The following is a 576,716-nucleotide window of genomic DNA, read 5'->3' as shown; positions in this document are numbered from 1 at the left end:
TAAAAGAATGTTGTGAAATACTTATCTAAAAAGACGAAAAAAATGATTGAGTCTACAATTAAGCACCGGCAGCTCTGAAACGCGTCAGTCATGCTTTTCTGTATGTGAAAGTTGTCTTATGACTACAGTAAAGCAAGCTTTGTTTTATCTGCAAACCTGAAGTGCCAGACACATCCTTTCTTACTTGTCCTGAGTAGCCGAGGGAGGGAACAGCATGTCCGAAGCACAGGTGGGCTGGAGATTGGCAGCATGAGTGAGCGGTCACAACGCATATACTAAAATAAATTTATATAAAATGCCAAAAGAAGACAAAATATATATTTTATTGGAATATTTAATTGGAATATTGTGTGTATACATTACCTAAAATATAATAAGTTATCAACACAACTGTATTAATCTGGAAAAAAAATAGCCAGGTATGAAACATGAAAAATATAAGAAAAAAAAATAATTTCTATATTTATGCCACAAAGATTATATAAATGTAAGTTATTCTGTATATATCTTTTAAGGGGTACTCCACCCCTAGACATTTTATCCCCTATCCAAAGGATAGGGGATAAGATGTCAGATCGCCGCGATGCTGCTGCTGGGGAGCCCCGGGATCCCCGCTGCGGCACCGCGCTATCATTACTGCACAGAGCGAGTTTGCTCTGCACGTAATGACGCAGGGGCCAGAGCATCGTTACGTCATGGCTCCACCCCTCGTGACGTCACGGTCCGCCCCTTTCAATACAAGTCTATGGGAGGGGGTGCAGCGGTCGTCACGCCCCCTGCCATAGACTTGTATTAAGGGGACAGGCCGTGATGTCACGAGGGGCAGAGCCATGACGTCACGATACCGTCCCCTGTATCGCCCGTCATTACGCACAGAGCGAACTCGCTCTGTGCAGTAATGATAGAGCGGCTCCCCAGCAGCGGCACCGCGGCGATCTGACATCTTATCCCCTATCATTTGGATAGGGGATAAGATGTCTAGCGGCGGAGTACCCCTTTAACTGTGCAGAAAAAAATGATGAAATACATAAAAACAAAAACAGAAAAAAATTGCTAGTCATTAAGGGAACCTGTCGCCAGTTTCATGGGCAATATGAAACACTATCAGGCTGTCTCTATATAGTAATATATATATATGATCCACTTTAAAACTTTTAACCTCTTAAGGACCCATGACGTACGCGTACGTCATCGAGAATTCCGGTCCCCACCGCGCGCCGGGCGGGGATGGGACCGGGATGCCTGCTGAAATCATTCAGCAGGCATCCCGTGCAAACGCCCAGGGGGGGTTCATCAGACCCCCCCATGTCGGCGATTGCAGAAAATCGCAAGTGAATTCACACTTGTGATTTTCTGCGATTCCAGTGATGCGGGTGATTGAGGGTGTAGGATACACCCCCGATCACCCACTGTATCTATGGGAAGGTGGCGATTTCATCAGCCCCCCCTGGATCACTGGTATTGGCTGGACGATCGAATCTGCCAGTGAGGACGATAAAGATCCTACACTCCTGTGTTCTTCATCATCCTCCTCATCCTCTAGCAGTGATGATGAGTCACCTGTACGGCAGCGGAGATGCCAGGCGAGACCACACCCCCCCCCCCATGAAAGTGGCCCAGTAGCCGGCACTAGTACGAGCGACAATGCTGCTGGTACTAGGAGTCCGACTGTGCAGACAAGTGTACCGGAGCCCCCTTCCGGTGAACCTGTCTGGATACCCCCAGAGGGTTATCAGCCACGGGTTTTGGAGTTTGTTGGCGACTCCGGAATCCGGATTGACAATTGTGGATTCACTGAAATTGACTATTTCAGTTATTTTTTCACTGACAGCTTTGTCAATCTGATGGTGGAGCAGGCGAATCTGTAAGCCCAGCAGTACATCGCCCACCACCCTGATTCTTTTTTGGCCAGGTCCAATGAATGGTACGCCATTGATGCAGCAGAAATGAGGACATTTTGGGGCCTCTTGCTGCATATGGGCCTGGTCAAAAAGCCAAGTGTCAGAAAGTACTGGAGCGGGGACATCCTATACAAGACCCCGCTTTACAGTCTGGTCATGACACGGAAGCGGTTTGAGTCAATTCGGAAATACCTCCATTACACTGATAATGAGGCATGTCCACCCGAAGTGATCCCACCTATGACCGACTTTACAAAGTGAGGCTGCTCATCGATCACTTTGGGTCCAAATTTTTGGAGGCCTACGTATCGCTCAGGGAGCTCTCGGTCACTGAGTCTCTTATCAGTTTTAAGGGGAGACTCATCTTACGCCAATATAATCCTTTTAAGTGGGTGCGGTTTGGCGTGAAGCTCTACAAACTTTGTGAGAGTACCTCCGGGTACACTCTCAAGTTTAGAGTATATGAGGGACGAGATTCCCATATTGAACCCCCAGATTGTTCCCCCACTCTGGGTGTTAGCGGGAAACTAGTTTGGGACCTTGTGCACCCATTGCTGGATAAGGGTTACCACCTTTACATGGACAACTTTTATACCAGCATCCCTCTGTTCACATCCCTTGCCGCCAGATCCAGATCCGCTTGTGGGACCGTGCGGAAAAGCCCTGGAGGCCTCCCTCTAAATTTTGTTAAGACACCTATTCCCAAGGGTGAGTCACGTGCCCTTACCCATGAAAACCTGTTGCTAGTCAAGTATAAGGATAAGAGGGATGTCCTTATGCTGACCACGATTCATGGTAACGGCAGCTCACCTGTCTCCACAACAACGAACCTCAAACCTGATTGTATTCTGGACTACAATCGGTATATAGGGGGAGTTGATCTTTCTGATCAAGTCCTCAAGCCATACATGGCCATGCGCAAAACACGGGTATGGTATAAAAAAGTTGCAGTCTACACGGTACAGGTTGCCTTGTACAACTCTTTTGTACTGTCCCAGTACGCTGGCAACACAGGGACATTCCTTCAGTTCCAAGAAGAAGTCCTAAAGGTCCTGATCTTTGGTGACCGGGAAAGAGCAGGCCGGACTTCTCAAGGAACTGAAGTAATAGGTGCCAGGATCGTCCCGGGCCAACACTTTCCAGGTGAAGTCCCCCACACTGGAAAGAAGGGACGAACCCAGAAAAGATGGATACCACCACTCAATGTGACACTTGCCCCGATCATACGGGCCTCTGCATTAAGGGTTGCTTCAGGGAGTATCACACTTCCATGGAGTACTAAATTTTCCCTTCTCATTTAAATTTTCCATAATTTGACCCCAATGTACCAAGTCCAGAGTACATTCCAAGTTTTAACCCCATAAACCACTAAATTGCCCAAAATAAGACCTCTGGGGGTATTTTTTAAAAAAAAAATGGGTCATGGGTCACTGAATCACTATCTTTAGGGACTTTTTACGTTGCCTCAAATGCGCAGCGCTCTCTCCACCTGAGTGGGGTGCGCATTTGAGGCAACAGGTTAGGGACGGCCACATACATCACATTCCCAGAATGATGATTCAGAGCACAGGGTTTGGGGTGGGCATATTTTTTAGTTTTGGCTACGCTCTGGGTCATCATTCTGGGAACATAACCTGTTTTATAATTTTATGTCCCACTGTACCCCATTTTAGTTATTTAGGGTACCCCAGTTATTTACCCCATGCAATGCCCCTTGAGGGGAGGTCCCACTGTTCTGGCTCCATAGCAGAAATGCAAAGCTCATGTACCCTGACTCATCTCCTGCATCCCTGAGACCGGTGTGCACGCTGTTTACGCCCAGTCATGAGGTATGTCCTTACTTCAAAGAAATGTATTTACAAATTTACAATTACATTTTCTCTTTTTACCACTTGTAAAATTGAAAAATTTTGGATAACCCCAGCATTTTAGTGTAAAAAAATCAAATTTTTCATTTTCACATCCCACTTCATGAATATTTATCAAACAACTGTGGGGTGTAAAGGCTCACTGTACCCATTGTTACGTTCCTTAAGGGGTGTAGTTTCCAAAATAGTATGCCAAAATAGTATGTCAAAAAATGGGACATGCCCCCCAAAAACTAATATGTTTATTGATTAGGCCCATATTGTGTAATGTGTTATTAGGGTGATTATGTGTATAAATGGGGGGGATCTGTTTGGGAAATTGGATGTGATGTCATATCACCAAACAGGAAATAAAACATTCACTGGATGGAATAGACAAACGTGCAATGGGGTAATTGTTTGGCTATCTGGTCCTCAGTTGTGACTCATTGATAAGCATACAAAAGGTGGGTTATTTTGTTTGGACATCACTCCCCTGAGGAAGTTGCCATGAGCAATGGAACGCATGGGATCATGTGTAGCATGGGCTTATTTTAAATGCCACAGTTTACAGGTTTAGATTCAGGATGACATCTGCTTTGTTTTAGGATGGAATTTCTGTTTATTGTATCTGATATGCTATGCACCTAGGCACCAGTCACTTTGCATCTTCCATGTGTTCTCTACCTATTATGTTTTAGGTTAGGGGGCGCCAGGAGTTACATACCCCATTTCTATCATCAGCAATGTGTTATCTTATTATTGTTGTTTTGTACTGTGGAATCTGATTTATATACCACGGTTTTAATTTGCTCCATGAGGGAGAGTGTCTTCCTCCCTCCAGTTTTTTTTGTGGTGTCCCCTGTATGGGATACTTTTAACTGTTTTTAAATGTTTGTTTTGCATGTGATGGCTACATTAATAACATTATAGAATGTTTTCATTACATCTGAGTTATTGTATGGGTGTGCATTCGCCTTATATTGTGTGGTGCTTATTTCTTTTAGCCAGCTGAAGCACCGGCTTGAACAAAGTTCAGTAAGTGAGGGCGGGACAAGAACTTCTCTGTGTTCACTCATGTCCTATCAAACTGCAGCATGAAAATGAAAATAAGGAGGTTACTAAGCAGCCTACAGTGACTTCAATGAAGAGATCAAGCACAGCACAGCAGACTCAAGGAGGAAGAAAAGTCAGGCAATCAATAGGGGTGTAGAGCACTTTGTCTTGTCGCAACACTCATAGGGAGAGTGCTGTGTTAGTGAAATAATACTGTTATCCAGTATGACATGCAGATTACAGGCATCGCTATTATAATCACTGTCACAGAGCGGCACAATGACAGAGCCTGGAGGTGGCATCAGTATGAGGAGACCATATCTTGGCTGAATGACACAGCGTGGAGGTGGCAACAGCCTGAAAAGACCATGGGGCCTCACAATTGAAAAGGTTAAAGATATTTTTTTACATTTAAATTGAAGATTTCAAAGATATGAACCTAAAAAGTTTTATTTAAAGGGGTTGTGCGCTGCCCTGTCTTTCGGAGCTCCGCTTGCAGCGTCCGGAAGTTCATTACTCCGAACGCTGTGTGCGGCTTCCGTGTTCGCGGCCGCCCCCTTGTGACGTCATGCCCGGCCCCTCGTGACGTCACGCCCGCTCCCTCAACGAAAGTCTATGGGAAGGGGGCGCGACCGCTGTCACACCCCCTTCCCATAGGCTTTGGTTGAGAGGGCGGGCTTGACATCACAAGGGGCCGGGCGTGATGTCACGAGGGGGCGGCCGCGAACACGGAAGCCCGCACACAGCGTTCGGAGTAATGAACTTCCGGATGCTGCGAGCGGAGCTCCGAAAGACAGGGCGGCGCACAACCCCTTTAATGTGCCAGCAGCATGAGTGGACCACATGGCGGTAAAATGGCACAGCCTGGAGGTGGCAGCAGCATGAGTAGACCATAGTCTGGCAGAATGACACAGCCTGGAGTTGGCGGTAGCAAGAGGAGACAATATAGTGGCTGAGTGACACAGCCTGGAGGAGGCGGCAGCATGAGGAGACCATATAGTGGCTGAATAACACAGCCTAGAGGTGGCTGAAGCATTAAGAGAATAAATGGTAGCAGAATGAGACAGCCTGAAGCTGGCATCAGCATGAGGAGAACAAATGGTGGCAGTATGAGTCAGCCTGGAGCTGGCATTGGCATGAGGAGAACTTATGGTGGCAGAATGAGACAGCCTGGAGTCGGCATCAGCATGAGGAGAACATATGGTGGCAGAATGAGACAGCCTGGAGGTGGCATCAGCATGAGGAGAACATATGGTGGCAGAATGAGACAGCCTGGAGCTAGCATCAGCATGAGGAGAACATATGGTGGCAGAATGAGACAGCCAGGAGCTGGCATCAGCAGCATCAGGAGTCCAGAAAGTGACCTGGTGAAGGAGTAGGGCAGTTGGTGGCAATACCCAGCAGTACCCGGTAATGAAGGTAAGTGAAAGAAGGAGAACTTGGCATCAGATGTGTGGCATCAAGCGGGTGGCAGGATCAGAATAGTAGCTGAGGCAGGTAGGTAGAAGAAAATAGTCTATTTTGTAAAAGTATTAGTGTGCACAAGTAAGTATTGAGGATATGCATTATGTAAAACTTAACTTTCAATAAAATTCTTAGGATAAAATATATGTAACCATTTTTTTTTATTTAACAAAAGCACAAGTGTGCAAAAAACACCATGAGCCACCTACACCACCAAGTATTGATGTGATGCAAGGATCTCTAAAAGGTGGAAGGGAACAACGTATGGTGGGGATAAAAACTTCCCCTGTAAGGCCCTACTCTCACACTTATAATTCCCTTATTGGCAAGTATTACTCGCCCTAAAAAGGGTGGCTCCACACAGGGAGAGTTTCCTGTGTGGGCTGCCCTTTTTAGGACAAGTAACACTTGCCAAGAAGGGAATTAACAATGCAAGAGTAGGACCTTACAGGGGAAGTTTTTACCCCCACCTGTTATAATGGACCATATGTTGTTCCCTTCCACCTTTTAGAGCTCTTTGAATTGCATCAATACTTGGTGGTGTAGGTGGCACATGGTGTTTTTTGCACACCTTTCCTTTTGTTAGATTAAAAAAAAAATTGGGTCCATATATTTTATCCTAAGAAAAGTTACGTTTTTTCTAATGCATATCCTCAATACTTGTGGTCTAATGCGGAGGGATTTCTGTAACTGGGGACCAGCACCTTAATTATGTTTTGCAGTATCCATGGCAGCACAATGAGAGAGCCTGGAGGTGGTAGCATCTTCATGAGGAGACCATATGGCAGCATAATGACAGAACCTGGGGGTGGCAGCAGCAGCATGAGGGCCATGCCAACTGAGTGTTGAGTCTGAGGAACCCACCTACTGTTGAGTGTGGGTATTGGATGTTACTTGGGATGCAGTGAATGACTGAATAAACCAATCAATCACGACTGCTGGGTTTCCGGTCGAAAGATGACTGCTAGCTGACACTGGGAGCACAGACCTCTTGCTGCGACTCCTTTTGCCATGTCCTCACATGAGGTCATGTCCTCACATGTGGATCCGTCATTTTATATGCCCTGGAGCCTGGACCGCACTAAATGGAGTTTAATGAAGCTATTTGTGCAATCGAATTGCGGCGATATTTGGATTAGTTGCAAAGCAATTTTTTCCTTAAATTCGTAACGAATTCGGATTCGTCAGATTCGATTCGCTCATAACTTTTTTTTCTTTTTGTGGGATATGGCAGGTACTCTTAAAGGAGCTTTTGAGTGCTGAAAAAAGTCCACAAATGGATATATTCACTCTATTGAACCCTCCTGCTAAGCTAAAAGTAATTTAGCTGTTCTGCTGATCCATACCTTGGTAATAAAAAGGCAAATACATTATATTACAGTCTCTACTTTCCTGCTGCAGCAACAACATGTCTTTTTCAACAATTATACAGCAGACATTACATGTGAAACAATTTCCTTTTTCATCAGAGTACTAAGTGAGACATTTAGAATTAATTATGTTCTGTCACTTTAAATATCCAATAATGTAATAAACAATATGAGTATAAATGAGCTGTTGGACTAATGAGCTGGGTATTTATTTACTTAAAGACCAAAATGTTTTGGTTCACATTTTTTTTGGCAATTTTGTGGTGGTGTACCAGTGTTAGTTTTGTTAATTTATTGGGCTACTATAATAATTTTTTGTAGATTTTTCTTCATGAGGCATAAGGTTTTTTTTTTTTTACTTTTTTAATAGAAATATTTTTACTTTTTATTCTTTTATTATTTTCCCAAAATAATTATTTTAAAGTACAGCTCTTTTAAATTTGCAAATTTACACTAAAGTTATATATAATATGTGCAGTATGTAGACTCAGGTGAACGTGTTAACTATAGTGACAGTTTGTGTTGACGTGGGTGGTATTTGTTCTTTATTTGCATTTGATATATTTATTTATTATTATGCTTTTTTTTTTTTATTGTTTCTTATGAGGTCATACAGATCTCTACAAAACATTTGCTTTCACCATTTTTTCTACAAGAGCCATAAGTGTCCCATTCACAAGGAAAAGCAGCCCCATGTGGTGACAGTCACTGGTAGAATAGATCTGTATCTGCTAGGACTTAGAAACTAATACCTCTTCTAAGACCTGTTACAAACCACTTCTGTTTTTTTCTTAGGTTTAAACTAGCTTTGAACCTGCAGTGTATGTTTACAGTAAAATAGGTTTAAAGAGGTACTCTGCCCCTATATATTTTATCCCCTATCGGCTGTGTACTAGAGGGGGGGTGATGTCATGAACACGGAAGCCCCAGGCTTCCGCCTTCATGAACATTTCAGCACTGGCCCAGAGATCAGGGAGGTCCCAGCAGCAGGACCCCCTGCAAACAGACATGTTATCCCCTATCCTTTGGATAGGGTATAACATGTATAGGGGCAAAAAAAAAACTTTAAAGCACAGGAAAATACACCTATGTATAGTGAATATTGTAAACAGGTTGTCTACCTACTTTACCTAGAAAAACAATAACCTAAAACAAGCTATTAATGCTAAAAAGATTTATCTCCAGAGCAACATAGTTTATATGACATAAATGGTTTGGGCACAACAAAAACATAATCTCAACATCAAGACTGTTAGTATTACTATATATACAAAACAGATCTCCAAGTTATCTAAACTTCTAAAATAGACCGTCAACGTAAACTGTTTAATTTATGACTTTAGCTTCTATTTTGCTTTCCTGTTTACTGCTCATTTGGAAGATATGTTGAATTCAGGACATTATTTTATTAAATTCTAAACTAACCATTTGCTCTAAATTCTTTATAAGTATCCCAGTATTTTGAGTGGCACATTTTTCAAATATGAAAATACTACTACTAATGTGCTTTTTAAGCTAATCATTTAAGCTAACAAATCTTAGAAAAAATGTCAAGTGTCTCTAGGAAAAATCAATTATACTTCAGCAGCCATTTACGTGCTACAGCATTATGTCTAATGCTACAATTAAACCACAGAAGACTTACTGATAAATTTACCAAAAACAGGATTTTGTGCTGAAAAAGTAAGGACCTGGCTTTCCATTAAAAGTCCATCATCAATTTTTGAAAGTGGGAGTTTAACCTGTAAAGGACCAAGGGCGTACCTGTACGCCCTGAGTCCGCTTCTGTTTTATAACGTGGGGCCCTTGTGGCTAATAGCGCGCGGCACTGATCGCGGTGCCATGCACTATTAACCCTTTAGACGTGGTGTTCAAAGTTGAACGCCGCGCCTAAAGTGAAAGTAAATCATTGATCATTGCCAGTTAGCACAGGGGGCTGTTCAGGATGTCCGCGGCGAAATCGTGGCATCCCAAACAGCTGTGACACAGCAGGAGGGTCCCTTACCTTGCCTCCCTGTGTCCGATTGCCGAATGACTGCTCAGTGCCTGAGATCCAGGCATGAGCAATCAAGCAGCAGAATGATTGATCAATAGTTTCCTATGAGAAACCATTGATCAATGTAAAAGATCAGTGTGTGCAGTGTTATAGCCCCCTATGGAAGCTAAAACATTACAAAAAAAAATGGAAAAAAAGTGAGTAAAGATCATTTAACTCCTTCCCTAATAAAAGTTGGAATCACCCCCCTTTTCCCATTTAAAAAAAAAACTGTGTAAATAAAAATAAACATATGTGGTATCGCCGCGTGTGGAAATGTCCAAATTATCAAAACATATCATTAATTAAACCGCATGGTCAATGGTGTACGTGCAAAAAAAATTCCAAAGTACAAAATAGCATATTTTTGGTCACTTTTTATGTCATGAAAAAACAAGTCAGATCAATACAAAAATGATACCGCTAAAAACTTCAGATCACGGCACAAAAAATTAGGCCTCAAACTACCCCATACATAGAAAAATTAAAAAGTAATTGAGGTCTGAAGATGACAATTTTAAAAGCATTTAAAATAATTTTTAGGTGCATAATTGAAAGAGTTAGGATTTTTTAAAGGTAAGGAGGAAAACATGAAAGTGCAAAAATGGAAAAAATTCTGGTCCTTATGGGGTTAAGGACCAACAAAAAACAAACACAAACACAGTGGGACGTAGCTTAATAATTTAGGACTACACAGTGGGGGATATTTATCAAAGCTGTCTATGTCCCGCATCAATATAGACCAAACTACATAGGGTTAGGCTGGTCTATTGTGCATCTAATTTATCAAATGGGGAAAGGCTCTTGATAAATTCTGTGCACAGACTTCATGATCTATGCTTTAGTCTATATTTAAACCTGCTCCAACATGGTCTGACATTTCGGCGTATTTTCAACCAATGCAACTTGTCGCTGATAAGTCTCTTTTGATAAATTCAGCACCAATGCATTTTTCAATGCATTTCAGTCTAAAATAGACTAGCATGCATCATGTTCTAAAAATCTTCTAGAGCAAAAGTCGCAGAAAAGTCGCACATATTTAGACTGCGACTTTCTGTGCGACAAATTTAGACAGGAAAAATCCTTTAATAAATCTTCCCCAGTGTCTCATAACTTGAAGGCTTAGTCTGGGCTTGAAAAATCTTGGTTTCTGGTCTAAAGTCTAAATTAATTTAGGGATCTGGTCTTGGATTGGGTTTGGAGTAACATATAACTGCAGTTTTCTTTATGATATTCCGTTACCTGTAAGGGCACCAGTAGAAGCTAGGACAATGTATTCTTGCCAAAATTTAGCATGCTGCTGGTGTCTGTTAAAGCACGGGGGAAGAAAATAGCTCTATGAGGTCAAGCCTTGTCTAGTTACTCAGTTGCACTGCAGCCAGATGTGAACACATATAGCTTAAAGGGGTACTTCCGTGGAAACCTTTTTTTTTTTTTTTAATCAACTAGTGCCAGAAAGTTAAACAGATTTGTAAATCCCTTCTATTAAAATATCTTAATCCTTCCAGTACTTTTTAGGGGCTGTATACTAAAGAAAAATTCAAAAAAGAAATGCATTTCCTATGATGTCCTGACCACAGTGCTCTCTGCTGACCTCTGCTGTCCATTTTAGGAACTGAACAGAACAGGAGAAAATCCCCATAGCAAACATATGCTGCTCTGGACAGTTCCTAAAATGGACAGCAGAGGTCAGCAGAGAGCACTGTGGTAGGGACATCACAGGAAACGCATCTCTTTTTTGAATTTCTCTAGTATACAGCCCTTAAAAAGTACTAGAAGGATTAAGATGTTTTAATAGAAATAATTTACAAATCTGTTTAACTTTCTGGCACCAGTTGATTTTTAAAAAAAAAAGAAAAGTTTTCCACGGGAGTACCCCTTTAACCTTTTCAGGACATAGGGCGTATGCATACGCCCTGCATCCCGAGTCCTTAAGGACGTAGGGCATATGCATATTCCTGTGTGAATTCCGGTCCCCGCCGCTAGCCGGTTGGGGACCGGACTGGGATGCCGGATGAAATCATTCAGCAGGCATCCTGGCACATTGCTAAGGGGGGTCCTGAGACCCCCCCCATGTCGGCGATCGCTGAAAATCGCATGTCAATTCAGACATGCAATTTTCTGCTATTCCGGGCTGATCGGGTCTCTGGTGACCCGATCACCTGGAAAATAGGGATGATCGGAGCTGTAAGTGACAGCTCCGATCATCCTGAAGGATAGGACAGAGATTGCAGTGCTGCGATCTCCTCCTATCCTCTGCCATTAGTCAGAAATTAACTCTGACAATGGCAGGGGGTTGCCATCGAACCCCCCCCCCCCCCCCCGCTCTGCCCACCCCTGGATGTCGGGCAGAATGGGGGGGGAGTAGATGGTGGCAGTTACCTGAACAGAAGATGCCATGGGGACCGCCGATCATCGGTTGCTGTCTGGGCATGCTGGGAGTTGTAGTTTTGCAACATCTGGAGGGTCACAGTTTGGATACCACTATTACAGTGGTGCCCAAACGGTGGCCCTCCAGATGTTGCCAAACTACAATTCTCAGCATGCCTAGACTGCCCAGACATGCTGGAAGTTGTAGTTCTGTAACATCTGTCCCTTCAAATTATGCAATTTTCATGAAAATGTTGAAAATTGCTGCTATACTTTGAAAAAGTTAAAATATGTCCATGTTAGACATATTGTATTTGTGAATCAATAAAAATGTATTTTGAATGTCCATTTTCCTTACAAGCAGAGAGCTTCAAAGTTAGAAAAATGCAACATTTTCAAAATTTTCATGAAATTTTGGGATTTTTCACCAAGAGAGGATGCAAGTTACGACAAAAAACAGTCTCAGAATCAGAATAATCGTTAAAAGCATCTTAGAGTTATTAATGCTTAAAGTGATGGTGGTCAGAATTACAAAAAAGGGCTGCGTCCTTAAGGTGAAAATGAGCTGCGTCCTTAAGTGGTTAAAGGGGTACTTCAGTGGAAGACAAATTTTGTCAAATCGACTGGTTAAACAGATTTGTAAATTACTTTTATTTAAAAATCTCAAGCCTTGCAGTTCTTATTAGCTTATATGCTCCAGAGGAAGTGGTGTAGTTCTTTCCAGTCTGACCACAGTGCTCTCTGCTGACACCTCTGTCTGTGTCAGGAACTGTCCAAAGCAGGAGAGGTATGCTATAAAGATTTGCTCCTACTCTGGCCAGTTCCTGACATGGACAGTGGTGTCAGCACAGAGCACTGTGGTCAGACAGAAAATATCTATACAACTTCATGTGGAGCAAACAGCAGCTGATAACTTCTGGAGGGATTCATATTTTTAAATAGAAGAAACTTACAAATCTGTTTAACTTTCTGGCACCAATTCATTTAAAAACATTTGCTTTTCACCAGACTACCTTTATAATGATTATTAAGGCAATTTTGTCAGAGGAAACCATGCAGTGTTCTTGCACCATTTTTTTTATTGCTATCATGTCTAGTACACCCATTTTTCTTTGCAGTGTACGCATGTTGTATACACTTTGCTAAAGGCAATTTTCCACTCTATTATAGACTTTATTTGATATGATACTTGTTGAAAATGGCATGTTTGTTGACTACATCATGTTCTATTTTTATAGTTTAACTGTTTACGTCTCATACACAAAGTGGCAAGTGCTTATAAATTGATATAAAAGTCACATATTATTTTTCCCCATCAACAGAGTTTGTCAGAGGTTACTAATAAGTGATATATATTTTATTGCAGTTGAGCCTGTGGAGCTTATGAATGCATAATCTTAAATTCCTAAGCTCTTCAGAAACCAAGGACATACAAGTAATTGAAGAGTTGTATATTTTAGGTTTGCAAATTATATGGTTTAATAGTTACACAGATGATAAAGTAAAAAAAAAAAAAATCACAACCACACACATACAGAACATCAAAACATTTACAGGGATCCACAAGTCTACATAGTTATTTCAGATGAAGGCAAGCTCTCCCACGAAGGCAGTTTGTGTAGCACAGGTGTAGTTTAGGGAAACTCTGTGATTGTTCTTGAGTGGCCCAGCCAGACCCTTATACCCTGTTTCAAATTATTATGCAAATTATATTTTTCTCATTTACCTAAATAATTGATGTAAATAACAGTCAGCATAATTCTCATGTTATTAACCATTAAGAGTAGAGATGAGTGAATTTTTGAAAAAAAAAAAAAAAAAAAATAGAAAAATAGAAAAATTTAGTTTAGTTTAGAGTGTATTCACGGTGAATGACTACGGCTATTTCTGGCCTACAGAGAGCCTCAATAGGGGCATATAACACTTTGCCTTGCCGTAAGAGGCATAGGGAGTGTGCTGGGGTAGTGAAATAATACTGTTATTCAGTAGGACATGCAGTTTAGAGGTGTCATTATTAGAATCACTGTCGCAGAGTGGCACAATGACAGAGCCTGGAGGTGGCATCAGTATGAGGAGACCATAAAGTGGATGAATGACACAGCGTCGAGGTGGCGGCAGCATGAGGAGACCATATAGTGGCTGAATGATCCAGCTTGGAGGTGGCAACAGCCTGGTATGAGACCATAGGGCCTCACAATTGAAAATATTAAAGATACTTTTTAACATTTAAATTGAAGATTTCAAATAGATGAACCTAAAAAGTTTTATTTAATGTGCCAGCAGCATGAGGAGACCACATGGCGGCACAGTGACACAGCCTGGAGGTGGCAGCAGCATGAGGAGTAGTGTTGGGCGTGAATATTCGCATTTCAGATTTTTATCACGAATATTGCAAATTTGCGAATATTGCGAATATATTCGCTATATATTCAAAATTATGAATATTCACTTTTTTCCGCATATGTGCATATTCGCATATTCGCATATGCGCATATTCGCATGTGTGAATATTTGCATATTCCTTCTTTTCACTTGTGGGTCAACTAAAATGATGCAAATACACTTGTCAGAGGTTATCAAAAACATCCCTTGCAACCAATAGTAAAGTTGCCCACCTTTCACTATTTTCTTCCTCGAATATGCGAATATTCGCATATGCAAATATAACGAATACAAAAAAATAGCGTCTATAGGACAAATATTCGTCTATATATATATACCCAAAATATCGAAAATTTGAATATGGGCAATGCCGCTCATCACTAATGAGACCATAATCTGGCAGAATGACACAGCCTGGAGTTGGCAGCAGAAAGAGGAAACCATATAGTGGCTGAATGACACAGTCTGGAGTTGGCGGCAGCAAGAGGAGAAGATATAGTGTCTGAATGGCACAGCCTGGAGTTGGCTGAAGCATGAGGAGACTATATAGTGTCTGAATGGCACAGCCTGGAGCTGGAAGCAGCATGAGTAGACACTAGAGCTTCACAATCCCTAAGATTAAAAGATGAATTTTGAAATTTAAATTGAAGATTTATGGTAGCTACTGCTACCATATACATTTTTAGGCCCAGGCACAAGCCCAGCAGCATCAGTAAACCATATATTAGCTGAATGACACAGCCTGGAGGTGGCTAAAGCATGAGGAGACCATATAGTGGCTGAATGACACAGCCTGGAGTTGGGTAAAGCATGAGGACACCATATAGTGGCTGAATGACACAGCCTGGAGTTTGCCGAAGCATCAGGAGACCATATAGTGACTGAATGGCACAGCCTAGAGGTGGATGAAGCATGAGGAGCCTAGATAGAGGCAGAATGGCACAGCCTGGAGGTGGCTGAAGCATGAGGAGACCATTGAAATTTAAGATTTTAAAATTTAAATTTAAGATTTTGAAATTAAGTATTTTTAAATTAAAATGTTAACTCCCAAGTTTTAGTGTCTTGGCAGCACAATGACAGAGCCTGGAGGTGGCATCAGTATGATGAGACCATATTGTGGCTGAATGGCACAGCCTGGAAGTGGCTGAAACATTAGGAGACCATATAGTGGCTAAATGACACATCCTTAAGTTGGCTGAAGCATGAGAAGAGACCATATAGTTGCTGAATCAGACAGCCTGGATGTGGCTTCAGTATGAAGAGACCATATAGTGGCTGAATGACTGCCTGGAGCTTGTGGCAGCATGAGGAGGCCATATAGTGTCTGAATGACACAGCCTTGAGTTTGTGGCATGAAAAGACCATATAGTGGCTGAATGGCACAGCCTGGAGGTGGCTGAAACATAAGGAGACCATACAGTGGTTGAATGGCACCGCCTGGAGTTGGCAGAAGCATGAGAAGCAACCATATAGTGGCTGAATGAGACTGCCTGGAAGTGGCCGCAGCAGCATCAGGGGTCCTGAAAGTGACCCAGTGACAGCGTGGTGTGGTGGGTGGCAATACCTGTATCTGGTGACGAAGGTGGGTAAAAAATGGTCTGATACGGAGGAATGTTTTTAATTGGGGAGCAGCGCCTTAAATCTGTTTGGCACTATTCATATTTGTGAAGTGTTGGTGTGGCACCACGGTCAATCTACTCTCATGCATCAGGCATTGATGGTTGGAAATCCTGGCTGATCCATGCCTGATTCATCTTCACAAAGGTCAGTCTCTCCACAATTTTCGTGGACAGACAAGTTCTCCTTGGTGTGACTATGGCCATGCCGCACTAAACACCTGCTCTGATGGCACACTACTGGCCGGGCAGGACAGCTTTTCCAGGGCAAACTCTGCTAGTTGCAGCCACAAATCAAGTTTGGCTGCCCAGAAGTCCAGCAGATCTTCAAGGTGTGTTAACATGGCAGGGTATTCCACCATCTGCTAGTTCAGGTACCTACTGCTGATGAGTTGCTTCACTATGCGGGTGAAGAAACCTACTCATCAGCAACTGTAGACTCAGGCTGCTGCTGATGGAGCTGGCACTGCTCCTGCCTCCCCCACCCCTCCCCAGCAGCCATGGGAGTGGAAATTGAACAAAAGGGGCCCCTCGATTCAGACCTGTGGTAGGATGGACGATGGCGCCGATAGGCATCAGCCAACTGACTACATAAGCTGCCTCTGTAGTAGGTCAGTTTGTCCTCCCTCTCAGAGGGTGTGGTGGTAGAGGGTCCAAAAAGGTGGATATCCAGAAGTCATCCCGCTGCCGAATGATGACAATTTGGCTGTCACTACGCAAGCAAGTGAGCATGCATCGTGCCACTTGTGCAAGTGATTTTGAGTGACTCCCTGCCTCCAATCTCCATTGCATACTGCCACGGTGTGTCTGGGTCCTCTGTCTCGCCTTCCTCTTAACCCTCTAGCTCCTCTCGCTGCTCCTACTCCTCCTCTCCTGTCAGATTACTAGAAAATCTGCCAATTTGGCGAAACCTAAACTGTGTCACTCCCCCTCCTCCAGTTCAGCCCCCACAGGGCTCATGTGAACGTGAGATGTAGGCGCCACGTCCCCAGTGCCCTGACCAGACATCTTTTCCAAGAAATGAAACAGTGGAATGACATTGTTTATGCCGTAATCCTGGCAATTTACTTGTAATGTGCCTTCCTTAAAGAGCCTGAGCAAACGGCAGGTGTCACGTATGAGCTGCCACTGGTTCACATTGAAGTTACACAGGGAAGTACCCCCATCCGCTTGGATCATCAAGAAATCTGTGATGGCATTTCTCTGTTCGTACAGTTTGTCCAACATATGGAGGGTGAAATTCCAACCTGTGGCAATGTCGCAAATCAGACTGTTGGGGGATGTCGTTCTGACGCTGCAGCTCAAGGAGGGTGTGCTTTGCAGTGTACAAGTGGCTGAAGTGCATGCAAAGTTTCCTTCTCATTGTTAGGATGTCTTGCAAATGGGAGGAACACTTTAGGAACTGCTTCATAACCAGATAGAACATGTGTGCCATGCAGGGTGCATGGCTCAGCTTTCCCAGTCGCAGCACATGCAAGATGTTCTTCCCATTGTCAGTCACCATGGTTCCCATTTCCAGTTTTTGTGTTGTAAGCCATGCTTCGATTTCTTTACAAATGATTTTTAGCAGTTCCTCTCCTGTGTGACCCCATTTGACAAGGCAAACCATGTGAAGAACGGCGTGATACCGCCATGCCCTGCACACATGGTATTCTGAAGGGCCACTGAGACTTGTCTGTGCAGTGGAGGCTGAGGACAGGGTGGTGGATGAGGAGTCGCAAACTGTCACAGGACCAACAGACTGAGAGCGTGGAGGAGGAAGCGGCATGACCTGTCCAAGTTGGTGTTGTGGCTGTGCAGGAACCACATTCATCCAGTGAGCCATAGCTATAGCTCCAGACGTCGGCACTGTCGTGCACTTTGGTACACACCGACAGGCTCAAGGATTAGCCCACCTTCTCTTTCACAAAATTGTGCAGGGCACTAGACACTACCGCTAGCTGATAAGGGGGGGATCAGGCCTCTCGCTGCCACTCCTGGTGCCACTAACCTTTAGTCTGCTGCGACCTCTGCCTGATGAATTTAGGCCTCTGCCACTCTTCTGTACAAGTCCTGGCACTTCTCTGCTTGATATACTTAGTGCGTATATAAGTAGAGGACAATACGCTTCACTACGCTTAGGAGGAGCAGAAGCATCTGGAGCGACAGAAGATGGGTATGACAGACAGTTCCCTTCGGCTGAGGTGATGGAGCCTTGGCTGGCTTAATCAGGGAGCGGCGGGCCACCTAGTGATGTGGCAGGCTGAACCACCGCATCAGAGCCATGGTTCACCCAGGCCGCTTTATGGCGACACTGCATATGTTGATGCAGGGCCATGGTGCCAACATTGGGACCCTGGCCATGCTTCACCTTCTGCCGACACATCTTGCATGTGGCCATATTTGGATGCTTGATGAAAAACTGCCACACCGGCAAGTAGCTGATTGACTTTTACCGCACTGATTCACTGCTAATGCCACCGACTCCAGGAACCCCTGTTTCACTACCACCGTGGAAGGTTGGCTGTTACAAAGCAGGTGGTCTACCCCAAGCATGTTTGGCTCCAGATTTCTCACTTCTGCCACCATGCTGACTGTCAACCATGCTACCACCTTGCTGGCTCAGCTGCTGCCTCACGGGCAACCTGCAACCCCTTCTCTTGATGACGATGAATCCCCTTCTGCACCCGGCTCCCAAGTGTGATCAGCTTTATCATCATCAAGTTGTGTCTGCACATAAGTGATGTCCTCCTCAGGTTCCTCAACAGTGTCTGCTTCAGGAGCCTTAAAGCACACAGCACCACCTCCCACGCCACTCTCCTCATCACTACTTGTCCACTTAGTGGAGGAAGCTGCATAAGTCTCCTCCACTTCTTGGCTGGGCAGTAGCTGCTGACTGTCCTCTAGTAGATCGTCTTCACTAAATAGTGGAGCTGAACCCACAGCATAAGATACTTCTGTGTGGGAGGGAACAGCATAGGACAGAGGCAATCGGAGGACAGGGGCTGCTCCCATGCCATGACAACTGAGGGTTTTGTCAGAGGAACCCAACGACTGTTGACTAGGGGTGTCAGATGTCCCTTGTGATGAAATGGATGAACGAGTTAACTAATTGATGACAGCAGATGGGTTGCTGGTCGAGACACGACCTCTAGCTAATACCGGGAGCTCAGGCCTCTCGCTGTGACTCCTGCTGCCTCTTGCCCCTAGTCTGCTGTGACTTTTGTCCAAAACAGCAGCAGGTGGTGTTCTTTTGACTTTCTTTTCACAAAATCTAGGCCCTTGACCGACTAACAAGTACAAAATAGCACACAACTTAGATGTACGTATGTGGAATGCAGTTATGCACTTATGAGGGAAGAAAAATGTGGTACAGTACGCTTATAAAAACATTTTAGTAAAACACCAGCTGGTTATTACGGTTGCCTGGACTTTCACAGTATCTCGGTGCTTGACAGATTAACAGGTTTAATATAGTACACCACTTAGATGTAGGTATGTGATATGCACTTATGAGCACAGAAAAATGCGCTACAGTACGCTTAATAAATGTATTGGAGTAAAACACCAGCCGGTGATTACTTTTGGTTGTCCTTTCACAGTTTGTAGGCCGTTGACAGATTAACAGGTTTAAAATAGTACACTACTTAGATGTAGGTATGTGGTATGCACTTTTGAGGGGAGAAAAATGCGCTGCTGTACTCTTCAAAAATTATTTGAGTAAAACACCAGCCAGTGATTACTTTTGCCTGAAATTTCACAGTATCTAGGCCCTACACTAACTAGTATAAAATAGTACACTACTTACATGTACGTATGTGGTATGTAGTTATGCACCTATAAGGGCAGTACAGTACGCTTTAAAAAAAACATATTTTAGTAAAACACCAGTCGGTGATTACTTTTGCCTTGACTTTCTCAGTATCTAGGCCCTTGACAGATTAACAGGTACAAAATAGTGCTCTACTTAGATGTAGGTATGTGGTAAGCACTTATGAGGGCAGAAAAATGTGCTACTGTACGCTTCAAAAATTTTTTGAGTAAAACACCAGCCGGTGATTACTTTTGGCTGTCCTTTCACAGTATGTAGGCCCTTGACAGATTAACAGGTACAAAATAGTACATCACTTAGATGTAGGTATGTGGTATGCACTTATATGGGCAGAAAATTGCGGTACAGTTCGCTTAAAAAAACATATTTTAGTAAAACACCAGCCGGTGTTACTTTTGCCTGGACATTAACAGGATCTAGGCCCTTGACAGGTTAACAGGTACAAAATAGCACCCAACTTAGATGTACAAATGTGATATGCAGTTATGAGGGCAGAAAAATTCTGTACAGTACACAAAAAATTTTTTATTTTTGCACAACACCAGCAGTACACAACACTGCTGCAGCACATTAAAGCTGTGTACTAAACACAAAATTGCACTCTTTCAAAGACTATTTGGAATGGACTACTGGGTATCATACCGTCTACAGACCAGTATAACCAGCAGATGATTTGTTGTGGAACAAAGACACTGAATTGCGCTGAAAAATTATTCCTGCCTCCTCTGCTAAGGTTTATGAAGTTGAGGCAGCTTGTTGAAATGTATAAGGAAACACACAGCTATGTGCCCCTCTCTGTTATACAATGCTGAAGAAAGTGACTGGGAAGTTAATGACCACAGTAAAAATCCTTTTCAGTGAAAAAAAAAAACACTGCTCTCTGTCTACCAGAACACTGATGTGACTAGAAAGTGAAAGGCTGCTGGAATGAGCTTTTCTGTGTAACACAAACACAGCCATGTCCGTCCTTTCTCTATGCAGTGTAATGAATGATATGAGGAGCCACAACATGGCTGCCCAATATATAGGGCTGTGACATCACAGGGGTGACTGGCTGCTGATAGGCTGCATCCTGCATGTGATTCAGGGTCATCCCACTTACTTCCCTTCCCAGCCCCATGAACTGACATGTGGATCCGCCATTCGAATATTTCATGAAATCCGTAACGAATTTGGGTTTGTCAGCTTCGATTCGCTCATCTCTCATGTTGACTATGGCACAAAGTTGTGGCTTACTCACCCCCTCTATACATCTCTATGGGTAAGCTGGACAGTGTTTGTGTATCTCCAGCTCTCCCATAGAGATGCATGGAGGGGCTCCGGGTCGGAGAGATCTCGGAGGGTCCGAGATCCGCGGTAGGACCCCTGCAATCTAAGAATGTATCCCCTATCCTGCAGAGAATATGTTTTTTTAGACTGGACTACTCCTTTAAGAAGTTAAAGTTGACATATGCTAAAATGTATCACTGTAAAAATATTGGGGGGGGGGGGAGGATAAAAAATGTTTTTAGTATCAGGTGTTTTGTTTAAAGATATTCAATGTCTAGCCAACTGATGTTTGATTCCCCGAGCGAGAATCTTGCTTGGTCTGTCTTCGTTAAAATAGAAATCCCTTTCCATATATTTTGAACTATGGTCATACTGCAATAAGTGTAAAGATGTATCATCCATATGGAAATCTCTTCCTTTTCTTTTACAAGTGGAGTTGACCACAGGTTCTCAAATGAACCTATATTTGACAAAAGAATTTAAATTACCTAAAGTTATTCTTTTTTTTGCTCTCCAGTTGTAGTTAGAATACTTAAACCTCAGGCAATACAGGCTTTCTATGTACACCAGAGAATTTCTAGTTAAGGTGCAGAGGGAGTTTTGTTGTGTAAAAATTCCTTCAGGAGCAGATTCTAATGAAAAAGCATTGAGTTCAGGTATTATGGGTATTTAGGGATAATTATAAGTAATTAAATATGTCTGCTGGGGTATGGTGCGACCATGAGACTATCAATAGTTGGGAATAAACCACGTTTGAAAGGATCCCTTTATCTACTTATTGTAAATCAGGTCTAGAGTAAAACCTTATGTCGGCAAAAAACGGAGTAAAATCTTATTTCTGAAGTGTGTTTTTAGTGTCACATGTGTGATCCCTCTTCTAAAATTAGAGAACTAAATTCCTAAACATATAAAGAAGCAATGGTGTGAAAAACAGCATTAATGTTACGCGGAGCGCTCCGGGTCCCTGCTCCTCCCCGGAGCGCTCACGGCGTCTCTCTCCCTGCAGCGCCCCGGTCAGACCCGCTGACCGTGAGCGCTGCACTGACATTGCCGGCGGGGATGCGATTCGCATAGCGGGACGCGCCCGCTCGCGAATCGCATCCCAAGTCACTTACCCGTCCCGGTCCCGGCTGTCATGTGCTGGCGCGCTCGACTCCACTCTCTAGGGCGCGCGCGCGCCAGCTCTCTGAAACTTAAAGGGCCAGTGCACCAATGATTGGTGCCTGGCCCAATTAGCCTAATTAGCTTCCACCTGCTCCCTGGCTATAATACCTCACTTCCCCTGCACTCCCTTGCCGGATCTTGTTGCCTTGTGCCAGTGAAAGCGTTTAGTGTTGTCCAAGCCTGTGTTATCTGATCTCCTGCTATCCATTTTGACTATGAACCTTGCCGCCTGCCCCGACCTTCTGCTACGTCTGACCTTGCCTCTGCCTAGTCCTTCTGTCCCACGTCTTCTCAGCAGTCAGCGAGGTTGAGCCGTTGCTAGTGGATACGACCTGGTTGCTACCGCCGCAGCAAGACCATCCCGCTTTGCGGCGGGCTCTGGTGAACACCAGTAGCCTCTTAGAACCGGTCCACCGGCACGGTCCACGTCAATCCCTCGCTGACACAGTGGATCCACAACCTGTAAGCCGAATCGTGACAATTAAATTGCAATTTGAAATTAAGCATTCTTCTTTAGGGTCAATTGCAATTTCTTTTTTTGGTGCTGCTGAGATAATATTAAAGGGGTATTCCAGGATTTTTTTTTTATTTGACTATGCTACAGGGGCTCTAAAGTTAGTGCAGTTCATAATATAGTGTCTGTACCTGTGTGTGACGGATCTGTGCCACCCACCTACAAATCATATTGAGATGGCACCTGTATACCATAGGGCCTGTCAACACAGTAGTGATTTGTCACTATAATAGTGTTCCTGAACCAGCTACAGTAGCCAGTGAGGTACTGTGATCAATGCCACCCACCCACAAATCATATTCAAATGGCACCTATATACCCATAGGGCCTGTCAACACAGTAGTGATTTGTCACTATAATAGTGTCCCTGAACCAGCTATAGTAGTTAGTGAGGTGCAATGACCTGTAACACCCACCCACCCACCAATTATATTCAAGTGGCACCTATATAACCATAGGTCATGTCAATACAGTAGTGATTTGTCACAATTATAGTATTCCTGAACCAGCTACAGCAGCCAGTAAGGTGCATTGATATGTGCCATCCACCCACAAAGTGTATTCAAGTGGCAACTATATATATATATATATATATATATATATATACACAGGACCTGTCAAAACAGTTGACACCTTCAGTACTCATTTTGCTGTCATCTCAGCCACGTAAAAAGTGTGTTATCTAGCCTGTCGTGTTAATACAGTTCTGGTGCAAAAAAAAAAAAAAAAGTGTCTGGAAAATGAGTGGGTGGACAGGGTAGAAGGCAGAAGACCCCCGCCATGTTCTACACCAGTAAAATGTTTGTGGCAGTACTAGTACAGGTAGCGGCAACAGCAGCCAGATGTCTTGTGGTAATAGTGGCAGCCAAGTCAGTCATCCCAAGTTCTGACCGCCTGAGGGAGATTATGTGGTTTCACAGTATGATCTGGTTTTACTGGAATATAGCAGTGAACCACCAGTTAGTGGATTCCTTCACGTCTACAGTCACATGGGGAAATGGAAAGGTCCATCCTAGACGCTGTGCTTTTGCTATGCAGTAGCATAGCACTAGCCACAAAGAATAGTTGTGTGGGGACAGTCAAGCTTTGGAGTGTGTTGGCGAGGTGGTGGAGGTAGAATAAGTGGTCGAGCCCAGCACAAGCAGGACTGGTGGTACTAGGCATGGTGGGGATACTATAAAGTGTCAAGGTGGCTATGCTGAGGGGGAGCAAGGAGCCCAAGAAGTCCATGCAGAGATGAGTGGCGTGGACGATGAATAGTTTGATGTTGACGATGATGTGGTGTTGGACCGGACGTCAGAACCACCTGGATATGAGCTGACATGTTTAGAACAGGAGGGTAGTGTCAGTGAAGAAAAGCGTAGCTGAGGTAGGGGAAGACAATCTGTGCAACATAACAGGTGCAGAGCTGCTGGTCTGATGAGCTCAGGTGATTGCAACACTGCTGCATGTTCTATTTAAAAAAAAAACATCCAGAGGAGTGGCACAGTCAGGTGGTGCAGTCTCTGTCTGATATTTTGATGTGTGGAACTTCTTTTTTACTTTACCTGATGCAGAGAACATGACAATATGTTGTCCCTGCAAGCAGAAAGTAAGCCGTGGCCAGGGTCTGAGTGTAGTAACTTATGGAGCATCACCGCAAGGCCCTGTGGGACAGTCAAGACAACCCACAACGTGAGGAAAATGCTGCTGCTGCTGCTACGAGTAGTCCTCCAGATCCCTCCCAGCTGTCTATCAGCCAGGCCTTTTCCACAGGCAGCAAATTTTTGGGGTTTGACTCATCTGTGTCGTGCCCTCCTTCTCCCCAAACCCGTCAGTTATCCATTAGGGAAACGATGTCCTCAAGACAACAGTATTCTACAAGTCACTCTGTTGTAGTGCACCTCAATTTGTGCCTGGTCAAGTTGTTGATGGTGCAGGCCTTCCCATATCATCTTGTTGACTCCACTGCCTTCAGGAAACTAATGGGGTGTGCCCAGCTCAGGTGGCACGTACCTAGTCACAATGCCGCCCCTGCCTTGCACAATCATGTGGCGGAGAAGGTGGGCCACTCCATGAACTGGTCTGTGTGCAGATCAGTGCATGCCATGGTTTATATGTGGAGTAGAAGCTACAACCAAGGGCAATACATGGCCAAACAATAATTTTGTTCTCTTGCTGTGGTCTCAGTTTGATTCCCCAGCCAGGCCTGGGCCGCCTGGCTGGGGCATACATGGGCAAAACATTTTTTTTGCTCTCTTGCTTTGGTCTCAGTGTGATTCAAAATTAAAAACATTTTTTTTTAAACCTGCTACTTCTAGCCAGGCCTGGGCTGCCTTGCTGGCTGGGGCAAAATTCTAATTGATTGTGGCTGCTTTTGCAAACACCCTGCAGCCAGCTAAGGCTGCTGGCCAAATTCAAATTGATTTTTTTTGGAAACTTGCTACTTCCATCCAGGCCTGGGCCTCCTTGTTGGCTTGGGAAAAATTAAAATTGAATTTAAAGGTTTCTTAACCTGCTACTGTATGCAGAATACTACAGCTCCATCAGGTAAATCAATATGTGACATGCTGAAGGTTGCGATTGCAAACTCCCTCCCTCCAGCCAGGCTTGCTGTATGCAGGCTACTACTAATAACACCAATCCACCATCACACCACTTCCAGCCAGGCCCACACGTACACAACCCATAATACACAAAAAAAATCGATAATTTTTGGCATGCTTGGAAAATGCGAGGGCGTCTTCCCATACCTCTGTGTGCATATTAACACTGGCAGGTGTGAATAAGCCTAAAAATTGGGTGAGCTGTAATATTTTCCATGGGTTACCACATGTCGCCATTACTAAGCCTTAAAAACACTTTAAAACTACTTGAATGCATTCCTTACAGTGTTAGACAGGGGTTTAGAGCTGTGAGGCAATGTTATAAATGTATTTAGGGGCTTAATTCTTGACAATTTGAGTTGAACCGAGCCGAACTGAACTCTCAATTTCTGAAAAGTTCAAAAGTTTTCAAAAGTTCACTTAGCTCTAGTGAACACATATTACACTGCTTGTTATCACTCAAATCGGACTCTGTCCCCATTGGAGCTAACAATTTTAATTAACTTTTTTTATTTTTTTTTATTTTAGTGTAGGTTACGGGAGTACCCAGATAAAAGCTACAAAAACACAGGAAAAACATACACACTTATTGCAGATATTGTCCTCTTTCATTGAATGACTTGGCCTCCAGAAACATATGATCCAATCAATATACAGTTTATTATGAAAAATTCCACCAGACATACTACAGTTTTGCAAGCATGCAGTTTCATCATTAAAGGGGTACTCCGGTGCGTACACATCTTATCCCCTATCCAAAGGATAGAGGATAAGATGCCTGATCGCGGGAGTCCCGCAGCTGGGGACTCCCGTAATCATGAACGCGGCACCTCGTTAGTAATAAGTCTGATTACGGTCGACCGCAGGGTCGGCGGCATGTGACGTCACGCCCCCGCCCCCATGTGATGTCACGCTCCTCCCCTCAATGCAAGCCTACAGGAGGGGGCATGATAGCTTTGAGGGGCGGAGCAGGGTCGGCGGAGCGTGACATCACACGGGGGCGGAGGTGTGACGTCACACGCCGCCGACCCTGCGGTCGACCTTGATCAGACCCGGAGCGAACACACGAACACACTCCGGGGACTGATTACTAACGGGGTAACGCGTGCATGATCGCGGGTGTCCCCAGCTGCGATCAGGCATCTTATCCCCTATCCTTTGGATAGGGGATAAGATGTGTAAGCACGCGAGTACCGCTTTACAGGGGTACTCCGGTGAAAACCTTTTTTCTTTTAAATCAGCTGGTGGCAGAAAGTTAAACATATTTGTAAATTACTTCTATTAAAAAATCTTAATCCTTCCAGTACTTATTAGCTGCTTAATGCTACAGAGGAAATTCCTTTCTTTTTGGAACACTGATGACTAGAGATGAGCAAACTTACAGTAAATTTGATTCGTCACGAACTTCTCGGCTCGGCGGTTGCTGACTTTTCCTGCATAAATTAGTTCAGCTTTCCGGTGCTCCGGTGGGCTGGAAAAGGTGGATACAGTCCTAGGAAAGAGTCTCCTAGGACTGTATCCACCTTTTCAAGCCCACGGGAGCACCTGAAAGCTGAACTAATTTATGCAGGAATTACATCAACTGCCGAGCTGAGAAGTTCGTGACGAATCAAATTTACTGTAAGTTCGCTCATCTCTACTGATGACATCACGAGCATAGTGCTCTCTGCTGACATCTCTGTCCATTTTAGCAACCATGCATAGCAGATGCATAGCAGATGTATGCTAAAGGCAGCATGGTGGCTCAGTGGTTAGCACTACTGCCTTGCAGTGCTGGGGACTTGGGTTCAAATCCCACTAAGGACAACAATAAATAAAGCGTCATTGTTATTATAATAACGTCAGCAGGGAGAACTGTGCTCGTGATGTCATCAGAGAGCATTCCAAAAAGAAAAGAAATTCCTCTGAAGTATTCAGCAGCTAATAAGTACAAGAAGGATTAAGATTTTTTAATAGAAGTAATTTACAAATATGCTTAACTTTCTGCCACCAGTTGATTTAAAAGAAAAAAAGGTTTTCACCGGAGTACCCCTTTAAGTACATGTATGTCCTATGTTCTCATAAGAGAACTCCCACAGGACATTATCTAAAAGATATGCTAAATGTGAGGCATTAAAGAGACTTTGACATTTTTTAACACTATCTTTCATATGTAGGGTGTTGGGACATTTCAGTAGTACTACCACAGTCCTATAGGTCCTATAAAAATTGTAAAAACTTAAAATTGCACATGCACATATCTATATAATAAAGATCCTCTTTAACACATTGTAGGTAAATAGGTTAATTTTTTCTGTATAAAAATTGAATGTTTGCTGCTTTTGGTAAATTATGCCAATTTCTTCCTAAAGATATTCTTTCAAATGGTGTGTACCTGCTGGCTTTTAGCTAAATTAGTCTCCATGACAACATCAAATATGAAATCATAATGCAAGGAGTAATGTACAATGCAGTAACACCACATCATGTTAAGTCCCAAAACACTGCTTATAGGAAAAATAGAGCGAACAAAAAAATATAGAAAGAGGAAGAGACTATGTAGTAATGAATTTGCATTTATTTAAAAATAAGGTCTCATGTGGGCCTTTACCTTAACATTTGTTGCCTCTAAATTTACTTCCAGGAATTTAGGAATAGATAAACAGAGCCAATTTCTTCAAAAAACAGCACCACGTCTGAACCAAGATTGTGTGTGGTATTACAGCTTGGTTCCATTCACTTCAATAGAATACATCATACAACCAGAGGACAGGTGTGGTGCTTTTTTTTTTTTTTATTAAATCAGTCGTGTCGTGCTGGTGTGTGTACATGAATGTATTTGCAAAAAATATTAGCATGACATGACCAATAACTGTTCTGCATTAGTTGTGATGGGAATACCCTATTAAATGATGGTATTTTTATCATGTCTGGATGCTGAGAGTACACAGGAAAACAAATTAACTTGCTGCCGTTTAAGGACGAGCCGACTTGTCCTGAGATGGCAAACAGTGTATGGGGCTTGCTCCTCATTCGAGCCCGCGCCATACCAAGCGGCCCTCAGCTGATTCCTGTCAAAGCTGACAGTGGCGTCTAAAGGGACCTTTAAATAGTACATGCAAATATAATAGAAAGTCCAGCTCACCCACTTGCTCTCGTGCTCAGATCCGCACAAAGGCTCCATGTGTCCAATGGCAAATAGAAACAAAATGATCCAGCACTTGGAAAAACATCAATCTTTATTGTAGAAATCCTCTTAAAAGCAGTACAGGACTGTGGCACCTCACTGACTCTGAGAAACTTGATGCGTTTCGAGCGCATGCGCTCGAAATGCGTCAAGATTTCTCAGAGTCAGTGAGGTGCCACAGTCCTGTACTGCTTTTAAGAGGATTTCCACAATAAAGATTGCTGTTTTTCCAAGTGCTGGATCATTTTGTTTCTATTTGCCTTTAAATAGTCCCTGGTGATCCAGTGGGATGAAACGCCCCCTTGTAGCTCGAGGGGGGGGATCCACTGTGGAGGTAGCTGTAGGGCTTACCTCTTCTCCTGTGCTGGCTGTGGCTCTTTGATTGATAGATCCTGGCTGAACCAGGTTTTATCAATTGAGCACAGAGCACATAGATCAAAGAGTTCTATGGAACTACATTGATCTGTATGAGGAATCTAATGATTCCTCCTTAAAGTCTCCAAAGGGGACTAATAAAGTGTTAAAAATGTTTTTAAAAAGTTTTAAAAAAAACACCAATGAACCCCTTCCATATTATAAGTTTAAATCCCCCCTTTTTCCCAAATTATATATAAAAATATGGAAACATAATAAAAATAAACATATTTGATACTGCCCTGTGCGCAAATGTCCGAAATATAAAAATATTGTGATAATTATGCTGCACAGTCAACAACGTATGGATGAAAAGTCCAAAATTGTGTATTTTAGGTCACTTTGTGTACCCTAAAAAATGATGAAAAGCAATCAAAAAGTCCCATCAAAAAAAAAATGATACCAAAAAACTACAGGCCACGGTTAAAAAAATTAGCCCCACACATCAACATATATGGAAAAATGAAAATGTTATAGGGGTCAGAAAAGAACATTTTTAGACATACTAATTTTTGTGGAAGTGTCAGGATGTGCACAGAGGAGTGGCAGAAGCCTAAATTCATCAGGCAGCAGGAGTCGCAGCAAGAGGCCTGATCTCCTGGTATCAGCTAGCGGTCGTGTCTCGACCAGCAACCCATCTGCTGTCATAGATTGGTTAATACGGTCATCCACTTCATCACAAGTGACATCTAACACCCCATTCAACAGTTAAGGGGTTTCTAAGACACAACCCTCAGTAGTACCCTTTGAGCAGTCCCTGTCATCCCATTGCCTCCCTCCCCTACAGAAGTATCTTATGCTGTGGGTTCCAGCCAAGTAGAGGAGGGGACATCCACAGATTCCTCTGCTATTCGGGCAAGTAGTGATGAGGAGAATGACATGGGAGGTGGTGTTGCCAGCTTTCAGGGTCCTGAAGCAGACACTGTTGAGGAACCTGAGGAAGACATCAGTGACGTGTTGACACTTGTTGATGATGATGAAGCCGATCGCAATTGGGAGCCAGGAACAGAAGGGGCTCCATAATTATCAGGAGAGGAAGGTTGCAGGTTGCCCGTGAGGCAGCAGCTGAGCAAGCAAGGTGGTAGCATGGTTGGCAGTCAGCGGTGGTGGTGGTAGACCCTCTGTGCCAGAGAGGCGATGACGTGGGTCATACTGGGGAATCGGTTCTAAGCAGTTACTGGTGTTCACCAGAGCCCGCCGCAAAGCGGGATGGACTTGCTGTGGTGGTAACTACCAGGTCGTGTTCCCCAGTAGCGACCCGACCTCTCTGGCAGCCGAGACTGGCGCGGTACACAAGGACAAGACAGAGGCGAGGTCAGACGTAGCAGAAGGTCAGGGCAGGCAGCGAGGTTCGTAGTCGGGGCAACAGCAGAAGGTCTTGGAAACACACTATAACGCTTTCACTGGGCACAAGGCAACAGGATCCGGCAACGAGAGGAAGGGGAAGTGGGTTTTTATAGGAATGGGAGTGATAGGGAGCGATTGGGCCAGGCACCAATTAGTGGTGCACTGGCCCTTTAAATTTCAGCAAGCCGGCGCACGCGCGCCCTAGGAAGCGGGGCCGTGCGCACTGGGAGGAAGCAGACAGAGGCGTGAGGTGAGTAATATGGGGCGCGATCCGAGGGTGGACGCGACCCGTGCCTCGGATCGCGTCCCCTCCAGTGACAAGGGAGCAGCACTCGCAGACAGCGGTGCCGACCGGAGCGCTGCAAGCAGAAGCAGGCCGAGAGCGCTCCGGGGAGGCAGCGGGACCCGGAGCGCTCGGCGTGACATGTTGGCACAGGGTGAAGGGTGGCCTGGGTCCCAATGTTGGCACCACGGCCCTGGGTCAATATATGCTGCATCACTATAAATGGACCTGGGAGAACCGTGGCTCTGATGTGGTGGTCCAGCCTGCTGTATCACCCAGTGGCACACTGCTCCCTGTTTCAGCCAGCCAAGGTTCCACCACCTCAGCCGAAGGGAGCTGTGTGTCATACCCTCCTTCTGTCACTCCAGATGCTCCTGCTCCTCCTACTTTGAGTCAGTCATTATGCCAGTAATCCATCGGCAAAACCATGTCCAAGAGACAACAGTATGCACCCACTCATCCAATGGCTCAGAAGCTGAATATGCTCCTGTCACAGCTTCTGGTGCTGCAGTCCCTCCCTTTTCAAGTGGTGGACTCTGCACCTTTCAGAGAACTGATGATTTGTGCCGAGCCTAGGTGGAGAGTCCCAAGCCGTCATTTCTTTGTGAAGAAGGCAGTACCAGCCCTGCACAAGTTTGTGGAACAGAAGGAGAGCCAGTCCTTGAGCCTGTCTGTGTGTACCAAAGTGCACAGAGGCACAGACGTTTGGAGCTGTAACTATGGTCAGGGACAATACATGTCCTTTATGGCCCACTGGATAAATGTGGTTCCTGCACAGCCACAACAGCAACTTGGACAGGTCATGCCGCTTCCTCCTCCATGATCTCAGGCCGTTGGCCGTTGGGCCTCTTCCTCCACCGTGTCCTCAGCCTCCACAGCATGGACAAGTCTCAGTGCCCCTCGAGCATTTTATGGGTGCAAGGCACAGCGGTGTCAAATCAAATCATGGATTACTCCGCGAAAACTGGAAATGGGAACCATGGTGACCGACAACGGGAAGAACATCTTGTCTGTGCTGCGACAAGGAAGCCTGAGACATGCACCCTGCATGGCATACGTGTTCAATCTGGTTGTCAAGTGGTTCCTGAAGTGTTCCCCTTATTTGCAAGACATCCTAACTAGTGTTGCTCGCGAATATTCGCAATGCAAATTTTATTCGCGAATAACGCATATTCGCGAATTTGCGAATATTCGCGAATATAGCACTATATATTCGTAATTACGAATATTCGTTTTTTTTTTTTATTTGTTTTTTTTTCTCCCAGTACACATCACAGTGATCATCCCTCTCTGCTTCCAGCTTGTGTGGTGTAAAGAAGGCTCTAATACTACTGTGTGAGACTGATGTGCGAATTTTCGCATATGCGAAAATGTGCATATGCTAATTTTCGCGTATGCGAATTTTCGCTTATGTTAATTTTGCATGTGCTAATTTTCGCATATGCGAATTGTCGCATATGCAAAAATAAAACGGGAATATTACGAATATGCGAATATTCGCGAATATATGACGAATATTCGTCCATATATTCGCGAATATTCGCGAATTCGAATATGGCCTATGCCGCTCAACACTAATCCTAACAATGGGAAGAAAACTTTGCATCCACTTTAGACACTCCTGCACCGCAAAGCACACCCTCCTTGAGCTGCATCGTCAGAACGGTATCCACCAATACAGTCTGATTTGCAACATTTCCATGTGTTGGAATCCCACCCTCCATATGTTGGACCGACTAACAGAGAAAAGCCATCATTGATTTCTTGAGGATCCAAGCGGATAGGGGGACTCGCCTATTTAACTTCAATGTCAACCAGTGGCAGCTCATACGTGACACCTGCCGTTTGCTCAGGCCCTTTGAGGACGCTACCTTATTAGTCAGTCGCCAGGATTACAGGATGAAAGTCATTCCACTGCTTCATTTACTACAACACATGTTGGAAACGATGGCTGGTCAGGGCACTGGGGACATGACGCCTACATCTCATGGCCACATGAGCCCTGTGGGTGCTAAACAGGAGGAGGAGGAGGGGGAGGGACACAGTGGAGCACAGTTTAGGTTTTGCAAGATGGGTGGTTTTTCAAGTCATCTGATAGCCAGAGGAGCTAGAGGGTTATGAGGAAGGAGGCACAGAGGACCCAGACACACCGTGGCAGTATGCAGTGGAGATGGATGCAGGGAGTGCCTCTGAGTCACTTTTACAAATGGCAGGATGCATGCTCACTTGCTTGCGTACTGACCGCTGCATTGTCCCCATTCAGCAGCAGGATGACTTCTGGATCTCCACCTTATTAAACCCTCGCAATCGGCACAAAATTGGGGCCCTTTTTTACACCCACTGAGAGGGAGGACAAACTGACCTACTACAGAGAGATCCTACGTAGTCAGTTGGCGCCTTAGTCCATCCTTTATCAGGTCTGACTCTGGGCCCCACTGCGCTCACCTTCCACTGCCATGGCTGCTGGGGAGCGGTGGGGTGACAGGAGCAGTACCAGCTTCATCAGCAGCAGCCTGAGTTTACAGTCGCTGATGAGTAGCTTTCTTCACCCCCATAGTGAAGAAACTCATCAGCAGCAGGTAGACCAGGACCTAAACAAGCAGGTGGTGGAATACCTTGACATGACCATGCTGACACACCTTGAAGATCTGCATGACTTCTGGGCAGCAACTAGCAGAGTTTGCCCTGGAAAAGCTGTCCTGCCCGGCCAGTAGTGTGCCATCACAGCGGGTGTTTAGTGTGGCGGGGCTATAGTAACCCCAAGGGGAACTCATCTGTCTACGAAAAATGTGAAGAGATTGACCTTTGTGAAGATGAATCAGGCATGGATCAGCCAGGATTTCCACCCACCAATGCCTCATGCATCAGAGTAGATTGACCATGGTGCCACACCAACACTTCACAAATATGGAAAGTGAAAAACATATTTAAGGTGCTGCTCCCCAGTTACTGCTCCACATCAGACCACAAGTAAGTATTGAGGATATGCATTAGCTAAAACTTAACTTTTCTTAGAATAAAATATATATACCTAAACATTTTTTGAAATCAAACAAAAGGAAAAGTTTGCAAAAGAACACCATGTGCCACCTACACCACCAAGTATTGATGTGATGCAAAGACCTCTAAAAGGTGGAAGGGAACAACGTATGGTCCATTGTAAATGGTGGGGGTAAAAACTTCCCCTGTAAGGCCCTACTCTCGCATTATAAATTCCCTTCTTGGCAAGTGTTACTCGCCCTAAAAAGGGAAGCCCCCTAAAAACCCTGGGAAATGGCAGTGTTTGTAGGTGGAAATAGGAGAGGTTCCTATGTGGGGCCACCCTTTTAAGGGCAAGTAACACTTGCCAAGAAGGGAATTAATAATGCGAGAGTAGGGCCTTACAGGGAAAGTTTTTACCCCCACCGGTTACAATGAACCATATGTTGTTCCCTTCGACCTTTTAGAGGTCTTTGCATCACATCAATACTTGGTGGTATAGGTGGCACATGGTGTTTTTTGCACACCTTTCCTTTTGCTTGATTTCAAAAAATGTGTTGGTACATATATTTTATCCTAAGAATATTAATAAAAGTCAAGTTTTACATAATGCATATCCTCAATACTTTTAGAGATGAGCGAATGTTTGAAAAATTTGATTCAGCTGATTCACCGAATTCACCGAAACAAAAATTGTTTCGGTCCAAATTAATTTGCAGTCAATCACTATTAAAAACAGCTACTTCTGGCCTACAGAGAACTTATATAGGGGTGTAGAAAACTTTGCCTTGCTGTAACACACATAGGGTGTGTGCTGGGTTAGTGAAATAATACTGTTATTCAGTGTGACATGCAGATTCTTTTGGAAATGACCTTCATGCCATGAGATTGTAGTGACAAGTTTTTGACAATCTAACTGGTTGCTATGGGCAACTTTTCCTTTACACAGGTTTTGATAAATCCCCCCAATATGTCCGGCCTCACTCAAATGCCCCCCCCCCCCATGCTGCATGTGATTCAGGGTCATCCCGCCTACCCTTGTTCCTGCTTTCCCAGGATTCCTTGCCCCATGTCCTCACATGTTGATCTGCAATTTTAGAGGCCCTGGAGCCTGGACGGCACTAAGAGGAGTTTGAAAAAGCAATGCGCACAATCGAATTGCGGCGATATTCGCATTCTTTTTTCCTTTGGAGCAAATTCTGATTCGTAAGATTCGATTCGCTCATCCCTAGTGTACACTAACACTTTTACAAAAGAGACCGTTTTCTTCTGCCTACCTGCAACTATTCTAAACCTGTCACCCTCCTGATGCCACACATCTGATGCAAAGTTCTCCTTTTTTCACCCACCTTCGTCACCGGGTACTGGTATTGCCACCTACCTCCCCACTATGTCACGGGTCACTTTCAGAACTCCCGATGCTGCTGATGCCACCTCCACGCTGTCTAATACTGCCACCATATGTTTTCCTCATGCTTATTCCAGCTCCAGGCTGTCTCATTCTGCCACCATATGTTCTCCTCATGCTTCTGCCAACTCCAGGCTGTGTCATTTAGCCACTTAATGGTCTCCCCATGCTGGCTGTGTCATTCAGCCACTATTTGGTCTCCTCATGCTTCCGCCACCTCCAGGCTGTGTCACTGTACTGCTATGTGGTCTCATCATGCTGCTGGCACATTAAACAAAACTTTTTAGGTTCATCTATTTGAAATCTTCAATATAAATGTTAAAAAATATCTTTAATCTTTTCAATTGTGAGACCTTATGGTCTCATCATGCTGTTTCCACCTCCAGGCTGGGTCATTCAGCCACTATATGGTCTCCTCATGCTGCCGCCACCTCAACACTGTGTCATTCAGCCACTAAATGGTCTCCTCATGCTGCCGCCAATTTCAAGCTGTGTCATTCAGTCACTAAATGGTCTCCTCATTCTGCCGCCAACTCCAGACTGTGCCATTCAGCCACTACATGCTCTCCTCCTGGTGCTGCCAACTCCAGGCTGTTTCATTTAGCAACTATATGGTCTCCTCATTCTGACGTCAATTCCAGCCTGTGTCATTTAGCCACTACAGGGTCCCGTCATGGTGCCGCCAACTCCAGGCTGCGTAATTCAGCCACTATATGGTCTCCTCATGCTGCCGTCAACTCCAGACTGTGTCATTCAGCCACTATATGGTCTGCTCTTGCACATGCCAATTCCAGGCTGTGTTATTCAGCCACTATATGGTCTCCTCATGCTGCCACCAACTACATACAGGCTGGGTCGTTCAGCAACGATATGGTCTCCTCATGCGTCTGCCACTTCCTGGCTCTGTCACTGTACTGCCATGTGATCTCCTCATGCTGCTGGCACATTAAATAAAAAATTTTAGGTTCTTATAGTTGAAATCTTCAATTTAAATGTTTAAAATTTATATTTATTCTTTTCATTCGGGAGGCCCTATAGCCTCGTCAGGCTGTTGCCACCTCCAGGTTGGGTCATTTAGCCACTATATGGTGTCCTCATGCTGCAGCCACCTCCACGCTGTGTCATTCAGCCACTATATGGTTTCCTTATGCTATCACCACCTCCATGCTGTGTTATTCAGACACAATATGGTCTCCTCATAATGCCGCCACCACCACGCTGTGTGATTCAGCCACTATATGGTCTCCTCATACTGATGCCACCTCCAGGCTCTGTCATTGTGCTGCTCCGCAAGTGATTCTAATAGTAACCCCTCTAATCTGCGTGTCATACTGGATAACAGTATTATTTCACCAACCCAGCACACACCCTATGCGTGTTACAGCAAGGCAACATGCTCTACACTCCTATTGAGGCTCTCTGTAGGCCAGAAATAGCCATTTTTATAACCGATTTGTTATATCCAGCTGTCTCTGATGGTTGTCTCCTAATGCCACATTAAAGGGGTACTCTGGCCCTGAGATATCTTTTCCCCTATGTAAAGGATAGGAGGTAAGATGTCTCACCGCTGGGGGGTCCCGCCGCTTGGGACCCCCGCAATTTTGTATTCGCCACCCACCTGTTTGAGCTGCATGCCGCGGTGCCAGCTCACAAACAGCCGGGTGGCGACCACAGGGTCGGAGTATCGTGAAGTCACAACTCCACCACCGTGTGACATCACCCCCAGCCCCTGATATGCAAGTCTATGGGAGGCGGCTATGGGGATAAGATGTCTCAGGGCCGGAGTACCCCTTTAAGAGTTAAAGCTTCCAAATGTTAACCATCAAAGCAAAATGCGTGTGGAGGTAAAAATGTTTATTTACCAATGGTAATCTATTAAGTCAACAAATAAAGTTGTCCCAAAAAACATTATTATAAATCTCTGGTAGATTAAACACATCATCCAAATTATATTTTATTCTTGTCCATGTAGATAGTATTTTGATATTTAAAATAGAGGTACACACTAAGGTTGTGTAGCCAGAGAAGGGGAGATGGAAATTTTTGAAATCAGAATAAAATATATTATTGTGTGCTTTTAATTTGTAGTGGAGGTACATCTCAGTATGTGCTAGATATTTATTATCAACACTCTTTATACTATCCTCACATCATACCTCATGCACATGTTTCTGACAACTATATCTGTACTCAGACTATGATTTATACATATATATCTTGCACACTAAATATGCTCTCATCAAAAACAGGTCACCAGATCATTGGCCTTAAAGGGGTATTCCAGGCCGAAACTTTTTTTTTTCATATATATATTATATATATATATATATATATATATATCTCAACTGGCTCCGGAAAGTTAAACAGATTTGTAAATTACTTCTATTAAAAAATCTTAATCCTTCCAATAGTTATTAGCTTCTGAAGTTGAGTTGTTGTTTTCTGTCTAACTGCTCTCTGAGGACTCACATCCCGGGAGCTGTGCAGTTCCTATGGGGATATTCTCCAATCATGCACAGCTCCCGGGACATGACATCATCATTGAGCAGTTAGACAGAAAACTTCAGAAGCTAATAACTATTGGAAGGATTAAGATTTTTTATTAGAAGTAATTTACAAATCTGTTTAACTTTCCTGAGCCAGTTGATATATATTAAAAAAGGTTTTGCCTGGAATACCCCTTTAAACACAAAAAAAATAAGAAAAAAATCTGACACTACTTAAAGACTACAACTCTTCTGGGACAGAATATTGATTTTGGTGCAACTTCTTGAATGTATATTGTAAATCTGTAGCCTGTGATTCTAAAGTTGCTGATACCTGCTTGCTTTAAATGACTGGTTACACATCCTATACTCTGTGCGGTCTATTGACATGGCTGTTTGATGCCTTCATTTTCTCCTCTTTTAATTAATTGTAATTATATCTATGATGATCAACATTAGGGATGAGCAAATTGAATCTGACAAATCCGAATTCATTTCAAATTTCAGGATAAATTTGATTTGTAACGAATGCGAATATTGCCGCCATTAAATTGCGCGAATCACTTCCTTAAACTCTGTTTAGTGCGGTCCAGTCTCCAGGGGCTGGCCATCAAAAATAGCAGATTCACATGTGAGGACATGGGGAAAGGAATCCTGGGAACAAGGGTCGGCGGGATTACCCTGAATCACATGCAGCTTGCAGCCTATCGGCAGCCAGCCACCTTAGTGATGGCACTGCCCTATATAATCGGCAGCCAGTCACATCAGCATTCTATTACAGAGAGAGGGACAGACAGCAGTGTGTGTTGCACATGAAAGCATTTTTACAGCAGCGATTAACCTCCCAGTCACATCCGCATTCTATTGCAAAGAGAGAGGGACAGGAAGCAGTGTGTGTTGCACAGAAAAGCATTTTTACAGCCGCGTTTCACCTCATGCCCAAATCCAACCTAGAAGCACTGATAGGGAAGGGAGTGAGATTAGTATAGAAAGTGCAATTTTTTGTGTAGTACACAGAGACTGTATGCTGCAGCACTGGTGTGTACAACAACTGAAAAGCTAATAGTTGCCAGTCAGTTAGGGTGAGCAAAGCACTAAAAGCGTATTGTCCTCTATTAACCCCTTCCCGACCTATGACATACCTGTACGTCATGGGTGGCAAGGTGTTCCCGACCCATGACATACAGGTACGTCATGAACATTTTTGCCGCTACTCGCGGCATCCCGCAGCGCCCGGAAAGATGGTGGCTATCACGGATAGCCACCATCTTACCATGTGACCACGGGGGGTTTCATCCCCCACCCCACCCAGTGATCGCTGCTATCAGGTGGTCAAATCTGACTAGCTGATAGCAGCGTTTCGCTATCAGAATACTTAGCAGCGCGGTGTGTGAGTCCCGATCACGGGGATCGGGACACACACCGCTCTGCTAAGTGTCCCTGACCCGTCCTCCGGCGTCACTTATCCGTCCGAGCTGCGTCCCGGAGGCGAGTTTCCGGCAGCAGTGCGGCATCTTCATTGGGAGCAGTGAGATCGCCGTAAAGCGATCTCACTGCTGCCTCTGGGAGTTTCAAAACTGCAACTCCCTGCATGCCCAGACAGCCTTTGGCTTTCTGGGCATGCTTGGAGTTGTAGTTTTGCAACATCTGGAGGTCCTCAGTTTGGAGACCACTGTATAATGGTCTCCAATCTGTGCTCTTCCAGATGTTGCAAAACTACAAATCTCAGCATGCTCAGTCTGTCCAGGCATGCTGGGAGTTGTAGTTCTCTAACATCTGGAAGAGCACAGATTGGAGACAGTTATACAGTGGTCTCCAAACTGTGGACCTCCAGATGTTGCAAAACTACAACTCCCAGCATGCCCAGACTGCCCAAGCATGCTGGAAGTTGTAGTTTGGCAACATCTGATCCTTCAGATATTGCCGAACTACAACTTCCAGCATGCCTGGGCAGTCTGGGCATGCTGGGAGTTGTAGTTTTGCAACAACTGGAGGCACACTAGTTGGGAAACATTGTCTGTTTCCTACGTCAGTGCCTCCAGCTGTTGCAATTGTTGCAAAACTATAACTCCCAGCATGCACTGACAGACCATGCATGCTGGGAGTTGTAGTTTTGAAACAGCTGGAGGCACACTGGTTTGGAAACACTAAGTTTGGTTGCAAAACACTTGAAAGTTTATTACTTAACTTAGTGTTTCCAAACCAGTGTTCCTCCAGCTGTTGCAAAACTATAACTCCCAGCATGCACGGACAGCCAAAGGGCATGCTCGGAGTTTGCAACAGCTGGATGTTTGCCCCCTCCCCCCAATGTGAATGTACAGGGTACACTTACATGGGCGGAGGTTTACAGTGAGTGCTGCAAGTTTGAGATGGCGCAAATTTTGCGCTGCAGCTCAAGCTTCCAGCGGCAAACTTGCTGTGAACCTCTGCCCATGTGACTGTACCCTAAAAACATTACACTACACTAACACTAACCTAAAATAAAAAGTAAAAAACACTACATATACACATATCCCTACACAGCCCCCCCTCCCCAAAAAAATGAAAAACGTCTGGTACGCTACTTTTTCCAAAACGGAGCCTCCAGCTGTTGCAAAATAATAACTCTCAGTATTGCCGGACAGCTATTGACTGTCCAGGCATGCTGGGAGTTTTGCAACAGCTGGAGGCACCCTGTTTGGGAATCATTGGCATAGAATACCCCTATGTCCACCCCTATGCAAATCCCTAATTCAGGCCTCAAATGCGCATGGCGCTCTCTCACTTTGGAGCCCTGTCGTATTTCAGGGCAACAGTTTTGGGACACATATGGGGTATCGCCGTACTCGGGAGAAATTGCCTTACAAATTTTGGGGGGGCTTTTTCTTCTTTAACCCCTTATGAAAAGGTGAAGTTGGGTTCTACACCAGCATGTTAGTGTAAAAAAAAAATTTTTTACACTGACATGCTGGTGTTGCCCTATACTTTTAATTTTCACAAGAGGTAAAAGGGAAAAAAGACCCTCTAAATTTGTAATGCAATTTCTCCCGAGTACGGAGATACCCCATATGTGGGCGCAAAGTGCTCTGGGGGCGCACAACAAGGCCCAGAAGGGAGAGTGCACCATGTACATTTGAGGCGATTTGCACAGGGGTGGCTGATTGTTACAGCAGTTCTGACAAACGCAAAACAATAAATATCCATAAACCCCATTTTGGAAACTACACCCCTCACGAAATGTAATAAGGGGTGCAGTGAGCATTTACACCCCACTGGTGTATGACAGATTTTTGGAACAGTGGTCTGTGAAAATGAAAAATAAAATTTTTGATTTGCACAGTCCACTGTTTCAAATATCTGTCAAACGCCAGTGGGGTGTAAATGCTCACTGCACCCCTTATTAAATTCCATGAGGGGTATAGTTTCCAAAATGGGGTCACATGTGGGGGGGTCCACTGTTCTGGCACCATAGGGGCTTCCTAAATGGGACATGCCCCCCAAAAACCCTTTCAGAAAAACTCACTCTCCAAAATCCCATTGTCGCTCCTTCCCTTCTGAGCCCTCTACTGCGCCCGCCGAACACTTTACATACGCATATGAGGTATTTCCTTACTCGAGAGAAATTGGGTTACAAATTTTAGGGTGATTTCTCTCCTTTTACCCCTTGTAAAAATTCAAAAATTGGGTCTACAAGAACATGCGAGTGTAAAAAATGAAGATTTAGAATTTTCTCCTTCACTTTGCTGCTATTCCTATGAAACACCTAAAGGGTTAAAACACTTACTGAATGTCATTTTGAATACCTTGGGGGGTGCAGTTTTTATAATGGGGTCAATTATGGGGTATTTCTAATATGAAGACCCTTAAAATCCACTTCCAACCTGAACTGGGCCCTGAAAAATTACGATTTTGAAAATCTTGAGAAAAATTGGAAAATTGCTGCGGAACTTTGAAGCCCTCTGGTGTCTTCCAAAAGTAAAAACTTGTCAATTTTTTTTATGCAAACACAAAGTAGACATATTGTATATGTGAATCAATGTCATTTATTTGGAATATCCATTTTCCTTTCAAGCAGAGACTTTCAAAGTTAGAAAAATGCAAAATTTTCAAAATTTTAATGAAATTTTTAGATTTTTTACCAAGAAAGGATGCAAATATCAGGGAAATTTTATCAATAACATAAAGTAGAATATGTCACGAAAAAACAATCTCGGAATCAGAATGATAAGTAAAAGCATTCCAGAGTTATTAATGTTTAAAGTGACAGTGGTCAGATTTTCCAAAAATGCCCAGGTCCTGAAGGTGAAAATGGGCTGGGTCATGAAGGGGTTAAGTGTAACCTGTGCATACATCTAAGGGGTGTACCATTTTGCTACTATTAAAGTTTTAACCTCGATACTGTGAAAGGCCAGCTAAAAAAAAAACACACCTGTTGATATTGTAAACAAATACTGTTTTTAAGCGCATTGAGTGCATTGTCCTCCCCTCATAAGTACATACCACATAAGTACATCTAAGTGGTGTACCATTTTGTTCCTGTTAAAGTCTTAATGGCCTAGATACTGGAATAGGCCAACCAAAAGCACACACCTGCTGGTGTTGTAGAGAAATACTGTTATAAGCATACTGGAGCACATTGTCCTCCCCTCATAAGTGTACACCACATTGGACATCTAAGTAGTGTACCATTTTGTTCCTGTTAAAGATTTAAGGGACTAGATACTGAGAAAGGCCAGCCAAAAGTATATATCTGCTGGTGTTGTAGACAAATACTGTTTTAAGCATATTGGAGCGCATTGTCCTACCCTCATAAATACATACCACATATGTACATCTAAGTAGTGTACCATTTTGTTCCTGTTAAAGTCTTAAGGGCCTAGATACTGTGAAAACCCAGCCAAAAGTACACACCTGCTGGTGTTTTAGACAAATACTGTTTTAAGTGTAGTGGATCGTATTGTACTCCCCTCATATCTGCACTATGTGAGGAAGATAAGTGCCAGAATGTGCACACAGGAGTGGAAGAGGTGTAAATTAATCAGGCAGAGGTCGCAGCAGACTAGGGGTGAGTGGCAGCAGGAGTCGCAACAAGAGGCCTAAGCTCCCATTATTAGTTAGTGGCTGTGTCTCGACCAGCAACCCATCTGCCTTCATTGATTGGTTAACACGGTCATCCACTTCATCACAAGTGACATCTGACACCCCCAGTCAACAGTCGGTGGATTCCTCAAACAAAACCCTTAGATGGCATGGCCGGGGAGCAGTCCCTGACCTCCCATTGCCTCTGCCCTATGCTGCTCCCATCCCACAGAAGTATCTCATGCTGTGGGCTCAGCTCCACTATTTAGTGAGGAAGATCTAGAGGACAGTCAGTCTGCCCAGCCAAGAAGTGGAGGAGACATCAGCCGCTTACTCCGCTAGGTGGACAAGTGATGATGAGGAGAGGTTGCGAGAGTTCAGGCTTCTGAAGCAGACACTGTTGAGGAACCTGAGGAGGATATCAGTGACATGCAGACACAACCCGATGATGATGAAGCCGATCACACTTGGGAGCTGGGTGCAGAAGAGGCTTCCTCATCATCAGGAGAAGAGGGTTGCCGGTTGCCCATGAGGCAGTGGATGAGCCAGCAAGGTAGTAGCATGGTTGGCAGTCAGAATGGAGGCAGAGGTGGAAAGTCTGGAGCCAAACGTTCCCAGAGTAGACCGCCTCCTTTGCGGCAGCCTACCTTCCCAAGTGAAACAGGGGTTCCTGGAGTTGGAGGCAGTAGCAGTCAATCAGTGGTAGGAAAATCAGCTACTCGGTGGTGTGGCAGTTTTTCATCAACCATCTGGAGGATGTTAACCTGGCCACATGCAAGATGTGTCGGCAGAAGGTGAAACGTGGTTAGGGTCCGTATGTTGGCACCACGGCCCTGGGTCAACATATGCAGCATCACTAAAGAACATCTTGTCTGCGGTGCGACATGGAAGCCTGAGACATGCGCCCTGCATGACACACGTGTTCAATCTGGTTGTCAAGAGGTTCCTGAAGTGTTCCCCTTATTTGCAAGACATCCTAACAATGGGAAGGAAACTTTGCATGCACTTCAGCCACTCGTTCACTGCAAAGCACACCCTCCTTGAGCTGCATTGTCAGAACGGTTTCCCCCAACACAGTCTAATTAGCAACGTTTCCACACGTTGGAATGCCACCCTCCATATGTTTGACCGACTATACGAACAGAGAAAAGCCATCACTGATTTCTTGATGATCCAACAGATAGGGGGACTCCCCTGTGTAACTTCAATGTCAACCAGTGGAAGCTCATACATGACACCTGCCGTTTGCTCAGGCCCTTTGAGGAAGCCCTCTTATTAGTTAGTCATCAGGATTACGGGATGAACAACGTCATTTCACTGCTTCATTTACTACAACACGTATTGGAAATGATGGATGGTCAGGGCATTGGAGACATGGCACCTACATCTCAAGGCCACATGAGCCCTGTGGGGGCTGAACTGGAGGAAGAGGAGGAGGGGGAGGGGCAGAGTGGAGCACAGTTTAGGTTTCATGAGATGGGCTATTATTCTAGTCATCTGACAGGAGGGGAGGAGCAGCTAGAGGAGATAGAGGGTTATGAGGAAGGCGAGACAGAGGATGCAGACACATTGTTGCAGTATGCAGTGAAGTTGGAGGCAGGGAGTCCTCCTGAGTCACTTTCACAAATGGCACGATGCATGCTTACTTGCTTGCGTAATGCCCGCCAAATTGTCCCCATTCGGCAGTGGGATGACTTCTGGCTTTCCATTTTATTGGACCCTCACTATCGGCACAAAATGTGGGCCTTTTTTACACCCAATGAGAGGGAGGACTAACTGACCTACTACAGAGACATCCTACGCAGTCAGTTGGCCGATGCCTATCTGCGCCAGCCGCAAAGTGAAGCAGCTCATCAGCAGCAGGTAGACCAGTAGCAGGACCTGAACCAGAGGGTGGTGGCATACCTTGACCTGACCATGCTGTTACGCCGAGTGCTCCGGGTCCCTGCTCCTCCCCGGAGCGCTCGCGGCGTTCCTCTCTCTGCAGCGCCCCGGTCAGACCTGCTGACCGGGAGCGCTGCACTGACACTGCCGGTGGGGATGCGATTCGCATAGCGGGACGCGCCCGCTCGCGAATCGCATCCCAAGTCACTCACCTGTCCCGGTCCCCGGCTGTCTCGTCCTGGCGTGCGCGGCTCAGCTCCTTAGGGCGCGCGCGCGCCAGCTCTCTAAGGTTTAAAGGGCCAGTGCACCAATCATTGGTGCCTGGCCCAATCAGTCTAATTAGCCTTCACCTGCTCCCTGTCTATTTAACCTCACTTCCCCTTCACTTCCTTGCCGGATCTTGTTGCCTTTGTGCCAGAGAAAGCGTTACAGTGTTTGCCTTACCAGTGTACCTGACCTCTTGCTATTGCTATTGACTACGAACCTTGCCACCTGCCCCGACCTTCTGCTACGTCTGACCTTGCCTCTGCCTAGTCCTTCTGTCCCACGCCTTCTCAGCAGTCAGCGAGGTTGAGCCGTTGCCGGTGGATACGACCTGGTTGCTACCGCCGCAGCAGGACCATCCCGCTTTGCGGCGGGCTCTGGTGAATACCAGTAGCAACCTAGAACCGGTCCACCGACACGGTCCACGCCAATCCCTCGCTGACACAGAGGATTCACATCCAGCTAGCCGAATCATAACACATGCCAACACACCTTGAAGATCCACTGGACTTCATCCAATGAACTTGATTTGTGGCCTCAACTAGCAGAGTTTGCCCTGGAAAAGCTGTCCTGCCTGGCCAGTAGTATGCCATCAAAACAGGTGTTTAGTGCAGCAGGGGCCATAGTAACCCCAAGAAGAACTCGTCTGTCCACGAAAAATGTGGAGAGACTGACCTTTGTGAAGATGAATCAGGCATGGATCAGCCAGGATTTCCACCCACCAATGCCTGATGCATCAGAGTAGATTGACCATGGTGCCACACCAACACTTCAGAAATTTGGATAGTGCAAAACATATGTAAGGTGCTGCTCCCCAGTTACAGACATTGCACACCAGACCACAGACCACAAGTAAGTATTGAGGATGTGCATTAGCTAAAAATAAACCTTAGGATAAAATTTATGTACCCACATTTTTTTTTCAATCAAACAAAAGGAAAGGTGTTGCAAAAAACATGATATGCCACCAACACCACCAAGTATTGATGTGATGCATAGTAACATAGTTCGTAAGGTTGAAAAAAGACCAGAGTCCATCAAGTTAATCCTATAACCCATATAAGTCCCTACTGAGTTTAGTTGATTCAGAGGAATCTGAGTTTAGTTGATTCACCAGCAATGTTATTATTCTCTAAAAATGCATCCAGACCCTTTTTGAACTCTTTTACAGAGTTCACCATGACCACCTCCTCCGGGAGAGAATTCCACAGTCTCACTGCTCTTACAGTAAAGAACCCTCGTCTGTGATGGTGTAGAAACCTTCTTTCCTCTAGAGGATGCCCCTTAGATACAGTCCTGGGTATAAATAGATCATGGAAAATATCTCTGTACTGTCCCCTGAGACCTCTAAAAAGTGGAAGGTAACATCGTATGGTCCATTATAACTGCTGGGGGTAAAAAGTTTCCCTGTAAGGCCCTACTCTTGCATTATTAATTCCCTTCTTGGCAAGTGTTACTCGCCCTTAAAAGGGCAACCCCACACAGGAATCTGTCCCTATTTCCACCTAGATAGGTAGGAATATGGAAAAGGTGTTCCCCCTCAATAACGGCGCCTGTGCTTACACCACCTGCCACCTGGTCACTCCGGGAAGTTCCTCATTGCAGCTGTCCGGCCTTCCATTCATTCCAGATGCTACTGTAGGTGTTGTGCTATAAGCGTAAGGGTAAGGACCCATCTTGCTCTTCACCCTGTTTTACCTACCTAGACGGTCCTCACTAGGGGCGCACCTCTTGTTGCCTTTTTATCTCTTTGTATTATTTCCACCTACAAACACTGCCATTTCACAGGGTTTTTAGGCGGAAATAGGGAAAGTTTTCTGTGTGGGGCTGCCGTTTTTAGGGCGAGTAACACTTGCCAAGAAGGGAATTAATAGGGCGAGAGTAGGGCCTTACAGGGGAATATTTTACCCCCACCTGCTACAATAAACAATACGTTGTTCCCTTCCACCTTTTCAAGGAAAGAGTTACTCGTCTTAAAAAGGGTGGCCCCACACAGGAACCTCTCCCTATTTCCACCTAAAAACCCTGGGAAATAGTAGCGTTTGCAGTTGGAAATAGGGAGAGGTTCCTGCGTGGGGCTGCCCTTTTTAGGGCGAGTAACACTTGCCAAGAAGGGAATTCATCTTTTAGAGGTCTTTGCATCCCATCAATACTTGGTGGTGTAGGTGGCACATGGTGTTTTTTGCACACCTTTCCTTTTTAGTTTGATTTAAAAAAAATTTGGGTACATATATTTTATTCTAAGAATATTATTAAAAGTTCAATTTTACGTAATGCATATCCTCAATACATACTTGCGCACACTAACACTTTTATAAAAGAGACTGTCGTCTTCTTCTGCCTTCCTGCCTCAGCTACTATTCTGATCCTGCCACCCACCTGATGCCACACATCTGATGCCAAGTTCTCTTTTTTTCACCCACCTTCATCACCAGGTACTGGTATTGCCACCCATGACCCCACTAGGTCACCTTCAGGACTCCTGATGCTGCCGATGCCACCTCCAGGCTGTCTCATACTGCCCCCACATGTTCTCCTCATGCTGATGCCAGCTCCATGCTGTCTCATTCTGCAACTATGTGGTCTTTCACGCTTCCGCCACCTCGAGGCTGTGTCATTCAGCCACTACATGGTCTCCTCCTGCTGCCGCCAACTACAGGCTGTGTCATTCAGCCACTATATGGTCTCCTCATACTTACGACACTTCAGGGCTGTTTCACTATATCGCCATGAACTCTCCTCATGCTGCTGGCACATTAAATAAAACGTTTTAGGTTCATCTAATTGAAACCCTCAGTTTAAATGTTAAAAAATATCTTTAATCTTTTCAATTGTGAAGCCCTATGGTCTCGTCTGTCTGTTGCCTTCTCCAGGCTGGGTCATTCAGCCACTATATGGTCTCCTCATGCTGCCACTACCTCCACGTTGTGTCAGTCAGCGACTATATGGTCTCCTCATGCTGCCAACACCTCCACACTGTGCCAGTCAGCACTATATGTGTCCTCATACTGATGCCACCTCCAGGCTTTGTCATTGTGCCGCTCTGCGACAGTGAGTCTGATAGCGATGCCTCTAATCTGCATGTCATATTGAATAACAGAATTATTTCACTAACCCTGCCCACACCCTATGCGTGTTACAGCAAGGCAAAGTGTTCTAAACCCCTACTGAGGCTTTCTATAGGCCAGAAATAGCCATTTTTAATACAGATGTACCACAATTAAATCCGGACCGAACCAAGTTTTTTCAGAAAGTTTGGCGAATCGGCCGAATCAAATTTTCAGAAATTTGCTAATCTCTAATTGACATGACACAAACGTATGTCAAAGATAATTGAAACCAAATACTTCCTACAATTTAATATGTCTTTCCATCCTTGTTATGTCTTTCCATCCTTGTCTAGACTTTACCATAAATTACACATGATACTGAGAGTTAAAGTTGCACTCCCTTGGAAAAATTTTTATTTTTATTTTTTAAATCAACTGGTGCCAGAAAGTTAAACAGATTTGTAAATTAATACCAGATAAACTGATACATTATAAATTAAAATAAAAATTAATTAATTTAAACAGAAATAGAGAATCGTGCTTCAAATTGATGATGATAACAAAGAATAAATGTATTAAGATAAATACAATATAAAAAAAATATATATATATAAAAGCCTCCTTACACATGGCCCTTGTGGGGAGGCAAATAGTATATAAAGTATAATGACCAATTATACCGCTCTATAAGGATATCAGGAAATTCATTAATCCGGCATCTGTTAGTCCGAAAGTTATCACAGTCCGCAATTATAATGCATGTAAATGGATGCAAATTCATTGTTCCATATGTGGGTAGCCATATCAGAAATATATATTTACCAGCCGAGTGTCTGAGTCGTCCAAGTTCCATAGATGTCCGAGGCTCCGTATGCTGTATTGAGCGCTAGTGTGCGCTCCTGCGGCTGGTCTGCCACAGACCGAGTGGGAAGCCGCCGTTCACAGATGAAGAATACAGCTGATGGAGGATAAATGCTGACATATACTTATGCGGCTGGTCTGTCTGCTGCAGACCGAGTAGAAAGCCGCTGATAGCAGAAGGAGAAATGGATGATACAGCCTCGTGGGGAATCACGGCGCCTGATGTCAGCCAGGTGATAGGGCTGGTGGAAGTGGAAGAGCCGGTAAAGGTAAATGGAACCTGCGGCTGGGTTAAAAATCGGTGTCGGTCTTTGCAGCAATGTAGAATAAAGTCCCAAATAGATGCGGTAATAACGCGGTATTTAATTCTAGACGCGTTTCAGGGTGCTAAATGAAATTACCCTTTCCTCAGTAGACATATGACTCAGTAGAATATGTCTACTGAGGAAAGGGTAATTTCATTTAGCACCCTGAAATGCATCTAGAATTTAATACCGCATCATTACCGCATCTATTTGGGACTTTATTCTACATTTCCGCAAAGACCGACACCGACTTTTAATCCAGCAGCATGGTTCCATTTACCTTTACCGGCTCTTCCATCTCCACCAGCCCTATCACCTGGCTGACGTCAGACGCCGAGATCCCCCACGAGGCTGTATCATCCATTTCTCCTTCTGCTATCAGCGGCTTCCCACTCGGTCTGGGACCAGCCACATAAGTATATGTCAGCAGTTATCCTCCATCAGCTGTATTCTTCATCTCTGTGAATAGCGGCTTCCCACTCGGTCTGTGGCAGACCGACCAGCCGCAGGAGCACACGCCAGCGTTCAATACAGCATACGGAGCCTCGGACATCTATGGAACTTGGACGACTCGGACACTTTGGATATCATCAGCTGGTAAATATATATTTCTGATACGGCTACCCACATATGGAACATTGAATTTACATCCATTTACATGCATTATAATTGCGGACTATGATAATTTTTGGACTAACAGATGCTGGATTAATTAATTTCCTGATATCCTTATAGGGCGGTATAATTGTTCATTATATTTTATATACTATTTGCCTCCCCACAAGGGCCCTGTGTATAGAGGCTCTTTTATATATAATTTTTTTTTTTTTTATATTGTATTTATCTTAATAAATTTATTATTTGTTATCATCATCAATTTGAAGCACGGTTCTTTATTTCTGTTTAAATTTATCAATTTTTATTTTAATTAATCATGTATCAGTTTATCTGGTATTAGTCTTGAGGTGATGGTTCTATATATTTTTCTTTTTTCCATAAATTTCTATTGTACAGGGTGGACCATTAATATGGATACACCTTAATAAAATGGAAGGCGTGGTGATATTAACTTCCTGTCTGTGGCACATTAGTATATGTGAGGGGGGAAACCTTTCAAGATGGGTGGTGATCATGGCGGTCATTTTGAAGTCAGCCACTTTGAATAGGAAGAGGGTCATGTAACGCATCAACCTTATTGGGAATTTCACAAGAAAAACAAAGATGTGCTTAGTTTTAACGTAACTTTTGTCTTTCATGAGTTATTTACAAGTTTCTGACCACTTATAAAATGTGTTCAATGTGCTGCCCATTGTGTTGGATTGTCAATGCAACCCTCTTCTCCCACTCTTCACACACAGCAGAAATGCTAGCACAGGCTTCCAGTATCCGTAGTTTCAGATGATGCACATCTTGTATCTTCACAGCATAGACAATTGCCTTCAGATGATCCCAAAGATAAAAGTCTAAGGGGGTCAGATCGGGAGACCTTGGGGGCCATTCAACTGGCCCACGATGACCAATCCACTTTCCAGTAAACTGTTCATCTAAAAATACTCAGACCTGACACCCACAATGTGGTGGTGCACCATCTTGCTGGAAAAACTCAGGGAACATGCGCATATCCAGTGGCCTTGAGGTTTCCAATGATGAAGAATGGCCCCACTATCTTTGTACCCAATATACCACACCATACCATCAATTTTTGTGTTCCAACAGTCTTGGAGGAATCTATCCAATGTGGGTTAGTGTCAGACCAATAGCGGTGGTTTTGTTTGTTAACTTCACCATTCACATAAAAGTTTGCCTCATCACTGAACAAAATCTTCTGCGTAAACTGAGGGTCCTGTTAAAATTTTTGTTTTGCCCATTCAGCAAATTCAGTGCGCCGGTCTGGGTCATCCTTGTTGAGATGCTGCAGTAGCTGGAGTTTGTAAGGGTGCCATTTGTGAGTAGCTAATATCCGCCGAAGGGATGTTCGACTAATGCCACTCTCCAGTGACATACGGCGAGTGCTACGCTGTGAGCTCATGCTGAATGAAGCCGGACCAGCCACTGATGTTTCTTCATTAGTGACAGAATTCATGCGTCCACATTTTGGCAAATCCAACACGAAATCCATCACGAAACTTAGCAAGTAGTTTGCTAACTGTAGCATGGGAGATGAGTGGTCTTGTAGGGTGTCTTGCATTGAAATCTGCTGCAATGACCCGATTACTGTGTTCACCAGACATTAACACAATTTCTATCCGCTCCTCACGTGTTAACCTCGACGACATGTCAATGGCTGTAAACAAAGAGAAACTTGGAAATAACTCCTGAAAGAATAAAGTTACGTTAAAACCAAGTACACCAGTGTTTTTCTTGTGAAATTCCCAATAAGTTTGATGTGTCACATGACCCTCTTCCCATTGAAAAAACAAAAGTTAAATTCAAAATGGCCGACTTCAAAATGGCCGCCATGGTCACCACCCATCTTGAATAGTTTCCCACCCTCACATATACATGTGCCACAAACAGGAAGTTAATATCACCAACCATTCCCATGTTATTAAGGTGTATCCATATAAATGGCCCACCCTGTACTTCTTTTGGTGTAAGTACTGTACCATATATACACCTCGAATAATTTTTTGTGAGCTTCACATTGCTTTTTTCTTTTTTTGTCTTTTCTATATATTAGTAAATTACTTCTATTTATAAATCTTAATCCTTCCAGTACAGAGGAAATGGTTTTCTTTTTGGATTTCTCTTCTTTCACAACCACAGTGCTCTCTGCTGACCTCTGCTGTCCATTTTAGGAACTGCCCAGAGCAGCATATGGGGATTTTCTATGGGGATTTTCTCATGCTCTGGACAGTTTCTAAAATGCACAGCAGAAGTCAGCAGAGAGCCCTGTGGTTGTGACGGAAGAGAAATCCAAAAAGAAAAGCATTTTCTCTGTTGTATACAGCCCCTAATAAGTACTGGAAGGATTATTAGTATTATTTTTTTTTTTAATAGAAGTAATTTACAAATCTGTTTAACTTTCTGGCACCAGATGATTAAAAATAAAAAATAAATAAAAAAAAGTTTTCCACCGGAGTACCCCTTTTAAGTAGTTGCCTCTTTGTCAATTAGAAAGAAAAAAAAAAAAAAAAACTATAAATAATGAAAGCCATGATGCACAAGTTGTTCAAATGTAACAGTTTGATAAGGGTTTAAAAAAGATATCTAAAGCCCTCTGACTCATGGGTTCATGCACAGACCTGCCCCTGCCTTTTACACAAATGATGGCACGTTCCATTGCACGGCATGTGTTGTGGGCTAGTTTGACACCCTGGACAGCAGGCTAAGACTTATATTATTACTTATGACTATGATTTTTTTATGGGATGAGTCAAAACTACAGATGTGTTCTTTACTACATTATTTCCTATGACTCAACATATGTGACCCAATGTTTGTCACAAGATGGTTAGTTTATGGAAAAAAAAATCATGATTTTGTGATACTCTGTCTCAAGATGTATATCATATATGCATTTGATTTTCAATAGGAAATATGTCCTGTTAAGGGTTTTGCTAGCATGTTATTAGTTTGTGAAAAAAATGGAATTCTTGGGTGGAGCACTTCAGTACCAAAGTAGTACCACGTTTGGCACTCACAGAGCAGACATTTAATAATTCTTAATTTATAAAGGAATAAGCAACCTTCCATTTTTTATTCAATGTTGTGATAATGGAAATTCCGAAATATCCAAGAGGATATTTATTCCAGAGTTATTTTTATCCATACAGCATTATACCTTTAGTGAAAATATCAAGATTCTTCAAGTTGCTAAAAAATATATATGGCTATAATTCTTCAGAGTTATTATTTATTTGTGTTTCTTTTGGAAGATATTGCAGCCAACCCTAGAAAAATACATGCTGTAGAGCTGGAAACTCTACAAATCTTGACAAAGCCTCATGATCTGTCACTCATGCTCCGTATACCTAGTTTATTATTTGAGAGCACACATAGGAAAAATTGGCCTGTGCTTTATAGAGTGTCATAAATTAGACTATATTCCTCCCGAGAAGTCCTGTGAAAGTGTGATTTGGAGTTTTACTTAATATGTTTTGTTCTAATTAATATCTATAAAACTTTAAAATATGATATCATATAACTTAAAAGGGTTATCCACCATAAGGTGATTTTAGTACGTACCTGGCAGACAGTAATGGACATGCTTAGGAAGGATCTGCGCTTGTCTTGGGGATAAATAGCTATGTTGTGAGATTACTATAACACTGTGGTGAGCTTTTTGCGAACTGGTATTTCCTGTTTGACTTTTCTCTTTTTGACTACAAATCCCACAATTCCATTTTCCTCCCTCCCACACATCAGCCATCCCACCCATTGAAACATAAACGAGCTGCAGACCTGTGGTTTTCAATCAGGGTGCCTACAGCTATTGCATTAGTAGCAGATTGAGCTCTCCACCCATTGAAGCAGACAGGCTCTCTGTCATCAGCTGACTAGGGAGTCAGGTCTTGGCCGCATTGCAAGCTTCCCATAATAACCAGACTTTATTATTGAGAGGTGCTTTTAAAAAATGAAAGTTGGAATCTGATTGGTTGCTCTGGAACACTGCTAGAGATGAGCGAAATTTAGAAAAATTTGATTCGCCAAATTTTCTGAAAAAAATTGTTTGGGTCGAATTTATTAAAAATATATTAAAAATGGCCGTTTCTGGCCTACAGAGAGCCTCAATAGGGGTGTAGAACACTTTGCTTTGTTCTAACATGCATATGGAGTGTGCTGGGGTAGGGAAATAATACTGTTATTCAGTATGACATGAAGATTACAGGCATCGTTGATAGAATCACTGCCGCAGAGTGGCACAATTACATAGCCTGGAGGTGGCAACAGTATGAGGAGACCATATAATGGCTGAATGACACAGCGTGGATGTGGCTGAAGCATGAGGAGACCGTATAGTGGCTGATTGACACAGCGTGGAGGTGTTGGCAGCATGTGGATACCATATAGTGGCTGAATGACACAGCTTGGATGTGGCTGAAGCATGAGGAGACCATATAGTGGCTGAATTACACAGCGTGGAGGTGCTGGCAGAAAGAAGAGACCATATAGTGGCTTAATGACACAGCATGGAGGTGTTGGCAGCATGACACCATATAGTGGCTGAATGACACAGCGTAGAGGTGTTAGCAGCAGAAGGAGACCATATAGTGGCTGAATAACACAGCCTGGAGTTGGAAGAAGGAGGAGACAATAGGGCCTTTCAATCCCTAAGATTAAAAAATGAATTTAGAAATTTAAATTGTAGATGTATGGTAGCTAGTGCTACCATAAACATTTTAAGGTAATGTCCCAGGCCTAGCAGCATCACTAAACCATATAGTTGCTGAATGACACAGCCTGGAGCTGGCAGCAGCATGAGTAGACACTAGGGCTTAACAATCCCTAAGATTAAAAGATGAATTTTGAAATTTAAATTAAAGATTTATGGTAGCTAGTGCTACCATGAAAAAAAATTTAGGCCCGGGCCCAGCATTATCAGCATATCATATATTGGCTGAATGACACAGCCGGGAGGTGCCTGAATCATGAGGAGACCCTATAGTGGCTGAATGGCACAGCGTGGAGGTGTTGGCAGCATGAGGAGACCATAATCTGGCAGAATGATAAAGGCTGGAATTGGAATTTAAGGTAATGTCCCAGGCCCAACAGCATCATTAAACCATATAGTGGCTGAATGGCACACCCTGGAGGTGTCTGAAGCATCAGCAAACCATATATTGGCTGAATGACACAGCCTGGAGGTGGCTGAAGCATGAGTAGACCATATAGTGGCTGAATGACTGGCTGGAGTGTGTGGCAGCATGGAGAGACCATGTAGTGTCTGAATGGCACAGCCTGGAGTTGGCTGAAGCAGGAGGATACCATATAGTGTCGGAATGGTACAGCCTGGAGGTGGCTAAAGCATGAGGAGACCACATAGTGTCTGAATGGAACAGCCTTGAGTTGGCTGAAGCATGAAGAGACCATATAGTATCTGAATGGCACAGCCTGGAGTTGGCTGAAGCAGCATCAGGAGTCCTGACAGTGACCAAGTGACAGAGTGGTGCAGTGAGTGGCATTACCAGTACCCAGTGACGAATGAGGGTGAAAAAAGGTCTGATGCCGAGGAATGTTTGTAACTGGGTAGCAGTGTACTCTGATGCATCAGGCATTGGTGGGTGGAAATCCTGGCTGATCCATGCCTGATTCATCTTCACAAAGGTCAGTCTCTCCACATTTTTCGTGGACAGATAAGTTCTCCTTGGGGTGACTATGGCACCTGCTGTGCTAAACGCCTGCTCTGATGGCACACTACTGGCCGAGCAGGACAGCTTTTCCAGGGCAAACTTTGCTAGTTGCGGCCACAAATCAAGTTTTGCTGCCCAGAAGTCCAGCGGATCTTGAAGGTGTGTTGGCATGGTCATGTCAAGGTATGGCACCACCTGCTGGTTCAGGTCCTGCTCCAGGTCTACCTGTTGCTGATGAGTTGCTTCACTATGCGGGTGACTAAAACTACTCATCAGCGACTGTAGACTTAGGCTGCTGCAGATGGAACTGGTACTGCTCTTGCCACCCCACCCCTCCCCAGCAGGCATGGCAGTGGAAGGTGAGAGCAGGGGACCCCCTGAGTCAGACCTGCAAGCGGCCGGACGATGGCGTCGATAGGCATCGGCCAACTGACTATGTAGGATGTCTCTGTAGTAGGTCAGTTTGTCCTCCCTCTCAGTGGGTGTGAAAAAAGGCCTCCATTTTGTGCCGTAGGGAGGGTCCAATAAGGTGGAGACCCAGAAGTCATCCCGCTGCCGAATGGTGACAATTTGGCTGTCACTACGCAAGCAAGTGAGCATGCATTTTGACATTTGTGCAAGTGACTCGGAGGGACTCCCTGCCTCCATCTCCAATGCATACTGCCACGGTGTGTCTTGGTCCTCTGACTCACCTTCCTCATATCCCTCTAGCTCCTCTGGCTGCTCCTGCTCCTCCTCTCCTTGCCGATTACTAGAAAAAAAAAAACATTTGGCGAACCCTAAACTCTGCGACTGCAGACTGAGCTGCAACTGGTTTACATTGAAGTTACACAGGGGAGTCCCCCTATCCACTTGGGTCATCAAGAAATCGGTGATGGCTTTTCTCTGTTAGTATAGTCAGTCCAAAATATGGAGGGTGGAATTCCAATGTGTGGCAACGTCACAAATCAGACTGTGTTGGGGTATACCATTCTGACGGTGCATATCAAGGAGGGTGTGCTTTGCGGTGTATGAATGGATGACGTGCATGCAAAGTTTCCTCCACATTCTTAGGATGTCTTGCAAATGAGGGGAATACCTCAGGAACTGCTACACAACCAAATTGAACACGTGTGCCATGCAGGACGCATGGCTTAGCCTTCCCAGTCACAGTGCATGCAAGATGTTTGTCCCGTTGTTGGTCACCATGGTTCCATTTCCAGTTTTAGTGGAGTAAGCCATGCTCTGATTTCTTTATGAAAGACTTTTGGCAGATCCTTCCCTGTTTGACTATGTTCGCCAAGGAAAACCATGTGAAGAACAGCGTGACACCGCTGTGCCCTGCACACATGTTATGCTGAAGGGCCACTGAGACTTGTCTGGGCAGTGGAGGCTGAGGACATGGTGTAGGATGAGGAGTTGGAGTCGCAAACTGTCACAGGACCAACGGCCTTAGAATGTGGAGGAGGACAGACGGGATCACGTGATGGGATGACGTAGTTCCCGCAGTCTCCGCTCCTCCCCTCCTACCCTCTCTCCTCTCCCTGCCTCGGAAATGTTGTGGTGACCCGAGACCTGCACGCGTGGTCAGGCGGTGGCGCCGAGATAGCTGGGGATGTTTCGCTGGAGCATCGCTGGAGCATGGCAGAAGTAGCATGGTTGAGTGAGCGGTGGTGATGGTGAGCAGCGTCCATGTTGCGGGAACGGGCAGTGGAGAAGTGTTGCGCCAGTAGGTGGAGCCGGGGACACAGGAAAAAGGCAGCGGGGCAGGCTGGCAGGTCTCTCTGCAGGAAGCGGATCCCGTGCTGGCGGGCTGCACGGCAAGTGACTTGGTGCTGCCCGGAGCTGCGGAAGCTGGAATGGTGTGTGCAGGCCCGGGCTCGGGAGACTGAAGGCCCGGGTGTTCTCCTCGCGTCCCCCACTGCTGGCGGAGCTCCTTTCCGGGACGCATGAATCCAGGTATGAAGCTCCGGGAAGCGTTGTGAGGACTTAGTGTGCTGGGCGATTCGGTAGGGGGGGGAGCAGGGTGCGGTGGAGGGGGGAGAGTATGGCCCGGCGGATTCGGAGGGGCATGGGCCTGCTCCCTGGATGTGTCCCCCGGGGGTGGCCACGGGGCCGGGATGGCGTGCCGTGCGCGGGCGTTGGTGGAGTGGGGCCGGTGGGGACGGGGGCGTCTGGCGGTTGCTGGCGCCTCTGGCCCCTCCGGAGCCTTTCTCTGCCTGGGCCGGTGCCCGGCGCGGCATCTCGGGTCCGGGGCTGTCAGCGGTGGGGGGTCTGGGGGGGGGATCCGAGGCCTAGTCAGGGGGGACGTCCGGGTAGCTCCCGGCCCTTCTGCTGCGCTTGGGTCTCCTCACGCTGTTTGGGCTAGTACTACATTTATTGGGGACCTTCCTGGTTAATCAGCACGGATGGACCGGCCTTAATATGGGGTCTGCTCCCCCCCTCCCTATATATCTCCTCTTGGGGCACGTCTTTATCTGTAACACAAGAAATATAAATATAAACAATGTGGCACTATAGGATCTTTCTGAACCCTATGCCCCGAGTGACCTGTTCCGTTATTTTAGAATAAGACTGTTATGGCAGGGCTAAGGGGAAAGACAGACGGGGTTTGGTGGACAAATGCTCCCCTGAATTGACCCTCACCCTGGCAGCCCACTCTGGAAATTGCAATCTGAACTTTGTGATCTTCTCCTTTTAAGAATGTTCCATCTTTCTCCCCTTTTTAGCCTACACTGCTGCTTTAGAAAGCCAAAGTCTCTCCTGAGGAATCAAGATTCAGCCGTGAGTAATAAAAAGGAAAAAAAAATATATAAAAAAATAAATAAATAATATATATATATATATATATATATATATATATATATTTTATATAACAAAAACAAGATTGGAGCAGCACGTCCTATTGTATCATAGTGCTGGTGCAAGCGGCGAAAAGAGCCTGGTCAAGGCAAGTCAGTCATCTAGGGAGGATGCCGCAGCACACAAAGTTAGTTTGAGTGTAAAAAACAGTGGTTTATTCCATGAAAATACAAGCAAGCGACGTTTCAGCTGCCAGTGAGGCCTTTTTCAAGCAACACAATAGTGACCATACAAAGTGTTTATATGCAAATGAACAAACACATCAATCAAATAGGTGGTACATCAATTAGTGAAAGGAAGTTACAAAAGGTGCATTTAAGATATAGGGTCACTTCAGCATAGAAAGTGATAGAGTAAAGGAGTGTGGTGTGAATAGAGCAAAGAAAAAATGAAAAATAAAAATAAAAAATAAATAAAATTAAAAAAAGATAAAATTAATATTTATTATTATTTAGTATTTATTAAATAATAAAATTATGAATAATAAATAAAAATAATAAAATAGTAAAATAAAATGATGGATATAAGACTTGGTGCAGTCAAGGCAGTAATCCCGGCTCCACACATAAATGTCACACACATCGGGCTATTATTCGCCCAAACCCCTCGACTGCCCCTGCTCGTCCCAAATAAATGGGGGAGTCACCACGAGGTCCCCGTCTGCAGCATATGTCAGCTCGGGTCCATGGTGGTAGGCTTCTGGAGGTGGGTATTTTACCCAGGGCAGCCCCGCGATCATCTATCACTCACTGAGCACGGGTACCAGAAAGTATTTAATGCCATCTATATAAACATTGTAAATTAATGCTCACTGGAATAAATCCAAGTTGGAGTAAAGTCAAAATAAGATAAATTAAAATTATAAAAATAAATAAAAATAAAATAAGTGAATAAAGTAAGTAAAATAAATAAATAAATAAAGTAATAAAGTATGTAAAGAAAGGCAAAAACAAAAATGAATAACAAAAAATAAAGAGTGATAATGGCAAATAATTGATAAATAAATAATAAGTGAATAAAGCCAAAGTAAAAAATATATAAAATATATAAAAAAAATGAAAAAAGCAGGAATATAGTGTGGAGAAAAGAGAATGTGTTCATATATTAGAAAGAAAGGTGTAGGTGAATACAAATGTGTGAAAAATGCACTAGTAGTGAAGCAACGTAACATTTATTTTTTACCATGGCAGCAAAGACAAAATCTCTAGTAATTTTCTATACATGTCACATTTAAGAGATTGTAGGTAGGAGTATCTGCGGCCACCTTGTTCCCAAAATTATCTGAAGAGAAAAGAGAAAGGAAAAAAGCATTTTATTAAAAGAGCATAATGATATTAAATTATATTTAGAGTAGTATATGTAAACGGTCACTACCCTACTCAAAGAGTACATCAATTCATTCTGACACCAATGTTATGCATTGTAAATTTGAGGCGTAATGGTAAAATCTACATTTAGCCCCCTAGGTTTGAGGGCTTGTGTCTCGAAGATCCATTTAAGTTCCAATTTCTTAAGTTTACTGGTGCGGTCGCCCCCCCTCTTTAATGGGGGGACATGATCCACCAGGACAAACTTCAGATCCCATTCCGAGTGGCCTTTTTCTATACAATGTTTTGCCACCGGCAGGTCAAGTCGTTTTTTGCGAACCGTGTATCTATGGTGGTTAATGCGAGTTTTGAAATCCCACGTGGTCTCACCCACATAGATGAGACCACATGGGCATACCAGGATATAGATGACAAATGTCGAGGTGCATGTTAAGTAGTGTTTCAATTTATGAATCTTGCCGGTGACAGGATGTGTAAACTGGGGTCCCTTCAACATCTGTGGGCAATTGATACACTGGCAACAGGGATATGACCCCTTATTTTGTACGGTTAGATACCGTTGTGTCGAAATACATCTTGATATGTCCGTCTTCACAAGTCTATCCCTGAGGTTGCTTGACCTCCTATAAGACATTAGAGGAGGCCTCCCAAGCTCAGGGATATTCGGGAAGCTTTCTTGTAGAATTTTCCAATGTCGATTAATTATTCTAGCTAATTGGCTGGAGTGTGAGCTAAATGTGGTAACACAAGCGATTCTAGAGCTAGATGAACGGTTTCTGGACTCATGTATAAGATTATGTCTGCTCATTTCCATCACTTTTTTCTTGCTATCTTTTAATAATCGTGGCGGATAACCGCGTTGGAGAAAGTTGTTCACCATCTTATCCAATGCTAATTCAGCTTCCTCATCCCGCTCAATGATGCGGCGTGCCCGCAGCATTTGACTTGCCGGCAGCGAACGCACCATTGGGCGAGGGTGATTGCTCCTGAAATGTAGCATGGAGTTGGTATCGGTGGGTTTAACGTATAAATTGGTTACAAGTTTTCCGTCCTGAATAGAAACTAATGTGTCTAAAACGGAATTTCGTGAGTGAGTTAACGTAAATTTAATATGCACATCTATAGAATTAAAAAAGTGATGGAAAGCAAATAGAGAGTCTTCCGTGCCCTTCCAGACCAGGAAGACGTCGTCTATGTATCTCCACCACCCCAATAAATTATCGGAGTGGTGGGACACATAGACAAGGTCTTCCTCCAGCACCGCCATGTACACGTTGGCGTACGTGGGCGCCACATTTGTGCCCATGGCGGTGCCGGTGGTCTGGAGGTAAAAGGTGTCGTTAAACAGAAAATAATTGTTACGTAAGATAGTGTATAGTAACTCAATACTGAATTCGACCTGTGAAGGCGAATAATCTGGTTCTATCATGGATCTGACAGCCTGTACACCCCCATCATGGGGGATGGAGGTGTACAGGCTGACCACGTCGAGGGTTGCAACAAAGGCCCCTTCAGGGATTTGCATGTCAGAAATCTTTTTGAGAAAATCAGAGGTATCTCGCAGATAAGATCTTGCGCGCATGGCATATGGGCGCAAGACCTGATCGGCAAAGATAGATAGATTACTTATGATTGAACCCCGCCCGGAGACAATTGGTCTTCCGGGGGGGTTCTCCAAAGACTTATGAATCTTCGGTAGAAGGTACAAAATTGGTGTAATAGGATATTCAATATACAAAAAATCATGTAGTGTTTTGTCAATCAGGCATTGTTCTAGAGCGTGATCCAGCATCGTCTTGACTACTGAGGAGATATGTTTGGTTGGGTCATTCTTGAGGACTTGATAAGTGGTAGTATCGTTAAGTTGGCGATTGGCCTCCTCAATGTATTTACTTCGGTCCATAACCACAATGGCTCCGCCCTTGTCAGCGGGCTTCATCACCAAATTGTGGTTATGGACGAGGTCATTGAGGGCCTGTACTTCAGCATGTGTCAAATTTATGTTTGAAAAATCTGTCTGTGAGTCTTTGAGTAATTCAATGTCACGTTTAACAAATTGACAGTATGTATCATAACCGCAGGAGTCAATGGACGGCTGGAACCGGCTAGGAATACATAGATCAAAATCAGAAAAGTTAAAGCAATCAGATTGTGGAACATTAGATGGCACAAATGGGTTATCTCTCACTGGATGTTGGGAAAACCAAACTTTCAGCCTGATCTTCCTGAAAAATTGCAATAAATCAAGCTCCAATTGGAACCAATCTGTCTGATTAAATGGACAGTAGTTTAAACCCTTAGCTAAGAGTGTCAATTGATCAGGTGTCAATACAATAGAAGATATATTTACCGTTGATGGAGTTTCTATTTCTTTTTGAATGACAGCTTGGTTTGAGTTGGCTTGGGGTTCCTCTGTGCACGAGTTTTGACGGAGCCGTCTGTGTCTGCGGCCTCCCCGCCTGGTGGATTTCCTTCGATGTGTTGACCTATACCTAAAAAATTAGGGTTAGTATTATCCAAAGCATTGGTGTTAGAGGTAACATTATCAGAGTCCACTTTAGAGTCCTTATTTTTGCGGAATCTCTTTTGAGAGGAGTTGTCGCCCCATATGTAGATGCGTCCTGTCGTGTAATCGGTATTGTCTCTATGCCACTTATGGCGTTTAGTTGTTTCTTGTTCAGATTTAAACTTCTGAAGAAATGTCGCTTGTTTATCTACAGTCTTAGAAAGGTCTTCCTCGGTGCAAATAGAGCGTAAGGTGTCAGTAATAATGGCAATCCTGGCCTGTGTATCCTTGGCGTCTTTTTGAAGGAACTCCATGTTTAACAACATTAGATCAAAGGAATATTTGTTAGAAATAAGTTCAAATTTAGACCTGAATTCCAGATCCTGGGAGTAAGCGTTGTCTCTAGGTTGATAGCGGAGTCCACGTGGAATGCGTTGGGATCTGAAGTATTCGCATAAGGTGGTTAGATGTAGATTCAATGCAGTCAGTCGCTTTCCCTCATTGGTGTATTGTCGCTGTAAGTCCACCAGGGAAGGTGTACGTAAAAATCCAGCGGCGAAAAGAGCCTGGTCAAGGCAAGTCAGTCATCTAGGGAGGATGCCGTATTTTCATGGAATAAACCACTGTTTTTTACACTCAAACTAACTTTGTGTGCTGCGGCATCCTCCCTAGATGACTGACTTGCCTTGACCAGGCTCTTTTCGCCGCTTGCACCAGCACTATGATACAATAGGACGTGCTGCTCCAATCTTGTTTTTGTTGTATTGAGTTGGTCGCTGGAGCATGCACCCGCCACAATGGATTCCTCATCACCTGATACTGCTACAGTGATTCCTGCTAATACCTTTTCCTACTCCACGGGGGACATCGATAGAATTCTGGGCCACATCAATGGAGACGCTGGATTTTTACGTACACCTTCCCTGGTGGACTTACAGCGACAATACACCAATGAGACAAAGCGACTGACTGCATTGAATCTACATCTAACCACCTTATGCGAATACTTCAGATCCCAACGCATTCCACGTGGACTCCGCTATCAACCTAGAGACAACGCTTACTCCCAGGATCTGGAATTCAGGTCTAAATTTGAACTTATTTCTAACAAATATTCCTTTGATCTAATGTTGTTAAACATGGAGTTCCTTCAAAAAGACGCCAAGGATACACAGGCCAGGATTGCCATTATTACTGACACCTTACGCTCTATTTGCACCGAGGAAGACCTTTCTAAGACTGTAGATAAACAAGCGACATTTCTTCAGAAGTTTAAATCTGAACAAGAAACAACTAAACGCCATAAGTGGCATAGAGACAATACCGATTACACGACAGGATGCATCTACATATGGGGCGACAACTCCTCTCAAAAGAGATTCCGCAAAAATAAGGACTCTAAAGTGGACTCTGATAATGTTACCTCTAACACCAATGCTTTGGATAATACTAACCCTAATTTTTTAGGTATAGGTCAATACATCGAAGGAAATCCACCAGGCGGGGAGGCCGCAGACACAGACGGCTCCGTCAAAACTCGTGCACAGAGGAACCCCAAGCCAACTCAAACCAAGCTGTCATTCAAAAAGAAATAGAAACTCCATCAACGGTAAATATATCTTCTATTGTATTGACACCTGATCAATTGACACTCTTAGCTAAGGGTTTAAACTACTGTCCATTTAATCAGACAGATTGGTTCCAATTGGAGCTTGATTTATTGCAATTTTTCAGGAAGATCAGGCTGAAAGTTTGGTTTTCCCAACATCCAGTGAGAGATAACCCATTTGTGCCATCTAATGTTCCACAATCTGATTGCTTTAACTTTTCTGATTTTGATCTATGTATTCCTAGCCGGTTCCAGCCATCCATTGACTCCTGCGGTTATGATACATACTGTCAATTTGTTAAACGTGACATTGAATTACTCAAAGACTCACAGACAGATTTTTCAAACATAAATTTGACACATGCTGAAGTACAGGCCCTCAATGACCTCGTCCATAACCACAATTTGCTGATGAAGCCCGCTGACAAGGGCGGAGCCATTGTGGTTATGGACCGAAGTAAATACATTGAGGAGGCCAATCGCCAACTTAACGATACTACCACTTATCAAGTCCTCAAGAATGACCCAACCAAACGTATCTCTGCAGTAGTCAAGACGATGCTGGATCACGCTCTAGAACAATGCCTGATTGACAAAACACTACATGGTTTTTTGTATATTGAATATCCTATTACACCAATTTTGTACCTTCTACCGAAGATTCATAAGTCTTTGGAGAACCCCCCCGGAAGACCAATTGTCTCCGGGCGGGGTTCAATCATAAGTAATCTATCTATCTTTGCCGATCAGGTCTTGCGCCCATATGCCATGCGCGCAAGATCTTATCTGCGAGATACCTCTGATTTTCTCAAAAAGATTTCTGACATGCAAATCCCTGAAGGGGCCTTTGTTGCAACCCTCGACGTGGTCAGCCTGTACACCTCCATCCCCCATGATGGGGGTGTACAGGCTGTCAGATCCATGATAGAACCAGATTATTCGCCTTCACAGGTCGAATTCAGTATTGAGTTACTATACACTATCTTACGTAACAATTATTTTCTGTTTAACGACACCTTTTACCTCCAGACCACCGGCACCGCCATGGGCACAAATGTGGCGCCCACGTACGCCAACGTGTACATGGCGGTGCTGGAGGAAGACCTTGTCTATGTGTCCCACCACTCCGATAATTTATTGGGGTGGTGGAGATACATAGACGACGTCTTCCTGGTCTGGAAGGGCACGGAAGACTCTCTATTTGCTTTCCATCACTTTTTTAATTCTATAGATGTGCATATTAAATTTACGTTAACTCACTCACGAAATTCCTTTTTAGACACATTAGTTTCTATTCAGGACGGAAAACTTGTAACCAATTTATACGTTAAACCCACCGATACCAACTCCATGCTACATTTCAGGAGCAATCACCCTCGCCCAATGGTGCGTTCGCTGCCGGCAAGTCAAATGCTGCGGGCACGCCGCATCATTGAGCGGGATGAGGAAGCTGAATTAGCATTGGATAAGATGGTGAACAACTTTCTCCAACGCGGTTATCCGCCACGATTATTAAAAGATAGCAAGAAAAAAGTGATGGAAATGAGCAGACATAATCTTATACATGAGTCCAGAAACCGTTCATCTAGCTCTAGAATCGCTTGTGTTACCACATTTAGCTCACACTCCAGCCAATTAGCTAGAATAATTAATCGACATTGGAAAATTCTACAAGAAAGCTTCCCGAATATCCCTGAGCTTGGGAGGCCTCCTCTAATGTCTTATAGGAGGTCAAGCAACCTCAGGGATAGACTTGTGAAGACGGACATATCAAGATGTATTTCGACACAACGGTATCTAACCGTACAAAATAAGGGGTCATATCCCTGTTGCCAGTGTATCAATTGCCCACAGATGTTGAAGGGACCCCAGTTTACACATCCTGTCACCGGCAAGATTCATAAATTGAAACACTACTTAACATGCACCTCGACATTTGTCATCTATATCCTGGTATGCCCATGTGGTCTCATCTATGTGGGTGAGACCACGTGGGATTTCAAAACTCGCATTAACCACCATAGATACACGGTTCGCAAAAAACGACTTGACCTGCCGGTGGCAAAACATTGTATAGAAAAAGGCCACTCGGAATGGGATCTGAAGTTTGTCCTGGTGGATCATGTCCCCCCATTAAAGAGGGGGGGGCGACCGCACCAGAAAAACTTAAGAAATTGGAACTTAAATGGATCTTCGAGACACAAGCCCTCAAACCTAGGGGGCTAAATGTAGATTTTACCATTACGCCTCAAATTTACAATGCATAACATTGGTGTCAGAATGAATTGATGTACTCTTTGAGTAGGGTAGTGACCGTTTACATATACTACTCTAAATATAATTTAATATCATTATGCTCTTTTAATAAAATGCTTTTTTCCTTTCTCTTTTCTCTTCAGATAATTTTGGGAACAAGGTGGCCGCAGATACTCCTACCTACAATCTCTTAAATGTGACATGTATAGAAAATTACTAGAGATTTTGTCTTTGCTGCCATGGTAAAAAATAAATGTTACGTTGCTTCACTACTAGTGCATTTTTCACACATTTGTATTCACCTACACCTTTCTTTCTAATATATGAACACATTCTATTTTCTCCACACTATATTCCTGCTTTTTTCATTTTTTTATATATTTTATATATTATTTACTTTGGCTTTATTCACTTATTATTTATTTATCAATTATTTGCCATTATCACTCTTTATTTTTTGTTATTCATTTTTGTTTTTGCCTTTCTTTACATACTTTATTACTTTATTTATTTATTTATTTTACTTACTTTATTCACTTATTTTATTTTTATTTATTTTTATAATTTTAATTTATCTTATTTTGACTTTACTCCAACTTGGATTTATTCCAGTGAGCATTAATTTACAATGTTTATATAAATGGCATTAAATACTTTCTGGTACCCGTGCTCAGTGAGTGATAGATGATCGCGGGGCTGCCCTGGGTAAAATACCCACCTCCAGAAGCCTACCACCATGGACCCGAGCTGACATATGCTGCAGACGGGGACCTCGTGGTGACTCCCCCATTTATTTGGGACGAGCAGGGGCAGTCGAGGGGTTTGGGCGAATAATAGCCCGATGTGTGTGACATTTATGTGTGGAGCCGGGATTACTGCCTTGACTGCACCAAGTCTTATATCCATCATTTTATTTTACTATTTTATTATTTTTATTTATTATTCATTATTCTATTATTTAATAAATACTAAATAATAATAAATATTAATTATATCTTTTTTTAATTTTATTTATTTTTTATTTTTCATTTTTTCTTTGCTCTATTCACACCACACTCCTTTACTCTATCACTTTCTATGCTTCACTCACACACTCTATTCACACCCACACATTTGTTTCTTCATTTATTGTATCCATGCACCTTGATCATATATACACTGCCTGTGATCAGGTGTACGCCTTCTTTTCTGTGCCGCACTTAAGATCATACGATTTATCTCAACACATATTCAGACCGTGGGGCCACGACTGTGCTCTGATTCTTGCCCTTAGTTGGGCGCGCCTTGGATCACGCCGCTTGACTGCCCGGTCTTCCCTTACACATCATGGCAGCATCGACACTCTTCTCCTTGTGCGCACTCGCAGACTAGGGAGCGTTCAAGTGACGCCCAGGTCATGTGACGTGGGGCAGTCACTGGGCCGCTCCTGGCGTTCTGAGCGCGCGGAGATATGTACTACACAATCGGACTCTACTGTTACCCATAGCAACGATGGCTCTACACATAGAGACAGGTACGATGGGTGCGACCACCTTGCCCCCGCCTTGCTTGTTTATTAATTATCCGATTCACCTGTTGTAATTATTGTTAAAATGTCATTTCTACAATATGTGTAGCTTTTTCATATGTAATTTTATTTTAATATGTCACTGGGCACTTGTGCAATATTGTCATTATAGTGGTCGAAGTGACCCTATATCTTAAATGCACCTTTTGTAACTTCCTTTCACTAATTGATGTACCACCTATTTGATTGATGTGTTTGTTCATTTGCATATAAATACTTTGTATGGTCACTATTGTGTTGCTTGAAAAAGGCTGCACTGGCAGCTGAAACGTCGCTTGCTTGTATTTTCATGGAATAAACCACTGTTTTTTACACTCAAACTAACTTTGTGTGCTGCGGCATCCTCCCTATATATTTTATATATATATATATATATATATATATATATATATATATATATATATATATATATGTTGTAAGGATTCCTCCTTGGGGATTAGCTCCGGGATCGTCCTGGACACTGCCACGGGACACGTTTCCACTCAATAAACCCGCAGACAACGGTTATTCATGCTAGCCTGGCACCTTGCCAGCTTTAGACAGGTTGCAGGTAAAACAAAACATAACTCAGGAACAAACCAAAGTCCTAGAACGTCTGGTCACTGACTACACATATCAGCATGCCCTGACTACTATCTGGTGAGCTACCCTCAGCCAGCATAAAACATGTGCCCCTGCAACCTGTTACTCACAGTTCACACCACTTCTTCACTTCTTGGACCGCTCACAGTTCGCTGTGTGTTTCCTCAACAGGGTCCGTGTGTCTCCCCCTACAGCGATGTGCTGTTACCCAGGGAGAGCCCCAACTATTCTGCTTCTTTTCCTTTTAAACACACTTTCTCTTCCTGATACCTCATTAATCAGGCCACAGGTGGAGCATTCTGCAGAGATAGCAAGGGAAATACACCCTTTCCTTGCCACACTGCCACATATCCCCCCCCCCCCCCCCCCTGCTCAGACCACCGGGAAGGAGCACTTGTATTCAAAAGGCAGAGTCCAACTGCCTTTCCTTTTCCTTGAACAACTACGTCCAACAGGTTTTGAGGCACTTGGCTTCCTTCATCAGTAGATTTTATCTGCACCACTTCAATGGTGCACCCTTCTTTCATTCGCACTTTCATCAGCCACCGAGCACAAGACTTTTGGTCACCTTTGACAAATTCCTTGTAAAAAGCTCCATTCATGTCACACCTTTCCAACACCAGGTTCTTCATCTTGGTATGTGCAGTGCTCTGGACTCTAGGTGCGGACAAGGCAGATGCTCTAGGCCATTGTCTTCTTCTGTCACTGGTATGACCATTGCACAAACTTTGCTGGTGGCCAACCGAGCCTGTATCACCCATTTGCAGGTCTTCTAAGTCATCCTCCACAATTTCAGGAGGCTTCCCTTTAATAGAACACACACTCACGCAGTGTCCAGCTCACCACTCCCCGTCTCAGTGCACGGAAACGTGTGGACTCCACGTACAAATGCAAACTTGACAAGAAAGGAAAGTCCAGCACTGCAGGTCCAAAGCAAGGAAGCCGTTTTATTGCATAAGAACACACGGACACCAAACGTGGATCACAAGTGACGCGTTTCGGCGAGCTCTATCGCCTTAGTCGTACTGGTGTCATTTGGTGTCCGTGTGTTCTTATGCAATAAAACGGCTTCCTTGCTTTGGACCTGCAGTGCTGGACTTTCCTTTCTTGTCAAGCTTCCCTTTAATGCACCTGTCCATCTTCTCCTTGAGACGGACTCTTCTCCAAATTCTACTTCTGCGGACTTTCTTCCGATGTTTTCTGGAACTAATCCAGTGCCTCTCAGGGATTCTACCACGACCCAGTCATCTATCACAGTGACCTCTTTTTAAGGACTCTGCTTTCTTATTAGCCCTTTCTTTAGGGTCACCAACCTTCACAGGCTCATTTTTAGGCTGAGAACTCTTGGCTCCTTTAGGCAGTTTTTCACCTGCACCTTCAGATGTGTCACGGACTTTACTTGCAGCTTCTGCAGTTATCTCTGGTTTAACTTCTACCTCAGAGAACTTCTCTGCCTCAGAATTTTCACCATCCAATGTCAATATCTCTGCACCTTCAGAGGACTTCCCATATGGTTTCACCTCAGTCTCAGCTTCAGAGGACTTCCCATATGGTTTCACCTCAGTCTCAGCTTCATAGGATTTCCCATATGGTTTCTTTTCATGGTCTTCAGACTCTACTGTTTCTTGCGTCCATTGTTCAGACTCCGCCTTTTTTAGAGAAAGCATCCCTGTCTCCAGTAGCTTTTGCCCCACAAGCAGTTTTTCTTCTTTTACACGGACGGCTGTGGCTTTGGCCTCAGTTTCCATCTGAGACACTTTTAACCTCTCGTTAGCCAGTTCTACTATAGCTTGGTCACGGCTTTCTTTTAGGACCTTCATGTCCCTTTCCAGCTTTAAACATTTCTGCTGCTCACTCTTGAGCTTAGCAGAGTTCTTCTTCTCACTTTCCAGCAATTCTGTCAAGTTTTTGACAGTATCCTCCAGGGACAGCAGTTGTTCTCTCATCTGCTCATTGTCTTTATTCAGTTGCGCCATCTTGGACACTTTCTGCTTATAGACTTTTAGCTGAGCCTCTTGTTCAGAGAGCTGAGTACCCAGTGAATCCAAGGCAGCTGCGTGAGACTTAATATGCGTTTCGTTCTGCGCCTCCAGGCTCTGCACCTTATGAGCCATTACCACTTTCTCCTTCTCCAGCTCTTCCATGGCTACCAACCTAGCCTTGTGATCACTTTGTAGAGCCAGATATGCCCCACACAGGACATTCACTTCTTCATCCTTGAATGAGATCTGCTTGGCCAGAATCTCCAATTCTCTCTCCTTGCTGGTCATAAGACCCTGGGAGCGGGACAGTTCATCCTGCAGAGCCGCAAACTCACTTTTGTGGCGCTCCATATCTTTCTGCAGCTGAAGCTTCACTTCCTGCTCTTTATTCAAGTCTGCAAGCATTTTTTCTTTCTCCTCTGTCAGGTAATGAACTACTTCTTCCTTTTGAGACAATTTAGCAGAAACCATCTGTAAGGTTTCTTCAAGGTTCTGGATCTGCTCCCTTTTTTTTACCAAGACCAGCGCGTTTTTTTCCGAAGTCTCTTACTTACAGCGGTCTCCTTACTCTTGCTGCTGGACCTTGTGACATTCTCTTGTCCTCTAACAGTCACCTGTCCTTGGCCTGTCTCTTCCTTCAAGCCAACTTGTTCAGACTCTTTTCCACCTTTAGGAGTAGTCTCCCCCTTTTCAAGGGTCTTGGCCACTTGGGCTTCAGGGTAGTTCCTGGACAGTCTCTCTGGACTGTCTCTCTGCTCACTGGCAGACTTCTCGTTCACTTCAACACTGTCTCTCTGCTGCCCAGCAGAAAGGTCTAGGGCTCCTGGGTCTGCAACAACATCTGGTCCAGTGGTTCGACCTTCCTGGTCACGATTCATCTCTGGTCCAGACGTGACATCTCCTTCACTCAGGACTCTGTCTGTGACAGTAAGCGCAGCACCCAGCTCCACATGTACTCTCTTCAGTACTTCTGCATTATCCACAGACATCTCTGTAGCTTCTTTTCCAGTCACCTCTTCCAGATGACCGCACAACTCTAGTCCCACCTTGGGCTCATCTTCAGCTGGCGGATGGAACCTATGTTCCTGTACCTGATCCGTTTCTGGTTTCATTGAAGATTCTGTTTCAGTCAGAGGCACACTTGTCTCTTGAGTCACTGGATCCTCTTGGACTTGACTCACGGTCTGGTCTTCAGCTCCCCCAGCAGTCTGGCAGACCCCTATCTGACCTACATCTAGTGACTGCTGACACTCCCTGTCCTCAGCCTCTGCTGAGTAACTCTCCACTAGTGTGTGGTGCAAGTCAAGTGTTGTGGGCCTATCACGTGTACCTGCTCTAGTTACCCGACAGTCTTCCCATAATTGCTGAAAAAATTGAAAATCCGTCCTCAGTACTACATCATACTCCAAGGAGGGCTCTATTGCAACCTTGTGACCTATAGTACCATAGGGAGTAGAAATACAGACATTAACCGTTTTATAACCCCAAATACCAGCCTGCATAGACACTATAGCGGGGTTTGGCCTTCTCCTGCTGGACTTTACCAGACTGATTACACATCTAGGGTCTAACAAAACAGTCATCTTTTTACCTTCTATTGCCAGCTCACACAGGTTTTCTTTTGTCCTGTCAGAGGTGGCAGCAGTTCTCTTTACATCTGAACACATTAACATAAGTTTTTCAACAAAAACATTATCAGATTGCACATGTTCAAAATTTACAGGACAGTTCATAGCACTAGGACCTAACTCAGGCAAAGTGTATTTTGTTACATTTTCTCCCAGTCCTGCATTTAACATTTTCTGTTCACCAGATTTTTTCAATCCGATCTGCACAGTGTGAACAGTCCCATCAGTCTTCATGAGGGGTTCCCCACCCTCACATGATTTTGCAACTGGACATAGGTTGGTACCACCTTGAACACTCTTCACACAGTCAACTAGGGAAACACCACCCTCCACCTCAGCATTTTTATGCACAGTCCCATCATTCTTATGTACAGTCTCATAGTCTCTAAACATGGCTCCCATAACCCCTGGAACAGTCTTACCAGAATCTCTTGCCGTCCAATTGGTTAAGGGCTGGTGCTGGACACCTCTCACCAGCATCTCTGCTGCAGAACATCGCTCCACTTGCTCTTTAAGTAGCTCTGCAACTTTAAACCCAGCATCACTGTTAAGCTGCAGTGCACACTGTAGTCTTGCAGCTTGGCTTACTCCCACTTTAGTCAGGATCTCTGTCTTGACTTTCTCATAGTCCCGTAAGATCTTTGGATCCAGTTCACCAATGAATCCATACACCAAGTTTCCCCAGTGTGTCTTGGGCCATGCCTCATGCGTAGCAATCTTTTCAAACTCTGCAAAGCTTGCTTCCTCTTGCGCTGCAGCAGTCTGCAACAAAGCACTTATCAGGACATCCATCTTGCAACACTTCAAACCTTGCAAACACAGCACAGTCCTCTGCCGAAATGTCAGCCGCTTGCCAACAAAATTTTCCGTTGCCCCTAGCAACGCCTTTATACACAGTCTCAAAACGTAATCTGCACTCTGCAGGTGGCCCGTCCACCTGTCTCCTTATTTGAGAAAGAGCGCCCACTCGCTTGATGCGATCTGTTGCCCTTAGCAACAACTTCACCACAGGCTCAGTCCTGCTCTTGTACACCACAGCTGGGCTCGTCCCACTGTCTCCTCTCTGAGAAAAAGAGTTCCCACTTGCAACATGCACGATTATTTTCTCTTGGCAACAACTTCACTGCAAGTCGACCACTGGTTGCTCATAGCAACGTGTTTGCCTGCATCCGACACCAATTGTAAGGATTCCTCCTTGGGGATTAGCTCCGGGATCGTCCTGGACACTGCCACGGGACACGTTTCCACTCAATAAACCCGCAGACAATGGTTATTCATGCAAGCCTGGCACCTTGCCAGCTTTATTTAGACAGGTTGCAGGTAAAACAAAACATAACTCAGGAACAAACCAAAGTCCTAGACTGTCTGGTCACTGACTAAACATATCAGCATGCCCTGACTACTATCTGGTGAGCTACCCTCAGCCAGCATAAAACATGTGCCCCTGCAACCTGTTACTCACAGTTCACACCACTTCTTCACTTCTTGGACCGCTCACAGTTCGCTGTGTGTTTCCTCAACAGGGCCCGTGTGTCTCCCCCCCTACAGCGATGTGCTGTTACCCAGGGAGAGCCCCAACTATTCTGTTTCTTTTCCTTTTAAACACACTTTCCCTTCCTGATACCTCATTAATCAGGCCACAGGTGTAGCATTCTGCAGAGATAGCAAGGGAAATACACCCTTTACTTGCCACACTGCCACAATGTGTATATATATATATATATATATATATATATATATATATATATATATATATATAATAAAAGCTGCTATCACCATCGTGACATGCTGCGTCTACAAAAAGGTAATATCTGGTGTTTATATGAACATAGGCTTTGCTTCTCTTTGCAGGGGCAAACGCTGGAGGAAGCTAACTTCACAAGCAGCTGGTGTTAATATTGTGTGATATAAGGCTTTATTGTATTATTACATATATGCCTAACAAAACAAAACCCGCACAGAGACTTTCAGGAGGGGGGAATAATCTAGATACGTCTAATCATAATTAAATGGACAAATACCTTGGCTCCCCCAAAGAGACTATTAGAACTAGGACTGCCAAACAACAGACAGCAGTACCCCCCTCTGGGACAAAAGGGGGGTCAAGATATGCGGTCCTTCAAGTGGAAGAGGGCACTGAGGAAGGAGAGAGGGGAGAGATAAATCCGGAAGTGCTAAATTCCATCTTGCATGAAGTACAAAAAAGCAATAAGGCTCTGGCAGATCTAACAACACAAGTGGGCTGTCTCGGAGCGGAGATTAGTTTCATAAGAGATGATATGCAGAAAGTCAGAGACAGAGTGGGTGAAATAGAAAAAAGCACTTCCCCTGTTGGACACTAAAGTTGGAGCTGTCATGAAAAATCAGGAGGAGGTTCAGAAGGAAAATAAAGAGTTGAAGGATAAGATAAATGATTTAGAAGATAGATCTCAATGTGCTAATATTAGAATGGTCGGTATGCCAGAGGGAGAGGAGGGAACAGACCCGATAGAATTCTGTACAAATTGGATAAAAGGAATTGTGAACACTGACTCTTTGACAGAGTGGCTTATGATCAAAAGAGCCCACAGGATTCTGCCGGGAAAGCCCATTCCAGGTGCCCAGCCTAGGACTATGCTGATTAAATTACTAAACTCCAAGGACAGAGATACGCTGCTGAAATTCTCATGAGAGAAAGGGAAAATTGGTGTGCTCTCTATAATAGTGTGTGGTCTGTTTGTCTTGTTTGGATTAGAAAGGGAAAATTGAGCATGGTTTGGCCAATATTTTTTTGTATCCAGACTTCTCAAAATCCACACAAATGAAGAGGGTTGCGTTTAAGGAAATTAAGAAGAAGCTACATGAACATATTATCCCCTTTTCTCTACTGTTTCCGGCCCGCGTGACTATTGTTTTTAAGGGAAAAACCCAGTTTTTTCATTCTGCAGAAGAAGTTAGACACTGGATGGATTTGCAGGGCCTAAAAGGGGGAGGAGGAGGGAGGGGGGGAATTTTGGAGATTAGTGAAAAGTGAAGAGAGTTGGTAATTTGCAACTCGAGGTGAGGGGGGAGGGAGGGGGGAGGGGGGAGGGGAGGGAGGAGGGGAGGGAGTGAGAGGGGGGGCAGAGGGACTCAGCCGGGCACTCTTGGGTGAACATTTTCTCTTGGCTTAATATTTTTACAGTAACACACTTATGAATAAAGAAAAAAAGGGATTGATACTAGTATGGAATGTTAGAGGAGTTAAGGGAAAGAGGGTCACTATTTTTGACAGAATAAATAATTATTTGCCCGCAGAGGTTTGTCTGATAGAGACCCACCTTACGCTAGATACATGCCACCTAGTTATGAGGAAATGGGTTGGAACGGCCTTACACTCGATGTACTCTGAGTACTCCGCGGGGGTCTCGGTGTTAATACATGAAAAAAGTTAATATGGTAATTCACTCCACAAAATGTGATGATAGAGGTCGGTATATTTTTATACACACTAAATGGGAAGAATGTGAGGTTGTGCAAGCTTTTGTATACATCCCTCCCCCATTTAATTTAGAGGTACTGCAGAGGTTAGTTGAATTTGTGAAAGATAAGACATATGAAAATGTATATGTCATAGGAGATTTCAACTGCGTAATTGATAGTAAAAAGGACCGCAGAAGCCCGATAGAGATTAAAAAACCCTCCCCTCTTGCAAAAATTCTGTGAAGAAATAGGTTTCAGAGACGTGTGGAGATGTTTGCATCCTGAGCAAGAAGTTTTCTCATTTTTTAGTAAAGTGCACAATTCTGCCTCTAGAATAGATTTAATTCTGGGGGACGACTGTGCAATCCAAACCATAAACAAGATGAGTTTCGAACCAAGATGTATTTCAGATCATGCGATGATGGTGTGTGAGGAGAGGCATATAGGTATATCAGAAAGGGCTGGTAGAAGACTAAACAACAACCCACACTGGTTGGAGATAGATGAAGTTAATAAGGGGATATGAGAGGAGCTGATCGAGTTCTGGGAAATCAATAAGGGGTCGGCTAGCATTCACATGACATGGGACTCCCTCAAAGCTTTTTTGAGGGGATGCCTGTATCGAAACATGTCAAGGTTTAGAAAGAAAGTCAAAAAACAGGAAACAGACTAGGTTAATAAAATTAAGGATTTAGAACAAGAATTTATCAGAAGTAATAATGAAAAAACTAGAGAACTGTTGGAGACAGCTAAAAAACTATTTATTAGCAAAAGAAAAGAAAAATGGCCCAAAGAGGCGCCTAGTGCATTACCCTAAGAAATTTTTTTTCAAAAAAACCCAAAATGAGGGGTCTAATGGATCGCCGCTCACCTGGAGCGTATAGTATATACGCATATAACCTCAGTTTGAGGTAATCAAGGAGAAATCCGTGCAAGCCTATGGGTCTTCAGGATGGATCCAAAGGGAGATCCTGTTGATGAGCTTAATAATAGAAAAGATGACCTTTCATCAGGTGCCCGGAGATCCAAGGAAATCTCACAACTAGGTCATGGAGGTGGATACGGATTCAAGCTTTATTAGTATACAACAACGCGTTTCGGGGTTAGTATACCCCTTCTTCAGATTGACAGATTTGTCTATCTGTCAAATTTGTCAAATCTGTCAATCTGAAGAAGGGGTATGCTAACCCCGAAACGCGTTGTTGTATACTAATAAAGCTTGAATTCGTATCCACCTCCATGACCTGGTTGTGAGATTTCCTTGGATCTCCGAGCGCCTGATGAAAGGTCATCTTTTCTATTATTAAGCTCAAAAACAATTTAAACCATTTACAACAGAGAAGGTTCAACATAGAATTTTTTTGGGGGATATAGGAAATTTGTGGAGACGGGAAAACCAAACAAGTGGCTGTCTAGCATAGTTAAAAATAAAAAAGGGAGCAGACTAATAAAAAGTGTGTGCAATCCCCAAGGGAAATTGGTAGTGGGAGATAAAGAAATTGGAGACGTTGCATTGGAATTTTATCAGAGCTTTTACAGGTCAGAGGGTGAGGGTCAGGAGAAAGACCTGGATATATATCTGGGGAATCTAGGCCTTCCCAAAGTTAGAGAAGAAGAGAAAGAGTTTCTTGATGAAGAGATAGGGGTGGAGGAAATTCAAATGTTCATGAAAAGTAGAAGTGGCAACTCAGCACCGGGCTCGGACGGTCTTGTATTTGAGATATACAGGAAATTTAGAGACCCCCTCCTGACCTTTTTAAAAGAGGTTTTCGATGAAACCTTGAAAATTGGAAGGTTAACTCCCTCAATGCTTGATGCTATTATTATTTTGATACCTAAAAAGGGACGGGGGGGGGGGGGGAGGAAGTATTGAGTCTTTCAGACCAATCTCCCTCTTAAAGGGGTTATCCAGGAAAAAACTTTTTTTTATATCTCAACTGGCTCTAGAAAGTTAAACAGATTTGTAAATTACTTCTATTAAAAAATCTTAATGCTTTCAGTACTTATCAGCTGCTGAATTTAAGGTTGTTCTTTCTGTCTAAGTGCTCTCTGATGACACGTGTCTCGGGAACCACCCAGTTTAGAAGCAAATCCCCATAGCAAGCCTCTTCTAAACTGGGCGGTTCCCGAGACACGTGTCATCAGAGAGCACTTAGACAGAAAAGAACAACCTTAACTTCAGAAGCTCATAAGTACTGAAAGGATTAAGATTTTTTTTTATAGAAGTAATTTACAAATCTGTTTAACTTTCTGGAGCCAGATAATATATATATAAAAAAAGTTTTTCCCTGGATAACCCCTTTAAACATAGATGGGAAGATTTTTGCTAAATTGTGGGCTAGGAGGTTAGGTAGGGTGATCAACTCAATAGTGGGTGGGGAGCAGAAAGGGTTTGTGCCAGGGAGAAACATGTATGAAAACATTAAGAGACTCTTTTGGATTATTCAAATAGAGGGGGTGGGACGTTCCATCCTGTCTCTTGACGCAAATATGGCGTTCGACAGGGTGGAATGGGGTTTCCTGTTTAGGGTTCTGAAAGCCTTTGATCTGGGAGATAGGTTTATCAACGGGGTTAGGGCAATCTATAGTTTACCCACGGCCAGGATAGATATTAATGGGGTACTCACTCCTGGCTTTAGGTTAGAAAGAGGAACCAGGCAGGGCTGTTCCTTGTCCCCCCTGCTTTTTGCGCTCTTTGTGGAGCCGTTGGCAGGGCAGATAAGGGACAATAATAGCCTGCCTGGTTTTGGAATAAAGGGGGGGGGGGGGGAAATACTGCTATATGCAGATGATATTGTTCTCTTTATAAAGGACCCCCTGGAGCAGGTACCTAGGGTGATTGAGGAGGTGGAGAATTTTGGTAGGTATTTGGGTCTTAGCATCAATTGGAGTAAGTCGGTCCTGCTGCCTCTTGACAGTACAATAGAATTCCCAGTAGAGAAGATAAAAGTGTTGGATATGAGGAAAGTTTTGAATATTTGGGGATAAGGGGACATTAATCAATTCGGGAAATTAAACTTAGACCCGTTGAGTGAATTAGTTAGCTCTAAATGCAAAATATGGAGTAGAATGGGTATATCCATGGCAGACAGAATTATGCTAGTGAAAATGGTTCTGCTTCCAATGATTCAACATTATTGTAGAGCCGGCCCAATTAAGATTAAAAATGCCTTTTTCTGGGGATTGGAAAAAAGAATAAATGAATTGATATGGGGCCGGAAGGTCTGGGTCTCCCTAACTTTTATATTTATTTTGTTGTAAGTTAACCAACACACATTTTGCAGGATAAGGATAACACGCATGAATTTTTAAGGAGAAAGGGTATAGAGGTAGAAGATGTGTTCACAATTATGGAGAGTGGTAGGCTGGGTAGCACAGAATTTGGAAAATATCCAGGTATACAGTTGATAGATTAAACATGGAAGAATATTAGGGGCTTGATGGGTATAAAGGGAAGTTTGAAATGCACTTCACTTTGGCATAATGAACACTTAAAAGAATTTAGAAAAATTTCTAGTTTCATCGATTGGGAAAATAGAGGGATTAAAGTTGTGGATTATTTATTTGTACAAGGTAAATTAAAGGAATGGACACAGATAAAAAGTGATTTTGGGCTGGAAGAAAAGTAAAAATTTGGATTTATTCAAATTAGGGAAGCGTATAAAAAGGATATAGACAATGATAGATGGATATTGGGGGAACACTTAATTATGGATTATGTTATGAATTCTCGGGTTACAATTCAAAAGAAAATAATAGGGAAATTATATAAAATTATAGTCACTAGTAAGGGGGAGGCACAAATTAATAAATGCAAAGGGAAATGGGAAAAAGACCTGGGGGAGATAAATAGAGTAGATTGGCTAGACGCTTTTAGGAACATCAAAAAATCAATAGTAAATCAAAACCATCAGATTTCCCTGTTTAAGATACTTCATAGACTGCATTTTTCTCCAAGGTTTTTATGGAAAATAGGATTTAGAACTGACCCTAATTGTGCTAAGTGTAGAGGGGGAGAAGCAGACCTTTTGCATATGTTGTAGGGGTGCCCTGAGATTTTAGAATTTTGGAAAAACATTTTTGCCAAAATGGAGCAGAGCCTCGATGTCAAACTTCAATTGAATGGATTATCAGTAGTACTGGGAGTGAGTGGAGTTAGTTGGGTAAAGAAGGGTTTGATAAATAATTTAAGTGGGATGGCAAAGATTTGTATCCTTAGGAGGTGGATAGGGTAAGGGTACGGGAGAGGAATTTGTTAAAAGATATCATTTTTATGTATGTCTCTTTTGTATTTTGTTGTGGTTTAATAATAAAACTCTAAAAAAAAAAAAAAAAAAAAAAGAATGTGGAGGAGGAAGCAGCATGACCTGTATAAGTTGGTGTTGTGGCTGTACAGGAACCACATTCACCCAGTGAGCTGTAAAGGACATGTTTTGTCCCTGACCATAGTTACAGCTGCAGACGTCAGCGCTGCCGTGCACTTTGGTACACACCGACAGGCTCAAGGACTGGCCCACCTTCTCTTCCACAAAATTGTGCAGGGCTGGTACTACGTCTTCGCAAAGAAATGATGGCTTGGCACTCTCCACCTCGGCTCGGCACAAGCTACAGTTCTCTGAAAGGTGCAGAGTCCACCAATTGAAAAGGGAGGGACTGCAGCACATTCAGCTTCTGCGCCATTGGATGAGTGGGCGCATACTGTTGTCTCTTGGACATGGCTTCGCTGATGGATTGTTGTCAGAATGGCTGACTAAAAGTAGGAGGAGCAGGAGCATCTGGAGCAACAGAAGGAGGATATGACCCACAACTCCCTTCGGCTGAGGTGGTTGAGCCTTGGCTGGCTGAAAGAGGGAGCGGAGTGCCACTGGGTGATGCAGCAGGCTGGACAACTACATTGGAGCCACGGTTCTCCAGGGCTGCTTTATGGTGGCAAAGCATATGTTGACACAGGGCCGTGGTGCCAACATTGAGACCATAGCCACGTTTCACCTTCTCCCAACATATCTTGCATGTGGCTATGTGTACCTCCTCCGGATACTTGATGAAAAACTGCCACACCGCCGAGTAGCTGATTTTCGCACCAACATTATGCACTAATTGACTGCTACTGCTGCCGTCTCCAGAAACCTCTGTTCCACTACCTCCATGGAAGGTAGGCTGCCGTGAAGCAGGTGGTCTCCCCAGGCCGGTTTGGCTCCAGACATTCCACCTCTGCCACCATGCTAACTGCCAACCATGCTACCACCTTGCTGGCTCAGCTATTGCTTCACGGCAACCTGCAACTCTTTTCTCCTGATGATGATGAAGCCCCTTCTGCACCTGGCTTCCAATTGCAATCGGCTTATTCATCATCAACAAGTGTCTGCATGTCACTGGTGTCCTCCTCAGGTTTCTCAACAGTGTCTGCTTCAGGACCCTGAACGCTGGCAACACCGCCTCCCATGTCACACTCCTCATCACTACTTGCCCGCCTAGCGGGGGAAGTGGCAGATGTCTCCTCCACTTGTTGGCTGGGCAGTAGCTGCTGACTGTCCTCTGTTAGATCGTCCTCACTGAATAATGGAGCTGAACCCACAGCATAAGATATTTCTTTAGGAGGGAACAGCATAGGACAGACACAATGGGAGGACAGGGACTGATCTTGGGCAATGCCAACTGAGGGTTGTGTCTGAATAACGCACCGACTGTTGACTAGGGGTATCAGATGTCACTTGTGATGAAGTGGATGACTGTGTTAACCAATTGATGACGGCAGATGGGCTGCTGGTCAAGACACGACCGCTAGCTGATAACGGAAGCCACTTGCCCCTAGTCTGCTGTGACCTCTGCCTGATGAATTTAGGCCTCTGCCACTCCTGTGTGCACCTCCTGGCATTTCTCTGCCTGACATACTTAGTACGTATATGAGGGGAGTACAATACGCTTCACTATGCTTAAAACAGTATTTGTCTAGAACAGTAGCCGGTGATTACTTTTGCCTAGACTTACAGTATCTAGGCCCTTTGAGAGATTAACAGGTAAAAACTAGTACACTACTTATATGTACGTATGTGGTATGCACTTATAAGGGCAGAAAAATGTGCTACTGTACACCTAAAAAAAGAATCTGAGTACAACACCAGCCGTTGAGTACTTTTGCCTGGACTTTTACAATATGTAGGCCCTTGACAGATTTACAGGTACAAAATAGTATACTTCTTAGATTTAGGAATGTGGTATCAGTGATGCACTTATGAGGGCAGAAAAATGTGGTACAGTATGCTTAAAAAAAACATATTTTAGTAAAACACCAGCAGGTGATTACTTTTGCCTGGACTTTCACAGTATGTAGGGCCATGACAGATTAACAGGTAAAAAATAGTACACTACTTAGAGATGTAGATATGTGGAATGCACTTATGAGGGCAGAAACATGTGCTACAGTACACTTAAAAATACATATTTTTGTAAAACACCAGCCAGTGATTACTTTTCCCCTGGGCTTTCACAATATGTATGCCCACAACAGGTAACAAATAGTACACTACTTAGAGATGTACGTATGTGGTATGCACCTATGAGAGCAGAAAAATGCGGTACACTACGCTTTAAAAAACGTATTTTGATAAAACACCAGCCGGTGATTACTTTTGCCTGGACTTTCACAGTATCTAGGCCCTTGATAGATTAACAGGTACAAAATAGTACACTACTTAGATGTACATATGGGGTATGTACTTATGAGGGCAGAAAAATGCGGTACAGTACGCTTAAAATAATTTATTTTAGCAAAACACCAGCCGGTGATTACTTTTGCCTGGACTTTCACAGTATCTAGGCCCTTGACAGATTAACAGGTACAAAATAGTACACTACTTAAATGTACATATGTGGTATGCACTTTTGAGGGCAGAAAAATGCGGTACAGCACACTTAAAAAAACATATTTTTGCACCACATCAGCAGTGCACAACAGTGCTGCAGCACAAAAAAAGCTGTGGTACTAAAGACAAAATTGTACTCTGTCAAAGATTATTAGGAATGGACAGCTGGGTATTATACCGTCTACACACCAGTACAACCAGCAGATGATTTGTTGTGGAACAAAGATACAGAATTGCGCTGAAAAATTATTCCTGCCTCCTCTGCTAAGGTTCATGAAGTTGAGGCAGCTTGTTGAAATGTATGAGGCAACACACAGCTATCTGCCCCTCTCCGTAATACAATGCTGAAGAAAGTAACTGGGTGGTTAATGGCTGCAGTAAAAATCCTTTTCAGTTAAAAAAAACACTGCTCTCTGTCCACCAGAACGCTGATGTGACTAGGATGTGAAACGCTGCTGGAATGAGCTTTTCTGTGTTACACACACACACAGCGATGTCCGTCCTATCTCTATGCAGTGTAATGAATGATATGATGAGCCGCAAAATGGCTGCAAATATATAGGGCTCTGCTCATAGGCTGCATCCTGCATGTGATTCAGGGTCATCCCACCTACTTCCCTTCCCGCCTTGCCTTCCCGCCTTACCAGCGTTCCTTGCCCCATGTACTGAGATGTGGATCCACCATTTTAGATGCCCTGGAGCCTGGACCCCAGTAAATGGAGTTTAATGAAGCAATTCGCGTGATAGAATCGCTGCGATATTTGCATTAATTGCAAATCGAATATTTCATGAAATTTGTAACGAATTCGGGTTCGTCTACTTCGATTCGCTCATCTCTAGACACTGCTCCTATGTTTCTCTGCTCACTCTCCTTTCTTTTTATAGAAAACAATGAAGAGGAGTCAGGTTGTCCCTATAAACAAGAGATTGTCTCTCCCAACTTCATCCCAATCCCCCCAATTCTTTCCTCCCTACCATGCAATTGTCAAAAAAAAGCTTGACATTTTGGGGTAAGACTGGCAAGTTACATATAGTAGGACATGCTGAATTAGATGGACCTATGCTTTTTTAACTTTAGTAACTATGTCACTATGCTACATCTTATAATCTTCTGTTTGCTAAGAACCAGAAGATATCAGAATGGCCCACTTTACCCTCCATTTTTTCTTGAGCTGTTTTCCTAGAACAAATACCAGAGGAGAGAGATTGACATTCAGTTCCCCCTGGTTTCCTAGAAAGTCAGAGGGTAAGTCATATACGTTATAAGGATGCATGTTTATGATCATGTTAGGCCGATTCACATATATCAGGCATTTAGCATAGTTTCCCCCCAGCGTGCATCGGAGGGAAACTGATGATAGAACTGATCCCATTCATTTGAATGGGACAGTTGACAATCATCCAGTGTCTCAGTTTTGATGCTGGATGGTTGAACACGCTGGAGGGCGCTGGACAGGGGAACAAAGGGGAACACAAGGCCTAGAGACCTGAACTGTAGTTCATAGTAGTGATTTATTATGAAGTTGAGTGAAGTTGTTCATTTTGGTCATTAGACCCTCGGTCTAGCAAGGATTTGTGCCTTTAATAGAAACATAGAAACATAGAATGTGTCGGCAGATAAGAACCATTTGGCCCATCTAGTCTCCCCAATAATCTGAATACTATGAATAGTCCCTGGGCCTATCTTATGTATAGAAACATATAAGATACATGCTCACATGTGAATGCAGCCTAAAGCCTGGTTCACCTAGGGTAAATTTTCTTAATTTGCATAACCGACCTCTTCAAACCCTTTTCCCCTTGTCTCGTGTCACTAGTATACAAGACTCTTGCCTATTTTCCAAGCTTTCTTCCCCCCCCCAAAAAAAAAAATTATAAAATAAATAAACTAAAACATTCAATTAAAGTCCTTCTTGTTCCAACCATTAAGCAACTTCCATCTCAGTGTCTTTTGACTCAGTGTTCATATGTTTTAATCCCTTAACGACAATGGACGTAAATGTACATCATGATGACGTGGTACTTAACGCACCATGACGTACATGTGCGCGCCGCCATGACTGCGAGTACATGCACGGCAGGTCCCGGCAGCTATCAGCAGCCAGGGACCCGTCGGTAATGGCGGACACCCGCGATCGCACAGATGTCCTCCATTAACCCTGCAAATGCCGTGATCAATACAGATCAAGGCATCTGCGGCAGTGCAGTACTTTGAAAGGATGATCGGATCGCCCGCAGCGCTGCCGCGGCGATCCGATAATCCAGCATGGCGGCTGGAGGTCCCCTCACCTTGCTCCAGCTGTCTCCCGGGGTCTTCTGCTCTGGTCTGAGATCGAGCAGACCAGAGCAGAAGATCACCGATAATACTGATCAGTGCTATGTCCTATACATAGCACTGAACAGTATTAGCAATCAAACAATTGCTATAGATAGTCCCCTATGGAGACTATTCAAGCGTAAAAATGAAAGTAAAAAAAGTAAAGAAAAAAAGTAAAAAAAATTGAAAAATCCCCTCCCCCAATAAAAATGTAAAATGCCTTTTTTTCCCATTTTACCCCATAAAGTGTAAAAAAAAATGGATACACATATTAATTATCACTGCGTGCGTAAATGTCTGAACTATTAAAATATAATGTTATTGATCCCGTACGGTGAACGGCGTGAACGTAAAAATAAAAAAAGTGCAAAATTGCTACTATTTTTTGTCACATTTTATTAAACAAAAAATAATAAAAAAATAAATAAAAGTTTTATAACCACAAATGTGGCATCAATAAAAAGTACAGATCATGGTGCAAAAAATAAGCCCTCATACCGCCGCTTATACGGAAAAAGGAAAAGTTATAGGTAGTCAAAATAGAAGGATTTTAAACACACTAATTTGGTTAAAAAGATTGCAATTGTTTTTTAAAGCACGAAAATAATAGAAGAGTATATAATCATGGATATCATTTTAATCGTATTGACCCACAGAATAAAGAATTACATCATTTTTACTGTAAATTGTACGGCGTGAAAATTAAGCCTTTCAAAATCTGCTAAATTGTGGCTTTCTTTTTAATTTCCCCAAACAAATAGTATTTTTTTGGTTGCACCATATATTTTATGGTAAAATTAGTGATTTCATTATGCAGGATAACTGGTCACACAAAAAACAAGCCCTCATACTAGTCTGTGGATGAAAATATAAAAGAGTTACAATTTTTTAAAATGCTAAAATAAAATTGGCCTGGTCCATAAGGTCAAAATGGGCTTGGTCCTTAAGGGGTTAAAGGGGTACTCAAGTGGAAAACATATATTTTTTCAATTAACTGGTGTAAAAAAGTTAAATAGATTGTAATATTTATTCTATTTAAAAATGTTATCCTTCCAGTACTTACCATCTGCTGTACGCTACAGAAGAAGTTGTATTGTTCTTTTCTGTCTGAACGCAGTGCTCTCTGCTGACACTTCTGTCCATATCAGGAACTGTCCAGAGCAGGGACAAATCCTCATCTCCTGCTCTGGAGGTGGACTGAGGTGACAGCAGAGAGCACTGTGGTCAGACTGGAAAGAACTACACAACTTCCTCTGGAGCATACAGCAGCTGATAAGTCCTGGAAGTATTAAGATTTTTAAATAGACGTAATTTACAAATCTGTTTAACTTTCTGGCCCCAGCTGATTAGGAAAAAAAAGTGGGAACTGATCTTTAGAGGTTTTACCTTTTGTCCCAACAATAGGGGATTTTAAAAAGTTATTAGGCTTATAGAACATAATTTTTTTAACTGCCTGACCTAACGGGGCCATTCCTGTCAGTTAATAAACCCAGTCCCACTCAATGAACAACAGACAATTGCCCATATTTATCAAACTGTGTGAGAGAAACAGTGGAAACATTTTCCCACAGCAGCCAATCACAGTTCACCTAACAAGCTCTGGTAAAGTGAAAGCTGAGCTGTGATTGGTTCCTGTGGGAAAATCCCTCCACTTTTTCTCTCACACAGTTTGATAAATCTGGGCAAATATGTTCCTTGCTGAAGTGGAAGCTGCTAACGATTCCAAAGATAAAACTAGCAATTAACTAGTCGATTGGTTCACTCATCTGACCTTCAGATGTTCTCAAGTATATATCAATCAGTGTATTCAGAATAATTACTGGAGGCTAAGCCCAGAAGTTCTCCCATGTTATTTCCACAGTCTGAAAGTTCACATGTCCTTTTTTAATGCAACTTCTTACTGGGCAGGCCCCAATAGCATACCATGGGTGGCATATCATAATTATATCTAAGAACTAGATAGGTTCCAAACAAATTAAGTCTCATGTTAATAATAAATGCTTTAGTTCTATATCCCCAACATATTCCACAGTTCTTTACGAAGTATGTCATCATCACTCAATATCCCCAATGGGGCCCGCAATTTAACAGATCTGAGCTTGCCCAAAACCCCTACTTTGAAAATTCACCTTAAATTGTAACCCTCAACTGGGCAACAGTCACTACAAGGAACTATGTACTGGGGTGTCTGAGTAGGTAGGCAAGCAAGGTCTGTAACACTTGCGCAGGTGGTAGAAAATCACAAGGCAAATGCAAAATCAGGAAAAAAAGCAATGGGTCAAACATAGACAGTAGAGTAGCACAAAATCAACAGGCAAAGACAACAGCAGAAAACAGGCAGAAGCTCAGGACAGGAGTTCTGACACGGGGAACTGGTGAAGGGATGAATTTACAATCACGAGCATCTGATTGCATCAGCTGCACAATTTAAAGAGAAACTGACAGGCTGTTCTCCCACACTATATCCAACATACTGGGTTATAGTGTGGATAAACAGCATTAAAAAGAGTTGTATTTACTAGAAGAGTTGTCACTTATTTCCTAAGTCTGTTACTATTGTACTTCTGTGCGCAATGGAGGAGGAGAGCCAGCTTGCCAAGCTCCCCATGCCTCATCACTATTCACTTCCAGTAATGGGTATGCAACCGCTTAACTTTCATGTCACTAGGACATGAGAGCCTGTAAGGGAGTAAGAGGCACTGCTGCCTCATTACACCTAGAAGCCAGGTGTAGCGAGGCTGCACACTTGACCATTCCCACTCTTTCAGAATAAATTACTCTTATAATAGATGAATCTAATATTGTCCCTGAGCATGTATCTCCACAAATGACATGCTTCAGGGGAAAAGCTACTCTGAAGCCTCGTTACATTTGACTTCCGGGTGTAGCGAGGCAGCCTCGCTCCCCTACCTGCTCTCTGCCTCCATTACACACACAGGAACACAATAGCAACACATAAATAAACAGCCATAACTTGGAAAATAACACACCATTCCTAGTAAATTATGATTTTTTTTAATGCTGTTTACCTGCAAAATAACCCAGTATATTGGATTGAGTGCGGGAGAATAGCCTGTCTGTTTCTCTTTAACCCCTTAAGGACTCAGGGTTTTTCTGTTTTTGCACTTTCGTTTTTTCCTCCTTACCTTTTAAAATTCATAACCCTTTCAATTTTCCACCTAAAAATCCATATTATGGCTTATTTTTTGAGTCGCCAATTCTACTTTGCAGTGACATTAGTCATTTTACCCAAAAATGCACGGCAAAACGGAAAAAAAAATCATTGTGCTACAAAATCGAAAAAAAAACGCCATTTTGTAACTTTTGGGGGCTTCCGTTTCTACGTAGTGCATATTTCGGTAACAATTACACCTTATCATTATTCTGTAGGTCCATATGGTTAAAATGTTACCCTACTTATATATGTTTGATTTTGTCGCACTTCTGGAAAAAATCATAACTACATGCAGGATAAATGTATACGTTTAAAAAATCTTCTGACCCCTATAACTTTTTTAGTTTTCCACGTACGGGGCGGTATGAGGGCTCATTTTTTGCGCCGTGATCTGAAGTTTTTATCGGTATGATTTTTTTTTTGTTTGGACTTTTTGATCACTTTTTATTCATTTTTTAATGGTATAAAAAGTGACCAAAATACGCTTTTTTGGACTTTGGAATTTTTTTGCGCGTACGCCATTGACGGTACGGCTTAATTAATTATATATTTTTATAGTTCGGACATTTACGCACGTGGCGATACCACATATGTTTATTTATTTATTTTTTTACACTGTTTTATTTTTTTTATGAGAAAAGGGGGGTGATTCAAACGTTTATTAGGGAAGGGGTTAAATGACCTTTATTAACACTTTTTTAAACTTTTTTTTTGCAGTGTTATAGGTCCCATAGGGACCTATAACACTGCACACACTGATCTCTCATCCTGATCACAGGCGTGTATTAACACGCCTGTGATCAGTGTTATCGGCGCTTGACTGCTCCTGCCTGGATTTCAGGCACGGAGCAGTCATTCGCCGATCGGACACTGGGGAGGCAGGTAAGGGCCCTCCCGGTGTCCGGTCAGCTGTTCAGGACGTCGCGATTTCACCGCGGCGGTCCCGAACAGCCCGACTGAGCAGCCGGGTCACTTTCAGTTTCACTTTAGAAGCGGCGGTCAGCTTTGACCGCCGCTTCTAAAGGGTTAATACCGCACATCGCCGCGATCAGCGATGTGTGGTATTAGCCGCGGGTCCCGGCCGTTGATTAGCGTCAGGACCGAAGCGATATGATGCGGGATTGCAGCACGATCCCGCTTCATATCGCGGGAGCCGGCGCAGGATGTAAATATACGTCCTGCATCGTTAAGGGGTTAAAGGGGTTATCAACCATAAGGTGAATTTAGTAAGCACCTGGCAGACATGTACATGCTTAGGACGGATCTGCGCTTGTCTTGGGGCCAAATGGCTATGCTGTGAGATTACCATAACACTGTGGCTAGCTTTTTGTGAACTGGTATTTAATGTTGGGGTTTTCTTCTTTTGCCTACCAATCCCATAATTCCATTTTCCTCCCTCCACACATCAGCCACACCACCCATTGAAACAAATATGAACTGCATCCATTCAAAAGACCAGTGGGTTTCAATCAAGGTGCCTACAGATGTTGCATTAGTTGCAGATTGATCCCTCCACCCATTGAAGCAGACAGGCTCCCTGTCATCAGCTGACTAGTGAGCCAGGTCTCGGCAGCATTGCAACCTGGGAAAAATCTGAGACACCAGTAATTTTGTATGCTGTTAAAAATATATATTGTGTCCTGTAAGGCCCAGGAGACCAATTATAAAATATTGACGAGATGGTATAGAGTTCCAGCGTTATTAGCAACTCTCTACCAAGGAACCTCAGATAGATGCTGGCGATGCTCCTTAGACAGAGGCACCATGCTCCACATCTGGCTGACGTGCTCCTCCCTTACATCCTTCTGGACCAGAGTACTCCACACGATTGCTCATATCACCTCGATCCATCTGGAACCCTCCCCAGAAATTGTCCTGCTTTCTATTCTGCCCTCCTCGATACCTAAGACAACAGGCAAACTGGTAGCATTTCTTCTACTCTCTGCATGAACGGTAGTCCATCGATTATGGAAATCCACGACCCCTCCAACCATAACATCCTGGCTCTGTGAAGCCTCGCACATACATAGAATGAAAGAACTCAGGGCCAACTTACGGGAAGACCTAATTAGATACACTCTGATCTGGCGACCCTGGCTTACCTTTCAAACATCTCCAGCATTCGCCTCACTACATCTTGAGACATGACCTGCGAACGTCATACACCCTCACCATAGCTGCCTATACATCACCACATTCCACCCAAATTCTTACAGTTTACCAACTTTCTACCATCTGGTGACTGCCTAGCCTAAACAACCTGCAGACCTGGAGCGTCTTGGATCCGAGAGGACTGGAGCCTACAGCCTAACCCTCCCTCCCACTCCACCTACCTCTTCCTCTTACCTCCTCTTTACTTATTTTCTTTCTCTTTCATGCTCCCCCTCCCTCTTCTTGTTTGTCTCTTCTTGTTTCACCTACAGTGTTCTATTTTTACAGTTCAAGTTAGTGACTTGGCGTTGTTGACTCATTGTACCTGAAACCACTTGAGTTTGATTACTGGATGGAGTCCTATCCTATGTCTTCGCCGTAAACGGCGACCTGGTTCTCTATTAGCTCCCATGAACAGTGCTGCTGGAATCCTGTACTGCATCTGCTAGAATTTTTGGTACTTTATTATATGATATATTATGTAACCACATTGCCTTGCTCCCTGTATTGTTTTTTTCACTGTGCTGTACTGCACTGTTTTGTTTTGTTCTAATATTTGCAACAAAATAAAAAAAAAAATTTGAATCTGAAAAAAAAAATATTGGAGTGAAAATCACAGAAGAATTGTGAGAAAACCATCACACACAGGTATAGACACTATATTATGAACTAACCTAACTTTACAGTCCCTGTAACATAGACAAATAAAAAAAATCCTGGATTACCCCTTTAAATATCCCACCAGCAGGAGGTGATTGGCCTGGGGCTACCACCTCCGGATTGGTGAGCAGGACTGTCAGCATTATGACATGCAGTTCTTCATTGAGCAGAGTTGGTCATCACAAGATGGCATTATGTGGTAGGAAAATTGAGGATATAATGAAAAAAACAACTCAAGACTTCATCCAGAACATTGAAGCTTGGGTTCAAATGGGTCTTCCAAATGGAAAATGAGGGAGATTTATCAAAACCTGTCCAGAGTAAAAGTTGCCCAGTTGCCCATAGCAACCAAACCACTCGCTTCTTTCAGTTGTAACAAGGCATCTGATAAATGAAAGAAGCAACCGGATTGGTTGCTATGGGCAACTGGGCGACTGTTCCTATACACAGGTTTTGATAAATCTCCTCAAATAACCTTAAAGGGGTACTCCGCCCCTAGACATCTTATCCCCTATCCAAAGGATAGGGGATAAGATGTCAGATCGCCGGGGTCCCGCTGCTGGGGACCCAAGGGATCGCTGCTGCAGCACCCCGCTATCATTACTGTGCAGAGCGAAATCGCTCTGCACGTAATGACGGGCAATACAGGGCCCGGAGCATCGTTACATCACGGCTCCGCCCCTCGTGACGTCACGGCCCACCCCCATCAATACAAGTCTATGGTAGGGGGCGTGGCGGTCGTCACGCCCCCTGCCATAGACTTGCATTAAGGGGACGGGCCTTGATGTCATGAGGGGCGGAGCCATGAAGTCACGCTTCTCCGGCCCCTGTATCGCCCGTCATTACGCACAGAGCGAACTCGCTCTGTGCAGTAATGATGGTGGGGTGCCGCAGCGGCGATCCCCGGGGTCCCCAGCAGCGGGACCGCGGCGATCTAACATCTTATCCCCTATGGGGCAATTGCCCCCCCCCCTGAGATTGTTGCCCCTCCAGATACTATATTAGTGATGAGCGGGAGCTGTCAGCCCCGGCTGCACTGTCCCCTCACCTGCAGCGTGTGAACCGCCGGGGACACCATTCTCTGCAGGCCGCGCGGGCAGCCGGTCAGTACTGAGGATGCTTCGGTCTCAGCATCATTCAGTCTGCAGCCATTACACTGTGCAGGGGCTGGGAAGAGATAAGCTCCTCCCCCTCTCACCCCTCTGTGTTTCCAGCAGGCTGGGCTCAGCTTACTGCCCTCCACCACAGGCCCGGACACCCACCCAATGCCTCCAGACCCCCCTGCCCACCCTGATGCTGCCCTTCATGGTAAGTAACTTTGGGGGAGGGGGGGGGTCAGGCTCGGGAGACAGGTAAAGGGGAACTCTTATCAGTGTTTCCCAGCAGAGGCCTCTAACTATAGTAAAACTACAACTCCCAGCATGTATTTGGCTTTGGGGGCATACTGGGAGTTGTAGTTTTACAACAGCTGGAGGCACCCTGGTTGGGGAACACTGATCTATCTGTCTTTCTATCTCCTATCTATCTCTCATATCTATGTATCTATATATCTCATATCTATCTATCTATCTCTCTCATATCTATCTATCATCTATCTATCTATCTCAAATCAATCTATATATTTCCTATCTTTCTATCTATCTCATATCAATCTATCTATCTCATATCTATCTATCTATCTATCTATCTTCTATCCATATATCTATCTCCTATCTATCTATCTATCTATCTATCTATGTATCTCATATGTATCTCATATCTATCTATCTCATATCTATCTATCTATCTATCTATCTTCTATCTATCTATCTAGACAAAGAATAAGTCAGCCAGCACTTTAGTTGATACCAAACTATTATATGGACCTGGCCTACAGGTGCACGCTACTAGGCTAGATATACAGCAACAGAAGAATGCAGCAGCACACTGCCAGCACAAAGATATAGGTGCAACATGAATATGCAGTTAAAACATGGAGAGCTATACAGCTATGGTGTAATAGATGCAAATATGAAACTATGAAATAGTGAGGCACTTAGCTCGCTGGCTGACTTATTCTTTGTCTGTATTGCACATACGGGGGAGTGGCTACTTCCATGTTGGCCTTGCACCCCACCCTCCTCTATGAGGTGTCTATTTAAGGTGTCTTGGATGTTCCAGACCCTGCCATGCTTACTGAATTGTTCACACAGAGGCATATTCACAGTGTAGGGTCCGTCCCAATGAGGCCACCTTATTGCGGTGGGACGGTCCAAGCTATTTGACCGCCGGCGGAGACAAATTTGCGAGCTAAGTGCCTCACTATTTCATAGTTTCACATTTGCATCTATTACACCATAGCTGTATAGCTCTCCATGTTTTAACTGCATTTTCATGTTTCACCTATATCCTTTTGCTGGCAGTGTGTTGCTGCATTCTTCTGTTGCTGTATATCTATCTATCTATCTCATATCTATCTATCTCATATCAATCTATCTCATATCTATCTATCTATATATCTCATATCTATCTCTAATCTATCTATCTCATATCTATCTCATATCTATCTATCTTCTATCTATCTATCTCATATCTATCTATTTCATATCTATCTATCCATCTATCTATCTATCTATGTTCTATCTATCTATCTCTCATATCTATCTATCTCCCATCTATCTATCTATCTATCTATCTCATATCTATCTATCTAATATCTATCTATCTATCTACCTATCTATCTATCTCATATCTAGCTATCTATCTATCTACCTATATACCTATCCATCTATCTCGTATCTATCTATCTCATATCTATCTATCTATCTATCTCATATCTATCTATCTATCTATCTATCTATCTATCTATCTCATATCTATCTATTTATCTCATATCTATCTATCTATCTATCTATATCTATCTATCTATATATCTATACCATATCTATCCCACTGCTGCCAGCATCTATTTTTTATTTACTTACAGCCTATTTAGATGCCGAGACAGGGGATAAGTTATAGATTGTGGGGGATCCGAGCGCTAGGACCTCCTACAATCTCCCAAACAGGGCCCCTGCAGTCTGCTGGAAGGGGGTGCTGAACCCTGCACGGAGCTTCCTGCGGGGGACATTGGAATGGTCACTTCTGGCAGACTGACAGGGCCCCGCTATGTGCCCCTCACTTATAATGCCCCACTGTCATGTGCCCCTCACTTATAATGCCCCCTGCCATGTGCCCCTCACTTATAATGCCCCCCTGTCATGTGCCCCTCACTTATAATGCCCCCCTGTCATGTGCCCCTCACTTATAATGCCCCCCTGTCATGTGCCCCTTACTTATAATGCCCCCCTGTCATGTGCCCCTCACTTATAATGCCCCCCTGTCATGTACCGCTAACAAATAATGTGCGCTGATTTATAATGCCCTCCTTTTATGTGTCCCTTACTTAAAATGCCCCCTGAGGGTGCAGGACAGGGGGCATTATATGTGAGGGGAACATAACGGGGCATTATAAGTCGAAGCACATTATATATTAGCGGCCCAAGACAGTAGGGCATTATAAGTGAGGGGCACATGACAGGGGGGCATTATAAGTGAGAGGCACATGACAGGGGGGCAGAGAGGGGAAGGGGGAATGGAGTCTCCCTCCAAAAAGGCAGATATATAATATTTTAACAATGCTAGACTCAGGGTGTTCAAGGCTGTGCCCAAAGCTGACAAGACCATCCTAAGAACAGCTGGACTCTCACTCTCAGGGACTGATACCATCATGCTGTAAGAACTTAATCTTTTGTTTTCTGAACTTGTCTTGCAAAACTCTTTTATATATTTTTGTAACTGTATGTCATTTGTGTCTGCATTTTTATATAGTCAGCACTGTGATCCCTTTTATCAGATTTAATGTTTAATTAATCAGCTCTGGTCTTTGATCTCTAAATATATGAGCTCACATTTCTGAAGGCAGCTCTGGTGGAAAGACATTTATCTAAGGGTTAATTTGGTGACTTGTTGGGACTAGTAGTGGATACCCAGAGGTATGGCGGCTTTAACCCTTGCACCATCACACTCTCTCTAGCGTCGTAGCTGGACCGATAGGGTGTGATCGTGACAACTGGTGGCAGCGTTGGGATATATTTAGAGATTTTTAGTGCTTGCTGGATTTTACCTGTAAGGAAATCTTAGCACTAAAAAAGAAATTGCATACATATTCTTGTGTGTAAATTCCAAAGACAGAGCTCAGTGCTGGTTTAAAAGACATACAAAAAGAGTGCAAGACAGTTCTGTCCTCCCCATCTCCTGTTTTACCTCCTCTGTCTCATCTCGGAAATATGGAGGCATATCGCAAGCAGTCCAAGCCTGCACTGGAGCTAATGTGCCAAGAAAAGGACATCCCTACTGCAGGAAAGAACAAGGAACAACTTATTGCTGATCTTGTGGAATATGATGCCCGTGCAGAAGAGCTGAGTGACATGAGACAAAGTCCTACAGCTGGAACTGCCATCCAAGGACTGATATCTCCTGGGGAATACAACATTACGCCCCATCAGGACAGTACTCCACATGAGGCCTTGGACTCTTATATGCGGACTGACTTACAACACCTTGGGAATCTGGATGCCAATATGAAACTCCAACTGCTTCTCCAGTACCAAACTGCAGGGAGAGAGGCACAGATACGAGCTGCAGAGAGAGAGAGGCGGCAGAAAGAGAGGCCCAGCGGAGGCATGAGGCAGAGAGGGGATGCTTTATCCGCACGGAGTGATGTGCAGGATCAAGGAGACCACAAACCCTGCTTGGAACATTTCCCCATGTTGGAGAAAGATGGTGATCTGGATGTGTTCCTGAGGGGATTTGAAAAGGTTTGCCGGCAGTTCCATCTACCTAAGGAACAGTGGGGACGATATCTAACCCCACGGTTGCGAGGGAAAGCTCTGGATGTGTTTGCTTCGCTTCCCTCTGAAAGTGACCAGGACTATGAGGCAATAAAATCTGCCCTGCTAAAAAGTTTTAATCTGACTCCAGAGGCTTATCGGAAAAGATTTAGGACTTTGCAACAAAGCGCCATAGAAAGCTGCACTGAACATGCAGGTCAGCTAAGGACTGCATTCAGGCAATGGACTGGGGGCCTACATGTCACTACCTATGAGGCCCTGGAGGACTTGATGGTCCTTGATCAGTTTCTCCAAACACGGAGCTTTGAAGCCAGAGAGTGGAAGACAGACATGGAAGCAGCAGAACTAGGAGATGACTTTGCCAACAACCGGGTGCCAGCAGCAAAGCGTGGATCTGCACAAGCTGGAGCAAGTACCTGCAGGGGAGCCACACAACCACAAAGCACTACCAGGTCAGTCGGGAAATTCTTGCCATCATTCCCAAAAGCAACAGGAGCCACACTGGGTCAGGGGGACACCCGCCGATGTTACAGATGTAACAATATTGGGCACCTAAGTGCCACTTGCCCCAACAAAAAGAATTCTCCACCAGTAGCTGGAGGACACACAGCCGTTCTTCTGGTGTCCGGAGCGATGGAGAAAAGAGCGGATAACCTGCAGAGTGTAACTGTGGGTGACCGGGTGACAGTGGGTTTGCGAGATTCTGTAGCCTCCTTTACCTTGGTGCGGCCTGAAGTGGTGGATACAGAGGACATCATCCCTGGAAGAACCATGGCTTTAAAGGGAATTGGAGATGTGCGGCCTGCTGTGCCCATGGCCCGTGTGTACCTGGATTGGGGTACAGGCAAAGGTTTGCGGAAGGTGGGGGTCTCTGAAGACATCCCTGTTAATGTTCTGCTGGGGAATGATTTGGGTCGGATGCTCTGTCAATATGCTCCAGAGGACACTACCTGCACACCGGATGGGCTAGGAGAGAGCCCTGTTCATTCTGAGGTACTGTGTGAGACTTTGAGAGACACTGCGAAATGTGGAAACTGGGAGGGAGTGCAGGGGATTGATAATTGTTTACCTGTGACTGAACCAGTAATGTTTTCCAAAAGTGAAATGGGGTGTATTGTAAAATGTGGTGACAATGCATTGCCAATGCCAAAACCTAGTGGAGATGGGCTAGGGGGAGGGGTTGGTGTGCCCCTGGTGACATGTAAGGATGAGGGACCAGCAGTGAGTGATATGTCCTAATCCTGTGAGCCTGAGGAGGGAAGGAATGATAGCCCTGTGTATGATGCCTGTATTGTTATGTCTGGAACTGAGAGAGAGGAAGGTAAACCCCAGAGAGGCATACCAATGGTGGCAGTGGTAATGCATCATCAGCGTGCCAGGGCTGCCGCTTTAAAAAGAAGGTTGGATGGTAATGCAAGGGGCAAGCTGTGTGACATGCAAGCCACAGCAGAGGAAGGTGGAGATGCTAGTTCACCTGGGGGAAATGTGCTCCCTGATGTCACAAGATGGGGGGAGGGAAATGAGCATGCCCGGGTCGCTCTGCGCAGTGAGCCTTCCCTTCAAGGGCTGAGACAACGTGCTGAACATACAGGTGTTGACACAGATGGACATCGGGTATATTGGGAAAATGATATCTTGTACTGGGAGTCCCTTTCCAAAGGCATGCTAGGGGCCCAGGAGAGAGAAAGGCAGTTAGTGGTTCCTAGGCAGTACAGGAAAGAGCTGCTGAGGTTGGCCCATGAGACCCCCCTGGCAGGACATTTGTGAGTGGCCAAACATAGTCCAGGTTGGCACACAATTTCTATTGGCCAGGTATGGGTACTGCTGTTGCAAATTACAGTAGATCCTGTCATGTCTGCCAAAGGGTGGGTAAGTCTGGGGATGTAGCTCGTGTTCCCCTAGTGCCCCTACCAGTCATTTCTGTACCTTTTGAACGAGTGGCAGTGGATATTGTGGGGCCTCTGGCTATACCCAGCAGCACAGGGAAACAATTTATTCTTACTGTTGTAGATTATGCAACCAGGTACCCTGAGGCTGTTGCCTTATCCTCCGTCCAAGCAGATAAGGTGGCAGATGCTCTGATCAGTATTTTCTGCATGGTAGGGTTCCCCAGAGAAATGCTAACTGATCGGGGCACACAGTTCATGTCCAATCTCATGCAAAGTCTTTGTAAGAAGGTGAATGTACAGCACTTGGTAGCAAGCCCATACCACCCCCAAACAAATGGTCTTTGTGAGAGGTTTAATGGGACCTTGAAACAAATGCTAAAAACCTTTGTAGAATCAGAGAGCAGGGACTGGGAAAATTATTTACCCCATCTGTTCTTCGCTTACAGGGAGGTACCCCAAGAGTCTACAGGTTTCTCGCCCTTTGTATTATTTTATGGTCGCAAAGTGCAGGGATCCCTAGATTTAGTAAGAGGGGAATGGGAAGGGGGGCTACATGCCCCTGAGACTTCTGTGGTGGAGTATGTTCTGAGATTCAAGGACAGGATGCAGGCATTGACTGGGCTGGTACATGACAACCTCACAGCAGCACAGTCCAGGCAGAAGTACTGGTATGATCGCAATGCAAGAGACCGGGTCTATGAAGTGGGACAGAAGGTAATGGTTCTGAACCCCATCAGGCAACAGAATAAGTTGCAGGCCGCCTGGGAGGGTCCCTTCCCCATTCTGCAGCGCCTAGAACCCATCACATATGTAGTTGCTCCTGATGAGAAAGGTCAGAAGCAGTGACAGTACCACATTAATATGCTAAAGGCATACTATGACCCTTAGGAGGTGGTACACAGTGGATGCAGTGCACCAGAGGAAGGGTTGGGTAGTGATCCCCTACTGGATCTAGTGGAGGAAGCTAAGAGCCAGGGATTGCTTCAGGATGTGAAGATCAATCCACAGCTCTCAGAGGAAAGAAAGAGGCAGCTAAGTCAGGTACTTGGCCGCTTCAGTGCCACCTTTACTGGGAAGCCAGGGCGAACTACTCTAGCCACCCATCATGTTGATACGGGGGACCAGCCACCGCTAAGACAGATAGCCTACCGGGTATCCCCAGAGGTAAAGTCCCATATACACAAGGAGATTGAGGACATGTTGAAGTTAGTGGTAATTAAGAAGTCAAAAGGCCCTTGGGCCTCCCCAGTAGTTCTGGTTCCTAGAAAAGACAAATCTACTAAGTTCTGTGTGGATTACAGAAGGTTAAATGCTGTCACTACCTTTGATGCATACCCTAAGCACAGAATAGATGAACTACTTGATCAGCTAGCAGGTTCCCAATATGTGACTATCATGGATTTAAGCCGAGGGTACTGGCAGATCCCTATGACCCCAAAGGCCCAGAAGCGGTCAGCCTTTATCACTCCTCTTGGGTTGTTTGAGTGCTGTGTCATGCCTTTTGGGATGAAAAATGCCCCAGCCACTTTCCAATGACTGGTTGATCAGCTGCTAGAGGGCCACAGGGAATACACCGTGGCATACTTAGATGATATTGCCATATTCAGCAAGACCTGGGAGGAGCACCTGATTCACCTGGGCAAGGTGGTACAGCAAATAGCTGAGGCAGGGCTTACCATAAAACCAGAAAAGTGTCAAGTTGGCATGACAGAAGTGCAGTATCTAGGACATAGGGTAGGAGGAGGGTCCCTACGCCCTGAGCCCAGTAAGGTGGAGTCTATTATGGCCTGGCCAATTCCTAAGAACAAAAAGCAGGTCATGTCCTTTTTGGGGACTGCAGGGTATTATCATAGATTTGTCCCAGATTATAGTAAGATAGCAAAACCTCTCACAGACTTGACAAAAAAGAAGGTATCCAAGCAAATTACCTGGACTGAGGACTGTGATAAGTTCTTCATTGCCCTCAAGACTGCATTGTCCAACTCTCCGGTCCTCCATGCCCCAGATTTCAGATAGGAGGTTTGTGGTACAAACAGATGCTTCCAATTTTGGTCTGGGGGCTGTTCTTAGCCAAGTAAACTCCAATGGAGAAGAACACCCCATTCTCTACCTGAGTAGGAAGCTATTGCCTAGAGAAGTGGCCTATGCGGTCATAGAGAAGGAATGTCTAGCTGTGGTCTGGGATTTACAAAAATTACAGCCATACCTGTATGGCAGGGATTTTACTGTCATAACTGATCACAACCCTCTACATTGGTTGGACAGAGTGTCAGGTAACAATGGCAAACTGCTTCGCTGGAGTCTTATCCTCCAGCAATATAATTTCACTGTCCAACACAGAAAAGGAAGCCTGCATCAAAATGTTAACCTCTTGGGTCTCGGGTGAGTTGCTCCCGTCTTTTCCTTCTTCTTATTTGCACTTTATGGACTGTACCGCATTGTGTGAGCACCACCCACAGCAGGCACATTGCGTCCTAGCGCAGTCTTAATATAAGACGCAGTGACATCTACCTACTAGTTTATACTAGTGCCAGGCTTCACTTTTCTTGTTGAATGGAAATAAAAATGTAAAATGTCATCACAAAATATTTAATTTGTATAGAATTACACAATGTAAAAATACAAAAAAGGTGTGTGTTACAGAGTGTATTATGCATATGTGAACTGAACTGAGCATACCTGTGTGTTAGTTTCTGACTGTACTTAGCGTACATGAATGTGCCCCTGACAGTACTGAGCATATGTGCCTGAGTGCATGTCCTTGAGGGTATGTCTATAAACTTTCTATGGACTATGAATTTGCACAACCCACATACCACTAGACATGTGCAATTTGTTTAATAATAAACAGTTTTTGTTGTTATCTAAGTTGTTTTCACACTCTGATCCATCCAAAAGTATGAAAAGAAAACAAAATAATATATACGGGCAAAACAGATAATCCGAATAGACAATATGAAAAAGTTGCTATGGCAACTGCTCCACTTTGTCTCCCCTATTGTATCTACAGTATACCAAAAAAACAAAAAACAAAAAGAAAACAAATAATTTTTTTCCCATCATGCACGTGTCTATAAATCACACTAGATGAGATGAGCAGCCTTACAAAGTTGATACTAGGTTCTAAGTTCTGTATCTTTATGAGAATTCACTTTAGGAGCCATTTTGTCCTTCAAAAATTCTAATTCACTAGTGTAATGTTCTCATCAAAAACTGTATCTAGGTTCCAGTGTCTATAATACCTTGCAAATCCAAAAAGGGAATATCAAAACTCATAGCTACCTAAATTGGTACTTAATAACTAAGCAATTTATTATCTCTGCTTTTTTAAATCCCTAAAGTATACATTTTCCAATACTTAGCCATTTGAGACTTGTTTTATGACATGATGTATTGTTTAAATCTACCAATTTTATGTGAAATGCTATGTTACCTTTATTGTAAGCTATTCTGCCATAGTTTTGGGTGTTTTATATCTTAAGCATAATAAATGACCAAATATCTTGATTCCGTGCATTGATTTAAACACACCGATATGAAATGTATGCAGATTGTGTTATGTTTTTCCACATTAAACACTAAAAACACGTCACTGCATTCAAAGACCCAAAACTTTTTTTTATTTTTTATTTACCCAACCATTGAAGGAAATGTATCATGGCTTGTTTTTTGTGGGATGACTTGTAGTTCTCATTGGTATTATTTTTATTTAGTTTCTTGGAAGACAGGGAGAATAAAAACAGCATGGCCGGAGGAAGCACGATCATCGTGCGAAACGGAGCTTGGTCGCCATCCTATGTCCCCCCACTACCCTCTTCCCATGTAATACATTTGTGAGTATGAAATAAAAGAAGATTTACTCAGCTGGCTGCGGTGAGTTGCCAATTATTTTCCTGCTTCTTTGTTACGTTTCCATGCACTATTGCCAATCAGAGCACCACCTCCAGCATCCCTAGTCCAAGTCTGCCATTTCATCACTGTTCTATACCTAAATGGGGAAGTAGTGCCGTGCTGGCTATCTACGAACTGTGTATAATATGTTTATTGTATGGGTTGTTACATATGAAAAGATATCATATAAAGATATATACAGGTAAAGGAGAGGAGCAGCACACCGAGTGTGTGGATGAGGCGGGTGCAAGCGGGCCCAATCGCAGCCCGGGTCACTGGCAGCAGAGTAGATGCAAAGCAAGGAAGTTGTCCCACAGCACTCCAAAATGGTGGATAACAAAGTGTTTATTGCCTCATGGTAGGATACCTACCATGAGGCAATAAACACTGTGTTATCCACCATTTTGGAGTGCTGTGGGACAACTTCCTTGCTTTGCATATAAAGATATATAGATAGATAAATATAATTACATTTTTTTCATATTTTACAAAATTTATGTGGAAAATGTTTTCATTTGCAAATTTTGTAATATTCTAAAAACTTTTATTTTTTATTTTATTTTTACATTTATTTAAATCTCAGTTGGGGATGTAAGGTATGTATTTTTGCTGATGACACAATATAAGTAACATGGTTGATGTTCCTGGAGGGATATGCCAAATGGAAAAGGATTTAGGCATTTAAATACATAAAGGGAATCAACACGGTAAAGGAGGAGAGCATATTTAAAAGAAGAAAAACTACCACAAGAGGACGTAGTTTAATTAGAGGAGCAAAGGTTTATGCAGTAATATCAGGAAGTATTACTTTACTGAGAGAGTAGTGGATGCATGGAATAGCCTTCCTGCAGAAGTGGTAGCTGCAAATACAGTGAAGGAGTTTAAACATGCATGGGATAAGCATAAGGCTATCCTTCATATAAGATAGGGCCAGGGACTATTCATAGGATTCAGATTATTGGGCAGACTAGATGGGCTGAATGGTTCTTATCTGCCGACACATTCTATGTTTCTATGTGAGTAGTTTATTTACTTATTGCTCATAAGGTCTGTTATGCTGTATAATCTGTTATGCTGTTATAATCTTTACAGCAGGGCAAAGGCTGTTCAATAAAATGTGTAATACAAAATTATACCTACCCATACTGTATAAGCAGGGGGAAATTCACCCGTTGCACAGCCAGAGATAATTGTCAGGACTCCTGAAATTCATGTAAGAAGTCTTCCTAAAGTAGATACATTTTGCGAATCCAATACTCATTTTTAGGGGAGGGGCCCCTGCCGCCGATACCTAAGAGAAGCATGCTGGGTGCCGCAGACAGTGGCGTTGCTAAGGTTGGTGTCACCCGGTGCGATAGAAAATGGTGTCACCCCATACCTACCCCCCCCCCCCCCCAGTAAGTTTTTAGCCTGTTGTGACAGGCGCCACTGATGTAGAGCAGTGTGAAAAATTCCAGTATAATAATCAAATATACCAATTACCAAAGAGTGGGAAAGCGCTAAAAAAGGTTTCACCAATTAAAACTACAGCTCCCAGTATGACCTAAGCAGTGGTGAGGTTATGCTGGCAGCAGGCCCGGTGCTGTCATAAGGCAAACCATCCGTCCGCTTGAGGGCGCATGGACTCGCAGCTGATGGGGCAGAAAAATGAAGACTTTTTTTTATACTAAGACCCCCACCTGTGCGCCCCGCCGCCGCACAGCAGAGGTCACTGCCACCACTCCACCCTCTTGGTTTTATTGCTGCGGCCCACCGAGATTCCCGAAATGGAGCTTCGCTTGTGTAGGCAGAAATCCTTGCACCGGCCCTTGCATGGGAGTTGTAGTTTTACTCATCACAGCTGCAGAACTTACAAGTGACTACAGCTCTGATGGCACATAATGAGGAAAATACACAATAATATCAGTGACTACAGGTGACTTCTCTATAGTCTTTCCTTATGCACCCTCATCATACATAAGGAGGATCATCCTCCTGCCAGTGGCACCCCCATCATCCAGGATGGTGGGGGTGCTACTGGCAGAAGGATGATCCTCCCAATGGATTATGAGTGTGCTACGGCCAGGATGATGGGGGTGCTAAATCTGCAGGAGCATCCTCCTGCCAGTAGCACCCCCATCATCCCGGAGGATGATCTGCTGATGGATGATGGGGGTGCAGCACCCCCATAATTCATCAGTAGCACCCTCATCAAACATAAGGAGGATCATCCTCCTGCCAGAGGCACCCCCCATCATCCAGGAGGATCATCCTGCTGATGGATGATGGGGGTGCTACTCACAGGAGGATGATCCTGCTGATGGATGATGGGGGTGCTACTCACAGGAGGATGATCCTGCTGATGGATGATGGAGGTGCAGCACCCCCATCATTCATCAGTAGCACCCCCATCATACATAAGGAGGATAATCCTCCTGGCAATGGCACCCCCCAGAGCCTCTCAGCACCCCATTTCTCCCTGTTACATTAAAACATTAAATCAGTGTTTCCCAACCAGGGTGCTTCCAGCTGTTGCAAAACTACAACTCCCAGCATGCCCGGACAGCCAAAGGCTGTCTGGGCATGCTGGGAGTAATAGTTTTGCAACAGCTGGAGGCACCCTGGTTGGGAAACACTGCATTAAATACACAGTGAGGTCTCACCAGTCTCTTGTCTTCACTTTCTCCTCTCCCCGGGCGGCTCCAGGTCCAGGAATGTCCGGGGGTTGGGGAGGAATTTATCACCCATGCAGACGCGGAGCACATGAGGCAGGGACACGTCGGGGGAGGGAGCAGACGTGCGCACGGCACTTCTGTTCCCAGAGAGCATTGCAGGTCTTAACCCCTTCCCGCAGAATGTCATATATAAACGCAGGGTTGTGCAGTGCGTTCGCGCATCCCGGCGTTTATAAATGACATGCAGTTAACCCGGCGATGCGCAGCATCGCACGGGTTAACTGGCAGAAGTCCCGCTGTTTCCAGCAGGGGACAACTTCTGCTTCACCCCCAGGACCATCAATTGATGGTCCTGGTCAGCGATCACTGTGATTGGTCCCTGTGGACCAATCACAGTGATCTGGGGTGAAAGTTCAGATCCCCCGCACTGCCCGCCCCTGGAAGTCGGGCAGAACGGGGAACGGAGGCTGCAGGGGCTCGCGGGGACCTGCGGCATTCGGGGGGAACACGTGGGGACCGGCGGACTTACCTGATCCAGCGGCGGGACCGAGGAGCAGCGCGGGACCGGCCACGTGGACGAGCAGCGACGGGTAAGTATGTGGTCCTCAGAGGCAGCAGTGAAGATCTTCACTGCTGCTTCTAGGAGTCTAAAAACTACAACTCCCAGCATGCCTAGACAGCCTTTGGCTGTCTGGGCATGCTGGGAGTTGTAGTTTTGCAACATCTGGAGGGCCTCAGTTTGGAGACCATTGTATAATGGTCTCCAATCTGTGCTCTTCCAGCTGTTGCAAAACTACAACTCCCAGCATGCACTGACTGTCCAGGCATGCTGGGAGTTTTAGTTCAGCAACATCTGGCCCTTCAGATGTTGCCGAACTACAACTCCCAGCATGCCCTTCAGCTGTCTGGGCATGCTGGGAGTTGTAGTTTTGCAACAGCTGGAGACACACTGGTTGGGAAACATTGTTTCTAACTCAGTGTTTCCTAACCTGTGTGCCTCCAGCTGTTGCAAAACTATAACTCCCAGCATGCACTAAAAGACCATGCATGCTGGGAGTTGTAGTTTTGCAACATCGGGAGGGCCCCAGTTTGGAGACCATTGTATAATGGTCTCCAAACTGTGCTCTTCCAGCTGTTGCAAAACTACAACTCCCAGTATGCACTGACTGTCCAGGCATGCTGGGAGTTTTAGTTCAGCAACATCTGGCCCTTCAGATGTTGCCGAACTACAACTCCCAGCATGCCCTTCAGCTGTCTGGGCATGCTGGGAGTTGTAGTTTTGCAACAACTGGAGACACACTGGTTGGGAAACATTGTCTGTTTCTAACTCAGTGTTCCCTAACCTGTGTGCCTCCAGCTGTTGCAAAACTATGACTCCCAGCATGCACTAACAGACCATGCATGCTGGGAGTTGTGGTTTTGCAACAGCTGATGCAAGCCCCCCCCTTCCCCCCCCCCCCCCCCCCCGCCACGCCACCCCCGTGAATGTACAGGGTACATTCACATGGGCGAGGCTTTTACAGTGGGTTTCTCGCATCTTGAGATGCAGCAAATTTTGCGCTGGGAAACTCGCTGTAATCCCCCACCCATGTGACTGTACCCTAAAAACACTACACTACACTAACACAAAATAAAATAAAAAGTTAAAAACACTACATATACACATACCCCTACACAGCCCCCCTCCCCCAATAAGAACGTCCGGTACACCACTGTTTCCAAAGCAGAGCCTCCAGCTATTGAAAAACAACAACTCCCAGTATTGTCGGACAGCCGTTGACTGTCCAGGCATGCTGGGAGTTTTGCAACAGCTGGAGGCACCCTGTTTGGGAATCACTGGCGTAGAATATCCCTATGTCCACCCCTATGCAAATCCCTAATTTAGGCCTCAAATGCACATGGCGCTCTCACTTTGGAGCCCTGTCGTATTTCAGGGCAACAGTTTAGGGCGACATATGGGGTATCGCTGTACTCGGGAGAAATTGCGTTACAAGGTTTGGGGGGCTTTTTCTTCTTTAACCCTTCATGAAAAGGAAATGTTGGGGTCTACACCAGAATGTTAGTGTAAATTTTTTTTTTTTTTACACTAACATGCTGATGTTGCCCTATACTTTACATTTTCACAAGAGGTAAAAGGGAAAAAAGCCCCCCAAAATTTGTAACGCAATTTCTCCCGACTACAGAGATACCCCATATGTGAGCGCAAAGTGCTCTGGGGGCGCACAACAAGGCCCAGAAGGGAGAGCGCACCATGTACATTTGAGGTGATTTGCACAGGGGTGGCTGATTGTTACAGCGGTTTTGACAAACGCAAAAAAAACAAAACCCCACATGTGACCCCATTTCGGAAACGACACCCCTCACGGAATGTAATGAGGGGTGCAGTGAGAATTTACCCCCCACAGGTGTCTGACGGATCTTTGGAACAGTGGTCCATGAAAATGAAAACTTGTACAGCCCACTGTTCCAAAGATCTGTCAGACACCAGTGGGGGGCAAATGCTCACTGTACCCCTTGTTACGTTCCTCAAGGGGTCTAGTTTCCAAAATGGTATGCCATGTGTGTTTTTTTTTTGCTGTTCTGGCACCTTACGGGCTTCCTAAATGCGACATGCCCCCCGAGCAAAATTTGCTCTCAAAAAGCCAAATATGACTCCTTCTCTTCTGAGCATTGTAGTTCGCCCATAGTGCACTTCAGGTCAACTTATGGGGTACCTCCATACTCAGAAGAGATGGGGTTACAAATTTTGGGGGGTATTTTCTGCTATTAACCCTTGCAAAAAGGTGAAATTAGGGGGAAACACATTTTAGTGGAAATTTTTTATTTTTTTTTTACATATGCAAAAGTCATGAAACACCTGTGGGGTAATAAGGCTCACTTTATTCCTTATTACATTCCTCAAGGGGTCTAGTTTCCAAAATGGTATGCCATGTGGGTATTTTTTGCTGTTCTGGCACCATAGGGGCTTCCTAAATGCGACATGCCCCCCGAGCAAAATTTGCTCTCAAAAAGCCAAATATGACTCCTTCTCTTCTGAGCATTGTAGTTCACCCATAGTGCACTTCAGGTCAACTTATGGGGTACCTCCATACTCAGAAGAGAAGGGGTTACAAATATTGGGGGGTATTTCCTGCTATTGACCCTTGGAAAAATGTGAAATTTGGGGGGAAACACACATTTTAGTGAAAAAAATTTTTTTTTTTTTACATATGCAAAAGTCGTGAAACACCTGTGGGGTATTAAGGCTCACTTTATTCCTTGTTACGTACCTCAAGGGGTCTAGTTTCCAAAATGGTATGCCATGTGAGGGTTTTTTGCTGTTCTGGCACCATAAGGGCTTCCTAAATGCAACATGCCCCCAAAAACCATTTCAGAAAAACGTACTCTCCAAAATCCCCTTATCGCTCTTTCCCTTCTGAGCCCTCTACTGCGCCCGCCGAACACTTTACATAGACATATGAGGTATGTGCTTACTCGAGAGAAATTGGGCTACAAATATAAGTATACATTTTCTCCTTTTACCCCTTGTAAAAATTTAAAAATTGGGTCTACAAGAACATGCGAGTGTAAAAAATGAAGATTGTGAATTTTCTCCTTCACTTTGCTTCTATTCCTGTGAAACACCTAAAGGGTTAAAATGATGACTGAATGTCATTTTGAATACTTTGGGGGGTGCAGTTTTTATAATGGGGTCTTTTGTGGGGTATTTCTAATAAGAAGACCCTTCAAATCCACTTCAAACCTGAACTAGTCCCTGAAAAATAGTGAGTTTGAAAATTTTGTGAAAAATTGGAAAATTGCTGCTGAACTTTGAAGCCCTCTGGTGTCTTCCAAAAGTAAAAACTCGTCACTTTTATGATGCAGACATAAAGTAGACATATTGTATATGTGAATAAAAATTTTTTTTATTTGTAATATACATTTTCCTTACAAGCAGAGAGCTTCAAAGTTAGAAAAATGCAACATTTTCAAATTTTTCATCAAATTTTAGGATTTTTCACAAGGAAAGGATGCAAGTTACCACAAAAATTTACCACCATGTTAAAGTAGAATATGTCACGAAAAAACAGTCTCAGAATCAGAATGATAACTAAAAGCATTCCAGAGTTATTAATGTTTAAAGTGACAGTGGTCAGATGTGCAAAAAACGCTCTGGTCCTTAAGGCCAAAATGGGCTTGGTCCTGAAGGGGTTAAAGAGGCAGCTTCCTGGGGCTGGGGGATAGGATTGTGTCGGGGGCTGAAACTGAAGTGCGGCAGCCTGCAGGTCATGGAAGAAGCCTCTTCTGTCTGGGGATGCTGCAAATACCGTCTGATTTCAGTGACGGTTTGCAGATGCAGGGGGTGCTGCCGGCCGTGGTGTCACCCCTCCAGGCTGGTGTCACCCGGTGCGCTCCGCACCCCCCGCACCCAGGTCGCAACGCCACTGGCCGCAGAGGTCATTGGGGAACTGGCATCAGGTCAATCACGTGACCTCCACTAATGTGCAGTCAGGTCTTGCAATGGGCCTCCTGCACGGACCAGGCAACCAGATCTTTTTAGGGCAATCAGCATATAGAAGGATCTTATTCCTTTCTAGGATCTTTATTATGCAAGGGAGATGATATATGGGTCTGATTCTGGCATCATATTAGGTAGAGGGCCTGATACTGGAGTCTGATTCTAAGGGTCATATTATAAAGAGGGCCTGAGAGTGGAATCTGATTGTGAGATATGTATTATGCAGTGGGCCTGATACTGGGTTCTTGTTGAGTCTGTATTATGCAGTGGGCCTGATACTGGAATCTGATTCTGAGATATGTATTATGCAGTGGGCCTGATACTGGGCTCTTGTTGAGTCTGTATTATGCAGTGGACCTGACACTGGGTTCTGATTCTGAAATATGTATTATGCAGTGGGCCTGATACTGGGTTCTTGTTGAGTCTGTATTATGCAGTGGGCCTAATACGGGGTTCTTGTGTCTGTATTATGCAGGGGGCCTGATACTGGGTTCTTGTTTTGGGGTCTGTTTAATGCTGGGAGTTGGGGAGGGGATGATAATGAGTTTTATTTCTGGGGCCTGTATTATGCTGGGGATGGCTCATACTGGGGTATGATTCTGGGGGTCTGTATTATGAAGCTCTTATCTGGATTAAAATGGTTATCAATGGCTGTTGTGGGAAATCCCCTCCCTCTGTATTTTCCTCAATGTAAGGTCCCTATAGTGATAAATTATGTAAAAAACACATCCTGTGACAAGCCAAACATCCACACAAACAACCCACAATAAACCACACTCATAATAAGCCATAGCCCTCATGGCCATTGGCAGAGATAGGGGCAGGGGTAAGATCTCACAGGGGGCCCCTGCTTTATTTGGTCCAGGGGGCCTGAGTTATGTCAGTCTGTCCCTGTTTATAAGATGTCCATAAACTTAATGCTGTATATCCCCTCCTATTAGGACATACTGATGCATGATGCAGTGGTATTATGAATGATATGATTCCTCTTTGGTTTGATCTAATAATGTGTTATATAGAAAAGACACATTTTGCATGATCAAATTACTGAATGTGAACATTAGGTCAAAATTTGACAAACTGGATTAAAGAATCCATACAGAGGTGGTGTATTGTGTGCTCATTAATTCTGAGCTTTACCGATGTATATATATATATATATATATATATATATAGAGAGAGAGAGAGAGAGAGAGAGAGAGAGAGAGAGAGAGAGAGAGATATTTGAGTGTTAGGCTCAGAATTTGTGCTAGGGTCCCATCCTAAATGAGGCCACCTCCTCGTGGTGGATGGGGGACACGTTTTGATCCAAAAGTGCGCTAAGAGCCTCAATTTTTTGACCAATGTGTGCTGCTGCAATCCTCTTTTTTGTATACTCTGTATCTGCCATAGCAGTGTGCACCCGTGTATTAGGTTGTTGTGCTGGCTATTTTTCTTTTTGCTTGTCTGTACAATTCAGGGGGAAATTGCACCCTCTTTAGCTGTGCACCCCTCCCCCTTTTTCACAGGTGGTGTTTTTAATTGTTTATGGATCCAGCATGTCACCCGGTCAGAGGCCATATGCCCAGTAGAGGTGAGTGGATATTTGAATGTTAGGCTCAGAATTTGTGCTAGGGTCCCATCCTAAATGAGTAAATGAGGCCACCTCCCCATGGTGGATGGGGGACACGTTTTGATCAAAAAGTGCGCTAAGAGCCTCAATTTTTTTTGACTAATGTGTGCTGCTGCAATCCTCTTTTTTTGTATACTACCTCTCTCTCTCTCTCTCTCTCTCTCTCTCTCTCTCTCTCTCTCTCTCTCTCTCTCTCTCTCTCTCTCTCTCTCTATATATATATATATATATATATATATATACTTTTTATGTTTATGTATGCTTAAAAAAGACCCCTGCGAGGGTAGAAATGTCACACTTTTGTATGTTAAGAGTTGATTGGGAAACTATTTCATGCTCCCCAGCATTTCACTTCCACCATATGTTTACCTTGAAAGTAGACCTTCTAAGATGAGAGGGGGGTCTGTACGATATCACAATCATCACATGCTGGTTAAACCACACTGACATTACATGTCCAATAGCTGTACAATATTACCTCAATATCGGCAACATTGTGCAGCTATTGACCATTGCCTGCGAGTGTGGCTTCTCTCAAATGGGATAATCGCGATATGGTCTCCTACTTTTATTTCATAAGGAATACTTTCAAGAAAGACTCTCCCTTGACAATCCCTTTACAAGCCCATAGCAACCAATCAAATTGCTTCTTCCATTTTTCAGAGGCCTTTTCTAATGAAAGAAGTTATCTGATTTGTTTCTATGGGCAACTCAGGAACTTTTCCTCTAGTCAGGTTTTAATAAATCTCCCCCTTTGTATTTTGTACACATGTACAGATGATGTTGCCTCTTTTTTTCTTTTGGACTATATTCCATTTAGGATTTTTTGCCGTTTTTAACCTTTGTTAGTGACTTAGGATTGGATAATAGTGAAGAGTGCTGCATAACCTTTTTTGTTCATTCACCCCAAGGGTGGACTGATATCTCATAGGCCCCTGGGCAATAGAAAAACAAGGGGTCCCTGTGTGTTCACCGTTATAATGCCCCACCCACATACAATATAATAATTTCTGTACACAGGATCTGTATACCGTATAAGTGATTATATACAGAACCACATAGAGGTAGATACCTGCTGTGCACTGGATCTGTATACCATGTAGGTGATTATATACAGGACCCAATAGTGGTATATACCAGCTGTACACGGGCTCTGTATACCATATAAGTAATTTTATACAAACCAGCTGTACACAGTACAGAAAGACAAAGAAAGTAACAGCACAACTCCAAGGTTTCAGTGTTCAAATCAGGGCTGAAGATTTATTGCACCATAAAACAAAAGCACTTTCTGTTATATGGTGCAATAAATCTTCAGCCTTAAAGGGTTTTCCGGTGCTTAGACATCTTATCCCCTATCCAAAGGATAAGGGATAAGATGCCTGATCGCGGGAGTCCCGCCGCTGGGGACCCCCGTGAACTTGCACGCAGCACCCCGTTTGTAATCAGTCCCCGGAGTGTGTTCGCTCCGGGTCTGAATACCGGCGACCACAGGGCGGGCAGCGTGTGACGTCACGCCTCCGCCCCCATGCAATGTCATGTTCCACCCCTCAATGCAAACCTACGGGAGGGGGCGTGACAGCTATCAAGCCCCCTCCCGTAGGCATGCATTGAGGGGCGGAGCGTGATGTCACATGGGGGCGGAGGCGTGACGTCACACGCCGCCCGCCCTGTGGTCGCCGGTAATCAGTCCTGGAGCGAACACGCTCCGGGGACTGATTACAAATAGGGTGCCACGTGCAAGATCACGGGGGTCCCCAGCGGTGGGACTCCCGCGATCAGGCATCTTATCCCCTATCCTTTGGATAGGGGATAAGATGTCTAAGTACCAGAGTACCCCTTTAATATGTACACCAAAACCTTGGAGTTGGACTCCATCAGTGATTAAGGGAACGTTCACACCTGCATATTTTCTGCTGGAGATTTGCTGTAGAAGATTTTGCTACCACTTAAGTAAGGTGGGGGGGGGGGTGAGCTCTGATGAAGAGGTAGTGGCTGAAGCACCTGTTATATGGGTGTATTGGGCAATAATGGTATCTTTTCCTTGGCTTGTGGCAGGGGTGTGGCTTGTGGAATGGGCATGGCTTGTAAGTTGAACCAATAATCACCGGAAGATGCATAGCAAAGCTTGTAGCACAAGGTACCAGAAACCCTATAGACTTGAATGGGACTCTAGACAAAACACTCACCAATGAGGGTGGCTTAGGGTTAATTTAACTGTCCTATATTTTTAGTTGACATATAAGTAACATATGTACCAAGTTTCATATAAATATCTCTACCCCTGGGATGTAAAGCTGAAACATAAACACACACACATTGAATATATATATACAGTGACCCCTCAACCTACGATGGCCCCAACATACGATAATTTCAACATGCGATGGCCTCTCAGAGGCCATCGCATGTTAAAGGCCGCATCAACATACGATGCTTTTTTATGTCGGGGCCATAGCATAAACGGCTATCCGGCAGCACAGACTGCTTCAGCTGCAGCCGGATAGCCGTTTACGGTGCCCCGTGAGCTCCGGTGATGTCTCTTACCTGTCCTCGGGGCTCCGGCGCGTCCTCTTCGGGATCCCCTGCATCGTCGGCGCTCTCCATCGACGTCATCACGTCGCTGCGCACGCCGTCATCACGTCGCTGCGCACGCCGTCCCGTCATCCAATGGGAGCAGTGTGCGTAGCGACGTGATGGCGGTGATGGAGCGCGCAGATGCCGGGGAAGCAGAGGCCTTACCGGAGCGTCGGGGACACCTCGGGGACACGGCGACAGCGATGAACGGCGACATCCCGGGCAACGTGACGAGTGGTGACGGTCCAGAGTGGTGGGGACAGGTGAGTACAACTTCCTCCAGCAGTGGTCTTCAACCTGCGGACCTCCAGATGTTGCAAAACTACAACACCCGGCATGCTGGGTGTTGTAGTTTTGCAACATCTGGAGGTCCGCAGGTTGTAGACCACTGTCCTATACTTTACATTGCACGGATCCCTCAACATGCGATGGTTTCAACAAACGATGGTCCGTTTGGAACGGATTACCATCGTATGTTGAGGGACCACTGTATATATATATAGCAATTATTATGAAACACATCCAATATGTTTTTCACACCAATATTTCCACCACAGACATGTTTGTTTTTACAATCCTTTTATAATATTTACATTTGGTTCAAGAAATGATTCAAAACAAATCTCCCGTACCTTCTCTGCCCTTCAGCTACACACGTGCCTCCTGGCATTGAGCTCCCTACCTTTTTTCTTTTTTTTTACATAAACAACGGTGATGATTGTGTTCCATTTGAATTGCACTAGAATTAGCAGCTCTTTGCATTAGGTTGTAGATGTAGATATGGTTTCTGTAGTGATGATGCAGACTGCAGCGATCTATTGGCTGCTGGCTTGGTAAATTTCATTCAGTTTGCTCCAATAGCTGAAGGAGAAGTGACTGGTACAGCCTGGTCCTCTCTCCCTCCTCAATCTCTCTTTTTCTTGCAGCTCAGTCTCTCTCTCCATCTCTGCATAGGCTATCACAGCTCTTTACTAGCAGAACCTCCTCTGCTCACACTGATTGTAATGAATTTTCCTGCTGAACCACTATTCGGCTCCTGCTTTTCTCCAACAGTCAAGGCAGCCTTTTGTTTTCTGGTTCTCACATTCCTTTGGACTGCAAGACCGCCTTGGATTGCAACAAATATCTCTATGTATCCGCAGATGTGAAAGGGAGCTGCTGTGCATCGAGCAATTTGACCAGGATTTGCATTTTGCAGGATTTGGCTGAGTTGAAGATGTGTGCTTGATCTGCCTCTGCTTTGTCAAGGTAAGGTGCTGGGCAGACTTTTACATGCATTTTGTATGCTGTTAAGCTATCTCTATGCTTTCAAGCTTTACTGCAGTCCTTTATGTGACTACTTTTCGCCTATGGCTGCAAGTCAATACTTTTCCCTTGTCCTCCACACAGTGCCCCTATTCACATACAGTATGTGTGTTCTGGGCAGTAATCATCGTTTTGCTGCAGTAGCCTCTTGGAGGAAGAAAAAAAAAAAAACTATGGTTGTGTGTGATGTATACAAAGTAGCAAATCAGTCTCATATACACAATGAAAGATAAGCAGCTATTAAATCAGTATTGTGATGATAAACATCCTTTTTAGATGTCTGAAGAGAGATACATTTCAAAGGATTTGACATATTGGTTAACCAAAGGAAACAGCTATTACTGTTGCCATATCCTGTAGCAGCAGAGATACTATATCTGATCATTTGATACACTTTGACTTATATGAGGTTGCAGTCCCAGGGATTTTTATTACTACGTGCCTATCATAATGTGTGCTTGGTTATTGACTTTGGCTGTTACATATTTGATTCTATATCTTGGATGGAAGTGTCACATGTTTAGGTTATAATCTGCAAGCAGAAGCTTAGACATGGGATCTACGCTGCTTATTTTATTGCTAGACTGCACCTTGCTTATTGCAACACATTGCTTGGCATTCTGCATGTGTAATGCATAATGGAAAAGAACGTGCTTTACAATCCAATGGAATAAAAAAAATTGTATATACTGTTCTAAAGTATATAGCCATATTCTGGTGCATTAAGGCATTCTGCACATTCTGCACCCACATCACTTCTGATATTGTGTAGGCTGTCAAACTGGAGATTGCAGTTCTATCTCATAACTTGATTATCACCTACCTATTGGTTACCCCACCCCCACCCCTGATGGGTAAAGTTCCCCCTCACTCCACCTTGTTTAAAGCTTGATGGCTGTTCTGCTCTTGCAGATATAAGCCTGTGTGTGTTGATGATACTATGGAGAAGAAGAGGAGACTTTGAGGTCCTCTGCCACCTTTCATGCAGTGGTATCTAGCAAGTGGCTACTGACTAGTCAAGCTGAGTTCCCAGAATATGAAGAACCAATGAAAGGATATACTGAATTTTAAATCACAACAACAACAGAGTTTTTTTTTTTTTTTTTTTTTTTTATATTTGACAACTCCTTAAAGTAGGATTGACCATGTCCCCCTTTTCTCTCCCATTGATTTCTTTTGAAAGCTTTCTCTTTGGTATTTCTATAAGCAAATTGCTTCAATACCTTGGGCTGAAGTACTTTGATATACTCTTATGTTTGAGCCTTTAGATTTCATATGGAAGATCTTCTGAAACACATAAGCATTATTTTTTCCTTGCTTGAAGTCAGGTATGGTTGCATTGATCCTTGTCACTTCCAGAAATAGAGAGGACGCATTTACCAACAAAGAAAAGGACACAGCTTTCTGGTCTGTGGGAAAGAAATGGATTTTATATTTTACTTAATATCTCTTGTTGTCTATTTTGCATCTACAATTGATCATCGCAGCAAGTCGTTGGGAAATTCGGTACCATATGGACCTTGTGAATCACGAAATGCCAATTGACGGGTGTTTATATGAAGCTAAATCATGGGCTTCATTGACATTAATCGACCACCCACTGTGAAACGTGACATTACTCAACCTTCTCTGCTTGGATTTGTCACATATTGTGACGCTGAACGATCTTCAGCCGAGGTCAATCCTTTCTGGACCTTTCTAATATACCTATTTTCCTAAAGTTCTCTGTAGCTTTCCCTGCATTGCTGTTTAAGTCACATTAGCATAGGGAGATCAAATAGTGATTATAATAATCCATGTGAGCCTTCAGGATTAATCTACAATTAATTCCTATAAGGAAAGATAAGTCAAAGCAATTTGGGCTACATATATTACAGATCAATTAAATTTCTGCCATCCGACTTTAAAGCGGATCAGTTATTAACTATATCCCATATGGATATTTTAAATAATCTGTATTTTTATCAAAGTTTTTTTTTCTAATTCCATATTAAATTTTATTTTGAAGCTATCTATATCATAGAAGTCAAATAGGAACTAGTACAGCTGAAAGGAAGAACATCTGTTCTTTTAAGATTAATCCACAAGGTGGTAGTGTGTACACTTCTTTTTCAACGCTCTCTGTAGTGGTCACTTATTTGAAGGATATAGTTTGATGTATATGCAGTATAGGGCCTCGGAGAGAGACATTTATTATATATGTAAAGTCCAATATCTGTTTCTTGACGTCCATTATTCAATTGTGGCCTTCCTAGTCATATATGGATGTGGTGAAGCTAAAGTAGAAAAAGGAATTGGATAGATGAAAAAAGAGGGCATTTCTTATTGCTGTCATCCTAATTTCATGATCATTTTCAAGGGTTTTAGGAGGACCATGGACATTTTTTTGCACCAAAGCTGATAAATTAGAAATGAGACAAATACTGATTTTGTATTGAGTAAATATTCATTATCAGATGTATTTCTAAAATACTTTGAAATATTTGTGTACCCTTTCTCAGAACATCCAGTCACCTACCGAATGATTAGGTGTTGACTTAGCTAATTAGAAATCTGTTCTTAGGATTCCAGGGTATTATGTTATTGCGATGAAATTATTGACAGCTATTCCCAACAGTTCCACAGCATTTCCCATTAGTCTTTAAGTTCAGGGCATCAATCTTACAAGAAAATGCAAATGGAATTCAATAAATAATTGTCAAAGACATCTGCCTTCTCCTGTACGTTAAAATGTGGTAGTATTTAAAGGCACTTGGAAACAATTTCTATAATGTCACTGTATAACACTGTAGACTCTTTTTTTTTGTCCTTCAAAATGTGACCTTTATTACTGGTAATACCCATGCACTGTATATAGGTATAACATAACACCTGTGATAGGAGAGAGCAAAAATGACATACCTTTGTATTTTATTTTTATTTTACACGTATAAAATAATTTTCTATGATACATCCTATTAATTTTTCTGTTGTACTTCTACAATATATATATATATATATATATATATATATATATATATATATATATATATATCATGAATGATCATTTGTATTTTTATTTATTTATTTATTAACATAGCTTTTTGTTAACGTATTGACTTTTTTATTTATTTATTTATTTATTTAATTTTATTTAATTTCTTTTTTCAAGAAAGATAAAGACTTTGTGGTGGCCTAGAAATATAGTCATGTTAAACCTGAAATCTTTGAGGATCTATTGTACCCAACATATAAATACCTTCTCTTTTTCCTGACTGGTATCCTATAATATTGAAAAGAAATAGTAGTGATGTTAGATCAATAACTGTGGATGAAAATAAAGAATACAGGAGCTATATGTACTTGTCTGGATAAAATATTCAGCATTAAGAAAGGTGGATCTAACTTGCTGATTGATATCTATTTCTTCTTTGACTCATTGTAATGAGGGCTTTGACACTTGTTTATTGGAGGCGGCGGGTATATAATTGGTGTGTCCCTGAATTGTAGTGTAGTTGGGTTTAATTGAGGAGATGTAATTGAAAACATTCAACACAAACATTATGAGGAAACATTTTTATAGTCCAGTGCTATACTAATTGACTGAGTACATTCTGAATACTTAACAGAACACTTGCACTGCTGTTTTTGACAGATTCCCAATATAACCCCCTTGGCTCTTAAGAAGAACTATCTTCTTTTCATGTTCCAGAGTCATTCATAGTGACAAAGTTACCTGGAAACGCAGGGCAAGACAATAGAATTCTTCACTAGGCCAACAAACAGATTGCTCTGTCATTTTTTGAATGTAACTTGTCTTTAATTAAAAAAACAACAACGAGACTTGTTGCTCTAGGTTACCGGTGTATATATCCTATCTAATAAAAGGCTAGCTGTAAGCTTGCAACTGGCGATAAGCCACACAGATCAATATGGAGCTCTCATTTCAAACAGCAGCACTTCTCTGTCACAGTTCAGCTCAGGTGCACTCAAGCAATGTTTGTAAAGCATTTATGCTTTGAGTCATTTCGATCCCTACATTTGACAGGGTTATGTACTCAGCTCTGTCACCTTTTAATAGTTCTCATTCTATTTGCTTTACTACTATTCCTAGGATCTAAATAATATAAACCACACTAAAATACTTCCCAAGCCAGTGCTTGTTGACATGCGGAATTACAATTGCATGCCATGTACCTGTGCCACGTTCTCTTGTAATATCATCAAGAATAATGCTTATAGTGTTATATATATATATATATATATATATATATATATATAGTTGTTCACTCCATTGTCATGTATTCATTAAGTTATTTTTACTATGTTTTAAACTGGGGCCTTATGTTATTTTATCCCTTTTATAATATCATAACTTTTTAGGATTTTAATTGTACCTTACACTATGGTGTAGCAATTAGAAGTGTGGAGTTTGTATACACACTCTGGTCTCTGTGTCTGGCAGCTATATATACCGTACTTCTTACATCTAGTATAGAAACACAAAGGCAGTCATAATAGTAAATCAGTGTTTTAAATGTATAGAATGGAACACAGCATGATGTCATCCAATATGTAGTGGCAAGGCATTTGGCATCATTGGTGAGTAGGCAGTACATTTTACACTTAGATCAAAGAGTTATTTAACAGCCAAGGATTTCAAAAGGACTACAATTCTTGGTTGCAGTTGACAGAGATGAGGCCTATGTTAGTATCTCCCATGTGTAAACTTTGAATAGGGCCAGTCACAAGGCAAAATTCAATATCTCCATACTTTTCTAAAGGGAGTGGAGTGGAGTGAAGGAAAAAAAAAAAGAAAATTGTGGCTTAGTGGTTATTATTGTTAACTTATGGCACTGGGGTCCTTGGTTCAAATCCCTGAGGCAATACCTGAATAGAATTTGTATGTTCTCCCTGTGAGTTTTCTCTAAGTATTCCAATTTACTCCCATATTCTAAAAGCATATAGGGATGAGAGCCCCCAACAGGAAAAGGAGCCGATGAGGTAATCTCTGGAGGATACTGCACTCAGGAGTAGATTGGCACTATTAAAATGAATAAAATAAACAATTCTACACTTTATTTAATTTTTAAAACATCTTGAATAGAAATTAACATTGTTATCATACAGCTCTGATCCACTATTGCTTTAATATTGTGGGTATTATCTTCTAATCTACCAAGTCTTCTCTGAAGACCACAGGGAGAATCCTCAAAATCTGTTTAGAGAAAGAGTGGTACAGTTGCCAATAGTGAAAACAAGCAGATTTCAGCCAGCGTTTAAGAGTTTCTTCACTTTATTAAAGATGGTAACAGGTAGCATACAAGCTTACATAAAAGCTTACATCTTCCGACATCACAGTAAAAACAGGTATAACACGTGCATGACACGTTTCTGGTCTTGCGACCCTTTGTCAAATGCATTGGTCTTGTGCACTGGGTGTTGAATATATGCCAAAACAGGCAGGTGAGTCAAATCAGAGATGAGGACGGAGCAGGGGTCCACAACCACAATGTCATCTACCTCAAAGACTCCACCTGCATGATGGCAAACACCCATTTTTTCTATAACAGGTAGATAACAAGGATATTATATAAAACATGAAAAAAATCAACACATCAATAATGAAGGATGAGATCTGTCCTCAAATTCAACCCTTAAGGCTGTGAAGTCCGCAACAGATATATCTAGAGATGAGGGAATCAAATCAGATTAATCCGAATTTGTTCTGAATTTCATGAAAATTTTGATTCTGTCCAAATACCAATTTCCACTCGATTGGAAATAACACATTTCTTTTCATGAAAGTCAGCAATAGTCGGATATCCCCTGTATGTTAGCGCTGGGACCGCTGTGTGATTGACACACAGGTCCCTGCACACAGGCCCCTTATTCTTATATGTGGGTGGCAAGTTTTCTACTGTAAAAGAATACATAGTGTCCGTTCTCCTGTGCACAGCGGTGATGCGATGCGGGCAGGAGACATAATGCAGTAGCGGAATGAGCTGGCTGCGCACATCACGTCACCGCTGTGCACTCTAGGAAGACAGGAGAATGGGCGGCCAGCTCATTCCGCTACTGCATTACGGTGCGCATAGGGCCTTAGGGACTGAGCACTTGCTTTGGCCGCCCGCATCGCATCACTGTTGAGTGCAGGTTTATGCGCCACCCGAATATAAGAAGAATAAGGGGCCTATGCACTGGGACCTGTGTGTGTCAATCCCACAGCGTTCCCACTGCTGTTATACAGGGGATATCCGATATCTGACTTTATCTGACTTTAATAAAAAGTATTTTTAACCTTATAAAGCTGCTAGAAAGCAGCAAAAGATATGTTTGAACTAATTTCTAACAACTTTGTCATTCTGGGGCTAGTTTATGGGGGTTAAAATCTGTGACAGTTGGGCTTTAACTGAGGGTACTACTGCTCCCAACATGGAGCACACTCAGCTCCATGGGAATTTGACTATATGTTCGTTAAGGATCCCATCATACCAGTGTTCCATTCACTCCCGAAAAATTCACAAGAACCGATTCCCGCCACCTTTGCATTCCATCGTGGCGGGAATTGGTTCTTTGAATGAATGACTTTGCCAATGGTTAGATTCCATTCTCCAGCCCTTAGTGCCTCTATGTCCCAGTCACATGAAAGATTCTCAGCATTTACTATCCATCATGGATGGGGTTAGCTGGCAGGATTCTTATTCATGGCTAACTTTAGACATTGAGTCACTATACTCATCCATCCCTCACACAATCTCGTTACAGGCAATTTCAGACATCATGACCCAGTTTTCAACCTACAGTTCAGATTTACAGTCTTATACATTAGAAGCCCTTTCCTACATTTTGTCTTACAATAATTTTTGCTTTCAAAATAAAAAAAAACAGAACTTCTATGGGGGCTAAGTCCTCTCCTTATTTGTATTTTGGTTTGAACTGCAGTATGTTTTCCGCGACAATAACCTTTTTTTCTGATAGCATTATATGGTTTGGTCTTAATGTGGACAATGTCATTAATATTTGACGATCTTCTGATACAGATGCTGGTTTGTTTGTTGATTATTCAAACAACAATTGTCACAATTTTTTTTTCACCCAATCTTGGTACAGAAGTGATACCCCATTTCTTGACATTTTCCTAAGTGTTAGGGATGGCAAGGTACATACCACCAATTATAGAAAGCAAACCTTGAGCAATACCATTTTGGCAGTACCAGTGGGCGAACTCACCCGAGCAAGAAGCTCGCATTTTCACTAGAAACTTGTCAGGAACCGACCAGGGGACAGGGAGAGTGATCCCTAAGCTCACCCTAAAACTGCTCTCCCTGCCTACATCCCCATCCTCCCTAACCAGTGGATCGACAACTGGGCACTGGTCCCTTCCTGAACTAAAGTGCAGGGGCCTAATAAAAACACATACTAATAAATAGTCGGTCACAAACCAGAAACATAACAGGAACATAGAACTCTATAGTATAAAGTTCAAAGGACACAGATCAGAGAGTTTGTAGAGACTACTATATCAGTGGTCATGAATAGAGGACTCCATAGATCAGCAGACATGAACAGAGGACAAAGAGGTCGTGAACAGAGGACACTATAGATCAGCGGTTATGAACAGAGGACTCCATAGATAAGTGGTCATGAACAGAACTCCAAATATCTGATTAAAGAACTAATAAACATATGGAGTTCAAAACACCAGACAGGAAAACGAATAAATCTGAACATGCTCCAGAACAAAAGAGGAATAAGCTTAATCCCCTTGAAAACCTCTGGTAGACACAGGAATTACAATACCCTCTGAGCCCCCACGGACAGGCAAACGGGATCTTTCGCTAAACAGGAATATTTGCTAGTGATGAGCGGCATTGTCCATATTCGAATTCGCAATATTTTGCGAATATATAGACAAATCTTCCTCCTATATTTGCGAATTTCGTGTATTTGTTATATTCACATATGAGAATATTCGCATATTCGCATATTCATGTATTTGAGGAAGAAAACAGTGAGAGGTGGTTGACAACTTTACTATTGGTTGCTAGGGATGTTGTTGATAACCTCTGACAAGTGTATTTGCATCATTCTAATTGGCCCACAAGTGAAAAGAAGGAATATGCGAATATTCACATATGCAAATATGTGCATATGTGGAAAAAAGTGAATATTTGTAACTTCGAATATATAGCGAATATATTTGCAATATTCACAAATTTGCAAATTTGCGATATTCACAATAAAAATTTGAATTGCGATTATTTGCACCCATCACTAATATTTGCAATCCCACATAAAACCTCCAGTAGACACGGAGTCCCCAGGGACAGGTAACAGGGATGCCAAGTTACAACTCAGAAAAACGGATACAAAAGGATATAATTATAGAACACTGTTCTCACTGAACACAAGACAGGAAGAATCACAATCCCATAACATTGGCTAAAACCAGAAAATAAAAAGTGTATGCTAAAACAGAGATAGTAGTAGATTAAAAGCTCAAACAAAGTGTGTTTAACAAAGAGCTCCATGCAGCATGTCCAGCATCTTAGCAAGTCAGGATATAATGAACTCAATCACCAGCCCAGAGGCTAGACTGGGCTGACTTTAAATCAACACACCCTAGGAGCTATTGTCTAAAATGCCAAAGGCTATTAACTATTCCCTGACCAGGGAACATAAAACTGTTCACACACAACCAAACCAATAGCTGTGTGTGAAAACAGGCCAATTCAGACATGAAAAAACTGACACCATTTAAAATTGATTTAGTGATAGAGGATATCCTAGCTGGTTTGTGGAGAGAGCCAAAAAACGGGTTCACAAGAAATCTCATGCTGATTTTCCTAAAGGTAAACACTTCAAAACTTACAATATGTCATCACATTACTCTTCCCCCAAAATTTCATTTGTGACTACATACGGTGCGGAATATAGTCAAATAAAAAAAAAATTATTAACAAGTACCTTCCTATACTACAGCAAGATGTGTTTCTCAATAAATTTGTACAAGCAGGTTGCAATTTCTCCACTTGTCGTGCTCCCAACTTGGCTAATTTATTGTCTCATAGTGTTATACCACTTAGGGGCAAATATGTATCTGATCATATGTGGCTGCCGATGAAAGGCTTCTTTCTCTCGTTGTGTCACATGCAAATATGCGGTCAAATCGACTAGTGTGACTGGGGTTGAGAACAAATTATTTACCATAAAACAGTTTATCTACTGCAAGTCCACATATGTTGTATACCGCATTTTGTGTGATATTTGCAAGCTGTCATATATTGGAAGTACGATCAGACCCCTGAAAAAAAGAGTCCGAGAACATCTTAGAGGAGCGTGTGGGTCATCTGACATTAATATGTCAGGTGCCTCAAGACATTTCAGGGATGTCCATTCAGGGGAGCTTGCTAGCTTTTGCTTTCAGGGCATTGAATTGATTAATTTGTCTAACAAAGGAGGAAATCTTATTAGGGTTCTCCGCAACAGAGAAGTGTATTGGATATTTCTGTTGTGGACTTCCCAGTCTCACGGGTTGAATTTGAGGACAGATCTCATCCTTCATTATTGATGTGCTGTTTTTTTCATGTTTTATACATTATTCTTTTGTTATGAGGTAAATCTAGTCTCTTCAGTTATCTACCTGTTATAGAAAATATGGGTGTTTGCCATCATGCAGGTGGAGTCTTTGAGGTAGATGACATTGTGGCTGTGGAGGAGGAGGTACGCTCCGTCCTCACCTCTGATTTGACTCACCTGCCTGTTTTGGCATATATTCAACACCCAGTGTACAGGACCATTGCATTTGACAAAGGGTCGCAAGACCAGAAACGCGTCATGCATGTTCAGCGTTACCTGTTATTACTGTGATGTTGGAAGATGTAAGCTTTTATGTCCTCTTAAGCTTGTATGCTACCTTTTACCATCTTTAATAAAGTGAAGAAACTTTAATAAAGTTAAGAAACTGAAATCTGCTTGTTCTTACTGCTTGGAGTCATTGCCGTGCAGTGGGTCTCTGAGAGCTGACTCCTGCTTGCCGTATTCAGTTGCCCATAGCAACCAATCAAATTGATTCCTTTGTGCTAAGGGAGCTTTAAAAAAATATATATGAAAGAAGTGATCTGATTGGGTGATGGGTAACTGCACCACTCTTCCTCTACACCGGTTTAGATAAATCTCCCCATGTCCATGATATTTACTAAATTAGCATTAAACATTTAGGGGGAGATTTCTCAAAGCCTGTATAGAGGAAGAGTGGTGCAATTGCCCATGGCAACCAATCAGATTGCTTCTTTCATTTTTCAAAGGTCTCTTTGAAAATGAAAGAAGCTATTTAATTGGTTGCCATGGGCACCTGCACCACTCTTCCTCAGCACAATTTTTGATAAATCTCCCCCTTAGTGTTTCTTGTTTATATACAAAGTATTGTCGTCATTTTGTTTTTATCATTTTCATATAACAGCAGTTTGTTCGACAATGTGAGCAACATCACAAATTATATTTGTAGCTTATTGTTACAAAAGAACATGAATAAACATATTGTTTTCATTACATAATAAAGAATAAATTGGCACTTGGGTTATAAATAGCTAATGTTGCTAATTCACAATATCAGAGAGGTAGAAACAATGTATATATTGTTAGATATCAGGGCTAATAAAATGGAGAATGTCAAGGGAAAGGCTATAAATAGAACGCCTGGATCAATTATTATTGTGCTGTAAACAGTTATAGAGAAGCTGCCACTTGATTTTGCTCTATTTGTTACTGCTTATTCGAAAGTTTGCTACAATGTGTTGTTGAACTGGTTGGCAGTTTAAGTAATAAAATGTCCTTCTAGCCCAAAAATATGAATGTCAATAAGAAATGATTGAAGCCAATGATTGCAAAGCTGAACATTACAGTTGACCTCAACATTACAATTTAGCATATTAAAGGTTTAAATGAAATAGCAAATATGTTCAACATAATTGATATATGCCACAATTCTGTCTGTAAGGGTGTCTTCACACTTAACATGACAATAATTTTATACAGTCTTAAATTATAATCCCTAAATAAATCCACAGAATCTGATGGTGGTGACAAATCAACTTGAACTTTTGCAACTTTGTAACAGTTACAGTTCTACTTAGCAAACATAGGTCCCTCTAGGGCAGTGGTTCTCAACCTTTTTTGCCTGAGTACCCCTTGACAGCCCATTCCCAAAAAATTGTACCCCCATATTAGAGACATTTTGTAATGATTATAGTATGATTCATATGCTTTACTTTCCTCCATAACTGGCCCCCTGTTCCTCTTCCTATCTCCCCAGTCCCACAATTTACAGGTGACGTCTTCTCTCTCAACTGGAGCTGTCTACTTTTCTTTACTATTGGCCTAGACCGCCATTATGATTTCTCCCACACAGGACGTCTCCACAGAACCAGCCAAACAAACATTTTAGGCTCCTTTCTGCAGTACAATTCTTTCAAAGTGGTCCAAACCAGTAACCAGTGGCTGTGACTGCCATTACTGATTTATTTTCAAGTACCCCCTGGAGAACTGCAAAGTAGCCCTGGGGGTACTTGTACCCCAGGCTGAGAACCACTGCTGTAGGGTATTGTGGTGATCTACAGTAAGTCCAGTTTACCAGAATCAAGAAAGCTTTAGTATTGCAGGAATATTTATTTTTTTAATTGACTGTGCTACAGAGGCTGTAAAGTTAGTGTAGTTCATCATATTCATAATATAGTGTATGCACCTGTGCTTGATGGCTGGTCTCACAATTCTTATGTGATCTTTGCCTCAATTTAAATTTTTAGCAGCATATACAATGAATGTTGTTTTCCCAGGTTGTAGTGTGGCCCGAGGCACAACATCATTAATCATCACTAGCCTGTCTGCCTAAATGGGTGGAGCGACAGGTGGGTGGGAAGGAGAATATTCTCCATAGGGCTCCAGGCAACTGTAGCTTTATAAACATCCCACATAGCTCAAATGTACTGCAATGGGTGGGGTGACTGATGTGTGGGAGGGTGAAAAGTGACCTCACACTAACAAACAAGGGATCCTGCAACTTTTAGTTGGAGGGAGGGAACTCCAATAGGGAATAGCCATCTCACAAAAAGAAAGCAGCATCATTATGGTAATCTCACAACACAGTTATTTAGCCCCAAGCCAAGCACTGATCCTTCCCAAGCATGCCCATTACTGTCTGGTGGGTGACTCCTTTAGGCTAAGTTTCCACTTGTTTTTTTTTTCTGGCAGTTTTTGGAAAACTGACACTGCAGTTTTTGAGCCAAAGCCAGAAATGTATTCAAAAGGAATGAAAAATGTAATGGAAGGACTTATACTTCTCCTCCCTTATGGATCCACTTCTGACTTTGGCTCAAAAACTGCAGTGGCAGTTTTCCAAAAACTGCCAGAAAAAAAACCAAGTGGAAACTTAGCCTTAATATGTGGCCACACTACAGTCACTTGAAATCAGGTGTATGATGGTCTAATTATATACATATAGCCTATTTTCAGCTCTTGACATGATGAAAAAGTAGAGCAGTTTTTCTTAGTAAAATGTATAGATATTATGGCAGGTTATTTTGGTCTGCTTTCCTGCGCTATAGGGAATTGCATTTCACTAAAGTAGAGGAAGACTTGAAGCTAATTAAGATCTGACTACACAGAAAGCTGAGGCATCTCTCAAAACCAGAATACCAGAAGAACTCTCAATAAAACGCTTGTCATGGGAAACTTTTCTTGTGGTCATTCAAAGCATATTGAAAACACATCAGAATAAACTATATAAGGAAAAAGTATACACATTCATATATTTGTTTCCTCGTGATATTCAGAGAATCTTTAAAATAACTGCTCAAATGCAAAGACCCCCTCTGTTATTGTAATGTATGTTTTCTTCATTATTATTAGGCATTGTTGTTCAAAGAAATACATTTATAGAACATGTGAAGAGGCAGTAAAGTGATTTGAATCCCAGTAGGTGGTAATATTACTAAAGTATTGGAATTAATTGCTCATACGGTAAATGACTTGAAGTTTTTGCAATCCGTGTATATATCATAAAGCTATTTATAATGCATGTTGAGGTAATTGCATCTGATTGACTTACGTGGTTAAGTAATAACGTTACATATAATTAACTTGAGAGGCTTAGAAAGTTAGAATCATTAGTGTAATGTAAAGTGCATAGGTATACTGTTTCTAAAATAAATAAATAAATAACTAAAATAAAAAACAAGCTTCCAGTTGTACAGTTTGATAATAAAAGATTACTCTTTGAGTATCTAAAATGTAAGTAAGGCCTCATGCACATGGTAGAGCCATATAAGGAGTCTGTACTATGGGTGGTGAAATCTCTACTGCTCCTTACCAAGAAGCCATAGCCATGGGGAGGGGGGGGCATAGAATCTCCCTCTCCTATAGGAGACAAATACCCTAAATGAAGCATTAAAGGGGTACTCCGGTGGAATTTTTTTTTTTTTTTTTTATCAACTGGTGCCAGAAAATTAAACAGATTTGTAAGTTACTTCTATTAAAAAAATCTTTATCCTTCCAGTACTTATTAGCAGCTGTATATTACAGAGAATTTTTTTTTTGTTTTAGGATTTCTTTTTTTTTTCTGCCCAAAGTGCTCTCTGCGGACACATCTGTCTGTATCAGGAACTGTCCAGAGCAGCATATGTTTGCTTTAAGGATTTGCTTCTGTTCTGGACAGAAAAAAAAGAAATCCAAAAATAAAAGAACTTTCTCCGTAGTATATAGCAGCTAATAAGTACAGGAAAGATAAATATTTTTTAATAGAAGTAATTTACAAATCTGTTTAACTTTCTGGCACCAGTTGATAAAAAAAAAAGTTTTCCACCGGAGTACCCCTTTAAGGTTGTTTTAAACATAGCATTTTACCAGAAAGAAAAAAAAACACTGTAAATGTGCCACGCGCATGGTTTTTCTAAACAAAAAAACAAACAAAAACAAAACAAAAAAATCCCATACTAGCTGGGATTAATAGGAAAATATAAAATTCTATACCTACAGTGTTTTTTCTTTTTTGTCTTTTACATTTTTTTATCTTTTGAGTGGCACTTTTAGGTTAATTGCAGTCTTCCAAAAAAACAAAACATGTAGCTATGACATTTTTTTTTACCAGTTTGTGGGGTAAAAAAAAAGAAAAAACTAAAGAAAAAAACACATGGGTAAGTATGTCTTTTTTCTGCATTCTTCAATAGAAATATTTGAATGACATGATTAAAGAATCACTTGTAATGAGAAACATGTAACTGAAAAAAAACACCAAAAAAGAGCATTTTCTAATATACCCTATTTTAGGGAAAAGAGCCACATTTTTTTATTTCATGATAAAAATACAAATGCCTAGAAAATACTATGCGTAAAGGAAGCCTTATATTTGGGGGGTGGGGGGGTGGACAGACTATAAGGCTATAGACTTTGTTATAGACTTTGCTTTGGGGCCCAAAATCTTTAGGTTATGCCTCTGGGTATTCTCCTCTAAGATCAATGGTTTAACAGATACATTTTCTTATTTTAAAACCAAGGACAGGGGACAGGCTTTTAAAAAATGATGGACCTCATTTACTAAGGTTTTTCTTAGTAGGTTATTATTATTATTATTTTTTTTTTGTGTCGTATGTGTTGTGCCAGAATTTCCGACAAAAAAAAAAAAAAAAATTCTTTCCACTTTACTCAGAAAACCCTACAAAGGGGCAAGGCCATGAGAGAAAAACAAATTACATTTTCGGGAAAAAAAAACCCACAAATTGACTTATGTTTCCACATAGATTGTGGTGAATTTGAGCTCTGGAAAACCTTACAGCTCAGAGCATGTGTAAAAATAAGCAAAAAAAAAAAGTTGAAAAAAAAAATCACCAAATACAAGATACAATAGTAAATGTAAATCATGGAAAAATACAAAAACCCACAAAAAAAAAAAAAAAACACAAAAAGCCATAAAAAACTCGACTCCGCTCTTAGTAAATGAGGCTTAATATGTTTAGAAGCGACATTTTATCAATACTGGGCCTCATTTACTAAGAGAGTCGGGTTTTTACTAGCTGGAAAAGTTGTTTCAGACTTGTAGGATTCCTCTATATTTACTATTGGGAAAAGTCGGGAACATTTTCTGACCAGCTTTTTCTAGGTCGATATTTCCAGCCATTTACCCACAGGATTTTCTGTGAATTAAATAGTAAATTGGTCGTGTTGTGAAACCACGCCCCTTTTCATGATGGCCATGCCCCGTTGTGACAGAGCACACCCCTTTTTGGTTTTTCACAGTGCAATGTCGGGTTTGTATGATTTTGCAGACGCACACTGTCGCAGACTGGCGCAGACATGTCTCAGACACACTGCGCCAAAATAACCAGACAAAAACTGGTCGGGTTCAGCTTAGTAAATGATATGTAAATGTCTATGTATATGTCGTAAATGTCTATGTATATGTCGACCATTTTTACTGACCAATAATAGATAACAACATGCACTTAGGATACAACTTGTATATTAACATTAAGATATTAGAGGAATTTAGAAAATATTTAACATATTAAATTAAAATGAAAGAGGTTGATGATAAATATTAACTATTAACATATTAAAATTTAAAGAGTTTACCTACAACTATCTTTTTTTTTATCTGAAGATAAATTTAGTATAGAGCTTGTTTTTTAGTTGAAAGAAACAACAAACAAACAAAAAACACATCTTAAGGCTCATTCGCAGGCATCCATCAGTCAGTCCATGAAAAGGGGCTGACTAATGGAGACCCCTTTACATCAGGACCCGCAATTTCAGTTGTGCTCCAACCCGTTGTGGGCCTGTTTGGCTTTGTTTGTTTTTTTTTGCCTTAGGGTTAAACAATACTTTAAGTTATCAAGTAAAAGCTTAGAAGAATATCTGCAATTATATATCTACTTTTCTTTTTGGTATTTTGTTTTAACTTTTCATAATAAGATATAATCTTTTGTATATAGATTTGAAAATGGGAATGATTCCTATTAATTTTGCATCTTTCAATATCAGAAAAGGGTATTTGAATGGTAAACTCCTCTGTGGACAATGAGACCACAAGCAATACAAATGTAATAAAACCAATATATATTTATATATATATATATATATATATATATATATATATATATATAATTTTTTTTTTTTTTTTTAAATGCTTGTATAATCATGGGGATTACTATCAAGTTCCTTGAATGTCCATTGTTTATGCAATGATAATCTGCTTGTTTTCATACATTTCCATAAACTTTAGTAGCATATCAGACCCCTACTGCCCGATGCTGGCAATGAGAACAAATAATGGAGCCATTCTTGAAGCTGTCAGAAGAATAAATTGCTTTTACTCTACTGATAGCTTTTGACGTTAAGCTGATCAACTAACTTCATGGACGATTAGTGGTTAAGGTGAAAAATATTATGCATTATTAAAATATGGTTAAAAACTTATTTTGATACCAGACAGACTACTAACTTTGTTAACGTGTCAAGCAGCACTATATCTGGCCATTATATAACTTGTATACAGAGTTTTTCAGCAGATTTTTGCTCTGCTCATGCTTCATCTATGATTTCCAGTTCTTTCAATGCTGATGGGCAGAGCTTCATTTCTATAATATCTCTCCTGCACTGCACAAAGAGAAAAGGACTTGCACTTCTATGCCTCTATATACAGCCTAAACAGCAGTAGCCACAGCATGAGCAGTCTAAACTGTGTATAAAGACCTGGCGGAGATCTCTTTGGATGGGTTCACCTATGTCCGGCATCTGGCATAGCTGAACTCAGCCTAGATCTCGACACAACTAATGCCATGCTGTCATCAGTTGTATGGCATCTGGTGTCCGTTGTTTCTGGACGGTGGACAGGGGACCCCAGCAAGCTGCATTCCCCTGTTCGGTGCCCTCCGGCATGTCCAACCACCAGGCATCAAAATTGAGAAAATGGATGATTGTGAACTGCCCCCCCCCCCCCTGTGCAACCCGGAGGGAAACTGTGCTGGACAATTAATATATGCGAACCCAGCCTTACTTACAGTTTTTACTGTCACTCTCTGTCTCTCTGCAGCCTGTTTTTGTTCACAGGCACATTCTCTCACCTCTCCATAGACTTGTATTGTTTGTAAGTTGATCCCTTACAAACTCTCAGAAGACCAGAACAAAGATTAGCTGATTTTCTGAGAGGAAGGCAGTCAATAATAAGAGAGGAGGGGGAAGAAGCTTGATAACACAAGAAAGAAGCTAAAGATACATTGCAGAGTTTCTTATATTTGCATGTACCATTGATCTGTACAGAGTTTATGAAATGGCAGTGCCTACTTAAGAACAAACACAGAGGAATTTGCTTGTGATTTATGTCTTTATGTAACATAATGGCTTTGTACACAGTGAATTTTATTAGCTTAACATGATTTATGCTGTGCTCTCTTTGTTATTATATTTAGCCAGTGTGGTTTAATTTTCAACTTAAAAATATAACAAAGCCCATATGAGAGGCAACATAACATGGAAAATTCATTAATCACATCTGGAATGAACAACAAGTTTAGAAAATTAATTGTAGCAGATTATAATTTCAGATAATTTTTTTTGTTTTCTCTCGAATATTACTAAAATAGGGATTATGATTAATTATGGTGGACAAAATGTGATTTAAGAATCAATTTAGGAAAATATTATTTACTGGTAAAGAAGTCAAGCTTCTACCACAGATAGCAAATGCTTTTATCTCAATGACTGATGAGAGTTGCAGTATCTATATTTAAATATAAAGAATATAAATGCTAATTCCGGGAAATATTTAATTGCCATGTGGGGTCAGGATGGAATTCACTCCTCCTTCCCTCTGTGAAGAATATTAGCTATATTTACATAGTAACATATTAACATAGTTCATAAGGTTAAAAAAAGACTAGAGTCCATCAAGTGCAACCTATATCCCTAATGAGTCCCTACTGAGTTGATGCAGAGGAAGGCAAAAAAAAAAAAAAACTCATACTAGAGGTAAAAGTTCCTTCCCGACTCCAAATATGGCAGTCAAAATAAATCCCTGGATCAAAGTTCTGTCTCTGTAAATCTAGTATACATAACCAGCGATGTTATTACTCTCCAAAAACGCATTCAGACCCCATTTGGCTCAGGGGCATTGTTTTGCCTACTTCTGGATCAACAGTTAGGTCTGAGAAAGGTTAAGCTTGATGAATTAGTGGTTGCTTTAAAAAATAGTGATGAAGTTACTATAGTAACCACAGTCCTACATTGTGGTAAATAAAAAAAATCCTTTATGGACGATAATACACTGCACATCTGTGTTCTTCTTCGTTACTGTTTATTTTTAAATGTGCAAATGTCTGTTCTTGACACAGCTGTTTTCGGCATCGTACTCTGAAATGTCCTTATGTACAGAGTGCATTGCTCATGCATAACAAGTAATATTCTGTACAAAAGGCCAATAGATCCAAATCTATGCACAATATCTACCCTGCAAAGGAAGCTTTTATTCTATGTAAAATACTATTACTCTCGAGAAGTTAGTGCAGTTTTATGCCACAATCACATAATGTAATTTACTAGGGTCACACAACTTTGTATAGTTGTTTTACTATGTTAATTATTTTATTGTGCAAAATAAGCTCATAACTCTTGTGTACTGAAATACTAATTACTACTTCATGTGTGCTGTGGGCCAGCACTGCCTGCTTAAAGGAGTAGTCCAGTCTAAAAAACCACAACCCCTATCCAAAGGAACGCTGTATCTCCGACTCTTCCATATAGATGCATGGAGGGGGCTTATAGGCCACCGCTTTGTGCCGTGGTCGACAAACTTCATTAATGCTGAGAGCGGGGGTGCTGGGCAGGAGATCATAGGGGGTCACAGCGGTTGGACCCCCAATGCACTGATGCTTATTTCCTATCCACCTATTAGACTGGATACCTCCTAGTTTCACATCAGAATTTGTAGTCCATTTAGGCATGGTCAGTTTATGTAGATCGGTTGTATATCAGTTGTTTCAGTTAGCATTAGTTTTTTGAACAGTTTGGATAAGTTCTTGCCATTTCTTTTTTGTTACCTATTTTTGTTTTTTTTAACCCCCTCCTCTTCCAGGTAAGAGCTTGTTCACATTGCCATCAGACTCCGTTGGCAAGTCCATCGTTACAACGGGAGATTAGCTGAGAAAAAATTGAAATAGTGCATGCACTATTTTTTTCTCAGGTACACTACTGGACCTCCAACAGTCCTCATTCAAGTCAATGGGATCCATTGGGACCTGTTGGTGACCTGGTAGAGTCAGTTGTGCTCCAACCCGTTTTGGGACAAAAAAGAGCCGAATAGACCCAGAACAGGGAACATTGGCAAAGTGAAACTAGCATTATAGAAGCTATAAAAGGCATCTTTAAAACTCATTCTGTGATCAAGCATTGAGTAGGGAAGTAGAGTTTGGTTCTTTTTGCTGTTAGACAGTGTCTACACTAACCCCATTTTTGTTGTTGCAATTTATTTTTTTCCTCCCCACCTTTTAAGAGCCATAACTTTTATTTTTACATTTACAGATTCATATGAGAGCTAAATTTCAGTGTGACCTATTGTACTTGGTCCATCTTTCAGTTTTATATGAAATATATTGATTAAAAAAAAATTATATATATTGGAATACACCATGGAATAAACCATGCACCGTGATTTTCAAGCTGTGGTATGCTGCATCTATTTGTTATATATATATATATATATATATATATATATATATATAGATAGATAGATAGATAGATAGATAGATATATATATATATATATATATATATATATATATATATACATACCGTATTTATCGGCGTATAACACGCACTTTTTAGGCTAAATTTTTTAGCCTAAAGTCTGTGTGCGTGTTATACGCCGATACACCCCCAGGAAAGGCAGGGGGAGAGAGGCCGTCGCTGCCCGCTTCTCTCCCCCTGCCTTTCCTGGGGTCTAGAGCGCTGCTGTCGGCCCTTTTCACTCCCTGGTTATCGGCGCCGCTGCCCGTTCTGTCCCCCTGACTATCGGTGCCGGCGTCGATAGCCAGGGAGACCGGACTCAGGTAATAATGCCACCGGGGATGGGGGGAGGCAACGGGGCAGCGGCGCCGGCAATCGGTGCCGCTGCCACTTCTCTCCCCCTGGCTGTCGGCGCCGCTTCTCTCCCCCTGGCTATCGGCGCCGGCACCGATAGTCAGGGGGACAGAACGGGCAGCGGCGCCGATAACCAGGGGGTGAGAAGGGCCGACAGCAGCGCTCTAGACCCCAGGAAAGGCAGGGGGAGAGAAGCGGGCAGCGACGGCCTCTCTCCCCCTGCCTTTCCTGGGGGTATATCGGGGTATACACGCGCACACACGCACCCTCATTTTTTCATGGATATTTGGGTAAAAAACTTTTTTTACCCAAATATCCGTGGTAAAATGAGGGTGCGTGTTATAGGCCGATGCGTGGTATACCCCGATAAATACGGTATATATATATATATATATATATATATATATATATATCTGTAACTGTGCAAACAAACTGACCTGTTATAATAAAATATATATATTATTTCATTTGGCATTTTCTGACACCTAAAGCTTTTAGATTTTTTTCACTTATCGTGCTGTTTTGGGCTCATTTTTCGCACCATGATCTGTAGATTTTGCCCTTGATCGATGATTACTTTTTATAATTTTTTTTCTTGAAAAACATCATTTTGGAAGCCACTGTCAACTTTGACAGCAGCATCCTAAGGGTTCATAGCCGAAAGCTGTGATTGCCACAGGTGGGAGCTGCCCGGCATGTAGCTAAAAACTTTGAGGATGTGGATTCAGCTAATTGTGTAGCTCACCATACTCATTCCCCACCCCAAACATCCCTGATGTCACCTATCTTACCAAATGTTTTGATTGTATGCTGTTAAATGTTTTGGTTTGTCCTGAATCTTAATGAATCAATTAAAGTTACAGCTGTCTGTTTTTTTGTAAAAATTGATTCAACCATAATGAGTAAGAGTTCTCAACTAAAAAGTTTTAGATTAAATAAACTTTTGACATGCTTCTTCTAAGCATTATGGTATTGAATAGCATCTTCAAAGATGAATCAGTTATCAGAGAGATTTGTGCAGGCTCCATAATCATAAATGCTAATCAGGACATGATGCCTAATGTGTTTGCCTTTCCTTTTGCCAAGTGAGTGTTCTGCCAAATCTAAAAAAAAAAAAGTTTTTTTAAAAACTCTTCACATAGTTGTACCTACCGTCTGTTGAAAACATTTCCCCAAATAATATTTAGAAAAAAATGTCATCATTCAAATGTTACTATGCTAAAAATACACCAGCTATGTTTGGCTTCACTTAAATTGCATGAATACATTTGTTTACAGAATAGGGATGAGAGTGTTTTAACTAAAGATGTTGTTGCGCGCAGAGCTCACTAGCATAGGCAGATGCCCCAGGATAATTAAATAAAATATACATCTATCTTTTAACATTTTACCTTAGGGAGTGTTCTAAGTCTGACTAAGGGGGACTGTATTCACAGAAAGCACTGGATCTGCCTATACTCTGAGCCCGCCTGGTTCTCTTCATCCAGTCACCGCAGGCTGCTCTGTAACCCCCTCCTCTCTGTTTTCATCCTGCAATCTGATAGGACAGGAATGTGCACAGAGGAATGCTAGTCCCACCCTCATTTACTGGACTTTGTCCAAGCCTGTGCTTCAGCTCGTACAAAGATGATGCTGCAACTGGACAGAATTATGTTCTGGATGGTATGGGGACCCCTAGTGGTCTTTATTATAAGCAATGATTTCTATCAAAAGGAGATAACAGTTGTGAAATATACCAGAATGTTTTATGTTTTGCCAAGATGAATAACATAAAAGTTTTTGATTATGACAGTGCCAATTAGAATATTTGGTTTCAAATGGACAACTATAGAGGCTTGGCATATTAAGGATATAGAGTAAGATCCATGAGTGAAGTAAGGTAAGGTGAATGATTGCAGGCACTATGTTTTCTGAACCAGTCTATATGGATGTTGGGTGCAGAGATCCCAGTACACAGATAAATTGTAAGTGTTGCTCTATGAAATAAATCAGTGCAGATCAATTCTTTATAGATAGTAGACAAAAGTTCATGGCACTTAACCTCCACATAGAATAAAACAGAATTCTTTATTATACGTATTCAAAAAGTAGAAAGTGCAGGACGATGCAAACAGCAGACACCCATGAACTGGGTTGTGAATTACAGCTGTTTCCAGCAGGTGTGCTTCACCAGATTCCATAATTTTTTTAGTACCATAGAAAAACTGTATAAGCTTGCATATGTACCAAATATAGTCTCTACATTTGATACGTTGAAATTAATAGACTTGGCGTTGTACTCTTGGTATACATGGATATAGTGTTTGGCAGTTTTTCAGATGTATACCACAAGCATAGGGTAGTTTCCTCATGTAAACATAGGCCCTCATTTACTTAGAAAATCGGGTTGTAAGTCTATCTTGCTTTCTTACCCGACTGCTTTTTTCCCCTGGTATTTATTATTATTTTGCATCCTGTTTGTCGCACGTGGGTTTTGTTGGTTTTGGTTTCCAACTCCTCTGAGTTGTCGGGAAAAAATCCACAACAATTCAACAAATTCGGGTTGGAAACCTTTATAAATACATGAGAAAGCTCAGAAATGTCGGGTTACGCCCCTTTTTCGGGTTTGGGAGAATCCACATCAGGTCCGTCGGGAAAAAATGTTGCATCGTGTTGCAGACTTGCGCACGATGTCTGCGACATGTCGCAGACAAAAATGCGACAAAAAAACCTGACAAAACAAGTCGGGTTTAGATTAGTAAATGAGGGCCATAGTCTTACATGAGGATTTTGTATTTAACTCATCAAGTACAAATCTTCAAGTTAATCTACAGTACCCTGTTAGGGAATCGTCAGATGTTTATTTTACCTTCTCTACTGCCCACAGCTAGGAAGATGCAAACTTTAAATTTTTATTATTCTAGTATTAATGCCTTTTTATTTATTCGGAGTAAAAGATGATTTCTTTTAGTCAAGCTTGCAAGGTAAATGGAAAACTTTCTAGAGCTTGTATAAAATGACGGCAATTTGTTATTAAACCAACGTTTGAAGTCACAGTACAGGTTTGCCCTCAATAGTTACATACTCTCACTGTAGGAGAAAAATAGAAACATTAGTTTTTCCACCACTCACAGTAAAAGTATAATCGATCTTACACAATTTTGAACAGAAGATATGCATGTTGAGATAGGAATCATTTGTCTCCAAAGTGTTACATTAGTACTGCTGTGTACAAAGGAAAAAGAAACCTTTGATTCTATTACATGGGTTTTACTTAGAATTCCCATTGGAGAGTATCCGTTATGCTAGCAATAGTGTTAATTGGTGCACTTAATACAGAAACACCCTATTGAGTTCAAAGGCTTCTGTACAAGTCATCTTGTAGACTCTGATGGGGCATAATAAAGACTTTCTTTGATGTTTTTTGGCAATTTTAGTTTAATAAAGTTTTGTCTTATTTATAAAAAATGGCTTGAATGTTGACAGCACTGCTTATAACATAATGCAAAAGTATATATTGAAGTAAACATACGTGTTTGAGTGAAAACCGATGGGTCATGCAGGTGGCTGGTCCCTGGCAGTGTACATGGCAGGTATCTGTATGATCTTTCTTGATCTTGTAGCTTGTTTGTTCTTATGTGCAATTATTGTATGCATCATGTCATCCATATATGTGTCTCAATTTCCTGTAATTGTTATCTAGTATTGATGTTACAGTATACTCTATTTGCGACGTGGCTGCATGTATCTTATAACCTTTATGGGCAGCAATATATTCATGCCCATGGTTTATCTGCTGTCAATACCACTTAGCCATCTGTAAGCCTTGTCTCATTGAGTCCCGACATTCACTTCAGGACGATCGCAGGAGTGAGTGTCAAGAATGACACTTGCTGTGATCTGTCCCTTACTGCAGGTACTACTGCTCCCAAAATGGAGCACACTCTGCTCCATTCTGAGCGTTGTAGTACCTGTAGATAGACAGATCGCATTGAGTGTCACTCCTGACACCCACTGTGATCTGTATAATGTATAGATGCGGGCATATGGTCACCAGCACTGACGTATATATATATATACACCTATTCATATTTCCCACAGAGAGTTGTGATTGGCTGGAACCATCTGGCCAATCACAGGAAATATGAATAGGTGTATACCATATTTATTGGCGTATAACATTTTTAGCCTAAAGTCTATCTGCGTGTTATATGCCGATAAGCCGCTGCAGTTCAATGATTTAAAGTGCTTTAAATCAATGCACTTTAAATCAATGAACTGCAGCGGCTTTTGCAGGTGCAGAGACCTGCCGTCGCTGCCCGATTCTTTGCCCCTGCCTGTCCTGGGGTCCAGCGACTGCGTCGCTGCCCGATTGCCTCCCCCCATTCTCGTTTTTTCTGACCCCGCACAAGCCCCCAGGAAAGGCAGGGGGAGAGAGGCCATCGCTGCCCACTTCTCTCCCCCTACCTTTCCTGGGATCTAGAGCCCTGTTGCGGCCCCTTCTCTTCCCCTGGCTATCGGCGCCGCTGCCCCTTCTCTCCCCCTGGCTATCGGTGCTTGTCACTCATCATTGCGCCTCGCAGTGCATAGCAACGACGCAGGGGACGCCACACCAGAGCCAGAAGCAGCGCGGACCCGACCCCGACAACAGGGGATGGGGGAGGCAATGGGGCAGCGGCGCCGGCAATGGGGCAACGGCGCCGATAGCCATGGGGAGAGAAGGGGCAGCAGCACCGATAGCCAGGGGGAGAGAAGCGGCGGCAGCAGGGCTCTAGACCCCAGGATAGGCAGGGGGAGAGAAGCGGGCAGCAACGGCCTCTCTCCCCCTGCCTTTTCTGGGGGCTTCTGCGGGGTCAGAAACAGTGTATCGGGGTATACACATGCACACACACCCTCATTTTACCAAGGATATTTGGGTAAAAAACTTTTTTTACCCAAATATCCTTGGTAGTGCAGGGGACCATAGAAGAGCGGCTGACCGCATCTATACATTATACAGAAGAATCACAATGGAACCCGGGGCAATCTGTCAATTAGTAAAGGTACTACTACTCCCATCATGGAACAATGTGTTCCATGCTGGGAGTAGTAGTACTACCTAAAAAATGTTTTAAAAAAAGAGTAAAAACACACGCTTTTATTATTGTCGGCTACATTTTTAGTGCCCTGCCCGCACACATAAATTGATCCCTGTTTAAAAATGTATGAAAACAGATTTCCATCACTACTGTATCTTTTTTATTATTATTTTTTAATGGTACCCTAGGAGATGTTAATAAAAAAGGTATCTTCATCACTTTTTTGGATCGCTAAAGTCCAAAAAATAATAAAAACTGCCTGCAAAAATGCCAAAATTAAAACCCACATGGCGTTTTTCTTGGCATTTTTTCACTCCCATAGACTTCTATGGGAGGAAAATGCCAAGATTTTTCTGAAAAAACACCAAAGTCTCAACAAGAGGTCTTTTTTTTTTAAAACGCCAAACTGAAAAATGCCAAGTGGATATGGCATTTTGCAGTTACTTATTGACTTGCAGTTAACATCTGGCTACAGTGTTTTTTCACCAAGAAATTGGCGTTTTTGCTAAAAAAAAAATAAAATAAAAAAGTGGAAACCTAGCCTATCCAGGCTCTTTTTTAATTTTTTTTATTTATCATGTCTCTCTTTAACCCCTTAATGACCAAGGACGTATATTTACGTCCTTGACCGGCTCCCGCGATATAACGCGGGGTCACGGGACCCGGGGCTAATAGGGGCTATTAACCCTTTAGACGCGGCGTTCAAAGTTGAATGCCACATCTAACAAGAAAGTGAAAGCTGCCCGGCTGCTCAGTGGGGCTGATCGGGACCACCACAGAGAAAATACGGTGTCCCAATCAGCTGGGACACAAGCGGAGGTCCTCTTACCTTCCTCCGGCGTGTCCCTTCGGCGATTGATTGCTCCAAGCCTGAGATGCAGGCTTGAGCAATCGACCGCCGATAACACAGATCAATGCAAAGCTATGGCTTTGCAGTGAATAATGCTGAAAATCAGTGTGAGTGTCACGATGCCGGCTGGCAGGTAGTGGATCCTCTGTGCCAGAGAGGGATTGGCGTGGACCGTGCTAGAGGATCGGTTCTAAGTCACTACTGGTTTTCACCAGAGCCCGCCGCAAAGCGGGATGGTCTTGCTGCGGCGGTAGTGACCAGGTCGTATCCCCTAGCAACGGCTCAACCTCTCTGGCTGCTGAAGATAGGCGCGGTACAAGGGAGTAGACAGAAGCAAGGTCGGACGTAGCAGAAGGTCGGGGCAGGCAGCAAGGATCGTAGTCAGGGGCAACGGCAGGAGGTCTGGAACACAGGCTAGGAACACACAAGGAAACGCTTTCACTGGCACTAAGGCAACAAGATCCGGCGAGGGAGTGAAGGGGAAGTGAGGTGATATAGGGAAGTGCACAGGTGTAAACACTAATTGGAACCACTGCGCCAATCAGCGGCGCAGTGGCCCTTTAAATCGCAGAGACCCGGCGCGCGCGCGCCCTAGGGAGCGGGGCCGCGCGCGCCGGGACAGAACTGACGGAGAGCGAGTCAGGTACGGGAGCCGGGGTGCGCATCGCGAGCGGGCGCTACCCGCATCGCGAATCGCATCCCGGCCAGAGGCGGTATCGCAGCGCCCCGGGCCCGGAGCGCTGCAGTGAGAGGAGTGTAGCGAGCGCTCCGGGGAGGAGCGGGGACCCGGAGCGCTCGGCGTAACAGTACCCCCCCCCCTTGGGTCTCCCCCTCTTCTTGGAGCCTGAGAACCTGAGGACCAGACTTTTGTCCAGGATATTGTCCTCAGGTTCCCAGGACCTCTCTTCAGGACCACAACCCTCCCAATCCACTAAAAAGAAGGTTTTCCCTCTGACCTTTTTAGATGCCAAAATTTCCTTGACGGAGAAGATGTCCGAGGAGCCGGAGACAGGAGTGGGGGGAACAGATTTGGGAGAGAAACGGTTAATGATAAGTGGTTTAAGAAGAGAAACATGAAAGGCATTAGGAATACGAAGAGAAGGAGGAAGAAGAAGTTTGTAAGAGACAGGATTAATCTGGCGCAAAATCTTGAAAGGACCAAGATAGCGTGGTCCCAACTTATAGCTAGGGACACGGAAGCGGACATATTTGGCGGAGAGCCATACCTTGTCTCCAGGGGAAAAAATGGGAGGAGCTCTTCTTTTCTTATCCGCGAATCTCTTCATGCGTGAAGAAGCCTGTAAGAGAGAATTTTGGGTCTCTCTCCATATGATGGAGAGATCACGAGAAATTTCATCCACAGCGGGCAGACCAGAGGGCAAGGGGGTAGGGAGGGGGGGAAGAGGGTGACGGCCGTACACCACGAAAAACGGGGATTTGGAGGAAGATTCAGAGATTCTGAAATTATACGAGAATTCGGCCCAAGGTAGAAGATCTGCCCAGTCATCCTGGCGGGAGGAAACAAAATGTCGTAAATAGTCACCCAAGATCTGGTTAATTCTTTCTACTTGTCCATTGGATTGAGGATGGTATGCAGAAGAAAAATTTAATTTAATCTTGAGTTGTTTACAGAGAGCCCTCCAGAATTTAGACACAAATTGGACGCCTCTATCCGAGACGATCTGCGTAGGCAACCCGTGAAGACGAAAAATGTGTACAAAAAATTGTTTAGCCAACTGAGGCGCTGAAGGAAGACCAGGAAGAGGGATGAAATGTGCCATTTTGGAGAATCGATCAACGACCACCCAAATAACAGTGTTGCCATGGGATGGGGGTAAGTCAGTAATAAAATCCATACCAATCAGAGACCAAGGTTGTTCGGGAACAGGCAGAGGAAGAAGAAAACCAGCGGGCTTCTGGCGAGGAGTCTTATCCCGGGCACAGATAGTGCAGGCTCGCACAAAGTCCACCACATCAGTCTCTAGAGTCGGCCACCAATAGAAGCGAGAGATGAGTTGCACAGATTTCTTGATGCCCGCATGACCTGCGAGATGGGAGGAGTGACCCCATTTGAGGATTCCGAGGCGTTGGCGTGGAGAAACAAAGGTCTTTCCTGGTGGAGTTTGCCTGATGGAGGCTGGAGAAGTGGAAATCAGGCAGTCGGGAGGAATGATGTGTTGAGGAGAGAGTTCAATTTCAGAAGCATCTGAGGAACGAGAGAGAGCATCGGCCCTAATGTTCTTATTAGCAGGCCGAAAGTGAATTTCAAAATTAAATCGGGCAAAGAACAGAGACCACCTGGCCTGACGAGGATTCAGCCGTTGGGCAGACTCGAGGTATGAGAGGTTCTTGTGATCGGTGTAAATAATAACTGGAAATCTTGATCCCTCCAGCAGATGCCTCCATTCCTCAAGTGCTAATTTAATGGCTAGAAGCTCTCGATCCCCGATGGAGTAGTTCCTCTCCGCCGGAGAGAAGGTCCTAGAAAAAAACCCACAAGTAACAGCATGCCCGGAAGAGTTTTTTTGTAGAAGGACAGCTCCAGCTCCCACTGAGGAGGCATCAACCTCCAATAGGAAGGGTTTAGATGGGTCAGGTCTGGAGAGCACGGGAGCCGAAGAGAAGGCGGACTTGAGTCGTTTAAAGGCGTCTTCCGCTTGAGGAGGCCAAGACTTGGGATCGGCATTTTTTTTGGTTAAAGCCACAATAGGAGCCACAATGGTAGAAAAATGTGGAATAAATTGCCTGTAATAATTGGCGAACCCCAAAAAACGTTGGATGGCACGGAGTCCGGAGGGGCGTGGCCAATCTAAGACGGCAGAGAGTTTATCTGGATCCATTTGTAGTCCCTGGCCAGAGACCAAGTATCCTAGAAAAGGAAGAGATTGGCATTCAAACAGACATTTCTCAATTTTAGCATAGAGTTGATTGTCACGAAGTCTCTGAAGAACCATACGGACATGCTGGCGGTGTTCTTCTAGATTGGCCGAAAAAATTAGGATATCATCAAGATATACAACAACACAGGAGTATAACAGATCACGAAAAATTTCATTAACAAAGTCTTGGAAGACAGCAGGGGCGTTGCACAGGCCAAAGGGCATGACCAGATACTCAAAGTGTCCATCTCTGGTGTTAAATGCTGTTTTCCACTCATCCCCCTCTCTGATGCGGATGAGGTTATAGGCGCCTCTTAAGTCCAATTTAGTAAAGATGTGGGCACCTTGGAGGCGATCAAAGAGTTCAGAGATGAGGGGTAAGGGGTAGCGGTTCTTAACCGTGATTTTATTAAGTCCGCGGTAGTCAATGCAAGGACGTAGAGAGCCATCTTTTTTGGACACAAAGAAAAATCCGGCTCCGGCAGGAGAGGAGGATTTACGGATAAAGCCCTTTTTTAGATTCTCCTGGACGTATTCAGACATGGCAAGAGTCTCTGGGGCAGAGAGAGGATAAATTCTGCCCCGGGGTGGAGTAGTGCCCGGGAGGAGGTCGATAGGACAATCATAAGGCCTGTGAGGAGGTAGAGTCTCCGCTTGTTTTTTGCAGAAAACATCCGCGAAGTCCATATAGGCCTTAGGGAGACCGGTTACTGGAGGAAGCACAGAGTTACGGCAAGGGTTACTGGGAACCGGTTTTAGACAGTCCTTGGAACAAGAGGGCCCCCAACTCTTGATCTCCCCAGTGGACCAATCCAGGGTTGGGGAATGAAGTTGAAGCCAGGGAAGTCCAAGGAGAATTTCCGAGGTGCAATTGGGGAGGACCAAAAGTTCAATCCTCTCGTGATGAGATCCGATGCTCATTAGAAGGGGCTCCGTGCGGAAACGTATGGAACAGTCCAATCTTTCATTGTTTATACAATTGATGTAAAGGGGTCTGGTGAGACTGGTCACTGGGATGTTGAACCTGTTGACGAGAGAGGCCAAAATAAAATTTCCTGCAGATCCAGAGTCTAAGAAGGCCACAGAAGAGAAGGAGAAGGCAGAGGCAGACATCCGCACAGGCACAGTAAGACGTGGAGAAGCAGAGTGGACATCAAGGATTGTCTCACCTTTGTGCGGAGTCAGGGTACGTCTTTCCAGGCGGGGAGGGCGGATAGGACAATCCCTCAGGAAGTGTTCGGTACTAGCACAGTACAGGCAGAGGTTCTCCATGCGGCGTCGTGTCCTCTCTTGAGATGTCAGGCGAGACCGGTCGACCTGCATAGCCTCCACGGCGGGAGGCACAGGAACAGATTGCAGGGAACCAGAGGAGAGAGGAGCCGAGGAGAAGAAACGCCTCGTGCGAACAGAGTCCATATCTTGGCGGAGCTCCTGACGCCTTTCGGAAAAACGCATGTCAATGCGAGTGGCTAGGTGAATAAGTTCATGAAGATTAGCAGGCATTTCTCGTGCGGCCAGAACATCTTTAATGTTGCTGGATAGGCCTTTTTTAAAGGTCGCGCAGAGGGCCTCATTGTTCCAGGATAATTCAGAAGCAAGAGTACGGAATTGTACGGCATACTCGCCAACGGAAGAATTACCCTGGACCAGGTTCAACAGGGCAGTCTCAGCAGAAGAGGCTCGGGCAGGTTCCTCAAAGACACTTCGAATTTCCGAGAAGAAGGAGTGTACAGAGGCAGTGACGGGGTCATTGCGGTCCCAGAGCGGTGTGGCCCAAGCCAGGGCTTTTCCAGACAGCAGGCTGACTACGAAAGCCACCTTAGACCTTTCAGTGGGGAACTGGTCCGACATCATCTCCAAGTGTAATGAACATTGGGAAAGGAAGCCACGGCAAAGCTTAGAGTCCCCATCAAATTTATCCGGCAAGGATAGTCGTAGTCCAGAAGCGGCCACTCGCTGCGGAGGAGGTACAGGAGCTGGCGGAGGAGATGGTTGCTGGAGCTGTGGTAGTAACTGTTGTAGCATAACAGTCAGTTGAGACAGCTGTTGGCCTTGTTGCGCAATCTGTTGTGACTGCTGGGCGACCACCGTGGTGAGGTCAGCGACAACTGGCAGAGGAACTTCAGCGGGATCCATGGCCGGATCTACTGTCACGATGCCGGCTGGCAGGTAGTGGATCCTCTGTGCCAGAGAGGGATTGGCGTGGACCGTGCTAGAGGATCGGTTCTAAGTCACTACTGGTTTTCACCAGAGCCCGCCGCAAAGCGGGATGGTCTTGCTGCGGCGGTAGTGACCAGGTCGTATCCCCTAGCAACGGCTCAACCTCTCTGGCTGCTGAAGATAGGCGCGGTACAAGGGAGTAGACAGAAGCAAGGTCGGACGTAGCAGAAGGTCGGGGCAGGCAGCAAGGATCGTAGTCAGGGGCAACGGCAGGAGGTCTGGAACACAGGCTAGGAACACACAAGGAAACGCTTTCACTGGCACTAAGGCAACAAGATCCGGCGAGGGAGTGAAGGGGAAGTGAGGTGATATAGGGAAGTGCACAGGTGTAAACACTAATTGGAACCACTGCGCCAATCAGCGGCGCAGTGGCCCTTTAAATCGCAGAGACCCGGCGCGCGCGCGCCCTAGGGAGCGGGGCCGCGCGCGCCGGGACAGAACTGACGGAGAGCGAGTCAGGTACGGGAGCCGGGGTGCGCATCGCGAGCGGGCGCTACCCGCATCGCGAATCGCATCCCGGCCAGAGGCGGTATCGCAGCGCCCCGGGCCCGGAGCGCTGCAGTGAGAGGAGTGTAGCGAGCGCTCCGGGGAGGAGCGGGGACCCGGAGCGCTCGGCGTAACAGTGAGCAGTGCTATAGGGTAAAAAAAAGTTAATAAATGTGATTTAACCCTTTCTTTAATAAAAGTTCAAACCACCCCCCTTTTTCCATTAAAAAAACAGCATGTAAATAAAAATAAATCTAAACATATGTGGTATCGCCGCGTGCGTAAATGTCCGAACTATAAAAATATATCATTAATTAAACCACAATTTGAATTGGGATGAGGGGGGACTTGGGGTTCCAAATTTTTAAATTTATTATATTATAACACAAATAATATACATGGCACAAGAAGAGGAAGGGATCATGGAAATCATAAAGGATAGAGGAATAAAAGGGGAACACTTGTGGGAGGTATTGGAAAGTGGAATTATAGGCGACAAGAAAATTAAAACAGAAGAAGGTTTGGTGGCACTGAATCTGTGGTGGCAAAAATGTAGAAGATTGTTGAGGGTAAGGGGTAGTTTGGAATTTACCCCAATTTGGGGAAACTTATATTTGAAAGAATTCTTGAAAATAACTAATTTTATAAATTGGAGGGAAAAAGGGATTAATTAAGTTTCACATGTAATGGAGGCAGGGAAAGTTAAAGAATGGGCACAACTAAGCACGGAATTTGGGTTGAATATAGAGAATACGTTTGGGTATCTCCAGGTAATGGAAGCATGGAGACGAGAAAAGGAGAATGATAGGTTTAGAATAGAAAAAAACAAAATGATTGAAGTTGTGAAGGGGTTGAAGGGTCTTAAAGTAAAACATTTGTAGGGGTTGCTATACAGGAAAGTGGTGGAAACCACTGAGAATGCCCATTTGATCAGAGTAAAAAAGAAATGGGAAGAAGAGATAGGGTTTATAAAGGAGGAAGAATGGGAGGATGCACTTAAAAATGTTAAGCAATCATCAATTAATAGGAATCATGGTGTATCATTTTGGAAATTACTTCATAGAGTGTATTATACACCGATTTTCTTGAGGAGAATCGGGGTAAAGGATAACTCTAGATGTCCTAAGTGTCAGGAAGAGGATGCAGACTTAGCTCATATGGTTTTGAATCGTAAAAAAAATTGTTGGATTTTGGAAGTATGTATTTAAACTGATAGAAGAAAACTTTAGCAGCAAAAGCCCTTTTGAATTTAAAAATGTTATACTGGGGATAGGATTAAAATGTACAGTGGTAAAGAAAATTGTGGGTCTTGCAAAAATAACTATTTTAAGGAAGTGGATGTCCCCTTTATCCCCCTTAGAAAGTGAATGGATCAATTTGGTTAATAAGGTCAAAAAATATGAAGACATTTTTTGGAGAAACAGAAAGAAAGGGGAGAAGTAGAGGAGAATATGGGTAAATTGGAAGCCTTAAAGGGTTACTCCGGTGAAAAACTTTTTTCTTTTAAATCAACTGGTGGCAAAAAGTTAAACATATTTGTAATTTACTTCTATTAAAAAATCTTAATCCTTCCTGTACTTATTAGCTGCTGAATACTACAGAGGAAATTCTTTTCTTTTTGAAATGCTATCTGATGACATCATGACCACAGTTCTCTCTGCTGACGTTTTTATAATAATAATAATGCTTTATTTATTGTTGTACTCAGTGGGATTTGAACCCAAGACCCCAGCACTGCTAACCACTGAGCCACCATGCTGCCCTTAGCATACATCTGCTATGCATCTGCTATGAATGGTTGTATAAATGGACAGAGATGTCAGCAGAGAGCACTGTGCTCGTGATGTCATCAGTGTTCCAAAAAGAAAGGAATTTCCTCTATAGCATTCAGCAGCTAATAAGTACTGGAAGGATTAAGATTTTTTAATAGAAGTAATTTACAAATATGTTTAACTTTCTGCCACCAGTTGATTTAAAAGAAAAAAGCTTTTCACCGGAGAACCCCTTTAACTTTAAAACCGGGTAATAGTGTTGAAGGTTGTAGGTGTTTGGATAATAGTTACTCTAGTAGTCGTAGTAAGGAGAGGGTGAGCAAACAGTGCAAGGCTGGAGGCTGAAGGGGTGGGAAGGGAGGGGGTAGGGGAAGGTAGTAGGGAAATAAAGTAGTAATGGTGATATAATATACGGTAATGTAGAACGATGTAATGGATGTATGTATTTTTTGGAAATACTTAATACTTTTGATCAATACAATAATGGTACCGCTAAAAACGTCAAATCACGGCACAAAAAAAGAGCCCTCATACTGCCCCATACGCAGAAAACATAAAAAGTTATAGCGGTCAGAAGATGACAATTTTAAACGTATACATTTCTGTGCATGTAGTTATGATTTTTTCCAGAAGTACAACAAAATCAAACCGATATAAGTAGGGTATCATTTTAATCGAATGCACCTACAGAATAAAGATCAGGTGTACTGCATAGAAACGGAAGCGCCCAAAAGTTACAAAATGGCGTTTTTTTTCTTCAATTTTGTCGCACAATGATTTTATTTTCCGTTTTGCTGTAGATTTTGGGGTAAAATGACTGATGTCTTTACAAAGTAGAATTGGTGGCACAAAAAATAAGCCATCATATGGATTTTAAGTTGCTAAATTGAAAGGGTTATGATTTTTAAAAGGTGAGGAGGAAATAACGAAAGGGCAAAAGCTGAAAAACCCTCAGTCCTTAAGGGGTTAAATGATATTAACTTTAGAATGCTTTTTCTGAGCGGAGCGATTCTGAGATCGTTTTTTTGTGACATATTGTACTTTATATAAGTGGTGCATTTTTGTTGACACATGCAGAATTTGTTGTGAAAAACTCCCAAATATTGTGAAAAACCGAAAAATTTCTGGTGTTAATTTTTTTAATTATTATAATTTTATGGTGTTCACTTAGTTGTAAAAGCGATTTTATATGTATTCTGTGGGTCTGTACAATTATGGTGATACCCATTTTATGTAGCTTTTTATGTTTTTATGTGATAATTTACATTATAGCTTTATAATTCACATCATTATGGACATGGCAATACCTAGTATGTATATATATATATATATATATATTTTTTTTTTTTATATTACAGGGCTTTTATTGGGATTTTTTTTTACACTTAATACTTTTATTAAATAACCTTTAATTATTTTATTTTTTACAGGTTATACTATGCTGCAATACATTTATACTGCAGAACAGTATAACCTGAGGAGTTACACACACTACAGCCTGTGCGATACAGTCTCTGACACCCTCCCCCTATCAACATCATAGATGCCGTGATCAGAATTGATCACGGCATCTATGGGGTTAATGCTGCGGGGACCGGCGCAATCATGACCCCGGCAGCTGCGGCAGGACCCCGGCTGTGATTGACAGCCAGGTCCCACCACCAATCTCCTGAGCTGCACGCAGCAGAGTAGGAGATCATCAGGACGTATGTATATGTCCCAGTGGGTGAACGTGTCGGGTGCTGGGACGTATGCATATGTCCTATAGCGGGAAGGGGTTAAGGGATATGTTTGAAGATAATAATAATAAATCCTTTATTTAAATACACTCAAATTGATTGAACTTACATCAGCTATTTACTGTAAACATTTCATTAGGAAATAATAAATGTTTTGACGATGAGGATTATTATTATGATATTTTAACCCCTTAAGGACTCAATTAAATTTTTACGTTTTCATTTTTTCCTCCTCGCCTTCTAAAAATCATAACTCTTTAATATTTTCATCCACAGACTAGTATGAGGGCTTGTGTTTTGCGCGACCAGTTGTCCTTTGTAATGACATAACTCATTATATCATAAAATGTATGGCGCAACCAAAAAACACTATTTTTGTGGGGAAATTAAAAAGAAAAACGCAATTTTGCTAATTTTAGAAGGTTTCGTTTTCACGCCGTACAATTTACGGTAAAAATGACATGTGTTCTTTATTCTGAGGGTCAATACAATTAAAATGATATCCATTATTACCTACTTTTATATTATTGTTGTGCTTAAAAAAAAATCACAAACTTTTTAACCAAATTAGTACGTTTATAATCCCTTTATTTTGATGACCTCTAACATTTTTATTTTTCCGTATAAGCGGTGATATGAGGGCTCATTTTTTGCGCCATAATCTTTACTTTTTTATACCACATTTGCATATAAAAAACTTTTAATACATTTTTTATAATTTTTTTTAACAAAATGTATTAAAAAAGTAGCAATTTTGGACTTTTTTTTTTTTTACGTTCACGCCGTTCACCACACAGGTTCATTAACATTTTATTTTAATAGTTTGGACATTTACGCATGCGTCGATACCAAATATGTCTATTAAATACATTTTTTACGCTTTTTGGGGGTAAAATAGGAAAAAACGGACGTTTTACTTTTTTATTGGGGAGGGGATTTTTCACATTTTTTTTACTTTTACATTTTTTTACATTTTTTTTACACTTGAATAGTCCCCATAGGGGACTATTCATAGCAATACCATGATTGCTAATATTGATCTGTTCTACGTATAGGACATAGAACAGATCAGTGTTATCGGTCATCTTCTGCTCTGGTCTGCTCGATCTCAGACCAGAGCAGGAGACGCCGGGAGCCGGACAGAGGCAGGTGAGGGGACCTCCATGCATCGTTCTGAATGATCGGATCCCCGCAGCAGCGCTGCGGGCAATCCGATCATTCATTGAAATCACGTACTGCCGCAGATGCCGGGATCTGTATTGATCCCGGCATCTGAGGAGTTAATGGCGGACGTCCGCGAGTTCGTGGGCGTAAGCCGTTGCCGGCGGGTCCCTGGCTGCGATCAGCAGCCGGGATCAGCCGCGCATGACACGGGCATCGCTCCGATGCCCGCGGTTATGCACAGGACGTAAATGTACGTCCTGGTGCGTTAAGTACCACCGCACCAGGACGTACATTTACATCCTGCGTCCTTAAGGGGTTAACTATACATATATTTCATATTCTTCTTTTTATCATCTAAGTAATTTTCATTTCAGAATACTTATATTTTGCTTTGAGTAATCTCATTTCATAACAGATGGTGCCTACAGTCAAAGAGGAATCCTATTTATTCTTAAAGCTGAATGTTTCAATGAAAAACAGTAATTGTCCATTTACGGGGGGGGGGGGGGGGGATGTAGTTCACCAAAAAAAAATGTTTCTTTAGATAATTGGGCAAAGGGTCACTACATACTACTAGCCAATTAGTTACAAAAAAATAAAAAAAATAAATCCATGCCACAGGCCAGCATATTGTGCAATGCATAAATAAGATGCCTTTTAGTATGAAATTATTTTCTACTTTTGTAATGAAGACAGAAGTAAATGGATCATTAATTCCTTTTACATGATGTACTGTGATCATTAAAATATATAAATAACTATAATTACTTTGTTTTCTTTTAGTCTCTGCAACTGTAGAAATCCATTGACTTGCTGTTGACATGTTTAATCTAAAAGCTTTCTTCTTTGGGACTACTATAGGTTTTTATAAGTACAGTATAACTGTGCATAAAGGTAATAGGGAATATTTATAATATATATAATATATTAAACATTTGGAGGGCGATTTTAAATAAATAAATAAATGATCGGAGAGTGAAACTGTATTGAACAGTGTTTCCCAAAGAGTGTGCCTTTAGCTGTTGCAAAAACAACAACTCCCACCATGCCTGGACAGCCGAAGGCTGGTATAGAAAGGCTCTAAGGCTAGGTTCACACAGTGTTTTATCAGGTGTATATGTAGATTTTACTATTGCTAGGTTAGGCTGGGTTCACATTGCATTACGGGAGCACATACAGCTGGGAGGAGCTAAAACCATGCGCTCCCGTATCCCTGCCGCATGTGGCCCGTATGTAATGGATTTTAATGAGCCGACCAGAGTGAAACGCTGACTCCGGTCGGCTCATTTTTGCCCCTATGCGGTTATCCCACCGGACCTAAAACCGTGGTCTACCATGTGGTCTACCCTGAAATAAAAGCTGACAGTCTGCAGTTAAAGCACATATTGTTCATTTCATTTCAAATCCATTGTGGTGGTGTATAGAGGCAAACATTTTGTTATAGAGTTATATATTTATATATATATATATATATATATATATGTTATATATTGTTACAGAGCCAAACAAAAAAGAATTGTCTGAATGTCTAAAAATTTATGGACCTGACTGTACATGCGGGACATGTCAGCTTCACTCATTCATTCATCGCTGACGGTTCCCAACATGTCCCGCTGCTCAACTGCTCCAAGTAGATGAGGAGCAGGCAGCAGAAGAGGAAATAAGGACACTGGTGAGGGGGGGGGGATAAGCAGATAAACACACTGGGGCCAATAAATTATTTTAAACACACTGCAGCCAATGAATTATTATAAACACACTGGAGCCAATGAATTATTATAAATATGCATGGGAGCATACATTTGGGGGTCAAATTAGTAGTTTAAAAACCCAGCAGGCAGCAGGAGAGGAAATAAGGACACTGGTGAGGGGGGGGGGGGATAAGGATAAGCAGATAAACACACTGGGGCCAATAAATTATTTTAAACACACTGCGGCCAATGAATTATTATAAACACACTGGAGCCAATGAATTATTATTATAAATATGCATGGGAGCATACATTTGGGGGTCAAATTAGTAGTTTAACAACCCAGCCGGTAGCCCTGAATGGCTCCTCGGTGGCGCCCATTCAGGGCTCCCGGCAGGGAATTTAAAAGTAAAAATACACCATACATCTCAGGGGAGTGAAGCATGCTGCCCGCTCCCCTGTTTAAGAACTTCTGATCGCATCGGGTCTCAGAAGTGAGACCCGGTGTGATCAATCCCTTAGCTCATGTACTACAACCCCCATCATGATGGGGGGTAGTAGTACAAACACTAATGTAGCCTCCCCAGCCACCGGCAGACTCCTGCAGCCGTGGAACTACATCTCCCATAATGGAAACAAATATGTTTCATGATGGGAGTAGTAGTAGTGCTGGCTGCGGGAGTCTGTAGGCAGAGGTGTTAAAACAGCCATAAAATAATGGTACATGATGGATGTTATAATGGGTCTTAATGGATGAATATGCCGTTATTTTGACGGGCATTATTCAACCGTTAGCACCCATTATTTCATCCATTATTATACATGTTTTTTAATTATACAATACAGAAAATGGATGTTTAATAACTGATGAATACTCAGAGTGTGAAAGCAGCCTAAAATGTAGACTAAATTTTTGGGTATATTAAAAAGTATAAAGCCACAAAAAAAAAATAAAAAAAAAAATGTCAATGTTAATTTTTAAACAGGGATCAATATATGTGGGTGGGCAGGGACCTCAAAATGTAGCCAACAAAAATACAAATGTAGAAAGGGGCCATTTAAATGTAAGCATGATATATTTTTATAATTCATTTTTTAAATTTTTTAGTAATGTATTTTAATATTGTGTTTAATAAAGTGTGTGTGTATGTGTGTTTCACTTTTTTCTCTATCTTAATTTTTTTTTAGGTAGTACTACTATTCCCAGCAGGGAACAGACTGTTCCATGAAGGCAGCTGTAGTACCTGTACTAATAGATTATCCCAGCATGTGCCACTCCTGACACCAGATGTGATTGTCCTTTTTATTGCAGAAATGGAGTGGCTTTCTCTTGCGCTCGCATCTCTGCACTATACACCGGCCGGCTAGTGATATGAATAGAATTCACATAACTTATTTATATTTCCCACAGAGAGTTGTGAATGGCCAGATGGTTCCAGCCAATTACAGCTCTCTGCGGGAAATATGAATATATATATATATATATATATATATATATATATATATATATATATATATGGCATATACTCATAGTACAGTGGGACCAGAGAAGAGCGGCCGGCCACCCACATCTATACATTATACAGGACGATCGCACCGGGTGTCAGAAGTAGCACCCACTGCGATCTGTCTATTAATGCAGGTACTACAGCTCCCAGCATGGAGCAGAGTGTGCTTCATGTTGGGAGCAGTAGTACCTGCAGTTAGGGACAAATCACTGCAGGTATCACTCCTGACACCTGATACAATTGTCCTATCTAGATGTGAGAAAGCCGCCCGCATCTATACATTATAGATGACGATCGCAGCGGTACTACTACTCCAATCATGGGACAGTCTGTTTCATGCTGGGATTAGTAGTACTACCTAAAAAAAAAAAAAAAAAATAGAGAACAAAGTGAAAAACACACACTTTATTGAACACATCATTAAAATACATTACTAATAAAAATTAATCGAGAATTTATTCGGATCAAATCAATTTCTTTTGAAAAATTCAGCAAATTGGCTGAATCAAAAATCTGCTCATCTCTAATTACTACGAAAGTCTGTGAGAGTACAACATTACTCTGACACATTTCAGAAACAAACAAACAATCTCCTTCATCAGGGAAGTAACAGTCAGCTTTAACGGCTCCTAAACTTTATTATGTTAACCTCTACATACCGCACTGTTTATACTCTCACTTTTCCCCACATTGAGCTATTGGCTATATATAATGCTATTTCTATGTGTATTTAATTTGTAAAAATGAGTCCACAAAATTATGGAAAAATTGCAATACCACTTAAGTGCTTTATGTATGTCTATGTGAAAGTTGTTGTCTGCGCACACAATGGTCCTCTTTTTCTAAAAGTGGAGTGTAGTTTGCTTTGTTGTTTTTTTGTTTCCCACAGGTATCTTTCCATGGTTTTACTACTCTTATTAATTTATTACTCTTGTATTTGGCGATTTTCCTTAGGTTTTGCTTTTTTTTATACATGCTCTGAGCTGTCAGGTTCTCCATAGCTCAAATCCACCACATTATATGTGGAGACATTAATATATATATATATATATATATATATATATATATATATTATCTCTCCAAAGGACACAGCAACAATCGCCAGGTCCAATATAGTAGCAAACTGATATTTATTGCATCAATAACAGCAATGTTGCTGTTATTGATGCAATAAATATCAGTGTGCTACTTTACTGGACCTGGCGATTGTTGCTGTTTCCTTTGGAGAGATTGTGAAGTGTACCCGTCCTTGGCATTCGGGTGGATTACGGGCACATCCCCAGTGGTCATCCAGTGCTGGCTCCCTTTGTGTTTTTTCTATATATATATATATATATATATATATATATATATATATATATATATATATATAGTTTTTTTTTTTTTTATGTATTCTTTTTTTTTTTTTAAAGAAACACCCCTTTTTCCTGATGGCCAAGCCCTTTTGTAAGGTTTTCTGAGTAAAGTGGAGAGTTATTAGAGCTTTTTGGATTTTTTGTCAGAAATTCTGGTGCACAACACATGCGACGCTAAAAAAAAAACCTCCGCTTTAGTAAATGAGGCCCAATATGTGAAAAAACAGACATATTTTTACAGCCGCATAAATGGGTAACATGTTGGTTTAGCTATGCTTAATATGCACTTTTTCTGTAGATAGAATTTTTTTTAAATAACTGAGGTCTGTTATAAGGCTAAGTTTCCACTTGTTTTTTTTCTGGCAGTTTTTAGAAAACTGCCAATGCAGTTTTTGAGCCAAAATCAGAAGTGGATCCATAAGGGAGGAGAAGTATAAGTCCTTCCTTTATATGTCATATTCCTTTTGAATCCATTTCTGGCTTTGGCTCAAAAAATGCAATGGCAGTATTCCAAAAACTGCCAGAAAAAAACCAAGTGGAAACCTAGCCTTACATTTCTTCCTTTTTTGTAAACTCAAACTAATTCAAAGGAATTCTTGGACTCCAAAGATATCTAAAGGGAAGGGTTACACCTTGACCACATTATAATAAACTTCTCTGTAAGATGATAGAACATTTGCATTTCCTTTTTAAGTGAACTTTTGTAGAAAGACAAATTACTAATTAAGAAAATCAGCGCATAAAGAAATAACATTGGCCTGAAGCTCATTCAGAAAAAGCTCAACAATTGATTGAATCCTGAAAAAAGTAACTGAGAATAACAACATTTGGAATAATAAAGCCTATATTATTTAGAACATTGTTAACAATCCACATGATGTTAAGCCTAAAGCAAAACGGTATTACCAGTAAAAGCTAAATATGTACAGTGGCTGCATAAAAGATAACTTGTTAATAACAAAGTTGTAGGTTAATTTTACACCCCCATCAGTGTTAGCATTCAGATGGATTATTTGAAAAAGTACAGTAAAAAGTATGCTCCAGTGTGCTTCAATGTATTCCCTTTGGGGGGGGGGGGGGACTAGGGCTGGGGGCAAGCAGGCATGCTGGACCAACATACCACACTGAGGCTTCAGCTGAACGCATACTATTAAACATCTTTTTAGGACTATCTATCCTTCCTATTCACCTATCTATCCCCCCCCCTTTCCACCTAACGGGGCGACCGTAAGGATACTGGGAGGAGCTGATCGGTAGTGGTTTCACTCACAGGCTGTGTTGTGTGGAGGTCCCCAGTGTGATCTCTGTTCCACCACAAGGTACTTTTCTCCTGCACTGTGCTATCCTGAGCACCTCACAGAGTGAAGAGGATGGAGTTAAGCTCTATCCCTGCACAGCAGTCTACTCTCCATTGCCAAGCTGAGACTTCAAGTATATCACACACGTTTAAGGAACTGACTGGCAGCTATCTCCCCATAGTTTGGCTCTCCTTTAGAATGATGGGCTGTGAAGGTCCTTTCTCTGCCAGCCATCTACTCAGCGGCCACATGTGCTCCTCTGCACCTCAAACACAGCATAGTAGCTTGGTCTCACGCAAACTGGGTCCTTACAATCAATATACATCAATTCATTTTCACTTAAACGGTGTTTACCTCATGCACATGTGGGAAACTACCAACTTAAAGGGGTATTCCAGGGGTATTGAAGGGGTATTTTTTTATATATCAACTAGCTCCAGAAAGTTAAACAGATTTGTAAATTACTTCTATTAAAAAAATCTTAATCCTTTCAGTACTTAAGTGCTCTCTGATGACACGTGTCTCGGGAAACACCCAGTTTAGAAGAGGTTTGCTATGGGGATTTGCTCCTAAACTGGGCGTTTCCCGAGACACGTGTCATCAGAGAGCACTTAGACAGAAAAGAACAAACTTACCTTCAAAAGCTCATAAGTACTGAAAGGATTAAGATTTTTTAATAGAAGTAATTTACAAATCTGTTTAATTTTCTGGAGCCAGTTGATATATATATATATTTTTTCCTGGATAACCCCTTTAACCCCTACAGGACCCATGACGTAACGATACGTCCCGACACCCTGGGTCTTAAGGACCAAGGACGTACATTTACGTCATGGGCAGTTCTTGTCCCCGCCTTGCGCCGGGCGGGGATCGGAGCGGGATGCCTGCTGAAATCATTCAGCAGGCATCCCGTGCAAATGCCCAGGGGGATCATCAGACCCCCCCATGTCGGCGATCGCGGCAAATCGCAAGTGAATTCACACTTGCGATTTGCGCGATTCCGTGTCATTACGGGTCTATAGTGACCCGGTAACCCGGAATGTAAGGGGGATCCCGGTGTCTAAGACACCCAGGATCCCCCTGAAGCGAAAGGAGTGAGGTGGCACGGGTGCCACCCCTCCTATCCCTGCTATTGGTGGTCTAGACGCGACCACCAATAGCAGATCGGGGGCGGGGGGGTTTACTTTCATTTTCCCCGTCCTGCCCTCCCACAATAGGCAGGGCAGGATGGGGAAACTATGGGGACCGGCGCCGAAGATCCACTTACCGATCCGGTCGGGCGACGGAGGCTGCGGGCGACGGAGATTGGCGGCCGGCAATGACGTGCGGCTGGATCCGACGGAAGCCAACATCTGGAGGGTACAGTTTGAGACCATTATATAGTGGTCTCTAACTGTAGCCCTCCAGATGTTGCAAAACTACAACTCCCAGCATGCCCAGACAGCTGTTTGGGCATGCTGGGATATGTAGTTTTGCAACAGCTGGAGGGCTACAGTTCGAGACCACTATATAGTGGTCCCTAAACTGTAGCCCTCCAGATCTTGCAAAACTACAACTCCTAGCATGCCCAAACAACTGTTTGCTGTCAGGGCATGCTGGGAATTGTAGTTTTGCAACAGCTGGAGGACCACAGTTTGGAGATCACTTTGCAGTGTTCTCTAAAACTGTAGCCCTCCAGATGTTGCAAAACTGCAAATCCCAGCATGTCAAAACAGCAATCAGCTGTCTCGGCATGCTGGGAGTTGTAGTTGCGTACCTCCAGCTATTGCATAACTACATCTCCCAGCATGCCTTTCGGCGATCAATACTTGCTGGTAGTTGTAGTTTTGCAACAGATGGAGGCACACTGGTTAGAAAATACTGAGTTAGGTAACAGAACCTAACTGAAGGTTTTCCAACCAGTGTGTCTCCAGCTGTTGCAAAAGTACAACTCCCAGCATGCACGGTCTGTCAGTACACATGCTGGGAGTTGTAGTTTTGAAACAGCTGGAGGTTTGCCCCCCCCCCCATGTGAACGTACAGGGTACATTCACACAGGCAGGTTTACAGTAAGTTTCCTGCTTCAAGTTTGGGCTGCGGCAAATTTTTCGCCGCAGCTCAAACTCCTAGCGAGAAACTCACCGTAACACGTCAGTGCGAATGTACCCTAAAAACACAACACTACACTAACACATAATAAAGGGTAAAGCACTACATATACACCCCCTTACACTGTCCCCCCCCCCCCCAATAAAAATTAAAAACGTATTGTATGGCAGTGTTTCCAAAATGGAGCCTCCAGCTGTTGCAAAACAACAACTCCCAGCATTTCTGGACAGCCACTGACTGTCCAGGCATGCTGGGAATTTAGCAACAGCTGGAGGCACCCTGTTTGGGAATCACTGGCGTAGAATACCCCTATGTCCACCCCTATGCAATTTCTAATTTAGTCCTCAAATGCGCATGGAGCTCTCTCACTTCGGAGCCCTGTCGTATTTCAAGGAAACAGTTTAGGGCCACATATGGGGTATCTCCGTACTCGGGAGGAATTGCACTACAAATTTTGGGGGGCTTTTACTCCTTTTACCCCTTACGAAAAGGAAAAGTTAGGGCTACACCAGCTTGTTAGTGTAAAAAAATAAAACATTTTACACTAACGTGCTGGTGTTGCCCTTTACGTTTTATTTTCACAAACGTTAAAAGGAAAAAAAGACCCCCAAAATTTGTAACACAATTTCTCCTGAAATACCCCATATGTGGGCGTAATCTGCGGGCGCACAACAAAGCTCAGGAGTGAGAGCGCACTATGTACATTTGAGGCCTAAATTGGTGCTTTGCACAGGGGTGGCTGATTTTAAAGCGGTTCTGACATAAACGCAAAAAAATAAATACCCACATGTGATCCCATTTTGGAAACTACACCCCTCACGTAATGTAATAAGGGGTACAGTGAGCACTTACGCCCCACAGGTGTCTGACAGATTTTTGGAACAGTGGTCCGTTTGCACAGCCCACTGTTCCAAAGATCTGTCAAACGCCAGTGGGGTGTAAATACTCACTGCACCCCTTATTAAATTCTGTGAGGGGTGTAGTTTCCAAAATAGGGTCACATGTGGGGGGGCCACTGTTCTGGCACCACGGGGGGGCTTTGTAAATGCACATGGCCCCTGACTTCCATTCCAAAAAATGTTTTCCCAAAAGCTCAATGGCGCTCCTTCTCTTCTGAGCATTGTAGTGCGCCAGCAGAGCACTTGACGTCCACACATGGGGTATTTCCATACTCAGAAGAGATGGGGTTACAAATTTTGGAGGGTCATTTCTGCTATTAACCCTTGCATAAATGTGAAATTTGGGGGGAAACACACATTTTAGTGAAAAATTATTATTATTTTTTTTTACATATGCAAAAGTCGTGAAACCCTGTGGGGTATTAAGGCTTGCTTTATTCCTTGTTACGTTCCTCAAGGGGTCTAGTTTCCAAAATGGTATGCCATGTGTTTTTTTTTTTTGCTGTTCTGGCACCATAGGGGCTTCCTAAATGCGACATGCCCCCCCAAGCAAAATTTTCTCTCAAAAAGCCAAATAGTGCCCTTCAGGTCAACTTATGGGGTACCTCCATACTCAGAAGAGATGGGGTTACAAATTTTGGGGGTATTTTCTGCTATTAACCCTTGGAAAAATGTGAAATTTGGGGGGAAACACATATTTGAGTGACATTTGTTTTTTTTTTTTTACATATGCAAAAGTCGTGAAACATCTGTGGGGTATTAAGGCTCATTTAATTCCTTGTTACGTTCCTCAAGGGGTGTAGTTTCCAAAATGGTATGGCATGTTTTTTTTTTTTTTTGCTGTTCTGGCACCATAGAGGCTTCCTAAATGCAACATGCCCCCCAAAAACCATTTCAGAAAAACGTACTCTCCAAAATCCATTTGTCGCTCCTTCCCTTCTGAGCCCTCTACTGCGCCCGCCGAACAATTTACATAGACATATGAGGTATGTGCTTACTCGACAGAAATTGGGCTACAAATATAAGTATGAATTTTCTCCTTTTACCCCTTGTAAAAATTAAAAAATTGGGTCTACATGAACATGCGAGTGTAAAAAATGAAGATTGTGAATTTTCTCCTTCACTTTGCTGCTATTCCTGTGAAACACCTAAAGGGTTAAAACGCTGACTGACTGTCATTTTCAATACTTTTGGGGGTGCAGTTTTTATAATGGGGTCATTTGTGGGGTATTTCTAATATGAAGACCCTTCAAATCCACTACAAACCTGAACTGGTCCCTGAAAAATAGTGAGTTTCAAAATTTTGTGAAAAATTGGAAAACTGCTGCTGAACTTTGAAGCCCTCTGGTGTCTTCCAAAAGTAAAAACACGTAAATTTTATGATGCAAACATAAAGTAGACATATTGTATATGTGAATCAAATTTTTTTTTATTTGGAATATCCATTTTCCTTACAAGCAGAGAGCTTCAAAGTTAGAAAAATGCAAAATTTTCAAATTGTTCATCAAATTTTGGGATTTTTCACCAAGAAAGGATGCAAGTTACCACAAAATTTTACCACTATGCTAAAGTAGAATATGTCACGAAAAAACAATCTCGGAATCAGAATGATAACTAAAAGCATTCCAGAGTTATTAATGTTTAAAGTGACAGTGGTCAGATGTGCAAAAAACGCTCTGGTCCTAAGGTGTAAAATGGCCTGGTCCTTAAGGGGTTAAAGGGGTATTCCAGGATTTGTTTTTTATTTGACTGTGCTACAGGGACTGTAAAGCTAGTGTAGTTCATTAAATAGTGTCTGTACCTGTCTCGCATTCTTATGGCTGGTCTCGCATTCTTATGCGAACTTTGCTCTGGATGTTCATTTTTAACATCATACAAAATTACTCCAGTCTTAGGTATTCCCAGGATGCAGTGCAGTCGAGACACGTCCTCTCTAGTCAGGTGATGATAGGGAGCCTGTTCTGCTTCAATGGGTAGAAGGTCCACAGGGAATTTGCAACAGCTGAAAGCACCCTGATTAGAAAGCATTGGTCTTTTGCATGAGATTCAGATTGTTTGTGGTTTAATGGGTGGAGTGGTTAATGTGTGTGAGGAAGAAAAGTGGATTTATGGGATTTGTAGTAAAAGAGAAAACTCCAACAGGAAATACCAAGTTCAATAAAAGAAAGCCACATAGTAATCTCACAACATAGCCGTTTAACCCAAAGACAAGCTCAAACCTTCCTAAGCAGGCCCATTACTGGCTGGCAGGTAAGTGCTAAAATCACTTTATGATGGATAACTCATTTAAACCCCTACTGCTCATCTAAAGTGTACACACTGAGAAGTAAACTCACAATTAGTACATCATCAGAAGCTTAAAGGGGTTATCCGGGAAAAGAAAAACTGAACTTATTTCTTTAAAAACAGCTCCCTTCTGTCTCCAAGGTGGGTGTAGTTTTACAACTTGGCTCCATTCACTTCAATAGAACTGATCTTCAGAACCACACTCAACCTGGAGTCAGACGGTGAGTGTTTTTTTAAAGAAATTTGTTCTGTTTTTCTATTGCTGGATAACCCCTTTAATAAGTTTCCTGTTAGCACTACCCTGCTCTCTATTGTACCTTTTTGGGGACATCACTAAATGTACAGCTCCTTGTAGAGCTAAGAAGAGCTCTGACATGCCATTGTAGAGTGGAGGTGTCTGGCAATGGACATATTTACCATAGAACTTACCCAAGGGAGAAGACACAAAAGTAATTTCAGTGTTCCTGCTAACATCCAACTCTTACATATATTGCTTCTCCAAGATCTTCACTGGTTTCCCAATGCTTTATTAGCTGAAGTGTGTCATCTGTTCTCTATCCCTATGAAGGATGAACCTCTAGGAATGTGTAGTAAATGAATGACATGCAACTATTTTCTGCAGCTGTAATGTTTCTATATTTTTACATATTGTGCGCAAAAGACCACCACTTTCCCATAGACTTACATAAATCACAATAATGTTAAAAATGCAGACACAATTTATATGTGATTTTGCGGATGCATATTTACAAATGAAATAGGTTGGAAAAAAACACTGTGTGAACCTAGCCTGAAGACCCTAACTGCACCCATAGCACACCAAATTCAGAATAAAGGGAATATGGCTATGCTGGTACCTTTGTGAAAATAGCCTACAAAAAATCACCATTGAGTTCCCAAAAGGCATTTATTTTTAATTGTAAGATATAGTCAGAAGCTATCTTCACCAATTTCCTCTGGAGCTAGTTTAGACCACTCATAGTGAGTACTGTACTGACAACATCATCTACACTGACAGCAAACCAACTATTAGCCTGTCAGACAAATGTGATGGCAGGAATCAAGTTATATAATACATGCATTAAACAGGGCATTCGTATACTATGCACTAGGATTCATTTATAGTCATGCAGCCTGGCCTGAAAGTTGTTCTGATAAAATAATTGGCATTAGACAAGGACACATTGTGAGTGGGAGGCATGCAAAATCAGTTATAAACCTAAAAGAGTGCATGACAGACAGGCATTGTTGTATGTAGAATTGATTTACAAGTGCAATTACAGTACTAGAGGGTACAGAACATTACATACTTTATTCAGGATAGTAAAATAAACACATACAGATAGAACACATAGTAGGAGTAAACAAAATCCTTTGGCTTGTGTATTACATTGTCAATATAATTCAACCAAGTAAAAAGGAGCTTCATGACCCCTATATATTTTATTATGGACTCTTATGATATAGATCTCTAAGGTATGGACTTCTATTGGCTTTCTTCTTTTTATATATTCTCATGTACTGTAGGGGCTTCATGTCTGTACATGCCCATGAACATTGTTTTGTTGTGTATAGCTGAATTCTCACAGTGTTTAAAGGGGTATTCCGGGCAAAAACATTTTATCCCCTACCCAAAGGATAGGGGATAAGATGTCTGATCGCTGGGGGCCCCCTGCTGAGACCCCCCACGATCTCCCTGCAGCACCCGCATTCTATGCGGGTGCTGAATCTCCAGTTTCGGAAATATCCCCTTTTGGGATAGGGGATAAAATGTTTTTGCCCGGAATACCCCTTTAAGGTCTTACTTTGGTCAGTAGTTCTACCAAAGAATGTAGAATCAACACAGAGAAAAAACTATAACGGAAAAAACGGGGAAAAAAACACTTTTTTTTGTGTTTTGGACCTTCTTCTGGTTTTGATAACACTACTGCCCAAAATAAAACTGAAAATACTATGTGTGATTCCAGCCTATGTTTTCTAATGTGTGTACCCAGCCTAAGGCTTGGTTCACACACAGTAACTGTGATTTAACATAAAAAAATACCGAATAATAGGTTAAAACAAATGGACCAAAAGGCATTTAGTCAATTGTTTTCAGTTATTTTTTGGGCCATTTTTTGAGCCAAAATTTCATACCTTCAGAAATGGCCCAAACTACTGTGTGTGAACACAGTCTGACTCTTTCCTGTGTTCTCCCTTTTTATGACTTGGTGATCTCTTGGTTTGAACTACTTTTTTTTTAACAAAAAATGTAATCCAAGAGAAGGGGTTGTCTCCTGTTGGTTCTGCTAAGTTCTTCCCCAAGGCTATATGGCTTACCTGTTAGGCTAGGTTCAGACTACGGAATTTCCGCCTGCAATTCCTCTTTGAAATTACAGGCGGAAATTCCGTTTGCTAAAATGCATATTGTAGTGAATGGGTTTCCGTTCACAAATTCACACTTCGGAATTTGTGAAGCGGAATTTGTGAACGGAAAATCCGCTTGGAAATTTCCGCCTGAAGAAAGGCGTTGTTCTTTCTTCAGGCGGAAATCCGCGCGGAACACATTGCAGTCTATTGGAGACTGCAGTGTCCGCGCGGTCCTGGCGCCAACTGATTCAGTCAGCGCTGGCCGCACTCGGAATCTTCGGGCGGAAATTTTCTGCCCGGAGATTCCATAGTCTGAACCTAGCCTTTTGAAATAGACAGGCAGAGATGTGCTTGCACAGTGCTTTCCTAGCATTGCTGCCTCTTTATTCTAGTGAACGTCAGCGTTCACAGTGGTCAGGCAGCCCCCAATAAAATGTTCTAGCGATATTCCATTAATGTTTGTCCTGTGACAACTTTAATAATGTCTTCTGACATCTTCAGTATTTTTTGTACTAGGGCACTGTTTTATCACTGGAGACTGAGTTCACAAATGATTTTTGTTCAAACCCAACAGGGCACAATTGACACAATTGGTTACTATCAGGCCAATTCATTTTCCCTGTTCCCATATACACATCTCTATCTATCAATCTATCTATTTCAGTCTGTATATGTCTTTGGGGATTTAACATTGATTACATGTGGAAGTGAAATTGCAATTAAATTATGATCATTGATTTTGAGGAAATCATTTTTGCACAACTCAATTAGAGTTTTTCATATTGGCCCTCATATACTAACAGTGTTGGGTTTTTACTAGTGTGAAATGTTCTTTCCCACTTATAGTATTCTTCTCAATTTACTATGGGGATTCACAGATTTTCAAATCGAGAACATTTTCTGACCAACTATTTCTAGGTGGAAATTTCCAGGCATTTATTCACAGGATTTTCTGTGAATTCAATAGTAAATAAGTTGGATTGTTAAACCACGTCCCCTTTTGGGATGATCACACCCCCTTTGTGACAGACCACGCCCCTTTTAAGCTTTTCACAATGCAATGTCGTTTGTTGGATTTTCCTGGCGCACACTGTCGCACACGGGCGCAGACATATTGCAGACACTGTGCACCAAAATAACTCAGAATAACATTTTTTTTTTAAAGTAGTCGGTTTTAGCTTGGTAAATGAGGGCCATTGTGTTACTTCCAGACGTCAACTGCTTTTAGCTTCCTGACCACCTGCAGCAGCTTAAAACAGGCCAAAGTGGGTTGAAATTTCAAATGGCAATACCCCTTCTGTACTGTCCGCACGGTGTTCCTGTCCTGTCCTGTCCTGTCCAAGATGTCTGCAAATAGAGAGGCATTTTATCATGCACACCTTTCCCACTGCATCTGCATTGCTTTCATGCAGACATCATTTATCAATGTTTGCTTATGTATTCCTTTTTTTAGTTATTTTTTTCTTACTATTTTTTTGCTTATGTGCGACTCATTTATCAACTACTTTCAGCCTGTTGATAAATTTCTTTCACTTAAGCAATTTTTCTTTTTTTTGCTTTGGTAGTGGCTTTTTCTGCTCCCTGTCTGGGCTGGAGTAAATTGAGTAGCTTTTTTCATGCGATGCGACTTTTTTGCGACTGTCACACTTAATAAATCTCTGACAGCTGCAAGTCAAAAATCATTTTTTGCTTTGGTAAGCAAGATTTTTATTTTTTGCTTAGGACACTGAACAAGCAAAAAGTCGCAGAAAAAAGAGCGCAGGCGCACGTGCGACAATTTTGCGACAATTTTACAAAAAAAAAACCTACTAAATGCTTTGATAAATGTCCCCCCATGTTATTATGGGTCAACTATAGTATTTAGATCAGTATTTTCAGCCAAAATTAGGAGTGTTTTGGAGGTATTTCTGGTTTTGGCTAAAGATACTGACAATAATGCTTACTAAATACTGACCAAAACACTATATGGGAATGGATATGCTTTATACTTTATGTTTGTTAAAAATAAATAAAAATGAATTTTAAAACAAAATACTACATGTAAACCCCAGCCTATGGAGAAAGCTGAATGACCAGTGGGTGCTGTTTGGACATGAGAGAAAGACTGGTAAGCAATGAGACAGGATGTTACTGAAAATAAATAAATAAATAAATAAAAAAGATGAAAATAGAACTTCAATAAATTTACTACTACTAATTATTATCAATAATAATAATTAATAATATTAATAATAAATATAAAATAATACAAATGACATTTGCTCATTATTATTAATATGCACAACATTATTTTGGAAGGAAAGTGGCCAACCCCTTGATTAAAATATCTCTATGCTGAGCTACAATTGTAAATGAAGGAATTGTTGCACCCTTCCCCCCTAAGGAACACACACACACCCCCCACACACTAGCTTCTGTTGCAGTCTGCTGTTCTCTGATCATCCCAGTGCACAATAAAGAAGAACCTTTAACTAAAAGTCTTGTGGATTTACCATACAGGAGCTCACACAGTTACTGATGCAAAATAACACATTTCCTGAAGAAGGTAAAGTATTATTAAGACAAGATACGCGATAAGATTCAATTAATATATCATTTTTGTCTTTGATTTTTGATCAACTGATGACAAACCTGTTTTAAGGGATGATTGTAATGTTTGTCTCATACGCTTCTTGGCTCCTTCTGCCTTCTTTTCTAGGCGTAGAATTAAGTGAAATTAATTATCATTTCACTGTTCAAATTTTACGTTTGGCATGTGAGTGATATTTAGCGCCTGTCAACAGATTTGTTTTTGCAAATGAGAGCTTGCTTGGGAAAATATGTCTTGCATCTTGGAGTATTATTTTATATAAACAGTTAATTCTTTCAATATGCTAAATACGTTTTAACTATTGTTTTTTTTTTTTTGTTTTTTTACTTTTTTTGTTTGTTTTGTTTTTACATAGCATGGCAGATTTTGTTAAAAATATTACTGCAATTGTCCTGTCCATCTGTAGTAGGCTTGCAGAAGTCCATGGGGGACATTTATTAAAGTCAGTGTAGGTGCACTGATGTTATACACAGGCTTTGATGGTGCAGTTGGAGTGTACAAGCACACATTTATTAAATGGTGCAGGGCATGTGATAAATATGGGGCTAGTAGAATTATTATTTTTTTATTTAACTTCAGAGCACCACTTTGTATGATTTCTTCTCTGCTGCTTTTCAGGGATTTTTTTTCACCCATGTGACTTTTGTGTGACTTTTTAAAAATGTTGTCTAAAGCCAGTTTTTAATGGGGTACTCCAGTGCTTAGACATCTTATCCCCTATCCAAAGGATAGGGGATAAGATGCCTGATTGCGTGGGTCCCACCACTGGGGACCCCTGTGATCTTGCTTGCCGCACACCGTTAAAATCAGTCCCCGGAGCGTGTTCCCTCCGGCTCTGATTACTGTCGATCACGGGGCCGCCCCCCTCAATGAAAGCCTATGGGAGGGGGCGTGACAGACGTGTGTACCTCAGTCATTTTGGTCAAAATCACTTCAGCAAATAGTCGCACACTTTTTGCACAAGTGCAACAAATGTGCAAGAAATTGACAAATGCCCTGCATCATTTTTCTGCCAAAACAACCCCATTTAGATGACTATACCCTCTTAGGTATATAGAGAGGGAGGCATTTATCATTGTCTTTAGAGCTGTTTTTTGTGTGTATATATGTCCCACATTTATCGCAGTGCTGCACATTCAGGCAATTTTTGGCAACTTTGTGGCTTATTCTTTTTTTTTTTTTAAGTGTGCACAGACAAGCTGTTATGGTTAGTCTTATGCAGTGTTAATGAATTTATGAACTGCCATTTTTTTTAAAGTCGCAAATTTTTGTGCAAGAGACAACAAAAAGTCGCAAAAATACACCAGCCTAGACTTAGCTTAGCTTTTTGATTTATGTGAAGAGTGAAATTTCATTAAAAATTAAAATGTATGCCCTGCTGCCATTTAATACATTTTGTGCGCCTAAACAATACTAAGACACCAAAAAAAGTGCAAAAAATGTGACATACACCTACAATGATGAATTCCCCTAATAAAGATTTGCAATTTTTTTTATCCAGATATATACAATAAAAATAAACAAATGCAAATTACAACAAAAGAAAAACCAATCATCTTTAGACTTTTTTGTTTGTTTTTTCCTGACTGTTTTTTCAGTCCTCCTTAATGCTGTGTGAATCAAAGAAACAGATGAATGACTCGCCATACAGGGAGAGAAATGCAGACAGTACTATTGGGACCCATATCAATCTGTTAGCTAAAGGATGCAATATTTCTTCTGAACAGGTCTATTGTATTACAAATAGGACACATATCTATTAGCATTTATTGAAATATGTCTTTTGATTATAAATTGACGTTGCATGATCATCAATAATGCACTAAATCGTTTCCAAGAAAGATGACAATGGATTTTCCCTTAATCCAAAGTGCTGAGACAGTGGTTGCATATGTGTCAGATTGACTGTTATGCATTAGTATGCAACCACTACATTTGCATATTGTAAACATAAATCAATATGTATCACCCAAGTTAAAAAAATAGTATAAAGTATTACAAATAGCATGGTTTAGATGTTTCCAATAATTAACCTTTGCTAAGCAGTCAACAGTGTAATTGTATTGGCCCATTATTCCAATTTCAGCTTGGATCATTGGACAATGTAATCACTATGAGGACTGTGTAGGAGAAGTTTTCCCTAATGGTTTATGCTGCATGTGAATACAGCTCTATTCACAACACACATTTGCATAGTTTAATGAATAATATTTTAGATTTTCAATTTATTTTTAAAAAGAAGACAAAAAAAAATTAGACAGTCTGCATCATCTTACTGTCTATCCTATCCAGATATATTCCAACATAAGTCATGGCAACAGATAGCAACAAGGTTGCTATGCATCTAGCTTTAGGCTAGGATTCTACTGAGGTCTTGTCCTTTGCTTTTTTTTTTTTTTTCTGGGGCTAAAAAATGCCAGAAAAAAATGCATAAAAAACTGACACTGATTTTCCCTGCGTTTTGGCATTTTTTTTCAGACATTTTTACTGGCGTTTTTACCTTTGTGTGGAAACTGCATTTTTGGCCCCTTTAGCAGTTTCCCTGTGGGCTTTTATTATAATTTTGTTGGGTATGAAAAAAATAATAATAATTATGCGGTAGGGATGGAAAATAATTATAGAATGGGGGGTTTTATTGGCGTTTTTTGCTGAAAAACCTTAGTGGAATTCCAGCCTTAAAGGGATTATCACAGATTAGAAAAACATTGCTACATTCTCCTCATCTCGGATTCTGTGTAGCATTATAACTTCAATGCATTCAATTCAATGTATCTGAGCTGCAATACCAAACACAGACTGAGGATTTAAGTGGCACTGTTTGTGAAAGAAATCAGCTATGTTTTCTGTTCCTAGATAACACATTTAAATGAACCTTTTCCAATGCATTAAAACAGATTGCAAAAAGAAAAAAAAATTGTAAAATTAGCCTAAGGTGACTTTCACATGATAGTATTTAGTCAATATGCATAGCACTGAACAGTTACAGCGTACCCGTCAGATCCAACAATTTTTTTTTTAAATATATCACAGTACCTAATCCTGACCATGTACATCTAATTTTTGTGTGTCTAGCACCTTTATTTGTTTTTTTTTATTACATATTTAATTTAGCTTACTAGTGAAATCCTCTCAAAGGGAGGGGGTGTTGCCTCACTATGCAGGTCTCCGCCCCCTCCCTCAGTATGCTGTCTGCTCACATCTCCCCTAGCATTAGCAAAACTACAGCTCCCAGCTTGTCCTCACTGTCAGTAGCGGGACACAAGCTGACAGTGGGAGGATTTTTCCTCCAGCTGTGAGCCCTACGCTCACAGCTGTCAATCAAGGAAGTGTGTCCATGATGCATGGACACAGCAGGACTAGTATGTGTCCAAGCAGGCAGGGGGGGAGGCAGTTGTTTGATTGACTTTTTCAGTATGAAATGCTGAAAATTTTCTAATGAAAGCAATTGCAAAACCTATTGGTTTTGCATGCTTTACAACATATCCAAAGTTTTTGTATCTGACAGTGCCCATTTAAAGAAATCAAAGGATTGCAATAAATAGTCTCATATGGGGACTTACAAAGTGTAAAAAAAGTGTAAACAAATTTCTATCTTTTCCAATTTTCCCCCCAAAATTTTTAAAAATAAAATAAATCAACATATTTGGTATCACCGTGTACAGAAATTTCCAAATTATTAAAATATTATGTTAGTTATTCTGTATGTGTAAACATAAACATAAATAATTACAAAATTGCTAATAATCTGTCCCATCATATTCCAGGAAAAAATAAGAATAAAAAGTAATCAAAAAGTCAGATATACTCAAAAGTAGTATTATACAGCCCCATATATGGAAAAATTAGAAAATTATAATGTCTCTTAAAAGGCGAAGAGAAAAAAAAACACAAAAGTGAAAATTTTCTTTGCCCTTAAAGGGGTTACTAACAAAGTATTTACCTACTAGGCTGTATTGAACATACTTAGCAAGTATTCATGCTTTGTTGGGGGTAAAAAGCTGTATCCCATAATGCTGCTGGCTTTTTTGTGTGAACTGGTTTTGTATTTCCTGTTTTTGTTTGCTCCCTCCAACTACAATCCCCAGGATCACTTGTTTCTAGGTGGGAGGTGACTTATCTCCCTCCTACACATCAAGCACCCCACCCAATTTAGCACAGCTAGGCTCCCTTCCATGTGTGTTGTGCTTAAAACTACAATTTCCTATAGCCCTGTGGAGAATGATTCTCCTCCCTTAAAAACACAGCCATGCTCCCTTTAAACACTAAACAAGAGAAGCTATGTCTCGGGCCACATTGCAACCTATGAAAAGCCAGAGACAACACACATATTGTATGCTGCTAAAAATGAACACCGGGGCAAAGATCACATAAGAATTGCAAGACCAGCCATCAAAAACAAGTACAGACACTATATTATGAAGTACACTAACTTTACAGTCTGTACTACAGTCAAGAAAATAAATAAATCATGGAATACCCCTTTAAAGCTGAAATTGGCTGCGTTCTTAAGGGTTACATGAAAAGATGTGTTTTGTTACACGCTCCTACTCAGGGGTCAAGTCCTAGCAAAAAAGTGTGGGAATTCACCAAGGTTTCCACTCCAGGGCTGGTCCTGCATGACTCCTGCTAATGGGAACAGTGTTCCTGCTCTGGAAAAAAGTGCAGGAACTCCATTCCCATGCGTTCCTGCAGGACTTGAGCCCTGCTCCTACTTTTGAGTACATGTTATCTCCAGTAGGTGGCAGCAAGGAACAAACATTTTTCTTTTTGGAAGAGAACTACTTTGCATACTTATTTCCCATGATGCAAGATATAGCTTATATGACTCCGTAAACCAGTTTAGCAGCCTCCTTAAAGGAGTACTCTGTCTCTGGGGATAAGATGCCTGATCATCAGGGTCACGTCGCTGGGAACCCTTCGATCTCTCCTGCAGCACCCCCTGTCATCTGGTGCACGGAGCAAGCTTCACTCTGTGCCTGATGACTGGTGATGCAGGGGCTGGAGGATCTTGACGTCACGGCCCCATCCCCTCATTATTCAATGCCCTGCCACCTCAATGCAAGTCTATGGGAGGGGGCCAGTCATCAGGCATGGAGGGAAGCACACTCCGTGCACCAGATTACAGGGGGTGCTGCAGGAGAGATGGCGGGGGACCCCCACAATCAGACATCTTATCCCCTATCCTTTAGATAGGGGATAAGATGTCTAGGGGCAGAGTACCCCTTTAAAAAATTACACAATTACCTTAGTTCCAAATACTGATGCAAAATACTGACCCATGTATTGCCATGTGAAAGTGGCATTCTGCTGGATTTATGTCTTCATTATGAATTCAAGTTTTCTTTTCTGTAACAGCAGCAGAAAAATGGAATTAAAATAGTGACAGATCCTTCACACGATAAACACCAGTGATGCCTGCTGGACTGCATTGACTGATAATAGGGTACGTCAAATTCCTTTGTGCTTTCTGTTGTTTTGACAAAATTCTGAATTGTTGTTACTGCCAAATAGGACAAAATCTGTGTCATATTTATCTCCAACACAGAAGTGAACCGAGTGAATGAGTGATTTTATTTAATTTTGGTCCATTCCTACTGTTTTGCCTTTTTTTTTTTTATCTAGCACAAGACATATATATATATATATAGCAGCTGAATAACGTGGTACTGACCACTATATAGGGCTAAGTCTCCGTAAATAATTGAAAATGTTGAGAAAGGATCTGGGAACCTTTAAAACTTCACTTTTAATTTGTCACTATAAAAAACTTATTGAAAACATTAAAGTAATTATTAAAAGTTTATATTGACTGCCACCAGTATTGTCAAATTTCTTTCTCTCTAATAGTGCTGTTTACTTCGATCGTCACGATCACTTGCAAAAATTTCATAGTGGGTGGATATTCACACTACCCTGTTATATCAGTTCGTGCCGAAGATAAAGTACTTCACCCTTCTGGTCTCGTCGTTATGTACGTATTCACATTAGTGGATTGCTGTATGTCCGTTATTTGCAAAGTTGAATTTATTATATATTTTTTCCTTCTTATTTTTCACATGGGTGAATATGTACAAGGTACAATCCTTACTCTCATTTCATACAAGGACTCATTCCACAATGATTTCGTGATGATCGAAGTAAACAGCACTATTAGAAAGAAAGAAATTTGACAATACTGGTGGCGGTCAATATGAACTTTTAATAAGTACTTTAACGTTTTCAATAAGTTTTTTATACTGACAAATTAAAAGTGAAGTCTTAAAGATTCCTAGCTCCTTCTCTCTCTCTCTCTCTCTCTCTCTCTCTCTCTCTCTCTCTCTCTCTCTCTCTCTCTCTCTCTCTCTCTCTCTCTCTCTCTCTCTCTCTCTCTCTCTCTATATATATATATATATATATATCCCATTCTTCTGTAAAATTAGCCCCTGTACATGTCTAATGAGGGCACCTCCTGTACATGGATGAATGTGCTTGGTTTAGTGATGACATCCTCACCCCTGCTGTGCCCACTTGTGATTGCAATTAGGATCAGTATTCTCAGCACTTGGGTCACACAGTCTAAAATAGAAACAAATAATTGTAAAATAGCTAGAAAAAGCAGCAGTATTTTTTAACCCATGATATTTTCTATTAAAGTCTATGGAAAAGGGTGCATTAGTGCACTCATTGTATAAAACAAACTGTAGGAATTCCTACACTAAAATTACTAGCATATTGCACCCAAATCTCTCACATGCATCACAGAGGGCATGTTTACCTCTTAACTTTAACTCTGCACTAGAAGAAAGCTGGATGGCATTAATTATTATTTATTTATTTAATTATTTTTTATTTAAATTTCTTCCCATCCTACCCCACAAAAATAAATTAAAATAAGATACATGAGCCCCAAATTGCTCGCAATCAAACGTACAACTTGTTCCATTCCCAAAAAATATGGCATCATAGTAAAAATAAATAAATAAATATATATATATATATATATATATATATATATATATCAAAATTCCAATGGGAAGCAAAACAGCGGCACTCCAACAGTTTCAAGAAGAACATTATTGCCTTTATTCACCCATATGGTGCTATGTTTCGACCCTCTCAATGGGGTCTTTATCAAGCATACAGTGAAGGTGAACATGTGTCATATATATATGGTTCACAATTGTACAGATCTGCCCAAAAGGGCGTGACAATAATGACACAAGCTTTTTGTGTGTGTATGTGTGTGTGTGTGGTAGCAGGGTGTGATGAGGGCAGATGTTGTTACCCTAGGGGCAGATGGCATTAACCCCTTGTATTCATGACGCCAGCGCGTGGTTTAGCCTAAAACCACTCGAAGGTATACCGCTGGATCCTGGGCTAGGCACGGGGGCAATAAAGACTCTGACACCAAGTTACGGACAATGGTAGCTTTACTGAGGGTAGACAGTTAGTAAAGTCTATACAGTTCAGCCAGGGCCCAAGGAGGTGACCATTGACGCAGAGACCTTAAGGGCTTGCTGGGACTTGTAGTAGGACTGGACAATTGAATGCAGACCACGCTGACTTGACAGATGACAGGGACTTACTTGACTTGACTCATAAAGCTGTGACTTTAGCTTACTTGAAATGATGATGGCTGCAGGACTTCACTTTGAGGCCTCCAACACTCCTGACACACACACTAGGACCTCAGCAGGAATCAGGAGCTCTAAGCTCCAAGAGAGAGAAGCTCCACCCAGGGCTCATTTGGCGGAGACTAGCAGGGAGCCCATAGATCATTCTTGTGATCCCCTGGTCACTGGTATCTCCTGGGTAACAATCACATGACATAACTCTTAAAGATACAGCACATTTTATAATACAATACACGGCAGAACATAAGTACAGGGGGGAAACAGGTGCAAGTGGCCCTGGGGACACTGAAGGAGGCTGCCTGACAGGGGTACAGGGTAATATCTCCCGTGCTGGGCCACCTCACGACAGTTTGTGATAATTCCCAATAAGGAATCCTATGTGGATACTAAACCGACACTGTAACGTAAAATGATAAAGGATGTTTTGTAAACCGAACAGAGGACATGCCAAAATCGTGTCTCACAACCCCAGAAAAAGGTGTTGGATTTCACGATAATAAATCCCCATCAATGTGTAAACTGATGGCAGCTTTTTGATAGACTTTAAATGGGTATTCTACCCATAGACATATTATCGCCTATCCAAAGGGGATAAGATGTCTGATGCTGGGGGGCCTGCTGCTGAGACCCCTCGCAATCTCCGTGCCAGGCTGCTACTCTAGTCTCAGAAATCTATGAGTTTCCGGGACTGGAGACGTGACATGACACCACACCACATCCCGCACAATCAGAAATCTTAACTACTATCCTTTGGATAGAGGATAAGATGTCTATGGGCGGAGTACCCCTTTAATGGAACACATTATTCAAAATAATACCTCTTTTAATATCTATATTACTGCATCATTTTGTATGTCACGTGAACATAGCTTACCAACTGAGATTAAAGAATCCTTTACTGCTGGCTATTTAACCCTTTAAACACCTAGCATTTCTATTGATGTAAACAATAAGGTTTCCTTTATAATATCCCTTTGAAGCTACAGCATCGCAATCACTAACCTTATTTTTTTTTATTTTTATTAATTGTTTTACTGATAACCCAGGACCTATGTATAGTCCCTAGGGCTTTCCTTTCATATTGTCTATACGTTCATACTTTCTGCCTGTAAGTCTGTATTCTGAAAATACGTACACAGGTGCTGTGCATTTTAATCTGGCTTTCTGAATAAAGAAAGATTATTTTACTATGCATGCTGTCCTGGATCACAAGTTTTGTGTTGCCTTAACAGATGTCGTTGCATATTATTATCATACTAGATTGTACTAGAATACAGTGATTTTTTTTTTAAAGGTTTACTAAATAACATAATGATACAATATTTATTATTGCCAAAATTCAAAAAGGTTCATTGGCTAAAGAGGGAAATTGCATTAAAGGGATCATCCATGATAAGAAAAACTGCTAATTTCTTCTAAAAACAGTGCCACTCTTGTCCTCAGGTTGTGTGTGATATTGCAGCTCAGTTCTTTTGAAGTGAATAGAGCTAAGTTATAATACTGCATTCTGCATGAGAACAAGTGGGGTGCTGTTTTTTAAAAAAAATTAGCTCTGTTTTCCTCTTTCTGGATACCTCCTTTAAAGGGGTACTCCGGTGAAAAACTTTTTTTTTTTTTAAATCAACTGGTGCCAGAATTGTAAATTACTTCTATTAAAAAAATCTTAATCCTTCCTGTACTTATTAGCTTCTGAATACTACAGCGGAAATTATTTTCTTTTTGAAACACAGAACTGTCTACTGATATCACGAGCACAGTGCTCTCTGCTGACATCTCTGTCCATTTTATGAACTGTCCAGAACAGCATATGTTTGCTATGGGGATTTCCTTTTACCCTGGACAGTTCCTAAAAATGGACAGAGATGTCAGCAGAGAGGACTGTGCTCGTGATTCAGCAGACAGCTCTGTGTTTCAAACGGAAAATAATTTCCACTGTAGTATTCAGCAGCTAATACGTACAGGAAGGAATAAGATTTTTTAATAGAAGAAATTACAAATCTGTTTAACTTTCTGGCACCAGTTGATTTAAAAAAATAAAAAAGTTTTTCACCGGAGTACCCCTTTAACTTACAAAGTATTCGTCATTCCTCACAGTCACAGCTCTAGTGCTTCCTGCTGATCTTTGTTTACTTCACTGTAGAGATGCCAGCAGGGCCGGCGTTAGGGTGGGGCAAACCAGGCAATTTCCTAGGGCCCCCATCCCCCAGGGGGCCCTTTGCTGGCTGCTCAGTAGCGGATCAGCAGCCCACTGCAGCCCGGCCACTTTAAAACAGTGACAAGCGGCGGGCCCGGACACTTCTCCCACTTTTTCTATTTTTTCATATTTCCTTACCTGGCCGCGTTTGGCAGGCTCAGGTAATTTGGCGGGTCTTGTGGGCTGTGTGAATAATATGACGAGTGACGTCTCCTGCCGGCTCCTCTGCGCGGTGTCAGGGATGTCACTCCTCATTCCCTGCCGCGTCCGCTGCTTAAGTTTAGCAGTCCGGCCGCGGCTGCAGGAAATGATGAGTGATGTCCCTGATGTCGCACAGAGGAGCCGGCAGGAGACGTCACTCGTCATATTATCCGCACAGCCCACAATACCCGCCACATAACCTGAGCCTGCCAAGCGCGGCCAGGTAAGGAAATATGAAAAATAGAAAAAGCAGAGGGAGCGGGGGGACCTAATGTGGGGGAACTATACTGCCAACCTAATGTGGGGGAACTATACTGCCAACCTAATGTGGGGGAACTATACTGCCAACCTAATGTGGGGGGAACTATATTGCCAACCTAATGTGGGGGAACTATACTGCCAACCTAATGTGGGGGAACTATACTGCCAACCTAATGTGGGGGAACTATACTGCCAACCTAATGTGGGGGAACTATACTGCCAACCTAATGTGGATGAACTATACTACCAACGTAATGAGGGGGAACTATACTGCCAACCTAATCTGGGGGAATTATAATGCCAACCTAATGTGGGGGAACTATACTGCCTACCTAATGGGAACTACAACCTAATGTGGGGGAACTATACTGACAACCTAATGTGGGGCAACTACAACCTAATGTGGGGGGAAGTATACTGCCAACCTAATGTGGGAGAACTACAACCTAATGTGGGGGAACTATACTGCCAACCTAATCTTGGGAAGCTATACTTGCGACCTAATGTGGGGGAACTATACTGCCAACCTAATGTGGGGGGAACTATACTGCCAACCTAATGTGGGGGGACTATACGGCCAACATAATGTGGGGGAACTATACTGCCTACGTAATATCAGGGAACATACTGCCTACCTAATGGGAACCACAACCTAATGTGGGGGGAACTATACTGCCAACCTAATGTGGGGGAACTACAACCTAATGTGGGGGAACTATACTGCCAACCTAATCTTGGGAAGCTATACTGGCAACCTAATGTGGGGGGGACTATACAGCCAACCGAATGTGGGGGAACTATACTGCCTTCCTAATGTGGGGGAATTACAACCTAATGTGGGGGAACTAGACTGCCTACCTAATGTGGGGGAACATATTGCCTACCTAATGTGGGGGAACTATAATGCCTACCTAATGTGGGGGAACTGTACTGTCTACCTAATGTGGGGGAACTATACTGCCAACCTAATATGGGGGGAACTATACTGCCAACCTAATGTGGGGGGACTATACAGCCAACTTAATGTGGGGGAACTATACTGCCAACCTAATGTGGGGGAATTACACAAAAATATAAAATTGTACTATTCTGATCCCTATAACTCTCTGATTTTTTTATATATGGGGATGTATGAGGGTCATTTTTTGCGCTTTGATTTGTAGTTTTTATCAGTACCATTTTTGTTTTGGTTGGACTTTTCAATTGCTTTTTAAACATCTTTTATGGTATTTGAAGTGACCAAAAATGTGCAAATCTGGTTAGTGCACTATTACGACTTTTGGGGCCCCTCTTTTGATTTTGTCTAGGGCCATGCTAAGCCTAAAATCGGCCCGGGATGCCAGTGTACGCCCCTGAGTCATGACTACTGCAGCTAGTCACTGGCCTCATTGGCTGAACACTGCTGCAGCTAATGATTACTTACAGTAGTCACACCTGCAAGCACCTCAATTGAAATCAAATCTTTGCCTTTTAGCTAAGATCAACTGTAGTATATGTTTTGTTAGTGGTGTTAAAGGCTACCAAGGCAGAAGGGAGAACCACTCGGAAGTAAGCATTCTGGGTATAAAGGGGTTGGCCCAATGGCTACCCTGGGTATCCCGGACCTTTGTGTCTGGCCTGAAAGTCAGAGTAGGGTAATAGTCAAGGTGCAAAGGTGTCTTGGGGGTGGTGACCCCTATGTGTAGTAACTCACTGGGAGCAGTCCACACACTGAGCACATAGCATAGCACATAGCATAGCCATGAAAGAAAGGGGCCTGGTCTGATGAATCATATTTTCTTTTGCATCATGTTGATGGGGAGAAAAGATGGCACCAGGGTTTACTAGGAGTAGAAGGCAAGCCAATATAGACAGTGGGATGCTCTGGGCTAAATTTAATTGAAAAATTTGGCACTCATGTGGAGGTTACCCCTACCAAATTGGCAATGTACCCCTTTATGGTTTTTCCTTAATACAATTGTTTCATCAGTTATTCTTCAACAACTTCTCAAAAAGATACTCTAAAGACATGCTGGAAGCAACTCACTGCATTTCAATGGCCCTTACTCAACTTATGACTACATTTGGGTCATTTTCTACATACGGTATGTATATGTTTATTTAATAACGCTCAAAAGAGCAGAATACCACACCTTCTAGTACTTCTAAAGAAATGTTTACATTTTGGAAATCACATAATCAATAATTGAGTATGTTTGGCCAGTAAAATAAATGGGCCCACTTTCAGTATGTAATGGCATATGTCAGCATATCTTTTTGACAACTATATATGAATGCAAAAAAAAAAAAGTATTACATTATTGCATTAAATAATTTCATTTTTTTTTTTTTTCCTTGCCCCCACATCTGGACATGTGTGAGGATAACTGCATTAATAGTTTCTTTATGTAGATTCACTGTTGGGGCTAATTGAAACTAGATGGAAAATTATGTATTGTGACTTATTTGTTACCAGCAAAGTTGTAAAAAAAAATAGTGTCTGTTGGGCTGAATGTACTGAAATATTACAGATTAATTATGCATGGACCTAAGAAAGGAAAATAACCATAGTTTGTTTAAGAATAAAATAGTACTGCACTAAAATGAAAAAAAATATATATATATTATAAATGATTTTACCTAGCAACAGCTCAAAAACAAATAGCAAAAGAGCTAAGATAAAAAAAAAATGCAATTTGAACATATAAATATTAGCTATTCATTTTCCTTCATGGGTTTTTACTTTCCTACCCATGTAAGATACGGACAGATAGTAATGTAGTGAGTTTTGCACCTTAACCCCTTAAGGACTCAGGCCCATTTTGGCCTTAAGGACAATTTAATTTTTACGTTTTCATTTTTTCCTCCTCGCCTTCTAAAAATCATAACTCTTTTATATTTTCATCCACAGACTAGTATGAGGGCTTGTTTTTTGCGCGACCAGTTGTCCTTTGTAATGACATAACTCATTATATCATAAAATGTATGGCGCAACCAAAAAGACTATTTTTGTGGGGAAATTAAAAAGAAAAACGCAATTTTGCTAATTTTGGAAGGTTTTGTTTTCACGCCGTACAATTTACGGTAAAAATGATGTGTTTTCTTTATTCTGAGGGTCAATACGATTAAAATGATACCCATTATTTTATACTTTTACATTATTGTTGTGCTTAAAAAAAATCACAAACTTTTTAACCAAATTAGTACGTTTATAATCCCTTTATTTTGAGGACCTATAACTTTTTTATTTTTTCGTATAAGCGGCGGTGTGGGGGCTAATTTTTTGCACCGTGATCTGTACTTTTTGATACCACATTTGCATATAAAAAACTTTTAAGAAATTTTTTATAATTTTTTTTTTATAAAATGTATTAAAAAAGTAGCAATTTTGGATCTTTTTTTTTTACGTTCACACCGTTCACCGTACGGGATCATTAACATTTTATTTTAATAGTTCGGACATTTACGTACGCGTAGATACCAAATATGTCTATAAAATTTATTTTTTACGCTTTTTGGGGGTAAAATAGGAAAAAACTGACGTTTTACTTTTTTATTGGGGGAGGGGATTTTTCACTTTTTTTTTACGTTTACATTTTTTTTTACACTTGAATAGTCCCCATAGGGGACTATTCATAGCAATACCATGATTGCTAATACTGATCTGTTCTATGTATAGGACATAGAACAGATCAGTGTTATCGGTCATCTTCTGTTCTGGTCTGCTCGATCTCAGACTAGAGCAGAAGACGCCGGGAGCCGGAAGCAGGAAGGTGAGGGGACCTCCGTGCGGCATTCTGAATGATCGGATCCCCGCAGCAGCGCTGCGATCCGATCGTTCACTTAAATTGCGCACTGCTGCAGATGCGGGGATCTGTATTGATCCCGGCATCTGAGGGGTTAATGGCGGACACCCGAGAGATCGCGGGTGTCGGCCATTGCCGGAGGGTCCCTGGCTGCGATCAGCAGCCGGGATCAGCCGCGCATGACACGGGCATCGCTCCGATGCCCTCGGTTATGCACAGGACGTAAATGTACGTCCTGGTGCGTTAAGTACCACCGCACAAGGAAGTACATTTACGTCCTGCGTCCTTAAGGGGTTAATAAAGTCACTCATTGACAAAAAAAAATATGCACCCAGATAAAAATGTTGTATTGCTGCAAAACTCGGCATGCAGATATGTCTCAGACAGATATGCAAATGATTACAGGTGTCATGTGATTGAACATTGGATCTTGTCACAAGAGGATGTAAAAGTGCTTTCTCTGATGCTACATAAAAAGCCTCTCGTAGGCTACTTTTTGGTAGTGTACCTCTTGGTAAGAGATCGTTGACTGCTAGACTTTAAAAGGGGGTTTATTATTGGACTGAGAGAAGGATGATCATTTCAAGATATTATACACCACATAACCAAGCTTTAAGGAAGTGTTTAATTGTGATGGGTATGTGAGGACACACACACACATGGCAAACAGACAGATATTATTTGTTCAGTAACAACCACAATCCTGGAAAAAGAGGACTTTCTGATTAGGATCAATTGCAGAAATGTATACCTGCAGAAAAAAAATGTATTTCTTATACTCTTGGTTGAATGGTCTTCTAATAAACAAATTCAAATGAATTTGGTCTTTAAGCAGCCCAGTCCTAAGGATGGAGGGTATAGTTATGATATGATATTTGGATGGATGGTTTATTTCAGTACTCAAGAGTATATCCAGAAGACATTTTTGTGTCATGGGTGGATTCAATTGTCAGATCCTGTCTAGATGTGGCCAGCTACAACTACAGTAAAACCCTTAGAGGTGTATATGTCACTTGACAAGTCCATAATCTGTAAAGATATAGAGCCACATCTTGTAGCAGGGCAATGAGCCTGATATGAACGATGTTATCATCAGTGAAAGATATCAAATTGCCCAGTCGGCAAATGCATCCAATCTGGCTGGTCCAGTCTAACAATGCAGTTCTAGTCCTATAACTGAATTATCAGGGGGCACCAAATCTGGACAACTGCTTGTGGATATAAGCAGGATAATGATGTGGGCAGAGGTCCAAATAGCTGAACTAAAAGTGGACCTCCAACATCTGGGCAGATAGGATTAGTCAATTACAGTCTATACCAGGGAGTAGTTTTTTAGTCCAACAGTGTCACAAATTAGTATGACCAGATGGAATCATACCAAGGAAATACCTAAGGGAGCATTCAACCAGGACATTGGCAGAGACAAATTTCCAGTGGAATAGGTTTTCCTAGCACGGTCTAAATATAAGAGCTTTAGGAAAATAATCCTTTGATCACTCAATGTCTAATTCTGTTCACATAGGAACCCTGTTTTTTCTTGCTATATCTTATTTGCTATTGTGCTGCAAGTAATGATCAGGAAATACAAAAATGCTAAAGTCTGCAGGTAATGCAGATTAGGTTACAGATTCTACAATGCTGTTTTGCAATTTTTTGGGAGTTAGGTGAGAAAACTATGTATAACTGGTACCCAGCCAGGAAATTATTTATTATGTATTCTTTATGCATGATGCTGCTTGTTTCTGCTTGGACTTTTTATTATAATAAACCCAAATTGGACTTTAAATACTGAACATGCACATGGATTGTGCACCTGAATAATAACCCCCCAAACAAACATCCCTACAGTACATACAAATTCTGTCTGTCTTTTTCTTAAAAAAAAAATGCCCATAGCCCACTTCCACAGCCCATTAAAATCTTCACCTAAGTCAAGGGAATCAATAAAAAAAAAAAAAAACATCTAAATTTTCAGAGATTAGGGGTGATGCTACATGGATTGCTGCTTACTCACTATATTTAGCAAATGTTAGTTGTGCAGCAAGGCAAATGGTAAATTCCTCTCTGCTACCTTTGACAGGAGCTCTTGATCCTATGTGTACAGTCACAGTCAGTAGCTTTGCCCTGGGTCCAATGAATGTTTAGTGAGCAATGAGGCATACAGTACTGTATAGTTTGCTGTTTAGTCGTCTACCGAAGCTGGAAACACATCTTTAGATAGGAATCCCTGCTCCTGTGCATGCTCTACAATGCTTTCACACCACCAATCATGTTGAGAACTACAGTACAGACCAAACGTTTGGACACACCTTCTCATTTAAAGAGTTTTCTTTATTTTCATGACTATGAAAATTGTAGATTCACACTGAAGGTATTATAAACTATGAATTAACACATGTGGAATTATAGACATAACAAAAAAGTGTGAAACAACTGAAAATATGTAATATTCTAGGTGGAAAGTGTCTCCAAGTGCAGTCACAAAAACCATCAAGAGCTACAAAGAAACTGGCTCACATGCGGACCGCCCCAGGAAAGGAAGACCAAGAGTCACCTCTGCTGCGGAGGATAAGTTCATCCGAGTCACCAGCCTCAGAAATCGCAGGTTAACAGCAGCTCAGATTAGAGACCAGGTCAATGCCACCCAGAGTTCTAGCAGCAGACACATCTCTAGAACAACAGTTAAGAGAAGACTGTGTGAATCAGGCCTTCATGGTATAATATCTGCTAGGAAAACACTGCTAAGGACATGCAACAAGCAGAAGAGACTTTTTTGGGCTAAAGAACACAAGGAATGGACATTAGACCAGTGGAAATCTGTGCTTTGGTCTGATGAGTCCAAATTTGAGATCTTTGGTTCCAACCCCCGTGTCTTTGTGCGACGCAGAAAAGGTGAACGGATGGACTCTACATGCCTGGTTCCCACCGTGAAGAATGGAGGAGGTGTGATGGTGTGGGGGTGCTTTGCTGGTGACACTGTTGGGGATTTATTCAAAATTTAAGGCATACTGAACCAGCATAGCTACCACAGCATCTTGCAGCGGCATGCTATTCCATACGGTTTGTGTTTAGTTGGACCATCATTTATGTTTCAACAGGACAATGACCCCAAACTCACCTCCAGGCTGTGTAAGGGCTATTTGACCAAGAAGGAGAGTGATGGGGTCCCGCGCCAGATGACCTGGCCTCCTCAGTCACCAGACCTGAACCCAATGAAGGCAAAAGGGCCAACAAGTGGTAAGCATCTCTGGGAACTCCTTCAAGACTGTTGGAAGACCATTTCAGGTGACTACCTCTTCAAGCTCATCAAGAGAATGCCAAGAGTGTGCAAAGCAGTAATCAAAGCAAAAGGTGGCTACTTTGAAGAACCTAGAATATGACATATTTTCATTTTTTTCACACTTTTTTGTTATGTCTTTAATTCCACATGTGTTAATTCATAGTTTTGATGCCTTCAGTGTGAATCTATAATTTTCATAGTCATGAAAAAAAAAAAAAACTCTTTGAATGAGAAGGTGTGTCCAAACTTTTGGTCTGTACTGTATATATTATTATTATTATTACTATTATTAAAAGATAAGCAGTCACAAGCAATATGTATATATATATATATATATATATATATATATATATATATATATATGTAAAACAAGTTCATATTTACATTTTTTCAACAGCACCCACATTTTCAGACCATGGCGTCAAGCAGTGCCAGTGTCAGTAAAATGATAAATTTGATGGTATTATTCCATATAAAAAGAAAGCCAGCTTTCCATCAAACACTGGTTTTCAAAAATATGCTGTTTAGTCCCAAATGTGATGCATAACTTTCATATGTAACAGAAGGTGTTTGGTAACTACTGTTTATAGCTATATTTCTAATAGTTTTGCTTAGTAAGTAAGAATTTCCCATAAGCAACATTTTATAACTTATTAAGCGTATTAAAAATAGCAAAAATAACAAAAACAAATCTTTACTTTTTTATTTGTCTGTATATGATACACTCATTTCCATGCACACAAAGGTTGTGCGGGAGCATAACTGCTTATAATAAAAAAAATCCTTTAATCTTATGATTTATATTAAAAGGTGGATAGTTTCCCTTTTAATAAGCTGCAGTGCAGTATTAAATCACTTTAATATCTTCATATTTGAGAAAGGATTAGTATCACTCATTAAAAGACTTTCTTCTACTTCTGAATTATTCTTTGGCTATTCCCACAAGTGTCATCTCAATGCTTCAGCCATTATAATTGTAGATTAAATGCCAATAAGTTCAGAAACATGTTCTAAAAGGCACAACATGTTAAAGGGTAATATACTCGACTATTAGTTATTAATTTGGTTAATTATTAATTTATAAGGTTTTTTTTCTACTCTACTCTACATTCATATTACATTGTTCTGAATCAGTACAATACCCAATGAAACCTGTTTCCCATGTATTCACTAAATAGCCCCATGAAATATTAATGAGAGGCCAGTTCATACTTCTCCACTGACTCTTTAGAGACAGGTAGTGTCCTTTCAAAGAACTCTAGGTGATTATTGATAGGTTTTTAGTTGTGTCGACTGAAGAATGCAAAACATCTAGAAATTTGAAATTCATGTAAAGTTAAATGGGCACTGTCAGATTCAAAAACTTTTTATATATTGTACATCTTGGCAAAGCATTAACTTTTCTAACTTTCCAAGCTGAAACACAGGCATGGACTAAATCCAGTAAGTAAGGGTGGTCTAGCACTCCTCTGTTTGTCTGATAGGACAGGAGAGAGCACAGATGAGTCCTATCAGACAGGAGAGAGCACAGAGGAGTCCTATCAGACAGGAGAGAGCACAGAGGAGTACTGTCAGACAGGAGAGAGCACAGAGGAGTACAATTAGACAGAATAGAGCAAAGAGGAGTACTATCAGACAGGAGAGAACACAGAGGAGTCCTATCAGACAGGAGAGAGCACAGAGGAGTACAATCAAACAGGAGAGAGCACAGAGGAGTCCTATCAGACAGGAGAGAGCACAGAGGAGTACTGTCAGACAGGAGAGCGCACAGAGGAGTTCTATCAGACAGGAGAGAGCACACAGGAGTACTATCATACAGGAGAGAGCACTGAGGAGTTCTATCAGACAGGAGAGAGCACTGAGGAGTTCTATCAGACAGGAGAGAGCACACAGGAGTACTATCAGACAGGAGAGAGCACAGAGGAGTTCTATCAGACAGGAGAGAGCACAGAGGAGTACTATCAGACAGGAGAGAGCACAGAGGAGTACTATCAGACAGGAGATAGTACAGAGGAGTGTTATCAGACAGGAGAGAGCACAGAGGAGTGCTATCAGACAGGAGAGAGCACAGAGGAGTCCTATCAGACAGGGGAGAGCACAGAGGAGTTGTTATGGTGAGCGCTCCGGCCGGTCACACGGGACGTGCCTGCATGTGAATCTTGGGCTGTAACTCACCTCCTCCTTCTTCTGTTTCCTCCGTGTTCTCACACTGCCAGCACGCGCTTCCCCGCCTACTAGGGTACTCCTGGCCGATGCTCTGAGATTTAAAGGGCCAGTTTACCCTTAATTAGTGTTTGCACCTCTCCCTTCTCATAAGTATGTGAACCTCCCTCTGCCTCTTGCTGGATCTTTGTGTGCCCAGTGCCCTAGTGAAAGCGCTTATTGTGTTTTGCCTCACGGTGATCCTGACCTACCTGATCCGTGACCGTGACCTGACTCATCTGTCCATGAAAAATGTGGAGAGAATTACCTTTCTGAAGATGAATCAGGCATGGATCAGCCAGGATTTCCAGCCACCAATGCATGATGCACCAGAGTAGATTGACTATGGTGCAACACCAACACTTCACAAATATGGATAGTGCAAAACATATTTAAGGTGCTTCTGCCCAGTTACAGACATTCCTCATCATCAGACCACAAGTACTGTCATGGCTGTAAATGTTGGCACCCCTGAAATTTTTCTAGAATAGTCTGGATGGTGGATAAGCAGCCCCAAACAAGTTCCAAACATATTAAAGCTGTCCTGCATGCACAGGGAGCATCAGTGTCAGTGCAAACTATCCGTCAACATTTAAATGAAATGAAACCCTATGGCAGGAGACCCAGGAGGACCCACTGTTGACACAAATACATAAAAAAAGCAGAACTACATTTTGCCAAAATGAACTTGAGTAAGACAAAATCCTTCCGAGAAAACATCTTGTGGACAGATGAGACCAAAATAGAACTTTTTTTTGTAAAGCACATGAGACCTACAAAGAAAAGAACACAGGGGGAGATTTATCAAAACCTGTGCTTCTTTCATTTTTAACAAGGCCTCTGCAAAATGAAAGAAGCGATCTGATTGGTGGCTATGGTCAACTGGGCAACTTTTCCTTTGCACAGGTTTTGATAAATCTCCTCCACAGTGCCTACAGTGAAATATGGTGGAGGTTCAAATATGTTTTGGAGTTGTTTTGCTGCCTCTGGCACTGGGTGCCTTGAATGTATGCAAGGCATCATGAAATCTGAGGATTGCCAACAGACTTTGGGTCACACTGCATAGCCCAGTGTCAGAAAGCTGGGTTTGCGTCCGAGATCTAGGATCTTGCAGCAGAACAATGGATGGCAACAAAGCGCTGGAGAGTTCTGAAGTGGCCAGCAATGAGTCCAGATATAAATCCCATTGAACAACTGTGGAGAGAGCTTAACATTTCTGTTGGGAAAAGGCACCCTTCCAATAAGAGAGGCCTGGAGCAGTTTGCAAAGGAAGAGTGGTTCAACATTCCAGCTTAGAGGTGTAAGAAGCTTATTGATGGTTATAGAAAGCGACTGATTCCAGTTATTTTTTTCCAAAGGGTGTGCAACCAAATATTAAGTTAAGGGTGCCAATAATTTTGTCCAGACCATTGCTTTTTTTTTCCTAATTTTTGGGTTTAGTTCCAATACACACAAAGGGAATAAACATGTGTATAGCAAAACATGTGTTACTGCAAACCTTTTCTGTGAGAAATACTTCATTTTCTTGAAATATTTAAGGGGTGCCAACATTTACGGCCATGATTGTAAGTATTGAGGATATGCAATATGCAGTATGGTTCATTGTAATCGGTAGGGATAAAAACTTCCCCTGTAAGGCCCTACTCTCACATTATTAATTACCTTCTTGGCAAGTGTTACTCGCCCTAAAAGGGGCAGCCCTACACAGGAACCTCTCCCTATTTCCACCAAACAGCGCCATTTCACAGTGTTTATTAGATGGAAATAGGGAGAGTTTCCTTTGTGGGGCCTTACAGGGGAATTTTTTACCCCCACTTTCTACAATGGACAATACGTTGTTCCCTTCCACCTTTTCAAGGAAAGTGTTACTCGTCTTAAAAAGGGTAGCCCAACACAGGAACCTCTCCCTATTTCCACCTAAAAACCCTGGAAAATGGCAGTGTTTGTAGGTGGGAAAAGGGAGAGGTTCCTGTGCCGGGCCGCCCTTTTTAACACTTGCCAAAAAGGGAATTAATAATACGAGAGTGGGGCCTTACAAGGGAAGTTTATACCCCCACCAGTTACAATGGACCATATGTTGTTTCCTTCCACCTTTTAGATGTCTTTGCGTCACATCTATACTTTGTGATGTAGGTGGCACATGATGTTTTTTGCACACCTTTCCTTTTGCTTGATTGGAAAAAAGAATGTGTGTACATATATTTTATCCTAAGAATATTATTGAAAGTTAGGTTTTACATAATGCATATCCTCAATACTTACTTGTGCACACTAACAATTTTAGAAAAGAGACCGTTTTCTTCTGCCTACCTGCCTCAGCTACTATTCTGATCCTGCCACTGGCCTGACGCTACACATCTAATGCCAAGTTCTCATATTTTCACCCACCTTTGTCTCAAGTACTGGTATTGCCACCTACTGCCCTACTATATCACCGGGTCACTTTAAGGACTCCTGATGCTGCTGATGCAGGCTGTCTCATACTGCCACCATATGTTCTACTCATGCTGCTGCCACCTCCAGGCTGTCTCATTCTGCTACTTTATGGTCTCCTCATGCTTCCGCCACCACCAGGCTGTGTCATTCAGCCACTATATGTTCTCTTCACTCTGCTGCCAACTCCATGATGTGTCATTCGGCTCTATATGGTCTCCTCATGCTGATGCCAACTCCAGGCTGTGTCATTCAGCCACTATATTATCTCCTCTTGATACCTCAACTCCAGGCTGTGTCATTCAGCCACTGTATGATCTCCTCATGCTGCTGCCAACTCCAGGCTGTGTCATTCAGCCACTATAAGGTGTCCTCATGCTGCCGCCAACTCCAGGCTGTGTCATTCAGCCACTATATTGTCTCCTCATGATGCCGCCAACTCCAGGCTGTGTCATTCAGCCACTATATGGTCTTATCATGCTGTTGCCAACTCCAGGCTTTGTCATTTAGCCATTATATGGTCTGTTCTTGCTGCCGCCAACTCCAGGCTGTGTCATTCAGCCACTATATGATCTCCTCATTCTGCCGCCAACTCAAGGCTTTGTCATTTAGCCACTTTATGGTCTCTTCATGCTGCCGCCAACTCCAGGCTTTGTCATTCAGCCACTATATGGTCTCCTCGTGCTGCCGCCAACTCCAGGCTGTGTCATTCAGCCACTATATGGTCTGCTCTTGCTGCCGCTAATTATAGACTGTGTCATTCAGCCACTATATGGTCTCCTCATGCTGCTGCCAACTCCAGGCAGCAGCATGAGGAGACCATTTCATATTAGCCTTAAAAAAAAACAGTTTGTAACATTTTACTTGTCACATGCTAAGTCATGAAATAATTATCATGCAATTAGCTGTCACTTTTAGTTTTGCTATATTTGTTTCATTTTCTACCATGCTTAGACCAAGCCTTACTACTGTTTTCATGTAGTTTAATTAAGGGACATTAATCTTTAGTTTTTACTCACAGTCGCATGCATATGTACAAGTGCAATATAGCACCTCTTAGGACAAACAACTAATAGGATTACAAAAGATTCCTTTGGGGATATTTATAAAGCATGTTAGGATGTAGTAGAATAGCAATTCCCTGATTAAATAATGCAAGCTATTATACTAATTATTACATTGGAGTACTTATGGTTTGCTAAATAAAATATTAAAGACACAAGGCACTCAAAACATATCATGATTTGAAAAGAACAAAGTGGGTTTGATATATGAAAGATGTCTGTAAGGCCCATGACTTTTTTTTTCCAGTTCCCCTCTGGGAAAAAAAAATGAAATCTGATTTGCATGCTTTGGGAAATACATAAACTTTTTGAAAGCACATTTTTTTTAGCCACAAGGCTATTTGTATATTTGTTGCATATAAAGGGGCTTTCTGCAATACAAAATTGTTTACTCATTGTCAGTGCTAAACATAAAAAGATCCTTTGCAAGAACAGTATGTAGGCCCTTAACTGTTTTGCAGATAATTGGCCAAGGGCCAGAGGATCTTCTGTGATCTCCTTTCTAATGACTGGTATTTCACTATCCATTAGTAATTGTGAGCCAAGGAAATCACAGCAGGAGGGAATTCCTAAAAAATATATTTAGAGAGAGAGAGAGAAAGAGAGATAGAAAATTGTGTAATATAATCAGTTATTTCAAAATAAAATATTTGTCCTTAAAGACATTGAAACAAATTCATGTAAAATTATCATTTCCGAAAGAGTCTCTTCTAAGTAATTCCAGCGGAGTATAGAGAATGATTCTCTTTGGAATAATACAATGAATGCATACCTTCAGTAATCAGCTAAGTAATGCTGTTTCCTAATGCTCATTTCTTTTCTTTAGTCACACAGAGTAGAATTTGGTACAAAAGCTACTAGAGATGTAATGAACAGCAATAAAGGATAAACTCTGAGAGGGGATTCCTGCCCAACTACCATGGTTACAGACTTTAACCAGCAGTATTTAAAGCTATTTATACATCTACTTAGTAAAGAATTAAGCTTTTCAATGTTTTATGCGTATGAAATACATGTAGACCAAAAAAATCCTTTGATTGTTTTAGAGAAAACCTGTTGTATTGAATAGAAATAAAATATTTAAGTAATACTTTTTTATGTAACAACGGTCTGTTTAATGTTGCAGTAAATACCTTTTGAAGTATTTAAATTTAGTAAATTATATTGTTATAAAACAATTATAAAGCAGGTATAATGTATATAATAATAAAATAAATATCACTATTCTTTTTTTTGTCGTATATTTGTTTATATTTCCAATAGATTTTACAGCAATTATTTTTGGACACTAATTGTTTTCCATGTCCCTTTTTCGAATTTCACATCCTACAGATCTTTTGGAATATTGGGGAAGCAAAGATGAACTTCTTAACGACACAGGACGTATATTTACTTCCTGAGCCGACTCCCACGATATAACGCAGGGTCATGCGGTGACCCCGTGTCATATCAGGCAGGTTCTGGCAGGCCATCAATGGCCGGGACCCGCGGCTAATACCAGACATCACCAATCGTGGTGATGCCCGATATTAACCCTTCAGACGCGGCGATCAAAGTTGACCGCCGCGTATGAAGTGAAACTGAAAGCATCCCGATATGAACATAAGTGGCATCGCCGCTTGTGGAAATGTTCAAACTATAAAACTTTATCATTAATTAAACTGCACGGTCAATGGCGTACACGTAAAAAAAATTCCAGAGTCCAAAATAGCAGGGGTCAGAAGAGGACATTTTTAAACTTATACATTTTCCTGCATGTAGTTATGACTTTTTTTTTTCTAGAAGTAAGGTAAAATCAAACTTATATAAGTAGGGTATCATTTTAACCGTATGGACCTACAGAATAATGAAAAGGTCTAATTTTAACCAAAAAATGCTCTGCATAGAAATGCAAGCCCCCAAAAGTTACAAAATGGCGTTTTTTCTTCTATCTTGTCGTACAATGATTTTTTTTTCCATTTCGCCATGGATGTTTGGGTAAAATGACTAATGACACTGCAAAGTAGAATTGGTGGCGCAAAAAAATAAGCCATAATATGGATTTTTAGGTGGAAAATTGAAAGGGTTATGATTTTTAAAAGATAAGGAGGAAAAAACAAAAATGCAAAAGCTGAAAAACGCTGAGTCCTTAAGGGGTTAACAGTTTGTTCGTGGTCAAACAATAGTGCTCCTCTTACCTCTTTTTACTATAAGAGGTCATTATTACATATTTACTTCACAAGTTTTAGCTATTACAGAAGATGGATCCAATCCAAGAATAAAATGCTGAAACATTTTTCGCAAGATTGGTCTGACAGGAATTTTAACCCCTTAGCCACTTAAGGACACAGGACGTACAGGTACGTCCTGGCTCCCTGGGACTTAAGGACCCAGGGCGTACCTGTACGCCCGTGGGAATTCTGGCCCCTGAGGCTCACCAGGTGGGGACCGGACCGGGATGCCTGCTGAAATCGTTCAGCAGGCACCACGTGCAAACCACAATTGCTGGTCAATTCATACCGGTGATTAGCAGCGATTCTGGGTCATGTGGATCTCCAGTGATTCCACCTAAGAGAAGGACACCCCCCCCACATGTGACTCCATTTTAAAAACTACACCCCTCATGGTATGTAAAAAGGGGTGCAGTGAGCAATTACCCCCCACAGGTGTCTGATTTTTGAAACAGTGGTCCGTGAAAATGAAAACTTTAATTTTTCATTTGCACAGCCCACTGTTCCAAAGATCTGACAAATGCCAGTGCGGTGTAAATGCTCACTGCAGCCTTATTAAATTCTATGAGGGGTGTAGTTTCCAAAATGGGATCACATGTGGGGGGGTCCACTGTTCTTTGTAAATGCACATGGACCACGACTTTCAGTCCAAACAAATTCTGTCTCCAAAAGCTCAATGGCACTCCTTCTCTTCTGAGCATTGTAGTTCGCCCGCAGAGCACTTTACATCCACATATGGGGTATTTCCTTACTCATAAGAAATGGTGTTACAAATTTTGGGGGGCATTTCCTCCTATTATTTCTCCTATTATAAAAAAAAAAAAATATTTCATTTACAGATCTGACTTTACCAAAAAGTCATCAAACACCTGTGGGGTGTTAAGGTTCACTGTACCCCTTGTTATGTTCCTTGATGGGTGTAATTTCCCAAATATGGTACCATGTGTTTGTTTATTTATTTTTTTATTTTTTTATTTTTTTGCTGTTCTGGCACCATAGGGGCTTCCTAAATGCAACATGCCCTCCAAAAACCATTTTAGCAAAATTCAATCTGCAAAATCCCATTGTCACTCTTTGCCTTCTGAGCCCTCTAGTACACACACAGAGCACTTTACATCCACATATGAGGTATTTCCTTACTCATGAGAAATTGGGTTACAACTTTTGGGGGGCTTTTTCTCCTTTTACCCCTTGTAAATTTTCAAAAACTGGGTCTACAAGAACATGCGAGTGTAAAAAATTTTGATTTTGAATTTTCTCCTTCACTTTGCTGCTATTCCTGTGAAACACCTAAAGGGTTATCACACTTTCTGATTGTCATTCTGAATGCTTTGAGGGGTGCAGTTTTTATAATAGGGTCATTTATGGGGTAAATATATATAATATGAAGACCCTTCAAATCCACTTCAAAACTGAACTGGTCCCTGAAAAATTCTGATTTTTAACATTTTGTGAAAAATTGGAACATTGCTGCTAAACTTTGAAGCCCTCTGATGTCTTCCAAAAGTAAAAACATGTCAGCTTTATGATGCAACTATAAAGTAGACTTATTGTATATGTGAATAAATATATAATTTATTTGTGATGTCCATTTTCCTTATAAGCAGAGAGTTTCAAAGTAAAAAAAAATGCAGTTTTAAAATTTTTCATCAAATTTGGGAATTTTCACCAAGAAATGATGCTAGTAATTTACCACTGACATAAAGTAGAATATGTCACGAAAAAAATATCTCAGAATCAGAATGAAAAGTAAAAGCATTCAAGAGTTATTAATGCTTAAAGTGACAGTGGTCATATTTGCAAAAAAAAAAACGCTCGGGTCCTTAAGGGGAAAATGGTCTTGGTTCTTAAGGGTTTAAGAACCCTGCCTGTTTTACCTTAATAACCAAGCCCAATTTTTTTTTTCTGGTATGTGTCTCTTTAAGGCTGCTTTCACACTTTATATCTGTTATAATGACCGTTAACAAAACCATTAAAAACAGCCATTAAACGGCCGTTACAAAATCACATTCTAGTCTATGGGATTTTTACATTACCTGTTTTAACCCATCATAGCCTGTTATTAATAATGGATGTTATTTTGTGACGGGAGAAATAGTGCATGCACTAAGTCATTACAAATGTGGCAATACCACATTTATAATAAAAAAAAAATTTTGCTTAGGGTTTTATGGGGCATTTATTTTATTTTATTCTTACACTTTATTGATTTATTTAAAAACCTTTTATTTTTTAACTTTTCATTTTTTACAGGTTATACTATGCTGCAGTACATGGCGTTAATGCTGCTGAGACTGGAGCGATCCTGGTCTTGGCAGCTGTGGCAGGACCCTGTGATTGACAGCCGGGTCCCACCGGCGATCTCCTGCAGTGCATTTCTCTGTAGAGGAAAACGCTAGGACGTCTGCATATGTCCAGTTGCACTAACTAGCAAGAAACTTGGACATATGCATAAGTCCTAGAGCGGGAAAGAGTTAATACTGATAAAGCAAAAACTTACAATAAAAACATAATTGCCCAGATTTATCAATCTGTCTTAATATAACATGAGCCTGAAATAAAAGCTGAGTTATGATTGGTTGCAATTTTGTCTGAGATAAATCAGACGCATTTTTGTCTAAAATTGATAAATATGGGCCTAACAGAGCAGCAAAAATGTGTCTGCACTGCTGCAAAAATGTTACTAGAAAATTACCTAGCCTGGTTTTAAGTTGCCTTTAGTCCTCATTAGGTACCGTTATCAGCTTCTCATGAAGCCCTGAAAACCGGCCCTGTTCTTGTATCACTGTGGGAGCACTAGCTCCATCAGTGGTGGAGCCAGTGCTCACTCCTCCCAGTGTCTGGACATTCAAATGGATCAGATACCTGTGTTTGCTGTTTTCATTCCTCATTTGCATTCCTTGCCCCTGCCTGCTAATTTTGATTTCATTCTAATTTCTAGATTTGACCTCTGCCTATTTACTGTTTTAGTTTAGATTTTATACTGCACTGTCCTCCTGGTTTTTGACCCTCTGGCTTGTCTGGTTTCTCCTATTGTCCTTCTGATTTGATTATCAATGGGTCCTTGTGTGGCTGACCTGGCCTGTATGACTCTAACTTCTAACCACCTCATGCCGAGTGTAGGAACCGTCACCCAGTTGGGAGCCTCCGATTAGGTAGGAAGTAGGTAAGAAAAGTGGTTGGGGAGAGAATAGTTTTGCACTATTTGCTGCCTATCTTGATGGTTAGTTAAAAATGTAGGTATTTTAAGACTCTCTTTACTTAAAACTTTATGATTTTAAATGACTGATGTCAAATTAAATAGCTTCAAGTATTGCTAAAAAAAAATATTTACATGATTTGAAATTTTTAAATAGTATATTCTTACTTTTTATATTAGTTTTTTATACAAGTTTATTTTTATATAGTATACTGTACACCATACTCATACTTTTCAATTGACACAGCTAGTGTCCAGCAGACAAGAAATCCTATATCTTCCCATGAGAATGTTGACAATTCATCCTCATAATGGTGACAAAAGCCCCATTGTATTCTTCAACCATGGTATTGATGCATTTTATACAAAAAGGGAAGATTAAAAAAATGCCACAGAAGAAATGACAATTATATTTGATGAGCATTGTGAAAAGGACTGGAGACAATGAGGCAAGATTTACTAACAGATAAGAGAAACTGAAATGTTAGATTAATGAAATCTAAAGCAGTAGTATGACTATGAAGAGTAAAGAGGGTAATAGACACACAGAGGAAAGAAACAAAACAAGGTCATTCCTAATTTCATGGATTATGCAAAATAGAAATCCTAATTACCAAAAAGTAGATTTAAATGATATATAAATGAAAATTAAAATAACAATACCATGCCAAGCCTAACTGGGCACCTTGCTTCTACATGAATTGTACCTAATTCATTTTGGTCTCTAACATAAAATTACCTTAAGTGCTGACTTGTCACTGCAGGGAAATTCAATTACTATAGTCTATATTTTATATTATTATGAATTGTCCAAAGCCATTTATATAGACTTAATATATTATGGTAACTTCAAGACAGACACATAGTGGTCACTTATTATAAATTGTGTTCTTAATTGTATTTGCATGCATTTTGGTTTCATTTACTAAAACTTACATGTGTTTGTGGAGATAATGTTGAAAATGGACATCAATTCAGAGTTAGTTTTTCATATTTAAAGGGATATTCAAGATGTTAACATTCATCATCTATGCACACTATGAAAGTATGATTGATGGGAGTCTGACCTCTTAGACCACCACTTATCACTAGTGAGGATAGTGAGGGCAACATTCAAGAGACATTTATGCAGCAGTGACCAAGCATGTACATTCCCATTCCATACCATATTTTGTACTCGAGCTTAAAGAGGACCTGTGATCAGCCACAGAAAAGCATTTAACTTTTTTTTCATATCAGCTTGTTGCTTCGAATGCCCTGATGCCAACAGTGTAATCATAGAGTTAAACATTTTAAAAAATAAAATATTGTAATAGATGGTTAATTTGCCAGTCAATCAACTACTATCAATATACTGGTACTATAGACACTGGATGACAACATCATACTGCATATCCAGTATCTCACATAAGTAAGTACAACCCTCACATATTTGTAAATATTTTATTACATATTTTCATGTGACAACACTGAAAAAAAGAGTGCACAGCCTGTATAACAGGGTTTCATGTTGTGTCCCCTCAAAATAACTCAACACACAGCCACTAATATCTAAACCTTGGCAACAAAAGCCTCTGGGACACGGAGTTCTACAGAGCTTTACAGGTTGTCACTGGAATCCTCTTCCTCTATATAAGTAGTAGTTAGCTACACATGGGCCATTTCTTTCCTAGCAGCCTCCCAGTCTGACTGGGAGAGCATGGTAAGTGAGCCATTACACCTTGTTCACACTGGTGTGGTGCTGTGCGGCGTCCGTTGCTGCTGTGGTGCCGTGTCTGCGGGGGGGGGGGGGGTGCGGCCCATAGACTGGTTTGAGTGGCATTGGGGCCGCTCTGCCAGTGGGTCGTTCCCCCTGTGGGCACTGGTGTCGCAGCGGTGGTGGTCGCCGCCCGGTGCTGCGCCATTTTATGCTAGGGACGTTAGGGACCCACTCTAAATAGGTAGCCTTGACGTGGCGAGTGGGCTTGTACTTTTTGATCAAAAATGTATACTAACAACCTGTTAGTCTTTGATATTATGCTGAGAAGCAATCAGATCATTATACAAGATTGTAGATGTGCACCATGTCTGTTTTTCTACCCGAATTCACTCGGAATCCTCTTTCTCTCCTACATGATGACATCACGGAGCTGGTGGATATTAGAGACCTTGCACTCCCCCACAATCTGTTTGAGGATGCTGCACATATGGTCAATACAGTTTAGGTCTGAAGACATGTTTGGCCAGTTCCACACATTTACCCTCAGCTTCTTCAGCAAGGCAGTGGTCATCTTGGAGGTGCGTTTGTGGTCATTATTATGTTGGAACACTGCCCTGGTGCCCAATCTCTGAAGGAAGGAGATCATGTGCTATTAGTATGTCACAGTATATATTGGCATTCATGGTTCCCTTAATGAACTGTAGCTCCCTAGTGCAAGCAAGTGCAAGCGTTCTTGTAGGCATAGACCATGACACTACCACCACCATGATTGACAGTAGGCAACGATACATTTGTCTTTTTGATCCTTTCTGAACAACTAAACTGCACTTACAAATGCACACTGGACAAGACAAAGACCAGCAGCACATGGCATAATTGAAAATCAATATCAGGCAAACAGACAAATGTTACCAACTAAGAAAACCGAGAAGAGATATTTTATATAAACTGAGGGATTAACTTAACCAAGCACAAAAAAAAACTGGCATGGACTAAGGAGAAGATAACATATGAGAATTATTCTGCCAAGCATAACAATATGATGTAAAGTCAATAGCACCCCTTTTTTCTGTATTCAAATTTGTTTTATTGGTATTAATCAATATGATATGCCATGAATTTCTTATCGGATCCCCTAATTTCATCCCTATATTATTCCAGGTTAAATTGTTATTGAGTTCTTTAAAATCAGAACATCTAATATTTTATACTTGTTGAAACCAGTACAGTAAATGACTATAGTGCAAAAGGTGAAACAGCTTTAACAGTAAATGGTTTAGAAAATGTTTCTTTTGTCCTAATTTATTGAGACATAAGGCCTAAACAGACATAAGGCCTAAAGTGCAAAGGGAAATATTGAAGTTTAAAAATAGAAAGCAATAACTTCAATTTTGTGTAGCTTTAATTTATTTGTCCAGTCAAAGAACCAATGTATTATTTATATGAATATTAAATAAGGTTACAATTGAAGCCCTGCTAGGACCGTACAACCAGCCTACATTTCTTATGAACATTAGGAATATATTAGTACTAGAGAAGTAGTATATAAGTACTAGAGAATGTAGTTGTCCATAACAGTAAGAAAGAAGTTATACGGTAGTCAAGGTATTCAAATTTACAATCTGAACAGCAGGGGAAACATCAGCAGAATGCTCAGATTCAGGGATAGCATAACCCCAGAACTCTGAAGAAGCCTTATTGGGTGAAACATGTCAGGGGTGCTATGTGTGTTTAGATTTTAAATCAAGGATCACCAGATCTTAGATCTGCTGGACTTCAGCCAGTGATTTGTTACATCGGTTACGTACGCAGTGGTCTGTATGTTTGTATGTTTTAATTCACAAATCACCATATACCATTTTTGTTTCATTTTATTTTAGTTTGGATCTAATAAAAGTAATGTTTTATAGGTTAGGGTTCTATTGATAGGGTGTTTTGTAGCCCCCCCCCCCCCCCCCCATAGGGCCTTTGTGTGATTAACATAATATTGAAAAATTTCACACATAATGTTAACATTTAAAAGCTATATTTAATAATCTTTTAAGTGTCTTGTTCATACACAGCAAAATAGTGAGGGTCCAAGCTGCCATTCACACCAGTCTTACTTTTATGACAAATCAGATATTACAGAAATGCAATTCTGAGCCACATACATTTAATAATTAATTTTTTGACTGAAAAATAATTTTATTCTTTTGAATGATCTTAATATTGATATAAACAGGATATAAGAAACCAATAACTAGAGTTCATATATAGTATAAAATCAAGAAGAAAAAAAAATTCTTATTTATCTGAACATATTAACACTGTTAAATTCCTAAGGCATATATTTGGCTGAAAGTAAGTTGCGGGTGTCCGTGGAGAGGGACAGACCCAAAATCCGACTTTTGTGTGGCGCTTCTCTGGGATGGAACAGATAATGTCAGCAAAGATGCTGTGTAAACTTTTTATTTTACATAATAATAGTCAATTTTCAACAAAAGTAACATGGGCAACAAAAGTTACACAGATCCTTGGTATGCTGGACAACGCATTTCTAGAGGGGATTCCTCTCTTCGTCAGGTCCATTTATTTAGTATAATCTTTGGGTATTTATACAGTGTGGGGGCTTAAAACTTTTCAAATTTTGGCGGGTAGCTGAGGTCACTGGGGGCTGGGCTGTGACGTCAGTCCCCGTGACCTCAGTTAGAATTGCTAAGGGCTTCAGCAGGGTTTAAGTATAACATTGAGAAAGCTTCTCCATTTAAACCAATAGACCTATTTAGGTCTATGGCAGAGCTGGCTGGCCTCACTTTGAAGCTGAGCAGCTTTGAGTCTGGCTGAGGCTTGCATGGGAGACCAGAAGAGCGTGGTGTTTGAATGGAGTTGCGATTGAATATTTAACTCTGGGTGACAGCAAAGGTCAATAGGTTAAAATTAGAGATGAGCGAACTTACAGTAAATTTGATTCGTCACGAACTTCTCAGCTCGGCAGTTGATGACTTTTCCTGCGTAAATGAGTTCAGCTTTCAGGTGCTCCGGTGGGCTGGCAAAGGTGGATACAGTCCTAGGAAAGAGACTCCTAGGACTGTATCCACCTTTTCCAGCCCACGGGACCACCTGAAAGCTGAACTAATTTATGCAGGAAAAGTCACCAACTGCTGGGCCGAGAAGTTCGTGACAAATTGAATTTACTGTAAGTTCGCTCATCTCTAGTTAAGATGGAGGTAATTAATGTACTCTGTGGTTGCATTAGAACGCTCAGTTAATTGTGATTGACAGATAGGGAAGTTATTCATAAACTTATGGTAGCAGTGGATTCAAGCAATACAGGCAGGTTTAGGCGTGATAGAGTTGTAGTGATTGCATTTGGCCAGTAGGGGTCGCTGTTGTACTGGTTGAATGGATTTGTGTTATAATGAGAAGGATATGGGACTTGGATTGTGTGATACTTGGCTTGTATATTATTTTCATTTTCTTGTTTTTGTTCTTGGGATGATCATGGGAGGTGGGGATGGTGATTTGGTTTTATAATGTTTTATTGGTAGGATGATGGGCTTTATTGAGACGGGAGAGGTGGGTTGAATTTGTCCGTTTCATGGAATTTATATTATTTCTTGAGGTGGTTATGAGAGGTGGGGATGGCTGGTTGGTTTATTGGCAGTGGGAATTATTTTACTGTATTATGAGCTCTGTGGCATCATTTAAACCGTGCGGTTGGAGTGTTCCCAGGCGGTAAATCCAGTACATTTCTAGTTTTTTTTAGAGCTGAGAATCTGTCATTGTTGTATGTTGGGATGTGGTCGATTGGGCATATGGTGATGGGATTACTCATGTCCAGATGTTTTTCTGAGCAGTGTCTGGAGAGGCTGTGGAGGGCGAATTTTCATTTGATGTTATTTCTGTGTTTGAGTAGATGTAATTCCTGGGTTGTTCTTCCAATGTATTGTTTGTTGCAGATGCAGGTGATCAGGTAAATAACATAGCTTGATTTGTAGTTGAGAGAGAAATTGATGTTGAATGTTTCGTTGGTGGTTTTGTTGGAAAATGTTTTTTTGTTTGTGGCTTATGGTATTGCAGCAAAGACATCTTTTTTTTTTTTAATCTGTATGCCCCTTTTGGTTTTTATCTGTGATATTGTTGTGGCAGGTTGCGTGGTGTCTTGTGGCAGTCTGCTGGGGGCTAGCAGTTTTTTTTAGTGTTGGTGCTCTCCTGAAAGTTATGTCTGGTTTGTTTGGAAGGGCATTCTGTAGGACTGGATTGGAGCTTGTGCCAGAGTTTTTGAAGGATAGAGCAGATTGCGTTGTGGGAGGAGTTGTAGGTGGTAATGAAATAGAGTTTGATTTGACTTTCCAAATTTTCTCTGCTAGCTCTTGTTATTTGACAGTCTTCTTGTGTTAGCGATTTTGTTTTGTTATATGCTTCATTTAGGATTTTTTGGTTGTTTCCTTTGGCTAAAAATGAATTTTGAAGAGTTCTGGCTTGGGTGCGGAAGGTTGGAGGTGCAGTTTTTGCGGATCCGTTTGTATTGGCTGAAGGGTATGTTTGTTTTCCATTTTTAGTGTCCACTATTAGATGATAGATAGCTGTTTGAATCTATTTTTTATAAGTGGGTGGCGGTGATGATGTTGTTATTTTCATGATAAATCTCCAGATCCAGGAAGTCAATTTTATTGGCAGATTTGTTGGAGGTTAGTGTGATGCCCCAGTTATTGTTGTTTATTCTGGTGATGACTTCTTCAATCAGGTGTGGTGGTCCGTTCCATAGCGTGAAGAGGTTGTCTATAGACGGTATAGTGACACATGTTTTTGAAATAGTGGATGAGAGGTGATAAATGTTTTCTTGAACAGGCACATTACCAGATTAGTATAAGACAGTGCCACCCGTGTGCCCATCGCTGTGCCCCGCATCTGGGGGTATGTGGAACCATCATAGGTAAAGTAATTGTGGCTGAGCACAATTTCTAGGCATTGCAGTAAAAAATGTTGCTGTCTCGGTGGGATGGTGGGATCTTCCTCCAGAATTAGTGTAATACAGTTCAGGCCTATGTCATGTTTTATGTTTTGAGTAGAGTGCTTGCAGTTAGCAGCTCCCTTCTATCTTCCAGCATCAAGCCTGCCCGCCAGCGGTGCCAATAGCTGGTGGCCCTGGAATCTCACCGCACATCACCTGCCCAGCATCAGGACCACCTGTCACCGGTGCCGATGGACAGTGGCTTCCGAAACCTCGCCACACATCATTTAAAGCACATCCCAGAGTTGTGCCTGAAATTATGCACAACTCTACAAGTTGAGCAGCATTTCAATTTTTTTTTCCCCATCAAAAGTAACAGCACTATCAGGCGCAATCTCTCATTTTCTTTTTTTTTTACACCCCCACCATAATGCATACTTTAGGACAATATACAGTCATGTCTTTAAAGGGGTACGCTAGGGCAGTGGAGTACCCCTTTAAGGTAAGTACATCACACACAAGCACACATGAACTGTGTTTAACAGCAATTTGTGCAGTACTCTGTTATCACAGGCTAGTATATGAATGAAACCTAGAAGAACATAGAGAACATGATAGTCATCTCTTCATTAAAGTAACAAGCAGCTGACAGAGGAACAATTACAATGGTAACTAAATTTCCTTTATAAGAATGAGATAAAAATAGGAAAAAAAGAAACTAAAAATACATTCGTCAGTCCGCTTTCTGCAAGCTGCTGAATAATTTGGCAGAAAAAAGGGCCTTCTATAAGAGGCCTCCTTCATGTTCATCTGGAAAGACAGAGTTCAACTTAAAATGATTGATGGGAGCAGTCATTAACCCTTTTCTGCTACCAGTCTGTATATATACTTCACAGCTGCTTGTTCATATATCTACAGACCTAAATGATTATCTTTCACTAAAAAATTAAATTAAATTGTTAAACACATCACTCAGAATATGCATTGTGTTTAGTAATGGGGCCTGCATGCAGAAAGCTTATTTTCTTCATCTGTACCTTCCAAATGTGATATAGAGAAAATGAGCATAATGGGAGAAAATAATCTGTGTTTTCTTAGTGAACCTCTATATACATATCAATGGCAAAGTGATATAATTCCTAAAGTAGGTCAGCTAGATATGTAGGACTGTGAGTATTAAAAATGTTTTCTCATAATGAACATTATCAACTAACAAAAGGATGTGTCTTATAAGTGGGTGTCTGACCTCTGGGACCCCTACTGATCAATGAGTATGGACCCCCATTTTTGTACAGTGTTCAAACTGTTCGTACACTTATTACATGTCCCTTGGTTTTACAGAATTGGGGTGGGGTCTGATATTTTTATGGAAAAGTCATACATGACTAGTTTTTCAGTTCTATGTTGTCCAACTCTGGGATCTTGTAAACTGCAGAGTACATGCTGCCGGTGACAATGCTGACACCTGCCAGAATCATTGTAAGTTGATACTGAATTCAACTTACAATGTCCTATGAGAGGCCATTGTAAGTTAAAATGATTGTGTGGGGGATTTATGATTATATTTAAAAAGTACCTGTATCCAAATAAGCTTTTCTAAACTAGCTCAGGCTATGTTCTCTAATTACTCCTAACACTCCTCCCACCCTTTCAATAAGCTCGATATCTTACTTTGTATTCTTGCTCACATAGTGCATTCTCTCAGCATGAGAAAGTGAGAGTTTCCTAGCAGGCATGACATCACTGAAGCCTGCTGGGGACCACTTCCGCCCTCACATCATTGCAGTGCCCCGTGAGAGGCTATTGTAAGTTGAAATTATTGGGGGGGGGGGGGGTAATGTATATTATTAAATGTATGCAAATTATAGCAGAATCCTCTAAGTGAATGAAAAATGTATCCCCAGAATAGGTTGTGATGGGTACATATGTTTGAGCATTACAAGCATTACAATTTGTGTTAAAGCAGCCAGGTATCTATGGATGCAATGAAGTAGTAATGACTAGTCTAGTTTTTGTAGCCTTCTGGTATGGATCTTAGCAAGGCATACACAGTGAATGTAGTGAGAAGTATAGTGATATTTTTTTAGAGACCCATGAGCATACAACACTTTTCTGGGCTATACCACCCCCTTCATCAAATAAAGCATAAGACATCCCATGCTGTACCGGATAAAAGGGCTGGTATAGAACAGAATCATGTGGTATATAAATCATACTCAAATAAATGTGTTTAAACTCTAAAGAAATATGTTGGGAAAATTTTATAGTTATTAATATGTTTTAACTATATTTATTAATAAAAATAAAGCCATCCAGTAAAGAGCTACCCAAATACTAGTCCACATTTTCAAGTAATACTTTGTTGCCCGAAGATCTAAACAAAGCACAAAGAGTGCTTGACAAATACCATTCATATGGTCTTCAGGAAGACCCTAAGAGATCTGCCCAAAGGCATTTTCCAAAGGCATTTTTTTTATAAGAGTTCTATAAGAGTGTTGAAAAACCATATTTACCTGTCCTGATCCCCTATAGCTGCTTTTCTGACAGTGCCTGGTCGCCAGTGCTCTCTGCCTCTTACTGCATCCTATTACATTCCTTTGTCACCTTGGCTCATTTACAAACAAAATAAAGTGGGGAGTTGTTTTGTGTGTCATGTTTCTGGTCAATTTTGTTGCAGGCTTTTAGGTGGACACACGCATAATTTATCATCAATTATTCAAACACGCAAGTCCACCAAAACTAAGTAAAATGACACCTCCATTTCTTATTTTGTAAAGCAGGTTTCTAGAGCACCACTGAGAGGGGTCTATGTTTGTGGGATTTTTACAACCATTGTGTCTTAATTTTGTGTATTTAAAAAAAAATCCCAAATGATAAATAAATGACCACTGCATGTAAAGTGGCCTACAAAGACAAATCTTCTTAAATCACTTGAATTGTAAGTTACAAAAAGATATGCAAACAAATATCCAAATCCCAAAAATATTCAAATTAAAACAATAACAAGTAGAGAAAGATTCATAAATCTCCCCCAATGTGCCTAGAAAACCGTTTAATCATATGAAGAACTACTTGGCAGCAAAAGTTCAATTAGGGAGATTTATTAAAACCTATGTAGAGAAAGAGTGGTGCAGTTGCCCATAGCAACCAATCAGATTGCTTCTTTCATTTTCCAGATGCTTTAAAAAAAATAAAAGATGTGATCTGATTGGGTGCTATGGGCAACTGGTCAACCTTTTCTCCTGCAATGTCTCTGCAGAACCACCACAGGGCAAACCAAGCATTACTCAATTATTTTTGAAATCTATAGGCTGTCAATTTAATTAAATATGCTGGTTGCTCCAAAGAAACTCTTTGCTCCATACACTGACACATAGAAGAGGTTCCTGGATGGATAACCCCAATTTAACTGGCCTTTTGAAATGAGATCAAAGGATTACTCCTCCCCTAGACATCTTATTCCCTATCAAAGGATAGGGGATAAAATGTCTAATTGCCAGGGGGTCTCTGCTGGGACCCCAAGCGATCTTTGGCGAGACACCCCAATCATCCAGTGTAGGGGCGACTACAGTCGTCATGCCCCCCACTATTCATGAATGGAAGGGGTGTGGTAGGACATCATGAACATGGAAGCGCCAATCTTCCATGTTCAGAGCGCTGCGGTGCAGGCCCAGAGGGCACAGGGATCCCAGCGACCGTAATCAGACATCTTATCCCCTATCCTTTGGTTAAGGGGGAAATGTTTTTGGGCAGAGTACCCCTTTAAATGGCTTATTATCTGTATTCATTTAATCTAAGACTTACTAATAGAAAGGCTGCAACCATATTTATTATAGTACCAATACAATTTGAATCATCCTCAGTAAGGAGATATTTTTAAACTCAGACTAGCAAGATAAACGTCCCACTTGTTATTCGTAAAAGACTAATGGAAAATGATTGCATTTGGTTGTTAAACCTACAGTTGCAATTAAAGTTCAGGTTTGCAACTTGCTAGTTTCATACTGTGAGACCTATTCAACAGAAATGTTCTCATCGACAGAGAATGCAACAAAATCTTGTTATGCAAGACCTTGGGTAAAAGAAAGTCACTTAACCTCTATGTACTCTTTCACTGTGTCTTTATTCTAGCTGTGCTTTACTCATTTTTCACCCCTCACTGTGCTGGCATATTAAAAATTGCTGCTTTGTTCTCACTATAACTGTAACACATTTTGTTTCTGTCTTTATGCATCTCAGGATTTTTTTTTTTTTTTTTTTTTTACACTGACAGTCTGAATGTTGCTTTCTCTCTTATTTATTTCCCTGGCATATATTTTACAATTTTTAGAGTCATTATTTTATAGAAAAAATGGTATTTAATTTTAGAGTATTTTACCATATTTATTGTATGTGTCATGAAAAGAATAAAAATACTTTAATATAGCTTCAAGTGCATTGCCACAGTAGTGATTAGAAGCTAATCATAGTACAAAGGAAGTACTCATGCATATGTAAAAGTTTTCATTGTAGCATCGTTTAAAGGCTAGAGGAATTTTATAAAATGAAATAGCTTTATATTTCTTTGTTCATTATTACATATAAGGCATTTGATTTATTTTTGTTTTCTGTTCTTCTTTAGGAATTTACTTTGTTTTCTGTTCCTCCAAAATGTCGGGTTATATTAACCCCTTAAGGACCGAGGTCATTTTGGCCTTAAGGACCGGAGCATTTTTTGCACATCTGACCGCTGTCACTTTAAGCATTAATAACTCTGGGATGCTTTTACTTATGAAGTTGATTCCGAGTTAGTTTTTTTCATGACATATTCTACTTTATCATAGTGGTAAATTTTCGTCGATACTTGCATCATTTCTGGGTGAAAAATTCCAAAATTTCATGAAAAATTCCCAAATTTTGCATCTTTCTAACTTTGAAGCTCTCTGCTTGTGAGGAAAATAGACATTCCAAATAAATCATATATTGATTCACATATACAATATGTCTATTTTATGTTTGCATCATAAAGTTGACATGTTTTCACCTTTGGAAGACATCAGAGGGCTTCAAAGTTCAGCAGCAATTTTCCAATTTTTCAGAACATTTTCTAATTCTGAATTTTTCAGGGACCATTTCAGATTTGAAGTGTATTTGAGAGGTCTTTATATTAGAAATACCCCATAAATGACCCCATTATAAAAACTGCAGCCATCAAAGTATACAAAATGATATTCAGAATATTTGTTAACCCTTTAGGTGTTTCACAGGAATAGCAGCAAATTGAAGGAGAAAATTCAAAATCTAAATTTTTTACACTAACATGTTCTCGTAGACCAAGTTTTTGAATTTTTACAAAGGGTAAAAGAAGACAATTCCCCCAAAAATATGTAACACAATTTCTCTCGAGTAAAGAAATACCTCATATGTGTATGTTAAGTGCTCCGTGGGTGCACTAGAGGGCTCAGAAGAGAAAGAGCAGCAATGGGATTTTGGAGAGTGAATTTTGCTGAAATGGTTTTAGGGGGGCATGTCCCATTTAGGAAGTCCCTATGGTTCCATAACGGCAAAAAACTAACAAACACATGGCATACTATTTTGGAAACTACACCCCTCAAGGCACGTAAGATGTGGTACAGTTAGCCTTAACACCTCACAGGTGTTTGACAACTTTTTGTTAAATTCGGATGTGTAAATGAAAAATATTAAATAAAAAAAGGGGTGAAGTTTAAAAAGGGGGTCACATGTGGGTGGTTTTTTTTTTTGCATTTATGTCAGAAGCGCTGTCATGATCTGCCACCCCTGTGCAAATCACCTCAAATGTACATGGCGCTCTCACTCCTGAGCTTTGTTGTGCGCCCGCAGAGCATTTTATGTCCACAAATGGGGTATTTCTGTACTCAGGATAAATTGTGTTACAAATTTTGGGGGTCATTTTTCCCTTTTACCTTTTGTGAAAATAAAAAGTATGAGGCAACACCAGCAAGTTACTGTAATTTTTTTTTTTTTTACAATAATATGCTGAAGTAGACCCCAACTTTACCTTTTCATAAGGGGTAAAAGGAGAAAAAGCCCCCTAAATTTGTTAGGCAATTTCTCCAGAGTAGGGAAATACCCCATATGTGGTCCTCAACTGTTGCCTTGAAATACGACAGGGCTCCGAAGTGAGAGAGAGCCTTGCATATTTGAGGCAAAAATTAGGGATTTGATTACGGATGGACATAGGGGTATTCTACGCCAGTGATTCCCAAACAGGGTGCCTCCAGCTGTTGCAAAACTCCCTGCATGCCTGGACAGTTTATTCGCTGTCTGGCAATACTGGGAGTTGTTGCTTTGCAACAGCTGGAGGCTCTGTTTTGGAAACAGTGCCGTACCTGAGGCTTTTCATTTTTATTGGGGGGGGGGGGGGGGGACTGTGTAGGGGTATGTGTATGGTCAGGTATTCACAGTGGGTTCCCCACTGGGAGTTTGAGCTGCAGGGGAAAATTTGCTGCATCTCAAACTTGCAGCATGAAACTCGCTTTAAGCCCGCCCATTTCAATTTACCCTGTACATTCGCATGGGGGGAGTGGGGCAAACCTCCAGCTGTTGCAAAACTACAACTCCCAGCATGCATAGTTTTGCAATAGCTGGAGACACACGGGTTGGGAAACACTGAGTTAGGAAACAATGTATCCCAACCAGTGTGCCTCCAGTTGTTGCAAAATGACAACTCCCAGGATGCCCAGACAGCTGAAGGGCATGCTGGGAGTTGTAGTTTTGCAACAACGGGAGGAGAACAGTTTGGAGACCGCTAAGTAGTGGTGATCTGTAGCCCTCCAGATGTTGCAAAACTTCAACTCCAAGCATGCCCAGATTGCCCAGGCAGTCTGGGAGTTGTAGTTCGGCAACATCTGAAGGGACAGATGTTACAGAACTACAACTCCCAGCATGTCTGGACTGTCTGGGCATGCTGAGAGTTATAGTTTTGCAACATCTGCAAGAGTACAGATTGGAGACCACTGCACAGTGGTCTCCAAATTGCAGCCCTCCAGATGTTGCAAAACTACAACTCCCAGCATGCCTGGACAGCCAAAGGCTGTCTGGGCATGCTGGGAGTGGTAGTTTTTGAAACTCCTAGAAGATCACTTTATGTCGATATTCACTGCTGCTTCCACTTGCCTGCCGCCACTGCCTTCTCCACTTGCCTGCCACCTCCACGTGCTCCTGCCGCCATCCCTTGGTCCTTACTGCCGCTCCGTCCCCCCGCAGGTATGTGCCGCGGTCCCCCCACAGCGCCCAGGATCCTCTTCTCCCACTCTGCCCGACTTCGGGGGATCTGAACTTTAACCCCCCCAGTTAGCGATTACTTTTATTGGTACACAGGGACCAATCACAGTGATTGCTGACCAGGACCATCCACAGGGCTTGCAGAAGTTGTCCCCCGCTCAGAACAGTGGGACTTCTGCCAGTTAACCCAAGCAATGCCACTTCATCAGGTTAACTCATTTATATAATGACTTATATAAACGTCATGATGTGCGAACTACCTGCAAATCATGACGTTCATATAAGTAATTCTACGGGAAAGGGTTAAATAAAAAACAAAAACATATCTAACATTTATTTAACAGTTTCACAATGTAAATTCATCCGTTTTAAAGATCCGGACGGAGGTTAAACGGCCGTTCCAAAATCCAATAGTCTATGGAATTTTTACATTACCCGTTTTAACCCGTCATAGCCCATTATTAATAATGGACATTATTTTGTGACGGGAAAAAGAACAGAAGAAATAGTGCATGCACCAAACATGTGCGATTGGATGACAAAGGATTGTAAAACAATCCCATTGGCATCAATGGGATCCATTTACAACTGTTTGCAAACCATTTCCAAAAGGCTTGAATGGATTTAAGAATTGGCATGAGATAACAGAAGTAAATGTGAATGAGCCCTTAATGCAATGATACTATACTGTTTGTAAGTCATTGCAATATTAAAGCAAAAGGTGACATTTATTGGGAAAAACTTTAAAAAGAATGCTCTAGTAATCTGTTGGACAACCTCTAGCTTGGGTAGAAGATGAGATATGGTTGGACATGAAGGCACACAAGTCAAATAATGTATCCTGCAGCACATTTTTCCACAGATACTGCAGCTGGAGCTGGGGATCCTGCACAGTCATAGGTTGGAGTTAGTATGCCTTGTATACTACTAACGGTAAAGGTCCTATGCGATGGCCCCCAGATCATCACAACTGTAGTTCGGGCAAAGTATTGGCCCACAGCAAAGGCAGAATTGAAGGGCACACTACAAGGTCTCTATACTTAAACCCAACCATGATCAGATTACAACCTGAATTTATCACTGAAGATGATACAGCTCCAATCTGTAGCAGTCTAGGTTCACAATCCCACTACAAACAAATGTGACGTGTTAGGAGAACGAGATTTCCTTCTGCTTAGCACCAGGTCTGGGCAAAGATAGGTTTGTACTGAAGATGCCACCTGTGTCTGAATGGTGGACAATGTAACTGTAGAAGCTTCTCATACTTGTCAGTGGATCAAATGTATTATTTCTGATAGTAGAATGTTTGGGTCGTATGGATGCTGTTCACAATGTGGGTGTGCCGTCACGTAACCACTAAACCCAACACCTCCTAAAAGCTTGATCACAATGGCCTAGATGTTAAGAAATTTGTCAGAATGATCATCCTGCTTCTCTCAGTCCAGTGATGCTCCACCTCTCAAAGTCTTTCAACTGGGCAAAACTGGGTCTGTAGGCATTTCATGGAGGCATCTTTCATCAAGTGGTACCCTATACAAAATAGCCCTGAGAGTCTTTTTATAGGGCAGCAGGAGAAGCACTTTTACACTATCTTGTGGCAAAACCCAATGTTTAATCAAAGAACACCTGTAACAATTTACATATCTGCCTGAGACATTATTATATGCCAAGTTTTGGAGAAATGCAGTATTGTATGCATAGAACCTTTATGGTGGCATGCACATTTTCAGTGTGCCAGTATTTAAGTAATGTAAACAAGGCAGGGGGAAATTCCTTTCTTTATGGTATGAGATGAAGAATTCCACAATTGGGTTTCTTTTAACAATAATCTTTGGTTGTTTCCATATAAATTTGGAAGCACAGTATGGACCTATAAAGTTTTATGGACATCGGTATATAGAACATCCCCAAACTAATCTGTCAAACTTATGCATGAGGCTTAGAGATAAGTAAAGTACAGTACAGTAGTGTGTGGAAGAGTAAGAATATTGTTAAAGAAAATGTAAACATAGAATAGTACTTGACAGTTCTTGTTGTGTATTCCTCTACTAATGATTTACTACACATTTTTTTGAAAATTTCCTCTAAAAGTAAAAAAAAATAAAATAAAAATATCTACTTACATTTTTTTACTTTAAATAAAAACCAATTGGAAATCAATTTACACTGATAATAGACCTAAGCCAAGTACAATTAAATTCTTATTAAGGGATATTTCCTGGTTTGATATGTTCCTGTGACCACTATTACTTTCTCTTTGTTGCACAAGCCTTCAAGTGCAATCTGTGTTTGACTCATTGACCTCAACATGTCCAATTTTAGAAGATGGTAACAATTTCAAGATTAATTGAAAATATACAATATTGGCTTCATCCAGAGCTAGCTTTATTGGCCATGATTGATTTCCTCTCCATCAGTGTAGAATCAGTATTCCAGTTATATGGTATCTATTGGCTTTTTTCTTGTACTGATTATTTTTTACCAATGATGCCTTCAGACACAAGTCAATGTCTTAGTCGAATGCTTCTTTAATATTTGATTTTCCTGTAAAGCTATATTTTACAAAACATTTTTCATTATTTTCATTAAGTATAATATGACAATAATGTCCTTAGTGTAGATACAAACATCATGGCACTTTATCATGTACAAAATGAGTGCAAAATAGGAGGCTATCAGTTAGATTTTTTAATTTGCCGAGCATGAAAACATCAAATTTTTATTTTGTTATAAAAGATAACCTTATACTTTAAAAACAAAATATAAGATTTCGATCAGTCTTTTTTTTAAAGGGACCATCCATTATTACAAGAATGTCTGCCTAGCTATGACATCTGAACAGTTCAGTTTCGTAGAATACCTCCGTGAAGCTTCTTTCATTTAAGAATTATGGAGAACATTATGCTTTTTGAAATTTTCAATGCAGCATTTTTTGCACCCTTCTTCAGGCCTGTGTCTCCACACAATCCTATTTTTGTGTTCTATGAATAGCTGATTCTACCTCACACCTTTTTTTTTTGCACTGATATACATTATCAACTGTGAGACCTTATATAGACAGGAATGTACATTTTCATATTATGTTCAATCAACTGAATGTACTACAGGTGACTTCAAGGTGCAGAAACATGACACTTAAAATTTAGGTTTGGGGGCCTTGATCAAAGTTGCTTATGGTAAGCTTAGTTGATTGGACATGATTTGGAAAGACACAACCCTTTCTAAAAGATCTCTAAGGCCTTACAGCTGACAATGCATTTCAAAACATAATACCAAGCTAGCTGTGAGAGGGAAAGAATTGCATGTAGAGTTCAGAGTCAGGATTGTGTGGAGGAACAGATCTGAAGAAGGGTATAAAAAATGTACTGCTGTACTGAAACTTCGGAAGAACACAGTGGCTTCTATCATTTGAAAATAAATAGTTTGGAACAACCAGGATCCTTCCTATAGCTGGCCACCCCACCAAACTAAGTAATTGGGGCAGCAAAGGCTACAAAATGTACATAAATAACTCATTTTAAATGACTATATGTACTCTTTAAACAGGTTAAAATGGATGACTTGCCTTAAGATGTAGTTTAGCATTTAAAGGGGTACTCCGGTGAAAAACTTTTTTTTTTTTTTAATCAACTGGTGCCAGAAAGTTAAACAGATTTGTAAATTACGTCTATTAAAAAATCTTAATCCTTCCTGTACTTATTAGCTGCTGAATACTACAGCGGAAATTATTTTCTTTGTGAAACACAGAGCTGTCTGGTGACATCATGAGCACAGTGCTCTCTGCTGACATCTCTGTCCATTTTAGGAACTGTCCAGAACAGCATATGTTTGCTATGGGGATTTCCTTTTACTCTGGACAGTTCCTAAAATGGACAGAGATGTCAGCAGAGAGCACTGTGCTCATGATGTCAGCAGACACCTCTGTGTTTCAAACGGAAAAGAATTTCCACTGTAGTATTCAGCAGCTAATAAGTACAGGAAGGATTAAGATTTTTTAATAGAAGTAATTTACATGCAAACTGATTTATGGCCTGTTTTCTGATACTTGTTATTGGAAATCTTAATAAACATTAAATATAAAAAAAAAATGAAGTAATTTACAAATCTGTTTAACTTTCTGGCACCAGTTGATTTAAAAAAAAAAAAAAAAATGTCACCGGAGTACCCCTTTAAAGTAGTGCTAAACAATCCCTTTGGCTTGATTTATGATGCCCCTAGTTGTATAATGCATTTACAAAGCAACAATCAGATTAAATATATTCATATCTCCATGTCCAGAACTGTGGACTATGTGATTTTCAAAAAGAAGATTTTCTTCCTTTCATTCCTTACCACAAATATGACAACTTCATGCTTGTTTCCAGCTCTGCCTAGTGGAAGAAACTAAATGCAGACATGATGCAAAAATGAACAAATACATTACTAAACCATTACGGATCCATTTGTCTTTATTACATTTCCCCCCAAAAATTATTTTTATAAATTGTCTTGCGTCATTCACTCTACCGTCTCAATGCTATTTTCACCCACATACACTTGTCCAAAAATAAAATAGAACATTATAATATGCCTCTAATAAAAAAAAAAATGTTACAAGAATAAGTAACTGACACAGATGTGTTACCTTACCTGGCTCCTGCGCTGTGTCTCAGCAAGTGGTCATAGCTCCCCTCTACGTGCAGTGTCCAGTTGCTTGGCAACCAGAGAATTTGTCTTCTCTTACTGTTAGTTTGGCCATAGTTCTCTTGTTTGAGTTGCACAGCGGTGTCTTTTTTGTCAAGGCACCCAGCATCAGAAGACTTATTTAAAAGGGTCTTACTATGCAATACATTGCCGGGTTATTAAGATACATAGCTTTCTTGGTTCCTGTACATACCTAACAAATTTTCTTGTCCTGACCTCAGATTTTATGCTTGCTGCTGCCTAATCCTTCAGATTGTCTGGTACCTGTTGTCTGACTCCTGACATTGATCCTTGGGTTCATTTTTGACTTCACTCCTTTCATTTTCTATAATCTGATATATTATGACTGCTATCGATCATGGGTAATCAATAACACTTGGCAAAGGACAAACAGTCTTTTGGGGTATATTTTGGGAGCATACTGAAAAAAATAGGTGAACAAAAACTTTTTCCTGAATGAAGGATCTTTCCTCACTGTCACCAGAAAATTTCAAACATAGCTGACTTTTTTCCCCCGAATAATAGTACTCTTACAATGGTTGGTAAAAGGAATTTGTTGTAACTTTTACCCAATGAATGAATGTTTTGGATGAAATAATCTACTTTCTTCAATTTGAATTTGGGGGCCTTTAGGGTAAAAATGTCTGTGCGTGCTTCTTCCGGCCTTGGCCATTGGAGGCAAGAAGAAGCACACGCAGACGTGTGAAGCGGTCGGCGTTGCCTCTGAGTACTTCGGTACATCTCTTGATACCTCCCTGTCACCCTGGACTACTGGGCTTGTGGACACATACCTAGCGGTGAGTGCATGCTATTGTTTTCTTGTTTTTGTGAGACATTGATTCTTCAAGTGGATTACGTACACCCCACACGTCATCGATACACTGCTGGACCCCGGACTGTAACAGCTTGCATGCATTAGGATTGGTACATCACCGTGAACACAGCTATCAATAGGTGGGCCTTCCCCTCATTGTTTCCCCTTATACTATGCCTTTTCTAATATACTACTATTTTTTCAACAAAATAAATATTCGTAAATTGTCCTGTTCTGTCCTATACACCCTTATACATATTTTGTTTTTACGTATATGGGGCTGTTTGAAGGCTCATTTTTTGTACTGTGATCTGTAGTTTTTACTTTTCCTGTTTTGATGGGACTTGTTGAGCATTTTGTTTTACATTTTTCTGGTGTGTAATGTAACCAAAAATTTGCTATTTTTGACTTCACCATATTTTATAATTAATTTTATATTTTAATTGTTTGAAAACATGTCTGCATTCAGCGATACCGAACCTATTTGGGAAATATATGAATATAGGAAACAGTGCATGATTTGAAGCTTTATTAGGGGAATTTTTATATTTACATAATTTTTTTTTATTGTTTTACCTAAACTTAATAAGTCTCTACAGGGGACTATTATATGCAATTATTTTATTGAATTTACTGAGCAGTGCTATGCTATTAGATAGTATTGCTTAATTTGATCAGTGATCTCCTGGTAGAGTCTGCTTAGTCAGGTTTCAACATTAGATTGCTGCCGGATCTGCATAGGCAGGACAAGGACAGCTGTCTTCAAAACAGTCGGATCCCTGAAGATATGTTGTGGAATGCCAATTGTCAGGGAGTATGTTCCCAATCAGCAGAGTAAAAATGTATATAAAATAATACACACTTTGAGGTCATTTTATATATTTCATGAGGCATACATGTTTTTATGTTGTAGTAGTTATGATTTCCTAAAGGTGAAGGGTGTCATTAGTTATATTATTTACCATTCAGTGAAATATTTGCAATAAAAATTACCTTTTCTATACAAAGTGTCAATGGGGGACATTTATCAAGGGATTTAAAGCTCTTTTTTTGCACAAAAAGTCGCATTAGCACCTAAGCAATTTTTTTTTGCGACTTTTGGCTGTAAGCAAAAATCTAAAGAGCTTACGAAAGTAAATCTTATTTTTCACTTTGCAGTGGTCAGGGATTTATCAAGTGCGAAAGTCGCACAAAAAGTTGCAAGCCCTCCAAAACAGCATAAATGTAAGTCAGCCCAGAGCTGTCAGTCAGCCCGTGATCACGGCTCCATGGGAAATATTATATCAGAACTGTACAAAGGAGCCCGGGTTGGCATCACTCTTCTTAATAACGGGGACACTGATTTACAACCCCCCCTCCTTGTCTACCACCCGTCCACCCTGCACATCTCCCATCTGTCTGCTACCTGTTGCAAGACTACAACTCCCAGCATGCCCTTACAGTGAGGGTATGCTGGGAGTTGTAGTCTTGTAGCAAGTAGTGGGCGGGAGTTGTGCGGCACGGGTGGGAGATAAGGGGGGGGGGTGTAAAACAGTGTCCATGTTCCTGTCTTTAAGTTAGGGTAGCGGGGTTAGAATCAGTCAGAGCCCGGCGGCTGCAGAGTGATGCCAGCTTGGGCTCCTTTTAACATACTTTGGCATGGCTGAGTTTCTATATCCCCTACTCTAATTTAATATTTACCCCTGGGTCCCGTGATTGGTCGGGACCGAGCAGCCAATGACGGGACCAGGCAGGAAATTTGCTCTTACAGTAGGGACTAAAAACTCTGCAGCTCCATTATATGTTAAAAGGAGCTCGAGCTGGCATCGGTCTGCAGCCGCCCGGACTCCGTCATATATTATTCCCCCAGTGCCGTGGTAAGAAGCCCAGGCTAGGCTCACTGCAGCCGCCCGGGACTCCATCATATATCATCCTCGCGGCCCCATTATAAGGAGCCCTGGCTGGTATAACTCTGCAGCCGCCCGGGAATATCGCAGCCGAGCTGGGAGATGTGTAGGAGCCATCCCTTCCATCCCTCAGTAATGGGGTACATGCTGAGAGATGGCAGGGATGGCTCCTGCACATCTCCTGGCCCGGCTGCAGGAGTCCCTGACGGCTGCAATGTTATGTCAGCCCGGGCTCCTTACCACAGTGCAGCGGGACCCAGAGGGAAATATGAAATTACAGTGATTTTCTGATCACCGCTGGCCAGGGAGCAGAGCCCATTACCGCTCATTTCCCTGGCTTGCATGACTACAACTCCCGGCATGCCCTTACAGTAAGGGCATGCTGGGAGTTGTAGTTATGGGGCGGGTGACAAGCTTGTCACCTGCCCTCTGCTGCACAACTACAACTCCCAGCATGCCCTTACTTTAAGAGAATGCTGGGAGTTGTAGTTGTGGGACGGGGGCAGGTGACAAGCTTGTCATCTGCCCCCTGCCATACTACTACAACTCCCAGCAGACCCTTACTGTAAGGGCATGCTGGGAGTTGTAGTCCTGCAGCGGGGGGTAGGTGACAAGCTTGTCACTCGCCCGCACATCTCCTGCACCACATGACTACAACTCCCAGCATGTCCTTACTGTAAGGGCATGCTGGGAGTTGTAGTCATGCGGTATGGGAGATGCACGGACGGGTGACAATAAATGTATTAACCTGTTTTTCTTTTTTTTTTTCTAATTTCAGATCCGTGGACTGCGTCGATGACCAGCATTTTTTTTCTTCCTTTTTAATGTTAATAAAATGGTTAACGAGGGCTTGTGGGGGAGTGTTTTTTTGGGATAATTTTTTTTTGTGTTGTGTTTTTTTTATTTACTTGATTGGCTTAGTAGTGGAAGCTGTCTAATAGATGGAGTCCATTACTAAGCTGGGCTTAGTGTTAGCCACAAAAACAGCTAGCGCTAACCCCCTATTATTACCCTGGTACCCACAGGGGTGCCGGGAAGAGTCAGTACCAACAGGCCTGGAGCATCAAAAATGGCGCTCTGGGGCCTAGGCGGTAACAGACTGGCATTAATTAGGCTGGGGAGGGCCAGTAACAATGGTCCTCGCCCACCCTGGTAATATCAGGCTGCTGCTTTTTGGTTGGTATTTGGCAGAAAATAAATATAAGGGGAACTCTATGCGTTTTTTAAATATCTAATTATTTATGGATTCCCCCTATTTTTATTCTCAGCCAAATACCAACCAAGCAGTGACAGCCTGACATTACCAGGGTTTGCAAGGACCATTCCCAGCCTAAATAATGCCAGCCTGTTACCGCCTAGGCCCAAGAGTGCCATTTTTGAAGCTCCAGGCCTGTTGGTACCGGCTCCTCCCGGCATCCCTGTGGCAGTGAATACTGGAGTAATAATTGGGGGTTAGCACCAGCTGTTTTTGTGGCTAACCCTAAGCCCGGCTTTGTAATGGACTGTGTCTATTAGACAGCTTCCACTACTAAGCCTGTCAAATAAATAAAAAAAATAAAAAAAACACGTTTAAAAAAAATTATTCCAAATAAACAATCCCCCAAAAGCCCTTGTTAACCATTTTATTAACATTAAACAAAAATAAAGCTGGTCACTGTACTCCTCCGAATCTAAAGTAATCCACAGGATACACGGATCTGAAATGAGAAGTAAAAAACAAACAAATAAAAAATTGTTAGTACATTTAGGGGAAAAAAAGTGGTTAAAAAAATTATAAACACAAACACACACACTGGGGTAAGAGGCCTGAGAGCAGCTAATGGCCTTCTGAAGCTCCGTCATACCAGGAGTGGTAGCCTCTCCCTGAGGTAAATACTCATCCCCTTTAGCTGCTCTCAGGCCTCTTACCCCAGCCAAGCCAGATCACCCTGCTCTGAACTGACGAGTGGCAAACACCACGAAACAGCTGTCTGCAGATGGGTAGAAACTTCCCTTTTGGGGAGTAGTCTGGCTTGGAATAAATCCTAATCAGCTTTGCATATCCCCATATATATATATATATATATATATATATATATATATATATATATATATATATATATATATATATAGTCCCAAATTAATGCAGCACTACTTATCTAGTCCAGCAAACAATGGTGGTGCCAGCGTCCAAAAAAGACTCGATCAAAGTCCTCCATAGACAGAAACCAAAAACAGGCGCAGCACTCCAAAAAACTGTGTGATTTAATATCTCATGTCAGCATTACAACGTTTCAACTCCTCCTGGAGCCATTTTCAAGCATGCTTGAAAATGGCTCCAGGAGGAGTTGAAACGTTGTAATGCTGACATGAGATATTAAATCACACTGTTTTTTGGAGTGCTGCGCCTGTTTTTGGTTTCTATATATATATATATATATATATATATATATATATATATACACACACACATATATATACATCTCCAAAAAAAATTTCAAAGCTGCAAATTGGTGTTCTGAAGTCATTTATTGGTTTTTGCTTATGTATGCTAAAAAAAATGGTATTCAAAAGTGATTTATTGGTTTTTGCTTATGTAAGCCAAAGTTATCAACCCCCTGTGATAGCATGATAAATATGTCACACATAAGCAAAACCAAAAGCAAGAAATAAATTCCTACAGAACTTGCTTACCAAAGCAACAATGATAAATGTCCTTATGTTTCTATCTTTTACATTCAGTTTCAAAATGTTTTATATAAAACAATTGCTTCAATTGATATATATATATATACTCACTGGCCCTCATTTACTATTGCAAACCCGACATGTTTTGTCGGGTTGTGAGCCAGATTTTGTTGCATTGCGCCAGATTCTGTGCACAGCTGAATGCTTCTCCCTACTTGTTATAATGACCGGTGGAGGTCTGGACAGCCAGTCCAATTGTTGAACAAAATCCAGAAAATGATGGGGGGGCATTCATTATTGTAGGTGTAAGTGAAGCATTTTCCTACACCTTTTTTTATGTGCTGGTAATGTGTAGGAGCACCAAATGTATTAAATGGTCACAAGGCATTTGATAAATTTTGTGCAGGTCACATTTTCTGAAATTTCATTCTTCACATACACCAAAAAGCTGAGCTAAGTCTGGGCTGGTGTAGTTTAAAGACTTTTTGGTGGTTTTGTCAATTTTTTTTAGCCTTTTCACAAAAAGTCTTTGTTGATAAGTTCATTATCTCTGCATAAGACTAACCTTAACAGCTGTTCTTTACACATTTAAAAAAAAAAAAAGTGTAAACCCAAAAGGCACAAAAAAATTGCCTGAGGTGCAGCTCTACGCCAAACGTGAGACAAATCTACACACAAAAAAAGCTCTAAAGACAATGATAAATACCCCCTATATGCATTGTTAGACAGGCTAATTTGTAGTATTTTATATTTGGTAGATTCTCTTCCCTCCACTATCATGGCCATTGAATGCATGAACTTTTGCCTCTTAATGGAAATTCCGGTATTACTTTATATAGCTTGTTAATAGATTAATATATCTAAGTAGAAAAACTACAGTATAGTAGTTCATTAGCTACTGACACTGCTGTATGTTCTTTGGCTTGTTACGAATGGACAACACTAATAACTAGGACTCTTATGATGTTACAGTATTTTACCTTCGTAATATATATATATATATATATATATATATAATGGAAGAGCGGTTTTGAGGGTTTTGAAATATACTGTGCAATCATTACCTCTAGTAGATGATTTCTGCTCAGTAATGATAAAAAGTATGTTAGCCATTGCCATTGTATAATCTTTCATCTCAGTGGAGGTCAAGGCCCGGTTCGCTTTTATGTTTTTTAATAAGTTTGGTGTATATGCCAGAAGGACTTCCAACAGACTTGCTTAATGTCTCCATCGAGATCTATTAGTCAAACAGAGGCAAATACATGTCTTTTTAGCTGGTATATATCAGGGTAGAAAAGCATAAAGGACTACACTTTTCCATCTACTATTAACTAGAAAGAAAACAATATATGTATATACCATGCAGTATATATTTTACTTAATTCAGAAGCCTATGGATTCACTGTATGAAATCCATCACAGCCATTCATTTAATGTATACATCATGAACTAATCATGTTGTTTTTCTTGAACAAATGTCATAATATTGATGGATGCCTGTGACAGATGCCTCAGTATGGCACCCATAGCCTATTAAAGCATCTTTTTAAAGGGGTACTCCGATGGAAATCAACTGGTGCCAGAAAGTTAAACAGATTTGTAAATTGCTTCTATTTAAAAATCTTAATTCTTCCAATGCTTATCAGCTGCTGTATACTACAGAGGAGGTTCTTTTCTTTTGATTTATTTTTTTCCAGCTCTCTTCTGACACCTCTGTCCATGTCATGAACTGTCCAGAGTAGCATAGGTTTGCTATGGGGATTTATATATGGTATTGCCAGAATCATAATATAAACTTTTTTTTTTCACTTTGGTTTTTGCGGACGTGCACCAAATTTATCATTTGGCACACATTGTTAGTAATTTTTGCACAATTGCCGAAATCAGCTGTTCACGGCGCCTTTTACACAGAACTTACCGCCACAGAGGACAGCATATTTTACCCTGTACAGCAGCCATTTCGGAGTCCCTCCTGCAGTATATCAGCAAGCGACGTGAGTTATATTATTTTATAACCACCATGTGAAATTGAATTTTATTTTTAACATGAGTGTTTTTTTTGGTTACTTTTAGTGCTTACCTTTCCTGAACCTGTGTAGCCAAGTCTAATGCTGGCTCAACGGAGGGTGAAGGTCCCTCAGAGAGAACTATGTTGCAGGATGGTAGAGCGCAGCCCCGGAGGCGTCGCTGCTTTCACAAAAAATGTTTTTATGTATTTTGTAGCCTTTACATTTTCTGACATTTCTGTGTTTTCCATGTACAAAATTCCTTGAATTGAGCAAAAAAAAACTAAAGGCGCAAAATTGCACCAAAGATCGATTGGCGCAAATGATGAATTACTGACCAAAGCAAAAATCACACACAGGGCCACGTGATTTTGAGCAAGTTTAAAAAATGACAGTGGAGAGAATGCACCAAACTTTGGCGCAAAAAGACACTGCACCAAAGTTACAGAAAAAAACACATAAATCCATTGATAAATACCCCCAATGAGTATTCTAAATCGCTTTAAGATTTGCATCTTTTTTCCATTTCACAAAACAAAATTATCAATAGAATAAATAGTATACCCTAAAATGGTTCTTTAAAAAATACTCCTACAGAGAGAAAGAAAAAAAAAACACACAGAAGTAGTATTGTTATAATGACACATAATCATAGAATAAGGGAAACATGGAATTTTTGATGTAAAGTGAATGATAAAATAATGCGAAAAATATCATGTCATTATGTCATTTTTATTTAAGTTTATCTGTAAATTATACACACCTCAAAATGATGCCATAGAAAAATTCTACTCATTTCATGTAAACAATCTATCATACAATCTCTAATCTCTCATAACCTACATGTAAAAAGTGTAACAAAAAAAAACTGAAACAGCAAATGCCATCTTTAAGGTCTCTAAGGACAAAATATGTGCTGAAGTGGTCACTAAATAAATAAAATCTAAAATAAATAACATTTCAAATATTTTCCAGCTTGATTCCCACATACCTGATAAGAGATTTAGCTTTAGGTTTCCCTCTGTTATGTCAATTAATTTGCTCACAAGGTCCTCCCTTACCAAAATCATAGCCTTATACTTTAATCCATTTATAAAGTCTGAATAACAGCTAATATGTTACAGTACATGAGGTAGATTACAAAAACAGAAAAAAAGCAGAGCAGCGCCTCTTATAGTACTACTGAGATACACGAGTCCTCCAATAGAGATGCAAGCAGCCACTCCATGCATGGGGAGAGCTGGGGCACAAGGCAGATTGCAGGGAGATCTGGGGATAGGTGATAAGTTGTTTTGTACTGGAGTTCTCCTTAAAATGTTTAATTTCTTTGCCACTATATAGGCATGCTTGGTTTCGTTTGTAACTTGTGCCATGAATAACGACTGTTAACAGTTTAAAAAATGTTGACATTTCAGTTGCAATTTTTGTATTTAGATTTTGTAAGACTTTTATCTATTTTTAAAAAATGTCTTATTCCACTTTGAATCTTTTATATATGAAAGCTGGAGGCATTTTATTTTCTTCTTTCTTGCATTCTATGCCATAAATCGGCAAGAGATCTCAACTCGTTCGAGCTTTTAGCTACAACTGTGTGTCTTTTGAGAAATATCTGTCTACTTGTGATGAGCTGACTTTTGATTTTTTAGTATATATATATATATATATATATATATATATATATATATATATAGGTCACAGTCAATTTAAAATATATCCAGTGCAGTTTAACCCCACCATTAGGCAGTACGTCTCTCTACTCAACTGAAGTAGAACAGATGATCCATAGGAATCATCAGATTCCATTTGTTCATTCATGCAATGCTAATGGAATGACAATCTTTGTTCCTTTGGTTGTTCCTCTGTCCATCTTGGGCTTCTTTAGTACACAAGTACAATGTTAGAACATATTCCATTGATGATACAGGACTTTCGTGTAACATTGGTCAGACACTCTGTATGACATCTCAGAAATATTAAAACTTTATGATTCTTGTATGCCTGAAGGATTTCCCCTTTGACTCTTTTCTCTCTGTGTGCTCTCCCCGGTTTTTTTTTACATGTTGAAGTCCAAGTGTCTTGGCAGGTCTGTTTTGCATACCGGCATACCTCATGCCCATGGTTTAACCCCTTAAGGACCGGGTTTTTTTCTGTTTTTACATTTTCGTTTTTTGCTCCTTGCCTTTAAAAAATCATAACTCTTTCAATTTTGCACCTAAAAATCCATATTATTGCTTATTTTTTGCGCCACCAATTCTACTTTGTAATGACATCAGTTATTTTGCCCAAAAATGTACGGTGAAACAAAAAAAAATCATTGTGCGACAAAAATTTTTTAAAAACTACGTTTTGTAAATTTTGGGGGCTTCCGTTTCTACGTAGTAAATTTTTCAGTAAAAATGACACCTTATCTTTATTCTGTAGGTCCAGACGATTAAAATGATACCCTACTTATATAGGTTTGATTTTGTCGTACTTCTGGAAAAAATCATAACTATATGGAAAATTAATACGTTTAAAATTGTCATCTTCTGACCCCTATAACTTTTTTATTTTTCCGCGTATGGGGCGGTATGAGGGCTCATTTTTTGCACCGTGATCTGAAGTTTTTAACGGTACAATTTTTGCATTGATAGGACTTATTTATCGCTTATTTATCGTTTTTTTTTTTTTTTTTTTTAAATCGAGCAGTTTAATTAACGATATATTTTTATAATTCAGACATTTCCGAACGCGGTGATACCATATATGTTTATTTTTATTTTTATGTACACTGTGTTTTTTTTATGGGAAAAGGGGGGTGATTCAAACTTTTAATAGGGGAGGGGTTAAATGATCTTTATTCACTTTTTTTAAACTTTTTTTTTTTGCAGTGTTATAGCTCCCATAGGGACCTATAACACTGCACACACTGATCTTTCACATTGATCACTGGTTTCTCATAGGATCTCAGGCACTGAGCAGTCATTTGGCGATCGGACAGCGAGGAGGCAGATGGGGACCCTCCGGCTGTCCTGCAAGCTGTTCGGGATGCTGCGATTTCGCCGCGGCTATCCCGAACAGCCCACTGAGCTAACCGGCAGTTTTTACTTCACTTTTAGCCACGTGGCTCAGCTCTGAGCGCGCGGCTAAAGGGTTAATAGCGCGCCGCGATCGGCGGCGCGCGCTATTAGTGCCGAGTCCCAACTTCACTATGATGCCGGGCCCGCCGTGATATGATGCGGGGTTACAGTGTAACCCCGCGTTATATCACGGGAGCAGGACCAAGGACGTACCGGTACGTCCTTGGTCCTTAAGGGGTTAAAATATCCCAAAATATGTTTTCCAAAATTACTAGTTTATTAATAAAACATGATTTTGCTAATCCGCCTATTCAGGACTAATCAGAATCTTTAACAAAATTGAAGAAAGCTGAGGGTAGGCACATTTTTACTCACTTCAAGGTTTTCATCAGTCACATATAAGCTCAGTCAACTGGTTAACATTGATTACCTATTGACAAGGAACTTGGTAATAAGTGGAATATACTAGGCAGTAAAAGAATAGTCCGTTTTTGAAGATTATATTTTGGAAGCAGGAAAAATACACTAGCAATCTGAGTGATTTTGCGAAGGGCAAATTAGTAACAACTATATAACAGCATATGAGGTGTTTCCAATATACTGTGGTTTTGTACTCACCAAATATGTACCAAGAAAGGACATCTGGTAAAACTCCATGGGCACCCATGGCCTATTGACTCATGTAGTGAGCAAAGACTAACTTGTCTGGTTTGATCTCATAGAATAGCTACCAGAGCACAAATTGCTGGAGAGATGTCAGAACACATAGAGCACCACAGCCTTCTTATCTGAAAGTGTCCATGCTTATTCTTGAAAACTAATAAAAGCATCTATGATGGGCATTTGAACATCAGAACTTGACTAAGGATCAATGGAAAAAGGTGGCCTTGCCTAATAATTCATGTTTTCCTTTACATAATGTGAATGGCCAAGTTCATTTGCATTTGATAAACTGTGGAAGATATAGCACCAGGATGCAATGCAGGAAGAAGACAAACCACTGAAGGCCCCATGAAGGTCTGCTCAATGTTTTGCAGGGAAACTTTAGGTTCTGGCTTTCACACAGATTTTATTCTGACATCTATATTGTTGGCAATCAAGTATATTCCTTCATGGTAATAGTATTCCCTAATAACGTTTCTTTTACTAGGATAATGATTATTCAAGAATGGTTTAAAGAACAAGTAATATGGTTTAAGGATTCACTTAATAAGAATAATTTTATTTATATAGCGCCAACAGATTCCGCAGCGCTTTACAATAATGCCGTACAAATAAAGACAAGTATCAGACATAACAATATTACACACTAATTATTCAAACAGGAGGAGTGACGGAATGGGGTTGAGACAGCAGGCAAAAGGGATATGTTAATACAATGTTCCAGGCATACTATAATAAGGGTTACATACAGGAGAGTGAACCAGTCGCTAGTCAATCACTAAAGGTCTAACTGCATAGAGAATCGGGGAAGGCTGTCAAATATGAAGCTTTGGATATCTCCAAGACCCAGATGTCTGAAAAGGGGCAAAGTGATAGCAGTGGAGGCCAATTAGGGAATGTTATACGCCTGCTTAAAGAGATGTGTTTTTAGGCCACTTTTAAAACTGTGGATGTTGTGGTTGAGTCTGGGATCGAGGTATAGCATTCCCGAGAACTGGTACAGCACGAGTGAAGTCGTGGAAACGGAAATGAAAGGTTCAGATTATAGAAGATTTTAGCGTGAGATCATTAGCAGATCAGAGAGAACGTGCTGGATGGCAGACAGAGATAAGGGAGGAGATGTAGGGAGATGCAGCATTGTGGAGAGCTTTGTGGGTGGAACTGAGGATTTTGTAATTTATTCTGGACTGAATGGGTAACCAGTGAAGTGACTTGCACAGGGAGGAGGCACCGGTGTAATGGCTGGAGAGGAAGATGAGTCTGGCTGCGGCATTAAGGATTGACTGCAGAGGGAAGAGTTTGGAGAAGGGAAGGCCTATTAGTAAAGAGTTACAATAGTCAAGGCGGGAGTGAATCAGAGCAATAAAGAGAGTTTTAACAGTTTCAATAGTGAGAAACGAGGGGATTCTAGAAATGTTTTTGAGGTGCAGGGGACAAGAGCGTGAAAGGGACTGAATATAGGGAGTGAAAGGCAGATCAGTGTCTAGTATAACCCCAAGACAGCGAGCTTGCTGCCTGGGAGTTATGGTAGTACCACATGAAAATGAGATGCTAAAGGAGCGGCCAGAAAGATAGGAGGAAAACCATGCGAGAGCAGTGTCCTTAACCCCTTAAGCACAAGTGTTAAAGAGAATACAGCTGGTCGACACTGCATACATCCAATTCGGAAACTGCAGAGTCCTCCTTATAGAAGCTAGTGGTGCTCTATTCCTATGAAAATTAGGACACGAAGTAGACTTCAAATGAATAGAAAGCAGGAATGGCACTAACCGCACGCTTCAATTTCCTTCTTTTATGCCAAAAAAGTGCAGGTTATAAAAACGGCATTGTTCACCTGGCAAGGTGCAGACGCCAGCTTGTGTGCTCACAGGTCTACCTGTGAGCACACAAGCTGGCGTCTGCACCTTGCCAGGTGAACAATGCCGTTTTTATGACCTGCACTTTTTTTGAATAAAGGAAGGAAATTGAAGCGTGCGGTGAGTGCCATTCCTGCTTTCTATTTATTTGAACTTAACCCCTTAAGGACACATTGTTTTTCAGTTTTGACAATCGTTTTTTCCTCAAAATCTTTTAAAAATCATAAATCTTGCAATTTTGCAGCTAAAAATGCATATTTTTGTGGCACCAATTCTACTTTGCAATGACATTAGTCATTTTACCCAAAAATCTACGGCAAAACTGAAAAAATATATTTGTGCAACAAAATGAAGAAAAAACACCATTTTGTAATTTTGGGGGCTTCCGTTTCCGTTTGGGGGCTTAACCCCTGCATAATTGTGAGATGGAACTTATGTCTTCTGCTTGTGAGCTTAGATTTGCTTTAGACTTGATAAAGGAAGGAATCCCGAAAGCTTGTCTCTACAAAATTCTGTTAGTCCAATAAAAAAAGTCATTGCAAGATACTGCAACATTTATTGATTTTGCACCAGCATCACTGGACTAATATGGCAATACTAATACTCAAATGTAATAAATATATATATATATATATATATATATATATATATATATATATATATGTATATATAGAAAATATTTGTTTGCCTCGAGCTTAAAGGTGTACTTCGGTGGAAAACATTTTTTTTTTTTTAAATCAACTGGTGCCATGTCAGGAACTGTCCAGAGCAGCATATGTCTGCTATGGGGATTTTATCCTGCTCTGAAAAGAGGTGTCAGTAGAGAGCACTGTGGACAGACAAAAAAGAAATCCAAAAAGAAAAGAATTTCCTCTGTAGTATACAGTTGCTAATAAGTACTGGAAGGGTTAAGATTTTTTTTTTTTTTTTTATAGAAGTAATTTACAAATCTGTTTAACTTTCTGGCACCAGTTGATTTAAAAAAGAAAAAAAATACACAGGTGTACCCCTTTAATAAGTTAGCCACATTTAATGAAAAATAACTGACCAATGTTACCATTGTACAAAAGATGTACCATGTTTTTTGTGTTGTGATCTAAATGTTCCGCCACTAAAAAAATACTTTTTTTCTTACTTCACTGTCTGCAACTTCCCCTTTGAGTGATCTTTTCTGATGACGGGGCTAGATAAGCTGGTATTTCTGCTTGCTCTTCAGTGCAGCTGAGATCATTTGTACATTCTCTTCTAATAAAAAATGTGGCATTTCAATGAGACAGTGTGTCTGCGACTATTGTCTTTTCAGTCTTTTTTATGTAAGTAATGGTTGTTATCATTGTTAAGTGCATAACATTGAGCTCATGTAAGACATCAGGTTTGCCATTAAAATCATATCTTCTGTGCAAAACTCAAGTATTTGTCTGCAGTGTCACATTATGTAAAAGATAAAAAGAAAATTAAATGGAGGACACATCTAAATATAAAATGTGTGTTATATCATTTGTTTTCTTCACAAAGGAGTCTAAGGCAAGGTTTACATATGTCCTGCACCCGGTATAGGTGAACTCAGCCTAAATCTCGATGCAAATGAAGCCGCAACTGATGACAAAGTGCAATGACATCCGGGGTCCATTGTATCTGGCACCTGACAGGAGAACAGATAGCAAGTTGCGTTCCCCTGTAAGGTGCCCTCCGGTGTGTCCAACCATCCGGCGTCAAAATTGGGATGCTGGATGATTGTGAACTGTGCCATTCAAATAAATGAAATCAGTTCTAGCATCAGTTTCGCTCCGGTGCACGCCAGAGGGAAACTGTGTTGGATGCCTGATATATGTGAACCCAGCCTAATAGTGGCCCACTAAAAGGGTATATAATGTGACCACTGTGCAATAAGTAAATAGAAAATATTTTTTTACTTTTAAAGGGAACTCCGGCCCTAAGATGTCTGATCGTGGGAAACCCGCCACGCCCCCTCCCATAGACTTGCATTGAGGGAGCGGGGCGTGACATCACACTGGGCGGAGTTGTGAAGTCATGATACTCTGGCCCTGTAGTCATGAGGCTTTAGACTCGGAGCCTCCAGTGCTGGCGTTCAGCTCACACAGGTGGGTACTGCATGAGAGATTGCGGGGGTCCCCTGTGGCCGCACCCCCGCGATCAGACATCTTATGTCCTATCCTTTGGATAGGGGATAATATGTCTTAGGGCCGGAGTACCCCTTTAAATATGGAGTACAAGATAGGTTGTCCATAGGATGCCTAGTATTTTATATGTGACCAAGGCATAGCTGCAATAGCAGACAATGTTCGGGGATAAAAGATATACTTCATTTCCACTTCATATAACCTCTAAGGCTGGGTTCACATTGAGTAAAATTTAGTGTATATTTTGTTTTACGCACAGATTTCCAGCAAAAATGCAGACATAATCTGTAATAAATTCAGCATTTTGTGGGAATATTAGCATGTAAAATACAATTTGTGCTAAAAATTTTACGTTGTGTGAACCCAGTCTGAAAAGTCATGTTCTGGAAAATTGCTTGCATGCCTTGTGCTTGATAACAAATTTTGACTGCTCTTTTACGCGTCTCCAAAAACCCCCCTAAAATAAGTCACCATTATGTACTATCGGGATAAATATCATTATCATCCATAATAGATACGTTTAGATTTAATAGGAAATTAGCTTTGTGAGGATACACTGCAAATCATTGACCAATGAGCTTGTGTGTCTGTGCCAGGGGCAGAGTAACTGATCCAGTATTTGTACTAGTGAGTGGTAAGATTAGGTGTTAACTTAGTTCCAGGGAGAGATCACCACAGAACACTGCAAGAGAGATGCTTCAACAGTCTATTGTTCAACTCTGCATAAAGAAAATGAATATATGGTTTAGTTAGGTACAGCCATCTACAGTAGCTAGGTAGATCACTGAGTTAAAGTAGTGGACATCTGAAAGATCCATACCTCCTCTATAAAGTTTCAGTATCAGTTGTCTCTGTCCATATTGGTTGAAAATACGTAAAATATGGGTGGGGGGGGGGAGCTTCATGTAACACCAGCTCATGAAAACAAATGCTTTTTTTGCATTTGCACCCAAAAACATAAATTGTGTGTTATGTAAATGGGTGTGGTAGATAATGTTAATGAGTCTAGTTGTGTTAAATTTGCCTTCCCAGGCATGGGCAAAGCCATCCTTGAATGGCTTCAAGGATGTGCAAGCCACTTAGATCACACTTTATGTCTGTGTGTAGTAGTGATATGGGACAGTAGCTGTTATATTCTTTCCTATTCTTACCCTCTTTTGGGATCAAAATAACATGAGCCTTCAAAGACTTGGTGGGAAGATTTGCACTTCTTCATTGCATAGTGTAGTATATTTTGAGAGAAGAAGTTAACAGAAAGTTTATAGAAAGTTATTGATAGGCCATCTGACACCAGGCTTTTGCCATAAGGCACAATGGCCAAAACCTAATTTTCCATGAAAGGTGCTAATAATGAGGCCCTATGAGGGAGATTTATCAAAACCTGTCCAGAGGAAAAGTTGCCCAGTTGACCATAGCAACCAATCAGATTGCTTCTTTCATTTTTAACAAGGCCTCTGCAAAATGAAAGAAGTGATCTGATTGGTTGCTATGGGCAACTCAGCAACTTTTCCTCTGGACAGGTTTTGATAAATGTCCCCCTATGTTCTATAGATAGAGTGGGGAGGGAAATAGAATAAAAAAACTGAGTTATAAGCAAATCGGTGCTGGGCTACTCAGAGGTACAATTTTTATGGAATTATCAAAAGCTAAGAATTCTTGCATAATGCCTTCATGCCTATGAAGAGACCTTCTGCCTCATATCATCTCAACAAGGTAATTTAAAGCTTTTAAGAAAGCTTTGTGTTCCCTTCACCTGTCAGATGATTGGCATACATTGCTCCGATCGTCTAGGGATTATGGGGGAGATTTATCAAAACCTGAGCAAAGCAAAAGTTGCCCAGTTGCCCATAGCAACCAATCCGATCGCTTCTTTCATTTTGCAGAGGCCTTGTTAGAAATGAAAGAAGCGATCTGATTGGTTGCCATTGACAACTGTGTAACTTTTCCTCTGGACAGGTTTTGATAAATCTTCCCCTATATCTATTACTCACCTATTCATAACTGCTATCATTGACTAGACTATTTTTTCATTATGGATAAGCCCCTCACATTAGTCTGCTTTGCTGCCATCGGATCTATCATGGTTTCAAACTATGCCCCTATATTGCTCACACTATCCAATCTGCCTCCTATACAGTGCTCTGAATGAGACCCTATTGGATACCCCACACACAGACCATCTCAGACAGACTTTCACTAAATATTTTGATAGAAATCATACAAATGAAGTGGCTATATCTATTGTGTGGGAGGCTCGTAAGGCCTTCATTCGAAGAGAATTGATACCTCTAGGATCTATATGCAAAAAAACAACACAAGTTTCTACCTTCAAACATTACACACATGGGGACAAAGGCTCAAAACTGATGATATATATGTAGAGATAGAGAGCATAAAATGTAAACTGAAAGTCATACTGTATGTCCCAAACAGGAGTCCCTGTTCCTGTACTGGATTTTTTCAAAGTAAATGTACAAAATATCAGATTTGGATAAATCCAATATTATTTGGTAAATTCGGTACAAATATGATTAGTTCCAAATCAATCTGCTATTCTCTTACCGATATCAATTTTTCTTATGTTTTTTCATCATGCCCTCAATTTCTGTCTGTATAATTCTTACTATTTTTCTCTAGTTATTTTGCTGTAGCCCCCATAAGAATGTTCAGTATATATTTTCTTATTCATCTCTTTCAATTCTGTTTCTAAGATGCTATATACGGCACTGACCTTGTCTAAAGACTATCCTCTTGTCTTTTCTTTTTATTGTTCCCTGGAAACTTTTATTCAGAATAACATTCCTCACCAAGCAGTGCATCTTCCTGTTTATTGGACTCCTGTGTATCATTCTCAGTGATACATTTACTTATGTGAAATAAACAGGCCCTCCTTTTTAAAATGGTAGCTCGTAGGGACCGTCCACTTTAAGTAACTTTCCATTCTAATGTTTTATTGACTCAGCCCTAACTTGCCTTGTTGGCAACTCTGCTGCATATACTATTGTGTCCTGTTGGCATCAGGGATAACAGATGCCTTAATTGGCTTGGATAAATGTATCCCTAGGTTTAAAACCATTTGACTTGCAGAAATAATTAGCATAAAACCTTTATTTCTTGGTCATCCCTTTAGTTTCTTAAATATGTGGCTTAGGTAAATACTGTAAGGGTCATCCAATATACATTAGGGGGACCGGCAGTCCTGTTGAAATCAGTGGTGAAAATGTTAAGTTGATAGGGACCTTTACTGATGGAGCGTCTGGGGATCATGACTTTGTATGACTGAATACAATGGGGGAAATACATTGTGTGCTGATTTTCTGGCACATTTTGTTCAAGCTAGTTTAAGTGATCAGATCAGACAGATGAGTATCCCTCACTTTTTATTTAAAAAAAGTTATTTAACCGGTTGCCGTCTAAGGACAAGCCTGCTCATCCTGAGACGGCAAGCAGTGTATGGCGTGGGCCCCCGACTAAAGCCTGTGTCATACCGACTGACTCCCAGATGATTCCTGTAACTGGGGGCCGCCGTTAATAGCCGATATGCGGTAATTGCCACGGATGGCTATTAACCCTTTAGATTGCTGCTGTCAAAGCTGACAGTAGTTTCTAAAGGGACCTTTAACTGCACCCTGGAGGTGTAGTGGGGTGGATCGCCCCCCGCATTGTAATCGCAGGGGGCAATCCACTTATGAGGTAGCCCGAGGGCTTACCTCACGTCCTGTGACTGCTTCTGCACTGAGAATGTTAAGGCCTGGCAGGATCAGGCTTTATCAATCGAGCGCAGAGCACACAGATTAATGTGGTTCTATGCAACCAGATTATTTATGAGGAATCTACTGATTCATCCTAAAAGTCCCCTAAGGGGACAATTTTTTTTTTTTTTAAACACCAGTTAACCCCTTCCATATTAAAAGTTTTAATCATCCCCCTTTTCCTAAATTCCATATAAAAATATGTAACCATATTAAAAATAAACAAATGTGGTATCACTGCGTGCATAAATGTCAAAACTATAAAAATATAATGTTAATTAAACCGCACGGTCAATGGTGTACACGTAAAAAAAATTACACAGTCCAGAATTGCGTATTTTTGATCACTTTGTATACCTTAAAAAAAATTATGAAAAGCGATCAAAAAGTCCCATCAAAACAAAAATGGTGCCAATAAAAACTTCAGATCACGGCACAAAAAATTAGCCCTCATACATGCTTGTATATGGAAAAATTTCAAAGTTGTAGGGGTCAGAAGATGACAATTTTACACATACTAATTTTGGTGCATGTAGTTATAATTTTTTAAAAGTAGTAAAATAAAATAAAACCTATATAAATTAGACTTGTAATCGTATGGACCTACAGAATAAAGAATTGGTGTCATTTTTACCGAAAAGTGCACTGCATAGAATCGGAAGCCCCCAAAATTACAAAATGGCATTTTTTTTTCCAATTTTGCCCTAAAAATATTTGTTTTCTAGTTGTGCTGTAAATTTTGTGGTGGAATGATTGATATCATTACAAAGTACAATTGGTGGCACAAAATAAAAGCCCTCATATGGGTCTGTATGTGCAAAATTGAAAGCATTATGATTTTTAGAAGGTAATGAGGGAAAAACGAAAGTGCAAAAACTGAAAAATCCTGCAGGGGTATTTAGTGCATTGGCAAGTTTTTGTGATCTTTACTGTTTACCTATTATTTTTGTTCATGCATTAATTGTATTATTAGTAGCAGTGGTTCAAGGAACTACATGGTTGTCAAGTTTAGGTAAATATAGGCTTGTTATAAAAATAACAACAATGAACATTTCCTTTTACAATGTTAATGTAGCGAAAATCTACAAATTTTAAAAATTTTAGAAGTGATCATTAAATGATTTCAGAATTTAATATATTTTTATTAGCTCAGAATGTTCTCTTCTCTGATATAATAAAATGCTTGTTGAACTGAGTTTATTAGTGTAATATCGGGGTAATTTATTTATGATAATAAAGTAATGGCCTGATTCATTAAACTTCAGAACATACTGATCTGAGAGGCTGTTGGTTAAGCATTAATAAACTAGATAAAATTAATAAACCACATTGGCTATCTTCCTATCTAATATATATATATATATATATATATATATATATATATATATATATATATATATATATATATACCTTTTTTATGTTTGGCTTTGCCGAATGTAAATGCATTATGTCATCATACAGTTCAGTAATGTGAGTTGGCTTTATAGTTTATGAGAAGCCGTGTTTGTTAGGTGATGGTTTCCTGTTATTTGGCACTATTGTTTGGGTTCTACTTTAAGTGGAAAATGTAAGGTATGTGCTAGGGCAACTCTTTAACTGATGAAATATTAGAGCAATACAACAAAAAAATCAACATCACTCGCAAGGGAATACAAGAAAGAGTTTTTTTTGGAACTAGAATCAGCTTGACTTTCTGGAGCCAGTTTTTTCCTGGAATACCCCTTTAAGGGTCTTGCTTCTTTGTTATGTTATGTGTATGTAGGGTTGGGGAAGAAGGTAGAAGATGGAGATACAATTTATGATAAAGATCAGTGGAGTATACTGAGACATTTGGAGGGGTGGAATGGAGGATGCTGGAACATTTGTTCATGATATCAGCTCCTTTTACCAAGGGGTATATGTATCACATTTAGAAAGAATAGGGGGGAAATTAACAAAACCTGTGCAGAGGAAAAGTGGAGCAGTTGCCCATAGAAACCAATCAGATTGCTTCTGATTTTTTAATTTTAAAAAGGCCTCTAAATAAAGTGATCTGATTGGTTGCTATGGGCAACTGATCCACTTTTCCTCTGCACAGGTTCTTTATTATGGCTTCTGGATCACAGAAGCGTTCAGTCTATTTACATTCATGTAGAAAGAATAAAAAAAGAAAGAAACACACCAAGAATTATTGGAATCAAATAAACATCGTATGTGAATGTAATGATGAGCAAAAGGATACATTTATTGTGGCAAACTAAACTATGCAATTGAAAGGCGGCTCTAGGACCCAGCTGGCGTGACTTTAGCTTGAATACAAGATGAACAAAAGTTGGGCAAAGAGACATACAGCAGATTTGCCCACAGATGTTTCAGCTAGGCCTGTAGATCTTGTACTCTTGTATGATGTCAAAGATGAACTCACCATAAATGCTCGATTGGTGATAAGTTTTATGACCATGCAGGCTATGAAAGTGTTGCAATCTGGCACAGACAATCCTGGGAAATCCTTGCTGTCTGCATTGTCCTGATGGAAAATACCAGTTGTACACTCTACCATGAGAGGCAATACGGGTGGCCACAGGATGCCCTGCACATATTGCTCTTACTGTCCCTTGTATCCCTATTAGAAGTGCCCTACTGTGATATCTGATGGCTTCCCAGATCAATACACCACAGTTGGGGCAGTGAGTTACTCCACAGCATAGGTTGGATTGAAGGCATCCTTTAAACTGTCCATCAGTGGATCCCAAACAGAACCTGGATTTGTTTCTAAAGACTATTACTGTCCCTCATAGACGTCTGACAGGTAAGTTAAGGTCTTTGGGTTTGGAAATTTTAGTTTGTAACTGGATTGAACACTGGCTCATGGATCGTACCCAGAGAGTGGTGGTCAATGATTCGTACTCTGATTGGTCCCCGGTTATTAGTGGTGTACCCCAAGGTTCAGTACTGGGACCGCTGTTGTTTAATTTATTTATCAATGATATAGAGGATGGTATTGACAGCTCTGTTTCTATCTTTGCAGATGACACCAAGCTTTGTAGCACGGTACAGTCTATAGAGGATGTGCATAAGTTACAAGATGACTTGGATAGACTAAGTGTCTGGGCATCCACTTGGCAAATGAGGTTCAATGTGGATAAATGTAAAGTTATGCATCTGGGTACTAATAACCTGCATGCATCGTATGTCTTAGGGGGGATTAAACTGGCAGAGTCACTGGTAGAGAAGGATCTGGGTGTACTTGTAGATCACAGACTACAGAATAGCATGCAATGTCAGGCTGCTGCTTCCAAAGCCGGCAGGATATTGTCATGTATCAAAAGAGGCATGGACTCAAGGGACAGGGACATAATACTCCCCCTTTATAAAGCATTGGTACGGCCTCACCTGGAATATGCTGTTCAGTTTTGGTCACCTGTCCATAAAAGGGACACTGCGGAGTTGGAAAGGGTGCAGAGACGCGCGACTAAACTAATATGGGGCATGGAACATCTTAGCTATGAGGAGCGATTAAAGGAGTTACAATTGTTTAGTCTTGAGAAGAGACGTTTAAGGGGGGATATGATAAACGTATATAAGTATATTAATGGCCCATACAAAAAATATGGAGAAAAACTGTTCCAGGTTAAACCCCCCCAAAGGACGAGGGGGCACTCCCTCCGTCTGGAGAAGAAAAAGTTTAGTCTCAAGGGGCGACACGCCTTCTTTACCGTGAGGACTGTGAATTTATGGAACGGTCTACCTCAGGAACTGGTCACAGCAGGAACAATTAACAGCTTTAAAACAGGATTAGATACATTCCTGGAACAAAATAAGATTAATGCTTATGAAGAAATATAAAATCTCATCCCTTCCCCAATATCGCGCCACATCCCTACCCCTTAATTCCCTGGTTGAACTTGATGGACATATGTCTTTTTTCGACCGTACTAACTATGTAACTATGTAACAATGGGGTCGAGGTTTCTTGTTTACTACATCACGGTGACTGGATGTTAATGGTGTCTCTGGATGTTAATGGTGTCTTTGTCTAGATAGATAGATATGAGATAGATACATATGATATAGATAGATATAAGATAGATATAGATAGAAAGATAGACATGTGATAAATGAATAGATAGATAGGTAGTCCAATACAAAAGGCTGCACTTCCCAAACAAAACATTGTGTCTGAGTGCCTGCTGTGTCTGGTCCGGGTCAGGACCGCCAACAGTAGCAATCCAAAAGACAGCGGCACTACAATAGATGAACAAAAAGTGAAGTTTATTGCATACAAACGCGTGGCAATGTTTCTACTAGCTTACCCAGCTTGAAAATGGCTGGGTGAGCTAGGCGAAACGTCGCCACACGTTAGTATGCAATAAACTTCACTTTTTGTTCATCTATTGGAGTGCTGCTGTCTTTTGGATTGCTAGATAGATCGGTAGATAGATATGAGGTGGATAGATGGAAAGATATGAGATAGATAAATAATCCAAACAAAAACAATGGCTGCGAGAGGCTGCCAAAACGTTGCTACTGATGTTTGGTGAATAAAGCCACACATCCTTTCACCTTGACACTCGAGTGCTGCTATTTTTTTGTTTGGATGATCTGGGACTTTTCTTGGGACCAAGTCCATCTCTAGCGAGCACCTTACAGACCTTCCTTTAGTGCTGCCCGTATTTTCTTCAAACTAGATAGATCTGAGATAGATATATGGTTAGACATGAGATAGATAGATAGTTAGACATGAAATTAAAATGAGATCGCTAGATAATAGATAGAGCTAGGGATACCTTTATTTTGTTTACATAACCAATTATTGTGATGTATGTAAATAAATGAACCCCTTCCACATGATCTACAGTCAGATGGGCATGTGAAAAGCAAAAGATGCATTGCACCATCTGTTAAAATGATAGAAGTCCACATGTATCTTTGGATGTGCTGTGAAAACAGATGGAGCACTCTAAATAATCTGAACAGTAATCATTCCACACAGTGCTATTATACGGCTCCTGATAAATATTTTTTATTAAATCAGGAAATCTTAGTACAACATTGGTCTACTGCACATTGGAAAGAGTTCTGCTGCTGACTTCTTCAGAGAGGGAAGTGAAATAACTAAGTAATGGTAAATGCAATAAGTCTGTGTTTTGTTTTGGTCCTGGATCTACACTCGATATTTTAGTAACCACTAATGCTGAAACTGATGATAATGAACTGATAACCTTGCAGTGAGATGTGAGTTCTCTGAATGGAAGATATAGTACTGCAAAGAAGAGCTTTGAAAATGATATAAAGGACTGCTAGAGAAAGGGAAGCTAGTATCGTTACTGTTAAGCATTTTGAGTTATATAGTAAGTTTGAAGGTCACAGCAGAAGTAGTTGAACTCCAGTGATAGATGTCTTAGTCAACACTGTGAGCATAGCAGAGCTGCAATCTTTTATGGGGAGAAACTTTAGTCTAGACATTGCTTCAAGTCTAATAAAAGGGAGCGAAGAATACAAACTGAAATCTTTTAATATTGAGTAAATAACATATGTAAGTGTATTATCATAGTTAGAACTTTTAATTGATTAGTAGAATTTCTACAGACATTTTTGTAGCTATTTTAGTTTTTTGATCAAATTCTTAACTTCCTTTTTAATAAATATGGTGAAAAGTAATTTTTCTAACAGGACTGCATTCAGAGAGTTCCCAAGTATATAGCAAAAGCACTTATAGAGGTGAACATTTTTGATGCTTTGCCCTTTAAAGACACAGCCCATTTTGGACTTCAGAAGGCAGACAATTTTTATATCTAAATTTTAGTTTTTCCTCCTTGCCTTTTAAGAGCCGTGACTTGGGCATATTATTTTTCCATCCACAGACCCATATGAGGGCTTGTTTTTTACAAGACCAATTGTGCTTTGTAATGACACTTTTAATTTTTTTACCATTTAATGTATGGCACAATGAACAACTATTATTTAAGGGGAGAAATTTGTGCATTTATGCAGTGCAATTACAGTAAAACTGAACATGTTTATTTTATTTCCCCGGTCAATATGATTAAAGTGATATCTATCTTTGTTTCTATAATTGTACTGCTTAATAAAAAAAAGGTATTCTTTTGTATGACAATGAGTATGCTTAAAATTTACCTCTTCTGAGGTCTAAAAGTTTCTATATATACATGGGGCTGTATGAGAGCTTATTGTTCATGCTGTGATCTGTTGTTTTTGTCCTCTTTTGGCATATATATATATATATATATATATATATATATATATATATATATATATTTAACAACAAAAAAACTGAATGTTGTAATTACTTTTTTCCCACATTTTTTATGTCCCCGCAGGGGTCTAATTATAGCAATCTTTTGATTGATTGCTATTACTTTACAGCTCCAGTGATTGCTTCATGTCACAACTAAGACCTGGTATTTCAAAGACTGACATACCATCATAGCTGTTTTCAAAACACAGACTTCAAAACTTCTGACTTGAGGAAATGTTCTTGTGGGATGGACCATGTTTAGCTGGTCTTGTGTGAAGTTTTTAGGATCCTGCATTCTTATGGGACAGTACTAAGTGTCTGTACTTAGCCTTTACCTTTACATATGATTAAAACATACCTGTCAGAATCCCCCCCCCCCCCCCAAAAAAAAGACAGCCTTGTCCATGAGTTATCTCTTTTTCATGACTCAAGGACAAGCGTGATGCTGCTGCAGGACTGGTTAGTGTCCCAATATGTTATGGGTTCTTTATTAAATATAAAAAAAAATGTAAACAACCATATTACAAAAGATCTTCAATTTTCATCAGTAACAACATATAAAAAGATATTGGATCTGAAAGTGCCCATTTAAGCTTTCTACTTATTTATTTATTTATTTATTACTTACTGCTTTATTTAGAAGGTTATTACTCCCCCTTGTCCCAACTCTTTAAACCATGTTAACTACCATAGAGTGTTGTTTGTATTTTGTTGTACTGTTCTATATTTTGTTGTACTGTGGCTTAAATACCCTCTAAAAGGAAGTATGATTATGGCATTATTGTGAGTTGACAAACCAGATATTGTTACGTTTCAAGAGGCCCATATTCAACACTCTCATGTACCTTGCATGTTCTGATTCCCATACACAAACTGGTTCCTTTCTATTCATTCTTTGGCCTTCGGAGGAGTTATTCTGGTGGTGCATTGGAATCTATTTCTTGTTTTCTCTGGCCCTCTAAAACACACATCATTTTAACTAAAGCTGTGCGTAATCAACTTCTCCTGGAGTAATTTATCTTTGATTGTCTCTTAAAGCTTATAACCCTTATAGCAACAATTACACATAATATTCAATGGTGCACACATCACATTATAGACTCTATCATGTATCAAGAAGCCATATTGAGAGGATTGTGAAATATATTATTGGTGTTACAAGTTTCTGATCATACAGCTATATCTTTAACACTGTCCGTTCTCTATCCCCCACCTACGATGTAAATGAAGTCACTTAAAAACTTGATTATTTTTTTAATTTAGCACATGGCAGCAACAGAAAAATAATATGTTAAGAGCAAATGAGTCTAAAAACATTATTAGGTGAGCGTTGCTAGCACTGAGTGGCACCCTCTTTTGCATTCAGGACTGCCTTCATTCATTGTGGCATATTTTCTAAAAGGTGCTGGAAATATTCCTCATCATACAGTTGCTGCATATTTGTCGGCTGCACACACATGGAGAACATCTCCCATTCCACCAAATCCAAATCACCAAAATAGGTGCTCTATTGAAATAAGAGTTGGTTACTGTGGAGGCCAGCTTCACAAGGAAGTGTATATAAATTATTAATTTATGATATACTTTAGTTTTATTTAGTACTTTGCAACCAACAGATATAAACAAATGTGAACTTCGGACACTACCCACTGTGGCGTGCATTAGAAAGAAAATAGTTGCCAAGGGAAGCAACTCACACAATCTATGACAAATGTTAACTGCAGTTTTCTTGCTGTAATGCATCCATCATGTTGACAGTAATTTGTGGACATGAGTTACTTGATCTGCACTATCATTATTAAAATCAGCAGGGAAACCCACACTGTTTTTGAGGCTCACATTTTTTATTACTTAAAACAGATTATATTGCCGCCCTCCCATTTCGCAATTATCCCTAGTGCTTATAAATCAGTAAAATGTTAAGAGAAATATATATATATATATATATATATATATATATATATATATATATATATATTATATACGGTCATGGCCATAAATGTTGGCACCCTTGACATTTTTCAAGAAAAGGAAGTATTTCTCACAGAAAAGCATTGCAGGAACACATTGTCACGCCGAGCGCTCCGGGTCCCGCTGCTTCCCTGGAGCGCTTGCGGTGTGCCTCTGTATGCAGTGCTCCAGTCGGCACCGCTGACCGCGAGCGCTGCTTCCATGTCACCGGAGGGGACGCGATCCGAGACACGGGACGTACCCGCTCTCGAATCGCGCCCCGTGTCTCTCACCTGCCCCGTCCTCCTGCTCAGTCCCAGCGTGCACGGCCCACGCTCTCTAGGGCACACGCGCGCCGGGTCTCTCAGATTTAAAGGGCCAGTGCACCATTAATTGGTGCCTGGCCCAATTAGTTCCAAGCACTCCCTACACTATATAAACCCACTTCCCCTTCCTGTTCCTGCCGGATCTTGTTGCCTTGTGACCTGAGAAAGTGTTTCTGTGTGTTCCATTGCCTGTGTATCCAGACCCTTGCCATTGTCCCTGACTATGAACTGTTGCTGCCTGCCCAGACCTTCTGCTACGTCCGACCTTGCTCTTGCCTTGTCCTTGTGTACCGCGCCTGTCTCAGCTGTCAGTGAGGTTGAGTCGCTATCGGGTGGAATGACCTGGGGGTTACCTGCCACTGCAAGTCCATCCCGCTTTGCGGTGGGCTCTGGTGAAAACCAGTAACCCCTTAGATTCCGTTCCCCTGGTACAGCCCATGCCATCACCTCACTGACACAGAGGATCCACCACCCGTGTCCTCCCCGCTTACCAGTCCGGATCCTGACACACATGTTTTGCTATACACATGTTTATTCCCTTTGTGTGCATTGGAACTAAACCAAAAAATGGAGGAAAAAATTCAAATTGGACATAATGTCACACCAAACTCCAAAAATGGGCTGGACAAAATTATTGGCACCCTTAACTTAATATTTGGTTGCACACCCTTTGGAAAAAGTAACTGAAATCAGTCACTTCCTATAACCATCAATAAGCTTCTTACACCTCTCAGCATGAATGTTGAACCACTCTTCCTTTGCAAACTTCTCCAGGTCTCTCTTATTGGAAGGGCGCCTTTTCCCAACAGCAATTTTAAGATCTCTCCATAGGTGTTCAATGGGATTTAGATCTGGACTCATTGCTGCCCACTTCAGAACTCTCCAGTGCTTTGTGGCCATTCATTTCTGGGTGCTTTTTGACATATATTTGGGGTCATTGTACTGCTGGAAGACCCAAGATTTCGGACGCAAACCCAGCTTTCTGACACTGGGCTGTACAGTGCGACTCAAAATCCATTGGTAATCCTCAGATTTCATGATGCCTTGCACACATTCCAGGCACCCAATGCCAGAGGCAGCAAAACAACCCCAAAACATCATTGAACCTCGACCATATTTCACTCTACGTACTGTGTTTTTTTCTTTGTAGGCCTCATTCTGTTTTCGGTAAACAGTAGAAGGATGTTCTTTACCAAAAAGCTCTATCTTGGTCTCATCTGTCCACAAGATGTTTTCCCAGAAGGATTTTTGCTTTCTCAAGTTAATTTTGGCAAAATGTAGTCTTGCTTTTTTATGTCTCTGTGTCAGCAGTGGGGTCCTCCTGGGTCTCCTGCCATAGCATATAATTTCATTTAAATGTGGATGGATAATTTGTGCAGACACTGATGCTCCCTGAGCCTGCAGGACAGCTTGAATATCTTTGGAACTTGTGTGGGGCTGCTTATCCACCATCCAGACTATCCTGCCTTGACACCTTTCATCAATTTCTCTCTTCCGTCCATGCCCAGGGAGATTAGCTGCAGTGCCTGGGTTGCAAACTTTGTCATAATGTTGCACACTGTGGACAAAGGCATATCTAGATCTCTGGAAATGGACTTATAACCTTGAGATTGTTGATATTTTTCAAAATTTGGGTTCTCAAGTCCTTAGACAGTTCTCTTCTCCTTGTTCTGTTGTCAATGCTTAGTGTGGCACACACAGACACATAATACAAAGACTAAGTGGACTTCTCTTTTTTTTATATGCTTTCAGGTGTGATTTTTATATTGCCCACACCTGTTTCTTGCCCCAATTGAGTTTAAAGGAGCATCACATGCTTGAAACAATCTTATTTTTTCACAATTTTGAAAGGGTGCCATTAATTTTGTCCAGACCATTTTTGGAGTTTGGTGTGACATTATGACCACTTTTCTTTTTTTCCTACATTTTTTGGTTTAGTTCCAATACACACAAAGGGAGTAAACATGTGTATAGCAAAACATGTGTTACTGCAATCCTTTTCTGTACTTATGTATATATATATATATATATATATATATATATTTTTTTTTTTTTTTTTATTTTTTTTTAAATCAGCAGCCAGGACCTAGGGTTAATGCCGGGCATCACTGATCGGGCTGATTCCCGGCATCAAAGTTGATTGCAGTGTCTAATCGAGATGTCCCAATAGGCTGAGAGGACAACAAGAGGGCACTTACCTGGCTCCTTGCCGTCCGATCGGTGATCTATTGCTCCAAGCCTGCCATGCAGGCTGGAGCAGCAGAGCACCGATAGCACTGTTCAATGCTATGATATGGCATAGCATTGATCAGTATATGCAATCAGAAGATTGCATGGTATAGAAAAAATAGTGGCTAAAAATGGCAAAAAAAAACAGTAAAAACTATACAAAAAAGTTAATAAACGTGAATAAGCCCCTCCCCTATTAAATGTTTGAATCACCCCCATTTCCCTTTTTTTTTTTATAAAATAATATAATAAAAAATAAAAATAATTGTATGTGGTACCACCGCATGCGTAAATGTCCAAACTATTAAAATATAAGGGTAGCTAAAATGCACGATCAATGGCATGTGAAAAATTACCAAAGTCCAAAATTGTGCATTTTTGGTCACATCATATATCATAAAAATATTAATAAAAAGCAATAAAAAAGTCCCATCAAAACAAAAATGGTACCAATGGCTCTCATATAGCCCTGTATTTGGAATAAATAAAAAAGTTATATGGGTGAGAATATGACAATTAAAAAAACAAACGCTTCCAACCCCCTGAGCCACCTTCATCATGGACTGATCATCATTTTTTTTAAGTAGTAAAATAAAACAAAACCTTCATAAATTGGGTATCTTTGTCACCATTTGGACCTACAAAATAAAGATAAGGTGTAATTTTTACTGGCAAGTGCACTGCGTAGAAATGGAAGCTGTATAAAGTTGCACAAATATTTATTTTTTATTTCACCCAAAAATACTTTTTTTTGTTACTCCGCAGATTATGCAATAAAATAAGCAATGTTGTTGCAAAGTACAATTGGTGACGCAAAAAACAAGCCCTTATATGGGTCTGTAGGGGTAAAATTGAATGTGTTATGATTTTTATAAGGGGAGGTGGAAAAACCAAAAGTGCAAAAACGAAAATAGTTTTGAGTCCTTAACCCCTTAACGACGAGCGCCGTAAATGTATGTCCTGGTGAGGTGGTACTTAAGGCACCAGGACGTACATTTACTTCCTAAGCATAACCGCGAGCATTGGAGCGATGCCCGGATCATGCGTCAGGTCCCGGCTGCTGATCGCAGCCAGGGACCTGCCCGTAATGGCGGACACCCGCGATCCCGCGGATGTCCGCCATTAATCCCTCAGATGCCTGTGATCAATACAGATCATGGCATCTGCAGCATCGTAGTCACTGAAATGGATGATCGGATCGCCCGCAGCGCTGCCGCGGCGATCCGATCATCCAGCATGGCAGACAGCGGTCCCCTCACCTGGCTCCGCTGCCTTCCCGGCGTCTTCTGCTCTGATCTGCCTTCCCACAGACCAGAGCAGAAGATGACCGATAACCCTGATCAGTACTATGTCCTATACATAGCACTGAACAGGATTAGCAATTGAATGATTGCTATAAATAGTCCCCTATGGGGACTATTAAAGTGTAAAAATAAAAGTAAAAAAGTAAAAAAATTAAGTAAAAAAAACTGTGAAAAACCCCCTCCCCCAATAAAAACGTAAATTGTCCCATTTTCCCTATTTCAGCCCCAAAAAGTGTTAACATTATTTTTTATATACATATTTGGTATTACCGCGTGCATAAATATCTGAACTATTAAAATAAAATGTTAATGATACCATAGGGTTAACGGCGTGAATGTAAAAATAAAAAAGTCCAAAATAGATGCTTTTTTATAACATTTAATTCCCCCAAAAAATTTTTTAAAATGGATTAAAAGTTCTATACAAGAAAATAGCATATCAATTAAAAGTACAGATCACGGCACAAAAAAATGAGCCCTCATATCAACGCTTAAACGGAAAAATTAAAAAGTTATAGGTCTTCAAAATAGGGGGATTTTAAACATACTAATTTGGTGAAAACATTTGCGATTTTGTTTAAGCGCAACAGTCATAGAAAAGAATGTTATCATGTGTATCCTTTTAATCACATTCACCCAAAGAATAAAGAACACATGTAATTTTTATAGTAAATTGTACGGCGTGAAAACAAAACCTTCCAAAATTAGCAAAATTGCGGTTTTCTTTTTAATTTCACCACACAAATAGTATTTTTGGTTGCACCATACATTTAATGGTAAAGTGAGTGATGGCATTACAACGGACAACTGGTCGCACAAAAAGAAGCCCTAATACTAGTCTGTGGATGAAATTATAAAAGAGTTATGATTTTTTGAAGGCGAGGAGGAAAAAACAAAAATGTAAAAATTAATTGCGTCCTTAAGGGGATAAGGGGTTAAAGGAACAGGATATACCTAACATAAGAAACACAGTTAACAAATGCCATGTTACCATGGTGACCCATTACCACAGTGTATAGTTCAACTCTGTCTAACCATTTTGATGCCGCAGTCAATGTTGAACATGGCATCTAAGGAGTTAAAGTGTCATATCACAGAAAATAAATGCTTTTATATGTAATCTTCGCTGCAGATTATGTTATAAAATAAGTGATGTCATTACAAAGTACAATTGGTGATGCAAAAAACAAGCTCTAATATGGATCTGTAGGTGCAAAATTGAACGTGTTATGATTTTTAGAAGATGAGGAGGAAAAAACTAAAGTCCTTAAGGTGAAAATTGGCTGAGTCCGTAATGGGTTAAAAGAACAGGATATACCTAACATAAGAAACACAGTTAACAAATGTCATGTTGCCATTGTGACACATTAGCACATAAAATGTACATTAAAAAAAGTTTTTGATTCTGACAGTGCCCATTTATCTAGCCAAGATTGTAGTTAGCCCTGATCCTGACTCTTGAAGCAGGAGTCTGAATATTACAGTTTGCTCTTGCTGTGGATGATATTGAGCCAGTGTCATTTTTGCAATATAACATATAACAGTTGAGTTACAGTTAATAACTTGAAAACCTGGGGGGGAGATTTCTCAAAACCTGTGTAGAGGAAAAATCGTTCAGTTACCCATAGCAACCAATCAGATTGTGTCTTTAATTTTTAAAAAGGCCTGTGAAAAATCTAAGAAGCAATTTTGTTGCTATGGGAATTTGCACCACTTTCCCTTTGCACAGGTTTTAATAAACCTCCCCCTTGATGTTAAGATTTATTTCAGGAATAAGCTGTGGCTCTCTCTCTCTCTCTCTCTCTCTCTCTCTCTCTCTCTCTCTCTCTCTCTCTCTCTCTCTCTCTCCCTCCCTCCCTCCCTCCCTCTCTCCCTCTCTCTCTCCCTCTCTCTTTCTCTCTCTCTCTCTCCCTCTCTCTCTCTTTCTCTCTCTCTCCATATATATACATGTGCAAATACCTATGTAGTTTGGGGGAGATTTATCAAAAGCCGTGCAGAGGAAAGATTGCTGAGTTACCCATAGCACCCAATCAGATTGCATCTTTCATTTTTTAAAAGGCTTCTGAAAAATGGAAGAATCGATCTGATTGGTTGCTAAGTGCAACTCAACAAATTTTCCTCTGGACAGGTTTTAATAAATCTCCCCTATTGTCTTTTTAAATAAGTTATAAAAAGTATATTATTATTAATATTATTATTTATTTATTATTATTATGCATATATAAAATATTTATGTTTTTAAATATGCATGCTCTTTGTTTTGTAGGTTGGCGTGCAGCAACAGGATCCTTTTTAGAACACACAATGACTGAATTAAGCATATAGACTAGCATCGATGTCTGGAATAACATCCCAGTGATTATTTTGCTCTCTTGGAATGGGCTTTACAAAATCACTAATCTGGATTTTACAGATGGCAATTATGCAAATAAGGCAATAATTTCTGTGGCTTCTTTCACAGAGTGGAATTGTTCTATCCTGGCTGAAGTCATTTGTTTGTTGTTGTCCTCTCTGTCCGGGAGATCTCACCTTTGCTGATGTTGATGTAAACAATGTCGAGACCAAAGGGATTACTATGGTTGCCTTTGATCTTCACTCCTGTCTGTGTCATAGTAAACTCAAACTTGCTACTATGGATAACAGCCTTTACTATAAGATTTACAATAATTGATGGCCAAGCACAGCATCCAATTGTACTTACCAACTATGGTAAGATTCGTGGCACAAGAACAACCTTATCCATAGAAATTTTGGGACCTGTAGAGCAATATTTGGGAGTGCCCTATGCTGCACCACCAACTGGAGAGAGACGCTTCCAACCCCCTGAGCCACCTTCATCATGGACTGATATTCGGAATGCCACCCAGTTTGTAGCAGTGTGCCCACAATATTTGGATGAAAGATCTTTGCTGAATGATATGCTGCCTGCATGGTTTACTGCGAATATAGATACAGTTGCAAGCTATGTACAGCTTCAAAGTGAAGATTGCTTATACTTAAACATCTATGTGCCAACTGAAGATGGTAAGTCATATTTGCAAAATATTGCACAAGAAGGAGCAGCTATTTATTAATGTGTCTATCTATCTACTGCATCTATCACTATAACTCATAAAAACAAACATTTTGACATTGCCTTTTGTATTTTTCCAATGTTTACAAACCTATTGTGCATAGATAACTACAAAGTTATTTGTAGTAAATGCATTGTTCCCATTAACTGGTTTAGAGCAGAAATGACAATGTGTTTCATCACTTATTCTTCTTTCTTCATAGTTACGGTTTTTAAGAATTTGATTTTATTTTCATCATAAGACTTAAACTGAAAGAAAAGATCACTTTAGCCATCTTTTACATCAATGTTTAAAAGCCTATACCTTTTTACTTATGCTATTAAATGTAGATGTGGGCAGTTATTGGGAAGATGAGTTATCATTGGGGGGGGTCCAACTCAAAAGCCATGGAAGGAGCTGCATTGGTCTGTCAAGTGAAGGGCCATAGTCCTCTTGAATCTTTATCTAGGCACAGAGGTAGGTCCATACAGGCAATTGATCATTTTTCTGTAGCAGCATGTAAGGAGGGTGAGACTAAAATACCAGTGAACTGTACCAGATGTACCTCTGCTACATACTGTCATCCTCCTTTAAGATCATCTATGTTTGTGACAAATTGTCATACCATGTTATTGGTAACCTTCGTTCTTTATTTTCAGGAGCTTATCCGATGTATTGTGGTGTGTCTTTAGTTGTATACATATATTCATATGTTTTGCTACAGTTTATATGTATTTATAGCAATGTGGCAGCAGGACGGTATGCTTTTGGGCATGATACCTGCATTATTGAGAGACTGTAGCTGAGCTAATAAGAGAAGGGAAGTTGTGGATGAGGAGGGTATGTACTGCTGACTGGTTTGTGGAAAGTTTGAGCTGTGCAATTCCTTGCAGTGACAGCAAGGGTGGAGAAAGGACCACCAACTAGTGCACCAAGACCACAAGACTTCTGATACAAGAGTAGACTATACAGACTATTGGAAGCAACCTTAAGAGTAGCAACAAAGCGGTACTTGACTGAAGAAAAAAAACATTCTGGAGCAGGGCATGCACATGTAGGGACTGTGTGTATGGTTTACTCTTGAGCAGGGCCATCAAGTTTCAGATACTGTAATCTATATGTTCCGGGTCCAGGGGTAGACACTGAGTTAAAAATGCAATTGCCGCAACAGAACTGTAAAGTTGCAACCATTTATTAAAAACTGTGCCCTGTTGTAAGAACTGCCAAGCCTGTAAACCTTGTTTTTTTTTTGTAGTGACAATTAAGCCTACATACCTCAATTGAGTAAAGCCTTCTAGAGTTCATCTGCAGGGCCACAGAGGTTAAGCACCATTCCATTTACCTCTTTTATTTTACATTTACCAAGTGATCAGGGTACTTCAGGTTGGAACCCTCCAATCTTGATTGTAGATTGTGTTTTGCAATAAAAACTTCTTCATCATTTTTTTAAAATAACTGTTAGAGTTTTTTAATCCCTTAACGAAATTGGATGTAAATGCATGTCTTGTTGCCCTGGTACTTAATGCACCAGGACATACATTTACGTTCTGTACATGAAGCATGGTGGGTCCTGGCTCCTAGCAGAGGACCTGCCAGTAATGATGGACATTTGCTATCCTGCTGAATACTGATCAAGGCACTTAATGCAGTTGTGGTATATTTTAAGACTCCTCAGGCAACCTGCCCTAGGATTACAGGGCTCCGATCAGTCAAGATGGTCATTGGAGTTCTTCTCGCCTGCTCCACTGTCAGCTCTTTTGATCCCCTTGTATGGTCTGCCTTTTGACAGACTAAACAAGCAGATTGCCGATATTACTAATCAGTACTATCTCAATGTATAGCACTAAACAGTAACATCAATAGTGCTACAAATAGTTGCCAGTGGGTACTTAAAAATGTAAAGAAAAGTAGTTAATAGTTTTTAAAACTATAAATAGGCCTTCTCCAATAAAATTTGTATCACCCCTTTCCCCCTTTACAAATCAAAAAGTCAAATAAATAAACAAAAAAAATGTTAAACTATTTATAGACAATGAAAATGTTACTGTTTGTCCAAAATTGCAGATTTGTGGTCACATCACCTCCCAGAAAAATGGAATGAAAAGTTAGCAAAAAGTCAAATATTGGATAAATAAAAACTTCAATTCTGGTGCAAAAAATTAGCCCTCATACATTTGCTTATGCAGGAAAGCACAAAAATGATAGGGGTTAGAATAGAACACTTTTAAACAGACCAATTTTCTGATAAAAAAAGTTTTACTTTTTTTTAAAGTAATACAGTAACAGACAAACATATAAAGATGTATCATTGTAATCATAATGACCAACACAATAAAGATAACTTGTCAGTTTTACTATAAAGTGCACTTGCAAAATTGGGTTTTCTTTTCAATCCCCCTCCACCCCCCCCCCATAAGTAATCATTTTTTGTTGTGCTATAAATTGTATGGTAATATGTAGACTTGTGCACTAGAAAAATTTTCGTTTAATTTCGTTTCGTTTTTTCGTTTTGGAAAAAAATTTCGGTTCGGAAATATTTTCGGTTTAGATTTTTCGGATACATTCGGTATTCGGGTACATTCGGTAAATCTTTTTAGTCTTTTTTTGGACTTTAGTGATCCTAATAGATAATGGAGATACCTTTTTTATTAAAATTTTGCAGGGTATCATAAAAAAATCATAATAAAAAAGATACAGTGGTGATGGAAAAAATTGTATCTAACGAAATGTATCTTTTTTATTATGAAATGTTTATTCATTTTTAAACAGGGATCAATTTATGTGAGCGGGTAAAGCACTAAAAATGTAGCCGACAATAGTAAAAATGTAGTGTGTGCGTGTTTTTCACTTTTTTTTAAAACATTTTTTAGGTAGTACTACTACTCCCATCATGGAACACACTCTTCCATGATGGGAGTAGTAGTTACCTGTACTAATTGACAGATTGCAGGGGTCCCTTGCGATCCTCTTGTATAATGTATAGATGCGCCGGCTGCTCTTCTATGGTCCCCTGCACTCACGTATATATACACATATTCATATTTCCCGCAGAGCTGTGATTGGCCAGATGGTTCCAGCCAATCACAGCTCTCTGTGAGAAATAGGAATATGTGTATATATACGGCCGTGCAGGGGACCATAGGAGAGCGGCCGCCGCTTTCATACATTATACTGGAGGATCACAGCGGGCGTCAGGAGTGATACCTGCAGTGATCTTTCCTTTACTACAAGTACTAATACTCCCAACATGGAGCACACTCTGCTCCATGCTGGGAACTGTAGTACCTGTATTAATAGACAGATCGCAGCGGGTGTCAGAAGTTACACTCGCTGCCATATGTCTATTAATGCAGGTACTACAGCTCCCAGCATGGAGCAGAGTGTGCTCCATGTTGGGAGTATTAGTACCTGCAGTAAGGGACAGATCCCAGGGATGTCACTTCTCCTGACACCGCTGCGATCCTCCTGATGTCAATGTCGGGATCAGCTGTTCTCAGGGCTACAGAGCCGGGAGAACAGCTGACGCTGAGCCGTAGGTATACATCGTATATCTACTGCCCAGCAAGAACTTACAGTGAGCCTGCAATGTGTATACAGTATACACATTGCTGGCTCACTTAACCCCTTGCTGAGCTGTGCGCTATGCGCAAGCCCAGCAAGGGAAGAGTTAACTTACACTGCTGGACAGTGTAGGTTAACCCTTTGTGCGGTATACACTTTATACAGCTATCTATAGATAGCTGTATACAGTGTATACAGAAGACGAAGTCCAGCTTACTTCCCTGAGTCCCGGGCCGGGTTCGTGTAGCTCCGCCCCCTAGTGATGACGTCATTAGGGGGCGGAGCTACAGAAGGGAACAAGGCTAGTTTATCTGAAGCTCTGTTCACATTGTACGTTTTGTATAATGTGAACAGACCCTTCTGGCAGTGTCTACCCAGACAGGGAGACTCCAGCTGTTGCTAAACTACAACTCCCAGCATGCCCAGACAGCCAAAGGCTGTCTGGGCATGCTGGGAGTTGTAGTTTTGCACCAATTGGTGGCTCCCTGTTTGGGTAGACATTGCATCATGGGTGCTCTCCCCAGCGGACAGCGCCAAAAATGTCATAACCAATTTTTTGTGTTTTTTTTTCTTCTCGTTTCAGATCCGTGTATGCAGAGGATTACTGCGGATTCGATGGATTACGGCGGATTATTTTTTTTTCCCTTTAATAAAATGGTTAACGAGGGCTGTGGGGGAGTGTTTTTTTAAATAAAATAATTTTTTCAATGTGTTGTGTTTTTTTTTAATTTTTATAAAATTTTCAGGGTTAGTAGCGGAAGCTGTCTTATTGACGGAATCCATTACTAGGCCAGGGCTTAGTGCTAGCCCCAAAAACAGCTAGCGCTAACCCCCAATTATTACCCCGGTACCCACCGCCACAGGGGTGCCGGGAAGAGCCGGTACCAACAGGCCCGGAGCATCAAAAATGGCGCTCCTGGACCTAGGCGGTAACAGGCTGGCGTTATTTAGGCTGGGGAGGGCCAGTAACAATGGTCCTCACCCACCCTGGTAACGTCAGGCTGTTGCTGTTTGGTTGGTATTGTGCTGAGAATGAAAATACGGGGAACCCTATGCGTTTTTTTTTTTAATTTAAATAAAAAAATTTAAAAAAAAAACGCATAGGGTTCCCCGTATTTTCATTCTCAGCCAGATACCAACCAAACAGCAACAGCCTGACGTTACCAGGGTGGGCGAGGACCATTGTTACTGGCCCTCCCCAGCCTACATAACGCCAGCCTGTTACCGCCTAGGCCCAGGAGCGCCATTTTGACGCTCCAGGCCTGTTGGTACCGGCTCTTCCCGGCACCCCTGTGGCGGTGGGTACCGGGGTAATAATTGGGGGTTAGCGCTAGCTGTTTTTGGGGCTAGCACTAAGCCCTGGCCTAGTAATGGATTCCGTCAATAAGACAGCGTCCACTACTAACCTTGAAAATTCAATGAAAAAAAAAAAAAAACACAACACATTGGAAAAATTATTTTATTTAAAAAAACACTCCCCCACAGCCCTCGTTAACCATTTTATTAAAGGAAAAAATAAATAATCCGCCGTAATCCATCGAATCCGCAGTAATCCTCTGCATACACGGATCTGAAACGAGAAGAAAAAAACACAAAAAATTGGTTATGACATTTTTGGCGCTGTCCGCTGGGGAGAGCACCCATGATGCAATGTCTACCCAAACAGGGAGCCACCAATTGGTGCAAAACTATAACTCCCAGCATGCCCAGACAGCCTTTGGCTGTCTGGGCATGCTGGGAGTTGTAGTTTAGCAACAGCTGGAGTCTCCCTGTCTGGGTAGACACTGCCAGAAGGGTCTGTTCACATTATACAAAACGTACAATGTGAACAGAGCTTCAGATTAATTAGCCTTGTTCCCTTCTGTAGCTCCGCCCCTAATGACGTCATCACTAGGGGGCGGAGCTACACGAACCCCGCCCGGGACTCGAGGGAAGTAAGCTGGACTTCGTCTTCTGTATACACTGTATACAGCTATCTATAGATAGCTGTATACAGTGTATACCGCCCAAAGGGTTAACCTACACTGTCCAGCAGTGTAAGTTAACTCTTCCCTTGCTGGGCTTGCGCATAGCGCACAGCTCAGCAAGGGGTTAAGTGAGCCAGCAATGTGTATACTGTATACACATTGCAGGCTCACTGTAAGTTCTTGCTGGGCAGTAGATATACGATGTATACCTACGGCTCAGCGTCAGCTGTTCTCCTGGCTCTGTAGCCCTGAGAACAGCTGATCCCGACATTCACATAAGGACGATCGCAGGGGGTGTCAGGAGAAGTGACATCCCTGGGATCTGTCCCTTACTGCAGGTACTAATACTCCCAACATGGAGCACACTCTGCTCCATGCTGGGAGCTGTAGTACCTGCATTAATAGACATATGGCAGCGAGTGTAACTTCTGACACCCGCTGCGATCTGTCTATTAATACAGGTACTACAGTTCCCAGCATGGAGCAGAGTGTGCTCCATGTTGGGAGTATTAGTACTTGTAGTAAAGGAAAGATCACTGCAGGTATCACTCCTGACGCCCGCTGCGATCCTCCAGTATAATGTATGAATGCGGCGACCGCTCTTCTATGGACCCCTGCACGGCCGTATATATACACATATTCCTATTTCTCACAGAGAGCTGTGATTGGCTGGAACCATCTGGCCAATCACAGCTCTGCGGGAAATATGAATATGTGTACATATACGTGAGTGCAGGGGACCATAGAAGAGCAGCCGCCGCATCTATACATTATACAAGAGGATCGCAAGGGACCCCTGCAATCTGTCAATTAGTACAGGTAACTACTACTCCCATCATGGAAGAGTGTGTTCCATGATGGGAGTAGTAGTACTACCTAAAAAATGTTTTTAAAAAAAGTGAAAAACACACACACACTACATTTTCATTATTGTCGGCTACATTTTTAGTGCTTTACCCGCTCACATAAATTGATCCCTGTTTAAAAATGAATAAACATTTCATAATAAAAATGATACATTTCATTAGATACAATTTTTTCCATCACCACTGTATCTTTTTTATTATGATTTTTTTATGATACCCTACGAAATTTTTATAAAAAAGGTATCTCCACAATTTTTTAGGATCGCTAAAGTCCAAAAAAAGAATAAAAAGATTTACAGAATGTACCCGAAAAATCAAACTATATTCGTTCGTTTTCAGAAATAACGAATGTATTCGTTACTTTGCTATTCGTATTATCGTGGCTATTCGGGAATGTTCAAAATATGTTTTCGTGCATTCGGATCGGTCCGAATGCACGAAAACTGTAAAATTCGTTAATTTAGACATTCGTGCCGAACCGAAGTGCACATGTCTAGTAATATGAAAGATGTCATTCTGAAGTAAAATTGGTTGCACAAAAATTAAGCCTCCATATGGATCTTTGGATGGAAATATTAAAACATTTTGTTTCTTAAAAGGTGAGGAGGCAAAACAAAAAATGAAAAAAATTATCCCTTCCCGCTATAGGACGTATGCATATGTCCAAGCATCCAACACGTTCGGGCATTTGGATGCATGCATACGTCCTAGCGATCTCCGACACTGCCGCGGGCAGGGCAGGGGATCGGCGGCAGGACCCTGCTGTTAATCACAGCCGGAGTCCCGCCGCAGCTGCCGGAGCTGCGATCGCGCCGCTCCCGGCAGCATTAACCCCCTAGATGCCGTGATCAATCCTGATCAATCAATCGTATCGTGGCGCCGCCGTCGGTGAACAGGGGGAGAACGCTCCCCCTGTTCACCGACGGCGGCGCCACGATACGATCACGGGTCACCATTGGTTGCTATGGCAGCAGGAGGTCAGATCATGACCTCCTATATGCCTGCTATGGAAGCCTGTGAGATCCAGCCACAGGCTGGATCGCACAGGCTGTAGTGTATGCAGCCGATCAGGTCATACTGGGTGCAGTACAAATGTATTGCAGCATAGTATAACCTGTAAAAAATAAAATAAAAAGTTCTTCAATAAGTATGAAGTGTAAAAAAAATTAATAAATAAATGCCTTCCCAATTAAAGCCCTGTATTATCACCAAAAAAGTTCAAAAACACAAATCATATACATAATAATATAGCTATAAAACTATAATGCAAATTTTCCCACACGGTGAACGCCGTAAAGAAAAACATCAGAAAAAGTGCAAAATTCACCACTTTTGGTACAAATAGCGGAATAAAAAAGATCAAAAGGTAGCACGTAGCACAAAAATGATACCAATAAAAAGTAAAGCTCATCCCGCAAAAAATAAGCCCTTTTTAAATGGTAAAACTCCTACAATTGTCACCATAAAATGGCCACCAATAATGCAAAATTCATGCAAAATTGTATAAATTTTATTAATAATCTAACCACAATTAACAATAACAAAAGGAAGGACAGACAACCCCACCCCTAAAAAACATATACCCCAGAATCGGCACTGGTACCCTGGTCCTGATTATAAATAGATGGTAAATAACAGGAACACTGCTCAAAAATATGTGTATCCCCCTTTACATCGGTACGGCAATGTTTACATCAATGCAGAATCAGGTATAAAGAATAAATATATATCCATCATACATTACCTGTAGTAGGCATGTTCCCACAGGCCATCCAGGGACACCGTGCACCCTCAACAGATGTCGTTTCGTGGTTAACAACCATAATTATGACCATTCTGTTTTGGTTTTGTTGCAGACTATTACTAAAGAAAGAATATTTGGAATGTGTGATATTTTATCTAGATTAGTAAAATTTTGTTTTTGTAAGAATCTGTTTGGATACTTTTATTAGGAGATATAACTTCTCTATTGGCTGTAGTTCATTCTGCCAAATAACTGATAATTGCCAAAGTCAAGTTTCAGTTTTACTTAAAGGTCAAGAAAACTTTTTGTCATTACCATATTTTGTTTATCACTTGTTGACAATTTAATGATGTATTTCAATCCTATACTTTTCTTCAATCTCACTAAATTGCCAAAATATAAGACTTGAGAGTCGTGAGATTCAAGATGTGCACTACAGGTATAATTTCAGGTACTAAACTCTCAATGTACATTTAAAAGGACTACATTTAACATCTATGTACATACAAATGAATTTGTTTTTACTTCCATAGGCTCAGTATTTTTAACCAAAACCAGGAGTGGAACCAACACAGAAAAAGGTGCAAATATTTCCATTCAGTGTTGGTTTGACTATTGGTCATGGTTACAAATACTGTGCCAGACATTGCCATGTGCCGTGTGCAAATTAAGAAAATAACACATATACATAATTTCTAACATTGAATGAAAGACTTATTCAGTATTAAGCACAGACACAAGGAAGGGGGGGGGGGGGTGATACATAAAAACTTTGAGCCATAAAAAAGACAGTTTTAACTAACTAGACAGTTTGAGCTTTAAAGCGTACCTATCATAGTGCAAAAAAAATAAAAGAAAAAAGTGATATGTTACTCAGGACCCAATCCTGATCATGTGCATATAATTTTTATGTGTCGCGGACCTATATATCCAGAGATATTAGCATTTATCTGCTGGTGAGTTACTTTTTTCATTGTGCAGGCTGGAGGGGGCGTGTCAGTCTGTCTCCCTCACAGGAGCAAGCCTGGGCAGTCAGCCAATCAGTACTCTCTACTCTGTAACCCTTTCCTCTGTGGTTTTATGCTGTGTCATGTGTCAGAGGAAGATACTTGGAGCTTGCCTGCAGTAATCAGAAGACATTATGGTGAATTCATAACAGGATAAAATTTATAAATATAAGAATAGATCTTTATAAAATTAGTGCAAGGATTTTTTTAGATAAAAGTACAGCATTTTTATGAATACATGTTCTATCTATTTTATCTTCTCCTAGTAAAGCTGGATGCTAATCAGCATAGCTGTCACTATGTGTGTCATTCATATTTCACAGACTCCTGAATATCTGATCAACTTCTTCGTCATTCAGGAGTCCGAGAAAGCTTTGACTATTTCAGCATGCTGGGAGTTGTAGTTTAGTAACAACTGAAGCTGCAATGTTTGTAAATAACTGTGTTAGAGCAGTGTTGCCTCCAGCTGTTGTAAAACTACAGCTCCCAGCATGTCCACACATCCTTTATCTGTAGTTCTGCATACACAATAGAAATCTCCTATACTGGATACCGGTATGCTTTATGGCCGGTATCCAGTATGCTGTAAAATCTAGACTAGTCTGTCTGGCTAAAAGACAGGCGACCCCTAGTGGCGGCTATTTTGAGCTTGAATTTCAGGTGAAAATGTAATTTTTTTTTAACAGGTGTATAATGTGAAATGTCATATTATAATGAGTCCTGCAATATATGAGAAGTTTTTAACAATGACAGTGCCTCTTTAACAATTTAACAGTTTAACAATGCATCACATTTATAACAATGTCCCAGGCTGTTTAAACTGCTACTGCATCTTTTTGATTGTCTACTTTAAGTTTGCATCTCCCATAAGTTGTTTTCAGCACATTTTTGGCACAATTTTGGCCCCTTAAGCCATACAAATTTTCACAACATCCTTCCAGCTATGTCAAGCAAGGTGAAAAGATGTATAAAGAGTAAGAGTGTGTAAAATGCATTGAAAATGTGGAGTAGGTCATTTTTTGGCACAAATCTCACCAGATTTTGCCATAGACATCCCCCCCCCTCCCACTGAGTCTCAGACACCCATGTGTTGGGGACTATTTTAGACTTTTACAGGTGGCAGTTTACACAACCATTTAACTTGGCTTCATACTATACAGATGCCCAAACCTAGAGATGGCCATACACAGTAGACTAACTTTGGGCAAAGCTGATGATTTTGGGCACTAGGTCTTTGTCCACCATTCATTTATTTGTATATAACTAGTGGCTTTAGAAGGAGCGTGGCCTTCTATAACATCTATAAGAGCTTCAGATCATCATGTGATTGCCTACATGAATTATTGCCAAACCTTAGCAATCTATAAGGGGCCCACACAGGTGTATTATGGCAACTTTGTTGTGTTGGTATTACAAATGCAAGTCCCGGACTGACTTCAAGTTAAATGGGTACTCCAGTGAAAATCTGGACTTTTTTTCTGCCAATCCCTCAGTCTCTGGAATCGCTGTCCCGGTCTTTGCTGACATCCTCTTCCTGCTTCTACAGCCCAACACCAACAGTGCAGCATATCAGAATCATTGGCTGCAGCTGTGTCCTGCCTCAGCCAGGGACTAGCTGAGTGGCTATGTGGCATATTGGCCCGGGCACCAGGAAGGATACTGACAGTCAAGGCCCAATATGTCATATTGCTGCTCAGCCAGTCACTGGCCAAGGCTGGTCACCACAATTGCCAAAGATTAGCAGAGAACAGGAGAGTGATACCGGAGGCACTCAGCGGGAGGTAAGGTTTATATTTTTAATGTCGGCAGCCTTAGCATATTGACATAAAAAAAGATGTTCACCGGAGTTACTCCTTTAAAGAGTACCTGTCATCAAACCAGATTTGATAAACTAACTCAGATTATATTTCCTAACTACTCCTAACATCCCTCCTGCCCTTAAAAAATGTATCCGAGCTTTAAAAAGCTCTGTATCATACCTTTATCCTTGCTCACATTGTGTGAGCTCCCAGCAGGAGAAAATGGGCGTTCCCCAGCAGACGCAATGTCACTGAAGCCTGAGAGAGCTGTACCTCGCCATTCCCACATGCACTTCCTGAGTTTGGACTTATGTTAGTCCAAGTAGAGCCCAAACTAACTGTTTGACTTGCGTCAGGGAACAGAACAGAGCCACCTAGTTGCTGTATTTTCAATCACATTAAAACATAGCAAAGTGTCTTTTAATAACATAAGCAACAATATATTAAAAGTTTAGTTTGGTGACAGTTACTCTTTAAGGTAATCAGATCTGTGATCAAGCCAAGACTTGAATACGTTACATGGATGCAAAAGTTGTGGCTGTAATGCGCCCATGTTTGGGGTCCCTTAGGGTAAATTCACACACTCAGATTTTTTATTGTTATTATAGAATACAAAGCAAGGAATGGATTTGGAAAGAAGTCTCATCCTTTCCTTTACACATGTCCTCCACTTATGATGTTTTTGGCTTTATCTTTAATAACTGCAATTAAAAACCTGTATATGTGAACACAGCCTTATGGATAAAAAGTAGTGGTCAATCATAACCGTGGTATTAGCAAAACAATCTTAAATAAAGTCTTGAATGTATTTACACACCTAGAGCACTAGATAGACAATGTATTGTACAATGCATATTTGTAGTCTGTCAGCTGATAAACATTGTATTCTCTATGACTAATGTGGAGACTATAGTAAAATATAATGAATAACTTGCATTATGTTGTAAAATATGGTACTATCTGTGTCATTAACAACAGTGAAAGCATTCCTTTATTTTTGCCCATGACATTTTATGAGAATCACAAGCTATAGCCACATCATAGAATTGAAAAGGAAAAGTGACAGTTTTCTGTTTACAATCTTCAGATAAGAACAATAAAAACAGCAAGGGGTAAGTAACGGCTGGCAATTGTTGTCCATACAATCTGATTAAACACATTACATATTCTTACATGACAGTTCTCTGACAGAAGAGGCTTGGTTGTTATGGAGACAGACCATGAAATTTGCTTTTCATGTCAAAGGTCTGAATGTGACTCAATGAGTTAAATTCACATTAGCAGTTCTTTTGGAATACAAATCCTAAAACCGATTTTCACTGTGCTGCCTTTATGCATGCTATACTTTATCATGTGGGTTTGGATTGAAATTTTCATTAAATATTCAAATTATTCTTTACAATTGAAATTTATAAAAAAAAAAATCATACATTTATTTTGTGATGTTGTAGGTAACAAAGCACATTTACTTTTTTTTTCAGTTTTTCAGGAATTAGAGTTGGATTTTATAATGCCAATATTGTCTCTTTCAAAGAGATAGATGTGACAACCACACTGTTGTCAACAAACATAAGACATTTAAAGCTTCATAGCAAAAATACAGCATTCTCTATGTCCATCAGTATTGTGCTCTGTATGGCTCTGAATTTTGGAGTTATTTTCCTCTAGTAGGGAACATCTCTACAATATATCGCCTAATAAAGCATGTCACAATATTTTTTCTACTAGATTCATACATAGATTTAATCAGAAATAAGCTTTGTATACTTCCATATTGAATCAGATGCTCAGGAGTTAACACGGGGAGATTTATCAAAAGGAAAAGTTGCCCAGTTGCCCATAGCAACCAATCAGATTGCTTTTTTAATTTTTAACAAGGCCTCTGAAAAATGAAAGAAGCAATCGTATTGGTTGCTATAGGCAACTGGGCAACTTTCCTCTGCACAGGTTTTGATAAACCTCAGAGTGCTGAAAAGAGTCTATTAATGTGATATTACCATTCAACACTACTTAGATTTTTTAAGAAGCTTGCTCGTGCACATAAACTGTGGCTATGTATTGATACTATTGATAATTGTGCAATAGATCTTGCATGATTTTAGTTCATACGCCAATTTAGGCTGTGTTTCCATACTGTATTTTGGGACATTTAAAATGCCTGGAAAAAAATGGGAACATAGCCTCAAAGTGAATAATCTTGGAGTAAAAGGTGTTTTGAGCCTTATTTTTAGCCTATTTTGTGTGCACACAGTTTTTTCAGCTGCCTTTTAAACCCTTTTTTCAGCTGTTTATGGCTCAAAATGAGGCTCAAAAAACACTGTGAACATAGCCTTAAATGGCACTATCAGATAAAAAATTAACTTTTTATATGTTGTACATTTTGGAAATACATTAACCTTTCTAATGTACTTTATAAAAAAAATTATATATATATATATTTTTTTATAGAAATCATAAAAAAAGAATACCACTAGGGCTCCCCATACCATCCAGAAAACAATCATGTCTGGCTACAGCATTATCCTTGTCCCAGCTTAAGCACAGGCTGGGGAAAAGTCCAGTAAGTGAGGGAGGAGACTAGCACTCTGCTGTGCTCACTCCTGTCCTATCAGACTGCAGCATGAAAACAGAGAGGAGGGGGCTACAAAGCCGCCTGCAGTGATTGGATGGAGAGACCCAACACAGCAGTTTTTTGGGCATAGTTTATTTGTAAAAAGTTGTCCTCAAAATCACAAAGTGTGTATACATTTTTAACATGAATGTGCATCAAAGTAGTTGTCACAGTATGTAAAAATATGGGCACATTTTTTAAATAATTTTAAGTGCAGTCAAGTGTTACAATGGGGAGTGAATCCGCAACCAGTGTAAGGAATGTCACTGAGAAGAGGCATTGGTGTTTTGATTATACAGATAGTTAAGACTGGTCAATGGATTCAGAATAGATTGGAGAGGGAAGAGTTTAGTGAAAGGAAGATCGCTTAGTAATGAATCTCAGGAATCAATATGTCAAGGAAGAAACTGTAAGTTTCTGTATTTTTTGGCTAGTTAAACAATAGAAAAGGGCAAATGCCTGGACATCTGTATATGTTTTTAGGTGCATATATGTGATGGAAGATAACTGATTTGGTGGAAGTAGATACAATGTTCCAGGAGTTCAGAGAGGACGAGCGATTGAAAAAATGGATGGGTCCAGAAATGTATTTATTTATTTTTGTTTAACATAAAGATGTTATGATAACATTTTTAAAAGAGAAGGAAAAGATGCCCAAAAAAGAAAAAGGTTAAATATTTTAGCTAAAAGAGTAACAGCTTGGGAGAGAGAGTAAACTGAATTAGGATGGAGTCACAGAGACGTTTTCTTCTTTTATTGGGTTACTTGCTAAAATTGAAGAGGAAATGGGCAAGGAAGGGGATAAGATCTAGGAGACATTTTTTATGCCAGATTTTGTGGATTTTAACTTTAATATAGCTCTCCAGGTCTTCTGCACAGAGTTCTGTGACAGGTGCCTGCACCATCAGACAAAGGGGAATGTGAAAAGTATGAATTGTTTTGGGCTATAAAATAGTAAGGACATAAGTGGAGAGAAAAGTGATGAAATAAGCTTCATTGGCATGGAAAAGGAAAGTGTTGGGTTGTTTTCTCATACTGTATGTCTGACAATCTGTATTAGTCTACCTCCAGCACTGTAGAAAGCATTGGAGGTAGACAAATGATCGAACTGATCTCATACAGTTTAGATTTATATAGAGCCTCAATTGGGATGTTGGACAGGCCAGACATGAGAACACATCTTGCAGTGTTTTCCAATCTGCCTTGCAGAAATAACTGGGTGCTGGACCATACATGACTGATGCACTTTGCAATCAGTTATTTCATCAGTTTTGGCCGGTGATCCGACTCAGTATTGACACAATTCACCGGACATATGTGACGGTACCGTAAATCTACGGCAAAGTAGTTTTCTGTGCACACAGTATATAAAAAAAGTTCATATTTTTATATAAGTAAAAATAAGTGACTTATTTGTGGTTGAATTTAATATTTTATCATTAAATAGCATCCCTTTTTAACTAAATCAATTAAAAATAATTTTCTCACAAAAGGATGTTAAAAGAGGCATAAGGAACAAAATTTTGGGGTTTCTGGCAATGCACAGTAAAAAAAAAATGCACCTGCATTGTAAAGCAATAGATAAAAAGTAACATAAGGCAAAAATACTGACATTAATTGAAAATGCCCCTTCTAAATAAAGAAAAAAAAGGTCATGAAAAATATGTAAATTACATGTCACTGATTTACAGGGCTGCAAAATGCATCTGCATGTTTTGCATATTGTTTGTTTAGACAACCACTTTCCCTTATACTTACATTAATGTTAAAAAATGCGGATGCATTTTCAGGAATGAACAAAATCAATGTACAAACATAACCTTATAGTAAAGGAATAATTTATCCTTTCTTCAAGGTCATTAAATGTGTATCGCCAGTTGGAATGACTGTATAGCTGCAATGGCAAAATCATCAGATGATCATTCATTTTATGGTTGTTCAATCATCAACCTACTTCTATTCAATGCATATGGCCACATTAAGGCTACAGTATGGCACTGGTATTGCATAGGCTGTATTAAAGTTATGATTTCCTTCTGTATTGGGTGGTTATTATTTATGATTATCATTATTATTACCATATGGATTATTATGTTTATATGGATAGCGTAATGTGATTCTAGAACACATGACGTATGCATTGTTATATAGATACTTTTATTGTGTGACAAATTTATAGCTACCAACAGTTGTTTTTTTACTGACAGTTCAGATTTATTTCCTACTGTTCCACAGCCTTAGCTCCCCATGAGCAGTTGCCCCATCATAGAGATGCTCTAAATAAATTAAGCCAACAAACTGCATATACGTTAATGAAGCATCCTGTTTTGTACACTGAATGAGCATAATTGGATTATGTGGCCACATATATGGCACTTTAGTAACTAGCTCCTGAACTAGCTATCATTATCCCCTGAAGGACACAGCCCATTTTGACCATTTTTTCCTCCTCGCCTTCTAAAATTCATAACTCTTTTATATTTCCATTCCCAGACCCATATGAGGGCTTGTTTTTTGCTTGACCAGATGTAATTTGTAATGACATCACTCATTTTACCCTAAAATGTATGGTAAACCCAAAACATATTTTTTTTTGTGTAAGGAAATTTAAACGAAAATCATAATTTAGCAAATTTGGGGGGGTTCATTTTGCGCTGTACCGTTTGCGGTAAAAATTACATGCATAATGTATAGATGCTGGCGGCCAGCAGTGGTCCCACTGTATTATGAGTATATGCCGTATATATACCTATTATTCATATTCCCCGCAGAGAGCTGTGATTGGCTGGAACCATCTGGCCAATCACAGCTCTCTGCAGGAAATATGAATAAGTGATTTGTATTATATTCACATCACTGGCCGGCCAGAGTATAGTGCATAGATGCGAGCTGCTCCATCTCTGCAATAGAAAGGACAATTGCATTGGATGATCTGTCTATTAGTACAGGTACTACAGCTCCCATCACACATACACATCAGTAGTATGTATAATACAGTAGGCAAACAAAAGCTGTTTCCCTAATTTACCAAAAATCCCTACATTTACAGAGGTCTTCTATCAGAAATGTAAGAAACTTGAAATTATAATTTGGGGAGGCAGATGGCCAGGACAATAATGTATGTATGTATTTAATGTAATTGTGAAGGACAATGTCATTGTAATGATATAATATGGGCTGGTTTTAAATGACACATTACTGCAAAACTCTTCTTGTAATTCCAATGTCTGTGCATATGCAGGAAGACATGGATAGGAGCTATTTTTTTCAGTAGGATGGAAAGGACTTTTTCGTTGCTGTAAGCTGTAAAAGGAAATATGCAACCATGGATGTGGGATTACCTTTTTATATATGTGAAAAATCTTGAATTTTTATGGATACTGGTTCGATCCCCTCCTCTTTTTTTTTTTTTTCTTTGAGGGGGTGGGGGGGGGGGGGGGAAATTATCTACAAGCAGGAACCTGAGGTCCTTTTCACCATGGCCTGCCTCAGAAAAATTCTTGGGGACGGAGATATCTTGTTTCTGCTTACGAATTGAGTAGCAGTGTTGGTTTATCTGCGTTCTGAAGTCAAGGCCTTTCTCGCCCACGTACAGTTTTGTGTTGGACACCTGTTGTTGGATGTTGAAAGAACTTGCTCCTCTCCATGTAACCGCAGTTCACACATGTTCTGCATGGATAGGAGCCCGTGTTTTCAACTGTAAGACAATTTTGAGTGTTTTTTTTTTTTTTTTTTTAGCTCTGACCAATTGATCTTTAAGCTTTTAGGTTGTCTATACGCACTCAATGGTAGTGTATGGAATTTGGCTACCCTGGGGTATTCTTTACTCTGAAGACCCCAATATATTCTCAGTGTACCGGCTACCTTGTTAGAGGTGCTGCAATATATGGAAAAAAATGCTATTCTTTAGCATGTGGATTTCTATTTAGGGGGGCACAAGAGATCTTGCCTATTTGTAGACATGGCTTGTGTTTCACACTTGGAGATTAATTTATTTGAGTACCCTCTTTTTAAGAAGTTGTTTGCCATCTTATCGATATCGAGTTGGTGTGCTTACAATTTTCTTTCTCCTCAACATCTGACTGTTCGGGAGAGACCGTATCGTGGGTTTTGGATGACTGCTGTCGTATCTTAAAATGGAGTTGCATTGGTGTAGAGGTCAGTTGCTAAACCGTTGCCACTGATCACAACCCAAGTGTCCAAAAATTGCACGCCACTACTGGAAGAGGTTAAGGTGAATGAGATTTTGCAGTTGATGGTATTCAGGTATGAGAAAAAATCCTGTAGCTGGTCTTGAGTACCCGACCATGAAAAAAAGATGTAGTCAATATATTTCCACTACTCCAGCACATGGTTGAAGTGGTGGGATACATAGATCAGATTCTCCTCAAGACCAGCAACAAAGATATTCTTGTCGGTGCCACGTTGATGCCCATGGCGGAGCTGACTTTTTGTACATAAAATTGGTCATTAAGCATAAAATAGTGTTTTGTTAGTACCAGAGTAAGCATGTCCACCAGTAATTCAATCTGTTTAACCGGGAACACATTTTTGATTGATGAGCGAACAGATGGGATTGTTGTACCCCATGACTGGTCCCTAAGTGCTTTGGGATAAGATACCTGGGGGCTGGCAAAAGTAAGCCCGCTGGGATGATGCCACAGATTGACCCCCACAGATATGCTATTTCCAGCATGAAAGATAGCGGGTCTGCTACTCAAGACGCCGATGCGCAGGCGTGAAGAGTTAACTTACCCACACAAGTGCTACAATCCAAGTAATTGAGGGCCCTCATTCAAGATGTCTTGGAGCTCCGAGATGAACACGCGCTCATGCGCGGGGATGATGTGTCACCGCTGCGCATACCGGAAGCGTATACACCACGGCAAGAACGCTAAGTGCTGTTTTTTTACTTTTGTTCAATTTCTTTTTCCATCTTAATCTGATCTGAAGCAATACTTGAAGTGAATGGGATCTATCACTCCATCTCCTGACCCGATCCGGAGGTACAGATTATCACTTGTCTAATATCAATGCACTTTATATGAGGAAGCACATGTAACTGTATGATGATACGTGTCGGTTTTGGTGTTTGCACATACTTTCTATTTACAGCAATGTAGGTCTCCTAAACTGTATGCCGTATAGAGTACCACTGCTGTAATCTTACATTTGTTTATCTGTGTACATATGATAATGAGATTGACGCCCATAGGATGTGATGTCACCATGTTCACCTTATTTAACCTGCTCACTGGGTATATTGCACTGCTTGATGATGGCCACGTGAGGTGGCCGAAATGTCACTGTACATTTTTTGGTGATAATAAAGTCACTATTCACTACTACTTTGGAGTGCTGCTGTGCTTCCACTTGTTATATATATATATATATATATATATATATATATATATATATATATATATAGTCCATCACAACAAGAGTAGACTAGCTGGGAGGACCCTGATCAGGTCATTTGGCAGCTGGCACCGAACTTTCTTTTTGGAACAAGCTAGGCAGTGCTGCAAACTTTTTGTATATATTCTTAATTTTTTTTTGCTCATGTAAATGTAAACTTTCACATTAGATTATATTTGTTATAAGTTATGTGTATATATATATATATATATATATATATATATATATAGTGTTGAGCGGCATAGGCCATATTCGAATTTGCGATATTTCGCGAATATATGGACGAATATTCATCATATATTCGCTAAATTAGCATATTCGTAATATTCGCATTTTATTTTCAAAATTAGCATATGCGAAATTAGCATATATAAAAATTAGCATAAGCGAAAATTTGCATATGGGAAAATTAGCATATGCAAATTTTCGCATATGCGGAAATTTGCACGCCAGTCTCACACAGTAGTATTAGAGCCTTCTTTACGCCACACAAGCTGGAAGCAGAGAGGGGTGATTACTGTGATGTGTACTGTGAAAAAAAAAAACAATATTCGTAATTACGAATATATAGTGCTATATTCGCGAATATTTGCGAATTCGCGAATATGCGATATTTGCGAATAAAATTTGTATTGCGAATATTCGCGAGCAACACTATATATGTGTGTGTGTGTGTGTGTGTATTTGTACAGACCAAAAGTTTGGATACACCTTCTAATTCAAAGAGTTTTCTTTATTTTCATAACTATGAAAATTGTAGATTCACGCTGAAGGCATCAAAACTATGAATTAACACATGTGGAATTATAGACATAACAAAAAAGTTTGAAACAACTGAAAATATGTCATATACTAGGTTCTTCAAAGTAGCCACCTTTTGCTTTGCTTACTGCTTTGCACACTCTTGGAATTCTCTTGATGAGCTTCAAGAGGTAGTCACCTGAAATGGTCTTCCAACAGTCTTGAAGGAGTTCCCAGAGATGCTTTGCACTTGTTGGCCCTTTTGCCTTCATTGGGTTCAGGTCTGGTGACTGTGGAGGCCAGGTCATCTGGAGCAGCACCCCATCACTCTCCTTCTTGGTCAAATAGCCATTACACAGCCTGGAGGTGTGTTTGGGGTCATTGTCCTGTGAAAAAAATAAATGATGGTCCAACTAAATAAATGCAAACCGGATGGAATATCATGCCGCTGCAAGATGCTGTGGTAGCCATTCTGGTCCAGTATGCCTTCAATTTTGAATAAATCCCCAACAGTGTCACCAGCAAAGCACCCCCACACCATCACACTTCCTCCTCCATGCTTCACGGTGGGAACCAGGCATGTAGAGTCCATCTGTTTGGTTGGAACTAAAGATCTCAAATTTGGACTCATCAGACCAAAGGATAGATTTCCACTTGTCTAATGTCCATTCCTTGTGTTCTTTAGACCAAACAAGTCTCTTCTGCTTGTTGCCTGTCCTTAGAAGTGGTTTCCTAGCAGATATTCTACCATGAAGGCCTGATTCACACAGTCTCTTCTTAACTCTTAACAGTTGTTCTAGAGATGTGTCTGCTGCTAGAACTCTGTGTGGCATTGACCTGGTCTCTAATCTGAGCTGCTGTTAACTTGCGATTTCTGAGGCTGGTGACTCGGATGAACTTATCCTCTGCAGCAGAGGTGACTCTTGGTCTTCCTTTCCTGGGGCGGTCCACACGTGAGCCAGTTTCTTTGTAGCTCTTGATGGTTTTTGTGACTGCACTTGGGGACACTTCCCACCTAGAATATGACATATTTTCAGTTGTTTCACACTTTTTTGTTATGTCTATAATTCCACATGTGTTAATTCATAGTTTTGATGCCTTCAGTGTGAATGTACAGTTTTCATAGTCATGAAAATATCGAAAACTCTTTGAATGAGATGGTGTTTCCAAACTTTTGGTCTGTACTGTGTGTATATATATATATATATATATATATATATATATATATAGCAATCCAAAAGATAGCGGCACTCCAATGGATGAACAAAAAATGAGGTTCATTGCATACAAATGTGTGGCGACATTTCGACCAGCTCACCCAGCCATTTTCAAGCATGCTTGAAAACGGCTGGGTGAGCAGGCTGAAACTTTGCCACACATTTGTATTCAATAAACCTCACTTTTTGTTCATCCATTGGAGAGCCGCTGTCATTTGGATTGCTACTATTGGGGGTCCTGACCTGGACCGGGCACAGCATTCACCCGGACACAATTCTTCCTGTTTGGGAAGTGCAGCCTCTTGTATTGGACCATATATATATATTTTTTTTTTCGCTCACACAGCAGACAGATGAATGAAGAACAGGTAATGAGAGGGAAATACCTTAATTAAATAATGAAACCCAGCCGATTAAGGTCAAACCACTAGACCTACATTCCTTTGATGCTCTATTCCCTATTTGACCTTAATTGGCTGTGGTCTCATTATTCAATTAACCTTAATTTGCTCCAATTAGAGCAGCTACTGTATATTTCAAAACTTCCTTTCTTCCATTCATACGGTCCCAGTGACTCCCTTTCTGTCCCAGCTGCAACCACTGTGATTGCAAGCGGGGACAACTGGAATTCAAGAATTACAACTCCCATCATCCCCTACATTCAAAACAAAAGATTTTTCACATATATAAAAAGGTAATCCCACATCCATGGTTACATATTCCCTTCTACAGCTTACAGCAACGAAAAAGTCCTTTCTATCCTACTGAAATTATAGCTCCCATCCATGTCTTCCTGCATATGCAAAGACATTGGAATTACAAGAAGAGTTTTGCAGTAATTTGTCATTTAAAATCATTTCATGTTGTATAATTACAATTACATCGTCCATCACAATTACATTAAATACATACATACATTATTGTCCTGGCCATCTGCCTTCGCAAATTACATTTTGAAGTATTTTTAATTTTTTGATAGAAGACCACTGTAAATTTAGGGATTTTTGGTAAATTAGGGAAACTCTGCCTTTTTTGCCTACTGTATTATACATATTACTGATGTCCCTGTCCTTGGCTCGTCTCTGTCCCCCACAATTAATCATGCCAGCACATCTAAATGCAGAATAAAATAAATTAAATGGGGCTAAAAAAGTAAAGTGAAAATAAAAAAAAAATATGATTTAAAACAAACAAAAAAAAATTAATTATGAAATGCACTCCTCATTCATATTTAATATTGAGCACTGAATTTTCTGGTCCTTGTCCCGAAAATTGAAAGACAAAAAAAAAAATGTTTACGTAAATTTTTAAACAGGGATCAATTTATGTGGGCTGGCAGGGACCTAAAAATGTAGCCGACAATAATAAAAATTTAGAAAGGGGCCATTTAAATGTAAAAATAATACATTTTTAAAATAAAATTTTTCAAAATGTATATTAGTAATGTATTTTAATATTGTGATTAATAAAATATGTCTGTGTGTTTCATTTTTTTCTCTATTTTTTAGACTGCTCCATGATGGAAGCTGTAGTACCTGTACTAATAGACAGATCGCCCAGGGTGTCACTCTATCTATGGCAGAGATGGAGCGGCTTTCTCCTGCACTCCCATCTCTGCACTATACTCCGGCCAGCCAGTAATGTGAATAGAATTCACATCACTTATTCATGTTTCCCGCAGAGAGCTGTGGTTGGCCAGATGGTTACAGCCAATCACAGCTCTCTGCGGGAAACATGAATAATAGGTATATATAAGGCATATACTCATACTACAGTGGGACCAGAGAAGAGCGGCTGTCCGCCTGCATCTATACATTATACAGGATGATCGCAACGGATGTCAGGAGTGACACCCGCTATGATCTTTCCTTACCTGCAGGTACTACTGTTCCCAAGATGGAGCACACTCTGCTCCATTCTGGGAGTTGCAGTACCTGCATTAATAGACATTAGACATAGACATTAATGGACAATTTGCAACTGGTGTCAGAAGTGACACCCGCTACGATCTGTCTATTAATGCAGGTACTACAGCTCCCAGCAATCATCCTATCTATTGCAGAGATGTGAGCGCAGGAGAAAGCCGCTCACATCTATACATTATACAGGACAATCACAGCGGGTGTCGCGAATGAAGAAATGTGTTGTTTTGAATCGAGTCAAAGTTTGGATTAGATCCGAATTTTTCATGAAATTCAGAAAAAATTCGACTTTGTCCGATTCGATTCGCTCATCTCTAATTACTACTTACATAGACAACTATTTATTCTTGTTTTTCTTTTTCTTTTTTAACGAATCTGTCTTGGTCTACAAGACATTAAAATTCCACATGCACACTGAACACGTAATAGAAATTATTGTCAAGGACAAGGTTTATGGTGCTTATCAACAGAGGAAGTAGGAGATTGAAAAGGATGCAAAATGTTAATCTATGCTTAATCCCTGACCTTTCTCATTTGAATCTCTTTTCTACAAAAGAAAAACAAAAAAAAAAACAAGGAAGCAAAGAGATTGCTGACTGATTATTACTATCTCACTCTGGCAAAGAGGAAGCTTTGTTTTAATAAATAGCAGAAACTTGGCTTAGCAATTTTCCTTCAAGATCACAAAATCACCTTGATTTGTTTTATAGCCCTTTAAGGTAATGTATATCTCATGTATGCGGCTGAGTTTTATGACTCCATTGGATAATATAACCTCTTTTATGCTCTCTTAGACAGGAAAGAAAATCAGGCTCTGAAAAGTAGTTATTTAGCTAAAGAGCAGGCGTATGCATGCCAAGAATTAATTAGCAATGTCTGCACATCTTAAATAATGGTCTGACTGTAGTGCACTCTGCCCTTCTGAATCACCTCTAGCAATAGAGATTGGACAAAGTAAAGGAAGTGCAAAGTAAAACCAGATATATTAAGTTAAAATTGCACGATATGTCAATAGATTTTTCAATTTAATGTATAGACAATTTTTTTTATAAAAATGTTTTTTCCTTTTATTTATTTATTTTCTTACCAACCAACTATTTCCAATTTACTAGTCTGGAATCTGACCCAGGCATCATCTGTATCCCAGAGAAGTATGTACTCTCTGTATAGTGTACACTTATTGTATATTGGTCTGTGACCATCTTAATCACTAGGTATTGTGGAGGGGGTGGTGGGTATGGGGGGGGGGGTGGAATCATACACAAGTGATTGGTGGTTTTCACTATGAGGAAGTTCTCACATTATTATATACATATATTTGTTTATAGATTATTTTATATATATATAATTTTTTTAATAATTTTTTTTATTGATAGTAAGATTTTACTGATGTAATATAATCATGCACAGTAGGGATTGATTTGTGGTATATGAATAATAGTTATAATTGTCACATGTATACGGGATATATTTTAGGCATTGATGTATATAAGATATTGCATATGTTGCACAGAAGTAACTTCTTATGAATTCTGTAAAAAGGTCGGACAGGGGGAGTCTATTGTGGGTCTATGGAGATATAGTTTAATTATCTAAGTAAGAAGTTAATTTACCTGCTAATGTAGTTATTTGTTTATTTATGTAGTTATTGGATATATAATGTTTACCTTGTAAAATATGGTCATCTGTCATCTCTGTAGGAACGGAATCTAGTGGCGGCGCATGCGCGATCCTGCAACACTATTTGGTCTCCGGGACTGCGCCTGCACCCGTCAGTATATACTTACGTGAGGGTATCAGTGCGCATGCGCGCGGTTCCGGCAGCGCTGGGCGTTCCGAGTGGCTGTCAGTATGGAGATAGCGCGTCACCGGATGTGACGTGTGCGTCTCAGTGACGGCTTCCGGAATCCCTGGCAGCGCTCGGCCCGGGCGCATGCGCCAATTACCGGCAGGGGGATACAAAAGGGCGCTGAGAGTGCTATTCTCCACCTCCTAAGGAAGACTACGAAACACGTGTTGAGGCGGTGGTGGGGGTACAGCAATCTTGAAGGACTCAGTATGACAACCTTAGGTAATGATATATGACCATATTATTTTCTACAATCTTGTTATTACTGTACTATTTGATGAGCACTTTAGTCCATAGATGAGCTGGACTTGTTTGTGGGGTTGGTTTTAAGGGTGGGTAGTTTTAATTGGGTGGGTCCTGTATTTGTAATTAATGTGTAATAAAGTTTTTCATTTTTTGATATTCATCTGATTTCTATACTTATTTTGTGCAATGTTGTAGGTTAGTAGTCTCTGTATAGTGTGTTGCCATATGGTGTTTCTATATACTGTAGTAACATATCCCCCAATAAAAATTAAACTTCTAGGGGACAAAAACAGTATAATATGGCATGCAATTAAACATATCAGGCTTTTTCTATGCAAAAAAAAATCAAAGGATACGAAGGTATAGCATGGCCATAATTATTTTGTTGGGCTCCACATTTATGCAACACAAATCTATAAAATAACCTTCTGCATGAGACTTTAGGTAAATTATAGTGTCTTTGTAAAGGGAAAATATGTTATATTTGTATCTATTAAGAAGATAAACACTATTAAAGGAAACACTGTTTATAGCTGTTAAATATTTCCTTCTGTATCTAGTATGTTGTTGCAGTAGTACCAACGTTAATAATAACTATATGTAATTGTATAAAAAAAATAGAAAACTAAACTTCCCATATGTCCTAACCAGAGACAGTCTTAACAAAGGGATTTATCCATTTTTTTTTAAAAGTTATCTCCTTTCTATATGATAAGGAATAACTATTTGATCAGTAGGGGGACCAACTGATGGGTTCACCCGTGATGTGGGTGGGTTTTAAGACACTTCTGCAGCCACTGCATGGAATCCTACAAACCCAATTTAAATATTTTCAACAGTGGTAGAAAATTCTACAAATAACCCTGTATAGTTATCCCCTATCCACAAGACGGGGATAACTTCATGAGCTTAGGGCATCCAACTTCTGCTCCCCACACACAATCTTGAGAATAGGTGAATCCCAATACCCATTAGAAAGGACTGGCAGATTGTGTATGCGCATTGCTGTGAATGAGATTCTCTATATGTCAAGGTGCTAAGAATATGTTTAGCTTAGAATGGAAATCTACAATTTAAAAAGAAAAGTACAGATAAAACTGTATTTATGGTAACTATTTTAAAGGAGCTATGCAGTATCAAAAGATCTGCAGGATAGAGGATAAGTGTTTGATTGCAGGAGGTATGACCGCTGGGACCCCACAATCTCCAATACAGCGCCCTACTCTGCTCATGAATGGAGGTGTGTCGACCATGGCAAGAAGCTGTGGCTGACACACCCCCTCTATGCATCTATATGGGAGATCTGGGGATACAGCGTTCGGGTATCTTCCGCTCTCTCATAGAAATACATGGAGGGGCATGTTGGCCATAGCAGGTAGGGGATACTTTCTTGATAGTGTAGATTTTACTGCATCGGTGACAACCATAAGAGCCTACATTTTTAATAGTCAAAATGTAAAAGGAGTTATAAGAAATTGGCTCAATTTACTATGCCTGATATGCCAGACATTACAATACCACATGCCCCCATATTTTAGCAAATGTAATGGCTAACACATTTATTATTACATCTGTGACAAAAAAAAAAAAAAAGTAAAATAAGCCAAACTTGACACTTGGGGACGGAGTTTTTTTTCCATTTTTGCACTTTAGTTTTTTCCTCCTCACCTTTTAAAAATCATAACCCTTTCAATTTTGCACCTAAAAATCCATATGATGTTTTCTTTTTTTTGTGCCACCAATTCTACTCTATAATGATATCAGTCATTTTACACAAAAATCTACTGCGAAACATAGAAAAAAATCATTTTTTGGGAGGCTTCCGTTTCTACGCAATACATTTTTCGGTAAAAATGACACCTGATCTTTATTCTGTAGTTCTCTACAATTAAAATGATACCCTACTTATATACCCTACTTATATAGGTTTGATTTTGGCATACTTCTGGAAAAATCATAATTACATGCACGAAAATTTTAATGTTTAAAATTGTCCTTTTCTTACCCAACTTTTTTTTATTTTTCCACGCATGGGGGAGTATGAGGGCTAATTTTTTGCACCGTGATCTGAAGTTTTTATTGGTATCATTTTTGTTTTGATTGGACTTTTTGATCACTTTTTATTCTTTTTTTTAATGATCTAAAAAGTAATAAAAATACGCTATTTTGGACTTTGGAATTTTTTTGTGCGTAGGCCATTGACCATGAAGCTTAATTAATTATATATTTTTATAGTTCAGACATTTACACATGCGGCAATGCCACATACGTTTATTTTTTTACACAGTTTTTTTAAATGGGAATAGAGGGGTGATTCGAACTTTTTTTAGGGAAGCGGTTAAATGATCTTTATTAACTCTTTTTTTCACACTTTTTTTCTGGCAATGTAATAGCCCCCATATGGGGCTGTAACATTGCACACACTGATTTCCTACTTTGTTTTGTTATACAATAGCATTGATCAGTGTTATCGCCGCTTGACTGCTCCTGCCCAGATGGCAGGCAAGGAGCAGTCATTCGGCGATCGGACACGCAGGAGGCAGGTAAGGCACCCTCCTGCTGCGTCTTAGCTGATCGGGACATCGCATTCACCGTGATGGTCCCGATCAGCCCGACTGAGCTGCCTGGAGTGTATTTTTGTAACTTTAGATGCATGATCAGCTTTGAACGCCACGTCTAAAGGGTTAATAGCACACTGCACCCTGATTGGTGACATGTTCTATTAGCCACGGGTCCTGGGTGTTGTTAGAGGCTGGGCCCAACCCGCTATGATGCGGGGCCATGGGGTGGCCCCGCTGTCAGGAACTGGACTGGAAGCAGGTAGTGGATCCTCTGTGTTAGTGAGGCGATGGTATGGGCCGTACCAGGGGACCCGTTCTAAGAAGTTACTGGTTTTCACCAGAGCCCGCCGCAAGGCGGGATGGACTTGCTGCGGCGGTAACTCCCAGGTCGAATCCCCCGATAGCGACTCAACCTCACTAACAGCTGAGATAGGCATAGTACACAAGGATAAGGCGAAGGCAAGGTCTGATGTAGCAAAAGGTCAAGGCAGGCGGCAAAGGTTCGTAGTCAGGGGCAACGGCAAGGGTCTGGATACACAGGCTTGGGAACACACAGAACGCTTTCTCAGGGCACTAGGCAACAAGATCCGGCAAGGACAGGAAGGGGAAGTGGGTTTTTATATGTTTGGGAGTGATTAGCACTGATTGGGCCAGGCACAAATTAGTGGTGAGGACTGGGATGCGACCTGCCATGCGGCTCGCATCCCCACCGGTGATAACAGAGCAGCGCTCCCGGTCAGCGGGTCTGACCGGGGCGCTGCACGCTGAAGAACGCCGCAAGCACTCCGGGGAGGAGCAGGGACCCGGAGCGCTCGGCGTAACAGTACCCCCCCCCTTTGGTCTCCCCCTCTTTTTGGAGCCCAGGAATCTGCGGACAAGCTCTTTGTCCAGAATGTTGGCCTCAGGTTCCCAGGACCTCTCTTCTGGACCACAATTCTCCCAATCAATTAAAAAAAATCTTTTACCTCGGACGATCTTGGAGGCGAGGATCTCTTTGTCAGAGAAGACATCAGAGGAGCCAGAAACAGGAGCAGGAACAGTGACCTTGGGAGAATAACGGTTAAGTATAAGAGGTTTGAGAAGAGATGCATGGAAAGATTTAGGAATACGAAGAGAAGAAGGAAGGTGTAGCTTGTAGGAGACAGAATTGATTTGGATTTTGATTTTAAATGGCCCGCGGTAACGAGAACTCAACTTGTAGCTAGGGACACGAAACCGTATGTATTTGGCAGAGAGCCACACTTTGTCACCAGGGACAAAGACAGGAGGAGTTCTTCTCTTTTTATCCGCATGTTTCTTCATACGAGAAGAGGCCAGTAAGAGTGACTTCTGAGTCTCCTTCCAGATAGAGGAGAAGTCCCGGGTTAATTCATCCACAGCAGGAACTCCAGAAGAAGCGGGAATGGGGAGGGGGCAGCGGGTGACGGCCGTACACCACAAAAAATGGAGATTTGGCAGTAGATTCAGAATTTTTTTAATTGTACGAGAATTCAGCCCAGGGCAGAAGGTCGACCCAATCATCTTGGCGGGAGGAGACAAAATGTCGCAAGTAGTCACCAAGAATCTGGTTCACTCTTTACACTTGTCCATTGGATTAGGGGTGATAGGAGGAAGAGACATTTTATTTGATCTTTAATTGATTACAGAGAGCTCTCCAAAATTTTGACACAAATTAAACGCCTCTATCCAAGACGATATGCGTGGGAAGCCCGTGAAGACGAAAAATCGGCAGAAAAAATTGCTTCGCCAACTGTGGCACAGAAGGAAGGCCAGGAAGCGGAATAAAATGAGCCATTTTGGAAAAACGATCAACGACCACCCAGATGACAGTGTTGCCATGGGATAAAGGAAAGTCAGTGATGAAGTCCATGGCTATGTGGGACCAAGGTTGTTCAGGCACCGGCAGAGGAAGGAGAAGACCTGCAGGCTTCTGGCGTGGGGTCTTGTCACGTGCACACACTGTACAGGCTCGTACGAAATTGGTCACATCCTTTTCCAGGGAGGACCACCAATAGTGTCTGGCAATCAACTGTATAGATTTTTTTATTCCAGCGTGACCAGCCAGAAGGGAGGAATGGCCCCATTTGAGGATCCGGAGGCGAAGACGTGGAGGAACATAAGTTTTACCTGGAGGGATAGACACCAAAGAAGCAGGAGCAGAAGAGATCAGACACTCAGGTGGGATGATGTGCTGAGGAAGGGTCTCGGCTTCTGAAGCATCGGTGGTATGTGATAGAGCATCAGCCCTGACATTCTTGTCTGTGGGACGAAAATTGATTTGAAAGTTAAAACGGGCAAAAAACAACGACCATCTAGCCTGGCGAGGATTGAAAATAAGACACATTTTTGGGATCTGTATAGATGGTGATGGGATGAAGGGATCCTTCCAGAAGATGTCTCCACTCCTCAAGTGCCAACTTAAAAGCCAATAGTTCACGGTCTCCTATGGAATAGTTTTTTTCAGGAGGAGAAAAGGTTTTGGAGAAAAATCTGCAAGTGATATTTTTTCCTTTAGCGGATTTTTGTAGGATAACAGCTCCGGCTCCAACTGAGGAGGCGTCAAACTCGAGGGAGAAGGGCTTCAGAGGATCTGGTCTGGACAAGAATGGAGCAGAGCAGAAGGCGTCTTTGAGGTGGTTAAAGGCTTCCTCCTCCTGTGGCGGCCAGGATTTCGAATTAGCATTTTTCTTAGTCAGTGCTACAATAGGAGCAACGATGGTGGAGAAGTGGGGAATAAATTGACGATAATAATTAGCAAATCCGAGAAATCGTTGGATAGCTCGCAGGCCAGTGGGACGTGGCCAATCTACTACCGCCGATAGCTTATCAGGGTCCATTTGAAGACCTTGACGGGACACAATGTATCCCAGGAAGGGGAGACTGCTGCGTTCAAATAGACATTTCTCAATTTTGGCGTAAAGATGATTTTGATGTAGTCGCTGAAGCACTTGACGGACATGAAGGCGATGTTCCTCTAGGTTGGAGGAAAAAATGAGGATGTTATCAAGGTAGACTACCACACAGGAATACAGCATGTCCTGAAAAATCTCATTAACAAAGTCCTGAAAGACTGCTGGAGCGTTGCAAAGTCCAAAGGGCATGACAAGGTATTCAAAGTGACCATCTCTAGTATTGAAGGCGGTTTTCCATTCATCACCTGCACGAACACGGATGAGGTTATATGCGCCCCTTAGATCAAGTTTGGTGAAAATCTTAGCTCCCCGCAGTCGGTCAAAGAGTTCGGAGATGAGATGCAGAGGATAGCGTTTTTTACTGTAATTTTATTAAGACCGCGGTAGTCAATACAGGGGCGTAGAGATCCATCTTTTTTGGCAACGAAGAAAAATCCAGCTCTGGCTGGGGAAGAAGATTTTCTTTTGAGGTTTTCCTGCATGTACTCTGTCATGGCTTGTGTTTCCGGGGCAGAAAGTGGGTAAATCCTACCACGGGGCGGTGGGGTACCAGGGAGCAAGTCAATAGGGCAGTCATAGGGTCTATGTGGAGGTAAGACCTCTGCTTGCTTTTTACAAAAGACGTCAGAATAGTCCTGATAGGCCTTAGAAAGACCTGGCAATGGAGGAGCGATGGAGACTTGATTGACAGGAACCGACTTAAGACATTGCTTGTGGCAGGAAGGTCCCCAACTCTTAATGTCCCCTGTGGCCCAGTCGAGGATAGGTGCGTGACGCTGGAGCCAGGCCAAGCCAAGAAGAATTTCTGAAGTACAATTGGGCAATACAAAAAATTCTATATTTTTAAGATGGTGAACTCCAATGTTCATGAGCAGGGGTTCAGTGCGATAACGCACGGTGCAGACCAGTCTCTCTCCATTTACCGAGGCAATGAAGAGAGGTTTGACGAGACGGGTAACAGGAATATTGTACTTGTTGATGAGTGAGGCCTCGATGAAATTTCCTGCTGAACCAGAGTCCAGAAAGGCCACAGCAGAGAAGGAGGACTTAGTGGGCAAGGAAATCCGTACTGGAATAGTAAGACGTGGAGAGGAAGAATTCACACCTAGTAACACCTCTCCCACGTTTACTAGGTGCGCGCATTTCCCTGACGCGGAGGACGAAGAGGACAGTCCTTTAAGAAATGCTCAGAGCTCGCACAGTATAGACACAAGTTCTCATTCCTACGGCGAGTCCTCTCTTGTTGGGTCAGGCGAGACCAGTCCACTTGCATGGCCTCCTCGGCGGAAGGCAAAGTAACAGATTGCAAAGGATGCTGAAAGAGAGGAGCCAGGCGCGGATTACGCCTGGTGCAAACAAGATCTTTTTCCTGGCAAAGCTACTGGCGTCTTTCAATGTAGCGCATATCAATGCGGGTAGCCAAATGAATGAGATCAGACAGGGAAGAAGGTATCTCTCGTGGGGCCAGACAATCCTTGATGTGGCTGGATAAACCCTTCTTGAAGGTCACACAGAGAGCCTCATTATTCCAGGCCAACTCAGAGGCCAGAGTACGGAACTGTACGGCATATTCCCCCACTATAGAGTCTCCTTGGACGAGGTTTAGCAGGGCTGTTTCAGTGGAAGAGGCACGGGCGGGTTCCTCAAAGACACTGCGTAGTTCGGTGAAGAAGGACTGGATGGTAGCAGTAGCAGGATCGTTGCGGTCCCAAAGCGGGGTGGCCCAGGACAAGGCCTTTCCAGATAGCAGACTGACCACGAATGCCACCTTAGACCGTTCAGTGGGAAAGTGGTCCGACATGATCTCCAGGTGCAGTGAACACTGTGTCAGGAACCCACGGCAGAGCTTAGAATCCCCATCAAACTTGTCAGGTGGAGACAGGTGGACTTTGGGCGTGGAGGCGGCAGCTCACTGTGGAGGAGATGCTGGAGCTGGCGGAGGAGATGGTTGCTGCTGTGGAGGTAGAAGCTGCTGGAACATAACAGTCAACTGTGACAGCTGCTGTCCTTGTTGAGTGATCTGCTGGGACTGCTGGGCAACCACGGTGGTGAGGTCAGCGAGGCTTGACAGTGGTACCTCAGTGGGATCCATGGCTGGATCTACTGTCAGAAACCGGACTGGAAGCGGGTAGTGGATCCTCTGTGTTAGTGAGGCGATGGCGTGGGCCGTACCAGGGGACCGGTTCAAAGAAATTACTGGTGTTCACCAGAGCCCGCCGCAAGGCGGGATGGACTTGCTGCGGCGGTAACTCCCAGGTCGAATCCCCCGATAGCGACTCAACCTCACTAACAGCTGAGATAGGCATAGTACACAAGGATAAGGCGAAGGCAAGGTCTGATGTAGCAAAAGGTCAAGGCAGGCGGCAAAGGTTCGTAGTCAGGGGCAACGGCAAGGGTCTGGATACACAGGCTTGGGAACACACAGAACGCTTTCTCAGGGCACTAGGCAACAAGATCCGGCAAGGACAGGAGGGGAAGTGGGTTTTTATATGTTTGGGAGTGATTAGCACTGATTGGGCCAGGCACAAATTAGTGGTGAGGACTGGGATGCGACCTGCCATGCGGATCGCATCCCCAACGGTGATAACAGAGCAGCGCTCCCGGTCAGCGGGTCTGACCAGGGCGCTGCACGCTGAAGAACGCCGCGAGCACTCCGTGGAGGAGCAGGGACCCGGAGCGCTCGGCGTAACAGTACCCCCCCCTTTGGTCTCCCCCTCTTTTTGGAGCCCAGGAATCTGCGGACAAGCTCTTTGTCCAGAATGTTGGCCTCAGGTTCCCAGGACCTCTCTTCTGGACCACAATTCTCCCAATCAATTAAAAAAAATCTTTTACCTCGGACGATCTTGGAGGCGAGGATCTCTTTGTCAGAGAAGACATCAGAGGAGCCAGAAACAGGAGCAGGAACAGTGACCTTGGGAGAATAACGGTTAAGTATAAGAGGTTTGAGAAGAGATGCATGGAAAGATTTAGGAATACGAAGAGAAGAAGGAAGGTGTAGCTTGTAGGAGACAGAATTGATTTGGATTTTGATTTTAAATGGCCCGAGGTAACGAGAACTCAACTTGTAGCTAGGGACACGAAACCTCACTCACTAGCGACTCAACCTCACTAACAGCTGAGATAGGAGTAGTACACAAGGACAAGGCGAAGGCAAGGTCGGACGTAGCAAAAGGTCAAGGCAGGCTGCAAAGGTTCGTAGTCAGGGGCAACGGCAAGGGTCTGGATACACAGGCTTGGGAACACACAGAATGCTTTCTCAGGGCACTAGGCAACAAGATCCGGCAAGGACAGGAAGGGGAAGTGGGTTTTTATATGTTTGGGAGTAATTATCACTGATTGGGCCAGGCACCAATTAGTGGTGCACTGGCCCTTTAAATTTCAGAGAGCCGATGCGCGCGGGCCCTAGAGAGCGGTACCGCGCACGCCGGGACATGACAGCAGGGGAACAGGGTAGGTGAGAGGACTGGGATGCGACCTGCGGGCGGGCGCGTCCCACCACGCGAATCTCATCCCCACCGGTGATAACAGAGCAGCAATCCCGGTCAGCGGGTCTGGCGCTGAAGAACGCCGCGAGCACTCCGGGGAGGAGCAGGGACCCGGAGCGCTCAGTGTAACACCACCCGCGTTATAGAAAGGGAGTTGTCAAAGGGAATAAAGGTACACCCTTTGTCCCCAACATGTTAAAGGGGTACTCTATTGGAAAACTTTGTTTATTTTAAATGAACTGGTGCCAGAAAGTTAAACAGATTTGTAAATGACTTCTATTTAAAAATCTTAATCCTTCCAGTACCTTTTAGCAGCTGTATGCTACAGAGGAAATTCTTTTTTTTTTAATGTATTTTTTGTCTTGTCCACAGTGCTCTCTGCTGACACCTCTGTCCGTGTCAGGAACTGTCCAGAGCAGCATAGGTTTGCTGTGGGGATTTTCTCCTGCTCTTTACAGTTCCTGATCAAGAACGCTATTTATAGGGTTTTACTTTTAAGATTGTATACTGCATTCTAAACCTTTATCTACTCTTAAATTATGAAAAAAAAATAAAAAATGACATTGTCATTAAGTCATTAGTCTATAGAAGTTGTATCTCATTTGTTTGTAATAGTTTCACAGAAAGTATTTAATTATGGGAATGACTTCTTAGACTTATCACCTACATGTTGATTAGGATGATCATTTTAATGTCAATAATTTCATGAACTGAATTAGTAAGTTTAACAAGTCAAGCGATACAATTTAAATTTGTTTAGCTGAATATTCATGTGTAAATTACCTTATTAATATTCAAAGAAAGGTTACTAAACTACTTTATTTAGTTTTCTCTAATTGATTTTTGTGAACTCCAGTGAATTCCGCTCAGCAGGTTTTGCATGAATATTTGTTGTGGATTTTTTTTTTCAATGTATAATTTTTATTAGATTTTTAGAAGAGTGGCACAGCAAGATAACAAATAATAAAATAAGATAACACTGATTTTTTTTTTTTTTAACCAGGACAATAAGGAATACATTAACAAAGAAACATGCAGGTATATCATTTGACAGATATGCTAAAATTCCAGAGGTAGTCAGTTTCTCAAAGAAATTTTCTGGGTACCTACTTAGCTGTTGGAAACTAATTAAATTTTTCTCCATACCTTTAATCTGTCACTTTAAAAAAAACTCTGTCATGTGATCAAGAAATGCTTCTTAGACTTACATTATTAGACCGCTAAGTGCAAACTCCTCCCAGCTCACTCTCCTGATTGGTGCAGGCCAGACCCCCCCCCCCCCCCAATAAAAACTTTTGACATGTCAAACGTTTTTTCAAATGTCATGTACCAAATAGACCACAAGCGCTTAATATGTTTCCAGGGAATGGCATTTCTCAAGTTGACATGTCCATATATCATAGAGGCTTTAGTTTGTATACATAGGTTTGTTGATTTTGTGAAGAAGTATACTATTATGAATCTTTTACCATGTTAAAATCTCTACCCAGAAGTAGAATACCTAGCTGAATTATACTATGATGCTAAGTAGTTTGGAAATAGAGGTACAGTGGCAGTTTTGGGGAATTATTAACATTTTTGTATGCTTTATTGCTTTGGGAGTAGATCAGGAATAGATAATGTGCTTTTTGTTTGTCATAAATGGTTATCTGTTGAATGAACGCAGGGTTTTAACTGCTATTAAATGTTAGCCATAGGCATCTGATGATGAAGAGGATGAATCCCAATATTTTGATTTCACCATTGATATGAAGCCTATGGTTAAAAATAGCTTTGAAATACAGTAAAGCAAGAGCTCTGGTATCAGACAACTATTTTTTAGTAAGTCCAAGCTCTGGTATGCTAAGGTACATTTCAAACAGCATGTACAGTATTGTATAAAAAAAATCTATAATATTGCAAAGATTATTTTTTCTGATGCCCAACCATTAATAAAAAAAAACTGCTTTTAAAAATGACTTTTTTTTGCCAAACCACACAACCAATTGTTCAGAATTGTTGTATTATCATAACAACAGATTAAGATTTTGATTTGTTGTGTGAGAAGCAAATCAATGAAATACAAAATCAATCCCTAAATTTTAACAGTTTTGATATTTCACGATCTTAGTGACATATTACATTTAATAAACCTTTTTTAATACATAATTTCCCCTTTGCATTTGAGAAAATGTTAAAGTTAAAATGTTGTACTTAAAGGGGTACTCCGGCACTAATACATCTTAACTCTATCCAAAGGATAGGGGATAAGATGTCTGATCACCGGGGTCTCACCACTGGGGATCCCCACAATCTATCATTCAGAACCCACCTTTGCAGGCTCTCCGCAGCGCTGGAGGCTCCGAGTGTGAAGCATGACGATCACAGGGTCAGTGTATTGTGACGTCATTCCCCCTCCCATAGACTTGCATTGAGGGTGGGGCATGACATCACACGGAGCGGAGTTATGATGTCTCGATATTTCGGCCCATCGATCAGACATCTTATCCCCTATCCTTTGGATAGGGGATAAGATGTATTAGGGCCGTTGTACCCCTTTAAATTAAAGCAGTATGCTTAAAGAGTATACTGTAATGATTCATAAATATATTTAAGAAAGATGTACAGTAATGTGAACAAATATGTAAATATTATTTAATTTTAATTCAATACACAAATCATCCTTTACTACTCTAGCTTTTTAAATGTTGAAATATGTATATGTTTCTCAAACTGCAATGGGGACCCTAATAATGAGGCAAACTGCATTTGCTTGGCAAGCATGCCTACATAGGAAGTGATTCTATACTATGTTTAATCTTCAAGAAGAAGTATAATTTTTTTCAGTCTGATAGATGTGTTTAACATATTTTATATAATCATATTTGTCTTCCATAGATTATTAATCTTAAAGGGGTACTACCGTGGAAAACTTTTTTTTAATCAACTGGTGCCAGAAAGTTAAACAGATTTGTAAATTACTTCTATTAAATAATCTTTATCCTTCCAGTACTTTTTAGGGGCTGTATACTACAGAGGAAATGTTTATCTTTTTGGATTTCTCTGATGTCATGATCACAGTGCTCTCTGCTGACCTCTGCTGACCATTTTAGGAACTGTCCAGAGCAACATATGTTTGCTATGTGGATTTTCTCCTGCTCTGGACAGTTCCTAAAATGAACAGCAGAGGTCAGCAGAGAGCACAGTGATCGTGACATAAGAGAAATCCAAAAAGATAAACATTTCTTCTGTAGTATACAGCCCCTATAAAGTACTGGAAGGATTAAGATTTTTTAATAGAAGTAATTTACAAATCTGCTTAACTTTCTGGCACCAGTTGATTAAAAAAACAAAAAGGTTTCCATGGTAGTACCCCTTTAAAACCCATATTCTGTAAAGTATACTTTTTAGGCCATGGTCATCTATATAGGAAAGAATAGTCATTTGTGCTTTATTGCTGTATTAAAAAATGGTACAGTATGTTAATTCATACCATACCATACTGATGGAGACCAACAGGGCACTCTTTTTGCTCCTATCAGGTGACCTGAGGGACTATTGATGTGTTACAAATGTATATAGACTCATGGCTGTAATTGTTGGTACCCCTGAAAGAAAATGAAGTATTTCTCACAGAAATTGCAGTAACACATGTTTTGCTATACACATGTTTATTCCCTTTGTGTGTATTGGAACTAAACCAAAAAAGGGAGGGGAAAAAAGCGAATTGGACATAATGTCACACCAAACACCAAACATTGGCTGGACAAAATGATTGGCACCCTTTCTAAATTTTGGAAAAATAAGATTGTTTCAAGCATGTGATGCTCCTTTAAACTCACCTGGGGCTAGGAACAGGTGTGGGCAATATAAAAATCCCACCTGAAAGTAGATAAAAAGGAGATAAGTTCACTTATTTTTTGCATTGTGTGTCTATGTGTGCCACACTAAGCATGGATAGCAGAAAGAGGAGAAAAGAACTTGTCTGAGGACTTGAGGACCAAAATTGTGAGAAAATATCAACAATCTCAAGGTTACAAGTCCATCTCCAGAGATCTAGATTTGCCTTTGTCCACAGTGCGCAACATTATCAAGAAGTTTGCAACCCATGGCACTGTAGCTAATCTCCCTTGGTGTGGACGGAAGAGAAAAATTGATGAAAGGTCTCAACACAGGATAGTTGGGATAGTGGATAAGCAGCCCCAAACAATTTCCATAGATATTCAAGCTGTCCTGCAGGCTCAGGGAGCATCAGTGTCAACGTGAACTATCTGACATTTAAATGAAATGAAATGCTATGGCAGGAGACCTAGGAGGACCCCACTGCTGACACAGAGACATAAAAAAGCAAGACTACATTTTGCCAAAGTGAACTTGAGTAAGCCAAAATCCTTCTGGGAAAATGTCTTGTGGACAGATGAGACCAAGATAGAGCTTTTTGGTAAAGAACATCATTCCACTTTTTACCGAAAACAGAATGAGGCCTACAAAACAAAGAACACAGTACCTACAGTGAAACATGATGGAGGTTCAATGATGTTTTTGGGTTGTTTTGCTGCCTCTGGCACTAGGTGCCTTGAATGTGTGCAAGGCATCATGAAATCTGAGGATCACCAATGGATTTTGGGTCACACTGTACAGCACTGTGTCAGAAAGCTGGGTTGGTGTCCTAGATCTTGGGTCCAGCAGGACAATGACCTCAAACATACGTCAAAAAGCACCCATAAGTTGATGGCAACAAAGTGCTGGATAGTTCGGAAGTGGCAGCAATGAGTTCAGATCTAAATCCCATTGAACACCTGGGGAGAGATCTTAAAATTGCTGTTGGGAAAAGGCACCCTTCCAATAAGAGACACCTGGAGCAGTTTACAAAGGAAGAGTGGTCCAACATTCCGGCTGAGAGGTGTAAGAAGCTTATTGATGGTTATAGGAAGCGACTGATTTCAGTTATTTTTTCCAAAGGGTTTGCAACCAAATATTAAGTTAAAGGGGTTCTCCGGCGCTAAGACATCTTATCCCCTGCGTGATCTTGCACGCAGCACCCCGTTACATTCAGTCCCCGGAGCATGTTCGCTCCGGGTCTGATTACTGGTGATCACTGCCCACTCAATGCAAGCCTATGCGAGGGGGCATAACAGCTCAAACATATTGGGGTCATTTAATAATCTGATCTTGGCTGTTTTTGTGTAGGGTTTTGTGTCTAAATTGTATTGCACGCATTTGTGCCCTAGAATTTGAAACCAAAAATTAAAAAAAAAAAAAAAACAACCACTTCTGCATTTTACTCAGAAAATCCAGGGAAAGAAGCGCGTCCCAACAGTTTAAAAAAATTCAGTTTGGAAAATATCTATTATCTTCAAGTACAAAAATACAGTTTTTAGTGTATCTTCCTTTAACCCCTTAAGGATAACGGGTTTTTCCATTTTTGCACTTTCATTTTTTCCTCCTCACCTTTTAAAAATCTTAACCCTTTCAATTTTGCACCTAAAAATCCATATGATGGCTTATTCTACTTTGCAGTGACATCAATCATTTTACCCAAAAATCTATGGCAAAATGAAAAAAAATAATAATTGTGCGACAAAATTGAAGAAAAAAAACTAAATTTTGTAAGTTTTTGGGGCTTCCGTGTCTGCACAGTAAATTTTTTGGTAAAAATGACACATTATCTCTATTCTGTAGGTCCATACAATTAAAATTATACCCTACTTGATATCCTATAGGTTGATTTTGTCGTACTTCTGGAAAAAATCATAGCTACATGCAGGAAAATTTATACCTTTAAAATTGTCATCTTCTGACCCCAAAAACTTTTTTAATTTACTGGGAAAATTTAATGGGAAAAGGGGGGTGATTTGGACTTTTATTAGGGAAAGGGTTAAATCACACTTATTAATTCTTATTTACACTTTTTTTTGCAGTGTTGTAGCTTCCATAGGGGGCTATAACACTGCACACACTGACCTTTTACACTGATCACTGCAAAGCCATAGCTTTGCATTGATCAGTGTTATTGGCGGTCGATTGCTCAAGCTTGCATCTCAGGCTTGGAGCAATCAATCGCCGATCGGACGAGCCGGAGGAAGGTAAAAGGACCTCCGCTAGCATTCTAGCTGTACGGGACACCACATTTTCACTGCAGTGGTCCCAATTAGCCACACTGAGCAGCTGGGAAGCTTTTACTTTGATTTTAGACGCCGCATTCAACTTTGAACGCCGTGTCTAAAGGGTTAATACCGTGCGGCACCGCGATCGCTGCTGTGCGCTATTAGCCCCGGTTCCTGGCTTCAGTTACATGCCGGGACCGACCCGATATGATATGATATCGCGGGAGCCGGCCAAATACATCCTTGGTCGTTAAGGGGTTAAATTTAATATGGTGTGTAATCTGGTTATTAAAATGTACAATACAGTATTTGGCAATTGTATTTACTGCTTTGCAAATATTTGACTATGCTATTATCTTGTGTGTTTTTTTTAACTAATTACTAGCCTGTTCAGTTGGACTGAAGTGGTAGATTGTTGAAGCAAAGCAAGTTTTAATAGTACCAGAAAGTATGACTGTGAACTTACATACATACACATATGTTACTATTGCAAAATATTTGCAACCTTTATAAAATGATAAAAGTGGATAATGTGGATAAAACAATGCCTCGAGTAGCTTCTCCCTATAGTCTTAGAAGCACCATACATTTATTGAAAATGTTCTATGATTCAATTCCCACCTTCCCCTATGAAATATACAAAATCCCTGCAGTATAACCAAACAGATAAACTGCTGCAAATTTTCTAGGAATTACTCATTTTGATGGCTACAGTTCCTGGTTTCCTCACATTATGATACAATAAAACTATCCTACTGAGATATACAGCTTTAATTTGTATGTATTACATTTTACTGTGGTCCAATTTAAGGTTTTAATTTGTCCTTTGCTGAAACGCCAGAATATGCCTTACAGAGCTCTCGGATGAATAAAATGAGCAATGCTAATTATAAGACAGGTAATCAAAGCAAGTGTGTGTATGGTAGCCTAGACTAAACCACAATTTGTATTGTGTAATACGGTATGCTCAGCCACTCACTTGTAAACCAATATAGTGTCACTATGTAACATATGTATCGTTATTTGTTTCATTTAACAAATAAAGTCAAAAAGTAAACAAGTAACAGACTAATAACTATTGGTTACAAGGACAGACCTTTTACTTTGTGCTGTGTTCAGGGCTGGCTTGAGGGGTATGGGAGTTGCACAGGCCCCTTCTATTTAGTCAACTCAAGGGGGTGCTACAACCATTGATACTCCCCAGACAGACTAATCATTTAGGCAGAGTTTATTGCTATTAGTGTATTGCATGGTATAATTGTTAAGCACAATATAACATTTTTATCCTAAAAGTTGTCAACACAATATGGTGAAATAGGGTGGATTGTACTGGCTGCAGGATTATTGCAGAATTATTTGAGCCTTTACTGTTTCTGGAACTATCATTACGTTTTATGGATCTACTTCATGCAAACATCCCTTTGTAAGTGCTGATAAAGAGTGAAAAGGCCTCTGAAAAAAGGAAGCAATCTGATTGGTTGTTATTGGCAGGTTTTGATAAATCTCCCTCTATGGGGGAGATTCATCAAAACCAGTGTAGAGGAAGAGTTGTCCATAGCAACCAATCAGATTGCTTCTTTCATTTTTGAAAAGGCCTCTGAAAATGAAATTAGCAATCTGATTGGTTGCTATGGGCAACTGCACAACTCTTCCGCTACGCTGGTTTTGATGAATCTCCCCCATAGAGGGAGATTTATCAAAACCGCTGTCCAGAGGAAACGTTTCTGAATTGCCCATAGCAACCAATCAGAAAGCTTCTTTCATTTGTCAGAGGCCTTTTCAAAAATGAAGGAAGCAATCTGATTTGTTGCTATGGGCAACTCAGAAACTTTTCCTCTGGACAGGTTTTGATAAATCTTCCTCTATGGGGGAGATTCATCAAAACCAGTGTAGAGTAAGAGTTGTGCAGTTGCCCATAGCAACCAATCAGATCGCTTCTTTCATTTTGCAGAGGCCTTGTGAAAAATTAAAGAAGCAATCTGATTGGTTGCTATGGGCAACTAAGCAGCTTTTCCAGGAAAGTAAAGTTTAACCACAACATTGTGTCCCACCCCGGGACTCTAACCAGTGGTGGTCTCTCATTCCACTGTGCTGCCGAGACAGTCCTGCTTATCTTACTGTTTTACATGCCGTGAGATCCCCATAGACCACAATGGTCCTAATGGTTTCAATGGGCAAAAAATCAAAGAGTTAATGCACTAGTCATAGGTCCCTATACCATTAAAGAAGGGAGGGATCAATATTTGCGAATATGTGCACATATTTTCACATATAAAAAAAGCGAATATAACAAATATGCAAATTTCGCAATTATATGACAAATATTCGTCCATATATTTGCAAAATATTGCGAATTTGAAGATGGCCTATGCTGCTCATCACTAATTGTATTAATTATTTATATAGGGCACACAGATTCCACAGTACTGTACTCTCAAATTGGCCCCTGTCCTCTTTGAGGCTTTTGTGGTGCACCACGGGGGTGCAATGTGAGGTGGATGGGGCAGATGGTGTTAACCCCTAAAAGTTTGTGACGCCAGGGCATGGTTTTACCGAGGACCACCCAAACAGTACCACCGCTAGTCCTAGTTAGGCAGGGCAAGTAAGAGTCCAATGCCAGGTTAGGGTTAACGGTAGCTTTACTGAGGTAGACAGATGGTACAGTCTTTACAGCTAGGCCAGGATCCCAGAGAGGTGACCAGTAACACAAGGGACTCAATGTGAACCAACCCTAAGATTGAATGGAAAAGACATTTATTTCAAGCTTCACTATATTAAGAGTTGGTTAGTTGGAAAAAAAAGATCCTAGATTGTGGCATGTGCCATTCTGGTCTGTGACATATAGGAAAGTACAATCACAACATAATCAGAGAAGACATTTTTTCCTTTATATCCATTCTCAGTTGTGCATTATGAGTTGTTAATGTTTGACTTTAAAATCATCTTTTCATCCTTTTACTTCAGAAAAATGATGACTTATATGGTTGAAGCTTGTAATTTATTCAAAGCTCTTTGTACATAAGATGCTACTTTTAGCTGTATGAAATGTTGGAAACATAAATTTCTGCCAGGGCAATCCATTAGTGTCCATTACTACATATTTCAACAGATTAATATTATTTAGTTAAAAGCATTAAAGCTGTGACACAGACAAGAGTATTATTATTTTTTTCTTTAAAAATATAGTTAGAAATAAATTCCTCTTTAAAGGGGTACTCTGGTGCTTAGACATCTTATCCCCTATCCAAAGGACAGGGGATAAGATGCCTGATCGCGGGGGTCCCGCTGCTGGGGACCCCCGTGATCTTGCATGCCGCACCCCGTTTAAAATCAGTCCACAGAGCGTGTTCGCTAAAAATGACACCTTATCTTTATTCTATAGGTTCATACGATTAAAATGATACCCTACTTATATAGGTTTGATTTTGTCGTACTTCTGGAAAAAAATCATAACTTCATGCAGGAAAATTAATACGTTTAAAATTGTCATCTTCTGACCCCTATAACTTTTTTATTTTTCCGCATACGGGCCGGTTGAGGGCTCATTTTTTGCGCTGTGATCTGAAGTTTTTAACGGTACCATTTTTGCATTGATAGGACTTATTGATCGAATAATCGAATAATTTTCTTGCGCGTACGCCATTGACCGTGCGGTTTAATTAACGATATATTTTTATAATCGGACATTTCTGCACTCGGCGATACCATATATGTTTATTTTTATTTACACTGTGTTTTTCTTTTATGGGAAAATGGGGGTGATTCAAACTTTTAATAGGGGAGGGGTTAAATGATCTTTATTCACTTTTTTTTGCAGTGTTATAGCTCCCATAGGGACCTATAACACTGCGCACACTGATCTTTTACATTGATCACTGGTTTCTCATAGGAAACCAGTGATCGATGATTCTGCCGCTTGACTGCTCATGCCTGGATCTCAGGCACTGAGCAGTCATTCAGCGATCGTACAGCGAGGAGGCAGGTAGGGACCCTCCGGCTGTCCTGTAAGCTGTTCGGGATGCCGCGGGGATTAAGATTTTTTAATAAAAGTTTTACAAATCTGTTTAACTTTCTTGAGCCAGTTGATATATATATATATATATATATATATATATATATATATATATATATATATATATAAACATAATTACAGGGGTACTCAGGCCCTAAGACATCTTAGGGGATAAGATGTCTGTTTCCTGGGGTCTGGCCACTGGGGACCCCAGCAATCTCTCATGCAGAACCCACATGTTTCTGCTGCATGAAGCGATGATCGCTCTGTGTTTTAAGCCTCACGACCACGACCGTCATGCCCTCTCCCATAGGCTTGCATTGAGGGGCAGGGCGTGACATCACAAGGGGGCAGAGTCATGATGTCACGATACTCACAATATTCAGACACGGAGCGATCATCGCTGCAGAAACAGGTCGGTGCTGCATGAGAGATTGCAGGGGTCCCAAACAGCGGGACCCCTGCGAACAGATATCTTATCCCCTATACTTTGAATAGGGGATAAGATGTCTTAGGGCCAGAGTACCCCTTGAAATTACATATTTGTTAAAGTACCAGCTAATAAACAGTTGGGAAAAAAATTTCAGCTAAAATAAATCACATTTTTTCATTATGGTCACCAGTCATCTTTAAAGTAATGTCTATCTGATATATGAAGGAATAGCTTCACCCTTTCAGAAGATAAAGCAAACTCTTGTAGTTTTATTCACTCATGTGCACTGGCACTCCATGTTTTTTTCACTTTCTTCCATCTAGTCCTCCAATTTTCTTCAGAGTCAGTGGTTCCTGACTTGGTGTTCTTACTAGGGTCAGCTTTGTCCTGCAATCCTTTGTGGGCTATTGTATTTCTATACTAATTGTATGACTTTTCATACCTTATGGAATACTGTTACATGTACTGTGCTTAAGCTATGTATTTATATATTTTTACATTATATATCTGTATTTTTTATTAAAGCTGAGATTGGACCAGTGGCATTACTCTTACTTGACGAGTGCTGCTTGAGAGGGGTTCATGGCCCCTATAGGTTAGGTAGTTTGCTCAGATTTTGAGTCTTTTAAATGTTTTTAGGGAGCTATTTGTCTCTGTTTTTTACTTTGTCTCAATAAAACCAATTTGTAATCAATATCTAGGTGTGCACTTTATATAGTGTTTGCTTTTCTTGTGATTTGTTTAGTTAGCTTATTAATGGAAAACTGTCAGCCTGTTCACACACACAAAACCCAATACACTGGGTTATAATGTGGGTGAACAAGAGTCCTACGAGGGGTCACTTGCTTAAATATGTCCGGTAGGTCCTTAAATGTCCCCCAGAAGATCCACTGTTGAATTCAGTGAATTGTGTGCATTTTAACATATTCATTGTCTGTGGCTCCATATCGTAGTGAAGTCACAGACAATACATATATAAATGAAGCCGACAAAGCCCTTACCCCTGCACGCAAGTCACTGAATTTAGCAGAGGATCTTTTGGGGGACATATCTCAGGACCTACTGGACATATTAAAAGGGGTATTCCAGGATTTTTTTTTTTATTTGACTATGCTACAGGGGCTGTAAAGTTAGTGTAGTTCATAATATAGTGTCTGTACCTGTGTGTGACGGTTTTCTCACAATTCTTCTGTGAGTTTCACCTCAATATTTTTTTTTTTTTTTTTACGGCATACAAAATGACTGGTTTCTCTGATTTTTCCGAGGTTGCAATGTGGCCGAGACCTGACTCACTAGTCAGCTGATGACAGGGAGTCTGTCTGCTTCAATGGGTGGAGGGATTGCTTGGTGGGAGAGAGATCAGACTGCAACAGCTGTAGGCACCTTGATTGAAAACCACAGATTTTTTGAATGGATGCAGCTCATTTATGTTTCAATGGGTGGGGTGGCTGATGTATGGGAGGGAGTAAAATTGAATTGTGGGATTTGTAGGCAAAGAAGAAAACTCAAAGAGGAAATACCAGTTCACAAAAAGCTAGCCACAGTGTTATGGCAATCTCAAAACATAGCCATTTATCCCCAAGACAAGCGCAGATCCTACCTAAGCATGTCCATTACTGTCTTCCAGGTACGTACTAAAATCACCTTATGGTGGATAACCTCTTTAAGTAAGTGATCCCTCGTATGTCTCCTGGTCACCCACACTATAACTCAGTGTATTGGGTTCAGTGTGGGTGAACAGGCTGAAAATTTTCCTTTAAACTAGAGCAGCACCCTGTGAGGAATATACACTTTTGACTATATATATATATATATATATATATATATATATATATACATAATGAGAACCTTGTTAAATTTGTTAGCGTTATGTGCAAGTATTGGCAATGTTTAGCCTTTTTTTAGGGGATAAGATGACTGATTGCGGGGGTCCCGCCGCTGGGGGAGGCAATGTTTCATGCAGCACCCCACTATCATCAGCCTCCGGAGCGAACATTGCTCTGGGTATGATGAATCACGATCATGGGGCCGGAGTATGGTGATGTCACGATATTCCGGCCCCGTGATCGTGATTTATCAGACCTGGAGCGATGTTTGCTCTGGAGGCTGATGATAGTGGGGTGCTGCATGAAAGATTGCTGGGGTCCTGAGCAGCGGGGCCCCCGCGATCAGGCATTTTATCCCCTATTCTTGGGATAGGGGATAAGATGTCTTAGGGCAGAAGCACCCCTTTAATACACACAGGGTTCCCTTAAGTACAATATTGATTAAATCCAGGATGACCATTCTATGTGGAAACCATTGCATCTTGAAACAAAAACTCTATGAAAAGCTAGTTTTTTTTTTCTGTCAGTCCAAAAAAATGCTAATTAATAAAAAAAATTATAATAAATAAATGAATAAATAATGCAGAAAAAGCTAACTCCCCTAGTGGCGGCTAATTTAAAAAAAATGTTTTTTGTAAAATTGACATGTTTTTTAATAAATGTATATTTAAATAAGTAATCTCATCAGTTTTTCATAATGACAGTGCTTCTTTAATTCTTGGCAGGAGCTTCTTCAGGGTCCTGTGCAGTGAATGCCAGGTATCCGAAAAAAAAAAATTGTAAAATGGGCATGTTTTTTAATAAATGTATATTTAAAAAAGTTATCTTATCAGTTTTTCATAATGACAGTGCCTCTTTAATTCTTGGCAGGAGCTTCTTCAGGGTCCTGTGCAGTGAATGTCAGGTATCAGAAAAACAAAAGGAAATCATTTTCACCTGATTTCCAAAGGAGCAGCTCATCCTGGCACAGGAAAAGAGCAATACAAAACAGTGAGTGACAGATTGCACTGTAGGTAGACAGCCAAGTAGCTCATGCACTTAATAGTTATATACTGTAGGTGTTTCACCAATGACTTGCACACTCTGGTCATATCATCTAGTAATTTACACATGTCATTTATTTGGACTGTCTATGTCATTGTACGTTGAGTTTCGTTTAAAGTTACAATTGTCCAGAAAAGAACATTTTATGTTGAAAATATTATAACCTAAAGCCATTGAAACGTAATATGCACATATCATGGGTAAGAACTTAAACTGCTGAAAATCAATTTTGGCACTCACCAGATGAAGATACAACCTTAACTGTTTATTCACATCACAGAGAAAACAGGGAATATGATGCATTTTTGCCTTGTAAGCCTTCCTCAGCTTGAACAAAGGTTTATTTGCTGAAACACATCCTGTCCCCTGTTTTTTCTGTGATGTTAAAGGGTACTCTGCTTATTTTTTAAATCAACTGGTGCCAGAAAGTTAAGCAGGTAAATTACTTAAATTTAAAAATCTTAATCCTTCCAGGACTTATCAACTGCTGTATGCTCCAGAGGAGGTTATTTTCTTTTTTAATTTCTTTTCTGTCTGACCACAGTGCTCTCTGTTGACACCTTTGTCCATGTCAGGAACTTACAAGAGCAGGAGAAAATCCCTATAGCAAACCTCTCCTGCTCTGAACAGTTCCTGTCATGGACAGAGATGTCAACAGAGCACTGTGGTCAGACAGAAAGGAAATTCTAAAAGAAAAGAACTTCCTGCGGAGCATATGACAGCTGATTAGTCCTGGAAGGATTAAGATTTTAAAAAAGTTGATTTAAAAAAAAAAAGTTTCCCACTAGAATATCCCTTTAATTAATACTTAAGGTTGCACAATTATCTGATGAGTGTTATTACTGATTATTAGTAGTGGATTTGACTCCACTGCATGCACCATCCCTGACAGTTGTCCCAACTTTCACTAACTACAAGACTTAAATTTCTGGCATGATGAGGATTTAATCATGATGTGGACAGTTCCTGACATAGAGAGAGATGGCAGCAGAGAGCACTGTGTCTGACTGGAGAGAATACACAACTTCATGCAGGGCATATAGCAGCTTATACGTACTTAAATACTTAAGATTTTTAAATTGAAGTAGTTTACAAGGCTGAATAACCTTCTGTTACCAGTTGGTGTGAAAATATATTTTTAAGAGTGCCCCTTTAAGAGCGAGTGAGTGGTTTTGCTGTTAGGTTTTATGATGCAGCTTTGTGAAGCCAAAGCGAAAAATGGATCGTAAATAGAGGGCACATATAAAAGGAAGACTGAGACTTCAAATACATTCCTGGCATTGGCATCAAAAACTACACCAAAAAACCTGAACATGGAAAAAACTCTTTTGTTTTGGTTTATATACATATAATTAGCTCTGTGCAAATATATTTTTGCCACATGGCCACTAGAGTGGTTGATTTGGCTTAGAGCGAAACTCAGGACAGGAGTCTAAATATCTTCTAGGTTCCCTATATCCCATTAGAAGATGCAAAAGCTGGACAAGGATACCAGGTTGCTGTCACAATAGTCTCACAGTATAGGGAATGGCTGACCAGGCCTACAAGACAGCTCTGAAACCAGGCATCGGCACTAAAAGCAGAGGTGATGCTGGTGGTAATAGCAGGAGGCAGCAAAGCCCAGTGTGATTAAAACAGTCAGTAGCAAAAGCAAATTCAATAGGGTGTGCTGGTCCACAGCAGGAGAGTCCGCACATTAAAGGGGTTATTCACCATAAGGTGATTTTTGCATGTACCTGGCAGACAGTAATGGACATGCTTAGGAAGGATCTGTGCTTGTCTTGGGGCTAAATGGCTATGTTGTGAGTCCACCATAATACTGTAGGTAGCTTTCTGTGAACTTGTATTTCCTGTTTTCAGTTTTCTTGTTTGCCTACAAATCCGATGATTCCATTTTCCTCCTTCCCACACATCAGCCACCCCACCCATTGAAATATAAATGAGCTGCAGACCTGTGGTTTTCAATCAGGGTGCCTACAGCTGTGGCATCAGTTGTAGATTGATCCCTCCACCCATTGAAGCAGATAGGCTCACTGTCATCAGCTGACTAGGGAGTCAGGTCTCGACCGCATTGCAAGCTGGGAAAAATCTGAGACAGCAGTCATTTTGTATGCTGGTTAAAATAAACCATGAGGTGAAAATCACATAAGAATTGTGAGAAAACCCAGGTACACAGGTACAGACATTTTATTATGAACTACACTAACTTTACAGCCCCTGTAGCATAGTCAAATAAAAAAAAAAATCCTGGAATACCCCTTTAAGGTTTAAGCAGTCTTTACATGTAGATGTAGCAGAGCTGAAGATGATCTAGCAGCAGTATAAATTGCTGGCCAGATACAGGCACAAGTTTAGTGTTGACAGTCTGGGTCGTGCACAGGAGAGTCAACAAAGTACATAAGGATCAGGCATAGGCAATTGCAGGTAAACAGGCACAGGTCAGTTACAGGATAGCAGATCAGAAAAACACACCTTGGTTATGTGTATGCATGTAGCACCTAGAAGGCAGTCCAAGAACTATAGCCATGGGGGAAGCAGCAGGAGCGAATCCAGAGAAGGAAGCCCTGAGAAGACAGTGGGGAAGTGGAGCAGTGCCAACTGCCAGCATTTGACACATTTCACTTTTTATATTTTAACATTTGATTATCTGATAATGCAACAACTATTATTTATAATATTATTATATTCATTTAGTTCACAGTCTAAAGTAGGATAAGAGTCTAGAAGAGGACTGATAATACTACTGGAAACTGGTCAAATACATCCATATTCACAAAGCTAGACTGCACTAGAAAAAATCTAGGATTTAGGACAGTATTTTCCTTTAAATGTAAGCAATAAATATAGATGGTGCTTTTTTTACACTGGCTATTTGGTGCACAGGTGTCACTTCCAGTGCAGTTGGGTTATAAAAAAAAATTGGGAAATTCAGTCACTTTTTTATGCCAATTTTAGAACACTGTTAGTCAAACCTCTCATGTTTTTTTTATACATATCCTTGTTTGCATGTTAGCATTTTTAACTTAACCCCTTAACGACGAAGGACGTATATTTATGTCCTCCGCTGGCTCCCGCGATATGCCGCGGGGTCACGCGGTGTCCCCGCGTCATATCGGGTAGGTCCCGGTGGCTATCAACGGCCGGGACTTGCGGCTAATACAGGACATCACTGATCGCCCTGTATTAACCCTTCAGACGCGGCGATCAAAGCTGACCGTCACGTCTGAAGTGAAAGTGAGAGTAACCCGGCTGCTCAGTCGGGCTGTTCGGGACCCCCGTGGTGAAATCGCGGCGTCACGAACAGCTTACAGGACACTGGGAGGGCCCTTACCTGCCTCCTCGGTGTCCGATAGATGAATGACTGCTCCGTGCCTGAGATACATAAAAAAAATAATTTCCCATAAAAAAATTAAACCGTGTAAATAAAAATAAACATATGGGGTATCGCCGTGTGCGTAAATGTCAGAACTATTTAAATATATTGTTAATTAAACCGCACGGTCAATGGCGTACGCACAAAAAAATTCCAAAGTCCCAAAAGGCGTATTTTTGGTCACTTTTTATACCATTAAAAAATGAATAGTTCGATCAAAACAAAAATGGTACTGATAAAAACTTCAGATCACGGCATAAAAAATTAGTTGTCATCCTGCCCTGTACGTGGAAAAATAAAAAAGTTACAGGGGTCAGAATATGACATTTTTAAACGTATACATTTTCCTGCATGTAGTTATGATTTTTTCCAGAAGTATGGAAATGAGAAAATCAAACCTATATAAGTAGGGTATCATTTTAACCGTATGGACCTACAGAATAATGATAAGGTAACATTTTTACCGAAATATGCACTGCGTAGAAACGGAAGCCCACAAACTTTACAAAATTGTGTTTTTTTCTTCAATTTTGTCGCACAATGATTTTTTTTCCATTTCGCCGTGAATTTTTGAGTAAAATGACTAATGTCACTGCAAAGTAGAATTGGTGACGCAAAAAATAAGCCATAATATGGATTCATAGGTGGAAAATTGAAAGGGTTATGATTTTTAAAAGGTAAGGTGGAAAAAACGAAAGTGCAAAAACTGAAAAACCCTGCGTCCTTAAGGGGTTAAACTTAAAGGGGTATTCCCTTGGAATTTTTTTTTTGTTTTTGAGTCACTTTTTACCAGAAGGTTAAACATATTTGTAAATTCCTTCTATTTAAAAATCTTAATCCTTTCAGTACTTATCAGATGCTGTATGCTCCAGATGAAGTTCTTTTCTTTTTGAATTTCTTTTCAGTCTGACACCTCTGACACCTCTGTCCATTTAAGGAACTGTCCAGAGCAGGATAGGTTTGCTATGGGGATTTGCTCCTCCTCTGGACAGTTAATGACTTGGAAAGTGGTGTCAGCAGAGAGCACTGTGGTCAGACAGAAAGGAAATTCAAAAAGAAAATAACTTCCTCTGGAACATACAGCAGTTGATAAGTACTAGTAGGATTACAATTTTTAAATATAAATAATTTACAAATCTGTTTAACTTTCTGGCACCAGTTGATTAAAAAAAATCAGTGGAGTACCCCCTTGATCAGCTTTAAATCAAATGCAACATATTACAATATGCACCAGTTTTTTTGTATATTTAATCCCTGCTATTTTCAATAAGTATCTTCATTTTGATAAAAATGATTACAACTTGTAGAACCTCATATTAACATGTATAGAACTGTCACTGACAAACATATGCTCATTCTCGACTTGCTCTGCTGATTCTAGACTATGTAAATATTTATTTTCTACTACTTTACAGAGGCACAGCAATATGTTTCTTAAGAATCAAATGTTAACATATGGAAATGTTTATACTCATATTGTTCAGCAAACAATGACAAATATAAAATCAACATCTTTAAGAAAAGTATAATAACAATAATATATCTGGTATGTTTAAAACGAATCTGGTGTCTACTAATCCATCAAAAGCAAAATATAAACAATGGTATTTATTTATACCTTGACTGGGCTTTGCGTTTCTTTTAAACTGTGAGCCATTCGCCCACCGAGTTAGTGAAAAATGGATTAGGGTGGTCCATTATGTACATTATTATTATAATTTTTTTTAAATTCATTTATTTATGAATTACATTTTTACACTAAAGAACACAGTTGAGAGTGACAATTCTATCCCATAGGTTACCGAGTAGTTGAAAAAATACCTTCTTGTTTTAGGAAAATAATGTGTTAATGTATCTTTATTTGATCAATGATGGCTTATTGGTGTTTTCATTTATTTAAGAACTTAATGGGAGCCTTTACATGTCCTAACATAAGCTGTTTTTCTGTAGGAAAACATATGCTGGATAGCTTTTCAGGATGTACAGATCAACAAGAATACTAATAGGTTATTGCACACTTTTGGATTCAAAAGCCTATTGCATGTATGAGTGTGTATACAGGTTTCACTGTTGTCTTTGGTTTTATTTATTTACTTCTTTTTTTTAATCTAGTTTTCACCAAGGTTCACTTTTTGCTCCACAGTAGTTACTGTGGTAGTGTCGGGGGGATAAAGCCTTGTGGGGTGTAGGGTAGTTAGGGTGTTGCTGTTCAGGATAATAAAGGGCACTGTTAACCCTTGTCACTCGTGATGCCAGGGTGAGGGTTAAATACTGTAATCTTGATAGGCCTTTTGCCACCCTTCCCAAGCGCAATAGGTGATGCAGAAATAAAGGATTGTCCACAACCACTGTTAACTGAAAACTTGAAGGGACTTTTACTGAAGAATTTCTGTACATGCAGCAATAGTAACAGTCCAGATAACAAAATCTCTATAGATATAGCTGGGCAGCGATTGACAGTTGGTTGGGATCAGATAAGCTCAATTTAGCTTCTTAGAGATTTTGTAGCATAGATCCGCTGGATTTAAAGGTGCGTTTAGGTCCAGTGATCTTGCGGTGAGTAGCTGGGAATTTCTTAGTATATCCGCTATGTTAGAGGCCGAGGCCGCAGGGCTTTGGCCTAGTAAATTGTCTTGTAAACTGCGAAGGTCGTACCTCATCCAGATTTAGCAACCCAAGAGAGCGATCAAGATGGTGCAGCTCCCTTATATGGGCAGAGGCTGGCCATTTTGGATTGGTCCATAACAACTGTCACTCACCGTTACATTGCATTGTGGGTGAACACGTCATGAGAACCACCAAAGGTCCTTTTGCAAAACCATAGAGTTTTGAACCTAATCACATGGCCCGCAGGTCCTGCTACGCTGAACAGGTAGGCATTTGAATATTTACATATTTATACTTATATTTATATGAGTTTCTATACAAATATGAACCAACTAAGGGGTGACGAGGGGATGATTAAAGAAGAGGGACCCCGACGTTCCTAGGGACTTTGACTATGGGGACCTCTACAATGGTACAGTATTAAATACGGTACCGGGACACCACAAACCCCCTTACTTAAAACAAGTTGACCCCGACGCCTGTCCCCTAAGGCAGAGGAACTAGGACTAGGACAGGACTATTAACACATGCTATATATCCTGACAAAATCTGAGTAAACATTAAACACCTTTGTACTTTCTTGTTACTCTGACTAGCATCTTGACTCGACAATTTTGAAGCTATCTAGACATTTTAAGCTATCTAGACATTGATGAAGCTATCTAACCTTTAGTTTCTAGCTCCTTAGACATTTTTTATAGCTCTCTATAACATTTATGAGGCTAACTAGACATTTCTATACAGCTTTCTATAACCTTTAGTCTCAATTTGTCTAAACATTTTTGAAATCTCACCACATTTTGCTTTTGCCACGATGAGTCACCTGTTAGTACACAGAAGGGTATATTGGCTTGCCTGAGGCTCTCTACCAATAAGGTTAGCTACTAGGGTCTATTGGCTACACGTTACTTACCCCTAGAACACAACAGTATAATCTACCTAGGTTACCTTTAGAAATACGTGTTTAACGTTAAGCTCGCAAGAGCACCTACTGGCCAGGTAGAGCGTCTCCCACACTTAATAAAAGAGAAGAGAAATATAAGTGTACCTAACAGTGGCAGGAATTGGGTATCAATAGGCTACAATTCCTAAGTGTTTCTTGAATGTGAGACATTCCTTTGTTTTTGTGTATGTACTGAAGAAGACTGAGGTAGTACATTTAAGTGAGTTTATTTAAGTACTATGTGTGCAAGTACTGCTTACTAGTTAGTCTTGCTATCTTAAGGGTAGTTTTGTTTGATGAAAGGTGCTAGCGATTGGCGATTGGCTAGGATGCTACTCTCGGAGGAGCTGGGAGAGTCACCTATTTAGCAACTACTAAAACACCTTCTTAGTATTTTTATACATTTGTAAATACATGTGCACAAGAATTATTTACGTTTTTTTTGTTTTTTGTGTACACGTGCATCTAGCGGACTATTTTCCGTGTACAAACTTTTGTCACTTCCTTGCTTGCAGCGCTGCTCTGTGTCCTTCGGCGGGGATGCGATCCCCGTGGTGGGACATGCTCACTCGCGGGTCGCATCCCGTGTCACTTACCGGCCCCATCCTTCTGCTCAGTCCCGGCGCGCGCGGCCCCGCTGTCTAGGGCACGCGCGCGCCGGGTCTCTCAGATTTAAAGGGCCAGTGCACCATTAATCGGTGCCTGGCCCAATTAGTTCCTAACACTCCCTAAACTATATAAACCCACTTCCCCTTCCTGTCCCTGTTCCTTGTTGCCTTGTGCCCTGAGAAAACGTTTCTGTGTGTTCCATTGCCTGTGTATCCAGACCCTTGCTGTTGCCCCTGAATATGAACCATTGCTGCCTGCCCAGACCTTCTGCTATGTCCGACCTTGCTCTTGCCTTGTCCTTGTGTACCGCGCCTGTCTCAGCTGTCAGTGAGGTTGAGTCGCTATCGGGTGGAACGACCTGGGGGTTACCTGCCGCTGCAAGTCCATCCCGCTTTGCGGCGGGCTCTGGTGAAAACCATTAACCCCTTAGATTCCGTTCCCCTGGTACGGCCCACGCCATCACCTCGCTGACACAGAGGATCCACCAGCCTTGTCCTCTCCGCATACCAGTCCGAATCCTGACAGTAGATCCGGCCATGGATCCCGCTGAGGTCCCGCTGCCCAGTGTTGCTGACCTAACCTCCGTGGTCGCCCAGCAATCACAGCAGATCGCGTAACAAGGACAACAGCTGACTCAGCTGACCGCTATGCTGCAACAGCTTCTGTCGCAACAACAGCAACCATCTCCTCCGCCAGCTCCTGCATCTCCTCCGCAGCGAGTGGCTGCTCCCAGTTTCCGCCTGTCTCTTCCAGACAAGTTTGATGGGGACTCTAAACTGTGCCGTGGATTCCTGTCCCAGTGTTCCCTACACCTGGAGATGATGTCAGACCAATTTCCTACAGAACGGTCTAAGGTGGCATTCGTGGTCAGCCTCCTGTCTGGAGGCGACAGGAGCTTCGTCAGGAAAAGGATCTTGTTCACACCAAGCGGTTTTCCTCCAAGGCTCCTCTCCTCCAAAGTCCTTTGCAATCTCTTCCTGTGCCTCCTGCCGAGGAGGCTATGCAAGTGGATCGGTCTCGCCTGACCCAACAAGAGAGGACTCGCCATAGGAATGAAAACCTGTGTCTATACTGTGCAAGCACCGAACATTTCCTAAAAGACTGTCCTATTCGTCCTCCGCGTCTGAGAAACACACCCACTCACCTAGTCAACGTAGGAGAGTCGTTGCCAGGAGTGAATTCTACCTCTCCATGATTGACTTTACCTGTGCGGATTGCTATACCCGCTAATGCAACTTCCTTCTCCGCTGTGGCCTTCTTGGACTCGGGTTCAGCAGGAAGTTTCATTGAAGCCTCCCTAGTCAACAGATTCAACATTCCAGTCACCCGTCTTGACAAACCTCTCTTCATTTCATCCGTCAATGGAGAGAGACTGGCCTGCACCGCGCGTTACCGCACTCAACCGCTACTCTTGTCTGTTGGAGTTCACCATCATGAACATATTGAATTTTTTGTGCTACCCAACTGCACTTCTGAAATTCTTCTGGGCTTGCCCTGGCTCCAACGTCATTCGCCTAGCCTCGACTGGGTCACCGGGGACATTAAGAGCTGGGGATCTTCTTGCCACAAGCGATGTCTCAACCCAATTTCTTCCTGCCAAGTCTCCATGACTACTCCATTGCCAGGTCTTCCTAAGGCCTATCTGGACTTTTCGGACGTCTTTTGTAAAAAACAAGCAGAGGTCTTACCTCCGCATAGACACTATGACTACCCTTTGGTCTATGCAACGCCCCAGCAGTTTTTCAGGACTTTGTTAATGAGATTTTTCAGGACATGCTGTACTGCTGTGTGGTAGTCTACCTTGACGACATTCTCATTTTTTCCTCCAACCTAGAGGAACATCGCCTTCATGTTCGTCAAGTGCTCCAACGATGACGTCAAAATCAACTTTACGCTAAAATTGAGAAGTGTCTATTCGAACGCAGCAGTCTTCCCTTCCTGGGATACATTGTGTCCGGACAAGGTCTTCAAATGGACCCTGATAAACTTTCTGAGGTAATGGATTGGCCTCGTCCCACTGGTCTGCGAGCAATCCAAAGATTTCTCGGATTTGCAAATTATTATCGTCAATTCATTCCCCACTTCTCCACCATCATTGCTCCTATTGTAGCACTGACTAAGAAAAAATCGGCCCAGCGGCTAAATCCTCGCCAGGCTAGGTGGTTGTTGTTTTTTGCCCGTTTTAACTTTCAGATCCGTTTTCGTCCCGCAGACAAGAATGTCAGAGCTGATGCTCTATCTCGTACCACCTAAGAAGCCGAGACCTTTCCTCAGCACATCATTCTCCCTGAGTGTCTGATCTCTTCTGCCCCTGCTTCTCTGGTGCCTACCCCTCCAGGAAAGACTTATGTTCCTCCACGTCTTCGCCTCCGGATCCTCAAATGGGGCCATTCCTCCCTTTTGGCTGGTCACACTGGAATCAAAAAGACTTTACAGTTGATTGCCAGACACTATTGGTGGTCCTGTTGGGAAAAGGATGTGACCAATTTCGTATGAGCCTGTACAGTATGTGCACATGACAAGACCCCTCGTCAGAAGCCTTCTGGTCTTCTCCATCCGCTGCTGGTGCCTGAACAACCTTGGTCCCACATAGCCATAGACTTCATCACTGATCTTCCTGTATCCCATGGCAACACTGTCATCTGGGTGGTTGTTGATCGTTTTTCCAAAATGGCTCACTTTATTCCGCTTCCAGGCCTTCCTTCTGCGCCACAGTTGGCGAAACAATTTTTCTGCAGATTTTCCGTCTTCACGGGCTTCCCACGCATATCGTCTCGGATAGAGGCGTTCAATTTGTGTCTAAGTTTTGGAGAGCTCTCTGTAATCAATTAAAGATCAAATTACATTTCTCGTCCTCCTACCAGCCGCAGTCCAATGGACAAGTGGAGAGAGTAAACCAGATCCTTGGTGACTACCTGCGACATTTTGTCTCCTCCCGTCAAGATGATTGGGTCGACCTGTTACCCTGGGCTGAATTCTCGTACAATTTCAAAAACTCTGAGTCATCCGCCAAGTCTCCGTTTTTTGTGGTGTACTGCCGTCACCCGCTTCCCCCCCCTCCCCATCCCCACTTCATCTGTAGTTCCTGCCGTAGATGAATTGACCCGGGACTTCTCCACTATCTGGAAGGAGACTCAAAAGTCGCTCTCACTGGCCTCTTCTCGCATGAAGAAACATGCGGATAAGAAGAGAAGAACTTCTCCTGTCTTTGCCCCTGGTGACAAAGTGTTGCTCTCTGCCAAATATATTCGGTTTTGTGTCCCTAGCTACAAGCTGGGTCCTCGTTACCCCGGGCCATTTAGAGTCAAAAGTCAAATCAACCCTGTCTCCTACAAGCTCCATCTTCCTCCTTCTCTTCGTATTCCTAACTCCTTTCATGTATCCCTTCTTAAACCTCTCGTCCTTAACCGCTTTACCCCCAAGGTCACCGTTCCTGCTCCTGTCACTGGGTCCTCTGACGTCTTCTCGGTAAAAGAAATCCTCGCCTCCCAGGTCGTCAGAGGTAAATAAAAATTTCTTATTGACTGGGAGAATTGTGGTCCTGAAGAGAGGTCTTGGGAGCCTGAGGACAATATCCTAGACAAGGAGCTCATCCATAAGTTCCTTGGCTCCAAAAAGAGGGGGAGACCAAAGTGGGATGGTACTGTAACGCCGAGCGCTCCGGGCCCCGCTTCCCCTCCGGAGCACTCGCGGCGTCACTTCCCTGCTTGCAGCGCCCCGGTCAGCGAGTCTTACCGGGAGCGCTGCTCTGTGTCCGATTCCCAATCTGTAGACGGAAAGTATTTGAAGGGAAGCTGCGTTGGGGCTGTTGGTCTTGTGACCGCTGCAGCCCATTCTCCACGCAGGCTCTGGACGGGGGTGTACTCCACAATTTCATCCACCTCCAGGTTGTAGAACTTTTTGTGAAGATATGGCCTTTGTACTGCTCGTCGGTTTACGAGGATGGTTTGCCCTGTATGGCAATCTAGGAGTGTCCCATAACCTCTGACCTTGTCAAACTTGGCCACAGTTGCTCTTTGTCGTTCTAGAGGTTCCTCCCCTTCTCAGGGATGGTCCCATTTGGGGATGAATAATGCTTCCATTTCTTTAGTATTCTCCTGGTAACAAATTCTTTCCTCAGGAGGCACATGCACATGCTTAGGGGCGTACAGTTCTCTGTGTCGGGCCTTTAATTTATCCATCAGCTCAGCTAGCTCGGCTTCTTGACGGGCCCTTTCCCTTTGTGCGGCTGGAATTGGTGGGAGTGGCTTCCCAGGTATAGGTTGTAGAACCGCGTGCATATACTCGATGAGTCCCGGCTCGTCCCCAAAAATCCACTGGGGCAACTCTGGTGAGCACGGTTGTGCACTTGACAATCTGGATAGGGGTATTTCAGCTTCAGGGCTGGAGGAGGAAGAAAAAGCCGCCTCTGGAGGTGTACTCACCTCCGGATTTCGGCCCATGAGCCCCAAGTTCTGTGGTGAGGGGACAATCTCACCTGTGATGCACCTCCAGGTGTCCCTGCGCTCTCCACTGGAGGTGTGTTCGGCGAGTCATCGTCGTCATCAGGCAGTGGGGTAAGATTGCAGGCCCCCTCTTCATCCAGTGACCATCGCTGCAGACGGTCGGCAATTTCTTGGAATAGTTGGGCTGCGACTGCCACAACTTTCCACTGTTCCTGCACCATTTTGCTGTTCTCACCATGTGGAACGCTGCTCTCCGCCATGTCTGTACTCTCTGGCTCTCTGTGCAGACTGAAGAGGTCGCTGTCTTTTCTATTGGGCTTCCCCAAAATGTCGGCCGGCAGGAAGGACGTCATCCGTGCAGCCCCGACTTCCTGTCCTCCCAGAAACGACTCATGTGTCTCCAAGTTCCGTTTCGGCTGCGACACAGCAACTTGGCAGCCACGCCCAGGGGCGGGTCGTGGTGCAGCGCGGGACTTCTTCACGCGCTTTTCTGGCAACAGGTTGACTACTCCCATGCTGACCGGACCAGAGGATCGCAGCATGAACTCGTTTTGCATTTTACACATTGCAGAAAATAAATCTTCGCCTCCCCCCTCTGTAATTCGCACCACACGCACAGATCCTTTACACTGTAATGCGGTCTGCGACACATGAATAAAGTCCGTTACTTTCTGGGGGGAGTGCAATTTCACTAGTGGCAACAGCAGCAGGCACACACCCGAATCCTGTTCGTGCGACGCCAAAAAGGCTTTGTGATAGCGTTGGGGGATAAAGCCTTGTGGGGTGTAGGGTAGTTAGGGTGTTGCTGTTCAGGATAATAAAGGGCGCTGTTAACCCTTGTCACTCGTGACACCAGGGTGAGGGTTAAATACTGTAATCTTGATAGGCCTATTCCCACCCTTCCCAAGAGCAATAGGTGATGCAGAAATAAAGGATTGTCCACAACCACTGTTAACTGAAAACTTGCAGGAACTTTTACTGAAGAATTTCTGTACATGCAGCAATTGTAACAGTCCAGATAACAGAGTCTCTAAAGATATAGCTGAGCAGCGATTGCCGGTTGGGATCAGATAAGCTCAATTTAGCTTCTTAGAGATTTTGTAGCATAGATCCACTGGATTTAAAGGTGCATTTAGGTCCAGTGATCTTGCGGTGAGTAGCGGGGAATTTCTTAGTATATCCGCTATGTTAGAGGCCTAGGCTGCAAGGCTTCGGCCTAGTAAATTGTCTTGTAAGCTGCGGAGGTCCTACCTCATCCAGAATCAGCAACCCAAGAGAGCGATCAAGATGGCGCAGCTCCCTTATATGGGCAGAGGCTGGCCGTTTTGGATTGGTCCATAACAACTGTCACTCACCGTTACATTGCATTGTGGGTGAACACGTCATGAGAACCACCAAAGGTCCGTTAGCAAAACTATAGAGTTCTGAACCTAATCTTGTGACCCGCAGGTCCTGCTACGCTGAACAGGTAGGCATTTGTATATATACATATTTATACTTATATTTATATGAGTTTCTATACAAATATGAACCAAGGGGTGCGAGGGGATAACTAAAGAAGAGGGACCCCGACGTTCCTAGGGACTCTGACTATAGGGACCTCTACAAAGGTACAGTATGAAATACGGGACACCACATTACATTGTGTCACATGTTGCTGTATATTGCTAACATCATATCTCATCTTTCATATCTCTTGACAAATATCTCTCTACTGTTTGTATTCTCCTTTTATCATAGATAAGGCTTTTTTTATGAATTGTATTCAATAAAAGTTATGTGTTAGTGGCCACAGTATAATAATAATTATTTTAAATAAGATGAACATTTTGCATAGAATGTGAGTAAAAATGCTTACAAAGGTATCTAGCATCTAAAAAAAAAAAAAAAATATACACAGCCCTTTTTTGTTTATAAGTAACAACAAACTGCAGTGATATGTACTAGACTATAGATGCCAACTTAAAATTGGCTGTATGAGATAACTGGCTCACAAATAAAACAGGGATATCTTGTTCTTGTACATCTGGCTGCTATCCATTTTCCCAGCTGAATTACACACAACATTGAGTATTGATTGACAATAAGTTGTGAGAGGCATGCAAATATTTAAAATGGCAGCTACAACATGTACTCAAAATCACTTTGAATTGTCATATTGGTTTTAAGCATGAAAAGTTTAATATAGTCTCTTTGTAAGAACAAATAAAAGCAAACATAAAATGCTTTCTTTTTTTTTCATGTGCATATTCAAAATCAATAAAGGCTGTTTAGCCTTTACTTTACCAGAGAGCTCTCAACATTAGGACCAAAACACACGCACACACAAACACACACACACACACACTTTTTAAAATCATAATAAAATCACAATGATAACAAAAATCACCAAATAGCCCTGATGACTTTACATACCCTTGAATGTTTGACCTTGTAACAGACAAAAAAGGTCACACACACAAATTTTAAAATGTCAATTAAACATTCATTTCGGCAACCTGCTATTGGAATAAAATTGGTGTCTGTGTATAAATAGTCAATGTTTTTGTGAACACTCATGTGGATGCACTGAGAAGGCTAGATACTGAGCCAGGGGAACAAAAAAGAACTGTCAAAAGACTTGAGTAACAAGATAATGGAACATTATAAGGAAAAGGATATAAAAAGATACCCAGAGCCTTGAAATTGCCAGTCAGTACTGTTCAGTCACTTATTAAGGGAGGAAAATTCCTAGTCTGGTAGACTAATATTCGCCACAAATGCAAGGCACGTTGTTTGGTAGATACACAAAAACAAACAACAAAAAAAAAAATACTCACAGATAACCTTAATAGAAAATTGTCTGATCTTGTAGAAGACTGTGTAGTGGTTTAAAGAAGCACAATAAGACATGCAAAGTCTTTAGTCTTTCTACATAAACTGCACTTTTGAGATCTCCCCAGAGTAGCTCGATGATATTAAGGTCAGGAGACCTTTTCCTTTTTCTGTGTAACCACTGGAGGTCTGAGCTGATGGAGACAATGTTTGAAAGTACATAAAGTATTTAAAGAATATTGTTCCACAGTTTTTGTAAACCCTTGCATTTAATGTATTTAGTTCTGTGGAGAGAATTTAGGAATTTGTTTATGAATTGCTGTACTATTTCTTGAATTTGTTTATAAAGGTTGAATCATCAAGTTTAAATAGTATAGTTGTGTAACTTGAGAGTAAATAGTCCTTAGCTGCATGCTAGTAGTGCATTTTATATCTTACAGTAATATCCAATACAGGTTACCTGCTTGTCATGTCTACCATTTTTCTGTTCTAGCTGTCTATGTGATGACAAATAGAAGTGAAGCAACAAAATGATGTATTTCACACACCTGTCTTTAATACAGGATGATGGAATATATTTTTTTCAGCTGGAAAGTGAATGGTCCTAGCTAAATACAATGATTTGTGAAATTAGTATTTTAGATCATTAGTTCATTACACAATAATTTTTCATGTCCCAGAGACAATAAAAAATGAAAAAAATTAAATAAAATAAATAAACATTATTAATATTCATATCACTAAAATAGTTTAATATTGGAAGATATATTTACAGGGGTACTTCAGTAAAAAAAAACTTTTTTAGTTTTTTAATCAACTGGTGCCAGAAAGTTAAACAGATTTGTAAATTACTTTTATAAAAAAAATCTTAATCATTCTAGTACTTATTAGCTGCTGAATACTACAGAGGAAATTATTTTCTTTTTGGAACACAGAGCTCTCAGATGACATCACAAGCACAGTGCTCTTTGCTGACATCTCTGTCCATTTTAAGAACTGTTCAGAGAAGGAGAAAATTCCCATAGCAAACATATGCTGCTCAGGACATTTCCTAAAATGGACAGAGATGTCAGCAGAGAGCACTGTGCTTGTGATATCAGCAGAGAGCACTGTGTTTCAAAAAGAAAATCCTTTCCTCTGTAGTATTCAGCAGCTAATAAGTACTGTAAGGATTAAGATTTTTTTTAATAGAAGTAATTTACAAATCTCAAGGCAAAGCGAAGATGTGATATTCGGCACTGCTCCCACTGGCTAAGCTGGACTGCCAGACGGGCGTACGACAAGGATAAACCAATAGAGATGTGGTGGTGCTCTGATGTAGTGGCAAAGTTCAAATCTTCAATACAATGGAGAGTTAGAAAAACATCGGCACTCACCAGTCTTCTCTTTAAAAGCTTCTTTATTGATACATACTCACAACATGAAATGCAGTCAGGGAGAGGGATCTGTGCAGGGGGGGTAAGTAGTAGGCAACAGATTCTGTTTCGCTCATTACACGAGCTTTATCCGGCCATTTCTACCTGGAATTCTGTGCTGCTTCTTATACAGGTGGGCGGCCAATCGCCGACGCTCAGGACCGACCTCCTCACCTGACTCACCTGATGAGTTCTCGTTAGAGTCTCGTCATTGGCTAACCATTGCCATTTTTGTAAGTGCGTCAGTATAAGAAAGCATATACATAGAAACTTGTATATATACACGTGCATATTAAAAACTATATAGTTAAAAACAAGGTGCATAATCTACTTTTTCATTTAAACCGAGGGGACCTGCTGCTGCTGTTTGTACGATCCAGTATGTTTCTCTTTGCAGTAGGTATTGATCCAAGCTAATCCCGGTCTGGGTTTAACTCTTTCTATCCCAGAGAACTTCAGATGATCCAATTGTCCCTTGTGGGCTTCCATCATATGGGCGATAAGACGCGGTGCTCCCTTTAAGGTACGGAACGAATATAGGTGTTCCCTAATCCGAGCACATAACTGTCTTATTGTTTTGCCGATATAGTAGAACCCACAGGGGCAATATATGACATATACAACAAACTTGGTTCTGCATGTAATGAGATCAGTCACAGTGTGTGTAATTGCACCCAGTCTCATAGAATTCCAGGTAGATATGGCCGGATGAAGCTCGTGTAACGAGAGAAACAGAATCTGTTGCCTACTACTTACCCCCCCCCTGCACAGATCCCTCTCCCTGACTGCATTTCATGTTGTGAGTATGTATCAATAAAGAAGCTTTTAAAGAGAAGGCTGGTGAGTGCCGATGTTTTTCTAACTCTCCACTGTATTGATAATTTACAAATCTGTTGAACTTTCTGACACCAGTTGATTTAAAAAAATAAAAAATTCCACCGAAGTACCCCTTTAAAGGTATTTTTTTTTTAAATAGTATGAGATTTAATCCATTTAAAAGGTTAGTATGAGTTTATGTATATGTTTTATAATAAAGACAAAAGCTTTTTCAGTATCATTAGTTTGCTGTCCTTTCATATTTAAATATATCGTTGAGGTTGAGGTTTAATTCCAGGTTTGGCCTCATTTTCAGTAAATAGGGTGTTGAGAGCCTGTACATAGACATTATTTTCATAGGTGTTGCAATGTTAGCAGATAAGGAAAAAAGTATTGGAAAGTAAAGTTATGAAAGTCAATGGAGGCTTCCAGTTACTCAGGATGTGGTGGATTTACATCGTATCTAGAAGAAATACAGGTGTGTTTCTTTAAAACACAGATGCCAGTGGCTGTGAGGTGAGCGGAAATGCTGTATGCATCACTGCTCCCTTGTACATTATTGCTACATGTTCAGTGAGTAGCACTGGCAATGTATACAGTACCAGAGATATGTACAGGAGCAGGGATTCTGGCCTTTGACAAGCATCCCTACTTCTGTATTTACTTTCAAGGTTGACAGAGTAGCATGCCACCAATCATGTTGTATAGTATATAAAGGTTAAAGGGGTTGTCCGGGGAAATAGATCAGGGGATAAGGAATCATGGGAGGTCTGACCACTGGGCTTCCTGCGCTCTCCTGTACAGGGCCCATCTGTCATTGCTCTTCTCACCAATCCCTTGAGTGCTCTGGCCTCCAAGATTTGAGATGATCAGGAGTGACGGCCCACTCATTCAGTCACTGGCTAAGATGGGGTTCCGATGGTTGGACCTCCCATGATTAGACACTTATTCCCTATGCCATGGATAGTGGATAATTGTATTACCCCGCATAACCCCATTAAACAAGAAAGAAATTAAGAAATAGAACAAGTGATTAGAGCGGAAATGTCAGTGAAAAGATAGGCAGAGAATGAGATACTTCATCCTTTAGTCTGGATTTTAGTTTTCCTGTTGAATACTGTTCCATTTATAACCTTCTGAACTGCTAGGAAACCAAAGTCATTCGCTGCATTGAGTGGAATACAATCCTCTTAGTCATCCTCAAGTAAATGTTGTTAACAATTTGGCTTCACATCTTCAATATTTCCATACTGAAAGTGGCACAGGCTTAAGATTTTTATGAGTTTTATTTACTAAATTTTATTTTTTATGTGTTTACTTAAGGCATACAAGATTTAGAGTTGGCACAAGCCAGCAAATAACTGAAGGTGGAATAGCATTAATAGCAACTCAAAATAAAAGGCTATTTCAAATCTTTAAAATGTTTTCTCAAGGAGCAATGGGCACAAATGCAATTTTGGAAAATATTGTGGATGCCCCTTCGGTTACTTTTGCAAACTTTGTTTAAGCGTCTGAAAGTCTATTCAGTGAGGTCCAAACTAATAACTTGAAAAGTAAAAGTATGTTTATTCCTGTTTAATATGAAAAGCATTTACACAGAAGGGGATGTGAGATAACAGTTCTATTTCAATTAGTTGTGGATGACTGCATTGTTTTCAAAGGAATTTGCATCAGTACATTTTTCAATTGCAAAGTACCCTCAGCTATTAAATTGAAGCAAGGAAACTATAGGTGACTGGCAAACATTTAATTTTTAGTTTAAAAACAGGAATAAACATGGTTTAAGTTTTAAGAATATGGAAGCTGATTTTTCTCTTCTTTCAAAATAAACACATAATTAAATTGGCGTGCAAGTTTTAAGTATGAAAGAACATCTTGGGAATGCTCTTAGATGGTACATAATTTATAAGGTAACTTTTTATCCTGACATTTATGATTAGATACATTTTTTACTTAGTAGCTTGTTAAAAAGTCTACAGGGCCATGAATATGGAGTTGAGGCGTTTTGAAGGGTATTGCCATAAGTTGTTTCTGTGATGGAATATTGGATAGTTATTGGGTCGGATCTATTAAGTCTTGTTATGGATAGATAGGGATCAGCATTTAATTGATAATGATACTATTCAACTTTTGGGTTACAAATGCTGTCAAATTTAGCATTTATTCTACTATTTAATCTTTTATTTTTTATAAGCGGCTGTCTATTTGTTAGGCTATGTGCACACCAGTGTTAGAAGCTCCGTTTGCTGATTCCGTTATTATGACAGAACTTTAGCAAAGAAAAGAATCCTACATTTCAGCTTTTTTTCTCTGCTAAAATCCTGAAAAATGTAAGACATCTAACGGAACCTAGATGGACCCATTTAAAGTGAATGACACCTGTTGGGATACGTTGTTGTCTGGTGTCACACACTTCAACCAATCCTAATATCAGCATGTGTAATGGACCTCCCAAACAGAACTTTGCAACGCTGATGTTAACATAGCTTTAATATAGTGGTTTGAGTAGATCTGTCTACCAGCTGTTTTATGTTAACCTAGTGTTTTGCTGACTATAAAGCAGGTATAGTGCCATTAGGTATAGCCTAGGGGGATTCTGAATTTGGATCATAGAGATACCCTACTGAGATGTTTGGAAATAAGGTAAATGTGAGGCAATAGTTGACTAAGGACTAAGAATATTCTATTTCTCCATTGATGGCTGGTAAAGAAAGTGACACCATGCTCTACACCAGCCTTCATTGGGAAGAAGCCAGTAAAATATGTTAGGATTAGTAAAGAATAGAAGGACGTCACTCACCGGGATTCCGTGCTATATTCTCTTTATTTTCTTGGGTGCATTAACCAGGGTGTACACGGATGGGTTCAGGGACGCAGCTTGTCAGTGATATATGTCAGTCTTTTCTAACGTAGATTTTTTTCATAGTTAGTTTTCTTTAGTTTCATTCTGCTCCAAAAGCATGCTTTGCACTGTACAAGACATTTTTTGTCATAGGTCTCTAATCTTCTTGCATCTCACCTCCAAGACTCTTTCTTCCATTTGAACTTCTTACTGCAGGACTTTCTTTCCTATTCTCTTGCTGTTGTGCTAAACTGTCTTATTTTGATATTCATTAATTTTCAATAAAAGAACCGTGAGAAGCATTATAAAAATAATCATCTACGTTATCTATTACACAACTGAAAACAAATGTAACAAAATTGACATCTTAGAAAAGCTGGCTAAACCATTTTTAGGGTACAGCCTCACATAATCTGCTGCGGATTTCACAACGGAGATTTTATGTTGTGGATTTCAGTTTATTTTTATTTTTTTTATCCGCAAAGGGTTAAGTATGTGGTAATGTACCCTTAACATGTGTCACGATGCCGGCTGGCAGGTAGTGGATCCTCTGTGCCAGAGAGGGATTGGCGTGGACCGTGCTAGAGGATCGGTTCTAAGTCACTACTGGTTTTCACCAGAGCCCGCCGCAAAGCGGGATGGTCTTGCTGCGGCGGTAGTGACCAGGTCGTATCCCCTAGCAACGGCTCAACCTCTCTGGCTGCTGAAGATAGGCGCGGTACAAGGGAGTAGACAGAAGCAAGGTCGGACGTAGCAGAAGGTCGGGGCAGGCAGCAAGGATCGTAGTCAGGGGCAACGGCAGAAGGTCTGGAATCACAGGCAAGGAACACACAAGGAACGCTTTCACTGGCACTAGGGCAACAAGATCCGGCGAGGGAGTGAAGGGGAAGTGAGGTGATATAGGGAAGTGCACAGGTGTAAACACTAATTGGAACCACTGCACCAATCAGCGGTGCAGTGGCCCTTTAAATCGCAAAGACCCGGCGCGCGCGCGCCCTAGGGAGCGGGGCCGCGCGCGCCGGGACAGAACTGACGGGGAGCGAGTAAGGTACGGGAGCCGGGGTGCGCATCGCGAGCGGGCGCTACCCGCATCGCGAATCGCATCCCGGCCGGAGGCAGTAACGCAGCGCCCCGGGTCCGTGGAACCGACCGGGGCGCTGCAGTGAGGGAAGTGTAGCGAGCGCTCCGGGGAGGAGCGGGGACCCGGAGCGCTCGGCGTAACAGTACCCCCCCCCTTGGGTCTCCCCCTCTTCTTGGGGCCTGAGAACCTGAGGATCAGACTTTTGTCCAGGATATTGTCCTCAGGTTCCCAGGACCTCTCTTCTGGACCACAACCCTCCCAATCCACTAAAAAAAAAGTTCTTCCCCTGACCTTTTTAGAGGCCAAAATCTCTTTGACAGAGAAGATGTCCGAGGAGCCGGAAACAGGAGTGGGAGGAACAGATTTAGGAGAAAAACGGTTGAGGATGAGAGGTTTAAGAAGAGAGACGTGAAAGGCATTAGGGATACGAAGAGAAGGAGGAAGAAGAAGTTTGTAAGAGACAGGATTAATTTGACACAAAACTTTAAAAGGACCAAGATAGCGTGGTCCCAACTTATAGCTCGGGACACGGAAACGGACATATTTAGCGGAGAGCCATACCTTGTCTCCAGGGGAAAAAATGGGAGGAGCTCTTCTTTTCTTATCTGCGAATCTCTTCATGCGAGAAGAAGCCTGTAAGAGAGAATTTTGGGTCTCTTTCCATATGGTGGAAAGATCACGAGAAATTTCATCCACAGCGGGCAGACCAGAGGGCAAGGGGGTAGGGAGGGGGGGAAGAGGGTGACGGCCGTACACCACGAAAAACGGAGATTTGGAGGAAGATTCAGAGATTCTGAAATTATACGAGAATTCGGCCCAAGGTAGAAGATCTGCCCAGTCATCCTGGCGGGAGGAAACAAAATGTCGTAAATAGTCACCCAAGATCTGGTTAATTCTCTCTACTTGTCCATTGGATTGAGGATGGTATGCAGAAGAAAAATTTAATTTAATCTTGAGTTGTTTACAGAGAGCCCTCCAGAATTTAGACACAAATTGGACGCCTCTATCCGAGACGATCTGTGTAGGCAACCCGTGAAGACGAAAAATGTGTACAAAAAATTGTTTAGCCAACTGAGGCGCTGAAGGAAGACCAGGAAGAGGGATGAAATGTGCCATTTTGGAGAATCGATCAACGACCACCCAAATAACAGTGTTGCCATGGGATGGGGGTAAGTCAGTAATAAAATCCATACCAATCAGAGACCAAGGTTGTTCGGGGACAGGTAGAGGATGAAGAAAACCAGCGGGCTTCTGGCGAGGAGTCTTATCCCGGGCACAGATAGTGCAGGCTCGCACAAAGTCCACCACATCAGTCTCTAGAGTCGGCCACCAATAGAAGCGAGAGATGAGTTGCACAGATTTCTTGATGCCCGCATGACCTGCGAGATGGGAGGAGTGACCCCATTTGAGGATCCCAAGGCGTTGGCGTGGAGAAACAAAGGTCTTTCCTGGAGGAGTTTGCCTGATGGAGGCTGGAGAAGTGGAAATCAGGCAGTCAGGAGGAATGATGTGTTGAGGAGAGAGTTCAATTTCAGAGGCATCTGAGGAACGAGAGAGAGCATCGGCCCTAATGTTTTTATCAGCAGGCCGAAAGTGAATTTCAAAATTAAATCGGGCAAAGAACAGAGACCACCTGGCCTGACGAGGATTCAGCCGTTGGGCAGACTGGAGGTAGGAGAGGTTCTTGTGATCGGTGTAAATAATAACTGGAAATCTTGATCCCTCCAGCAGATGCCTCCATTCCTCAAGTGCTAATTTAATGGCTAGAAGCTCTCGATCCCCGATGGAGTAGTTCCTCTCCGCCGGAGAGAAGGTCCTGGAAAAAAAACCACAAGTAACAGCATGCCCGGAAGAGTTTTTTTGTAGAAGGACAGCTCCAGCTCCCACTGAGGAGGCATCAACCTCCAATAGGAAGGGTTTAGATGGGTCAGGTCTGGAGAGCACGGGAGCCGAAGAAAAGGCAGACTTGAGTCGTTTAAAGGCGTCTTCCGCTTGAGGAGGCCAAGACTTGGGATCGGCATTTTTTTTTGTTAAAGCCACAATAGGAGCCACAATGGTAGAAAAATGTGGAATAAATTGCCTGTAATAATTGGCGAACCCCAAAAAACGTTGGATGGCACGGAGTCCGGAGGGGCGTGGCCAATCTAAGACGGCAGAGAGTTTATCTGGGTCCATTTGTAGTCCCTGGCCAGAGACCAAGTATCCTAGAAAAGGAAGAGATTGGCATTCAAACAGACATTTCTCTATTTTGGCATAGAGTTGATTATCACGAAGTCTCTGAAGAACCATACGGACATGCTGGCGGTGTTCTTCAAGATTGGCAGAAAAAATCAGGATATCGTCCAGATATACAACAACACAGGAGTATAGTAGATCACGAAAAATTTCATTAACAAAGTCTTGGAAGACGGCAGGGGCGTTGCATAGACCAAAGGGCATGACCAGATACTCAAAGTGTCCATCTCTGGTGTTAAATGCCGTTTTCCATTCATCCCCCTCTCTGATGCGGATGAGATTATAAGCACCTCTTAAGTCCAGTTTGGTAAAAATATGGGCACCTTGGAGACGATCAAAGAGTTCAGAGATGAGGGGTAGGGGGTAGCGGTTCTTAACCGTGATTTTATTAAGACCGCGGTAGTCAATGCAAGGACGTAGAGAGCCATCTTTTTTGGACACAAAGAAAAATCCGGCTCCGGCAGGAGAGGAGGATTTACGGATAAAGCCCTTTTTTAAATTTTCTTGGACGTATTCAGACATGGCAAGAGTCTCTGGGACGGACAGAGGATAGATTCTGCCCCGGGGTGGAGTAGTGCCCGGGAGGAGGTCAATGGGACAATCATAAGGCCTGTGAGGAGGTAGAGTCTCAGCTTGTTTTTTGCAAAAAACGTCCGCAAAGTCCATATAGGCCTTAGGGAGACCGGTTACATGAGGAAGCACAGGGACACGGCAAGGTTTACTGGGAACCGGTTTTAAGCAGTCCTTGGAACAAGAGGGCCCCCAACTCTTGATCTCCCCAGTGGACCAATCCAGGATTGGGGAATGGAGTTGAAGCCAGGGAAGTCCAAGAAGGATTTCAGAAGTGCAATTGGGGAGGACCAACAGTTCAATCCTCTCGTGATGAGATCCGATGCACATTAGAAGGGGCTCCGTGCGGAAACGTATAGTACAGTCCAATCTTTCATTGTTTACACAATTGATGTAGAGGGGTCTGGCGAGACTGGTCACCGGGATGTTGAACCTGTTGACGAGAGAGGCTAAGATGAAATTTCCTGCAGATCCAGAGTCCAGGAAGGCCACAGCAGAGAAGGAGAAGGCAGAGGCAGACATCCGCACAGGCACAGTAAGACGTGGAGAAGCAGAGTAGACATCAAGGACTGTCTCACCTTTGTGCGGAGTCAGCGGACGTCTTTCCAGGCGGGGAGGACGGATAGGACAATCCTTCAGGAAGTGTTCGGTACTAGCACAGTACAGGCAGAGATTCTCCATGCGGCGTCGTGTCCTCTCTTGGGGTGTCAGGCGAGACCGGTCGACCTGCATAGCCTCCACGGCGGGAGGCACAGGAACAGATTGCAGGGGACCAGAGGAGAGAGGAGCCGGGGAGAAGAAACGCCTCGTGCGAACAGAGTCCATATCCTGGCGGAGCTCCTGACGCCGTTCGGAAAAACGCATGTCAATGCGAGTGGCAAGATGGATGAGTTCATGTAGGTTAGCAGGGATTTCTCGTGCGGCCAGAACATCTTTAATGTTGCTGGATAGGCCTTTTTTAAAGGTCGCGCAGAGTGCCTCATTATTCCAGGATAATTCTGAAGCAAGGGTACGGAACTGTACGGCATACTCGCCAACGGAAGAATTACCCTGGACCAGGTTCAACAGGGCAGTCTCAGCAGAAGAGGCTCGGGCAGGTTCCTCAAAGACACTTCGAATTTCCGAGAAGAAGGAGTGTACAGAGGCAGTGACGGGGTCATTGCGGTCCCAGAGCGGTGTGGCCCAAGCCAGGGCTTTTCCAGACAGCAGGCTGACTACGAAAGCCACCTTAGACCTTTCAGTGGGGAACTGGTCCGACATCATCTCCAAGTGTAATGAACATTGGGAAAGAAAGCCACGGCAAAACTTAGAGTCCCCATCAAATTTATCCGGCAAGGATAGTCGTATTCCAGAAGCGGCCACTCGCTGCGGAGGAGGTACAGGAGCTGGCGGAGGAGATGATTGCTGGAGCTGTGGTAGTAACTGTTGTAGCATAACAGTCAGTTGAGACAGCTGTTGGCCTTGTTGCGCAATCTGTTGTGACTGCTGGGCGACCACCGTGGTGAGGTCAGCGACAACTGGCAGAGGAACTTCAGCGGGATCCATGGCCGGATCTACTGTCACGATGCCGGCTGGCAGGTAGTGGATCCTCTGTGCCAGAGAGGGATTGGCGTGGACCGTGCTAGAGGATCGGTTCTAAGTCACTACTGGTTTTCACCAGAGCCCGCCGCAAAGCGGGATGGTCTTGCTGCGGCGGTAGTGACCAGGTCGTATCCCCTAGCAACGGCTCAACCTCTCTGGCTGCTGAAGATAGGCGCGGTACAAGGGAGTAGACAGAAGCAAGGTCGGACGTAGCAGAAGGTCGGGGCAGGCAGCAAGGATCGTAGTCAGGGGCAACGGCAGAAGGTCTGGAATCACAGGCAAGGAACACACAAGGAACGCTTTCACTGGCACTAGGGCAACAAGATCCGGCGAGGGAGTGAAGGGGAAGTGAGGTGATATAGGGAAGTGCACAGGTGTAAACACTAATTGGAACCACTGCACCAATCAGCGGTGCAGTGGCCCTTTAAATCGCAAAGACCCGGCGCGCGCGCGCCCTAGGGAGCGGGGCCGCGCGCGCCGGGACAGAACTGACGGGGAGCGAGTAAGGTACGGGAGCCGGGGTGCGCATCGCGAGCGGGCGCTACCCGCATCGCGAATCGCATCCCGGCCGGAGGCAGTAACGCAGCGCCCCGGGTCCGTGGAACCGACCGGGGCGCTGCAGTGAGGGAAGTGTAGCGAGCGCTCCGGGGAGGAGCGGGGACCCGGAGCGCTCGGCGTAACAACATGTAAGCAATGGAATTAAATGGGGATCCCTTATAATGACAAAATAAGTAGCTGTATTCCAGAACCCTTTTTTTATGACACTCTTATTTTTATACATAGCATTGGAAGAAATTTGTTATGTATTGAGTAATGTAGAATGTGTATGAAAATACTGACATGTGAAATGAAACTGGAGGCTTTCATTGTCATTCAAAGTTTATCATCTTTATTCATATCATATGTTTCGAGTGACCATTTATTGAAACTATTTTATAATATAAGAAATAAGATTTGTCATATTCAATACTGGTTGATGGAAATGAATTTTATCGTACAGTTTTATGACTTTAAAAAAATGAATGTTGGCTTCTAGTTGTTGATGCTGTAATTCTTAAGTATAGTATTGTTACCTGAGAGTTCCTCCAATATGTTATCTATATTTTATAAATGTTTCTTTCTTTTTCTATTCAAATGGATATAGCCACTATATCAGTTTTCTAATCAATGCAGAAAATTTTTATATACTATTTTAACATCTCTTAAAAACTTCCTTACATCATTACATACCATTAACTTGTAGGTTTTTCTTTATATTTAAATGTATTAATATCAAATTTATTACAAACTGTTAAATCTCCTCACCTAGTTGTCTATATGAGTTGATGCCTGAAAGCTGCAGTCAATTCAGATGTTAAATTTGAGTGACATTTGCTGCTGAGAAAAACATGTTCTAATAAAAGAAACTAGTTTAAAAAGTAAAAAATTAAAAAAAAATCTTTGCACACAATCGGAGAGATTTATCAAAACCTGTGCAGAGATCACTTCTTTCATTTTTAAAAATGCCTCTGAAAAATAAAAGAAGCGATCTGACTGGTTGCTATGGGCAACTTTTTCTCTGCACAGTTGTTGATAAATATTCCACCAATATTTCATCTCAATAGTTCTCAATTCATGTATACATATATAAATTATTTTCTTGATCTTTTTTTAGATGGCTAAAGTGTCTAAATCTTTCATGGCCAGTTTTATAGTGTATTTAGAACATTTTTCCTTTATCTTCTTAAAGTATATTTTCATCAATTTTAAAATCTCTTGAACATTTTATTATCTATCTATCTATTTTTTTTTTTTTTTTTACTTCAAGGGCATTTCAGTTAACCTACTAATATAAAGTGAGAATCATTTCATATTTTCTCCATTACAAATAAATGGCATTTTTTCACATCAGTTTTTCATGATTTCTTTTATATGTTTGCATACAATGTAACAGCTCGTTACATTTTTGTATAACAATTTTTTATCTAAATTCATTTTTCCACTTTTTCTAATTTTTTTTTTTTAAAGCCACCTATATTTGAATTATCTTTTTCCCTTTATTCTTTTTACTGTAACCCTCAGGAGCCAACACAAAGAAACAAGCTGATGATATAGCCAATAATGACCGTGGTGAAGATGAAGGTATTTTTTTTTTATATTCAAGCTCAGTATGATGCATGAATATTTCTTTTTTTTTTTTTCTAATTCCATAAGCAGCTTTTTTTCTTGTGGCATATTTTCTTCACATTTTTTAAATTCTTTATTAAGGATTGAATCTTATTTTGATTGCTTTCATCTAGTGGTTGGTACTTTTTTTCTTAAATATAAAAACATCACATTAGGTCAAACAGCTATGATTCATTGTTTCAGAGACAATCCTTAGATAAATTTAAGGTCTATAATGTTCCACAAATCATGTGTATTATATCTTGAAATGAGAAACACCAAAACATTTTTATACCCATTTAATATTTTGGTATGGTATTTTTTATATTTAAAAATGCTACTGTTAATATAAAAACACTGTATGTGAAATATCTTAGTTTTTTATGTTAAAGGAATACTTCACCCTTAGACATCATATCCCCAAGTAATCCCCAGCATGGAGCGAACGCCATTCTGTGCTGGATTACGAGCGACCACAGCCATCACGACCTCTCCCATAGAAATTAATGGAGGGGGGGGTGGCGTGATGACCATGGGTGCCCAAACTTGCCCCAAAGATCATGGGGGGCGGGCTTCAGAGGCTGGACCCACTGTGATCAGACATTTTATAGGCTAGTGTGGATAGGAGTGTAGGAAGGCACCAATGGGGAGATTTATCAATACTTGTGCAACGTAGAAGTTGACCAGTTGCCCATAGCAACCAATCAGATTGCTTCTTTTATTTTTCAGAGGCCTTTGTAAAAATGAAATAAGCAATCTGATTGGTTGCTATGGGCAATTGGTCGACTTTTCCTCTGCACAAGTGCTTGTATAAATATCAGGGGTTAATATTGAAAGCCAAACGGATGTAGCTCAGCGAGACCAAACATATGAGGAAAAGCCTGGGTGGTGGTGCTAGGATATAAACAAAAAATAGAACAGTATACAATGTGTGTAAAGAAGAAGTAAAGCATATCTGCACTCACCACCGGGTTTGGCTGTCGGAGCTCCTATATGGAGAGTCACACCGGACCGTAGCTGCAGAGACGTTGTAGCGCTCAGAGCGCTACAACGTCTCTGCAGCTACGGTCCGGTGTGACTCTCCATATATTAGCTCCGACAGCCAAACCCGGCGGTGAGTGCGGATATGCTTTACTTCTTCTTTACACACAGACATCTTATAGGGGATAAGATGTCTAGGGGCAGAGTACCCCTTTAAATGTTTCCCACAGGAAATTATTCCACTTTAAAGCTCAGTGTGCAAAATGGTGACTTTATATTAGACTAGACATTCTAAGTACTGTATAGATGATTTTTTTTGTCTGCAGATTAAAATGTTGACTGCTTGTGAAATTGTATTTAAATGAATTCCTTTTCAGGATTCACAATTCTGTAACCAATTAAATAACAACATGTCACAATATATGTAAAATCGTATACATTTTTTTTTAGTTGACATAGGGTTAACAGAAGTACATAAAGACATCATGCCTAAGCTTGGACCAGTAGTAAAATATGTGCATGCTTGGAGACTGCAATTTAAGATGAATAAAACACAAAGTAAATAATAAATGATGCATTGATAAATGTAAACAAAGAATGCATTTAAACAACACATACTTCATTAAATGGATTCAATTGGCTTAAAATGGGGAATATGCAATATTTAGGGATACCTGTTTCAATGGACTGAATAGTGCTCTATGTTAACATCCTGTTTTGACAGTTTTCCAATGTGTAATCAATAAATACAAAAAAGAAATTGAGCTACTTAAATAATTGTGAAAAACTAGACAGATTTTATTGACATAAAATAAAAACACATAAAAAAGATGGGTGACATTACGGGACTACTGCATGAGCACAAAGGTCAACACATGACCAAAAAAGATACTAAATGGAGGTACAAAAATGTACACAATACTTATTGGTGAATGAGTAATAGTATAACCAGCTCTACACAAAACATTCCAAATAGGACACCAGTAAAATGCAAAGTTCTACAGCTATTGAGGAGTAAGTTAAACACATATGAAATAATAAGACAAATCATGTATAGAAAATACTAACCAGACAAAATAAGGCGGTAACACAAGTCCCAACATGCCACTACCCCAACATGCCAACATGTGTTTTGGTCCTGGGACCTTCGTCAAATGGGTTCCCTTTGTTCTTATGCAGTAGCCCTGATGATGTCACCCATCTTAAGTCTGTTTCTCCATTTAATGTGTTATTATATGTCATATTTGTCTCAATAAAATGTGTCTATTTTTTCACATTTATTTTGATTAGCTCTATTTCATATATATATATATATATATATATATATATATATATATATCGCATATACTCAAAGGCATTGACTCGACTATAAGCCTAGGGTGGGAAATACATCATCCCCCATATATATATATATATATATATATATATATATATATATATATATATACTCGAGTATAAGCCAAGTTTTTCAGCATTTTTCATGCTGAAAATGCCCCCCTCGGCTTATACCAGAGTGAACAAAAACCTAGCTGGGAGGGGATGGTCCGGGCCGTCCATCTTCGGCCATCTATGCTGCAGGGACCATCCGGTGGGGAGGGTTACTTGTTCCGGGCTGTCCATCTTCATCGGGAAGCCCTCTTCTCCGCTCCGGGCCGGCCACAGACGTTGCTGACGTTGCATTGACGACGACGCACAGGGACATCCATGCACAGCAGACGTCCGTGACGTCCCTGTGCATGAACATCCCTGCGCGGTGGCGTCAATGCAGCAACACTAGTTCGGGAGCCAGCCCGGAGTGAAGAAGAGGGCCTCCCGGTGAAGATGGACAGCCCGTAACAAGTAAACCTCCCCACCGGATGGTCCCTGCAGCATAGATGGCCGAAGATGGAGGGCCCGGACCATCCCCTCCCAGGTAGGTTTTTGTTCACTCTGGTATAAGCCGAGGGGGACATTTTCAGCATGAAAAATGCTGAAAAATTTGGCTTATACTCGAGTATATATATATATATATATATATATATATATATATATATATATATCACTAGAAGTATACAGATAGACTGTGTTTCATGTTTGGGGGCACTTGTATCTAGTACTTTGTATGTCTATTACACGTGTTACAGCTCACTAGATCCATACGCTCCCCCTTCTATGTGCAACTGGGTATGTTTAATGTGCTTATTAATGTGTAACCAATGTAGAGCTCAAAAATATCATGTGAATGCAGTCTAAGAATATGGTTACCATAATGGTGAATAAAAAAAGTCAAATTGAACAGAACCTATGATTTTTGTAAATTTCAAAAGGACACAACTAAACATATACTTTTTATATGTGAGGATATACATTCTCAGTTTACACCACATTTTACATATAGCAAACTTAAATAAAGAATATTATTAATCTGCCTCTGCATGTTTATAACGTTGTATCACAATCATGAATTGAATAAATTAATTCTGAATATTACAAAAGGGTCAAATTTGTTAATGACAGAAGTCCTTGCTACTGCACTTACTGAGCAGCAAGGCACCAGGCCCAGTGAGTGTACTAATATAAATGTGCCATGGAATCATTGTGAACCTTTCAAAAATAGATTTCTGGAGATGTGCTTGGCTTTATTAGTAAGTTTTGGCAAGTCCTACAAAAATATGTATTTTTTTTCTTCATTTTTATAAATACATGTTTTATGCATTTCACAAAAAGGAAAATAAAATAACATTGCCCTTAGGGCAATAAATACAAAATGATAACACACATATAAAAACAGAATATGTATCAAACAAGTAAACAAAGTAGAGACATCCTGTGGTAATTTATAATAATATGTCTGTGTGTGTATGTATATATATATATATATATATATATATATATATATATATACATATGTGTATTCCAGGAAAGCTTGATAATCATGCCACTTCTAGTAGTAGGTAGGCCTTTATAGTTTCTTTGAATTTAAATAGTGAATTGTTAGCCAAGGCATGCCTTTACCAAGTGTTGTTCACACTTCTGATAATATGGGTATTTATTCTTACCAAAGAAGATTTATTGTCTTGAAGGGAGGTCAGGCATGTGTCTTTTGCTTAGAGGTTCAGTTCCACAGAAGATAATGATTGATTGCCCCATCAGGCTTCTTTTCATAAGCAGTACTCAGCTTCTTTTTCTTTGACTTAATTGTCTAGTCCTTTAAGTCTACAATAACGCTTGCTGGTACATGTAGTTCCCCATGATATCCTGATTGATTGACCACCTTACCAGATGTCCTCTCAGTTATTATATTTTGTGACATGCCTAGTACTCTTTCATGACTCTGAGGTTTCGCCTCTTATGGCTTCTTTTCTAAGAGCATCTTCTTCTGTATTCTGCATGTTTGGATCTGAAGTTTTAAACCTTTCGTGTAAGGCCAAAAGCAGAACATTGTTCCTGAGAAAAGGCAGGGAGATTGATGGTTGTCTCCTGTGGAACTACAATTGTCAGCCTTCTGGAGGAGCCTTTTGGAAGGTGCCAGACCAGCTTCAGCTAATTAAGTTAAGGACACAGGGTGTACCTGTAGACCCTGCACCCAGTCCCAGTATATTATGCGGTGGCTAATGATAGCTGGGACCCTGGGCTAATAGCGTGCAGCACCAATTGTTGTGCCGCAGGCTATTAACCCTTTTGATGCGGCAATCAACTTTGAAAAATGAAAGTGAAAGCTTCCCAGCAGCTCAGTCGGGCTGATCGGGACCATCACGATAAAATTGTGATCTCCCGATCAGCTAGGACGCAAGTGGAGGTCATCTTACTTGTCTCCATTGCGTCCAATCGGCGATTGATTGCTCCAACCCTGAGATCCAGGCTTGAGCAATCGACCACCTATAATACTGATCAATGAAAAGCTATGGCTTTGCAGGGATCAGTGTAAAAGATCAGTGTGTTCAGTGTTATAGCCCCCTGTGGGAGCTATAACACGGCAAAGTAAAAAAAAAAAAAAAGTTAATTAAGGTCATTTAACCCCTTCCCTAATAAAAGTTTGAATCACCCTCCTTTTCCCATAAAAAACAAAATAGTGTAAAAAAATAAAAATTAACATAGGTGGTAACGCCACGTGCGGAAATGTCAGAGTTATAAAAATGCATAATTAATTAAACCGCACGGTCAATGGTGTACACGCAAAAAAAAAATCCAAATCCAAAATAGTGCATTTTTGGTCACTTTTTATATCATGAAAAAATGAATAAAAAGCTGACGTTTGACAGATCTTTGGAAAAGTGGGCTGTGCAAATGGAAAATTTTATTTTTCCTTTTCATGGACCACTGTTCCAAAAATCTGTCAGACTCCTGTGGGGCGTAAATGCTCACTGCACTCCTTATTACATTATGTGATGGGTGCAGTTTCCAAAATGGGGTCACATGTGTGGGGGGGGTCCTTGTTCTGGCACCATGGGGGCTTTGTAAATGCACGTGGCCTTCAATTCCATACTAATTTTGTCTCCAAAAGCCCAATGGCGCTCCTTCTCTTCTGAGCATTGTAGTTCGCCCTCAGAGCACTTTATATCCATATATGGGGTATGTTCTTACTCAGAAGAAATGTGGTTACAAATTTTGGGGGGGCGTTTTTCCTATTTTCCCTTGTGAAAACGAGAAAAATTAGGATAACACCAGCATCTTTGTGATTTTTTTTTTTTCATTTTCCCATCCAACTTTAACGGAAATTTGTAAAACAGCTGTGAGGTGTTAAAGCTCACTATACCCCTTGTTACATTCCGTGAGGGATGTAGCTTGCAAAAGGGGGTCACACGTGGGTTTTTATTTTTTGCGTTTATGTCAGAACCGCTGTAAAATTAGCCGCACCTGTTCAAATCACCAATTTACACCTCAAATGTACATTGTGCGCTCTCACTCCTGAGCCTTGTTGTGCACTTGCAGAGCATTTTTACCTCCACATATGGGGTATTTCTTTTTTTCCTTTTACCTCTTGTGAAAATGAAAAGTATGGGGAAACACCAGCATGTTAGTGCAATTTTTTTTTTACACTAACAGGCTGGTGTAGACCCCAACTTTTCCTTTTCATAAGGGGTAAAAGGAGAAAAAGCCCCCCAAAATTTGTAGCTCAATTGCTCCCAAGTACGGAAACACCCCATATGTGGCCCTTAACTGTATCCTTGAAATACTACAGGGCTCCAAAGAGAGGGCCATGAGCATTTGAGAACTAAATTAAGGATTACATAAGGGGGGACATAGGGGTATTCTACGCCAGTGATTCCCAAACAGGGTGCCTCCAGCTGTTGCTAACCTCCCAGCATGCCTGCACAGTCAATGGCTGTCCAGAAATGCTGGGAGTTGTTTGGCAACAGCTGAAGGCTCCGTTTTGGAACAGTGCCGTACAATACGTTTTTCATTTTTATTGGGTTGGGGGGGGGGGGGGGGGGCGTGTAAGGAGGTCTATATGTAGTGTTTAACCATTTATTATGTGTTAGCGTAGTGTAGTGTTTTTAGGGTACATTTGCACAGATGGGGGTTTAAGGTGAGTTTCCCCCAAGAAGTTTGCGCTGAGGCAGAAAATTTATCGCAGCTCAAACTTGAAGCAGTAAACTCACTGTGAACCCACCCGTGTAAATGTACCCTGTACATTCACATGCGGGGGGGGACACCCAGCTGTTGCAAAACTACAACTCCCCGCATGCACTGACAGACTGCATGCTGGGAGTTATACTTTTGCAACAGCTGGAGGCACACTGAGTTAGGTTCTGCTATCTAACTCAGTATTTTCCAACCAGTGTGCCTCAAGCTGTTGAAAAACTGCAACTTTTAGTGGGCCACAGTTTAGAGACCACTGAACAGTGATCTCCAAACTGTGGCCCTCCAAATGTTGCAAAACTACAAATCCCAGCACGCCCTGACAGCAAATTGCTGTGTGGGCATGCTGGGAGTTGTAGTTTTTGCAAGATCTAGGGGGCCACAGTTTAAAGACCACTGTACATTGATCTCCAAACTGTACCCCTCTAAATCTTGCAAAACTACAAATCCCAGCATGCACAAAAAGCTGTCTGGGCATGCTGGGAGTTGTAGTTTTGTAACATCTGGAGGGCTACAGTTTAGAGACCACTGCATAGTGGTCTCCAAACTGTCGTCCTGCAGATGTTGCTGGGCAACAACTTACCTGCTTCCGTAGTCAGCAGGATCGCCGCCCGCCAATCGCCGCCCGGTAAGGGACCTCCACTGCCACCGCCGCAACTCACACCATGATTCCCCTGCTCTGCTTGGACTACCGTCGGTGGGCAGAGTGGGGGGACCGAAATTTAACCCCCCCTCTCCCGATCTGCTATTGGTCGATCGCTTCTTACCGACCAATAGCAGGGATAGGAGTGGTGGCACCACTGCCACCTCACTCCTATCCCTCCCGGGGGATCGGGGATGTCTTGGACACCCCTGATCCCCCTCATTTTCCGGGTCACCGGAGACCTGTATGACCGGAATCGCTGCAGCCCCCCCCCCCCCCCACAGGCATTTGCATGGGATGCCTGCTGAATGATTTCAGCAGGCATCATGGTTCTGTCCCCGACCGGCTAGCAACAGGGATTCCCACAGGAGTAGCTGTACACCCTGTGTCCTTAAGGATTCAGGATGCAGGGCATATGCACATGTCTGTCCAAAGTGCTCTCTGCTGACACCTCTGTCAGTGCCAGGAACTAACCAGAGTAGGAGAGGTTTGCTATAGGGAATTGTTCCACCTCTGGACAGTTCCTGACATGGACAGAGGTGTCAGCAGAGTGCACCGTGGACAGAAAAAAAAGAAATAAAAAAAGAAAAGAACTTCATCTGGAGTATACAGCAGCTGATAAGTACTGAGCACTGTGTTTCAAAAAGAAAATAATTTCCTCTGTAGTATTCAGCAGCTAATAAGTACTGGAAGGCTTAAGATATTTTAAATAAAAGTAATTTACAAATATGTTCAACTTTCTGGCACCAGTTGATATAAAAAAAAATGTTTTCCACCGAAGTTCCCCTTCAACCCCTTCCCGCAGAATGGCATATATAAACGCCGGGTTGTGCAGTGCGTTCGCGCATCCCGGCGTTTATAAATGACATTCAGTTAACCCGGCGATGCGCAGCATCGCACGGGTTAACTGGCAGAAGTCCTGCTGTTTCCAGCAGGGGACAACTTCTGCTTCACCCCCAGGACCATCCATTGATGGTCCTGGTCAGCGATCACTGTGATTGGTCCCTGTGGACCAATCACAGTGATCTGGGGTGAAAGTTCAGATCCCCCGCACTGCCCGCCCCTGGAAGTCGGGCAGAACGGGGGACAATGGCTGCGGGGGCTCGCGGGGACCTGCGGCATAGGGGGGAACATCAGGGGACCGGCGGATTTACCTGGCGGGACCGAGGAGCAGCGGCAGGACCGGCCACGTGGACGAGCAGCGACGGGACCGGCAGGTAAGTATATGGTCCTCAGAAGCAGCAGTGAAGATCTTCACTGCTGCTTCTAGGAGTTTGAAAACTACAAATCCCAGCATGCCTAGACAGCCTTTGGCTGTCTGGGCATGCTGGGAGTTTTAGTTTTGCAACATCTGGAGGGCCCCAGTTTGAAGACCATTGTATAATGGTCTCCAATCTGTGCTCTTCCAGCTGTTGCAAAACTACAACTCCCAGCATGCACTGACTGTCCAGGCATGCTGGGAGTTTTAGTTCTGCAACATCTGGCCCTTCAGATGTTGCCGAACTACAACTCACAGCATGCCCTTCAGCTGTCTGGGCATGCTGGGAGTTGTAGTTTTGCAACAACTGGAGACACACTGGTTGGGAAACATTGTCTGTTTCTAACTCAGTGTTTCCTAACCTGTGTGCCTCCAGCTGTTGCAAAACTATAACTACCAGCATGCACTAACAGACCATGCATGCTGGGAGTTGTGGTTTTGCAACAGCTGGTGCACCTCCCCCCCCCCTGTGAATGTACAGGGTACATTCACATGGGCGAGGCTTTTACAGTGGGTTTCTCGCATCTTGAGATGCAGCAAATTTTGCGCCGGGAAACTCGCTGTAATCCCCCGCCCATGTGACTGTACCCTAAAAACACTACACTACACTAGCACAAAATAAAATAAAAAGTTAAAAACACTACATATACACATACCCCTACACAGCCCCCCTCCCCCAATAAGAACGTCCGGTACGCCACTGTTTCCAAAGCAGAGCCTCCAGCTGTTGAAAAACAACAACTCCCAGTATTGCCGGACAGCCGTTGACTGTCCACGCATGCTGGGAGTTTTGCAACAGCTGGAGGCACCCTGTTTGGGAATCACTGGCGTAGAATACCCCTATGTCCACCCCTATGCAAATCCCTAATTTAGGCCTCAAATGCGCACGGCGCTCTCACTTTGGAGCCCTGTCATATTTCAAGGCAACAGTTTAGGGCGACATATGGGGTATCGCCGTACTCGGGAGAAATTGCGTTACAAGGTTTGGGGGGCTTTTTCTTCTTTAACCCTTCATGAAAAGGAAATGTTGGGGTCTACACCAGAATGTTAGTGTAAAAAAATAAAATTTTTTACACTAACAAGCTGATGTTGCCCTATACTTTACATTTTCACAAGAGGTAAAAGGGAAAAAAGCCCCCCAAAATTTGTAACGCAATTTCTCCCGACTACAGAGATACCCCATATGTGAGCGCAAAGTGCTCTGGGGGCGCACAACAAGGCCCAGAAGGGAGAGCGCACCATGTACATTTGAGGTGGTTTGCACAGGGGTGGCTGATTGTTACAGCGGTTTTGACAAACGCAAAAAATACAAAACCCCACATGTGACCCCATTTTGGAAACGACACCCCTCACGGAATGTAATAAGGGGTGCAGTGAGAATTTACCCCCCACAGGTGTCTGACGGATCTTTGGAACAGTGGTCCGTGAAAATGAAAACTTGTACAGCCCACTGTTCCAAAGATCTGTCAGACACCAGTGGGGGGCAAATGCTCACTGTACCCCTTGTTACGTTCCTCAAGGGGTCTTCCTGCTATTAACCCTTGCAAAAATGCGAAATTTGGGGGGAAACACACATTTTAGTGGAAATGATTTAATTTTTTTTTACATATGCAAAAGTCGTGAAACACCTGTGGGGTAATAAGGCTCACTTTATTCCTTATTACATTCCTCAAGGGGTCTAGTTTCCAAAATGGTATGCCATGTGGTTTTTATTTTGCTGTTCTGGCACCATAGGGGCTTCCTAAATGCGACATGCCCCTAGAGCAAAATTTGCTCTCAAAAAGCCAAATATGACTCCTTCTCTTCTGAGCATTGTACTTCGCCCATAGTGCACTTCAGGTCAACTTATGGGATACCTCCATACTCAGAAGAGAAGGGGTTACAAATATTGGGGGGTATTTCCTGCTAGTAACCCTTGGAAAAATGTGAAATTTGGGGGGAAACACACATTTTAGTGGAAAAAAAAAATTTTTTTTTTACATATGCAAAAGTCGTGAAACACCTGTGGGGTATTAAGGCTCACTTTATTCCTTGTTATGTTCCTCAAGGGGTCTAGTTTCCAAAATGGTATGCCATGTGAGGGTTTTTTGCTGTTTTGGCACCATAGGGGCTTCCTAAATGCAACATGCCCCCCAAAAACCATTTCAGAAAAACGTACTCTCCAAAATTCCCTTATCGCTCTATCTCTTCTGAGCCCTCTACTGCGCCCGCCGAACACTTTACATAGACATATGAGGTATGTGCTTACTCGAGAGAAATCGGGCTACAAATATAAGTATACATTTTCTCCTTTTACCCCTTGTAAAAATTTAAAAATTGGGTCTACAAGAACATGCGAGTGTAAAAAATGAAGATTGTGAATTTTCTCCTTCACTTTGCTTCTATTCCTGTGAAACACCTAAAGGGTTAAAATGATGACTGAATGTCATTTTGAATACTTTGGGGGGTGCAGTTTTTATAATGGGGTCTTTTGTGGGGTATTTCTAATATGAAGACCCTTCAAATCCACTTCAAACCTGAACTGGTCCCTGAAAAATAGTGAGTTTGAAAATTTTGTGAAAAATTGGAAAATTGCTGCTGAACTTTGAAGCCCTCTGGTGTCTTCCAAAAGTAAAAACTCGTCATTTTTATGATGCAGACATAAAGTAGACATATTGTATATGTGAATAATTTTTTTTTTTTTTGTAATATACATTTTCCTTACAAGCAGAGAGCTTCAAAGTTAGAAAAATGCTATATTTTCAAATTTTTCATCAAATTTTAGGATTTTTCACAAGGAAAGGATGCAAGTTACCACAAAAATTTACCACCATGTTAAAGTAGAATATGTCACGAAAAAACAATCTCGGAATCAGAATGATAACTAAAAGCATTCCAGAGTTATTAATGTTTAAAGTGACAGTGGTCAGATGTGCAAAAAACGCTATGGTCCTTAAGGCCAAAATGGGCTTGGTCCTGAAGGGGTTAAGGAGCATTTTAAATGAATCACAGCATTTCATATTAGTATTTATAAGCCAAATAAAGAGGGGGACCAAAAACTATCTTTCCATCTTGTTTTTCTCTCAGTAGGTTTCACTGTTGATTTTCATTTACAAATGCTCCATACAAAATACCAGAATACTACCTTAAGTGACCTTAAAGGGGTACTCCGGCGCTTAGACATCTTATCCCCTATAGGATAGGCGATAGATGCCTGATTGTGGGCGTCCCGCCGCTGGGGACCTCTGTGATCTAACACGCCGCACCCCAGTTACGTCACACCTCCGCCCCCATGTGATGTCACACTCCGCCCCTCAATGCAAACCTATGGGAGGGGGCGTGACAGAATAAAATCAATAACAAATAAAGAATAATGTTTTTGAGATTTTGAAATGCACAATGCCCCCCTAAGATATGCAGAGTTCATTTAAAGGGGGAATTCGGTGGAAAACCTTTTTTTTAAATCAACTGGTGCCAGAAAGTTAAACAGAATTGTTAATTACTTCTATTAAAAAATCTTAATTCTTCCAGTACTTATTAGCTGCTGAATACTACAGAGGAAATGATTTTCTTTTTGGAACACAATGCTCTCTGCTGAATCACAAGCACAGTGCTCTCTGCTGACACCTCTGTCCATTTTAGGAACTGACCAGAGCAGCATATGCTTGCTATGGGGATTTTCTCCTACTCTGGACAGTTCTTAAAATGGACAGAGATGTCAGCAGAGAACACTGTGCTCGTGATGTCAACAGAGAGCTCTGTGTTCCAAAAAGTAAAAAAAAATAAAACATATTCTGTAGTATTCAGCAGCTAATAAGTACTGGAAGGATTAAGATTTTTTAATAGAAGTAATTTACAAATCTGTTTAACTTTCTGGCACCAGTTGATTTAAAATAAAAAAGTTTTCCATCAGAGTACCCCTTTAAGTCACCTATGGCAATATCTAAGTTTACATATCTCTACTTAGTCACCAGAATTAAAGGCAAAATAAATTCTACAAACCAAATGTATATAAACATCTAAGGCTACATTCACATTACAGAATATTTTTCGGGTGGAGTCAGCAATCAAATTGACGCTGGGACTGCATGGATATGCGCCGTAACTATTTGCTGCAATGTAGTCTGAGCAGATGTCTGCTGAAAGGATGCTCATTCTTTCAGTGGAGTTTGTAATTTCGGTACACCAGATCCCCATTGAAGACAATGAAAGCCTGCTGCAGGGGAATTTTTGTAGTGTTAATGTAGCCTCAAAGTGCTATTACATGTTGTGTTCATGTATGCATCTAGTGAACATCATTATTGCTAATTGCATTTTTCACTTAGACCCAGGGACTAAAGTGGAATATGTATGAGCCCCCTTAGGGCTCATCTACACTATGCACATTCAGCCTGTGGAATTCCAGTGGCTAAATGTCGGCTTGCAGCAAGTGCTGTCGAACACTTTGGTGGTTGTATCGCTCAGACATTGCCATCTTCATAGATGACAATGCAGTCCCAGAGAAATTCCGCTCAAAAAATGAACAGTGGACATTCCGCCAGCTGAATATCCACAGAGTTAACAAGCCCTTATTCACATCATTGACAAATATCCAGTTAGGTGCAAAAGTTGATCACCTGTGCTTATCTTCACTATATAGTAGAAAAAAAAAATAACTCCCATAAATGTGACAAAAACAATACATATATATAGAAAAAAAAATTATGATCAATATTTGCTGTTCTGTATGCAAACAATAGGGCCATAATATAACAAAATATTATAAACATATTGTTAAAAATATTTTTTATTTAAAAAAAAATATGAAGCAGTAAAAAAAATAAAAAATAAAAAATAAAATAAAATGGTATTCTTAACCCTGGCAAAGCAATGGCAGGATTACTTTTCTGTCATTTATAGTGACATTACAAAAACATTCATAAAAATGTAATACCATTAAATTTGTGCCTCAAAACTTTTGACAATAACCCAACCTATAACTAATCCTACGATAGCTACCTAAATGTAGAAATTATAAATTGTGCGTGACAGAAGAAAGTGAGGCAAATACTATAATATTCCTACAACCTAAAGTCAAACTTGCCTTGTTTCATAAGATTTCAAAAACAACTTGCTTGAAAAAGTTTAACATTTTTGCTAAATGTCTAACTTTTGTTCTTACTTGCACACATTTTAATCTCTTGCTGATCTATAGCTTGCAAATTCTGCTTAGTCAATGCTTCAATGCTATTTTGTCAGGGGTATACTTATTTTTCATTTTTATATCAACTGGTGCCAGAAAGTTAAACATATTTGTAAATTACTTCTATTAAAAAATCTTAATCTTAATACTCATTAGCTGCTATTTGCTCCACAGGAAGCTCTTTTATTTTTGAACTTCCTTTCTCTCTGACCACAGTGCTCTCTGCTGCCACCTCTGTCCATTTTAGGAACTGTCCAGAGTAGGAGAAAATCCCCATAGCAAACCTATCCTGCTCTGGACAGTTCCTAAAATGAAGAGCACCCCTTTAATGACTTTATTTGAACATAATTATGTTTTCTGTATATATTCCTACTTAATCAACCAAAACTATACAAGTTGAATATTTTATTTTTTTAAAGCTTCTTAAATTTATATTTTACATAATCAAAGAAAAAAATATATATTTCTATAAATTATGTAAATCTAAATGTTGGCTCTATTTTAATTCAAATCCACTTTAAAATACAATTTTGCAATAGTACTGTGCAAATTTCTATAGAGTGAAAAATATGCAATGACTGCAATTTTATAATGTGCACGCTCACAAGCCTGTACAATGTATTTATTCTGATTTTATGGAAGACTGCAATGCAAAGATATACTATGAGACAAGTTAGTAATAATAGTATTTTTAAAGTGTACCTCTAACGTTATGTGAAAAATGAAAATAGTGAAGCCCTGTGGAGGATTTTTGTAAATTACATGAATTTTTTATTTAGTTTGTAGATACTTGAACAGAAGGGCCATTGCCCGTGCTCCATCCACATATAATATCATGGTAGGTGACAGAGCTTCAACCTCAGTCTCCATAGCCAGCACAAAAACTATTCCCATAGAATTTGATGTAATTGTTGGATTAAAAGATAGAGCATGAGGCTCCGTATTCTATCTTGTGGTTACATGTGGCTGGAAATATGGGCAATGACTGCTCCATTTTGGTATTTAAAGGCCAAATTGAAAATGCATTTGCAGGTTAGGGATGTGATCAAGGCCCAAGAAAGGAGAAAATTAGTTATACAGGCAAAAAACTCTAGGTTAATTGAAATGTTGTCTCAAATTGGGACTACTAGAGGAATGATCTCCTGGATATACTGGAGCCTAATGGAGGCCTATTGTAAAAATCATACAGCTGGTTTAAGAGAAAGGTGGGTAGAAGATATAGGCCCTATTACAGAAGAACAGTGTGGGGCAATTTTCCCTAGAACTTCAGTTAGTGAGGTACAACAGTTATCCAATAAATACTTAAAGGGTACCTCTCATCAAAAAAACATTTGATATATTATAGATTAATGTATGCAGAATAACTTTACAATTGCATGTTATTAAAAAATATGCTTCTTTCTATTTAATTTTCCCCTTTGAAGAAATGACCACTAGGGGTCTCCTTACCAGTCCTGGCAGCAAGCATTTCAGACTCATGCTGGAGTCCTAAACACTACAAGCTGCCAGTCTGCTTTGTTCACAATGGAGAACACTCAGAGCTGCCAGCCTGCTTTGTTCACAGCCTGTTTGGCTGTGAACAAAGCAGGATGGCAGCTCTGAGTGTTTAGGACTCCACCATGAGTCAGAAATGCTTGCTGACAGGACTGATTGGGAAAAATACAATAGAAAGAGGCATATTTTTCATTAACATGCTATTGGAAAGTTATTCAACATTCATTAATCTAAAATATATCAAAAGTTTATTTGATGAGAGGTACCCTTTAATACAAAGTCTATTGTACCCCGAAATTTCTGCTACATATTGGTGTAACAGAAAATGATAACTGCGCTAGATGTCAGGCCCCAGGTGCAGATCTAATCCACTTAATGTGGAATTACCCTAAATTAAGAAGGTATTGGGCATGGACAGTATATTCAGATGTGTATTGGTACTTGAAGTATCAAAAGAAACTGAGAAAGCAATATTGTTGATATTATATGCTGCACATAAAGTAGAACCCAATACAGTTGGCGAATTTATGGGTAAGATGAATATGAATTCAAAGAAAATATGAGGCCCTATTGAATAACTGGTTACAATAATGTAAAGTTGAATAAGAAGTACTCTATAAGTAGACCAATGACTACGTACACCTTGCTGTCAAAAGGATAGGTGGGGCAGATAGGGGAGGGAGGGAATGCTTTGCTATTTTGTGATATTTTTGGATGTGATATGATGGAGGTAATGTAGGTTGTATATTGTTTATGTATTCTGTTTTAATATGCATGAAAAATAATAAAAGACAATTTTAGATAATAAAAAAAATGCATGTCATTTCCAGAATCTTCTATCGGGCTGTACTATAGTCATTTTAAATTGCAGGTATGCTTAAAAGGAAAAATTGTAAAGTCCTATTGATGTTTAATCTTGACTTGAGTGGGGGAGGGGGGCAGAACTGGCAAGTGTATTCAATAAAATTAAGTTTTCTATAAATGTGATTTACAGATGTGTCCTTTCTTATGTTTGTTTGTCACATAACAAGGTGTGAAATGACCAGCACTGAAAAAAAAAATTGTGATAATCTTTTGGGAAATGTTTTTGTGTCTCTACGCTGCCACTTTGTGGTTATGGTGCCATTTAATATGTGGCACTAATGTACTACATTTATATCTTGAGAGAGAAGTAAAGGTATATATATATATATATATATATATATATATATATATATTTTTATATATATATATATATATATATATATATATATATATATATATATACTCTTCCAATTGGTCAGTCTATTTCATTTAGGCCTTCTAAACATCATATTATGGTTCTGTTGTTCTGTTGTTCATACTTTTATGTATGTCAGTTTCATATTGAGGAATATAGAAGGCCTCGTAAGATCTGTATAGCATGCTCTATTAGATACTGTATGATACCACAGAAAGGAATTAAAGTAGCACAAGGAGTCCTTATAGCCTAGATTAGAGCTGTGAGCTACCATACATTTTTCTTGCTGAACGAGGCCAAAAAACAAATATCTCTTTTATCCACAGAGTTTAAAGAAATGCCTTTATAGAAGCATTGCACAAAGTCTTGGATTTAAATATTCCTTTTTTATATTTAAATGAGTGTTCTATGTGTTAGCTTTTATGCTAAAATAGGTTAAGCCTGCTGAACAGTAGAACAGAAACCTTACCCTTTCCTACCACCACTACTGTCACAGAGCCCAGTCTTACTGCGCACCATTCTTAGTGTCAATGCCAAGACAAGACCTGCCTCGCAAGCCAATCAGCGGCTGAGGTAAGACCCCACTGAGTCCACTGATTGGCTAGGACAGATCCCTATATTTACACTAATACAAGGAATTGTTGTGCAGTCAGACTCATGACTATTGCAGTGGTTACTAGAAGGGAAGAAGTTAAAGGGGTCATCCACCATAAGGTGATTTTAGTACATACCTACCAGACAGTAATGGACATGCTTAGGAAGGATCTGCGCTTGTCTTGGAGCTAAATGGCTATGTTGTGAGATTACCATAAGACTGTGGCTATCTTTTTGTGAACTGGTATTTCCTGTTTGATTTTTCCTTCTTTGCCTACTAATCCCATAACCCCAAATAGCAGCCATCCCCCCCATTGAAAAATAAATGAGCTGCATCCATTCAAAAGACCTGTGTTTTTCAATCATGGTGCCTACAGCTGTTGCAAAAATACAATTAGTTGCAGATAGATCTTTCTCTCACCAAGTGATCACACCACCCATTGAAGCAGACAGGCTCCCTGTCATCAGCTGGCTAATGATGTCAGGTCTCGGCCGCATTGCAACCTGGGAAAAATCTGAGACAACAGTCATTTTGTATGCTGTTAAAAATAGAATATCGGGGTGAAAATCACATAAGAATTGTGAGAAAACCATCACACACAGGTATATACACTATATTATGAACTACACCCACTCTATAGACCCTGTAGCATAGTCAAATAAAAAAATAAAAACCCTGGAATACCCCTTTAGGTATAGTTTTGTATTCTATTTTTAATCAGTCTGAGCTATCTGTAATGTTTCCTGACCATCAGAGATCACCATACGGTGCACACTTTTCTTTCTTCACTCTATAACTAAATAGAATAGTATAAGCATTTTATATAGTACAAAAACTCAGGTTTGGAATATCACAATAATTCTTTTTTATGTCTGTATTTTGTTGGAATTGCCAAAACCAAAATTGATAAATAATTTCAAAATACACATAAAATGTCTAAAATGTTTAAGTTTATCGTTTTCTTGAAGAACACGCTATCATAATTATTTTATTTGTTATTAAATGTGGGGAAACCTTACTTAACCAATAAAAATCTAAATTCTCTTAGACATAATAAGCAAAATATGATATACTGTAATATACTGAAAACTAAGGGTAGGTGCTTATAACATTTTTAACAGGAAGAAATGTTTTAAAAATATATATGTTTTCATATTTGAACTCTATTATGTGATCCTTACTTATATTTTCTTTTAGATATCCATGATCCAAATAATAAGAAACCAGTTATGGTTTACATCCATGGAGGGTCCTACATGGAGGGTACTGGAAATATGATTGATGGAAGTATACTTGCAAGTCATGGAAATGTCATTGTCATTACTGTCAACTACAGATTAGGTGTTCTTGGTAAGTCAATCATTATTGTACTCTCAACTTGATTGATCGCCATTTCTTTGTCCTCTAAATGTAATGCTGATATTTTTCTTAGTAAGGATTCCAGAAAATACACATTTTTACTAGAGTTGAGTTATGAGTCTACACAAAGAATAATAAGCCTATAGACATAATCTGGAAGGATGAAGGTGAACTTGTTCTGGTGTTTCAGGGAATTTTCTTTCATATCTAAGCAAAAAGTGTTTGTTGTGTTCTTAAAAATAAAATTAAAAGTAAAAAATGAATAATGTTACAATCTTTTATAAAACCTGGGTGACAAGTGAAATATGTCCTTGAATTGTACCATATGGCTCTAAGACAAGAAATATGAAGCACACAATTCTATTGAGCTGTAGGCTTTAACATTCTATACTAAAAAGTTTATTCAGCTATTGTGGGCAGTCAGTAAAATAAAAGCCTTAACTCAAGGTAAACATTTTATTTATTTTAGTTATATTGTGTTAACATCATATATGCCATAAATAAAATACTGGACATAGTTGTTTCTGCTTAAGGAAATAGTCTGGGATTAGAAAAGAAAAGTTTTGCCAGGCTTAGCTTGTGAATAGGAATGGCGCTATTCTTTAAATAAGGTATTCAATGACAACTTGTAGCTCTAACCAAAACAGTGAGTGGTTAGTTTACATACATTCAAATTAAGGATACTAAAATATGTGGGCAGCAAAACAGGGTACTCCAGCTCCACAAAAATAGGATAGAATCACTTGTTTATTTAGGCTTCATATTAAAATCCCAACATGGAAAAACTTTTTCCATGTTGGGATTTTAATATGAAGCCTAAATAAACAAGTGATTTTATCCTATTTTTGTGGAGCTGGAGTACCCTGTTTTGCTGCCCACTGCTTGAACTGAGGATATGGCTCAGCGTCTCCTCCTGTGCTCCATGCTATGAAGTTTTCTCAGTCAAGAACTGTTCTTCTGTGATATTAAAATATGTGTTCACTTGGTTTAACACCTGGGTAAATACACATGAATGTGGTTTCTGCTGTGGTTTAACACAAAAACTATTACCATAATCTGAAAATACATGAAACACACAGTGATGCAGTAAAATATTGTCAAACATACTTCTAGCACATACACAATATGTAAAACATACACTTTTGAATTGTAAAATTAAATCAATAATAAGGAAAATGTCAGCTTGACATGTGATCACAATATTTTTACTGTATCACCTTGTGTAGCATGGATTTTTAACATTAACCTTTTTCTGTTGAACATTAACTATTTCTGCTATATGTACATTGTAAGCAAGTAGCTGGTAAAATAGGAGGTATGTTGCCTCAGTTCTTGCCTTACTTCTTGCCTCAGTGACATAAGACTGCGGTTTGGGAGTGACTGAAGGTTCTGGAGATAAAGTCACTCCCATACTACTGGTGTGTGTTTGTGTGTGTGTGTGTGTGTGTGAGTCATAAATCTGATCTCACAGGTGTGTAAGCAAGGCCAGAGAGCATCAGAGTGGAATTGCTCTGAAGCAGATCAGCTTGTCTGTGGTATGTTGGATACTGATGCACTGCACTAAAACTGACTTTTGAACTGAATGTGCCAAGCTTTGGGTGAGAAGCTCAAAAGTTTATGTAAATAACCTGATGTGAAGGATGTCTAAGTTTCTTCTCTGCCGCATGCTTCAAGTGGAACTTTTTGCTGTGACATTGCAATAATCCCAGGATTACGGCTGTTTGAAAGGTTCAATTTTACATACATCTGGTGGGCATGCCCCTTTTAATAAACCCCATGATTTTATTTGCCCTGGCAGCAGCTGCCTGACACTGTCGCTACAGTTAAATGTAATGTTAATTTAAATCATTTTCCAGGTCAGTCATCCATATTTTCCCATTTAATACATATTTTTCTCCCCATGTGCATTATCTTGAATTTATCAGTGTTAAACCTCCTCTGCCACTTCACAGCCCAAACCTCCAAACTATCCAGATTCAGTTGGAACAGTGCACTGTCCTCTATTGTGTTATCTACTATATACAGTGCACTGTCTTCTATTGTGTTAACCACTTTACAGAGCTTGGTATCATCTGCAAAAATGTTACTTTATAACTCCTTCACATTCTTACCCAGGCCATGTAAATCGCAATAAAAGTTTTATTCATCTGGTGGCAAGTGCCACTACTTATTTCTATCCCTAAGGATTCATTTTAAAAAGGACAGTGAATGCTAGGCACTGGGAGATGACAAGCCTTTTCTATTTGAAATAAAGTTAAAGCCAAAGTGCAGATAGTCCACCAAACAGTGAAATTCCAAACTGTGTATGAATCAGGGCAGCCAAGGGCTAAAAAAAAATAAAAGCTAAAAAAAACCTCTCATTTGTTATACTAACAAGTCCTCTTTAAAAAGTCTGCACAGAAGTTTACTACTAGACAAAAGATATTAACCTGGAGATGAGCTATTAATATTCTAATATTCACATTGCTGCAAATAATGTTGTATTGATTTATATAAGACATTCAGGATTTTAAAGTTAAACATATATATGAATCAGAGACATTACACAAAAAGGTTAAAATTAAAGTGTTGGCCCTTTTAAAAGTGATAAGGGAGAAATGATAGATGGTGATGAGTAAAAAGCCTATATATTTAACACATTCTCCTCCACTGTACTCACAGAGGAAAATTAATTGCCAGGTAAAATATAGAGCGATAACATCCAGGTAAAATAGAGCAGTATAAGGTAAATTCCCTAGTACATGTCACCTGTCTAACCCAAGAAGAAGAAGCGTGCCACCTAAAAATAAATAAAAATAGGCAATTCACCAGGTCCAGATGGCATTCACCCCTGAGTTCCAAGGGAGTTAAGTATTGTAATAGAGAGACCATTATTTCTAATATTCAAGGATTCTATAGTGAACGGGTATGTTCCCCAAGACTGGCACATAGCCGATGTGGTGCCAATATTCAAGAAGGGGACAAACATTTAACCTGGCAATCATAGACTTGTTAGTTTAATATCCATTGTTTGTAAATTGTTTTAGAGTGTTCTAATAACTATGTATAAATATATCAGGGAACAGTACAGAGATCTTTCCCATAATCTAGTTATACCAAGGACTGCATCTATAACAAGAGAGAATCCTCTACGTTTGGAGGAAAGAATGTTTCTACACCAGCACAGACGGGGGTTCTTTACTGTAAGAGCAGTGAGAGCATAGAACTCTTCCCCAGAGGAAGTGGTCTTAGAGAACTCAATAAAAGAGTTCAAAAGAGGCCTGGACACATTTCTGGAGAGTAATAATATTACAGGTTATGGATTCTAGATTTATAAGGACAGAACGCTGATTAAGGGATTAATCTTGAGGCCCTATTTGAAGTCAGGAAGTAATTTTTCCCCCTAGTATCAGCCTCATGAGGGTTTTTTTTTTGCCTCCCTAAATTTGATGGAGTCTGGTCTTTTTTTAACCTTAAGAACTATGTTACTATGCTAATGGTGGGATTTAAAAACCTTGTTGCTTATATCACCTACAGATATTGACATTACACTCCACATCAGTAGATGCACCCTAATATATATATATATATATATATATATATATATATATATATATATATATATATATATCCAAGGAGCCTTTTATTAATCCCATGCAGAATTGCAATTTAATTGCAAAATAGCAATTTTGTATGGGATAAAAAAAACTCCAGCTTTTGCACAATATCCTGAGCCTGTTTTGTACTGTGATTCCTTGAACTTTTGTATTTGCACCTAGGTTGGCCACCTGGCTGAACACTTGCATAGAGGCTTCCACCTCATGCTGTCTTTATCTATACATATACATATATATATTTACATCCTTGTAAATAAATGTTCAACTCTGTTAAGAGCCTTAAAAGTGACTAGAGATTATGAGCCAAACTAGATTTTACTCCAAATGGAAAAGTCACCCATCTGTAGAAAGCTATTTCTTGCCCCTTGTGAGTATTTCAGAATAAAAAAAAGGACTTTTAAAATTCTGATAAACATTGCTTACTTTTTTTTTTCTTGCCCAGTAAAAAAGCTGTGAGATAGAAATATAACATTGGTAATTATTCTGCATTTATGTATTCCTTATCTGTATAAAATATCACTTAAGAGGGCCTTGGAATTGTATTAGCATTACATCTTAAGTTGATGGATGTAATTGGATTCTTTGCAAATGCCTACAGGTAAAAGTTAGTGACTGGGACAAATTATCACTTTCCATCCTCTCCATTGTGTTCCTTAATCGAAACTAATGGCTTTCATCTAGAGCAAAGTAAAGACTCATTGTTAAGTAATTTATCACAGTGAGATTTGTTTCTGTAATAGTACTGCGCATGACGCAGAGCATTGATTAGAAGACACTTTAATGAGCAGTCTCATATCCCATTTATAAAAGAAGAAAATAAGGAAAACCTTATGAGGGCCAATTTGGATTTGGATTGCTTGCTGTGCCTGAAATGGAATACTTGCTGGGTCTGCAATTTAATACTCCCACAGGAATGTAAACACACAGCACAGTGTAAATGATAAACCATTCTTTAGGCTTTGTGATGGGCTAAACATACAGAGTTACATCAAATATTAAACAAAAATACTCTTGGGTCTAATTCCAATGTGTTCATTGATCTAAGTGGTTAACAACATTTCCAGAGTAGACAGACAACAATCAGAAAACCACTCAGCAAGGTTTCAGTGTAATGTCTATGCACTAATACCATGGTGTACATTCTAAATAAAAAAAAAATTTTAAATAAATTAAATACATACCGTTTAGTCTTTCCTGGTTTGTTGATTACACTAAAAATGCCTGAATAAAATGATGTCTGTAGACAGATTATAAAAATTTATAGAATATAGTAGATATATCATTTTTTTTAAACTTGCATTGTCCTTAATATGTGCTATTTTTTGGCCTTCAGGATGCAATGATTTGTTTTTTCATTTTTTTTTTAGTTGGGACAAGTTGTATTTTTTAATGATGACTGTAAAAAAAAAAAAAAAAAACAGGTAAGAAAAACTTCTAGAGAAAATAAAACTATCCTAAATGTATATATTTTATTTTCTTATAATTTATTATTTTTGTGTCATCATGCTCTAAGAATCATAACTGTTTTTAGATTGTGTCGACAAAGCTGTGTGTGGGCTTATTTTTTGAGAAACAAGGTGACATTTCCGTTTTTATTGTGGGATTTACAGGATTTTTGATTACTTTTTCTTCTTTTGATGGTCATTTTTTAGTTCTGGCATTAAACCCCTTAAAGACATGCACCATAAATGTAATGCACTGCAGTATATTTATGACATAGCTATGTAATGTGTGCTCAGGAACTGCTCTCACTGGTAATGACGGACATCAGTGATCAAGCTGATCATAGCATTTATAGCAAAATTTGCAGTACCGGTGGTCTTATCAGACCCACTGCTGTGCAATCAGGGGGGTCTGAATGACACAAATAGCCACCGAAGGTCTCTATCCTCCCTATGGTGTGCAGGATGGATGAGCTTCTTGTGCAGCCTGGAGAGTCAGGATGTACAAGAAGATCATCGTTGGTACTAATCAGTACTATGATATTACATAGTTCTGAACAGTAGTACATAGCAGTTTACTGATTTAAAAAGTGTAAGATACATATATATGGTAAAAACATGTTTTTAAATATATGTGTCTGTCAGCATAGTGTCCAGAGCATGGAGGTGCTACCAGGAGACATGCCAGTACATCAGGAGACGTGGAGGAGGCCATAGGAGAGCAACAACCCAGCAGCAGGACCGCTACCTCCGCCTTTGTGTAACGAGGAGCACTGCCAGAGCCCTGCAAAATGACCTCCAGCAAGCCACAAATGTGTATGTGTCCACTCAAATGGTCAGAAACAGACTCCATGATGGTGGTTTGAGGGCCCAAAGTCCACAGGTGGGGATTGTGCTCACAGCCCAACACCGTGCAGGACATTTGGCATTTGCCAGAGAAACCCAAGATTGGAAAATTTGTCACTGGCGCCCTTTGCTCTTCACAGATGAAAGCAGGTTCACACTGAGCACATGTGACAGCACATGTAGAGGCTGGAAACGCCGTGGTGAACAATCTGGTGCCTACAACATCCTCCAGCATAACCGGTTTGGCGGTAGGTAAGTAATGGTGTGGGGTGCCATTTCTTTGGGGGGGGGGGGGGCGCACAGCCCTCCGTGTGCTTGCCAGAGATAGCCTGACTTCCATTAGGTACCTAGATTAGATCCTCAGACCTCTTGTGAGACCATATGCTGGTGCAAGACAATGCAAGACAATGCTAGACCTCGTGTGGCTGGAGTTTAACAGCAGTTCATGCAAGAAGAAGGCATTGATTCTATGGACTGACCCACCCGTTCCCCAGACCTGAACCCGATTGAGCACATATGGGACATCATGTCTCGCTCCATGTTGCACCACAGACTGTCCAGGAGTTGGGAGATGCTTTAGTCCAGGAGGTCTGGGTGGACATTCCTCAGAAGAGCATCTGCCACCTCATCAGGAGCATGCCCAGGCATTGTAGTGAGGTCATACGGGCATGTGGAGGTCACACACACTACTGAGCCTCATTTTGACTTGTTTTAAGGACATTACATAAAAGTTGTATCAGCCTGTAGTGTGGTTTTCCACTTTGATTTTGAGTGTGACTCCATATCCAGACCTCCATGGATTGATAAATTTGATTTCCATTGATAATTTTTGTGTGGATTTTGTTGTCAGCACATTTCGGGGGAGCCACCCCCTTTCCTCAGATCTGCGTCATCTCTTTTTATACATTGTTTTTATTTTTTTTACTTCAATAAACCACTCCAATATTTTGAAATATTTCTGGTCTGGACGTTACTGTTACGCCGAGCGCTCCGGGTCCCCGCTCCTCCCCGGAGCGCTCGCTTCACTCCCTCCGCTGCAGCGCTCCGGTCACGTCCTCTGACCCGGGGCGCTGCGATCCTGCTGCCAGCCGGGATGCGATTCGCGATGCGGGTAGCGCCCGCTCGCGATGCGCACCCCGGCTCCCCTACCTGACTCGCTCCCCGTCTGTTCTGTCCCGGCGCGCGCGGCCCCGCTCCCTAGGGCGCGCGCGCGCCGGGTCTCTGCGATTTAAAGGGCCACTGCGCCGCTGATTGGCGCAGTGGTTCCAATTAGGGTTTTCACCTGTGCACTTCCCTATATTACCTCACTTCCCTTGCACTCCCTTGCCGGATCTTGTTGCCTTAGTGCCAGTGAAAGCGTTCCTTGTGTGTTCCTTGCCTGTGTTTCCAGACCTTCTGCCGTTGCCCCTGACTACGATCCTTGCTGCCTGCCCCGACCTTCTGCTACGTCCGACCTTGCTTCTGCCTACTCCCTTGTACCGCGCCTATCTTCAGCAGCCAGAGAGGTGAGCCGTTGCTAGTGGATACGACCTGGTCACTACCGCCGCAGCAAGACCATCCCGCTTTGCGGCGGGCTCTGGTGAAAACCAGTAGTGGCTTAGAACCGGTCCACTAGCACGGTCCACGCCAATCCCTCTCTGGCACAGAGGGTCCACTACCTGCCAGCCGGCATCGTGACAGTAGATCCGGCCATGGATCCCGCTGAAGTTCCTCTGCCAGTTGTCGCTGACCTCACCACGGTGGTCGCCCAGCAGTCACAACAGATAGCGCAACAAGGCCAACAGCTGTCTCAACTGACCGTTATGCTACAACAGTTGCTACCACAGCTTCAGCAGTCATCTCCTCCGCCAGCTCCTGCACCTCCTCCGCAGCGAGTGGCCGCTCCTGGGATACGCTTATCCTTGCCGGATAAATTTGATGGGGACTCTAAGTTTTGCCGTGGCTTTCTTTCCCAATGTTCCCTGCATCTGGAGATGATGTCGGACCTGTTTCCCACTGAAAGGTCTAAGGTGGCTTTCGTAGTCAGTCTTCTGTCCGGAAAAGCCCTGTCATGGGCCACACCGCTCTGGGACCGCAATGACCCCGTCACTGCCTCTGTACACTCCTTCTTCTCGGAAATCCGAAGTGTCTTTGAGGAACCTGCCCGAGCCTCTTCTGCTGAGACTGCCCTGTTGAACCTGGTCCAGGGTAATTCTTCCGTTGGCGAGTATGCCGTACAATTCCGTACACTTGCTTCAGAATTGTCCTGGAATAATGAGGCCCTCTGCGCGACCTTCAAAAAAGGCCTATCCAGCAACATTAAAGATGTTCTGGCCGCACGAGAAATTCCTGCTAATCTACATGAACTTATTCACCTAGCCACTCGCATTGACATGCGTTTTTCTGAAAGGCGTCAGGAACTCCGCCAAGATATGGACTCTGTTCGCACGAGGCGTTTCGTCTCCTCGGCTCCTCTCTCCTCTGGTCCCCTGCAATCTGTTCCTGTGCCTCCCGCCGTGGAGGCTATGCAGGTCGACCGGTCTCGCCTGACACCTCAAGAGAGGACACGACGCCGTATGGAGAACCTCTGCCTGTACTGTGCTAGTACCGAACACTTCCTGAGGGATTGTCCTATCCGTCCTCCCCGCCTGGAAAGACGTACGCTGACTCCGCACAAAGGTGAGACAGTCCTTGATGTCTACTCTGCTTCTCCACGTCTTACTGTGCCTGTGCGGATGTCTGCCTCTGCCTTCTCCTTCTCTACAGTGGCCTTCTTGGACTCTGGATCTGCAGGAAATTTTATTTTGGCCTCTCTCGTCAACAGGTTCAACATCCCAGTGACCAGTCTCGCCAGACCCCTCTACATCAATTGTGTAAATAATGAAAGATTGGACTGTACCATACGTTTCCGCACGGAGCCCCTTCTTATGAGCATCGGATCTCATCATGAGAGGATTGAACTTTTGGTCCTCCCCAATTGCACCTCGGAGATTCTCCTTGGACTTCCCTGGCTTCAACTTCATTCCCCAACCCTGGATTGGTCCACTGGGGAGATCAAGAGTTGGGGGTCCTCTTGTTCCAAGAACTGTCTAAAACCGGTTCCCAGTAACCCTTGCCGTAACTCTGTGGTTCCTCCAGTAACCGGTCTCCCTAAGGCCTATATGGACTTCGCGGATGTTTTCTGCAAAAAACAAGCTGAGACTCTACCTCCTCACAGGCCTTATGATTGCCCTATCGACCTCCTCCCGGGTACTACTCCACCCCGGGGCAGAATTTATCCTCTCTCTGCCCCAGAGACTCTTGCCATGTCCGAATACGTCCAGGAGAATCTAAAAAAGGGCTTTATCCGTAAATCCTCCTCTCCTGCCGGAGCCGGATTTTTCTTTGTGTCCAAAAAAGATGGCTCCCTACGTCCTTGCATTGACTACCGCGGTCTTAATAAAATCACGGTTAAGAACCGCTACCCCTTACCCCTCATCTCTGAACTCTTTGATCGCCTCCAAGGTGCCCACATCTTCACTAAATTGGACTTAAGAGGCGCCTATAACCTCATCCGCATCAGAGAGGGGGACGAGTGGAAAACGGCATTTAACACCAGAGATGGACACTTTGAGTATCTGGTCATGCCCTTTGGACTGTGCAATGCCCCTGCCGTCTTCCAAGACTTTGTCAATGAAATTTTTCGTGATCTGTTATACTCCTGTGTTGTGGTATATCTGGACGATATCCTAATTTTTTCTGCCAATCTAGAAGAACACCGCCAGCATGTCCGTATGGTTCTTCAGAGACTTCGTGACAACCAACTCTATGCCAAAATTGAGAAATGTCTGTTTGAATGCCAATCTCTTCCTTTTCTAGGATATTTGGTCTCTGGCCAGGGACTACAGATGGATCCAGACAAACTCTCTGCCGTCTTAAATTGGCCACGCCCCTCCGGACTCCGTGCTATCCAACGCTTTTTGGGGTTCGCCAATTATTACAGGCAATTTATTCCACATTTTTCTACCATTGTGGCTCCTATCGTGGCTTTAACCAAGAAAAATGCTGATCCCAAGTCCTGGCCTCCTCAAGCAGAAGACTCCTTTAAACGACTCAAGTCTGCCTTTTCTTCGGCTCCCGTGCTCTCCAGACCTGACCCTTCCAAACCCTTCCTATTGGAGGTTGATGCCTCCTCAGTAGGAGCTGGAGCTGTTCTTCTACAAAAAAATCCTTCCGGGCATGCTGTCACTTGTGGTTTTTTCTCTAGGACCTTCTCTCCAGCGGAGAGGAACTACTCCATCGGGGATCGAGAGCTTCTAGCCATTAAATTAGCACTTGAGGAATGGAGGCATCTGCTGGAGGGATCAAGATTTCCTGTTATTATCTACACCGACCACAAGAACCTCTCCTACCTCCAGTCGGCCCAACGGCTGAATCCTCGCCAGGCCCGGTGGTCTCTGTTCTTTGCCCGATTTAATTTTGAGATTCACTTTCGTCCTGCCGATAAGAACATTAGGGCCGATGCTCTCTCTCGTTCCTCGGATGCCTCAGAAGTTGATCTCCCTCCGCAACACATCATTCCACCTGACTGCCTGATCTCCACTTCTCCTGCCTCCATCAGGCAGACTCCTCCAGGAAAGACCTTTGTTTCTCCACGCCAACGCCTCGGAATCCTCAAATGGGGTCACTCCTCCCATCTCGCAGGTCATGCGGGCATCAAGAAATCTGTGCAACTCATCTCCCGCTTCTATTGGTGGCCGACTCTGGAGACGGATGTTGGGGACTTTGTGCGAGCCTGCACTATCTGTGCCCGGGATAAGACTCCTCGCCAGAAGCCCGCTGGTTTTCTTCATCCTCTGCCTGTCCCCGAACAGCCTTGGTCTCTGATTGGTATGGATTTTATTACTGATTTACCCCCTTCCCGTGGCAACACCGTTATTTGGGTGGTCGTTGATCGATTCTCCAAAATGGCACATTTCATCCCTCTTCCTGGTCTTCCTTCTGCGCCTCAGTTGGCTAAACAATTTTTTGTACACATTTTTCGTCTTCACGGGTTGCCTACGCAGATTGTCTCGGATAGAGGGGTCCAATTCGTGTCTAAATTCTGGAGGGCTCTCTGTAAACAACTCAAGATTAAATTAAATTTTTCCTCTGCATATCATCCCCAGTCCAATGGACAAGTAGAAAGAATTAACCAGATCCTGGGTGATTATTTGCGACATTTTGTTTCCTCCCGCCAGGATGACTGGGCAGATCTCCTTCCATGGGCCGAATTTTCGTATAACTTCAGGGTCTCTGAATCTTCCTCCAAATCCCCATTTTTCGTGGTGTACGGCCGTCACCCTCTTCCCCCCCTCCCTACCCCCTTGCCCTCTGGTCTGCCCGCTGTGGATGAAATTTCTCGTGACCTTTCCATTATATGGAGAGAGACCCAAAATTCTCTCTTACAGGCTTCTTCACGCATGAAGAGGTTCGCGGATAAGAAAAGAAGAGCTCCCCCCGTTTTTTCCCCTGGAGACAAGGTATGGCTCTCCGCTAAATATGTCCGCTTCCGTGTCCCTAGCTACAAGTTGGGACCACGCTATCTTGGTCCTTTCAAAATTTTGTGTCAAATTAATCCTGTCTCTTATAAACTTCTTCTTCCTCCTTCTCTTCGTATCCCTAATGCCTTTCACGTCTCTCTTCTCAAACCACTCATCCTCAACCGTTTTTCTCCCAAATCTGTTCCTCCCACTCCTGTTTCCGGCTCCTCGGACGTCTTCTCGGTCAAGGAAATTTTGGCTGCCAAAAAGGTCAGAGGGAAAAATTTTTTTTTAGTAGACTGGGAGGGTTGTGGTCCTGAAGAGAGATCCTGGGAACCTGAGGACAACATCCTTGACAAAAGTCTGCTCCTCAGGTTCTCAGGCTCCAAGAAGAGGGGGAGACCCAAGGGGGGGGGTACTGTTACGCCGAGCGCTCCGGGTCCCCGCTCCTCCCCGGAGCGCTCGCTTCACTCCCTCCGCTGCAGCGCTCCGGTCACGTCCTCTGACCCGGGGCGCTGCGATCCTGCTGCCAGCCGGGATGCGATTCGCGATGCGGGTAGCGCCCGCTCGCGATGCGCACCCCGGCTCCCCTACCTGACTCGCTCCCCGTCTGTTCTGTCCCGGCGCGCGCGGCCCCGCTCCCTAGGGCGCGCGCGCGCCGGGTCTCTGCGATTTAAAGGGCCACTGCGCCGCTGATTGGCGCAGTGGTTCCAATTAGGGTTTTCACCTGTGCACTTCCCTATATTACCTCACTTCCCTTGCACTCCCTTGCCGGATCTTGTTGCCTTAGTGCCAGTGAAAGCGTTCCTTGTGTGTTCCTTGCCTGTGTTTCCAGACCTTCTGCCGTTGCCCCTGACTACGATCCTTGCTGCCTGCCCCGACCTTCTGCTACGTCCGACCTTGCTTCTGCCTACTCCCTTGTACCGCGCCTATCTTCAGCAGCCAGAGAGGTGAGCCGTTGCTAGTGGATACGACCTGGTCACTACCGCCGCAGCAAGACCATCCCGCTTTGCGGCGGGCTCTGGTGAAAACCAGTAGTGGCTTAGAACCGGTCCACTAGCACGGTCCACGCCAATCCCTCTCTGGCACAGAGGGTCCACTACCTGCCAGCCGGCATCGTGACAGTTACTTCTTATTTTGTAACAGCAGTGCCATCCAAAGGGTTACTTTCCTCTGCTTTACCTACTCTCTTCAGGATTGGATCATCCCTTCTCCTGCAACCCTGGCACAGCAGCAGTTCCTGGCTTCTTCAGTTACCCCCTTTGTTGGATTATATGCAAATTTTTTATTCACTCCAGGTGAGCGGCCATTACTTAAGGGCTTGCAAAGTCCGTTTTTTTCACTCTATTCCTTACAGGGTCTAAGTGTTAATACACAATGCGACCCCCCCCCCCCCCCCCCCGCCAGTCTTCCTTTTTTTCTCTTTTCTACAGGTAGATGTTAGGTATCCTATATACAAAATAATTATAAACAAAACAAAAAACACTGTACCACACTTCTCATTCTAATTAAACATTGCATATCCTAGACCTAGCTGTTCACAAACCAATTAAAGTGACAGACTCTTTCATCAGAACATTAGAAGCTTTTCTACTTTTATTTCTGACCTTTAGTAGCTTGCCTTTGTGATTATGTGCATTTCTTAATTTACTTTCATATAAACACAAGCTTTATTTTGGAGTACTCCATAGCACTATTGCGTACTGTATGGATGCTGACTGAAGAATGTTCGCTTATGATAAATCATTATTCCTACAAGAGACAGAAGCCCCAATCATATGTTATACTACTCTGTAATCCCTTTTATTTCCTTCCATGTCTAGAACAGCATTGAAGTCATATAGCAGACTTGAAAAGGTAATATAAATGATTTCTGTTCTCTACACTTAGGAAGGTCACTCTATGTAGGAATTACTCCAATTCCACTTTTTCATACATTATGTAGAGAAAGAGCGGTACAGCTACCCATAGTAGCCAATCAAATTCCAGCTTTCATTTTTCATAAGCCATTTTAAAAAAATGAAATAAATTACCGCATTTATCGGCGTATAACACGCACTTTTTAGGCTAAAATTTTTAGCCTAAAGTCTATGTTCGTGTTATACGCCGATACACCCCCAGGAAAGGCAGGGGGAGAGAGGCCGTCGCTGCCCGCTTCTCTCCCCCTGCCTTTCCTGGGATCTAGAGCCCTGCTGCCGGCCCTTCTCTCCCCCTGGCTATCGGCGCTGCTGCCCGTTCTGTCCCCCTGACTATCGGTGCCGGCGCCCCATTGCCGTCACCGATAGCCAGGGGGAGAGAAGCGGCGCCGACAGCCAGGGGGAGAGAAGGGGCAGCGGCACCCATTGCAGGCGCCGCTGCCCCGTTGCCTCCCCCCATCCCCGGTGGCATAATTACCTGTTGCCGGGGTCGGGTCCGCGCTGCTTCAGGCCTCCGGTGTGCGTCCCCTGCGTCGTTGCTATCCGCTGCACGGCGCGGCGTATGACGTCAGTGCGCCGCGCCGTGCATAGCAACGACGCAGGGGACGCACGCCGGAGGCCTGCAGCAGTGCGGACCCGACCCCGGCAACAGGTAATTATGCCACCGGGGATGGGGGGAGGCAACGGGGCAGCGGCGCCGGCAATGGGTGCCGCTGCCCCTTCTCTCCCCCTGGCTGTCGGCGCCGGCACTGGGGCGCCGGCACCGATAGTCAGGGGGACACAACGGGCCGCCGATAGCCAGGGGGAGAGAAGGGCCGGCAGCAGGGCTCTAGACCCCAGGAAAGGCAGGGGGAGAGAAGCGGGCAGCAACGGCCTCTCTCCCCCTGCCTTTCCTGGGGGTGTATCGGGGTATACACGCGCACACACGCACCCTCATTTTACCATGGATATTTGGGTAAAAAACTTTTTTTACCTAAATATCCTTGGTAAAATGAGGGTGCGTGTTATAGGCCGGTGCATGGTATACCCCGATAAAATTCAATGTTAAATTTACTGTATCCGTTTTTTCTTCCATTTTTTGGACGGAAGAAAAAATACTGCATGTGCCGTTTTTTCTGCTGTCAAAAAAAACGGAAATGAGTGCAGACGGATGCAAACCGGTGCAGAAGGATTGTAAAAAAATCCCATTCTTATGAATGGGATTTTTTTTTAACCGTTTTAAATCTGTTTAAAGCCTGCAAGAAAGGAAACAAAACGGGGATAAAACAATGGGGACAGACGGCCGTGTGAACGAGCCCTAACGTGCAGAGAAAATTGCTGTTCAGGGTATCCTCGGCAGGGAATCACCCCTAAATCTGACTTTGGTGTGGAGAACTTCACTGGAGTTTTTAAAAGACACAGTACAGGCGAGAATTGCAGTGCTGATTTTTAATTCTTCATTTCTTGAGGTGGACTCCTCTCTTCTTCAGGTCTGTACCTGTACTATCTTTTATGCACCTGCTTGTTGAAGAATAAAAATCAGCACTGCAATTCTCCACCTGTACTGTGTCTTCTAAAAACTCAGGTGTAGTGTTGAGCGGCATAGGCCATATTCGAATTCGCGAATATTCGCGAATATATGGACGAATATTCGTCATATATTCGCGAATATTCGCATATTCGTTTTATTTTCGCATATGCGGATATTCGCGTATGCGAAAATTAACATGTGTGAATATTCGCATATGCGAACATTAGCATATGGTAATTTTCGTATATGCGAATTTTCGCACGACAGTCTCACACAGTAGTATTACAGCCTTCTTTACACCACACAAGTGGGAAGCAGAGAGGGATGATCACTGTGAGGTGTACTGTGAAGAAAAAAAAAAAAAAAAAAAAACGAATATTCGTAATTACGAATGTATAGCGCTATATTCGCGAAATTCGCGAATTCGCGAATATGCGATATTCGCGAATAATATTCGAATTGCGAATATTCGTGAGCAACACTACTCAGGTGAAGCACGCCATACAAAAATCAGATTTAGGGTGATTCCCTGCCGGGGATACCCCAAACAGCTATTTACTCTGCTTTCTGCACTACTGCACTGCTCCTGCACCGTGTTGCCTCCCACAAGCGATCCACAGTATTGTGCCTGTTTTGCACGACACTAAAAGGTTAGCGGCCCCTTACATATAATTATTCTAAAACTTTTGTCTATCGGGTAACGCCATGTCTGTAGTTTATTCTATATTTCTACACAGTTTCTAACTTAATAAAGTTGTCTAATAGACTCGTTCAACAGAAGGACATAAACGTTATCAATGCCAACCTGTTAAATTGGTTATCATAATATGACCACGATTGAACATGGTTTGCAAAACAGAGGATCACACAATGTACGTGTTTCAGCACTAAGTGTTTTCCATCTTATTCCTGCATTGTAATATGAGGGTGGTACATCATAGCAGGGGTCTAGTCAAGGGAAAGATCACATGGTCTATTTCTCAGGTGGTGGTGGCCGGGGGGGGGGCTTCGGCACTAGGGTTGTCAGTTATTTGCCATAGGGGGAGTTGAAGAGGAAGAGGAAAGGGAATGGCATGTTTTACTGCACTTTCCAGGAAGTGCATATTGAAGTAGTGAAAAGGGTGAAGTACATTTAATGCAACTAAATTAGACTAGAGTTAGTCTGTGCCAAATAAAAACAACTTTTGCTATCTGGAATAGCTCTTTAGGTCTCCTGCCAATCCAGTACCACTGCTTGTCAAAAGTCTTTGTTTATTTTGATAGAGTGATGTCTTTACACCTGGTGACACCCCCCTAAGCAGAATGACATCACCAGGGGTAAGAAGTTTTGATGCCCGGCCATGCTATCTGCTCACATAACAGCAATGGTTTTTCTTTACAACACTGTGGTCACGCTGTGGCCAGCCTGGCCTGCGCTGCACTAGAGGGGTAGTAGTGGTGCGGCACAGAGGGTGGAACCTGTTGGACCCCCTAAATGGCAGAAACTATTGTGCTGCACAGAGCTCCTACTACTAATGTGTAGCTCCTTCCTTGAAAGTGATTATCTGCCTCCATCCCATTAGAAACCCAGGGACAGCAAATGCACATAGGAAGCCTGCCTACAGAGACACAGATATCCTGAATTCAGAGTCTAAGAGGGGAACAGAGGGTCTAAAGGGGGGGGGGGGGGCAGATAAATCTGAAAGGGAGAGACAGAGAGGTGTGGTGGGATTAAAGGTGTCTGGGGGAAAGGAGTCTATAAGAGGAGACAGGGGGATGTGGGGGAAGGACAGAGGTGTCGGGGGGGGCAGAGGGCTCTGTAGGAGAGAGACAGAGGGCCCAGGGGACAGAAGAGTCTGTAAAGGGGGGGGGTAGAGGTGTGTGGGGGTGGATGACAGAGGGGGCTGGGGGACAGATGAGTCTGTAAGACAGAGACAGGGGTGTGTGGAGGGTAACAGAGTTCTTGGGGACAGATGAGTCTATAAGGATAAACAGAGGGGTATGGGGGAAAGACAGAGGAGTCTGTAGGGGGGATAAAGAGGGGTATGAGGGGACAGAGGTGCCTGGGAACACAGAGGAGTCTGTAAAGGGACAAAGAGGAGTGTGGGGGCAGAGGAATCTGTAAGTGGAAAACAAAGAGGAATCAGAGGGGTGTAGGAGTAAAAAGGAATCTGGGGGAAGAAGCAAGCCTGGTCTCTAGTCAAGGGAAAGATCACATGGTCTCCTTCGCAGGTGGTGGTGGCCGGGCAGCTTCGACACTCGGGCTGTGGGGTACTTCACTCGGGTTGCGGGGTACAGTACAGGGGTGGGATTCAGACAAAATTCAAATAAAATGTGTGGTAGTTTTATATTCAAGGACACTGTGTGGCAGGATTATATTCAAGGAATAATGTCTGACAGGGTTATATTCAGGAGTACAGTGTGTAGCAGGATTATACTGAGCATAGTGTCTATTAGTATTATATTCAATGGCACTGTGTGTAGCAGTATTATATTTAGGGGCACAGTTTGTGACAGTATTATATTCAGGAGAATAGTGTGTGACAGGGATACAGAGTGTCAGTATTGTATTTGCGGGCAGAATGTGTGGCAGCATTGTATTTGGGGGCGGAGTGACTGTCAGTATTATATTCAAAGGCACAGTCTGTGGTAGTAATATATTCAGGGGCACAGTGTTTAACATTATTATATTCAAGGGAACAGTATGTCAGAATTGTATTCAGGGGCACAATGTGTTGCAGTGTTATATCCAAGGGCACAGTGTTTGTCAGTATTGAGCTGAACAGTGTGTGTCTCTATTGTATTCAGTGTTGCTGTGTGTGAAGCTGTTATTTTTTTAGAAATAACAGTGTGAGCTGCTATGATGAGGTTGTTTTGGAGGATCTGCTGCAGAGGTGAAGCGCTAAAGATGTCTAGGCACCAAATGTTACAGAGGAGAGAAACAAGTCATCTTGGTCTGGACCAAATCAAGTCATTGTGTATTCTCTGTCCCATCAGGTCTGTTGTCATTTGCAAGGTCTTAAAGGAAATCTGTCACCAGTGTCGCCTGCACTAACCTCTCGGTACCGACAGGTAGTGCAGGTGACAATGATGACAACGGTACATACCTTGTCCCAGTCTGTGACGGGGATCTCCTGTAATCTTCTCTGGCACCAGATTGGAATACGGGCGGAGCTTAATGACATCACCACTGCTGTTCCCAGGACCCAGCAGAGAGCAGCAGCGGTGATGTCACTGAGCCCCACCCATGCCCGAGCTGCTGCTGCTTTCTGCTGGGTCCTGCATCCTGGGAACAGCTGTTGTTACGTCATCCGCCCGTGCCCCAAGCAAAGATACCGGAAAAGATTACAGGAGATCCCCACCATGGACCAGGACAAGGTAAGTACCCTTGTCATTAGTGTCACCTGCACTACCTGTCTGTACTGACAGGTTAGTGCAGGTGACACTGGTGACAGATTTCCTTTAACCCCTTAACTACCATGGATTTATATTTACGTCCGTGGCCAGCTCCCGATCTGAGAAGCGTGGTCAGAAGCTAAGTGTGTTTCGTATCTGTGGGATCCCGGTTGCTAACAGCTATCGGGCTGATGTCCGATATTAACCCTTTAGATGGAGAATATGCTGCCGGTTAGCTCAGCGGAGCTGTTTGGGACCGCTGCGGTGAAATTGCGGCATCCTTATCAAATGAGAGGACAGCGGGAGGCTCCCTACCTGGCTCCCCGCTGTCCGATCAGCATTTGATTGCTCCAAGCCTGATGTTCAGGCTTGAGCAATACAGCACAGATAACACTGATCAATGCGATGCTATGGCAATGCATTGAACAGTGCCTGCAATCAGTGTAATGGATGTTATATCCCCCTCTGGGGGCTATAAAATTGCAAAGAAATTTTTTTTTAAAAGAGTTAATAAATATGATTTAACCCCTTCCCTAATAAGTCAGAATCATCCCCCTTTTCCCATAAAAAAATGTGTAAATAAAAAAAGTAAACAAACATATGTGGTATCGCCACGTGCGTAAATGTCTGAACTATAAAAATATATCTTTAAATAAAACGCACGGTTAATGACGTATGTGCAAAATTCTAAAGTCCAAAATAACATATTATTTGTCACTTTTTATACCATAATTTTTTTTATAAAAAGCGATCAAAATGTCCTGATAAAAACTTCAGATCGCGGCACAAAAAATTAGCCCTCATAACACCCCATACACAGAAAAATAAAAAAGTGAAACATATAAATTTGCCTGCATGTAGCTTTGATTTTTTTCTGAAGTAATACATAATCAAACCTATATAAGTAGGGAATCATTTTAATTGTATGGACCTACAGAATAAAGACAATGTGTAATTTTTACAGAAAAATTTACGGCCTAGAATCGGAAGCCCCCAAAAATTACAAAATGGTGTTTTTTCTTCAATTTTGTCGCACAATAATTTCTTTTCCATTTTGCTGTAGATTTTTGGGTTAAATGATGGCTGTCAGAACAAAATAGAATTGGTGACGCCAAAAAAAACCATCATATGGATTTTTAGGTGCAAAATTTTTAAAAGGTAAGGAGGAAAAAACAAAAGTGCCAAAACTGAAAAACGCTTGGGTCTTAAGGGGTTAAGCAATGATGGGTTAAAGAATAACTTCCAGCATACCTGTCAGGGTCCGGACTAGCGGCTGGTGAAGACACTGGAGGTGGATCCTCTGTACCAGAGAGGTGATGACGCGGGCCGTACTGGGGAATCGGTTCTAAGCAGTTACTGGTGTTCACCAGAGCCCGCCGCAAAGCAGGATGGACTTGCTGCGGAAGTAACTACCAGGTCGTGTTCCCCAGTAGCGACTCGACCTCTCTGGCAGCTGAGACTGGCGCGGTACACAAGGACTAGACAGAGGCGAGGTCAGACGTAGCAGAAGGTCAGGGCAGGCAGCTAGGTTCGTAGTCAGGGGCAACAGCAGAAGGTCAAGGTACACAGGCTTGGGACACACTATAACGCTTTCTCAGGGCACAAGGCAACAAGATCCGGCAAGGAGAGGAAGGGGAAGTGGGTTTTTATAGGTTAGGGAGGGATAGGAAGTGATTGGGCCAGGCACCAATTAGTGGTGCACTGGCCCTTTAAATTTAAACAAGTCGGCGCGCGCACGCCCCAGGGAGCGGGGCCGCGCACGCCGGGAGGAAGCAGACGGGGGCGAGAGGTGAGTGAGACGGGGCACGATCTGAGAGCGGACACGAGCCGTGCCCCGGATCGCGTCCCCTCCGGGGACCAGAGAGCAGCGCTCGCGGTCAGCAATGCCGACCGGAGCGCTGCAGACAGATGCACAGACGTGACAATACCCCCCCCCCCCCCTTGGGTCTCCCCCTCTTCCTGGAACCGAGGAATCTGTAGACGAGTTCTTTGTCTAGAATATTGTCCTCTGGCTCCCAAGACCTCTCTTCGGGACCACAATTCTCTTAATCAACAAGAATTTTTTTTTTTTTACCTCTGACAATCTTTGAAGCGAGAATTTCTTTAACCGAGAATACGTCAGAGGAGCCCGAGACAGGAGCAGGATCGGTGACCTTGGGAGAAAAGCAGTTAAGAATGAGAGGCTTGAGAAGGTAAACATGAAAGGAGTTAGGAATACGAAGAGAAGGAGGAAGATGGAGCTTGTAAGAGACAGGGTTGATTTGACTTTTGACCCTAAATGGCCCGAGGTAACGTGGACCCAGCTTGTAGCTAGGGACACGGAACCGAATATATTTGGTAGAGAGCCACACTTTGTCACCAGGGGCAAAGACAGGAGGGTATCTCTCGTGCGGCCAGACAATCCTTAATATGGCTGGATAAACCTTTTTTAAAGGTCGCGCAGAGAGCCTCATTGTTCCAGGCCAACCCAAAGGCCAAAGTCCGGAATTGTATGGCGTATTCGCCCACGGTAGAGTCTCCTTGGACAAGGTTCAGTAAGGCAGTTTCCGCGGATGAGGCACGGGCAGGTTCCTCAAAGACACTACGGACTTCAGAAAAGAAGGACTGGACGGAGGCAGTGGCAGGATCGTTGCGGTCCCAAAGCTGCGTGGCCCAGGCCAAGCCCTTCCCAGAAAGTAGACTGACGACGAACGCCACCTTAGACCGTTTTGTGGGGAATTGGTCCCACAACATTTCTAAGTGCAGGGAGCATTGGGACAGGAATCCCCGGCATTTTTTAGAGTCCCCGTCAAACTTATCTGGGAGAGAAAGGCGGACTCTAGCAGAAGAAGCAGCAGCTCGGAGAGGAGGGGATGCTGGAGCTGGCGGTTGAGGCTGTGGAGGCAGGAGCTGTTGAATCATTGCGGTCAACTGCGACAGCTGTTGTCCTTGTTGAGCAATTTGCTGGGACTGCTGGGCAACCACGTAGGTGAGATCAGCGAGGCTTGGCAGCGGTACCTCAGCGGGATCCATGGCCGGATCTACTGTCAGGGTCCGGACTAGCGGCTGGTGAAGACACTGGAGGTGGATCCTCTGTACCAGAGAGGCGATGACGCGGGCCGTACTGGGGAATCGGTTCTAAGCAGCTACTGGTGTTCACCAGAGCCCGCCGCAAAGCAGGATGGACTTGCTGCGGCAGTAACTACCAGGTCGTGTTCCCCAGTAGCGACTCGACCTCATTGGCAGCTGAGACTGATGCGGCACACAAGGACTAGACAGAGGCGAGGTCAGACGTAGCAGAAGGTCAGGGCAGGCAGCGAGGTTCGTAGTCAGGGGCAACAGCAGAAGGTCAAGGTACACAGGCTTGGGACACACGCTTTCTCAGGGCACAAGACAACAAGATCCGGCAAGAAGAGGAAGGGGAAGTGGGTTTTTATAGGTTAGGGAGTGATAGGAAGTGATTGGGCCAGGCACCAATTAGTGGTGCACTGGCCCTTTAAATTTAAGCAAGTCGGCGAGCGCGCGCCCTAGGGAGCGGGGCCACGCGCGCCGGGAGGAAGCAGACGGGGGCGAGAGGTGAGTGAGACGGGGCGCGATCTGAGGGGGGACACGAGCCGTGCCCCGGATCGCATCTCCCCTCCGGGGACCAGAGAGCAGCGCTCGCGGTCAGCAATGCCGACCGAAGCGTTGCAGACAGAGGCACGCCGTGAGCGCTCCGGGTCCCGCTGCCTCCCAGGAGCGCTCACGGCGTGCTTCTGTCTGCAGCGCTCCGGTCGGCATTGACAATACCCTTACCATTGCTAATGTTTAAGAGCTGTAGTTTCACATAGTAAACCACAGCACCCCCGAAATTAACTTGAAAGTTGGTTGACACCCTAGCTTTGCCACTGTGCTAATATTATAGAAGCTGGGACTGTAACTGGTATCATATAAGGATACAGAGAAGCCAAGTAAAAAGGGGAGCTAAGTGTCCATTGACCCTCACAATAGTTATTCCAGGAGTGCTTTATTTTAATCCTTTTTTGAAAGTCAATTCTAATACATCCATGGGGGTCCTAGTATGTCACTGCATAGCGATATGTAAGAATGCTTAAAAAAAAAGGAAAGGTTAAAAACCAATGCATTTTGCACCATTTATAGCCTTTATTTATGATTATACTGTTAAAGGGGTTATCCACTGGCTCCAGAAAGTTAAACAGATTTGTAAATGACTTCTATTAAAAAATCTTAATCCTTTCAATACTTATGAGCAGCTGAAGTTGAGTTGTTCTTTTCTGTCTAAGTGCTCTCTGATGACACGTGTCTCAGGAACTGCCCAGTTTAGAAGCAAATCCCAATAGCAAACCTCTTCTACTCTGTGCAGTTCCAGAGACAAGCAGAGATGTCAGCAGAGAGCACTGTTGACACAGAAAACAACAACTCAACTTCAGCAGCTGATAATTATTGAAAGGATTAAGATTTTTTAATAGAAGTAACTTATAAATCTATAGAAATAAATTGGGGCTCAAGGTCTTGAACAAATAGCAAAAATATAAGTAAATTGGATTAAATAGTGATTTATTAATACTGATATAGATATACGGCAAACTAGTGGAGATAAGTGTCTCACAGGGCCCTTGTGATAACACCACTCCAACTGTTACAATATAATAATATTAAAATAATATATGAATAATTAAATTAATATAAAAAATTCAATTTAAAATATATTTTAAAAATGAGACCACTTCATAAATAATCCATCAATAAAAATTACCGTAGGTGTAAGAAAAATTCAAGTTCATCTGAAATATGCAATTATCCTTTCTCTCCAAGATAATGCAATATAAGTCACAATTATCACATCATACATGCACCTTATAGACATATAAGTACATCTTTGATCACATACTTTTTATAAACCATTGTATATACATCTATACATATGTATATTCAAGATGTTCGGCACTGCTTACTTCTGTACCTTCAGCGAACGGATTCTAAGTCGCTGTAGTGGTGATGGATGTGATGGTGCTCGGACACATGTAAGAAAATAACCTTGGTACACTTGATAGAAGAATGAAAAAGTCGGCACTCACCAGTATTCCAATTCAGCAATATTTATTGCACATATTCACAGCCTAGTACATATGCACGGGAGGACAGCAGGTGGTACCGGGGGGGGTATCACAGAGAGGCGACACCGGGGTTTCGCACTGGATAGTGCTTCAATGGGCCCGTTGAAGCACTATCCAGTGAAAAACCCTGGTGTTGCCTCTCTGTGATACCCCCCAGTAACACCTGCTGTCCTCCCGTGCATATGTACTAGGCTGTGAATATGTGAAATTCATATTTCTGAATTGGAATACTGGTGAGTGCTGACTTTTTCATTCTTCTATCACGTGTACATCTACACATACAGTTCAATAAACCTACCTATTTTTACAAAGAATTATATATCCCTTCTGACACTATTAAATAGATATATTCACATTTATGCATAGTTTATTTTTATATCCGATGTATTTATTTATAAAACCTATTTATATTGTATGTGTTTATGTACAGATCTAATGTCATTTTTATATAACATCACTATCATTATTCCCATTTAGTAATTTTTATAAAAATGTTTTACATATTTTTATATATTTATCCTTTCATATTAATTTTCTCAATACATCAGTGCGTTGTCTATATTATGCATATCAGTGAGTGTCTACTATTATAATTCTTCACGTTCAGGACAAAGATTTTAGTTTAATTACTACTCCCATTCATAAATCTTTCATTACTATAATGTTTATCCTGGATCTGACATAATCAAATGGTAGAGGAGGAGTTATAGGTATATATAACCTGAGTCTGACCCCCTATATTGACACCTATAGCTGCTGAAGAAAGAACTGAGAAAGTCCTGAAACGTGTCCAGCATCCCCTATAAAATTATTGAGACCACCATCATACATACGATACAGTTCCAGTCCACTATTAAGCAACCTAAGACCGGTGGAGATATCTGTCCATCATTTACCAAGGATCATGCGCGCCTCGCTGCCACGAGGATGCCTCAAGTACCGTAACTAACCTGCCTGTGGAAGCGCTGCAGGATCCTGATCCGGAGCCCACCGCCTCCTGACACCGGACCACTATCAGGAACCCACCGCCACCTAAACACCACCTCTACAGGAGTCGGCCGAGTCTCCGGTGGTGTTCTCTCACGCTGCGAGAGATAGCCGGTGTTCAGCACACTGCGGGACAACATCCCGGAGGAGATCGCAACGCGAACCTAACATACCCGTGCCCGGGAGCAGTGAGATACAACGTATCCTGTTCTATTACATAATTGCTATTGCCGCACTCACAGTATAAATCTGTCCAATTTGCTACTATCCTGCTGGCAGAATTATTTGAACATCAATGACTTATTGCATACCAGAATATTGACACAAAATATTCAGGCTGGTTAGCCTCTGTGCATGGTTACTATTGGGTACCAACACCTCAGATTGGATTTTGTGGAGATTAATTGGAACACATTGCTAACTGGTTGATAGTTTTTGGATGGTTGCTACTGGTTATTGATATCAGACTGAAATTGACTTATATTGCATTATCTTGGAGAGAAAGGATAATTGCATATTTCAGATGAACTTGAATTTTTTTTACACCTAATTTTTATTGATGAATTATTTATGAAGTGGTCTCATTTTTAGCATATATTTTAAATTGCATTTTTTATATTAATTTAATTATTCATATATTATTTTAATATTATTATATTGTAACAGTTGGAGTGGTGTTATCACAAGGGCCCTGTGAGACACTTATCTCCACTAGTTTGCCATATATCTATATCAGTATTAATAAATAACTATTCAATCCAATTTACTTAGATTTTTGCCATTTGTTCAAGACCTTGAGCCCCAATTTATTTCTATTTATTTATTTATTTATTTATTTTGTCACCTTGGGTATAGGTGTCTTAATTGGGCAGCCCAGGTCACATGGTCGTTCGAGTGACAAGAGCCTCTCCAAATCTGTTTTGTAACTTATAAATCTGTTTAACTTTCTGGAGCCAGTTGATATAAAAAAAAAAAGTTTTTTTTCCTGGAATACCCCTTTAAGCTCTGCCATGGGAATAAATACCTAACATGTGTGAATAAACTCCAAACACCTGTAGCATATTAAAAACACATAAAAATATCTCATAACAAACAAAAATGTATAATTGAACATTAATAATCCAAGATCAATATATATAATTTAATCTTTTTTGGATGAATAGTTTGTACTATAAAAATCCAGAGCATTTATCTGTTAAGTACGTCCATATCTCTACCTGCCATTTAAGCTTTTCTGTGAAGTAGAAGTGTAGGCTGGACAAATTGCCTGATGCACAGATTTGCATTGAAGGAATTTACTAAAATTGTCATTTTACTTGAATAAAATCCCATGGCCATAGGTTTTGGTTAAATCTTTCAGGCTACGGCCTCTTAATATATTAGGCATTGCTTCATTTTCTCCACATGCTGCACTTTGAAATGTTGCAGTAAATAAGGTAAGAGATTAGAACATAACCCATTTTACACAAACCCTACCCACTTTTTAAAAATAGGCATGATTGATGTAAAAGGGGAAAATGTAGCACATTTTTGTGCAAACTGAGTTCTTGCACAAAAATATGCTTATTTTTATTTTTTATTTTTTTACCACAAACCTGCAGCAGACACACTTGGCTTTACGACAACTCAAAGAGAACCTGTTAGCACATTTGAAGGCATAAAAGTTAGGATAGACGCAATGCACCCACACAGGAGAAGGGTCCTCCATGAACATTTTTGAGGTGGGCGGGCATATGGGAGCCGAGAGAAAACAGGCAGGGAAGCTCTGTGTGTGGGCTCCCACCTTTATTGCCCAAATGACAGCATAAGCATATAAGCAATGGATACCAATGCCTCTTGTAAAAAGTAGCTGAATTCACTTACCTTTAGTTGATTCATAAATAGACTTTATTGTTCTTCCAACTCAATTAGCCATGGTTTTCGGCATGGGAGAGACATACAGGTTCTGAGAACGCCTTCACTCCCACTCTGCCTCTTCCATACCAGCTACTTGATATATATGGGTGGAGTACCCCTTTAAATGTGTTCAAATAGTTGTTTAATAATACATTGTCTTATTTGTTGAATGAAACTGGGGCAGCACCATGCAAGTGCCATTCAATACCTTATAGGTGTAAAAGCTTACTTTGTGGCGATCCACTAGCTGAAATAAAAACAATGAAATATGTGCATTTGTTTATCATGTTAAAGGTATAAAGTATTTGTTAAAAATTCCTTCTTGCATCTCTCAGCCTTTTGTTTACAAACAACTTTTGAAAACATTTTGACATTACATGTCGGTTTTGGTTTTACTGACACCTGAGGTTGTGTTCTGTTTTGTGAATTTTGAATTCTAAGCAAAATTTATATCTCTAGTCCTAAATATGTTTATAGTAATACATGCGATATGTATCCTTTGCATATTTCATAATACAAGCTTCAAGTAAATGTATTCAGAATTGCATTCTGCAAACTAAAGGTTATTTAAACTGGCTAGTGGGCAGAATTATAAATCAGAAACTGAAAAAAAGAAAAAAAAAGTCAGATACACATATAAATGTATGGACAGTGAAAGTCAGACTCCAAGAAAATGTTTTATTTTGTGGGCGATCCGACACCTCTGTATACAGCATCATGTAGTTATTTTTACCTTTGCCTTTTTGAGCATTGAGTGTTGGGTCCATTGGGGTCCTACTCTGAACCACATGATCAACAAACAGACTGGCTGAAACTTACAGGTTGTGAGGGAAAGGCAAGTCACATTCTCCAGTCACACCGATGAGAAGCTAATTGATGTTCTCATTGAAATGACAGAACATGCATGGGGATGGTGATCACATGGTCCAAGGCAGGACCGGAATGACGTTAACAGGTCATACAGGAATAAGTATAGAAACTAACTACACAATGTTGTACAATGTGATAAGGGGCCACATAATGACATTTAATGACAATGACATCATAATGACAAGACTATAGCATAAGCGCCAAGAGACACTTGCTCAGATTAGGTCTGTAAACTGGTATCCAAAAGAACATGGTACACTTTTTTTCTCATGAAATTAAACAGAATAAAAACTCTTTTTTTTTTTACACTTTTTACAGTTTTCTTTTTATTTATTTTTGTCCCAATAGGAGGCTATACCATGCAATCTTGTGATTGCATACACTGTTCAATTCCAAGCTTTGGCTCAGCATTGATGAGTGTTATCGGTGCTTTGCTGCTGTGACTAGTGTTGAGCAGCATAGGCCATATTCGAATTCACGAATATTCGGGAATATATGGACGAATATTCGTCATATATTCGCGAATATTCGCACATTCGTAATACCCGTTTTATTTCCGCATACGCGAAAATTCACGTATACGAAAATTTACATCAACAAATATTCGCATATGCGAAAATTAGCATATACAAATTTTCGCATATGCGAAAATTCGCACGCCAGTCTCACACAGTAGTATTAGAGCCTAATCTTTACACCACACAAGCTGGAAACAAAGAGGGATGATCACTGTGATGTGTACTGTGAAAAAAAAAAAAAAATATTCGTAATTACGAATATATAGTGCTATATTCGCGAATATTTGCGAATTCTCGAATATGCGATATTTGCGAATAAAATTCGCTTTGCGAATATTCGCGAGGAACACTAGCTCTGACTGGCAGGGGACATGAGAACACTGATTGGAAGATGAGGAGGCAGGTAAGGGCCCTTCCGTCATCCACTCGGGACCCACGATTTAGCTGTGGATGTCCCAATCAGCTCCGCTGAGCTACCGACACATATAGAACCCACATTTAGACATCACAATCAACATTGATTGCTGTGTCTAAAGTGTTAATGCCGGACATCGGCCCATTCAGCGGTGTCCGCCATTAACCGTTGGACCCACTGGGTATGATGCGTTCTCAACTTGTGAGCACACTTCAAACTGTGGTACTGGGACCAGGGCCTACAGGTATGCCCTTGGTTCTTAAGTACCAGTACAGAGGCATACCTGTAAGTCCTTTGTCCTTAACAGGTTAAAGGGCTACAAATAATTTCAAATCAACTGAAGCCAGAAAATTTTGCAGATTTAAAAAAAATTATAATAATCTTAATCCTTCCAGTACTTATCAGCTGCTGTATGCTCCAAAGAAGTTGTGTAGTTCTTTGCAGTCTGACTACAGTGCTCTTTGCTGATACCCTGTCCATGTCAGGAACTGTCTAGAATAGAATTAAATCCCCATAGCAAACTTCTCCTGCTCTGCACAGTTTCTGACACGGACAGAGATGGCAGCAGAGAGCACTATGGTCAGACTGGAACGAACTAAACAACTTTCTCTGTAGTCTACAGTAGCTGATAAGTACTGGAAGGGTTAATATTTTTAAATAGAAGTAATTCATAAATATGTTTAAGTTTCTGGCACAAGTGGTACTTGCTTTGGCAGAATATATACTAAAATTGGAACAATACAGAGCAGATTAGCATGGCCACTGCACAAGGATGACACGCAAATTTATGAAGCCTGAAAACCTATATACTCCCACAGATACTTTATGTACTGCAAACAATCCTTATAGCTCTCCCTGACTCTTTCTTTACAACTTTACGTAGAGATTTCACCCACTTCTTATGGTCTGGGAAAAAACCTTGTCTTCCCCATAGGCTTTTAATTCTGAAACCTTCTCGTGGAGGTATGGGTCTCCCAGACCTGTATAAATATTACCAAGTGATACACCTAGCTAGGTGGCTGTCTTTGACCCACCCCTCTCCGAGGCCCTTATGTGTGGACCTGGAATTGTGCTTTTGGTAGATAGGTTACGAGGAGCTCTCTGGTCTGTCCATGCAGAATTTAAATTGTCTAAAACTCTTGACCCCTTGACCTGTTGAACCATAAAAGAATGTAGAATTTTAATGTACTCTATTGTGCTTCCTCAACTCCTGGAGAGTATCATCTCACATTTGTATGAAGAACTCATTCATTGCTCCACATCCCCGACACCTAGTTACTTGCTCGCATGGAGTGCAGAGTTAAGCACCACCTTCTCAAAAGAAGAAGTCAAACTTATACTTGCTCGTTCACATGGTTTTACCAGATGTGTGAGGATCCAAGAGAACTCCTTTAAGCTTTTGACTAGGTGGTATTGCACGCCTAATTTGGCTCTTTCGTCTCAATCTTGTCGATGATAATCTCTGCTGACGGTGTGGTCTGGGAATAGGTACCTTGTCCCACATATGACTTTATTGACCCAAAATTTGGAAAGAAGTTTTAAAAACCATAGAATTAATCATGAAAGTAAAGGTATCCTTCTCAGCACCGCTCATCCTGCTTTGGGCCCCTAACCCTGACTTCTCCCCAAAGACAGCAGATCTAACCACTATGCTACTGGTAGCTGCTAAACTTTTGATCCCAGCTAATTGGTGCCAGACTCCTCCTCCTACAATACTCTCTTGGTAAATCTCTCTTTACATTATCCTCTCCTCCTGCCCCCTCTTCTCCCCACCCTATCTCACGTCCCCCCCCCCCCCATGTGCCCATCTTTACCTCACTCTATCCTCCAATTGCTCAGCATGTTTATTGTTTCCTTCCTTTTTGGGTGGCATTGTACCTATTTTACTGTACGTGAGTATTACCCCACATGTACATGTCTTATAAATTGTTATTTTGGGCCTGCGTGCCCTCTTATACTCTTTGGAGGACCACCCACTGTACTATCCTCTTATCTTTAATACTCTGTTTTATATTGTTTTTTTATATTAAAAATAAAAAAAATACTTCAATAAAAATTAGATTTGAAAAAAAAATAAAGTTTCTGGCACAAGTTAATTTGAAAACATTTGTTTTCAACTTGTTTTTGACCGGAGTACTCTTATAAGTTCTAAAACTCACAGTATAGTTATCAGAATTTCATCACGTAACATGAGTACATGTAATATTTATCATCTGATAAACATACACAGAATAAATCAATAAAGGATATTAAAATACATGAATCTTGCCTGTGATATATGAATACACAAAATATGCATATATAGTGAAAATGTAGTAAATTTTCATTATACCGTAAAAAACTAATGATTAAAACTTAAATATCCCTTTAGCATTATTGTTTAGTACATTTATCACTCCTGAAAACATATATTAACATAGTTTTTCTTTCCTACAAATTTAGTTTATTTTCCTGCAGATATATTTTCTTTTCAAAATTGCTTCGACTAACAAGGACACAATTAAATAGGCAGTATTTTATTTTCTGTTATGTAATGAGAAATGACAAAATGCCTTCCACTTATTTTACTCCCTGTGATATCTATTAAAAGTGACAATTTGTCATAGAGAATGCAATCTTGTTTCATCAAACATAACAAACTGCTTAAATGGGCAGGACTATAACAATGGCTATTTACTCACTAATGTAGTTCAAGTCATGTCTAAAAAATATGTAATACCAAAATGTTATACAGTAAATGTAAATTAGACTATTAATAGAGCTTTAGCCATCTGAAAGGAAATACTGTAGCTATGAATGGCTATAAATGTTGAATTATGCTGTCTAAATGATATGTTGACATGCAAATTATACTTTTAAAAATAGTAATAAAGGTACTGTTTATGTATATAAAGTGATTCATAAAATAGCAGAAAAAAATACTAAAGATAACATTTGCAGGGGTTGTCCAATAAAAACCTTTATGTAACTCATGTGCTCAGGCTGTCTAAAAAAAAAAAAAACAATATAATATTTAAATCACCTTCCTTGCATCCTTCTAGCCACCAATATTAGGACGCCCTATAAGAGGCTCGGTCTCTGCTGACAGTTTGCTCCCCCCCCCTGAAACTGGCCACAGGTTGTCCCGCCTCAATCAGTGATTGGCGGAGCGGCACTTCAGTTACCTCTGCTACAGATTCTGCGCTTTGCATATTAAGGAAAAGAAGAGGCATTGGCCGCAGATAGGGCGCCCTGATACAGAAGGTTATGAGGGAGCCAGGAAGATGAGTTAAAGGATTTATTGTTTTATTGGAAAGCCTGGACACATTAGTTAAAAATAATAATATTCATTTCTATAGCTCCAACAGATTCCGCAGCATTTTACAAATAAAGACAAGAATCTGACATTACAATGTTATACACTAAATATTCACACAGGACTGGTGAGGGCCCTGCTCGTGAGGGCTTACAGTCTATGAGCAATAGAATTGAGACAAAAGACAGAAAATGCTTTAATTATCCAATGTTTTATGTCCAGTTTTATGCATAAGATTTTTAAAAAAAATGTTTCACTTGACAACCACTTTCATTTATGCAAAAATTTGGTCGTCCTGTCATTCATTACTTACAAATGATCAAATTTTCAAGCAGCAAGCACCAATTGGTGGCATGTGGGAGGGGCTTCAATAGTAGAGAAGCCATATAGAAAGCAAATACTTTCAGCCATATGAAACTTCAGAAATCCCATCAAGTCAATGAAGTATGATTGTTCGATGCCTCCTGTTTGACGATGTGCTAGTTATAACTACTAGTAAAAAACCGAGGGGGACAGAATACTTTAAAGTGTACCTGTTGTCAACAAAAATGTTTTATGTAATGTAGATAATATCATTATATGTATATTTGTAATATACATTGGTTAAAAAATGTGTGTATTTTTGTCCCTACAGCTATTGTTTGTGTGTCTCTATGAGGAATCCAAATACAGGAAGTGTGGATGGACAGGCAGGGCTCTGTGCACTGAGGCTCTATGACACGCCCCTGATTCACAAAGCAGGATGATTGACAAGCCAGGAGCCTGCACAGAGCCCTGCTTCTCCTGCCCTTGCTTCCTGTATTTGGACTCCTCATAGACACACAGTCAATAGCTGCAGGGACAGCATTTTTTTCACCAAAAAATATACACATTTTTGAATCAATGTATATTACAAATACACATATAATGGAATTATCTATATTATATCAAAAGTTTTTGTTGGCAACAGGTACACGAGAGACTTTTAGCCCTCTTGCAGATCTCTTCATGCCTAGGCCAAGATGCCAGCACTGTTTTATGTTGCTTGTTTGGTGTTTGTTTGATGTAGAGTGAGATAGCAATGGAGGCTGGAGTGGAAATCTATCCTTTTGAGCAATTAGTCTAGTTTTTCACCTCAAATGCAATGATAGTCGGAAAATGGTCTGGAGAACACATGGGCAATGCCATGAAGAGGCCTTCATAAGGGAATGGGGGGGGGGTGACATACCGTATGGTAGAAGGACCCCACTAGTCTTCAACATCTTGGCATTTGTTTGTTTTTTTACATGGAACCATCATGAAATGTTTTTAAATATGACGACGGGCTGCAGATTGCTCATGCTACTGTGCGCAGCCAGCAAAGCCTATATATGCTATTATGGCCTGCAGAGTATCTAGACTTGTCTCCCATTGGGCACACCTAGGACGTCACTGGTCAGCGATTGCAAAGGGAGCTGCTAGCAGTACATAGTAATGATTTGTGTACCTAAGTGTATTCGTTATGAAAGAACATTTTTCAGACAGCCATTAATTATGTTACATACATTCATTGCCTGGCTCCAGCACAGTTTCAGTCCTCTTTTTGGTCCACCCGACAGGTGACCTGGTCATCAATGAATAATGTGCTAGCCTATCAGGGGGTGGGAGCAAATCATCTGCAGAGCCTGGGCTCACACTTCGCAGTGACGGAGATTTAAAGGGTCTGATTGCGGGAAATTTAAAGGGTCTGGCCCGGCACCATTTGTGTTCAGAACGCTGGTTTCTGGCTTTGTTAATCAGACCACAGCGACCAATGCTTCTTGTTCTTAAATTGGTATGCGGCAAATGTGAACTCTAAAGACTGCAGTTTTTTCATCATTGTGCACATGTGCACTAAAGCTCCCACCTTTATTATATCATTCATACTGCTGAGTGAAAGTCTCTGCTTCTCTGTCTAAAGTTCTTCTCACTCAGGAAGGCACTCTTAATTTATTTGTCTCAGTTTTATCTGTATATCTACTTGCTTACTGGCCATAGTCTTTAATGTGCATCTGTCAAATTGTTTATGCGTATGAAACTGCCGACACAGTCAAATAATGTTAATGTAATGATACACTATATACCTTTATATGAGCTGTGAGTGCTTTTATGGAGACCTAAAATATCAAAGAGGTGTGACCAGATGTCTGCGGTGTTCCCCAATAGTGTTGAGCGGCATAGGCCATATTCAAATTTGCGAATATACGCGAATATATGGACAAATATTCGTCATATATTCGCTAAATTCGCATATTCGTAATATTCACGTTTTATTTTCGCATATGCGAAACATTTGCGCATGTGAAAATTCGCTATTGCGAAAACTTTCTTATACAAAAATTAGCATAGGCGAAAATTCGCATAGGCGGAAATAAGCATATGCAAATTTTCGCATATGCGAAAATTCGCACGCCAGTCTCGAACAGTAGTATTAGAGCTGTTACGCCTAGCGCTCCGGGCCCCCGCTCCTCCCCGGAGCGCTCACGGCGTCTTTCTCCCTGCAGCTCCCCGGTCAGTCCCGCTGACCGGGAGCGCTGCTCTGTCATGGCCGTTGGGGATGCGATTCGCACAGCGGGACGCGCCCGCTCGCAAATCGCATCCCAGGTCACTTACCCGTTCCCGTCCCCTGCTGTCATGTGCTGGCGCGCGCGGCTCCGCTCTCTAGGGCGCGCGCGCGCCAGCTCCCTGAGACTTAAAGGGCCAGTGCACCAATGATTGGTGCCTGGCCCAATTAGCTTAATTGGCTCCCACCTGCTCCCTGGCTATATCTGGTCTCCTCCCTTGCACTCCCTTGCCGGATCTTGTTGCCCTTGTGCCTAGTGAAAGCGTTTTGTGTGTTTAAAGCCTGTGTACCAGAACTTCTGCTATCTCCCCTGACTACGAACCTTGCCGCCTGCCCCCGACCTTCTGCTACGTCCGACTTTGCTTCTGCCTACTCCCTTGTACCTCGCCTATCTTCAGCAGTCAGAGAGGTGAGCCGTTGCTAGTGGATACGACCTGGTCACTACCGCCGCAGCAAGACCATCCCGCTTTGCGGCGGGCTCTGGTGAAAACCTGTAGTGGCTTAGAACCGGTCCACTAGCGCGGTCCTCGCCATCCCTCTCTGGCACAGAGGATCCACTACCTGCCAGCCGGCATCGTGACAGTAGATCCGGCCATGGATCCCGCTGAAGTTCCTCTGCCAGTTGTCGCTGACCTCCCTACGCTGGTCGCCCAGCAAGCTCGTCAGATCGCCCAACAAGATCACCAGCTGTCATACTTGACCACCATGACACAGCAACTCCAGTCACAACTACAGCAAGTACAGTCACAGCTACAGCAGCAACAACCATCTCCTCCGCCAGCTCCTGCACCCCTTCCGCAGCGAGTGGCCACTCCTAGCCTCCGCCTGTCCTTGCCGGACAAATTTAATGGGGACTCTAAGTTTTGCCGTGGCTTTCTTTCGCAATGTTCCCTGCACTTGGAGATGATGTCGGACCAGTTTCCTACTGAAAGGTCTAAGGTGGCTTTCGTAGTCAGCCTTCTGTCTGGAAAAGCCCTGTCATGGGCCACACCGCTCTGGGACCGCAATGACCCCGTCACTGCCTCTGTACACTCCTTCTTCTCGGAAATTCGAAGTGTCTTTGAGGAACCTGCCCGAGCCTCTTCTGCTGAGACTGCCCTGCTGAACCTGGTCCAGGGTAATTCTTCCGTTGGCGAGTACGCCATACAATTCCGTACTCTTGCTTCTGAACTATCCTGGAATAATGAGGCTCTCTGCGCGACCTTTAAAAAAGGCCTATCCAGCAACATTAAAGATGTTCTGGCCGCACGAGAGACTCCTGCTAACCTGCATGAACTCATTCATCTAGCCACTCGCATTGACATGCGTTTTTCTGAGAGGCATCAAGAGCTCCGCCAGGAAAAAGACTTAGATCTCTGGACACCTCTCCCACAGTCTCCACTGCAATCTGCGCCTAGGCCTCCCGCCGAGGAGGCCATGCAAGTGGATCGGTCTCGCCTGACCCTGGAAGAGAGGAATCGCCGTAAGGAAGAGAATCTTTGTCTGTACTGTGCCAGTACTGAACATTTTTTGGTGGATTGCCCAATCCGTCCTCCACGTCTGGGAAACGCACGCTCGCACCCAGCCCTCGTGGGTGTGGCGTCTCTTGATGCTAAGTCGGCTTCTCCACGTCTCACGGTGCCTGTTCGGATTTCTACTTCAGCCAGCTCTCCCCTCTCAGCTGTGGCCTGCCTGGACTCTGGAGCTTCTGGGAATTTTATTCGGGAGTCCTTAGTGAATAAATTCCGCATTCCGGTGACCCGTCTTGTCAAGCCACTCCACATTTCCGCGGTCAACGGAGCCAGGTTGGATTGCACCGTGCGTTACCGCACGGAGCCCCTCCTAATGTGCATCGGACCTCATCACGAGGAAATTGTATTTTTTGTCCTTCCTAATTGCACTTCTGAAGTTCTCCTTGGACTACCCTGGCTTCAACACCATTCCCCAACCCTGGATTGGTCCACTGGGGAGATCAAGAGTTGGGGTCCCTCTTGTTCCAAGGACTGCCTTCAACCGGTTCCCAGTACTCCCTGCCGTGACCCTGTGGTTCCTCCTGTATCCGGTCCCCCTAAGGTCATTAAGGACTCTGCCTGCCACAGGAAATGCCTCTCCCCCCCTCCCAGTCCCATCAGGCAAGCCTCTGTGTCCCCTCATGGCCCTCGTCCTGGTGTCACACTGCCCCGTGCCAGGTCTCGCCCTCTGCCCTCTCTCCCCATTCCTACTCCTGCTGTTCTGCCTGCCGTTGAGGAATCCTTCCATCCTTTCCCGGTGTCCTCATCCCAGGGGAGGCAGTTACCGGACAAAGAGAAGGGGAGACCTAAGGGGGGGGATACTGTTACGCCTAGCGCTCCGGGCCCCCGCTCCTCCCCGGAGCGCTCACGGCGTCTTTCTCCCTGCAGCTCCCCGGTCAGTCCCGCTGACCGGGAGCGCTGCTCTGTCATGGCCGTTGGGGATGCGATTCGCACAGCGGGACGCGCCCGCTCGCGAATCGCATCCCAGGTCACTTACCCGTTCCCGTCCCCTGCTGTCATGTGCTGGCGCGCGCGGCTCCGCTCTCTAGGGCGCGCGCGCGCCAGCTCCCTGAGACTTAAAGGGCCAGTGCACCAATGATTGGTGCCTGGCCCAATTAGCTTAATTGGCTCCCACCTGCTCCCTGGCTATATCTGGTCTCCTCCCTTGCACTCCCTTGCCGGATCTTGTTGCCCTTGTGCCTAGTGAAAGCGTTTTGTGTGTTTAAAGCCTGTGTACCAGAACTTCTGCTATCTCCCCTGACTACGAACCTTGCCGCCTGCCCCCGACCTTCTGCTACGTCCGACTTTGCTTCTGCCTACTCCCTTGTACCTCGCCTATCTTCAGCAGTCAGAGAGGTGAGCCGTTGCTAGTGGATACGACCTGGTCACTACCGCCGCAGCAAGACCATCCCGCTTTGCGGCGGGCTCTGGTGAAAACCTGTAGTGGCTTAGAACCGGTCCACTAGCGCGGTCCTCGCCATCCCTCTCTGGCACAGAGGATCCACTACCTGCCAGCCGGCATCGTGACAAGAGCCTTCTTTACACCACACAAGCTGGAAGCAGAGAGGGATGATCACTGTGATGTGTACTGTGATAAAAAAAAAAATAATAATAAAAAAATAATTTAAAAAATGAATATTCGTAATTACGAATATATAGTGCTATATTCGCGAATATTCGCGAATTCGCGAATATGCCATATTCGCGAATAAAATTTGCATTGTGAATATTCGCAAGCAACACTATTCCCCAATTCATATGTATGGGACTTCCACATGGTTTGCTGTTGGTAAGTGAGCCATGTGTGCTATTCATAAAGGGAGTAGGCATGAGATGACGGGGGAAAACTTTTGCAGCCTAGGGGCACAGCAGACCGCTGGACATGCCTCTTTGACATTTTAGGCTCCCCATAAAAGTAGGTATTTTTTAGCAAAATAAACGTACCAACAGCTTATATAAATGTATGGAATGTATCGTTAATCTTACATCTATTCAACTGTATAGACAGCTTCCCAATTAACTATACAAGGATGCTGAATGTCCAGTAAAAGTTTGTAGTGCGATGGAGTTTATTTCCATCTCACTACAAATGTGCACTATTTCTCCCGTTACTATCTTCCGTCACAAAATAACGTCCGTTATTAATAACGGGGTATTACAGGTTAAAACGGCTATTAGAAAAATCTCATAGACTATAACTGGATTTTCTAACGGCCGTATAGGATTTTGAAACTGCCGTTTTAAGCTGATTTTCAGACGGAACTTTGTACGGATCTTTAAAACTGAGTAATTTTGTAGTGTGAAACAAGCCTTACAGTAAAGAACCCCCATCTGTGCTGGTGTAGAAACCTTCTTTCCTTAAGACGTAGAGGATGCCCTCTTATTACAGATACGGTCCTGGGTATAAATAGACCATGAGAGAGATCTCTCTACTGCCCCCTGATATATTTATACATAGTTGTTAGGTCCCCCCTATGCCTTCTTTTTTCTAAACTAAATAACCCTAATTCTGATAATCTTTCTGGGTACTGTAGTCCTCCTATTCCCTGTATTACCCTGGTTGCCCGTCTTTGAACCCTCTCCAGCTCCACTATGTCTTTCTTGTACACTGGTGCCCAGTACTGTTCACAGTATTCTATGTGTGGTCTAACTAGTGATTTGTACAGCAGTAGAATTATTTCCTTGTCCTGGGCATCTTTGCCCCTATTGATGTACCCCATCATTTTATTTGCCTTGGTAGCAGCCGCCCGACACTGGTCACTACAGCTAAATTTACTATTAACTAAGACTCCCAAGTCCCTTTCCATGTCAGTCGTCCCAAGTGTGCTCCCATTTAATACATAATCCAAGCCCAGATTTTTCCGCCTCATGTGCATTACCTTACACTTATCAGTGTTGAACCTCATCTGCCACTTCCCAGCCCAAACCTCCAACCTATCCAGATTAATTTGTAATAGTGCACTGTCCTCTATAGTGTTTACCACTTAACAGAGTTTAGTATCATCTGCAAAGATTGCCACTTTATTGTTCAACCCCTCTACAAGGTCATTAATGAATATATTAAATAGAATAGAACCCAAGACTGACCCCTGTGGTACCCCACTAGTAACAGTCACCCAATCAGAATAAGTACCATTAATAACCACCCTCTGCTTCATACCACTGAGCCAGCTACTTACCCACTTACACACATTCTCCCCAAGCCCAATCCCTCTCATTTTATGCACCAACCGTTTATGTGGCACCGTATCAAATGCTTTGGAAAAATCCAGATATACAACATCCAGCAATTGTCCTTGGTCCAGTCTGGAGCTCATCTCCTCATAAAAGCTGATCAGGTTAGTTTGACAGGACCGTTCCCTCATAAAGCAATGCTGATATGGAGTCATACGTTTATTTTTATCAAGAAACTCCAAAATAGCATCTCTTAGAAACCCCTCAAACAATTTACATTTAAACTAACAGGCCTATAATTCCCTGGGTCACTTTTTGACCCCATTTTACATATTGGCACCACATGCCAAGCGCCAGTGCTGGGGAACAGTACCTGTTACTATAGAGTCCCTGAAAAATTAGGGGTCTTTCTATTACATTACTTAATTCCTTTAGAACATGGGGGTGAATGCCATCTGGACCAGGTGATTTATCTATTTAGATTTTTTGGAGGTGGCACTGTACTTTTTCCTGGGTTAGACAGGTGACCTGTACTGGGGAGTTTACCTTATCTCGCTTTATTTCCCCTGGCATTTCATTTTCCTCTGTGAATACAGTGGAGAAGAAGTTGTTTAATGCATTTGCTTTTTCTTGATCTCCATCTATAATTTCTTCCTCATCATTTTTTAAAGGGCCTACACTTTCATTTTTTACCTTTTAGCTATTTATAGTTATAACACTATTTTTGCAGCTTTTACCTGCTTTTACATATTTTACAATTTTCTCTATCGCTTTTAAATGCTTCTTTACTGCGTCCTGTTTCAGTAGTTTAAATGTTTTATTTTTGTCATTTATTGCCCCTTAAAGGGGTACTTCGGTGGAAATTATATATTTTTTTAATCAACTGGTGGCAGAAAGTTAAACAGATTTGTAAATTACTTTGATTAAAAAGTCTTAATCCTTGAAGTACTTATTAGCTTATGAATACTACAGAGGAAATTATTTTCTTTTTGGAACACAGAGCTCTCTGCTGAATCACGAGTACATTGCTCTCTGCTGACATCTCTGTCCATTTTAAGAACTGTCCAGAGTAGGAGAAAATGCCCATATCAAACATATGCTGCTCTGGTCAGTTCCTAAAATGGACAGAGATGTCTTGAGAAAGACTGCAATTGGGCAGTTGAAATGTTGCTTCTTGATGTATATATATATATATATATATACCGTATTTATCGGCGTATAACACGCACTTTTTAGGCTAAAATTTTTAGCCTAAAGTCTGTGTGCGTGTTATACACCGATACACCCCCAGGAAAGGCAGGGGGAGAGAGGCCGTCGCTGCCCGCTTCTCTCCCCCTGCCTTTCCTGGGGGTCTAGAGCGCTGCTGTCGGCCCTTTTCACCCCCTGGTTATCGGCGCCGCTGCCCGTTCTGTCTCCCTGACTATCGGTGCCGGCACCGATAGCCAGGGGGAGAGAAGCGGCGCCGACAGCCAGGGGGAGAGAAGGGGCAGCGGCACCCATTGCCGGCGCCGCTGCCCCGTTGCCTCCCCCCATCCCCGGTGGCATAATTACCTGAGTCCGGTCCGCACTGCTCCAGGCCTCCGTCGTGCGTCCCCGGCGTCATTGCTATGCGCTGAACGGCGCGGCGCATGACGTCAGAGCGCCGCGCCGTGCATAGCAACGACGCTGGGGACGCACGACGGAGGCCTGGAGCAGCGCGGATCGGACTCAGGTAATTATGCCACCGGGGATGGGGAGAGGCAACGGGGCAGCGGCGTCGGCAATGGGTGCCGCTGCCCCTTCTCTCCCCCTGGCTGTCGGCGCCGCTTCTCTCCCCCTGGCTATCGGTGCCGGCACCGATAGTCAGGGAGACAGAACGGGCAGCGGCGCCGATAACCAGGGGGTGAAAAGGGCCAACAGCAGCGCTCTAGACCCCAGGAAAGGCAGGGGGAGAGAAGCGGGCAGCGACGGCCTCTCTCCCCCTGCCTTTCCTGGGGGTATATCGGGGTATACACGCACACACACGCACCCTCATTTTTTCATGGATATTTGGGTAAAAAACTTTTTTTACCCAAATATCCTTGGTAAAATGAGGGTGCGTGTTATAGGCCGGTGCGTGGTATACCCCGATAAATACGGTAAATATATATATATGTATGTATATATATGTATATATATATATATATATATATATATATATATATATATATATATAATTTATTTTATTATTTTTTTCAAACTTTTTTATTTAATTAAAAAAAATATTAAATTTTTTCCCATTTTTATGCTTCTTTTTCCACTTTTTTCACATTTTCCTTTTTTTTTTCTTTTTTACTATTATACACTTATCTCAATGGAGTACACATCTGTACTCCATTGAATTATGCCTATGTCTGTCATAGACATAGGATAAATCAGTCACTACCTTAGGTAAAGACTGATCTGTTGCCATGACAACCGAGGCCACTGTCAGTCCTCGAGTTGACATGGCAACCATCAGAACTCTGCTTTCACTTTGCAGAGCGCCGATCGGTGACAGATCGATACTGAGTGCTGCGGGTGGCCTCGCTCGATGAGGCTCTCCTCACCACCGATCGCTTCACGGTGGGAATCCATGGAGGAGAGGTGGCAGGAGGAGACCCCCACCAAATCCCTGCTATCGGTTCGTCTATACTGATGGACCAATAGCAGCAATCACCAGCCGGGGACCACTGCAGTTGGTCCCTGGCTGGCTTCACGGAGGCTTGACTGTGCAGCACAGCTGAGCTCAATAAACTGTCACAGCGCCCGGCGGCTAACTCAGATCTGTGTTGACCCCCCCCCCCCCACACACACACACACCCTCCCTGACTTATCTGTATAACCGATTCCTTCTAACAGGAGATAGCCCTGATCGTAGAATGGCCAATGCTGTACCCATACACAAGAAGGGTAGTAGAGTAGAAGCAAGTTACTACAGGGCAGTTAGCTTGACAACTGTCTTAGTAAAATAATAAAAACAAATCTTCTGGTATGCCAAAGCATTAAGATTTTCATAAAAGCGTACATTTCAGATCCACCAAAAAAATACATAAATAATCCTGACCATGTACATCACCTATGTGTATTGTAAAAAAGGGAGGTAAATGAGGACTTTATCTTACCAGGTTTCAGATGCAGGTAGATTGAAAGTCCCATTAAGCAGGACCAGTAAAACAGTGTAGGGGTAGTGTAATACCACTCACAGTTTCACAAACTGAGTTGTTGCAACAATGGCATCTTGTGTACATAGTGGGGTTTATTTACTAACATGATCACGACTCTTTTTTTTGGGGTTTTGCACCCAAATTGTGTCGCACATTCCATGCAACACAATTTGCGACCAAAAAAAACAAGACCCTCCATTTTACAAGAAAAACTCTAAAAGGGGCATGCTCACAGGATAAAGTGGGTGTGGTCCCGAGAAAAGGGGCATGTCCCCGACATTTTTTAAAAATCCCAACATATTTACTAAGGTTTCCACAAAAAATGGGGTGGATTTGAGCTGGGAAAAACCCAACAGATCAGAACAGTTGTAAAAAAAAAAGGCAAAACGTAGGGAAAAGTGCAAAATGTAGGGAAACCTTAGTAAATACCTTGGGAAAATACCTGTCGGAAATCAAAACTATACCCTACTCTTTGTAAATAAACCCCAATGTGGATGATGAAAGATACATGTCCTTCAAATTCAGCCAAGAAGGGAAGGCAATAGATGAAGAGAAGGGGTGCATGAAGGGAAGGGGATGTGATACTATTTCTACATGTGCATTAATGTTATTTTGTTTTATGAATTTGTCCTATAGTACCACTTTCAAAGTCTGTGAGCTCTTTTCATTGGCCCATTCTTTAACACGTTTATCAGACATATAACTCATTAGTAGCAACCAAATTTTTTATTTCAGTAAAAAATTGTGAGAGATCTAATTCATTTTGGAACCAATTGCTCCTTGTAGCAGGGTAAAAGCTAAATCCTTTAAAGGGGTAAATATTGGAACAGAGGAAAATATATATATATTTTTTAAATCAACTGGTGCCCAAAAGTTAAACAGATTTGTAAACTACTTCTATTTAAAAACCTTAATCCTTCCTGTACTTAACAGCTGCTGTATACTACAGAGTAAGTTGTGTTTCTTTCTGCAGTTCTTTTCTGTCTGACCGCAGTGCTCTCTGCTGACCCCTCTGTCCATGTCAGGAATTGTCCAGAGTACAAGCAAATCCCTATAGCAAACCTCTCCTGCTCTGGATAGTTCCTGACATAGAAAGAGGTGTCAACAAAGAGCACTGTGGTCAGACAGAATAGAAAAGAACTTCCTCTGTAGTATACAGCATCTGATAAGTACTGGAAGGATTATGATTTTTAGTAGAAGTAATTTACAAATCTGTTTAACTTTTTGGCACCAGTTGTTTTAGAAAAAAATTTTTTTCAATGGAGTACCCCTTTAAATAACAGTTCTAACTGCTATACAGATAAAGGGATGAGATATTTACCACTTGGGCTGGCTCTACTTTCTCTTGAAGCTCCACTTTAATTGCTTTACTTTCACAGAATGTTGTTTTCACGTTTTTATGGGTTCGGTGATGTCTGCGGCCTCCCCTTTTTGTGGTTCTCCAATTGGAATCTCTTGTGGACCTCAACATTTTTTGTTAGAGACAGAAATATTTGGTGCAACAGTTTGTGAAGGGATTATGATTTCAGACTGCCCATCTTGTGCTGCTCTCTGGATTTTTCTAGATAAATAGATATATAGATAACAAAGCTCAATATGCACTATATTATAACTCTTACATTAACATAAAATCCCCAAATGTTTGAGCCTGGATCAGGATTTAGTCATGTTGTATATTAACATGCATTCTAATAAAAATTTTAGTCACTTTGTCAACTTTATTAAAATGTGAGATTGCTTGATGCATTGCTTGATGAATATGTGTGAAGATAAAAGACTGTTATTCATTACAGTGGAATAGAACAGAATGTGTATCATTAATTCAAAATTAACAAGCCATTTTACAGACAGAGAAATATTCCAAAGAAGTGTGACTATTCACACAAAAGTATTCAAATTTGCTAAACCAATTAAAATGTGTCAGGAATAAAAATAATATAAATATATGTTTGGACAATTATAATGCTGGGAAGAAAAACTAAAATTAGTAGATTAAGGTCATTTTTCCAGATAAAGAAAAAAAAAAAAAAAACATTCCCATCACTTCATTTATTCTCTGCAGCATGTTACAATGGATATAGCACAAAGGAGAAAATGTATACAAATGTAGAAAGAATATAAAATGTAGGAGGTACAGTAGAAAGCAAATCTATCTAATCGTACATACAGTATAACATCAATAGATGTGACATTATTATCTGCTTGGGATAGAAGAGTCATTTTCATATGAAAAGAAACCAAATAAAATAAAAAATAAAACAATATCCAAAGAAAACAAGAAACAGCATGACAATATTTAAATATAGTAAGAGTAATAAGTGGTTTATGTAGAAAGCCCTGTTTACTAAATACAACACATGAGCATCAACAAACAGTTTTTAAGATACATTTGCTTCTGAGTTTGCCATGATGCCATCTAACCAGTGGCTCCAAATTTTATAGAACTTAGAGTATCAGTGGGCTAACTTATACTTGGGAAAAACATTATTCACTTCACAGATCCATGCTTCATAGAGGGTCATCTAATAAAGTAAAATTACCTTTTTAGCCTATCACAACAGTAATTTAAATAGATTCCATGTAGCAACATCCATAAAGGAATACTCCGCCCCTAGGAATACTCCACCCCCCCCCCCCAAAAGTCAGGGGTAAGATGTCTGATCACAGGGGGGTCTGGCCAGGGTCCGTCATCGCAGTGTCTTGAACATGGAAACTTGGAGCTTCCGTGTTCGTGACGGCCCCTCTATTTATGTCTACGGGAGAAGGGCGTGACGGCTAACACATAGCATACATTGCTTCTTCCCATAGACATGAATGAAAGGGGCGTGACAGCTGTGATCGCCTGTCATCTGCATGGAGTAGTGTTCGCTCCATGCAACGGATGACTGGGGTGCCGTGCCAGTGGTTGGACATCTTATCCCCTATGCTTTGTGGAACCTTATTAAATGAGGCCTCTCAAGCTCTAGTCTGGGGGCTACAAGTCTACATTGAAGATTGATTGCTGGATAAAAAGTAAATATGGTATAGCCACCAGTGTGCTTTTTAGATGCTTAGCTAGATCATAAGAGTTGAAGGATAAGAGATCAGGTCCACCACACTTTACTGGCAGACACATGGGGGTAGATTTATTAAAACAATGTACAGAAAGATTGCTTCTTTTTTTTTTTCAATGGCCTTTATCTCGAGGAGGCCTAATTTAACTCCAGGCAGGGTAACCAACCCATAGTAGTCCAAGAGTCTCCCCCAATGAAGTTTGGTACAAAATACTTTTTGGGATCTAAGTAGGGGAGTTGTGAAATATATATATAGTTTAATTTTAGGCAGATTAATACTCCCCACCAAAGCCAGTGGCTGAAGGGTAGAGCAAGTGTCGGACTCTTTTGCCCATTCCAGCAAAGGAGCTACACTGTCTACATAAAGCAATCTGTTTGTTTAAATAAAAACTTTATTAACTATGCATACAATGTACTTCAACGCCGTGCAGGTTAGGAAGCAGCACACAGTAATTCTATACAATTACACTATGTAGAGCAACAGTACAACATACAGCACAGGTCTCCCTATGCAATACATCATACCCCGCACTACACTAACATTATGGCGCATGTGCGCCTAAGCAATTTTTTGTGGGACTATTGTGGATAAGCAAAAAATACCAATCTGCCCTACCTAAGCAATTTTCAGTTTTTATTTTGCGGTGGTCCAGGATTTATCATTGCAAAAGTCTTGCATAAGCAAATAAAAGTTGTAAACCCCTTCAAAAAGTTGCAAGTATAAGCAAGGTCAGCATTTTCAAAGATTCGCACAAAAAGTCTCACGTGAGACGTTTTGTGCTATTTTTTTCACCGCCCCGCTCCCCAACACTCACTCACATTTACCACCTGCCTGCAAGGTGTTGGGACTACAACTCTCAGCATGTCCTCACTGTAAGGGCATGCTGGGAGTTGTAGTCACGCAATAGCTATGGGGTGGGTGGTAGATGTGGTCGGGTGAGCGAAACTGTGCAAAAAGTCACACAAAAAGTCGCAGGTGAGACTTTCTGTGCAACTTTTTTTTACTTTCATTTTCACAGGCATGTTGGGATGAGCTGGTAGAAGATGTACAGGAGGGTAACAAGCTTGTCACCTGCCCGTACATCTCCTGCCCACGCAACACTACTACAACTCCCAGCATGTCCTTAGTGTAAGGACATGCTGGGAATTGTAGTTGTGCAGCATGGGGGGAGTGTGCTAGATGGGCAGGTGGATGAAAAGCTTGTCACCCGTCCGTGCCGCATGACTACAACTCCCAGCATGTCCTTACTGTAGGGGCATACTGGGAGTTGTAGTAATGCAGTGGGGGCAGGTGACAAGCTTGTCACCCACTTGCACATCTCCCCCCAGCCCTGCTGCATGACTACAACTCCCATTATGTCCTTACTGTAAAGGCATGCTGGGAGTTGTAGTCATGCGGTGCAGTGCGAGCAGGAAATGTGTGGGTGGGTCACAAAAAATTTACCAACCTATTTTCCTTGTTTCTTTTTTCCTTCTCATTTTAAATCCGTGTATCCTGTGGACTATGATGATGACCAGTGTTTTTTTTTTTGTTTGTTTGTTTAACCTCCTGAGCGGTAATCCCGAGCGTGACTCGGGGTTAATTTTCCTTGCCAGGATTGGTAACCCCGAGTCACGCTCGGGGTAGAATTGCAGAGTTCCCGGCCGGGCTGCACGATATATCGCAAAAGCAATGCGATATAGCCATGCAGCCCCCGGGAAAACATGCAATTATCTGCTTTGGTCGGCTCCCGTTGCGGGGGCCGGCCAGAGCAGGTAAAGAAAAATACTAAAAGTCAGTGTTTCCCTACCAGGGGGCCTCCAGCTGTTGCAAAACTACAACTCTCAGCATGCCTGAACAGCCAAAGGCTGTCCGGGCATGCTGGGAGTAGTAGTTTCCCAACAGCTGGAGGCACCCTGTTAGAAAAACACTGAGCTAAGTGTAAAAGGAAAAAGGAGTAAAATAAAAAAAACTTTTGCTCACCTAATCCCGGTCCCTGAAGATGTCGTTCCCCTCCGTGCGCTCTGGTCCCTGCTCTCTTCACTATTCATCTTACAGGACCTTTCACTTTTCAGCCAATCACAGGCTGCAGTGGTGTAAAGCCTGTGATTGGCTGAAGGGGAAAGGACTTGTTCTGCAGCAAATACACTAGGTTTGAAATCTGCCCAGCAAACCTAGCGTATGCTGCTGCAGGAGAAGAGGGGGAGGGGGGAAGAATGTGACAAAGGGGGGAATGTGACAGAGGGTGGGCATGTGATAAGGGGGGGAATGTGACAGGGGGGGGATGTGACAGGGGGGGATGTGACAGGGGGGGGATGTGACAGGGGGGGATGTAACATGAAGGGGAGAATGTGACAAGGGGGGGGAATGTGACAAGGGGGGGAATGTGACGGGGGGGATGTGACAAGGGGGGGAAATGTGACAAGGGGGGATGTGACAGAGGGAGGAATGTGACAGGGGGGAATGTGACAGTGGGGGATGTGACAGGGGAGGGGAATGTAACATGAAGGGGGGAGAATGTAACAAGGAGAGGAATGTGACAAGGGGGAGAATGTGACAAGGGGGGAAGAATGTGACGGGGGGGATGTGAAATGGGCGGGGGGGAGATGCAAAATTCAGTGCAAAAAATTGTACCGCTTTTGGTACAAATTTCCAGACAGAGTCATACCGCCAGGGAGGTTAATATTAATAAAATGGGTTACAGGGGCTTGTGAGGGAGTATTTTTTGGAATAAAAGTTTTTCAAACATGTTGTTTTTTTATTTGTTTTCATATTTACTTTACAGACTTAGTAGTGGAAGCTGTATTATAGACAGAATCCATTACTAAGCAAGGGCATAGCGTTAGCACTAAAAACAGCTAGCGCCAACCTCCGTTTATTACCCCGGTACCCACCGCCAGAGGGGTGCCGAGACGAGTTGTTACCAACAGGCCCGGAGGGGAGGAACCATTGTTACTGGCCCCCCCAGCCTAAATAATGCCAGGCTGCTACTGTCTAGACCCAGGAGCGCCATTTTTTTACACTCTGGGCCTGTTGGTACCTGCTCCTACAGGCACCCCTGTGGCGGTGGGTATCAGGGTAATAATTGGGGGTTAGCGCTAGCTGTTTTTGGGGCTAACGCTAAGCCCCGGCTTGGTAATGGACTCCGTCTACTATAAGATGGCTTCCACTACTAAGCTTGTAAAGTAAATAAAAAAAAAAACATTTAAAACATTTTTATTCAAAAAAACACTCCCCCACAAGCCCTCATTAAAATTGTTGTGGTCATCGTAGTCCACCAAATCTGAAGTAGTCCACAGGATAGACAGATCTGAAATTAAAAGAAAAAACAAACAGAAAATGTGTTAATTAAATGGGTTTTTACACAACAGTGGTAAAAATATTTTCATAAACACACATACATTTTTTTTGCTTATGTATGCTAAGAAAATGGTATTCCAAAGTGATTTTATTGTTTTTTGCATATTTAAGCCAAATGTATCACCCCCTGTAATAGTATGATAAATATGTCACACGTAAGCAAACCCAAAGCAAAAGAAAAATGTCTGCAGAACTCGCTTACCAAAGCAAACAATGATAATTGTCCCCCATTAAAAACCCAAGTCAAACAATAAAGCTTTGCAGACAGCAAAAGGGGATGGGGGTTGGAAAAGAAGGAGATAGGGAGGAGAAATCACAGGTCCAAAGATTAATTGAAAAACAACACACCCGAGGGTAGAGGGGGAAGGAGAGGGGTGTTAAAGGGGTTCTCCACTGTCCCAGCGTTCAAAACATTTTGTTCCGAACGCTGGGTGCAGGCTGCGGGGGTCGTGACATCACGGCCATTCCTCTTGTGATGCCACACCAAGCCCCTTCAATACAAGTCCATGGGAGGGGGTGTGATGGCTGCTGGGGCAGTGGAGTACCCCTTTAATCCTCTTCATACTAGATGACAGGACTGTCCCTGATTAAAAAGTCTCAGAGCAGGCTGAGGACCAGACTGTGTTAGTCCTTTCAAGGCTGTCCCCTCCAAATTTATAATCTGCCATATCATGGTAAACCACAAAGTGTCATTATAACAGTTCATAAGCGCCAGGCCTCTTGGATATCCCAAATCATGTGATGTCATAGGCTATTCCTGAGGCTCTTAGTATCTACCTGCCAATTTGGGCCCTTAGATATGTGATCTATCACTGTGGTGCTAGGCAGTGGCATTGCTAGGGCTGGTGTCACTTGTTGCGGAAGAAGTTGGTGTCATCCCCAACATAACACCTCCCCCTGCGCAGTAATTTCTTTTATTTAGCTATATAACACTAAAGAACAACTATATTGAAATAAATCACTATGCTGTTCCCCCTTATAATACCCTAATCAGCTCCCACTCTGTGCCTCCTCATCATTCATCCAAATAACCCCCCTCTTTCTGTGCCTCCTAAACATTCATCACCCACACACACACACACACACTGCCGTACCCCTTCAGCATACCCCCCTCTCCTCATCATTCATCCAAACGGCACCCCGCCACCAATGTGCCCTGCTTACCAAATGAATGTGCACTCCAAGGCTTTCTGATGGCATGCAGCAACATTGTGCATTTTCTGTTCTGTACTATACTGGTCTGTACTATACGGCTCTGTCATGCTCCGCCCACTGCTGCTGATGTTGCGTCACACAGACACAGGAGGGCTGCCCACACCCCAGCGAGCTTAAATAATTCAGGTGGCGTCACTTCTGGTGCTCAGGCCAGTAGTGACTCTACCTCTATATCCACCATCAGTAAGGGAGTGTTATCCCAATCAACCACGATGCCCTGATTTATATGCAGGGCTCAACACTTTGAGGTAAAGGGTGGGGGGAACCCTGGAGCAGAGCATAGGAAGAGCCAGGAGGTAAGTCATGCTGTAGCATTAAAGCCGATCCGCCCTGCCTCATGGACCCTTGTGCAGCACAGAATAGTTTTTTTTTTTTTTTACATATAACATTGTTTTACCAGCTTGGGTGCCAGTGGAATTTAATTTACACTTGCACTATTGTCTGTGTAAGGGCATCTGCCGGTCATTTGGTTAAAATGAGTTGACAGATTTCCTTAGAAAACAAAGCTCTCTTCAGTTTAGAGTTTAAGACCTTTACATTCCAAGAAACAAGTTTATATTTGATACAAGCCATTTGGGAAAATGCAAGGGTTGAAATAGTCACGTCACCCTAAAGAATCAAAAAAATTCATCTGCGTTCACATAGCGTGTGGAGGTACTATTCAATGCATTTCAAGCCAAGGGATGACATACGTAAAATCCTTGCACCTGCAGGCAATTATACATTTACTGTAAAGGACCATTCTCAGTTCTTGCAGTTTTTCACAACATTAAACCAATATTGTAAAATACACAACCTCTCAATTCACCATTTTTAGGGGTGTGGCCACCTACAGCCCTGCAGGTTTTTGTCAGAAAGTCTGATGCATGGACTGTGCTCGAGTCAAATTTATCAGAGAACCTGTGGGCAACCCAGAAAAACATATCTGCTATTATTAAATAGCTTAGGGTGCAGTCTCTTGATTTTTCCTTCCATTCCAAAAATATGTGGGTTTATATTTTGTCTGAGAATTAAAGATGATATGTTAGATGATAACAACATTTTAATAATGTGAGTCATCATTAGGTGATGGGCGGGGTTATACAGTCAGGGCAAGTGTATGAGTCATAAATAATTCCTACCTAATGAGACTTTTTCTACAATAAATAAGAAAATATTGATAAGAAATCAGCAATTTTATTCATGTGTTGAGGTTGTGTAAAAACAGGGAGCATGTATAACTAAAATGGTGCATTTGTTCATTTTACTGTATTAAAACTTCTTTTTTTTTAATCAACTGGTGCCAGAAAGTTAAACAGATTTGTAAATTACTTCTATTAAAAATACTTAATCCTTCCAGTACTTATTAGTGGCTGTATACTACAGAGGAAGTTCTTTTCTTTTGTGATTTATTTTCTGTCATGACCACAGAACTCTCTGCTGACACCTCTGTTCATTTTAGGAACTGTACAGAGCAGCATATACTTGTTATGGGAATTTTCTCCTGCTCTGGACAGTTCCTGACATGGACAGAGGTGTCAGCAGAGAGCACTGTGGTCGTGACAGAAAAGAAATCCAAAAAGTAAATAATTTCCCCTGTAATATACAGCCGCTAATAACTACTGGAAGGATTAAGAATTTTTAATAGAAGTAATTTACAAATCTGTTTGGCTTTCTGACATCAGTTGAGTTAAAAAATAAAAAAAATTAAAAAACGTTTTCCACCAGAGTACTCCTTTAAGATTATATGTTTGATATTTTAGTCTAAGCATTAAAAAGGTTTTATGGGCTAATATGGGAATGGCCTAATTTCATTATGGAGGAAATGCATAAAGGAAATTGCAGCACCACAAAATCCTTCCAGTTCAGGCAGGTTGGGTTCCATCTTTAATTCTGGAGGTCAATAAGTTTAAAATAAAGCATTCATATTTTATTAACTTTCTTTAGACAAGTATTTAATGGATATGGAATATAATACAATGTCACACCTCTTTGGATGTTGAAATGACCTATATAGAATGACATAATAGCAAAATCCTCCTACAGTATGCATAATCTATAACTGAGCCTATAAGGGGTGAGCCCATTTTAAATAGTAGGATTACCAATAAAGGCTATGGTGATACATACTGAAGGGTTTTTAATATATGGGGGTTTCTTTATGGACCTAAATTAGGTCATGTAAATATACCCAAGGCATATTTCATGATTATGGGAGGAGAAAATGGTAAACTCTTGGTACTCATAATATTTGAAAGTATGGTCCCTTAAAATTTATAATATATTCTATAGGATAAATTGACCAGTGGGTATTAATATTTGTAGTATAAATAACTGACGGCCCTTTAAATGTTTTCTCTGTTATGTAATAGATTTTGATACTAAAGCCTTGAATTGTTAGCTGCTGAAAGAGTTATAGCTATAGTAATTTGCTCTTTCATCATTTAGCCTTCTATTATCCTGGAGGTTAGAGATGAGTGAACTTTTGAAAAATTTTAGTCGGCCGATTCGCAAAATTTTTCAAAAAAATATGGTTTGATCGGAATTTATTTAATATGGTTTGATCGGAATTTATTTTCAGCAAATCAATATTAAAAACGGCTATTTCTGGACTACAGAGAGCCTCAATAGGGGTGTGGAAAACTTTGCTTTATTCTAACACGCATTTGGAGTGTGCTGGGATAGGGAAATAATACTGTTATTCAGTATCACATGCAGATTACAGGCATCACTTTAAGAATCACTGCTGCAGATCGGCACAACGACACAGTCTGGAGGTGGCGTCAGTATGAGGAGACCATAAAGTGGCTGAATGACACAGCGTGGAGGTGTTGGCAGCATGAGTAGACCATATACTGGCTGAATGACACAGTGAGGAGGTGTTGGCAGCATGAGGAGACCATATAATGGCTAAATGACACAGTGTGGAGGTGTTGGCAACATGAGGAGACAATATAGTGGCTGAATGACACAGCGTGGAGGTGTTGGCAGCATGAGGAGACCATATACTTGCTGAATGACACAGCCTGGAGCTGGCAGCAGCATGAGTAGACCCTAGGGCTTCACAATCCCTAAGATTAAAAGATGAATTTTGAAATTCAAATTGAAGATTTATGGTAGCTAGTGCTAAAATTTAAAAAAATTAGACCCAGGCCCAGCAGCATCAGTAAACCATATATTGGCTGAATGACAAAGCCTAGAGGTGGCTGAAGCATTAGGAGACCATATTGTGGCTGAATGACATAGCCTGGAGTTGGCTGAAGCATGAGAAGAGACCATATAGTGGCTGAATGAGACAGCCTTGAGGCGGCAGCAGCAGCATTAGGAGTCCTGAAAGTGACCCGGTGACAGTGTGGTGCAGTGGGTGACAATACCCATACCTGGTGACGAAGGTGGGTGAAAAAAAAAGTCTGATGCAGAGGAATGTTTGTAACTGGAAAGCAGCGCCATTAATCTGTTTGGCACCATCCATATTTTTGAAGTGTTGGTGTGGCATCATGGTCAATCTACTCTGATGCAGCAGGCATTGGTTGGAAATCCTGGCTGATCCATGACTGATTCATCTTCACAAAGGTCAGTCTCTCCCTCGCCGCACTAAACACCTGCTCTGATGGCACACTATTGACCGGGCAGAACAGTTTTTCCAGGGCAAACTCTGATAGCTGCGGCCACAAATCAAGTTTGGCTGCCCAGAAGTCCAGCGGATCTTCAAGGTGTGTTGGCATGGGAATGTCAAGGTTTGCCACCACCTGCTGGTTTAGATCGTGCTCCAGGTGTACCTGCTGCTGATGAGTTGCTTCACTATGCAGGTGAAGAAAGCTACTAATCAGCAACTGTAGACTCAGGCTGCTGCTGATGGAGCTGGTACTGCTCCTGCCACCCCTCCCCTCCTCAGCAGCCATGGCAGTGGAAGGTGACCTCCAATTCAGACCTGCGAGAGGATGGATGATGGCGCCTATAGGCATCGGCCAACTGACTACATAGGATGCCTCTGTGGTAGGTCACTTTGTCCTCCCTCTCAGTGGGTGTAAAAAAGACCCCTATTTTGTGGCAGTAGCGAGGGTCCAATAAGGTGGAGATCCAGAAGTCATCCCGCTGCCAAATGGTGAAAATTTGGCTGTCACTACGCAAGCAAGTGAGCATGCATCGTGCCATTTGTGCAAGTGATCGGAGGGACTCCCTGCCACCATCTCCACTGCATATCTCCACAATGTGTCTGGGTCCTCTGTCTCGCCTTCCTCATAACCCTCTAGCTCCTCTGGCTGCTCCAGATCCTCCTCTCCTATCAGATTACTAGACAAACCGCCCATTTGGCGAAACCTAAACTCTGCTCCACTGTGCCCCTCCTCCTCCAGTTCAGCCCCCACAGGGCTCATGTGACCATGAGATGTAGGCAGTGGCGTTGCGACACCGGGTGACACCAACCTAATGGGGTGACACCAAGACGCTCCGCAGCACCCACACCCCCCTTCTCCAGCTACACCGACACCCCCCATCTGTGCCCGACCGGCCTCCCTTCCGTCAGCACCCCCCCCTTTCACCTGCACTGTGCGCCCGTCCGTTTTCACACACCCCCTTACCTTCACCAGCACTGTGTCCGGCCTCCGCTCCCACGTCTGCGCCAGCCTGACGTCACACCGCATGGCCGCGCAGGAGGACGTCAGTTACGTCACTCGCAGGGCGCCTGGTGAGAAGGAGCGCTGCGCTGGATGGGTGAGTGTGTGTCTGTCTCTCTGTCTCTAACTATGTTTGTGTGTGTGTGACTGTGTGTGTGACTGTGTGTGTGACTGTGTGTGTGTGTATGTGACTATGTGTGACTGTGTGTGTGTATGTGACTGTGTGTGACTGTGTGTGTGTATGTGAATGTGTGTGTGTATGTGACTGTGTGTGTGTGTGTATGTGTATGTGACTGTGTGTGTATGTGACTCTGTGTGTGTGACTGTGTTTGTTTGTGCGACTCTGTGTGTGACTGTTTGACTCTGTGTGTGTGTGTCTCTGTGTGTTGTATGTGTTTTTGTGTGTGTGTGTGTGGGGGGGGTTGAACCAGCGATCTAATGTGGGGAGACTTTGACCCATTGTGGGGAACCTGCAAGGGAACCTGCGACCTAATGTGGGGAAACTACTACCAAATGTGCGGAGTATATGCTACCTAATGTGGGGAATCTATGCTACCTAATGTGGGGAGTCTATGCTACCTAATGTGGGGAATCTGTGCTACCAAATGTGGGGAGTCTATGCTACCTTATGTGGGGAATCTGTGCTACCTAATGTGGGGAAATTGCTACCTAATGTGGGGAATCTGTGCTACCTAATGTGGGGAAATTGCTACCTAATGTGGAGTAACTGGTACCTACCTAATGTGGGGTAACTGGTACCTACCTAATGTGGGGGAACTGGTACCAAATGTGGGGAATCTATGCTGCCTAATGTGGGGAAAAGACGCTACCTAATGTGGGGAAACTGCTGCCTACCTAATGTGGGGGAACTGCTGCCTACCTAATGCTCCCCCCCTGGCAGTAGCACCCTCATCATCCACCAGCAACCCCCCCCCCAGCAGCACCTCCATCAGCAGATCCTGATGGTGGATGATGGCAGTGCTCCTGCCAGGAGGATGATCCTGCCGGTGGATGATGGGGGTGATACTGCCAGGGGGGATGGCCAGTAGCACCCTCATCATCCTCCAGCAACACCCCCCAGTAGTAGCACCCCCATCATCCACTAGCAACACCACCAATACCCCCCTCCCGTGGTAATAGCATCAGCTAACGGATGTTGAGGGGTGTTACTGCGGTTGTGGTATTATATTCAGAGGGTGCACTGTATGGCAACGTTATATTCAGAGGGCGCAGTTTGTGGTAGTATTATATTCAGAGGGTGCAGTTTGTGGTAGTATTATTAGAGATGAGCGAACTTACAGTAAATTCGATTAGTCACGAACTTCTCGGCTCGGCAGTTGATGACTTATCCTGCGTAAATTAGTTCAGCTTTCAGGTGCTCCGGTGGCTGGAAAAGGTGGATACAGTCCTAGGAAAGAGTCTCCTAGGACAATATCCACCTTTTCCAGCCCACGGGAGCACCTGAAGGCTGAAATAATTTATGCAGAATAAAGTCATCAACTGCCGAGCCGAGAAGTTTGTGACGAGTTGAATTTACTGTAGTTCGTTCATCTCTAAGCATTATATTCAGAGGGTACAGTATGTGGCGGTATTATATTCAGGGGTACAGTATGTGGCGGTATTATATTCAGGGGTACAGTATGTGGCAGATTTATATTCAGGGGTACAGTATGTGGCAGATTTATATTCAGAGGGTACAGTATGTGGCAGATTTATATTCAGAGGGCGCAGTTTGTGGTAGTATTATATTCAGAGGGCACAGTGGGTGGTAGTATTATATTCAGAGGGTACAGTATGTGGTAGTATTATATTCAGCGGGTACAGTGTGTGGCGGTATTATATTCAGGGGTACAGTATGTGGCAGATTTATATTCAGGGGTACATTATGTGGCAGATTTATATTCAGAGGGTATAATATGTGGCAGATTTATGTTCAGAGGGTACAGTGTGTGGTAGTATTATATTCAGAGGGCACAGTGTGTGGTAGTATTATATTCAGTGGGTACAGTGTGTGGCAGTATTATATTCAGTGGGTACAGTGTGTGGCGGAATTATATTCAGGGGTACAGTATGTGTTGGTATTCAGAATGTACAGTGTGTGGTAGTATTATATTCAGTGGGTACGGTGTATGGAAGATTTATAATCAAAGAGTGTAGTGTATAGTAGTATTATATTTAGAGGATACAGTGTCTGGCAGGTTTATAATAATACTTGTTTTCATATAGAGGATGAGAATGCGCTGACATAGTGAGGAGACGTCTGGGCGTCACATTCTGCAGAGAGAAGATTTAGCTGGAACAGGCGGTATGTACCATCTGAATTAGATAAGGGAAGACTATAGAGAAGATGTCACCTGTAGTCACTGATTTCATTGTACATTCTCCTCACTATAGAGAAGACGTCACCTGTAGTCACTGATATCATTGTACATTCTCCTCACTATAGAGAAGACGTCACCTGTAGTCACTGATATCATTGTACATTCTCCTCACTATAGAGAAGATGTCACCTGTAGTCACTGATATCATTGTGTATTCTCCTCACTATAGGGAAGACATCACCTGTAGTCACTGATATCATTGTGTATTCTCCTCACTATAGAGAAGATGTCACCTGTAGTCACTGATATCATTGTGTATTCTCCTCACTATAGAGAAGACGTCACCTGTAGTCACTGATATCATTGTGTATTCTCCTCACTATAGAGAAGACGCCACCTGTAGTCACTGATATTATTGTGTATTCTCCTCACTATAGAGAAGATGTCACCTGTAGTCACTGATATTATTGTGTATTGTCCTCACTATAGAGAAGACGTCACCTGTAGTCACTGATATCATTGTGTATTCTCCTCACTATAGAGATGTCACCTGTAGTCACTGATATCATTGTGTATTCTTCTCACTATAGAGAAGACATCACATGTAATCACTGATATCATTGTGTATTCTTCTCACTATAGAGAAGACGTCACCTGTAGTCACTGATATCATTGTGTATTCTCCTCACTATAGAGAAGACATCACCTGTAGTCACTGATATCATTGTACATTCTCCTCTCTATGTCAGAGCTGTAGTCGCTTGTCAGTTCTACAGATAGGTGAGTGAAACTACAACTCCCAGCATAACCTCACCACTGCTCAAAGGGGTACTCTACTGGAAAACATTTTTTTTAATCAACTGGTTGTACAAAGTTAAACAGATTTGTAAATTACTTCTATTTAAACATCTTAATCCTTCCAGTACTTATTAGCTGCTGTATAAGCGATTCACAGTAAGTTATTTTCTTTTTTAATTTCTTTTCTGTCTGATCACAGTGCTCTGTGCTGACACCTCTGTCCACGTCAAGAACTGTCCATAGTAGGAGCAAATCCCCATAGCAAACCTATCCTGCTCTGGACAGTTCCTGACATGGACAGAGGTGTCAGCAAATAGCACTGTGGTCAGACTGGAAAGAACTACACAACTTCCTGTGGAGCATACACCAGCTTATAAGTACTGTAAGTATTAAGATTTTAAATAGAAGTAATTTAAAAATCTGTTTAACTTTCTGGCACCAGTTGATATAAAAGTAAATGTTTTCCAGTGGAGTACCCCTTTAAGTAATTCTGGGAGCTGTATATTTAAATGGTGAAAACTTCTTTAACACTTTCCCATTCTGTGGCAACTGGTATATCTGATTATTATACTGGAATTTCTCACAATGCGCTACAACAGTGGTGTCTGTCACAACAGGCTAAAACTTACTGGGGGGAGGGGGAGGTATGGGGGTGACACCATTTTCTACCGCACCGGGTGACACCAACCCTAGCAACGCCACTGGATGTAGGCGCCACGTCTCCAGTGCCCTGACCAGCCATCATTTCCAACACGTGTTGTAAGAAATTAAACAGTGAAATTACGTTGTTCATCTCATAATCCTGGCTACTTACTAATAATGTGGCTTCCTCAAAGGGCCTGAGCAAACAGCAGGTGTCACGTATGAGCTGCCACTGGTTCACATTGAAGTTACACAGGGGAGTACCCCTATCTGCTTGGATCATCACAAAATCAGTGATGGCTTTTCTTTGTTCCTACAGTCGTTCAAACTTATGGAGGGTGGAATTCGTGTGGCAATGTCACAAATCAGACTATGTTGGGGGATACCGTTCTGACGCTGCAGCTCAAGTGCTTTGCGGTGTACGAGTGGCTGAACTGCATGCAAAGTTTACTTCCCTTTGTTGGGATGTCTTGCAAATGGGGTGAACACTTCAGGAACCTCTTGACAACCAGATTGAACACGTGTACACATGGCTCAGCCTTCCCAGCCTTCCCACTCGCAGCACATTCAAGATGTTCTTTCTGTTGTCAGTCACCATGGTTCCCATTTCCAGTTTTCGTGGAGTAAGCCATGCTCCGATTTCTTTACGAATGACTTTTAGCAGTTCCTCTCATGTGTAACTCTTTTCGCCAAGGCAAATCATGTGAAGAACAGCGTGACACCGCCATGCCCTGCACACATGGTATGCTGAAGGGCCACTGAGACTTGTCTGGGCAGTGGAGGTTAAGGACATGGTGGAGGATGAGGAGGCAGAGTTGCACACTTAAAAAGTAACAAATTTGGGTTTGTCAGCTTCAATACGCTTATCTCTACCGGAGGTAATGGGAGAAAAGTTCTCTGTAAACCACGGATGCAGAAAATAGTGACAGTGAGGGTTAAAGCCAGTGTAGATTGATCTTGTTGATGGATTGCATGGCAACCCTGAATATGTGACCGCCATTTTTCTTGAAACAACACTTCCAGCATTTGGAATGCATGGTGGCTGGCAGTAAATCCATGAGAACTCATGTCAGATTGATCAGAGCCTCCGTGAAATATATTCATGCACAGGTGGAAATATGGAATATTATACATATATAGAGAATTCTGTTTGATAAGCACTGTTTGGATAGGATATGCAGCAAGGGAAACAGTAGGATTGTGTTGATGTATATATCTGATAATGGGGATAAAAATTAGTAGGCACAACAGCACTCTTGATGAAAAAATTAAATAAAGTGAAGGGTGCAGGCCACTGTAAACGAAATCAGTCCATAGATTCCTCCACATCCATAAAAATGAGAAGCAGTGCAGCACTCCATAAAGTGAAAAATTTGTGAATTTATTCCATCAAAAAAAGTGTATCAATTAGCAGCGACATTTCGATCCTCTATCGGCTTGAAAAAGATCGTGGAGAGGATCGACACGTCACTGCTAATTGTTACACTTTTTTGATTGAATAAATTCACTATTTTTTCACTTTATGGAGTGCTGCACTGCTTCTCATTTTTATGATAATGGGGATATTTATGATATGTCACATAAGTTCATATATAAACCTATGTCTGATGTACATAATGTAAGGAAAATGTAGTATTTGTATAACACAATATTGATTCTATTTATACTAAGTTTCTATGGTAATGGATTTGAGGGGTGGAGTTGGATATTGGATCTATAAAAGCTGACTCATGTTATTGATGGTTTGTGGCAGTGTAGTACTGCAAAAACGTTATAACCACATTGGTGAATAAAAGCATCCAGCTGTCTTGCACTTGAATGTTTTGGTGCTGCTGTGATTTGCCTTACTATTTTTTTTCTGCATAATCTGGGGCTCAGGAGATTGGTGCCTGACACGGTGTGCACCAGATTATATATAGAGTGGACCATGGAACTGAGAGTGGTCCTGGTTGTGCTGTTGCAACTCTACTTTCGGCTATTTTCAGGATAAGTCATCAATTGCTGATTGGCAGGGGTTCCAAGTGTTTGCCAGAACTACAAAGCGAATGGAATCAATGGACCAAAAACAGGTGGCTCTGTTCACTGTATAGTAGCCTGGCCGGGTTGCTGTAGTTAAGCTTCTGTTCACTTGAATGGGTGCTGAGCTGCAGTTATGTGGGACCACTACTACACAGTGAGCAGAGTTATCTTTTTCTGACCCCATTTACTGTGTAGTGTGGGTGCTGAGGATAGGCCATCAATTATTTTACTACAAAAAGCCCTTACATTTAGTTCTGAACACTGTGTGCGCTCTGCTGGGGTCGACCATGCCCCCTTGTGACGTCACAACATGCCCCCTCAATGCAAATCTATGGGAGGGGATGTAATGGCGGCCATAGACTTGCATTGAGGGGGTGTGGTGTGATATCACGAGGGGGCGTGGCTGACCACACACATCATTCGGTACTAAATGTTCCAAATGCAGGTCAGTGGAGTACCCCTTTAAGTCAAGTAAGGAACACTAAAGGAAAATAACAATTAAATAGTATGAATAGTTCACACTGTTGGGTAGTCTTTATAACATATTGAAGAAAATAGAAATAGTTATTTAGGTAACTTTCATAAATAACATAAAACATATTTAGAAAACTATGTTTGAAATACATAGTTCGAAGGGTACCTCTCTTGAAGTCCACATCAACATCCCAGTAAAAACTGAAAAAGTCGCTAAGACTTCCATTGCAAGTGTATTTGAAAGGTGCCAAGACCCTCAAGCAGTATCAAGTTTGTTAGGACATAGACATTTTCATTGTCTAAAATATTGATAAACAATGGAAATTTCACAGCATTCACAAAAAAAACTAACATAGTGAAATATATTGGATAAATATATTTCAAGAGTATAGATTTCTGAGCTCATAAGAAAAAAGAATACATTAAACTACAAAAGCTAAACAAAGCCCTTTTATAATGAGACCAAATCGATTATGAACCTAAAAAAACTTTTAATAGACTAAACATGGACAATGGGTTAGCAAAGCAAATCAATAGCCTCAGTCAGTTTCATGGAATGTAAAAAATAAAAAATAAGAAGGTGGACATTTTCTTTCCAGTTCATTTTAAAATGTACTATTTCAGAAAAAAGAGAGAAAGCTAGCAACTATATGATGCTGCACACCAATAAATGATTTAACCAGTCTCATGTGCCATACAAAAAACATCTTCATTTCAATATGCAAAAAAGAAGGAGAGAGTATACAGACATTAAAAAAAATTTAAAAACATACATTCTGGATGGAGGAATGTAACCCTACTACACCCACCCTGTGCTGGGTAAATGACCCACTCTTCAGGGAGAGGACAATCCTGCCACAAAAATTGCTCAACAGAGAGTAACACCAGTTTCAAATATATAATGCAGTTAGTACAACACGTTCACAAAGGTAATAACATCAAGATTAAATCAATTCCACACTATCCAAATATGAGCATACCAACTGACATGTATCTATTTAACTATCCTAATGGCTAGCAGGTCAAATCAAGGTAAATACCAGTCCTAGTAAAGTACATGTGACATGAGAGAGATGACCGTCTCTAGCTAGTGAAGGTGCAATGGCAGAATGTCCTCATCCCAAACACGGGGGCAGCAGACCCCACGCATTCCACCTTCAACTAGGAAGGCTTCCTCAGGAAGAGCCTGAGGAGCCTGATTCCTCCATCCAGAATGTAAGTTTTTTTTAATTGTTTTTAAATGTCTGTATACTCTCTTCTTCTTTTTTGCATATTGAAATGAGGATGTTTTTTGTATGGCACATGAGACTGATTAATTAACTGAATAATTAATTGTTGTGCAGCATCATATAGTTGCTATCTTTCTCTCTTTTTTTCTGAAATAGTATGTGTATTTCAGCAACTTGCTTGCACCCAGGGGTGTGTATTTAGGCGGTGCCCGTTCTCTCCTTTTGTTTTTTTTTTTGCATTTTAAAATGTATTCTTTAAAATTTATACTTGGAGAATTGGAGAATAAACATGAAAAATAATATTCAAAATGTTATTTTCTAATCATAAAACATTTGCAATTATCTTCTACAAACAAAAGTCATATAAATCTAAGATAATAGCCCTCATGTATTAACCCTTTAAGGATATCCCCTGTTTTTACCTTAAGGGGGTACTCCAATGGAAAACAAATTTTTTCTTATCAACTGGTGCCAGAAAGTTAATTAGATTTGTAAATCACTTCTATTTAAAAATCTTAATCCTTCCAGTGCTTATCATCTGCTGTATGCTCCAGAAGAAGTTATTTTCTTTTTTAATTTATTTTCTGTCTAACCACAGTGCTCCCTGCTGACACCTCTGGCCATGTCAGGAACTGTCCAGAGCAGGATAGGTTTGCTATGGGGATTTTCTTCTGCTCTGGACAGTTCTTGACATGGACAAAGGTATCAACATAGAGCACTGTGGTCAGAGAGTGGTCAGACTTTCTAGCGTTAGTTGATTAACCCCCTTAATGATGCAGGACGTAAATGTACATCCTGGTGAGGTGGTACTTAATGCACCAGGACATACATTTACGTCCTATACATAACCGCGAGCATCGGAGCGATGCTCGGGTCATGCGCATCAGGTCCCGGCTGCTGATAGCAGCCAGGGACCCGCTGGTAATGTCCGCCATCAACCCCTCAGATGCAATACAGATCATGGCATCTGCAGCAATCCGATCATCCAGAATGGCAGACGGATGTCCCCTCACCTGCCTTCGCTGCCTTCTACGGGTCTTCTGCTCTTGTCTGAGATCGAGCAGACCAGATCAGAAGATGACCGATAATACTGATCAGTGCTATGCCCTATGCATAGCACTGAACAGTATTAGCAATCAAATGATTGCTATAAATAGTCCCCTATTACAGTGTAAGATAAAAAAAAAGTTAAAAGCAAAAGTAAAAAAGATTAGAAAAATCCCCTCCCCCAATAAAAATGTAAAATGTCCAATTTTTCCCATTTCACCCCCAAAAAGTTAAAACAATAAAATAAATAATAAACATATTTGGCATTGCTGCATGCGTAAATATTAAAATATCATGTTAATGATACCGTACGGTGAACGGCGTGAACGTAAAAAAAAATCCCAAATTGCTGCTTTTTTTTAATAACATTTTAATCCAAAACAAAATTGACAAAAAGTTTATTAAAAGTTTTATATTTGCAAATATGGTATCAATAAAAAGTGCAGATCACGGCACAAAAAATGAACCCTCATACTGCCGCTTATACGGAAAAATGAAAAAGTTATGTGTCTTCAAAATAGAGGGATTTTAAATATACTAATTTGGTTAAAAAGTTTGTGATTTTTTTTTATTGCAACAGTAATAGAAAAGTATGATATCATGGGTAACATTTTTATCGTATTGACTCAAAGAATAAAGAACACATGTAATTTTTACCGTAAATTGTACAGCGTGAAAACAAAACCTTCCACAATTTGCAAAATTGTGGTTTTCTTTTTAATTTCCTCACACAAATAGTATTTTTTTGGGTTGCACCATACATTTTATGGTAAAGTGAGTGAATGCGTTACAAAGAACAACTGGTCGCACAAAAAAACAAGTTCTCATACTAGTCTGTGGATGAAAATATAAAACTTATGATTTTTTGAAGGCGAAAACGTAAACGAAAAACGAGGAAAAACGAAAACGTAAAAATAAAATTGTCCTTAAAAGGGTACTCCGGTGAAAAGCTTTTTTTTAAATCAACTGGTGCCAGAAAGTTAAACAGATTTGTAAATTGCTTCTATTTAAAAATCTTAATCCTTCCTGTACTTATTAGCTGCTGAATACTACAGTGGAATTTTTTTTTCCGTTTGAAATACAGAGCTGTCTGCTGACATCATGAGCACAGTGCTCTCTGCTGACATCTCTGTCCATTTTAGGAAGTGTCCAGAGTAAAAGGAAATCCCCATAGCAAACATATGCTGTTCTGGACAGTTCCTAAAATGGACAGAGATGTCAGCAGAGAGCACTGTGCTCATGATGTCAGCAGACAGCTCTGTGTTTCAAACGGAAAATAATTTCCGCTGTAGTATTCAGCAGCTAATAAGTACAGGAAGGATTAAGATTTTTTTAATAGAAGTAATTTACAAAACTGTTTAACTTTCTGGCACCAGTTGATAAAAAAAAAAAAGGTTGTCCACCGAAGCACCCCTTGAAACCCACAACAACCCTGGACGTCTATGCTAGTCCTATGGCCGTTAATGGGGTATGACGCGGGTTCCTGACTTGATCCCGCGTCATACCAGCTGGCCCCCAGCTGATTCCTGTAGCTGGGGGCTGGCGTTAATAGCTGAGATGCGGCCGGCTATTAACCCTTTAGATTGCTGCGGTCAAAGTTGAGAGCGGCGTCTAAAGATGCCTGTATCCCGTCCCAGGTGGTCCAGTGGGGTGGATCGTCCCCCCGCAGCATGATCGTGGGGGGGAGCGATCCACTTCTGAGGTAGCCTGAGGGCTTACCTCTCCTGCTGCGGCGGCTCCAGTGCTCAGAATCATAAAGCCTAGCAGGGCCAGGCTTTATCAATCGAGCGCAGAGCACACAGATTAATGGGATTGTATGTAACCCCATTGATCTGTATGAGGAATCAAATGATTCCTCCTAAAAGTGACCTAAGGGGACTAAAAGTGTAAAAAAAAAAGTTAAATAAAAGTTTAAAAACACACACATTAACCCCTTCCTTATTAAAAGTTTAAATCATCCCCCTTTTCCCAAATTCCATGTAAAAAAATATATGACCATAATAAAAATAAACATATATGGTATCGCCACTTGCGTAAATGTCCGAACTATAAAAATATATCATAAATTAAACCGCACAGTCAATGGCATACGCACACAAAAAATTCCAAAGTCCAAAATAGCGTATTTTTGGTCACTTTTCATACCATAGATAAAGGAATGAAAAGTGATCAAAAAGTCAGATAAAAAAAAAAATGGTACCGATTTAAACTTCAGATCATGGTGCAAAAAATTAGCCCTCACACCACCCCATACGCGGAAAAATAAAAAAAAATATATGGGTCGGAAGAGGACAATTTTAAACGTATTAATTTTCGTGCATGTAGTTATGATTTTCTCAAGAAGTAAGACAAAATCAAACCTATATAAGTAGGGTATCATTTTAATTGTATGGACCTACAGAATAAAGTTAAGGTATAATTTTTACCAAAAAATGCACTGCGTAGAAACGGAAGCCCTCAAAATTTACAAGATGGCGGTTTTTTTTTCTTCAGTTTTTTCAAATAATGATTTTTTTTTGGTTTCACCATAGATGTTTGGGTAAAATGACTGATGTAATTACAAAGTAGAATTGGTGGCGCAAAAATAAGCCATCATATGGATTTTCAGGTGGAAAATTGAAAGGGTTATGATTTTTAAAAGGTAAGGAGAAAAAAACTAAATGCACAAACTGAAAAACACTGAGTCCTTAAAGGGGTACTCCGGTGCTTAGGCATCTTATCCCTTATCCAAAGGATAGGGGATAAGATGCCTGATCACGGGAGTCCTGCCGCTGGGGACCCCCGGGATCTTGCACGCGGCACCCCATTTGTGATCAGTCCCCGGAGCGTGTTCGCTCCGGGTCTGATTACCGGCAACCACCGGGCCGGCGGTATGTGACGTCACGCCTCCGCCCCGTGTGACGTCACTCTCCGCCCCTCAATGCAAGCCTACGGGAGGGGGCATGATAGCTGTCACGCCCCCTCCCGTAGGCTTGCATTGGCGGGACTCCCACGATCAGGCAGCATATCCCCTATCCTTTGGATAGGGGATAAGATGTCTAAGCCCCGGAGTACCCCTTTAAGGGATTAAAACTTAAATAGTTGTTTTCCATAACACAGTTAAATTCTTTGTTTTCCATTAAAATATTTTCGTTGCAAGTTATAGAGGACTAGCTTGAGTAGAAATCAATAAGTAATTACAAATAAACACCTTAAGAAATGTAATGCAATGCAGACTGCATGACAAATACTTAGTGATTACATTTTAATTAGATTATTGAGGCTCATTACACTTGTCTAGTTAAATCAGTAAATCTTTTATTGGTAAAAAGATATGTTTTTGCAGTGTTTAGGTTTTTTTATGTTTGCTTTCTTTATATAAGCACAATTTTATTTATATACAATGTTTGCAAGGTAACAAACGACCAAAGAATAAAGAAACGCATCCTTGTAATCTTGGTATTCTAGGGTCATGTACACAAACACAGGCTAAAATCGGTCTTTTTTTCACTACTGAATTCTATTGGACTAAACATAAACAGTAAAATGTACATTAGTTCAAACTCATTTCTTTTATAAACACTTGTGAAATTAACAGGTTATTTATTGGAACCAATTTTGCTAAAAAAAATAAAATAAATATCTTACATTTTTGTGGCCAGTATTTTCAGCCAATAAAAAAAAAAAAGTATATATATATATATATATATATATATATATATATATATATAACAAAAATCAGCTTAAAATGGATGATTTTAGCTGCATTTTGTATATACAAATTATATCTTTTAGATCTGAAAATAATGGCTAAAAACTGTGTGTAAACAGGGCCTAAACAAAATGAAATGTAAACCAGCGGGATATTCTGTCAATGAGACAAGGGCTCTTCTGCCAAAGCCATTGGTTTTCACTCTGTTCTACAGTGAAACCACAAATGTGTGTCTTCCTTTCCTTTCACACTTCAATTTGAGTTCCATTTATCCTGGGTACTGTGAAAAACATTTTTTTAATTAACTAGTGCCAGAAAGTTAAACAGATTTGTAAATTACTTCTGTAAAAAAATCTTAATCCAGTACTTATCAGCTGCTGTATGCTCCACAGGAATTACTTCTCTTTTTTAAATGTATTTTCTGTCTGACCACAGTGCTGTCTGCTGACACCTCTGTCTGTCTCAGAAACTGTCAAGAGCACAAGCAAATCCCCGTAGCAAACTTATCCTGCTCTTGACAAACAGACAGAGGTGTTAGCAGAGACCAGTGTGGACAGACAAAAAAGAAATTTGAAAAGAAAATAACTTTCTGTGGAGCATATAGCAGATGATAAGTACTGGAATGGTTAATATTTAAAAATAGTAAAGTATTTACAAATTTGTTTAACTTTCTGGCACCAGTTGATTTTTAATATTTTTTTTTTATCGGAATACCCCTTTAACTTTATAACCGAGCACCACCTGAGAAGTGGTGTATTGTGCAGTACCCTGCTAACACAGCCTCCTTACATGTGTGAATTGTGTCCTTCTCCGTGCCAGTTCTATTCTATTTTGCATTGTTTATACTTGTATTTGACATGTAGACATCTGGATAATTTGTTATCCTCAAAAGCTATGTATACCTTTAAAGATGAAAATAGTAACTGGCAGGGCTTATTGCGAGACGGGAGGGCAAAATTAGGAGATTTGTTCATGGCAGAAATGAAAATATCTTGATAAACATCTCAGAATGTATAATTGAATAATTTCTTATATTGGTACTTTTCTTAGTTAAAAAATTTTTTTTTCTTAATTAACCCCTTAAGGACCACGGGTTTTTCCGTTTTTGCACTTTATTTTTTTCCTCCTCACCTTTTAAAAATCATAACCCTTTCAATCTTGCACCTAAAAATCCATATGGATGCTTATTTTTTGCGCCACCAAGTCTACTTTGCAGTGACATCAGTCATTTTACCCAAAAATCTACGGCGAAATGGAAAAAAAAAATCATTGTGCGACGAAATTGAAGAAAAAAGCCATTTTGTAACTTTTGGGGACTTCTGTTTCTGCGCAGTATATTTTTCGGTAAAAATGACACCTTATCTTTATTCTGTAGGTCCATACAATTAAAATGATACCCTATTTATATAGGTTTGATTTTGTTGTACTTCTGTAAAAAATCATAACTACATGCAGAAAAATTTATACGTTTAAAATTGTCATCTTCTGACCCCTATAACTTTTTATTTTTCCGCATATGGGGTAGTGTGAGGGCTCATTTTTTGTGTCGTGATCTGAAGATTTTAGAGGTACAATTTTTGTATTGATCGGACTTTTTGATCATTTTTTATTCATTTTTTCATGATATAAAAAGCGACCAAAAATACGTTATTTTGGACTTTGGGATTTTTTTGCGTGTACGCCATAGACCCTGAAGTTTAATTAATGATATATTTTTATAGTTTGGACATTTACGCACGTGTCAATACCACATATGTTTATATTTATTTTTATTTACATGGTGTTTTTTTATTTGAAAAGGGGGGTGATTTGAACTTTTATTAAGGAAAGGGTTAAATAACATTTATTCACTTTTTTTTACACTTTTTTTTGCAGTGTTATAGCTCCCATAGGGACCTATAACACTGCACACATTGATTGCCAGCACTGTTCACTGCAAAGCCATAGCTTTGCAATGATCAGCGTTATCGGCGGTCGATTGCTCAAGCCTGAATCTCAGGCTTGGAGCAATCAATCACCGAGGGTACACGCCGGAGGCAGGTAAAAGGACCTCCGCTCGTGTCCCAGCTGATCGGAACACCGCATTTTCACTGCGGTAGTCCCGATCAGCCCCGCTGAGCAGCCGGGCAGCTTTCACTTTCGGTTTAGATGCGGCGTTCAACTTTGAACGCCGCGTCTAAAGGGTTAATATGCGGCACCGCGATCGCTGCCACGCGCTATTAGCCCCGGGTCCCGGCATCAGATACATGCCGGGACCGACCCAATATATCGCGGGAGCCGGCCAAGGACGTAAATATACGTCCTTGGTTGTTAAGGGGTTATTTAATGGACGTGTACACTTATTAATGACTAATTATTAACTATTAGAATTATTTTTCTCAGTTCTTTTCCTTACCTTGCTCTTTTCTATCTTTTTTTCCCCTTTCTTCAATTTTTTCTTTTATCTCATTTCCTTATTTCTCTTTTTTTCATTTATTCTTTTTTTTATATGAACGTATATCAATTTAGTTTTATAATACACGCAATTATGTCCTACTCTGTTATGTATGTATATGTAAATAAAAACTATTAAGTAAGTAACTGGTAAATGCATTATTATTAAAAATAATTTGATTAAGTGGAAAATGTTTATGAAAGTGGAGATAGTAAACGTTGTTATACCTTGTTTGAGAAAAAAATTCAATTTCTCCAGCAATAAACATGATGAGGTTATAAGGGGAAAAAAAAGTCTGTTATACGGATGCTAAAAATGGATGATTCTATATGCCATACAGAAGAATCTGTCTTCTCTTGACTTATTGCAACGGATATATATATATATATATATATATATATATATATATATATATATATATGTATATGTATAAATATATATATATATATATATATATATATATTTGACTTTTTTTTTTTTTTTGCTGTACACAATAGTGTTGGTGACTAAATTTTTAATCACAGCAAAACTAGACATACTGCAAAGGAAACAATGGATTTGGACACAACAATGCAGTGTAAACCGATTCTGTTCAAAAAATAAAAGAAAAAATTATTTATTTAGTAAATTCCCCCAACAACATTAATCATTGGATTGCTCTCTTTATCTAATCAAAGGAAGGTTCGGTAAAGGACATGTACAGCAATGTTATTCAAATAAAAACAGAATAATAGAATATGCAAATGAATAAAAATGAAAATTCTGGTTTTTCTTTTATACATACAAATATTCAAAACAAGCACTTTCTAGAAAATAGGATATTAACTCCAGCAGGTTTTCATTGCTGGCATCTGGAGTTCATTAATAAAATTTTCCGTATAGCTGATTTGCAGAAATGGCCATTAAATAAGCAGTAACTTCTTTGCTCGGCTTAATATATTGTATGAGATATCAAACATAGGGAACATCATAATCTTGTTACTTCCTTAAGCACCAAGCCAATAATGACCTTAAGGACCAGAGCATTTTTTTGCAAATCTGACCACTGTCACTTTAACCCCTTAAGGACCCTTGACGTACCGCTACGTCATGGGACCCTGGTAGTTAAGAACCGATGACGTACGTGTATGCCCGTGGGAATTCCGGTCCCCACCACGCGCCGGGCGGGGCCCAGACCGGGGTGATTACTGATATCAATCACCAGGCACCCTGCACAAATGCCCAGGGTGAATTCACACCGGCAAATTGCGGCTATTCCGGGTCAAACGGGTCTATGGTGACCCGGAAAATAAGGGGGATCGGGGTTGTTCAATACACCCACGATCCCCCTGAAGGGATAGGAGTGAGGTGGCAGGGGTGCCACCCCTCCTATCCCTGCTATTGGTCATCTAGAAGCGATGGCCAATAGTAGATCGGGGGCGGGGGGTTAACTTTCGGTTTCCCCGTTCTGCTCACCCACAATAGGCCAAGCAGAATGGGGAAATTGACATAGGACCGGCCCCGAAGTCCACTGACCCATCGGTGGCAGCTGTAGGAGGCGATCGGCTGCGGTGATCGGCGGGCGGCGATATTGTGCGGCTGGCTCCCTGGATCCTACGGAAGCCAGTGAGTTGCCTAGCAACATCCGGAGGGCTACAGTTTGAGACCACTATACAGTGGTCTCTAAACTGAAGCTTTCCAGATGTTGCAAAACTACAACTCCCAGCATGCCCAGACAGCTGTTTGCTGTTCGGGCCTGCCGGGATTTGTAGTTTTCCAAAAGCTGGAGGGCTACAGTTTGGAGATCACTGTGCAGTGGTTTCTAAACTGTGGCCCTCTAGATCTTGCAAAATTACAACTCCTAGCATGCCCACACAGCAGTTTGCTGTCTGGGCATGCTGGGATTTGTAATTTTGCAACATCTGGAGGTCCACAGTTTGGAGATCAATGTGCAGTGGTCTCTAAACTGTAGCCCTCCAGATGTTGCAAAACTGCAAATCCCAGCTTGCCCAAACAGCTATCTTGGCATGCTGGGAATTGTAGTTGCATACCTCCAGCTGTTGCATAACTACATCTCCCAGCATGCCCTTCGGCGATCAGTACATGCTGGGAGTTGTAGTTTTGCAACAGCTGGAGGCACACTGGTTGGAAAATATTGAGTTAGGTAACAGAACCTAACTGAAGGTTTTCCAACCAGTGTGCCTCCAGCTGTTGCAAAAATACAACTCCCAGCATGCACAGTGTGTCAGTACATGCTAGGAGTTGTAGTTTCGAAACAGCTGGAGGCCTGCCCCCCCATGTGAATGTACAGGGTACATTCACAAGGGCAGGTTTACAGTAAGTTTCCTGCTTGAAGTTTGAGTTGCGGCAAATTCCCTGTAAACCTCCGCCAGTGCGAATGTACCCTAAAAACAATACACTACACTAACATATAATAAAGGGTAAAACACTACATATACACACCTTACACTCCCCCTCCAATAAAAAATGAAAAAGTATTGTACGGCAGTGTTTCCAAAACGGAGCCTCCAGCTGTTGCAAAACAACTCCCAGCATTTCCCAACAGTCACTGACTGTCCAGGCATGCTGGGAGTTTAGCAACAGCTGGAGGCACCCTGTTTGGGAATCACTGGCGTAGAATACCCCTATGTCCATCATTATGCAATTCCTAATATAGTCCTGAAATGCGCATGGCGCTCTCTCACTTCGGAGCCCTGTCGTATTTCAAGGAAACAGTTTGGGCCACATATGGGATATTTCGGGGAGAAATTGCACTACAAATTTTGGGGGGCTTTTTCTCCTTTTACCCCTAATGAAAAGGAAAAGTTGGGGGCTACACCAGCCTATTAGTGTAAAAAAAAAAATTTACACTAACATGCTGGTGTTGCCCCCTACTTTTTATTTTCACAAGCGGTAAAAAGAAAAAAAGACCCCCAAAATTTGTAACACAATTTCTGCTGAGTACGGAAATACCCCATATGTGGGCGTAAAATGCTCTGCGGGCGCACAACAAGGCTCAGAAGTGAAAGCGCACTATGTACATTTGAGGCCTAAATTGGTGATTTGCACAGGGTTGGCTGATTTTACAGCGGTTCTGACATAAACACAAAAGAAAAAAAATACCCACATGTGAAACCATTTTGGAAAATGCACCCCCTCAGGGAATGTAACAAGGGGTATAGTGAGCATTAACATTTCACAAGGGAAAGTAGGAAAAAGGCACCCCAAAATTTGTAACCCCATTTCTTCTGAGTAAGAACATACCCAATATGTGGATGTAAAGTGCTCTGCGGGCGAACTACAATGCTCAGAAGAGAAGGAGCGCCATTGGGCTTTTAAGGAGAAAATTTGTCCGTAATTGAAGGCCATGGGTGTTTACAAAGCCCCTATAGTGCCAGAACAATGGACATATCCCCCCACATGTGACCCCATTTTGGAAACTACAACCCTCATGTAATGTAATAAGGGGTACCGTGAGCATTTACACCCCACAGATGTTTGGCAGATTTTTGGAACAGTGGTCCGTGAAAATGAGAAATGTAATTTTTCACACAGCCCACTGTTCCAAAGATCTGTCCAATGCCAGTGGGGTGTAAATGCTCACTGCACCCCTTATAAAATTCTGTGAGGGCTGTAGTTTCCAAAATGGGGTCACATGTGGGGGGTCCACTGTTCTGGCACCATGGGGGGGCTTTGTAAACGCACATGGCCCTGACTTCCATTCCAAACAACTTTTCTTTCCAAAAGCTCAATGGCTCTCCTCCTCTTCTGAGCATTGTAGTGCACCAGCAGAGCACTTGACGTCCACACATGGGGTATTTTCACACTCAGAAGAAAAGGGGTTACAAACTTTGGGGGTCATTTTCTCCTATTACCCCTGTAAAATTTTGGGGGAAAAACTGCATTTTAGTGAAATTTTTTCCATTTAACCCCTTAAGAACTCAGCGTTTTTCCGTTTTTGCATTTTCATTTTTTCCTCCTTACTTTTAAAAAATCATAACACTTTCAATTTTGCACATAAAAATCCATATGCTGGCTTATTTTTTGCGCCACCAATTCTATTTTGTAATTACATCAATCATTTTACCCAAAAATGTATGGCGAAACGGGAAAAAAAATCATTGTGAGACAAAATTGAAAAAAAAACTAAATTGTTTAATTTTGGGGGCTTCCGTTTCTACACAGTACATTTTTCGGTAAAAATGACATGTTATCTTTATTCTGTAGGTCCATATGATTAAAATGATACCCTACTTATATAGGTTTGATTTTATCGTACTTCTGGAAAAATCATAACTACATGCAGGAAAATGTATACGTTTAAAATTGTCCTCTTCTGACCTCTATAACTTATTTTTCTGTGTATGGGGCGGTATGAGGGCTCATTTTTTGCGCCGTGATCTGAAGTTTTTAGAGGTAAAATTTTTGCATTGATTGGACTTATTGATCGCTTTTTATTCATTTTTTCATGACATAAAAAGTGACCAAAAATGCACTATTTAGGACTTTGGAATTTTTTTGCACGCACGCCATTGACTGTGCGGTTTAATTAACAATATATTTTTATAATTCGGACATTTCCACACGCCGCGATACCACATATTTTTATTTACACTGGTTTTTTTTTAATGGGAAAAGGGGGTGATTCAAACTTTTAATAGGGAAGGGGTTAAATTATCTTTATTCACTTTGTTTTCACTTTTTTTTTTGCAGTGTTATAGCTCCCATAGGGACCTATAACACTGCACACACTGATCTTTCACATTGATCACTGGTTTCTCATAGGAAACCAGTGATCGATGATTCTGCTGCTTGACTGCTCATACCTGGATCTAGGGCACTGAGCAGTCATTCAGCGATCGGACACCAGGAGGCAAGGTAGGAGACCCTCCTCGTGTCCTGCAGCTGTTCGGAATGCCGCGATTACGCCGCGGCGATCCCGAACAGCTCCCTGAGCTAACCAGCATGGTTTCACTTTGGACATTGGGTTTACCGGCCGACCAATCAGGGCACCTGCTGTGGGAGTCACTGTGGGAGTCACTCCCGCAACCCGCTCCGCCCCTCTTCCGGAGGACATGATCGGGTGCGGGAAGAGGACCCCGGCAGCTGGGGACCCCGATCCCTGGTGTCAATGTTGAGATCGGGGCCCCAGGAGCGGTGGCAGCGGCGAGGGACTGACCTGCAGCGGCGGCGTGGATCAGCAGTTGGAGATGAGTGACAGCCTCCTGCTGTTGCTTAGCAACAGCTCCCAGCATGCAAAAAGGGCATGCTGGGAGCTGTAGTTATGCAACAGCAGGAGGCAGACCACCAAAACTCCCAGTATTCCCTTATGGGCATGCTGGGACTTATAGTTTTGCAACAGCTGGAGGGAAATTTTTTCTATGGAAAAGTGTACCTTCAGCTGTTGTATAACTACAACTCCCAGCTTGCACAATCAGCTAAAGTGCATGCTGGGAGTTGTAGTGGTGCATCTGCTGGTTGCATTACTACAACTCCCAACATGCCCGTTGGCTGTCGGTGACTGCTGAGAGTTGTAGTTTTGCAACAGCTGAAGGCACACTGGTTGTGAAACTCAGAGTTTTTTTTTACCTAACTCAGTGTTTCACGACCAGTGTGCCTCCAGCTGTTGCAAACTACAACTCCCAGCATGCACCGTACATGCTGAGAGTTGTAGTTTTGCAACAGCTGGAGGCACACTGGTTGTGAAACACTGAGTTAGGTCACAAACTCAGTGATACACAACCAGTGTGCCTACAGCTGTTGCAAAACTAAAACTCTCAGCATGTACAGTCTGTCAGCGCATGCTGGGAGTTGTAGTTTTGCAACAGCTGGATGTCCCCCCCCCCCCCCCAATGTGAACGTACAGGGTACACTCACATGGGCGGAGGTTTACAGTAACTATCCGGCTGCAAGTTTGAGCTGCGGCAAATTTTCTGCCATAGCTCAAACTGCCAGCGAGAAACTACTGTGAACCCCTGCCCGTGCGACTGTACCCTAAAAACACTACACTACACTACACAATAAAATAAAAAGTAAAAAGCACTACATATACACATACCCCTACACAGCCCCCCTCCCCTCCCCAATAAAAATGAAAAACGTCTGGTACGCCACTGTTTCCAAAATGGAGCCTCCAGCTGTTGCAAAACAACTACTCCCAGTATTACCTGACAGCCACTGACTGTCCAGGCATGCTGGGAGTTTTACAACAGCTGGAGGCACCCTGTTTGGGAATCACTGGTGTAGAATACCCCTATGTCCACCCCTATGCAAGTCCCTAATTTAGGCCTCAAATGCGCATGGCGCTCTTCCTTTGGAGCCCTGCCGTATTTCAAGGCAACAGTTTAGGGTCACATATGGGGTATCGCCGTACTCGGGAGAAATTGTGTTACAAATTTTGGGGGGTATTTTCTGCTTTTACCCTTTTAAAAAATGTAAAACTTTTGGGAAAACAAGCATTTTAGGTAAATTTTTTTTTATTTTTTTACATATGCAAAAGTCGTGAAACACCTATGGGGTATAAAGGTTCACTTAACCCCTTGTTACATTCCACGAGGGGTCTAGTTTCCAAAATAGTATGCCATGTTTTTTTTTTTTTTTTGCTGTTTTGGCACCATAAGGGCTTCCTAAATGTGGCATTCCCCCAGAGCAAAATTTGCTTTCAAAAAGCCAAATGTGACTCCTTCGCTTCTGAGACCTGTAGTGCTCCAGCAGAGCACTTTTCACCCCCAAATGGGGTGTTTTCTGAATCGGGAGAAATTGGGCTTCAAATTTTGGGGGCTATTTTCTGCTATTACCCTTTTTAAAAATGTTATTTTTTGGGGAATTTTTTTTCCCCCCTGGAATACCCCTTTAACCCCTTAATGACCAAGGATGTGTATTTACGTCCTTGGCCGGCTCCCGCGATAAAACGGGGGGTCGCGCGGTGAGTCCGCGTCATATCGGGTCGGTCCCGGCATGTATCTGATGCCGGGACCCGGGGCTAATAGCGGGCAGCAGCGATCACGGTGCCGCGCACTATTAACCCTTTAGACGTGGCGTTCAAAGTTGAACGCCGCGTCTAAACCAAAAGTGAAAGCTGCCCGGCTGCTCAGCGGGGCTGATCGGGACTACCGCAGTGAAAATGCGGTGTCCCAATCAGCTGGGACACGAGCGGAGGTCCTCTTACCTGCCTCCGGCGTGTCCCCTCGCGATTGATTGCTCCAAGCCTGAGATTCAGGCTTGAGCAATCGACCGCCGATAACCCTGAACACTGCAAAGCTATGGCTTTGCAGTGAACAGGGTATAAGATCAGTGTGTGCGGTGTTATAGCTAGTGTTGCTCGCGAATATTCGCAATTCGAATATTATTCGCGAATATCGCAAATTCGCGAATTCACGAATTTCGCGAATATAGCGCTATATATTCGTAATTACGAATATTCGTGTTTTTTTTTTTTTTTTTTTTCTTCACAGTACACATCACAGTGATCACCCCTCTCTGCTTTCAGCTTGTGTGGTGTAAAGAAGGCTCTAATACTACTGTGTGAGACTGGCGTGCGAAAATTCGTATATACGAAAATTCGCATATGCGAAGATTAGCATATGCTAATTATCGCATATGCAAATTTTCACGTGTGCTGATTTTGTATATGCTAATATTCACATATGTTAATTTTCGCATACGCGAATATTCGCTTATGTGAAAATAAAACGAGGATATAACGAATATGCGAATATTCGCGAATATATGCCGAATATTCGTCCATATATTCGCGAATATTCGCGAATTCGAATATGGCCTATGCCGCTCAACACTAGTTATAGCTCCCTATGGGAGCTATAACACTGCAAAAAAAAGTGTAAAAAAAGTTAATAAATGTGATTTAACCCTTTCCTTAATAAAAGTTCAAATCACCCCCCTTTTCCCATAAAAAAAAACACCATGTAAATAAAAATAAATATAAACATATGTGGTATCGCTGCGTGCGTAAATGTCCGAACTATAAAAATATATAATTAATTAAACCGCACGGTCAATGGCGTACGCACAATAAAATTCCAAAGTCCAAAATAATGTATTTTTAGTCGCTTTTTATATCAAGAAAAAATGAATAAAAAGCTATCAAAAAGTCCCATCAATACAAAAATGGTACCGCTAAAAATATCAGATCATGACGCAAAAAATTAGCCCTCATAATGCCCCATATGTGGAAAAATAAAAAAGTTATAGGGGTCAGAAGATGACAATTTTAAACGTATACATTTTTCTGTTTGTAGTTATGATTTTTTACAGAAGTACGACAAAATCAAACCTATATAAGTAGGGTATCGTTTTAATCATATGGACCTACAGAATAAAGATAAGGTGTAATTTTTACTGGAAAATGTACTGCGTAGAAGCGGAAGCCCCAAAAATTTACAAAATGGCGTTTTTTCTTCAATTTTGTTCCACAATGATTAGTTTTTTCCGTTTTGCCATAGATTTTTGGGTAAAATGACTGATGTCACTGCAAAGTAGAATTGGTGGCGCAAAAAATAAGCCATCATATGGATTTTTAGGTGCAAAATTGAAAGAGTTATGATTTTTAAGGTTAGGAGGAAAAAACGAAAGTGCAAAAACGGAAAAACACGTGGTCCTTAAGGGGTTAAGCATTAATAACTCTTTAATGCTTTTACTTATGAATTTGATACCAAGATAGTTTTTCCTTACATATTCTACTTTATGTTAGTTGTCAATTTCCGTTGATACTACATCATTCATTATTTTTTGGTGAAAAATTTGAAAATTTCAGGAAAATGTAAAAATGTTGCATTTTTCTAACTTTGAAGCTCTCTGCTTATAAGGAAAATAGACATGTCAAATAGATTATACATTGATTCACATATACAATATGTCAACTTTATATCGGTATCATAAAGTTGACATATTTTTACTTTTTGAAGACATTAGAAGGATTCAAAGTTTAGCAGCAATTTTTAAATTTTTCACGAAAATTTCAAAATCAGAATTTTACAGGGACTAGTTTAGTTTTGAAATGAATTTGATGGTCTTTATGTTAGAAATAACCCATAATGAACCCCATTATGAAAACTGCACCCCTCAAAGTATTCAAAATGAAATTCAGAAAGTTTGTTAACCCTTTAGGGGTTTCACAAGAATTGCAGGAAAGGGATGGAGTAAATTAAAAATCTCCAATGGGTTAAAGGAGAAAAAAAAAACTCTCCAAAATTTGTAACCTGATTACTCTCAAGTAAGGAAGTACCTCATATGTGGATTTAAAGTGCTTTTCAAGCACACTATAGGGCTAAGAAGGGAAGGAGCGACAGTGGGATTTTGGAGAGCAATTTTTGCTGAAATGGTTTTTGGGGGGCATGTCACATTTAGGAAGCCACACATGGTGCCAGCACAGCAAAAAAAAAAAAAAAAAGTGGAACGGGAAAATGAGAAATAATATATATATATATTTTTTACTTTAATGCTGGTGTTACCCAAAAAATTTTATTTTTACAAGGGGTAATAGGAGAAAATGTCCCCCCAAAATGTTTAACCCCTTTTCTCTCAAATGAGGATATACCTCATATGTGGATGTAAAACCACACACCATGGAGTCATTTAATGAGATTGAAATTGTATTTAATTATATCTCAACCTCCTATCCCGACCTCAATACCCATCCACCTATCTCGACCTTCTATCTCAACCTCCTATCCTGAGCTCCTATCCCAAGCTCCTACCCCGACCTCCAATCCTGTCCTACAATCCCAACCTCCTATCCCGTCCTCCTATCTTGACCTCCTATCCCATCCTCCTATCCCATCCTCCTATCTCGACCTCCTATCCCGACCTCCTATCTCGACCTCCAATCTCGACCTCCTATTGTCACGATTCGGCTGGCAGGAGGTGGATCCTCTGTGCCAGAGAGGGATTGGCGTGGACCGTGCTAGTGGACCGGTTCTAAGTTACTACTGGTATTCACCAGAGCCTGCCGCAAAGCGGGATGGTCTTGCAGCGGCGGTAGTAACCAGGTCGTATCCACTAGCAACGGCTCAACCTCTCTGACTGCTGAAGATAGGCGCGGTACAAGGGAGTAGACAAGAGCAAGGTCGGACGTAGCAGAAGGTCGGGGCAGGCAGCAAGGATCGTAGTCAGGGGCAACGGCAGGAGGTCTGGAACACAGGCTAGGAACACACTAGGAAACGCTTTCACTGGCACAATGGCAACAAGATCCGGCGAGGGAGTGCAGGGGAAGTGAGGTATACATAGGGAGTGCACAGGTGAACACACTAATTAGAACCACTGCGCCAATCAGTGGCGCAGTGGCCCTTTAAATCGCAGAGACCCGCGCCCGCGCGCCCTAGGGAGCGAGGCCGCGCGCGCCGGGACAGGACCGACGGAGAGCGAGTCAGGTACGGGAGCCGGGGTGCACATCGCGAGCGGGCGCCACCCGCATCGCGAATCGCATCCCGGCTGGAGGCGGTATCGCAGCGCACCCGGTCAGTGGATCTGACCGGGGCGCTGCAGTAGCGAGGATGTGGCGAGCGCTCCGGGGAGGAGCGGGGACCCGGAGCGCTCGGCGTAACAGTACCCCCCCCTTGGGTCTCCCCCTCTTCTTGGAGCCTGAGAACCTGAGGACCAGACTTTTGTCTAGGATGTTGTCCTCAGGTTCCCAGGATCTCTCTTCAGGACCACAGCCCTCCCAATCGACCAAGAAATTTTTTTTTCCTCTGACCGTCTTGGAGGCCAGTATCTCCTTTACGGAGAAAATGTCAGAGGTACCGGAAACAGGAGTGGGAGAAACAAGTTTGGGAGAGAAACGGTTGATGATGAGTGGTTTAAGAAGAGAGACATGAAAGGCATTAGGAATACGAAGAGAAGGAGGAAGAAGAAGTTTGTAAGAGACAGGATTAATTTGGCACAAGATTTTGAAAGGACCAAGATAGCGTGGTCCCAGTTTGTAGCTGGGGACACGGAAGCGGACATATTTAGCGGAGAGCCATACCTTGTCTCCGGGAGAAAAAATGGGGGGAGCTCTTCTTTTCTTATCGGCAAACTTTTTCATGCGAGATGAAGCCTGTAAAAGAGAATTTTGGGTCTCTTTCCATATGGTGGAAAGATCACGAGTCACTTCATCCACAGCGGGCAAACCAGAGGGCAAGGGAGTAGGGAGGGGGGGAAGAGGGTGACGGCCGTACACCACGAAAAATGGGGATTTAGAAGAAGATTCAGAGACTCTGAAGTTGTACGAGAATTCGGCCCATGGTAGAAGATCTGCCCAGTCATCCTGGCGGGAGGAAACAAAATGCCGTAAATAGTCACCCAGGACCTGGTTAATTCTTTCTACTTGCCCATTGGATTGAGGATGATAAGCAGAAGAGAAGTTTAATTTAATCTTGAGTTGTTTACAGAGAGCCCTCCAGAATTTTGACACGAATTGGACGCCTCTATCCGAGATGATCTGCGTGGGCAAACCGTGAAGACGAAAAATGTGTACAAAAATTTTTTTGCCAACTGAGGCGCTGAAGGAAGACCAGGAAGAGGAATAAAATGTGCCATCTTGGAAAATCGATCAACGACCACCCAAACAACAGTGTTGCCACGGGATGGGGGTAAGTCTGTAATAAAGTCCATACCAATCAGAGACCAAGGCTGTTCGGGGACAGGCAGAGGATGAAGGAGACCAGCAGGCTTCTGGCGAGGAGTCTTATCCCGGGCACAGACAGTACAGGCCCGCACAAAATCAACAACATCCGTCTCCAGAGTCGGCCACCAATAGAAGCGAGAGATGAGTTGCAATGACTTTTTGATGCCCGCATGGCCAGCGAGGTGGGAGGAGTGACCCCATTTGAGAATCCCGAGACGTTGGCGTGGAGAAACGAAGGTCTTCCCTGGAGGAGTTTGCCTGATGGAGGCTGGAGAAGTGGAGATCAGACAGTCAGGAGGAATGATGTGTTGCGGAGAGACCTCTACTTCCGAAGCATCCGAGGAACGAGAGAGAGCATCGGCCCTAATGTTCTTGTCGGCAGGGCGAAAATGAATTTCAAAGTTAAAACGGGCAAAGAACAAAGACCACCTGGCCTGGCGAGGATTCAGCCGTTGGGCAGACTGGAGATAGGATAGATTCTTGTGGTCGGTGTAAATGATAACTGGAAATTTTGATCCCTCCAGCAGATGCCTCCATTCCTCAAGTGCCAATTTAATGGCCAGTAGTTCTCGATCCCCGATGGAGTAGTTCCTCTCCACCGGAGAGAAGGTCCTAGAAAAAAAACCACAAGTAACAGCATGCCCGGAAGAATTTTTTTGTAGAAGGACCGCTCCAGCTCCCACAGAGGAGGCATCAACCTCCAATAGGAAGGGTTTAGATGGGTCAGGTCTGGAGAGCACGGGAGCAGAAGAAAAGGCAGACTTGAGCCGTTTAAATGCGTCTTCCGCTTGAGGAGACCAGGACTTAGGATTGGCATTCTTCTTGGTTAAAGCCACGATAGGAGCCACAATAGTGGAAAAATGTGGAATAAATTGTCTGTAATAATTGGCGAACCCCAAAAAACGTTGGATAGCACGGAGTCCGGAGGGGCGTGGTCAATCTAAGACGGCAGAGAGTTTATCTGGGTCCATTTGTAGTCCCTGGCCAGAGACCAAGTATCCTAGGAAAGGAAGAGATTGACATTCAAACAGACATTTCTCCATTTTGGCATAAATTTGATTGTCTCGAAGTCTCTTAAAAACCATGCGGACATGCTGGCGGTGTTCTTCTAAGTTGGCAGAAAAAATCAGAATATCGTCCAGATACACAACAACACAGGAATATAAGAGATCACGAAAAATTTCATTAACAAAGTCTTGGAAAACGGCAGGGGCGTTGCACAGGCCAAAGGGCATGACTAGATACTCAAAGTGTCCATCTCTGGTGTTAAATGCAGTTTTCCATTCGTCCCCCTCCCTGATGCGGATGAGATTATAAGCACCTCTTAAGTCCAGTTTGGTAAAGATGTGGGCACCTTGAAGACGATCAAAGAGTTCTGAGATAAGAGGTAGGGGGTAGCGGTTCTTTACCGTGATTTTATTAAGTCCGCGGTAATCAATGCAAGGACGTAGGGAGCCATCTTTTTTGGACACAAAGAAAAATCCAGCTCCGGCAGGAGAGGAGGATTTGCGGATAAATCCCTTTTTTAAATTTTCCTGGATGTATTCAGACATAGCAAGAGTCTCTGGGGCGGACAGAGGATAAATTCTGCCCCGGGGTGGAGTAGTGCCCGGGAGGAGGTCAATAGGACAGTCATAAGGCCTGTGAGGAGGTAAAGTCTCAGCTTGTTTTTTGCAAAATACGTCTGCATAGTCCATATAAGCCTTAGGGAGACCGGTTACAGGGGGACCCACAGGGTCACGGCAGGGAGTTCTGGAAACCGGTTTAAGACAGTCCTTGAAACAAGAAGTACCCCAGCTCTTGATCTCTCCTGTGGACCAATCAAGGGTTGGGGAATGGCGTTGAAGCCACGGTAGTCCAAGGAGAAGTTCGGAAGTGCAATTGGAGAGGACCAAAAACTCAATTTTTTCGTGATGAGGTCCGATGCACATTAGGAGGGGTTCCGTGTGGTAACGCACGGCACAGTCCAATCTTTCATTGTTAACACAATTGATGTAGAGGGGTCTGGCGAGACTGGTCACTGGGATGTTGAACCTGTTGATGAGAGAGGCAAAAATAAAATTTCCTGCAGATCCGGAATCCAAGAAGGCCTTAGTGGAGAAGGTAGAGGCAGATATCCGCACAGGCACAGTAAGGCGTGGAGAAGCAGAGTTGACATCAAGAACTGTCTCACCTTTGTGCGGAGTCAGCGTACGTCTTTCCAGGCGGGGAGGACGGATAGGACAATCCTTCAGGAAGTGTTCGGTACCGGCACAGTACAGGCAAAGATTCTCCATGCGGCGTCGTGTCCTCTCTTGAGGTGTCAAGCGAGACCGGTCAACTTGCATAGCCTCCACGGCGGGAGGCACAGGAACGGATTGCAGAGGACCAGAGGAGAGAGGAGCCGGGGAGAAAAAACGCCTCGTGCGAACAAAGTCCATATCCTGGCGGAGCTCCTGATGCCTTTCGGAAAAACGCATGTCAATGCGAGTGGCTAGATGAATGAGTTCATGCAGGTTAGCAGGAATTTCTCGTGCGGCCAGAACATCTTTAATGTTGCTGGATAGGCCTTTTTTAAAGGTCGCGCAGAGGGCCTCATTATTCCAGGATAATTCGGAAGCAAGAGTACGGAATTGGATGGCGTACTCGCCAACGGAAGAATTACCCTGGACCAGGTTCAGCAGGGCAGTCTCAGCAGAAGAGGCTCGGGCAGGTTCCTCAAAGACACTTCGAATTTCCGAGAAGACGGAGTGTACAGAGGCAGTGACGGGGTCATTGCGGTCCCAGAGCTGTGTGGCCCATGACAGAGCTTTCCCAGACAGAAGGCTGACTACGAAAGCCACCTTAGACCTTTCAGTAGGAAACTGGTCCGACATCATCTTCAAGTGCAGGGAACATTGCGAAAGAAAGCCACGGCAAAACTTAGAGTCCCCATCAAATTTATCCGGCAAAGATAGTCGTAGGCCGGAAGCGGCCACTCGCTGCGGAGGAGGTGCAGGAGCTGGCGGAGGAGATGATTGCTGGAGCTGTGGTAGTAGCTGCTGTAGCATCACGGTCAGTTGAGACAGCTGATGGCCTTGTTGCGCTATCTGTTGCGACTGCTGGGCGACCACCGTGGTGAGGTCGGCGACAACTGGCAGTGGAACTTCAGCGGGATCCTTGGCCGAATCTACTGTCACGATTCTGCTGGCCGGAGGTGGATCCTCTGTGCCAGAGAGGGATTGGCGTGGACCGTGCTAGTGGACCGGTTCTAAGTTACTACTGGTATTCACCAGAGCCCGCCGCAAAGCGGGATGGTCTTGCAGCGGCGGTAGTAACCAGGTCGTATCCACTAGCAACGGCTCAACCTCTCTGACTGCTGAAGATAGGCGCGGTACAAGGGAGTAGACAAGAGCAAGGTCGGACGTAGCAGAAGGTCGGGGCAGGCAGCAAGGATCGTAGTCAGGGGCAACGGCAGGAGGTCTGGAACACAGGCTAGGAACACACTAGGAAACGCTTTCACTGGCACAATGGCAACAAGATCCGGCGAGGGAGTGCAGGGGAAGTGAGGTATACATAGGGAGTGCACAGGTGAACACACTAATTAGAACCACTGCGCCAATTAGTGGCGCAGTGGCCCTTTAAATCGCAGAGACCCGGCGCGCGCGCGCCCTAGGGAGCGAGGCCGCGCGCGCCGGGACAGGACCGACGGAGAGCGAGTCAGGTACGGGAGCCGGGGTGCGCATCGCGAGCGGGCGCCACCCGCATCGCGAATCGCATCCCGGCTGGAGGCGGTATCGCAGCGCACCCGGTCAGTGGATCTGACCGGGGGGCTGCAGTAGCGAATGTGTGGCGAGCGCTCCGGGGAGGAGCGGGGACCCGGAGCGCTCGGCGTAACACCTATCCTGTCCTCCTATCTCGACCTCCCATCCCGACCTCCTATCCTGTCCTCCAATCCCGTCCTCCTATCCCGTCCTCCTTTCTCGACCTCCTATCTCGACCTCCTATCCCGACCTCCTATCCCGTCCTCCTATCCCGTCCTCATATCCCGACCTCCTATCCTTACCTCCTATCTCGACCTCCTATCCTGTCCTCCTAATCCGTCCTCCTATCTCGACCTTCTAACTCGACCTCCTATCTCGACCTCCTATCTCGATCTCCTATCCCGACCTCCTATCCCGACCATCCCGTCCTCCTATCTTGACCTCCTATCTCAACCTCCTTTCTTGACCTCCCATCCATCCTCATATCCCGACCTGTAATATGTGTACCAGGTATTGAAATATCTCCAGCCATACGGAAGTTATGTGAGAACATACATTTCCCATTGATTTGCATGGGACGTTAAACAAAAACCCAGACCCTCACAAATGGGGGTAGTTAAGGGTTAAATTAACTTTCCTATATTTTAAGTGGACATATAAGTAACATGTGACCAAGTATTATCGAAGTATCTCCAGCCGTTTGGAAGTTATGCAGTGATATATATTTCCCATAGACTTGTATGGGACTTTCAACAAAAACCCCGACCCTGGCAAATGGGGGTGAGTAAGGGTTAAATCACCTATCCTATGTTTGTTGTTGACATATAAGTAACATGTGTGCCAAGTTTCATGTTAATATCTTTAGCCATATGGAAGTTTTTGTGGAACATACATACACACACACACACACACATACATTGAGTTATATATATATATATATATATATATATATATATATATATATATTATAGGAATCCCTTCTGGTATTTTTGCTATTGTGCTCATATGTGGATGTAAAGTAGTGTTGCTCGCGAATATTCGCAATTCGAATATTATTCGCGAATATCGCATATTCGCGAATTCGCGAATTTCGCGAATATAGCGCTGTATATTCGTAATTACGAATATTCGTTTTTTTTTTTTTTTTTTTCTTCACAGTACACATCACAGTGATCACCCCTCTCTGCTTCCAGCTCGTGTGGTGTAAAGAAGGCTGTAATACTACTGTGTAAGACTGGCGTGCGAAAATTCGCATATGCGAAAATTAGCATATGCTAATTTTCGTATATGCGAAAATTCGCATATGTTAATTTTCGCGTACACGTATTTTCGCACACGCGAAAATAAAACGAGAATATAACGAATATGCGAATATTCGCGAATATATGACGAATATTCGTCCATATATTCGCGAATATTCGCGAATTCGAATATGGCCTATGCCGCTCAACACTAATGTAAAGTGCTCTGTGGGTGCATTACAGGGCTCAGAATGGAAGGAGCGACAATTAGATTTTGGAGAGCGAAATCTGCTGGCTTTTGAGTGCATGTTGCATTTAGGAAGCCTGCATGGTGCCAGAAGAGCAAAAAAGTAAAAAAAAAATACATGGCACAACACACTATTTGGGAAACTACACTCCTCAAAGAATGTAACAAGGAGTACAGTGAGCCTTAACACCCCACAGGTGTTTGACGAATTTTGCAAAGTTTGGACAAGAAAGTAAAACATTTGATTTTTTTTCACTAATATGCTGTGTTACCCCAAATTTTTACAAGTTGTACCTGGTCGGGTTTAGTCTGTCCCGTTAGTATCTTGTTGGGTATTCTCCTTAGGTCTGTGCTCATACTTGTTTCTGTGAGTCTTGTATCTTGACCCCAGTTCAGACATATTTGTGCTTAGTGCATTTTTGTGTCCCTCTATTATTGGAGTTTGGGTTTGAAATTGTATCCGGATCAAACTAGTGTTAGTTCTTTTCCTGAGCTTCGCCTTGTCCCTAAAGTAGGAGTCAGTTTGTTTTGCATCTAGTATGTTTTAGTTTGATGTATCCTGTTCTTGGTCCATGTTAAGACCTGTTGGTCTCTGAGTTTTTGTGTCTGTTCTCGTCATTCTAGTATTTGGGTATTCTTAAGTCTTATTGGGTTTGTCTTCAGCCTAACCTTGTTTATCCCTTGCATCCCTGGATATATCTCACCTTATTTAATTCCTAGTTTATCCTGTCTTGTTCATATTATCATATCTGCTGTTTATCTTGTGTTGGTTCGTAAGCTGTAGTTTGTAGGCTACATATGTAACCATGTATTCCTGATGTTTGATAAGTGCAACTTAGTATTCCTGCTGTATTAAATATTCTGGTTTACTAAGTGTAGGCAGGGAAAGAGGTTCAGGGTTAGTTTTCCCTGCCCTGTGCAACGGTTGTTCATGACTTTAAAGACATATTTACAATTGATAAATCTCCCAAAATTGTCAGAGGTTCAATTAAATTCTCTGAGCAGTTATATAGCCCTCTCTGAATTAGCTGGTATTAATAAATCCCTTCCTTCTGGGAAATAAACACGACTGCATAGATTTTCAATCAACCCCTATAAGATCTTCCAAAACTTCTTGTCGCAATATCTTAATAAAATATTCAAGCATTAAAGGATATTTGCTCCTTCCCCAAGAAAAAAAAACAGTTTTGGAGCATACAGCAGCTGATAAGTACTGGAAGGAATAAGAGTTTTATATAGAACTAATTTACAAATCTGTTTAACTGCCACGTATAGGCAGGGAAGGAGTGCACACTATTCTCACCCACTTCCCTTATCACTGTCTACTTACGTACCCGCCCTAAGTAGCGTGTCCGTAACCACGGTGACAGTCCCTATCTACAATAAGTGTGGGCAGTCCAGTCAAAATAATAATCTATAATGCAGATGGAGGTCAGTACACAGAATGGAATCACTCAGACTAACAGAAAAATAACTAATCATACACACAATAAGTCGATGTCCACAGTCCAAGTGGATACCAAGAGGTTACAGATAAGCCAATTCACAAAGCCAGAGGAAGAGTAAGAGAGCGGAGCCAAAGGGATAAAATGCCAGATATTACAGATACAATATAAAAGCTAGCTAGGAATACACAGAGCTCTTTAGCAGGCAAGGATTGGGATTAGACTGCCAGCTTATATAGGCCCAGATCAGGTGCTCACATCCAGGTCAGCTGACCAGTCCAGACAGCTGGGCGTGATTTAAAAAAAAATGTTTGTACCTTTAAGGGCAATTGTTGAAGGATATCTGTTTCATATTCAGGAGTCCCCCAAAGAACAATACATTTAATTTGTATAATTTCATATGCCCTTAGCACCTCATACATTATATCCACTGCTATGATGTAAGAAGTATAAATATTGGAAGTGTGTTACTGTGCTAGTTTAGTCACTACCTCTAACTCCATATATATATATATATATATATATATATATATATATATATATCACAAAATGTCATTTCCCAGCTTCACAAAAAAGCTTCTATTATTATTATTATTATTATTGTCTTATGTCTTTACATTTTTGTTTTCAATCACAGGTTTCTTAAGTACAGGGGACCAAGCAGCAAAAGGAAACTATGGTTTACTTGATCAAATACAAGCTTTACGATGGATTGAAGAAAATATTGGAGCATTTGGAGGGGATCCAAAAAGAGTGACAATTTTCGGATCTGGGGCTGGAGCATCCTGTGTAAGCCTATTAACCTTATCCCACTATTCTGAAGGTAATACTGTTATGATAAAATCTTTATTATGTAACCTTATTACTTACTGCTGTTTAAATTTGCAATTGGATGAGTATTTTGTAAATCAGCTTGTTGAATGGGTGACAAAGTTTAATTCTTTAAAAGTTTAGTCTTAAATCAATCTTTTGTCTTCACATAAATCCCTCAGTTACAATATTTTAGCTTCATTTCAAATGGATAAGAAATTGTAAGTTTGTCCAATAAATTAAATATATAGGGGGAGCTTTATCAAAGCTGTCTATGTCCGCATCAATATAGACCAAACTACAGAGGCTTAGGCTGGACTATTGTGCGCCTAATTTATCAAAAGGCACACGGCTCTTGATAAATTCTGTGTACAGACTTCGGGATCTATGCTTTAGACTGTATTTAAACCTGCTCCAACATGGTCTGACATTTCGGCGTACTGTCAGCCGATGCGACTTGTCGCTGAAAAGTCGCTTTTGATAAATTCAGCACCAATGCATTTTTCTGTCTAAAATAGATTAGAATGCATCATGATCTAAAAATCCTCTAAGGCAGAAGTCGCAGAAAAGTTGCACATCTTTAGACTGCGACTTTCTGTGCAACAAATTTAGAAAGGAAAAAACAGTCTAAATCCTTTGATAAATATCCACCATTAAATGATATATGTATAATATATTGTGGTGAAATATTACAGCATCTTAAGCAGGTAGCTTACTCCTAGGCAATCCCACAAAATAATGACACAGGGATGATGAGGGCTCGGGAACTATGCCTCTGAAAGTTACATTGGATGTTAACAGATCCATTAGCCGATTCCCTTGAGAAAGTCAGTTTTGCTGACAAAACGTCGGGAGGGCTAATTGAGATTTGTTTTAATATCACACCTATGTCCTCGTAAACATAGCAACAGCACATCCAGAGCAACTGTACCTATCGGTTAACACAGAGTAGTGTTATCTAGGATGTGCTGAATCAAACAAGGAACACAGTCTGGAATTTTAAACCCATTTGTTCAATAAGTTTATCCGTAGGATTTTAATATGAGTAATTAATAAAGATATTTTTTAAGGGGGGATTTCTAGTTTCGGGCTTATCCCTTGGGGGGGGGGGGTGACCCCTTAAGGTTGTTGTTTGGATTTTTGCCCTGGAATCCTTGGGAATTTTTTGGTAGTTCAGCAATCTTTGTCTCACTGCTCCATTGTAATTCTATTGGCAGTAAGACAAAGATCTATAAGAGCCAACAAGTAAAGCGTGTTACCCCAGGACATGTCACAAGAGGAAGTGAAACTTTAACCCTTTAACATATTTAAATGTTTAAACCATGTGCCCCTTTTTTCTTTTTCTTCCTGATTATAAAACTGTAGTTATTTAAAGGGTTTCCTCCATACATGGCTGCCTATTAAGGAGCATGTGACGATATACATCATTGTGCCTCCTCCATAGTAGTAAACTGAGCTCAAGCAAGAAGTACAGGTACAGTGGAGGAGGCGAGATGTGCTGCTCCATAGGCAGTCATGTCTGAACGATAGGCCGTCTGGCTGCATACGGAAACGGGAAGCCAAGTGGTAGCGGAGTGGAGTGATAAAAAAGAATAGGGCTGCAGAGAAACCTTACAATATGTGTAATATGTTCAGAATCACAGTAGTGGCTTCTTAAAAATCATATTAAAGGTAGCAAACCTCTTTAAAGGGTTACTCAGCTACCCAGCATCTGGAACACTGAGTTCTGAACACTGTGTGCGGGATTCCGTGTTCACGCTCGCCCCCTCGTGACGTCATGCCCCGTCATGTGACATCACATCCCTCCTCCTCAATTCAAGTCTATGGGAGGGTGCATGATTGCCGTTGTGCCCCCTTCCCATAGACTTTCAATGAGGGGGCAGGCCATGACGTCACGAGGTATCGGTACTCAATGTTCTGGACACTGGGGAGTGGAGTAACCCTTTAAGCCTTGTCTGGTATTGCAAGTTTCCCCCCTTCCTGACATGTGAGGCATCCGGTCCACAATTACACCTAATCTGTCACACAGAAATTGCAGAGTCCTGGTTGTTGCCATGGCCTCCTGTCTGCCAAGTATGGAAGCCTGTGAGGTCCAGCTATAGGCTGGATCTCACAGGCTGAGATGCCAGGTAATACTGACTGTTCTACTAAGTTGCAGCACAGATGTAGTTCAGTATAGTATAAAAGTTAAAAAGTAAAAAAAATATATATGAAAATAAAATATTTTCCAAAAATAAATAAAATGTAAAAAAAGTAATAAAAATGTATGCCCCTTTCCTAATAATGCCCTGTATTATAAAAGAAAAAAAAGCCTATCCATAATAGGGATTGCTAAATTCGTAATCACTTGTACTGTAATATAATAATGTTAATTATCCTGCACAGTTAACACCGTAAAAAACAACAACAAATAGCACAAAAATGTCTAATTTTGTTCCAAAAAGTTGAATAAAAATGGCCAAAGAGTAGCATGTATCAGAAAAATTGTATAAATAAAAATTACAGCTTGTCCTGAAAAAATAAAAAAATAAAAAATAAACTCATACAATGGCTGGATTCAAATTTTAAACGGAACATGGCAACACAAAAAAAGGGAAAAAAAGGATTTTGTTGTAAAAAGGAAAAAGAACGAGCAGACCAGAGCAGAAGAAAGCTGATAATACTGATCAGTGCTATTGCCTATGCATAGCACTCAACGGTATTAACAATCAAATGATTTCTATAGATATTCCCCTATGGGGACTATTAAAGTGTAAAAAAATAAAATAAAAGACAAAAAGTGAAAAATCCGTCACTTTTTCTCATTTTAACCCCAGGTATTAAAAAAAAAAAATCAATAAATATATTTGGTATTGCCATGTGCATAAATGTCCGAATTATCAAAATATAATGTTAATGGATCCTGTTCGGTGAATGGTGTAAATGTAAAAAAAATAAGAAAAGTCCAAAGTTGCTGCTTTTTTTATCATATAATATTCCAAAAAAATAAAAATGAATGAAAAGTTTCATATATGCAAAGGTGTATAAAAAAAAAGTACATATCACGGTGCAAAAAATTAGCCCTCATACCACTGTAATTTTTAGCGTAAATTGTACAGCGAAAAAACTAAATCTTCCAAAATTAGCAAAATTGCAGTTTTCTTTTCAATTTCTCCACACAAATAGTATTTTTTTTAAATGTTTCCATACATTTTTATGGTAAAGTGAGTGATGTCATTACAAAGGACAAATGGTCACGCAAAAAAAAAAAAAAAAAAAACTCATACTACAGGGTGGGCCATTTATATGGATACACCTTAATAAAATGGGAACGGTTGGTGATATTAACTTCCTGTTTGTGGCACATTAGTATATGTGAGGGTGAAAACTTTCAAGATTGGTGAGCATGGAGGCCATTTTGAAGTTGCCCATTTTGAATCCAACTTTTGTTTCAAAAGGATGAGGGTCATGTGACACATCAAACTTATTGGGAATTTCACAAGAAAAACAATTATGTGCGGTTTTAACGTAACTTTATTCTTTCATGGGTTATTTACAAGTTTCTGGCCACTTATAAAATGTATTCAATGTGCTGCCCATTATGTTGGATTGTCAATGCACTCTTCACACACTTCCCACACTGATAGCAACACCGCAGGAGAAATGCTAGCACAGGATTCCAGTATCCATAGTTTCAGGTGCTGCACATCTCGTATCTTAACAGCATAGACAATTCACAGCATAGACAATTGCCTTCAGATGACCCCAAAGAAAAAAGTCTAAGGGGGTCAAATCGGGAGACCTTGGGGGCCATTCAACTGGCCCACGATGACCAATCCACTTTCCAGGAAACTGTTCATCTAGGAATGCTCATACATTGGATAGATCCCTCCAAGACTGTTGAAACACAAAAATTGATGGTATGGTGTGGTATATGGGGTACAAAGATAGTGGGGGCATTCTTCATCAATGGAAACCTCAAGGCCACTGGATATGCGAAATTGCTACATGATGATGTGTTTCCCTCTTTATGCACTAAAACTGGCACGTTCCCTGAGTTTTTCCAGCAAGATGGTGCACCACCACATTATGGGTGTCAGGTCCGAGCATTCCTAGATGAACAGTTTCCTGGAAAGTAGATTGGTTGTCGTGGGCCAGTTGAATGGCCCCCAAGGTCTCCTGACCTGACCCCCTTAGACTTTTATCTTTGGGGTCATCTGAAGGCAATTGTCTATGCTGTGAAAATACAAGATGTGCAGCACCTAAAACTACGTATGCTGGAAGCCTGTGCTAGCATTTCTCCTGCAGTGTTGTTATCAGTGTGTGAAGAGTGGGAGGAGAGGGTTGCATTGACAATCCAACACAATGGGCAACACATTGAACACATTTTATAAGTGGTCAGAAACTTGTACATAACTCATGAAAGAATAAAGTTACGTTAAAACCAAGCACATCATTGTTTTTCTTGTGAAATTTCCAATACGTTTGATGTGTCACATGACCCTCTTCCTATTAAAAAAACAAAAGTTGGATTCAAAATGGCCAAATTCAAAATGGTCACCATGGTCACCACCCATCTTGAAAAGTTTCCCCCCTCACATATACTAATGTGCCACAAACAGGAAGTTAATATAACCAACCATTCCCATTTTATTAAGGTGTATCCATATAAATGGCCCACCCTGTAGTCTGCTGATGAAAATATGAAAGAGTTATGATTTTTAGAAGGCGAGGAGGAAAAAATGAAAATGCAAACAAACAAAAAAAAAATTTGCTTCCTCCTTAAGGTCAAAATGGACTGTGTCCTTAAGGGACAATATGTCACGATAAAAACAATATATAATTTGTGTGTCTACAAGAGGAAGAAGAAAATGTCAACTAAACCCCACACCTAAGAAATGTAAAAACTGCTTTTGTCAAGAATGACAAAAAAATAAGTCCTTAAAGGAGTACTCCACCCCTAGACATCTTATGCCCTTACCCCCGCGATCTCTGTGCAACTCACAGCATTTTAAGAATGCTGAGTTCCCACAGCGGGGGTCGTGACATCACGCCATGCCCCCTTTTGATGTCACGCTACACCCCTTGTGATGTCACGCCACACCCCCTCCATTCATGTCAAAGATATAGTTCTGTGACAGAGGGTTCTATATCCCCAAATGCATTATTTGGAAACACTGAACTCCAGTTTCCATTGTTTTGACCATTTACCTAGTAAAGCAAATGCACTTTCCATATTCCATACACCTTCAGGAACATAAACTCTCATGCACACTTTTGTTTCTTCAACAAACCAGCAAATGATACCTGCTGCTATGTCACTTATGAACATATAAAAAAGACAAGGGCCGAGAAACAAACCTTGTGGTACATCACTTGCAACTATTCTCATATTTTACACCATTAACAATGACATCTCATAGCCATAAGGAAATCCATTGAACTAGAGCATTTCTTGAAACAAGATGCAATTCAAGATCACAGAGTCTACTTTAGATATCTTTAGAGATGAGCAAACTTACAGTAATTTTGATTCGTCACAAACTTCTCGGCTCGGCAGTTGATGACTTATCCTGCGTAAATTAGTTCAGCCTTCAGGTGCTCCGGTGGGCTGGAAAAGGTGGATACATTCCTAGGAAAGAGTCTCCTAGGACTGTATCCACCTTTTCCAGCCCACCGGAGCACCTGAAAGCTGAACTAATTTATGCAGGAAAAGTCATCAACTGCCGAGCCGAGAAGTTCGCAACGAATCAAATTTACTGTAAGTTTCGCTCATCTCTAGATATCTTCATAATAGAGTTATTGGATTCGCTGTTTAATTGAAGCAATAATCTGACTATGCTTCTTAAGTAGGGTCTGTTCCTCAGCTAGATAAGGTGGCAATATAAAGATTTAATTATAGTAGTCATTATGGAAGAAGTAATTAGACAGAAAAATGTCTTCCTTTTCTTACATGTCATAATTGTACATATTATTTGTGATTTTATATTTCCTATGTGTTACTCCTTCCTTTATGTAATGTCCCTTTTCATAGAATCCTTTCAACCAATTTGAGCACTGATGAAATGCAAAAACTGATTTATTCATTTTTACATGTATTCAATAGCTATATTTTAAAATATACTTTACAAAGTAAATCAGGCTAGCAGCTGGTTTTGTATGCATTTAAATCTGCCAATGCATTTGTCACCTATTTCATCAAATCATGAAGTGTTATTACATTTTGACATTTAGAGATTATCCCTTATAGAGCATGTCAGCACGTTGTAAAGAATAATGTCACTTTACATTCATCTACCTGATAATTTTTAAAAATACATCTGTAAATAACATCCATGTTTACACTTAAAAGGGCTATTGAATGTTTTTTTTTTAAATCAACTGGTACCATGAATGTATACAGAATTGTAAATGAAGTCTATTTAAAAATCTTAATCCTTTCATTACTTAACATCTGCTGTAGGCTCCTAAAAAAGTTGTGTAGTTATTTCTCATCACAGTGCTCTCTGCTGACACCTTTGTCTGTGTCAGGAACTGTCCAAAGCAGGGAAGGTTCACTATGGAGATTTGATCCTGCTCTTGACAGTTCCTTACACAGACAGAGGTGGCAACAGAGAGCGCTTAAAATAGGTACTCCATTTTAAACATCTTATGCCCTATCCAAAGGATAAGGATTAATATGTCCCCACTGCAGCAGGACCCCCGCAATCTCCGGGCCGTCAGTGGCGGCGTCCAGAACACGGAGGCTTGTAGCTAATGTATAATAATTATGTTAATGTATAATATTCATTTATTTCATAATTTTTTTGATTAGTGGTCATTAGTTTTAAATTTGTTTCTTAAGGCATGTTATGATTACACAGTTAACCCTTTAAAGACCCAGCCCATTTTCCCCTTAATGACCCTGCCAATTTTTGCATATCTGACCACTGTCACTTTAAGCCTTAATAACTCTGGGATGCTTTTACTTTTCATTCTGATTCCAAGATTGTTTTTTTGTGACATATTCTACTTCTATGCTAGTGGTAAAATTTTGTCGATACTTCTATCATTTCTTGGTAAAAAAATAAAAAAAATGTATGAAAAATTTTAACATTTTGAATTTTATTTTTTTACTTTGAAGCTCTCTGCTTGTTAGGAAAATGGACATTAAAAATAAATTATATATTGATTCAAATGTACAATATGTATACTTTATGTTTGCACCATAAAGTTGACATGTTTTTACTTTTGGAAGACAGCAGAGGGCTTTAAATTTCAGCAGCACACATTTTTCGAAAAATTTTCTAAATCTGAATTTTTCAGGGACCAGTTAAGTTTTGAAGTGGATTTGAAGGGCCTTCATATTAGAAATACCCCACAAATGACTCCATTATAAAAACTGCAAACCTCAAAGTATTCAAAATGATATTCAGTAAGTGTTTTAACCCTTTAGTTCACAGGAGTAGCAGGAATAGCAGCAAAGTGGAGGCGGAAATTAAAAATCTTCATTTTTTACACTTGCGTGTTCTTGTAAACTGAGTTTTTTTATTTTTATGAAGGGTATTAGGAGAAAAAGCTCCCCAAAATTTGTAACCCAATTTCTCTCGAGTAAGGAAATACCTCATATGTGTATGTCAAGTGTTTGGCAGGTGCAGTAGAGGGTTCAGAAGGGAAGGAGCAACAATGGGATTTTGGAGAGTCAATTTTGCTGAAATGGTTTTTGGGGGGCATGTCGCATTTAGGAAGCCCCTATGGTGCCAGAACAGCAGAAAACCCCCCACATGGCATGCCATTTTGAAAACTACACCCCTCAAGGCACATAACAAGGGGTCCAGTGAGCCTTAACACCCCACAGGTGTTTGACGACTTTTTGTTAAAGTCGGATGTGTAAATGAAAAAAATGAAAAAATCACTAAAGTGAAGTTTTCCCCCCCAAATTTACCGTTTTTACAAAGGGTAATGGCAGAAAATGCCCCCTCAAAATTTGTAACCCCATCTCTTCTGTGTATGGAAATACACCATGTTAGGACGTAAAATGCTCTGCGGGCAAACTGCAATGCTCAGAAGAGAAGGAGTAACATTTGGCTTTTGGAAAGCAAATTTAGCTAAAATGGTTTTTGGGGGGCATGTCAACATTTAGGAAGCCCCCATGGTGCCAGCAACTACATCCCTCAAGGAACATAACAAGGGGTACAGTGAGCCTTAACACCTCACAGGTGTTTGACGACTTTTTGTTAACTTTGGATGTGTAAATAAAGTATAAAAAAATTCACTAAAATGATGGTTTTCCCCCAAATTTTAAATTTTTACAAGGGGTAATAGGAGAAAATGACCTCCCAAAATTTTAACCCCATTTCTTCTGAGTATGGAAATACCCCATGTGTGGACGTCAAGTGCTCTGCTGGCACACTACATTGCTCAGAAGAGGAGGAGCACTATTGAGCTTTTTGAGAGAGAATTTGTTTGGAATGGAAGTCAGGGTCCATGTGTGTTTACAAAGCCCCCCGTGGTGCCAGAACAGTGGACCCCCCAACTTGTGATACCATTTTGGAAACAACACCCCTCACAGAATTTAATAAGGGGTGCAGTGAGTATTTACACCACATTGGTGTTTGACAGATCTTTGGAACAATTAAATTTTTCATTTTCACGGACCACTGTTCCAAAAATCTGTCAGACACATGTGGGGCGTAAATGCTCACTGTGCCCCTTATTACATTACATGAGGGGTGTAGTTTCCAAAATGAGGGGGGTCCATTTTTCTGGAACTACGGGGGCTTTGTAAACACACGTGGCCTTCAATTCAGGACAAATTTTCTCTTCAAAAGCCCAATGGCGCTCCTTCCCCTCTGAACATAGTAGTGCGCCCGCAGAGCACTTTACATCCACATATGGGGTATGTTCTTTCCCAGAAGAAATGGGGTTACAAATTTTGGGGGGCTTTTTTCCTATTTTCCCTTGTGAAAATGAAAAATGTAGGGTAACACCAGCATTTTAGTGAAAAAAAACACCTGTGGGGTGTTAAGGCTCACTATACCACTTGTTACATTCCGTGAGGGGTGTAGTTTCCAAAATGGGGTCACATGGGGGTGTTTCTAAACTCCCAGCATGCCTGGACAGTCAGTGGATGTACGGAAATGCTGGGAGTTGTTGTTTTGCAACAGCTGGATGCTCCGTTTTGGAACACTGCCGTACAATACGTTTTTCATTTTTATTTGGGTGGGGGACAGTGTAAGGCGTGTATATAGTGTTTTACTCTTTATTATGTGTTAGTGTAGGGTAGTGTTTTTAGGGTACATTCGCACAGGCGGCGTTTACGGCGAGTTTCCCGCTAGGAGTTTGCGATGCAGCAAAAAATTTGCCGCAGCTCAAACTTGAAGCAGTAAACTCACTGTAAACCCGCCCATGTGAATGTACCCTGTACAATAACATGGAGGGAACCTCCAGCTGTAGACCGTGCATGCTGGGAGTTGTACTTTTGCAACAGCTGGAGGCAAACTGGTTGGAAAACCTTTAGTTAGGTTTTGTTACCTAACACAGTATTTTTCAACCAGTGTGCATCCAGCTGTAGCAAAACTACAACTCCCAATATGTACTGATCGCCGAAGGTCATGCTGGGAGATGTCGTTCTGCAACAGCTGGAGGTACACAACTACAACTCCCAGTATGCCAAGGCAGCTGTTTGCTTTTTGGGCATGCTGGTATTTGCAGTTTTGCAACATCTGGAGGGCTACAGTTTAGAGACCAGTGCACAGTGATCTCCAAACTGTGGCCCTACAGATGTTGCAAAACTGCAAATCCCAGCATGCCCAGACAGCAAACTGCTGTGTGGACATGCTAGGAGTTGTAGTTTTGCAAGATCTAGAGAACCACAGTTTAGAGACCACTGCACAGTGATCTCCAAACTGTGGCCCTCCAGATGTTGCAAAACTGCAAATCCCAGCATGCCCACACAGCAAACAGCTGACTGGGCATGCTGGGAGTAATAGTTTTGCAACATCTGGAGGACTACAGTTTAAAGAAGAGAAAAAAGCTTCCATAAAAAAGAGTACATTTTATTTCAATCCTTTAAAAAAGCGTGCAAAAAATATAAAGGTGACCCCATAAAATCCAAGGGAAACGCTGACATGTTTCGGTTTATTAATAAACCTTAGTCATAGCGATATTCATATGTGGGAACTTGTTCCTCTCCTTATTCCTGTAGTAAGTATGGTTTTGGAAAATACAAGGTCCACCCACCTGGAGGGGGGGGGGCATTAATCAGATGTGTGTGTGAATTATATATAATATATATATATATATATATATATATATATATATATATATATATATATCACAGCAGTATCAATATTATAACTTTAAATGGGAAAAAAATGGGGAAACCGGAGGGGGCGCCTTGTGTGATACCGTAAGGGTAGTAGGAGAGAGAGAAAACGGGGCTTATTCGACACCTAAGTTGTAGCTGCTCACCTTGCAGCAAGTAAAAACTTGCATATCAACCCACAACGGGGTTTAGAGAGGAATCCGGAACCGCTGCGGAGCCTTAGGTTGCAGGAGTGGTAAAACCACCTCCTGAGGCAGGACAAATAATAGCAAAGCGAAAAGAAACCTTCGGATGGTGCTGCTGGTTCCAATGATGAGGGTAACAAACTGTAGCCAGAGATGTAGGTAATACAAACCACTGGACAGTTTATTAAATAAACAATAAAACAATAAAACAGTAGGAGGATGTGTTTCGGGGGAGCCTCCCCCTTCTTCAGATCAGTATGTCAGATGTTACAATCATACAGGTATGTATTCAGGAGAAAATGGGCGCCAAAAGGGCACTGGGAGGGGCTAAACCCAGGTATGTCACATGATAGGTAGTTAGACAGGTAACAAACCATAATGATTATATAATGTGCAAGGTCACGTTCATCACACGACATCTGTCAGTCTGCACAATTATAAATATGATGTAAAATGAATATGTAATGCTGTAAATACAATGTCCACAGCTAGCATCCACATCCTGTGTCCAGATGTAAACATCTGGACCTCAGCGTGAGCATTGGGAGTATTTTTGGGTATCTTTGTAATCATGGACCTACATAATAAAGATAAGGTATCATCTTTACCGAAAAGTGCACTGCAAAGAAATGGAAGCCCCCAAGATTTTAAAAAATTGCATTTTTTTTTATTTCACTCCACAAATAATTTTTTTGGTTTAAAATAAGGGATGTCATTACAAAGTACAATGGGTGGCACAAAAAACAAGCCGTCATATTGGTCTGTAGGTGCAAAAATGAAAGCATTATGATTTTTTTTAAGAGGAGGAGGAGGAAAAACATAAGTGGAAAAACAAAAAGTGGCCTTTTCCTTAAGTCATGTCCTTGAGTCATTCAGGGGTTAAGGAAAACTTTATTTGCCTGATCTTCTTCAAATGTCCTTAAAAATCCTTTAAATGGGATACATGAAAAGCCTTGATACAATAAACAGATCCTAAATGCACAAATAATTTCACTAAGGATTATGATTGTTCCAATCTGCCAAGTCCATTTGCATTTTTAACTATTAGTTATGTTAAGGAAGTATTTAAACCAGTAGTTTTAACTCTATCTCTCGATTAGACGTGTGCTGGAGATGTAATAGATGAATTAGAGATCACAAGCAAAAAATTCCAAAATGTGATTGAGCAACCTTAGGCTAGGTTCACACTGCTGCTATGCTCAGTCCCGTTAAGGGTCCATTAGGCTCTTTTTTTTATTTTTTTGTGCTTTACGAACCCAGAACAGGTTGAGGCACAGTGGGCACCGACAGGTCCCAATGGATCCCATTGACTTTGCATAGGGTCCATCGAGTGTTTGTTATTTTTGACGAGTTTAATATCAGACATGCAGTAATTTTTCTGCCGCTAAACTTCCGTCATTTCACAACAGAACTACAACTGGTGGTGCTTAGCGGAAGTGTGGAAGAATTATTTGTATACTTCAGCTCATAACAACAAAGGAACTGTAAGGATGAATACAGATAGTAAAACAATGCCTTCTCCATATCAGCTAATGAGGGAGTTCACTCCCACAGGCCAAGGATTTACTTCTAACATTTTCTGCAAACGGTCTCCCAGCTTTTCACCCCCGGGGCTCATGGGCAGCCCGCTCCCCTCTAGCCATGCTACTGAAGCTGATTATATGGATTATAAATTCAGAACAGAATAGTTAATTAGAATTAATTATTTTTCAAATGTTCTTCTTTTGAAGTTCTACTGTAGGACATAGACTTTTAACTATATTGTCAGTTGTGGATGTATATTATGCCGTCTTATAGTCAGCTGCCTGCGTCTGATAAGAATAACTCGCACACCATAGTAGTAGCAGGTGCTGTGTGATTGATTCTCAGTGTGCTCGCATGGCAGCTTGGAATTATTCTAAAGATTTTCTCGAGTAGGACTGTGACAAAATGACAGCATTATAACACATCTGCATGCATACACAGTTGTTGGGGCAATGTACAAACAAAATCATTACAAAAACATAATTCTTTCTATTTTACAGTGCGTATTCCCTTGTCAACACCTTGTCATCCATGTTCTGTCATGTGATGATTGTTGATGAGGCCTGGATGTATTATTAAAAAAAAAAAAAACTTCAGCATTTTACAGAGCTGGTAAACGATTTGCCACCTACTAGGTGCCCTCTGAGACATAACACTTCACTATTGTTAGGTTTTAGGCTGGGCACACACACCGTAAAATCAAAAGAAAAGTTTTGTTGTGAAGTAGATAGAAAAAATGGTCATATTTTTAATGCTGTATGAAAGTCTATGGAAAAGCAGTGCACACATAGATTTTAAAATTTTTGGAATTTTGGCTTTTGTTTAAAGAATGTGTGCACTGGTGCGCACATTTAGCGCAGTTTTAGCGCAGTTTGGGTGCAAAAATGAACCCTCATAACACCCCATACGCGGAAAAATAAAAAAGTTATAGGGGTCAGAAGATGATAATTTTAAACGTATACATTTTCCTGCATGTAGTTAGGATTTTTTCCCGAAGTACGATAAAATTAAACCTATATAAGTAGGATATCATTTTAACCGTATGGACATACAGAATAATGATAAGGTGTCATTTTTACCGAAATATACACTGTGTAGAAAAGGAAGCCCCCAAAAGTTACAAAATGACGTTTTTTCTTCGATTTTGTCGCACAATGATTTTTTTTTTATGTTTTGCCGTGGATTTTTGGGTAAAATGACTAATGTCACTGCAAAGTAGAATTAGTGACACAAAAACTGAAAAAACACTGCGTCCTTAAGGGGTTAAATAATTGGAGGCAGCTCTAAATCTGTATTACATATTGCTGGATATTCTCCTAGATGGTCTATATTTGTGCAATTTTTTTGGGACTTGCGCAAAGTTTGTGCGTGTAAACATTAAAGACGCAGTTGATAAATTGATGTGCACTGCATAATTAGCTCTACCGTATACAGTCACATAGAATTCCACACTAAAACCTCTATCAAAAAGTATGCAAAAAAAACGCAAAAAACAGAATTGCGCAAAAAAAGTTTATGCAATATAGACAGTGAAAACGGTGTATATATAAATGATAAATGTCCCCCAATATGTTTATTAATGGCCTTGAAGAGGGATTACAGAATTTCTATATTATCCCCCACATGCAGAGGAGGATAACATTATATTACAGGCTTGGGCACAGACATGGCAAATTAAGATTAATGTGGATATATGTAAGTTTGTGCACTTGGGCCTTAAAAACTAAATGTACAATTATGTGCTAAATAATGTGACATTAAATACAACAACTACTAAAAAGGACTGTTGGACAGTAAACTCTACTTTAGTGATCAGTGTCAGGCATCAGCTGCCAAGACTAACACAGTCATGGAATGTATCAAGAGCGGCATAGAGGCTCATGATAAGAACACATTTTTTCCTCTGTATAAATCATTAGTTAGACCACATATGGAATACCTGGGCACCTGTATATAAGGACATGTCTGAACTAGAGAAGGTGCAGAGGAGCGCGGCCAAGGTTATTAATGGTATAGGAGGATTACAGGACCAAGACAGGTTATCGAGCTTGGGGTTATTTCGTTTGGAGAAAAGATGTCATAAAGGGGTACTCCCGTGGAAAACTTTATTTTTTTAAATCAACTGGTGCCAGAAAGTTAAACAGATTTGTAAATCACTTCTATTAAAAAATCTTATTCCCTCCAGTACTTTTTAGGGGCTGTATGCTAAAAAGAAACCCAATGAAGAAATGCATTTCCTATGATGTCATGACCACAGTGCTCTCTGCTGACCTCTGCTGTCCATTTCAGGAACTGTCCAGAGCAGAAGAAAATCCCCATAGCAAACAAATGCTGCTCTGGACAGTTCCTAAAATCGACAGCAGAGGTCAGCAGAGAGCACTGTGGTCATGACATCAGAGGAAATGCATTTCTTTTTTGGATTTCTCTTTAGTATACAGCCCCTAAAAAGTAATGGAAGGATTAAGATTTTTTAATAGAAGTGATTTGCAAATCTGTTTAACTTTCTGGCACCAGTTGATTAAAAAAAAAAAAAATACGTTTTCCACGGGAGTACCCTTTTAACCCCTTGGGGACGGAGCCCATTATGACCCTAAGGACGGGAGCATTCTTTGCAAATCTGGCCACTGTCACTTTAAGCATTAATAACTCTGGGATGCTTTTACTTATAAATTTGATTCTGAGATTGTTTTTTTCGTGACATATTCTACTTTATGGTAGTGGTAAATTTTTGTCGATACTTGCATCATTTCTTTGTTAAAAATTCAAAAATGTGAAGAAAAATTTGAAAATTTAGCATTTTTCTAACTTTGAAGCTCTCTGCTTGTAAGGAAAATAGACATTTAAAATAAATTAAATATTGATTCACAAATACAATATGTCTACTTTATTTTTGCATCATAAAGTTGACATGTTTTACTTTTGGAAGACATCAGAGGGCTTCAAAGTTCAGCAGCAATTTTCAAATTTTTCACAAAATTTTCTAAATCGGAATTTTTCAGGGACCAGTTCAGGTTTGAAGTGGATTTGAAGGGCCTTCCTATTAGAAATACCCCACAAATTATCCAATTATAAAAATTGCACCCCTCAAAGTATCCAAAATGACATTCAGTAAGTTTTTTAACCCTTTAGGTGTTTCACAGGAATAGCAGCAAAGTGAAGGAGAAAATTCTAAATCTTCATTTTTTACACTGGCATGTTCTTGTAGACCCAGTTTTTGAATTTTTACAAGTGGTAATAGGAGAAATAGGCCCCAAAAATTTGTAACCCAATTTCTCTTGAGTAAGGAAATACCTCATATGTGTATGTCAAGTGTTCGGTGGGCGCAGTAGAGGACTCAGAAGGGAAGGAGCAACAATGGGATTTTGGAGAATGAATTTTGCTGAAATGGTTTTTGGGGGGCATGTCACATTTAGGAAGCCCCTATGGTGCCAGAACAGCAGAAAACCCCACATGGCATCCCATTTTGGAAACTACACCACTCAGGACACGTAAGAAGGGGTCCAGTGAGCCTTAACACCACGCAGGTGTTTGACGACTTTTCGTTAAAATCGGATGTGTAAATGAAAAAAAAATATTTCCCTAAAGGGCAGTTTCTTCCCCAAATTTACCATTTTTACAAAGGGCTATGGAAGAGAATGCCCCCCAAAATTTGTAACCCCAACTCTTCTGAGTATGGAAATACCCCATGTTAGGACGTAAAATGCTCTGCGGGCAAACTACAATGCTCAGAAGAGGAGGAGCACCATTGAGCTTTTGGAAAGAGAATTTGCTTGGAATGGTAGTCAGGGGCCATGTGCATTTACAAAGCCCCCTGTGGTGCCAGAACAGTGGTCCCCCCACATGTGACCACATTTTGGAAACTACACCCCTCACAGAATGTAATATGGGGTGCAGTGAGTATTTACACCCCACTGGCGTTTGACAGATCTTTGGAACAGTGGACTGTGCAAATGAAAAATTTTATTTTTCATTTTCACGGACCACTGTTCCAAAAATCTGTCAGACACATGTGGGACGTAAATGCTCACTGTACCCCTTAATACACTACATGAGGGGTGTAGTTTCCAAAATGGGGTCACATGTGGTGGGGTCCATTGTTCTGGCGCTATGGGGGCTTTGTTAACTCATGTGGCCTTCAATTCCGAACACATTTTCTCTTCAAAATCCCAATGGCGCTCCTTCTCTTCTGAGCATTGTAGTTCGCCCGCTGAGCACTTTACATCCACATATAGGGTATGTTCTTACTCAGAGGAAATGGGGTAACACATTTTGGGGGGCTTTTTCCTATTTTCCCTTGTGAAAATGGAAAATTTAGGGTAACACCAGCATTTCAGTGAAAACATTTTTTTTTTCATTTTCCTATCCAAATTTAATGAAAATTCATCAAACACCTGTGGGGTGTTAAGGCTCACTATATCCCTTGTTACGTTCCGTGGGGGGTGTAGTTTCCAAAATGGGGTCACATGTGGGTATTTATGTTTTTGCGTTTATGTCAGAACCACTGTAAAATCAGCCACCCCTGTGCAAATCACCAATTTAGGCCTCAAATGTACATGGTGCGCGCTCACTCCTGAGCCTTGTTGTGCATCTGCAGACCATTTACGCCCACATATCGGGTATTTCCATACTCAGGAGAAATTGTGTTACTAATTTTGGGGGGCTTTTTTTCCTTTTACTGCTTGTGAAAATAAAAAGTATGGGGCAATACCAGCATGTTAGTGTAAACATTTTTTTACACTAACAGGCTGGTGTAGCCCCCAACTTGTCCTTTCCATAAGGGGTAAAAGGAGAAAAAGCCCCCCAAAATTTGTAGTGCAATTTCTCCCGATTATGGAAATACCCCATATGTGGCCCTAAACTTTTTCCTTGAAATATGACAGGGCTCCAAAAAGAGAGAGCTTCATGCACATTTGAGGACTAAATTAGGAATTGCATAGGGGTGGACATAGGGGTATTCTACGCCAGTGATTCCCAAACAGGGTGCCTCCAGCTGTTGCTTAACTCCTAGCATGCCTGGACAGTCATTGGCTGTCCAGAAATGCTGAGAGTTGTTGTTTTGCAACAGCTGGAGGCTCCGTTTTGGAAACACTGCTGTACAATATGTTTTTCATTTTTATTGGAGGGGAGGGGGCAGTGTAAAGGGTGTATATGTAGTGTTTTACCCTTTATTATGTGTTAGTGTAGTGTAGTGTTTTTAGGGTACATTCGCACTGGCGTGTTACGGTGAGTTTCCCCGCTAGGAGTTTGAGCTGCAGCGAAAAATTTGCCGCAGACCAAACTTGAAGCAGGAAACTTTCTGTAAACCTGCCATGTGAATGTACCCTGTACGTTCACATGGGGGGGAAAAACCTCCAGCTGTTTCAAAACCACAACTCCCAGCATGCACTGACAGACAGTGCATGCTGGGAGTTGTACTTTAACAACAGCTGGAGGCACACTGGTTGTAAAACCTTCAGTTAGGTTCTGTTACCTAACAGTTTTTTCCAACCAGTGTGCCTCCAGCTGTTGCAAAACTACAACTCCCAGTATGTACTGACATACCGTGCATGCTGGGAGTTGTACTTTTGCAACAGCTGGAGGCACACTGGTTGGAAAACCTTCAGTTATGTTATGTTACCTAACAGTATTTTCCAACCAGTGTGCCTCCAGCTGTTGCAAAACTACAACTCCCAGCATGTACTAATCGCAGAAGGGCATGCTGGGAGATGTAGTTATGCAACAGCTGGAGGTTACGCAACTACAACTCCCAGCATGGTGAGACAGCTGGTTTCTGTTTGGGCATGCTGGGATTTGCAGTTTTGCAACATCTGGAGGGCTACAGTTTATAGACCACTGCACAGTGATTTCCAAACTGTGGCCCTCCAGATGTTGCAAAACTACAAATCGCAGCATGCCCAGACAGCAAAGAGCTGTTTGAGCATGCTAGGAGTTGTAGTTTTGCAAGATCTGAAGGGATACAGTTTAGAGACCACTATATAGTGGTCTCAAACTGCAGCCCTCCAGCTGTTGCAAAACTACATATTCCAGCATGCCCAAACAGCAAACAGTTTTGCAACATCTGGAGGGCTACAGTCTCAGACTGTAGCCCTACAGATGTTGCTAGGCAACTTACCGGCTTCCGTAGGATCCAGGGAGCTGTCTTCTTCTGCCGCACGCCACCCGCGCCGGTCTCCGTCGCTGCCCGCCGATCACCGTTGCCCGCAGCCTCCGGAGGGGTAAGTGGACCTTCGGCGTTCGGTCCCCTTTGTTTCCCCATTCTGCCCCGCCTATTGTGGGTTGGCAGGACGGGGAAAACGAAAGTAAACCCCTCTGCCCCCGATCTGCTATTGGTGGTCGCGTCTAGACCACCAATAGTAGGGATAGGAGGGGTGGCACCCCTGCCACCTCACTCCTATCCCTTCAGGGGATCATAGTTGTCTTAGACAACCGCGATCCCCCTTCTATTTCGGGTCACCGGGTCACCATAGACCCGTAATGACCCGGAATTAGCGCAAATCGCAAGTGTGAATTCACTTGCGATTTGCGCCGATCGCCGAAATGGGGGGTCTAATGACCCCCCCCTGGGCATTTGCACGGGGTGCCTGCTGATAGATATCACCCCGGTCCGGTCCCCGCCCTGCGCGCAGCGGGGACCGAAATTCCCACGGGCGTGTGGATACGCCCTTCGTCCTTAAGTACCAGGACGCAAGGGCGTATCCTTACACCCTTTTTCCCCAACAGGTTAAAGGTGATAGCGATATGATCACAATGTACAAATATCTGAACGAACAATACAGAGATCTTTCTAGTGATAGTTTAATGCCCAGACCAGTAACCATTACAAAGAGGCATCCTCTACGTCTAGAGGAAAGAAGGTTTCACCATCATCACAAATGGAAATTATTTACTGTAAGAGCAGTGAGAATATGGAACTCTCTGCCACATGATTTTGTGATAAGTTCAAGGGGGGCCTGGATGTTTTTATGGATAAATATAATATAACGACTTATGGATTCTAGATGCATGTGGATAGAGTGTTGATCCAGGGATTTATTTTGATTTCCATATTGGAGCAAGAAAGGAATTTATTCTAGGGGCAGTTGGCATCAGCCTCAGGAATGGGGGGGGGGGGCATTTGCCTTTCTCTGGATCAACACAGTAGGGTTTTGGGTTAAACTTGATGGACTCTTGTATTTCTATTTTTTTATCTTATAAGCAAGGTTACTATATAAGTACATCCTGTACATGTGAATGTATGGTTAAATGTACGTTTATGTTGTGGTTTATTGAGCTCAATTACAACTTTGCTGTTTATTCACATATGTATTGACTTTTTTAACATCATTTTTTTTTACTACCAACAAACGGCCCAAAATAAGGCCCAAATAAAAATATAGATTTTCGTATAGCCGAAAAACAGCTACAAATATGGCCAAAAATGGCCACAACAACAGTTGAAAAAAAAAATAAAAAAACAGAATACAAGAAGATAATAACCCCAAATCAATCAGCCCATAAGAAAAAAATAAACAAGAAAAATAAAAAATGGCTGAAAATCTCAACAGTTTTTTGCTATTTTTGCTCAAGAAATGATATGTAAATATAGCCACAAAGCTTTAAAGATTTAATTTGAAGATACCGGAAATCTTATTGTAGAAGGGATTTTTTACTGAAAGGGAGCGATCTACTGAAAGGGAGCTTTTTAAATTTAAATAGGCACTGTCAAATTAAAATACTTTTTATGTGTTGTACATCTTGGCAAAACATTAAATGGGTACTCTGCCCCTTGACATCTTATCCCCCATCCGCCGCTGGGAACCCCCACGATCTCTCCCACAGCACCACCTGTCATCTGGTGCATGGAGCGAGCCTGATGACTGGCGATGAATGGGCTGGAGTATCGTGACGTCACAGCCCCGTCCCCTCATCACGCCCCCTAATGCAAGTCTAGGGGAAGGGGCGTGGTGGCTGTTATGCACCCTCCCATAGACTTACATTAAGGGGGTGGGGCGTGACGTCACGAGGGGGCCAGGGCCGTGATGTCACAATCCTCCGGCTCCTGCATCGCCAGTCATCAGGCACGGAGCGAAGCTCGCTCCGTGCCCCAGATTACAGGGGGTGCTGCGGGAGAGACTACAGTTGTTCCCAGCAGTTGGACCCCCGGAATCAGACATCTTATTCCCTATCCTTTGGATCGGCATAAGATGTCTAGGGGCGGAGAGCTAGCCCACCCTAACTTAATGTACTTTGTCCATGCCTGTGATTCAACTTGGCCATGATTTCTATCGAAAAAAAATGTTTTACTGCTTTAAATGAACATTTAAAGGGAAAAACTCTTTCAAATCAACTGGTGAAAGAAAGGTATACATATTTTTTTTTTAATTAAATGTATTTAATATTACCCATTTTAATGATTTGCTAATAGAGATGTGACAGGGTCTGTTTTCAAACAAATGGCTGATTTTCATAGATTTCTGGGAATTCTGGAGCTTCCCATGGTCTCCCTCTCCATTCCAGCTGGTCCTACCTACTCTGCCTTCTCAGGAACAGTGGAAGGTGGCCCATCCTAAGTCTCAATCTTCTTCACACAAAAATCAGTCCTCTCCTGTTTTACAGACTTATGATGTAGTCTCTTTGTAGGCATGTGTTTCCTGTCATAGTTTTGAATTGATGTGGGCACTTCTTTCTCCCAGAATTATTCCTGTGTTTCAGTTTCATTTTTTAATCAGAGTCATTAGGATATCCTGACCCATCTCCTTCTTCCAATGTACCTAGTAGAGTAGACAACCCTAGTTTTCATGTTTGTCGCGGGTCCAAACCTACTAGTTGTCTCTAGTTTTGTTTATGTTTTTCCCTTATTTTTAAAATGATTAGACACAGGAGTTGTCCTAACAATTGCCAATGTTTACTTTCCTAATCAAGGACAGGTCAAGTTTGGTATTGGAGTTCTCCATAGCCTGGTGCGCTCTGTTGATGGTCCTAATATTCTTAGGCAGTGACTTCCGCCTCTGTGTCAGCCTCATCTTGACTCTTCTACTGGTAAGTCCTCCATTTCCTCGTGTGCTCTCCGTAGACTTAAGAAAGAGCTGGTGTCATTGAGGTTGGTAGATGTAGACATGTGAAGGACGCTTTCCCGTGGGACTAAGGACTACAGTTATCACTCTTTAGCCAACAAAACCTATGGTCACTGGGATTATATCTTTATTTCCCATGCCCTCCTGGATTTGAGCCCTAAGAGCTCCATAGATATATTTCTTTGGTCAGACTATGCTCCACTCTTAGGGTTCCTACAGGGTTTGGCGGGACCAACATGGGTTTTTCCTTGAGACGTTCCTTGAGAATTTTCTGAATGATCTCCTGTGTCTGGAGGAAATTAAACTTGTGATCAAAACATTCAAAGTATCTCTTTCCCATGGTATTTAACTTAAGACAGAATGTCTGAATGTCGTTTTTATCCTCTGTGTTGAACAAGAAAACAGAAAGTAAATCCACTCATCTTCTCATTCTACAGGCAGATATTTTCTATCTTGGAGAAGGGGTGCTTCAGACCCTGAATGAGATTTGGGGGGGGGGGGGGGGGGATTAAACACCTAAAATCTGGTAAAAGCACAAGTCCTTACAGCTTCACCTCCAGGTTTTACCAAGTTCTCCAGGACCACCTCACCAAGCCCCTTACTGAGGCCTTTGATGCAATTTCTGCTGCTGTTTCTTTTCCTTCCCAGTCTTTTTACTCCCAATTTGATTTATAGGGAACAAATCCAGTTTTTCCCTAGCCATAAGGCCAGCGATAACACTATAGAATATCTCCCCCTAATTTTGCTCGATGCTCTATGACGCCCTAATCTCTCTTCACAGTTGATTCAGAGAAAGTCTTTGACAGGGTCTACTGGGGATCTTGAAGGCGACTTTGCATAAGATTGGACTAGGTACCCGGAATAGGATGTGGATGATGGCACTCTATGATAAGCCCACTGCTAAAATTAAATTAACTGGATCACTATTAACCTGAGTCTGAATGGGATCAAATAGGGATGTCCATTATCTCTGTAACTCTCTATCTTAGTTATGGTGTCCCCTGCTAATGCCCTTTGGCTGATACGGGGGGATGGGGGTCACTATAGGCCACACTTAGCACAAAATATTGCTCTCTGCCAGTGACCTTTTGGTCTATGCTACTACTCCTTTAGTCAGTTTGCCTGTGATCAACAAAACATTCCACAAAAATTAGAGAGATACTCTGTAGAGAGTGGAGAGAGTAATGTGCAAAAGTCTGATATAGTGAACATATTCTAGCCAAAGGCATTCAATATGTGGGGGATACAGTTTCCCACCGACCCTCACAGAGCATTGGCTCCTAATTATAAACCAGCCTTGCAGTTTCTATCTTCTGATCTTCAGAAATTGACTCATTTTGCACTTGGTGGTTGGATAGGGTCAACATTTTGAAAATGGACTCTGATATCAATTTTTTTTTTTTACATTTTTCAAGCTCTACTGTTCATATTTCTCACAACTTCTTCAGAAAGCTTCTAAATTTGTGTGACCCAGCATGAAGGATTCTCTAATAACACCAAAAATCTTTTTGGTCGTGTAGGTCTTCCCAAAATGCACTAGCATTTCGGATACCTTCTATAATTATACAATTTGACTGTGTGTCGAACTTGAACAATCAATAGCCCCTCTCCAGACACAGGGGATCTTCTGCCCCCCCCCCCCCCCCCCCCAGGAATCCTAAGAGAAGATCCCTCTCTTTCTTTTATTAGTTCATCCATCCTATATGTGTGAGACAAATCAGCTCCTAAATTCCATTCTTCCTCTATGTGAGGCCCACTTACTGCTCTGGTTGATAATATAATCTCTTTCCAGCGGCAGTCTTTGTTTCTTAGCTATTCTCTTTCTCTTGGGATTACTTGCTTAGGATGAGAGTAGTCAGATTGGGACCCAACATGAAATCACTCACCAAACTCTTTCTCTCCACCAATATTACCTCAGGCTTGTGACTATGATACTTTGATCTTTGTGGTTATATCGCAGACCATATCCCCCTTCATCCCTTTATGTGAAACTGAAATAATTCAAAGAGCTGTGCTTTTCCTTCACGACACCGGCTCACATTATTTCTCTGCTCTACGGTATGACATGCACGAGGTGATGGGGGACTCTAGGGCCGGCTTTATGTGTGCCTGGGAGGGCAAATTGGGCCAGGAGCTGGATTCTAAACAATAGCATAAGTAATTTTTATTGACACACAAATTGTCTATCTCCTCTAGACTATAGTAGCTGAATTACAAAATAGTTTCTCTGTGGTATAAAACCCCGGTCAAGCTACAATAATTTTAATATTCAGTGTCTTCCACTTGTTGGAGATGCAACAGTGCCCCAGGCTCCAAGCTCCACAGTTGGTTGGAATGTAAATACGTTACAGTATATATCCATTCATGCCACTTTGATCTAAAGCTCACAACCTCCATGGCATTGCTTTCAGTCCTCAAGATCCCATCCATAAAATTCAGCATGGTCTCATTTTATAGAATTATTATTCCTAGACTTTGGAGATTCAGTGACCCCTGAACAAGCTTGACCAGGGTTAATGCCCTCAACCATATGCAGCCAGAGGAACTAAAATCAGTCAATAATAAATCTAGTGCCTAATTTGCAGTAGTTTTGTCTTCATGGTTACAATTCCGCTCCTTCCCAGCTCTGCCCTCCTGGATGTCAACAATTTTACTATATTGAAATGTTGCCAGTGGTTTTCATTCCCGCCTGTTTTGTTTTTTTCCACTGTGTTTTAGTTTTCACGGTCCACATGGACTGAGGCTTAGTGCAAATGGTTGCAGAAGTCTCCTCCCATCCCCCTCTTTGGTTCACTTCTACCTTTTATCATGGTAATTAGTTGCCTGCAGTATTCATACATAAACATATTTTGAACCATAAAAAATCCAAGTCAGTCAGTGCTTATCAGCTGTTGTAAGCCCTGGAGGAAGTTGTGTAGTTTTTTTTTTTATCCAACACAGTGATCTCTGCTGCCACCTCTGTCTGCGTTGGGAACTGTCCAGAGCAAATAAATAAGAATGGTTGTTCTGGGGCTTTGCTCCTGAGGTGTAAAGATTCTAACATGTAGGTGGCAGCAGGATGCACAATGTCAGATTGGAAACAACAACATGACCTTCTCTAGAGTATATATAAGCCTATAAACACTGGAAAGCTTTTTTATTTTTATTTAAAAAAGATAATTTACAAATTTATAATTTTCTGGAACCAGTTGAAAAAATACTAAAGCTGACCATATGCTTCAGATAGCTGTTAGCCAGATACCAACATGGCTATTTCTCATGATCACTAATGCACGTTTAACACATTTGGCCATGTTTTAGGCTCATACACAAGGCCATTTTACGGCTCCACATAAGTTCTGAGTTGTACAGAGAAACAATACAGCTCTCTTATAATTGTATAAAGCCACAATATGCTTCATATATTGTCTATAAGGTTAGTGCAGAGTCATAAAGCTTTTCCATGTATCTGTTAATACTCTGTTGACCTGTACAAAAGATCTTGAATAATTTTCATTATTTTATTAGATAATAAGAAATAGCTGTTTATTTATTTTTTCTTTCCACATCAGAACCTGTCTCTTCCAAAGACAGAATTTGTAATTTAACCTTTGTCTAGCTCAATTTCAGTGGAGCTGATTTGCAATACCAGACGAGACTGTGCGAGACTGTGAGGGGCACTGTTTAAGGAAAGGGGCATGGGAACGTGTAACAATCTGATCTGCCATGCAAATATTATATGAAATTATAATGTGTAATCTTATTTTTTATTTTTACAGTGAACAATATTGGGATTTTCGACCAACTAATTTTTAATTTACAGATAGATAACCATATAAAATAAATAGAAGAATAATTTGTATTTTTAATACTGAAATTTGTGGTATTAATTAAAAGGGCACTTCGGTGGAAAACATTTTTTTTTTTTAAATCAATTGGTGCCAGAAAGTTAAACAGATTTGTAAATGACATCTTAATCCTTCCAGTACTTATCAGCTGCTGTATGCTCCACAGGAAGTTCTTTACTTTATGAATTACTTTTCTGTCTGACCGCAGTGCTCCCTGTTGACACCTCTGTCCATGTCAGGAACTGTGCAGAGCAGAAGCAAATCTCCATAGAAAACCTATCCTGCTCTGAACAGTTCCTGACATGGAAAGAGGTGTCAGCAGAGAGCACTGTGGTCAGACAGAAAATAAATTCAAAAAGAAAGTAACTTCCTGTGGCTCATACAGCAGCTGATAAGTACTGGAAGGATTAAGATTTTTAAATAGAAATAATTTACAAATCTATTTAACATTCTGGCACCAGTTGATTAAAAAAAAAAAAAATTTCCACCAGAGTACCCCTTTAAGGCATTCAGATAAAAGTGTAAAAAACTAGTGAGGTGAGTTGCCCTACTGATCTTTATTCAGGTAACATTTTTCATATGAGTTAAACAGACTAGTGTTTTCTTTTAAATACGTCTATTTTACCTGTAATTTTCGTGAGGGAATGCATCGTAACCAGTAATTAAATTGGTAAAACGCTTATCTAGCAATTCTAAAGATTTCTGATAAAGCCATGATTTTAAAAACAGTTTCAGCCCAGTCATTGCTATCATTTTAGGAAGATTGAATTGTGTTAGATAAGAAATCATGTGTCTCATGCTAAGTATTATTGTTCTAAGAACTCCGATTTAGCAAGTACAGATACAGTGCACATATTATTTACTTCATAAAAGCTGCATTGTCTTATGATTTTTAAGTGTTTCATTTGCATTTACAAATTTTGCACCTGCAGGTTTGTTTCAAAAGGCAATCATACAAAGTGGAACAGCTCTCTCCAGCTGGGCAGTGAACTACCAGCCTGCCAAGTATACTAGGGTATTGGCAGATAAAGTGGGTTGTGACATGCTGGATACTATTGACTTGGTCGATTGTCTTCGGGAGAAGGAGTACAAAGAACTCATTCAACAGTCCATCACACCAGCTACATACCACATTGCCTTTGGACCAGTCATTGATGGTGATGTCATTCCAGATGACCCTCAGATACTCATGGAACAAGGGGAGTTTCTTAATTATGATATTATGCTTGGAGTTAATCAAGGCGAAGGCTTAAAATTTGTGGATGGTATTGTAGATAATGAAGATGGTGTCTCCTTAAGTGACTTTGACTTTTCAGTGTCCAACTTTGTAGACAATTTGTATGGATACCCAGAAGGCAAAGATACACTTCGGGAAACTATTAAATTCATGTATACAGATTGGGCTGATAAAGAAAATCCAGAAACAAGAAGAAAGACGTTGATTGCACTTTTCACAGATCACCAATGGGTGGCGCCTGCAGTTGCAACTGCTGATTTACATGCTCGATATGGTTCCCCAACTTATTTCTATGCATTTTACCACCATTGCCAAAGTGAAATGAAACCATCCTGGGCTGATTCTGCTCATGGTGATGAAGTTCCCTATGTATTTGGCATTCCCATGATTGGTCCTACAGAACTTTTCAACTGCAACTTCTCAAAGAACGATGTTATGCTCAGTGCAGTGGTTATGACTTACTGGACTAACTTCGCTAAAACTGGGTATGTTTTAATATTTTTCAGAATTTTTATAATCAATTTTGTAATCATATATTGCTATCCATGTGAAAAGAAGGCAATTGCGGTATATGAAAAATGTTTGAAAATACGGTAAACTGAAAAAATGAATCATAACTTACCTTTGAAAATAATTTAGACAAATAGATGGGCAGACCGTAGATAACTTTCCATACTTCATTTTTTTAAATTGTGTTGTTATCCAATTAGTCATGGTACAACCTTCCACCAGCCATTAAAAAAATATATATTTAAAGGAGTACTCCAGAAAAAATGTACTTATCCCCTATGCACAGGATATGAGATAAGTAGAGTCTAAAGGGAGTCTAACCGCAGGGGCCCCCTGCAAATGCCAGGACAGGACAGTGAGGAGCGCATGTTGTCTACCAGTAGATGGCACGCGCTCCATTTATTTCTATGAGAGCATCAATGATGTCCGAGAGCTGTACTCGGGTCTTTTCGGCTCTCCCATAGAAATGAATAAAGCGCGTGCCCGCTGCAGCACACACTCCTCACTCACTGAGTGCCAGGTCCCGTCCCGTTAATCATGGGGACCCCAGCAGTCAGACCCCGCCTGTGATCAGCTACTTATCTCCTGTGCTATGTATAGGGAATAAGTACATTTTCACCTGGGATCTTTTTTAAGGCTAGTTTTATATGGACATTTGTGTATCCATATTAATGACATAAGACCAGGTCTGCTTTTCTGATGTCAGATAAGGTCATCAGACTCTTAGTCGGATCAGAACTTGCAAATGTAATATGGATAAAAAAAACATTCTGTATTATGCCTGCGTGAAGACACTCTAAAGTGTATACTTTTTGAGAAAGAAAGTTGAACAAGGAAAAATCTGTAGATAAATAGTAATATTTTAGCTAAGTCTAAGGAATATCTGTTAGCAACCATGTGGTGATGGGATTGTATCATGCAGAATATTTTAAAGGTGGTTCCCCACTGCATTGGAGCTAAAGTTTGAGACAACAAAATGTATCTCTCCTTTTTCTGTCATGGAATTTATGAACAATGGTAATGGTGCTTTGTTTGTTACCTGATGGTTTGGGAAGGTATAGGAAACATTTTTATTTGGAATAGAGTTTTAATGTGCCTGCAAATTGTAAAGATGTTCTTTATATAAATTATAGCTTTTTTTGTTTCACACAGAACACAACATCACCTGCTTCTCTTTAAAAAAACAAATCATGTTTATATGATAAAACAATTTTTGTTTGTAGCCACCTGCATCTTAGGTATTTTTTTATACATCTTTTATTGAAATCTACACTAAGAGGATCATCTATTGCCATGTAGGACTTTGCCTGTGCCCTTTGATAAATGCCGGCTAATGGTTATGAAGTTAATGTGAAGTGCATTTTTCAGTTATCCAGGTGTGTCTACCTGTACCTGATCCTGGCTGGAGTGGCTGTTGTGCAAAAGTGTGTGACTTTGCAAAATTAACACCCATAAAACACACACTGGATTTAGCGGTACATACATTACATCACAAATGTGGCAAACGTTATGCACCACAAGTTGGCAAAAATATAGGCCAATTTGTGTCTTGATAAATGACCCCTAAATCTATATGTAGTTTGAGTTGGTGGGGGGGGGGGGGGGGGAGGAGTTCCATGACTAGTCAATCCCCAGTATAAACATGAATAGAGTACAGTTTTCGTGGCCAAGAGCAGCTTATATCTAATGTCAGAGTCCATGGAAGGAGCAGTATAATATTAGAAGCCAAATAGAAGGATCCATGAGGATCGCTGAAAAGATGGATGTAAAAAGCAGCGCTAAATGGCGGATAACAGGGGTACTCTGGGGGAAAACTTTTTTTTTTCTTTTTAATCAACTGGTGCCAGAAAGTTAAAAAGATTTGTAATTTACTTCTATAAAAAATCTTAATCCTTCCAGTACTTATTAGCTGCTGAATATTACAGAGGAAATTATTTTCTTTTTGGAACACAGTGCTCTCTGCTGACATCATGACCACAGTGCTCTCTGCTGACATCTCTGTCCATTTTAGGAACTGTCCAGACCAGCATATTTTTCTATGGGGATTTTCTCCTACTCCGGACAGTTCTTAAGGAGGTGTCAGCAGAGAGCACTGTGGTCATGATGTCAGCAGAGAGCTGTGTTCCAAAAAGAAAAGAACAACCTCTGTAGTATTCAGCAGCTAATAAGTACTAGAATGATTAAGATTTTTCATTCGAAGTAATTTACAAATATGTTTAACTTTCTGGCACCAGTAGATAATAAAAAAAAGTTTTCCATCTGAGTACCCCTTTAAAGGGATGCTCCAGAGAAGTTAACAAAAATAAAAATCCCCCAAAGCCTCCACAATAGCGGTTTTGTGTCCCCTGTAGTTATCTTTGCTTTGTGATTTTGCCAGCTCTTGTGGCCCCTGTTGTCTCCTGAATATTGTTTTTCCTTGCATGCAGCCCAGACTACAACTCCTTTAAGTCCGTGCAGCTCTGTGTAATAGCTGCCAGCCAATTGCTTTTACTATCTGCATGCATGCTGTGTTGTTGTAAACACAGTGGGCAGCACACACTGTACAGGTCTTTTCTTTCAGATTATCCTCCCCCAAAGCAATAAATCATGCAATGCGCTGAATGTCAATGGTACGATTTACAGCAGGCAAAGGGCAGCTTAATGTGATGAGGAGACGCTGAACTTCTCTGCCAGCAAGATCCTCACACAGGGAGGGGGAGGGGAGGTGTGGCTTTGAAGACAGACATAAATCATGTGGTGTTTGTCTTCCAGGAGGGTGGGGGCTAGTCTCACTGAGGGCTTTGCACAGAATAATAATAATAATAACGACGTCTTTCTCTTACTCCCTACATGTACATAGGTTGTGAGAGGGAAAAATGGGCTATGCGTTTAGTTCCCCAGAGTACCCCTTTAACCCCTTGCCGCAGAACACGGGGTTTATACGGTGCTGCGGCACGGGAGGGTTAGGAAGCAAGCTCAGGAGCTGTGGCTATTGCCCGAAATCGCTGTTCTGGCAGATGTCTGGCATTAACTCTTTAGACACAGCGATCAAAGTTGATCGCCATGTTTAAAAGTGAAAGTAAAAGCATCTCGGCAGCTCAGTCGTGCTGATCGGGACATTGCAATAAAATTGTGATGTCCTGATCAGCTAGGACGCAGCAGGAGGGTGCCTTACCTGCCTCCTGTGCATCCGAATGGTGATTGATTACTGAAAGCCTGAAATTCAGGCTTGAGCAATCAACCGCCGATAACATTGATCAGTGCAAAGCTATGGCTTTGCAGTGATCTGTGTAAAAGATCAGTGTGTGCAGTTTTACAGCCCCCCTATGGGAGCCATAACACTGCAAAAAAAAAAGTTTGAATCACATATGTGGTATCGCCGTGTGCGTAAATGTCCAAACTATAAAAATATATTATTAACTAAACTGTACGGTCAATGGCGCATGCGCAAAAAAATTCCAAAATAGCATATTTTTGGTTATTTTTTACAACATAAAAAAATGAATAAAAAGCAATCAAAAACTCAGATCAAAACAAAAAAGGTACTGATAAAAACTTCAGATCACGGCGCAAAAAAATTAGCCCTCATACCGCCCCGTAAATGGAAAAATAAAAAAAAGTTATAGGGGTAAGAAGAGGACAATTTTAAACGTATACATTTTCCTGCATGTAGTTATGATTTTTTCCCAAAGTAATAAAAAATCAAACCTATATAAGTAGGGTATTTTAATTGTACGCACCTACAGAATAAAGATAATGTGTAATTTTTAATGAAAAATGTACTGCGTAGAAACAGAAGCCCCCAACATTTACAAAATGGCCTTATTTCTTCCATTTTGTAGCACAATTTTTTTTTTTTTCATTTCGCTGTAGATTTTTAAGTAAAATGACTAATGTCATTACAAAGTAGAATTGGTGGCACAAAAAATAAGCCATCGTATGGATTTTTAGGTGCAAAATTGAAAGGGTTATGATTTTTAAAAGATAAGGAGGAAAAAAGAAAGTGCAAAAAAGTACAAACGCTATGTCCTGAAGGGGTTAACTATTACTGAATTTGATCAGTAAAATAATAAAATATTTATTTGGTGCTACGCATTTCAAGAGGCGATGCACTCTCTCCATCAGGTCCTTTGAAAGAATCTGTAGAAGAGAGGGCTTCACTTCTCAAAACGCATAGTCCAAATAAATATTCTATTATTTTCCTTAACAAATCAGTTAACACTGCCATATACATCTATCTTTTCAGCTATCCTCTAGGATTCTTCTCTTTGGCTTCCAGGAGCCTATTAATATATATTACACATTCCAGAAGCTTCCAGGCAAAACAACAAACAGATGCTGCAAATGCAGTGTGAATTTAACCTTACATTTATTTTAAGGTGGTACAGTAAAAGTATGTCATGTTCTTACAGTATTAAATGAAAAATTATGAATGACATGGCTTCTGACATTACATAAAGCTTTAGATATCATATTGCTCGTATTTTACTCATGTACGACTGTACTGAAGCAGGAACAAGCTTTCATTTATAATGCATGTTACTGTACTAAACAGAATAGATTTAGTAGAAACGTGTGATTATTATTTAGAAAAGCAGATAATACATTTTTTGCTTGTTGACCCAAAAAGTGTTTTGATAAAAATAATAAAAGAGATGGTAGAATCAATTCTCAAAATTCCCACCAAATAAGCGTAATTCACATTTTAGAGAATCGATGGAGAATCTATAGAGCGATAACATATTGAAATCTTGTTTAAGGTTTCCAAGCCTGAGTGATTTACATTTTGAAAAAAAAAAGTTTTAAAGGGTTAAAAAACATAACATGTAATATATATATATATATATATATATATATATATATATATATATATATATATATATATATATTTGTTCTTTTTTATCACTGCAGTGGAATAATCACAGAAGTAAACACTAGATGGCAGTATAGCACATTGTATTTTCTCAGAAATGAAATGTGGGTTGCTTTTTTTATCTTAGCTGAAATATGTTAAGCATCAGTTCTACTATTTTAGATCTATTATTATTATTATTTTTTTTACATTTCTTTTATTAGTTGTTTATATTTAATACCTTTCAAGTTCACTTGTTGGAAAAAAAAAATGTTACCAAACAATAACAATTCTGATTCTGGGAACAGGTTTTGTCGCTTGCTAAATGCATAAAGCTATGCAAGTTATTTATTCTACATTAGCACTAAAGATTAAATCCTACTACAGTGGTCTCTCAACTTACAATGGCACCAGCTTACAACATTTTCAGCATCCAATGGCCTTTCCTAGACCATTGTTGCTTGAGAGCATACAACATACAATATCACAGACAGTTCTAATTCGCAACACATTTGAATAGCTAGATGGTCTTTTCAATAAGAATGGCCACTGGTAGAACACCTATATTACTAAAGTGCATGCACGCTTTGCTTGGCTTCCTAGTAGAGCATCTTCATAGTATAGTCCAGTACTAAGTATTTTCTGTATTGCTCTTTACCTGTATAGCTGATCCTTTGGGCACCAGGTGAGGGCCACTCCATTTTATTTTTCTGGGACAATATGTGAACTGGACAAGACCCTGAAAAAGCTCCTGATATTTATGTAGAAAGGGACTTTCAAAAGCTAGCTCTTTCTGACTGTTGCATGTTTGGACTTGGTTTATTTTTAGTTACCTCAATTTTTTATTTAACCCCTTAGGGACTATGCATTAATAACTCTGGGATGCTTTTACCTTTTATTCTGATTCCGAGATTGTTTTTTCGTGACATATTCTACTTTAACATAGTGGTAAATTTTCATCGTTACTTGCATCCTTTCTTGGTGAAAAATCCAAAATGTTCTAACTTTGAAACATTCTGCTTGTAAGGAAAATGGACATTCTAAATAAATTATAGATTGATTCACAAAGACAATGGGGGAGATTTATCAAAACCTGTGCAGAGGAAAACTTGCCCAGTTGCCCATAGCAACCAATCAGTTGCTTCTTTCATTTTGCAGAGACCTTGTTAAAAATGAAAGAAGCGATCTGATTGGTTGCTATGGGCAACTGGGCAAGTTTTCCTCTGCACAGGTTTTGATAAATCTACCCCAATATGTCTAATTTATGTTGGCATCATTTAGTTGACATGTTTTTACTTTTTAAAAACATTAGAGGGCATCAAAGTAAAGCAGCAATTTTCAAAACTTTCACGAAAAATTCTAAATCTGAATTTTTCAGGGACCAGTTAAGTTTGAAGTGGATTTAAGGGGCCTTCCTGTGAGAAATACCTCATAAATGACATTATAGAAACTGCACCACTCAAAGTATTCAAAATGACATTCAGAAAGTTTTTAACCCTTTAGGTGTTTCACAGGAATAGCAGCAAAAGGAAGGAGAAAATTCAAAATCTTCATTTTTTTACACTCACCTGTTCTTGTAGAGTTTTTTTTTTTTTTTACAAGGGGTGAAAGGAGATACATCTCCCCAAAATCTGTAACTCAATTTCTCTAGAGTAAGGAAATACCTCATATGTGGATGTAAAGTTTTCGGCGGGCGCAGTAGAGGACTCAGAAGGGAAGGAGCGACAATGGGATTTTGGAGAGTGAATTTTGCTGAAATGGTTTTTGGAGGGCATGTCACATTTAGGAAGCCCCTATGGTGCCAGAACAGCAAAAAAAAAAAAAACACATGGCATACAATTTTTGCAACTACACCCCTCAAGGAACGTAACAAAGGATCCAGTGAGCCTTAACACCCCACAGGTGTTTGACAACTTTTTGTTAAATTCGGATGTGTAAATGACATTTTTTTTCCCTCTAAAATGCAGTTTTCCCCTAATTTTACATTTTTACAAGGGATAATAGGAGAAAATGCCCTCCAAAATTTGCAACCCCATTTCTTCTGATTATCGAAATACCCCATGTGTGGATGTCAAGTGCTCTGCTGGCACACTACAATACTCAGAAGAGAAGGAGTCACATTTGTCTTTTGGAAAGCAAATTTAGCTGAAATGTTTTTTTTTTTTTTTTGGGGGGGGGGGGCATGTCACATTTAGGAAGTCACTATGGTGCCAGAACAGAAAAAGAAGAACCCACATGGCATACTATTTTGGAAACTACACCCCTCAAGGAATGTTACAAGGGGTATAGTGAGCCTTTTATTTGGCTCACAAATCCCTCTGTTCTGCTCACTCATTCTGACATCCACTGCTAAGGAAGAGGTGTGTCCAAGGAAACCATTGAGCCCACCCTCACTTACCGTGCATTCACTTTCTCCTTCCTGCACAGTTCTGCGTCTCTTTATCCAATCACTGCATGCAGCTCTGTAGTGCCATTTTCTCTGTTTTCAGACAGTAGTCTGATAGGACAGGAGGGAGTACAGAAGAGTTCTACCCCCGTCCTCACTTACTGGACTCTGTCCCAGCCTGTGCTTTAGCTGGAACAAAAATGATGCTGCAGCCAGACAGGATTATGTTCTGGATTGTATGGGGACCCCTAGTGGTTGTTTAAGATGCCATGTTTCTTTAAAAAATAGCTTAACATTTTATGAAGTTTATAAGAATGTTTTGCCAACAAAAGTTTTTGATTCTGACAGTGTCCATATAATCTTAATTTTCAATTATTTTAGATGACATATTGAGGGCTTCAATACGAATTACTAATTTCCCTAGAGAATTGGTCTCAAGATACAGTATTTTCAACATACAATGGTTGTTCTAGAGCCAATTCATATTGTAGCGTCAGGAACTGTTATCTTACCCCCCACCTGTAGCATCACCAATAATAATGTTCTAAATGAAATTATATGAATTAAACAATTCAAGCAAACTGAAAAAAAAGTTTATCGCCCATAGTAACTTACTAATGATTATTTATATTTTATTATTTTTTTGCCAATATAGCTTTCTTTTGTTTTATAACTTTTTTAAGAACATTGAAACTTCTTTTTGTTTGTAAAAATGGTGAAAGTCCATGATTTATATTTGTTCTTATAAAGTACAACAAAGTCTTTTAAATAATAAGGTAGAAGCACTTGTGTGTGCATTGTGTATACAGATTTTAGTTCATATGGTATGCTAAAGGTGTCTGCCATCTTGATTTCTATTTTCCCACTGATATGGTTTCTTCATGCAGCCTACTATGTGTAGCTGTCATTTCAAGAGACTTTACATTATAAGCTGCCATGTGTGTACACAAAGAGAAGCAATATTTCTGGCCGCTCTAACTTGTATATGGAAATTTTCATCAGAATGCTGCTCTGCAGACTAACATCTACATGTCTTCCATACACTCCACACAGAACAGGAGATCCTGCACTTATATGTCTCTACATGCACCCTTAAAAGCAGCAGAAGCATGAAAGACATACTGAAGCAGTAGTGAGCAGTCTATCATGAAAAAAGTTATTGGGTTTAGATTTTTTACTTACAAATGTCTCTTTGCGGTCTCCCTGCATCTTCTGTGTCCCTCCTGGCACGCCACTTGTCAGCTCCCTCCTCCCCTCTCCATAAACTTACATGTGCAGCTGTAATTTGAAAGAAGCTTGATAACAGAAGAAAGAAGCATTTTTTGTCAAATAAGATATATTACAAAGCCTCCTATATTTACTTGTACTACTTGATCTATGCAAAGTTTGTTGAAAAGACAGTGCTTATTTAAATCCTGTCTTACTGCAGCAAGTTATGTATATTGGTGACATAGAACATCTGTCCCCTTACTCACCCTGTACATTATTATATGTGATACAGCTACAACCTGCCTCCTTCTCTTCCTGGTGCTGTAGCTCGTTCACACTGGACATTAGTGTCAGGCTGCATTTAATGGGACATATTAGATGGCTGCTTGACATTCTTTGCCATCCTTCCCTCTCCTGGCCTACATCTCCCAACAATCATTGCAGCTCTGCAAGCCAACTCACTCTCTTAAAGCAGCCCTCACACTTCAGGAAATGTGGTGGTGACTGGTGAGACCTAACTTTGAGTATTGTTCACAATACTGGAGACCGTATCTCCAGAAGGATATAGATACTCTAGAGACAGTTCAAAGAAGAGCTACTAAACTAGTACATGGACTGCAGGATAAAACTTACCAGGAAAGGTTAAAGGACCTTAACATGTATAGCTTGGAAGAAAGAAGAGACAGAGGGGATATGATAGAGACTTTTATATACATAAAGGGAATCAACACGGTAAAGGAGGAAATATATTTAAAAGAAGAAAAACTACCACAAGAGTACATAGATTTAAATTAGAGGGGCAAAGGTTTAAAAGTAATATCAGGAAGTATTACTTTAATGAGAGAGTAGTGGATGCATGGAATAGCCTTCCTGCAGAAGTGGTAGCTACAAATACAGTGAAGGATTTTAAGTATGCATGGGATAAGCATAAGGCTATCTTTCATATATGATAGGGCCAGGGACTATTGATAGGATTCAGATTAGTGGGCAGACTAGATGGTTAAAATGGTTCATATCTGCTGACACATTCTATGTTTCTGTGTTTCTATGATTCAGACATTCAGTGTCTGATTGGCCAAGGCTGCACACACTTCCCAGCTGTAAGTACTGAAGAGAGCATGACTTATCAGTGCAGAAACCACTTGGTCTGTGTCTCTCGGGAGGGTGGGGGCCACTTTCAGAGAGATTTTGACAGAGCCAGAGTGGATGGCTGGATGATGTCATACCCTCACTCCCTGCATGTGAGTGACAACCAAGATAACAAGATATGACTACTCTATATAGCTAATGAATGATATTAAGACAATTAAATGGGTTGGGGAAAGGGAAAGGTTGAGCTATGGGTTTAGTTTGTCGGAGTACCCCTTTAACATTTTTTGGCCAGTCTTTTTTTTTTTTCTAAATATGCTTAGCTTTTTGCAGTAGTGGAGGTACAAGAGGTGGTGAGTCAGAAAGTCGTCCAATAGATATTGCCTTTGCATACTATAATTATGGAGTTTTAATATTGTATGATATAAAGCCAGTTGTTTGCATTGATTAAGTAAAATTAATATAAAAGTATACAGGATCAATAAATAGAAAGGGAAACTTAATGCAGATATTTTATGGCTGAAGACCAGCAGGATGAAAATAAGCTGTGTCTGTGCACTAACCTTCATACTGCATCAGTTTTTCATCAGCACATTTTAGAACTTCTGCCTACATAGTGCTTTAACCTTGTAATTTTTGCATCAAATTAAAAATAAGGACACACTCAATGTTGCTCTGGGGAACAGTAATTTCCTTAATAAAGGTCTGAATGTCTGCTTTAAAAACTCAAAATTCAGCTCTTCTGTAATGGAGAGTACAGCCTACAATATTATAAAATGATATGGTGAATTATAATACTAAGAATATAACACAGCATTCAACAATATCACTTTATTACACATTTAAAAAACACATTAAAAAATGCATAATTTCCACTTTACTTGGCCCAGGGAACAAATGTTAGACTGCAGCTTCCCCTATTTATTATAACTGCCAATGAACTGGACATGGTTTTTAAAGAGGGTCTATCATTCAACCAGTTGGTACTGAGAAAAAAGCAATAAATGATAAATAATTAAATTATAAAACTTTTTTTTTTAAAACATGCAATTAGAATATCTGAACATTTCCCTCAGTATTTCAGGGATGCATGTTTTACTTTATTTTAGCAGATAAGCAGATTATCTTCTTCTCTAAAAGGTTATAAATGAGGGGGGGAGCTGATTTTTAAAGGGTTCTTATGCTAGGCTAGGACATAGCTGCTTGTAAGGGGTTAATCCACTGGACTATATCTTAACTGCAAAGTGTTAATCTACTAGTGGAGAACATAGCTGTTTATAAAGGGGTTTATCTGAATCTCTAAGGCTGGGTTCACATATGTCCGGCATCCGGCATAGTTGAACGTGCATCAGTTGTATGGCATCCAGTGTCCATTGTTTCTAGCACCAGACAGTGCATGCCAGAGGTAAACTGTGCCAGATGCCTGATATATGTGAACCCAGCCTTATATACAGCTTGCAGCAGGCATACCACTTTGAGGAGAAAAGCCACACCAAGAGGAAAGTTTACCACTGTTACTGCTACTTCTAACCTTTTTATACTTCTGCTGCTGTTTCATAGTACATATGACTCCTCCATAACAGTAAAAGAGTATGTTCACATGTGCATATTTATTGCTACAGATCTGCTGCAGATTTGCTGTGGCAGATTTTGCTATTCATTTTAATAAATAGCCAGCAAAATCTACAGCAGAAAATCTGTAGCAAATCTGAAGCAAAAATATGCATGTGTGAACGTGCCCTAAAAGTAGTAAGTCTGTTAGATTTGTTAACCTCTTAAGGACGTAGGGCGTACCTGTATGCCCTACGCCCGGTCCCGGTGTTAAAAACGGGGTCACACCATGACCAGCATCCCATCGGGTAGGTCCAGGCTGCTAATCATAGCCAGGACCCTGGGCCAAAAGCACGCAGCATTGATAATTGTGCCGTGCGCTTTTAACCCTTCAGACACCGCGATCAAAGTTGACCGCCGCGTCTGAAAATGAAAGTAAACGCTTACCGGCAACTCAATCGGGCTGATCGGGACATCGCGATAAAATCGCGATGTTCCGATCAGCTGGGACACAGGTGGAGGTCTCCTTACCTGTTTCCGCGGCATCCGATCATCGATTGATTGCTCCAAGCCTGAGCTACAGGCTTGAGCAATCGAGCCCTTATCTGACTGATCCGTGCAAAGCTATGGCTTTGCAGGGATCAGCATAGGAGATGAGTGTGTGCAGTGCTATAGCTCCCTATGGGAGCTATAGCACTTCAAAAAAAAAAAGTGGAAAAAAAGTTAACAAAGGTCATTTAACCCCTTCCCTAATAAAAGTTTCAATCACCCCCCTTTTCCCATAAAAAAAAGTGTAAATAAAAATAAAAATAAACATATGTGGTATAGCCACGTGCAAAAATGTCCGAACTATAAAAATATATTGTTAATTAAATCGCACGGTCAATGGCGTGCGCGCAAAAAAGTCCAAAGTCCAAAATAGTATGTTTTTGGTCACTTTTTATATAATGAAAAAATTAATAAAAAGGTGATCAAAAAGTTCAATCAATACAAAAACGGTACCAATAAAAACTTCAGAACACGGTGCAAAAAATGAGTCCTCACACCGGCCCGTAAGCGGAAAAATAAAAAAGTTATAGGGGTTAGAAGATGAGAATTTTTTACATAAATTTTCCTGCATGTAGTTATGATTTTTTTCCGAAGTACAACAATATCCAACCTATATAAGTAGGGTATCATTTTAACCATATGGACCTACAGAATAAAGATAAGGTGTTATTTTTATCGAATAATGCTCTGCGTAGAAACGGAAGCCCCCAAAATTTACAAAATGAAATTTTTTCTTCAATTTTGTCGCACAATGAATTTTTTTTCCGTTTCGCCGTGGATTTTTCGGTAATATGACTATTGTCACTGCAAAGAATTGGTGGCGCAAAAAATAAGCCATCATATGGAATTTTATTTGCAAAATTGAAAGCATTATGATTTTTAGAAGGTGGTGCGTCCTTAAAGGGGTACTCCGGTGCTTACACATCTTATCCCCTATCCAAAGGATAGGGGTTATGATGCCTGATCACGGGAGTCCCACCGCTGGGGACCCCCGTGATCTTGCACGCGGCACCCCGTTTGTAATCAGTCCCCGGAGTCTGATTACCGGCGACCACACGGCCGGCGGCGTGTGACGTCACGCCTCCGCCCCGTGTGACGTCACGCTCCGCCCCTCAATGCAAGCCTACGGGAGGGGGCGTTATAGCTGCAAAAACGCTCCGGGGACTGATTACAAACGGGGTGCCGCGTACGAGATCACGGGGGTCCCCAGCGGCGGGACTCCCGCGATCAGGCATCTTATCCCCCATCCTTTGGAGGGATAATATGTGTAAGCACCGGAGTACCCCTTTAAGGGGTTAATATAGTGATACTTTGTTGCTGTTGACTGTAGCTCAACTGTAGGCCTCCTTTCCTAAAGGGCCTATGCTTGAATACTAAATTAGAGAGAAAATGACTTACTAAATATACATTTTATTAAATATATTTAAGAGTTTTTGTATTTAAGTTGCGTTAATTCAAGAGGTTTCTCAGAAGGTGCTATGTCCGCTCTGAGTTGGACATTTTTTTGTAAGCAAATCCCAGGTTCATCCTTAAAGCTTAACTTAAGAACGGTTTTATGAAAATTTCATATCCATTTTGAATGTGGCACCTAAATGCTGTAGGCATCATTCCTGGCACATTCCAAAGATCATAGTTGTGTTATACTTACTATGAGGTGTGGAAAGTGACAGGGAGGGGGTGAGAACAGCACCTGCATTGAGGAATTTAGGTGCTGAATTCAAAATGAAGATAATTTAGAAAAATGACTATTGTGCGCTGTACTGCACAATAGTAATTTGTCATAATATCATTGAAGTTACTGTTTAATACTTAATAGTTTTTATATTTCTTTTAGCTCTTTCTCCCCAATCAACAAGCACTCAATAATTGAGTAAAATCATCAGCAATTGTATCATCTTCTGCATATTGTTCATCAATGCTCATTACTCTTTTGTGGGAATAAATCAGAGTATCACAAAGAAGAAAGTGTATTCTGTTATCAGACACAAACACATTGAGGCTGAATGTATACTTCACTTCATACTTTTAGTAAAAGATCCTGCTAGCCTAAAGTGATCATGATTAGAAATGGGCACATTTTTCAAAAATTTGTTTCGGCCGTTTCGCCAAATTTTCCCAAAAAAATGTGTTCAATCTGAATATATTCACGGTGAATTGCTATTAAAAACAGCTATTTCCGGGCTACAGAGAGCCTCGTTAGGGGTGTAGAACACTTTGCCTTGCCGTAATACACATAGGGAGTAAACTGGGGTAGTGAAATAATAGGGTAATTCAGTATGACATGCAGAGTCTGGATGTGACAGCAGGGTTAGGAGACCATATGGCATCGCAATTGAAGAGATTAAAGAGTTTTTTTAGATGTCAATTGAAGAGTTTAAAAAGATTAACGAGTTTAATGTGCCACCAACAGCATGAGATCATATGGCGGCACAATGACACAGTCTGGAGGTGGTGGCAGCCTATGTAGGCCGCAGAGTGGCGCAATGACAGAGTAGTGTATCAGTTTGTCCTCCCTCTCAGTGGTGCAGGCCTGACCCGGGAGGGCTACTGGGTAGATCCTGCCGGTATCATATGCTTATCTAAAATATTAAGCCATGCACGTGTAAGTAAACATGGCTGGTATTGTGAAACTGCATATGAAACTGCAAATGTGTAATTTAATCAGCTATGGTTTATTTTTATCGCACCAACCTGTTTCCTTGGACTCCTGTGGTAATTCCAGAGTTAATATATGACGACGGGCAGCTTAAGGAGGGTGTGCTTTGCGGTGTACCAGTGGCTGAAGTGCATGCAAAGTTTCCTGGCCATTTTTAGGATGTCTTGCAGATGGGTGGAAGACTTTAGGAACCGCTTGACAACCAGATTGAACATGTGTGCCATTTTATGGCTTATTTTTATCGCTCCAACCTGTTTCCTTGGAGCCTGGATGTGATAGCAGCCTGAAAAGACCGCAGGGCCTCACAATTGAAGAGAATAAAGATATTTTTTTAAATGTCAATTGGAGACTTTGAAGAGATTAACAAGTTTAATGTGCCAGCAGCATGAGATCAAATGGCGGCGCAATGACACAGCTTGGAGGTAGCGGCAGCCCATGTAGGCCACAGAGCAGGGCAATTACAGAGCCTGGAGGTTGCAGCAGCATGACATGACCATAGGGCGGCACATTGACAGAGCCTGGAGGTGGCAGCAGCATGAGGAGAGGTGGCATGTTTGGCTCCAGACTTCCCACTACTGCCACCCTGCTGACTCCCAACCATGCTACCACCTTGCTGGCTCAGATGCTGCCTCACGGGCAACCTGCAACCCTCTTCTCCTGATGATGATGAAGCTCCTTCTGCACCCGGCTCTCAAGTGTGATTGGCTTCATCATCATCGAGTTGTGTCTGCACGTCACTGATGTCCTCCTCAAGTTCCTCAACTGTGTCTTTTTCAGGAGACTAAACGGTCGCAACACCACCTCCTACGCCACTCTCCCCATCACTACTATCCTGCTTAGCGGAGGAAGCAGCAGATGTGTCCTTCACATCCTGGGCAATAGCTGCTGACTGTCCTCTAGTTGATCTTCCTCGCTGTATAGTGGAGCTGAGCTAACAGCATACAATACTTCTCTGCTTGAGGGAACAGCATAGGACAGAGGCAGTTGGAGGACAGGGACTGCTCCTGGGCCATGCCACCTGAGGGTTGAGTCTGTGGAACCCACTGACTGTTGACTGGGGGGTGTTGAAATGTCACTTGGGATGAAGTGGATCACTGAGTTAACCAATCAATGATGGCTGCTGGGTTGCCAGTCGAGACACGACCACTAGCTGACACTGGGAGCCCAGACTTCTCACTGCGACTCCTGCTGCTATGCGCCCCTACTCTGCTGCGGCCTCTGCCTGTGCCTGATAAATTTAGGCCTCTGCCACTCCTCTGTGCATGGCCTGGCACTTCTCTGCCTGACATACTTGTAGAACAATGGTGTGCGTATATATTTTACTTTTTATAGAGCAATACACCCCTATACAGCTGCAACAGAAACTAGCAGAACACTCAATGCGTGTGTATATATCTTTGCTTTTACACTAACAGGCCACTATATGCTTGAAACAGAAAACACGTACAGCAGCAGAGTGTGTCTATATTTAACTTTTTATAGATAAATATGCCCATATACGGCTGCAACAGAAACTTGTGGAACACTCAATGTGTGTATATATATATTCCTGCTTTTACACTAACAGGCCACTATACGCTTGAAACAGAAAACATGTGCAACAGTGGAGTGCGTATATATTTCCCTTTTTGTTAGAGTAATACGCCCCAGTACGGTTGCACCAGAAATAAGCGTAACAATCTAGTGGGTAAGTCTTTTAGTGCTTTTACACTTACTTCCCTCTATTAGCTTTAACCAGAAAAAAAATGTAGAACTGCAGAGTGTGGATATATATATATATTTTTTTTTTACAATAATACACCCCAGTATGGTTGCAACAGAAAAAAAGTGTACTCTCTCTCTCTCTCTGAACTGTCCCTGCCTGCACTATGTTTGCTTGCAGTCTTTGAATGGGGATTGCTCCCAGTTCTGAAACAACTTCTAAACTATCCCTTCCTGCCTGCAGTGATGCGGGCTTGAAGTCAATGGATTTCCCCTGCACTGATCTGTATTGTCAGTAACACTGATTAGTGATTACACAGTGTCTGCTCTCTCTGTAGCCAGAACAAATGTGAGCTTAAGGTGAATGGATTTGCAGCTGTAAAGATCTGTATTGTGAGTAACAGTGATTAGTGCTCTCATAGCAAAATGCCTGTCTTCAACAATGGCTGCCGAATATATAGGGCTGTGACATCACAGGGCTGGCTGCTGATAAGCTGCATGCCGCCATGTGATTCAGGGTGATCCTGCCTTCCCAGACTTCCTTGCCCCATGTCCTCATACATGTAGCCGCCATTTTAGCCCCTAGGCCCGCACAAAATGTAGTAAATGAAGCGATTTGTTACCACGAAGAATCACATTTTTCATGAAATTTGGAACGAGTTCGACTTTGTCAGCTTCGATTCGCCCATCTCTAATCATGATCTTTGTTAAAACAGGATTGGTAATATAATAACAAAGAAAAAATATATATTATTTACTTCTAATATAAAATGTAAAAAAAAAACATTTATATATTTCTTGTATTGAATACAATAAAAAAAGTTTTTCTAGATTTTTTTTGTAGACAGACCCATTGAAAAACAGTTCACATTAAAAAGAAAAAACAGAATAAGAATTAGCTTACAATCATGTAAAGTATATTATTTTAAGAAAACACAACATTGAGTAACATATTTTCTAAATATTACTAAGCTTTACTATTGTCCACCAAAAGCTATCATTTTTAAACCTTTTTGCTTGATGTGATAACCTGTCTGTCGTATCTTATTCCAGATATCTGATTCCATTGCATGTGTTTCTACTATATTGTTTGTTCTAAACTGTCATCTGAAAATGTTGTGGTGTTTTACCTGGTCTTTGTTAAACCTATTTTAATCTTAGTCACTGTTACTTTAGTTATATGCCTTGAAGCAAGCTAGAAATATAAAAATATCAGTATTTTTCTTACCTGCTGGCCTCTTGGGTAAACTTTGTCATGCCAGAGTTTTAAAATGTCACTGACCTTTGGTAGTTCAAAAAAGCAAAAATACAACATCTGGGTTGTACTGTATTTTCTGTTAGAAATGTCACTGGCTTCAGCAAAAGAAAACATGTTTATTGGTAACTCTTTGATGACTGGCTTATTTTAGCCATTAATGACCAAGGAGATTTTTTCACCTGTCTATTCACTTGTGTTCTGCAAATTCAGCACGTTAGCAGTTGTCTGTGCAAAACAAACTGACTTAAATTGAAAATCTTTATGTTAATTGTGTTATATGTTTAAAACAAAATGACAACAATTAGTGAAAGCCAAAATCCTCAAATGAGGCTGGTAAAAAAAAAAAAATAATAATAATGAAATCATAGGTGGATCCATTCTGTGTGAATTTCATCATGGCCACTCATATAGGGGGACATTTATAATAGTTGTCTTTGGTAAGTGAGTTCAGAAGTCTTTTAGTGTTGCCTAAGTTTTACACATGTTTCATACTAGCACAGGGGGTTGATAAATTTGGAGCACATATGCAAAACACAGTTGCAACTTTTTTTTTTGCTCCTTTTTTTTTCTTTTTTTACTTTTAAAAATGCTCACAAAAGGCAGTTTTGTAAGCCAGGTCAGGCCTGGAGTTGACTTGCGACTTTTTAAAGGGGTTTGCAACTTTTTTATTCTTATGTGTGAAATTTGTGACCACCGCAAAGTTAAAACTGAAAGTTGCTTAGGTAAGGCTGTTTGCAACTTTATGCAAACTCACAAAAGTCGCAAAAAAATGGTTAGGCACACTACAACTTTTTGTGCGCCTGGGTTAAGCAAAAAAAAAAAAAAAAGGCTCTAAATACCATGATAAATGTCCCCCATTGTGACTAAGTAGTGTGTGTGGCCCCTTGTACCTGTATGCACTCTTGACTAGATCTTGGCATACTCCTTTTGAGTATCCCAGGGGATTTCCTTCCAAACTTGGAGAAGAGTATCAGTGAGCTCTCGGACAAACTATGACGCTACTTGGAAAAGTCATATTCACTTATTAAGCTGATGGGCTTACTGTGGGAGCCCTTTCCATTTGAAAACTGCTTAGATGTCATGGTCACCATTGGGTGGTCCCTACAATCCTAACTGGAGCTCAGCTGTCATTAAAGAGCTGAATAACTAATTTTTTTTTTATATACATGATAATCATAGATTACTTATTTTTCAGTGTTTTGAAAAGCACTGTGCTATGGCATCAGGTCCTTTAACCCCTTAAGGACGGAGGGCATACCCGTACATCCCCGTTTTAAAGTCCTTAAGGACTGTGGGCGTACAGGTACGCCTGTGGGAATTTCAGTCCCCGACGCTAGCCATTCGGGGACTGGACCGAGATGCACATCGCCGAGGGGTGTCCTGAGACCCGCGATCTGTGGCGATTTTGGATCATATGGGTCTCCTGTGAACCGGTGACCCAAAAAATAAGGGGGATCAGGGGTGCCCAAGACACCCTTCCTATCCCAGCTATTGGTCGGTCAGAAGCGACCAACCAATAGCAGATCAGGGGTGGGGGGTTAAAGTTCGGTTCCCCTGTTCTGCCCACCCACAGTAGTCCGGGCAGAATGGTGGAACTGTCCTGTGACCGGCGGTCACTTACCATCGGCTGCAGCGATCAGCGGCAGCGGGCGGCGATGACATCAGGCTGGCTCCCTGGTGCAGACTACAGAAGCCGGTGAGTTGCGTAGCAGCACTGTAGCTGTACAGTGGTCTCTAAACTGTAGTCCTCCAGATGTTGCAAAACTACAATTCCCAGCATACCCAGACAGCTGTTTGCTATTTGGGCATGCTGGAATTTTTAGTTTTGCAACAGTTGGAGGGCTACAGTTTGGAGATCACTGTGCAGTGGTCTCTAAACTGTGGACTTCTAGATCTTGCAAAACTACAACTACCAGCATGCCCACACAGCAGTTTGCTGTCAGGGCATGCTGGGATTTGTAGTTTTGCAACATCTGGAAGGCTAAAGTTTGGAGATCACTGTGTGGTGGTTTCTAAACTGTGACCCTCTAAATCGTGCAAAACTACAACTTCCAGCATGCACGAAAAGCAAACGGCTGTCTCACCATGCTGGGAGTTGTAGTTGCGTACCTCCAGCTGTTGTATAACTACATCTCCCAGCATGCCCTTCGGCGATCAGTACATGCTGAGAGACGTAGTTTTGACACAGCTGGAGGCACACTGGTTGGAAAATACTTAGTTAGGTAACAGAACCTAACTGAAGGTTTTTCAACCAGTGTGCCTCCAGCTGTTTCAAAACTATAACTCCCAGCATGCACGGTCTGTCAGTGCATGGTGGGAGTTGTAGTTTTGCAATAGCTAAAGGTATGTCCACTCACATTCACACGGGCAGGTTTATAGTGAGTTTCCTGCTTCAAGTTTGAGCTGCGGCAAATTTTGCGCCGCAGTTCAGATTCCTAGAAGGAAACTCAGCATAAACCCCTGCCTGTGTGAATGTTCTATAAAAACACTACACTAACACATAATAAAGGGTAAAACCCTACATATACACCCCCTTACACTGTCCTCCTAATAAAAATGAAAAACTTACTGTACGGCAGTGTTTCCAAAATGGAGCCTCCAGCTGTTGCAAAACAACAACTCACAGCATTTCCGGACAGCCACTGACTGTCAAGAAATTCTGGGAGTTTAGCAACAGCTGGAGGTACCCTTTTTGGGAATCACTGTCGTAGAATACCCCTATGTCCATCCCTATGCAATCCCTAATTTAGTCCTCAAATGCGCATGGCGCTCTCTCACTTCGGAGCCCTGTCGTATTTCAAGGAAACAGTTTAGGGCCACATATAGGGTATTTCAGTACTTTGAAGCAATTGAGTTACAAATTTTGGGCGTCTTTTTCTCCTTTTACCCCTTATGAAAAGGAAAAGTTGGGGTCTACACCAGCCTGTTAGTGTAAAAAAATTTAAAAAAAAATTACACTAACATGCTGGTGTTGCCCCATACTTTTTATTTTCACAAAAGGTAAAAGGAAAAGTACGGAATACAGAAATACCCCATATGTGGGCATAAAATGCTCTGCGGGCGCACAACAGGGCTCAGGAGTGAGAGAGCGCACTATGTACATTTGAGGCCTAAATTGGTGATTTGCAAAGGGATGGCTGATTTTGAAGTGGTTCTGACATAAATGCAAAAAGTAGTCTCTAAAATAGTTTTGCATGCGTTTTTTTTTTTCTGTTCTGGCAGCATAAGGGTTTCTTAAATGCAACATGAACCCCCCCACAAAAACCATTTCAGCAAAATTTGTTTTCCAAAAGCCAAATGTGACTCCTTCTCTTCTGAGCATTGTAGTTCGCCAGAAGAGTACTTGATGTCCAAACATGGGGTATTTCCATACTCAGAAGAAATGAGGTTACAAATTTTGAGGGCATTTTCTCCTATTACTCCTTGTAAAAATTTGAAATTTGGGGGAAAAAAATGCATTTTAGTGAAAATTTTTTTTTTTTCATTTACACATCTGACTTTAACGAAAAGTCGTCAAACACCTGTGGGGTGTTAAGGCTCACTGTACCCTTGTTACGTTCCTTGAGGGGTAAAGTTTCCAAAATAGTATGCTATGTGTTTTTTTTTTTGTTTTTTTGTTTTTGCTGTTCTGACACCATAGGGGCTTCCTAAATGTGACATGCCCCCCAAAAACCATTTCAGCAAAATTCACTCTCCAAAATCCCATTGTCGCTCCCTCCCTTTTGGCCCTCTTGTGCACTCATGGAGCACTTTACATCCACATATGAAGTATTTCCATACTCGAGAGAAATGGGGTTAAACATTTTGTGGGGATTTCTCTCATTTTGCCCCTTGTAAAAAAAGGCTCTACAAGAACATGCGAGTGTAAAAAATGAAGATGTTGAATTTTCTCCTTCACTTTGCTGCTATTCCTATGATACACTTAAAGGGTTAACAAACTTTCTGAATGTCATTTTGAATACTTTGAGGGGTGCAGTTTTTATAATGGGTAATTTATGGGGTATTTCTAACATGAAAGCCCCTCAAATCCACTTCAAACTAGTCCCTGATTGAATTTTTGTGAAAAATTAGAAAATTGCTGCTGAACCTTGAGTATAAAGAAGCAGTAAAAAAGGTTGGGGCGCTCTATCGTGGGTGATGGGGGCGTGGTGGAGTTGTCAGGAACCACTGCACTCTGGGTGGTGTGATGTCCCGCTGAGGTTATCAACGGTGACAGCACTTCACCTGGTGAGTGTGAAGTGGAGGTAGTAGCGGCAGTTGTGCTGCTCGAAACCACCTGTCCGTAACCGCGAAGGGGTACGGAAATAATGAAACCAGGAAAAGGAGAGTAGAAAAAGTGGGGGTTCTAGACGAGCGCTACTGCTGGAATAAAAGGATTCGGAATGCCAATAAAGCACAGGACAGTTTATTGTGGTTTAGAACAATCGGACAACGCGTTTCAGCACCAGCATGTGCCTTCTTCAGGTCCATAAAACAAATGATTATGTCATCCTGAAGCCTATGATGTGCTGTGGTGGCGTCCACCACAGCACATCATAGGCTTCAGGACGCCGGAATCATTTGTTTTATGGACCTGAAGAAGGCAAATGCTGGTGCCGAAACGCGTTGTCCGATTGTTCTAAACCACAATAAACTGTCTTGTGCTTTATTGGCGTTCCGAATCCTTTTATTCCAGCAGTAGCGCTCGTCTAGAACCTCCGCTTTTTCTACTCTCCTTTTCCTGCTGAACCTTGAAGCTCACTAATGTCTTCCAAAAGAAAAAAACATGTCAACTTTATGATGCCAACTTAAAGTAGACATATTGTGTATGTGAATCAATATATATATAAATTATTTGGAATATCCATTTTCCTTACAAGCAGAGAGTTTCACAGTTAGAAAAATTTAACATTTTCTAAATTTTCATGACATTTTGGAATTTTTCACCAAGAAAGGATGCAAGTAAAGACGAAAATTTACCACTGTGTTAAAGTAGAATATGTAAAAAAAATAAAAAAAATAAAACTGTTTTAGAATCAGAAGAAACAACAAAAGCATCCCAGAGTTATTAATGCATAAATTAACAGTGGTCAGTATTGCAAAAAAGGGTTCAGTCCTTAAGTTGGAAAAGGGCTCAGTCCTTAAACTTGATTGCTGGCATATTTTGCTTTGTAAATCTTCCCCGCTGTTTACAAAGGCAGACACAAAATAGTACATAACATTACTTGCAAATCTAATTTGTACCTTCTAATAATCATATTATTCATCCATTTATTACCTTTTTGATAACCATCAATACACAATTTTAAAGGGGTACTCCACTGGAAAACATTTTATTGTTTATTTATCAACTGGTGCCAAAAAGTTAAACAGATTTGTCAATTACTTGTATAAAAAATGTTTTAATCCTTCCAGTATTTATCAGCTTCTGTTATGATCCACATATTTTATTTTTGAATTTCCTTTCTGTCTGACCACAGTGCTCTCTGCTGACTACTCTGTCCATTTTAGGAGCTCTTCAGAGCTCTTTAGAACTTTCTGGCACAAGTTAAAGGGGTACTGGAAAACTTTTTTTTTTTTTTTAAATCAATTGATGCCAGAAAGTTAAACAGATTTGTAAATTACTTCAATAAAAAATTCTTAATCCTTCCAGTACTTATTAGCTGATGAATACCACAGAGGAAATTATTTTCTTTTTGGAACACAGAGCTCTCTGCTGACATCTTGACCACAGTGATCTCTGCTGACACCTCTGTCCATTTTAAGAACTGTCTAGGGTAGGAGAAAATCTCCATAGGGAACATATGCTTAGGAACTCTTTAGGAAACATTAATTTAGGAACTCTCCAGAGCAGGAGAGGTTTTCTATGGGGATTTGGTCCTACTCTGAAGAGCTCCTAAAATGGACAGAGGTGTCAGCAGAGAGCACTGTGGTCAGACAGAAAGGAAATTCAAAAAGAAAATAACTTCCTGTGGATCATAACAGCAGCTGATAAATACTGGAAGGATTAAGATTTTTTAATAGAAGTAATTTACAAATCTGTTTAACTTTTTGGCACCAGTTGATAAAAATAAATAAAAGATTTTATCCAGTGGAGTACCCCTTTAACCCCTTAAGGACTCAGGGTTTTTCCGTTTTTGCACTTTCGTTTTTTCCTCCTTACCTTTTAAAAATCATAACCCTTTCAATTTTCCACCTAAAAATCCATATTATGGCTTATTTTTTGCGTCGCCAATTCTACTTTGCAGTGACATTAGTCATTTTACCCAAAAATGCACAGCAAAACGGAAAAAAAAATCATTGTGCGACAAAATCGAAAAAAAAAACGCCATTTTGTAACTTTTGGGGGCTTTCGTTTCTACGCAGTGCATATTTCGGTAAAAATTACACCTTATCATTATTCTGTAGGTCCATACGGTTAAAATGATACCCTACTTATATAGGTTTGATTTTGTCGCACTTCTGGAAAAAATCATAACTACATGCAGGAAAATGTATACGTTTAAAAATGTCATCTTCTGACCCCTATAACTTTTTTTTTTTTCCACGTATGCGGTGGTATGAGGACTCATTTTTTGCGCCGTGATCTGAAGTTTTTATCGGTATGATTTTTGTTTTGATCGGACTTTTTGATCACTTTTTATTCATTTTTTAATGATATAAAAAGTGACCAAAATACGCTTTTTTGGACTTTGGAATTTTTTTGCTCGTACGCCATTGACCGTACGGCTTAATTAATGATATATTTTTATAGTTCGGACATTTACGCACGCGGCGATACCACATATGTTTATTTTTTATTTTTTTTACACTGTTTTATTTTTTTTATGGGAAAAGGGGCGTGATTCAAACTTTTATTAGGGAAGGGGTTAAATGACCTTTATTAACACTTTTTTTTTACATTTTTTTTGCAGTGTTATAGGTCCCATAGGGACCTATAACACTGCACACACTGATCTCCTATGCTGATCACTGGCGTGCATTAACACGCCTGTGATCAGCATTATCGGCGCTTGACTGCTCCTGCCTGGATCTCAGGCACGGAGCAGTCATTCGTCGATCGGACACCGGGGAGGCAGGTAAGAGCCCTCCCGGTGTCCGATCAGCTGTTCGGGACGCCGCGATTTCACCGCGGCGGTCCCGAACAGCCCGACTGAGCAGCCGGGTCACTTTCACTTTCACTTTAGAAGCGGCGGTCAGCTTTGACCGCCGCTTCTAAAGGGTTAATGCCGCACATCGCCGCGATCGGCGATGTGTGGTATTAGCCGCGGGTCTCGGCCGTTGATTAGCGCCGGGACCGACGCGATATAATGCGGGATCGCGGCGCGATCCCGCTTCATATCGCGGGAGCCGGCGCAGGACGTAAATATACGTCCTGCGTCGTTAAGGGGTTAAAATTGTGTATTGATGGTTATCAAAAAGGTAATAAATGGGTGAATAATATGAATGTTAGAAGGTACATATTAGATTTGCAAGTAATGTTACGTACTATTTTGTGTATGTGTCTGCCTTTGTAAACAGCGGGGAAGATTTACAAAGCAAAATATGCCAGCAATCTTGCTCAAATTGCTCAAAATAGCAAGTATACTTGATACAATGCAGATTTAATACATGTTTTAGACATGGCCTCTAGACTGTTTTGAAAATTAGTCTAGCTAAGAGGAGTCATAAATACACTAGATCTATTACATTGGTGAAAAATGCTGGTGTGAATTAAATCAACAAAAAGGTGCAATTAGGAAGATAAAAAAAAAAAAACTTTTCTGGCAAACTTCATCATACCTAGCACACAGAAATCTAGGTTTATATGCAGGTGCAATACTGTGTAAAAACTTAAATAATCAATTAATCCCTTAACGACGTGTGCCGTAAATGTACGTCCTGGTGAGGTGGTACTTAACGCACCAGGATAACTAAACATAACTGCGAGCATCGGAGCGATGCCCGGGTCATGCGCGTGATCAATACAGATCACGGCATCTGCAGCATCGCGGTCACTAAAATGGATGATCGGATCGCCCGCAGCGCTGCCACGGCGATCCGATCATCCAGCACGGCAGATGGAGGTCCCCTTACCTGGCTCCACTGCCTTCCCGGCGTCTTCTGCTCTGATCTGCCTTCCTGCAGACCAGAGCAGAAGATGACCGATAACCCTGATCAGGGCTTTGTCCTATACATAGCACTAAACAGGATTAGCAATCGAGTGATTGCTATAAATAGTCCCCTATGGGGACTATTAAAGTGTAAAAAAAAAAAAAATAAATAAAGTAAAAAAAAAAATTGAAAAACTCCCTCCCCCAATAAAAACGTGAATTATCCAATTTTCCCTATTTCACCCCCAAAAAGTGTTAAAAAATATTTTATATACATATTTGGTATCGCTGCATGCGTAAATATCTGAACTTTAAAATAAAATGTTAATGATACCGTACGGTGAACGGCGTGAACGTAAAAATAAAAAAAGTCCAAAATAGATGCTTTTTTATAACATTTTATTCCCCAAAAAATTTAGAAAAAGTGGATTAAAATATATAAGCAAATATGGTATCAATATAAAGTACAGATCACGGCGCAAAAAATGAGCCCTCATACCGCTGCTTATACGGAAAAATGAAAAAGTTATAGGTCTTCAAAATAGGGGGATTTTAAACATACTAATTTGGTTAAAAAGTTTGCGTTTTTTTTAAGCGCAACCGTAATAGAAAAGTATGTTATCATGGGAATAATTTTAATCGTATTGACCCAAAAAATACGGCGTGAAAACAAAACCTTCCAAAATTAGCAAAATTGCGGTTTTCTTTTTAATTTCACCACACATATAGTATTTTTTGGGTTGCGCCATACATTTAATGGTAAAGTGAGTGCTGGCATTACAATAGACAACTGGTATCGCAAAAAACATGCCCTCATACTAGTCTGTGGATGAAAATATATAAGAGTTATGATTTTTTGAAGGTGAGGAGAAAAAAACAAAAACGTAAAAATTAAATTGGCTGCGTCCTTATGGCCCAAATGGGCTGCGTACTTAAGGGGTAAAAAGGCAAAAATCTAAAAAATTATTAAACAACAATAGGCGAACATTATTTTTGCATCTAAAACATTTTATTATGTAAGTTTTTACAAAACAACATTATTTACATAACCTATTTCACATATCTAAAACATTATTTAGGTGATGTTCGCACAGCATGAAATGAAAAGCAAAACATGCCTGGAAAAATAGAAATAAAATATGTCTGTATTTTAAATCTAATAAAGTGCACAATGAAAGTCCATGAAAAAATGTGCACAACTGTTTAAAATCATTTGTAATTCCAATATTGAAACTGTGGGCATTTATGTGAATTTAAATTATATTAATAAGTCATTAATAGAGATGATTTGGTGAATCAATACAGGGACTCCCGGCTTCTGTACTTACTCGGCAGCGTGGAAAACATTGTATTCCTGCTGCTCAGTTCACATTTACTTGGCCAAATTTACTTAGCCAGTGAATTTGTGCCACACAAAGCCTAGTGAATATGTGCCACTTATGCCCAGTAAGTGTCCAATGAGGAACAAGGCATACAATGCCTCTGTGGTACAAAGGACACCTTGGAAACTATGTAGAGGAGCAGGGACTCCTGTAAAGGACCATTCTTTAAAGCTCAACTGTCATGAGACTACTACAATGTTGTTACAGATGTCCATAAGAGTATAATCATACCATTATGGGTTTTCCTCCTTCTTTTATAACTTATAAAATGCATTTATCCAGCGGTCTGGCACAGTCGGATAGGTATGGCTTGGGGTTTGCAAAGCCCCGCTGCCGCCATGCCTGTCCTCTCCTTTCAGCGCTGGTATTGCTGTGGTAAGACACAGCGCATCCACAGTGCATCCACAGTGCATGCGCCCCTCCTGACGTGTGCGTGCCACCGCCCTGCATTGACAGAGCGAGCGCTCGCTCCCGCTGCCTATGCGCTCACTGCGCAGGTGCAGTACTAGTGGAAGGGAGGGGTGCATGCACTGCGTCTTACTACACAGCGATCCCAGCGCTGAAAGGAGAGGATAGGCGTGGAGGTGGCGGGGCTTTGCGAACCCCAAGCCACGCCTATCCGCCTGTGCCAGACCGCTGGATAAATGTATTTTATAAGGTATAAAAGAAGGGGGAAAACCCATAAAGGTATGGTTACGCTTATGTTATGGACATCTGTAACAACATAATAGTAGTCTTGAGGGCTAAAATCTCATGACAGTTGCGCTTTAGGAACTAAAACTTCATACATTAAAAAGACTGGGCCCCACTTGTTGATTGTTTACTAAACAGGAGGCATACAGAATAAACCCCCTACTAAGTACAAATAGGGGAATTCATAAAGCTTTTTTTTTGTCTAAAATTGTTGCACAAAAAGTCTTAGTCACTTCCCATATGACTTTTGTGAGACATTTGCTTTTGATAATATTTGAAAAAGAACCACCATTTTCAGTGCTTTAGACTAGTTTTCTGCAGTGGGCACTGATTCATTATGTGCGACTTTTCTCAAAAAGTCGCAAAAGAGTTGCAGCTGCCGTCTTTCAGACACAAACCTACACTGATTTACTTCAGCCCCTTAAAGCAGTCCAAATGGGAACCATGGGCGTGGGAGACAGTAAATTGCCCTAAAGTAAAATGAAAGTAATGGGATTTCTAAGTACCATGCATCATGGCTGTTATTGCTGTGCTGCACTGGGAACAACTTAAGAGAGAGAGAGAGTTTTCTCTCTTTTCCTCCCCTGTCACCTTTCAGCTGCCTTGATCACGCTGTCTGTCGGCAGCATGGAGGGGGAGGGGGATCGCTCTGAGCTCTGTACCGGCCACAGTGAGGTGTCTGAAGGAGGTCAGGCGTCACTGCTACAGATCAGTAAGTCGTCTGTATGTTTCTGTGGAATACACTTAGCTCATCTCCTGTCTCTGACAGCAGCTTTCCTGCCCCAGAGACAGACTCTGGTCTCTGTCAGTCTATAGATCCCCATAACTGTGTTATCTACAGATTCCCCCATAACAGTGTTCATTCACAGCTCCCCATAACACTGTTCATTCACAGCTCCCCCATAAGTGTGTCATTCACAGCTCCCCCATACGTGTGTCATTCACAGCTCCCCCATAACAGTATTAATACACAGCTCCCCCATAAGTGTGTAATTCACAGTTCCCCCATAAGTGTGTCATTCACAGCTCCCCCATAACAGTATTCATTCACAGCTCCCCCATAAGTGTGTCACTCAAAGCTCGCCCATAACAGTGTTCGTTCACAACTCCCCCATAAGTGTGTCATTCACAGCTCCCCCCATAAGTGTGTAATTCACAGCTCCCCATAAGTGTGTCATTCAGAGCTCTCCCATAAGTGTGTAATTCACAGCTCCCACATAACAGTATTCATTCACAGCTCCCCCATAAGTGTGTCATTCAAAGCTCGCCCATAACAGTATTCATTCACAGCTCCCCCATAAGTGTCATTCACAGCTCCCCCATAAGTGTGTCATTCACAGCTCCCCCATAAGCGTGTCATTCAGAGCTCCCCATAACAGTGTTAATTCACAGCTCCCCCATAACTGTTCCTTTCACAGCTCCCCCATAAGTGTGTCATTCACAGCTCCCCATAAGTGTGTCATTCACAGATCCCCATAAGTGTGTAATTCACAGATCCCCCATAAGTGTGTCATTCACAGCTCCCCCATAACAGTGTTCATTTGCGGCTCCCCCATAAGTGTGTCATTCACAGATCCCCCATAAATGTTTAATTCACAGATCCCACTATAAGTGTGTTATCTAAGGAACCCACATAACAGTGTGCGATTTGCACATCCCACAAAGGTGTATCATCTTAAGTTCCCCCATAAATGTGTCAACCCGGTAAGTGTGTCATCCACAGATCCCCCTATAACAGTGTATCAACTACAGATCCCAATAACAGTCATCTAAAGATTATACATGGTAGTGATTCTGAGGTCTGATTCTTGGATTCATATTATGCGGGGCGGTGATACTGGGGTTTGATTTTGGGGTCTGTATTATTGTGGGGTCTGATTCTGAGGTCTGTATTATTTAGGGCAGTGATACTCGGGTCTGATTCTGGGGTTTGTTTTATGGTGGGGTCCTATTCTGGGGTCTGAATGAAAATGCTCATCCATGCTAAACAAATACTTTTGGCTGTTGTGGGCAATTCCCTGTCTTTGTATTGTCCTCACTGTAGGTTCCTTACAGCAGGGACAATATATTGGAAACATTCATAAAAAAAAAAAAACTTAGCCTGTGACAAGCCACATCCCCATAAACCCCACCCACAGTAAGCCACACCTATAATAAATCCACACCCATATTTCCAGCACACCAAGTGACAACATTTTTTTTGGCACAGCACTACAAAAAGGTTATAGTGACTGGTTCTCTAGGTCTATGAGGATATATATAGTGATGGTCAGTTATGTTATGGTCAGATAAAATGGTGATATGGTATAGTATTGTCAATGTGCCTGTATGTATGTGGTAATGGCTGTGATAGATAAATGTAATAGGATGTTTGGCAGTGTATAAATGTGTAAATAATGGGATGTAAGATAGTATGTTTAAGTGTGTGTGTGTGTGATGCATGTGTTGATGTGGCTGTGGAGTGTATGTTAATGTAGCTGTAAAAGGAGGTTGGGTGTGTAGGGGGTATTAGAATAGAAGGAAGGAAGAAGAAAAGAAGAGAAAAGTGGTTTGTACTTGGGTGCTAAACAATTTAATTATAATACAATAAAATAACATACAGTAAGTGGAGAAAGAAGTGCTGGGCCCTAGCACTTGTACTTTCCAATACACAGCACTTCTTTCTCCACTTTCTGTATGTTATTTTATTGTATTATAATTAAATTGTTTTAGCACCCAAGTACAAACCGCTTTCCTCTTCTTTTCTTCTTCCTTCCTTCTATTCTAATACCCCCCACACACACCCAACCTCCTTTTACAGCTACATCAACATACACTCCACAGCCACATCAACACATACATCGCACACACACACTTAACCCCTTCCCGACCTATGACATACCTGTACGTCATGGGTGGCAAGGTGTTCCCGACCCATGACATACAGGTACGTCATGGATATTACTGCCGCTACTCGCGGCATCCCGCAGCGCCCGGTAAGATGGTGGCTATCACTGATAGCCAGCCATCTTACCGTGCGACCACGGGGGGTTTCGTCCCCCACCCCCCCCCCCAGCGATCGCTGCTATCAGCTGGTCAAATCTGACTAGCTGATAGCAGCGTTTCGCTATCAGAATACTTAGCAGCGCAGTGTGTGAGTCCCGATCACGGGGATCAGGACACACACCGCTCTGCTAAGTGTCCCTGACCCGTCCCCCGGCGTCACTTACCCGTCCGAGCGGTGTCCCGAGCGGTCCCGGCGTCCTCCGTGCGGTCCCGACGTCCTCCATGCGGTCCCGGCTGCGCTGCGTCCCGGAGGTGAGTTTCCGGCAGCAGTGCAGCATCTTCATTGGCAGCAGTGAGATCGCCGTAAAGCGATCTCACTGCTGCCTCTGAGAGTTTCAAAACTGCAACTCCCAGCATGCCCAGACAGCCTTTGGCTTTCTGGGCATGCTGGGAGTTGTAGTTTTGCAACATCTGGAGGTCCACAGTTTGGAGACCACTGTATAATGGTCTCCAATCTGTGCTCTTCCAGATGTTGCAAAACTACAAATCTCAGCATGCTCAGTCTGTCCAGGCATGCTGGGAGTTGTAGTTCTCTAACATCTGGAAGAGCACAGATTGGAGACCATTATACAGTGGTCTCCAAACTGTGGACCTCCAGATGTTGCAAAACTACAACTCCCAGCATGCCCAGACTGCCCAGGCATGCTGGAAGTTGTAGTTCAGCAACATCTGATCCTTCAGATATTGCCGAACTACAACTTCCAGCATGCCTTGGCAGTCTGGGCATGCTGGGAGTTGTAGTTTTGCAACATCTGGAGGCACACTAGTTGGGAAACATTGTCCGTTTCCTACCTCAGTGCCTCCAGCTGTTGCAATTGTTGCAAAACTATAACTCCCAGCATGCACTGACAGACCATGCATGCTGGGAGTTGTAGTTTTGCAGCAGCTGGAGGCACACTGGTTTGGAAACACTAAGTTTGGTTGCAAAACACCTGAAAGTTTATTACTTAACTTAGTGTTTCCAAACCAGTGTTCCTCCAGCTGTTGCAAAACTACAACTCCCAGCATGCACGGACAGCCAAAGGGCATGCTCGGAGTTTGCAACAGCTGGATGTTTGCCCCCTCCCCCCAATGTGAATGTACAGGGTACACTCACATGGGCGGAGGTTTACAGTGAGTGCTGCAAGTTTGAGATGGCGCAAATTTTGCGCTGCAGCTCAAACTTCCAGCGGCAAACTTGCTGTGAACCTCTGCCCATGTGACTGTACCCTAAAAACACTACACTACACTGACACTAACCTAAAATAAAAAGTAAAAAACACTACATATACACATACCCCTACACAGCCCCCCTCCCCCCAAAAAATGAAAAACGTCTGGTACGCTACTGTTTCCAAAACGGAGCCTCCAGCTGTTGCAAAATAATAACTCCCAGTATTGCCGGACAGCCATTGACTGTCCAGGCATGCTGGGAGTTTTGCAACAGCTGGAGGCACCCTGTTTGGGAATCACTGGCGTAGAATACCCCTATGTCCACCCCTATGCAAATCCCTAATTCAGGCCTCAAATGCGCATGGCGCTCTCTCACTTTGGAGCCCTGTCGTATTTCAGGGCAACAGTTTTGGGACACATATGGGGTATCGCCGTACTCGGGAGAAATTGCCTTACAAATTTTGGGGGGCTTTTTCTTCTTTAACCCCTTATGAAAAGGTGAAGTTGGGGTCTACACCAGCATGTTAGTGTAAAAAAATAAATTTTTTACACTGACATGCTGGTGTTGCCCTATACTTTTCATTTTCACAAGAGGTAAAAGGGAAAAAAGACCCTCTAAATTTGTAACGCAATTTCTCCTGAGTACGGAGATACCCCATATGTGGGTGCAAAGTGCTCTGAGGGCGCACAACAAGGCCCTGAAGGGAGAGTGCACCATGTACATTTGAGGCGATTTGCACAGGGGTGGCTGATTGTTACAGCAGTTCTGACAAACGCAAAACAATAAATATCCATGTGACCCCATTTTGGAAACTACACCCGTCACGGAATGTAATAAGGGGTGCAGTGAGCATTTACACCCCACTGGTGTATGACAGATTTTTGGAACAGTGGTCTGTGAAAATGAAAAATGAAATTTTTGATTTGCACAGTCCACCGTTTCAAATATCTGTCAAACGCCAGTGGGGTGTAAATGCTCACTGCACCCCTTATTACATTCCATGAGGGGTATAGTTTCCAAAATGGGGTCACATGTGGGGGGGTCCACTGTTCTGGCACCATAGGGGCTTCCTAAATGGGACATGCCCCCCAAAAACCCTTTCAGAAAAACTCACTCTCCAAAATCCCATTGTCGCTCCTTCCCTTCTGAGCCCTCTACTGCGCCCACCGAACATTTTACATACGCATATGAGGTGTTTCCTTACTTGAGAGAAATTGGGTTACAAATTTTAGGGTGATTTCTCTCCTTTTACCCCTTGTAAAAATTAAAAAATTGGGTCTACAAGAAAATGCGAGTGTAAAAAATGAAGATTTAGAATTTTCTCCTTCACTTTGCTGCTATTCCTGTGAAACACCTAAAGGGTTAAAACACTTACTGAATGTCATTTTGAATACTTTGGGGGGTGCAGTTTTTATAATGGGGTCATTTATGGGGTATTTCTAATATGAAGATCCTTAAAATCCACTTCCAACCTGAACTGGGCCCTGAAAAATTAAGATTTTGAAAATCTTGAGAAAAATTGGAAAATTGCTGCGGAACTTTGAAGCCCTCTGATGTCTTCCAAAAGTAAAAACTTGTCAATTTTTTAATGCAAACACAAAGTAGACATATTGTATATGTGAATCAATATGTAATTTATTTGGAATATCCATTTTCCTTTCAAGCAGAGACTTTCAAAGTTAGAAAAATGCTAAATTTTCTAAATTTTCATGAAATTTTTAGATTTTTTACCAAGAAAGGATACAAATATCAGTGAAATTTTACCGATAAAATAAAGTAGAATATGTCACGAAAAAACAATCTCGGAATCAGAATGATAAGTAAAAGCTTTGCAAAGTTATTAATGTTTAAAGTGACAGTGGTCAGATTTTCAAAAAATGCCCAGGTCATGAAGGTGAAAATGGGCTGGGTCATGAAGGGGTTAAACATACTGTCTTACATCCCATTATTTACACATTTATACACTGCGAAACACCCTATTACATTCATCTATCACAGCCATTACCACATACATACAGGCACATTGACAATACTATACCATACCACCATTTTATCTGACCATAACATCACTATTTGTATCCTCATAGACCTAGAGAACCAGTCACTCTTTCCTTTTTTTACGTATTTACTTCAATTTGAGTATATAGGAGATTATACCTTGACTGAAGTTCTCGGTCACCACTAACAGATAGAGTACATCTCACAAATCCTTTTTCCTTTAACTACCAAAAGGTTACCTATCCCTGATATAGTGGCTGAATGACACAGCGTGGAGGTGTTGGCAGCATGAGCAGACCATATAGTGGCTGAATGACACAGCGTGGAGGTGTTGGCAGCATGAGGAGACCATATAGTGGCGAAATGACACAGTGTGGAGGTGTTGTCAGCATGAGGAGATCATATAGTTGCTGAATGACACAACCTGGAGCTGGGAGCAGCATGAGTAGACACTAGTCCCTAAGATTAAAAGATGAATTTTGAAATTTAAATTGAAGATTTATAGTAGCTAGTGCTACCATAACTTTTTTTAGGCACAGGCCTAGGTCCAGCAGCATCAGTAAACCATATATTGGCTGAATGACACAGCCTGGAGGTGGCGGAATCATGAGGAGACCCTATAGTGTCTGAACAGCACAGCCGAGAGGGGGCTGAAGCATGAGGAGATTATATAGTGGCAGAATGGAACAGCTTGGAGTTGGCTGAAGAATGAGGAGACCATTTTTAAATGTAAATTTAAGATTTTGAAATTGAAATGGAGGATTTTGAAATTTACATTTTAACTCCCAAGTTTTAGTGTCCCAGGCGCCGGCATGTGGGTACAATGGATTAAATACAACAGGGAGTCACATGTCAAATGGTAGCACAATGACAGAGCCTGGAGGTGGCATCAGTATGAGGAGACGATATAGTGTCTGAATGGCACAGTCTGGAGTTGGCAGAGGAGACCATTTAAATTTAAGATTTTGAAATTTAAATTTAAGATTTTGAAATTTAAATTTAAGATTTTGAAATTTAAATTTTAGCTTACACTCCCAAATTTTAGTGTCCTGGGCCCGGCATGTGGGTACAAAGGACCAAATCTAACAAGGAGTCAAATGTCACATGGAGGCACAGCCTGGAGGTGGCATCAGTATGAGGAGACCATATAGTGGCTGAATGACTGCTTGGAGTTTGTGGCAGCATGGGGAGACCATATAGTGGCTGAATGGCACAGTCTGGAGGTGGCTTAAGCATGAGGAGACCATATAGTGTCTAAATGGCACAGCCTGGAGTTTGTGGCAGCATGTAGAGACCATATAGTGGCTGAATGGCACAGCCTGGAGTTTGTGGCAGCATGAGGAAACCATATAGTGGCTGGATTTCACAGTCTGGAGTTGGCTGAAGAATGAGGATACCATATAGTGGCTGAATGAGACTGCCTGGAGGTGGCATAAGCAGCATCAGGAGTCCTGAAAGTGACCCTAATGCAGATTAATTAAGTTTTGCAGTATCCATGGCAGCACAATGAGAGAGCCTGGAGGTGGTAGCATCAGCATGAGGAGACCATAGAGCAGCACAATTAGAGAGTCTGGAGGTGGCAGCAGGTGTCAGGTGTCACTTGGGATGAAGTGAATGACCGAGTGAACCGATCAATCACGGCTGCTGGGTTGCTGGTCAAGGCACGACTGCTGACTGAAACTGGGAGCTCAGACCTCTTGCTGCGACGCCGGCTGCCCCACACCCCTACTCTACTGTGACCTCTGCCTGCGCCTGATGAATTTAGGCCTCTGCCACTCCACTGGGCATGTCCTGGCCCTACTCTGCCTGACATACTTATTGCATATATGAGGGGAGTACAATACGCTTCACTGCGCTTAAAACAGTATTTGTCTAGAACATCAGCAGGTGTGTACTATTGACTATCCTTTCACAGTATATAGGCCCTTGACAGATTAACAGGTACAAAATAGTACACTACTTAGATGTAGGTATATATATATATATATATTTATATATATATATATATATATATATATATATATATATATATATAAATACACCAACAAAAAGAAAACTAGCAGTGAAAAATATATATTTTATTTAACAAATATAAGAATGACAAACGTTTAAAACATGAAAGAATAAAAACAAAGCACTACAAGAACAACTGCAGGTGAGTGGAGGAAGTACAGCAGGCACAAATACACGGAATGCAGGGAAAAATATGTCATAGATCACAATAAGAGATTATAAGACCAGAATATATGTAATAACCATATAAGAAATAGACAAATAGTGTTCACAAGGTCAATAGAAAGCGATAAATAAAGAGAAACCATAACATCCTGCCATGCACTGCCTACCTACCAGCTCCAACCCCAAAGTACGTTTCGCTTGTGCTTCGTCAGGGGGCTCACAACTCACAACACCAGCAGTACACAACAGTGCTGAAGAAACAGTCACTGTATACTGAACACAAATTTGCAAAAATACTCTCTCTCAAATACTATTAGGAATCAACTGCTGGGTATGGATTATACCATTTACAGACTAGTATAACCAGCAGACCAGTTGTTGTGAAACAAAGACACAGATTTGCTACAAAACATTATTTCTCCCTCCTCTGAAAACCTTCATGCAGCTGAGGCCACACACAGCTCTCTGTTCCTCTCTGTAATTCAATGCTGTTCACAGTGACTGAGGGGTTAATCGCTGCAGTAAGAATTAATTTCTGTGCAAAAATGCTGTGCTCTTTGTCCAACAGAAGGCTGAGGTGACTAGGAGGTGAAAGACTGCTGCAACAAGCTTTTCTGTGTAACACACACAGCAATGTATATCCTATCTCTCTGCAGTTTAATGAAAGAAATGATGAGCTGTAAAATGGCTGCCGAATATAGAGGGCTGTGACATGGCTGCTAATAGGCTGCATCCTGCATGTGATTCAGAGTCATCCCGCCTACTTCCCTTCCCGCCTTGCCTTCCCAGCATTCCTTGTCCCATGTACTGACATATGGATCTGCCATTTTAGATGCCCTGGCGCCTGGACTGCAGTAAATAGAGTTTAAAGAAGCAATTCGCGCAATAGAATCACGGCGATATTCGCATTTGTTGCAAATTGAATTTTTCCTGAAATTCGTAACGAATTTGGGTTCGTCAGCTTCGGTTTGCTCATCTCTAATAGCAACCAATCCAATTGCTTCTTTCATTTTGCAGAGGCCTTGTTAAAAATGAAAGAAGTGACCTGATTATCAGTATACATAAAAAAGGTATATGCCAGTATAATAGCCCAAAACAGTTAGTAGGGTAAAGTAAAGAAAAATGCATTTATTGTGACATTTACATATATAAATATACATATTTTCCTTTTATTCTTGTTTAGTTTTTATGTCATTAGGGCAAAACTCTAAAGTTTTTAAGTTCCCTAGAATTCTTTTAGGTAATCTGGAGGCGTAGTGAATAAAAGATAAAAAGAGAGTCATGTTTGTGACAATAAAAGAGCAATTACAAAACAGTAAAAATGTTGTGACTTGAATTTAGATAAAGTATAAAGGACATAAAGTTCCAGAATGGGTCATAAAAACAAGTCTTTAGAGAATAAAATTGAGCAGGAAAGTTAAACATACCTTGGGGAATGCAAATACTGTAAATAACATTTTTTATGTAAATAGAATTAACTATATTTGTGAAGTAAATATAGTTCTATTTATATCGGCACTACTATTACTGAACTATTGTACGTATACATATACTACTTCTATTAATAGTAATTTAGTGATGTTATATACACTGCTCAAAAAAATAAAGGGAACACCAAGATAACACATCCTAGATCTTAATGAAAGAACTAATCGTATGAAATACTTTCATCTTTACATAGTTGAATGTTCTGACAACAAAATCACACAACAATGATCAATGGAAATCAAATTTATCAACCCATGGAGGTCTGAATATTGAGTCATACTCAAAATCAAAGTGGAAAACCACACTACAGGCTGATCCAACTTTGATGTAATGTCCTTAAAACATTGATAGATTGTCTCCTGAGGGATGTCCTCCCAGACCTGGACTAAAGCATCTGCCAACTCCTGGACAGTCTGTGGTGCAATGTGGCGTTGGTGGATGGAGCGAGACCTGTTGTCTCAGATGTGCTCAATCGTATTCAGGTCTGGGGAACGGGCGAGCCAGTCCATAGCATCAATGGACTGGAACTGCTGACACACTCCAGCCACATGAGGTCTAGCATTGTCTTGCATTAGGAGGAACCCAGGGCCAACAACACCAGCATATGGTCTAACAAGGAGTCTGAGGATGTCATCTCTGTGCCTAATGGCAGTCAGGCTACCTCTGGCAAGCACATGGAGGGCTGTGCGGCCCCCAAAGAAATGCCACCCTACACCATTACTGACCAACCGCCAAACCGGTCATGCTGGAGGATGTTGCAGGCAGCAGAACGTTCTCAACAGCATCTCCAGACTCTGTCACGTCTGTCAAATTTGCTCAGTGTGAACCTGCTTTCATCTGTGAAGAGCACAAGGCGAATTTGACAATCTTGGTGTTCTCTGGCAAATGCTAAACGTCGTGCATGGTGTTGGGCTGTAAGCACAACCCCCACCTGTGGACGTCGGGCCCTCATGGAGTCTGTTTCTGACCGTCTGAGTGAACACATGTACATTTGTGGCCTGCTGGAGGTCATTTTGCAGGGCTCTGGCAGTGCTCCTTCTGCTCTTCCTTGAACAAAGGCGGAGGTAGCAATCCTGCTGTTGGGTTGTTTCCCTCCAATGGCCTCCTCCACGTCTCCTGATGTACTGGTCTGTCTCCTGGTAGAGCCTCCATGCTTTGAACACTACGCTGACAGAAACAGCAAACCTTCTTGCCACAGCTCGCATTGATGTGCCATCCTGGATGAGCTGTACTACCTTAGCCACTTGTGTGGGTTGTAGACTCTGTCCCATGAGTGAAAGCACCGCCAGCATTCAAAAGTGACCAAAACATCAGCCAGGAAGCATAGTAACTGAGAAGTGGTCCGTGGTCACCACCTGCAGAACCATTCCTTTATTGGGGGGGGGGTCTTGCTAATTGCCTATAATTTCCACCTGTTGTATGTTCCATTTGTACAACAGCATGTGAAATTGATTGTCAATCAGGGTTGCTTCCTGAGTGGAAAGTGTGATTTCACAGAAGTGTGATTGACTTGGGGTTACGTGGTGTTGTTTAGGTGTTCCCTTGAGCAGTGTATTTTGAGTAGTTTATTTCAAAGTTATGATGTATCTGTGTTTATACGGTTGTACATAAATGCAATTAAATAATGAAAAGATATTCTAATGATAACATAATCTTTCCTCTAATGTTCTATTTCTTTATTTCCTTATAGGGATCCCAACAAGCCAGTCCCTCAAGATACAAAATTCATCCATACTAAGCCAAATCGATTTGAACAAGTTGCCTGGTCTAAGTATGATCCAAAAGACCAACAATATCTCCATGTTGGTTTGAAGCCAAAAGTGAAAGACCACTACAGAGCAACAAAAGTAGCTTTTTGGTTAGAGCTGGTGCCACATTTACACAACCTGAATGAAATATTTCAATATGTTTCTACAACGACAAAAGTACCCCCACCAGACATGACATCATTCCCCTATGTTACCAGAAGGTCTCCTGTAAAGTCAAGGGCTACCACAAAACGTCCTGCAATGACACCAGCAAATAACCCTAAAGAAACCCAAAAGACTGTCCTTGGCGAAACTACTGTAATTGCAGAAGACAAAAGAGATTACTCGACAGAACTCAGTGTCACGATTGCTGTTGGAGCATCCCTTTTATTTCTGAATATTTTAGCTTTTGCTGCTTTGTATTATAAAAAAGATAAAAGACGCCATGAAACCCACAGACGGCCAAGTCCTCAAAGGAATACGACAAATGATATAGCTCACATTCAGAATGAAGAAATTATGTCCTTGCAGATGAAACAATTGGAGCATGATCATGAGTGCGAGGCTCTCCAAGCACATGATACTCTCCGGTTGACCTGTCCACCAGACTACACCCTCACACTAAGAAGATCACCTGACGATATTCCTCTCATGACTCCAAATACCATAACAATGATTCCAAACACATTAACAGGGATGCAGCCACTGCATACCTTTAATACATTTAGTGGAGGCCAAAATAGTACTAATTTACCCCATGGGCATTCCACCACCCGAGTATAGCTTTGCAATGTTTTTCATCCTCTTGGAGAAAACAAAAACAAACAGAAAACTTGTGAAGAATTAGAAAAGAAGGAATTATTTTCTTACTCATTAATTTCTCGAGGATTGTCCTTATTCATACTGATCAGTCCAAGTGAGGATTGTGTAAAATGCTGTTATGATAAAGCTTATGAATTTATTCCTGCTAGAAGAATTTAGACAAACTTAATATTCTGAGCAATCTCCTAGAAGAAAATGGATTTCTTTTCCCTCTCTATCATATATTATGAAAGAAGCTGCTCTGGAACAGACAAACATTGTTACTGCTTTGTTTTTGTTTTCTAAGTTCTCTATGTGCCATAAAGAAACAAGGGGCCCTTGTTCAGACATGTTAGTATATTGAGCTTTTTATGAAGCTGTTATTCACAATGGAAATTCTATTTAAAGCAGAGGACTGATTATGCAGAGTAAAAAATGTATAGTTCTGGCAACGAAGGTAAATGCCATCATGAACTGTATTTAAAGTATAAAAACAAAACATATTTGTATAAATGTAAATAGCTGTGAGTTACAAAATATCTTTTATTGTTGTTTTAAGTTTGAAAAAAGAACTTTTAGAAAGATTGTGCTTTTAGTTGTGACCTACGTGTATATACATTAGTCAAGAACCATCTCTGTTGCCTCCAGAACAAGAAAAAAATGGGTTTTCTTCTTAATAACTTGGCCTCAAAGCAGAGGTATGTGATTTTATAATATAATTCATTTGTAGGAATAATGCAAGCTCACTTGAAGATAACATTTTGGATATGTTACAAAACTCCCCTTTGAGGTTACAGATATGCATGTGCAATTTTAATGTACATTATTTTGTTTGTTTGTTTTTTTTTTGTTTTTTTTTACATTTTACATGTTGCTCTTATATTTTTTAATTTCAATTTACGAATTTCTGAAAAAAATTGTTAAATGCTCAATGATGATGAATCTAATTATAAATGCATATGAGAATGTTTGACATTGTTGTTTCCATTAAGATCCAAATATCTCAAGTATATTATTAGTTAAATGACAAAAAGCAAAAAAAAAAAAAAAAAAAAAAAGAAATCCAGAGAATATGATTTGCCTTTGTGTATATTATTTGTAATAATAAGAAGATTATTACAGCAACATGGTTTCAGATTTGTCTGAACTGAGGCAATGCCTTTGCCACTATGCCTAATGTTTGTCATATAAAATGTGGGTCAACTTTTTTCTTGTTTTGTTTATTTTTTTTTTAATAATGATTATGTACTTGTCACATAAGTAATTCACATTATGGAAAGTTAAAAAGACAGACCACCAAATGATTTTCAAATAAATTCTAAACATTTTATTGGAAAATGTTCTATTCTGTTTTCTCTTTTTTACCCCCTAATATTTTTCTTAACCTGTCAGTTCTGTTCTCTAGGGTAGAAGAGATTAATTTTTCCAGTAAATCATTGTTTTAAGGGATCATGCACCTGGATATATCATGGATCTATATGACCAAACTATAAGTCTGTATTTCTCTTTACCTGTAATGAATATGACAGAGAATAATGTGACAAAGTCCATCAAATGCCATATTAAAAAGATATTCTCAATTAAAAACTTTGTTTTTAGGTGAAAAGTGCACATTTGTTTTTGGAGGTTTTGCAGTACACTGCTATAGGGAAAATGCATGTGGCTTCAATCTCTTTAAGTACTGTTTAATATTATGACAATAATATAAAATGTTGAAAGAAAAATACATAATAACCCAGATATACTGTTGCAGATATGCCAACATTTTGGCACAGTTTTCTTATAAAATCTGTAACATGACTTGTGCCCCATTTTATCATGTGTCTTACATTTTATCATGGCCTCGATACAAGGGGGCATGGTCTTAGATGAAACACTGCGTGCCAAAAAATACACCATGTTTGGGTGCTAAATTCTGGTGCAGTTTAAGCCAACTAATAGTTGGTCTAAACTAAGACTAGACAGTCTAAGAATGCAACACATTTTTCAATCAACCAGAGCCATTATGATAATTCTTAAACTGTCTAAACTAATTATACACTGGTTTTAGTTAATCTGGTCTAATGTGTAGCAATTTTCTTAGAGGGCTTTCACTCCATGTTTTTTAGGCTCCGTTGCATGTCTACTTTTGAAAAATGTGAAAATGTTCCAGTGTACCTGTGTGCACAGAAGCACAGGCCCATTTCTTTCAATGGCTCAAATCTAGTCAGCTAGTCATCATATATGAGTATTTCAGTTTCTCACTTTTAAGAAAAAACTCTTATATAGTAGCTGACTACATTCTGGCCATTGAAATGAATAGTACCCATGCCTCTCTCAATGCATCAATACATCTTTACGCAATTTTCTAATTTTTTTTTACATATCTGTGCCATTGAGGGTATAGGCGTGGTGTAAAATCACCCTCACATATCATTTATATTTTCCCTTTCTCTCGTTTTCCTTTCCTCTCTACTAAAAAGTGTTTTGTTCCAGTTGCTATATAATACTTTTATTAAGTTGGAAATAAGGCTTTTCTTATATTAGCATGACTTTTGCTCCTAATATTGTTGTACCATTTTGTCAGATTTATTTTCAAAATTATCCTAATAAATCTTTACAAAGCCCAATCTGGAGGTTGTTAGGTTTATGGTGGGGTTTCAATAAAAAAAAAATATATATAATAATAACAGTAAAAAATGAAACTACATACTATGATGTTCTGACCATCAAAAATATCAAAAACTATGAAGAGATCCTAAACACAAAGCCTTGAATGCAATGAACACAATAAATAAGTACTTAACTTTTTACTTATATTCTGGGAGGTATGGAAATATTTGTATTGTGCTGTTACGGGAATAACTAAAGGTGTGAATAAAATATTTACTATTGTATAGAAACAGTTATTAGTTTGAGACAAAAAAAATTCAATATCTTAGACTAACTAAACTGTGCATTACATTTATTTATCAACATACTATAGTTACCAGGTTTATTATACTAGTATACTGTTCTTTCGTAACAAAAACAATAAATAAATAAATGAATAAAACATTTTTAGCACATTTACAAAATGTGTGTAAATTCTCCAAGGATATTGCCATTTGTCAAAGAATGTATAAAACAAGTTGTTTAAAAAAAATATATTAAATATTTACTTTAAAAAAGTTATGTTTAATGAACATTTATTTCTGCACAAGCAGAAAAGCATCTATTATTGTTAAAATGTAGATCACATGGAAACTAGAGAAGTTCTTGTAAAGAAATCAGGTTGTATGTTGGGTGTTAGCAGAACATGTAGGCAGTTTCTGATATGTTTCTCTGTAAGTTAGGAATTTTAAATCTACTCCTTCTTTGATGGTTATCCTATGAGGAGGCTGTCAGAGTGAAGAGGCAGTAGGTTAGTGAATATACAGAATAGTGAATAGGAGGTAATAGAGTAGGCAATGTGTGAGTTTAATATGAAATCTGAAAAAGATTTAGTTGACTCATAGATATCTGGGGCTGCTCATCTATCTATCTAGAATCTTAAAGTGTACCTGTGAGATGCCACACAAACATATGTTACTCAGTACCTAATCCTGACCATGTACACTTATATACATTTTTATACAGTTTAGAAATCCTCTCAGGGGAAGGGGGTATCCCTGCCTTGTGGTGGTGGGAGGTGATTGGTGTGTCTTCTCATGCAGCTTTATCCATGAGGCATCACTTGTCCATGACTCATGGACAAGCCTGATGCTGCTGCAGGACTGGTTTGTGTTATGCAGACGCCTAGTGGGGGGATTTTCTGGAGCTATTTTCTTTATGAAATATTCAAAAAATCTTAAACATCCATATTACAAAAGGTCTTTAATTTTCATCAGTAACAATATATAAAGCTTTTGGATCTGACAGTGCTCATTTAAAGGTAATGCCCTGGAAAATTTTGAAATTAACAATCGTTCAGAAGGAATAAACTGTCTTCCTGGTGCCACTTATTGGAGACAGATAGCATTTAAATCAATGTCTGGCCCTTTAACACGTTTTGCAACATGACCAAGAATAAAATTCAGGTCAAACACCCATCTGTAAACAGCTATCTCACGGTGCTCCCCCTTCTCAATAAAAAAATAGGGTACTTGAATAGAGCGTATTCAATGGTTTGTCTGAATATGCCCTTGCAGAGTAAAAAAAACAATAAACAATTTAAACAAAAGCAGTGAAAGTCAAGTTTGCAAGAGCTTACAATTTATGAGGAAAAGGGTGCTTGATTTGCACAATGGTCCAGCCATCTTTTTTTCTTACTTCAACTTGTATTATGGATTAAAAAAACAGGATATAATAAGGATATGGGAAGATACAGGTAAATGGATAAAACAATTAATCAACAGAATTTAACATGACATGTACAAAAGACACCAAACAACTATAGAGTGAGGTATAAATTAGCTGATCCCATTATCAATGTGAAATAAACAAAACCAGGGAAAAAAGGAAAAAAAAGAAGTGAGCAGAAGAAAGGAAGAAAGAAAATTACAAAAATACCAAGAACCATTGCTTCAAGTGATGGAAGGTCAGAGGATTCCTATATGCCAGCCAACAAGCCTAGGTGATGTGTATTTATTCTACCCTTGTCTTCTTCTAAGAGTTCCTCCATGTGACACAAGTAGTTGAGCACCACCCAATTTGCTATTGATTGATAAACCAAAGGCTTCCAGTTCCTTGGGATTTCAGTCCTAGCGGTAGTGGAGAAAGTGGTGAAGAATCTCCTTGTTAATGGAAAAAAAATTGACCCAGGAATGATATAAAGAAGGCTAATTGTTGTAAGGGTTTGGGTGTACTCCTAAAAATTGCAAAAACAGTGTCATAAATTTGTTTAATGGCAGGGCAGTTCCACTAAATAAGTAGCATCAAAGCTCCAGCAGGAACAAACCAGCCAGCAAAAAAGGACTGCAGAATACATTCTTTGAAGAGTAACGTCACAACAATACCAACTTACATTTTTTTTCCTGGTACAAGCACACCATAGGCATTTTGTGCATCAAAAGAAAAGCTTTCCTCCAGTTTTCTGGAGTAATAGAAACATGTAGTTTTGCTTCATAAGCTGTCTGGAAACTCAAGAGGCCAAATTCTTCTGGAGGGGAAAGCATGGACTGGAATAAAGAGAGCAAATGCCCTGAAGTAAAAGATTGTAGAGAGTCTCAAATCCTTTGGGACTTGCATCTTGTCGAAAGGCAAATGTGGGCAGTGCAGCTGAACTAGAAAGAGTTTGGGCTAGGCATGGGCAAGTATGAAAAGACCATCCAAACAAGGAGTCTACCCAAAATGTTGGTTCATAGGCAGGGTTGTCAAATAATGGTGTCATAGGGCCACTGCAGGAGGATGAAAGTCCAGATTAGTGATGTCGCGAACATAAAATTGACTTCAATGGGCAGGCAAATTTTAAAACCCACAGGAACTCTTTCTGGCCACAATAGTGATTTAAAAGTTGTTTCAAGGGGACTAACACCTGGACTGTGATGTGCCGGAGTGAGATCCAAAATTACATAGTTGATGCAGAGTCTGGTTTTAATCCACAAAGGGCATAAATCACCTAACATTCCTAAATGATTTGGAATAACGTGCTTTAGACCCCTTTAGGCATCACATAGTTAGATCCCCCTTAAGACAGCACATAGATTTCCTCATAATAGGCAGCACATAGTTATAGCCTCCCTTTAGGCAGCACATAGTTAGATCCCCTTTAGGCAGAACATAGATTCCCCACATAATTAGAGCCCCCCTTTAGGCAGCACACAGAGCCCCACTTTACGCAGCACATAGTTAGAGCCTCCCTTTAGGCAGCACATAGATTCCCCCATATTAGGCAGCACATAGTTAGAGCCTCCCTTTAGGCAGCACATAGTTAGAGCCCCCCTTTAAGCAGCACATAGTGGGATTTGAACCCAAGGCCCCAGCACTGCAAGTCAGCAGTGCTAACCTCTGAGCCACCATGCTACCCTTAACACCTAATATGCACAGTTGCTAAAATGGACAGAGATGTCAGCAGAGAGTACCAGAAAAATTAGGCATGCACGGCACATGTGTCAACTTGCCCAACCTCAATGCCGCCAACAAATTTGTTCCGTTGTCACAAACCACCTTGCTGATCTCCAGTTGGTGCGGAGTCAGCCACTGGTCCACCTGTGTGTTCAGGGCCGACAGGAGCGCTGGTGCAGTGTGACTCTCCGCTTTGAGGCAAGTCAACCCCAAGATGGCGTGACACTGCCGTTACCGGGATGTGGAATAGCACCTGGGGAGCTGGGGGGTTCCGGTGATGTGGAGCAAGACGCAGCAGTGGAAGATGACTCGGCCGAGGAGGTTATGGAAGAGGATGGAGTAGGAGGAGTAGAGGAGGTGGCAGCAGGCCTGTCTGCAAGTCATGGCTGTGTCACCAACTCCTCTGCAGAGCCACGCATTCCATGCTTGGCAGCCGTCACCAGGTTTAACGAATGCGCAGTGTAGGTGATATACCTGCCCTCACCATGCTTTGCAGACCAGGTATCAGTGGTCAGATGGACCCTTGCCCCTACACTGTGTGCCAGACATGCCATAATTTCCTTTTGCACAATGGAGTAAAGGTTGGGGATTGCCTTTTGTGCCAAAAAATTTTGGCCGGGTACCTTCCACTGCGGTGTCCCAATGGCTACAAATTTTTTAAAGGCCTCAGACTCCACCAGCTTGTATGGTAAAAGCTGGCGGGCTAGCAGTTCCGACAAGCCAGCTGTCAGACGCCGGGCTAGGGGGTGACTTTGAGACATTGTCTTCTTGTGTTCAAACATCTCCTTGACAGACACCTGACTGTGGGCAGATGAGCAGGAACTGCTCAAGGCGACAGACGGAGAGGTGGATGGTTGAGAGGGGGCAAGGAGGGCAGCAGTGGTTGACCTGGCTGAAGATGCTGGACCAGGAGGAGGATGGCGGCTTTGACTTTGTGTGCTGCTTGTACTGACGTGTTGATCCCATAGGCGTTTGTGATGGGACATCATGTGCCTTCGCAAAGCAGTTGTGCCTAGGTGGGTGTTGGACTTCCCACGACTCAGTTTCTTCTGGCACAGGTTGCAAATGGCCTCACTGTTGTCAGAGGCAGACACACAAAAAAAAGCCACACTGCTGAGCTCTGCGATGACGGCATTCTGGTGGTGCCAACAGCATGCGTTGATTGGCGTCCCGTCTGGCTGACCCCAGGTGCCGATGCATGCTGTCTGACTGTGCCACTAGCTCCTTGCGATGACCTCCCCCTGCTTCCAACTCGTCTCCTCCTCCTCTTTGTCTCCCCATCTGAACTTTCCCCCTCTTCTTATCTTCTAGTGGGCACCCACGTGGCTTCCACGGACACATCGTCATCATCAACACCTTCACAGCTATCTGACACCTCAAGAAAGGAAGCAGCAGCGGGTGCAACATCATCATCACACCGTACGTCCATGTGTGTGATGCTGCCTGACTGAGACATATCCCTGTTAACTACATCCTCTGTCAATAATGGTTGCGCATCACTCATGTCTTCAAACTAATGTGTAAATAACTCCTTTGACGGATCAAATAAAGCTGCTGTGGTGCTAGTGTTGGTGGTGTCGGCAGGCGGGCAAGTGGTAGCATGAGAGGTGCCCGAAGCCAAGCTAGAGGAGGAGAAGGATGGTGCGTCAAGATTCCGAGCGGAAGCTGTAGTAGATTGGGTGTCTTGTGATGGCCAGTCAACTAAGTCCTCAGAACTTTAGGGGTTCAGGGTACGTGGCCTCTGAACACTGGCATTCTAGGGCCAAAGGGAATCCCAGCACCACAACCACGACGGCCCCTGCGGGGTAGCCTTCCCCTGCCTGTAATTTTTTTGGTTACATTTGCACAAGTGTCACACCAAACCAAATGTGATTTGCACTAGGGTGACACAATTTGCCCTGCAGGCAAAAAAATAAAAATGGTAACTTTGACGTGAACTGACAGTGACGACTGGTTTTATTTTACAGCCAAAAAAGGTATTTTTATTTTAAATTTGCACAACTGTCACACCTAATGTGATTTGCACTAGGGTGACACAATTTGCCCTGCAGGCAAAAAAAACTTGCAACTGTGACGTGAACTGACAGTGACGAATGGTTTCCTTTAACAGCCAAAAAAGGTATTTTTTTATTTAATTTGCACAACTGTCACACCTATTGTGATTTGCACTAGGGTGAAACAATTTTCCCTGCAGGCAAAAAAAACTGGTAACTGTGACATGAACTGACAGTGACGACTGGTTTTATTTAACAGCCAAAAAAGGTATTTTTTAATTTGCATAACTATCACACCTAATGTGATTTGCACTAGGGTGCCACAATTTGTCCTGCAGGCAAAAAAACTGGCAACTGTGACGTGAACTGACAGTGACGACTGGTTTTATTTAAAAGCCAAAAAAGTTTTTTATTTTTTTTTTTGCACAACTGTCACACCAAATGTGATTTGTACTAGTGTGACAATGAGCAAAAAAGCTTGCCAGCGGAGTTCCCCTTTTAAGCAGTGGTCCCCAACCAGGGTGCCTCTAGCTGTTGCAAAACACACAGACTGATATATTTCAGCCCTATGAATACTGTAGTAGTTAGATTCTTTAAAGAAAAAAAGCTTGCCAGCGGAGTTCCCCTTTTAAGCAGTGGTCCCCAACCAGGGTGCCTCTAGCTGTTGCAAAACACACGGACTGATATATTTCAGCCCTTTGAATACTGTAATAGTTGCTTTAAAGAAAAAAAAGCTTGCCAGCGGAGTTCCCCTTTTAAGCAGTGGTCCCCAACCAGGGTGCCTCCAGCTGTTGCAAAACACACGGACTGATATCTTTCAGCCCTTTGAATACTGTAGTAGTTAGTTGCTTGAAGGAACTTAAGTTTTATACTGGAGTACCCCTTTTAACCAGCGGTTCCCTCCCAACCAGGGTGCCTCCAGCTGTTGCAAGACACACTGACTGACATCTTTGAGCCCTAAAAAGGGCTTTTTTGGGTGCTGTCCTTAAAGTAGATGTTACACTAGTGCTTTAGAAGTAAACTGGACCCTGAATACACCACCTAACAGCAACCTAGCTATCACTTTCCCTATACAGCAGGAGTAGCTTCTCTGACCCTCCACTTCCTAACCCTGCAGCATGCTGAATGAGGGTAAAATGGCGTCCGTGCAAGAGGTAGGAGGGTTTGGAAGTGTGGGACTGCTGCTGGTTGGCTGTAATGTGTCTGCTGACTCTGACTCACAGGGTCAAAGTTTACTGCAATGTTAAAGTATAGGGGGCGGATCGAACTTCACATATGTTCGCCTGACGAACAATTTGCAAAATCTCTAGTCCAGATTTAGGAAGTTTATCCCACAGTGACTGGCAATGTAAGGTAATTTTTAGGCTGTGTCCAAGGAGTAAGGTGTTTAAATCTGTCAACCCACAGGAGGGAATAGAAAAGTATTGATAAAGTATCTGACGTCAATCCAACCCACTGCTTAGAAGGTCCAGGGAGAAATCAAACAACAATACACAGGCAGACCTCACCTTTGGAAACCTGCCCTACCCAAAGACCAGAGTCATTTAGCACCTGTGGCATAAAGCCCATTCTAAGACTAGTGTTGAGCGGCATAGGCCATATTCGAATTCGCGAATATTCGCGAATATATGGACGAATATTCGTCATATTCGCGAATATTCGCATATTCATAATCTCATTTTATTTTTAGCATATTCAAACATTCGCGCGTGCGAAAATTAACATATGCGAAAATTTGCACATACAAAATTAACATAAGAGAAAATGCGCATATGCGAAAATATGCATATGCAAATTTTCGCATATGCGAAAATTCGCACGCCAGTCTCACACAGTAGTATTAGAGCCTTCATTACACCACACAAGCTGGAAGCAGAGAGGGATGATCACTGTGATGTGTACTGTGAAAAAAAACGAATATTCGTAATTACAAATATATAGCGCTATATTCGCGAATATTCGGGAATTCGCGAATATGCGATATTCGCGAATAAAATTTGAATTGCGAATATTCGCGAGCAACACTATCTAAGACCCCTTTCACACTGCCGATATGCTCTGGCAAATTTGTCTGTCAAACTCCCTTTTTTCTTCTATATTTTTTTTACAGTTTGCTGGCCGTAATTTTGCCGGAGCATACGGCAAATAATGGTTCCTGATAGACCCCATTGTATTATATAGCCGCCATTATTTTCGGAGAAGAAGCAGGAAAAAAAGACTTTTTTCTCTGGCTTTTCTCTATCCTAAAACAAAGTGCTTTACACTGCCAGAGGTAGCCGGCAGTGTGAACGTAGCCTAAGAATCTGCTACACATGCTAGAAAACTTACAGCAACGCTTCCATAGACTGTTCCTGCAATGGGTGTGTTTGTGGTCAATAAGAGCTTGCAAACACTCCATAGCACCTGTCAGCTAAACAAAAACATCAGTGGACTGTGAGTGCTTATAAGCCATTTCTAGATTCTTAATCTGAGTAAGCAACAGAAAGTGAAAGCTTAAGGCAAGAACTCTGGTAGATCAAGATTCCCCAAACAACACATTTAAGTGCAAAAGTAACTATGAAGAGAGTAGATAGCCAGCATAGCTTGGATCTGTGTAGATATACACAACCTCCAGAAAATATAGAGCCAACCAGTTCACGAGGTGTCAGAAGTGCCTGAACGGAATTAAGCCAAATAGTGGGCACAATTCACTAAAGTGGAAATGTAAAACTTCTTCCTTGGAAAACAGGGGTATAGCACATATAGCGGATGCTCAGAGTCACAAAATGAAGTTACAGCTGTTTCATGTATACAATACACTTTATCAGATCACACATTTAAGCTCCTCTCACAAGATGGTTAAAGGGATAGCATGATGTTTGTGATTATAGATGAACCTCTAAATGACCTTTTGAATCCCTGTATTGCATATAACATCCATCAGCAGATTGCTGTTTATTCTTTATTGTCACTCTTTCCGGACAAGATTAGAAACTTTGAAGTGTTGGAATACTGAAGCATGGTCAGATCACACCATATGCCCTATGCAGAAATAAGGGTTCCATGTCTACAGAACAAATAGATTCTGCTATCCATATCCTGCAACAGAGAGAAAAAAAAGTGTATTCCCAAACTCTGGGAAGAAGGATCGATCAGATGCAACTCATGCAAGTCAAGCTGTACTGCTCCCAAATCTGAGCAAGGAAGGAAGGATTTGCCCAAAGACAGGTGTCTAACACTCTGTCCATTGTGAAGTTTAAGTCCCTACCCCACCACCATCCCTTCTGCAAAGGAATCCAAATCCTTAGAAACCCAACCCTGGTTTCATTTCAGAAGATACAAGTTAGCAAAGGTATACATCCAAGATCTATACTTTAACAAAGAGGTACCTCCAATTTGGATTACATTGGCATTCTTTATGTATGCAAGATAAAACCGTATGGATAGCTGCACTCACCCCTCTGGATTTCGCTGTTGGATTCATAAAAAAATTACTCTTCTCTGGCCGTAAAAACTGCAGACCTATTTCAACATGTTGTGTGCCCATAAAACCACTTTCCTGTATACTTACATAGAGTACATTAATGAGAAAAAATTTGGACGCAATTTTACAGGAGCAGTTTTTTAAATGAAATGCAGCATCAAAAACATTATGAAAAACATTATGTGAGCATAGCCAAAGAATGACATGGGCTGAAAAAAAGGAGATGAACCACTATACAAACAGGAACAAATACAAACAGGTGAAGCATAAGTAATTGCTCAGCAACTGGACCCTGAGAGACTAAAAGTACTCTAAACATACTGTAATATAGTACCCAGAGTAAATAATGAAATGCCTATATGACTATAAAGGTATTATATATGAAACAAAAATGTCCTGAAGAGGAGACCAGAAAATATATAAATATGCAATAAAACACCCAACAATGACTATACAACCTGTGAGGGAACCAACCAGTGTGACAGGGCAACAAAAGTATTAGAGGCTGTAAGAAAAACTGCTGTAGTGTGGAGGGGAAAGGCAGCATAATTGGCCAGTCTGGCAGATTATATATCTGGATTTGAAGGGCTCAGAGAATTTTAGGATGTTGGCAGGGGACTGGACCACATATAGAGACTACAATTATGCTACATTGACAAGTAGGCAAGCCCTTCATCCTGCAGTATATGGTGTGATGATTTAACCTATTAATTAACTCTAAAACACCTTTTTACAGCAGTTCAGCAATCACTGCATATAGAGCAGGCACACAAGCTGAGATTTCAATATATGCAGTGTTTGTCAGCTGTATTGTAACACTCTCGTTTCTGAAGACAGGAACTCCGGTGGATGTGGATCCGCTGGATCTGTGTGGCAGATGACAAGGACCGTACCAGGGAGCGGAGTCTAAGGTGCCGCTGGTTTTCACCAGAGTCAGCCGCAAAGCGGGAAGGACTTGCTGCGGCAGGTGGCACCCAGGTCGCTACCCCTGGCACGGCTCGACCACACAGGCGGCTGAGGAGATGCTAGGCACAGGAGGGATAAGGCAGCTCGTACTCTGGATAGCAGAAGGTCAGAGCAGGGGGCACAGTTGTGTAGTCAAGTAAGGAATTTAAAAATGAGCCACAGGTGGATTACACTAATGAGCGTACTGGCCCTTTAAATCTTAAAGCTCTGGCACGCGTGTGCCCTAGGGGACATGCGCGCCGGAGCAGAGAGGCAGGAGAAACACCCGGAGAGGGATGGACTGGGGCTCGCATGAGGGCACGTCCTGTGATGCGAGTCCCAGCCCCGTCAGTAGCAGAAGGTGAGGGGACCATGTGCTGTGTGTGGCCGGAGCGCATAACGTAACAGTACCCCCCTTTGGTCTCCCCCTCCTTTTATGAGAGAGAAAACTCCTGAGAAGGTCATGTTCCAGGATATTCTCCTCATGCTCCCAAGATCTCTCCTCAGGATAGTCACCCTCCCAGTCGACCAAAAAAAAATTGTTTACCTCTCACAGTTTTTGCAGCAAGAATCTGTTTAATTTTGTAGATGTCAGATGAGCCGGAAACAGGTGTGGGGACAAGATTCTTCTGATAGAACCGGTTTATGACAAGAGGCTTGAGGAGAGAGATGTGGAAGGAATTGGGAACATGTTATGTAGCAGATAGACAGAGTTTGTAGGAGACAGGATTGATCTTTTGTAGAATCTGGAAGAGACCAAGGTAGCGGGGACCGAGCTTGTAACTGGGGAACTTGAAGCGTATGTACTTGGATGAAAGCCACACCATGTCACCACGACCGAGGAGGTCTTCTACCTTTATCCGCTTACGCCTTCATGCATGAAGAAGCCTGGGACAATGACTGCCGAGTCTGTTGCCAGATGGTGGAAAAGTCATGGACCAGCTCATCAACAGCAGGTACATCGGAGGAGACTGGGAGATAAGGCGAGAACGGAGATGGAGTCTGTAGACAGCAAAAAAGGGGGACGACCTCGTGGACTCGTAATCCTTATGATTATATGAGAATTCAGCCCAGGGGAGAAGGTTGACCCAATCATCTTGGCGAGCTGAAACAAAATGCCGAAGATAAGTCTCAATTTGATTAACGCTCTCCACCAGACCATTGGACTGAGGGTGGTAGGCTGAGGAGAAGTCCAGATTGATGTCCAGACGGTTACAAAGGGCCACCAGACCTTAGAGACAAACTGCACACCTCGATCCAAAACGATTTGCTGAGGAAGACCATTTAAACGAAAGACATGCAACAAGAGGTACTTCGCCAGCTGTGGGGCAGAAGGAAGACCTGGTAGAGGAATGAAATGAGCCATCTTGGAAAATCGATCTACAACGACCCAGATGACAGTGTTATTTTGAGAAGGTGGCAAATCGGTGATGAAATCCATGGCAATATGGGACCAGGTATTCTCTGGAATGGGTAAAGGCAGGTCTTTGTGGAGGAGTTTTCTTACAAGCACATGTTTCACAGGACTGAACATAATCAGAAACATCACGTTCAAGATGGGGCCACCAGTAATGCAGGGAAATCAAAGTAGATTCTTGCATATTCCTGGATGTCGTGCTGTCAAGGAAGAATGATCCCATTTCAGGACCTTGCGTCTCAATCTGGCAGGCACAAAGGATTTTTCTGGAGGAACTTGCTGAATCTCGGCAGGAGCGTCAGGAATCAAACGGTCAGGAGGAATAATATGCCTAGGTGTGGAGTCCAAACCAATGACGTCAGAGGACCTGGACAGAGCATCAGCCCTGATGTTCTTGTCTGCTGGACAGAAGTGAATGAATATGTTGAACCTAGAAAAGAACAGTGACCATCTTGCCTGGCAGGGGTTCAAACACTGAGCAGACTGAAGGTATAGAAGATTCTTATGGTCAGAGATGATGCTGAGAAGAACCTTCCAATAAATGTTGCCATTCCTCCAAAGCTAGCATGATTGCGAGGAGTTCACGATCTCCAATGGAGTAATTCCTCTCAGCAGGAGAGAATGTCTTGAAGAAGAACCCACAAGTTACACTCTTGCCCTTGGCATTTTTCTAAATGAGAACGGCACCTGCTCCAATAGATGAGGCATCAACCTCAAAAGCAAAGGGCCTCTCCGGATCAGATCTTGTAAGCACGGGAGTGGAGGCAACCGCAGACTTTAAATGGGAGAAGGCCTCTTCAGCCTCTTGAGGCCAAGATTTAGGATTAGATGACTTTTTAGTGAGAGCCTCAATAGGAGCAACCAAGGATAAAAAATGTGGGATAAAATGACGATAATAGTTAGTGAATCCCAGAAAGCGTTGAATAGCACGTATGCCTGACGGTCGAGGCAAATCCAATACTGCAGACAACTTATCTGGATCCATCTGCAGGCCCTGATGAGAGACAATGTAGCCAAGTTACGGAAGACTAGATTTCTTGAACAGGCATTCTCCAGTTTGGCGTAGAGATGATTCTTCCATTGTTGCTGAAGAACCAGACAAACATGAGTACGATGCTCCTCTAGGTTGGAAGAAAAGATCAGGATGTCATCTAGGTATACGACAACACAGGTGTAGAAAAGATCATGGAAGATATCATTGACAACCTTTTGAAAAAAGTCTGGAGCATTGAAAAGACCAAAAGACAAGATACTCAAAATGTCTGCCCTGAGTACTGAAGGCCGTTTTCCATTCATCTCCCTTGAAGATACGAATGAGGTAATATGCACCGCATAAGTCCAACTTGGAGAAGACCTAGACACCACATAGACGGTCAAAAAGTTCTGAGATAAGAGGTAGAGGGTAACGGTTCTTGACCGTGATTTTGTTAAGTCCCCTGTAATCAATGCATGGACGGAGCGATCCATCCTTCTTCCCTACAAAGAAGAAACCTGCTCCAGCAGGAGAAGAGGACTTACGGATAAATCCCTTTTGGAGATTCTCCTGTATATACACAGCCCTGGCTTTGGTCTCAGGAACTGATAGAGGGTATATCCTCCCACAAGGGGGAGTGGTGCCAGGCAGAAGATCAATAGGGCAGTCGTAAGGACGATGTGGAGGCAGAGACTCAGCCTGTTTCTTGCAGAAAATCTCAGAGAAATCTTAGTAAGGTGGCGGCAGGCCAGGTAAAGAAGGAAGACGAGAAACAACTTTACGTTGAACAGGTTGGAGGCAAAAATTTTTACAGGATTGTCCCCAGCGAATTTGGCAGAACATAGAATTCAATTTTTTCTTTATGCAATACTCCCACTTGCATGACGAGAGATTCTGTACGGAAGTGAACCTTACAGTCCAGATTTTGTCCATTAACATAGGAGATGAACAAGGGCTTGGCAAGCCGAGTAAGGGGAAGATGATACTTGTGGACTAAAGCCGCATCAATATAGTCACCTGCTGATCCAGAATCCAAAAATGCTGTAGCACTGAAGGAAGACTTGGCTGAAGCGAAGACTTGTATAGGAATAGTTAAGCGTGGAGAGGTAGTATTTGCCCCCAGGGAGGCCTCTCCCACGTACCCTAGGTTCAGGTAAACTGTACAGTCCTTGAGAAAGTGCTCCGGCCTAGCACAATGCAAACACAAATACTCATTGCGTAGTCGTGACCTCTCCTGTTGCGTAAGACGAGAACGATCTCCTTGTATAACCTCTTCGGCAAGAGGCGCAAGAAACTGAAGAGGTGGACGTTGAAACACGGGTGTCAGGGGGGCAGGATCCCTCTCTAAGCGCAATTCCTCCTGTCTCTCGGCAAAACGCACATCAATGCATGTGGCCAAGTGGATACGTTCTGTCAAAGAAGATGGAGGATCAAGCACTGCAAGGGCATCTTAAATCCTGCTTTTTTGAATGTGGCACACAAGGCCTCATCTTTCCAGGCAAGTTCAGAGGCTAGAATGCGGAATTGAACCACGTAGTCACCAAAGGTAGAATTTCCTTGACAGAGGTTCAGCAATTCCGTCTCAGCTGAAGCGGCACATGCGGGTTCCTCATAGACACTGCAAAATTCTGCCAAGAATGCCAACAAATTGGAGGATACTGGATCACCACGGTCCCAAAAGGGTGTAGCCCAAGCCAGGACATTTCCGGACAGTAGACTAATGACAAAGGCCACCTTACTACCTTCCATCAGAAACAGTTCAGACATGAGCTCCAAGTGCATGGAGCACTGTGTAACAAAGTCTCTGAATGACTTGGAATCCCCATCATACTTGGAAGGCAAATGCAGGCACAGCTGGGAGCCAGAAGACACTGCAGGAGCTGGAGGTGGGAGTGGGCCAGATTGTGGTACCTGCTACAGTTGCAAGGCCAAAAGCTGTTGCATCATGGCTGAAAGTTGAGAAAATTGTTGCGCCTGTCGGGCCAACTGCTGCCACTGACGTACCACAACGGAGGGAAGATCCGCAACTTCAGGCAGGGGTACCTCAGCGGGATCCATGGCCGGGTCTTACTGTAACACTCATGTTTCTGAAGTCAGGAACCCAGGTGGAGGTTGATCCACTGGACCTGTGTGGCAGATGACTCGGACCGTACCAGGGAGCTAAGTCTAAGGTGCCACTGATTTTCACCAGAGCCTGCCGCAAAGCGGGATGGACTTGCTGAGGCAGGCGGCACCCAGGTGGCTACCCCTGGCACGGCTCGACCACACAGGCGGCTGAGGAGATGCGAGGCACAGGAGGGATAAGTGGCTCAAAGAAAGATAGATATATCAGCTCACCCATAAATCCACATAGACAGATATCGTTCCTCTCAGTACATCTCAGATTGGAAGCTCCGGGCTGAACACTGGAGCCGTGTCTCCAGGTGGACTCATCAGAAAAAGGTAAGATGAAAAAGTCAGGCTCCCATGGGAGTAAAAATATAATTTTATTGATCCATATTAAAATCCAAAAAACACAAATGGATTAAAAGTACATATGCACAGAAGGAAACACCTCCGACGCGTTTCGACTTAACAAGTCTTAGTCATGGAGATAAGTATTATGATACATGTTGCACCTTTTATACCTGGATAACAAATGACCTGTTCTATGGAGAGAGCCAGGGCCCATTCAGAGGGGAGGTGACTATTCAGGTGTGGGCATACTTAGATAATCAAATAGGAAACAGGATATATTTTAACTACATATAAATTGTATATATAAATATACAAAATATGAGAAAATTACTCAATATATATAACTAAGGTCATGCCTATAAATAAGACCTGCTGGGAAGCGTGTGTCAAGGCATAAAATCCAATATGCTTCCCGTCTGAATAGTGTTCTATTCCAGTCACCACCTCTCCGGGGTGGACACACCCTTTCCAAGCCAGTAAACTCAATATCAGGGACGGCACCTGCATGTTTTTCAAGAAGATGTTTAGCAAACCCTGACATAGATCGATTACCTACTCTTTGGTTGTCAGATATGTTAAGGTGTTCCTGAATACAACTTTTTAATTTACGGCTAGTACACCCAATATACTGTAAATTGCATGTTTTACACACCAAACTGTATATCACATGGTGGGTTTGGCAATTGATTAAACTCTTTATGCCATATATTTTGTTATTAACACAAGATGAGAAATTAGAACTATTAGACATGTATTTACATGTTTTGCACCTATTATGTCCACATTGGTAACTACCTTTTACTGTGAGCCAGGTATCTTTATTATGTTTAGAGGTAATATCACTGGGAGAAAGTTGCTGATGTAAAGATCGTGCCTTTTTAGGTACGACTCTGATGCCTTGGCTCACAATGTGCGACATAGTGGAATCATAGTGCAAAACCGGTAGATGTTTAAATATTATTTTTTTGATGTCATAAAATTGATTAGAAAATGCTGCAGTGAAAGTAGGTAAATTATTGCTACTTTCAGCTACATTACTCTGAGGTTTATCAAGTAAATAGTAATCAGAAGATTTAGAATTAACAATGCCTTCCGCTCTAGCAATTGTATGATGTGAATAGCCCCTCTCTCTAAGAGGTTTTTTAATATCTGTATACGATGTTATGTATGACTGTTTTTTGGAAGAGGCTCTTCTCGCTCTAACAAATTCACCAATGGGTAAATTCTGTATGACATGTTTTGGGTGACAGCTTGATGCGTGTAATAGACTATTTCCCGCACATGGCTTGCGGTACAGCTTTGTGTGTATGCATGCATTATGTATGTCTCCAGTCAGGGTAACATCCAAAAAATCAATTTCTGATTGAGATAAATTCAAAGTAAATACCAGGGAAAAGTAATTGCTGTTCAAATAAAGAAGAAAATCGCGTGCTTGACATGTCGTCCCCCTCCATATAAGGAGGAGGTCGTCAATGTATCTCCCGTACCAACCAACCAAGGATTGGAAAGGGTTGGCAGGGGAGAACAGGACGACCTCCTCCCAATATGACATGTAGAGATTAGCTAGGGAGGGTGAGAACTTGGAACCCATCGGACATCCGGTTACCTGCAAATAATAGGAATTATCAAAATTGAAGAAATTATGATGTAAAAGAAAGCATAAAACCTGCAATATATATTCCTGTAAATCCAAATTGTAGTTACTATATTTCTGCAAATGATACGCTATGGCACTCACTGCCCTATCGTGCGGTATGCACGTATATAGAGCAGTGATGTCACAAGACAACCAGCTTTCGCTCTCTGTCCATCTTATGTTTTTAACTGCTTGGAGTAAAGATTTGGTATCTTTGATAAATCCAGCTGTGCGACCTACTAAGGGTTGCAAAAGGTTGTCCAACCACTCGCTAAGTCTCTCAAGCAAGGAATCAATCCCCGCAACTATTGGTCTGAGAGGAGGGGGAAATTGTTTTTTGTGCAGCTTGGGTAAAGCATGGAAAATGGGACATTTGACGTATGGAGGTGACATATAGTCCGCTTGTTTCTCTGTGATGATTGACAGCGCTACCCCATCCTGTAATAATTTCTTGAGTTTGATTCTGATTGTGTTTGTGGGGTCCTCATTTAATTTGCGATATGTCCTTGTATCTTCCAGCATTTGTAATATTAGTAGTTTGTATAGCATTATATCCATAACTGCCACAGATCCTCCTTTATCCGACTGTCGGATTATTAACGATTCGTTGTCAGTTAACTCTTTTAAAGCTTTTCTTTGAAGGACCGTAAGATTGTGTTTTTTATATGTGGTTTTTTCCTGGTACAACTTTTTTAGATCCGCTTCTACTCTAGTCTGAAAAGTGTCCATACCTTCAGTACGTGAGTTGATAGGATAAAAATTCGGATTTTTGGTAGAATATGTCTGAATTGTGTCTGAGAAAACAAAATCCTCATCGACATCTTGTTGCAAATCTACTAACATCTGTGCATTAATATGATCTTGAAATTCGCTATGCAATGGTATCCTACTATGTTCGCGTATATTCAAAGGGTCAATGTAAATGGTATCGTTGGACGCAAGATTATCCTTCGGATCAATATGAAAAAAATGTTTTTTAACAGTCAAAAGTCTCATGAATTTATTCACATCAAGAAGTGTTTGATATAAATCAAAGTCACATGTTGGTACGAATGTCAAACCTTTCTCCAACACTTGAATTTGTGTTTCGCTCAGAATCTGTGCTGAAAGATTAATTACTGAATAATTTATTGCTTGTAATTCTGGTGGTATTTGTTGGGTCTTTTGTACACTGTTCTTGTGTTTCCTCCCCGATCTGTGTCGTTTGCGTTTTCTTTTCTGTATTGCGTTATGTTCACATTTGGTGCCTTCCGTTTTTTGATGGCTGTATTTTTTTAATATCTCTATTTTTAGAGCTGTTAGCTGTATTTTCATTTTCGCTGTCTGTGTAATCTGTTCCATAATCCGTCATATCATTTTCTGAGGAGCTAAAGCTTACGTTTTTATTATTATTGTTCTGAGATGTACTGTGACTATGTGGATTTTTAAGAATAGATCTTGGTTTAGGCGTTTTCTTTCTTTGCCAGTTATAAACCGCATTGGAGCTGTAATCAGTGAGATCTCGATTGAACTTGGCTTTCTTGATATTAGTTACATTGGTTTCCAGGTTGGTGAGGTGGTAATTCATTTTTTTCTGCAACGTTAGAAAATCAACAGAATCCTTGTATGGCTCCAGTGAAATGACCACTTTATTGATACTTGTTTCAAGATCAGCCAATTTTATCGCTTCCTTTTCTACTATAAGCGACATTATTTCAAGAGAACACCTCGTAAGGGCATCATTCCATCATTTTTCAAAATCTTCATCATAAATAATGGTAGATTTTTTTCTTATGCGAAGACCCCTTGGAATCATGTGTTTCTCTAGATACTGTGTCAAGGTGGTTGCATCCCACCAAGTTTTTAACTGTTGTGACTTGAGATCCTCAAGTTCCCACATCAATTTTTTAAGATCAAATACACACGCTGCAGTTACATCTCCTGAAAAAACGCTGGCAACTTTGGCTCTATGCGTGGTAAAATTCAGACTGGAAAAATCTGGCATGGCAGGCACCAAAATTTCAGGTTCAGGTAAAGGTGCAGATATATTTGTTTCATCCGTTAATGTCGACATAATAAAATTGTTGTGTGAATTGGTACGTAAATAGTAGTATGAACTTATGGAGTAACTGGAGGAGACACAATATTCGTGTCCGTCACTGTAGTATTCTTATAGAGAAAGTGGGCTAGCACAATACAAATTCACGGCATAGACAAATGGCTCAAAGAAAGATAGATATATCAGCTCACCCATAAATCCCTGGCTCTCTCCATAGAACAGGTCATTTGTTATCCAGGTATAAAAGGTGCAACATGTATCATAATACTTATCTCCATGACTAAGACTTGTTAAGTCGAAACGCGTCGGAGGTGTTTCCTTCTGTGCATATGTACTTTTAATCCATTTGTGTTTTTTGGATTTTAATATGAATCAATAAAAATATATTTTTTCTCCTTAACTTTTTCACAGGAGGGATAAGGCAGTTCGTAGTCTGGATAGCAGAAGGTCAGGGCAGGCGGCACAGTAGCGTAGTCAAAGCAAAGCAGGATTCAATAGGCAGGTGGCAGAGGAGCAAGGTCAAGTCACAAGAGCAAGAGATCTGATACACGGCAAGGCAATACTGAGGAATGCTTTCTCACAGGCACAAGGCAACAAAGATCCGGCAAGGAATTGAGGAGGATGGAGGAATTTATAAATGAGCCACAGTTGGATTACACTAATGGGCGTACTGGCCCTTTAAATCTTAAGGCTCCGGCAGACGTGCACCCTAGGGGATGGGGACACGCATGCCGCTCAATAATGTTTGAGAATAAAATGGCAACACAATCGTGGAGTGTCAATTGGTTATTATAGTAGCTGGATGCATTCTAAAGGCCTCCATGTCTGCCATAGTTATTTTTTTGATACAGTCTGCCTCACACAGGCTCTAGTAGCATTGCATGGATCAATATAAGCAATTTAATGATTGTATTTAAAAGTCCCTTGGGGGACCAAGTCTAAACTTCTAAAAATAAACATATTTGGTGGCATCTCATGTGAAAATGTCTGAACTTTTACAATATAAAATTATTATTGTAAGCGGCGTAAACAAAATAAATATGAAATGCTAGAATTACTAATTTTTTGTGACATCACATCCCAGAACAAAATTTTAGATATGTGAGCACAAGTTACAAGTCCAGCATAGAGAACATCTATACTTTAAAGGGGTACTCCAGTGAAAAACTATTTTTTTTTTAAATAAACTGGTGAGAGAAAGTTAAACAGATTTATAAATTACTTCTATTAAAACATCTTTATCCTTCCAGTACTTTCTAGCAGCTGTATGCTACAGAGGAAATTCTTCGCTTTCTGAATTTCTTTTTTCTCTTGATCACAGTGCTCTCTGCTGACACCTGATGCCCACAACAGGAACTGTCCAGAGCAAGAGAAAATCCTCATAGCAAACCTATGCTACTCTGGATAGGTTCTGACACGGACAGAGGTGTCAGCAAAGAGCAATGTGGACAAGACAAAAAAGAAATTAAAAAAGCAAAGAATTTCCTCTGTAGCATACAGCTGCTAATAAATTCGGGAAGGATAAAGATTTTTTAATAGAAGTAACTTACAAATCCGTTTAACTTTCTGGCACCTGTTCATTTAAAAAAAAAAGTTTTCCACTGGAGTACCCCTTTAAGGACCAAGTGTTTTTGCATCGTTTTTTCCTCCTTACCTTTTAAAAATCACAACCCTTTTAATTTTGCACCTAAAAAACATATGAGGGCTTTTTTTGTTCCACCAATTCTATTTTGTAATGACATCAGTCATTTTACCCAAAAATCTACAGCGAAAGGGGAAAAAAAAACATTGTACGACAAAATTGAAGAAAAAACGCCATTTTGTAAATTTTGGGGGCTTCCGTTTCTACACAGTACATTATTTGGTAAAAAAACACTTTATCTTTATTCTGTAGGTCCATACAGTTAGAATTATACCCTACTCGTCATAGTGCTGAAAAAATCATAACTGCATGCACGAAAATTTATACATTTAAAATTGTCCTCTTATGACCCCTATAACTTTTTCTTTTTTTCATGTATGGGGTGGTATGAGGGCTAATATTTTTGTACCATGATCCGAAGTTTTTATTTGTACTATTTTTGTTTTGATCAGACTTTTTGATCGCTTTTTATTCATTTTTTGGTAAAAAAAAGTGACCAAAAATACACTATTTAGAACTTTGGGATTTTTTTGCGCGAATGCCATTCACTGTGCTGTTTAATTAACAATACATTTTTATAGTTTGGACATTTACACACTTGGCAATACCACATATATTTATTTTTATTATCCACACGAGAACAAAAGTAGACTGCACTCACCAGGGAATAGCTTCAACTTCTTTATTGTGCTTAAAGAGGTTATCCAGGAATAAACTTTTATTTATATATAAACTGGCTCCAGAAAGTTAAATAGATTTGTAAATTACTTAGGATTAATCAAAAAATCTTAATCCTTTCAGTACTTCAGGAACCGCCCAGTTTAGAAACAAATCCCCATAGAAAACCTCTTCTAAACTGGGCGGTTCCCGAGACACGTGTCATCAGAGAGCACTTAGACAGAAAAGAACAACCTTAACTTCACAAGCTCATAAATACTGAAAGGATTAAGATTTTTTAATAGAAGTCATTTACAAATCTGCTTAACTTTCTGGAGCCAGTTGATATATAAAAAAAAGTTTTTTTTCCTGGATAACCCCTTTAACCCTTTCCCGACCTATGACATACCTGTACGTCATGGGTGGCAAGGTGTTCCCGACCCATGACATACAGGTACGTCATGAACATTTTTGCCGCTACTCGCGGCATCCCGCAGCGCCCTGTAAGATGGTGGCAATCACTGATAGCCAGCCATCTTACCATGCGACCACGGGGGGTTTCAAACCCCACCCCCCCAGCGATCGCTGCTATCAGCTGGTCAAATCTGACTAGCTGATAGCAGCGTTTCGCTATGAAAATACTTAGCAGCGCGGTGTGAGTCCCGATCACGGGGATCGGGACACACACCGCTCTGCTAAGTGTCCCTGACCCGTCCCCCGGCGTCACTTACCGTCCATGCGGCGTCCCGAGCGGTCCCGGAGCGAGCGGCGTCCTCCAGGCGGTCCCGGCGGCGCTGCGTCCCAGCGGTGAGTTTCCGGCAGCAGTGTGGCATCTTCATTGGCAGCAGTGAGATCGCCGTAAAGCGATCTCACTGCTGCCTCTGGGAGTTTCAAAACTGCAACTCCCAGCATGCCCAGACAGCCTTTGGCTTTCTGGGCATGCTGGGAGTTGTAGTTTTGCAACATCTAGAGGTCCCCAGTTTGGAGACCACTGTATAATGGTCTCCAATCTGTGCTCTTCCAGATGTTGCAAAACTTCAAATCTCAGCATTCTCAGTCTGTCCAGGCATGCTGGGAGTTGTAGTTCTGTAACATCTGGAAGAGCACAGATTGGAGACCATTATACAGTGGTCTCCAAACTTTGGACCTCCAGATGTTGCAAAACTACAACTTCCAGCATACCAGACTGCCCAAGCATGCTGGAAGTTGTAGTTCGGCAACATCTGATCCTTCAGATATTGCCGAACTACAACTTCCAGCATGCCTGGAAAGTCTGGGCATGCTGGGAGTTGTAGTTTTGCAACAACTGGAGATACACTAGTTGGGAAACATTGTCCGTTTCCTACCTCAGTGCCTCCAGCTGTTGCAATTGTTGCAAAACTATAACTCCCAGCATGCACTGACAGACCATGCATGCTGGGAGTTGTAGTTTTGCAACAGCTGGAGGCACACTGGTTTGGAAACACTAAGTTTGGTTGCAAAAAACTTGAAAGTTTATTACTTTGTGTTTCCAAACCAGTGTGCCTCCAGCTGTTACATAGTTACATAGTTACATAGTTAGTATGGTTGAAAAAAGACATACGTTCATCAAGTCCAACCAGGGAATTGAAGGGAAGGGTGTAAGGGGATAAGGGAAAGGGATGTAGTTTTATCATTCTGCATAAGCATTAATGTTATTTTGTTCCAGGAATGTATCTAACCCTGTTTTAAAGCTGTTAATTGTTCCTGCTGTGACCAGTTCCTGAGGTAGACCGTTCCATAAATTCACAATCCTCACGGTAAAGAAGGCGTGTCGCCCCTTTAGACTAAACCTTTTCTTCTCCAGACGGAGGGAGTGCCCCCTCGTCCTTTGGGGGGGTTTAACCTGGAACAGTTTTTCTCCATATTTTTTGTATGGGCCATTTATGTCACGATGCCGGCTGGCGGGTAGTGGATCCTCTGTGCCAGAGAGGGATTGGCGTGGACCGTGCTAGTGGATCGGTTCTAAGTCACTACTGGTTTTCACCAGAGCCCGCCGCAAAGCGGGATGGTCTTGCTGCGGCGGTAGTGACCAGGTCGTATCCACTAGCAACGGCTCAACCTCTCTGGCTGCTGAAGATAGGCGCGGTACAAGGGAGTAGACAGAAGCAAGGTCGGACGTAGCAGAAGGTCGGGGCAGGCAGCAAGGATCGTAGTCAGGGGCAACGGCAGGAGGTCTGGAACACAGGCTAGGAACATACAAGGAACGCTTTCACTGGCACAATGGCAACAAGATCCGGCAGGGAAGTGCAGGGGAAGTGAGGTGATATAGGGAAGTGCACAGGTGAAGACACTAATTGGAATCACTGCGCCAATCAGCGGCGCAGTGGCCCTTTAAATCGCAAAGACCCGGCGCGCGCGCGCCCTAGGGAGCGGGGCCGCGCGCGCCGGGACAGGACCGAGGGAGAGCGAGTCAGGTACGGGAGCCGGGGTGCGCATCGCGAGCGGGCGCTACCCGCATCGCGAATCGCATCCCGGCTGGAAGCAGAATCGCAGCGCCCCGGGTCAGTGGATCTGACCGGAGCGCTGCAGCGGAGAGAGTGTAGCGAGCGCTCCGGGGAGGAGCGGGGACCCGGAGCGCTCGGCGTAACAGTACCCCCCCCCCTTGGGTCTCCCCCTCTTTTTAGGGCCTGAGAACCTGAGGAGCAGACTTTTATCTAGGATGTTGTCCTCAGGTTCCCAGGATCTCTCTTCAGGACCACAACCCTCCCAGTCCACTAGAAAAAAAGTTTTCCCTCTGACCTTTTTAGAGGCTAAGATCTCTTTGACAGAGAAGATGTCCGAGGAGCCGGAAACAGGAGTGGGAGGAACAGATTTGGGAGAAAAACGGTTGAGGATGAGTGGTTTAAGAAGAGAGACGTGAAAGGCATTAGGGATACGAAGAGAAGGAGGAAGAAGAAGTTTGTAAGAGACAGGATTAATTTGACACAAAATTTTGAAAGGACCAAGATAGCGTGGGCCCAACTTGTAGCTAGGGACACGGAAGCGGACATATTTAGCGGAGAGCCATACCTTGTCTCCAGGGGAAAAAACGGGAGGAGCGCATCTTTTTTGGACACAAAGAAAAATCCAGCTCCGGCAGGAGAGGAGGATTTACGGATAAAGCCCTTTTTTAAATTTTCCTGGACATACTCAGACATGGCAAGAGTCTCTGGGGCAGAGAGAGGATAAATTCTGCCCCGGGGTGGAGTAGTACCCGGGAGGAGGTCGATAGGGCAATCATAAGGCCTGTGAGGAGGTAGAGTCTCAGCTTGTTTTTTGCAGAAAACATCCGCGAAGTCCATATAGGCCTTAGGGAGACCGGTTACTGAGGGAACCACAGAGTCACGGCAAGGGTTACTGGGAACCGGTCTTAGACAGTCCTTGGAACAAGAGGGCCCCCAACTCTTGATCTCCCCAGTGGACCAATCCAGGGTTGGGGAATGGAGTTGAAGCCAGGGAAGTCCAAGGAGAATTTCCGAGGTGCAATTGGGGAGGACCAAAAGTTCAATCCTCTCGTGATGAGATCCGATGCTCATTAGAAGGGGCTCCGTGCGGAAGCGTATGGTACAGTCCAATCTTTCATTGTTTACACAATTGATGTAAAGGGGTCTGGCGAGACTGGTCACTGGGATGTTGAACCTGTTGACGAGAGAGGCCAAAATAAAATTTCCTGCAGATCCAGAGTCCAAGAAGGCCACGGTAGAGAAGGAGAAGGCAGAGGCAGACATCCGTACAGGCACAGTAAGACGTGGAGAAGCAGAGTAGACATCAAGGACTGTCTCACCTTTGTGCGGAGTCAGCGTACGTCTTTCCAGGCGGGGAGGACGGATAGGACAATCCCTCAGGAAGTGTTCGGTACTAGCACAGTACAGGCAGAGGTTCTCCATGCGGCGTCGTGTCCTCTCTTGAGGTGTCAGGCGAGACCGGTCGACCTGCATAGCCTCCACGGCGGGAGGCACAGGAACAGATTGCAGGGGACCAGAGGAGAGAGGAGCCGAGGAGAAGAAACGCCTCGTGCGAACAGAGTCCATATCTTGGCGGAGCTCCTGACGCCTTTCGGAAAAACGCATGTCAATGCGAGTGGCTAGGTGAATAAGTTCATGTAGATTAGCAGGAATTTCTCGTGCGGCCAGAACATCTTTAATGTTGCTGGATAGGCCTTTTTTAAAGGTCGCGCAGAGGGCCTCATTATTCCAGGACAATTCTGAAGCAAGAGTACGGAATTGTACGGCATACTCGCCAACGGAAGAATTACCCTGGACCAGGTTCAACAGGGCAGTCTCAGCAGAAGAGGCTCGGGCAGGTTCCTCAAAGACACTTCGGATTTCCGAGAAGAAGGAGTGTACAGAGGCAGTGACGGGGTCATTGCGGTCCCAGAGCGGTGTGGCCCATGACAGGGCTTTTCCGGACAGAAGGCTGACTACGAAAGCCACCTTAGACCTTTCAGTGGGAAACAGGTCCGACATCATCTCCAGATGCAGGGAACATTGGGAAAGAAAGCCACGGCAAAACTTAGAGTCCCCATCAAATTTATCCGGCAAGGATAGGCGTAGCCCAGGAGCGGCCACTCGCTGCGGAGGAGGTGCAGGAGCTGGCGGAGGAGATGACTGCTGAAGCTGTGGTAGTAACTGTTGTAGCATAACGGTCAGTTGAGACAGCTGTTGGCCTTGTTGCGCTATCTGTTGTGACTGCTGGGCGACCACCGTGGTGAGGTCAGCGACAACTGGCAGAGGAACTTCAGCGGGATCCATGGCCGGATCTACTGTCACGATGCCGGCTGGCGGGTAGTGGATCCTCTGTGCCAGAGAGGGATTGGCGTGGACCGTGCTAGTGGATCGGTTCTAAGTCACTACTGGTTTTCACCAGAGCCCGCCGCAAAGCGGGATGGTCTTGCTGCGGCGGTAGTGACCAGGTCGTATCCACTAGCAACGGCTCAACCTCTCTGGCTGCTGAAGATAGGCGCGGTACAAGGGAGTAGACAGAAGCAAGGTCGGACGTAGCAGAAGGTCGGGGCAGGCAGCAAGGATCGTAGTCAGGGGCAACGGCAGGAGGTCTGGAACACAGGCTAGGAACATACAAGGAACGCTTTCACTGGCACAATGGCAACAAGATCCGGCAGGGAAGTGCAGGGGAAGTGAGGTGATATAGGGAAGTGCACAGGTGAAGACACTAATTGGAATCACTGCGCCAATCAGCGGCGCAGTGGCCCTTTAAATCGCAAAGACCCGGCGCGCGCGCGCCCTAGGGAGCGGGGCCGCGCGCGCCGGGACAGGACCGAGGGAGAGCGAGTCAGGTACGGGAGCCGGGGTGCGCATCGCGAGCGGGCGCTACCCGCATCGCGAATCGCATCCCGGCTGGAAGCAGAATCGCAGCGCCCCGGGTCAGTGGATCTGACCGGAGCGCTGCAGCGGAGAGAGTGTAGCGAGCGCTCCGGGGAGGAGCGGGGACCCGGAGCGCTCGGCGTAACAATTTATATACTTATATACGTTTATCATATCCCCCCTTAAACGTCTCTTCTCAAGACTAAACAATTGTAACTCCTTTAATCGCTCCTCATAGCTAAGATGTTCCATGCCCCATATTAGTTTAGTCGCGCGTCTCTGCACCCTTTCCAACTCCGCAGTGTCCCTTTTATGAACAGGCGACCAAAACTGAACAGCATATTCCAGGTGAGGCCGTACCAATGCTTTATAAAGGGGGAGTATTATGTCCCTGTCCCTTGAGTCCATGCCTCTTTTGATACATGACAATATTCTGCCGGCTTTGGAAGCAGCAGCCTGACATTGCATGCTATTCTGTAGTCTATGATCTACAAGTACACCCAGATCCTTATCTACTAGTGACTCTGCCAGTTTAATCCCCCCTAAGACATACAACGCATGCAGGTTATTAGTACCCAGATGCATAATTTACATTTATCCACATTGAACCTCATTTGCCAAGTGGATGCCCAGACACTTAGTCTATCCAAGTCATCTTGTAACTTATGCACATCCTCTATAGACTGTACCGTGCTACAAAGCTTGGTGTCATCTGCAAAGATAGAAACAGAGCTGTTAATACCATCCTCTATATCATTGATAAATAAATTAAACAGCAGCGGGCCCAGTACTGAACCTTGGGGTACACCACTAATAACCGGGGACCAATCAGAGTACGAATCATTGACCACCACTCTCTGGGTACGATCCATGAGCCAGTGTTCAATCCAGTTACAAACTAAAGTTTCCAAGCCCAAGGACCTTAACTTACCTGTCAGACGTCTGTGAGGGACAGTATCAAATGCTTTGGCAAAATCCAGAAACACTATATCCACAGCCATTCCTCTGTCAAGGCTTCTACTCACCTCTTCATAAAAGCAAATTAGATTGGTTTGACAACTTCTATCCTTAGTAAACCCATGCTGGCTATCACTTATAATACTATTATCCCCTATGTATTCCTGTATGTAATCCCTTATAAGTCCTTCAAACTATTTACCCACAATGCACGTTAGACTTACCGGTCTATAATTGCCTGGCGAAGACCTAGAGCCCTTCTTGAAGATTGGTACCACATTAGCCTTGCGCCAGTCCCTTGGCACAATACCAGACACCAGAGAATCTCTAAATATGATGAACAAGGGTACAGATATTACTGAACTTACCTCTCTAAGAACTCTTGGGTGTAGTCCATCCGGCCCTGGAGATTTGCTTACATTTACTTTACTTAACTTACCTTGTACCATCTCTACATTAAGCCAGTTCAATACATTATATGATGTGTTACCAGCACTGACCTGGCCAATGTCAGCTCCTTCTTCCATAGTATATACAGAACTAAAGAACCCATTCAGTAGCTCCGCCTTCTCTTGATCGCCCGTGACAACCTCCCCATTATCATTATTAAGGGGTCCTACATGCTCTGTCCTTGTTTTTTTTTGTATTTATATATATGTTGCAAAACTACAACTCCTAGCATGCACGGACAGCCAAAGGGCATGCTCGGAGTTTGCAACAGCTGGATGTTTGCCCCCTCCCCCCAATGTGAATGTACAGGGTAACTCACATGGGCGGAGGTTTACAGTGAGTGCTGCAAGTTTGAGATGGCACAAATTTTGCGCTGCAGCTCAAACTTCCAGCGGCAAACTTGCTGTGAACCTCTGCCCATGTGACTGTACCCTAAAAACACTACACTACACTAACACTAACCTAAAATAAAAAGTAAAAACACTACATATACACATACCCCTACACAGCCCCCCTCCCCCAAAAAAATGAAAAACGTCTGGTGCACTACTGTTTCCAAAACGGAGCCTCCAGCTGTTGCAAAATAACAACTCCCAGTATTGCCGGACAGCCATTGACTGTCCAGGCATGCTGGGAGTTTTGCAACAGCTGGAGGCACCCTGTTTGGGAATCATTAGCATAGAATACAACTATGTCCACCCCTATGCAAATCCATAATTTAGGCCTCAAATGCGCATGGCACTCTCTCACTTTGGAGCCCTGTCGTATTTCAGGGCAACAGTTTTGGGACACATATAGGGTATCGCCGTACTCGGGAGAAATTGCCTTACAAATTTTGGGGGGCTTTTTATTCTTTAACCCCATATGAAAAGGTGAAGTTGGGGTCTACACCAGCATGTTAGTGTAAAAAAATAAATTTTTTACACTGACATGCTGGTGTTGCCCCATACTTTTCATTTTCACAAGAGGTAAAAGGGAAAAAAGACCCTCAAAATTTGTAATGCAATTTCTCCCGAGTACGGAGATACCCCATATGTGGGCGCAAAGTGGTCAGGGGGCGCACAACAAGGCCCAGAAGGAAGAGTGCACCATGTACATTTGAGGTGATTTGCACAGGGGTGGCTGATTAATACAGCAGTTCTGACAAACGCAAAACAATAAATATCCATATGTGACCCCATTTTGGAAACTACACCCCTCACGGAATGTAATAAGGGGTGCAGTGAGAATTTACACCCCACTGGCGTATGACAGATTTTTGGAACAGTGGTCTGTGAAAATGAAAAATAAAATTTTTCATTTGCACAGTCCACTGTTTCAAATATCTGTCAAACGCCAGTGGGGTGTAAATGCTCACTGCACCACTTATTAAATTCCATGAGGGGTGTAGTTTCCAAAATGGGGTCACATGTGGGAGGGTCCACTGTTCTGGCACCATAGGGGCTTCCTAAATGGGACATGCCCCCCAAAAACCCTTTCAGAAAAACTCACTCTCCAAAATCCCATTGTCGCTCCTTCCCTTCTGAGCCCTCTACTGCGCCCGCCGAACACTTGACATACACATATGAGGTATTTCCTTACTCGAGAGAAATTGGGTTACAAATTTTAGGGTGATTTCTCTCCTTTTACCCCTTGTAAAAATTCAAAAAGTGGGTCTACAAAAACATGCGAGTGTAAAAAATGAAGATTTTGAATTTTCTCCTTCACTTTGCTGCTATTCCTGTGAAACACCTAAAGGGTTAAAACACTTACTGAATGTCATTTTGAATACTTTGGGGGTGCAGTTTTTATAATGGGGTCATTTATGGGGTATTTCTAATATGAAGACCCTTAAAATCCACTTCCAACCTGAACTGGGCCCTGAAAAAGTACAATTTTGAAAATCTTGAGAAAAATTGGAAAATTGCTGCGGAACTTTGAAGCCCTCTGGTGTCCTCCAAAAGTAAAAACTTGTCAATTTTTTGATGCAAACATAAAGTAGACATATTGTATATGTGAATCAATATGTAATTTATTTGGAATATCCATTTTCCTTTCAAGCAGAGACTTTCAAAGTTAGAAAAATGCAAAATTTTCAAAATTTTCATGAAATTTTAGATTTTTTACCAAGAAAGGATGCAAATATCAGTGAAATTTAACCAATAACATAAAGTAGAATATGTCTCGAAAAAACTATCTCGGAATCAGAATGATAACTAAAAGCATTCCAGAGTTATTAATGCTTAAAGTGACAGTGGTCAGATTTTCGAAAAATGCCCAGGTCCTGAAGGTGAAAATGGGCTGGGTCATGAAGGGGTTAAATAAGCGTGTAGATCAACGGAGCGGTGTCATGCAGGTATCATGGCAGAGACGCCGGGGACCCAGCGTGGAGGTAACAGATGTGTCGTACTTCCGTACTTCTTCAGACCACACATATTTTTATTATGTTTAAATATTTTTTATTTGGAATTTGGGAAAAGGAGGGTGATTTAAACTTTTAATAAGGAAAGGGTTAATTTGTGTGTGTTTTAAACTTTTTTAAATATATTTTTTTTACACTTTCAGTCCCCTTAGGGGACTTTTAGGAGGAATTATTTTTTTCATAGAACCACATTGATCTGTGTGCTCTGCGCTCATTTGATCAAGCCCATATGGAAGGAGAGGTAAGCCCCCCCCCAACTATCTCAGCAGTGGATCGCCGTACTGGACCACCAGGGATGGCATAAAGGCACCTTTAGATGCCTCTGTCAGCTTTGACAGCGACAATCTAATGGGTTAATAGCAGGCCTCGGTGCATGTCAGCTATTCACGATGGCTCCCAGCTACAGGAATCAGCTGGGAGCTGGCCAGTATGACGCAAGCTCGAGTTGGGAGCCTACGTCATACCCCGTTAATGGCACATGGACGAGTATACACGTCCATGGTCATTAAGAGGTGAAGCAGATTTGTAAATTACTTCTATTAAAAAGTTTTAACCCTTCCAATACTTATCAGCTGCTGTATGCTCCACAGGAAGTTATTTTCATTTAAAATATATTTTCTGTCTGACCACAGTGCTCTCTGCTGACACCTCTGTCTGTCTCAGGAATTGTCAAGAGCAGGAGAAAATCCCCATAGCAAACATCGCCTGCTCCAGACAGTTCCAGAGACAGACAGTGGTGTCAGCAGAGAGCACTGTGTTCAGACAGAAAAGAAATGTGAAAATAACTTCCTGTGCAGCATACAGCAGCTGATAAGTACTGGAAGGGTTAAGACTTTTTAATAGAAGTCATTTACAAATCTGTTTAACTTTCTGGGACCAGTTGTTTAAAAAAAAAAAATGTTTTTCACTGGAGAACTCCTTTAACCCCTTAACAACGCAGGTCTTAGATATACGTCCTGGTGACATGGTGCTTAACTCACCAGGACGTACATTTACCTCCTATACTTAACCTCGAGCATCGGAGCGATGCTCGGGTCATGCTCGGCAGGTCCCGGCTGCTGATTGCAGCCAGGGATCCGCCGGTAATGGCGGACATCCGCGATCGTGCGGATGTCCACCATTTAACCCCTTAGATGCCGTGATCTATACAGATATGCAGAAGTGCGGCACTTAATGTGGATGATCGGATCGCCCACAGCGCTTCCGTGGCGATCCAATCATCCATAATGGCGGATGGAGGTCCCCCCACCTGCCTCCATCCGTCTCCTGGCGTCTTCTGCTCTGGTCTGTGATCGAGCAGACCAGAGCAGAAGATAGCCGATGCCACTGATCAGTGCTATGTCCTATGCATAGATGCATAGCACTGAACAGTATTAGCAATCAAATGATTGCTATAAATAGTCCCCTATGGGGACTATTAAAGTGTAATAATAAAAGTAAAAAAAAAAGTTAAAAATAAAGTTAAAAAAATTTGAAAAATCCCCTCCCCAATAAAAATGTACATTGTCCATTTTCCCAATTTTCCCCCAAAAAAATGTAAACATTTTTTTTTTAATAAACATATTTGGTATTACCGCGTGCATAAATATCCAAACTATTAAAATATAATGTTAATTATCCCAAACAGTGAACGAAGTGAACGTGAAAAAAAAAGTTAAAAATTGCTGCTTTTTTATTACATTTTATTCCCCAAAAGATTTACAAAAAATGTATTAAAAGATTTATATATGCAAATGTGGTATAAAAAAAATTACAGATCATGGCACAAAAAATGAGCCCTCATACCGCCGTTTATATGGAAAAATGAAAAAGTTATAGGTCAGCAAAATAGAGGGGTTCTATACTTACTAATTTGGTTTAAATGTTTGCGATTTTTTTAAGTGGTATAATAATAGAAATGTATGTAATCATGGGTATCATTTTAATCATATTGACCCACAGAATAAAGAAAACATCTTTTTTACCGCTAAGTGTACAGCATGAAAACAAAACCTTCCAAAATTTGCAATAAGTTAAATTTTTTTGTTGCACCATACATTTCATGGTATTACAAAGAACAACTGGTCGCGCAAAAAAAAATCCCTCATACTAGTCTGTGGATGAAAACATAAAAGAGTTATGATTTTTAGAAGGCGAGGAGGAAAAAATTAAAACGTAAAAATAAAATGGTCTGAGTCCTTTAGGCCCAAATGGGCTTAGTCCTTCAGGGGTTAAGATCTGAAAATGAAAATGTGCTTACTACATTACAGTGATGGTCTCGATAGTATGTGAAAAGAAAGAATGACAATTGCAGAAACATCAATACATCATCAAAAGAGATGATCACCCGTGAAGAGTCAGTACCAAATCCATAGGCGTCAGTTTTATAGCCAGTTTAGTATTTCTATATAGGAAAGCTTGGATCTGAGCGACCAGCTGAACCGATTGATGTCCGCTCTCACCAATTTTTCAGAAGGGTTAAGACAGATGTAATAATATCCAACAGAGCTATGAAGTTAAGTTACTCAAAGAAATACCAGGTCTCCCTTTTGCATTAAATACAAAGCTAGCAGTCCTGACTACAGGCCGTAGTTAGTAGGAGAAGATAGGAAGGGAGGCTGGAACAACCCTACCAACTAGGCACTAATTCTGGATTCTGGCTGTTACTTGATGCCTGGACTTAAGGCTGTATAATAGGCTGGGAAATCAAAAGTTGGCCAATCAGCTCAATATTGGCATCAAACTGCACATTATGGTTTGCTGAGCAGATATATACAGTGGGGATCAAAAGTTTGAGCACCCCAGGTAAAACATTTGTATTAATGTGCATAAAGAAGCCAAGGAAAGATGGAAAAATCTCCACAAGGCATCAAATTACAGATTCGATATTCTTATAATATGTCAACAAAAGTTAGATTTTATTTCCATCATTTACACTTTCAAAATAACAGAAAACAAAAAAATGTCATCTGCAAAAGTTTGGGCACCCTGCAGAGTTAATATCTTGTACTGCCCCCTTTGGCAAGTATCACAGCTTGTAAACGCTTTTTGTAGCCAGCCAAGAGTCTTTCAATTCTTGTTTGAGGTATTTTTGCCCATTCTTCCTTACAAAAGTCTGTCAGTTCTTTGAGATTTCTGGGCTGTCTTTCACGCACTGATCTTTTAAGGTCAGGAGATTGTGAAGGCCATGGCAAAACCTTCTGTTTACGCCTATTGATGTAATCCCCCGTCAATTTTAATCTCATCGGTCCACATATCATATGGATACACCTTAATAAAATGGGAATGGTTGGTGATATTAACTTCCTGTTTGTGGCACATTAGTATATGGGAGGAGGGAAACTTTTCAAGATGGGTGGGGACCATGGCGGCCATGTTGAAGTCGGCCATTTTGAATCCAACTTTTGTTTTCTCAATAGGAAGAGGGTCATGTGACACATCAAACTTATTGGGAATTTCACAAGAGAAACAATGATGTCCTTGCTTTTAGCGTAACTTTATTCTTTCATGAGTTATTTACAAGTTTCTGACCACTTATTCAATGTGTTCAATATGCCGCCCATTGTTTTGGATTGTCAATGCAACCCTCTTCTCCCACTCTTCACACACTGATAGCAACACCGCAGAAAAAAGAGGTAAGATGCAGTTTTTGGGAGAAATCAGCTCTGTTTTTTTTTTTTTTTATCCTGATAGCTTATTTCATTTGGTTTTATCCCCATCCCTGGAGCATTACAATGTCAACTGATGGCCATGGGTCTGGCTTCTCTCATCCAAGGCGTCTTTTGCAGTTAAAATATAGCATTACATGCCAGCTAATAAATGTAAAGGGAAAAAAATGCATACTGTCCACCAAATGAGGAGCTGCTCTTACAGAGTGAATTACCATTATGGCACATATAGGGTCGCCCAAAGCAGAGAACAAAAAACAAATGGTTAACAAACAAAAAATAAAAAATAAAATCTTCAAAGTATAGAGACTGTTACGCCTAGCGCTCCGGGTCCCCGCTCCTCCCCGGAGCGCTCACGGCGTCTTTCTCCCTGCAGCGCCCCGGTCAGTCCCGCTGACCGGGAGCGCTGCACTATCTTGGCCGTTGGGGATGCGATTCGCACAGCGGGACGCGCCCGCTCGCGAATCGCATCCCAGGTCACTTACCCGTCCCGGTCCCCTGCTGTCATGTGCTGGCGCGCGCGGCTCCGCTCTCTAGGGCGCGCGCGCGCCAGCTCTCTGAGACTTAAAGGGCCAGTGCACCAATGATTGGTGCCTGGCCCAATTAGCTTAATTAGCTTCCACCTGGTCCCTGACTATATCTGACCTCCTCCCATGCACTCCCTTGCCGGATCTTGTTGCCATTGTGCCAGTGAAAGCGTTTAGTGTGTCCAAAGCCTGTGTACCTGAACTTCTGCTACCCATCTTGACTACGAACCTTGCCGCCTGCCCCCGACCTTCTGCTACGTCTGACCTTGCCTCTGCCTAGTCCTTCTGTCCCACGCCTTCTCAGCAGTCAGCGAGGTAGAGCCGTTGCTAGTGGATACGACCTGGTTGCTACTGCCGCAGCAAGACCATCCCGCTTTGCGGCGGGCTCTGGTGAAAACCAGTAGCCTCTTAGAACCGGTCCACTAGCACGGTCCACGCCAATCCCTCGCTGACACAGAGGATCCACCACCTGGAAGCCGAATCGTGACAGTAGATCCGGCCATGGATCCCGCTGAGGTGCCGCTGCCAAGTCTCGCTGATCTTCCCACGGTGGTCGCTCAGCAATCGCAGCAGATTGCCCAACAAGGACAGCAGCTGTCGCAGTTGACCGCCATGTTACAGCAACTTCTGCCTCTGCTACAGCAGCAACCATCTCCTCCGCCAGCTCCTGCACCTCCTCCGCAGCGAGTGGCCGCTACTAACCTACGCTTGTCCCTGCCGGACAAATTTGATGGGGACTCTAGACTCTGCCGTGGATTTTTGTCTCAGTGTTCCCTGCATATGGAGATGTTGTCGGACTTGTTTCCTACAGAACGGTCTAAGGTGGCGTTCGTAGTAAGCCTTCTTTCAGGAAAGGCCTTGTCTTGGGCCACACCGCTCTGGGACCGCAATGATCCTGCCACAGCCACAGTCCAGTCTTTCTTCGCTGAAGTCCGAAGTGTCTTCGAGGAACCTGCCCGAGCCTCTTCTGCCGAGACTGCCCTGCTGAACCTGGTCCAGGGTAATTCTTCCGTTGGCGAGTACGCCATACAATTCCGTACTCTTGCTTCTGAACTATCCTGGAATAATGAGGCTCTCTGCGCGACCTTTAAAAAAGGCCTATCCAGTCGCATCAAGGATGTGCTGGCCGCACGAGAGATTCCTGCCAACCTCCAAGAACTCATCCATTTGGCTACCTGCATTGACATGCGTTTTTCTGAGCGACACCAAGAGCACCGCCAGGAAAAAGACTTAGATCTCTGGGCACCTCTCCCACAGCATCCTTTGCAGTCTTCGCCTGGGCCTCCCGCCGAGGAGGCCATGCAAGTGGATCGGTCTCGCCTGACCCAGGAAGAGAGGAATCGCCGTAGAGAAGAAAATCTCTGTCTGTACTGTGCCAGTACTGAGCATTTCTTGGTGGATTGCCCTATCCGTCCTCCACGCCTGGGAAACGCACGCACGCACCCAGCTCACGTGGGTGTTGCATCTTTTGGTTCTAAGTCTTCTCCACGTCTCACGGTGCCCGTGCGGATTTCTTCTACAGCCAACTCCTCCCTCTCAGCCGTGGCCTGCTTGGACTCTGGTGCCTCTGGAAATTTTATTTTGGAGTCGTTTGTTAATAAATTCAGCATCCCGGTGACCCGTCTCGTCAAGCCGCTCTACATTTCCGCGGTCAACGGAGCCAGATTGGACTGCACCGTGCGTTACCGCACAGAACCCCTCCTGATGTCTATTGGACCCCACCTCGAGAGAATTGAGCTCTTCGTTCTCCCCGGCTGTACCTCTGAGGTCCTCCTCGGTCTGCCATGGCTCCGGCTTCATTCCCCCACCCTTGATTGGACCACCGGGGAGATCAAGAACTGGGACTCTGCCTGCCACAGGAAGTGCCTCTCCCCCCCTCCCAGTCCCGTCAGGCAAGCCTCTGTGCCTCCCCATGGCCCCCGTCCTGGTGTCACACTGCCCCGTGCCAGGCCTCGCCCTCTGCCCTCCCTCCCCATTCCCACTCCTGCTGTACTGCCTGCCGTTGAGGAAACCCTCCATTCTTTCCCGGTGTCCTCATCCCAGGGGAGGCAGTTACCGGACAAAGAGAAGGGGAGACCTAAGGGGGGGGGTACTGTTACGCCTAGCGCTCCGGGTCCCCGCTCCTCCCCGGAGCGCTCACGGCGTCTTTCTCCCTGCAGCGCCCCGGTCAGTCCCGCTGACCGGGAGCGCTGCACTATCTTGGCCGTTGGGGATGCGATTCGCACAGCGGGACGCGCCCGCTCGCGAATCGCATCCCAGGTCACTTACCCGTCCCGGTCCCCTGCTGTCATGTGCTGGCGCGCGCGGCTCCGCTCTCTAGGGCGCGCGCGCGCCAGCTCTCTGAGACTTAAAGGGCCAGTGCACCAATGATTGGTGCCTGGCCCAATTAGCTTAATTAGCTTCCACCTGGTCCCTGACTATATCTGACCTCCTCCCATGCACTCCCTTGCCGGATCTTGTTGCCATTGTGCCAGTGAAAGCGTTCCTTGTATGTTCCTAGCCTGTGTTCCAGACCTCCTGCCGTTGCCCCTGACTACGATCCTTGCTGCCTGCCCCGACCTTCTGCTACGTCCGACCTTGCTTCTGTCTACTCCCTTGTACCGCGCCTATCTTCAGCAGCCAGAGAGGTTGAGCCGTTGCTAGTGGATACGACCTGGTCACTACCGCCGCAGCAAGACCATCCCGCTTTGCGGCGGGCTCTGGTGAAAACCAGTAGTGACTTAGAACCGATCCACTAGCACGGTCCACGCCAATCCCTCTCTGGCACAGAGGATCCACTACCCGCCAGCCGGCATCGTGACAGAGACAAACTATGCTCGATGTTACAACTCACATACTGGGTACTCAAGCTTGTTGCTTGCCAATTAATTGAGGTGATGTTTCTTGAACAGTTTTGAACATTGTTTAGGACATAAAAACAGCCCTGAACAGACCAGTCTGTAAGTGTTTTTAGAGCCAAGCCACCATACTCTATCTCAGATGACTGTTTACTTCACAGGGGTCTTTTTGGTCATTGCTGTCCTTACACTAACTTTTAGACAGCATTGGCTTCACACTGGTCCTTACCACTTTAATTAACTAGGCAATAAGGCAACTTTAGCTCAGAAACACAATATGCAGAATGTAAATAGGAAAGGCATCATGCCCATTGTCATGTATTTACCCTACCACACTTTTGTGCCGCATCCAGTTCAAGCTCCTGTGCCGCGCCTACCTTCTGTCACATGATATCCACAGGTTGTCAGGGGAAGAAACGCTGCCTGGTGTGGCGCCACCTATTCTTATGATGGGCAGGGGGAGTGGGCTAATCAGGAGGCTTGGACACCAGGCTAATCGGAGCTGGCACTGGCATCCCAAGCTTCTCTATAATGTTTTTTTAAACGAGTGAACACTGGCCATGCTATGGGCAAATGGTCAACTTCCCCCCTGCACAGATTTTGCTGAATTTTCCGCCCCCCCCCCCCCCAACCTCATTATCAACAGGAACAGAGTCACTCACATCAATGCATATGGTGAAGAAAAAGTAAGGATCAGTGAGAGACAGAATAACGAAAAGTTTAAGTTATAAACTTAAAAAAGTTCAAGGTATAAATTGATTTGCATTTTACTAATTAAAATAAGTATTTTACACTTTAACCACACATTACTTAGTACTTGGTGTCAAAAGCTGTGTTGGCAATCACAGCAGTCAGCCGTTTCTTGTAGTTGGCCTCCAAGTTTGTACATATCTCAGGAAGGAATTTGTCCCACTCCTCTAGGCAGATCCTCTCCACGGCATTACAATTTCCAAATCTATCTATCTATCTATCTAAGACAATGGTTTTGTTTTTGGGACAATACTTTGAAATAGCCAGCTAAGACATCCTTTGGTCATTAGCCAACATGACTATAATGTTACCTCAAAACAATTACATCTCAGCATCTTCTGCCTGACATCTATAGCAGCAAGAGAACAATCTAGCAAAGTATAGAGTCCCGAAAACAAAACAGATTCCGAACAAATATGGTACGTGGTTTTATGTCTAATATGGGCACAGGAGGATGGTGCATGACAAAAGAATCCCACAGTTAGTGATTTGTGTATCTTTACATTATGTTCTATCTCCTCAGGCCCTGCACTTCACTTACCTCAATACAGAGTTTTGCCTTTCTTTTAAAAAATCATTGTAAGTCATTTGCCTTGCTGTTCTGTTTTAATAAATCAATCTTGCCCGAGACTTCAATATCCCAACTTTATATTATAAAATGATTCATATTTACTGTAGTCTACTCCACTTATATACATTTATATTAGAAAAGGGTACTTTATTATATACCTATACTATTTGTTATATTACACTTTGACAAGATTTCTCCCAGAAGAATTGAGCAAAAAAATTGAAGCACATTTCAATTGATTGTAAGCCGTATATAAGAAATGTTCCTCTTTCAGCTTTAATGTTGATAGATAGCTTCTGTTTGATTTGAGGAGGTATTTGATTAAAAAAAATCGAAGGGGAATTCCTCTCTATTTACCACATATTACTATACAAATGAAAAGCAGAAGCATTTTTTATTCAAAGTAAATTTTCAAAGCACCTTGTACAGATTAGTTGGTATTTATGGACATTTATATGGCTTTCCAATGTACCGTATTTTTCGCCGTATTATACGGCGAATATACGCCCGAGGCTGCTGCGGGCGAGAGCGGAAAGTCAGCGGTAAGTACAGAGGCTGCGGCAGTGCAGTACAGCGCACCTCACACCGGCTATGTTTATTGCCTTACACCTGGAACATACAGTTCCGGACGCGGGGCAGGTGAATTACTAATAACTGTATACCAAAAACCAGGGTGTCTCCAGCTGTTGTGAAGCTACAAATCCCAGCATACCCGGACCGCCAAAGGCTGTCCAGGCATGCTGGTAGTTGTAGTTCCACAACAGCTGGAGGCACCCTGGTTTTTAGTATACATGAATTAGTTTTTACCTGCTTTGGCCGGCCCCCGCCTGCAGCCGCACACAGGAGCCGGCCCGGGCAGATAATCATAGGTTTTCCTATGCCGGAAATCCCTGTGTCCCGAAAAAGGATGTCCGCGGGTCACTAACCATTCCCCACCCGCCGCGCGTCCTCCTCCGGTCCTCCTGCTGTCTTCCTGCGATCCTCCGCCTCTCTATGGTTGTACGCACGGGACGTCAGTGAAGTCCCGTGCGTACAACCATAGAGGCGCAGGAGTACAGGAGGACCGGAGGAAGATGCGTGCCGGCCGGGGCCTGGTGAGTGACCAGCGGCGCTTAATCTTCAGTGTTCCGGTCACCGCTCCTTTGGTCCCGGCACCTACTACTATGGTCCATAGCAGTAGATTGTGACACCGGGCCAGAGGAGCGGTGACCGGAACACTGTGGGGGCAGCACACAGACATACAGCCTCTAGCCATACACTGTATATGGCTGGAAGCTGTATGTCTGTGGGGGGGGGGGAGCTGCCTACCCTTGTGGGGGAACTATACTGCCAACTATTGTGGGGGGGGAGCTGCCTACCATTGTGGGGGTACTATACTTCCAACTATTGTGGGGGGGAGCTGCTTACCATTGTGGGGGAACTATACTGCCAACTATTGTGGGGGGGAGCTGCCTACCATTGTGGGGGAACTATACTGCCAACTATTGTGGGGGAACTATACTACCAACCATTGTGGGGGGGGCTGCCTACCATTGTGGGGGAACTATACTGCCAACTATTGTGGGGAACTATACTGCCAACTATTGTGGGGGAACTACACTGCCAACTATTGGGGGGAACTATACTGCCAACTATTGTGGGGGAACTATACTGATATACAATATTTTACTACAGTATTTGGTTCAGAATCTTTTTTTTTCTAGATTTTCCTCCTTTAAAATTGTGTGCGTCTTATATGCCGGAGCGTCTTATATGGCGAAAAATACGGTCATTTTTGTTAAAGATTTCAAAGGTCAAACATTTCTAAGTGTGAAAAAGATTTTTATTTACAAATTAAGCACTTAAGCAATTTGGCAATATATTAAAAACTATCAGCCTGATTTTTGAAGTGCTAATAAGACAAAATTACTAAAAACCTGATAAAGTAATTAGAAGATTGGAAATGTTAATGGGATGCCGGAAGATGGATAAATAAGAAAATTAAATCCTTGGTAGCAGAAAGGAAATGAATATTTAATGTGAAAAAAAATATATATATATCATGATGAGACTAAGACCAGGAAATGCTCCAATTAGAAAGCCTGGAGACATAATATAAATGTTCCAGAATGATTATAATTTTATATGTGCAGGCAAGATGAATGCGCTACCTTCACAATTATTAAATAATCACTATAGATGAGCGAATCGAAGCTGAGGAACCAGAATTCGTGACGAATTTCATGAAATATTCGATTTGCAACTAATGCAAATATCGCCGCAATTCTATCTTGCAAATCGCTTCATTAAACTCCATTTATTGTGGTCAAGGCTCCAGGACATCTAAAATGGAGAATCCACATGTCAGTACATAGGGAAAGAAACCCTGAATCACATGCAGGCTGCAGCCTATCAGCAGCCAATCACCCCTGTGGTGTCATAGCCCTATATATTCGGAAGCCATTTTCCGGCTCGTCATATCAGGACGGACATTCCTGTGTGTGTGTGTGTGTTATACAGAAAACTCATTCCAAGAGTGTTTCACATCCTAGTCACATCAGTGTTCTGGTGGACAGAGAGCAGTGTTTTGTTTTTTTACTGAAAAGGATTTTTACTGCAGATATTAACCTCCCAGTTACTTTCTTCAGCATTGTATTACAGAGAGGGGCAGATAGCTGTGTGTTGCCTCATACATTTCATCAAGCTGCCTCAACATTCATAAACCTTAGCAGAGGAGTCAGCAATAACTTTTCAGTGCAATTCTGTGTCTTTGTTCTACAACAAATCATCTGCTGGTTATACTAGTCTATTGACGGTATAATACCCAGCAGTCCATTCCTAATAGTCTATGACAGAGTGAAATTTTGTGTTTAGTACACAGCTTTTTTGTGGTGCAGCACTGTTGTGTTCTGCTAGTGTTGTGCAAAAATACTTTTTTTTTTGCGGACTGTACCGCATCTTTCTGCCCTCATAAGTGCATACCACATACGAACATCTGCCACATACGAACATAGTGAAAGTATTCGGCCGCCTTGAACTTTTCTACCTTTCGCCATATTTCAGGCTTCAAACATAAAGATATAAAACTGTAATTTTTTGTGAAGAATCAACAACAAGTGGGACACAATCTTGAAGTGGACGGAATTTATTGGATATTTCAAACTTTTTTAACAAATAAAAAACTGAAATTGGGCGTGCAAAATTATTCAGCCCCCTTAAGTTGATACTTTGTAGCGCCACCTTTTGCTGTGATTACAGCTGTAAGTCACTTGGGGTAAGTCTCTATCCGTTTTGCACATCGAGAGACTGAAATTTTTGCTCATTCCTCCTTGCAAAGCAGCTTGAGCTCAGTGAGGTTGGATGGAGAGCGTTTGTGAACAGCAGTTTTCAGTTCTTTCCACAGATTCTCAATTGGATTCAGGTCTGGACTTTGACTTGGCCATTCTAATACCTGGATATGTTTATTTGTGAACCATTCCATTGTAGATTTTGCTTTATGTTTTGGATCATTGTCTTGTTGGAAGACAAATTTCCGTCCCAGTCTCAGGTCTTTTGCAGACTCAGATTTTCTTCCAGAATGGTCCTGTATTTGGCTCCATCCATCTTCCCATCAATTTTAACCATCTTTGCTTTCCCTGCTGAAAAAAAGCAGGCCCCAATCATGATGCTGCCACCACTATGTTTGACAGTGGAAATGGTGTGTTCAGGGTGATGAGCTGTGTTGCTTTTACGCCAAACATAACGTTTTGCATTGTTGCCAAAAAGTTTGATTTTGGTTTCAACTGACCAGAGCACCTTCTTCCACATGTATGGTGTATCTCCCAGGTGGCTTGTGGCAAACTTTAAACAACACTTTTTATGGATATCTTTAAGAAATGGCTTTCTTCTTGCCACTCTTCCATAAAGGCCAGATTTATCCAGTATACGACTGATTGTTGTCCTATGGACAGAGTCTCCCACCTCAGCTGTAGATCTCTGCAGTTCATCCAGAGTGATCATGGGCCTCTTGGCTGCATCTCTGATCAGTCTTCTCCTTGTATGAGCTGAAAGTTTAGAGGGACGGCCAGGTCTTCTCAGATTTGCAGTGGTCTGATACTCCTTCCATTTCAATATTATCGCTTGCACAGTGCTCCTTGGGATGTTTAAAGCTTGGGAAATCTGTTTGTATTCAAATCTGGCTTTAAACTTCTCCACAACAGTATCTCGGACCTGCCTGGGGTGTTCCTTGTTCTTCATGATGCTCTCTGCGCTTTAAATGGACTTCTGTGACTATCACAGTGCAGGTGCATTTCTACGGAGACTTGATTACACACAGACGGATTTTATTTATCATTATTAGTCATTTAGGTCAACATTGGATCATTCAGAGATCCTCACTGAACTTCTGGAGAGAGTTTGCTGCACTAAAAGTAAAGGGGCAGAAGAATTTTGCACGCAAAAGGTTGAAAAGTTCAAGGGGGCCGAATACTTTCACTATGCACTGTAAGTAATGTACTATTTTGTACCTGTTAATCTGTCAAGGGCCTAGAGACTGTGAAAGTCCAGCCAAAAGTAATCACTGGCTGGTGTTTTACTCCAATATGTTTATTAAGCGTACTGTAGCGCATTTTTCTGCCCTCATAAGTGCATACCACATATCTACCTCTAAGTAGTGTACTATTTTAAACCTGTTAATCTGTCAAGGGCCTAGATACTGTTAAAGTCCAGGCAAAACTACTCACTGGCTTGTGTTTTTACTCAGATACTTTTTTCAGTGTACTGTAGCGCCTTTCTCCACCCTCAATAGTGCAAACCACATACATACATATAAGTAGTGTACTTTTTTGTACCTGTTAATTTGTCAAGGGCCTACATACTGTCAAAGAAGAGCCAAAAGTAATCACCGGCATGTGTTTTACGCCAATACGTTAATTAAGCATACTGTAGCGCATGTTACTGCCCTCATAAGTACATACCACATACCTACATCTAAGTAGTGTACTATTTTAAACCTGTTAACCTGTCAAGTGCTTAGATACTGTGAAAGTCCAGGCAAAAGTACTCACCGCCTTTTTTAAGTGTACTGTAGTGCATTTTCTTTGCTCTCATATGTGCATACCAGATATGTACATCTAAGTAGTGTACCATTTTGTACCTGCTAATCTGTCATGGGTCTATCTACTGTAAAACACCTGTTGCTGTTCTAGGCAAATACTGTTTTAAGCGTAGTGAAGTGTATTGTACTCCCCTCATATGCACAATAAGTATGCCAGGCAGAGTAGTGATATTTCAATTTCAAAATCCTTAATTTAAATTTCAATGGTCTCCTCATGCTTTTGCCAACTCCAGGCTGTGCCATTCAGACATTGTATGGTCTCCTGATGCTTCAGCCAACTCCAGGCTGTGTCATTCAGACAATATATGGTTTACTGATGCTGCTGGGCCTGGGTCTGGGCTTAAAAAAAATTTTTTGGTAGCACTAGTGCTACCCTAATTCTTCAATTTAAATTAAAAGGACTTAAGGACTGAGTCCTTTTTCACCCAAAGGACTAAGCCTTTTTTTTTTGCAATTCTGACCACTGTCACTTTCTGCATTAATAACTTTGGCATGCTTTTACAGATTATTCTGATTCAGATTTTTTTTTTCGGGACATATTCTACTTTAACACAGTGGTAAATTTTTGTCATTACTTGCATCCTTTCTTGATGAAAAATCTAAAAATGTCATGAACATTTAGCATTTTTCTAACTTTGATGAGTGAGGAACAGGTCAATTTTTTTAACTCAATATCACACACGATGGTTCTAAGTTTATCACCTCCACCTATTTTAAAACAGTGGACGTTAATAGTTATTTGGAGTATAATAGCGCCCACTATAAACCCTGGTTAAGAAATGTGCCGTATGGGCAGTACAAACATGTATGCAAAAACTGCATGAATGATGTCACCTTTAACCCCTTAACCCCTTAAGGACTCAGGGTTTTTCCGTTTTTGCACTTTCGTTTTTTCCTCCTTACCTTTTAAAAATCATAACCCTTTCAATTTTCCACCTAAAAATCCATATTATGGCTTATTTCTTGCGTCGCCAATTCTACTTTGTAGTGACATTAGTCATTTTACCCAAAAATGCACGGCGAAACGGAAAAAAAAATCATTGTGCGACAAAATCGAAGAAAAAATGCCATTTTGTAACTTTTGGGGGCTTCCATTTCTACGCAGTGCATATTTCGGTAAAAATTACACCTTATCATTATTCTGTAGGTCCATACGGTTAAATGATACCCTACTTATATAGGTTTGACTTTGTCGCACTTCTGGAAAAAATCATAACTACATGCAGGAAAATTTATACGTTTAAAAATGTCATCTTCTGACCCCTATAACTTTTTTATTTTTCCACGTACAGGGCGGTATGAGGACTCATTTTTTTGCACCGTGATCTGAAGTTTTTATCGGTATGATTTTTGATTTGATCGGACTTTTTGATCACTTTTTATTCATTTTTTAATGGTATAAAAAGTGACCAAAAATGCGCTTTTTTTGACTTTGGAATTTTTTTGCGCGTACTCCATTGACCGTACGGTTTAATTAATGATATTATAGTTCGGACATTTACGCAAGCGGCGATACCACATATGTTTATTTTTATTTTTTTTACACTGTTTTATTTTTTTTATGGGAAAAGGGGAGTGATTCAAACTTTTATTGGGGAAGGGGTTAAATGACCTTTATTAACACTTTAAAAAAAAATTGCAGTGTTATAGGTCCCATAGGGACCTATAACACTGCACACACTGATCTTTTACACAGATCACAGGAGTGTATTAACACGCCTGTGATCAATGTTATCGGCGCTTGACTGCTCCTGCCTGGATCTCAGGCACGGAGCAGTCATTCGCCGATCAGACACCGAGGAGGCAGGTAAGGGCCCTCCCGGTGTCCTGCCAGCTGTTCGGGATGCCGCGATTTCACCGCGGCGGTCCCGAACAGCCCGACTGAGCAGCCGGGTCACTTTCACTTTCGCTTTAGAAGCGGCGGTCAGCTTTGACCGCCGCTTCTAAAGGGTTAATACCGCACATTGCCGCAATCGGCGATGTGTGGTATTAGCCGCGGATCCCGGCGGGACCGACACCATATGATGCGGGATCGCGGCACGATCCCGCTTCATATCGCGGGAGCCGGCGCAGGACGTAAATATACGTCCTGCGTCGTTAATGGGTTAAAGGGGTACTCTGGGGAAAACCTTTTTTTCTTTTAAATCAACTGGTGGCAGAAAGTTAAACATATTTGTAAATTACTTCTGTTAAAAAATCTTAATCCTTCCTGTATTTATTAGCTGCTGAATGCTACAGAGGAAATTCCTTTCTTTTTGGAAAACTGATGACATCACAAGCACAGTGCTCTCTGCTGACATCTCTGTCCGTTTTAGCAACCATGCATAGCAGATGCATAGCAGATGCATAGCAGATGCATAGCAGATGTATGCTAAGGGCAGCATGGTTGCTCAGTGGTTAGCACTGCTGCCTTGCAGTGCTGGGGACTTGGGTTCAAATCCCACTAAGGACAACAATAAATAAAGTATTATTATAACGTCAGCAGAGAGAACTGTGCTCATGATGTCATCAGAGAGCATTCCAAAAAGAAAAGAATTTCCTCTGTAGTATTCATCAGCTAATAAGTACAAGAAGGATTAAGATTTTTAATAGAAGTAATTTACAAATATGTTTAACTTTCTGCCACCAGTTGATTTAAAAGAAAAAAGGTTTTCACCGGAGTACCCCTTTAAGGACCCAGCCAATTTTCACTGTAGGACCCAGCCATTTTTTGCACATCTGACCACTGCCACTTATAGCATTAATAACTCTAGGATGCTTTTACCTTTCATTCTAGATAGTTTATTCGTGACATATTCTACTTTATGTTTGTGGTAAAATTTTGTCGATACTTGCATAATGTCTTGGTGAAAAATTCCTAAATTTGATGACAAAATTGAAAATTTAGCATTTTATTTTTATTTTGAAGCTCTCTACTAATAAGGAAAATTAATATTCCAAATAAATTATATATTGATTCACATATACAATATGTCTACTTCATGTTTGCATCATAAAGTTTTTATTTTTTTTTCACTAAAATGCTAGTTTTCCCTCAAATGAAATTTTTTTACCAGTGATAATAGGACAAAATGCCCCCCAAAATTTGTAACCCCATCTCTGAGTATGGAAACACCCCATGTGTGGACGTCAAGTGCTCTGCTGGCGAACTACAATGCTCAGAAGAGAAGGAGTCACATTTGGCTTTTGAAAAGCAAATTTTGCTGAAATGGTTTTTGGGTGTCATGTCACATTTAAGAAGCCCCTATGGTGGCAGAGCAGCAAAAAAAAAAAAAAAAAAGCACATTGCATACTATTTTGGAAACTACACCCCTCAAGGCAGGTAACAAAGGGTCCAGTGAGCCTTAACACCCCACAGGTGTTTGACGGCTTTTCGTTACAGTTGGATGTGTAAATTATTTTTTTTTTTCACTAAAATGATAGTTTTCCCTCAATTTTTTTTTTTTTTACAAGGGATATTAGGAAAAAATGCCCCCCCCCCCCCAAATGTTTAACCCCATCTCTTCTGAGTATGGAAATACCCCATGTGTGGATGTCAAGTGCTCTGCTGGCGCACTACAATGCTTAGAAGAGGAGGAGCACCATTGAGCTTTTGGGAAAAAAAATATTTGGAATGGAAGTCAGGGGCCATGTGCGTTAACAAAGTCCCCCGTGCTGCCAGAACAGTGGACCCCCCCCCACATGTGACCCTATTTTGGAAACTACACCCCTCACAGAATTTAATAAGGGGTGCAGTGAGTTTTTACACCCCACTGGAGTTTGACAGATCTTTGGAGCACTGGGCTGTGCAAATAAAAAATTAAATTTTTCATTTTCACGGACCACTGTTCCAAAAATCTGTCAGACACCTGTGGAACGTACATGCTCACTGTACCCCTTATTACATTATGTGAGGGGTGTAGTTTTCAAAATGGGGTCACATGTGGGGGGGGGGTCCACTGTTCTGGCACTATGGGGACTTTGTTAACACACATGGCCTTCAATTCCGGACAAATTTTCTCTTGAAAAGTCTGATGGCGCTCCTTCTCTTCTGAGCATTGTAGTTTGCCCGCAGAGCACTTTACATCCCCACATGGGCTATGTTCTTACTCAGAAGAAATGGGATTACAAATTTTGGGGGCTTTTTTCCTATTTTCCCCTGTGAAAATGAAAAATTTAGGGTAACACCAGCATTTTAGTGAAACATTTTTTTTTTCCCCATCAAACTTTGAAGAATTTTCATTAAACACCTGTGGGGTGTTAAGGTGCACTATTCCCCTTGTTATGTTCCGTGAGGGGTGTAGTTTCCAAAATGGGGTCACATGTGGGTATTTCTTTTTTTTTTTGCATTTATGTCGAACCGCTGTAAAATCAGCCACCCCTGTACAAATCAACAATTTAGGCCTCAAAAGTATATGGTGCAATCTCACTCCTGAGCCTTGTTGTGCATCCGTAGAGCATTTTACGCCCACATATGGGGTATTTCCGTACTCAGGAGGAATTGCCTTGAAATTTTTTTTTTTTTTCCCTTTTAACGCTTTTGAAAATAAAAAGTATGGGGCAACACCAGCATGTTAGTGTAAAATGTTTTATTTTTTTACACTAACAAGCTGGTGTAACCCCCAACTTTTCCTTTTCATACGGGGTAAAAGGAGAAAAATCCCCCCAAAATTTGTAGTGCAATTTCTCCCGAGTACGGAAATACCCCATATGTGGCACTAAACTGTTTCCTTGAAATAGGACAGGGCTCCGAAATGAGAGAGCGCCATGCGCATTTGAGGACTAAATTAGGGATTGCATAGGGGTGGACATAGGGGTATTCTACGCCAGTGATTCCCAAACAGGATGCCTCAAGCTATTGCTAAACTCCAAGCATGCCTGGACAGTCAGTGACTGTCCGGAAATGCTGGGGGTTGTTGTTTTGCAACAGCTGGAGGCTCCGTTTTGGAAACACTGCCTTACAATAAGTTTTTCATTTTAATTGGAGGGACAGTGTAAGGGGGTGTATATGTAGTGTTTTACCCTTTATTATGTGTTAGTGTAGTGTTTTTAGGGTACATTTGCACTGGCGGGTTACGAGTTTGTGCTGCGGTGAAAAATTAGCTGCAGCTCAAACTTCAAGCAGGAAACTTACTGTGAACCTGCCCATGTCAATGTCCCCTGTACATTCACGTGGGGGGGGGGGGGGGGGGGGGCAAATCTCCAGCTGTTTCAAAACTACAACTCCCAGCATGTACTGATACACCATGCAGGCTGGGAGTTGTACTTTTGCAACAGCTGGAGGCACACTGGTTGGAAAACCATCAGTTAGGTTCTGTTACCTAACTCAGTATTTTCCAACCAGTGTGTCTCTAGCTGTTGCAAAACTACAACTCCCAGCATGTACTGATTGCCGAAGGGCATGCTGGGAGTTGCAGTTTTGCAACATCTGGAGGGCTACAGTTTAGAGCCCAGTGCACAGTGATCTCCAAACTGTGGCCCTTCAGATGTTGCAAAACTACAAATCCCAGCATGCACAGACAGCAAACTCCTGTGTGGGCATGCTAGGAGTTGCAGTTTTGCAAGATCTAGAGGGCTACAGTTTGGAGATCACTGTGCAGTGATCTCTAAACTGTAGACCTCCAGCTGTTGCAAAACTACAACTACCAGCATGCCCAATAAATGTCTTGGCATGCTGGTAGTTGTAGTTTTGCAACATCTGGAGGGCTACAGTTTAGAGACCACTGTATAGTGGTCTCAAACTGTAGCCCTCCAGATGTTGCTAGGCAACTCACCGGCTTACAGAGGATCCAGGGAGCCAGCCGCAAGATATCGCCGCCCACCGATTACCGTTGCCCGCAGCCTCCGCAGATCGGTAAGTGACCTTCGGCACCTGTCCCTGTCGGTTTCCCCATCCTGCCCCGTCTATTGTGGGTGGGCCGAACGGGGAAACCGAAAGTAAACCCCTCCGCCCCGGATCTGCTATTGGTCGTCGCGTTTATACGACCAATAGCAGGGATTGGTCGGTGCCTTCAGGGGGATCGTCGGTGTCTTGGACAACCGTGATCCCCCTTATATTCCTGGTCACAATAGACCCGTAATGTCCCGTAATCGCACAGTGTGAATTCACTTGCGATTTGCCGCAATCGCCGACATGGGGGGGTCTGATGACCCCCTTGGGCATTTGAGCAGGGTGCCTGCTGATCGATATCAGCAATCATCCCGGTCCGGTCCCCGCCCGGTGCGCGGCGGGGACCAAAATTCCCACAGACGTACATGTACGTCCTGGGTCCTTAAGTACCAGGGTGTCAGGACGTACCTGTATGCCCTGTGTCCTGAACAGGTTAAAGCACAAGCTGGAATCCTGGCAAATAGGTTCCAAGAGAAGAAGTATCCAGAATCCATTATTAAGAACTCAACAGGAATGTTTACATACAGACCCAACTAAGGCAGGGGTTCCATCAGACACGGAAACGGTTGGCACCTGGAATATTAATTTTATCACTACCTTCTGTGACCACGCAAAAGATATTAAACAAATCTTATGTAAACACAGGCATATACTGCAGAATGACGATCTCCTGAAAGAAGAATTGCCAAACCAACTGAAAGTCACTTACTGCCGGGCCCCCACTCTAAAAAACATTTTAGCATTATTAAACAACATAAAACTCAAAACAAAAATTCCAGTTTACCAACAGGTTCATACAGATGTAAAAACAAACGATGCCTATGTTGCAGTGAAATAAGTGTGAGGAGAAGTGCCTGGTTAAGTCCTGCTTTTTCTGGATCTTATCCACCTGAAGTTTATCGATTACTGAAGTAACCTAGAGCCACTCGAGAAGGATGCCGCGGCCAGCTGACCTGCACTCCCACTACGATTCTACATGTAGTTCACGGTGTTGTGCCTGCAGCACAACATTCACTGGTAGGCAGACTACATACCAATTGGGGGTACTCGCTTACTTGAAACCTCTACACTAGGAGCGCACCTTTGTTTTCTTTTTCTATTTACTGAAAAGCATCTGACAGCATGATGCTGCCACCATCATGTTTCACTGTAGGAATGGAATAAGGCAGGTAATGAGCAGTGCATGATTTTTTCCAGAAATTACACTTATAATTGAGGCCAAAGTTAAATCTTGGGTTTATCAGACCACAGAATCTTGTTTCTCACAGTCTGAGAGTACTTAACCCCTTAAGGACCAAGCCCATTTTGGCCTTAAGGACCAGAGCGTTTTTTGCACATCTGACCACTGTCACTTTAAACATTTATAACTCTGGAATGATTTTAGTTATCATTCTGATTCCGAGATTGTTTTTTATTCACATATTCTACTTTAACATAGTAGTAAATTTTTGTGGTAACTTGCATCCTTTCTTGGTGAAAAATCCCAAAATTTGATGAAAAATTTGAAAATTTTGCATTTTTCAAACTTTGAAGCTTTCTGCTTGTAAGCAAAATGTATATTACAAAAAAAAATTTTTTGATTCACATATACAATATGTCTACTTTATGTTTGCATCATAAAATTTATGAGTTTTTACTTTTGGAAGACATCAGAGGGCTTCAAAGTTCAGCAGCAATTTTCCAATTTCTCACAAAATTTTCAAACTCGATATTTTTCAGGGACCAGTTCAGTTTTGAAGTGGATTTGGAGGGTCTTCATATTAGAAATGCCCCATAAATGACTCCATTATAAAAACTACACCACTCAAAGTATTCAAAATGACATTCAGTCAGTGTTTTAACCCTTTAGGTGTTTTGCAGGAATAGCAGCAAAGTGAAGGAGAAAATTCGAAATCTTCATTTTTTTACACTCGCATGTTCTTGTAGACCCAATTTTTGAATTTTTTCAAGTGGTAAAAGGAGAAAAACTTTACTTGTATTTGTAGCCAAATTTCTCTCGAGTAAGCACATACCTCATATGTCTATGTAAAGTGTTTGGCGGGCGCAGTAGAGGGCTCAGAAGCGAAGGAGCAACAAGGGGATTTTGGAGAGAACATTTTTCTGAAATGGTTTTTGGGGGTCATGTCACCTTTAGGAAGACCCTAGGGTGTCAAAACAGCAAAAATAAAACACATTGCATACCATTTTGGAAACTAGACCCCTCGGGGAATGTAACATAGCATAAAGTGAGCCTTAATACCCCACAGGTGTTTCATGACTTTTGCAAATGTAACATTTTTTTCAAACTTTACCTAAAATGCTTGTTTTCCCAAAAATTTTACATTTTTAAAAAGGGTAATAGCAGAAAATAGCCCCCTAAATTTGAAGCCCAATTTCTCCCGATTCAGAAACCCCCCCATATTGGGGTAAAAAGTGCTCTGTAGGCGCACTACAGATCTCAGAAGAGAAGTAGTCACATTTGGCTTTTTGGAAGCAAATTTTGCTCTGGGGGCATGCTGCATTTAGGAAGCCCCTATGGTGCCAGGATAGCAAAAAAAAAAAAAAAAAACAAGGGGTTAAGTGAACCTTTTTACCCCACTGGTGTTTCACAACTTTTGCATATGTAAAAAGAAAGAATATTTTTTTTTACCTAAAATGCTTGTTTTCCAAAAAAATTTACATTTTTAAAAAGAGTAAAAGCAGAAAATAGCCCCCAAAATTTGTAAAACAATTTCTCCCGAGTTCGGCGATACCCCATATGTGACCCTAAACTATTGCCTTGAAATACGACAGGGCTCCAAAGTAAGAGCACCATGCGCATTTGAGGCCTAAATTAGGGACTTGCATAGGGGTGGACATAGGGGGTATTCTACGCCAGTGATTCCCAAACAGGGTGCCTCCAGCTGTTGTAAAACTCCCAGCATGCCTGGACAGTCAGTGGCTGTCTGGTAATACTGGGAGTAGTTGTTTTGCAACAGCTGGAGGCTCCGTTTTGGAAACAGTGGCGTACCAGATGTTTTTCATTTTTATTGGGGAGGGGGGCTGTGCAGGGGTATGTGTATATGTAGTGTTTTTTACTTTTTATTTTATTTTGTGGTAGTGTAGTATAGTGTAGTGTTTTTAGGGTACAGTCGCACGGGCGGGGGTTCACAGTAGTTTCTCACTGGCAGTTTGATCTGCGGCAGAAAATTTGGTGCAGCTCAAACTTCCAGCCGGATACTTACTGTAAACCTCCGCCCATGTGAGTATACCCTGTACGTTCACATTGGGGAGGGGGGAACATCCAGCTGTTGCAAAACTACAACTCCCAGCATGCGCTGACAGACTATACATGCTGAGAGTTTTAGTTTTGCAACAGCTGTAGGCACACTGGTTATGTATCACTGAGTTTGTGACCTAACTCAGTGTTTCACAACCAGTGTGCCCCCAGCTGTTGCAAAACTACAACTCCCAGCATGTACGGTGCATGCTGGGAGTTGTAGTTATGCAACAGCTGGAGGCACACCGGTCGTGAAACACTGAGTTAGGTAAAGAAAAAACTGAGTTTCACAACCAGTGTGCCTTCAGCTGTTTCGAAAACTACAACTCTCAGCAGTCACCGACAGCCAACAGGCATGCTGGGAGTTGTAGTTACCAGCAGATGCACCACTACAACTCCCAGCATGCACTTTAGCTGTTTGTGCAAGCTGGGGGTTGTAGTTATACAACAGCTGAAGGTACACTTTTCCATAGAAAAAATGTGCCTCCAGCTGTTGCAAAACTATAAGTCCCAGCATGCCCATAAGGGAATGCTGGGAGTTGTGGTGGTCTGCCTCCTGTTATTGCATAACTACAGCTCCCAGCATGCCCTTTTTGCATGCTGGGAGCTGTTGCTATGGAACAGCAGGAGGCTGTCACTCACCACCAACTGCTGCTCCACGCCGCCGCACACAGGTCAGTCCCTCGTTGTCGCCGCCGCTCCTGGGGCCCCGATCCCAACAGGGACTCCGGGGATCGGGGTCCCCAGCTGCCGGGGTCAACTTCCCGCACCCGCTCACGTCCTCCGGAAGAGGGGCGGAGCGGGTTGTGGGAGTGACACCCGCAGCAGGTGCCCTGATTGGTCGGCTGGTAAACCGGCCGACCAATTAGGGCGATTGAGAGGTGGCACCAGTGCCATCTCACCCCTGCTGGCTATGGTTGTTCGGGGCCGTCAGAGACGGCCCCAAACAGCCTGTAATTCTGGGTCACCGGGTCACTGGAGACCCGATTGACCCGGAATCGCCGCAAATCGCTGGGCTGAATTGTCCAGCGATCTGCAGCCATCGTCGACTTGGGGGGACACAATGATCCCCCTGGGGGATATGCCACTATGTCTGCTGAACAATTTCACCGGCTAGCGTTGGGGACCGGATTTCCCACGGGTGTAAGGACTCGGAATGCAGGGCGTATCCATACGCCCTGTGTCCTGAAGAGGTTAAAGGGGTACTCCACTGGAAAAAATCAATTGGTGCCTGAAAGTTAAACAGATTTTTAAATGACTTCTATTAAAAAAATATTAATACTTCCAGTACTTATCAGCTGCTGTATGATCCACAGGAAGTTCTTTCCTTTTTGAATTTCCTATCTGTCTGACCACATTGCTCTCTGTGAATGATAACAGCAGCTGATAAGTAGCTGATGTTATCATCCACAAATAATTTAGAAGTAATTTACTAATCTGTTAAACTTTCTGGCACCAGTTGATTTAAAAAAAAAAAAAAAAAACTTTTTTTCCAGTAGAGTACCCCTTTAAAGGTTGTGTTTTTGTTTTTAGTTTTTTGCAAACTCAAGATTGTCTTTTCTGAAGATTTTTTTTCTTTCTAGCCAAGTTAGTAGCATGCTGCAGTGAGTATTGACCTTCTGGAAGTTGATCCCACCTACACACATGATCTTTAGGGCTTAGAGTGACCATTGGTTTCTTGGTTACCTCTCTCACCAATGCCCTTAAAGAGTACCTGTCACCAATTTTAACTTTTAATATATTGTTCCTTATGTAATCATAAGACACAAGCATAAACATAAGAAAGCTATTTACTTGCTGTTAAAATTCTCTACCTTTATATATTTTTAATGTTATTGAAAAAATGGCCACAGTCAAACTTGATGGTGGGAATGTCTTGGTCTGGGCCTGCATGAGTGCTGCTGGCACTGTGGAGCTACAGTTCATTAAGGGAACCTTAAACTTGTACTGTGGCATACTGAAGAAGAGCATACTTCCCTCAGAGACTAGGCCACAGGGACAACGACCCCAAACACATCTCCAAGACAACCATCTACTTGCTTAAGAAGCTGAGGGGTAAAAGTAATGGACTGGCCAAGCTTGTCTCCTGACCTAAATCCTATTGGGCACTATTGAATTCACTCACTTATGCCCAAGAGGCTTAAAGTGTTTTAAGGTGGTCCTGGAAAATAATGACGGCCCTACAAAATATCGTCATTTTGAGATCAATTTGTATATTTCCTCTTGTGGGTGTATTCGCTTGTTTTGCCAAGGTTTAGACATTAATAGCTGTGTATTGAGTTATTTTGAGGGAACGGCAAAATTAAACAAAGTTATACAGGCTGTACACTCACTACTTTACATTGTAATTTCTTTAGTGTTGTCACATGTGTCACATGAAAAGATACAATAAAATATTTGCAAAAATGTAAGGGGATGACTAACTTATGTAAGATACTATACATTGTCAGCTGTGGGGCCATAAATAGAGTGTGTCTTTCTAAATCATGCCTAATAAGCTGACTTTGAAACATTTAAAGTTTAGAAACATATCAACTATGAAATAAGAGCCCCCATATCTTAAAGGGGTACTACCGTGCTGACAACTTATCCCCTATCTAAATGATAGGGGATAAGTTGCCTGATCGCGCCGGGGAATCCCGCAATCTCGCACCCAGCACCCCGCTCTTATCAGGCCCCGGAGCGAACATCCGCTCCGGGTCTGATGATGGGGCCGGTGATCGTGACATCACAGCTCCGCCCCCGTGTGATGTCATGCTCCACCCCCTCAATGCAAGTCTATGGCAGGGGCGAGACAGCGGAGGCGGAGCCGTGATGTCACCATACTTCGGCCCCGTGATCGGCAGTCATCAGACCCGGAGCGATGTTCGCTCCGGGGCCTGATGAGAGCAGGGTGCTGCGTGCGAGATCGCGGAGGCAACTTATCCCTTATCATTTAGATAAGTTGTCAGCACAGCAGTACCCCTTTAATAACAAGTCTCATAGCATAGGGTCTGAATATTTATGTCGAAAATATTTATGTCCCTTTTTGTTCTTTTTTCTAAAATTCTAAACATTCACTGTGCAGGGTTTAGAGTGCTTGACCCAGTGGCTGTGAGTTAATGATGTTGCATAGAGCATAGTCTTCTGTTTTTAGGTGGCCTGAGCAAGAGACTGAAAACTAAGTAGTGAGGTCTACAGGGTATGCCATGTTGCTCATACTTCAGGAGCAGGGACTTCTGTTTTTTAATAGTTCACCTTCTGTACTGATTTGCCCAAATTGAGATACTAATTGAAATCAGATTTTTTTTTGTAAAACTTAAAAAAAAAATAGGTGTTCCAAATCCAATTGCTCATCTAAATTTTTTTTTTTTTTTTTTATGTGTAGTCACTTTCAAAACCATGAAGATACACCAATACATTATTGTAACCCTCCAAAAACATAAATGAAGGTAAAGAAGACTGTGGTCTGGTATGACAAAATGAAGTGGGATCTAAGGTGGTGTAGAAGTTATTTCCACTGATCAGTAATCCTGTTTTGATATTTATTTTATAACAAAGCTGATGTCTAGATGTCATGTAAACATTAATAAGGAATGTTATTTATTCTGCATGTAACAACAATGGGGGAGATTTATCAAAGCATTTAGTAGATTTTTTTTGCTTAAAATTGTCGCAAAAAAGTACTACTCTCTTTTTTCTGCGACTTTTTGCATGTTCAGTGTCCTAAGCAAAAAATAAAAATCTTGCTTACCAAAGCAAAAAGTGATTTTTGACTTGCAGTGGTCAGAGATTTATCAAGTGCAAAAGTCGCAAAAAAAGTCGCATGGCATGGAAAAACTTACTAAATTTACTCCAGCTCAGACATGGAGCAGAAAAAGCCACTACCAAAGCAAAAAAAAAAAAAAAAAAATATATATATAATTACTGAAACCAGTTGATAAATATGTCGCACATAAACAAAAAATTTGTAAGAAAAAAATTACTAAAAAAATGAATACATAAGCAAACATTGATAAATGTCCCCCCAATATAACTACCAGAAGGATCACAAGAGTGTTAATTTATTTGAAGGCAACTACATCTTTAACCTCTATCAGTGTAACACCCCTTTAGTCTGTGTTAAAGCAGTAATGAAGATGTGGGAAAATTTGACTTTTTTAACCTGATATCTTCTTGCTACATCAAGCTAGACTTAACATAAACTGCAGAAAGGCCTTACAATGTTAAGCAGAAAATAAGTAATACTGTAAGTGTATACTGTAAGTATGATCGCTGTAACATCTGTAATTTAAGCACAGGCTATATCTTTCTTGCAAAGTAACCTGCACTTTTTTACTTCAATTACACACTTGGCTATTGCTATGCTTTTTGACGACCACACAAATATATCAGCTAAAGATGGTTCAATCAATAGACATAAAATTCTCACTTCATACTGGTCACCATAAATCTTTGCTGGTGCATTCGCAAGCCACACTGATCAAGCAATGGTTCCCAAAAATTCACAGTCTCTTTGTCAACATGTCAATTTGGCTTATAAGAGTCATGCTTAGTCTATGCTACACAGCACCACTTAGGCTTGGTAGTACTCCTGGCCCTAGCTCATTCCCACTGGCATATCTCATGGTAGGTGTACAGGAGCCAACATTTATTAGGTTTTCCACATAGCTTAACCTCTGTTTTCAGCCTATTTTTGTTCTTCATTTTGGTATATTTGCTCTACATGAGGTCCAGGTGGCACTACAAATAGTTATAACACACTATCCTTAGTTGCCCCACTTTTCTCAGCATCGAGATATACCCTTTAGCCTTCACAACATCTGCCATCACTTTAGTATCTGGCGTTGCATAGCTCACATTAATACTTGACACCACACCTTTTGGCAACAGGGATCTTCAGCTTAAAATGGGCCAATACACCACACCTGGAAGATGATGGATTGCCATTGGTCTGTTTGGTCTGTAGCTTTTAACATCTTCAATATCTGTATATGAGAATATATTCCCTTTTTGTGCTGTGCTACGTCACATCAATATTCAGCTAAGAGTTTCTTTTTCTTTTTAATAAGTCATAATTTTTTCTGCCACCTGTAATCTACAGTATAATATCAATCTGTTTGTGGGCGACGGGATATGAAGATGAGAATGAGGACAGGATATGTGATTGGGACATGAGGACGGCATATGAGGTTGGGGTAAGAGGACAGTATATGAAAATAGGATATGAGGGCGTGATAAGAGGACGATATATGAGGTCAGGAAATGAGGACTAAAGATAAGAATGGGATAAGAAAGGAGGATGAGAAATGAGGTCAAGACATGAGGACAAGAGCATCATTGTTACTTTTCCTCTCCCACAAGGATTAGGTAGGAAGACCAGGCAAAGCTGGGTACTCTGCTTGTGTTATTATATACAGTAAACTAATTATTTACTTTGATAACTGCCTCAACAATGAAAAAAAGCACAATTTTCTCAGATTCCCTAAATTCACTGCAATATGAGGAAAAGATTGCATGTTTCAGATGATTATAATAAACTTCTTGTCATCTTGTTAAAGCACCCTTTGGTGGCAGAAATGTGTTGCTTAGCGCTTCTAATCCAGTGTCTATACAGGACACTAAATGAAAAGAGAAAAATATTAAAGACTTTGAGGCAGCGCCTTGTGTATTACCCCAAGTTTTTACTGGACCCTGACTAGGGCCAACAGCGTAAATAGCAGCAGACTGGTGCTAAAATAGCACTTACCTCAAAAAGGTAAATTTAGCACAATGTGCCCCTATATTGGGGTACCAAATATCATGAATCAAAGCTGCAAAGCCTCCTAGGTCCAAGAGTCAGAGTTATCCATCCTGTTCAAAACAGCAAAAATGGAGAGGAAAAGGGACCTCATTCATATTCGGGCACTGCTTGCTCCAGAGAAGAATTCCAAAAGGCTCAGAAGTATTGAACACTGGTGGTGCTTCTTTATTAAAATAACAAAGTTACAAATGCAATCATGCATTTCGAGGTTACTGGCCCTTTTCCTCAGATTGCATGCATTCCTGCCATTACATATTTCCTTGGTTCACTGTTTCTTTGCCCTGACCTGTTTCCTGGATCTCCCTACAGGTCTGTTAATTATTTTGACTTGTAACGTCCCTGCACCGTATAAAGTGTAAACACCTGCTTTCAAGTTGTGGATCCACAATTTACATTTTAGGGCAAATGGTTCTGGTTAACCAACTAGTTAACAATTTACACAAGAGGTCCCCACTCTTAAACACTATCACAGTAGCTTCAAATGGATGTATTTTTGTATCCATATTACAGTGACAAATCCTGGCCTGACCACAGAACTGATGACTCAATCTGACAGTAAAACCTGTCATCAAACCCACAATGAAAAATAAAGAAAATTATATATATTGAAGAAGAGGTCAGAGGAATGAAAAGAAAACCTAAGCAACCGTTTCTTTTGAATGCTAAATAAATACAAGCAATAAGAGCTTTGGACAACAGAACAATAGATCATTTTTCATTTGAATAGCTATTGCAAACGTGTTTCATTTCATTTTAGATGCACTGAGACAATAAAAGCAATAGTTTGCTACAGTTACTATAGCCCTTAAAGGGGTACTCCGGTGGAAAACATTTTATTTTTTTCAAATCAACAGGTGCAAGAAAGATAAACAGATTTGAAAATTCTATTAAAAAAATCTTAATTCTTCCAGTATTATCAGATGCTGTATGCTCCACAGGAAGTTGTAAAGTTATTTTCATTCTGACCACAGTCCTCTCTGCTGACACCTCTTTCCTTGTCAGAAACTGTTCGGTGCAGGAAAGGTTTGACAGAGATGTCAGCAGAGAGCAATGTGGTCAGACAGAAAAGAACCATACAACTTCCTCTGTAGTATACAGCACCTGATAAGTACTGGAAGGATGAATATTTTTAAATAGAAGTAGTTTATAAATCTGTTAACCTTTCTGGCACCAGTTGATTTGAATTTTTTTTTCCACCTTCCACTGGAGTACCCCTTTAAGTCTGAATTGGTACAAAAAAGCCATAAGTGTGAGAGTGCCCTTTTATTCTCTGGAAAGAAAGGATATGCAAAGCAGATCTCTGATACAACATTTTGGAGACAGCTTTCCTGCCTAAAAACCTCTATTTTAGTCATACATTTAATTGGTGTTTTGTAATTATTTGGCAAATATATGTAGGTGCATATCCCCAGGTTCTTCTTTCTAATATATACATTTGGGCACTGTAGGTTTTCCCTATTCGTGTAGGTGTTCTTGCTTCATAGAGCACAACCATCAAGCTGTATTCGTCTTCCTCTTTCAGCCGTATATTTTCCACATTCAAACAAAGATCATCCCATGCTAAAATTCTACATGCTATACAATTTTGCTTACCTTGAAACCCTTAATCATGTCTAGATTTAGTTTGTCAAGAGATTGACAAGTTGTGAACAGGTACATCCACATTTCTTAGATAAAGCCCATGTGCCAGAGATTCGCTGCTATGTCAGGGCGCAAATTTGAGTGTTGTTTTTGCTCAGTCTTCTACAACCCAAACTCCACCCACCAAAAATGACACCTAACTAGAGATGAGCAAATCGAAGCTGACAAATCCAAATTCGTTACGAATTTCATGAAAAATTCTATCTGCAACGAATGCGAATATCGCTCCGATTCTATTGCGCGAATCGCTTCATTAAACTTCATTTAGTGCAGTCCAGGCTCGAGGGCATCAAAAATGGTGGATCCCCATGTGAGGACATGGGGCAAGGAACTCTGGGAAGCTAAGACGGGAAGGCTGGTAGGAGGCATGACCCTGAATCACATGCAGGATGCAGCCTATCAGCAGCCAGTCACCCCTGTGATGTCACAGCCCTTTATATTCGGCAGCCATATTCCGGAACGTCACTTCATCCTTTCACTGCAGAGAGATAGGACGGACGTCCTGTGTGTGTGTGTGTCGCACAGAAAAGCTTTTTCCAGCAGCGTTTCACCTCCAAGTCACATCAGTGTTCTGGTGGACAGAGAGCTGTTTTTGCACAGAAAAGTTTTTTACTGCAGTCATTAACCTCCCAGTCACTATCTACAGCATTGTATTACAGAGAGTGGCATAGAGCTGGTTCATCTTACCTTAAGAGGATGGAGGAATAATTTTTCAGCGCAATTCTGTGTAGACGCTATAATACCCAGCAGTCCTTTTCTAAAAGTCTTTGAGAGAGTGCAATTTTGTGTTTAGTACACAGCGACTGTCTACTGCTGGTGATGTGCAAAAATAAGTTTTTTTTTTTAAGTGTATTGTAGCACATTTTTCTGCCCTCATAAGTGCATACCACATGTGTACATCTAAGTACTATACAATTTTGTACCTGTTAATCTGTCAAGAGCCTACATGCTGTGAAAGTCCAGGCAAAAGTAATCATCGGCCGGTGTTCTACTCCAATACGTTTTTTAAAGCGTACTATAGCGCATTTTTCTGCCCTCATAAGTGCATAAAACATACGTACATCTAAGTAGTGTAGAACTTTGTACCTGTTAATCTGTCAAGAGCCTACATACTGTGAAAGTCCATGCAAAAGTAATAACTGGCTGGTATTTTAGTCCAATACGTTTTTTTAAGCGTACTGTTGCGCATTTTTCTGCCCTCATAGGTGCATACCACATACCTACATCTAAGTAGTGCACAATTTTGTACCTGTTAATCTGTCAAGGGCCTACAATCTGTGAAAGTCCAGGCAAAGTACTCACTTTTTTAGACAAATACTGTTTTAAGTGTAGTGAAGCGTATTGTACTCTCCTTGTATACACACTTAGTGTGTCAGGCAGAGAATTTCCAGGATGTGCTCAGAGGAGTAGCAAGGCCTAAATTCATAAGGCACAGGCAGAGTGTTACGCCTAGCGCTCCGGGTCCCCGCTCCTCCCCGGAGCGCTCACGGCGTCTTCCTCCCTGCAGCTCCCCGGTCAGTCCCGCTGACCGGGAGCGCTGCACTGTCATGGCCGTTGGGGACGCGATTCGCACAGCGGGACGCGCCCGCTCGCGAATCGCGTCCCAGGTCACTTACCCGTTCCCGTCCCCTGCTGTCATGTGCTGGCGCGCGCGGCTCCGCTCTCTAGGGCGCGCGCGCGCCAGCTCCCTGAGACTTAAAGGGCCAGTGCACCAATGATTGGTGCCTGGCCCAATTTGCTTAATTGGCTTCCACCTGGTCCCTGACTATATCTAACCTCCTCCCATGCACTCCCTTGCCGGATCTTGTTGCCCTTGTGCCTAGTGAAAGCGTTTTGTGTGTCTAAAGCCTGTGTACCAGAACTTCTGTTATCACCCTGACTACGAACCTTGCCGCCTGCCCCCGACCTTCTGCTACGTCCGACCTTGCTTCTGTCTACTCCCTTGTACCTCGCCTATCATCAGCAGTCAGAGAGGTGAGCCGTTGCTAGTGGATACGACCTGGTCACTACCGCCGCAGCAAGACCATCCCGCTTTGCGGCGGGCTCTGGTGAAAACCAGTAGTGACTTAGAACCGGTCCACTAGCGCGGTCCTCGCCAATCCCTCTCTGGCACAGAGGATCCACTACCTGCCAGCCGGCATCGTGACAGTAGATCCGGCCATGGATCCCGCTGAGGTTCCCCTGCATTCCATCTCTGATCTCACCACGGTGGTCGCCCAGCAATCCCGACAGATCGCCCATCTAACCCACCAGCTGTCGGAAATGTCCACCATTGTGCACCAACTTCAGTCGCAACTGCAGCAGCAATCATCTCCTCCGCCAGCTCCTGCACCCCTTCCGCAGCGAGTGGCCACTCCTAGCCTCCGCCTGTCCTTGCCGGACAAATTTAATGGGGACTCTAAGTTTTGCCGTGGCTTTCTTTCGCAATGTTCCCTGCACATGGAGATGATGTCGGACCAGTTTCCTACTGAAAGGTCTAAGGTGGCTTTCGTAGTCAGCCTTCTGTCTGGAAAAGCTCTGTCATGGGCCACACCGCTCTGGGACCGCAATGACCCCGTCACTGCCTCTGTACACTCCTTCTTCTCGGAAATTCGAAGTGTCTTTGAGGAACCTGCCCGAGCCTCTTCTGCTGAGACTGCCCTGCTGAACCTGGTCCAGGGTAATTCTTCCGTTGGCGAGTACGCCATACAATTCCGTACTCTTGCTTCTGAACTTTCCTGGAATAATGAGGCCCTTTGCGCGACCTTTAAAAAAGGCCTATCCAGCAACATTAAAGATGTTCTGGCCGCACGAGAAACTCCTGCTAATCTACATGAACTCATTCATCTAGCCACTCGCATTGACATGCGTTTTTCTGAGAGACATCAAGAGCTCCGCCAGGAAAAAGACTTAGATCTCTGGACACCTCTCCCACAGTCTCCACTGCAATCTGCGCCTAGGCCTCCCGCCGAGGAAGCCATGCAAGTGGATCGGTCTCGCCTGACCCTGGAAGAGAGGAATCGCCGTAAGGAAGAGAATCTTTGTCTGTACTGTGCCAGTACCGAACATTTTTTGGTGGATTGCCCTATCCGTCCTCCACGTCTGGGAAACGCACGCTCGCACCCAGCTCTCGTGGGTGTGGCGTCTCTGGATGCTAAGTCGGCTTCTCCACGTCTCACGGTGCCTGTACGGATTTCTACTTCAGCCAGCTCTTCCCTCTCAGCCGTGGCCTGCCTGGACTCTGGTGCTTCTGGGAATTTTATTCGGGAGTCCTTGGTGAATAAATTCCGCATTCCGGTGACCCGTCTTGTCAAGCCACTCCACATTTCCGCGGTCAACGGAGCCAGGTTGGATTGCACCGTGCGTTACCGCACGGAGCCCCTCCTAATGTGCATCGGACCTCATCACGAGAAAATTGAATTTTTTGTCCTTCCCAATTGCACTTCCGAAGTTCTCCTTGGACTACCCTGGCTTCTACACCATTCCCCAACCCTGGACTGGTCCACTGGGGGGATCAAGAGTTGGGGTCCCTCTTGTTCCAAGGACTGCCTTAAACCAGTTCCCAGTACTCCCTGCCGTGACCCTGTGGTTCCTCCTGTATCCGGTCCCCCTAAAGTCGTTAGGGACTCTGCCTGCCACAGAAAATGCCTCTCCCCCCCTCCCAGTCCCTTCAGGCAAGCCTCTGTGTCCCCTCATGGCTCCCGTCCTTGTGTCTCCCTGCCCCGTGCCAAGCTTCACCCTCTGCCCTCCCTCCCCATTCCTACTCCTGCTGTACTGCCTGCCATTGAGGAAACCATCCATTCCTTCCCGGTGTCCTCATCCCAGGGGAGGCAGTCACCGGACAAAAAAAAGGGGAGACCTAAGGGGGGGGGTACTGTTACGCCTAGCGCTCCGGGTCCCCGCTCCTCCCCGGAGCGCTCACGGCGTCTTTCTCCCTGCAGCTCCCCGGTCAGTCCCGCTGACCGGGAGCGCTGCACTGTCATGGCCGTTGGGGACGCGATTCGCACAGCGGGACGCGCCCGCTCGCGAATCGCGTCCCAGGTCACTTACCCGTTCCCGTCCCCTGCTGTCATGTGCTGGCGCGCGCGGCTCCGCTCTATAGGGCGCGCGCGCGCCAGCTCCCTGAGACTTAAAGGGCCAGTGCACCAATGATTGGTGCCTGGCCCAATTTGCTTAATTGGCTTCCACCTGGTCCCTGACTATATCTAACCTCCTCCCATGCACTCCCTTGCCGGATCTTGTTGCCCTTGTGCCTAGTGAAAGCGTTTTGTGTGTCTAAAGCCTGTGTACCAGAACTTCTGTTATCACCCTGACTACGAACCTTGCCGCCTGCCCCCGACCTTCTGCTACGTCCGACCTTGCTTCTGTCTACTCCCTTGTACCTCGCCTATCATCAGCAGTCAGAGAGGTGAGCCGTTGCTAGTGGATACGACCTGGTCACTACCGCCGCAGCAAGACCATCCCGCTTTGCGGCGGGCTCTGGTGAAAACCAGTAGTGACTTAGAACCGGTCCACTAGCGCGGTCCTCGCCAATCCCTCTCTGGCACAGAGGATCCACTACCTGCCAGCCGGCATCGTGACACAGAGATTGTAGCAGACTAGGGGCGAGTGGCAGCAGGAGTCACAGCAAGAGTCCTGAGCTCCCGGTAGCAGCTAGCGGTCGTGTCTCCACCATCCCATCCCATCTGCCATCATTGATTGGATAACACGGTCATCCAGTTCATCACAAGTTACATCTGATACCCCCAGTCAACAGTCGGTGGGTTCCTCAGACACAACCCTCAGTTGGCATGGCCCGGGAGCAGTCCCAGTCCTACCATTGCCTCTATCCTATGCTGTTCCCTCCCCTAAAGAATTATGTTATGCTGTGGGTTCAGCTCCACTATTCAGTGAGGACGATCTAATAGAGGACAGTCAGCAGCTACTGCCCAGCCAAGAAGTGGAGGAGACATCCTCCACTTCCACCGCTAGGAGGACAAGTAGTGATGAGGAGAGTGACGTGGGAGGCGGTGCTGCCAGGATTCAGAGTCCTGAAGCAGACACTGTTGAGGAACCTGAGTAGGACATCAGTGATGTTCAGACACTTCAGTTGATGATGATAATGCTGATCGCAATTGGGAGTCGGGTGCAGAAGGGGCTTCATCATCATCATCATCAGGAAAAGAGAGTTGCAGGTTGCCCGTCAGTCAGAATGGTGGCAAAAGTGGAAATTCTGGAGCCAAACGTGCCCGGGGTAGACCACCTGCTTCGCAACAGCCTACCTTCCCGTGAGGTAGTGGAACATAGCCACCTGCAGGATATGTCGGCAGAAGGTAAAGCGTGGCCAGGGCCCCAATGTTGGCACCATGGCCCTGCATCAACATATGCTTTGCCACCACAAAGTGGCCTGGGAGTACCGTGGCTCCGATATAGTGGTCCAGCCTGCTGCGTCACTCAATGGCATGCTGCTCCCTCTTTCAACGAGCCAAGGCTCCACCACCTCCACCACCTCCATCACCTCAGCCAAAATATCCTCCTTCTGTCGCTCCAGATGCTCCTGCACCCCCAACATTTAGTCAGTCATTCTGCCAACAATCCATCGTCAAAGACATGTCCAAGAGACAACAGTATGTGTCCATCGGCGCCAAAGCTGAATGTGCTCTTGTAAAAGTAGCCGTCATTTCTTTGCCAAGAAGGCAGTACCAGCCCTGTACAATTATGTGGAAGAGAAGGTGGGCCAGTCCTTGAGCCGGTCGGTGTGTATCAAAGTGCACGGCAACGCTGACATCTGGAGCTGTAACTATGGTCAGGCACAATACATGTCCTTTATGGCTTACTGGGTGAATGTGGTTCCCGCACAGTCACAACACCAACTTGGACAGGTCATGCCGCTTCCTCCTCCACACTCTCAGGCTGTTGGTTCTGTGACAGTGTGCAACTCCTCCTCCTCATCCTCCACCTCGTCCTCAGACTTCACTGCCAGACAAGTCTCAGTGCCCTTTCAGCATACCATGTGTGCAGGGCACAGCAGTGTCATTGTCACGATGCCGGCTGGCAGGTAGTGGATCCTCTGTGCCAGAGAGGGATTGGCGTGGACCGTGCTAGTGGACCGGTTCTAAGCCACTACTGGTTTTCACCAGAGCCCGCCGCAAAGCGGGATGGTCTTGCTGCGGCGGTAGTGACCAGGTCGTATCCACTAGCAACGGCTCACCTCTCTGGCTGCTGAAGATAGGCGAGGTACAAGGGAGTAGGCAGAAGCAAAGTCGGACGTAGCAGAAGGTCGGGGGCAGGCGGCAAGGTTCGTAGTCAGGGGAGATAGCAGAAGTTCTGGTACACAGGGTATAAACACACAAAACGCTTTCACTAGGCTCAAGGCAACAAGATCCGGCAAGGGAGTGCAAGGGAGGAGACTAGATATAGCCAGGGAACAGGTGGGAAGCAATTAAGCTAATTGGGCCAGGCACCAATCATTGGTGCACTGGCCCTTTAAGTCTCAGGGAGCTGGCGCGCGCGCGCCCTAGAGAGCGGAGCCGCGCGCGCCAGCACATGACCGCAGGAGACGGGAACGGGTAAGTGACCTGGGATGCGATTCGCGAGCGGGCGCGTCCCGCTGTGCGAATCGCATCCCCAACGGGCATGGCAGAGCAGCGCTCCCGGTCAGCGCTGACCGGGGAGCTGCAGGGAGAAAGACGCCGTGAGCGCTCCGGGGAGGAGCGGGGACCCGGAGCGCTAGGCGTAACAGTACCCCCCCCCTTAGGTCTCCCCTTCTCTTTATCGGGTAACTGCCTCCCCTGGGATGAGGACACCGGGAAAGGATGGAGGGATTCCTCAACGGCAGGCAGAACCGCAGGAGTAGGAATGGGAAGAGAGGGCAGAGGGCGAGACCTGGCACGGGGCAGTGTGACACCAGGACGAGGGCCATGAGGGGACACAGAAGCTTGCCTGATGGAACTGGGAGGGGGGGAGGGGCATTTCTTGTGGCAGGCAGAGTCCTTAATGACCTTAGGGGGACCGGATACAGGAGGAACCACAGGGTCACGGCAGGGAGTACTGGGAACCGGTAGAAGGCAGTCCTTGGAACAAGAGGGACCCCAAGTCTTGATCTCCCCAGTGGACCAATCCAGGGTTGGGGAATGGTGTTGAAGCCAGGGTAGTCCAAGGAGAACTTCAGAAGAGCAATTAGGAAGGACAAAAAATATAATCTCCTCGTGATGAGGTCCGATGCACATTAGGAGGGGCTCCGTGCGGTAACGCACGGTGCAATCCAACCTGGCTCCGTTGACCGCGGAAATGTGGAGTGGCTTGACAAGACGGGTCACCGGAATGCGGAATTTATTCACCAAGGACTCCCGAATAAAATTCCCAGAAGCTCCAGAGTCCAGGCAGGCCACGGCTGAGAGGGGAGAGCTGGCTGAAGTGGAAATCCGAACAGGTACCGTGAGACGTGGAGAAGCCGACTTGGCATCAAGAGACGCCACACCCACGAGAGCTGAGTGCGAGCGTGCGTTTCCCAGACGTGGAGGACGGATTGGGCAATCCACCAAAAAATGTTCAGTACTGGCACAGTACAGACAAAGATTCTCTTCCTTACGGCGATTCCTCTCTTCCAGGGTCAGGCGAGACCGATCCACTTGCATGGCCTCCTCGGCGGGAGGCCTAGGCGCAGATTGCAGTGGAGACTGTGGGAGAGGTGTCCAGAGATCTAAGTCCTTTTCCTGGCGGAGCTCTTGATGCCTCTCAGAAAAACGCATGTCAATGCGAGTGGCTAGATGAATGAGTTCATGCAGGTTAGCAGGAGTCTCTCGTGCGGCCAGAACATCTTTAATGTTGCTGGATAGGCCTTTTTTAAAGGTCGCGCAGAGAGCCTCATTATTCCAGGATAGTTCAGAAGCAAGAGTACGGAATTGAATGGCGTACTCGCCAACGGAGGAATTACCCTGGACCAGGTTCAGCAGGGCAGTCTCAGCAGAAGAGGCTCGGGCAGGTTCCTCAAAGACACTTCGAATTTCCGAGAAGAAGGAGTGTACAGAGGCAGTGACGGGGTCATCGCGGTCCCAGAGCGGTGTGGCCCATGAGAGGGCTTTTCCAGACAGAAGGCTGACTACGAAAGCCACCTTAGACCTTTCAGTAGGAAACTGATCCGACATCATCTCTAAGTGCAAGGAACATTGCGAAAGAAAGCCACGGCAAAACTTAGAGTCCCCATTAAATTTGTCCGGCAAGGACAGGCGGAGGCTAGGAGCGGCCACTCGCCGCGGAAGGGGTGCTGGAGCTGGCGGAGGAGATGATTGTTGCTGCTGTAGCTGCGACTGTACTTGCTGTAGTTGTGACTGGAGTTGCTGTGTCATGGTGGTCAAGTACGACAGCTGGTGATCTTGTTGCGCTATCTGTTGCGACTGCTGGGCGATCTGACGAGCTTGCTGGGCGACCAGCGTAGGGAGGTCAGCGACCACTGGCAGAGGAACTTCAGCGGGATCCATGGCCGGATCTACTGTCACGATGCCGGCTGGCAGGTAGTGGATCCTCTGTGCCAGAGAGGGATTGGCGTGGACCGTGCTAGTGGACCGGTTCTAAGCCACTACTGGTTTTCACCAGAGCCCGCCGCAAAGCGGGATGGTCTTGCTGCGGCGGTAGTGACCAGGTCGTATCCACTAGCAACGGCTCACCTCTCTGGCTGCTGAAGATAGGCGAGGTACAAGGGAGTAGGCAGAAGCAAAGTCGGACGTAGCAGAAGGTCGGGGGCAGGCGGCAAGGTTCGTAGTCAGGGGAGATAGCAGAAGTTCTGGTACACAGGGTATAAACACACAAAACGCTTTCACTAGGCTCAAGGCAACAAGATCCGGCAAGGGAGTGCAAGGGAGGAGACTAGATATAGCCAGGGAACAGGTGGGAAGCAATTAAGCTAATTGGGCCAGGCACCAATCATTGGTGCACTGGCCCTTTAAGTCTCAGGGAGCTGGCGCGCGCGCGCCCTAGAGAGCGGAGCCGCGCGCGCCAGCACATGACCGCAGGAGACGGGAACGGGTAAGTGACCTGGGATGCGATTCGCGAGCGGGCGCGTCCCGCTGTGCGAATCGCATCCCCAACGGGCATGGCAGAGCAGCGCTCCCGGTCAGCGCTGACCGGGGAGCTGCAGGGAGAAAGACGCCGTGAGCGCTCCGGGGAGGAGCGGGGACCCGGAGCGCTAGGCGTAACAGTCATGCTGTTCTTCACATGGTTTGCATTGGCGAACAGAGTCACACAGGGGAGGAACTGCTCAAAGTCATTTCATAAAGAAATTAGAGCATGGCTTACCCCACATAAACTGAAAATGGGAACCATGGTGACTGACAACGAGAAGAACATCTTGTGTGCGCTGTGACAGGGAAGCCTGAGCCATGCACCCTGCATGGCACACATGTTCAATCTGGGTGTCAAGTGGTTCCTGAAGTGTTTCCCTCATTTGCAAGACATCCTAACAATGGGAAGGAAACTTTGCATGCATTTTAGCCACTCGTACTCTGCAAAGCACACCCTCCTTGAGCTGCAGCATCAGAACATTATCCCCCAACATAGTCTGATTTGAGATGTTGCCACACGTTCGAATTCCACCCTCCATATGTTGCACCGACTATACGAACAGAGAAAAGCCATCACTGATTTCTTGATGATCCAAGCGGATAGGGATACTCCCCTGTGTAACTTCAATGTGAACCAGTGGCAGCTCATACGTGACACCTTCTGTTTGCTCAGGCCCTTTGAGGAAGCCAAATTATTAGTAAATGGCCAGGATTACGGGATGAACGATGTAATTCCACTGCTTCATTTCCTACAAGTGTTGGAAACAGTCAAATTAGCTAGAGGGTTATCAGAAAGGTGAGACAGGGGACCAAGACACACTGTGGCAGTATTCAGTGGATATGGAGGCAGAGAGTTCCTCTGAGTCACAAATGGCATGATGACCTGCAGTCACAGGTCTGACTCAGGGGGCTCTCTTGCGCTCACCTTCCACTGCTGCTTGGGAGGGGTGGGGTGGTAGAAGCAGTACCAGCTACTTCAGCAGCAGCCTGAGTCTACAGTCGCTGATGAGTACCTTTCTTCACTTGCATAGTGAAGCAACTCATCAGCAGTAGGTAGACCTGGAGCAGAACCTGATTCAGGTGGTGGCATACCTTGACATGCCCTTACCAACACACCTTGAAGATCTGCTGGACTGCTGGGCAGCCAAACTTGATATGTGGCGAGCAGAGTTAGCCCTTGGAAAAGGGAACCATGATGAGAGTTAGCCCTTGGAAAGCTGTACTGCCCAGCCAGTAGTGTGCCATCAGAGCGGGTATTTAGTGTGGTGGGGGCCATGGTCCCCCCATGGAGAACTCATCTGTCCACAAATGAGGAGAGACTGACGTTTGTGAAGATGAATCAGGCATGGATCAGCCAGGATTTCCACCCAACAATGCCTCCTGCATCAGAGTAGATTGACCATGGTGCCACACCAACACTTCACAAATATGGATAGTGCCAAACAGATATAAGGCACTGCTAACCAGTTACAAACATTCTTCCGCATCAGACTTTTTTCACCCCCCTTTGTCACCAGGTAACTGGTATTGCCACGCACCACACCACTCTTTCACCTGGTCACGTTCAGGACTCCTGATGCTGCTGCTGCCACCTCCAACCTGTTTCATTCAACCATTATATGATCTCCTCATGCTTCAGCCAACTTCAGGCTGGGCCATTCAGCCATTTTATGGTCTCCTCAAGCTTCAGCCAACTCCAGGCTGTGCCATTAAGCCACTATATGGTCTCCTCATGCTTCAGCCAATTCCAGGCTGGGCCATTCAGCTACTATTGTTGAGCAGCATAGGCAATATTCGAATTTGCGATATTTCGCGAATATATGGACAAATATTCGTCATATATTCGCTAAATTCGCATATTCGTAATATTTGCGTTATAGTTTCGCATATGCGAAAATTTGCATATGCGAAAATTTATGATACTTTTTGTTACTTTGTTTCTACCCCATAATTGTAAGCGCTGCGGAATCTGTAGGCACTATATAAATAAACAAATAAATAAGCGGAAATTTGCATATGCGAAAATTTGCATATGCTAATTTTCCCATGTGCAAAAATTTGTATGCCAGTCTCACACAGTAGTATTAGAGCCTTCTTTAGACCACACAAGCTGGAAGCAGAGAGGAATGATCACTGCGATGTGTACTGTGAAAATATATATATATATATATTTGTAATTACGAATTTATACTGCTATATTCGCGAATAATTGAGAATTCGCGAATATGCGATATTCGCGAATAAAATTTGCATTGCGAATATTCGCAAGCAACACTATCAGCTACTATATGGTCTCCTAATGCTTCAGCCAATTCCAGGCTGTGCCATTCAGCCACTATATGCTCTCCTCATGCTTCAGCCAACTCCAGGCTGTGCCATTCAGCCACTATATGGTCTACTGATGCTTCAGCCACCTCCAGGGTGTGTCATTCAGCAACTATATGGTCTCCTCATATTTTATGGTACCACTAGCTACTATAAATCTTGAAATACATCTTTTAATCTTAGGGATTGGGAAGCCCTATTGTCTCCTCATACTGCCGCCAGCTCTGGGCTGTGCCATTCAGCCACTATATGGTTTACTGATGCAGTAGGGCCTGGTACATTACCTAAAAATATGTTATAATAGCACTAGCTATGAAAACTCTTACATTAAAATTTTAAAGTTCATCTTTCAATCTTAGGGATTGTGAAGCCCTCTTGCCTACTCATGATGCCGTCAGCTCCAGGCTGTGCCATTCACCCACTATGTGGTTTACTGAGGCAGCAGGGCCTGGTACATTACCTAAAAATATGTTATGATAGCACTAGCTACAAAAAATATTAAATTTCAATTTTAAAATTCATCTTTTAATCTTAGGGATTGTGAAGCCCTATTGTCTACTAATGCTGCCTCCAGCTCCAGACTGTGCCATTCCACCTTTCTATGGTTTACTGATGCTGCAGGGCCTGGTACATAACCTAAAAATATGTTATGGTAGCACTAGCTACGAAAACTTTTCAATTAAAATTTTAAAATTCTGCTTTTAATCTTAATGATTATGAAGCCCTATTTTCTACTCATGCTGCTGCCAGCTCCGGACTGTGCCATTCAGCCACTATATGGTTTACTGATGCTGCTGTGCCTGGTATGTTACCTAAAATATATGTTATGGTAGCACTATCTATGAAAACTCTTCAATTTAAATTTTAAAATTCATCTTTTAATCTTAGGGAAGCCCTATTGTCTACTCATGCTGCCACCAGCTCCAGGCTGTGCCATTCAGCCACTATATGGTTTACTGATGCTGCTGGGCCTGGGACATTATCTAAAAATATTTTATGGTTGCTCTAGCTACCAGAAATCTTCTATTTAAATTTTCAAAAATATCTTTAATCTTCTATATTGTGAGGCCCTGTGGTCTTGTCAGGCTGTTGCCACCTCCAGACTGGCTTGTTCTGCCACTATATGGTCTCCTTGTCCTGCCGCTAATTTCAGGCTGTGTCATTCTGACAGATTATGGTCTCCTCATGCTGCTGCCACCTTTAGGCTCTGTCATTGTGCCGCCATGTGACTACTTGTTATATTGGGTTTTGTAGTCATACAGTATTAGTTCAAAATAAACACTGGGACATTAAACTTGGGAATCTAATATAAATCTAAAATTTAAATTTAAAGAAATCGATGGAACATTTTCAAGGTGTAGGCCCTATGGATGTCAACATCATATTACCAGTGGAATTATCAGAAGAATCCAATGAAACAGCTTGGAGCGATAACAATGAACCATAACTGAATAAATGAAACATTCACACTTTCATAGTCAGGGGGGGCACTGAGAGGCAGGGGCGGGAACAGGTGGTATTTCGCCTGGCGGAGGACTGCCAGCTTGATGTTCACCAGAATGGGTTCTCAAAAAATGTAAATAAATTCTAATTAAATTAAAATGTTTATTCTCTTAAATTTTGACACCATATGGTCTCCCTGCTGTCACATCGACGCTCTGCAGTAGAGATGTCGCAAATTGTATGCCGGTGAACAGTTCCCGGCGAATTTACCATGTTCGCGTTCGCATTGCCGGGCGAACATATGTGAAGTTCGATCCGCCCCCTATACTTTAACATTGCAGTAAACTTTGACCCTGTGAGTCAGAGTCAGAAGACACATTACAGCCAATCAGCAGCAGTCCCTCCCTTCCAGACCCTCCTACCTCTTGCACGGACGCCATTTTACCCTCATTCAGCATGCTGCAGGCTTAGGAAGTGGAGGGTCAGAGAAGCTGCTCCTGTTGTATAGGGAAAGCGATAGCTAGGTTGCTGCTAGGTGGTGTATTCAGGGTTCAGTTTACTTCTAAAGCACTAGTGTAACATCTGCTTCAAGGACAGCACCCAAAAAAGCCCTTTTTAGGGCTGAAAGATATCAGTCCGTGTGTCTTGCAACAGCTGGAGGCACCCTGGTTGGGAGGGAACCGCTGGTTAAAAGGGGTACTCCAGTATAAAACTTAAGTTCCTTCAAGCAACTAACTACTACAGTATTGAAAGGGGTGAAATATATCAGTCCGTGTGTTTTGCAACAGCTGGAGGCACCCTGGTTGGGGACCACTGCTTAAAAGGGGAACTCTGCTTGCAAGCTTTCTTTCTCTAAAGCAACTAACTACTACAGTATTCAAAGGGCTGAAATATATCAGTCCGTGTGTTTTGCAACAGCTGGAGGCACCCTGGTTGGAGACCACTGCATAAAAGGGGAACTCCGCTGGCAAGCTTTTTTTCTTTAAAGCAACTAACTACTACAGTATTCAAAGGACTGAAAGATATCAGTCCGTGTGTTTTGCAACAGCTGGAGGCACCCTGGTTGGGGACCACTGCTTAAAAGGGGAACTCCGTTGGCAAGCTTTTTTGCTCATTGTCACACTAGTGCAAATCACATTTGGTGGGACAGTTGTGCAAATAAAAAAATAACTTTTTCGGCTGTTAAATAAAACCAGTCGTCACTGTCAGTTCACGTAACAGTTGCCAGTTTTATTTGCCTGCAGGGCAAATTGTGTCACCCTAGTGCAAATCACATTTGGTGTGACACTTGTGCAAATTTAACCAAAAAAAATGTCAGGCAGAGGAAGGCTACCCCGCAGGGGCCTTCCTGGTGCTGGGAATCCCTTTGGCCCTAGAATGGCCAGTGTTCAGAGGCCACGTACCCTGAGCCCCCAAAGTTCTGAGGACTTAGTTAACTGGCTATCACAAGACACCCAATCTACTACAGCTTCCGCTCGGAACCTTGACTCACCGTCCTTCTCCTCCTCTGGCTTAGCTTCGGGCACCTCTCATGCCCGCCTGCCGCCACCACCAACACTAGCACCACAGCAGCTTTACTTGATCCATCAGAGGAGCTATTTACACATCAGTTTGAAGACATGAGTGATGTGCAACCATTATTGCCAGAGGATGTAGTTAACAGGGATATGTCTCAGTCAGGCAGCATTACACACATGGATGTACGGTGTGATGATGATGTTGTAGCCACTGCTGCTTCCTTTCTTGAGGTGTCAGATAGCGGTGAAGGTGTTGATGATGACGATGTGTCTGTGGATGCCACGTGGGTGCCCGCTAGAAGAGGAGAAGAGGGGGAAAGTTCAGATGGGGAGACAGAGAGGAGGAGGAGACGAGTTGGAAGCAGGGGGAGGTCGTCGCAAGGAGCTAATGGCACAGTCAGACAGCATGCATCGGCACCCAGAGTCAGCCTGACGGGACGCCAATCAATGCATGCTGTTGCCACCACCAGAATGCCGTCTGCGCTCAGCAGTGTGGCATTTTTTTTGTCTGTCTGCCTCTGACAACAGCGAGGCCATTTGCAACCTGTGCCAGAAGAAAATGAGTCGTGGGAAGTCCAACACCCACCTAGGCACAACTGCTTTTCAAAGGCACATGATGTCACATCACAAACGCCTATGGGATCAACACGTCAGTACAAGCAGAACACAAAGTTAAAGCCACCATCCTCCTCCTGGTCCAGCATCTTCAGCCAGGTCAACCACTGCTGCCCTCCTTGCCCCCTCTCAACCATCCGCCTCTCCATCTCTCGCCTTGAGCAGTTCCTGCTCATCTCCCCACAGTCAGGTGTCTGTCAAGGAGATGTTTGAGCACAAGAAGCCAATGTCTCAAAGTCACCCCCTAGCCCGGCGTCTGACAGCTGGCTTGTCGGAACTGCTAGCCCGCCAGCTTTTACCATACAAGCTGGTGGAGTCTGAGGCCTTTAAGTCTGAGGCCTTTAAAAAATGTGTAGCCATTGGGACACCGCAGTGGAAGGTACCCGGCCGAAATTTTTTTGCACAGAAGGCAATCCCTAACCTTTACTCCATTGTGCAAAAGGAAATTATGGCATGTCTGGCACACAGTGTAGAGGCAAGGGTCCATCTGACCACTGATACCTGGTCTCCAAAGCATGGTCAGGGCAGGTATATCCCCTACACTGCGCATTGGGTAAACCTGGTGACGGCTGCCAAGCATGGAAAGCGTGGCTCTGCAGAAGAGTTGGTGACACAGCCACAACTTGCAAGCAGGCCTGCTGCCACCTCCTCTACTCCTCCTACTCCATTCTCTTCCATAACATCCTCAGACGAGTCCTCTTCCACTGCTGCATCTTGCTCCACATCACCGGCACCCCCCTCCCCCAGCTCCCCAGGTGCTATTCTGCATCCCGGTAACGGCAGTGTCAATCCATCTTTGGGTTGACTTGCCTCAAAGCGGAGAGTCACACCCCACCAGCGCTCCTGTCGGCCCTGAACGCACAGGTGGACCAGTGGCTGACTCCGCACCAACTGGAGATCGGCAAGGTGGTTTGTGACAACGGAACAAATTTGTTGGCGGCATTGAGGTTGGGCAAGATGACACATGTCCCGTGCCTGGCACATGTGTGTTATCTGATTGTACAACGCTTTGTGCTCAAGTACCCAGGCTTGCAGGAGGTCCTGAAGCAGTCTAGGAAGGTGTGTGACCATTTCAGGTGTTCCTACACGGCCATGGCGCACTTGTCAGATATCCAGCGGCGAAACAACATGCCAGTGAGGCGCTTGATTTGCGACAGCCCGACACGTTGGAATTCAACACTCCTAATGTTCGACTGCCTGCTCCAACAAGAAAAAGCTGTCAAAGAATATTTGTATGAACGGGGTGCTAGGACATGATCTGCGGAGCTAGGATTTATTTTGCCACGTTACTGGAGGCTCATGCGCAATGCCTATAGGCTCATGCGTCCTTTTGCGGAGGTGACAAACCTGGTCAGTCGCACCAAAGGCACCATCAGCGACATCATACCGTTTGTTTTCTTCCTGGAGCGTGCCCTGCGAAGAGTGCTGGATCAGGCAGTAGATGATCGCGAAGAGGAAGAGTTGTTGACACCATCACCACCAGAAACAGCCTTATCAGTATTGCTTACTGGACCTGCGGCAACACTGGAAGAGGATTGTGAGGAAGAGGAGTCAGAGGAGGAATGTGGCTTTGAAGAGGAGGAGGAAGACCAACCACAGCAGGCATCCCAGGGTGCTCCTTGTCACCTATCTGGTTCCCGTGGTGTTGTATGTGGCTGGGGGGAAGAAGATTATACCTTCCCTGACATCAGTGAGATCGAGGAAGGGGACATGAGTAGCTCGGCATCCGTCCTTGTGCAAATGGGGTCTTTCAAGCTGTCGTGTCTGTTGAGGGTCTCTTGTATAAAAAGGATGAAGGAGAACGACCTGTACTGGGTGTCCACGCTACTAGACCCCCGGTATAAACATAAAGTGCCTGACATGTTACCTCATTACAGCAAGGCGTAAAGGATTCAGCAGGTCCAAAATAAATTAAGATGTATGCTGTACACAGCGTATAAGGGTCATGTCACAGCACAACAGGGATCTAACAGGGGAAGAGGTAAAAGCAATCCTCCTCCTCCTCCCACAAACACGCTGGCAAGGACAAGATGCTTTACAGACATGCTGTTGATGGAGGACATGCAGAGCTTTTTAAGTCCTACGCATCGCCACAGCCCTTCGGGGTCCACCATCAGAGAACGACTTGACCGACAGGTAGCAGACTACCTGGCCTTAACCGCAGATATTGACACTCTGAGGAGCGATGAACCCCTCGACTACTGGGTGTGATGGCTTGACCTGTGGCCTGAGCTATCCCTATTTGCGCTCGAACTTCTGGCCTGTCCCGCTTCAAGTGTCCTGTCAGAAAGGACCTTCAGTGCAGCAGGAGGTATTGTCACTGAGAAGAGGAGTCGCCTTGGTCAAAAAAGTCTGGATTACCTCACATTTATTAAGATGAATGAGGGATGGATCCCGAAGGGACTGACACTGGGCGGTACATTTGACTGAACAAGGCCTGATCAGATGAGCTGCCTTGGGCTAAAAATGGTCCACACGCTGCTGTATTTGAACTCTGAATGCCGGATGACTTGCGTGACTTATCCGCCACCAAGTAGTCTTCAAGCCGCAATGTTTTAGGCCACTTTCTGCATAGCGAAACAAACAGAAATTTTTCTGGCTGCTGCTACAGCAGCGGCTGCGACAATACTAAATTTTCATCCATGTGTACATGCCTAATTTTTCTGGCCTCTGCTGCTGCACTTGTTATGGTGCTGCAATTTTTCTGGTCGCTGCTACAGCTGCGGCTGCGACAATACCCAATTTTTCATCCATGTGTACATGCCTAATTTTTCTGGTACTCTCTGCTGACATCTCTGTCCATTTTAGCAACCGTGGATATTAGATGTATGCTAAGGGTAGCATGGTGGCTCAGAGGTTAGCACTGCTGCCTTGCAGCGCTGGGGCCTTGGGTTCAAATCCCACTATGTGCTGCCTAAAGGGGGACTCTAACTATGTTCTGCCTAAAGGGGGACTCTTTGTGCTGCCCAAAGGGGGCTAAAGCATGTTATTCCAAACCATTTAGGAATGTTAGGTAATTTATGCCCTTTATGGATTAAAACCAGACTCTGTATCAACTATGTAATTTTTCATGGGAGTTTTGCCATGGATCCCCCTCCAGCACGCCACAGTCCAGGTGTTAGTCCCCCTGAAACAACTTTTAAATCACTATTGTGGCCAGAAAGAGTCCCTGTGGGTTTTAAAATTTGCCTGCCCTTTGAAGTCAAAATTTTATGTTCGCGACATCACTACTCTGCAGCAGGGATTCTAATAGCAATGCCTGAATTCTGCCTGTCATACTGAATAACAGTATTATTTCACTAACATGGCACACTTCCTATGCGTGTTAAGACAAGGCAAAGCGCTCTACACTCCTATTGAGGCTCTCAGTAGGCCAGAAATAGCTGTTTTTAATAGCAATTCGCCAAAAAAATATTCAACCTGAACCAAATTTTTTCAAAAAATTTGGCGAATCGGCCGAATCAAATTTTTCAAAAGTTTGCTCATCTCTATACCTAACATTTCAATTCAATCCCTGTACACATTTTGTTATTCTCTCAAATAATTTTCAATTTCTTTCCTGTCTTACCATTTGCAAATACATGATGCTTTTAACCTGGGTTACCAGGGTTTTGGCAACAACAGTACCTTTTTCATTCAGATATTGCTTTCTGAATATATCAAATATTCTACTGTAGAGGTGAGTATACCATGTATTCTAATGCAGAGGTTCATTCTCACATTATTTGAAACTTTATCTCACAGAGATTCAGGCAGCTCTCTTTAGGTGGTCCTACATTTTCATTTTCTGTCAGTCAACAATTATTTTCTGACCTCCTTATACACAAAATGTAATGTTAAAGTTTTCTTTATGCGTTTAAAGGGGTACTCCAGAGCAAAACATCTTATCCCCTATCAAAAGGATAGGGGATAAAATGTTAGATTGCAGGGTTACCACTGGTGGGGGACCCCGCGATCTCAAAGCCAGCAGTAGCGGCGTCCGGGAGCTCCACGCTCCTGTGTTTGTGATGTCACGCCATGCCCTTTCCATTCATGTCTATGGAAGGGGGCGTAACAGTTAGTACGTAGCTGTCACGCCTCCTCCCATAGATATGAATGAAGGGGGCATGGCGATCGCAGGGGTCCCCAGCGACGGGATCCCCGCGATCTAACATCTTATCCCCTACACTTTTGATCCGGGATAAGATGTTTTGTACCCTTTAAGGAATAGGCTGCAGTCAGACAGCTCTGGTGCCAATGTATCAATCCCAGAACAATAGAGAAAGTCAAGAGCACAAATAGTCCAGAGTAAAAATAAAATAATAAATAGGATTAAAAATAAGTAAAAATAAAGCCAAGTGAAAATAAAATCTGCCCCATGAGAGAGAGGATCATTTATATAGATGTATGTGGCTGGTGTAATAGCCATTTTGTAAGCTACTGTATACATTTTCTCTATGCTAGGCTTAGTGAATGTACAGATCCTTAGAGCAAGACCGCTTACTGCTGGGCTGCTCATTGAATGCAGTGGTGTTACCATGGGTAAAAAGGAGCTTCTGCTCCAATGCATACTTTCATTGGCGCTCAACACATACGTCACCACAGAAGTTATGTACAGAAGCAGGGACTCCTCTTAGATAGAAGTCTTTACTGAGCAGTCCAGAGGTAAGTGGTGATGATATATGCATGGTCACTTACATTCACTAGTACATTTGCTTCATCCTTTGTCTTTCAAATACATACAGTATTGTTAAATCCGGATTCATCATTACATCCAATTGTCTCATGCCTTTGCTTATATCTCCTACATATCATATGTCATTTTACACTGTACTTTTGCATAAAAATTGCTTAAAATATATTTAAAATAAATCTTTAATCTTTATAGAGCAAATAAATGGATGAAAGTGAAAATAAAAAATATATATATACATATTTTTTTTTATGTAGGTGGCAACTCTAAACAAAATAGCAGATTTAAAAAGGTATGATTCCAGCAGGGACCATGTTCAGTATAGTTTCCCTTGAGCATAAATACTCTTCGTTATCTTTTGCTAATTAAGGCATCTAAACTTAAAAGCCCCGGTATTCTAAAACATTCCGAGGATGGGGAAATCAATATCCTCTTGGCCTACTTATCAAGAGTAAATATTAGGTTTTGCCTTTTTCATTTGCCAGCAGCAAAATCCTTGCTTCTTTCATGTCTTTAAAATACATCAACCTCAGAACTCAAATTCAGCTGAATTTTTATGTCAAGGTAAATAGTAATAGCACATACAGTAAAATATCTTGCATAAAAATGATAGTTTTCAAAATAAAATGTCGTGCCACTCAAATCTGACTGTTTTGTAAACATGGAGGTTTGTGAAAAATCGATTTTAGTCAATTTTGCAATTTTTGTATCACTCCATTGGTATATTTTTATATATCTATTTACTCTTATATTTCACAGTGCTTTACCCCTTTAAGGACGCAGCTCATTTTCACCTTAAGGAAGCAGCCCTTTTTTGCAAATCAGATCACTGTCACTTTAAGCATTAATACCGTAACTCTGGGATGCTTTGACCTTTCATTCTGATTCTGAGAAAGTTTTTTCATGACATATTCTACTTTAACATAAAGGTAAATTTCCATCATTATTTGCATCCTTTCTTGGTGAAAAATCCCCAAATCCCTGAAAATTTTGAAAATGTAGCATTTTTATAGCTTTGACACACTCTGCTTGTAAGGAAAATGGATATTCCAAATGAATCATATATTGATTCACAAATACAATATGTCTTATTTATGTTGACATCATAAAGTTGACATGCTTTTACTTTTTGAAGACACTACAGGGCT

At 41.9% G+C, this 576,716-nt stretch overlaps 1 protein-coding gene and 1 non-coding gene across 3 annotated transcripts; both read left to right on the top strand.

Moving 5' to 3' along the window:
* Window positions 1-112,915: 112,915 nt before the first annotated feature.
* On the top strand, window positions 112,916-494,751 carry NLGN4X (neuroligin 4 X-linked). Of its 2 annotated transcripts, XM_056558849.1 has the most exons (7): window positions 112,916-113,328; window positions 245,884-246,641; window positions 321,370-321,429; window positions 339,564-339,716; window positions 427,108-427,293; window positions 453,087-453,876; window positions 492,831-494,751. In XM_056558849.1, the coding sequence occupies exons 2-7, from the start codon at window positions 246,170-246,172 to the stop codon at window positions 493,669-493,671; spliced, it is 2,502 nt and encodes an 833-aa protein (XP_056414824.1). In that variant the 5' UTR covers window positions 112,916-113,328; window positions 245,884-246,169; the 3' UTR covers window positions 493,672-494,751. The 2 variants fall into 2 exon arrangements, with proteins under 2 accessions (XP_056414824.1, XP_056414825.1); XM_056558850.1 differs by lacking the exon at window positions 321,370-321,429 and having other exon boundaries at window positions 112,920-113,328.
* LOC130359717 (U6 spliceosomal RNA) lies at window positions 368,373-368,479 on the top strand. Its single transcript, XR_008890409.1, has one exon. It is a non-coding gene; the product is annotated as a U6 spliceosomal RNA (small nuclear RNA).
* Window positions 494,752-576,716: the final 81,965 nt, after the last annotated feature.

This window comes from Hyla sarda, chromosome 2, assembly GCF_029499605.1.
Source record: "Hyla sarda isolate aHylSar1 chromosome 2, aHylSar1.hap1, whole genome shotgun sequence".
NCBI classification, from domain to species: Eukaryota; Metazoa; Chordata; class Amphibia; order Anura; family Hylidae; genus Hyla; species Hyla sarda.
This window is presented reverse-complemented; position numbering and strand designations above follow the sequence as displayed.

Bases quoted from the DNA above. Each gene is read 5' to 3' on its own strand.
- NLGN4X (XM_056558849.1), top strand. From the start codon at position 246,170: ATGTCGAGACCAAAGGGATTACTATGGTTGCCTTTGATCTTCACTCCT. The intron at 427,294-453,086 runs GTAATACTGTTA...TTGCACCTGCAG, and splicing joins CTTATCCCACTATTCTGAAG to GTTTGTTTCAAAAGGCAATC. The intron at 453,877-492,830 runs GTATGTTTTAAT...ATTTCCTTATAG, and splicing joins ACTAACTTCGCTAAAACTGG to GGATCCCAACAAGCCAGTCC.